This window comes from Apis cerana, linkage group LG8 (assembly GCF_029169275.1).
Source record: "Apis cerana isolate GH-2021 linkage group LG8, AcerK_1.0, whole genome shotgun sequence".
NCBI classification, from domain to species: Eukaryota; Metazoa; Arthropoda; class Insecta; order Hymenoptera; family Apidae; genus Apis; species Apis cerana.
The window spans coordinates 1-447,863 of NC_083859.1; the positions used below are offsets into that span (position 1 = coordinate 1).

At 28.9% G+C, this 447,863-nt stretch overlaps 6 protein-coding genes and 5 long non-coding RNA genes across 27 annotated transcripts; 5 read left to right on the plus strand and 6 right to left on the minus strand.

Annotated features, from left to right (window-relative positions):
- Positions 1-814: 814 nt before the first annotated feature.
- Positions 815-224,834, plus strand: LOC133666514 (uncharacterized). The gene is made up of 3 exons (XR_009830730.1): positions 815-1,191; positions 3,810-3,871; positions 223,982-224,834. It is a non-coding gene; the product is annotated as an uncharacterized LOC133666514 (long non-coding RNA).
- LOC133666642 (uncharacterized) lies at positions 77,385-78,316 on the plus strand. The gene is made up of 2 exons (XR_009831046.1): positions 77,385-77,942; positions 78,274-78,316. It is a non-coding gene; the product is annotated as an uncharacterized LOC133666642 (long non-coding RNA).
- On the plus strand, positions 88,158-89,089 carry LOC133666643 (uncharacterized). Its single transcript, XR_009831047.1, has 2 exons — positions 88,158-88,715; positions 89,047-89,089. It is a non-coding gene; the product is annotated as an uncharacterized LOC133666643 (long non-coding RNA).
- LOC108000938 (tyrosine-protein kinase transmembrane receptor Ror) lies at positions 141,155-418,814 on the minus strand. 4 transcript variants are annotated; one of them, XM_017061646.3, is made up of 14 exons: positions 417,920-418,814; positions 194,075-194,168; positions 183,517-183,727; positions 183,132-183,291; positions 148,434-148,521; positions 147,077-147,296; positions 146,870-146,994; positions 146,253-146,800; positions 145,868-146,107; positions 145,647-145,780; positions 145,335-145,551; positions 144,909-145,250; positions 144,558-144,826; positions 141,155-144,448 (listed from the first exon to the last, which is right to left on the minus strand). In XM_017061646.3, exons 1-14 carry the CDS (start codon positions 417,990-417,992, stop codon positions 143,753-143,755), a joined length of 3,417 nt encoding a protein of 1,138 aa, XP_016917135.1. In that variant the 5' UTR covers positions 417,993-418,814; the 3' UTR covers positions 141,155-143,752. The 4 variants fall into 4 exon arrangements, with proteins under 4 accessions (XP_016917135.1, XP_061933753.1, XP_061933752.1 ...); XM_062077769.1 differs by lacking the exon at positions 417,920-418,814 and adding an exon at positions 307,944-308,015; XM_062077768.1 differs by lacking the exon at positions 417,920-418,814 and adding an exon at positions 194,480-194,658.
- On the minus strand, positions 228,419-267,065 carry LOC133666513 (uncharacterized). Its single transcript, XR_009830729.1, has 2 exons — positions 265,411-267,065; positions 228,419-234,280 (listed from the first exon to the last, which is right to left on the minus strand). It is a non-coding gene; the product is annotated as an uncharacterized LOC133666513 (long non-coding RNA).
- Positions 298,635-299,488, minus strand: LOC133666515 (uncharacterized). Its single transcript, XR_009830731.1, has 2 exons — positions 299,091-299,488; positions 298,635-298,984 (listed from the first exon to the last, which is right to left on the minus strand). It is a non-coding gene; the product is annotated as an uncharacterized LOC133666515 (long non-coding RNA).
- LOC108000940 (uncharacterized) lies at positions 299,753-355,535 on the plus strand. Of its 11 annotated transcripts, none has more exons than XM_062077770.1 (5): positions 299,753-300,051; positions 312,370-312,564; positions 317,735-319,625; positions 351,265-351,401; positions 351,867-355,535. In XM_062077770.1, exons 3-5 carry the CDS (start codon positions 319,448-319,450, stop codon positions 354,372-354,374), a joined length of 2,823 nt encoding a protein of 940 aa, XP_061933754.1. In that variant the 5' UTR covers positions 299,753-300,051; positions 312,370-312,564; positions 317,735-319,447; the 3' UTR covers positions 354,375-355,535. The 11 variants fall into 11 exon arrangements, with proteins under 11 accessions (XP_061933754.1, XP_028524043.2, XP_016917138.2 ...); XM_028668242.2 differs by lacking the exon at positions 299,753-300,051 and adding an exon at positions 302,100-303,413; XM_017061649.3 differs by lacking the exon at positions 299,753-300,051 and adding an exon at positions 303,861-304,212.
- Positions 418,815-419,303: 489 nt separating the features above from the next.
- LOC108000930 (uncharacterized) lies at positions 419,304-423,774 on the minus strand. Its single transcript, XM_062077776.1, has 11 exons — positions 423,303-423,774; positions 422,171-422,552; positions 421,642-421,734; positions 421,486-421,564; positions 421,245-421,416; positions 420,726-420,807; positions 420,556-420,660; positions 420,313-420,469; positions 419,788-419,997; positions 419,540-419,609; positions 419,304-419,466 (listed from the first exon to the last, which is right to left on the minus strand). Exons 1-11 carry the CDS (start codon positions 423,438-423,440, stop codon positions 419,407-419,409), a joined length of 1,548 nt encoding a protein of 515 aa, XP_061933760.1. The 5' UTR covers positions 423,441-423,774; the 3' UTR covers positions 419,304-419,406.
- A 153-nt stretch (positions 423,775-423,927) lies between these two features.
- On the minus strand, positions 423,928-430,274 carry LOC108000949 (transcription elongation factor SPT5). The gene is made up of 11 exons (XM_017061668.3): positions 429,875-430,274; positions 429,289-429,371; positions 428,955-429,210; positions 428,369-428,601; positions 427,791-428,289; positions 427,350-427,701; positions 426,676-427,262; positions 426,207-426,556; positions 425,696-426,097; positions 425,439-425,614; positions 423,928-425,341 (listed from the first exon to the last, which is right to left on the minus strand). The coding sequence occupies exons 1-11, from the start codon at positions 430,096-430,098 to the stop codon at positions 425,099-425,101; spliced, it is 3,405 nt and encodes a 1,134-aa protein (XP_016917157.1). The 5' UTR covers positions 430,099-430,274; the 3' UTR covers positions 423,928-425,098.
- Positions 430,275-432,466: 2,192 nt separating this feature from the next.
- Positions 432,467-439,207, plus strand: LOC108000934 (E3 ubiquitin-protein ligase LRSAM1-like). Its single transcript, XM_028668246.2, has 12 exons — positions 432,467-432,875; positions 433,361-433,637; positions 433,707-433,990; positions 434,096-434,285; positions 434,608-434,763; positions 435,050-435,191; positions 435,934-436,038; positions 436,122-436,204; positions 436,267-436,331; positions 436,418-436,467; positions 436,574-436,691; positions 436,799-439,207. The coding sequence occupies exons 1-12, from the start codon at positions 432,693-432,695 to the stop codon at positions 436,874-436,876; spliced, it is 1,731 nt and encodes a 576-aa protein (XP_028524047.2). The 5' UTR covers positions 432,467-432,692; the 3' UTR covers positions 436,877-439,207.
- On the minus strand, positions 438,745-446,545 carry LOC108000941 (protein O-GlcNAcase). 4 transcript variants are annotated; one of them, XM_017061653.3, is made up of 13 exons: positions 446,182-446,545; positions 445,980-446,031; positions 445,560-445,893; positions 445,028-445,472; positions 444,351-444,937; positions 443,965-444,285; positions 443,723-443,897; positions 441,631-441,684; positions 440,104-440,189; positions 439,818-439,987; positions 439,532-439,727; positions 439,283-439,442; positions 438,745-439,206 (listed from the first exon to the last, which is right to left on the minus strand). In XM_017061653.3, exons 1-13 carry the CDS (start codon positions 446,249-446,251, stop codon positions 439,070-439,072), a joined length of 2,787 nt encoding a protein of 928 aa, XP_016917142.1. In that variant the 5' UTR covers positions 446,252-446,545; the 3' UTR covers positions 438,745-439,069. The 4 variants fall into 4 exon arrangements, with proteins under 4 accessions (XP_016917142.1, XP_016917143.1, XP_061935062.1 ...); XM_017061654.3 differs by having other exon boundaries at positions 444,366-444,937; positions 446,182-446,526; XM_062079078.1 differs by lacking the exon at positions 441,631-441,684 and having other exon boundaries at positions 444,366-444,937.
- Positions 446,546-447,863: the final 1,318 nt, after the last annotated feature.

The window sequence follows — 447,863 nt, forward strand, 5'->3', positions numbered from 1 at the left end:
CATTCACAATCACATTTGCATATATAATACAATATTTATATAATCTATTATAAAATATAACTTATGATCATTCTTTCTTAATTTAATTTAATTATGATTTTAATTTTTATATAGTTTTTATATTTACACGAAGTACATAATAGACGTGATATATGAAAATCCTTTTTCATATTTTAGAAATTCAAAACCTTAATTATTTTCGTATTTTTAGATTTTTTTTTTCTTTATTTTAGATTTTAATTTCGTATTTTTTTAGATTTTAGATTTTTGTATTAAGATCTAGACTAAAATATTTAAAAATTTTATGATTGAGTAATGTTGAATGATGTGAAACTTAACTTTATTTTTTAATGTAAATGATATGGGTGATTTTTTTAAAATGATCTATGTATGGTATAAGAATAAAAAATTGAAATTAATATAAAAATTTATATACTTTATTGTATATTTTATTTATTTTATATAATTTTTATATTAATATTAAATTATATTAATATTTATATAAAATTTTTTAATTTATTTTTCGGCATCTTTTTTAATTTAACATTTATCTTCTATTATGTACAAGAATTCTCTTTATTCTTTTTCTGTTATACTTTGTAATTTAGATATACTTTACATTAACTTCTGTTTCATAATATATTTTTTTCAAATTTTCAATTTTTACTTTAAATGTTTAATTTTACAAATGGATAATTTTTATAATAAATTAAATTAAATAATTTATTTTTATTATATTTTCAATTGACATATGTTTGTAAGATTATGATGTATTTATAATTAAATAATGAATATTTATAATTCGATATATATATTCGATTTTCGCGCGTAAAATTAAAATGAATAAAAATAAATTGAAGTAAACCACATCGCTTCAACTAATCAAAAAGGCCCAGTAACGAAACGAGTCAGTGCGCATCATAATGCGCATGGCAGTAGTTCATAGTTGAAAATCGTGGTGCCGGCTGGTCACGTTTTGTTCTGAAGTGCGAAATACTTAAAATTCTTACCGATAGGATATGATATTATAATTATTATTTATATTTAACAATAAGTTTTAATAAGTTTTGTATAATATGCATTTGTTTGATCATTATTATAGCAGAATTGAAGATTTTTGATGAAGATGACGAAGGATAAAGATCAATTATCATTTCATTGGAACTTCGAAGACAAGATGGCTTGAAAAATGTAAGTGAAGATGTAATCCATTTTTCACAAATATGATGAGATTTATTTTAAAGAAATATAATTATAAATTTCTTTTTATTGACATAAAATTGTTAGATTACAATCAATATAATATTTCACGTATCTTCGTATATATATATTTTACGTATATGTATATTTTGTGTATACATATATAAATTTTACGTATATATATATTTTATATATATATATATTTTACGTGTACATATATATTTTAAATATATATATATGTTTTCATGTATGTATTTTTTCCGATACTATTGCTATAATATTATTTATAATATTATTATATTAATTAATATAATATTATTTGTTTCTTTTGATTTTATGATCAGTTTCAAAACTGAAAACATTTTTTATAATTCAATCTTTCAGAAAATTGGTGGTTCGTTATTGTATTATATTCTGTATGTTCAATTTGTCGAATTGTTGTTGAGCATATTCTCTTTCTGTTTTGAAATTCGATACATCGAATTAGTTACGCTAAATTTCATTCTACTGTTGACATTCGTGACGATTAGAATTTCTTCAAGTGTGCTTTATCTATTTGGTAATATTTATTTAATATTTATTTTCTTTTACTTTTTATACTATTGTTTTATAAATACATGTTTATTCAATTATTTATGGAATATTATTGATAATTCTCTCATGATTTTATTTTTTTTTTATTTGTTTATTCGATTAGTTTATTTGATCAGTATATTAATTTGTATTATGAATTTTTATGAAAATAGAACTAGATTATTTCAATACAATTAGCTTAATTTTTTGCATACATATTATTCTTTCATTGCACATATATATATATATCTATGTATATATATATATATATATATCTATATATATATATGTATATATTTGTATATTTGTATATTTGTATATATTTATATATTTATTTTAAAGATTCAATTTTTATGCATAATAATTGATTGTTGAGATTTTATTTTATTTTATTTTATTTTATTTTATTTTAGGTTGGAAAAAATTTTCAATATGGATGTCATGATATATTTTACATAAAGGAAAAAAATATAAATAAATATTTAAAATATAAATAATATAAATAAATAAATATTTTTATTGTAAAAAATGGTAAGCACTTCTGCATTTTTTTTATTAAATTATTAATTATTAAGTTACATAATATATAGATATCATTTTTTATATAATTCATAATTTGATTACTTACATTAATAATTGAAAATTTGAAGATAATAGGAAAGATTTTGAAATGATCTATAATTTGTTATTTTTCTTGTAAATTTTCTTGTAAACTTGTAAACATTTTCAAATATTTCTATAATATGACATAAATATTATATTATATGACATATTATATGGCATAAATAAAATATTATTACAGAATATAACATTATATTTTATACATACATATATTATATAGAATATAACATTTTATTATATTCGGTGTGTGAAAAATAGAATCAGTCTTTCTCTTAAGATAATAGATAATTAGAATAAATAATTATTGATCATGCAAAGAAAATTTCAATAAAAAAAATCAATCTAAATTTCAATCTTTTGTATTCAATGTTTTTGAATAGAATTTCAATGTTTATTATTATTAGAATTATTAGAAAAATTCAATTCTTTATTTTCTTATTGAAGTTTAAGTTTCTTATTGAATATAATTTCATTTTTTATTATTCCAAAACTTCAATAAATACTATTTTTAAGAAAAAAATTATTTTACATTTTATAACAGCTTTCAAGAGACAGCTTCTCCTGCATTTTATTCTTAAAAGATGTTTGTATTCAATGAGCAATGTGGTCAGTAGAGTCAATGTTTGTCTCATAATAGTATTTTTTGTTTTTTAGTGCATAATAAGTTAGTTCTAAATAAATTTAATTATGATAATTATATGCAAAATTAGAGTCAATGCTTATTTATCAATTACTTAACATAAATGCACATGTTAATAGTTTCTTATTTTTATTTTTTTATTTTAAATATCTTTTTTTTCTTTTTTCTTGATATAAGAGAAAATCAATGTTTTTTTCAAGAAATCATCTACTATGCAAGAAGCTAGTTATCTTTTTATCTATAAAAGTTTTCACTCTATTGTTATCCTATTGAAAAATACATTATATATATTATAAAATTCCAACTTTTAAATATTTTCAAATTTAATTTTTTTTTATTTAAAGATTTTATTATTATTTTTATTATCACTTTATCTTATTATTAAGATAATAAGATAATTGTCATATTATTATCTTATTAAACTGCTGATATTTATATAAGTGCATATTTTTTATATAAAAAATAGATAAACCATTTAGACAGAAATTTGTCATGATTAAATAATTCCAAAAATATTTTTATGTTGCATATTTTGCATATTTTACATATTTTTGCATATTTTCTTTATATTGTACGTATTTATATATACATATTTTTTGTATATATTTATTTGTGTGTATATATATATATATATTGCATATTTTGATAAAATTTGTGTAAATATCTGGAATTTAGAATTTATTATTAGAATTTATTTAATATTATTTTTTATTTTCATATATATATATATATATATATATTCTAACGTTCTATTTTGTGTTAAAAATTTTTTCAGTTCTCATCGAGTAAATCCCATGAACCATAATGTCATTGATGGCAGATTCTACGCATCTAATGGTGAGTCGCATGTATTTTTGTTATTCCGATCATTCAATCATGTCGTAGGATGAGAGATCCAAATCGATATGAATGTTATATATGTAGAATTTTGCACAAATACAGTGATCATGGGTATTTATTATACCCATGAGTAGTAACAGTTTCTTTTTATTATTAGCTCAGGTTAGGTCTTTTTATGTATTTTCGAATATTAATAATTTTTCAAATTGTTTGATATTAAATTATTGTTATCTTTAATTAAACATTAAGATTATTAAGAATAATCTTAATTAAATGTCAAATATTTAAATAATATGCATTTATATTATAAATTAGACGATTTAGATATATATTATAAATGCAACGATATTTTGAATATTTTTAAAATATTTTATCTTTTTTCATTAAACATTATAGTTGTTAATTTTCAAAATGGTATATGTAATAATTGTTTCTTTTGATTTGTTGAAAATACATAAGATATTATATATAAAGAAATACTTCGCGACGAACAAATTTTGATATCGAAGCTATAAGTTTTGAATATTTATTTCTTTTTTAAAAATTTATTTTTGATGAAAAATCATCTGAAAATATTTTTTCGTTATTATTTATTTTTTGAGTTAATTCATTGTTTTAATATTGGCTTTAATCATTTTTAGAAAAATTCCTTTTTACTTAGTTTATTTTGTTAAACATAAAGTAAAATTTCAATTATTAATAGTTTAAAGTAGAATTTCATTAATATTTGATGCAATGAAATTAATACAAAAGTTCATTAGCTCGTTAAATATAAAATATTTATACTAATTTATTTTTTAGCTTAGGATTTTCAGATAAGCCTTTCCGTATTCATTGCTAGTATCTCACTCACGTGGCTAGGTGCCATTTGAGTGAGAGAAAGTCGATGAGCATAATGATCCTAATCGATAAGTTTATTAAAATTTTTTAATGATTGATGATGCGTTATCATCAAGTGTATCGTGCACAACATATTTTTCACATTCTGTATGCGTTAGGCTGTGGAATTCGTTTTCACTATTAATAATAATTACTTCAAATTATAATAATTATATTTTATTTTATATTATCTGTCTGAATAACATGTTTTTTTAGAAAAGTATTTTTTTTCGATTAAAATATTTTACGCAATGATCGCTAGGTATCATCAGTTGATTTCAGAAAAATGGTACGTAAAATTAGTATTCGAGTAATATGCCAAATCCAGATGTCGGAGATGTTTCGAAACATTTTCTTAGTATAGGCTTTTTGTACCCGGATATTTATTTTTTAAATATAGGATTAGGATAGGTAATATATATCTGCACTAAAGTACGGATCGTTAAGGAAAAGACGGTCCAAAATATGGAGATAGAAAAATTAAAAAATTTGTTAAATATGTAAAATAAGAGGAAATGATCATCGTTCAATTAACTAATCCAGCATGATGTTTTCTTTTTTGATAATATATTTTACTAAGAGCGAATTTGTGAGCATTTTTATATTGTCTAATATGCATATGAAAGAATAAAAACGCTTAATATTCATTGAAAACATATACGATAAAAATCTGTAAAAAGTGATCGTTCAAACGAAAAAATAGTTAAAATTAAAATTTGTATGTTGAATTATTCACCGTCAAACGATTGACGTGGAAATAACTTTTACGGCATTTTAATGTAAAATGCTGTAGAACTATTTTTATTTTAGACTAATTTTGTCGAAATTTATAAATATTCGACTAAATAATTACGGTTATATGATCATAATATGAAACAAAAAAAAAAAAATGTAAAAAAAATTCTTGATTATCTAGTATTGTTACTGCTTGCATTCGTAATATACATAAGTTTTATCTATACATATCGATAGAAATAAAATCCTATATTTTTGAGAATAAAATATTGTTTATACGAATCTCGTGGAATAGAAATTCTCATAAGATTTTTTATAATTTATAATTTTTTTATAATATAATTTTTATAATTTTCTAATTATAAAATAATTTTGATTTTATTTCTAAATTGCTTATGTTCTAAATTGTTCTAAAAATGATTAAAATCGATTTATTCGATGATATTTACCGAATTTTAAATTTTATCATTAATTTCCTTACAGAATTTTATTTCTGTATTATAAGAAAGAAGACGCAATATAAGGAAATTGAAAAACATATAGGCCAAACCATTTCATTGCAAAAGTGAATAAAAAAAAGTTTTTTCGTTTAAATATGCAAAAACATGTATTTAAATTTCATTCTCAATTTACAAACCATTTAATGATCCACTAAAAATACTTGCAACATCCAAGCAAGGATTTTCAGGAGCGCGAAAAATTGTCTTCGCTTAATTTAGCAGTCAAATCCGATATATCTGGGTGCATCGTGTATCATCGTTAACATCATTTTAACTTTCCTCTATCTTTTATCTCCTCTCCCTAGCAGACCATGTATGCACCTACTGATAAGGTATTCTGATGGATGATTCGATGCGATTCAGGTCAACTTTTATAAGACAGAAGAAGCTAGACATTGGACCGGTAATGGTCCCTCTTTATATACCTTGTATACGCAAGTTGGAAGAGCGAGTCTTGCTTAACGACGCGATTCAGCGATGCGAAAGGAGGCAGAAGCGTGCAACAACCGCCTTATTGTTCGGTGTGCATCTACAAATACCCGATAGCCACGCGCGCGCCGCTCTCATTAAAGTCACGTGACCGCTTGTCACATCTTATTAAGTGGCAGGAAATTTCATTTTGAGATTCGATACTAGCGCGGCTCTAGTTAAATGCGATGTATCGCTTCATCAGTCGCGTTATAGACCGCAACAAGAGTCGGGTAGTGGTGCATGCCTCTGCAACTGGCATCATCGACAAATCATTGAGGGTGAAGTGACGTCCAGAATAAAATTGTCGTAGCCAACTAGGTAGAGTTGTCAGTGATCGAATGGACACTTCTGATAGGCCTTTTCTCGATAAAACGACCTGTTCGTTCGGTGATGTTTCAGTGCCACATGAAAAAGCAATGTAAATCAGCCAATTTGAATATTGCTCTATTGGATGTGAAAATTTATAATGATTAGGAACGATTCGATTTGTTTATAGTCATAAGAATAGTAGTACTTTAATACTATTCTTGAAATTTGAGAAACAAGAATTCTTAAAAGTCAAAGGGAAATTTTTAGATTCAATGTTTAATTATTGTATTACGTATAAATATACTCGATTCTTCAATGACTCTCTTGCATAAACGATGCAATATATTTGATATAAAGCTAAAGAATATTCAACTTGATTAAATCTGCATGATAATTATATAGTTATTTATCCATATATCTTATCAATTTATATGTCATTTATACATAAAAGTTGGATATTCTATAATTGATACGTTATAAAATAATAAATGATATTGCGAATTTTAGTAATTACACGAAATATGAAATTTCAATAAAATCATGAATTGTTCGTATCTCAATTTGTATATTTTAATGAAATAAATTGACAAATGAAAGATTTCGCGAATAATGTGTCAATTAACATATAGATTCTATTACAAGATATTTTTTCATTGTTATGCTGATAGTAATTATTCATCATTTATAAATAAATATTGTCATCAATTCTTTCACAAGTAATTGCTCTTCTATTCTCTATCTCAAATTAATCAAAGCAGTAATAATTTTGAATCACTGTATCTTCAAAGATAGTAGCGATACCTATAATTTTTGGAAAGTCATTGGAAGCGCAGAATCTTACTCTTTAAATTGCATTTTCATTTGGCACGATCCATCTTCGGGTTTCAGTCATCATCATTCAAACGAAAAGGCAATTTTCAAATTTTTATTTTAAAAATTCGGAAAACTTTGAACCATATCTTCAAAGATAATAGCGCTAAAAGTAATCTCTAATTTTTGAGATTAGATCGTTGGAAACGCAGAACCTTGTTTTTTAAGATTCCAATATCTTACATTACTAAAATCAAGAAATTTTATATATATATATATATATATATATGTAAGAAATTAATCTTCACATTATATTTATATTATGAAATCAATCAGGCACTATTTATTATTTGTGTTCTGTTGCATAGAAATTATTGTCGAAATGTACTTGCTTTCTATCTGTTTATCGAGTTTCTTTCTCTTCTATAAAATGAAAAATGAATCTAGATGTCATGGAGTAACTTATTCCCGAGATAAAGCTACGTTACAGATCTATCTCTCTCGTGATAAAATTACGATACTTTCCTTATCTGGTAATTATTCAACAACTGCGAAGTGAAATAACTTACAGATAAAAAAGGAAAAAACAGAAGATAGATAAAATGATGGTTCAGGCATAAAAACCCAAGACAAACCTGCTAGATACGAGCAGATTTCCTTAAGATGGAAACAATAGCAACAATAGGAAAGTACAATGAAGTTAAACGTGCCGTTCTGAAATCTCTTAAGGCTGTAATTTTTATTTAACGGCATTCCTTTTCTCTATCTCTTTTTCTCTTTTCTCTGTTAAAAACTTATTCGTTATCGCGTGAAATCGTAACGGGAACATTAAGGGAATTGTTTCATCCCCAACCTCATTTCATTGATTCCTGCAAAACACTGACAAAGGTTTCTTGGCGTATTTCGGAATATTTGAAAAATTTTAAAACTCGATTAGTTCGTTCATGAGATTGAAACACTGAAATTAACAAAATTATTTTGCATAGCATATTTTGAATAATAATTATTGATTTATAGGTATATAGATTAATAGTTTTTATTTTAAAGTAATAAAAATTGCTTTAAAAATTTTACAATTTTAAATAATTTTAAATACGAATAACTCTCCAATGACAAAAGGAATTTTTATTTTCTTATTTCAAGATTATATTTTTTTCTTGTATATAAATTGTAAATAAATTGCATAATCTGATTGTTGATTCTTAAAATTTTTTAATTTATTTTTCTACGAAGTAAAATTTATTTCGTTTCTTTATATCTATTTAATTTTAAACATTTGAGATTAATTTTTCATGTTAAAATTATGATAAATTATGCATATTTAAATTACTGTTTCACTTTTATTTTGTTACTGCGTTAAAATATACATTTTAAAGATGATCATCATCTCGGTTACCAAGATTCTCTTCCTCGAGTAGTCCCTCGAACATTATATACACAATTCCCTATCGTACAATATTCAGGACTACGATCATGTCTGTAATCATAAGAGACCATGTTGTGGCTTGAATAACATGTATGGTGTTGTTCCAAGAATTCCGTAACAGTATAGAGAAGAAGTATAGAGAATATATTATATAAATAATATAAAATTGTAATTTTACATTTATGAAACGCGTTGAATAAAGTTCTTCCAATTATATTCTTATTATCTATTGGAGAAATTAAGAAAATATTAAATAGTGATAATCAAATATGAATCTATATCGACATTTTTCTGGATTTTGATGTATAAATATGTTTTAGAAGAAAAGATTTCAAACAACTTTTTCCTATACGTAACTATCAATCGATATTAGTTTTCGATAATCAAATAGTTGAATTATATAATTTTAAGTTATATATAAATAAAATTTTGATTTTATTCAACGATATATAAAAGATATATTTACTTAATCTCTGATTATTTTGATTACAAATTGAAACACAAATTGAGAATTAAATCCAAGATGATCTAATCTTTCATTTTCACGTTTTTAGATATTATCGAACCAAAGTTAATATTTAGTGTTCCTCTTATTATTAAATAATAATTGATTTAAATAAGTCTAGTTATTTTCGTTTGTTTCTCCAAAATTAATAAAACGAGAAAGGAGATGCCTCGAAAAAGGAATCTCTTCAGTTACCTCGACCTTCGTTTCACCGCAGATGGCCACTGGTTGTCCTACTTTCAAGCAGGACTTTCCTTTTATCGAATAAAGTTGGCCATTTTGTTTCCGCCAGTAGTCTCGAGTCGGTCCAGTTGTTCACAATACATTTCCGTTCGAACGATTGTCCGATAGAATTCCGGTGAATCAAAGCGAATTGCTCTTCACGTGCTCTCAAACCTTCGATCGGAATATTTTCTTTCTTTCTTTCTTTCTTTTTTTTTTTATTTCTTTTCTCTTTTTTTTTCGCCGCGAAACTGATTATTCGATGGAAAGTGAAGTATCAGCTTTTAACACGGAACCATGAAGAAGAAAGCTTGCCTCAAAGAGATTGCGTCTTGGGAGTTTCGTGTCTTTCGTTTTGTCATGTCTTTTCCTCGAAACGAGCGGAAATTATATCTTTATCGTAACGTGAAGTCGATACAATCGCATCGGGAACGAGAATGTTTGTCTTCCGTGCCTCGATCCCCTCTCTCCCTCAATCGAATCAGAAATGCTTTATCGTATTTATTAAACGATTTAAATCTTTTTTCGTATCGTTCAATCGATTCGAATTCTATTTACTCGTCATTCAAGATATTTTTGCTATTTCGTTTAATTGAAAACTTATTTGTTAAATTATAATTTTTTTAAAATATACGAATAAATCTTTCATGGATATTTTTTCATTTTAACAAATATACTTTACTATGATTCTCATATAATTCATTGTGATAAACAAAGAACAAAACTGTAGGAATATATAAATATTATATATATATATATGTACATATATGTTTCTATATTAGAATTGTAATAATTACCAAGTATTAAATATTAGTTCTCAGGATCTCCTTCCTGCAATATTAATGTTGATTTTTGAAAAACTCATTACGTTAAAATAATCTTCAAATATTAATTACCCCTATTCATGGCACGAATTTTTTTCCTATCTTTGCTTTCTTTTACGTGGTTACAATTCCGCGTGCTATAGAATTACAAGGATATTATTACATCTCGTTAAAAAATTTAATTCCCGCGTGCCGATAAATAAATTTCCTCGTTTTATTAAAATCCCGGTTAGTTTGATCAAGCGCATTTACGAAGAATGAAAATAAAAAGAAAAAGGAAAAAAGAAATGAACAATATGTCTTCTGTATTTTATTAAAGCTTCTCCATTGCACGCGTTTTATGAAATTATAAAACGACTATAAAAAGATGGTACATAATGGCGGTTGGTCGTTAATGAGATCGCCAATTAATTAGGTTTCATAGGTTTTATTAACACTATTTTATTAATGCGGCTTCGCTAATAGAAAAATTAATTGTGCAAAGTAAAAAACTTGAAATATTGAACAATGGAACACGTTAATTCATAAAAAAAATATTTAATTTATTAAGTCCTCTCCATTATCCTCTTCGTTCTTTTTATTTTAATTATATAAAATCTTTTCTAAAATGAGATATTTATCAAGATATCCATCAAATCGAACGCGAAAAATTTCCTTTCGACGAACTTAATTTGCGCTTTATAACTCTCTTTACTCGATGCATTCGAATACACTAGACTAAAAAAGAATTCAGCGAATACGAATCGTTGGAAATGTTTCCGATACTTCGTTAACATCTGTGCAACTAACTCTGAGCTAACATGACTTTCTCTATTTATTTAGTTTCCTCGTTTTACTTCCATCCTTTTTTCTTTCTCCTATTTTACATTTTCTGTCTTTTTTTTATCTAATTAACATTCAATGCAATTTTTAGATACTCTGTTTTCAATACGATACTAGAGAAATTTGATTACATATTTATATTTGAGATGTTCGAATGTCGAATGTTCCTAAGAATTGCTAAAGTATTAAGGAAATTCGTTTTTTTCCCAAGGCATTGTATGAGAAATCTGAAATTTTTTTCTTCTTTTCATATAATTTTTGACTCGATTTTTCTTGTTCATAATTTTAAAGATATCGTATGTTTCAATATAATAAAATTGAACGTTAAGAAACTAAAAAATTAATTAAAATTTCGAATAACATTATTTTAAATAATAACTTATCTAAAATATTCGAATAACATTTATTTGTAACTACTAATTTTCATATAATCTTTTTTCTTTCTTAATATTATAATTACATTATTTCAGTGAATAAGTTATTTTAAGTAATTTGCTAAAATAATTTTATTTTTAATTTAACCATTAAAATTTTTTCATCTTTGTTAAAAAAAACTTTCTTTATTAAAGAAAAGAAAATATAATTATTTTCTTAAGTGAAAATGAAGAAATATTTATTCATTACGAGCTTAACAAACAAGCGGTAAAAATCTAGACACATGGTATCGAATTTAATGAATCAATTATTCCATCTATATGCTTGCAAATGTTTCGGGAAAACGCGATAAATTTCCAAGCTATTTTCTTCTCGATAATGCCGATTTCGACAAATCGCTTTGGACAGATGCAAATTTATTTACCGCAAAGTAGCAAACATCGTCGACATTGCGTACAAGCGTTCTTTCGAAATAGAAGACGGTCTGACAGTATACTAAGCAATAGCACACACGGAACCATCGTTCCAGTGTTTCCTGCGTGACGTCCGATCCAATACCGAAACCAAAGAAAATAGAAATTTCCATTGATTTACGATTGTCGGAAACTTTCGACGGGAACAATTTACATTTAACGGCCGTTCTCGACGCGTACATCGAATAGTTTGTATTCGTCGAGGAGAATTATGATATTTGAGATTTTTGGTAGGTTCAATGCAACCGGCCGATTTCATTGAAATCTCATTGAAATCTCCTATTATGTTTATTGTATTTATCAAGGAGAAACAATTATAGAATTAGAATTATAAAAGTATAATTTTTTATTTTTGATTAAATTTTATGTATCTATTATAGCATGTTAGGTAACATCTGAAAAAACAATCTGATTTTTTTTAATTTAAGATTGAATATGAGAAGCAAAGTTCTATAAAATATCGTGTCTATTTTTTTTTTCATTTGTAGTTCGAAATAATTTTTTCTTCATTTGTAGTTAGAAATAATTTTTTCTTCGTTTCTCCAAGTTTATTTTTTGGAAGTTTATAATATTTAAATAGGATTAAGTTGGAAATTAAAAGCTGTAGCATACTTATGAGATTACGAAAAATTGTACATTGATTATGGATTGATATTATTGATAATGGATATAGGAATTATTTGATCGATTAATTTTGAGGTTTGAAAAATAAGAAAATATTATTGTATCATTCCGGTTAAATGTTTACTATACTTTTGTTTTTCTTTTTTTTGTAAAAAATTTATTTAATATTATTTAAATTTATTTAGTATTTATAACATAGTATAACATAGTATAACAGTATAACATAATGAAAAATACAGCATTAGATATAAAATAAAAATAAAAATAGATAGACAGGAGATAGATAGGAGAATCGATTCTAGAGAAACAAATGCAAAAGTTGGCATATAAAAATATTGATTGTGCATGAAACCATTCAAATTTTAATAGTTTATAAATTAATAAAACTTCAACTGATATTTTTACATAATAATTTTTGAAAGATTTTTTTCAAAGATTTTTCATAATTTATGAATATATTAACATCCTATTATAAATAATATACAATCTATAATCTATTATTTGAAAATAAAAAATAACTTTTAATCTCGTTATTAGTTTCAATTTATTATAGTCATAAATTTCTTCTCTTTAGTTTGTACGTTACATTCTTATCTACTGTTCGTTTTTCCATTTTTTCCTTATTAAATTATAATAATTAAAATAATTAAAAAATCGATACAACGAAGATATCTAAATAATAAACTTTAATTTCTTTAATGAAAAATAATTAAAATGCTTGAAAATACACGAATATTAATAATAATAAATTTAATAATATTAAAACAAATTTTTAGATGTAATATATATACGAATAATCGAAAAGCTTAATCTTCGATTAACGATGATTCAAGATTATTATTCTCAGATTAAATATCGTAAATGGTACTCGAAATGAGAAAACAAGCGATTAATACCGAAGTTAAATAGAAATATCGAAATTTCGCGAATTATCGAATAATCTGCACCATCTAATTGGAAACACATACAAATAGTGGCGTAAATCTTCTTTAATTGGCGGGAAACGAGGTTCGTAAGAAAAGGAAATCCTCGCACAGATATTATTGCACAGGGTGAAGTTGAAGAGGCGGCATGAATTGGCAAAATTGCAGCTAATAGTCGTTCTATCGTGCGTTCGATCGGAATGATTTTAACTCCGGTATTACGTGGCATCTCGAACAAAATATCGGTCGATTGCTGGAACGGTAAATCCCCCTAGGGGTATATGAAGAGCTGGCTTCCAGAAACGGGATATAGCCGGCTTACGAAACTTGGAGCAGCCTAAACTTTTCCGGAGTTTATTTTTAATTCACTGCAACTTGTATCGTAGCCACGCGAAGAGTATATTCGAGAATATTTTACTACGTTCGCAACCCATGTATTTACCCGAAGTCATCGCTGACGGGAAACAAGGCGATCCCGATCGCTTTGAATTTACAATGGAAAATTTTCGAATAAATCGAACATTGCCATGCCCGTCTTCGTTTCGACGAAAATTTTCACTCCGTTTTCCTACGATGCTGGTTCCTTTTTATATTTTCCTAAAAATCTCTTTTTTTTTTAATATTGTGTCATTGATTCAATTTCTTTTTCATTTTTTTTTCCTTATCATTCTTCGATAAATCAAAGTAACTTTATACTTTTTAAAAATTTTTATACTTTAATTCAAGTAAAAAACGGGGAATGAACGATATTAATTTTTATTTCAGATAATTGCAACGAGTTTTTAAATATTTTTATATTTAACATATAAACTTTCATTTTTTAAAAATCAAATTTCAAATAAGGGATTGTTAACCACTGGGCAAAATTATGCCTTAACACGAGGTTAGATCAGTGGATGCATTTGTGCAAAAAGATAATTAGAATGCTAAATTCCTGTAGAAGATGAAAAATAATCTCAAAATCAATCGTACTTCAATTAATCGTTCATTTTTCGGAAATTTTGTTGAATTATATAACATCCTATATATATATTTTCGTATATTTTCAATACACATGTTTAATAAATTCTTAAAATTACACTATCAATATCGGTATTTTCACCAGACATTTATAAAATAGATGCGATGATGAAAGGGAGGAACTCGGGAATGTCATTCCGAAATGCTATGAGGAAAAACGAAAGATGCACAGAATGACCATCAATTTGGGGATTGAATTGATTTTATCGAAAGGCCAGCGGCGTCAGTATTACGAGCTTGTCCGTTGTTTAGTGTTTTCTTTTACGGTTGTCTATACGGCGAGAGTATTGTCAGTATTTCGTCCAGAATTCGGTCGAAGTAGTCGAACGCTACATAAAAATTTCATATAGAACGGATTGTATCGACTCTTGTTGGAACATTGCGTTGTGACTGAGTTAAGATTGTAAAAAATGATAAGAATAAAAATCTTGGAATCCATCGATCATATTCTCTTTTTAGAATTCTCTTATTTATTATAACTATTTTTCTTCGTAAATTTTCCATCTTGTAATCTTGATACATAATAAATGTACAAAAGTGTTTATACTCATTATCCTACAAGAAAATTTATCCATTTTCTGAAAAATTTGATTTTAATGGAAATTTGTATACATGTATGGATCATAATGAGTTATATATAAAACAATTTATTTCTTTCGACTTTCGACTGTTTTATTCAATTGCAATTATTTAGATAATTATTTTTGAATCTGCTCGAAATTCACTCGTCGATCACATCGATCAGGATCATCTTCAAACTTTAAACATCGCTTTAAATATTTTATCAAGGAAATAAAAGAATATGACCATATAAATAAGATGGAACAAACATCGATAAAATGCAATATAGTAAATAATGGCTCCATCGTTCGCTTCATCGATGTTCAGCTTTATCCGTAAATTCATAAATTACGACACACATAGTTTCCTTGTACAAAAGTTGTATCGTATCGATCCATATATACTTCAACAATACTCTCGTTATGTATCATAATTCACATTCCAATGACGTTTTCTCGAAATATTTAAGTATTCTTGTCATTTTTCCACGGATCTATTCGTTTCCCCACGCAACTGCGGAATTACTTATTCTGCGTCTTTACGACGAATTCTCTGATGGCATTTCCTATGAATATGGAATATTCTCTCGTCTGTTGCGATTTATCTCGATACCATCGAGATACCGTGAAATTTGAATCGATTTAGAGTTTTATCGTCTAAGCTTCTTATTATTTGCAATCGACGAATTTCGTAAAATAAGAGACTATATCATATTGAAAAAATAATAAATTTAATTATTTAATTTTTTTTATAATGAGATATTTATTATCGTAGATGTTTATGCAAAATAACATTTTTATAAACTTAACTAAAGAAATTGAATTTAAATAGATGATAAGATTTGTTCTTATTTTTTTCTTTAAATATCATAATGCGTATTATATTTGGAATATTTTGTGTTGTTTTGCATATTATGTGCATTCTGCGGATTTTTGTAGATTCAAATTTTGCATAAATGCATAAACACAGAATCTGTTTATCGTATAATATTTAGAAGTTAGTTTCTTTAAAAGTGTTATTCGAGGAGTTTCTTCTTAAAGAAAGGGACAAAAATTAAATCAATTATATTATATATAAAAAATTTTAGTTGTAGTTTTTATATTTATTTTAAATACAATAAAAAAATGATATTCGATACAATAATAATTGTAGAAAATATTATTTTATTAGTTGATAATTAAAAATTATTTATCAAAAAAAAAATTTCATACTTCATTGTCCCAAACATTTACGTATGTCATAAATCATATATGATTTATCAGTTTAAAAATAAAATTTAATTCGAAATATGACATTTATCACATCATTCGTTTTATAATTCAATTATTTTTATCTAAGAAAAGTGTGATCAATAATGACTCGATGAACAAAATTTGTATCAAAGAATAAAGAGATAAAATTTCAAATTGGAAAGACAGTGAAGGAAAATACGCGTAACAAAAATTTGCAAAGTTGGAGAAAACGCGAGAATCGCGATATGAGATGTTAGCGAACAAAATATTCAGCTGGCATTAAAAATAAAAATACAAAAGCGGTAAACGTTTAAACTATCCTCGAAACGACAAACAATTTAGCGAACGAAAGAATAAAAATTTAAATTCTCCACGCGTGTTATTCGCTCGGGTATGTAAGAAAAAAAATATATCTTCGTTATTCGAAAGAAAGAAAAAAAGGAAGACAACGAGTTGAAGAAATGTTAAAACGTATGTACATACATTTTCGAAGGTTTTTCGAAGCGAAAAATTTCAGATTTCTGTTTTTATTCGAATCTGTACTGTTTTCACGAGGAATTAAAAAAAAAAGAGGAGGGGAAGGGGATGGTATATGTAAAACGAAAGAAAAATTCCCTCCGCTCTGGTAGACACGGGAGCGAAACGGGAGTATGGCTGATTTGAATGTCCAATATTTAAATGCGCGGTTGACCTGTTCGAATTGGAATTATTCACATGCACCTCTATCCGCCTAACGTAAGTTGGATACGATACGGGAACGAATGTGTTAGTCTATTTGTCCATGTTCGGTTTAATCGCAACTCGTTGCCCGTCAATCGAACTATTTCTGTACGTTACGAAAATTTTTCATGGCTGTTAATGATTATTCTCGAACAAATATATTTGCATTTTTCCTGTTGGACATATAATATCATCGCGGTATAATATATATAGGGGAAATAAAAGGGTGTACGAAGAGTTACGCATTCGAATTTTTCGAATACGACGGTTGATTAGCTTCAATTGTGAATCTTTGAATTTTAATGAGAATCTGTTTTACCATCGTAACGATAACTCGCCATTTCTTCAACCTTATATAATTCGTGATAATTTCCATAAAAATTTTTGACATGAGTTAATTATAATAGCATTTGGCGAAGCTGAAATTTAAAAAAATTTTAAGTCTTGATATATATAGTATAAGTTTCGTGACTTAATTTTCGATTAATCGAATGGTAAAAATTTCTAATTTATATAATATTCTTAATAATCAAAGTTTCAATAGGATTCAATGATAATAAAAATAGAAAAAAAAAGTTTCTATTTGACGTATTCATTTTGATAGTTTTTTTAAACTCTTTACTTGTTTCAAATACTTCGAAATCGATAACGTTGAAAGAACAAAAGTATTAATTTTATATTATTAAAACTTGTTCAATTTAAAATGTGTCCCCATTTTTATATTGTTATTTTCAATAATTCAAAATTGAATGAAAATAACGAAATGAAAAAACAAGAGAAGCGTTTTATCGCTTTAAATGCACATTCGATTTCAATACATATTTTATGGTACCTATATTCTTCTTCGACGTTTTATAAAATCTTATTTTAATGGAACCATTTTTAATAATCGATGAAATTAATAAAACGATAAAATTATTTTCGAGTTTCAAAATATATTATAAATATATGAATAAAAAACAAAATTTATAAAAATATACGTAAATACGAAATGTTATCGTCCCAAATTAAGATCAATTTATATTATAAAAATATTCGTCCATTTTTTCTTCGATATGATTATTAAGAAAATTATTAAGAAGAAATATTTCAATAAATTTATTGGAATAATAATTTTTAATTACATTTATCGAAAAAGATATGGAAACAGATCGATTTAAATGTGCCGCCGTATTCAATCGACAAAACGAAAAAAAACATGTGTAATTAACAATACAAATCCATTTTCCTAATTTGCCTGATGTATTCGGTGGAAGATCAACAGCGATTGGAAAACAAGTGCAATGATGATGATGATAAAACAGCAAAGATAACGTGAGGAGAGATTTCGACAAAGAAGTTGGAAAAAACGTGGGAGAGGTCGATCGGGCGAGTGATTAAATCGAACGAGAAAATAATCAACAGAACGTTTGGCAAATTGATTAGCTCGAATCGAGACAATCCCAGTGGCTCGATGTTTCGCTATCCACTTCGAAGTTTTCTCGAGTGAAACGGGTGAGCTTCGGCGAAATGAAAGAATATCAACCGCGAGCCGATCGACTGTTTTAATTAGTTCGACAGCGCGACGTTCGATTCGCGCGATTCCTTTTATCGACTTTATCTGACTTCGATTCTCCAAACTCGAAGATGATAGCGAACCTCTATATCGTGAAAATTAACTTTCGACCAATCTATTCGAAGGATAGATTTTACTTTTTCGAAAACTTTTACGAAAGAATCAAGTAAATAGAGTACATGTATATTTGTATTTTATTTATCGATTCGTGCAAATTAGTCTATTATTGAAAAGTCTATAAATTAATCTATTTGCTTTGATGATGAAATTGATTTTTAATCAGATTTTCGAGCATAAGATCGTTTTGCAAAGAAAATTTCACCATAAATTCAAAAAATATAAAATAATTAGATTATAAAACAAGATATATATCGATCTTTTTAATATCTTTTTAATACACGAATGATTTTAAAAACTTTTATCGTTTTGCGATTTAAATTATTCGCACGCACGCACGCATTTTACGCACGTACGCTTGCACATACGCTTGCACATACGCTTGCACATACGCACGCACGCTTGCACATACGCACGCTTGCACATACGCACGCTTGCACATACGCACGCTTGCACATACGCACGCTTGCACATACGCACGCTTGCACATACGCACGCACGCTTGCACATACGCACGCACGCTTGCACGCACGCTTGCACATACGCACGCACGCACGCTTGCACATACGCACGCACGCTTGCACGCACGCTTGCACGCACGCTTGCACATACGCACGCACGCTTGCACATACGCACGCACGCTTGCACATACGCACGCACGCTTGCACATACGCTTGCACATACGCACACACATACGCACGCACATACCCACGCACGCTTGCACGCACGCTTGCACATACGCACGCACGCTTGCACATACGCACGCACGCTTGCACATACGCACGCACGCTTGCACATACGCACGCACGCTTGCACATACGCACGCACGCTTGCACATACGCACGCACGCTTGCACATACGCACATACGCTTGCACATACGCACGCACATACGCACGCACATACGCACGCACGCTTGCACATACGCACGCTTGCACATACGCACGCACGCTTGCACATACGCACGCACGCTTGCACATACGCACGCACGCTTGCACATACGCACGCACGCTTGCACATACGCACGCACGCTTGCACATACGCACGCATGCTCGCACATACGCTCGCACATACGCTCGCACATACGCTCGCACGCACGCACATATGCACGCACATGCACGCACGCACGCGCACACAAATTTACATGCGAAGCTATTTATTTGTTTTTCTTCTACAATCGAAATAATTGATGAAAATCAATTATTCTCTGTTTAAAGTAAAATTTTAAAATTAAACGATTTTTAAATCGAATTTTAATTTATCTTAAAACACTAATGTTTAACAAATAGATTTTTTATATCGATTCATCTAGAGAATTGGAATAGATCACGATTTCTTATAAATGTCATTGCATCATGGGAACATGCCAGTTCGAATCAATTCGCAACGATCCAACGGTAGATGCATTATCAGATTTTCAAGTGACAGACCTTCTTTTCCCAATGGGGAAAGCTTCACCAAGAAAGAAGCATTATCGATTTTCTTTATATTCGATAGGACATGATTCAAATATCCGAACAATCTCCTTTGTTAGATTTCTATGATATTTTTCGTTACACGTCATTTAAATATCTTTATTCATTTTGATATGGTAAAACTTCTCGAGACGAAATTAAATTATATTTTCTTAAAATTATTAAGAATACTCTTAAGAATACATAAATTCTGCGATCTTTAATAACCATGCGTGATTACGTAAGAATCAAAGGAATTCGCATTTCGAAATGAAAATAAAATTTTTTGAAAATTTAGACTACGTTGTTACATTCACTCATAGACGTTCGCTCATAGATATATACATACGATTTAAAATTTCCAATAGAAATTTCTATTAATAAGTAAATCCGTAGCGATAAACTGTTATTTGTCAAATATAAATCGTAATTCAGATTCGATATAGCGGATTTTCAGGATATGAACATACGAGATACTCTTGAATCGGGCAACATCCGCGATACAGAATTCATCGTCAAAACTTGATAACAAGACATGATGGTACTCGATATCGAAGTTACGTTAATGGGCTTATGATCTTTCCATTCGAAGTGAAATTCAATGGGTTACAGCGCTAAATACAGTAAATTGGCCTACTAGATTAACTTGCACGTCAAATGCAATCTCGCTTACGTATCAAACAGATCTGATTAATAAGCTCATTACTAGATATTCAAAGATGGATTTCCTTTGGATGCTACGCAGCTGCACGTATAATGCACTCTATTTATTGATCTATTAATCTATCAAAGTGTCTTGCTTAATAGCTGTGATAATTCATTGATAATCAAGTGTGAAAAATCTGTAGAAGTATTATCTTAAATTACAACTTTAAAGGGGAAAATTACATTTGACTGATTTTCAAATTTAAAAATTTTGTACGATATGGGAATTTATTATTGGGGATATGTTGATTCGAAGAAGTACATTTATAATTTTTAATTGTAAAATATTTCCAATTGTTAATAAAATATTGAATATATCGAAAATATCGAGACGAAATAAAAATTTTTAAAGTTTTTATAAAAAAGAAAATGGGAAAGAAATTTTTCAGAGAAATTTCAAGTATCTAAATATCGAATTTACAATTTTAGAAACGATATAAATATATTCCAATAAATGAAGTTTTGTTTATTTTTAAAATACAAAATGTATCGTCGCGAGATTGAATCTTTCAGCAACTAACGTTGAAACAAGTAGTGCATAATTAGCATTTATGTAAAATGTTTGGATAATTAAGCTTAACGAAGAGATATGAAATTCCTCGAATATAATGGATAAAATTCAAGTAATTGCACGAACGAAAGGTATCTGGAACATCTTCGTGTATTTCTCTAGTTTAGACAGAAGTTGTAATATCCAGAAATTACTCAACATGTATTATTCAACATGTAGTATTCAACATGACTCGTATAGACATATACATTGTATAATCTTCTAATGTAATTTCATTCATTAAAGTAAGAAGTAATAAATTAACTGAAATTATATTGTGCATATCTTGATAAGTGATTGTGTAAATTTACAATCGTGTCTCAAATATATTTTTTCGTTGTATTTAAAAATTATTTCACGAAAGAAAAACGACATTTTGGAATTCATTTAAATAAATAAAAATGAAAAAATAATACAAATACTTTCTTCGAAAATAGAATATAACAGATGATAATATTTTTATTTATCCAAATCCTGCAAATCTTCTTATTAGATTTCAACGTTACACAGTTTCTTCGAGACGAATATTTTTTCGTTTTAACTCTTTGTTTTTCTTTGGCAAATACTTTTTTTTTCAAGAATTTTTTGATAATATATATTTTCTAGTTTTTCTTCAAAAAAGCAATCTCTGTTGTCGTATTATTTACAACGTTGATGATACTTACGCAACAAACATTTGATTAGTAAGCTGATTATCATGTTTCCCGGAAAGGATTTACATCAAATGCATTACCAGCCTTGCAGTACGTTCGTTCATTAAAATGATATTTGCTACTAATGCTTGTATCGTTCGAAGATGTGACGAACCGGTTATCACAAGTCATTGCCATAACATCATTTACATAACGTGAAATTTTGTTCCATTTACAACATGAATTATTAATCATTATTATATTTTATTCAATATTTCAATTGCTTCGATTCCCTTGCATTAACTTGACACGTTGAGAGGGTAGCATTTTATATCATTTTATTATTTCGCAAATATGATGAAATAAAATTTTAAATATTTCTGTTTCAGATTAAAATTGTTTTAGATTAAAATTATAAAATTTAATTTTTTCTCGATAATATACAATAGTGTATAACAAGTATTGCTTGTATTTTTCCTAATGAAATTTCAAATTCAGGAGCTTAAAATTTATCTAGGGAATAAATACATAGAGATGGTATAAATTTCAGTAACTTTACAGAAGGCAAAAACGCGATTATTTAGAATAGAATTTCTGTTGTACGAGAACGATACATGCCTCTGTCGTGATGTTATTGCGTAGCATGAGGAACTTGCGTGATTTGTTCGTATCAAAGCCAGTTCTTGTTTTTTGTCACCGAATAATTTGAAATCTGAATCGATTTAAATCTACGCCTGTCAAACTTATATTATATCAAGAACAAAACTTACCCTTTTCATTTTGTGTAAAAATACACAACTTGAAAATACACAAAATAAGAAAATAGTTTAAAAATGTACATAGCGATCAATGAATTATTACGATACAACGAATTAATTTAAATAATTTTTAATTTTATAAAAAAAACGAGTTTCATATTATGTAACTTATTTCACGGTTTTTATAGATTTTTTTTATTTCATTCAAATAAAAATTATTCCTTTTCGACAATCGTAAGATTTGGAAAGTTAAGAATGTAAAATTGAAGAAATCTGGGGGAGGATCTTTATCGAGTTCTGAACGATTTCTTCATTCGTAATTCTTTAAGTATAGTTTCGAGGAAGAAATCAAAACTCGAAGAAAAAGCTTTAGACCGGATTTTATAGCCAATGAAGTCCAGTGAACAGGTCTTCTAAACTATTGCATCTTTAAACTTTGGAACTTGATTGACGAACTTTAGAATCTTAAAATCTCGAAGCTCCTAATTCGACAAATTTCGCAATTCGATGGATACCAATCCCCCTTGATTTTTATTTTTTTACGCGATATACTTAATAAGCACAACAAATGAATTTTTTTTAAACAGTATAAAGAGAAAGAGAGAGAGAGAAGCAAGAAAAAGTAGATTTATTATAAAAATATTATAAAAATTTCAAAAAATTCTTATTCAATTTAACAATCTTCTAATTCTATGTATCAAAGATACATAAAGTTTATTTTCTTTCCTAATCTTTGAGCGAAAAAAATATTAAAGAATATTTATATTATATAATAGATACTTTGTATACTTTGGTGTATCTAATTCGAATAAATTTATAATAAATTCTGATATAGTTGATAGTTGGATATAAAAATAGGTTACAAAGAAAAATCATATAATAATTCATTGTACGTATGTAATTTTGAACGATTCCGGAAAGAAACGAATCCAGAATCATCCAATCTCATAAATTCAAAGCTTTCAACAAGAAACTTCGTTGCAAGATCGAAACGTCCAAAGAAATGTCAAGCTGAAAATTCAATTTCACCGCGTTGCTTCGCTGTTAAATTATTTACGGGGCGCGTTTATGATGCACGAATAAATTAAGGTTGTCTCGCGTTTGGGGAGCGAGATCTTCCTGTAAACTTGTCGAGGAAACGGTGAAACGGAAGCGAGGGATGGTCGTGACGAGATGGTTCCCCGTGAGACACGAGCATACGGCTCAAACTCTGGTTCGATTCTCTTTGAGAATTACTTTCTACTACTCGGAAACTCGAACTGTGTGTTCGTTAGTGGGTTATGGAATTAACAGATTCCAGGCGTTCCATTGAAAAATTAATTCGATTCGTACGCTTCGATGATGCTTTTACATCGATTCTGAGTTTCGAGCGAAAGATGAAAAGGTTACGCTTCTCTAGCTCGATTTATCCACTTTTTATCCCCATTAATTCATATATATTGTAACGTGTTCGGATTGTACTGGTCGTAATTTTATTAATTAAGAAAGAAAAGATCTTCAATTCGTAAAGAAATATGAATCCTTTTTAATCGATTTTTCTATAGAAAATATAAAACATCATCAGTAAATATGTTCTTCATTATATGTCAAATATTAAAATATAATTAGAGTTGAAAGAAAATCCGAATGTGAAATTATTTTTATAAATACTTCCATAATTTTAATCGGCAAAGTATAAAACGCGGGAGCAATGTAATATCGCTAATTTTACAACGATTAATTTGCTAAATATATTACGTAGCAAAGTGCGTTTCTCAATAAAAAATTTTACGAATAAAAGTAGTATCTTTAATAAAAAATCTTGTTTGAGAAAGTTGATGAGTAATTCGTTCAAATGTTTTATAAAAACAATTTTGAAAAATTCAATATAAGCAATTAGATCGTTGATTTTAATTATTTTACGAATATTATCGATTTAAAGAAACTTAAACTTTTGTAAGTAAAAGATCGATCAAAATTGTACGTTAATACTTATTAGTTATTTTTACAAAAATAAGAAAAAAGTTTAGGATCGTGATCTCCCTGTTTGCAGAGTATTGAGAGAACTAACTCTTTAAAAGAAAGAAACGACGAGATCTTGAAATTGGAAAGGTCTCGATCCATTTAATAGCTTGGAAAATAAAACGAATTAATTCAGTCGGTTTCGCGCATTGTGACATCTAGCGTCTCTGTTAATTATTCGAAATAAAGTATCGCACTATTAACCCACACCATTTCTCTCTTTCTCTCTATTGTAAATAAATGATCGATCTTAGCGAGATAGAGACCTCGGTTGGTGGAATAACGCGCGGCCTAAAATGCAACGCGGTTTGCTCGCTGAAATGATCATTGGCGCGTTTAGTTTAGTCGGTGGTGCCTTTGACCGGCGTAATCGAAATAGGCAAATAATTGAGCGAATTATCGCATATGCAAAGCGTTCCGATGGGAAGGCCTCGACGCGACGGGACTAATATTAATGCAACTCACGCGGCCATTGCTGTTCCGCATTTTGGTCACTACCAAATCATCATCGCTATTGTTCCTATTGTTTCATGCGCTTCCCTCCACGCGTTCAACCGATCGACGATGAAAAATAGTCTCTAAGGCGACGACAGAATTAACGGGCTTCGATAAATTGGCTTGTTGTCCGATCTTGTTTTGAATGTGAATTGAAGATGAATCGAAGATGAATGTATTTTGAATGGAGTATAAATTATTATTCGAAGAACGTTCTTATCTTTTATACAGGATGTCGCGTAAACTGCTGGGTCCAATTGGTTGGGAAGTGAATTCTGTACGTAAGAATAATAATTTTTTTCTTCGAACGAATCAAGCTTGAACATTTTTCGCGTTCAAATGAAATTGGCTAATTGGTTACGTGTGAAAATAAATGGAAAATAATTGTAGAATGGGGAATTTTATCGTTTGATCTATTTTATATTTATCTTTTATTTCTGCGTCGATTTGATCTTAGATTAAAAAAGATAATTTAGATAAAAATTTTCTGGAATAAATAATCGTTAGCAGTGTGTCATAATTCCTGGCTATTTTTTCACGATAAGGGCAAAGGTGTATGTATCGATCGGATATATGTTCTGAAATATTTACATACTTGAAACATATATGTAGGATATAGATCGTACGATAGAGATAAAGGTTCGAGATAGAAAAAGGGTCAATGTTTTATCGATACTGGCGAAAGATGGTATAAAGTATATTCTTCGTCGATGTTGAACGAAGGAGAACAAGGTACAACAAAATTTTCTTCGATTTATGTATGTATTTATTTTTTTTCTCAATCTATTCTTCGAAATTTTTATTGATTTATCAACGTTCTCAAAAAAAGCTTTTATCAAAAAAAAGTTAAAATCATTTATTTTATTCTTCTAATGTGAATATTTAGAGTTATGTATACATTTCAATTTAAAAATTAAAATATATTTAAATTGTTCTATTTTTTAATACAATTTGAATTGTTGGATTCTTGATAAAATCTTTTCTTTAATATTTTGTAGATCTTACCAATAAAAACAGTGTTATAATACGAAAAATTACTTATATATATAAAACGAAGAGATAAAATATGGCTCTTAGGCATGTTTTTTCATGAATAAAGAAAATAAATAAACATCTCTGAATCTTTATAATAGATAATAAAGGTAGATAATAAAGCTTAATAACATTTGAAAGATTTTTCGAATTATTGTTTTATAAAACTCGATGAAATTATCGATATAAAAATTTGAACAACTAGAAATTGAAATGAAAAAAATAAACAAACCGAATAAATTTAAACAAAAAATAAATAAAACATAACCATCTCCAAAAATAAAAATTAAACTCGACGATGTAATAAATAAATTGTAGAAATTTATAAATTTAAAAAAACTCAAATGTACAATCATCTGCGAAATGCGCATAATATATAAAAAGACATAAGATATTCAATATTTTCAATATTTTACGATATTTAAAAACTAAAACAGATCTGTCAATTCAGATTTATGTCAATTCCATTTTAGTAGTTTTATAAAAATTTAAATTTATATTAATATGGAAAATCTAATAATAAAAATGTCTCGAAATAATTTTCAGATGGCAAACTTTTCTAACTAGTTATATTACTATTAGCAAATATAAAACCTTTAAATAAATTATATCGTATAGCTTTTCAATTATATCTTAATAGCACATCAAAGCATATGTGAAATAAAAATAGTCGAAAGTTTTTATTTATGATCTGAAGCAACCTTATATCGGTACATACTCTACACATTCCAATTCGAGCGTCTCTATCTTACGAAGTCTCGAGTCGAGAAGGGAAATAAGTCGCCTGCCACATAGGAAGGAATTTACGATCAACTCTTCCAAGAATTATTTTTGCCCCTTGTATTCTAGACTTATGTCGCGCTACATATTCCATGGAACGCGGTGAACCATGGATTCTCAAACCAACCTCGATGAATCGCCTAACTCGAATCCAGATTCGCATTTTCAATTTTTTTTTCTTTCTTTTTCTGTCGGAAAAACGATCGAATTTGTTACGCGAAAAAATAATTTCACTTTTTATATATAAAAGTCTCTTCACCGTTGGAGAAAATCGAATTATTATATTATGCTCGAGATATTAGCAAATCGCAATTTATTAATGATTGAATAATAATATTATTTAGAAAAGAATAGAATGACATATCATATTGGGCGTTATTAAAAAATTCTGAACGGATGCAAAGATTTATGATCTTGTTTTCACGAATTTGATAAAGAGATAGCGATTTGTTTATTTTGGAACAATATTGTATATATCGTAGAATTTTCGACAAAGATGATGATGTGAATTTTAGATTTTTATAATGATATTTTTTAAGTTTATACGTTTATTTCGAAAAAATAATCGTCTCTTTTGAGTTATTGCATTAGATTGTTAATAAAGTTTCAATAATTCGTATAATGTTTTAATAATAATTTCGAATTTTGTAGTAACTTGTTAAACTTAAACTTTGACAAAATAACTTTCTCTTATTAACTTTATAATTCAAAATATAATTGCAGAAAATTATATGCAATTAATGAATTAAGAAACATTTTTTCCCTTATATACATTTCGCTTCGTTATATAATCCGTAATTTTTTATATATTTTATATACTTCATTACTGCTAATATTATTATTTTTTTCTAAATATTTTTCTCTAAATATATTATTCTCCAAATATATTGTTTCAAATATATTATTGTAATTATTTTTTAGATTTCTCAAAAAAGTAAAAAAAACATTCCATTCATAAATGTGAATTAAACTTTTCTCGTTTAATTTTTCACCATGTTGCCGTAAGAAAATATGCAACTCTCGCTTGAAGTTTTTTTCCCCCTTCTCTCCATCAAACTGAATCCCCATGCTTTTCATATTTCACGCGTTTTAGGATTAATAGTTTTAATCAGAGCGGCATTGGAATTTTCGCGTTATTACATCGAGCCACGAAATTAGAAAGCTTGAGAAGCACTGCGAAAAATGCATGTCTTGTACTTCCAACTTGTGTGCAAGAGACGTCGTAAAAGATTTCGAATACGTAGACGTCCGTATGGTGTTACAAAAAAATACCATTGATTTGGACGAATATAATAAATCTGGTTTAGAAACATATCTGTGAAAAAAATACTCGTATCGTGTCCAGTCAAGAATAAACGTTACGATATAGAACTTAGTATTGATAACCTAAACTTTTATAAACTGTTACCAGTTTCATGTAGAATAAGTTTTTTTGATTTTATGCAAAATAAAATTTGAGCGAATAATAAATAAAAATTGAAAATAATTTCTAAAAAAGTATAATATAACAAATATAATATATTAGGAATATTAATTTTATTTTAGAAAATTTCTATTAAATTTTATTTTTCTAGTAGAATATTTCGTTGATTAATTATTTAGTTTCATTTTTTTAGAATTTAGAAGTATTTAAAAGAAATTTACTAGAAAAAAACAAAGGAAATTGAATCTCATAAAGAAATTCCGAACAAGTTGTTTAAAATTAAATTGATATAATATAATAAAATTATAATTATCAAATATATTAATAAATATTTTAATCCTTTTATCGAAGCTTTTGGATATAAGTTATCAGTATTCTAGCCAACTTTTTCAGGGATTAGAAAAAACTCATTCATATAATGAGTTAATTGCAATTAATAAAAGATGCAACTAATTTATTCTGGATACGAATTTTGAATTTAGATTATAGAAACAGAAAGAAATTGATACAATATTGTATAATTTGTACTTTTAATAAATATTCTTTATTCCGCACGATACAAATATTTGAATGAAGTTTTATTATAGGTTAATGATAAATTAGGTTGTATTATATTTAAATTAAAGTCAAAGCATTTCCTTTGATCCAATAATTAAATAGATTTCTGTTTAATTTGGATTCGATTGATCTTTTCTTGAAATCTAATCTAATATGATCCAATCTAATATGTTAATCTCAATGATAATTGTGAAAGTGAAATCATTTTCTTCAAAAACTCGGATATTTTGCTCAAGAACTTTATTCTTACGTCTATCTAAAATATTAAGAAATTTTCCCCAAGCTGATACACAGTTTCGTGCGATACATCCTCGTATTATTCTTTCATTATCCAACTCTGTCTTTCTTCTTCGAACGATTTTGTAACTGCCATGCAGGCACACTCTCAAAGCTCAGAGATTCACTTCCAAAACTTGTCCTCCATTTCCGCCGACTTTCGACGTATGCTGCACACGTTTTCATTTGTAATTTGGCGCTACTCCACTGCTAGACTTGGTTCGTCTCTCGTGCCCGAACGACCGGCTTATTAAACCCGATTTTTCCTCGGAATTTCGACAACACGTACTTTTGAATTGACGACGATAGAGCGAGGAACGATTGTACGAACAAGATCCGCTGGAAGAACATCGTTACATGCTTCATTGATAACTTTTCCATTCTATCATTTTCTTGCGAAAGGAAAAGACCGATTTTGGTTACATTTCGGGGACGTGACATTCGGATATTGATGATTTTTCGTATCGTTCCGTGATTACAAATTTCTTCAAAGAAAACAAATTTTTTAAAATTCGAAAATGAAAATTCATGAGTTTTTTTTTTAAAGATAAAAACTTTAAGTAATGAAATAAATTTGTGATTTTTTGTTATTTTATAAATCTGTTTTTTCAGTTGATCGGATAGTTTTATAAAATATTATATTACAATATTATAGAATATTATATTATTAGTATGAAATAATAGAATTTTAAAATGTAATTGATGAAAAATTTTCTTTGTTAATTGATCTTTTTTTTATTAGAAATCATTTCTACAAAAAGTATTTTAAACGAATCTTTATCCAAAATCGATTATTTTAATTGAAATGTAATTAAAACAGAGCAAGATATAAAACTTTTTATAATAACTTTTTAATTTATTTATAAACGAGGATCGAAGCTATAGTTGGTCATGAAATTATCCTGATCATGATATTATCAAGATATAGTAAAATAAATTTTTTTTTAAATTTAATTGTATTCTTCTTCTATATATAGATTTTAAATATAATTTCTCGAAGAAATTTAGATCTAAATAAATTGAAATAATTATAGATATTATATTTTAAATTTCGATATTTAATAGAGATAATATAATAAATTATTTTTAAATAATTCAGCTTGTAAGTTGAATGTTGCGCTATCAACTATATCGTGAATTTTTTAACGAAGAAACATAGCAATTAGGATCAAGCTGGCTTTATGCATCACTTTGTTTGACACGTTGCGTGTGATGAAAGTGAGTAATAAATTCGAGTAAATTTTCACCTTAGACTGTCGTTTTATTATTACTTGTAACAACCATGTCGTTTCTCTATCATGATGAACGCTTAATCAAGAAACTTAACGATTGGACTATCTTTTATGGTAAATTATCTTTTGACATACAATTTTTTTAAATGTAACGATAAATATTTCAATAACAAACTCTGAGCGAATAATATTTTCCACAAATATTCTTTAATAATTATCTAGAAAAAATTACCATGATCTTAAAATATTAAGTTAAATAATTAGATTAAGTTTGGTTTGGTTAACATAAGTTATTATAAAGTCTTTTTCAATTAAAATTGGTCCCAATTAATTTCATTAATAATAACATATTATAATATTCCAAGCAAATTATCGATATTATTTATTAACTTATTTAATCTAATTTGATGTAATTAAAATCTTATATATATATATATATATATATATATATATATATATATATATCGAGAAAGAAGACGTTATTCGGAATGTTAATCTTGAATAGAAAAACGAAAACATATTTTTAGATTATCGAATGAGAAAAATCCTCTTTTGCAGATAATCATGGATTTTTTCTTTAGAAAAATAATTTTACGTAACTTTTATATAATTTAGAAAGTACAATTTATTTCATTTCATAATATCATAAAGGAATATTTGTTCTTATTTTATTGATTCTTATCGATCGCATAAAATGTTTAAGAAAAATTCTGTCCATCAGGTTCGTTGAATTCTTTATTACATTTCCTTTAATTTTTTTTTTTACTGAAATAATACGCGATAGATAGATTTTCCATAAAAATATCTCAATGTTCTTTTTATCATATTTTACGAAACTAATATATACACGAAACTAATAGCCACTACGTATCTCAGTTTCAAATTTTCAATTTCAGTTGACCGTTGCAAAATATGTAGACTTTTCTCTTATATTACTTTCCTCCCTTCTCCTCCTTTTTTCTTCCTTTTCTATAATGTTTCTTTAGTTTCGTAAAATGTATTTTCGCTCGTACAATCTGCGTTTATCCGACTACGAGCCTTTTCCACCGCACAAATGAAAAAGCAACATTTTGCGTGTGACAAACAGGAATTGGGTAAAATTGGAAAAGCAATCTTAGTAACGACGTTCTAAACCCACTTATGTATTTCTTTTTCCCGGATTCTTCAATTACATTACGCGAATTGCATCCACCGCCTATTAGTAGATTGCCTGTAAATTGACCGACTCTTGTTTCTCACGGAATTCTTAAAAATCTTTCGATCTTTACCTCGTGGACAGTTACGAACCGTTACTACGATTCTATCGTGTACGTGATTTTATTATCTATGAAATTACGTAATATCGAACAAAATCAATCTTATTGTCGTTTCATTTTCATTAAATTGAGTTGAATTTATTGGACCTGAATATCACATATAAAATTATATATATAGTCGTTGACCTAATTATTAAATAATGTAATTGTAACGGTAGATGATGCAATTTATTACAATAATGAAATTAGAATCTGTAAGTAATAAACAAAATGCTATTATAATTAATAAAATCAAATTAATAATTAGATTGATCGAATATCAGAAAATGTAGATCAAGTATAATAAAACAAGCATAAAATTTCACGTGAAAAATCAAATGATTAATGAAATTCTCGATTATTTTTAGAATTCATTGTAGAAATATTGCTCTCGTTTCGTTTGAAAATTTTAAGAGAAAAAGGTGATATTTGTGAGAAAATTTTCAGGAAAAAATAAAATTGGAAGTTTTTTTGACACTTTAGAATTATGAAAGCATTTTTTCCAAATGAATTGATCTTTATTATAACACATTATAAGAAGATTTATAGTTTAGCAGATGAAAAAATCAAATTCATTTTTTTATGCTTAATAAAATAAAATTTTACGAATCTTATCATATAAATCTATCATATAAATTCATGAGATGCTTTGTAAATTTTAAATCGGATAGACTATTTCCAGAAAATCAAATCGGTCAAAAAAATTTTAAAGAAACAAAGAAAGTAGATTGAAGATTATAAATTGCATATTTGTTTGTGTAGACTTTTATGGATATACTTTTGAGAATTCTTTTTCTATGAAAACATTCGATCTTATTCTTGAATCTAAAGTTAAAAATTTAACAGTTTTGATGAAATGAAAATTGATCGAATAATATATATGTACAAATTGTTATCAAATTATAAACAAATTTGCGTTATATAACGCAAACATTATATAACGATGCAGAAAGAACGTGAGACTACTTTATCTCTATTATATCGCACTCTGTTTCCACGTCATTTCACGAGAACTTGAAATGTTTATATCTCATTGTTGAGTAAAATCTTGATCGATATACGAACTTTCTTCGTTTCTTTCTTTCCTCTTACGATCGAATTTTGTTCCTCACCTAAAGCTTTACATTTTCAAGAATTCTAAAAATAAACGTTTCTCCTTCTTTCTCTTCTCTTTCTTTTTCTCCTCTCGACATATTGTACCGGTATAAAACGAAACTTTGTATTTTGGCTCATGATCCATAAATAATGATCCAGCTGCTGACACCTGGCGGCGGATGCACGAAATCTATGGAACTGGATTCCTTTACTAAGCCAGTTCGGCTTAGTTATGGCAGAACCCGATTTCTGGCTTCAGGTATCTTGCAACATGCACGCCGCCGATACACGGCCAAGGGGTGTGCATAATTTGAAGCAGGGCGAGCCTAACCCCCTCGACTCGAATCCGATTCTGTGGTCAGCTTATTCAAGCTTTGGTCGCGCAATTGGAGACGGACGGACGTGCCGGCTGCTGACAAGGAACTCTGATAATAGAGGCGAACTTCAGAGGAACTGGAATGTACGGTACACTGTCTGTTCAGAGGAAAATTCGGTATTGACGTAATTAGACTACATGCTGGCAGACGTTCCACATGCCGTGACGTTCCACCATCCGTACCTCCTCCTCGCTCCGTATAGCTGAAAATACCGCCGCTTGGGATTTAATACCGGCTAACTCACTCATATCTCGGGGGCAGCCGGGTTGCCCGTAATTTCATCCTTTGAAAATTAAATTAATCATCGATCCGTAGACTCTCCATTATTCGCGGCTAACCCCGTGTTTCTCGCGTTCATTATCCCGCGATGTATTTAAGAGACATTAACCAAATAACATCGTTCGTCGGTGACTGTCTGTCAGATTAGATGACGTTGAAAACGTCGAAGATTTTGAACATAGCGGGCCCAACTACCTATTATCGTCGTAGCGAAATTATATTTCATTTCAGTAATAGTGAAAATTTAGATTTCCCTTAAATTTAGAATCGTTAATTAAATACGAGACTCGATTCGCTAATTTAATTATCTTATATCTCTGAAATCGTCCTTTTTCGACTTCGTGAACTTGAGAATTTTTATTCTTGTGAAACTCTATACATTTCAAATTAGAGAACTTTTTCAAACTAGCAGCGGTTAAAATTTAATTTTCATTTATGATTGCAAGTTTTTTTTTACCATGCACAGAAGCAAATGATTCTTTCACGAGACATCAATCGATATTTCTCTCTCACTTCTATAATCAAGGCAAAAGAGAACGATTAAATTTTCACATAGATCGACAAGCTTACTTGGTTTCGATACTTCTTTTTGGAGTTTCGAAAAAATTGAAAGGGTGAACTTAAGCGGAATGGAAAGTAGATCAGTTGTCGACCTAGAGAGACGAAAGCGAAGCAATTGTTAAGAGAATTTTACGAATTAATAATTTGTTGTTTGGAGAAATATTTTAAATAATTTCAAGTTTTCAAAGGAAAACTCGATCGATACTGACATAATGAGATAGATAATAATACAATGATTTTATAAATAAGCCTCAACGATAATTTTATACGCAAATTCTTATTGGTTTTGAAATCGATTCTCCAAATGCGTCTTAGAAATATATTTACATGGTTATGGTTATAACGTTTCACGACATTGAGGATACATTTGCACATGTCGTGCGATATGACGTGCTGATAGAGAAAAAAAATCGATCGTTCTATAAGCCAGTTTTTTGCAATAATTCATTGTTCAGTTGTATCAAAGAATTAAAAAAATGCATCGATTACACTATATATTCATTTATTAATTCCAAATAATATCAACTCCATTTTGGATATTCTAATTTTAAAATTTGAATAAAATTTTATTTAAAATTTAAATAATTTTAAAATTTTCTATTTCAGCTTTATTCTTTATTCTTATTTATTATAAAAGTTCTACGAGATAAAGTAATAATTTTGAAAAATGTAAAACGATCGATCCCAATTTATGAAGCTGTAGAATATTTTAAATTATATTAAACAAAACAAAGATATTAACAAAAATAAACAAAATTAAAATTAATTTAATGTTATTAATAATTTTCCAAAGGGAAATATATATTCTCGATATACGATATATATCGAGAAAAATTGAAAATTTTGAAATTGAACGATTAATTACAATTAGATTTATAAATAAATTATTTTAATCGAATCGAATGTGTTTCAATCGTAATAAATCTTACTTTCAAAATAATGAAAAATTCGAATAACGAAGTCTCGTCTTTCTTATTTAGAAATACGAAAGAATTATCGAAGGGAATGATTAAACGAATGATCGTAACGTAATGGAAGATATTGACAAATAACAGAGGGAAAACAGTCGGCGGGTAAATTCTTCGAAGAGCCTCCACGAAATCGAACACTTTAATTTCGAATTGAAAATGAATGCCAGATTCAAGCCCCGCATACTTGATCGCGAATACTTAGCTTCTTCCTCAAATTGCACGGTATCTTGTTACTTTAAAACCGGGAACCGCTTGTGCAGCGCCGTTCCAATTTAGGAAACTGTTTCCCTCCCGTAAGCGAGTCGTACTTCTTGTCACGTGAACCGCTTCACGTGGGTCACGTTGTTACATCTTGAACGATATTCTTCTTTTTACACATCTATTATATAGCTTGCGTAATAATAAGCGCGTTCTCGATTAAATAATTTTTATTGTCTTAAAAGAAAAAGTCTTAAATTTTAAGAAAAAGTCTGCCAAAATTAAGAAAACAAGATATAAGTTTTACTTTAATTACGTTAACTTTATTCCCAGAAAAATTCCAAGAAAATTGTTCAAGTTGGTCTAAAAGAACGTAGAACGAGTAAAATAATTAATTTTTTTTTAATTTCTATTCATCATTTAAAAAAATAATCAATTAAAGTTAAAGCCATTTTGAAAGAGAAGTAAGAGCAGATTTATATACTATATATTTACAAGTATAAATAAAAATACTTGGACCAAAAATATATAAACGATACTTTCTGTTCATCTTTAAAAGTTTCAAGTTTCGAAATGATTTCTTTCCACCGATTAATCTAGAAGAATAGGATAACGCGACGGCACGATTTCCATTATCCTCTTTTTTATCCATTTTCTAAAATGATTTTCCATTATATGTAAATCCAACGACATTATTTCGGTTTTCTTATTTCGAATCCATATTCCCCTCGTGCCGTTCTTTACTTTCTCGATATCTTTACGCGAACCAAAGTATTAGAAACCAAATGCATTACGTAATGCAACGTACGATGACTTCGAAACATTCTTTCGTTTCTCTCTCTCTCTTTCCCTCTTTTTTTACTTTTTTAGTTTACCGTTGGCTTAAAGAAAAATCATTCTTCCACGATCGTCCGCAATTACCTGGAAAATTGCGCGATTTTTAAAACGGACCATCGCGTGTATTTATTTCACCACTCTTTCCTTTTTTTCACCGTTGCACTCGTGTATTTTACTAGTTTCCATTGAGCTCCCGGACACGGTGCGAATTGAGTTAAAAAAACCGTGTTATTTTGTTTTCCATTATTTTGTCTTTTTATCTATTTGGAATGACGTTAATGCAATTTGAGATTGTTATTCGGCAAGAATTTATGGTGATTACGAATTGTGTTTTATTCTTTTGCATCGAAGCTTTGTTCTATATAAAATATGGTATATTGATACATGAAGAACTGATATACATATTTTATTTTAATTAATTAATTAATTAATTAATTTAATTAAAATTAATTCTTTTTCCTTTTCGTTGCTTTTTAATAAAAATTTATCAATGAATATCATAGCTTTATGTATAATGTTAAATAAAGTACATAAAGAAACGAATCTCAACTAATTGAAAGAACTCGTATATTTCGTTAATCGTTAGTTGTCATTGCTCGAACGTGTTAATTGTAATGTTTAATTATTAATGTTAATTATTCACATTTTAATAAATGTACAAAGTGTATACATCGTATATTATTATACATCATTCTACGCTAAAACATTTCCAAATTAACAGAATAGAAACGAAACAATCGGATGCATCGTAATGTATCAACAATGCACATAATGCTTAATGTGTACAACGTGCCAACAATGTATCGAACGGATAATTAAATTGTTGATCACGTGATTATAATAAAGGCATCAGATATGAATCGAGGTATTCAAAACATAGTAGAGATAACTTTCAACCGAGGGGAGATATCGATGGAAAGTAATGAACAGAGGGAAGCTTAATTGCTTCTTCACGAAGAAGAATCTAATCTAATAAGCAATAAGTAAAATCCTGTAGGATGTCGGGAGACTAATTGAAGGGCCGGTTTTTGAACTCGTCGTGATCGAATTTTAGAAGTCGTTAAAACCGATAATTGCTGAACCACTTCAAACAGCGAATATTCGCATCTCTCCTTGGTTTCTTTTATAATTTACACTGTTTGTGATATAGTGTGTCTCGTCATTCGACGAGATAAGTAAATTTAGTACCATGATATTTATCAAACGTTTTAATGTGCATCGTTAAAATCCACCGTGCAAAATCAACATTATATCAACCATGTTGATGTTATATCGTCTATTTTCCGATAATAAAACATTATTCCAAAGCAAACGTAAAAATAATTGATCGTGATCAAAATTTAAACATTTAGAAAGTAAATGTATCGCGTAAACATGACACGATTAACATTTGATTGAAATATACTCTATTTTATTTATTTCAAAAATAAGTTCAAATTTATACGAAAATAAGAATTTCTAGAAATTCATATTACTATACGTTTGAAAAATAGTTTTTTTAAATTGTTAATAAAAGTAACTAAAGGAAAATATATATATAAAAATTAATTATTCCTCGAGCGATCAATAGAAATTAGAAGGAATTAGAAAAATTTCAGAATACATTTGAGAGAATAATTTAAACGAAAATATCACGAATGAATTATTCCCATTTATCGTTGCTATAAACTGCCACTGGAATATTTTATAACGCAGAGTTAATTTCTATCCCGAGAGAAAGGATTTACTCGGGAGGTCTTACTTTTAATGGCGTGACACGATAAATTTCGTGAATACAGCTCCTCGGAGAAGCTGGTTTAAGTATACCCTTGATCGTGTCATTGAAACGCGAACGAATTTCTCGGCTACGATGGATAAAAGGAACCTTAACGATTTCTCACGGAATAACGAACGTCTCGGATCAATTTTCTCGAGTGTTCCTTGCCGACCATTCCGTCCCTATAACGGCTAGTTTAAACGATGCGGTTATTTCTTTGAATCAGTAATAATAATCCAGGCGCACAATTTTGCGTTTTCGTCATTCGAACGTGTATTAATTTTATTCGCACTTCAGGGCAAGATCCTTCGAATCGATTGTTTTATCGCATATAAGATCATTGTTTTAAGAAACAGCGTCGTTGTGTCTTTGTGATCGATGATGCCATGCAGATGTATATTTTCAACCGATATACACGAGCGTATGATTTTGTAAAGATAACTTGCTAAAAGCTTTCGCGTGCGATTTAATTGTAATCATGCACTGCATTCATGTTTGCAATATTTATATCGAACATGTGATGTCGAATCGCAAAAATGTCGCCATAAATACTTAATTTCATTAAATTGCAGCAATTATTCGTGTTTAATATGGTAAAATTATCGATTAATAATACGGTAGTAATCGATCCACTTATTTTTGATATTCGATGATCGATATCGGTATTATATAAAGAATGATAATATAAATGTAGAAATATTTCCATTTGAGATTAGGTATGAATCAAAATTATCGATATGTGGTTATTCTACATGAAAATAAATAAATAAAAAAAAAAAAAGAAATGAAGTTTAATATTTGCTTTCAATAAATAAACTCAAATTAGTTTATAAAAGTTGAATGATTCTTCGAAAAATCGAATAATGAGAATAGAAAGCAAGCAATTGATAAAAATGAAATTGATTCGTTTAAATTTTATTTTAGATTCATCTTCGAAGAACTCGTATTGAATTATTTTCAAAAATAATATTGTTATTAGAAGGAATTTTATTTATTATCTTCTATTGTTATTTGATGTAATTAAATATTTGAAAAATGATTCGTTTGAAAATTCGCAAATATTTTTATTTCTATATAAACTTATTTATTTATTTATTTATTTTTCATTTCAAATGAAAAATGTACGATACAACATTACAGTAAGACATCAACTCAGACATCAAATAAATCATCAAAAACATCCTTCTCCTCGTGTTACGAAATCTACGTAGGTTTCAACAAGAATCCTTTCAACGAAACAGATCGATTCCTCGTAACGCAACTTTGAAAGTTCAACGACAGTAATCTTCAACGTACTGGAAAACCGCGTCGTGTTTTTGATGATGAAGGGATGAAAACGATTAATAATTATCATAGAGCTTCGGATAAATTTGTGGGGATTACGAGCGGATCGAGTCAATGAAACGAAGGGATAAATACGAGATATCAAGAATCGGATGGAACGATGGAGTTTTTCAGTTTATTTGAGAGAGAGAGAGAGAGAGAGAGAGAGAGAGAGGGAGAGAGAGAGAGAGAGAGAGAGAGAGAGAGAGAGAGAGAGAGAGAGAGAGAGAGAGAGAGAGAGAGAGAGAGAGAGAGAGAGAGAGAGAGAATTGGACGGGATGGACGAAGCGTATACGCTCGTGAAATTGATGAAAGTTTTTAATTAAGATGGTAATAATGTTCCTGTTAAATTGCTCCGGATAGGAAATAGCTGCGATTGAATTTCATTTCGCTGGAGAAGAAACGTGGCTTGTTTTTGAAATCGTGATTTTTCCACGGAAGGTTATTGAATTAATGAAATGTTAGAATTGTTTTAAGATACGATATAATTGTGTGAAACGTTACGCGATTTATTTTATTAGAATTTTATTATAATTAAATTTAAATAGTAATAAGTGCGCGAAATATTCCTTTGAATAGTTACGCAATTATACAAAAAAGCGGACGAAGTAGACAGAAAAGTAGATGTGAAATTATAAAACTGAAAAAAAAAAGAAAATCTTTTAAATTAAAAAGAAACTTAATTAAGCATTCTTTAAGCATTCTTTCTATGCAGAATGTTAATATATTCATTGCAAAATCTAGAAATCAAAACAAAGGTAAAAATTTTAACTTATTTATCGAGCTATAAGCAATTTGCGAGATGGAGACGGTGCGAGACAATAACGATTTGACGGAGATAGAGCTATTTCATTTTATCTCCGTTTCGTTTAACGTAAATTTAAATTGTTCATAAATAAATAAATCTCAATTAGCATTTTATATCAGCTTTCGCATTTTTTCAAAATTTTCAAAATCTTTCAAAAATGTTCCATAAACGTATTAACACGTTGATAATTTTTATAGATGATCAAATTTATCGACTCTTGCAATAATTCTTTCGAAGAAATCTCACATTTGTTCTAATAATCTTCGAATCCTTCGAATCATCCACTCATCCTAATTATCAAAAATTTCCTTCCAATAATCTAATCTATTATCAAAGCGCGGTACACGCAATAGTTCAATTTTCCAGTGACGTTTCAGTTTCTCAATGATATATAATAGCAAGAGTTTCTTCTCAGACGGCACTTACAAGCGTTCACGATCGTTTGGGAGAAGAGTAGAAGAGTTTACATGCAGTCTACGAGAGAACTCGAGTCTCGCGAAGACGTAGATCCGCGTGGAATGAGCTATAATGGCGGCGTAATTGGATTTAGCGATATAAACTCGGGTTTGGTCGGCTCGAAGCCACTTGCTGCTCGACAACCGGTATATCATTTATTGATACGGTGGTAGTATGTTCGTTGAATGTGATTACGTATCGCGACAGAAACTCGTTCGAGCAACGTCACAGACAAAATTCTCTCCGCTTTTAATTTGACGTGGATTGATCGAACGTTTGATGAACTATTCGAGTCATTTGTACATATGAGCACATACGCGATAACTATCAAGTAGCTACGTGCATCGATCATTTCGAATGCCATCGTATTGTATAAAACAATTAGTTTAGATTGCTCTCTATGTTATTGTTAATCTATGTATATGAAGATATATGTACGTAATTTTCTTCAGATCTCATTTTAATTAAAATAACTAGTAATTCTGATGTTTCGTTGTTCGATGCTTGGAAAACGTACACGAAGCGTAGTACACGAAGGTTTAAACGAACATTTTTATTAAATATTTACAATTTTAAATATTCGACGAGAAAAAGAAAACAAGAAAAAGAAAGCGTATGATGATATAATAATGAAAAATGATTTAAAAAAGCAAATAAATAAAATCATATATATATATTACCATTGATATTTACAATTTTATATAGATATTGATGAATGAGAAAAAATAATTTAATGATAAGAAGTGGTTAAAATAATTAAAATATAAAAAGTTCAATTTCTTATTTCAGAAAGGAATACTTTATCATCGTTCATACTTCTATTTAATAGTAAAAACATTTCTACTTTAACTCGTTTATGAAGAAGATGGAATTAATTTTGTCAATTAATCGACATGAGATGTGCTCATTATCCGTTAGTCTCTCGCCAAAGTGCAAATTCAGGTTCACTTAATTATAAAAGGATTTTTCTTTTTTAACTACTAATGAGTTGATTATTCTCGTTATCCAAAGTGAACGACGATGTAATGGGATGTAAGTTTGATAAAATCTTCAAAAAAAAAAAAAAAAAGAAAAAAGACAAAACGATTATTTATTGAGAATAATTTTCACAGATTATAAAATTATATAATTATTGATACGGTAGATTATATCAATGAATGTACATATTTGTGTACATATATATTTAATAATTTAGAAATTCAGAATTATTATTCGAAAATTTTCAAGTATTTTTGTAAAATTATACATATGGTATTCTTGTAAAATTATTTTTTCAAACTTAATCGTTAATCGTTATGTGAAATAAATATAACGAATAATTATTTGTTTATTTTGAAAAGTAACCTGCTTCTAATTTATCGATATTATTACTATTATTAAACAGGTTTCCAATTTAAATTTTAAAAAAACATTTCAGTGTATTTAATACTGCACAACATAAATTGATTAAAACAATATAATTATTAAAATATGTAAAAATATTTCATCTTATCTTATTCTTTCTTACATATTTAAATTCGTTTCCAAAGAATTGGAAACTAAAAAAATTCTCATCTCATTTTCTATCTTTCGTTACAAATATGAAAAGATTAAAAGTATTTTCTATCGCAAAAAAAAAGATATGTATATATACAATCCATATTAATACGCAATTAAAATTTATTTTTATTTCTCAAAAAGAGAGGTCACCAGTCGATACAAAATCGTGATTCGAATCAGGCTAAAAATAAAAAAATAAAAATTTCAATTACGGATTAAGAATGGGATAGGAGGAGGAGGAAGAGAAATATCGGGTATCCGAGACTGAATCAACAGAAACGAGCAATTACGCGAAAACAAATTAAAGGACATGCTATGAAACCGCTGTATCTCGTTATTGAGGATGTGAGGGGTTCGAAACTTAGATTTTACGATGGTGTTATTGCGTGGTAACGGGGAACGGAATAATGACGAAGCATAAAATATCCTTCTGGCACAGCGAATTCTAGCGCTGTCGAAGTCGGTCTTCCTTCAATTTGGAAACGATAAAATTATCCTGAATGAGAATTTTCAAGCGTTACGGTTTTTCGCGCGTAAACACAGTACAATACCGATTTTAGACCATCCGCCGATTGTAATAGGATTCGTGAAAACGGATTTTGTTTACTCGATAAAACTAGCGTTTAAAAGTATTTCAACTTGTTGTGAAGTACATTCGACGAATTTTTCTGTACGCGTTTCTCAATGTATAAAGCATGCGAAGATGTCGATCACTTAAGGAAATATTTCATATGTAGAAACGGGAATTAAAGAAATTATTTCTGTTAAAACCGTATCACTAGTGTGTCACAACTAGACAAGAGACAATTACGAAAATAAAATACAATGCTAATTTGCCACTTTTCAGTTTGTCGATATTTATTACGAAAATTTGCTCTCTTGTTCTTTTACGAATGAAGGTCAGGTTTGCGAATCGTTGAAATTCGATGGTCGGGCGAAATTGAATCGAAAGAGCAGCAAGGGGCGCGAAGGCGTTGCATTCCTGTTTTCGACTTTGCTCGAGAGTCGAATCCACCGATTCGAGACGATTTAGTTAGACGAAATGTCGACGGCCATTAAGACGGCTCCATTATCGCGACTGTTTCGCGCTGAATGGACTCAATGACGTCTCCTTCGATCTCCGGAGGATTCCGCTGATCGAGGAGAAACGCGAACGCGCCCCTTTAATCACGCTCATCGATCCGCTCGTCGTGGATTCTCTACAGATATCAAGATTGATCATTTCGAGAGGATTTTTAACTTCGATCGATCGAGATCCGATTCGATCCAGATTGCGTTCGCCAACGGACCGTGCGCTTTCATGCTAGGCGAGGGAGATACAGGCTTGCTTGATAACGCTTGATCGGCAAACTTTAGATTTCGTTTCGAAATTAAATCGTTTTCAAAAGTGAATTTTATTCGTTCGATTCTTTTCAATCGATTCGATTCGCTTATTCGATATTTGAAAAGTAAAATTCTCTTTATTTCTACTTTTAACGAGTCGTTTCGTTCCATTCTCCTCGTCTAAACTGTTTTAAATCTGCGATGGTACATCATCGCGAAAAATATTCATCGATTTATATTTTCAAATATCTACATTTAAGTTATATAATTAGACGTGTTCAATATTTTACGATTCAAAAAGAAAAATTTTATTCTAATGAATCGTATTATTTTTCTTATTTATTTTTAATTCTATGATAAAAGCAATTTTAGAGCAAGTAATTTCAAATATTGCAATAATTACAAAAATATTATTAAATTATTAGCTATGATAATAAAATTGTGAATATTATTTTACAAAAATTACAAAAATGAAAATATTTTCTTTAAAAATAATTTAATAATTTATTTGTTTTTAACTTATCGTTAATTTAATTGGGATTATGCATATGTATATTTTAAATTTACAAATTTTAAAGCGCGATTTTTATTTAGTTTGTGTATCGGTTTTATTAGTCGTAAAACGAATATGAAATGGAAATTAGTTTACAAACTTTTATCTAACGGGAAAGCGATTTTATAAAATCGCTTAATAAAAGTTTGAAATTTTTAGAATCCATGGAACGTTATTTCTTTCTTTTGATGCTTTTGTATCTCGCATTCGATTACTCCGATTTCGATAGTTTCAAACTCATGAAATACTTTGTTTAATACGTGTTCGTGTCAACGCGTACGTGTGTTTTATATAATTTTTCAGAAAGAAATTTTAGTTTTTCCATAAAAATTCACTTGAATATAAAATGTTGTTACCTGTTCGTAGTATTTCGAAACTTGTATCGATCCAAGTCAGCCTCTAATTACGAATAAAAGTATCGAATAATTACCTGTAACAAAAAAATTTTCTCGGCTCTTTATGTATTCTTTAAAAATCGTTCTTATTTTTCAATATATTTTAAATATTTATTTAATAGTAAAAATATATCATTATTTAAGTCGAGTGAAAAAATAAAAATTTGTAATCATTAAATATATTATTTTACGTTTTTATTATTTAATTTTTATATTGATGAAATTAAAATATTGTAATTTGATAAAAGACGGGAATAACTGTTTTCTTATTTCATCGAATATAAAAAAAGTTAAAGCGATCAAATATTTTAGATTCATATTTAACGCAGAATTAAATCTTTATAAATTTGTTAGTTGTTATAAAATTAATTCGAACTAAAAGGAGGATATCTTTATTTAAAATTTTTCTTAAATCAATTAAAATGTCGTTGTCAACCGCATCATCGATTTTTTTTAATTCAAAGTTCGAAAAGAGAAAAAGAACAAAATTTAAAGATTAGTAAAGAATAGCACATATGTTTTTAAAATTATTCCGATTTTGTATTTTATTTAAATTCGATGTCACGTTCGGTTCGTCCCAGATACGAATCTTCAAAGCCCATTATTTAAAATGTACACCGTATCTTGATTGACGATCGAAATTTCTGGAAATAATGCAATCCACATTTCCCAGGAAACGCGTACATATTAATAGTAGAAGAAAAAAGAAAAAAGAAAAAAATAAAACGGTGACTTAGCATCTGTCGCCAACCAATGTATGTAGGGCAGGAATGGAATAGGTCAGTGAATGTGCAGAAGAGTAAGAGATCCGAATGTACGAGCGAGACAGTTGGAGTCCTTGGAAGCGCAGAATCCAGATTTTTAAAATGTATTTTCATTCGGCACGATGCATCTTTGAGTTTCAAAGTTATCATTTTGAAAAGCAAATTTTGTAATTTTTACATAAAAAATTTGGGTAAATTTGAACTTATATTCGAAGATAATCGATTTGTAATGATTTAAACAGCGATAGAGGAATAACATTAAAAATTGCGAGTTTCTTTAAATATTGTATTTGAACAATGTGACATGATCGATATAAAACAAAAAATATTTTGAAAAGAAAAAGGATTCGTTACTTTCGAAAATGACTTAATATTTAAACGATATTAATATGAATAAGAAGCTAAATAAAATAGTAATTCGCGATATACTCGTTTTTTGATGTGTTATTACTAATTTTATGTGATTAAATATTTTATTATTTAGGTGAAAAATTTTGTGAGAAATTTGATATTTTTCGATATTTAAAAAACTTTCATAATACATATAAATTTTCTTTTAATTGTTGTTTTACAAAAATTATTTATTTACAAAAATATAATAGATCTTTTTTATTATTTCAATTTTCTGTTAATAATATTAATATTTTAAATATTTGATAAATTTAAAATATTATTTATAAAATAAATACAAAACGTGCTATGTGATAGATTTTAAATTGATTTAAATGTTGTCTGAAATTCCTTTTTTTACTTGAAGTAAATAGTTAAGTCTTATATAATATTGGAATTTAATTATTTTAAAAATCGAAAGATTTTTGTGGATTCTATTTTGAATATCTTTATTAGAATTGAATATTTATACATAAATTTTTTTTCTTATGATTTATATCAAATAAGTTATTATTGAATTTCAGAATCATTCTATTTCTTGAACATTTAAATTTTATAATACGTAGATAAATATATCACTTTTATGTTATTTATGTTGAATGATGCCCCTCTTTTGTCATCCTTATTCTTATCCTTCCTTTATTATGCTATTTCTTACTTCAAAAAAAAAAAGAAAAAAAAATTGGTGAGAAAATTGGTGAGAAATTGGAGAGAAAGGAAGGAATTGATAAAGAAGAGGAGGAAGAGGAATTGATAAATGAGAAATAGAATGATAAAATAATATGAGGATAATAAAGAGGATTGGAGATTGGAGTGCGGCGAGTGATAGAAGAGAAAAGAAAAGAAGAGCAAAAGAGGAGGATAACAAAGTTGCAAGAGTCACAATGAAATAAATAAATATCATAATGAAATAAATAATAAAAGAAAAATGAGAATAAGGATGGGAAAGGTATGAGAAGATGTAGAATGATAAGAATGTGATAAGAAAAAGAAGAAAAGGATGAGGATGATAAAGAAAAGGGATAGAAGACGATGAATGACGGAGAATAATAGAATGATAGTAAAAGAATAATAGAAAATGAAAGAATTTCATTATCATCAAGTTGATAATGAAGAATGAGAATGAGAATGAGAATGAGATAGAATGAGAATGAAAAAAAGAAAGGAATGTGAAAGAGGAGAAGGATAATAAAAAAAATATATAAAATTCCATACGAATAGCAAATAATTAGTTTATTCGTTGTTCTTAAATAAGAAATAATTCGATATAATCTTTTGTCAATAAAAAAATATTTATTATATTCAATACATTTTTTCGGCACGTGTTACTTAGGTTTGTTGGTATTCAATCAATGATATCTAACACTATTGTCGTGACGTAATGTATTCCGTGATTGATAAGTGTTTTTTTTATTAATAATTTGTTAAAAATTCTTTTTATACTTTTCAACTATTTTTATTATATTATAAAACGATTTATCGACAGTCTATTCGGAATTCAATCGGAAATAAATCAATTTCCCTTTTATTTGAAAAACTTTTATTCGAAACTTTAAAAAAGTCTTAAAAATTTATTCATTTCTTCTTCTTTTTGTTTTTTTAATTTATTTTTATATATAAAATCATCTCATAATTGTAACATCAGTTATATGACAATTTTTAATTGCGAAATTACATAAATGGAATTAATTCAACTAATGTAAATAAAAAATTTGCCATACTCTTCGAAATTTTCACACGAACAAAGTGACAATTACAAAACATTCAAAGAATCTAAATACTTGGTCGCGATTGACGATTCCGTATAATAACTTCGTTAACAGCATGGTTTATAGGTCTAATTACATAAGAAGAAAGTTTTGCGTGTTGCACACAAAAGGAATTCCCAGTTATTTCTCTGTTACATAATATTCTCATATTTGTCTGCTTTCCTCCCTTTTTGTTTGTTCAATTAATTAAATCTTAAAGGACTGTTTTGTCCTCTAAGAACTCTAAGAAGAAGAAAGATGGTTAAAAAAAATCGAATAATTGAATATATATTATATTATTAATTAATTAGATTATTAATATTAATTATTAGTATTAATTAGAATTGTTTTTAAAATTGAAAAAAAAAGAAATCTTTTTATATTATAAATATTAAAAGTAAAACAAATGTTTAATTTGATTTATTACTATCGAAAAAAATTATACCTTTTAAAAAAATAAAAAGAAATTCTTTGAATATTTATTCAAGCGTTGTAATACATCATATTTTTTTTTTTATTTCTAAAATTTGCATAGAAAAATCGTAGATAAATCCTAGTGTGTATATATCATTTTTTATTTTCTAAAATATTTCGTGAAATACGGCGAAAATATTTTTAGATATATTAAACACGTGTTAGAAATTAAAATTAAAATATGACTTAAAAATTAGCAATCATTAATTTATTGTCTTCTTAATTTTAACAGTAAACGATATATTATGAAGCATGTTTTCATTTCCTTTTAGCATCCAATTACACTCAATTATGCTTTGACATATAAAAATTGTTATACAAAAAAAATATTTTTACGTATATTTTTTATGAAAGATAATTTTTATAAAAATAAAAAATCTAATCCTCTTTCAATTCCCAGAACTTCTTTCATTTGAAAAACACTAACAATAGAACAAAAAGCATCGTTACATTCCCGAAATAATATCGAAAACATTTTTAATAATCTTCTACAAAATCGAATATATATATTACTGTCGGTAAATATGACGAACTAATCCTCTCGGGAATCCGTAAATTTGTAGAAATATATATTTCGCATTACTTTTTGAATATAGAAAATATTTATATTACGATACCAAACATAGCAATAATATTTTATTAATAGAATACGAATAAATATATCGTATCTCTTCATTGTGCAAAACAAATTGAAGTCCAGGCATGATATAATTAAATTCAATATTGAGAAGTGGAATCAGGACATTCAGATAGAGTCAGTATTCCATGACTTGTTACGGTCGAAGCGGAAAACTCGTCAAACTCGTTAAACTTCATCGAATGATCGGAGAGAAAGCAATTTATTCGCTTTATGATAGCGACTTAATTATAATTTTTAATATCAGCTGCGATCGCTTCTCATTGCCCTCACTCAATTTCGCGTTTCTTTCTGAATCTTTCGAACTTATTCTCGTTTTTTTTTTTTTTTTTTTAACTTTATTTGCCCATTGAGCGATCTTGGCAAAAAGTTTACGAATTCAAATGTGCGTGAAGAAGCGTTGAAACTTATCTCTTATAAATACATATTCGCGATGTGCTTTCTTTCTTTCTTTCTTTCTTTCTTTCTTTCTTTCTTTCTTTCTTTCTTTCTTTCTTTCTCTTTTAAAACGGCTTGAAACTTTGACCAAAAAAAGCGACAAGAGAGAAAGAAATAAATGAAATAGAGGAAAGAAAGAAACGATGGTGCAAAAGTCGATCGCTTTTGAAAGTATTAGGTAAGAATATGCTAAAATTTTTCGTATAATATTAAATTAAACGTCTTATTTATAATATAAATTCCGTAAAATCGTGGAATAAAATTTTGCGACTGAAATTTGTTATTTATTTGTCTAAACTTTTATATTTATACACGAAAAAATTAAATCTAACTTGTGTTCGAATTAAATACATATCCGAATTTCACTGTTTTCTGTAAATATAATTTTGCAGAGAAAATTTCTAATTTAATTTATGATTCTCGAGTTCAATTAATGAATATTTAAATATCTACTTATTTTTCAATTTTACTTTGAAATTATGAAAATTCTACTTGCACTTTCTGATTTAAAATAAAATTTTTATTTTTGACGTTCAGATAAAATTATTATTTGTTAATTATTGTATTTTTTGTATTATTGTTTGGAATAATCAAATATTTGATAAATAAATCGACATAATATATATTTCTAATAAGAATTTAAAATTTACTTACCAATAATTCATTTTATTTATCATTTCGTTTTCTCCTTCGATTCTAAGTAAATAATTAAAGCGATAATATAACAAATGAATAATAAAATAATAAAAATTTGTCAAAGATAATCAAAAGATAGAAATCAGTAGATTATTATTGGTTTTGGATTTTTGATTTTAGTATGATATAAAAAAAAACTTATAGAATTTTGATAAATCTAGTAATATAAACAAATGGCGAGTCGTGAAATGCAAACATGAAAATAATATTTTTCTAAAATTTTGTAATAATTTATGAATAAAAATTATAACTATTATACTCTGAATGAAAAATAAAAAAAGAAAAAGATGGTAGAAAAAAAGTATTTTCACACAAAATAAATATTTAGAAATTACATGGATTATTAAAGATTTCCCCATTAATTTTAAGAATATATGCTCGATGTGGCACACATAATTTCCATAAATATATTGCAATCCGTATCATTGTTGAAAGAAATTTGTCGACTTTTTTAATCTCTTTTTCCTAATTCTGAGAAGAATATTATACATTCTTCTCCATAATATTATCCAATATTCGTATATCTAATTAAAAAACAAATAAATCTTCGAATTATATTATATCTAAGATAGAATATTTTTAAATAATTATATTAATAATATAATTCTCAAATGTAATCACAAATTAAAATTAATTCAATTTCTTTCTTAAATATGCATTTCATTCATTGTATATATTTTAATTTCTATAATAAAATTAAAATTAAACATATTGTTCTAAAGTTAGCATGATTTTACTACCGGTTTACGAACGCTCAAAATTTTCTCGAAGTTCGTTACGAAGTTAAGACACGAAATTTCGGTCGGTTCGAGTCAGTTTCCGCTCCATGAATAAATAAATTGAAGAAGGCAAAAGAGCATACAAATTTTAAATCTCAAGAAAAGATGATAAGCTCATATTATAAAACAACTCTTTATCATGATCCTTAATAGATAAAAAAAAGATTGAAGATTTGTAAATAAAATTAAGACTGATTAAAATACTAATTAAAATACGAGCTTAAATACGATAATTTATAGAATTTTTAATGTGTTTAATGTTAAAACAGTAAAGCAATAATGATCGGAAAGAATTATTTTCAAAATAATTGTGAATAAAAATTACTTCATTTTGCTCTATTTTTTTTTTCTTTTTTTTTTTTTGGATGCCTTTTTTCCATTTAGCGATACGAATGATATCAGTTTAAAAATTTTGAAATTTAATTTATATTCATAGAACATAAAACTTGCATCAACATACTCTTTCTTCGAATAATTCTATTTCGAATAATTTCAAAATAATGGAAAATATATTCCTCCTGTTCCATTTTCACCTTCGTTTCATGGATAACGGCAAATAACAACAAAGGATTAAAATTAAAATCGTATTTCTTTTTTCCTCGATCAATTGATTTGCAATTTTATTCGAATCTGTCGATCAATTTTTATATATAAAACCGATTTCTTTGGAAAGATAAATTTTATTTTCAATAGAAAATTCAAGTGAATCGAATAAAATAGTTTCTATTTTGAAATTTTTCGTTAACTATTTATTGTAAAATTTGTGAGCAAATAAAATTACTATTCGATTCGTTTATTACTTATCGATATAAAATGTTCATTAACGGCAAGTTTTTAACCGAATCTTTAAATGAGATAAAAATAAAAGAAGATCAAACTAAAAATATAGAACCATCATCTCTTGCTATTATTTTTCTGATTTCACTGATTCAATAAAAATATGTAATTTTAATAAAATTTAGTTTAAGTTGATTTAACTTCAATTTCAATTTTAATAGAATTTAATCTTGATTTTTCGATAGTATTATATAAATATACATTATATACAATATTTTATTTAAAAAAAAACTTATAGCAAATTAGTTCAATTATTTTTAAGCTATCTTTTATTTTCAAATTCAAAGTTAAATAAAAAATGGAATGAGAATTCTGAAAGACTGAAAAAAAAATAATTCGTATGATTTTTATTTCTTCACTTTATTATTATTTATTCTTCATCTTCAATTCGTAAATCAACAAAATTATTCAATAAAGAAAAACATTTCGTTAATTCTCGATCCTAATATCCAGACACGTTCACTTTACAAGAAACAGCGATTCAAAAGCATGTAAGTTCAATGGACTTCCTGGGTGCTGTAGCAAAAAGTAAAAGTAAATATGGAAAATAGTAATGCTCGTTAATCGTTAATCCTTTTCCTCTTTATATCCGTTTTCTCGTTATTTCCTATTTTCCACCGAGAATTCTTGTGTTTTGCCCTCCAGTCCAGGATCTTCTGCTCGTAATCACTCTTTCTTCCTCTCTTTTTCACTCTCACCCTTGACTGAGACGCCAGTTAAGCGTCCATTGCTCGCCGCTCTCTACGATTTAAGGGATAACGTGACTTCCAGCGATTTCTAACTACATTTAAGCCCAGACTAATGTCCGTCGGTGCAAACGGGTGGGGAGGGTTTGAACGTGGGTTACGTGAGTAATGCGTTTAAGTCGCGAGCGATTTTTCTGGCAAAAGCTTTTCTACTTGCAGGATAGCAGGTTGCTTGAATACGCGGTGAAACGATTCGATCAGGATCGATGCACAAAATTGAGGACAATCGGTGTCCACCTATCTCGAGGATCTTGTAATTAGCATGACTGGATGGAAAATTTGTTTCGAACAGATTATGTGCGTATTATACGTGCAAAAACATATTGTAAATTTGTTATTATGATAATCATTTTATTTAATTTAACAGACTTTGTGCGAACAAATTTTCTTTTCCAACGATATAACTTCTATTACAATTTTTAAATTCTATAAGCGATTCCAAACTTTTGATCGGTGATATGTCGGTGTAACTTTTTTCATATTAATTCTTAAAGAGAATTAATCGAAACTAAATTTGCATCTTCGAGAATTTCATCGTTGCGAAACGAATTAGAAAAAAATCATTGCTTAATTTCAACGGATTCATGTGGGCGTATTATTAAAATGTTGTTTCGACAACAGAGTAACCACGCTTATACGCGAAGACATACCGTATACTCACGGTATACTATCTGATCACATTCTGGCTTCATGTTCTGGGCCACCGGTTTAATCAAAAAGTTTTCCCACAATTGGAGCTACTGTTCGACCGACTAAAACTGACGATTGTCTTCTAAAAACTATCTTGATTGTGCCATGCGATTGTGCGAGCATTCTATAAAAAATGCAATTGTAAATTATTTTTAACTTGTGCTTTTTCAATGTCTATAATATTGAATATTTAATTATTTCATTTTTAAATACTTAAATATTTATATGTTATATTTAAATATTTATTTCGTTTATATTTATTGGCTATTTTTAAACATCATCATTTCTATTTTCAAATTAATTCAAATTCTATTTTTGGTTTTTAATCATTGTATTTTTATTTTCGATCGAATATTAATTCCATTTATGATGAAGAATTAGAGTGTTTAAATTTTAAATTTTACATATCTTTGTGTTTTTACAATTAAAATAATAATTTTAATTTATTAATACGTGATGATTGATCATAACTATGTGATCAATAGATAATTAAAAACTGAAATAAATCAATGATTACTAATTGCTTATTTGTTAAATGATTTTGTTAAATTTCCTTAATTTTTAATCAATTTAAATTACTCAAAATATGAAATGAAATTAAAGAAAAAATGTTTTTGAAATATAAATAATACTAATATTATAGAAATTGTTTAAACTATTATTGAATGACAATAGATCAATATCAATTTTTGCCTCAGAAATGGCATGTGATTTTTAATTAATGAAACGATAATTTTTCTCTCTTGAACGTTTCATTTCAAATTTTGTCGACAGTTTTGTTCCAACGATAATAAGGAAGAAAGAAAGTATACGAATGACGAGAGATCAGAAGAAATAAGAGTGAAGATACATGTACATATATACATACATTCAGAACATCATTAATTTAAAATCATATTAATTATAGCGTGTATGATTTCGTTTTCAACGATCAAAATTCTAGAAAATCAATTCTTCTTGAATTAATCGATTGATCAATTCCAAAGCAATTCTTTTCCATTTATATTTATATTTATTATTTATAACAAACTGTTGTCGTATTACTTAAGATTAATTATTTATGATATACATATCGATATTGATCTATTATTATAATACAATAAGAAAAAAAATAAACGTGAATTTTGATTTAATCCTTCAAGCCTCTCTGAATCTCCAATTTTGAAAGGGTCAGAATTCAACGAAATTTCGACGAAATTCGAGCGTTTGTAAATGAAGCATCTGAAATTCTACAAATAGTCCAACACTTTTGGCACGTGTAATAACAGAGATGAATGGTCAATGGGTGTCCTTCCAAAGTTACAATCAAACCGGACGACACTCGAGTAAAGTTTTGTTGAAACAGACGACCAATTAACAAGGACAACACGGGATCAAATGAAGGCGTGAACTATATAGGCTTTCGGGAGGTCTTGTGGCATAGGAATAAAATTTTAATTAATTTTCACGTCAATCAATCACGGTCTGCTAATATTGTAACAAGAGAAAATAAAGCGAGATTTATAATCAAGTTGACGAACCGAGACACCGAAAACACACACCGGACACGGCAGAACGAAGATTATACAAAGAGCTTTTTATTTCTGAAAAAATTGAAACATTTGACTTGATAATAAATTTAATCAACAAATAAATTCTTAAAAATAATTTAAACAAGCGATATCATAAATTAACTAATAGAGTTAAATTGTAAGTTTAGATATTATTCGAATGAAATGTGTCAACAGTGATTATTAAGTAAATAATTATTTTTTAAATTATTTCATTATTTGGTTACTAATTGAAATAATTTCAGAAATAATTTCTAAAATTCGTAAAAGTATTGAAATTATTCTTAAAAATTAAAGTTATTATCAAATCAAATTAAATTAAGATTATTAATTTAAAAATCAAATTAATTTGAGATACTTTAGAATTACTTTAGAATTACTTTATAATTTATTTATAATTTAGCTAATTTACAATTTATAAAATTTTTACCTTATAATCTTTAAAATTTGCTCGTAGAATTATTACTAATATCTATAACTTTTGCGTGAAAATTTCTTCAATCGTGCAAGAAACACAATACGGGAACATTTATAATTAAGTAAATAAAAAAACAAATACAATAGATATATTAATTTGTTTTACGTTTTACACGATATTTCTACAGGATTTTTGTTCGATAAAGTTTGCAAAGTTTCGAGATTATCGATGTCCATGATCTGTTACGAACGTTTCCGAAGTTTGCGAACACTGATTAATCAGAGACTCGAAAGTACAGAGTACTCATCAATAACCATCCAATTTAATTACGATCTTCAATGAGTTTAATCGTTGAAGTGCTCGCGTAAAGTTTAAACGGATTCAAGATAAACCATAATAATATGTAATTAAAAGTATGATTAATTCTCGTTCTGGATATACGAATGCTAATGATAAAGCGAATATCGAAATTAATCGATCGAAATCGATACTGTTTGTTTATGCAAAATACAAATGTAGCGATTATAACATTTCTTCTTTATTGAATCATGTTTTTTTGGAAATTATACAAGTATAAATTTAATCTCTTATTCGTGAAATTACTTGATTATTTTTGAAGTTCATTTTTTTTATTCCTGTTAGAAATTTTCTATGCACCATATACATGAAAAAAGAAAAATTCAAGCATTATTTTGTAATTTATTTTTAAACAAATTGTTTAAAAATGAATTAATACGTGAAACTAATACTTAGTTTTTTCTATTTTGAAAGTATTCTTTTAAGTTCCATTTTTTAAATATTTATCATTTTTAGAATACAAATTTTTTAACTACATTCTCGTTTTTCGTTATTAAATTCTAAACTGTTTTATTTCTTTTTGTAAAATTATTATTTCTTGAGAATTTATGAAATATTATTTCTATTGTTTAAGATATAAACTTTTTACTTTTCTTTTTTTTTTTTGAGAATACAGTTTTTTAAACGTAACATCATAATGATAATTCATAATAATTTCATATCATTCTTTACTCTTTTTAATTTATACTTTTTATATTTTTAGAAATAAAAGAAAATTTTTAAGAAAAATTATATTATTTCAATTTAAAATTTCATACTATTCTTTTTATATTTGTCTTTGCTATGCCAAATTTAAAATTTTCGACTATTTAAAGACACGAAATATTTGAAATTACAAAATATTGTACAATTTTCTTTAATAAATATGTAATAAACATTCGTGATCTCGATAGCCATTAGAGATTATAGCTTTGATTATGGTTTTTGGACCACGGCGTCTGCACAATAATGGATTGACGTATCATAACGACGTGTCCAATACCGGTGAACAGACATGCACAAGGCAAAGCGTAACGGATCCATGGATTAGCAGGTTTATTAATTAGAATCCCCTGCTATGATTCTGTTCTGCATACCTAGTGGATCATCTATAGAGAGTACACAGAACATTGATCGTGAAAAGATCCGAAATCCAAAATTTAAAGATAGGTCTTGGTAATTTCTATTGCGAGAATTAAATGAAATCAAACGAAAATCAAATTGAAACCTTAAGTTTCTTAAACAGAGAGATTGGAAAAAAAGAAACATTCGATGTTATTTATGTTTGTTTATAGTTTATGAACAGTAGTTTTATGCTAAAACTATAAATTGGTTTTAATACATTATCGAGTTTTTGTTAAAAGTGGATCATTTTAGTAGAAAAATGACTGACATTTTGACTATCATAATATTTAATAGCTAAGCTAATTTCTTGTAAATAAAAATTACATTTTTTTCTAATTTCTTATTTTGTTCTAACAATTAAACATTGTAATTATATAGAGTATAATATGAATTACAATAAATTACAATAAACAAATAAATAATATGTATACTAATTTAAATTTTTATTTAAAAAATTATAGCTAAACGCAAGTATTATTAAAAATTAAATGAATTTCAATTTTTCAAACTTATTTCTTAATTATTCTAAAATTTCATTAAAAACTTCAATTATTTATTTAAAAAATCTCATAATTATTAAAAAATTTCAAATTATTTGTTTTTTTCATATTTATCAATTTCGTCAAGTTGCAATTTTCGAATTAAGGATTTTTCATAATTTTAATTCCTTCGTTAACTATCAAATTTAGAAAATATTTTCGAAATATCAGACTATATATTTTTTCGAAATAGATATTAAAAATTATAACTTATTTGAAATCACATCCTTTGAAAATCAAAGGAAATTCTCTATATCTTTGATAAATACAAATAACGATAAAAAATCTAACGAAATCTAAAATAATTGTGCATTCATGTCGATACTTATTCCGAATGCGTAAACGCAAAACGGGCCTTGGAAAATATGCGGAAAAATCTTTTCGATCGACAACTGCGCATTAATTCATAAGCATGGAGAGACATACAAATATACATAGTACGATGTTATTCGATTCCTGAAATCGCTTCCAAAATGTTACGTATAATTGTTACGTAAACAAGTAGGTGCAATTAAGTTTTGCCCGATGCGGTGGTCGTCGTGTTCCTTGAAATAGTCACGTTCGGTAAATTTGAGTTTCGACTGTTTTCGTGTTTTATGGGAAACGAGAACCGGAGATCCGCGAGCAAATTGTTGACGAAATGAAAACTAATTTCGACACGAACTAGATTTTGGTGCGTACATAACGATTGAAAGATTCATTTCGCAATGTTCCCTCGAGTCTCATCTTCTTTTCGATTTATCGTTTTCAAATATTTTTGAAAGAATTATATAAAAAATGAGAAAAATAATAAAATAAACTTTAATCGATCAGGATTTAATCGCAATAAATGTTTCGAATTTCAATTTTGTTTATATATATATAATTTTTTTTATAAAAATATAGAGTGATAATCTATGAATAAAAATCGATAATATCATTGATCTCGAATCAATTATAATACAAATGAAAGAATTATGAAAGAATCATTAAGAGTTTTGATATTATATTTAATAATATAACTCGATGAATTGTGAGATACAAATGAAAAAATCAAACTAATCGTTTATATTTTAATTATTAAACATGCTGAAATCAAAAAAAAAAGATAATTCAAAATTAAAAAAATTATATTATCCAAATTGTCATATTTCACAAAATTCAATACGCGTACGCGTCAAAATTCTCATAAAGCAATCTGTAAACGATAAGCATAATTTACTTGTTTCCTTTCGATCCAGCTACAATTATTTCATTTTTTTCATATTATATCGAGATTCATCGGAAGAGGATCTAATTCGAAAGAGTAGAATCGGTGTGTATCGAATTTGAAATTCGTTCAACTTCTGTTCAAACTCGTGGATCAAACGATATCTGGTTAAAGACGAGGAATCGTGCACGCAAGCAAATTCAATGATTGACGAACACCGTATTTTAGGTTGCTGAGAAAAGTATCGCGGTGATTTTAACTTCTGATTGATTAATCAGCAATGGTGTGATTCGATCGCTAATTAAAGGGTTGGGCAGACAAACGAGAGAAAATCTATTTTTGTTCAATTTCCAATTACACCGCGTGTACCCAAGGAAAATGCAAATTTCCACTGTCAAAGGCTTTTTGCCAATCAATGGGTTTCATGAAAATGCTGAACTCTTGATTATTCCTTCTTTTTTTCTCCCCTCTTTCTCTTTTTTTCTCCGAAGACATGTTCTGGTAGGGCAATGATTAATTTGGAGGATTCGTACGGGGCACGTAATTGGAAATATTCTATTGAAATTTCGAGAACACTTTTCGTTCAATTCAAATCTCGATCGATGTTACACGAAATTAGTAATTTTCAGGGTTTTATATGTGTTATATGTCGGAAATTATTTCTTTTAATTAGTGAATTTCGTGCAAATATTGAATATCTGATTATTTTTCCTTTTAAAACAAATTTCGTAGTGATTTTCAAGATTTTATATCTATCTAACTCGATATTCTATTGTTCAAATAAGATTGGAAGTGGACTAGCACTATTCGATATGTCTGACTATATATAGTTTACTTCCCCTTAAATTCTGTTCTTTACTTCTTTCATTTGCGATATTCCTTCCTTACATTTCACTTTATATTTCGATATTTCGATATTTCGATTGTTTTCTTTTAAAGAAAAGTTTTTTAAAAGACATACTCCTTGTAAATATTTCTACGTTCATGAATTTTTAAAATTGGATAATTTTAATATAAACAAGTATATGAAGATGAAACGAAAATACTTTTTCATTTAATACTTGATATAAAAATTTTGTTAATCTTCTGTCGTTGTATAAAATATTATTCATACGAACTTTATCTAATCTATAAAATTTACGTCCAAAAAACTTATTTCCTAAATATCCCATAAATAAAGCAAAACTCCCAAAGGGATGAAGGAGCAAAAATTGCTTGCAAATTTCTTTATTACGTCATCTCGTTTCGTCGTTTCAATCCTCCGAATCGATTCCTTTTTCAAATTCCACGGGCGTTTCCTCGCAATCGATTCTCCGGAATCGGCGGGAAAATTGAATGACGAAAATTTCATCGATAGGGAAGCAATCACTTCCTTAAAGGGAATCGCGCGCATGCAAGACTTCCGATTCCAACAATGGAATCTGTCACGGATATTAAACAAGATGGATCAGTATCGGAAGGTTGTCAAGCGTCGTTAATGAATTTTCGATATCAGACAACCTTACTTTTGGAGCTATTAGCGAACAATGGCCTCGCACCCCTTAAACTACACGTGTTGGCCGAATGACTGATCGTATCTGACAGACATTCAATGGTGTCTCTTGTAACTTTCCAATCTAGCCTGTCACCGAATCTTTATCGTCGGGATTATTGATCGAATTTTTGCTGTCCTTCTTCCTTGAATTCAAGTATTGAATTCAAGAAGCGTATTTCATAAAACTCTTCTAATAAAGGATATCTTTCGCTCTTGAAGTTTCGATATTTCGAGATTTTTATTTAATTTTCAAGAAAGTTTGTCAAGTAAAATTTGAATATTCTTTGGGATATTCGAGAAGGATATTTCATGATATTGGATTGGTCTTCAAGACGGTTTTGAATTTTTATGGCTTTTATATTATATCTCTTGGTCTTATTATATATGATATTTTATATTAAAATGTTTGTTAAAATGGGCAAATTCCTTATTTCTTCTTTTGAAAATTTTCTTAGAACTGAACTAATCTTTTCTCATTCCCATTATTTTCATTTCGTATAAAAACGCTATAAAGAATTTCTAGTTGAAAAAATTTCGATTACCTTTTCCTTTAAAATTTTATTAAAATTCTATGCATCGCCTTACTTTTTATTCTTCCATTAATGAATGATTTAAGTTTTACTTGCAGAAATTATAACGTCATAAATTTAAATTTTTTAATGAAAGGAGTTCTCTTTTAAAAATTTAACGAATTTTAATGTAAATTAAATTCACTTATAAAGTATAATGAATTATTAATATTTCACTTGTACTTTGGATTATTTTAACGATGGCAACATATTTCCATTAAAAAGTTCTTATAAATGGGAGAATATATAAAATTCATGATAATTCGAATTTCTAGAAATATTTTTGTAATTCAATTGAACAAACAACAAAATTGAATTCTAATCATTTATGAATGATAAAATAAATATCTTTTATCTGGAGTAAACATATTGCATAAGCTTTTTATAAATAGAAATAACATTCAAATACTTTGCTCTGTAAATATTCAATAATAATTTAAACGATCACTCGATATGATTATATAATATCGTATTTGCCTAATATTTTGCATATAATCCTAATTCAATGACTAAAAGTTACGTTAAGGTATCGAGAGCATAACTCGAATCGTCATTGATCGATTTCGTCTATTCGAGGCATGTTCAGTAAGCGAGTCACGTAGATAACTTTCCATAAAGAATAAGATGAGTGAAGACGCAAAGTTAAGTTCCTCGTAGTAAAAACGTCAGTGAACTCGTAGAAAGAGAATTTACGGAGGAATATGATCGTTCTCTTAAAGAATGGTCATCTTAAAAAGCGAATAAACACTTTTGTAACTGTTTCACGTGTTGGAAGAAAGAGAAAGTGAACGGAGTTGAATGGATTCTCGAATATTTCAGCAAACGATTTTTCGATTCCATTTCTTTCGCAAAAGAACGATGAGCTATCGAAATTTCAATTGTTCGAGGAAAAATTTTTATTTGTTACCATTGCGTTCCATTTTATCAATTTCATCGTTGCTCCGTTTTAAATAGATTTTTACACAATATTTCCACGATATTTAATATACAATTTCAAGAGTTTAAAGAATTTTAAATAGAATTTTTATGAACGAAATTTTACGAATATTTTAATTCCATATCACTTTTTTTCATATTTTAAATTTTGATATCTCGAAACGAAATGCACGAAATAATAATGTGAAAATAATTCATATTTTCCAGTGAATTATTCGATCAACACGATGAAAAATATTTTAAGAACTTTTTGATAGAATAATTCTTTATCCATATTTAAATAAATTGAATTTGTTCCTCTTCTTCTTCGTTTTTAACTAAATTTTCATCTTTCATTTTCATTATTCGATTATTTCTCGTTAAGTAATTGATACTAAGATGTAAGATTAGCTATTGAATAGCAAAGTAAAATTAAATTAATTTTGTTTTTAATGTTCTCGTATCTGGAAGAATTTTTACAAATATGAATAAACATACATTATTTCTATTAAAACATCTTAGAGATCCCTCACAATCAAATTATCAAATTTTACAGATTATCAATATTTTATGAAAATTATTTTCTTCGAAAAACGATCATACTCGATAAATTCTTAATCTAAAATTATAGATTATTAGTCGTTGTACAATTAATCCACTAAATGAGAAGAAAAATGGCAATTCACTTGTTCGAAGAATTGGAAGATAAATATGATGTCGCATAATAATCATCACGGAAATCCATGATTAGCCCATAGAATATTCGACGACAAGACGTGGTTAAAACCGGATTGCATAAAAGATAGCCAGAACAGTTTTGGATCTAATTTCCTAAGTGGCAGTCCCGTTTCGTGTGACGATTCAACGAACATTTCGCGATGAGCGTTCGATCGGTCGAGCGAATCTCGTCGACACAATCGCGTTTCCGGAGTCTTCGATACCAAACACGTAACTAGAGCGACACGTTTTTCAATATTCTGATCGCGCGCGCACCAACTCCACCGGAAGTCGCTTGATCTGCACACCGTATTCCGGCTTCGTGTCGGCCATCGAGCGGGAAAGACACCACACCCGAGATCGTATCCATGTTTTGCGCCTATTTCGAGGTAACGACCAATTTCCACACACATATGCACACGGTTTTTCGAAGTTGTGTTTGCGATTCTCGAAGAATGGAAAAATTTTTGGGCTACATTCTCTGCGATGCGGAGAATGCAAACTGCGAGTGCATCGAGAAAGAAAATTTATGATTTTTCTTTGTAGTAGATAGGCATAAAATTTTATGGAAAATACTCTGAACCTATTCTTTCGGAATAAAATTATTTTACTCATATCTCATATTGTTCGTCATTCAGATATATTATTTTTTCTTGTATGGAAATTTGTATTTATTATAGCATTTAATATTAAAACATTAAGTTCAAATATAATAAATGTCATATTATTTATTAGTACTTTTATACGGTTTATTAAATTTGATATTTAAAAATTATCAAACGTAACAGAAAAATATATGCAAATATCTTTCTTTCAGTATTTATTTTAAATCTGAGAAAATTAGCATTAAATATCGAAGATTCAAAAATATCAAATTTTAAAATAACTATTTTTAATGATATATGAATTAGTACTCATGGATAATTATGGAAAATTTATGGAAAATTTAAAAATGTAAACATGCATAATTTAAACAAAAGTATACATAAAATAATAAGAAAAACGAAGAAGAATAAAACAGATCATTACTTCATTTTGAAATTGATTCATAGTCACGAAATAAACGAATAATTCTTATTAACTGCGAGTGTTAACAAAATAAAAGAAAAATATAGAAAATTGTAATATCGTGGAACGTTTATGGGCAAAGTGAAAAGGAAAACACAACATTGATTGTCATTGATATCCAAAATATCGACTTCATGTTTTGAACATGGAGCAGAACGAACGCGTTGCTTTCCATTCATCGCAAGAATATTTATCGTTAAATTAATTAAATTTTCTTTAAATAATTGTAACAATAATCATAAAAATAATTGCAATAATATCATTAAAGAAATATTACGAATAGTAATACTACTCTTCAAATGCTTAAAATTAAGCAGGCAGGAAAAATAAAAGCTGAATTGATATTTATTCGAATTCAGGTTAAGATTTACCACGTAATACACGTCGAACAGAATTTTCATCGGTATAAAAAAATTGCGTTAAATTTTCCAACCAGGTCTGAGAATACTAGCATCGCGTAATTACATTGTTTCAGCGGTGTCTGTAAGAGAGAGAAGAGGGTAGAGGAAGCCGTGCGGTGGCAATTGCCGCGAAAATATTTCTTTCACTTAAATCACACACCGAGCGGACAAACACAAAGGACGAATTCAATTAGAATCTTTCCTTTTATGACCCTGATCGCTGGTGGAGGTATACGCGCGTCAACCTACCCGTCACATACGATCCTCGCATACGTAATTAAGTCGGGATGACCGCACGTCTTGCTTTTAACCCGTCACGCGTCCTCTAACCTTTCCTTTTTTCTCCGTCCTTTCTTCCTTCTTTTTTTCAATCTTCCTACTACCAGTTTTCAACAAACGTTTGCTCCTCGTCATTTTACGAGCATGAAGTATCTCGTATAGTGAGAAATTCGAGAAATCATAAATCACTGTATTCGGTCGCAATCGTTTAGTGGGATAACGCGTCATTCTATCCCTTTGTGAAAAATAATATTAACAACTTTATGATTTTGTCCTTATCTCGAGTTTCTTTCCTTTCCTTTGAAAACAAAGAAAATGGAATGGTATACCTGATTCGTGAAAGGTAACAGGCCGATTCTGAACAATTTGTCTTTTTCGCAATACTGTACGTTTTGACATTACTTTTGACGTTACTTTGATGTACATAAAACAAAAATCCTTATGCAAAATTATTTGCTTATCTGACATTATTAAAAACGAATTCAAAGAAAAAAGAAAAGAAGAGAAAATTTTTCCAGAATTATTATAGTTAGAAAGATTTTTAGTATGAATGTGAAAATAGAACACATGAATAATAAACTTCTTTCATTCAATTTTGTTAAAAATAACATTTTAATCTTATTTAATCATATCAATTTCTTAATGTAATGTAATTGAAAAAAAAACTCGTATTACTAATAGCAATGCATTATTCTTTATCTTTTTCGAGATAGTTCATTTTTCAAAGATAGTCGAGAAGGTTGTCGACTATTGATGTTTTTGCAGAAATGGCATCGTCGAACAATAATGTAAAAAGTTTTTAGATATCGTTATGACCATCCGTATTTTGTCCTACTTCCTCGACAAAGTAGCGTATACCAAAGTGTATCATTCTTTCAAAAGATTGTTCTTTCAATGTTATTCTTTTGTCACAACTTAATACTTCTATCCTCGATTCAAGAATCTTAGCGTTAGTTTCGTTAGTTATTTATAGTTTCTTATTATTAATTATGATGATTTTTAACGTTTAAAAATTTCATCTTGTTTCGTCTTACTTCATCGTTAATTTCTCCTTCTCCTCATCTAAATACAGAAAAAAAAGAGGGAAAGGAAAAGATAGAAAGAATAACCTTCACGCGTTGCAATTACTCGTTTATCTTTGTAGTTCGAAATTTGTTTGCTATCTTCCAATTTCCAACGTCAATCTGATGTCTCAAGTTTGAAAAATTACTTGGTCGTTAATGGTTACTGACGAACTCCGAAAAACCATTAGAGAATTTTCTCGCTTGGAGAGTTAAAATAACATTTAGTCGTTAGTGTAACATTTAGTTACCGTTAAACATATATCTATCTTCTATGCTTCAAATTTTCCAAGCTTTTTAATAAGCGATAAAAGAATAAATTAAAGTTTTATTCGATTATCATTTTTTGTTTTTCATTTCAGTAATAAACCATTTATAACGTAGTACTTTATTTATTCAAAGATGTGAGAGATATTTTCAATGTCGACTTACTTAAAATCAAAATTTGATAAGGGAAAAATATCATTTCAAATTTATTTTGTTATCTACAATCATCTGTCCGAAATAATAAAATATGTGAAATTTTTAAATTAAATTTCATTTGATAAAAATTTATTTCTCGTCTAAAATTCTTTTTTTTTTTTTAATAAATAGTCAATTTCAAAAGAACATAAAATTTAGAGAAAAAATTTTAGAACGTGTACGATAGTAATTAAATTTATCAAAATGGCTATTGTCTCGGCGTTAAGAGTCTAATGTCGCCGTCTTAAGAGAAGCATAATTTGGCAACGAAATTTCAAAGTTTTCAAACTATCTCGGCATCGTGCCCAGAATGAATTTGAGACTTCGGCAATAAGTTGAATCTTTTAATCTTGGCATAAGAAAACAACTATTATTTTTGCGATAGACAAAAGTTTTTGTAAATATGCGAAAAATTTCGCGAAAGCTTCATTGATTTCAATATATTTTTCTTATTCTTGATTTCGAAAAAAATTTCTTTTGAAAGTGATATTTTTTGACAGAATTATGAATTGCTTTGGCCTAATAAAGATATTTAAGTAAGCCAAAAATCGGAAAAGTTATTGAAATTATAGATTATTGGAACAATTTATTGATTGTTCTAAATATTTATATTGTTCTTGTAAGAATTATGATAAAATAAAATTAATCAAACCAGAAATAATGATTTATTCAACTTGTTCTCTTAATTAATTTATTTATTAAAATTTATTGTATTATAAGAATCATTTGTTAGAATTATTTCATATCAAATGACTCTGTTTTCAGTAATGAAATAATTTCAAATATTACTTTTTTTCTTTCCATTTATTGTGTTATTCCAAAATTTTTATTTTTCTTGATTTTGGAGTAATGAATAAATATTTATAAATATCTTATTATTATTAATTTATTATCATTAGCAAAAAATTTTTTTGGCAAAATGTTGAAATTTTTTGAGCATACCGTTTTTTTAATAACTTAATAATTTAAGTTCAAAATTTATCATATTTATAAAATTAATATTTAAAAAAAAATATAATAAAAGTTGCGAAATAAAAATTTATTTATATTATTTTCTTAAAAAATTAAATCTTCAAAATAGAAAATTAATATTTTTTATTTGAATATGTTGTAGTTTCTAAAAAAAAAAGCAAAATTGGAGAAATTGTTTTTAAGATAATTCATGTACAAAATGATGATTTCCCTTAATTTCATGTAGTCTTATTTCAATTCGAAGAAATTACTATTTATTTATTATTCATTTACTTTTTATTCACTTATTACATTAAATAATAAATCTGTATATTAAGAATTCTATTAAATTTTCGTGAAAAATATTTTCAAAACGTAATCGAAATTTTAATCAATTACAAATTTTTATTTTTCTGAGTCAATTGAAATCGAAAGATTCGAAACAAATAGATCTGATGTAATTTTAATAAAACGTGTGTGGATACAACGCAAAACTCTTCTTTATAATACACCAAATTTCGCCAAAGTTTTTCCTTGAACGAAAGTTCGAACAGTTAACGAGATATGGCAGCCAAATTCGAGCATCCCTTCCCTCGAGAAGAAGGTGATAAAGATTGATCCAACTGCGACAAAAAGAGGAGGGGGGGGGATGGAAAGAAAGGTTAGGAGAAATTACATTGGATTCGATCAAAGAGCATGTGGTTCTACGTGGACGAATTTCAGGTCGAGTTCTTAGAACGATTCGAAACCTTATAACGAAACTTGCGGCCAAACCGCAAATCTTTTTCTATGATTCTACGTATATACGTATCCGTGTATTTGTTTGTTACCACCGGTGTACAATATCGAACAAAACAAATGCGCGGAAGCGTAGCGAAATCGGGAAGATGGTTGAAGTAGAGTACAAAAAAGGCCGACGAGAAAGTGGGAGGGAGTGATACGAGTTTTTAGTATTACGTGGACGAGAGAATAAGATAGGAAGACGTGAAACGGTGGATGCGCAGACGAACAAATGGAAACAGAAATACCGTATCCGATTTTAATAAAAACACCGTGAAATATCTTGGCGAGAAATTACTAGGCAAACCGACTGACCAACCTTCTACAACGTTTCGCTAATAACGTTTTGCTTTTTATTTCATCGTAATGCGACCGTTTCTTTCTTTTTCATTTTTTTTTCATTCTCCCCTTCTTCTCCTTACTCCCTGGTGGGCACTTAATACAACCGATGTAAAAGTTACGTTCGCTTCTTGATAATTTAATCCCAGTTTCTTTTTTTTCTTGTTTTATATGGTTTTGTAGTAGTGTTTACTTGGGATGTTGGGCGATTTTTTTCCCTTTCTTTTTCTTCTTTTTATTTTTTTTAATACTCTCATTATAATGGAATTATTAGTGAGTCAAAGGACGAAAGTAATTTTAATTTCATTTATTTAATTGAATTCCGTAATAATTTCATTTTATTTTTTGATTTTTTTTGTTAGTTGTGATATTCGGTTAAACTTGGATATTGTAAGCCTCAAGGGATAGTCAACTTTATAACGGTTTAAATTTATAGCGTGGTATGCGAAGTAGACAAAGTTTTCAAAGAAAACAAAATAGAATTTTATTAAAAATTTGTTCCAAAAAAGAACCAAGTGCATTTTACAATAATGAAATTGTTATTTTTACGTATCTTTTTAATATTTTCACGCTCGCTGAAATTTCAATTTCTCAAAACGTAAAATAGACTTTTTATTAATTAGAAAATGTATTAGTAATAGAATAAGAAAATGCAAACATAATTGCAATAATATAATGAGATTACTCGAAATTATTATCCATTTCAAATATGATACTCTTGAAACGCAAATTTGCAATAGACGCAGGATGAATATGTAATTAAATTAACATTTGATTAATTCATAGTACAATCTTGTTAAGTCAGTATCACATCACAGGTTATACCTATTACCTAAATCTATCACATACATCACTGTTTACACTATGTATTACTCATATTTATGCTTCATAGGACTTAGTACGATTCATACAAAATTTAACTCGTTATTAAAAAATTAAAAATTTTCGAAAGATCTAGAAAATCTTATTGAGAATGACAAAATTGATGGATCGAATCGTCTTTGATTATCACTATAATTAATTGAATTGTAATATGAATAAAACTAAGAAAAAAAAATAGAAAAATAGAAAAAATTTTCGTTATTGAAATTGTTTCGAAATAATCCGTGTGAAATAATTGTGTGAAGTATTAAAAATAAAGAGGAGATAGAAATCTTTCTAAAAAAAAATATAATTTACTAATAAAAAAAATTATATAGAAAATATATTTTTATATATTTTATAAATATAACGAATTATAAAATATTATTTTATTTTAGAATTTTGGAAATTAATTCATATTGAAATTTTTTATTGAAAATTCCCACATCTTTTACATCTTTTCTCTGTAAGTTTGTTATATTGTTATTAAATTATCGCCGCGCAACTTAAGGGTACCAGCACTTAATGGCCAGTATATGAAGTTTATGAAGGTTGCGTAGCAATCCAACCCTCTTGATCCTTTATGGAAATTGTTGTATATACACCATATTACAACAATTATCTTAGAGTAATCTCCTGTGACGAAGTAACCAGAAACTTTAAATAAATTAAAAGAGAGTCTAAAATAGATTATCATAGAAATCATTAATCATATTTCATGCGATTAATCATTAATTATTATATATAGAATTTAAATATTTTTGATTTCACAATCGATGATCGATATATAATTGAGTTTAAAGGTCAGAATAAATTCTAAAATTAATATTTGAGCATTGTATTTACGTATCTATGTTATATCGATTCTCTTCAGATATTAATAGTTTTCATTTAATATAATACACGGAACCTATGTCAAATAGGATTTTGATTAAATAAAATTAAATTTAATTAAATTTCGAAATCAAATTTCATAATTTTTAATTAGCGAGGAGTTAAAGACCAATTAATTATCGACCGACAACCAATTTGACTAAATGAATCGTATTTGACGATTAATTTTTTTCAAATGTAAGCATTAATTGATCGATTAAATAATTGGACAAAATTTGTTCAATATTGGAGATAGGATGAAATAATTGCAAGTGAATTCAAATTTAATGGTAAAATTCTTCGATATATGAAGGAAAAAATATCTTTCAAAATATATTTCGAAATTTATAAAGAGAAATTTACCATAAAATCTTCGATATTTTCAAGAAAATTCGAAATTTTAACAATTGGAAATTAAAAAGAAGAATTTAACGATAATATTTATACTAATAATAAACAAAATTACTTTTTCGAAAATGTACTTAGAAATAAGTTTGAAATTTATAGAAACTGATATTTTTTCCTTTTTTCTTTTCTTTTTTTTTTTTTCGTCATCGTGCTTTTTCGTTATTTTTCGTTATGATCGTTTTAATACATAACAGTCATGTATATTATATCGCACATTTATAATTTCTAGATCGAACGATCAATTAGTAATAAAAATATTCTTTTAAATAGATGCATTTTACATTATTGCGATTGTGAATAAATCGATTTAAAAAGATTATAATATTCATACGCAACTCACCAATTCAGATTATCACGTTACAGAAATTCAATAAAGTTTACGTAATCAATTTAAATGATTTCATCCTCTAACAAGTTAAATCGAATATTAATTTTTGTTTCCCCTCTTTGTCGTTAATTATTCGTAACACGTAACATATAAATTAAAAATTTCACAACGATAACTAAAAATATCATTTTAATCGTCGACGCGCGAAAGAATAATAATGATACAATATTTGATTTCGAACTTACGAGATAAATAATCGATAAATTTGCCTTGTTTTATTTTCATTCGTTTATAATAATTAAATATTTAAGCAAAGAGGACTATCACGCAAATAGATCTCGCGAATAATTCTTCTTTCATTCGATGGCCAATGGAAACGGTTTACATTTCTCCGCGTCGTCACGCGGATATTTGGGATTAGCTGCGACCGTTTTGATTCCTGCAGGGTTGTTATTCGGTTGGACTGTAACGACAAATCGAACTCGTTTTGGTCCTGGACGTTAATTCATTTTAGTATTACGAACTGTGCACCATCTAATTGGGACGAGCAGTTTTTATCTTGCTAGGATTATTCTGCAAACGAGTATTTATGATCGTAGCTGGATTAACCTATCAAAATTTATTATTGAAAGTGTCAACTACTGTATAAATTTGTCTTTTCGTAGTTTGATTTAAGTTAATGTAAAAAATGTAAGGAAAAAAGAGTGTGTCAATTTAACGAGATACATCAAAAGTAAAATTTAGAATCTCTCATTGAACGTATAATTTACTTATTTAATTCTGTTTTCTCAAATATATAAATAAATTCATAATTTTCTTGATATTATATTACATTATATGCACAAGAATTTGTATAAAACGCATCAACTTTATTATGAATTTATTTATACATGCAAATAATAAATTTTGTAATTCATCGATAATTTTCTATATTTCATTGAAATAAGTATATGCAATATATAATAAATATGAAATTTTGATGAAATTTTTAGAATTGTAATTGAAATCTTGAAAATGAAAAAAATAAGATAGAAATCAAACATTAAATAATTGTAACTTGAATTTTTTAGAATACAATTTTATTGTTAATGATAATATTATTTTACTAGAGCCTTAAGTAATTGTCGGATAATTTTGCACCATATTGATCACTCACAAATATTTAAAATTTATTTCGCATTCAGTTTATAAATAAAATTAAATATATATCATCACGAATCTCATATTGTGAGTTTACTCTTCAAGAAAAGATTTATTTTCACGTTCGTATCGATATATCCTCATTCGTTTCCAATTATTTTACCACGCTTAGTAGGCACCACTCGATTCTTTCTCGAACAAAGGACGAGTATTTTTATTTCCATCAACGATCGATCGAAAAGAAAGGAAAAAAAATAGGACAAAGAAGAATAAAATAGAAAAAAAAATCTAAATAAATTGCTTTGCAGGGAATCTCGTTCGAATATGAAAGAAATAAGAACCCCTTGTATAGAAACATCAATCGTTAGATAGCAATGTGAAAGTTTGTCTCTCCTCTGTATTTACTCCTTCCTTCTCTCTTTCCTGTCTACGCTTTCTCTCTTTGTCTCCATTTGTCTCGTTTGCTGCTCGTTCAGTTACCTCGCTATTTTCTGTTTTCATCCCCGTTACTTGTCCGCGCGACAATTTCTACCTGTCGTTCCCTTGCTTTCTTAATGATCCACTCGAGCCGAACTCATTCTTCGCGCGCTCGCAATCAGCCGCCGATAGTGGCGTGAACATTCTATAGATCGGGTTAGTATGCTCCTGGATCGGACTTGAAGAACTTTGAGAAGTTTCTCTAGACAATTCGAGACTTTTTAACAAGTGCGAAGAGAGAGAGAGAGAGAGAAGATAAAAGTCAAAAGTGGAAGACTATTGGATTTTTCGAGTGCAATATTCAGGTCAAATATCCTTGTTATTGTATATTTTTTTCCTATTTCAAGGAAAGGTGAAGAATTGTTAAATGAATGTAACGAGTAAGGCATTCTGTTCTTCGAGAAAAATCGGTTTTATTTATATGGATAATGTTATTATATATCGTGAATATCATAATGTAAAAAATGATAGTTTACACGATACGTAAAAATACGTAATATAATCATTAATATGTGAAAATTTTACGCAAAAAAGAAAAGAATGGTGTTGTTTTTCTTGGATACTATAAAAATTTAACTTATCTTTATATCTTACAATTATATTGTATTCATTTTTCTTCTACTTTTGAAAATTTATATCGTAATTTTATATTTTTTATCAGTGACTTTAAAAAAAAATGATTTTTCGTTAAATATCATTAATATTTACCATAAAATATAATATATAATAGTGAACACTTCGTTCTTGTGAAATGCATTAATATTTTTTCATTAATTAATATAATTTTACTATTTCTTCACATCACAATAAAGAATCAATTCCTTTCTCTATAAAATTTATACCATATTCCTTCGAGTACCCAAAACGGAGAGAGGCTGATTTCGTGGTCGGTGTCCCGGCGAAGAAATATCCACGAGTGATAATATATGACGTTTCCAGAGCTAATAATGACGAGGAGATAATGAAAACTCTTATAGAGCAGAACAAACACGAAAGAAGTGTTCCGCCGACAAATAAAGTTAACATTTAAAACCGATGACAGGAAAAAAGAAAGATGTAATTGAATGTTCAAAATCTCGAAAGAAGCACGCGAAATTCTTATTAAAAAAGAGAGGATCTACATTGGCTGGAACTGCTGCAGAGTACAGGATTATCTAGTGGCGACGAAATGCTACAAGTGCCACAACTTTGGACATACAGCTAAGTATTGCCGGAACGATAAGGAGGCCATTGCGCGGAGGAAGGCCATGCCTTCAAAAACTGCCCTAACAAAAACAAAAATCTAATTTGCCATAAGTGCAAGAGAAGCGGAAAGACATCATCACACGTCGTGATGGATAAGGCCTCTCCTTCTTATAAGGCGGTTTTGAATCAGATCCTACTACGAACGAACTATGATCAGTAAGATCTATAAAGATGTATGCGAACTACATTTGGCTCTCAACATGCGGAGAGCGCAATATCTCACCCTCGAGATTGCACGGATCATGGACGATGAATGCATCGACATCCTGCTCATGCAGGAACCATATAACCCGAAAGGGAAATTCATCGGATTCGGGTGGCGTGTACTCGTGGTCTCCGGAGGCAAATCCGGCATTGCGGTCATGGCCGGAATAACAATGATCACGACGACCAAGTTGAGTCATCTGTGACGTTTATTGCGTGTGTGTGGAAGTGATCGAGCCCTTCGGACGAATATATCTCACAAGTATTTATTTTCAATGCTTCGATAGCATTGAATCATACATCCGAAAAATAGAAGAGATCACGTCCACCTTTCCCGGAGAGAAATTAATCATTTCGGCCGATGTAAACGCAAGATCACCTCTATGGCACTGTCGTCATGCGGATACCCGTGGCGAGGAGATCGAGCTTGCCCTGGCGAGTCTTGATCTCACGGTGCTGAACGAGTCGTAATCACCCCCCACTTCTGCACTCTGACACCTCGACTATTGATATAACTTTTGTGTCCCGAGGTGTTCGAAGGAAACTCGTCAGGAAGTGTTTTGGAAGGATGGACAATCGACGACCATAATGTGATATTGACAAGTGTGGCACCGCAGCGAGGCCAGCAATACCAATTGATATTCCCCAGATATAACATAAAAACGGCAGACTGGGAAAAATTCCGGATGTGTATCGCGGAGTTGCGGAGTGGGGAACGCCTAAACGCCGAGATCCTTTCGGCTGAGAGAGTTTCCTCTGCGTTGATTGCCCTGCGGGATATCGCCATCGAGGCGTACAATCATGCGATGAAACCGAAAAAGGCGCATGTGAAATCAGTTTCATGGTGGACGGAATTCTTGACCAAGCGCAAGAGGAGGATGTACGCGGCGAGAAAGGCGTTCCAGATGGAGCGTGTTCCCGAACTTAGATAGAATCGAGGTCGAAATTCTTAAGGCCTCCCACGTCATCATTTGCAAAGAGCTGCAAGATTTCTTTAACGTCTGTCTACGTTATAGGGTACCTTCTGCCTATCTGTGCTACGGTACCTTCCCCGAGACTTGGAAAGAAGGCTCGATCCGTGGCCTACTAAAGGATCCCGACAAGGACGCATCGGATTCGGCCTCGTATCACCCGATCTGTCTCCTTTCAGTAATTGGGAAGTGTCTGGAGAAATTGCTGGCAGAAAGACCGTTGTTTTCAGACAGTCGGTACGCGGCCACGAACCAATACGGATTTCGAAGGGGAAAATCGACGACAGACGCAATCCTAAAAATGAGGAAAATAATAATGAGGAAAATGGTAAAAGAATTAACGGACAAGTATGTCCTCGCCATCTTATTTGACATCAAGGGAGCGCTTAACCATGTATGTGGCCGAGCATGTTGTACCGCTTGCGAGAGAGAGGTTGTCCGAGGAACCTATTCCTTCTTGTTGCCGACTACTTGCGAGACGTATGGTAGGCAAACGCGGGCCCGTTACGAAGAACGCCACAAGGGGATACTCGCAAGAATCCATATTCCTGGGCCCAAGTCTCTGGAACCTAGTTTTCGACGACACTCTCGGACGGAGGGGCGTGCGGTCGCATACATGGACGACCTCTTGATAATAATTTCCGGAAATAGTCGCGCCCAAATCGAAACGGCGGGACAGATCGTCATTGGAATAATTGAGGAATGGTGCGAAAAGAAGAAACTCATCCTCTCGGCGCAGAAGACCGAAATGATTTTGCTAAAAGGCACGCTGAATTCCAGAAGACCACCAACTCTAAAGTTGTAAGGTCGCCAGGTGAGAATGAAGACGAGCATCAGATACTTGGGCGTATATCTGGATACGGGCCTGCGAATAATGACACACGTGCGAAGAATCAAAGCAAGAAGAAAAATTCAACGCTCTTGCAGTAAGCTTAACGATAGCGAAAAGAGACTGGGGCTTGGACCACGCATGTATGTCAATGCTGTACAATGGTATATTTATTCCAACGTATGCAGCGGCGTCATAGTGCGATAGACTTAATAAATCAGGATTGCGCATCTTAGGCCAAGCCCAGCGCCTAGTCCTCGCTAAAGTAACGAAATCATACCGCACAGCATCGGCGGATGCTCTGCCGGGTGAAAATCCTGCCTATAAATCTAAAAAATCAAGGAAATGGAAATTAAATACTAGCTAAACAAGAGGAAATAACCGATTCAAAATAGACCTTTTTTTTTCTCTAAACTAAAACTCTCGAAAGTTAACATAATTTAACATAATAAATATTGTTGAAAAATTGAATATTTTGAATATTTAGTAGAATATTTAGAACGTTTTTTTTATAACGTTAGAATATAACGTTAATTTTGTCGATAATTACTCGTAATTCCTATTTTTATAATTTTAATTGTAAATTAAAAAATTATAAAATATAAATTATTTATAAGTTATTTTTACATTTCTGCAAGGCTTAATGTAGGAGCATAAATGATTTCATGAAGTTGACCGTGTGTGTATTCTATATCTCGAATATAATTTGACAAAAAACTTTTTGTCTTACAATCTGTCGTTCGTTACTTCGATTTATCGATAATAAATTGTTAAATCGAACAGATCATACAGATTGAACGAGGTAAATAAGATAGGATTTATTTTATATCAAGAAAGTTGCAAATGGAATTATTCGAATTGGAATAAGTGATGCGATTAAAAATTCGTAAAGAAAGTAACAATTTATAACATAACATAACATGGAATGCATAAGATATTATTTTCAAATTTTTATTTTGTTATTGTTTATCATTTTTTAATTCTTTTCCTTCTTGAAATTCTTGGACAGTAATAGTAAATTAGGAATACTTATTAGAGAAAACCATTATCTACTCAATAATAATAGAATGAAATGGTAATTTGTACTAAAGTATAAAATATATAAAATTATATAAAATATTTGTCATTATATATCGTGCAAAGACAGAAAAATTTTTATTTCGTCATTATAACTGATTAGTGCAGATTAAATTTGTAATTTGTATCAATAATTTTATACATGTGTGTGTGTGTGTGTGTGTTTATTAATTTCAATTTACATAATGCCTATACACAGTTCAACATAAAATAAAACAAATAAATATATTTATCTTTAGAGAGTCCAAATGGATTTTAAAATAAATGCAAAAATTAATTAGTATAAAATGTCGATTGATATTTATTTAAAATACGTTTAAATAATATTTATTTAAATTATAAGCAATTTGAATTATCTTCATCTCGCTTCAACATCAATTTAAACTATTATAACTTAATTAATAAGTCACAGAGAAATTTTTATATAACAATTTTTATTCTGAATTTTAAATCTCTAAAATCTTCAGATATGGTTATAAATATATCAATATATTGCATACTAATACTCTAAGATTATAAATAAACACTTGAAAGTATATTCAAAATTAAAAGATTGATATCATATATTTTATATATACATAATATAATATATATAATACTTTAAATCAAATGCTGTTGCAGAAGAGCTAAAATAGGTTATTTAATCTAAATGTCGTTATTTGTCGTCACGTTTAATTATTTTGTATTAGATATTCTGTGAATTTGTATTTTGTAAATCATATGCGTATGTATGAATATACACACATGTATTTATAGTATTTATTTAAAAATACGGTATAAAATATAAATTATAAATATATAAACAAATTTAATGCATAATTTCAAAAGATTGTTACGAATAATGCGAAATAACACGTAACCTTAACGATTATAACCTATACGAAAGTGGAAAATTTGACAGTAAAAAGAAATAAAAAAAGAAAATGAATGGTTTGAAATAATAAATATTTTAATAAATGCTTTAAGTTGAAGTATTTTAGTTTTCTTTAGTTTTCTTTATTTATTTAATTTGAAAGTGTGGAAATGTAAATAATTCAACTATTTTTCTGGAAATTTTTATCAATTCTGGAATATTTTTACCAATTTGTATTATAAAATTAACAATTGTTTATATAGTAGAATTTTAGAACATACGTAAATATAAATCTCACATATAGTTTCTCTCCATATTAATTTTCATAGTTTTGTTATTTTGAAGATTATACTTTTTAAAATTATACGATATAATTAGAATACGAAGAATTATAATAATGCAGAAATATTTAAATTCATAATAATTTTGGTGTTTAAATATATTGATAAACATTCGTAATAATAATAATAATAATAATAATCCATTTTAAATATATCTTGTTCTAAAATAAGATTTAATTGTCTATATTAATGTTATTTAACTATATTACGTGGAAATCGACAATGTGGAATTTATAATGGTCTAATCTCGTGATTTGTCTTGTAAAAACAAATTCTATGACGCAGTGTTTAAAGAATCATGTGGATAAAGAAAATTCATCAATTCCGAAGCACACGTAACCTTATTACGGACACGATTGCCTTAATTTTTTTCTGTAGAAGATAAAATCGAGATAAAGGTCGAAAGATCCGTGGATTTGTTCAATTGTCATTAATAAATGCAAAAATTTGTAATGTAATGTCATCTCGTGTTTCATTAGAATCCATTGCATGCATTGAATCCATAGAATCCATAGAATGCATTGTATTTTCTTGTAAAAGTGGTGAAGAAAGTTTTGACTCTAGTGTTCTTAAATGTCGTGTAAGTTTTCATAAAATCATAAAATTAAAAATTAACCTCTATATATATTATTGGAATAAGTCAAATGTTAACATCTGACTTTTATGTAATAAATATATAAATATTTTTGTTTTTTTATAAGGAAAAATTCATCCAATATGCCTGTCTGACACTGCACACTGTCAGAATACACAGGCAGCCTTAAAATGTTATGCAGAAGCATGACTTTACAGCTATTCTATTCTATCATTTTTAAATGTAAGTAATGAAACGGAACAAGAAATTTGATTGGATTAGATATAGGAATACTTTTGGTCCTTCGGTAAAACATATATCTGAAAATATAATGGCAATAAAATACTAAGCTTGGATTAAATGTCCATCAGGTTAAAATATTCATTTTTCTTTTTTCATTAGAAAATTAAAACAAACAGAATCAAACATTGTTATTTTTGTTATTCTTCTATGATTATAATCTTTATAATTTAATATTTAATTACAAACATATTAATTATTTCCAATAGATATTCTGTGAATTTATATTTATGTACATTTTTATGCTTTTTATGTTTCATTTGTGCATTTTCCAAATAAGATACAAGAAGAAGAATTTAGTTGTGAATATTAATTTAGATGAAAATGATTTAAGTATATCAAAAGAACATTAATATCAATGTATCATGTAACAAGATGAACGAGATAAAATAGTAAGTATTGGTAAGAAGATTGATATGAAATATATGATAAAAAAAATGCTTTCCAATAAAGACTCTCCAATATTTTTAATTAATTTTATAGTTATTATTGAATTAGTTAAATTAATTATTTGACTTTATCAATGAACTTTATCAATTTGATTATCAGCAAATTTAATTTCAGGACATTTAATTTTAACATTATTAGGTATTTTTATTAGAAATTTTATTGCAATAATTCCAATTAATTTATTAATTCAAAATACATTATTAACTTTAGAAATTTTTATATCAATTATTCAATGATATGTATTTTCAATTTTCTTAATTTTATATTTTTCAGAATCAAATGAATTTTAATTAATAAATAATGAAGAAAAACTTTTCATTTAATGTAATCATAAATTGCCCATGACCAATTATTTTATCTTTTAGATTATTTGAATTAACAAGAACAATTTTTTTACTTATAATTTTAAATATAATTAATACCACTTTAATTATAATATTTTGATTTTGTGATATTATTCGAGATAGAATATTTTATTATAAAGGATTACATACATTTTTATTATTAATTTTTAAAAATTTAGAATAATTTTACTTATTTTAGAATTAATATATTTTGTATTTTTTTTTTTTTTTTTTTTTTTTTTTTCATACATCAATCTTCCCAAATATGAAATTGGAATTGATATATTATGACCACCAAAAATATTAAATTTTTTAATTCAATAGAAATTCCATTATTAAATTCATTTACTTTAATTTCTCCAGGTAAGATTTACAGTAACATTAAGTCATTATTATTTAATTATTAATAAATTAAAATATAGAAAATTTTATATAACACAAACAATTTTATTAGGGATTTATTTTACTATTTTATAAACAATTGAATATTTAAATTCTTTTTTTTTTTTTTTTGCTTTAATGATAAAATTTATGATTCTATTTCTTTTTTTTATTCAATTTTTTTTATAGCTATTAGATTTCATGGTTTACATGTACTAATTGAATCATTTTTCTTTTAGTATCTCCATATCGACTGTTAAAAATTCATTTTTGAAATAAACATAATATAAATTTTGAATTAGCCATTTGATATTGACATTTTATTGATGTAATTTGATTATTTTTATTTATTTATATTTTGTTTATTTATTGATTTAAATTTAAAAATTAAATTTCAATTATTTATATATATATATATATATATATTGTATAAATAAATACGTTTAATTTTCAATTAAGAAAATTAATTAAATTTAATATAATTATATATATATATCTTTTTATGTTTTTATTAATCACTTTAATTTCATTAATCCTTTTAATAAATTTATTTCAATAAAAAAAAGATTTTGAAAAAGATCTCCTTTTGAATGTGGATTTAGCCCTATTACAAAATCTAATTTATCCTTTTCACTTCCTTTTTTTTTTTTAATAACAATAATATTCTTAATTTTTGATGTTGAAATTATTTTATTTTTACCTGTTATTTATTCTTTAAAATCTTATAGAACATTAATTTCATATTTTTTAATTTTATTAATTTTATCATTTGAGGGAATAAACAATTATTTAAATTGAATATTTTAATTAGATTATAATAATTACAATAACTAAAATAATATAAGGATTTAATTAATTGAATCAATCTTTAAGTCGAAATTAAATGTAAATTATTACTTCTTATATATTGTTATAATAAATAAATTTTAATAAATTTTAAATTAATTAAAGCTAATTATTTAGCAATTTATTGTTAATAAATTATTTAGATATTATATTATTCTAACTAAATTATATATTATTATCTATTTAAAAAATTTAAAAATTTTCATTAATATTTTCATTAATATTACACTCTATATATAAGCTATTTAAATAAATAATTTAATTAATTAATTAATAAAATTAATTATGTTAATTAAAAAATAAATTACATAAATTATACTAGTTAAAAATACATTAATTTTAATATAATATTAGTAATTTTAAAACTATGTAAATTTAATGTTAAAAATAAAAATTTACTTGATAATATTTTAATAATTGATTTTTCAATGAATACTTTATAATTAAATATTGATAAAATTAATTTTTTTTATAAATTCTTTTATAAATTATATTTATAAATATAAATAATATTTGCAATAAACCAATTATTACTTAATAAAACAAATTTATAAAAATTATGTCCTATAGTTATTCTTATAATTATTATTTTAAATATTATTAATTCATAAATTCATAATAAATTAATCTTAAAATTATTATTATTATAGAAATTTCCATAATTTCATCTTCTTTTTAAATACAACATTAATTATTAAATATTTATTTGTTATTACTAAAATTATTCAAAAAGAACACGAAACAGTTAAAATTGTTCCAATAATTAAATTTACTGTTGAAAAATAATATATTTTTCTAGAAAAAACATTCAATAATTAAATCTTTAGAATAATAACCAACTAAAAATATAATCTTAAAATTGAACAAATAATAATTATCCTTTTTAATGGATAAGCATAATATATTTGAAGCATAATATAATTGAATATCTTGATTTCAATTTATAAAATGTATATATCTTCCAACACATTAATAAATAAATATTAATGACTTAAATTTTGCATGAATAAATAAATAAAATAAATAAAAATACTAATTCAGTAAATCCTAGATAATATTCTTATTATAAAACCTAATTGTCTTAATGTTGAATAAGCAACAATTTTTTTTTAAATCTAATTCAAAATTTGCTGAAATTCAGCAAATAATATTGTTAATTTTGAAATTAATAAAATAATATTTTTATATTTACGCTCTAATAAATCTACATAACGAATTGATAAATAAATTCCAGCTGTTATCAATATTGAAGAATGAATTAAAAATGAAACAGATGTTGGATCTTTCATTGCCATTGATAATCAAATTGAAAAAGGAATTTGAGCTCTTTTAGTGAAAGCTATTAACAATAAAAAAATCATTATAAATTTATTTATTTTATAAAAAGATAAATTTCATCTTCCATAATAAATTATTAAACATATAATTAATAAGTAATAATAATCCAATATCACGTTTTAAAATAAACTATATGTAATAGTTAAAGTTACCTGAAGTAAATGATTTTATTTTTATGTGATAAATTACTAAAAATAAAAATTAATTCTAACTTATCTCAACCTAAAATAATTGATAATATATTTGGTCTTGAAATTAATATATATATAGAAATTAAAAATAAAATTATTAAATATAAAAACCGATTTATTTTTAATTCTCTTAAATTTATATATCTAATTCAATAAATAAATAATTATAGAAAAATCCTTACTAAAAAAATGAGTATTAATGATTTATAATCAATTATTATTAAAAATAAATTTTATAGAATTAAATGTATAAATATTTTATTTAAAATAACAATTTTACTTAAATATAAAAATCTTAATAATATAATAAATAATCTAAATTTAAATAACAAAATTCCAATTAATTATATTTTTATGATAATTTAAAATAAATTTATATTTATATAATTTCACAAATCAATATTTTTATTAAACTATTTAAATAAATATTAAATAAAATATAATTTTGAAAACATTAAATTTAATGGAATTCAATTATTAAAATAGTGTATTATTAAAATAAAATATTCAACCAATAAATAAAATTATTAATTTTAAATCTTATATAAGTTTTTCCATGATTAGTTAATATAAATAAATAAATCTAAATAAACGATATATTTTTAAAATAATAATTATAAATTTTAATCATGATACTAAACCATAAGTATTAATATAATTTCACTTACTAAATTTAATGAAACAGGTGATCCTATATTATATAGATTATATAGATAAATATAGATGAACATATTACAAATCAAAATAAAAATATTGTAGATATAAAGTTAATTATATCTTTATTAACAAATATTAAACGTCTAGTTTGTTTATAAATTATATTTACTAAGAAAAAATAATCCTGAAAATTTAAGACCACGAGAAATTATTATTAAATAACCACCATTTATTCTTATTTTAAAAAAAGTTAATATTCTTATAATTATTAATCCTATATATACAATTGATGAAATTGCAATAATAGATTTTATATCATACTGAGATAAACATATTAATCTTAAAATTAAAATTCCAAATGAATTAATTACAATTAAAATTTTTGTATAAAAATAAATTGATTCTTAAAAATTTTTATTAATCATAATATTCCATATCCTCCTAATTTCAATATAATTGAAGCTAAAATTATTGATTCATAATAACCATCATGCTTCAACATGAGTCTTTAATAATCAACCATGAAGTAAATAAATTGGAATTTTAACTGAAAATGATATTAATAAATACATAAATAATATTAAATTTAAATTTAAATTTAATTTTTCAATTAATATTAAATTTAATCTACAATTAATTTAATCTACAATTCAATAAATATAATAAATAATATATAATATAATTAATGAAAAAATTATTGTATAAAATATTAATTAAATTTGATAATTAAGGATTTTCTTAATCATCGTCATTTGGCAATTAAATAAAAAATCAATAAAATAAATCTAATTCATAAAATAAATAAAATACCAATAAGTTTATTGATATAAAAACTAATAATAATGAAATTATTAATAATAAATTTATAAACAAACAATTTATTCTATTATTATTTAATTATAAAAAAATTAATCAAAAACCTCATAAAGTTAATATTATTAAATAGTAAGAAATATTATTGAAACTAAAATTACAAAAATAAAAATTCATTCAATTCAATTAAAAGTAAGTAAATTTATTAAGTAAATTTATTAATAATATTATAATTAAATTTAAATTATTTTTTTAATAAATAATATAAATAAATATACAAATATTAATAAAATTATAATAATCCTAAGTTAATAAATTAAATCTAATATTCTTAATTTTCGATGACATAATTCATAATTTATTCTTGCTAATAATGATATACCCAAAACTAATTCACAAACAGAAAATATTAAAAAAATTAAAAATAATCATGTATTATATTCATTATCAATAATATAAAATAAAACTATAATAACCAAAAATTCTGTTAAAATTAAAAATCTTAGAAAATTTAGATTATAGTATAATGTAAATATAAAAGATAATAAAATTATTAAAAATATTAATTTAATAAATTTTAATTATTATTTAGCTAAATAGTTTAATTCCAACTTTATTCGATAATAGATTTGAAGCGATTGTCATAGAATAACTAGGGAAAATTTAGTGTAAATGACAATGTTTTCTGGTTGCAATTATAACAAAATATATATATGTCTATTATCTTCAGTAATTCACCTATTTTAAGATTACCGAATTCTAAGGATTCCAAAATTTCTTCATACGAGCATGAAACCCATTGTCGAGAGAACTCATTACATTCAATTTTGGCTGGTTATTCTACATTATGATCGTATAACGAATAGGAAATTTTGAAATTTTTAGAATTAGGTAATGTTAAAACCACTTTATCTCTGGATATAATAATAATATAATACATAAATCATATATATGTACTATAGCTATTTTATTATATTAGAGCTACATTATAGCTATATAGCTATCCATACATAAATCGTATAAGTACATATATAAATTCATACACACAAGAAATAATATATATACAGATTATATACAGAAACTACATATATAAGATAAAAAGAAAACGTATTTTCATTCGTTACTTTACATCTCTGGATTTACGTATTATATTTAGATAAAAAGAAAAAATTTCATAATTAAAACCGTTGTATCTCCGAAAATATATCGCATATACAACGTAATATAAATATAGTAAGTAAACGATACAGCGCTATACAAACGCACAAAAATAATATATACACACATACGTTCGTTTAAGATATACATACACATACATTATTCGAATAATATATATATAATAGACATATAAAAACGATATCTTGAAAAAGTTTTAAAAGTTCTTATGTACAAGAGTGGTGGTGTTAAGAAACACACATATATGGACAGATAAAATGGTATATATATAAACACACGCAATTAAAACGATATATATGTACAAATATAATAGGAACATAACATAGTATAACACGATATAAATATAGTAGGTATATAATAATAACGATTTACACACACATGTAAAAATCATATATATATGTACAAACACACACAGAAACGATATATACCTAAACTAAAAAGAAATGTATCTTCCTTCATACTCCGAAAATATAAAATATATATAATAAATATATTGTAACATAAATATAGCGGATATTTAATAATAGCGATATACATTCGAACAATAATCACATACGTATATATACATATTTATACACAAAGCATACAGAAAAGATGTATATACATACAAATAAGAAGAAGAACACTTTCATTAAATCATCGTTAAGTATTCAAGTTTAAATACATATATTCCGATATATTTCAAAGATATATATATATATATCTAATAACATAATAAATATAACATAACGCAATATAAACATAGTACATACGCATAATAATAGCAATGCACAAATATACGAAAGAACCATACATATATTGAATAAATATGTAGTAAATATAAAAACGATACAATACATATATAACGAAAGAGATTACCGAATTCTAAAGAAATTCAAAAATTTCTTCATCTTTATACGATCATAACGTTCGACATTCCTTATCGTGAGAATCCTTTACCCAATTTTGACTGTCTACTCCTCTACAAACAGTTCATACATTACGATCATATAAAGAAGAAAAATTTTAAAATTTTATGAATAGTGTATTATTAAAACGATTATATCTCTGAAGATAAAGGAGACAAATATAGTTCTCTTCGTTCTTTACAAGCGGGAAACGTTGATCTTTATGCTCAATTTTAGCTGGTTACTCTACAACAAGCGATTCGTACGCTATGGTACATTATCATGCTTTTAACATTTCATTTGTGCATTTTCAAAATAAGATACAAGATTGTCAGAAGAATTTAGTTGTGAATATTAATTTAGATGAAAATTATTTAAACGTATCAAAAGAACATTAATGTATCACGTAACAAGATGAACAAGATAAAATAGTATAAGCATTGGAATAAGAAGATTGGAGAAGATGAAATATTTTTATGAAATATTCATTTTACTTAAATAAAATTTTAGATTTCGATAATCTAACTACGGATGATGCAGATACACAAGTTTTCGAAATGATACTTTAACAGTTGCAAGTTTAGATAGAAATAGATTATATTTGGATTCAACGACTCAACACAATTTGGAATCTACAATTTTACTACACAGTAAAATGAAAATTTTGAAGTTAGATGTTATCGTTTCTTATTAGAGGATAATATGATATCTATCTAATATATTTTTATATATTTAACATATATTCTATGGTAGGCAATGATAAAGATTGGCATGACGAAATTAGAAGTTTGAAAATGATATAATAAGCGATACGTAATTGAACGAATGAGTCATAAAAAAATTGAAGATAAATTTATGAGTAAAAATAAGTATAAATTTAATATCTTCGTTAACGGTATTCTTACGTATTCAGAAGCATTGAAAAAGAAAGAAAAAGAAGGAAATGCGATAATAGTAATTTGGAAAATAATTCGATAGATAAGAAGGAAAAAAGATGAAAAAGCTGGAAAAACTGATATATATATATATACAAGCATGCATATATATATGTATACGTATATATATAAACAGGTAATATACAGTAAAACTATCATATTTCATGAATAATATAAATTATTGAATTATCTAAAAAATTATATTACGCTCTTAGACTACTGATATTACTACCGTTAGTTTGATTATTCGAGGTTTTATTTGTAATTTAATATATAGGCATGCAAATTTTTTTATAGTATCTTGTAAAGAAATTGAATTATTATGAAAGATTTGATTTCGATGAAAACTTATATATAGCAATATATTAAAGTGTTATGTATAGAATAATTTATTTTTGGACAAAAATTTTTTTGAGTATGTGAAATCAACTTTCATTTTTTCATATTTTGGATACAATTTTTGCTGAAAATATACTTCTTTTTATCTCCGATGATAGATTTAGAATTAAATATCTTGTAATTTAAAATTTTATTTTATCTTGAAACATTACGTAATGAAATTATATATAAAGAAAAATAATGTTGAAATTTGAAAAATTAATTTCACTGCTTTGAAATGATGTTCCATAATAAAAAAATGGTTTCATATTATTATACTCGCAATATTTCATATAAAACAAAATTATCGTTGATTTCGATAACACGAATTTAATTGAATATGTGTAAAGTGTATGAAAACTTCTGCGACTAACTGTACATATAAAATTCTTATTAACAAGTTAATAATTAAAAATTAATAAATTTTACACAAATTGGATTTACATATTTACATTAAAAAAAGTACTTCGTTCAAACATATTATGTAAATTAATTTAAAAAAAATTAAAGATTGATCGTATTTTATGTGTTTATATATGTATAAATGTGTGTGTATGTATACAATACAAATGTACATATATATACGCATATATTGTATCCTTTTATAAAGGTGAAAATTAAAGAAAGATAAAGATTTTTGATAATATAAATAGTTTATATTTTTATGAAAAACGTCATATATATCGTCTGATAATATTAGTGTTATTTATTCGATAAATAAATTTGTGATATCATATATTTGTTAATTAATTTTTTATAACTAAATATATATCAAAATTATGATAATTAAAATAATTAAAATAATATTGTGAACAGGTGTGGTACATTATTAATTTATAACAATGTAATTGTTATATTGTAAATATATATATATATTTATATATAACAATTTAAATCGAATGCTGTTATAAAAGAGCTAAGATACGTTTAGGATATTTAAATATCGTTTTTTGTCGTCACGTTTAATTATTTTCCAATAGATATTCTGTGAATTTATATTTTGTAAATCATATACATATACATAAACATATATTAATAATATATTTAAAAATACGATGTAAAATGTAAATTATAAATATATAAACAAATTTAATGCATAATTTTAAAAGATTGCTACGAATAATGCGAAATAACACGTAACCTTAACGATTATAAAATGAAAGTTATGAAAGTTGAAAATTTGACAGTAAAAAGAAATAAAAAAAGAAAATCAATGGTATGAAATAATAATATTTTAATAAATGCTTAATACATAAATATTAAATAAGTGCTTAGTGAAGTGTTTTAGTTTTCTTTAGTTTTCTTTATTTATTTAATTTGAAAGTGTGGAAATGTAAATAATTCAACTATTTTTCTGGAAATTTTTATCAATTCTGGAATATTTTTACCAATTTGTATTATAAAATTAACAATTGTTTATATAGTAGAATTTTAGAACATACGTAAATATAAATCTCACATATAGTTTCTCTCCATATTAATTTTCATAGTTTTGTTATTTTGAAGATTATACTTTTTAAAATTATACGATATAATTAGAATACGAAGAATTATAATAATGCAGAAATATTTAAATTCATAATAATTTTGGTGTTTAAATATATTGATAAACATTCGTAATAATAATAATAATAATAATAATCCATTTTAAATATATCTTGTTCTAAAATAAGATTTAATTGTCTATATTAATGTTATTTAACTATATTACGTGGAAATCGACAATGTGGAATTTATAATGGTCTAATCTCGTGATTTGTCTTGTAAAAACAAATTCTATGACGCAGTGTTTAAAGAATCATGTGGATAAAGAAAATTCATCAATTCCGAAGCACACGTAACCTTATTACGGACACGATTGCCTTAATTTTTTTCTGTAGAAGATAAAATCGAGATAAAGGTCGAAAGATCCGTGGATTTGTTCAATTGTCATTAATAAATGCAAAAATTTGTAATGTAATGTCATCTCGTGTTTCATTAGAATCCATTGCATGCATTGAATCCATAGAATCCATAGAATGCATTGTATTTTCTTGTAAAAGTGGTGAAGAAAGTTTTGACTCTAGTGTTCTTAAATGTCGTGTAAGTTTTCATAAAATCATAAAATTAAAAATTAACCTCTATATATATTATTGGAATAAGTCAAATGTTAACATCTGACTTTTATGTAATAAATATATAAATATTTTTTGTTTTTTTATAAGGAAAAATTCATCCAATATGCCTGTCTGACACTGCACACTGTCAGAATACACAGGCAGCCTTAAAATGTTATGCAGAAGCATGACTTTACAGCTATTCTATTCTATCATTTTTAAATGTAAGTAATGAAACGGAACAAGAAATTTGATTGGATTAGATATAGGAATACTTTTGGTCCTTCGGTAAAACATATATCTGAAAATATAATGGCAATAAAATACTAAGCTTGGATTAAATGTCCATCAGGTTAAAATATTCATTTTTCTTTTTTCATTAGAAAATTAAAACAAACAGAATCAAACATTGTTATTTTTGTTATTCTTCTATGATTATAATCTTTATAATTTAATATTTAATTACAAACATATTAATTATTTCCAATAGATATTCTGTGAATTTATATTTATGTACATTTTTATGCTTTTTATGTTTCATTTGTGCATTTTCCAAATAAGATACAAGAAGAAGAATTTAGTTGTGAATATTAATTTAGATGAAAATGATTTAAGTATATCAAAAGAACATTAATATCAATGTATCATGTAACAAGATGAACGAGATAAAATAGTAAGTATTGGTAAGAAGATTGATATGAAATATATGATAAAAAAAATGCTTTCCAATAAAGACTCTCCAATATTTTTAATTAATTTTATAGTTATTATTGAATTAGTTAAATTAATTATTTGACTTTATCAATGAACTTTATCAATTTGATTATCAGCAAATTTAATTTCAGGACATTTAATTTTAACATTATTAGGTATTTTTATTAGAAATTTTATTGCAATAATTCCAATTAATTTATTAATTCAAAATACATTATTAACTTTAGAAATTTTTATATCAATTATTCAATGATATGTATTTTCAATTTTCTTAATTTTATATTTTTCAGAATCAAATGAATTTTAATTAATAAATAATGAAGAAAAACTTTTCATTTAATGTAATCATAAATTGCCCATGACCAATTATTTTATCTTTTAGATTATTTGAATTAACAAGAACAATTTTTTTACTTATAATTTTAAATATAATTAATACCACTTTAATTATAATATTTTGATTTTGTGATATTATTCGAGATAGAATATTTTATTATAAAGGATTACATACATTTTTTATTATTAATTTTTAAAAATTTAGAATAATTTTACTTATTTTAGAATTAATATATTTTGTTTTTTTTTTTTTTTTTTTTTTTTTGACTTTTTTTCATACATCAATCTTCCCAAATATGAAATTGGAATTGATATATTATGACCACCAAAAATATTAAATTTTTAATTCAATAGAAATTCCATTATTAAATTCATTTACTTTAATTTCTCCAGGTAAGATTTACAGTAACATTAAGTCATTATTATTTAATTATTAATAAATTAAAATATAGAAAATTTTATATAACACAAACAATTTTATTAGGGATTTATTTTACTATTTTATAAACAATTGAATATTTAAATTCTTTTTTTTTTTTTTTTTGCTTTAATGATAAAATTTATGATTCTATTTCTTTTTTTTATTCAATTTTTTTTATAGCTATTAGATTTCATGGTTTACATGTACTAATTGGATCATTTTTCTTTTAGTATCTCCATATCGACTGTTAAAAATTCATTTTTGAAATAAACATAATATAAATTTTGAATTAGCCATTTGATATTGACATTTTATTGATGTAATTTGATTATTTTTATTTATTTATATTTTGTTTATTTATTGATTTAAATTTAAAAATTAAATTTCAATTATTTATATATATATATATATATTGTATAAATAAATACGTTTAATTTTCAATTAAGAAAATTAATTAAATTTAATATAATTATATATATATATATCTTTTATGTTTTTATTAATCACTTTAATTTCATTAATCCTTTTAATAAATTTATTTCAATAAAAAAAAAAGATTTTGAAAAAGATCTCCTTTTGAATGTGGATTTAGCCCTATTACAAAATCTAATTTATCCTTTTCACTTCCTTTTTTTTTTTTTAATAACAATAATATTCTTAATTTTTGATGTTGAAATTATTTTATTTTTACCTGTTATTTATTCTTTAAAATCTTATAGAACATTAATTTCATATTTTTTAATTTTATTAATTTTATCATTTGAGGGAATAAACAATTATTTAAATTGAATATTTTAATTAGATTATAATAATTACAATAACTAAAATAATATAAGGATTTAATTAATTGAATCAATCTTTAAGTCGAAATTAAATGTAAATTATTACTTCTTATATATTGTTATAATAAATAAATTTTAATAAATTTTAAATTAATTAAAGCTAATTATTTAGCAATTTATTGTTAATAAATTATTTAGATATTATATTATTCTAACTAAATTATATATTATTATCTATTTAAAAATTTAAAAATTTTCATTAATATTTTCATTAATATTACACTCTATATATAAGCTATTTAAATAAATAATTTAATTAATTAATTAATAAAATTAATTATGTTAATTAACAATAAATTACATAAATTATACTAGTTAAAAATACATTAATTTTAATATAATATTAGTAATTTTAAAACTATGTAAATTTAATGTTAAAAATAAAAATTTACTTGATAATATTTTAATAATTGATTTTTCAATGAATACTTTATAATTAAATATTGATAAAATTAATTTTTTTTATAAATTCTTTTATAAATTATATTTATAAATATAAATAATATTTGCAATAAACCAATTATTACTTAATAAAACAAATTTATAAAAATTATGTCCTATAGTTATTCTTATAATTATTATTTTAAATATTATTAATTCATAAATTCATAATAAATTAATCTTAAAATTATTATTATTATAGAAATTTCCATAATTTCATCTTCTTTTTAAATACAACATTAATTATTAAATATTTATTTGTTATTACTAAAATTATTCAAAAAGAACACGAAACAGTTAAAATTGTTCCAATAATTAAATTTACTGTTGAAAAATAATATATTTTTCTAGAGAAAAACATTCAATAATTAAATCTTTAGAATAATAACCAACTAAAAATATAATCTTAAAATTGAACAAATAATAATTATCCTTTTTAATGGATAAGCATAATATATTTGAAGCATAATATAATTGAATATCTTGATTTCAATTTATAAAATGTATATATCTTCCAACACATTAATAAATAAATATTAATGACTTAAATTTTGCATGAATAAATAAATAAAATAAATAAAAATACTAATTCAGTAAATCCTAGATAATATTCTTATTATAAAACCTAATTGTCTTAATGTTGAATAAGCAACAATTTTTTTTTAAATCTAATTCAAAATTTGCTGAAATTCAGCAAATAATATTGTTAATTTTGAAATTAATAAAATAATATTTTTATATTTACGCTCTAATAAATCTACATAACGAATTGATAAATAAATTCCAGCTGTTATCAATATTGAAGAATGAATTAAAAATGAAACAGATGTTGGATCTTTCATTGCCATTGATAATCAAATTGAAAAAGGAATTTGAGCTCTTTTAGTGAAAGCTATTAACAATAAAAAAATCATTATAAATTTATTTATTTTATAAAAAGATAAATTTCATCTTCCATAATAAATTATTAAACATATAATTAATAAGTAATAATAATCCAATATCACGTTTTAAAATAAACTATATGTAATAGTTAAAGTTACCTGAAGTAAATGATTTTATTTTTATGTGATAAATTACTAAAAATAAAAATTAATTCTAACTTATCTCAACCTAAAATAATTGATAATATATTTGGTCTTGAAATTAATATATATATAGAAATTAAAAATAAAATTATTAAATATAAAAACCGATTTATTTTTAATTCTCTTAAATTTATATATCTAATTCAATAAATAAATAATTATAGAAAAATCCTTACTAAAAAAATGAGTATTAATGATTTATAATCAATTATTATTAAAAATTAAATTTTATAGAATTAAATGTATAAATATTTTATTTAAAATAACAATTTTACTTAAATATAAAAATCTTAATAATATAATAAATAATCTAAATTTAAATAACAAAATTCCAATTAATTATATTTTTATGATAATTTAAAATAAATTTATATTTATATAATTTCACAAATCAATATTTTTATTAAACTATTTAAATAAATATTAAATAAAATATAATTTTGAAAACATTAAATTTAATGGAATTCAATTATTAAAATAGTGTATTATTAAAATAAAATATTCAACCAATAAATAAAATTATTAATTTTAAATCTTATATAAGTTTTTCCATGATTAGTTAATATAAATAAATAAATCTAAATAAACGATATATTTTTAAAATAATAATTATAAATTTTAATCATGATACTAAACCATAAGTATTAATATAATTTCACTTACTAAATTTAATGAAACAGGTGATCCTATATTATATAGATTATATAGATAAATATAGATGAACATATTACAAATCAAAATAAAAATATTGTAGATATAAAGTTAATTATATCTTTATTAACAAATATTAAACGTCTAGTTTGTTTATAAATTATATTTACTAAGAAAAAATAATCCTGAAAATTTAAGACCACGAGAAATTATTATTAAATAACCACCATTTATTCTTATTTTAAAAAAAGTTAATATTCTTATAATTATTAATCCTATATATACAATTGATGAAATTGCAATAATAGATTTTATATCATACTGAGATAAACATATTAATCTTAAAATTAAAATTCCAAATGAATTAATTACAATTAAAATTTTTTGTATAAAAATAAATTGATTCTTAAAAATTTTTATTAATCATAATATTCCATATCCTCCTAATTTCAATATAATTGAAGCTAAAATTATTGATTCATAATAACCATCATGCTTCAACATGAGTCTTTAATAATCAACCATGAAGTAAATAAATTGGAATTTTAACTGAAAATGATATTAATAAATACATAAATAATATTAAATTTAAATTTAAATTTAATTTTTCAATTAATATTAAATTTAATCTACAATTAATTTAATCTACAATTCAATAAATATAATAAATAATATATAATATAATTAATGAAAAAATTATTGTATAAAATATTAATTAAATTTGATAATTAAGGATTTTCTTAATCATCGTCATTTGGCAATTAAATAAAAAATCAATAAAATAAATCTAATTCATAAAATAAATAAAATACCAATAAGTTTATTGATATAAAAACTAATAATAATGAAATTATTAATAATAAATTTATAAACAAACAATTTATTCTATTATTATTTAATTATAAAAAAATTAATCAAAAACTCATAAAGTTAATATTATTAAATAGTAAGAAATATTATTGAAACTAAAATTACAAAAATAAAAATTCATTCAATTCAATTAAAAGTAAGTAAATTTATTAAGTAAATTTATTAATAATATTATAATTAAATTTAAATTATTTTTTTAATAAATAATATAAATAAATATACAAATATTAATAAAATTATAATAATCCTAAGTTAATAAATTAAATCTAATATTCTTAATTTTCGATGACATAATTCATAATTTATTCTTGCTAATAATGATATACCCAAAACTAATTCACAAACAGAAAATATTAAAAAATTAAAAATAATCATGTATTATATTCATTATCAATAATATAAAATAAAACTATAATAACCAAAAATTCTGTTAAAATTAAAAATCTTAGAAAATTTAGATTATAGTATAATGTAAATATAAAAATAATAAAATTATTAAAAATATTAATTTAATAAATTTTAATTATTATTTAGCTAAATAGTTTAATTCCAACTTTATTCGATAATAGATTTGAAGCGATTGTCATAGAATAACTAGGGAAAATTTAGTGTAAATGACAATGTTTTCTGGTTGCAATTATAACAAAATATATATATGTCTATTATCTTCAGTAATTCACCTATTTTAAGATTACCGAATTCTAAGGATTCCAAAATTTCTTCATACGAGCATGAAACCCATTGTCGAGAGAACTCATTACATTCAATTTTGGCTGGTTATTCTACATTATGATCGTATAACGAATAGGAAATTTTGAAATTTTTAGAATTAGGTAATGTTAAAACCACTTTATCTCTGGATATAATAATAATATAATACATAAATCATATATATGTACTATAGCTATTTTATTATATTAGAGCTACATTATAGCTATATAGCTATCCATACATAAATCGTATAAGTACATATATAAATTCATACACACAAGAAATAATATATATACAGATTATATACAGAAACTACATATATAAGATAAAAAGAAAACGTATTTTCATTCGTTACTTTACATCTCTGGATTTACGTATTATATTTAGATAAAAAGAAAAAATTTCATAATTAAAACCGTTGTATCTCCGAAAATATATCGCATATACAACGTAATATAAATATAGTAAGTAAACGATACAGCGCTATACAAACGCACAAAAATAATATATACACACATACGTTCGTTTAAGATATACATACACATACATTATTCGAATAATATATATATAATAGACATATAAAAACGATATCTTGAAAAAGTTTTAAAAGTTCTTATGTACAAGAGTGGTGGTGTTAAGAAACACACATATATGGACAGATAAAATGGTATATATATAAACACACGCAATTAAAACGATATATATGTACAAAGGAATATATATGTACATAATAGGAACATAACATAGTATAACACGATATAAATATAGTAGGTATATAATAATAACGATTTACACACACATGTAAAAATCATATATATATGTACAAACACACACAGAAACGATATATACCTAAACTAAAAAGAAATGTATCTTCCTTCATACTCCGAAAATATAAAATATATATAATAAATATATTGTAACATAAATATAGCGGATATTTAATAATAGCGATATACATTCGAACAATAATCACATACGTATATATACATATTTATACACAAAGCATACAGAAAAGATGTATATACATACAAATAAGAAGAAGAACACTTTCATTAAATCATCGTTAAATATTCAAGTTTAAATACATATATTCCGATATATTTCAAAGATATATATATATATCTAATAACATAATAAATATAACATAACGCAATATAAACATAGTACATACGCATAATAATAGCAATGCACAAATATACGAAAGAACCATACATATATTGAATAAATATGTAGTAAATATAAAAACGATACAATACATGTATAACGAAAGAGATTACCGAATTCTAAAGATTCAAAAATTTCTTCATCTTTATACGATCATAACGTTCGACATTCCTTATCGTGAGAATCCTTTACCCAATTTTGACTGTCTACTCCTCTACAAACAGTTCATACATTACGATCATATAAAGAAGGAAAAATTTTAGAATTTTATGAATAGTGTATTATTAAAACGATTATATCTCTGAAGATAAAGGAGACAAATATAGTTCTCCTCGTTCTTTACAAGCGGGAAACGTTGATCTTTATGCTCAATTTTAGCTGGTTACTCTACAACAAGCGATTCGTACGCTATGGTACATTATCATGCTTTTAACATTTCATTTGTGCATTTTCAAAATAAGATACAAGATTGTCAGAAGAATTTAGTTGTGAATATTAATTTAGATGAAAATTATTTAAGCGTATCAAAAGAACATTAATGTATCACGTAACAAGATGAACAAGATAAAATAGTATAAGCATTGGAATAAGAAGATTGGAGAAGATGAAATACTTTTATAAAATATTCATTTTACTTAAATAAAATTTTAGATTTCGATAATCTAACTACGGATGATGCAGATACACAAGTTTTCGAAATGATACTTTAACAGTTGCAAGTTTAGATAGAAATAGATTATATTTGGATTCAACGACTCAACACAATTTAGAATCTACAATTTTACTACACAGTATTGAAAATTTTGAAGTTAGATGTTATCGTTTCTTATTGGAGGATAATATGATATCTATCTAATATATTTTTATATATTTAACATATATTCTATGGTAGGCAATGATAAAGATTGGCATGATGAAATTAGAAGTTTGAAAATGATATAATAAGCGATATGTAATTGAACGAATGAGTCACAAAAAAATTGAAGATAAATTTATGAGTAAAAATAAGTATAAATTTAATATCTTCGTTAACGGTATTCTTACGTATTCAAAAGCATTGAAAAAGAAAGAAAAAGAAGGAAATGCGATAATAGTAATTTGGAAAATAATTTGATGGATAAGAAGGAAAAAAGATGAAAAAACTGCAAAAACTGATTGAAATGAACATATATATATATACATATACATACAAGCATGCATATATATATATATGTATACGTATATATATAAACAGGTAATATACAGTAAAACTATCATATTTCATGAATAATATAAATTATTGGATTATCTAAGAAATTATATTACGCACTTAGACTACTGATATTACTACCGTTAGTTTGATTATTCGAGGTTTTATTTGTAATTTAATATATAGGCATGCAAATTTTTTTATAGTATCTTTTAAAGAAATTGAATAATTATGAAAGATTTGATTTCAATGAAAACTTATATATAGCAATATATTAAAGTGTTATGTATAGAATAATTTATTTTTGGACAAAAAATATTTTTGAGTAAAAAATGAAATCAACTTTCATTTTTTCATATTTTGGATACAATTTTTGCTGAAAATATATTTCTTTTTATGATAGATTCCGATGATAGCTTTAGAATTAAATATTTTGTAATTTAAAATTTTATTTTATCTTGAAACATTACGTAATGAAATTATATATAAAGAAAAATAATGTTGAAATTTGAAAAATTAATTTCACTGCTTTGAAATGATGTTCCATAATAAAAAAAATGGTTTCATATTATTATACTCGCAATATTTCATATAAAACAAAATTATCGTTGATTTCGATAACACGAATTTAATTGAATATGTGTAAAGTGTATGAAAACTTCTGCGACTAACTGTACATATAAAAAAACAAGTTAATAATTAAAAAATAAATAAATTTTACACAAAGTGGATTTACATATTTACATTAAAAAAAGTACTTCGTTCAAACATATTATCTAAATTAATTTAAAAAAAATTAAAGATTGATCGTATTTTATGTGTTTATATATGTATAAATGCGTGTGTATGTATACAATACAAATGTACGTATATATACGCATATATCGTATCCTTTTATAAAGGTGAAAATTAAAGAAAGATAAAGATTTTTGATAATATAAATAGTTTATATTTTTATGAAAAACGTCATATATATCGTCTGATAATATTAGTGTTATTTATTCGATAAATAAATTTGTGATATCATATATTCGTTAATTAATTTTTTATAACTAAATATATATCAAAATTATGATAATTAAAATAATTAAAATAATATTGTGAACAGGTGTGGTACATTATTAATTTATAACAATGTAATTGTTATATTGTAAATATATATATATATATATTTATATATAACAATTTAAATCGAATGCTGTTATAGAAGAGCTAAGATACGTTTAGGATATTTAAATATCGTTTTTTGTCGTCACGTTTGATTATTTTCCAATAGATATTCTGTGAATTTATATTTTGTAAATCATATACATATACATGAACATATATTAATAATATATTTAAAAATACGATGTAAAATATAAATTATAAATATATAAACAAATTTAATGCATAATTTTAAAAGATTGCTACGAATAATGCGAAATAACACGTAACCTTAACGATTATAAAATGAAAGTTATGAAAGTTGAAAATTTGACAGTGAAAAGAAATAAAAAAAGAAAATCAATGGTATGAAATAATAATATTTTAATAAATGCTTAATACATAAATATTAAATAAGTGCTTAGTGAAGTGTTTTAGTTTTCTTTAGTTTTCTTTATTTATTTAATTTGAAAGTGTGGAAATGTAAATAATTCAACTATTTTTCTGGAAATTTTTATCAATTCTGGAATATTTTTACCAATTTGTATTATAAAATTAACAATTGTTTATATAGTAGAATTTTAGAACATACGTAAATATAAATCTCACATATAGTTTCTCTCCATATTAATTTTCATAGTTTTGTTATTTTGAAGATTATACTTTTTAAAATTATACGATATAATTAGAATACGAAGAATTATAATAATGCAGAAATATTTAAATTCATAATAATTTTGGTGTTTAAATATATTGATAAACATTCGTAATAATAATAATTCATTTTAAATATATTTTGTAGCAAGATTTAATTGTCTATATTACTAATTAAAAATAATATTATTTAACTCTATTACGTGGAAATCGAGAATGTGTAAATATTCGACAATGTGGAACTTATAGTAGTCTAATCTCGTGGTTTGTGTTCTTAAATATCGTATAAGTTTTTATAAAATCATAAAACTAAAAATTAACCTTTATATATATTATTGGAATAAGTCAAACATTAACATCTGACTTTTATGTAATAAATATATCAATACTTTTTTTCTCTTTTATAAGGAAAAAATTCATTCAATGTGCCTGTCATTGCATACTGTCAAAGTACACAAGGCAGCCCTAAGATATTATGCAGAAGCATGACTGTTAACTTTAAAGCTATTCTATTCTATCATTTTCAAACGTAAATAATGAAACGAAGCAAGAAATTTGGTTAGATTAGATATAGGAACCTTTGGTCCTTTGGTAAAACATATACCGAAATAACACGTAACCTTAACGATTATAACCTATACGAAAGTGGAAAATTTGACAGTAAAAAGAAATAAAAAAAGAAAATGAATGGTTTGAAATAATAAATATTTTAATAAATGCTTTAAGTTGAAGTATTTTAGTTTTCTTTAGTTTTCTTTATTTGTTTAAATTGAAAGTGTAAATAATTTAACTATTTTTCTGTGGAATACTTTTATCAATTATAAAATTAACAATTGTTTATATAATAGAATTTTAGAACATAAGTAAATATAAATCTCACATATAGTTTCTCTCCATATTAATTTTCATAGTTTTGTTATTTTGAAGATTATACTTTTTAAAATTATACGATATAATTAGAATACGAAGAATTATAATAATGCAGAAATATTTAAATTCATAATAATTTTGGTGTTTAAATATATTGATAAACATTCGTAATAATAATAATAATAATAATAATCCATTTTAAATATATCTTGTTCTAAAATAAGATTTAATTGTCTATATTATTAATGTCTATATTAATGTTATTTAACTATATTACGTGGAAATCGACAATGTGGAATTTATAATGGTCTAATCTCATGATTTGTCTTGTAAAAACAAATTCTATGACGCAATGTTTAAAGAATCTTGTAGAAAAAGAAAATTCATCAATTCCGAAGCACACGTAATCTTATTACGGGCACGATTGCCTTAATTTTTTTCTGTAGAAGATAAAATCGAGATAAAGGTCGAAAGGTCCGTGGATTTGTTCAATTGTCATTAATAAATGCAAAAATTTGTAATGTAATGTCATCTCGTGTTTCATTAGAATCCATTGCTTGCATTGAATCCATAGAATCCATAGAATGCATTGTATTTTCTTGTAAAAGTGGTGAAGAAAGTTTTGACTCTAGTGTTCTTAAATGTCGTGTAAGTTTTCATAAAATCATAAAATTAAAAATTAACCTCTATATATATTATTGAAATAAGTCAAATATTAACATCTGACTTTTATGTAATAAATATATAAATATTTTTTTGTTTTTTAATTTATAAGGAAAAAATTCATCCAATATGCCTGTCACTGCACACTGTCAGAATACACAGGCAGCCTTAAAATGTTATGCAGAAGCATGACTTTACAGCTATTCTATTCTATCATTTTTAAATGTAAGTAATGAAACGGAACAAGAAATTTGGTTGGATTAGATATAGGAATACTTTTGGTCCTTCGGTAAAACATATATCTGAAAATATAATGGCAATAAAATACTAAGCTTGGATTAAATATTCATCATTAAGATTAAAATATTCACTTTTCATTAGAAAATTAAAACAAACAGAATCAAACATTTTTAAACTTTTAAAAATTATAATTTTAAACTTCAAAAGAAAATTTAATAAATTAATTTATAAAATTTAAAAATTTTTTTAATTTTTTCAATGTAAAAGAAATATTTTTTTTAAACTAAAATTTTAAATCTAAAAATACTTTCTAGTATTTTTATTACGTTACAACTTATTTCAACTTTAATAATAAACGGGCGGTTTGTACACATTTTAAAACTAAAACTATCTTTAATTAAAGTAATTTTAGTTGGTATTTCTTATAAAATAGAAGTAATACGTCGTTAGGACATTGAAAGGGCATTCGCGATGCAAAGCAGTACGGCACTAATAGAAATCGAATTTACTAAATAGAATTAAGCGGCGCGAACCGACATGACCGGGAACTTTAATCCAAACGATTAGATGGTGCTGAAACGACGCGACCGGAGAAATAATCGCGAACGATAGGATGGCATCGAGAGGACGCGATCGGGGAAATAGTCCCGAACGATAGAATGACGCCGAAGCGACATGACCGAGGAACATCACGGGTGGCGAAAATCCAGATACTACTCTAACGGAGTCTAATTTACAATAGCGATTTAGAGATAATGGTATTGCAACAGGGAAACAGGATCAGCAACAAACGCTGGAAAGCGCAGTGGAAAAAGTCATACAACAACAATCGGGCAAACTTAATATGACATACACGGAGCGCGGATTGCGGCGCTCACAAACACGAAACAAGACCCACCGAACTCTATAACAATGATTCCATCTGATGCAGGAATCGGGAATAGCTCCGAGAAAACAAAAGAAGCGGTTTTAAAGATCATCTCGCCCGTAGCGGAAAAACTTAAAGTTAAGCATATAAAAAAAATTAGCAGCAACGGAATCCTCGTAGAAATGGCAGGTCAAAAGGACTTTACGACCCTCCTCGAGTACCCAAAACTGAGAGAGGCTGATTTCGTGGTCGGTGTCCCGGCGAAGAAATATCCACGAGTGATAATATATGACGTTTCCAGAGCTAATAATGACGAGGAGATAATGAAAACTCTTATAGAGCAGAACAAACACGAAAGAAATGTTCCGCCGACAAATAAAGTTAACATTTAAAACCGATGACAGGAAAAAAGAAAGATGTAATTGAATGTTCAAAATCTCGAAAGAAGCACGCGAAATTCTTATTAAAAAAGAGAGGATCTTCTTATTAAAAAAGAGGATACATTGGCTGGAACTGCTGCAGAGTACAGGATTATCTAGTGGCGACGAAATGCTACAAGTGCCACAACTTTGGACATACAGCTAAGTATTGCCGGAACGATAAGGAGGCCATTGCGCGGAGGAAGGCCATGCCTTCAAAAACTGCCCTAACAAAAACAAAAATCTAATTTGCCATAAGTGCAAGAGAAGCGGAAAGACATCATCACACGCCGTGATGGATAAGGCCTCTCCTTATAAGGCGGTTTTGAATCAGATCCTACTACGAACGAACTATGATCAGTAAGATCTATAAAGATGTATGCGAACTACGTTTGTTTCTCAACATGCGGAGAGCGCAATGTGTCACCCTCGAGATTGCACGGATCATGGACGATGAATGCATCGACATCCTGCTCATGCAGGAACTATATAACCCGAAAGGGAAATTCATCGGATTCGGGCGGCGTGTACTCGTGGTCTCCGGAGGCAAATCCGGCACTGCGGTCATGGCCGGAATAACAATGATCACGACGACCAAGTTGACTCATCTGTGACGTTTATTGCGCGTCTGTGGAAGTGATCGAGCCCTTCGGACGAATATATCTCGCAAGCATTTATTTTCAATGCTTCGATAGCATTGAATCATACATCCGAAAAATAGAAGAGATCACGTCCACCTTTCCCGGAGAGAAATTAATCATTTCGGCCGATGTAAACGCAAGATCACCTCTATGGCACTGTCGTCATGCGGATACCCATGGCGAGGAGATCGAGCCCTGGCGAGTCTTGATCTCACGGTGCTGAACGAGTCGTAATCACCCCCCACTTCTGCATTCTGACGCCTCGACTATTGATATAACTTTTGTGTCCCGAGGTGTTCGAAGGAAACTCGTCAGGAAGTGTTTTGTCATGGAAGGATGGACAATCGACGACCATAATGTGATATTGACAAGTGTGGCACCCCAGCGAGGCCAGCAATACCAATTGATACTCCCCAGATATAACATAAAAACGGCAGACTGGGAAAAATTCCGGATGTGATCGCGGAGTTGCGGAGTGGGGAACGCCTAAACGCCGAGATCCTTTCGGCTGAGAGAGTTTTCTCTGCGGTGATTGCCCTGCGGGATATCGCCATCGAGGCGTGCAATCATGTGATGAAATCGAAAAAGGCGCATGTGAAATCAGTTTCATGGTGGACGGAATTCTTGACCAAGCGCAAGAGGAGGATATACGCGGCGAGAAAGGCGTTCCAGATGGAGCGTGTTCCCGAACTTAGATAGAATCGAGGTCGAAATTCTTAAGGCCTCCCACATCATCATTTGCAAAGAGCTGCAAGATTTCTTTAATGTCTGTCTACGGTACCTTCCCCGAGACTTGGAAAGAAGGCTCGATCCGTGCCCTACTAAAGGATCCCGACAGGGACGCATCGGATTCGGCCTCGTATCACCCGATCTGTCTCCTTTCAGTAATTGGGAAGTGTCTGGAGAAATTGCTGGCAGAAAGACCGTTGTTTTCAGACAGTCGGTACGCGGCCACGAACCAATACGGATTTCGAAGGGGAAAATCGACGACAGACGCAAGCCTAAAAATGAGGAAAATGGTAAAAGAATGAACGGACAAGTATGTCCTCGTCATCTTATTTGACATCAAGGGAGCGCTTAACCGTGTATGTGGCCGAGCATGTTGTACCGCTTGCGAGAGAAAGGTTGTCCGAGGAACCTATTCCTTCTTGTTGCCGACTACTTGCGAGACGTATGGTAGGCAAACGCGGGCCCGTTACGAAGAACGCCACAAGGGGATACTCGCAAGAATCTATATTCCTGGGCCCAACTCTCTGGAACCTAGTTTTCGACGACACTCTCGGACGGAGGGACGTGCGGTCGCATACATGGACGACCTCTTGATAATAATTTCGGGAAATAGTCGCGCCCAAATCGAAACGGCGGGACAGATCGTCATTGGAATAATTGGAGGAATGGTGTGAAAAGAAGAAACTCATCCTCTCGGCGCAGAAGACCGAAATGATTTTGCTAAAAGGCACGCTGAATTCCAGAAGACCACCAACTCTAAAGTTGTAAGGTCGCCAGGTGAGAATGAAGACGAGCATCAGATACTTGGGCGTATATCTGGATACGGGCCTGCGAATAATGACACACGTGCGATGAATCGAAGCAAGAAGCACTGAAAAATTCAACGCTCTTGCAGTAACCTTAACGATAGCGAAAAGAGACTGGGGCTTGGACTACGCATGTATGTCAATGCTGTACAATGGTATATTTATTCCAACGTATGCAGCGGCGTCGTAGTGCGATAGACTTAATAAATCAGGATTGCGCATCCTAGGCCAAGCCCAGCGCCTAGTCCTCGCTAAAGTAACGAAATCATACCGCACAGCATCGGCGGATGCTCTGCCGGGTGAAAATCCCGCCTATAAATTTAAAAAATCAAGGAAATGGAAATTAAATACTAGCTAAACAAGAGGAAACAACCGATTCAAGATAGACCTTTTTTTTTCTCTAAACTAAAACTCTCGAAAGTTAACATAATTTAACATAAGTAATTTTTGATAGATATGTAGATCATAGAAAAATCAATTTCTTTTTTTTCTTTAACGATCATACGATTTGTCAAAGCATTTTAAGATGTATTTATATAATAGTTTAAAATCATTCAAATCACAAGTTAATTAAGAAGTTAATTAATTACAAAAGAAAATAATTTACTTTATGGCAGCAATCGAATATATAATTTATTTATGTAATCGTGATTTATTTATGTATTAGAATATTCTTTTTTTTATGGATATTTCTTTGTCTTCGTAAAAGTGTCTTCATAAAAAAACGATAAAATAAATGGTTGTATGGTTTACTAATGTATATACAATTCATCGTTTAAGACACGATAAAAACAAAAACTTGCGTTATGACCACAAAATGAAAACTCGATCTATGTAAAACGTTTAAATGAACTTATAGAATTAATTTATATAGTTTGATCGATTTTATTTGGTGAGATGAATCATTGCGTGACGCGTCATTATATTCTCTAATTGTAAATGTAATGTATATCCATTACAGTTTCTACAAAAGATTCGTATAAATATGAGTTTCTTGACTTAGAGACATAGAAAATCGTTGATATGTAAATTGAATATGGTGGATATCGTATCTTGAATCCGAGGCCTGCTTAAAGCCTTCTGTAAAACAAGAAGCAGAAATTGGCATATTTTAGAATACTTCCATAAGAATTATAGTAGATTTTTTGCGTAATAAATTATACTTGTATGATATCAAACTACATTCGAAACTTACGAATAAAAACGGAAAATTTTACATTTCTTCGGAATTCTGGAATACATATATATGGAATATATATTAATATGTAATATTATTATTTAATATGTTATAATTTACTGAATTTTTTTTTAGTATACTTGTGAAGAACTGTATCAATATTTTCATTATATATATCATATATTTGTAAAATAAATTTAAAAAAAAATCACTTAAATTGTCATATGAAGTAATGATGAATTATCCCAATAACATAATTAATAAACTGATTGATCACACAATTCACTATGAACTAATAACAGAAACTAATGGAATATTTAATTAGTCGAACAATATTATTAAGCAAATAAGAAAAATATGTCTTATATACTTAAAAAGTATTATACTTATAAAATATTTGTTTCTTTTTAGTTATAATTATCTTCCATTAGCTAAATCATTAGCTGAAAAGTTTTCATTTAATTGTTTCGCAACATATTAAGAAAGATTTTAAGTAAAAATTTATTTCGTTCCAAATTGAACATTAATTTATATAATTTTTAATTTAAGGAGTATTAATGAATAACGAAAAATTATAAATCCCTTATATAAGTTTGATTTCTATACTTAAATATATATGAATCAACAGAAATACTTTATAACATATTAATGTATATTAATGTATATTATATACATTATGTAATATTAATGTATAATATATATATATATATATCAAAAAATAAAAAAATATTTTATTACAAAACTAACTAATAGAAATTATAAAAGTTATTATCTCACGGATGGTGGTACAATCGTGAAAAAAATGATTTTACTTGAAGAATTAAATCAAAAATATAAAATTTTTATATTCTGTCGAAAACAGATATATAAAAGATATATATAGATTGTATGTACATTGTTGTGACGCTCCGAATGATTCAATTTCAACTTAGTGATGTTGAATCTTATTGAAATGATTCCTTAATAAGAAATAAGTGCTATTGATATTGAAATGAGTTCTTTTGCGAATGATAATCGATCTTGTTTTCGCGATAATTGAATTTATTTTATTTTTGCGTTGCTCATTTCGTTCGTTTATGTCGTAGCATTCCTGATTAATTTTGATTTTTTTGGAAAACCAGTCAAGATTATTTTCGAGATCCTTTTTGAGATGATGAATATTTCTAATGGAAGGGATGGGATAATGTCCAAAATGAAATCTGCGAAATTTCTAAATCGTGACAATTTTTATACAAATTACTATATAAATTAATATAGAATAATTACCTACAAATTAATATAGAATATAAAAACGGAAATCTTGAGGTATCTAGTTTATTGTTAAAAAATCTTCTAAAAATTTTCATTAAAAAATAATCTTATCGCAATCATGTTATAAGGTAACTTTCTGTACTTTGTTTGCGTTCCAAAGCTGAATGAATTGAAACGCTGTGGTAATACAACATATTCTTTTATAATTCTTCTTTTTTCTTTTCATATATGTTTTTTTCTATAATTTTAATAATGTAGAATATAATTTATATAATTTGAGGTTTTATTTTCTAGCAAATTAAGTTCGAAAATTTTTCAAATACAAATAAAATTTCGATATAATATACGAATGAATAAGTTAAATCTTCTTTTTTTGAAAATTGAGATGGAACATTTGTAATCGTATTAACAAATTTTCAAATTCAATTTTCTTGAAAACGAATATTTGAAAATGAAGAAAATTTATTTTATATTTTCTATTTATTTTCACATTGAATTTTTTTCTATCAATAATTAATTCGCATATAGTCAGAAGCAATTAATTTCGCTTATACTTGATAATTTTTTGAATTTCATTTATTTCAATAAAAATTTCAAATGAAAAAATTTTTTTCGATTTCTTCTTTTCTATTTACATCTCGCTTCGTCTAATAAACTTAAACTGTTTAAAACTTAACAAGTAATATTTTTTTTTATATTAATCTATGCTTATTTTCGATCGACTTCTCCACAAATATCTATAGTAACACATTCTTTAGATGCCAGAAAATAAAAATTTGTGTCAATATTATTGCTTAATATTAAAAGAAATTTTTACTTTATTTTTATATTATTTTAAAAATAACAAAAGACTTAAGAAATGTAAATTAAAAAAATTAAAATAGTAATCAAGAAAAATATTTGTTAATGTTATTTTATAAAAAATATTAAAAATTGAGTATTTAATTTCATTTGTTTATCATCATGTTTTAAATATTTTTAATATATTAAAAATTTTTTTTAATCAATGACTCTGTTATATTCTTTTGTTAATAACCTAACCTTTTGTTAAATGAATTTTTAAAAAATTATTAATTTATTTAATATTTTAAAAACTGATGAAATGAAAAAAATCAATCATTTAATTTAAAATCATTTTAAAAGGATAAAATCAATCTTCAAAAATTCAACTATTTTCCGATTTTATGTTATAATTTCCAAAAGAAAAATAATAAAAAATTGAGACAAGGAATCAGTTTCTTTTTATAATTATCATTTGATAAAACATTTTTTAATTGTTCATTTAATTAAAAAAGTTATAAACGAAAAATTAATAATTTTTTAAAATTTTTCAATATGTAGTTTTAATCAATAGTTTAAATAACCATGTAATAATATATGGAAATATTGTTTATTTTTAATAAATAGCTTTACTGTATTTCGTATTTCGTAAATTTTCGAAAATAATATTCGAAAAAATATAATATAATTTTCGAAATTTATATTACACGTTATATATATATTATATATTATATATATTATATGTTTATATATAATATGTACTTTTGTCTTTTATTAAATATTAGATCAACATATCACTTCAAAATAGAAAAAAAAGAAAAAACAACTTCTGTAAATTTTTTATAAAAAATTTTATATTTAATTATTAATTATATATTACTAATTATATTATAATTAATACTAATATATACTAATTATAATTATATATTTACTAATTATATATTATTAAAAATATTAATTATACTTTTTATTTTTAATATATTAGAGTGTTTCATAAGTTTTTTTCGCACGCTAGGAATGACTTTAACTAGTTATTTTTATATGAACATGTAAGTTTATCTATTAGCCATTTATAGCATCGATTTCAATCATTCCAGAACTCTTTTAAAGTTTTTTCGTTGGTGAATGTTTCTTGTAAGATTTTTTTCTACATCATTCGATATGAATAGTCAAAGAAAGTATTTGCTGCATGTTATGCTTTATTGCTTTAAAAGAGCAAAAAAAGTGATAGTGTAAATGATAATACAAACGAGATTTATACTGTTTACGGAAGTGGTGCTACAAAGATTTAGAGCTGACAATTTTAACTTGAAAGATGAAAATTGCAGCGATCGCTCAACAACGACGAATATGGACTTTATCAAGGCCATACTCGCTGAAAATTCGCAATATAATGTGCAAGAGATAGTGGATACCACTAACATTTTCAGGAAAACAGTAAATAAGCACCTAATCAAGATGGGATATGTCAATCGTTATGAGGTTTGGATTCCATAGCTATTGACACAGACCGATGAACCGTGTCTCTACGTACAATTTCCTTCTCCAGCGACATGAAAAAGATTCTCTTATAAAGAGGCTTGTCACTGGAAACGAGATTTGGATTTTGTATCAAGATGCATCGAAAACGTACTTGATTTAAAGACAATCGATCTTCAACTATCACGAAGCCTGAATTTCACCCGAAAAAAGTTTTTTTTATCCATTTGGTGGGATTGGAAAGATATAGTCTACTATAAACTCTTTTCTCAAGATGAAATCAATTTTGGAAAATATTGCAATCAACTTGATAAATTAAAACAGAATAGCAGAAAAACAGCCAAAATTGGTGAACTGAAATGAACTGAAATTGCTGAAATGTAATGAACTGACGAAGTCATTATAACAAAATCGCATGTTGCATCGACTGTAAGAGAAAAATTATAGAAATTATATATGATGTGCTTAATGTATATGGTTTTGTATATGGTTTTATACAGAAGAATTTTATATAGAAATTTTCTTATTTTGTTGTTATATTATATAACTACAACATAAATATATACATCTATGATATAATATCATATAATATCATAATATCATAATGATATAATAATAATATAATATTAATATACATCTATGAAATAATATCATTAAATTACAGTTTCTATTTCATAATCAATTTTCATCTCAAAAATATTATAAAGTATTCACTCACGCATGATTAAACGGTACATGACGATGAGAAATCAAATAATTTTAAAAATTCGTTAAATAATTTTAAGAATTCGCTTTTTTGTAACAAGATTTCGGATGATCGTCTCATTTGATATACGGTAATCATAATATTATACAATGGGAACGGTAATAAATTTCTATTACAACACTTTTCTGAAAAATTTCATTATCGCGTAGAATAACTCATAATATTATTTATATTATTTATTCACTGTTATTCACTTCACTATTATTCATTTTTTATCCCTTTATTATCATAATAAAAATAAAGAAGTCTGATGATTACGTTAAAAATAAAAAGATCTCATAAAATAATTATACATTTATCTAGTATGTCCAATGTCTAGTGTATCCATTGTTTTGTAAAAGATAAAAGTATATAATATAAATTTTTCTATTTTTAAAAATTTAGCAATGAAAATCAACACGACAAAATTGTATATGTTGTATATTAAAAACGAAAAATATTTGTTTATACTATCATGATTATTTATGCTGTTAATTAAAATTTTATGTTGAGAAACAAGTTTAAAAAAATTAATTTTTTTGTTTATAATTTTTTTAATTAATTGTATAAAAAAATATAACAATTGTATAAAAATTAATTGTTTTATCATATGAAAAAAAACTTTATCCGAAAACATATTTTTTATAGTTTGGTTATAAGATACAATCGAAAAATAATTTAAAAATAGAATTTTTAAGAGTTGATTTCCTTCTTGATTTCAAGCAGAAAAAAATTATATAATTATGCATATCTACATAAGGATATCTCCAAAGTTTCATAATTCTTTGAATCTCTGAATTTGGGATCGTTTTTTGCTAAAAAAAATTGAAAAAAATGATAAAACAAGAAAATTTTACAAGTTTAAAAAAACAATTATGATTTCAATAACGTTTACAGGAAATGTTTATAATTTTTATAATTTAATAAATTATATATAAATAGGATTACAGGAAATCTAAAAAGAAATTAAAAGATTTTGATTTACAAAACATATTTAATACAGTTTTATGCTGATTATCGCATTGATTCTTGTAATTATTATAATAATTAGAAGAAAAATAGATTAATAATACGAAACGCTTCGAACAACAATGCTTTGGGTGCGTCATTAACGAACGGCGCGCATTCATCCAACAGCCAGCAGCATATTGCTTACAATTACTAGCGGCATATTGCTTTGCGCAACTGTTGACGCATTGTTTCCAAGATCAGCGGTATATTGTTTTACAACCATCAGCGGTTTATTGATTTGCAATCACCACCGGCATATTGCTTTCGTTGTCGCGGCATTGACCTCACAGCAAATTGCTTTTAATTTATTGGAAGGCCTGGCAGCGTATTGCTTTTGAGCCATGGTATAAGTGACATAAGATTTATGATTTATGAATTTTGATATGGTCAAGCTCGAAGTTAAGTAATATTCGAATATTTTTGAATATCATACTTCATAATTTATATATATATATATATATATACTTTTAAAATTGCGATAAGTATAGAACGCATATATATACTAATACTAATAATATATCTAATACTCATAATAGTTTTATAAGAATAGCGATTAAAAAGTTGATTGTAAGATACAGTCATGGAATTCTATAATACTATAAAGTCTCAAAAATTAAGAAATATATTTTTTCTAACAAACACAATTTATGATTAAATAAACAACTTAAATCGTGATGGAGTAACTTTCGAAATTTCAGAAAATTTTAAAAGTTCTATAGTTTTCAAAAAAGATAAAAAATGAATGTCATAAACATTGCCAAAAATCTTACTTTTACTTTTACTTTTACAATACTTTTTTCCCAATAATCTCTTTATTATAGTAAAATATAATAATCACAAATCATGATTTTAGAAGTAATGATCTTGAAAAATTTTGTCTAAAGCTTCAATAAAGTTGTCCACGGACTTATTTATATTAATATAATAATGTAAATCATTAATCAAAAACTGAAAAAGAAATTAAAATTTTAAATGAATCAAATTAAACATTCATTTAACTTATCATAGTTGATAATTTGTTTATAGTCGCCGGCACAAAATTTTAAAGGATGAAGAAGAACTTCTAATGAAAATTGTTGCACCTGAAATTATTGTTATTATTAAATTCTTGTTCTTAAATATTTTTATTTCCTAAATTCTAAATGAGGATTATTTGTATTCAATATATTTCTCTATTATAAAAACATCTTTGAAAAAAATTTAAAACTATTCACAGCATTTAATAATGAAAAAAAAAACATTTAAATATTCAAATAAGATCAAAAAATAAAGCAAACATTTTAGAGATTAAAAAAAAAAATTATTTGAATATACAATTATTGTAACAATATATATATATACTTATTCAATTACAATTATATACTCAGAAGTTAAATATAAAAGTTTAGATTCGAAATAAAATCGTAAAAAAAAAAAATTTGACACAATCCCAAAATAATTATAGAGGATTTTGGAATTGCAACAATTTAAAAAACAAATGGTATATTTGAGACGTATTAAATATATACAAGCTCTATTTTTTATTCTAGTAATATTCTATATTACTAGAATCATATTATTTTGCTTATTTTATATCATAATATAACAGTTATAACAATTTACTGTTAATAATTATTATTAATAATTTAACAATCATCCGTAAACAGAGCAACAATTGTCAATTTTTAAATACGATCATATTCAACAGAATCATTAATCATGAGATAAACAACTGAATTTTGAAATTAAAGAAGAATAATTTGGATCTTTCATGCAAGAAAATTGAAATATGTTAATAATCAGTATTAATAATCAGTTACTATTAAGATTAAAACTATCCGATGGTATATTATGGTATGTAAAATAAACACAATCACACTATAAATAAGTGATAACTTTTAAAATGTAAAAAATAAATATCAAAATAACGAAATAAATAAACAATTACATACACGATTACATACACAGTGAAAGATATAATATAATCAAATCGTATATGATCATATAAATCAAAGATACCAATAATAAAATCTGTTGATATTATTATAAAATAGTAATAATATATCATATAATAGCTAATATGAAATCCTTAAAAATAAATTTTGATCAAATATATGATCTAAAACATATGAGAAAACAAAAAAAGAAAAAAAATAAACTAAATGCAAAATATAAAAAAAATATATTGATTATCAATAATCACAATTTTTTTGTAAAATAAAATTCTAAAGCTTTTATTAAATTGTTTTAAGGAAAACAATTTATATAAGAAATAACAAAAATTTTTATCAAGAAAAAATTTATAAAATCGATAATTAAAAAGTGTAATACTATAAAGATACTAAAGAAAAACATTATGTATTGCTAATTTAATATAAGTTTAATATAAGTTATAAAAGTGACTATAAAATTCAATAAAAATATAAATATAATCCAATAACTTTTATAATAAAGTTAGAAACGAAATGTGTTACAAACATTTAAAATACTATTCAAAGGTGAAATACCATATAAAAACATACAAAAAATTTTTATATATATATATATATTTATATTATATATATATATTTATATTATATATATATATTTATATTATATACATATATATATTTTATATATATTGGATTTTTATATATTGGAAAGAAACAAAAAAATTAGAAGAAAAAAGAAGATTTAAAACTTTCTAACTAATAATATACAAATACATAATTGCTGATTAATCTTGAAAAAAAATTAAATTGAAGTTAATATTTAAAAAAAAATTGTATTGTCTATTTTAATTTTACTTTCGTAGATAAATAAATAAAGTGACATCTGCAATTTTCGATCAATCTCAAGAAGTTTATATTGACAATGTACAATTTTAAATAGAATTTCTAGATGATATGATGATTATCTTTAATTGCATTAGCCATAAATGAGATGTGAAGAAAGTTATGACAATATATAAATAGGTAAACTTATTCATTTTATAATTTGCAATATATGTATGTGGCAATTTAGAAGAAACATAAAAAAAAAGAGTGCTTATCAATAGAAAAAGTAAAAATTTTAGAATAAAAGTAAATATAATTTTTTTAATAAATAAATATATATAATTATTTACATAAAAAGAATTAAGAAAAATACGAAAAGTAAGTAAATGTTAATATGTACATGTGATATTTTTTTTCATATAAGAAAACAATTTTTTTAAAAGTAATGATAAAAAAATATTATTTTTGTTAAAGATGTCACTTCACTGAATTTTCAGACATTGATCTATTTTTTTTGATTTCCATTTTAATTTATAAAGATATTGTGTTATAATTTATATAATTATATAATTTTGTACAAATATTATTATTATAGATTTGATTATCAAAATTCTAATACGTACACTTTGCAATTGAGATATTTAAAACAAAAATTTTAGCATGGATACCAGAAATCCAATATGTTTCGCTATTACTTATTATTAATGAAATATTTGGTTTACGTGTATTTGAATTGAAAGGACGATTACGATATGGCTGGAGTATAATATACATTGGCATCATTCTATATATTATACAATAATAAATACACATTAAAAAAATTGGCTTGCATACCAAGAAATCATTTATAAACTAACATCATTTATTAATATTATGTGCGTTTTGACTTTTATAGTTCTTAGAATGCCAAATACAAAAATAAGTATTTCAAAAATTATAATAATATATATAATAATATACATAATCAATTACATAAAAAAATATAAATATTAGTAAAAAAATTTTGCTTTGATATATATTTATATTACAGTTCTAATGTGATTATTATTGATCTTGATTATTATTGATTCTAATATATTATATATTGTTATTCTTAATAATTCTTAAAAATAAAACTTCAGAATAAGTTTCAAATATATCGAATAAGATGAAATGCAAATTAAATTTAATATTTCTTTATTTTTTATCTGATTTATATGCATTTCTTTTTCGTTTAATTTGCAAAAGCTATTTGTCAAAATGAATATTCAAACATTTTAATTAATATAAGTTTTCATATTTCAGAAATATAATATATGATATTACTGAGAAATTTTTAAAATATTTATTTTTTTATAGTTATTATAGTATATTGTATATTATAGTATATTGTTTAATAATATATAACTTATATTATTAAAACATGATATAATTGAATATATTACTCATAGCTAAGAGAGTGAGCGTTCGGCCAACTGCCAGTGTTAAAAATCTTTTTGATTATGATTGGAAGGGTGTTTACAACGGGTACCTCGTGCTCGTAACCGATCGTAAATAATACTTACATGTCGGAATAAGTCTGGTGGTTAGTGGATTGTTGATTCTCTTTGACAGTTTTGCGCCGGAATACATAGGAGCGATTGATTACTAAAGTATCGAAAGCACTTAAACTTCACAAGGTTAAGTAATAAATTTAATTATGTCTAGTAACAGAGAAGGAGCCTCGGACACGGGAGTCCCCGGCCATAGCAGACTTGCCTGCTGAATGGGAAGGCCACTAGCAACGACCATGGCTTATCCCCGGAACATGATTTAACGTTATGATTAAAACATTATATTTGCCTCTGAGCGGGCAGATACAATGCAGATGGTGCTTCCAAGAGGGAAAAGACACTAGTTTCTTCCAGAGAAGAGAAAGTCAATATGTAAAATACAGAGATACGCAACATCCTGAGAAAGAAATAATATGGAGGTGCGCTGCATGCCATAAGAGATTCGAGAAACTCCATGGTAAGTGTCACTTACCCAAGTGTAAGGAATTTAAAGTATCGGAGGGTGTTGCCAAATTTAAATGTGGTTCCTGCGAGGAATCGTTCGCAAATAGGATTGTCCATGCACGATATGCATAGACATCCGGTGACAAGGAACTCGAAGAGAGCACAAAACACAAATCGGGAAAATACTAGATACAGTCAGTAGAGCCTCGGTCTGATCTAAAGAAGAAACAGAATTATTAATAAAACTAAACGAGCGTTACAAACATCTTAAGCAGCTGAATGTAGCGCTCAAAAAATATTTCCCCGACAAAATCCTTAAACGAATTAGCGATAAAAGAAGGCTTCTACTCGTTCAAGAGTCTGAAGACATGGCGAAACAAATGACGAAAGCGAAACAAGACCTCCATCTTCCGACTCATTGGAAGAGAGCATCTACAAATCGGCCACGGAGAACGAAAGAGGAGGAGATATTCAGCAAACGATTCCAAACAACAGCTGGAAGGAACCGTTTCTCCAATATATATTATCCAATCATCTCGTGTAAGAAGACTTCGAAATGTGGAAGAAAAAATAGAAGATATGGCAAAAGGAGGAACGCTAACGAACGAAAACATGGGCATGCTTCTATAAACATTCGTCGATTCCCTAATAGAAGACACACAAAATAAGAAAGGGAATCGACCCAAAAGAGGAAAGGCGAACACAAACAGAGGAAAGGCCATTCACAATAAAAGAAAGAAAGAAATTCCTATATGCCAAGCACCAGGAACTATTCAAAAAATGCCCACAAAAGTTACTGGACTTGGTATTATCGGATGAGCCAAGTAATAGCAAACAAGCGATCAGTCTCCCTGGGACTGACTCAGTGGGTCCACTCTATAAGAATCTTTGGGGTCAAATAGGCCCAGAAAAATATATGAGAACGCAACCCTTGAATAATAAAATAGAAATGAACAAGATTTGGATTCCTATTACTGTGAGGAACCTTATAGAAAAATTTAAAAAGATTAAGCCACAGCCGGACCGAATCAAGAAACTCCACCTAAGAGAGAAAGGGACACTACACATATTTGCGAAATTGTGTAACCTCTTCATGCTGCATCGAATATACCCAGTACAGTGGAAAACCAATCGAACCACACTTATCTCCAAATTGGGGAAGAGCGCGGAAAAGATTGAGAACTGGAAACCATAATTACCATCGGATCTCTGTTGAGAAAAATATATTCGACTATGATCGACCGAAAACTACGATCAAAAATTAAGCAGCAAACCAAGATAGAAGGGGATGGCTGCAAAAACAACATAGTCATCTTCAACAGTGCCCTTACAAAAATGAAAGAAGGCTAGATGGAATTGTAACAATAATTGACATCTCAAAAGTTTTTGACACAGGGCAATTAGCAAAAGATTGGAAATCAAAGGAGTTCCAAATCTCATAAGCGAATACATGTACAAAAATTGCAAAACCATAATATATTGCAGGGATAAGATCCTGACAGTGGACATAAGAAAAGAGTTAAAGGATATAGCAGAATCGACTGTTACACGAATATCTGGAAAAATTAAAAATGCAATCCGCCGAAAAATGTGCAACATTCCTTATTAAACAAAAACACAAAACATGGTTCCTAGAAGACCCACAATTGACGTTGGGTCAAGCAACATATTCGTATGCTGACTCAGAAAAAGAAATCAAATATTTAGGAATCATGCTCAACCCATGGAAAGGAATGTGCAAAGCTTTGATTCAAGAGATAGTTAATGCAGCCAAGTGCGTCAAAAATCTAAAGCTAAAATAAACCGCGCCTGAAAATAAACTTGATATGAAACTGTCTCTTGCCGAGATACATTCATAAACTACTGGCAAATCTTTCCCCGTTGAGTAGCTTAGATCAAATAGACCACGAGATCAAAATAAAATAATAATAAGATCAAAATAAAAGAATAATAAAAGAATAATTTACATGGAATAAAAATCTTGGGACTCTAGGTATCCAACAGATAGCTAATATCGTAAAGCTGGCCAAATTAAGAAATAGTATTCAAATGATTAGGTCAGAGGATATTGCCACAAAAAGATAATTTAACAAGAGGAGGTAACAAAGAAATATGCTGCATACATAGGCCTATAATGGCTATGCGAAACAGAAGAAATCGAAGCTACGCGAAAAAAAATTAAAAAAAAAAGATTAAGGAAGACGAATATGAGCAAATGAAAATCATTAGCCTCGCAAGGACAAGGCATACAAGAATTTTTCGAAAATAAAATTAGAAATACGTGAGTATATAAACTCGAATTGCTGAAGCCGTCCCGATACTTGAACGTATTAAAATTAAGAACAAACGCATACTGTACAAAAACAGCATTCTGCAGAGTCAAAAAGGACACAAATATAAATTGCGGCATCCAGGCCGAAACCCTAAGACACATTTTGGGACTATGCATTAATACAAAAAGCAAAAGAATGAAAAGACACGACGAAATCTGCGATCTCATCGCAAATAACGTCTCCAAAGAATACGCAATATTCAGAGAGCCGGAAATAAAAATTAACGGTGAAATATGTAAACCTGATATGGTCATAAAAGATCATGAAAAGGTTTCCGTCGTAGACATCACCGTAAGGAAAACAACGACTCCCTGATGAAAGCATATAAGGAAAAGTGCAAGAAATACGAAGAGACGGCGTAGACGTTAAAACAAAAATTTAAGACGATGGAGAGCAGTGTTATATCAATGGTCATCGGGTGCAGAGAGGCACTGTAGATAGTCTCTGCCCTTGCTTCGCTCATAGTTCTTCGATCGTCGATTGAAATAGCGAATGAATTCTTGGACTACGATCACATAAAGTGATCATTAAAAACCTATTTATTTATTTATTCAATTATTTATTTTTTTTTTAAATACTGACGAAGCCGCAAGGCAAATCCAAAATTTAAAAGCGAACTAAACCACAGGTCGACACTTAAAAAGACGAAGCAGCTGTTAGCTGACAAATAATCTAGTCCATATCGGCTTTTTACATCGAGCGGTGCGAGTCCTGACGTACTATTGTACGCTACGGCGTGCGGTTAAGTACGCCTCCCGAAAGAGTTCCCATTCCTGATTTTTCCAATCTTCCAAATTTTTTTTTTTTTTGAAGTTCAGAAAGCAATATGCCGCTGAAACTTATAAAAAAAAATTTAACTGGTACTTGTAAAATATAAGCAATACGCTGCTGGGAAATTGAAAAAGCATTCGTGATGCAAAGCAATATGCCGCTAATAAAGATCAAATTTATTAAATATAATAAAGCGGGGCGAAGCGACATGTCCGGGAGCTTTAATCCAAACGATCAGATGGCGCCGAAGCGATGGCGACCGGGGAAATTATCGCGAACAGTAGGATGGCATCAATGCAACGTGACCGAGCAGATTGCCGCAAACAAAACGGATGCACTGAAACGGATATGACCGAGGTCATTAAAACGAAAAATCGATGTTATTAGAAAATTGAACAAATACGTAAATTAAACAGAACGTAATCGTAACGTATAGTATAGTAATATTAATATACGGAAAAACAAAAAAATGTAATTATAATATTGTATTAGTATAATTAATAAAAATAATGAAAATATTTAATGATAAAAAATCCCGAGGAGAATAGAGTTGGAAGAGAGAAAAAAGAAGAAAAGGACGGAAATGTAAATATTTATGGATATTCATAACAGATATAAAATGTAAAATAAATTAATATAAAAATATAAAATAATAAAAATAATTAATATAAAATAATTGTATTCATAAAAATATTATACGCGAGTTCACGTTTCTATTTAAAAAAAAAGAAAAAAAAGGAGGGATAAGAAAGGAAGAAAGAAAGACAAAGAAGAAGAAAAAAATGATGATGACGATGATGATGATAATGATAATAATAATAATAACAACGCTAATAATAATAACAATAATAATAATAATAGTAGTACTAGTATAGTAATAGCAGTAATAACAACAACAACAACAACAACAGCAACATTAATAATAATAATATCAATAATAATAGCAATAAATGATTTTTCAGGACCAAAATATGGAATGTAAGCGAACAATGATAATAATAGATAAATACGAGCTTTTTGGAGGTAAAATTAGAAAATGGAAGAATTATCACTCGAAACATTAAACCTAATATCTAATCGGGAATATTGGAGGGATACGTATAGAACGGGCAAACCGATTTAACCGGGGAACTTTGAACGATACGAATAGAACGAGCGAACCGATCTAACTGGGTAAGTCCGAGCGATACGTATAGAATGGGAGAACCGACATTACCGGGAAACTCTGAGCGATATGAATAGAACGAGCGAATCGACTTGACCGGAGGAATTCTGAGCGATATGCATAGGACGGCCGAACCAATCTGACAAGAATTGCGTACGGTAGGATTATTAAATCGATGTGATTCGGGTATTCTTTTTCTTAATTTCTTAAAAAATAACTTGTATGTTATAACTTGTATGTTTTTTTTTAAATTAAATATTTAATTTAAATTATTAAATTAAATTAAATATTTATTGTTAAATTATGTTAACTTTTGAGAGTTTTAGTTTTGAGAAAAAAAATTATTTCACGTTAATTAATTTATTCAATTCCAAAATACTATCCTAACATTACATATACAATGTTCAAAATTTGAATGGCACCGCATTCAACTGTACGTTGTGTATAATCCGGGAAATTCGATTTTTATGCTTTCCCTCGCATAATCCGTAAGTGATGATGTTCTATTCCGAACTTGTGAACATCTGCTTGAAACATCTTGGATCGAAAGGATTGATCGCATTCCATCTAAATATCTGCCTCATCCTCATTGGAAGAAGAAGACATTTTCGTTGTAAATGGCCAAGATAACCATTTTTTTCGGTTTCATGAAATCATGAATCTTCTTTCTTGTAAATTCATTTCAAGGTTTTTATCGAGAACATAATCTTAAGCTGCTGCTTAAATGAAGTGAAAATTAGGCAAATACTGCCATCTGAATGTTCGAGAAGATAAAGGACGTTTCTCTTGATGTAATTCACACAGACGATTAGAGATAGAACGACACGCTGACTTTGATCGGAAGTCATGCCGTAGATTGATAATCAATATTTTTTTTTTATATTTTGCATTTAGTTGTCTATTTTTTTTTCTTTTTTTGTTTTCTCATATGTTTTAGATCAAAGTTAGAAATCAAAATTTATTTTTAAGGATTTCATATTAGCTATTATATGATATATTGTTACTATTTTATAATGTGATCAATAGATTCTTTTTTATTGATACTCTCAATTTATATGATCATATATGATTTGATAAGTTATATTCTATCATGTACACTATGCTTTATCATATACGTAATTGTTTCTTTATTTCGTTATTTTGATATTTATTTCTTGCATTTTAAAAATTATCATTTATTTATAGTGATTGTGTTTATCTTACATACCATAATATATCATCGGAGTATTAAAGTAAGTCATACAATAATTTTAATCTCAATAGTAACTGATTATTAACACTGATTATTAATATATTTCAATTTTCCTGCATGAAAAATCCAAATTACTCTTCTTTAATTTCAATTGCAAAATAACTTCGCTTAAATTCAGTTGTTTGTCTCATGATTAATGATTCCGTTGAATGAATATAATCGTATTTAAAAATTAATAATTGTTGCTCTGTTTGCGGATGATTGTTAAATTATTAATAATAATTATTAACAGTAAATTGTTATAACTGTTATATTACGATATAAAATAAGCAAAATAATTCTAGTAATATAGAATATTATATATATTATATATATATATATTATATATAGAATGTTACATATATATAATACATCTCAAATATAACATTTGTTTTTTAAAGAAATTGCAAAATCCTTTATAATTATCTTAGGATTATGTTAAATTATTTATTTTGCGATTCTATTTCGAATCCAAACTTTTATATATAACTTCTCAGTATATAATTATAACTGAGTAAGTATATATATATATATATATAGAATTGTGATAAGTATAAAAAGCATATTTGACACATATTTCGAGATCGCCTGGGTATGCTATGATAAAAGAGAAAAAATAATATTTTTGAATTCATATTATATAAAATTTTATTTGTTATAATTAGTTTCTCAATATAAATAACAATTTTTGAAGATAAACATGTTTCGCGATGTTATCTTTATAAATTAATTTATAAATTTTTATAAATCATATAAATCTGTTTTCGCAATTTTCTCTTTTAAATAAATTCTTATACTTTATATCTAATACTATATATACTAATGATATATCTATTACTCATAATAGTATTCATAATAGTAGTCATAAGAGTAGAAATTAAAAAGTTGATTGTAACGTATAGTCATGGAATTCTATAATACTATAAAGTAAAAAAATTAAGAAATATATTTTTTCTAACAAACACGATTTATGATTAAATAAACAACTTAAAACTTAAATCGTGATGGAATAACTTTCGAAATTTCAAAAAATTTTAAAAGTTCTTTTAATAGTTTTCAAAAAAGCTAGAAAATGAATGTCATAAACAGTCAAAATCCCAATACTTTTTTTCCAATAATCTCTTTATTATAGTAAAATATAATAATCACAAATCATGATTTTAAAAGTAATAATCTTGAAAAGTTTTGTCTAAAGCTGCAATAAAGTTGTCCATGAACTTTTTTGTATTAATTGTATTATTTCTATTAATATAATAATATTACCAAAAAACTGAAAAACAAATTAAAATTTTAAATGAATCAAATTAAACATTCATTTAACTTACCATAGTTGATAACTATTGTAACAATATATATATAAATTATGAAGTATGATATTCAAAAATATTCGAATATATTCTCTTTAATATATTTAAAAATTAAAATTAAAAATCTTTTTAAAAATTAAAAATCAAAATATGTATTGTTGTATAATATAGTTAAAATATAATTTTTCGAATAGTAATATTTTAACGTACAATCAATAATAATAAAAAAAGAAAAAAAGACATATTGTGATTAATCGGATCAAATTTCCAAAACATGATTGTTATATTCGAATATATAAATAAATTATTACTAGTCGATCAGAACTCAATAACATTTCCTTTGTTTACGAAATGTACTTATTGTCTAAAAAAATTTTATTATTTTTCATTATGTAAATTTACATAATTTAACAAAGATTTATTTTAAACAAGGTACATATATTACCGTTAGACATTGAATAGTACAGGATGATGCTGAGAGCGTTTTCTTTGTATATTCATTAGAAACAATTTGATGTGATTGGAATGTTAAATTTATGATTATCAAAGTTAACATTTTTTTATTGCATCATACAGTATTTATCACGAGCAATAAAAATTTCGAAAAAATTATGCATCGCAAATTTTTTTATCGCAAAAATAATCTTATCTTTAATTAAATTAACTTTATTTAAAATGTTTGTTTAGAGATTATCACTTTTTTTAAAAAAAATATTTATTTACTAAATAATTCTTTTTTTACAAGTTGCATATTATAAAATGATTCATTTATTGAATGTTTATTTACAAAATGATATTTTTTTAAGATATTGAAGCTTTCTCAAATTCAAGCTACTATTGATATAGAAAGCTTTCGCTCATGAGATATATTACAAAAAGATTGTAATGCAAAATTCATAACAGATTTATCTTCAGTTGTTAAACAGTTTCGAGATTATATTATATCAGAAAATAGATCAATTAAAATATTAAAATAAACAAAATAAGAAAAAAACAAGATATCATTTATGAATCATGCTTATTTTTTAAAAAATTTAAGCAATATTAATCATTGGATTAGAATCCATGAGGAAAATCTATGACTATACAAAATTCAATATGTTGAAGTATTTCAGTCTAATGTTTATATCGTTTGTCGATTTTGACATTAAATGTTAAGTAAATTGCAAAGAATCCCTAATCATTAATTTATTTTTATTTTTAAAACAAGATATCATTTATGAATCATGCTTATTTTTTAAAAAATTTAAGCAATATTAATCATTGGATTAGAATCCATGAGGAAAATCTATGACTATACAAAATTCAATATGTTGAAGTATTTCAGTCTAATGTTTATATCGTTTGTCGATTTTGACATTAAATGTTAAGTAAATTGCAAAGAATCCCTAATCATTAATTTATTTTTATTTTTAAAAATCTAAAGTTGTATATTATTTTATCAATCTTAACATAATAATGTTATTAGAGAATTTTTATAACTATGCAGACAATAATTTAATTTCGTTTGATTGACAAAGATAAAAGTATCTCGTACATATCAGACGAAAGTATAAAAAAAACAATTCTTCATAGAACGGTAGTTATTATTTTACGATCACGCTCAACTTTTGATATGTATACAATATTTATGTATACAATATTTATTTTCAATTCCAATATTTACTAATAATATTAAAAATTAAAACCAATAAACTAATGATATCTCACTGTTATTATATTCTTAGTATTTATTTTATAAAAATATATCTTAAGAAATGATGTGTAATTCTGCAAAATTGAAATTTAAAATAATCGAATTTCAATCATATCATTATACTAAACATAACAAATGACGATAAATAATGCTATAATTAAAATCTATAAAAAAATATCTATAAATCATGTCAAAGTTCACTCTACCACAATTTTTCTTATTACTTAAAAAGATAGTGTTTAATTCCATAAGGTTTAAACAGAAAATATTAAAAGAAAAAATGAATAATAAATATTAAAATCATGTTACAAACTGCTAAAACACACCAGTAATTAAACATGCTTCCAAGATACATTATATCAATACTATATCACGAAACAGTAAACAAAAGAAGATAATCATAATTTCAATCATATCAAACATAAATAATAGTAAATTATTCTATTCTTAATAATTGAATTTGTTTCTGGAGTGTATTATCAATACTTTTTATTTTTATTACTACGGATTTAAAGGACTCTTAGATTAGTTGTTAAATTAGTTTCTCATTGAAACAGAAAATGAAAGACAAATTTCATCAATATATTAAATAATGATAAATTGCCATAAAACAGGTTATAATCAATAACTTTCTGTAAGATTCACCACTAATACAAAAAGGGACTCTTTCTTTTCACTCTAGTTTCACTTTCTCCATCTAAAAATCTGTTTTGTGCATTATTTAAAAGTGATTGCAATTTTTTTATTTTTGGTGATCTTGATTTCACAAAAGATAGTGATATCGTTTATCTTTCTTGTACTGATATCAAGGAATTTTGCAGGACACTTGTGTACAGGTTCGTCCAACTATTTCAATATATCGAGTATTTTGAACGTTCTGGGGATTCAGATAAAGACCACGTTTTGCAGAATCATGTAGGTTTCTTCTTCCTGAAGAGATCAGGAAAAAATGATAAGTGATCAGACTAGCTTCGTAGTTTTGCGCTTCGTAAAAAAGCTTTGTTGGAATATCTATTTTGAATCTACGTTAAAAATTGAATTTGCTCGAAATTAATCAGAGCTAATGAACATATTGAGCCAGTGAATATTAATTGATACAAAAATTAATAATGTATAATTTATCTTTATGTATATATATATATTTTTTTAAATTTTTAATTATAATAATAATTTTTTCCATTAAAATTTAATTTTTTGCTTTTCTTTGTTATTAATGTAAAAGCTATAAATGCTATAAATATCAATAGTAATTTCATTTACTATTTACATCAGTAGATATTTTATGTAAGAATTTCGTGGTTATAAAATTCTAACTTAATTTTTTAATTTAATTTCTTGAATTGAAATGTTATTGTTGTAAAAATTAATAAAAACGAAAGATGCCGATATTAATTTCACTTTTAATTTATAAATTTTTCATTAAAAGAAAAAAATGAAAAGTTCTTTTAAGTTTATAAAATTTTAATCTAACTTTTCTAAAGTTAAAACCTTTCTTAAATTTTTAAATTTATAAAAAATATTACTGATTTCAAATTTTTTGTTTTAACAGAATATGTTAGCTCCGATCCATTCCTGAAGTTATGGTATGTAGTAATAAAATTCATTTATTACAAAACTCACTAATAAGTTAATAAGTTATTGTAAAACGATCAAAAGCAAAATTCGTATGCTAATGAAGGTTCACATTTATCATTAAATTAACAATGTTACAAGTTCAAAGGAATTCTAAAAATTAAAAGGTTCCTAAAATTTTGCCAGTTCAGACGTTCTTTCTGAAGAGTAAAAAAGTTCGAAAAATTCTGAAGTTCAAAAAATTCTCTCAAAACACTCATGCCTACTCTAAAACTCTTTCCATGCTTATCTCGCGAGATCGCGAATCTTTAGTGATATACAAATGATCAATAACATTGTGGATCAGTTTTCCGATTGAGCGATATCTCTAATCTAAAAAAAATTCCTAAAATAAAACTAAGAAATTACGCCACCAACAGAATCCGTTGTTTCCCAGAAAACTAAAGAGTACTTGGAATAATTCATCTCAAGGATGATGCTGATTATCATTGAATTGGCAGGAAAATATCGTCTCAAGTCTCAAGAACACGTTGGTATTCCAACCACTAAATTATTTCTAACAAATATACCAAAGCTAATTTTGGTTTCTCTAAATTCTTTTCTCAAAAATTGCATTATATTCGCAGTGTCACCTTCGATCATCTATTCAATGTCTGAAAAAATATACTTATAGACAATATTTATAGCATTTATATATAGAATAAATATTTTGTTAAAATTTATATTTATTAAAGAAAAAAATAAAGATTTTAATATTTTTTAATCTTTTTTTTTTAAAGGAGAACAAATTTTCATGAATCTAAAGAAAATGAAATTTTCTGAGATCTTTCGATTCTCATTTATTCAATTTTTATATAAATTCATTATTTAATCTTTAAATAAATAATAATCATATATCAAATATCATCGAAATTAAAGATACGATTGATAGAGTTTGTATTGGAGAGATCGGTTTAACCGCGTTCTGTTCCGAACGTTTTCTTTCGATGCAGAATTCGCCGTAGGAGCGTGACGAAAAGCAACATTTTTCGTCCAAATTGATTTTTCATGGAAGAATTTAATCATTAACAATGCGAATTTGTTGCGTTGGATTAACTAACGTCTCTCTGATCATTTTCGATCCCCAATTCGCCGTAACAGCGATTTTCTTGCCGAAAAGTTACAGTTTTAATCAAAATCAATTTTTCATGCCAGAATTTCACATGATATGGCGAGTTTTTGTTCGATGTCGTATTTCTGTTTCCTTTCGAATCGGAATTCGCGGTTTTTAGCGTTTTTAGCGTCGAAAAGCTAGAATTTTGATCAAAATCGAATTTTCGTGGCAGAATTCAACGTAACTGGCGAGTATCGGTTTGAAAACGTCACTCTCGACGATATCAAAGCAGAATTCGCCGAAACTGCGATTTTCGTGCCGAAATGCTTACATAACTTATCGAAATCAATTTTTCGTTCCAGAATTTGACGGTAACGGGGCGAGTTTGTGTTGGAGATCGTTATCCGTCGTCTCTTTCTGAATGTTTTCGCCGTTGCGGAATTCGCCGTAGGAGCGTTTCCGTGACGAAAAGCAACATTTTTCGTCCAAATTGATTTTTCATGGAAGAATTTAATCATTAACAATGCGAATTTGTTGCGTTGGATTAACTTACGTCTCTCTGATCATTTTCGATCCCCAATTCGCCGTAACAGCGATTTTCTTGTCGAAAAGTATAATTTGGTGAGAACACTATTTGCTTTCCTCTAGTAACATAAGCGAAATAGGCAACGCGCGAGAATGAAAGTGCGTTTCAAAAAGCAAATTTTCCCGCTTGCAACCAATTCCAAATATCATATGCATCGCTACAATGTTCAAAGATAGCAGCTCAAAGATTTGACAATTCTAAAAATTGCAGAATTATATCTTTTTTATCTGAAAATACTAAATCCAGAGATGTAAAACAATGTTCAGAGATAGCAGTTCAAAGATTTTCCAATTCTAAAAATTGCAAAATTATATCTTTTTTATCTGAAAATACTAAATCCAAAGACGTAAAATAATGATTGAAATACGATTCAAAGATTAATTTTTCTCGTTTTCAACAGGATTACAAATTTTTCTATCTTTTTATAATTTATAAAATATTTTATTAATTTTTGCAATGAAATATCAGGTTTTCAATACAAGAATTATAAAGAACATTAAGAATCTACTACTGAATATCAATAATATTAATTATATTTATTCTAATATAACTGGTTTCAATATTTTTGATGACTTCTTTTCTTTGTTTTTTTGATTTTATTCAATGATATTTCAAAAAGTCTATAATACTGACTTCATATAATCCTAGCAATTTTTATAATAAAAATAACAAAATTATTTTATTTTTTAGAAAATCAAATAAATTTACATCATTAAAAAATTATATCAATTTTAATATTTAATAATAAATATCTATAAATATTCAATATCAATAAATCTTTTATATTTAAAATTCAATAAAAGTCTTGAAATTATACATGAACAAAACAAGAGAAATCCAACTGGATTTAATCGACAAAAATATAATCTTCTAGCTATTTTTATATTCGTTTTCGTATAGTGTATATAACTTTTCAAATAAATATATTGTTTTACACATTTCCTCAATTGAATTCATAACAATATATCATTTCTATCGAGATGCTTTTTTGTATGTAGAAAATATTTTTAAAAAAATAAAAATTAAATAAAAAAAATAATTTTTATTTTTGTAATCTTATTTTTTCTATTTTCTAATTTGTAATATAATTTTTTTAATTATATGCTATGAAATTACATAAAAAGATAATACAGTAGAGAATTATTTAGAGTTAAAATATTGTAAATAGTCTCATGTAGAAAAGAATCCAGATCTTAAAAAGGAAGAATAAAGTTTGCTTCATAAAAGAGCCTATTAAAAAAGCACTAAAAAACAGTAATAATTAAACAGAAAAAGAGACCCAATCAAAATTTTACCATTCTTGAAGATTTTCGAATTTTTTGAAAAATAGCCTGTAAAAATAAAAATTTTTATTTATAATAATTTTTAAATATTTAAAATTAAATTAAATCCTATATATAATAATAAATTAAATAAATATAAAATAATTTATAATATAATAATAAAATATAAAATAATATAATATAATATAATATAATATAATATAATATAATATAATATAATATAATATAATATAATAAAAAATAATTTATAATATAATAATAAAATATAAAATAATAATAAAAATAAAAATAATTTTTATTAAAGAAAATATGTTGAAGCTTAATTTTTCATCAATCGTTTTTCATTAAATAGGAATTTTTACATGCATATAATTATTATACACAAATTACTATATAAAAAATTTTCATTTTTAATATTTTAAAAATAAAAATTAAAAAAATTAAAATAATTTTTAATTTTTAAAAATAATGAAATTTTAAAAATAAAATTATATATAAAATTTCAATTTTCTTTTAATATTTTATTTTATTATTTTAATTATTATTCTTTGTACTAATACTTATTTTCTTACTTTATCTGTAAATGCCAAAATTATAAAATAAATGATCCCTTAAGTCTGTCTTTAAGTTTTTATGCATGATTATTGAGTTTACATTTAAAATCTATATTTTTCTATTTTTTTTTTTTTTTAATATCCAATATTTTAATAAGAAATTTTGCATTATGTGAAATTTAAATATTTAGATAAAATATTTCAGACTCGCTTATTATTCCAGTAATTAGTGTTCTATTAGTTTTGGTGATGATCACGTGCAATTTTTAAAGAAATATCATATAATAGTAATTTAATTAAAGTATAAGTTTTCAATATAAGAAAATATTTTTGCAATATTCTATAAAAAATAAGATTAAATTTATAAAATGTGATTAAATTTATTAAATTCGTAATTAGAAATTATAGAAAGAAAAGTTGTAGTGAGAAAAATAATAAAGAAAAATTTTAATTTTTTTTAAATTAGGAATTATAAAGTTAAATTAAATTAGGAATTATTATAATGTTTTTTCTTATTTCTGTATGGAATATTTCTATTTGCAACTGTGATATAATAAATATGAAAAAAATAAAAGTTTGCAATAGAAATTTATTAAAGAAAACAAAAGGAAAAAAATAATAATAAAAAAGAGAATAATATTATTAAAAATTCATTAAAAAAAAGATAAAGATTTGTAATGGAAATTCATACTATAAAAAAATTTAAAAGAAAAACCTTCAATGTAAATATTACAAAAATTACATTACAAAAATAAATAAATTTTTTATAAAATCATATAGATCATATAGAAATCAAAGAAAAATAAAAAAAAGTTTATATAAATATTATAATAAAATTAATTACAAATTATATATAAAACTTTGTATAAATATTATTTTATTAAAAAGTTTGTATATAATATTATAATTAAAAAAAAAAGAAACATTGTTTTTAGCTTATAGCAAGCGCGAATCTAAAGTTTCTTCCTTGGAAAGTAGTTATTTCTTTTTTTTGATTTTGGTTTTTTATTTCATAATTCATTTGCAAAAATTGGAACACTGGAAATATGCATAAAATTCTTGAGTTTTTTATTTCATATTATACCAATCACGGAATGAATAAGTTTTGTAAATATATGAATTATTACGACTAATAATATTAACTTTTTCATAAAGTAAAATTTTCTTGGATCGTTTTCTTCAAAAAACAAGAGTAATATTTCAGAATTCTCTTATTTAAATTATAACAGTTGAGATGTTATTATAGTGATACTATTCAATATTAAATCAATATCTTGTTTTAATATCGTTTGATCAATTGAATCATTTATTTCAATAATTATTCTTTTATATTGTTGTTTGTTATAATACCAGTTTTAATTGATGAAATTATTATCTCATATAATGTCTAAACATGTATTTATTCTATTTTTAGAATAAAGTTTAATTTTTAATAATTTAAACAATTTAAAGTATTTAAAGAGAATACATGAGAAAAGATTTTTGATTAAAATTTTGAAAAATATTTTTATTTTATTTTCATATCAAGTTATGATTAATAATTTATAATAACTGTTGCATTCTGTAATATATTAAAAATTTAAAAATTTTGTTTAAATAATAATAATAATGATAAATATTTATAGTAATATTTAAAATCGCATAATTATATAGAATAATTTATTTTTAAAACAATAGAAAAATTATAAAGAGAAAGAAAATTTTTTGATAAATATTTTATATTTTATCTAGATCTATTAGATTATTTAGATAAATTTCATAAAGAAAAGTTAATTTGAGACTTAATAATAACAATTAATAAACACAGAAAAGTTAGTTTGAAAATTTAAAGAAAAAAAAATTTTTTTTTCTTTCTCATAATTTCTTATTTCTTTTAATAATCTTAATAATCTACATAATTATACGTTAATACGTTATATATATTAAAAAAAATGAAACCTAATTATAAAAAATAAAACTAATAGTATGTCATTTATTAAGTTACAATTTTGAGTAATCAAAATAAAAATAACTATATATAATAAAAAATATTACTAACAAAACATTACATTAATTGTGCTAGAATTTGCTTTACTAAATGATTTGTACCTCACGTTTTTGTAACGCATCATAAATGATGATAAATGTTATGATATTTTGCTGATAAACAATCATATCATGAAAATTCAACTACGATTTAGAATACATTTTTAGATAATATAATTTTATAATTCATTATCATATCGATGGAAAATCAATCCGATCAAATGTTATTTTAAATTGATGTAGCTTGAAATAAAGCTTAAATATTTATATATTTTAATTTGAATATGATTTAATGAAAATTTCAAAAACATAAAAATATATGAAATATATATACATATTGTACATTATCTGTTACGCGCTAAGTATAAGCAAAACAAATAATAAAAAAAAGGTAGAGATTTATTATTGACTACTAACACTATCTTTCGGGCGCGATATCTATTATTGCGATATCTATAAAACCAAAATAGACTTGAGTATCTTTAAAATGCTTGAAAACATCTTTCTAGAAAATATTTAAAAAGTAGCACAGACTTCCAATTTTTAATTTACTTTATTTTATTTTTGAAAATATTTTTAATAGAAGGAAGATGGCACTGATGTCTAATTTGTTCTATTTCTACTTTTTTTATTACATAAAGTATAAGATAAATCTAAAGATAAATATGTAGAAATAGACAAATATAATGTATTTTCATTTCAAATTATAAATATCAGAATAAATCCAATAGACGATACATATCTTAAAATAAAAATTTCTAAAATAAATATATAAATGAATAAAATAATAAAATTTACAAATAAGTAACTAAATAAATATATATATATATAAACATATAAATAATTAAATGAAAGAAAAAGCAAATAAATAAATTAATTTGTTTATAAATGAACAAAATAAAAAATCTAAAAATAAGTCAACAAAATTAGTAAACAAATAAATAAATAAATATATGAATAATTAAATAAATAAAAATAAATAAAGAAGTAAATAAATAAATAATTTCATACATAAGTGAGCAAAACAAATAAATTAATAGATAAATAAATAAAAATATGAGTAGATATATAAATAAATAAAATAAAAAATTCAAAAGTAAATTATTAGTTAAATAGATGAATAAATAAATAAATAAATAAGTAAAGTAGTTAATATATTTGTATATATATAATCTTAATTCCTACATTTCCAAAAATGTAATTATTATATATTTGTTATAAAAATTGTTAGATTTATAAATTAATAATAATAATATCTAAATTATTAATTATCATAAATTTATTTCTAGTTATTCTATACTTATTTTTTATATAAAATATTTAAAATATTTAGAATATTTAAATATAATAATAAATCGAAAGTTAATGATAAGACAGCAAATTTTGTAAAAATACATATTAATTATTACATTTAGTATGAATTATTAGTAATGAATTATTAGATGCATAAATTAACAATAAAAATCTAAAATTTGAAAAATTATTAATCATTGTATTGAAAAATCGATTTCAAAGTAATTGGCAAAATGCGTATGTTTCCGTAAATTTTTGTGTCATAAATATGTGCAGAGATAATCTCTTATCGAACTTAGTTCATGAGTACGTCGATTCTATAATATTTCTAATTCTAGAATTTAATTAAATTTTTTTTTAATAAAATGAATAATTTTCAATCATTCTAAATTAATATTTTTAATATATTTATATTATAGTATTTATATATATTATATATATTATATAAAAAAATATATGTTATATTATATTATTAATATATATTACAATAAATATATTATTATATGAATATATATTATATATATTATTATTTATTTTTATTTTTTAAATTAATTTTTATTAATTGCTTCAGTTTAATTATTTACATATTCTTTTGTTTAAATATTTATTTTTTAATTTAATTTTATTTATTTTTTATTCATATTTTAATTTATATTTTTTTTTATTTGCTTATTTCTACATTTATTTCTTGATTTATTTTTTTCATTTAAATTTTTTTTTTGTTTATTTACTTATTTATTTTTTTTTTATTTACTTATTTCCACAATTATTTTTTAATTTATTTTTTTAATTTCTTTTTTTAAATTTTTTCTTTTATTCATTTATTTACTTTCATTATTCACTTTATTTATTTATACTTTATTTTGTATTTTGTACATTTATTCAAATATTCTTCTTTTGATTTATTTATTCTTTTAATTATTTATACATTCACTTATTTTATATTTCTGTATTTGCATTTCTATAACTATTATATATTCTATATATTTCTATAACTATTTGTAAATCTATGTAATCATTTTTTTATGACAAAACTAATCTTTAATATATAGAAGAGACAATTAAATAAATTAATAGATTGATATAGATATAAATGGATAAAATCCACAATAAAGTCAAGAAAAAAATCATTATACAAATAAAATAACAAATATCATACACATAAATTACTAATAAATCCTTAATTTGGTTCATTTATGTATGTATAAATTATATATTAATTTATATTAATTTATATATTAATTTATATATTAATTACTTTTAATTATTTAATTGTTTATATATGCCTATTGATATATTTGTGATCTTTTTGTTTTATTTATCTTTTAAGAATAAATTAATATATATATTTATTTATTTATTTTCTTATTTATTATTTCACTCACATATTTATTTACATATTGTAGATTTTTTTATTGTATTTACTTATTTATTTTTGACATTTTGTTCATTTTTTATATATATTTATATTTTATTTATTTTATTTATATTTTATTATTAATATAATACAATAAATTATTAATTTATTTATTTCTTCATTTATTGAATTATTTATATATTCATTTGTCTATAGATTTATTTATAGATTTTTTTTGTTTTATTCATTTATACATTATTTATATATATATATATATATATATATATATATATATATATATATATATATATATTATTTTAATTTAATAATTTATATATTTCATTATTCATTTGATAAATGACTTATTTCTAGACTTTTTTATTTTGTTCACTTATGTCTACATCAAATAATTTATATATTTACACCTTTAGTTATTTAATTATTTGTTCATTCCTTTATTTATTCATTTGTTCATGATTCATATTTATATTTTTATGTAGATTTATAATATACTTATAATAATCATATAATTACAATATATTAATATATAAGTAAATAATTAAATGAACAATTATACAATAATAACAATAATAAATAAATTAATGCATTTATGCATTTTCAAATGATCAAAACTAAAAAGTCTATAAATAAATCATTAAGTAAATGAATGAATAAATATGTAAGTAATTAAATAAATAAGGAAATAAAGAAATAAATAATTTGATGCATATATAAATGAATAAAATAAAAAAATTTAAAAATAAGTCATTAGATAAAAGAATGAATAAAAATATTTACAGAAAAATCTATAAATAATTTATTGGACAAATGAGTGAATAAATATATAAATAACTAAATAAATAAAAGATTAAATAAATAAATAAATTTATATATACATGATGATAAAGTTATGTATACATGAATGAATGCAATAAAAAAGTTTAAAAATAAATCATTAGATGTATGAATAAATAGTCAAGTGTGAATAAATAATTAAATAAATGAAAGATTAAATAAATAACTAAATAAATCTATATATAAATAAATACAATAAAGAAATCTACAAACAAAAATCTATAAAATAAATCTATAAAAAATCTATAAATAAATTATTAGACAAATGAATGAATAAATAAATAAATAAATATATATATATAAATATAAAAGTAAAATAAATAAATAATAAATTAAAATTTAGTAATACATAAATAAATTTGTTCCTTCGTTGAATCGAGATTCGAATTCACTTGTTGTTTCATCTAATATAATTTTTTTATATGTTTATTTTTACTTATTTTTACGATTTTGATTGTCGTTTAGAGAAATTCATTCATTCAATTGCTGGAATAGCTTAAAAAGAAAAATGACTTGGAACTATGAAGATATTACAATGATTTATGATTGTAATGACTGATGATTTTCATGTTAATATATCTTTTAACGAATAAATTTATTAGAATAAATTTATTTAGAATTGATTTTTATAATCTTTTTATGTATATTGAAACAAACATCAATTTTATTGTGCATAAAATCAATTTTATTTTATCATATTCAAAATATATATGTATAATATATAAATATATATTATAAATGTATTTTGTTTCTAAATACATCTCTTTGTAATGTTTATATATATTTTTTTCTTTTTTGTTCAATTGTTCGAGGCTCATTATTTATTTTCATATCGTTTTTTTCAAGAATTTGAGAATCGCGTTTTTTGTTGTAATGTTGACATTTCAACATGTTTCAACTTGCTGAATTATTTTGCATCTCCTCCGCTCTTAATTTAATAATCGAAATAGTAACGTGACGTCATTTTTTTATCGATATCCATAATCATAAGAAACTCCATTGTTCCTTAAGGTATGTGATTTATTCATTGCATACTACGTGCATAATTTTTTTCATAAGTGTATATTATTTTTAAGATGGAATTTGCTTGATTATTGTTTTATTTTAATATATGATTAATTAATTTTCTTTTATTTCATATATATATTTAAAAATTTTTTTTCGTACAAATTATTACCTAATTATTGATTTAATTTGAAAGGCAGGAAAAATTCCAATATAGATGCCATGTCTTACTTAGTGACTTTCTTTCGTGGTAATATATTTTCGTGGTATTATATTTCGTATGTAATTTTTATTCTTTTTTATTGGATTATTATTAAGCAAATGATTGTTGTTAAGCAATTCATAATAAAATTATATTTTAGTTTAAAAAAAGTGAAGAAATTAAAAAAAATTATGAGTAACTTTAATGATTTATAATTAGAAATTAAATTTTAAAATCTGTTAATGAACATTTTATTAATTTTCAGATATTAATAAATAATTGGCAACATTTTTATATATAAAATTCATATCCAATTAAAATAAAAAATAAATAAACATTTTCAAAACAAATTCTCGCTAAGAAAAAGAAAAATATCAAAAAGATATTACTTCTTCTTCTATCTCTCCGCATCACTTTACTAATTTATTAATTAATAACTCTTTATTAATTTCAGAAAATATTGTATAATGCGGTTAAAGAAAAATCAGTGTTTGCTTCGTTTTAATATTTTTAATATTTTTAATATTTTTTAGAACACAATAAATTTCTGATTAAATTTAATTAGAATAATCAAATGCGAAGATAGAATTAATATTTATTCGTCAATTATAATTTATACGGACATGTTATTAGTTTCTTATTTCTATTTTATTTATTTATTTATTTCTATTTTAAATATTCGTTTTCGGTACTGAATAGAATCAGAGCTCTCAAGAAAATAATGTGATTATCTCGCGAAATAATTATCCTTCTATCTATTTAAATTTTTATTTATTAATTTTTATTGTTTTATATATAACTTCTAAAAAGAACTGGCATTTCAATATTATTATTATATATAATGTATATTATTATTACATATTTAATATTTTGTATTTTTTGCAAATATAATAGTTTCGTATTTCAATTTTTTCAAGTAATCAAAATCGCGTTTTCAATTGTACTGTTTTGTCACAGATTTTTTTTCCTCCTCCTATCTTTTTCTCGATGACTTCTGGGCTACAATATAGGTGTTTCGTATATGTTGAATCATATGGTGAGTCGTATACTTTTTGATTCTATCTATTATTCAACATATCCTAGGATGAAAGATCCTAATGAGACGAATAACTGTTATATATGTAGAATTTTGCACGAGTACAATGACCGCAGGTATTTATTTATAATAAATATTCGCGAGTAGTAATAATTATTTCTTTTGTGTTTTATTTATTAATTCAGTATAATTCTTTTTACGTTTCGCATTTTTGATATAATATAAATATAAAATAATTAGTAAATAATTAATAAATAATTAATTAAATAATAAATAATTATCTAATAATTAATTAATATAAAATGTTTAGTAATTTTCTAATGCTAAAACATAATAATTATTGATACAATAATTATTGTACAATAATACAATAATTAGTTTGAATTTCTATAATTGAAAATTCTTCAGAATAACATTTTAAATTATTTAATCAATTTGATTATTATATAATTGATTAAATAACTTAAAATGTTATATATTATAATTGTTATATAATAATTTCATATAACTTCAATGTGATTTATAGTAGTGATAAATAGTAAAATTTAATTTTTATTCATACAAATGTGAATTAAATTTTATGCAAGAAAACATTTGTGACAGACAGAGTTTAGAATCAGAGTAACAAATTTTAAATATTATTCTTTAAAAATATGCTTTGATAAAGGAATCGCCTAAGAGTAGTTTCCATTAACATTTAAATTAAATTACATAAATTTTAATTTTTTTTTAAATTCAATATTAAAAATTTAATATGCCAAAATTTCAATAACTTGTTCAATTAATGAAATAAAATACAGTTAAAATAAAGTTATAAATAATTTGAAATATGATAAGAATTTAAAATATATAATAATAATAATAATTTATATAATTATATAATTTGAAATATATATAATACAAAGTTAAAAAATATTAGTCGTTAGATATAAAATGGATATATTAATATTTTTTTAGCGCAGCATTTTCATTTTAATCCTTTCTATGTTTATTATCAGAAACTCGCGTGTCGCAGATATTATTTGAATGACAGAGAAAAATATGATGATTTTAGTTCATAAGCTAATACAAATGATTGACGATGTGTTAGTGTATCGTATACGACGTATTGTGACTTTCCATATTGTGTGTGATTAGATTAAGGAATTGCGTCATTTCAATTATTATTTTTTTCACTATTCACATATTATATCATAATTTATAATTACATTCGCAATTAAATATTGCGAATAAATAATAAATAGCAAGATTACTAATCTTTAGTCTCCAATTACAATAATTGTACAATTTTAGTTCATAATAATGGTTAATAATGATACCTGCATTTCATACTTAGTGACTATTTTAGAAAATATTACATATTTATAAATATTTATAATTAAAAGATACACGCGTTTTTGTATTTCACGTAATAGTCAATTGATTTCAGGAAAATAGTACATAAAGTTAGAATATGTGAGTTGTGTATTAAGCTCAGATGTTGGAGGCAGAACGGAATTCTTATATAGGCTTATAGGAATATTTCTTATAGGCATTTGCGCCCAAGTATTATATATGAGAATCGTAGAATGAATGATATGTGTTGGTATGCCTATTTTGTCATATTTTTCAAAAATAGGGCTAGATAGGATAATATATTTCTGATATGTCTGTTAATTATAAGTAGGTAGAGCTGGGTAGATCACAGTCTCTAGTCGGATAGGCGCGTTTCCGCGTGATAATCTGTTTCAGGGAATAAAAGAAGAATCGAGAACAAAGCTGAGATAAATGGTACTCGTTGATAGTGCTACTCATCTCTGGCTTTGCTTATCGATTTTTCAAATTTCGTGTTCGTGGTCGCGACTTGCTTTCAAAACGAACGTTACGCTCGAGATTCTGTATATGTTCGGAAAACGATCATTACATCGTTAATCGTCCATGCACTTAGTTTCCGCGATTTAATCCTTTTTTTTTTGTTAAGTTTGCAATTAGTAAATCTCGAATCTATTTAAGTTCAACGGACATTGCATCCGAAGAAAGAAGACTGAAGAGGTCCGACAAAGGAGAGGACTGCAATAAATGATTTCTTATCTTTTGGATTTCTTCTGGAAAAAATGGAAAGTCATTATAGTTACTACTTTGTCATTGTACTCATTTTCGTCTGGCTAATTTGCATACTAAACTATCGATCATTCAGTCATCATGGGCAAATCGCAGTTTTTTGATTAATGTTGCTATTGATTAATAACGGATTGAATTAATGTTTTAATTTTCGAATTAGTATTGCGAATTATATGTCACAATTTTTTTTTGTTATAAATTGTTACAGTTTATAAAATAGTATTATATTTTATATCACTTGTCATTAATTTCTTTATTTTTAATTTAATTATTAATAGCTTTATAATTATGTAGAAATAATGATTTTTATTGAATTTGTTTTATTGCGTTGAAAATCATTTTTTTAAGTAGTGTTGTGAATGTTGAATGCCCAAATTTCTTTTACTAAAATTGTGGAAATGTTTATGTTTCTATTCCTGAATTACTTTAAATGGCTAAAAAAGCTACAAGAGTGATTATACACATTAAAGAGACTGCACTGAATTTTTCGCTATTAATGTTGCGTTATTTAAATTCGAGTGCATAGAGTATGTGTCGTAAATAATTGATTTTCCCGAATATTTCATTTTTTTTAGCTATAAATTAAATAATATTACAAATATATTAAAGCATTCTTTTTTGATTTCTAAAAAAAATATTAGTTTATTAATGTTGTGATACAAAATGAACATTCTACTCGCGATTTTTTGCTCGAGTTATTTATGTCGAATAAAAGATATTTTTATTTTAGTAGCATATTTCTGATTATTAGATTTTTTTCTTTTTCAGCACTCCTTATCACTTTCTACGTTTGTTACAGAAAATTATAAAATATTACCATGATATATATTTATTTCTATCCCTGGTGAGGAATTTTTTTAAAATTAAAATTTTTTTTTTATTAAATTATAATTTCGTAATCAATGATATATTCATTATAAAATTTATATTATTCCAGATCATAATATATCAATTGTTTTTCTTTTTTTATTTCAATTGTTTTTCTTTAATTATTCTACTGATGTTCTAAATAAGTTTCCTTCAGGTATGTCAACTTTATAAAAACACAAATATTTCAAAAAATGTATTTTACTACTACTTTAGCCTATTTTTTAGCCTATTGCTAGTTAATAATTGTATCTTATGAAATTTTATTAATTATTTATTTAGTTTGATTTTTTTAGAGACTATGGATATTATTAATTAAAGTACTTTATATAATACCTTTTTCTCTTTTCTTAATAATATCGATATCTTTTTATAAGAGGGATCGCTAAACAAATTTTATATAGATAACTCATAGATACCTTGAGCACTAAGAAAGGCATTAAAAAAAGTATTTAAATTCTATAGGAATCATATGATTAAAAAATAAATTTATTTATACATATATTGTTTTTATAAGATTAAAAAGATAAGAATATAAATCATAAGAGACAAAGTATAAATAAAATTACAAAAAATTAATAAAAATTTTAATAAACATAAGTTTTTACAATAATTTTTTATATATTTTATTTTATATATTATATAATTTTATATTATGTAATATAAGTTTATTTTATATATTATAAAATAAAATATATAAAAACTTAATGTAGTAACTTATATTCTATAAAATTTTTATTATCTTTATATCAGAAAATAATGGAATAAGTATAAAATGAGTGTGGAATGAATAATATAATCAATGAAAGATATATTTTGTATAATTCCTTTGATTTTATTGAAATTTTTTTGTTGATAGCTTTAGCTTTTTTAGCTTATCTGCAATTAAATCTTTGTATTATTATATATTAAAATATTTGCAAGATTTATTAGCATATTGTAATTATATTGTACTTATATTAAAAGATATTTTTAAGGACTATGCTTAATTACATTAAAATTAATATATTTCTATGAATATTTAATTAATCAAGAGTTTGTGAAATTTTTTTATAACAAATTTTTAAAATATAAGTAATTGTAGAACTGCTGCTTTGAAAATTGTTTAAACTGCTTAAAATAAAATTTATAACTGCATACATAATTAAACTAAATCCATAAGTAATGGTAATGAAAATAGTGATGATATTAACAATGGTGGTGGTCAATAAAATAAGTGTAACTTTATGTGAAATATATTTAATTTCCTTTTCGGAAATTATCAATATCGTAATTATTAATATTTTGTATTTTCATGCTAATGAATGTATAAAATATTGATGTATATATGAAACAACATATCTATATCTCATGTAGAATTATATTTGACATTAGATTAAGATATCATTTTAATTTCAGATTTAGTTTATCGCATCGGTTTTCCTTAAAATTTCTTTTATTGTTTTGCACAACGATTCAAAGATTGAACGTTTTGCAAATCTATATCGAGAGGAATATTTATCATTGATATGACATAAATTTTTGCTTTAAAGGAGGGTGAAGGATGTTATAATTAGGGATGTTATAATTTATCCTACTTTTTCTCTTGTTTCTAGAATGGTATTTCGGATACTTAATAGATGGCGATCCATTTGTTTCATTTTTCTACCTTTCTTTTATTTTCACTCTACTCTAGATGGAATTGCTTCTCAAATTGTAACCGTATTATTTTCTTTTTACTGTTTATTCTTGATGTATATTTAGTTTAGAATATGCTATATGGAACAAGCATGATCATTCTGATTTTTCTTGTGATTATTATTTTAAAATGTTATGTGTTTTGTTTTATTATATGTCGTAATATCTGTTTATTATCTGTATTTCGTATTCTTTATATTTCTTTAATTTTAATCATCTCATAGAATAAAGATATTCATTTGATATGAAAAATATATTCATTTATATTGTTATCGAGCGATACTAGTTTTAATTTTAAATAATTAAAATTAAAATAATTAAAATTAAATAACTAAACAAAATATAAGAATGAGTTACGATGTTTGAATATTTATTTAGTGCTGTAGTGCATTAAGAAAAAATTTCAATAACTAAAAATTAGAAAAATTTTAAGTTTATTTAATTGCATATTATTAATTAGGAAAATTCATGAGAAATTTAATTCATATTATCAGTTAAAATTAATTTATTATCAAAGAGATCATTATTAATACAATCTTGGCGTTAAATACTCAATTTTTATTCTCCCAGTGTTTCTGTCCTCTTAGTATTTTTTGTTTTCTTTATTTTTAGCGCATACTACAAACATATTCCGTTTTTTATATTTTTAAATTTTCCATTAAATTATAATATGAAAATTTCTTAATATTGATACTTGTCATTCAAGTCAAAAAATATGAATATTTATATTCTTATAAATATAAATATTACTAATTTAAAATCATATTTTGTCGAGTTTATTTTTAATGTAATTGACGAATCAAATATTTTTTTATAATATATTTTTATAAAATCCAAAACATAAATTATAGTATTTTATTTATAGAAATTAATAAATCTTAATAGGAGATAATAAATGAAAATACCAATTTAAAGTAAAAATGTAAAATATTGCAGTTCGTTTTCATATGTTTCTTATTTTTTTTTTTCAATATTGAATATTCAAAGAAGTTTAAAAAAAAATTATTACAGGAAGAAAAATTACCAAATTACTAAACATATTTACATGTTTTAACATTTATTTAGGGAACATATTACTGCAGATCGAAAATAGATTCGTATCGACGTGTGACATAAGGAAAAAAAAATGAAATAATATTTGCTTTTATACAAAAAACATGGATCATATATATATGTCACATTTGATTGCGTGTGTAAATATATATATATATATATTTTAATCTTATATTTATGATCCTTCGTCAAAATAGTTGACATAAATTAACTTAAGTCTAATAGATAATGAGCCTTCGATGCGGTTACTAAGATTATATAATTAATAATAATACAAATACCGATTCATAAGCTCATTATCTTCAAATAAAAGTTCCGTTTTAACATAATATATTAAATCGTTACTCTAATCTCGTTTAAATTGATTCTAAATACTTGACAGTTTCCTCTCGGCTGACGAAATGTCTCTCTATGACTCTCTTTCTTAATACAAAAATTATAAAAAGTATAATACAATCTCGTTTAAATATTCTCACTCTAGGTTTCTGTTAATTACTTATAATTCGCTTGTTTAATTCGATTCTATAAATTCACGCTATCGCAACGAAGCAGACGTTAATTTTTATTTACGTTTTATTATTATTTATAATTTTAATCCTTTTTATTTTCATTCAAATTTTGCTAGAGACTAGTTTCGAACTATTTATGAATACAGTTATAACGCCTGCTTTTTATATCATAAATTCTACGCTCTATACATGAATAATATAATTCTGTATAATTTACACACAATGTCGACAACTTCTTCGAATAATCGAAAATCGTTGAGCCTTCCTACATTATCTTTGCTATCAATAGATCTTAGATCTATTTTTCTTTGATTTTATAAACTTAAAAAAAGTATGAAAATTAATTCTATAAATTTCAACAATAGTTGAAAAGTATGCAATCTGTAATAGTTCGTATTCCCTCCTCCCTCACATGCAAAAGTATAGAATTTTATAAAATTATATAAATAATATAAAAAATTTTTTCATCAGTATTAAACAAATTGTTTTTTAATCAATTAATAAAAATTTTATTTAAAGACGCGCAGAAATGTTCGGTTGAGCAGTATAATTTTTATTCACGTTTAGATATGATTAGAATTGCTTTCTGTTTTTAAAATGAATCATCATTGATAGTTGACGAATTTTCACAGATAAAACGTTCCTTTTAAAACTTTATTAAATGCACAATAAGATTGTGTTTTCAAATAATCTACTGCTACAACGTACAGCCGACAATTGATTATTGTACCATTTTTAAAAATTGGTTTTCGAAATCTTATTAGACGGTATATTTCATGGCAGACACATGATATTATATTTATATTACAATCTAGTAACAATAGATCAGTCAAAAATTCATGATTTCGCGTATGCAAAAATATAAATAAAACTAGTAGTATAAAAATCTTATAGAAGCTACTTAATATATAAAATTCATATTGTATCAATAGTATCACTTAATATTGTAATATAACTGTAATATGACTGTAATATAACGAAACATTAAAATTTTCATATACTTATATATAAAATCAATATATAAGTGTATCGATTTTAATATGGTTAATATATTTAAATACATATTAATGCAAATTTTTTTTAATACTTTCAAAATACCATAAAACACAAGGAGAAATAATTATAAAATAATACAAGGGAAAACGACATTAAACGAGTTGAGCCTACATTCTATACTATATATATATACTATATATATATATTTCGTATTTATACTTATGTATATTCCGTTATATTATATGTATAAAAAAACTCGTTAAGATTATACAGTGAATTTTAACGTGTTTATCGACAGTATAAAATATTTATATTTCGATCGAAAGAAATAAATAAATACGAAAACATGGCAGTGATTAGGTATTGGTGAGAAGTCTGTTTACCTATCCTGCTTAACAAACGTTATCCAAAAGCTTCGAGATCGAATTCTTTTCTTATGAAACGAATGTAAAGGTATATAATATATATATATATATATAATGAAATTCATACAAAAATCGTCCAAGTGAAACAATCTTTAATTATATTCACTTCGATACCCTGGTCTCTGTAGTGACCTTACTAGGGTCTGGTAACCTGACGACTAATTGTGCTCCGTTTTGTATTGGTCTAGTTCCATTAGGCGTATTTATTTTGCTCATCGGTTGAGGTGCCGGAGGCAATACTTTCTTCGCTCCGCTTAATTTTGGCGAGCAACACTGTTTCTCATCGAAATCATTTAAATTGATGTTTGTTGTTTGATTCGAATAAACAGAGGTTTTCATCGGCGTACCGTGTTCATTGAAGCCACAGTTTGGCCTTTGCTCAATGGGATTCGTGTTCTGGAAGCTTGATGGCAACATCTTGATACCATTGCTGTGATCGTTCAGGTTACAGAACGAAGGTTGTTGATCCGTGTTCGCTTTGAAATTCATATCCTTCGGATCGCACTTATATATTGGCGCTGATAACTGTGTAGAATTCGTTTTATTTGTGCTTTTGTGACTGCTTCCGGAATAACTGGTGATAGATTCATTACAGAAATCGCTCAGGTAAGTTTGGTTTATGTACCAGTTGTGTAGACGATGATGAATCTCTGGGAACTGCGGTCTACGATTAGCCACCTCGTGCCAGCACTCTATCATTAGACTATAAATCATGGTTGGACAATCTTCGGGGCAGGGTAATAATTGCCGTGATCGAATCATGTCTATTACTTCTTGATTATTGTATCCATAATATGGCTGTAAATTAGAATACATAACGTTTAAGTATTTTATAATGCTTAATATTTGGATAATTTTTTTTATTTTTCCTATAACAGTATTTAGTTTTTATGATTTATTTCCTTACTTGTAAACCGTAACTATAAATTTCCCACAATACGACTCCGAAACTCCATACATCGGATTCTGTTGTAAATTTGCCGTAAAGAATTGACTCTGGCGGCATCCATCGAACGGGTAATAGACTCTTAGATTGAACTCTATAGTAATCACTGCTGTATATATCACGAGATAAACCAAAATCGGAGATTTTTACTGTTAAATTATCCCCAACTAGGCAATTCCTCGCGGCTAAGTCTCGGTGAACGTAATGATGACTGGCTAAATATTCCATACCTGATACGAAATTGATTTAATAAATTGATTTTGATTTAATAAATTATTATATCGAAACTATTAATCGAAATTAAAATCTAACCAGATGCTATTTGTAATGCGATGTGCAGAAATTCCGGTTGTTCCAGAATTTTTCCGTTTCCATTGTTCAATGGAACATCTGATCTTGGTGAATGGCAAATGAGAAATTCGTGTAAATCCCCTTGGGTCATATACTCAAACAACATGCACATTGGTTCCCCTTTCAATATTACGCCCAATAGACAAATAATATTTGGATGCCTTAAGTCTGTCATCAAATCGACTTCCCGTTTGAAATCGCTCTGTGTTTTTGGACTTGCATTCTCTTTTAATGTTTTCACTGCCACGTAAATTGGAGGTTCGCATTTATTGCCTGTTTGTAATTCTCCCTTATATACTTTTCCTATAAAAAATTTAAAAAAAAAAAAATTATAATTCACTGTATCAGATTTGAGAATATATACTATTTTGTATATATGTAATATACCAAAAGCTCCTTCTCCAAGTTCTTGTAATAATACAACATTATTAGTAGTAAATTGTGGTACTCTATTGTTGGATGTTCGACTACTGCCACTACTTAATGTTCCTGTTCCAGGTGTTGTATTACCGGGACCAGCTAAAAGAGAGCTCATTTCCATAGGTTGGGTTGTGCTTCGCCTTCCATCATATATATTTTTGTCACATTGAATACTGGTTAACATCTAATGTATAAAATATAAAGTATTTTAAATATACTATTAAACATTTAAACTTTACATTTATCAAATGCATGTCTAAAAGTTAGATGGAATCTTACTTTATTTGTTGGCAAATGATTCATTTGCCTTCTAGATTTCTTGCTTCTATAACAGCAGCAATAACAGACCAATATGGTAACAAATCCTCCTGTTAGTACAAAACCAACAACTGCATAGATCCATAAGTTTTCAACTGTAAATAAATTTCCATTCATTCTGAACTCTTATGTTAGTGTATTTTTAGATGTGTAGAATGAACAATAGAATGAACACAACTTACCACATTTAGGTATATTACAAAATTCCTTTTGTGGTTTACTATCGACATAAACATAACACCATGGTTGTAATTCCTTATCACCTGGATTGCGACAATACGAATGCTTTCCAGCTAGTTCGGGATAATCGGAAATCTGAAGATTAAATTCACCATGTGACCATTGCATACATGATCTTCCGCTAATACTTGTTTTTACGATTCCACGATAAGATTTTCCGCTTCCCCAGTAACAATAGTCATCTATAATTAAAAAAAAGAAAAATGATTTCCATTAATTTTTATAAAAAAGCATTTAAAACTTGCATTATTAATAACTATTTTATCTTTTCAAATAATAATATATTCTTATTATTTAAAAAAATATTAAGAAATTAAAAGTACATACTTTCCTGTACATTATTTCCTGAAGAGATTCCAAGAGTTAAACAATCACGAGCCTCGGGAGTATCTTCCATCGGTAAATCTGAACAATCAATTAAAGGCACTTGATGTCCAATCAGTGGATGTCTTTTAGCAATTGCATACTCTTTTTTGCACAAGTCATTCTCTAACATTTCACATTCTTGTCGACAGATTCTTCGTAATTTACGATTGATCTCCATTCTATTAGATGATTGTGTTTCACCATAGCTTTGATTTATTATTTTTTTATTGGAAGCTTTTCCATCTTTATATGGATTGAATTCTGAACTAGGACCCAATGTGGGACTACGTTTTTTAGGAATACCATGAGCTCCTGTAATATCATCTGCATCATCTCCATCACCCATATCTCTTGACAAATCACCTTGATTCGAATTTAAAAAATGAAATAAACTTGCACTAGCTTCAGAATTTTTAAGTTTAAGAATACTATCAGGATCACGACATATTGGAAATGCAGAAAAACATAATGATGGTTTTGCATAACCTTCACAATTTGATGAAACCTCACTGAAATATAAAAATAGAACAATTATTTTAATATGATGCACAAATTTTTATATCATATAAGTTACTTACTTTGAGTATTTAATAACACCAAAAGCTTTCATCAATTTATCATCAAGTAATTCTTGGGTCATTGGATATGGAATATAAACAGATTGATTTCCTAAAAATTGTGCACATGTTTTCCCTATGTACACCTAATAGAAAAGAATAATTTAAAATTTTAATGGATAATTCATAATTTAATGATGAATTGGATATATAATAATTTTTATGTACTTCGCATTTTCCTTCATGATTGTCTTTTTTGCCAGGAGATAATTGCATATTGACATTTCTAAGGCCACCGATTGTATGAATGTCGATAGTATTAGTTTGAGAACTAGTTGGTTGTGGACTTGGTGATAATATACTAAATGGATTTGTTGATGACAAGTGCGAGATATGTGGCGTTGACATTCCAGTCCCTGAGAGGTCTAATCCATCTCCAGGCCCAATGCTATTGACAATATAAAGATTATTAATGTATTTATTCAATAATATAAAAAAATTATAACAAATTTAATAGGTTAGGAATATAGATTTTAGTATTATTATTTTCTAAAATAATATATTTATATCATAATGCAAGCATATATATATTCATTTTTTATATAAAATAAAAATATTAATTTTTTAGTTCATTGCGTGAACATTTTATGTCATGACTTTAATCAAAATAAAGGATATTCAAAACATAACCTTAACCTACTAATAGATAAAAATAAATACTAAATTACGAAAAGAATGTTTTAAAATGAACATAAAATCATATAAATTTAGATTTTTGATTTTTTATTTAATAGACGTAAATTACATTTTATTTATTATCGTACAAAATTCGTGGATATTTTTTATAACCTCACTGAAATCAACAAAGAATGATCACCTTGTTTCTGTAATATTTGTAACATTTTTTTTGACACTATTTATACCATGTACAAAAATACATGTATTATGTAACAATACTAGGTACAAGAGTAGCTTCATATTTATAAATTATCTATCAAAATTTTAACAGAAATTTTATGTCATTTGACATCACATTCAGTATCCATTTGTAAACTGACGCTAATTGAAATTTTTGGCGGTAAAATAAGAAATTATGAAATAAAGTAATGTCTTTTTCATAAATATTTATATATTTTTAATATATATATATTTTTTGAGTTGAATAAAAATATATAATTATAAAATTTTGTAAATTTGTAAATTTTGTAAATAGTCTAATATTACTTATCTAACTAGTATTGTTACAAAATATGTATATTTTTTTTACATATTATAAATATTATAAAAAAAAAATATTACAAATGTTAAATGTTTAATATTTTTCAAATTTTAATTATCTAAAAATTTTTTTAAAGTATTTTAGTTTTTCTTAATAAAAAATATTTGAAATTCAAATTCAATTTCATTTTTAATATAGAATAATTATTTTAGAAAATTCATTTACTTTACTTGATTATTAAATACAAATTTTAAAAAATGTCAAAAATTATTTATCATCGAGAGATCTGATATAAAAAATAAATTTTAGGATGGATATTTAAATATATCATATTTTTTTTTATTAATAAATAAACTTGATATTTACCCTTCAATGAAATCACCACCACCAATCATATCCGGGGAAAATTTATCATCCGATGTTTGACTAATGGGATGATCGGAATGAATAGGAACTGTAAAATAAATTATTATTTAAATTAAAAAACATTCTCTCTAGCAAATAATACAATAATAAATTCAATTTATATTTCAATTTATATTTTTATTCATAAATATCTTGTATTTATGAATTAAATATTCTATCATTCATAAATATCTTGTATTCGAAATAGTCGACAAATAGTCTCATAATGAGTCTAATAATATGATACTGTAGTCTATAATAGTGGATTAATTGAAATTGAATCTTTCTTTCTTTCTAATATATTCAAGGTGTTTTCGAAGGAAGGATAGAGCTCTCTTTGAAGGAAGGATTATTGCTCTCTTTGTACGCTTGACACATCGTATGGTCCTTTTGAAAATCTCCAGGTTCGTGCAAGTGTAAGTCTGCATTTGTAGTTACAGTTTATTCACTTTCCTCCGTCAGTGCTTGTGCTTTTGTGTTGTTATAATTTTAAAAGAGTTGAGATACGATGAAAAAGTGCGTACTGTATTCGCTAAAAATCCTTCTGCTGTCGAATTTTAAGATCTTTCTGTTACATTTCTTCGCGTTTATTTTCCTTTTCGTTATATTTTCATTTCTTTTTTATTCTATCCATGGTTTTGTCCATTTATTTTTTTTTCTGGTGTTCTCTCTCTCTCTCTCTCTCTCTCTCTCTCTCTCTCTCTCTCTCTCTCTCTTGGAGATAAAGAGAAAATAATAATTAAAATAAAAAAAAGTTAAATTCTTTATTATTCTTTATTATTTAAAGTTTATATTCAAACAGATAACTAATTTCCGTAATTAATTTTCAAGATTAAATTTAAAATTCATTAAAGAAGTCTACTCATTAATAGACAATAAAAATTGAAATAGAATAATAATTAATATATATTAATAGATAATATAAATTTCTCTTTTATCTTTTCTTCTCTTAAAAATACGATTAGATCGAATTTTTATGCAATTTGTTTATCATTAAATCAATGATTTTCAAATGATATCTAAGAAATAGCATCAAAGAATTTTTCAAAATAGTCAGACTGATAGAGAAAAAGTTTTTTCATTTTCATATTTGAGGAGATAGATTCAAATTTTCGATTTTATTTATCTTGCTTTAGACTAAAGAAGCATTTTCAGAATAACCATAGAGTGTGTTCCATCCTGAGAACCGATTCGAGTATAATAAATTTCGATAATAATTACTTGCCAGAACAAAATTACTTCTATTGTAAAAGATTTCCATTCATCACATTTGATGTCGTGATTGAAATTTTCCGAAGAAGTGATATTATCATGAGAAATGTTTATCTTGTTTCAATTGAAGCTCGAAAGCAAGTTTAGGAAAGAAGTTCACTGGGTTCGATTCACTAATATTTTTTAAATTATTTCAATATTTGAAAAAAATTACGAGAACTTTAATGTGCAAAGAAATTAATTATGGAAATTAGTGATATAGAAAATGAACAAGCATATATTTACTTTATTTTTGTTAATGAGTTTTATTTAAGAGTTACGTTTCTAATTAAGATTATCGAAAATGTTAGATAAATGGATGCACTTTGAACATAGATCGTACTAATAAATAATAATAAATTAATGATTAAAATAGGTTTTTTGTTTTTTATTTTATTTATTTAGAATATCTTATTTGTTTATTTATTTATTTAAAGTCTCAGATTTTTATTTGATCAATTAACAAAGAAAGAAATTTTATTGGAAGAGAAAATAAAAAATTAAAATTAATTAATTATTAAATATTATTTTCGTAAATATTATTTTTATTTATAAATATTTTAATATATTTCATTTGTTTGATTTTGCATGATTTTCATAACATTTTCCTTAGATATAATGAGAAGCTTATAATTTATAGGGAAAATTTAAATTTTTAAAATATATATTAATTATAAAATATAAATTACGTGCTGCATTAATGATATGTTAAAATTAAAAATGCAGCGATTAACATATATACATTATATCATGTTATTCGATCAATGTTGAATTGCATATTCAATTTTTATTTAACATTTAAATGTTGATTATTGTTTAAAAATAAAAAAAACAGGATATTACAAAATCTTATAGTAAAATCATTTCAATGTGATATATAATAATAAAATGCGAAATATATGGAAAAATAAATATATTCAAATTTCATTTATTATTTAAAAAATGAACACTTTAAAAAGATATAAATATTTCATAATAAATAAAAAATATCTAAATGAAAAATAAATTTGTTTATATATATCAATCATTCATTATTTGTAAAATACAATGTTCGACATAATTCAATTTTAATATAAAACGATAAAATAAAAATCGAAGATAACATAAAAATATCCTTAGTCCTCGTTAAATCCAAAATGGACATAACAAAATGTTCCGTTGTATATCAATTATCAAAAAAAAAAAAGGAAGAAAAGAAAACATACATGGAAATTACACTTTAAATATGATGACATAATGAAAATATAAATAAAATACATGAAATTAGATATAAATAGATTTATGAAATTTCAAAATTTATTATATTTCAAAATTTCTTTTTTAAAAAGAAAAATACGTTGCATCGGTATAATTTCATTTTTAATCATAGCTTCTTTTTTTGTAAATATTTATGCGATTATTTTTTATGTAAACGTAAAAAAAGCCGAACTAGGATATAAAAATAAAGAAAACAAAAAATGGGGGAAAAATAGGAAAAATCATAAAAATTTATGATTTCGTGATGCTTTATATTCACATAACAGGATTTTTTATTTCATGACAACAAAATGTAATATCCTATATCGATTCTGTTTTGATTTCAATTATCTTTCATTACGTGAACATTTCCGGTCGCAAATTTGATATGCAATGTGACTCAAGTTTCCGTGGATCCATTCAATTTATCGAATAGCGTTGACAATGCGCGGCCATCATCGATACTTCGATCACCGTTATTCTTTTTTATCACTCTCCCTCTTTTCAATTTCGATTGAAAAGGTTACCGCGCGGAAGGAGAGGAAATGAATCTCGGTAAAATGTAAATCGCGTGTAATTCGATTTAAAGAAGATTTGTTGACGTTTCGAAATATAGTTGTATTGAATATTTCGTGAGGTTAGAATAAGCATTCTGTTTGAATAAATGTTTTAATAAATAATTTTTCTAAAACCATTAATGCGAATTATTTTTCCAAAAAAAATTTTGATTAGACGGATCGTGATTTAATTAATTGTTGTTCTTTATCATTTTATTAATTGTTACATAATTGAATTAGCTTATAATTTTTAAAAATATTGAATATTGAAATCACGCGAAATAAAATTTTTTCTATTCTTCAATTCTTTGCTACAGATTAACTTCTATGTCATAATTCAATAAAATATATAAATTATTTTTTTTTTTTTGAAAAAAAATAGATATTTAGAAAATAGATATTTAGATTTTGAGAAAAAAAAATAGATATTTTAATAGATTGAACTTTAATAAATGCAATAATATTTGGATATCGTGAATACAAAGATAAATATAAAGATAAATTAAAATGAATTTCCATTATCACGATTGCTAGATGTATATCAGAAATAAATATCAGAATAAATGTGACAAAAGATAAAAAATAAAATTGATAAAGAATTATATTCCACGAAATGAACTTGAAAACCAATTGCCAAATTATTTACGAATAAATGACGAAGTGAATGGAGGAGCGCAAGTAGACAGAGTAAGCTCCAGATGCGAACGGAACGCGGGGGTGAGGTTATTAATGACCTCGAGTTGTCTTATCTTTTCCATTTCCTGTTCGAGATACATAATACGTGGGTCGGACACGTAACCGCTGCTGCATCTCTCTAACATAGTGCATTCGACTTTGCCACGTACGATCGCGTGCTGGAACTCGTTTCCACCGATAAGAATTCCTTTCTTTTCTTCTTTCTGTAACCAACGCATTTATCTATATCGCATCGCGATACACATCAAGGATGTCTTGGGATATTTATTATATCATTTGTTCTTATATACGAATAGATTTCAATAAGTATAATTATAAAGCAAGAAAATAGCTAATAATTATAATTAACATTTTAATATTAATTAACATTAATACATTATAATTAATATAATTATAATTATTATTTGTGCGATAGTTTTGAAAAATCAAAAAAAGTTTTGAATAGTTTCAAGATACGTTTGCTCTTGAATTAATATTATTTGATAAAACAAATTTCGCAAGCAGTAACAAGTTTGATATTAAAGCGAAAATCAATTGCAAATTGTAGTTTTAGTAATTATCTATATTATTTAATTGGAAGATGTAATTTATGTAAATTACCAATTCATTAATATTATTAATTACTAAATTATTATGCAAACGAATTCTGGTTTCAAGAATATTATATTTCAAAAATATCGTAATACATGTATGTAATTATAAAACATATATACCAAGTGTTCATTAATGATAAACATAATAATAATAATAATAATAAACGTATATCAAAAAATGAATATAAAAATAATAATAACATAGCGAATTAAAAATATTTTGGTGCATCGTAAATACTACTAAAATTTATAATTCACTATAATTATATCCTTGAATCAGTAAAGAATATCACATGTTAAATTCCTCTGTACAAATCTAACGCAGGGATAGCAATTGAAAAATAGAAAAATTCTCTTTAAATCTTTTTCTTAGAAAACATATAGTTAAAAAAAAATATTCCGATAAGAATAATAAATTATCCAAGTCTCGATAGAATCTTGAGAGGTAACCTTGCAAATTTTCACCGAGATCTTTCGCGAGAGTAGAAATTATGATTTGAAGTTAGAGATGAAAATAATTCGAAGATCGGTAGGAAAACTGTCAAGGAGGAGAGGACAGAAAAATTTTCGGCTGGCCACGATGATGAAATAAGCCATTAAGTCAGCCGGGGTCTCGGATATAATATCAAGGGAAGGAACGTAATCTCGTCTAATGTCGGGCAATGAAACGTAATAGCATAATGTATCACCGCGTATCGCCTGGCATTCTCGCTGTGTATACCGGCTTCTCTGCTAAATTATATGCAAAGTGTTGGGTTTTTGGTATAGTTCGTTTCTTTCTGAATTCTAATTACTTTTTCTCGCACGCACTTTTAGCGGTTACTAGAGAAACGATCAAGCCGGAATAGTTCGCGTTTGGAATTAATTATCTCGCGGAACGATGACGTTTCCGGAATCCGTTCACGGAATAATACAGATACACGTGTTTGCCGTTTTCAAGAAGAATTTTAATTAACTTTAAAGGAAGGGAAACGGCGAATTTTTATTCATTATTATTTATGGATGATTGTTGATCATTATTAAAATTGTTTTTTTTTTAAATTATCGAATTAATAATTGGAACTAGAGCTCGATATCTAAATATACATAATATAATTATAATTATAATTAAAATTATATGAAAAATAAATAAACATTCCCATCTCAAATTCCTAAACATTATTTTTCCAAAAAATAACTTCATAGTAATAAAAATAAAAAAATATAAAAAAATATTTGGTATCAAATATATTTTTTAAAAAAATAGAAAGAAAAATCTCTCGCAAAATTAAGAATAATATAAATTTATATCAATTTTAATATCCTAATTCGAAATAATAAATTTTAAATTTCTTAATATCGCCAGATATTTTATTATGAAATAAAATATTTGATATTTTCGATCTTCATGATCAATTTCGAAACTTTAATAATCTCCTCTGTCATCTCTCGTCGAGCATCGATTATTTCCGAGGTGTTGTTTCAACGAGATTCAGAATAATTCGATTCTGCTAGACGTGAATCAGATATACATAGAAAGAGATAAACGTAAGAAGCGCGATTGGAAATCACGTTTGTCTTTGATGAATCAACGACCGTCTCATCTATCTTGGTCAAAGGGTCAACACTTTTCCGTGCGCGACACCCGCGACTACTCACTCCAACGAATACATTATTCATGAGGCTGGCGTAGTAAGTGTTGTCCAAAATTCAATTCAGTAGCCCACGAAGGCAGTCGTGTACGTGATTTGCCTTCTGCCGGACATAAAATCCTCGTTCTTGTTTCTTTTCTTTTTCTTTTTATTTTTCCTTTATTCTTGCCTTTCGCTTTGCCTTTTTTTCCTTTTTTCTTGTTTTTCTCCTTTCTTGTTGCACATTCTTCTCTCTTTCTCTCTCTCTTTTTCTCTCTTTTCTTGTCTCTCCATTTCTTTCAATGTTACTCGACTAATCGACATCGGCGATATCGGGAATAAAATAGTTATCAAGAAGAATGAATTAAACCCAGACCCGTTTTGTTTCGACTCTTTCCTGTCTTTCTCATCACCCTTGTTCTATCCTTCTCTTTTCATTTGGTTTTTTCTTTGTCCGTTTTAATTGGAAGTTTCGCGGCTGACCAAAATGGTTAGGGACGGAAGTTGTTGGATATTGGAAGGAACGATTGCGATATTAAAATCTTTGTCATGAAACGATTTTCGATGTCTGAACCGTATCGGATGTCTGATGATTCTTGGCTCGTGTGGAAAATTCTTGTGACTATCTATACTTTTGTGAATCCTGATATTCCATTTGAAATATATCTATTTAATGATCAAGATAATTATTCTTATCTATATACAGATGCTCCAACTTTCTGTATATTAATTATTTCTATCATATTCTCGTATCGATTCTCGATTATCCCAAGTATACTGTCAATAAATCAGCGCAATCATTTAAAAAAAAAATATAAAAAAATAAAAAAAATGGAATAAAATTTATCCATTTTTTTGATAATGTACGTGATGGAGATTCTAGAATCATTGAAATTTCATCGGAGATTCCGCGAAAATTGGATAAAGATGGCATATATAGAATAGATTAAAAATGCAGCTGAGAAAGGACGATTGGTATGGTCAGCCCCTGGCGCATCTAATTTCCCCGTAATTTCGCTAATGGGCTCCGGTAGTCCCATGATATAATGCCATTAACTACGCTATTAAATCGCTTTTATCGCATCCTATCGGCATTCCATTAATATTAATGGTATTAATGGTCGCGCAACTTCCTGATCGGCGACATTTCGACGTGTATCGTTTCCGCTTTAAATCGGGATACGCATCATTGAGATTTAATTCTTTGAGAAGAAGTTTGATTTTATTTATTAATATTTGTGATATTTTTTGTGATTTTCTGGTAATTAATTTATTAAACGTAATAATTAACTTATTATAATAGAATTTAATAATATTAATGATTTAAAAAAAAATTAGAAAATAGAAGAAACTTTGTATATGTCTTTCTTTCTTTTTTTTTTTTTTTTTTGATTTTTTGACTCGAAAGAAAATAAGATTTTTGTTTTATTTTTTGTCAATTTTGTGTACATATTTCTGAAATCTGAAATAATTTTATAGAATTTAAATTGATTTTGATTAGATGCAAAAAAAATCGAGTAAAATTTACACAAAATTTGTACAAATTTTTTACAGATAATTTTATTTATAACTTTTTGAATTTTTAAAGTTTCTTTATAATTAATTTCTATTCAATTTTCTTCTCTTGAAATTCTTTTATCAAAATCTTACCATTGAAAAATACGATGTTAAATGAAAAGGAAAGAAAAAGGAGAGAAAACTTGAAGACGGCGATTCTAAAGTTATGGTAATTCAAGATAGAGCGTGCAGGAAATTAGCCGCGAAAATATAACTCGGCAGGCGTGTACTATCCCTTCCTTACTGCTTACCAGGCCGACAAGAATCCGTAGCCCCGAAAAATAATCCTCCCTCGGTCGGTCGTATTAAACTAGATTATGGCTCAAAGCTGCACGAGGAAGTTTCACCTTAATATTATTCTATGTCCGGCCAACGGCTAATCCCCATTAGCGAAATTACATGAAATTATAATAAAGCTTGCCAGCGCTGTTTCGTCGTTAAACCTTCTCTATTTTGGTAGTGTCTACGCGAAAATATCTAAGGCTTGTGTATGCAAATCATAGTTAATACGAGCAGCAAGGGTTAATACAATATTTTCATGAGAGATCTTATAGTATCTCTGATGATCTGAACGAATTAGGCAATTTGTCAATGTGCTTAATGAGAAGAAAATAGAATATGCGAAAAATATGTATTATATATAAATTATACATTTTTATTCTATCGTAATATTCAATTTAATATTGTATTACATTTTCAATTTCTCATTATTCAATTACAGTCAATTTTTAATTTTATATGTTAATATACATAATATATTATGTTTTTATATTATATTATTATATTTATATTTTATATTATATATTATATAGGAATAGAATGATAGAGTTTTAAATAACATAATAAAGAAAAGTTATCAGTTAATTCTAAATCATCTACACATTTATTCAGAATATGTTAAGAAATAAATAATAATAAATGTAAATTTTTCGTACCTTGAATCACAGTCTTGCCAATTGTTTAATTTAGATTTATTTTCATATTTTCTCATTTTATCATGTGCAAATCGTTTTCATCGATCCATTTCAAAATTCGTTATTTTTTAATCTTGTCTTAGCGAGTGACTTTTTTGGATTTTCAATTTTCCTAAACATCGATGGCACATCGCAATTGCGGTTTGATCAGGAGAATTGATCGGACAATGTTTGAACGGTTTGACCACGAATATTTGCTTTTACCCTTGAATTCATCGATGAACTTTCATCGTTTGACGATTTTATTTCTGACAAGTAATTCCGGCGTTTTTGTTTCAATCGGAGGGACAGCCTGGTAACGAACGATAAGGGTTGATGGCTGCCTATTTCATTAAATCGTTTCGTTTTTATTGGAAAAAATAATTGACATTTATCTTTGAAGTTTGTTCTATTTCTTTTCTTTATTTTATTCTTTTCTATAAGATTGAGATTTGTTAAGAATTTTTTTAAATATTTATTTTTTAAATATTTTTTATATATTATAAAATAGAATAAATCAGTAACATTGAATTTTTCAGTTTTAAATGACAAATAATCTTTTAATGGTTTTTTATCTGGTTCAACTTATATAATTTATTTGTAATTCATTTACAACTTCTTTTATAATCATTTGAAATTTCTTTATTTTAAACACACATAGTCATAAATTTCAGCCATAATTATGTTGTATTCGGGATACTGTGCTATTATATACCATATAACGTGTTAATACAATCTCTCCTCGGAGTAAAGAGGTTTGGACACCAATAACAAGTTTAAAAAGCTAATTTGCAAGTCAATTTCCACTGTGGCCTTCATTTCTCTCTTGATTTTTTCCTCAAAGAGAAATTAGTTTTCGATGAATTTATTAAATTTTTATAAATTTTATTTATCTATTTCAGATATGTTCTATCATTTGTGATTACTTTTTTGTAAATGGCATTGGCAACAGCTTTAATAACTTTTGTAAGATAATAATGTGCATCAATTAATGCACTATTAATTATACTATACTCAATTAATACTCAATTAATTATACTCTTTTAATTATATGTTAAAAAAAACATATATGATCTTCACATAATCTATATGAAATTATGAAAAATCTATTTGTCAGAGATGAAAACCTAATTTGCAAGTCAATTTCAAAGGAATTCTTTTCTGATGCAATTTATTTCTGAATTATTTATTCGTTCTGTTTATTAAAACAATTATATTTATAAAAATTTTATTTTCATAATAAGCGTTCATGATTTAAATATAAATGATAAAGTATTGAATTAATTTTGTCTTACATTAATCTCGATGTAAATATAACAAAATTATCAACTAAAAATTTTAATTATAACACATATCTTATAAGATATATAAAATATTTTAATTAATCATATTTTAATTAATATTGTTTTCAACCAGACGTTGAAAGTTTTATTATTTAAGAATTTGGTCATTCAATACCGATTTAATAAATTATTGCGATGGATGATGGAAAATATATACGCACGTATACGGATTGTCGATCGAAATTTTTAATCTATCGATAGTTGAACGAGTCGTCAGGGAGGATCATAATTCTCTTCTCGTTAATTGGAAACACTTCTGCAGAGGCCTCAGGCTAATAATCCTCAAGCTGATCTTTTTCCTGGATTATCCTGGCTTCAGGCGAATAGTTCCCTGTTGGAAATTGCCTCCTTTAGTGACGCCATAATTCCCATGGAATTTATAGCTGCTTCGACACTCTTGGACGTAGAGCGGACTCGATTTACCATAATTCGTGTAAAATCGAAGATTTACCGTATATCCGTGAAAGAGTTTTCTCTTTGATCGTTATTTTTTTATGTTATTTTTGATGAGCAACTGTCGAGGAAAAGAATTTCAACAATCTTCTTTTTTGATCCATGATCCAATTTCATGATTTAATTCGATCGAAGGAATTTAAAAACTAAATTTTCAAAAGATCATACATTGAAGTATATGAGGAAAGAAAAATTATGAAAATAATTAAAGAAAAATAATCTGACATAACGAATGGAGATAAAGAGAGCCGATTATGAAACAAATTTGATATACAAAAAAATCATTATATATTTTTAATTCTGAAGTTACTTCTGAATTATTTGATTTTTTAAAAATATGTAAATAATTTTCACGTACTTTTTTAATGAATTTTTAACGAATTTTTATAATATTTTTATATGTAAAAAGCATATGAAATCCTATTCTAAGATATAAAAAAGTATATCTCATCTTATATTATAAGTATGCAATACGGAGTAAATAAGCCTCAAGCAGCTGGCTATCGAATTAAATAAGAACAGATGCTGGCAAATGGAATTTCGACATAATTTGCGAGAGGAAAGTTTGTATGCAATGCATACGTAATTAAATTTTAATTCACACTTTTTCTTTTCTATCCTATTTTCTCCACATTTTTCGACATTTCCGATCGCAACTAGATATCCAACGTCGAAAACGAAAAACTGTAGTTTCCGGCTGCGCATTGCAAATTCCGTTTATATTGTCCCTGCGATAAATCACGGTAATTTCGTTCCATGTTATTAAATGAAATTAAATCACCGTTTAAACAGCCGCTGCGTGCGGCGATAAATTAACGAAATTGAGCAACTGCGTCGTGACAGGAATTAGCATGGAATTATGGGGTAAAACAGCCGCGTTATGGAGGGCAGACAAAGCAAGGGAAAAAAATATTTCTCGATTAGAAATGCAGCTGAGAACGCTGTGATAATTAACGCGAAGAAACGAAGCTCATCTTAATTATTTAATGACATTTACACTTGAGTTTACATTTACATTTGAGAGGTATTAAATAAAAATGTGTATATTGTGAATGAATTAAAATACAATAAAAAGTTGTAATAATTTTTCGAATTTTTATTTTTTTCTCTATATTAGATAGAATCTTATTGGAAAATTATAATTAATGAAATATCGCGGTGTTTGATTAATTATGATTAACAGATGAAACACGATTGTTCATGATATTTCTTGTTATTTATTATGCTGGTGGAAAAAAAGATCTCTTATTATTGGAAAATAAATAAATCATCAGATATTTAAACACCTGTTTGTTCGAATAAATAGCAATTACAAACTGCAATGAATATTAATTTTACATTTGTTAACAATAACCGCGGAATTTAAAATTATTAATGTTTTTACTTTTTTATTGTAATTATGAAAATGATCGAAATTCAATGTTAATATTCTCGAACGATCAGGAGGTGTCATTATGCAGCATATAATAATTAAAATCGAATAAATAAACAGTGACCTAACTTTAAATACGATTTACGATTTCACGTAAACAATAAAACATAATCCAAGTTATTCTTCAATTTGCCCATCTTACTATACGCTGAAGTTGAAAACTTGGATCGCAAAATAAAATAATCATTAAAGTGTCGAAAATTGATAAGAATCATTGGCACAAGTATATAGATATGATCGCTTTCGTGAACTTCGAGGAAAGTAGAAATGTATATGTATATATATATATATATATATATATATAAAAATAGAGGAACATAGATGTAAAGGAAATATGTATCATGAAGAAAAGTGAGATAAATGATAGTTGGCCCTTCATGTAAGCTGATTGCGATTCTAAATATCATCGGAACCGCTTATAAGCGATGCAAAAAGAGAATCAACATCCAATTGTCGGCAATCTGGATTTGTTTCTTTCGTTTTGTTCCTTTTCAGCTCTATTCGTCGCTGGTTTTATTGTGGAAAATGGCGGGAAATTTTACATCGGTAGTATTTAATGAAGCGATTTTATGAGAGCTGCTTTTATAAGCTATTATACTATCAATTTTTCTTTCTTTCTTTTTTCTTTGTTCTTTTTTTTATCACATCAGCTTAGAATTCCTCGAATCATATTAGCAATTTCAGTTCCCTGAAAATTCTTCACTTTTATTTATTCTGAAGAATATCTTTTTCAATAGTTTTCATTCTACATAACAATAAATAAGAATTAATATTTGTTAAAGTATACAACTTACTATCAATTTTTTTTTTTAATTCTTATATTAAGAATTCTGCATTTTTGAGAGTGCAGATAAGTGATAAGACTATAAATTTTTATATAACTAAAAACATATTCGATTATTCAAAATATAATTAAGAATATACAGAAAATATACAAATTCGCAATCTAGTAACTTACATTTTTTTCTGGAAATGCGTATTATTATTTTATTTGAATCCAGGAATTGTTTAAAGTTTTGTTACTACACAGAGACAGAAATAATAAACGATTTAAAAATTTTTTTTTTCATCCAACGATATCTTCGAAAATCGATAAATGAAAATTTTAAAAACAAAGACAAAATCAAACATAATTGTGATACAATTATTTCTAAAAATTCTATAATTGCTTATTTCTTATTTCCGAATTACTTATTTCTGTAATCCGAAAATACATTATTAAATTATCATTAATATTTCCCTAGAAAAATTAACACGGATAAAAACGAAATAGTAACAGGTTCGTTTCCACTATTCCATTGCTCGTAGAAAAATTAACACGGATCTCGGATACCGAACAAACGACCCATGCCCAGAGGGTTGGCGTTCGTAGCCGGTCATGTTTAATAAATACACGGCCGGTGCACGGTGGTGCATAGTTTACACAGCAGGGCATTTCTACGCGCCGCTGCGCGGCCCCAGGATTATCCAAAATGTCGATACAAAGCTGACCGCCATTCCAATTTATCCGTTTTGCTGGGTTCCGGCACCGGTGCCCCTGGTTCGCTCCATCAGATCTGTCGATCGTGCTGGCAACGATCTCTAAAGAGGTGGGTTTCTAATGGATCGCGGGTTCTGGCATTAACCGCCCCTTCAATTTCGAAATTCGGGGCGATCGTGAATTTTATTGCATATAACGTGACGTGTGTTATACGATCCTCGGGCGAGCGATTGTGGGTGGATTGTTTCTTCCGGTGAAAACAGGACTGCTCGATCTTCCATGAATAATAGTTGCGTTTCACATAGATCTGTCTGGTTCAACATTGTTTCATTTACTTAGATTGATGAGCAATTCGATGAACAATTTCAAATGGTGATTTTGCATGGTTTCATTATTTGAATTAATATGTTTAAACGGTTTGGTTTTGATTAATGATAATATCAAATTTAATGCGTATTTATGAATTAAAATGCAAATGATTATTTAATAAAGTTTGATTGTAAGATATAATAAAGTGTAATTGGTTGTTCATTTTGATAATACATTTGTATTTGATTCTGATTTGAAACTGGAAACTATTCTTTCTGAGGTATTTGATTCTTAAGGATAACGTTTGGTTTATAATGAGAGTGGAAAAACATGAAATATTTTTCACGGAGAAAGCGAAAATCTGTTATTTCTAGAATTACTTATAAAAGATTCGAATCTATCATGTTAAGAGGTTTGCCACTATTTGAATTTACTATGTTGAATTTACTAATTCTATGTAAATGATTTAATTCTTTGTAAATAGATTCGATCTTCGAAAATTCGAAAATGGATATTTTAAAGATGAGATTATCTTACTTCTGATATACTTATCTATTTTATTTTACGAAAAGTTTTCTATTAAGACAGTTTATAATAGATTGGGAAATCTTAAGATCTGATTCTTAAATCCTAAATGATATAGTTTCCAGTTCTAATGTTTGTTTGTATGTTTAAGTAGTAAAAATAAGAAGAACTTGATCATCTCCTTAAATTAAAAATTTCAAATTCGATCAAGGTTATCTAAGAAAAATTTTCTAATCTATATGATAACAGTTTTGATAACAAACAAAATTAATTGATCGTGAAGGCGAGAGTTCAAAATAGATAATCTTGACGATTTAAAATTAACACGAATAATAAAAGACGAATAATAAAAGAAATACTGCATTTTTTATAAAATTAATTATTGATTATTCTAATCATTCGTATTGCACGAAATAATGATGGAAACAGATTCAAGTTTACAATAATTTTTTATTATATAAAATTCTGTATATTAAATATTGTCCTCATTTGAGAATGGAATTTTTTTAGGATTTGTAATTAAAATTAAGAAAGATTTGTTTTATCGTATACATATAACCTAATCTTCTTATATAATTGGCATATTTCATCAGTATAATTATATAATTTTGCACAATGACAATTCGTTTTCACCATCTAGCTTGCATTTATTATCATATTTTGTGACAAGTACGGCCAATATTTCTGGTTATTTATGCGTATTCGTTATCAAAGTACGAAATGAACTATAATGCTATTACGGCATAAAACGTGTCGCAGGGTGCGTATTTACAATGGACGGAGTTGCACTTTAACTCTCGTTTTATTAACACTCGTGTCACCGCCGCGTGCACGTGCGAATTATTGAAACGAAATGGAATTTTGCCTGGGAAGCCCTCGTCAATAACGATTCGTGCCTTTACCGAATGTTGCCCTTTAATTGCGCTATTAATCGACTATGGTACGTCTTTCTCTCGGATGATATGAAACTCGTTCCACCCTCTCAAACAACGTTTCCACTTTTTCGAACAATTAAAACGTGTTCTTCATTCCCCGAACTGATTCATCAGAATCATCTAAATAAAACTCTGTGTTGAAATCTGAGGCGATTTGTTTATTAAATTTTTAATTCGAGTTAGATTTCGTCTATTGTAGTTAGATAATCTAAAAATTTTATTACATTTCATTATATCATATTACATATCATTACATATCATTAATGACATATATTTCCGTATAATTATGCCTTTTTATTTTCGCATTCATCGACATCCAAATCTTATTAAGAAATCTTAATTTTTATCTCAATAATTCGAATAAGAGCAATAAGAGCAAATTCGCAAGAATTAATTCGTGAAATTAGTCAGTTAAAAAGAAAAAAAAATAATTCTTTTATAAAAAGGGAAAGAGGAGAAAATAATAAACACAAACTGGATGGTCAGCTAACTTTAATTAATTATATTCAGCTTCTCAAAATAGCGACATCAAAGTTTACGTTTTATAATTTGTTCAAATGCGTCTAGGGAATTCTATTGCACGAGATATGTGTAGAGTTGAACACGATACATGAAGTCACGATGTACATTTATATCTGTTTGGCCAAGTAAGACTAATATACCTTCTTATTGTTTAGATCTGCTTACGATTTCCCGCTCGCTCGCTCTCTTCGTATCTATTTCACGCACCACGAAGCGGTAAAATCTTGGTCCACCATTGGAATTATCTCGGCCCTTTTAACGAACCGTTACGTGAAAATACGACGACGCTTGGCCACGGTCTCTTCAACCCACGATCCTCTTCCTCCTCTATTCACTTCTTTTCGTTTTGCTCGTATCCGATCACGAACGTTGTTTCTTCGTTTCGTTCGTTAGCTTATCCAACTCCATGGATCTCTACATCGCGATTGTAATTAGAAACTAGTTTGCTGATCGAGTTTTGTTTCAATTACATGTTTTCATTCTTTTCTAATAGCGTGTTTTTCTCCTTTTTCTTTTTTTCTTTTTTTTTTTAATTGGAAGATATTTCATTCGAAATTTATATCCATTTTGGAATTTTTCGTTTGTTTTTGCTCTTTTTTTTTTTTTTTAATCGATGAATAATTGGTTTCGAGTTATTATTGGTATATGAATAGCAATTTAAATTCGAACACATAGAGTTCTGCTAAATTTCAATTCCAAACGAAACTTCAATCTTGTTATATTGTGTAGATTCATTTTGAATTCTTTTAATTTTTAAGGATTATTTTTATTATTAGAAATCATAGTTAACGCTAATTTTGTATCTTTAGTTATTGTCCATACATACATATTACTGTTATATATATATATATAGATGCAAAATATAGATTTAAAATATTTCACCGAAAGCGCGTCGTACATGATATGCATCAACGAGAGAATATAAGAAATCAAAATGTCCAAGTGGCACGCGAACGAAAACTGGAGCATCAATTTCGCGACGAATGTTGGTTTCATGGGTTTGAGGCTTTACAGAAAACTTGGTCAGATAGTAGACGATGAAGATTCATGTGAGATTACGCGAATTGTTAAGTCCTTTAAGCCAGGCTTTCCGACAAGTAGTGACGGAGAAGTGAATAATAGCTTCGAGCTATGTGAAATACGCTGTTTATGGACGATTATGTAGCTCGCGTTTCTGCTTTGCGCACGCAAAAAATTACGTACATTTGGTACGCTTGTACAGAATGGAGTATGTAAATTTGTTGAAAATAAAATCGGAATCGATCGCTTGCGATTTTCGCGGATGAAAAATGACACGAGAGGAGGGATAGTATATTGTGCAATTTGACAAAAAACTGTAGTCAAATTTAATATTTATTTTTTAAATTTCCAACATTTAATTTCTTTCGTTTCGATATTTCTCCAGTTTGTGCAAATGAAGTTCGATTTGTCGGTTTTTTCACCAGTGATGGGAATGTATTTATCTTTTTTTTTTTTTTACAATATTGGGTTGTTTTATTTTTTTTTTCTCGTTGTTGTTTTTAGCTTCATATTTTTTTATAAAGTGAAGTATTATTCGTTCGTTACAAAATAATTTAATATTTTGTTCGTTATTCCTTTTATGGAATTCCTTTTTTTTATAGTTTGTAGAAATCTTATTTTTTTTTTTTTATTTCAATAAATTTTAAATATTTGCTCGACTTTTGTCCGAATTTATTCAATCGCGAATTATAAAGCTACGAAATATCATGTTCATTAAAAGCTTTGTGTTATTTAGAATTTAGAATATGAAATAATGAACGAAATGAAATCCGTACTTGTTGAATTCATATTAAATTTTATAGAGCCGTTGTTGAATATCTCATAAAATTTTCTCTTGCTTCGCCAAATCGGAAGAATTTTATTTCATCAAAAATTTTATATTATTCCGTCTGTTTTATATTACAATGGAGATCGGATTTTTAATTAATTCACGTTGGAATTTATTCTGTACTCTTGTTTTCGATTCCCTAGTATAATATACGTCCTCTTTTTCGCAACTTTCCATGCGTTTAATTTTCACTAGAGATTATTATTATATTTCCAGGTAATAATGAATTTGAAATTTATATTTTCAAACATCCGACGTGAAATTTTATTCCGTATTTTAATCCGTAATATAGACCATTCAATTTTTTCAAGCGTATGTCCATTAAATTATCAAAACTTGATAAAAATAAATAAAACAAAAATTTGAATTCAAATATTGAACTATTAATCCATATACATATATTTTATATAATCTCAAAGTATTGTTTTTCTAAAAAAAAAAAAAAAAAAAATTGTTCGATATATAACCAATTTAATCTACTCGTAAAATAAAATAGAAATTAAAATTAAAAACAGAATTTTCATGTTTTTGACAATGCGTTTGTAAATACGTACAATATTAATAGATATCCTAATATATTTATTAATGAGGATACATTGAAAGGAAAGATGAATGTGTATTCATAAGGAACAAATTGATGATTAACACTAGATTTACAGACGTTGACTATATATCTTTTTTTACTGAAATCTGTCTTTTCGACGGGTATATTAAAATGTAATTTTTTGTAAATTATTTATTTAAAATTTATAGATTTTTATTTACTATTGTTTTCAATACATTTTTTATATCTAAACTCTATCTTGGATGTATACTTTCCGCATATACTTGTTAAATTTAATGCAAATATAGTTTCTCCAAACATTAAATTGAAGCTAGTATTTTGTTCGTCATGATGGTCACTGCCCAATTCTTCAGTTAATTGAAAGAGAAAATTCTTTCGAATTTTGTTTATTTCAATTTATTCCAATTTTGTTCCCCTTGTATAATAATCCAGGCATTGATGGCTGCTTAATCTAAAAACAATTATAAAATACATGAAGGAGCCATCTATGGGATCCTGTTTTCACAATATTTTCATTAATCAACATCTTTTGTTTCATTTTTGCTTTCAATATTTGAAATAATTTTTCTTCTTTTCTTCTTCTAAGCTTTCTTTATGTATATATAAGCTTTTCTTTTATGATATGTATTGTGATAATTTTCATTCGCCACTGTCGTCAGAATCTTCAATTTCGTTTATATTATCAAATTTTTCCTATCAATTCCATGTTTTTTGAAGATTTGCCTATAATAATATAAATGTAAAAAAATATATTTTTTTTTGGATAGGTTTTGAAAATATTTTGAAAAATTCAAATCTTATGAAAATAAATTTTTTTTTGTACAAAACACATTGTTGAAATTATCTCTCACGTAAATCTATTTGTTATTATAAAATAATAAGACAAATTCACCTACAAAAATTACTTTTTTTTTCTACAAAATTCACCGTTGAAAGGATTATTTGTTATTATATTACAATTATAAACAATTTGTTTGATTATATATTAATTGCTAAACAATCGTCATTTATTTGGTATTATTTTTCTTATTTATTGTTATTTCATTTTTGTTATTTTGCAATAACTGATTTATTATTATATAAATTAACCTGTTAAATTGACAAATTTTCGTAAAAATAGATATACAACATCTAGAAATAATAAAATATAAATGTTCTAGAAAAAACGAATAGAAATATATATTTGCTATATTTGCTATATTTACTATATTATATCATTAAAAATCAATATATAATATTAGAATAATATTTGCATATTCAAAATTTTTAAGCATAAAATCGAAAATCCGTCAAATTGACGGGTTCCATAAATCTAGTGTAAGTAGATGAGAATTGTACGAGATGACATGAAAAATAAAGAATCTGTTATATGTTTATCTTTGTGTTGATATTGCGCGCGCACTTGTGTGTACATGATTTTTTAATCAATAGACCGATAGAGACACTCATAATTATATTAGTAATTATATTAGTTGTTCACAGAATCGTGGAAAAAATCGAATCAAAATCGTGGAAATGAATCTGAACCAATGGACTTATTTTATTTTTATAAGTATCTCGCTTAATATGGAAGCATACGTAGACAGCAAATGTAGTGTTAATGTAAAACATGGAGAGATTTTTGTTCGAGTTGCTTTGAACGAGATATTCAGATGGCAAAGGCTTTATTTTATTATCGAGATTCGTATCTTTCTTCTTTTTTCGAATAAATGGTATAAAAAATTTCTTCCCTCTTTTTTTACAAATAAATAGATTTTTGTGGAAAGTTAGATATATTTATACCTATTATTTTGGTGATAAATTTTATTTATAAAAATTTTTCAAATTATAATATTTATGTTTATAACAAAAATAAGAAATTAAAATAACTTTTGAAATCTCAAAAAAAAAAAAATTCTCATACTCTACCTCCTCCTTATCTCTAAATAAAACATGCAGTTTTCCATTTCATGCTCATTATTTTCGATTACATCTACCCTATACAAAAATAACATCTTTGAAATATGTACTGCATGTTATAGGATAAATGATCAATCGTTAGTGATGATTCCCGATATAAGATTACGGTGGATCGAAGATAGGGCATTAACGTGTTATCAACACAATTTATAAAAAGAAACTCGAAATTATAGATCATATGTGATACCATCAAACGATATCAAAAAGCGACTGATCGCCTTAGTTTGCCACATTTGATTATTGTTCATTTGCATTAATTAAATTTGAAATGTTATATTCTATGTAAGTTTATCTAAATAATATCATAATTAATTTAGAGCTCATGTAGAAATAAAATCATTTTAATGTTCCGTGTAAAACAAAGAAAAATACGGAAAGAATAAAATTATAAAGTTTCATTTAAAAGATTGATGGTAATTTTAAATTCATTATAAAGAAAAAGAATTTTTGAAATATTTTTTTATTATTATTATCGTTGGTTATTCAATTTAATAAATTTAATAAATAAATTTCAATTGACAATTTTTTTTTAATTAAATTATTATGATAAATTGTAAAATAAACATCTTGTAGTATTAATCAGAAAGGCCACGAATTTTCTAAATAATAAATATAATAATATTTAATCGAAAACAATTTCGATTTTCATTCATAATAGTTAAAATTAATCAAGAAATATTTCTAATTTATAACAATTTTTTCATCGATTCTTCCATAATCAAAATCAAGTAAACTATTTATTTTATAGTAAAATTTTTCTTATATTAAATCACTCTTTATCTTGATAACAATTAATTATCATAAAAAATAGAGATCGTATACAACTAATTTAACATTAACTTAATTTTTCTAATAAATAGCTATAATTTTTTTCGTGTATTACTCATGAGGCAATATCGTGAGTTTTTATCGATCGTCCAATATAAATTTGTTGATTATCAAGGCGCTAATTACGACATGTTTCAAGATCGTTGCGGTATCTCAAGCATTTGAACGTGTAGATAGATATCTGAAATGTAATTTCATGCTCATTGTGAATGACAGAGAGATATAGAACGTGCGGTTAAAATCGAGTGCTTTCACGAGTCGAACCGATCCGATGGAGAAAGAGTTCTTGCGGTCGTCTTTAAATCGAAGCCGCGCGTCGGTGGCAAGTTTCTAAAGTGAAGTTACGTGGAAGTTAGGAACAAGTCCCTGACAGTTTCCAACGGTTTGTTAACCGATATTGTGCGGCTAGTCACGCTGGCCGCCCGTTCGAAAAAGCCTTTTCGAATTGAATTGTAAACAGTTCTCGTTTTAAGAACTTTGCACCAGCATCCACCTCCTCTGCCTCATGGAATGGTAGTAAATTTCGATATGATATTTACATTTCACTTCCGTCGAACGGAATATATATACCCGATGTGATGGCGTGTCAAGAAATCAAAGCTGTTGAATCTCGCCTAAAATTCAGTTAATTCATTCGTTCGAAAAAATTTCGAAATTTTTTCTCTTTCATTAGGATAGACAGAAGTGGACGTTAGTCAAATATTGCAATAGAAGTTGAAAATTGTACGATAATTTTTTCCTATGATGGAGTTCGTGATAGTGTTTTATACCATGTTTTTATACGTAGGTGGATTTGCAGAAAAATGGTATTTGGGTAACGCGAAACACCGACGAGAAAGTTTTTGCTTTGAGCTTTTTCAGAGAAAAGCGAGTTTTTTTGTGTTTTTGAGAGAAAATATATTCTAAATTCAATCAACTTTAATTTCGCAATTATTTATAACGATATTAGCTATATCTATGTGATAATCTACATGTCTACGTTTTAGAGAAGAGCGTTTAAAAATTTTCAAACTTTAACATTTAAACAACTTTTATTTCATTTGCAAACTTTTATTTCATTTTAAATATTAAACACTGAATGTATTAAATATCTTGTTGAACGAAAATATACGTTCCAGTTGCTCCGTGAGTTTATGATTTAAGCACACGATATCTCCATTAATACTTATAATCTCAAGTACAGTTCAGCACTTCGTGATAGTTTGTTTCCAAGCGTTAATTAACGATCAATACGATCGTTAAAAGGGAGAAAAGTTAGGCGATTTATCGCGTTCATGCAAGTCCTTGGAAAAGGAGGGTATCGGGAAGGGTATTAAACGCGCCAAGTAGCGTAATACCGGTTATAAATTTTGATCGGTAGATAAGCAGTGGTGGGTGCCCGCTATTAAAACACGCATCGCATCGCGTGGAGGCTAATTAAGATAAGGCGGAATATTATTAAGATTTAAGTTACATTCGGAATATTCGTTCGAAACCCGCTCGTCCCGTGTCCATGGATACACCCTTCACTGCTCAGGTTTTACCAGTGCGGTTATCCGAAATTATCCTTGCAACCCCTCCAGCCTGGGGGCGTGTTGTGTATTTCGTGTGCATTAAACGTACATGGAACAGATGCCTACAGACACCTGCGGGTCAACACTGTGGTTCTATATTGCTGTACAGTTACGGTTTGATTCAAGAGTTAGTCATTGATCATTATGCGCGAATGTGTTGTGTGAAGATGGTAAATGGATTAACAAGAGTAAGAGAGTGTAGTAGTATGGAAATTCGATTCATTTTACGTTACCGATATCTTTTTCAACTCTCGAAAAGAAATTATTTTTTTTACGAGATATTCGATTAAAAGTTATCCAAAAATTGAAGAAATTAAATCAAATTAAAATAAGAGGAGAATCAAGAATTAAAAATTTGCATATTATTGACTTTGTTTTTTAATTATTGATGAATAAAAATTGATAAAAATATTCATATGAGCGAGAATGAACTTTCTTTATGAAAGAATGTAAGAATGCAACAAAAAATGGAGACCACTATGAAAATAAATATTGAATTTAAAAGATACATAGATAATAAATTTCATAAATTATAGAAAATAAGAAAATGATTTGAACGTATCTTTTCATAGAATTCATAAAATTTTAATTAATTATCATAATTAAATTCAAACCGGATCAATTAAATAAAGATCCAATTTATTTCGAATAGGATGAAAAATAGGATTAAATTAGAATGTTTCATATATCATTAATAGATCGTTATAAACAATATTTTTTTCAAAAAAGAACACATAATTTAAATTTTAAATCGTTATAAGTTCGAAGATAGTAACTTCCGATCATGAACGAAAGATCATAAGAAACGCATCTTGTCTTTTAAAACTTTTTCATTTATCCCGATATGATTTCTGAGATATCGTCGAGTAAAGAAAATAATTTTTAATAGTTTACCATTTCGTTTTTATTCATTACTCGGATTTCTCGCTCACATCTCGTCTCACTAACCTATTCCAAACTTCGAATAAATGATAGATGAGATTCCTGGAAATCGTATGCATTTTCAAGAAGAAATATAGGTTATCGAATCACGCGCTCATTGATAATTTTTGTGTTAGCGCTATGAACATTTTGAATTCTCGATTGAAATATTGGAATAAAATAAAAATAAAATAAAATGACTTCAATGGTATATGATTTCCATTATATTCTGAGCAAATTTTAATAATAAAATTTGTAGTTACTCTTCACATTTTTTATATAAAATTTCATTTTTGATTTAACGATATGATGATTCAAATTTATTTAATTACATTTAATATTTATATAGGAATAATAAAAAATATAAAGTGATTTATTTGGTTCATTAATAATTCATTTATGTCACGAAAAGGAAGATTACAATATTGATAATTAACCGCTATCAATGAAAATAATTTCTTTTCGAAACATAAAAAGAAATATAATTCCAAGTAAAACAAATAAATGTAACAAATATTGAAATGAGCTAAGGATAAGATGATTCTCTGAAAGTTTGCCGATAAATTACTTAACAAAATTTCGAGGCGTATAATTACAGACGGCTCGTCTGGCGTATCATTAAATCGAGATACCTCTCGTTAAGCACGTCCACGATGAAATTGAAGCTTCTGGAGTTAGAGGCTCATGAGCCGGCCAACTTTCGTCTAAAGTTAAAGTTATGCCGAAGGCGCAAAAGCATCTTTGAGGCAGACGTGACTGAATCCGCGATTCAAGATAAGCTCGATTCTTGCCTCATGTCTCGCATTTAAAACTTGCGTTTCTTCTCGATCAACTAACATGCCATTCTTATTTTGATTTTTTTTTTCTCTTTTCATTAAGTCGCCGCTAATGTATATTTCGGAGGTCACGATTGAAAAATAATAAGTAATAGGAAATAAATCAATAGATTATTTTTTGAATTTTTATATTTTTTTTACAAATTTTCTTTATAAATTATATCATTGATATATATTTTCTTTATAAATTATATCATTGATAATAATATCATTGATTTTTTATAATTTTACGACTGTGTTTTTTAATTTTCACTAAATAATAGACTTAATTTTTTTTATTTTATTTTAATTTAATGAATAAAAAAAAGAACGAACGGCAATAAGATATTTTGAAATAGTCACCATTCAATTATTTGTTCAAGGATAAAATATCTAGGATATAACCATAATTTGGATATTATAAATTTCATTCCAAAATTTCTACAATCTATGACAAATTCGAGTTTCCTAAAAAACTCGTTAACAAAGATCGATTTGTCTCATGAACATCTAAATTCCTCTTAATTCTTTTGTCTTCTGGTCCGTCAATAATCCTCCTATTGGTAGAATATCTTTTGATAAACGTACCCGACCAGTTCGAGCAGCAAGTTGCAACCGCACCAACTTGGCAGATCGAAGTTTCCGTTTCGAAGCGTAACAGAGAGTTTCGAGGCACTTAATCGTGGCTGACTGTAAATCGTACCTGGTTGCAACGTAGCCGATATTTCGTAGATAGGCGTTAAGCCTAGCATCGGGGAAATGTATTTCGCAACGAGCATTGTTGCATTCCACGAATAGGATGCCTTGTAAATTACACAATTTCCCTGAGTCGCCGCTGATAACTGCATCCTCGCTTCGACGCTTCGAAACGAAACTGCTTTGCGATCGCCGCGGGCCACCCACGAATCGGTTTATTACGATCTAGTGCTTGATTAATTGGAGGAACGATGGTTTAAGGCGCTCTTGTTCTCCTTTGGAAATCTCCGAGCCGCATCCGTGATTGTGCTTGTATCGTGGAGATTGTGTTGTTTTGATTTATTTAATCGTTTGGAGATAATGTTCTTTTAAAATAAAATCATTTTTTGAATAAGATTTTTAATATTTCTAATATTTTAAGATAAATTAATGAAATTACCTTTTTAGATTTATTTGTATTTTTATATATATATATTTTTGAATCGAAAAAGATTTGTTCGATATAAAGTTATATGGGAGAAATATTAATAAGTATTTTAGAAGTTTTTTTAACATGAAATTTTGAATATATATATTAATTAATATTATTACAATTGACAATTGAAATATTAGATATATAAATTTTCTTTGTTAAACATTTCAATATTTTATAAATTTTTATCTAATAATCTAATTTTAAATAAGTTCTAGCCTCTACTTTCACAACTACATAGAGAGATTCATAGATCCTTCATTCTAATTTCCAAACTTTCAATATTTCATAATTTCTAAAAATCTTCCATTTCACAATAAAATTAGAATTCCAGAAAATTATCTATAATTGCAAAGATAGTGTAAATAAGCAATCATTGATTTCTCGAAATGACGTTTCATAATTTTTTTTGAAAAATCTGTATAATAAAATCTGTACATAAATCAACTCAATTATTGATCTTTTCCGTGAAAAATTACAATATCTTGCATTTTTTATCCAAAAATCTTTTATTACACGTTATGCCTCAAAATTCCCTAGAATTACATTATCGAGATGCAGCTATCTCGAGGTATATTACCCGGCTCATTGTATCGTCGTGCACGATTCGATATCACGAACCGAAACTTACCAGAAACCCTCTTCTCTTCCTCTGTCTAGCATACTAAATAACCCTACGAAATCACGTCGGAATCGGGTGTGGAGGCTTTTCACCAAGGTCCGTGGAACATCCTCTTACACGTTGCAGCTGCTGCAACGATAGAATCTTGCCCTCTACCCGTGAATACGTACATTCCTTATCTGTATATGATTACACGGCTGTGTAGTTTGAAACTCCTTCCCCCTTCTCCTTGTCTGCCTTTAACAGAGAGTTTCTCCCGATGTTTCTAGTCTCTCTTGTTTCTCGATCCGTGAATCTTTGTTTCTTCCTTCATTGTATCTGTACACACGTTCGCATAGCATACGTGTTATAGGTGCGAAATTATTTTTTTTTCTTTTTATTTCATTTAACCAGGGAATCGCGTGGATTTTAATGAAACCCACGCGTTGGATGGATAAGAGGGAATGGAAAAATACGTAGGGCTGCGCTTGATCGTGTGATTAGATAGTCGATGAAGTAATTTGCGAAGCAACGCGTTGCCGAGTTGTTTTTGTTTCGTGTAAGGGGTGGAGCACGTGTTTTATCGCTTTCGAGAGGAGGTATGGCGGAAACGATGTTTATCAAATGATGAAGATGTATGTAGAAGGTTTTTTTTTTGTTTTTTAATGGTCTATGTTTAACAATGGCGTTTCGTCCACTTTTTTTTTTTATAAAAAATGTGCTACGAAAACTAAATTCGTTTAATGATGATATTTGTGCTTGTAATGTATATAATGTAAAAATAATATAAATATATAAAATAATATATATAATAATGTATGTAGCGGTTTTAAATTTTTTTTAAATTCTGTATTAGTCCTGTGTTTGCATATGAAAATTTTATCAAATGAAATCGCAATATTTTTTTTTCTCAAAGGGAAAATGGAAATTGAGTTTATTAGATGATAAGGTTTTATACACTGGTTTCTAAATTTTTAAAATTTTTAAATTTGCGGTAGATTTATAGTTATGAAAAATTCGAGAATAGAAAAAAAATAATTTGAAAAGAATATTTGTTGAAAAAGAAATAAAAATATGTTCATAAATGTTATTTTGGAATAAAGTGCGAATATTTATATATTTATGCAGAACTTAAAATTTAAGAATTCATATGATATATAAAAAGATATAAAATATCCAAAGTTTAATATACATTATAATATTTCAGGAATAAAACAAATCCTTTTTTTTTTTGTTTCTTTTATTCTTCTACTCTTCTTTTGTGAAAATTTTGCATCCTCTTAAATTCTACTCTTTTATTGATAAGAATGGCCCTTTCTTTACGAAATTCTTTTTGTCAGTGGTATTCTTCTCAAAATATCTCTTCATTCTCTGAATTTTTTATAATATCTCATTTAAAAAATTTTCCTTTAATTCCTTTTTCTCTTCTCTTTCCCTTTTCTTTCCCTTAATTCTTTTTTCTCTTCTCTTTAGTTTTTTCATCATTTCAGTTTTAAATTAAATTTATAAAACTGGCAAAAATCTTATTTTATATATCTTTTGAATAATCAAGATTTATAGATAATAGATAATATTGTCTTTTAAATTTTTTCTTCTAAAATATTTTTATCATTTAAATAATTATTTTGTTCTGTGTATTTTTTTTTTCTTTTTTTTCATTTTTATAAGTTTCATTGTTTGAACTTCTTTTTCATAAATTTTTTTTTTTTATTTTCATAATTAATCTTCTTGAATCTCTTTATTCTATTTTTATCGATAGACAAGAAATCTTAAGCTTCTGTAAATTTTTTTGTTGATGAATTTTTATCAAATTTTTATGTTTATTGTATGTTTCAAAATCTTATTACATATTGTAAAATTTTAATTTATTACGTATTTCTTTAAAAGATCTTTTGAAAACTTTTCAGAATATCAACAACGTTTCTAAAATTATTCTCGAATCACAAAATCTGTTCTCTATACTTAGATTCTAAATATTTTTCAACTCATTCAAATTAATAAAATTATCTTTAAACTTTCAAATGTTTTTATTAACATATAAAAAACTCTATATATCATAAAATTTTCTATCGTTTTCAAAATTTTTCTTAAATCTGTTATTGCCCAAACAATTCTCTACGATTCAGCTAAGATTGCTCTAGAGTCGCGAGATCTTCGATACGAATTCCTATTCGAATTTCCGTCTTCTTTCTATCGATCCTCTTGCGCTATTTAAAATTCCGCGCAGCAAGCCCCTCTCTGTTTGAATTTCTCTCCATTAAAATTTCTCTCCGTCCCTCTCTGTCCCACCCGCTTTCGGCTTTGTGTTCATCGGCTTGTCCGTAAATCGAACAGCCTTTGAGCAAGGAGTACAACGCGAGCAGAAACGTGCATTCAAACATGCACACACGCGTATGCTACATGTGTTGTTAATGCACATTTATCGGACGCGACTGTCTTCGGGTGACAAGTAAACTTTTTCCATTATTCCACGTATATATCGGTTTTCCAACCTTGTATTCAGAAATCTTATTGCTGCGGGGATGAAGGCGGAAAATTTCATTGCACAACGTGTTACAATTAATATAATGCATTAATGAATAGCTCGTGGACGAATTAAATATTTTTAAAGTAGAAATCAGATGTTTTGGTTGTAGTACATTTTATATCTTTATTATCTTTTAACGAAATTACGGGAGAAAATAATTTTTCGAGGAAAATTGATTACTATTTATATTCGTATGTGTGTGTTTTTAATATTATCTTTTTGCATATTTGAAATTATTTTTTCTTAGATATTAATTATTAGTTTGTTGCAGAAGTTGAATTATATCTTAATATGAGAGTTTGATACTTAAGTTTAATAAAAATAATTAATAGCTCGACAAATTCAATATATTTTGAGAAGCAAGGTTAATATTATTTCTATCAATTGATCATTATTAATAATTCCTTTCATTTATGTAATTATATTTCATTTTCAATTGATATCTTGAATTTTATGAAATATAATTCGTTATAACAAATAATTTATTTCTTTATAATAAAAAAAATTAGCGAAACAATACTTGAGTTATATTCATTTAAAATCAAATTCAAATGCTTTAAAAAAGATATTTATAATAAATATATATTAATTATTATATATAATTATTATATAATATATATATTAATAATATTATTATATATATAAATATTATTATATAATAATTATTATTGTATGATGTTTTTATATTTATTATATCTTAAGAATAGAGATGATTGAATAATAATTATAATACAAATATCCTATATTCCTAACATATTTATATATCATAATTCTATATTCCACAACTTAAAAATAAAACAGAATTCAAAATATTAATACAATTTATTCGCATTTCATTTCATATATCTCATCTTCATCCTTTTCTTCTTTACACTAAAGACACGATTTGTTTAAAAAAAAATACTGAAACATTGAAATTCTTGAAGAAATCAAAGATACTGAAACAATCTATGTAACTTATCGATTAATCAATCATCTTCCTTACGTCTCAAAGGAGGAAAAGATCGACGACTGTCTCCATGTGAAAAAAAACGATCCTTCCAACTTTTTCAATTATTCTCGCAAAAATAGATGGATCAAAATTGCCAGGTAGCCCTGGTCGGATTAATAATTCCTGGATTAATTAAAATTCGGCTAGAACATGGGCGAAATAAGGGCGCAGCGAAGCGAGAATATCCGGACGATGGAATCGATATTAACCGGGACGAGTATAATTGTGAATTAATCGAATCAGCCGTAAAATTCGTTCAAACTCGTTGAATATCATTTTCAAATCGTCGTGAAGGTATCCACCCCTTTATATAAAATCATCCTCTCATCACTCTTTTGCATTCCATCTCCCTTCTCGTTTGTATTCGTGCTTATTTCACGGCCATTTTACCACTCTTTGTGCAAATAAAAGCATCGATTGTAAATAATCGTGACATGACTCGGTATTATATGAAAAATTATGGACGCTGTCTTGAATATTTATCAACGATACGAACGGTCAATGAGAGCGGGAAAATTCTCTCTGTCTCTCTCTCTCTGTCTCTCTCTCTCTCTCTCTCTCTCTCTCTCTCTCTTATTATGTAGGAAACATGGATAATAAAATTGAATACAATTATTATGGAGGAGAATATTTTTTCCATTCGATTCGATAAACGATGCTTATTTGTTTTATTTACTGTTTTTATTTCTTTTTTTTTTCTTCTTTTTTTTTTTATTATTCACTTTTTCAGACGAATTTGGAATGAAATAATGGAATCGGAAATTTTGTGAAATTGAGAATGTTTCGCAAGCTTTTTCGCGATATAAAGCAATTCTTTTTTTATTGGTTTTATCGGTTGAATTGTTTAATCGTTTATAATCGGAATTTTGTTCGATATGAGATAAAGGGATTATTATTTTGTACAATGTTTTTCACTTTGGTCTAAAATATCAGAATCAATTGTTTTTTCTTTTTTCTTTTTTTTCCTTTATACAATCGTTATTATTTTATTTTTATACTAGGAGAAATTATTATTTAAATCATTGATAGAGAATATCAAAAACAGATTATAAAAACTTTCAGATAAAGAATTTAATATTTATTTAATATTATTATATTATTAATATTATTATATATTATATAATATTATTATATAATATTATTATATTATTATATTTTAATATTATTAATTAATATTAATTTAATATTTAAAATTTGTCTGTATAAGTATCTTGAAAAATTCAATGATTAATAAATTTGACAATAGATAAATAATAGAATTAATGTTCTCATGATATCTTAATAAAATAATTTTATTATTTTATATTTTATATTAAATTATTATTAAAATAATTTTGTTCAAAGTCGCAAATAATATTCTTCACTCGTAAAAATTCTCTATTTTAAATGTTTTATATAACGATGACACGACAAACATGTGAGGATTCTTTGGAATGATCTCAACCTCGACAGATTAAGTAAACATGAATACCTAGCTGATAAGGTTCCAGGATAACTAAGTGTTCAACCTCTTCGTTAAAAACTCGATGGCAACGTGGATAAGTGAATTAGAAAGGCGTGGGACCAGACATCCTTTTAGTGCAGCCATTTACCTTTCCCAATTTTCTGTCCTTCCCATTTATATTCTACCATTATTTCCCGTGTAAAAAAGTTGATGAAGAAAACGTTTAAAAAAAACTTAATCTTGCAATTATAACGATTTTTAAAAAGAGAAAACACATTTTCAAATTTTTTAATATCTTCCCTTTTTTTCTCTACATGTTTATTTTATCAAAATATATTATATTCAAATCATTCATAATATAAATCTTCAAAAATTTTTAAAAATCATTCGTTAAACTTATCTTCTTTTTTTCCTTCAAATTTCATATTTCAGTAAAATTTTTTGTTTGTTCCAAGAATCATTTATCACAAATCAATACATCAAGCAACACTTCGCTAAATTAAATCCAACCCATGCTCATTTCAAACTCATTTCATGATAGAAACTCGCCGAATTTCGAATATATCCTAGTTTCTTCAACAAGTCCAACTTTTTCCCATTTAAATTTGAATCGCAACAGTATTCACTTTACGAATCATTACTTTCTACGCCACTTAAACAGGTCAACACCATCCCTCGAAAACAACACCTTGCCATAAAAGGCCCATGACGCCAGCGCGCAACGCAAACTCGTTCCGATCGTGTACCACCAGTAAACAGTTTCGACACGGCTTATTAGGCCTGCCCTGAATAATTGAGCACCATGTTAATTAACTCGACTTCTCGCCCCTTTCGAATTAAACATCAGGGGGTGATGAGCGACGCTCATCTCCAATCCAGACTATCGAACGATTAAGTTTGAAACGACAAGAATTACTCCCTTTCGCTTGCTAATCATGAAATTGCTTTTTTCTTTCTCTCTTGTCGATGAATATTTTAATTAGATTAAATCATTATACAGGATGTTTAGTAGAAATTTTATAAAAAAAATTTCTTTATTGTATTGCATATATTAATAGTTTTTCTTTAAATGGATGCGTAAAGTTGCGAAATAGAATTAATTTGTAATTGATGCGATGAAAATTAGCGATTTGTATTATTTTTTTTTTATTCGAATTTACTCAAAAATATTATTTAAATTGTTCATTCTTCAAAATATACTCTATACATTAATAAATATATTTGGAATCTGATTGTGAATATAATTGTTATTACATCTCATAATTATTATGTCACATATAATTTATATTATTATTATTACAACACATTGTAGATTATTTCGTTAATCGGTTTATAATGCTATATATATTATATGCTATATATATATTTTATTGATATAAACACAATGCAAAATGTAGGAACAATATTAAATCTTTCCATTCTCTACCAATTGTATCTGTATTCTTCATTCTTTTTCTAAATTTCTCGTTCTATCCTTTCCCTTCCTCCAAAAAAGAGAACAAAAATTACCAGCAACCCATCTTTCAGAATCTCTTCAAACAAATCGATACCAGGGATTTCGTATCTCTCAAAGGATCGAAAACGAGGGTGTGTCGAAACGAATAGAAAGAGAATTCTTCCTCTCGATGGTGGTCGAAGTTTGACTTGCAGAGTGCTAATATTAAAGTTTCGTGTCGCGAGGGAGGGAGTTCTATCGAGTCCATTGAGGGAAAAAAGAGGAGAGAGTTCCTTGCCGCGCATCGGCTTCCTCTCGATTAGATTAGAATTTGTTAGGGGTGTCGAGCGGTAATTTCGTCAGAGGAACGCTGTCAGTTTTGTTTCATCGCTGCTGGGCACGACAGCTTTACGAGGGGGTGGAAAGTTGCTCGCGAGAAATTCCGTTTCGAGAAGTTTCCGGCTGAATATCGACTTATGAGAAACGACAAGCTCTACAGGATGAGGTTGAATTAGTCCTGACATTGGCCTTAATACGCCTTTTCAATTTTTTTCCTTCGTTACATTTTTTTTTTGGTTTCTTCTCTTTTGGATCTTGTTTTTCTTTTGTCTGCAAAAAGGGATATGACATTTTTAGGTTCGGTTTTTACTTGATTTGCTATAAATTTGGGTGAGATGAGAGGTGTAATTTCTTCACTTTGAGTTTTTCAAAATTAAAAACAAAATTTATAGGAATATTTTTTTTTCTGTTTAGAAGAATATACCATTTAGAATATTTTATTTATAGTAATTGTTAAAATAAAATAATCATTGAAACGTGGATCAAAATATTTTATAATATATAAATTTAATCTAAATGCGATTCAATTTTAATTTAAATCTTGTCTAATCTATCGAGATATCGTATAGAATAAATTAACAATATTTTTATAGTTTTAAAGTCAAATTATCTTAAAAATCATTATCAAAATTTTCATGTATTGAGCAACATCGTACATTCCGTTTGATTCAATTCTCTCTTCGAGAGATTAAATTCGGCGAACATTTCGCCATCTGCTTAGGCTTGAAAACAAGGGTGAGAAGAAACTCTAACAACATCGAATTGGAAAGGGGCTCTTAACACTAGCTCTTGGTTCTTCCAATGTTTCAAGCGTTGGCGACACATCCGTAGAAACAGATTAGAACTTGTTGGCGGTGTCGCGTCTGAACTTCTATTGGAGAACGTGGTAAGCTTGTTCTAATTGCTACTGTACACGGAAACCGTACACAGAGGCTATTAACACGAAGGAACGCCATGGTAGAGATAATGGAAACGGAAAGGGGTTTGATTGCGACTTGTGAAAACTTTTTTATTTTTATTTTTACTCCATTAGATATGTTCAAGTTATTTTCATTTGAATTAATTTGATATTTTATCTGGTTTCATTCTTCTTTTTTCTAAGGTTTGGATACGTTTTATAATGAGGATTAAGAATATATAATGTAGCATATTATATAATTTCAAAGTATAACTTATAATAAAATAACTTTTATTGTAATAATATAGGAAACGATGATAAAGGAATCAACGATGTACTACAATTTTGCAAATATGCACGTATGCTGAATACAGTTAATACATTTTGCATAGTATTCTTTTTATTTAAAAATCATTAAATTTGATAAATTCAAAATTCAAAATTTCTTAATAATAACATAAGATATATATTAAAGTACATAAAGATTATAAAATCGTTCAATTTATTTATTACCAATGAACTTTTCTTCAACTATATTTTCCAGGAACAATTTAGGTTCACAAAAATTTATAAACGTGAAATTATATAATATTTATGGAATCGTGAAACCTTTTTGTCCTGAGATATAATACGTGCGAAGTTAGTGAATTGTCTTTATGAAAATTCTATTCCCACGAATTTAACGTTAAAATAAAAACTTCAGGAATATTTTTTTTTCTCAAAAAAATTTCCAAAATTTCGTAGAAAAGAACGTTATCATCAAAAAAAATGGTCGAAGTTGACATTTTGGCATTTTCTAAGAAGAATCACTCTGCCTGGGGGAATCAATTTCCCCTCACGTTCTCGGCAAGTAGACGTCAAAGGGGAATTTCGATGAGTCGAATTGACAGTTTTACGATCCCCTGTTAAAGCTTCCTATATTTCGCTTGTCTCCATTCGAGATCACGAAAAGCTTTTCTTCGTCATCGTAGATACTTGAAATCGTGACACGTTTACTTGTGAACTCAATTCGTACATTTTGATGCGTACAAATTATTTCATAGAGTTATAAATAATTCCACTTACAAAGTAGTGTTTTTAGAAAAAAACAAATCAATTTATATTGATTTTATATTCATTAACTTTTTAATTTATAGATTTTTTTATTATTGAATAAACTATCTTTTAAAATTTATTTTCTTTTTGAGTTAATTTTTATTCTATCTTTTGTTATTAATTCTTATTAATTTTAATTTTTTAATTACAATTTCTTTTTACTTTTTTGAAGTATATCAAACTTTTATAATTTATAAATAATTTTTAAATGCAACTTACCATGTCTGTTTTTGGAGGAATCGACTCGAAGAGTTCCTTCGCTCTGAATCTGATCTTTTCCATTTGTAACGCGACAAGTGTAGAAACCTACGTCAGAGACATCTAAGTTGATGATCTTTAAACGACTTCCAGCAATATTCTTCGCAGCATGTTCATGCGCCTGAGAAATAAAAACATTTTCTCCTTTTCCTTTTTGATTTTTCAAATATTCTTTCAAATGTTGCAAATATAACATAAAATTTAAAATTTTTAAAAAGAAAAATATTCTTATTTCATCATAAAAATATATTCAATATAATTCTTCCTCTTTGATAAAATTTAATAAAATTTGTAAAAAAAATTCGATAAAAAAGAAAAATCTCGATAGATATATCATTGATGTTACCTGTGCATGTATCTTCTTAATTGTAATTTTTGGCCGTTTCTCTTCGAGAGGTGCTTCGTTCTTGAACCATTTGATTTTAGTTGGCGGAGGATCTCCAACAACCTCACATCGCATATGCGCTACACCGCCAGCATCTTTCGAAATATTAGTCAAAGTCCGTATAAATTTCAAGGTGCCACTTTTGGCCCCAGACACTGCCTCCATTTCAGTCCTAAAAAATTAAAAGGAAATAATTTTAACTATATTTATCAACTCCTATTAATTAGATATTTAAATACATTAATTTATTTGTATTTTCTTCAGTGTAAAATTATAATGCTTCATTTTATTATTTTTTGAATCATTAATTCAAAATTGAATAATAGAATCAAAAAGTATTATATTAGTAAAAAGGATAATAATCAAAGAATTACAAATTCATTAATAATCTTTATTTGTTATTTTCAAAAGTAAATATATATTACGTAGATATTACGATTATTTTTAATTAAAATAATTTTCCAACATTTATACATTTCAATATTTCATTATTAATTCTATTATAAATTTAAATTTTATATAAATGCAAAGAGAAGAATAAATTATTAAAAAAGATGATTTTGGTAAATGTTTTTTGAGTATCTGAATGTTCTCATTGAAATGTATGAACGATATATTGTCATGAGAAATTGACCAAAGAACGCGAGTTAAATTTTTTATCGGCTTCCGGTTTACATGTTCCGTTTAGCATTATTACATGCATGGAGTGGATGGACGTATGAAAATTCAACGATTATTATGCCTTGTATTTGGATTTTTACTTCGTGTACCCGCTCTCGTGGAAAAATATTTCCCGCAATGGCTGGGAATTTATTGCGAAACCTGTTATACGTTTCATATTATACCGTTGTTCGAAACCATTTATTAAAATGCAACGAATCGCGATGCTTTACGACATTTTCGAGTTTGAAAAGGGATATAATGACATAAACGATAAATAAAAATAAAAAATTAAAAATAGGAGTAAGGGTGAAAAAATATTTGTATTATAAAAAAGTATTTATTTAATAAAGAAAAAAATTATATATATATACATATCTATTTTTTATTATTTTTCTTTTTTCTTATATCTTCTAGGAAAATTACAATTTTTAAATTCTAAAGCAAAAAAAATCTCTGGTCCTCTCTCATCGTGATTCTCCATTATATCCCCTCTATGAAATTGAATTTTGAGCTCCATTGATATAACGCGAATTACAAATTTTTTGTTCGTGATAGGATAAATTTAATCCGGTTCCAATAACCGAAACACAAAATACACTCTAACCATCACCCACTCTCCCATACTCTTCGTTGCTACATTAAATCATAAATGTTTATCCGTACCAATGAAACTGAATTGATTCATTGTTTGATACCGGGCGCGGAAGATGCAGAAAAGAGGAGTGGAGAGAAGAGAAAGAGAAAGAAGAAAAATAAAAAGAAAAGGAACGAGCTCGAATCATAGGTACAATGAACACGAGTCAGTCGTGTCCCTGATGGATTTTTATGCAACGACGATTCCAAGTCAGATGCCCTCAGGGCGAGCAATGGTATCCACCCACGTACAGATCGATTTCTCGAGCCACTTCGTGCTGCCTGGACGCTTACAATGTAACTTTAAAACGAGAAAGGGATCATTAAAGGGGGCCGAGTTTTTATGCTGAAAGTTTCGCCCAATTGATAGGATGGAATTTTGATTATGTCAATAACACGAGGGATGAAACAGAAGAGTGATGGATTTCTTTCTTTGATGAAAGAACGTTTGCATTGATGGATGTTTTCTTGAATTAGAATTTTTTTATGAAAATATCGCAATTTAAAGAATTAGCGTGTCTCTTTTAAAATATTTTTTTCGAAATAATATCGATATTAACAAATTTTTGATAATATTAAATTTCGGCATTATCGTTAAACATTAAACAATTTTTTCAATGAATTTAAAGGAAAAAATTAAAATTTGTTCAGGTTAGAATTATAGAATTTTTTTGTGTTGTTAAGAGACATTTTTTTTAAAGATTGAAGGAATCACGGGAGATTTAAGAGGGGGATAGTTCACCATGAGTTGATTTATATAAGAAATTATATTAGAGACTTGTCTTCCGAGGAAGAAAAATGTTTTCTTAGAGTTAAGGTGAAAGAGATAGGAAGTTTAGAATGAGTTATTGATTATGATAATTATATATTAGAAGTGTTTGAGCTTTCGTCATAAGATTTACGAAATTTAAGATACAATAGAATGAATATATATATATATAAAATTGGTTCTTTTTAAAATAAAAAGAAAATCTATGTCAAATATCGAAAATTTTATCAAATTTTTTATTTAAATTTAATGAATATTCAATTAATTTTAATTATTAATTATTGTAAAATTTTCATGTTTAGTATAAATTTTGAAATTATTCATCTTATATATCATCTCATAATCATTATTCAGATTATCTAATGAAGTTTAATTATCTAATTTTTATTTGTTCTGATTTATTGTAAGAAAAAATAAACATACGCGTATTTAAATAGAATTTTAATACAAAAAATTATGATGAGAATCAACAGATATAACATTGTATCTTTTCCCAACCATTTCTTTTCTCGAAGACAGAGCATCCACATGACGTATATTTACACGACTTTGTACATTTGCAAATGAAGGAGGATGCCAGATCCTCTCGTGGAAGTTGCAATCAATCGTGACTTCCGGTCGATCTTGACACGAGGGAGAAAGTAATCGCGTATATTAGGCCAATATAAATCCGGGTACGGCGGACGTTGTCGCGCTGCGAGCGGAATATTAAGTATGAATATGTTAATGGACCGGCACCCTATTCTTCTCGCCCTTCTGCATCGCGAAATAATGCATAGTCAAGCCTGAACTTCCCCTTATCGCGGTGAGTGATGTAGGATCGCCTGAATCGAGCTATTTATCCAAGTGTTTCTGGAAATGGAGTGAGATTTCATTTTTTTTCTCACCTTACTCAATCTCTCATATGAAAATATTGACTCTATCTTTCTCGATCGATTTTCGAACAAATCATATTCTATTTTCGTCGAAAGATTTCGATTAATTTTTAAGTAATATCGTATGTATAAAATTCTTGTTTATAAAATATAATTTTTTAATAAAATTGGTAAATTAAACTTATCGTACAATCACTAATAATTAAATAAAAATTAAATATTGCCGTCATATGTATAATTCGGCTCTTAATCTTAAAAATTATACATCTACGCGAACCGTAGAAAATTTATATTTCCAATATTATTATTGATTATTGAAATTAATCATTCCGCGATAGAAATATGAAATAATTGTAACATTACATTAAGTTATTATTACATTTATATAACGAACAATATTATCGCGAGCAAAATGTAAATTTTGCATTCCTCTCTCCTATTTATTCCATGCACGACACTCTATTTCCTTTATATGAGTCACTGTCAAAATTTATCTTCAAGTTTTGTCCCTTGAAGCTGAAGATGGTGCGCAAGAACTTCTCTAATACAATGACGAAACACGATCATAGGCAAAGGGCTTTTCAATTTGCATGCACGTCAGACGCACAGAGTCTGTTCTTGAAAATGCGAAACTATGCACAGTCGATTATTGTTGCCTCCCGATTAATTAAACAGCAGCTTCTGCTCGCAAATATTATATATCGTTGCTCTTTGTTTTCAATCAATGCTATGGGAATCTTCACGAACTTCGAACATATAAAAATATTGGTGGAGGAAAGAAAAAACAGATTAAATCGCACAATTTTTAAAACGTACAAATGAAAATTGTTAATCGAATTTTCCGCCAAGTCTCGTTTGCCTTTTCTGATCTCACGATCAATTTCAAATTCAATCTCGATTTCCATTGGATTAATAAAATTTCTTTTTTTATTGGTTTTCGCATCGTTTCGAGTTCCTTTTTGTATTCAGATGATATAATTGAAAATTGAAAATTCGTTTCATTGTTCAATGGATTATAGATATTCAGTTTTGAGTGAATTGCATTTGTCTTTTGAATAATTAAAAAAATTTTAATCGATATGTTGAAATTAAATCCATTAACGATTTTAATAATATTATTAATTTAAAAAACAGATATTTGTGCATTAAAATATCATTTGTAGCAATCAAAATGAAATAAAATATGGGATATTATAAAATATTCATTAGAACTAACTACCAATCAAAATTATATTTAATAAATTGATTAGCCATAAAAATTCTTAAACATTTAAAGAACATAATATAATATTTATATTTATAAGTAGATATAATTATTCATTAATAAAAATTTTTAATAAAATTATTACAATCGAAAATTAAAATTTATATATAAATCAAAATAAATTAAAATCAACTTTTCAAAAATTATTTTATGAATATAATTCTCGTTAGTAAAATTTGTAACAGCATTATTTATTACTTTCTATTAATGTAATCAATCTCGAACATCTCACATAATAAATAGCGCAAACTTACTTTATCCTAATTCACTGTTAAACAATCAAATGCTCGAAAACTCCACAATAATGCCAAACTTAATTATCAAGAGCTTGCCTTACTCCTTTCCGTCACAGTCAGACTATTCTACGGCACATAATTACGAGTGATGCTATACATATGTATATCCTATGGAGTACAGCGCCAAGGCAAGCAATAACGTCCATCAAACATCACGGAACTGTCACAGTAGCCTACACCGTTCTTAGGTATCGAGCAAGTGAAGCGCGCTGTTACGTAAACCGGAAGCTACCCCTTGGCGCGTGGAGGCAATCACCACGTTTGCCGACTCGTCTGTGTGTCCATGTTCCTCGATGCACGAATACGCTTCCCTGTATGGGCCCGTGTTTACATTGGAAACTGATTGCACACAGCCGCGGCGAGTAATTCAACCCTCCCACCCTTGGTTATTGAATATAAATCAAGCTATGATCAGTAAGTCATCGGCAAGATCCGGTAGCCTCCAGGGTTGACCGTTCTTGACGCACGAATCGGTTAAATTGTTGATGATATCACCGATATCGAAATTCCGTTTCTGATCGAAGTCGTATCGTCCAAAGTGATCGATTCTATTGAAGAAAATAGGGAGAAAGGGGAGTGACGATCGATTCGAATTTTTTAATTTATATTATTTTCTTACGTGACCGCAGAGTGAGAGTTATGAAATTTTGTCTTTTTATTTCGAAAGATTTTTGTATTGGAGAATATAATAAAATTTTCATTTAATTTAAATGTTAAAGATATTTATTTTAATCTCTATGTCTCTTTTAAAATCTTCAAGATAAAGAAAAAAATTCTGCCGATTTTTCGAATAATTATGTTTTAATCGTATCATATCAGCTTGATTGGAGATTCTATATTTTCTTTCCTCTTTTTCTTCTCAACTACTTTTTCTTCCTACTCCACATCTCGATCGATTTTACATGCTGCTATTAAAGGATCATCAAATTACTAGGCGAAGGGAAAGGGACCAGGACAAAAAGTTACATCCACGAAAGTTTCGTAAAATTGAAATCACCGGTGCATGCATTAACGACATCCCGCTTGGTTTTCGCGAATCGACACGATTTAAAATTAACAGCGCTCACGAAATTCGCCGTAAGGGTTGCGGAGGGACGGTTGAAAAAGACCTGGCCACTTTCTCCGCGTGTTTATCATGCAAAGTAATTCTATGCATTTTGAGGAGCTGTTTTCGTCACTCGTTTGTTCGACGCGCGATTCTTGCTCTCTCTCTTTCTCTCCCTTTACTAAATGACGAAATCGTGATAAACGCGTGAAAATTGTGGAAAGAGTGGATATGGATAATTTGGCGTTTTATATTCAGAGTTTGGAAATTTTGGAGGAGTTCATCCGTAGCTGGATACATGGAAAAAAAAATTTATGTATGTTAAAATTGAAATAATGAATATTATTCATTATATTTCATTAATATTTTATCGAATCGAAATAAAATGTCATAATATATTGTCATGATTGTACGATGATTTTAATTAATTAATTTATTTACCACATTATTTTTATATAATAAATACTTCGTTTTAATATTCAAATTATTATATAGTATATTATATGATATACTGTGAATCGTATTATTTATGTTATTGTAAATGTACATTTACAATAATCATAAATATATAAAAATAATAAAATATAAAAAAATAATATAATAAAATATAAATATAATATTATTATCATGCATTACTAAAAGTTTTTGAATGGTAACGTAATTTGTATGTTAAAAATACATTTATTCTATATGAGATATGATAATATATATAAATATATTATATAATTGTTGTATCTAGAAGGATTAAAACGAGACTTAATATACAAAGAAAAAATAAATTATTAAATGACGATAATTATAATTTAACATTATAAAATGACGAAAAGATAAAATTGTATCGAAAATTTATATTTTTAAATATGAGTTTCAAAATTTAACGAGACTTTCGTTCAATAATAATAAATATCTAATTTTTTTCTAGGAAATAAATAATGTAAAGGAAAGGGATAATAAATAACGGAGTGGGAACGTATTAATTCCGAGGACGTTCGTGATGAAACGTGGTTTCGACTCCTGAAATTTTCGTACACACAGAGCTCGTGATCGTAAATATCGTTTATTAAACGACGGCTACAAGTTAAAATTTCACGGTGCTTTACAACGACCGCATAACGCGTGAAAATTATGTAACAGGAGATCAATTTTCCGGCTTTTGCATGTCATGTCGCACGATCGTCAGACGGTTTATCGTATCCATTTTTTCCATGAAAATTTCATGTCTTTGCGATGCGTGAAAGGGATGTGACTAGAAGAATCTTAATTGGATCTTTAATTAGAAATTCGTATGGTGATATAAAAGTGTCTTTAATTGAAATTAATATTAAATTTAGTTTAGATTTAAATCAGTTCTAATTAGGATTAAATTGTAGAAAGATTGAAGATGAGGATATATTTGTAATTGTATAATATTCTTTTTTGTCGCGATAATATAATATTTATAAAGAACTGATTTTTATTCATTGAAAAATATTCATCAATTCAAAATTAATCAAACAATTTTTATAAAATGCACATAACTTTAATTCATCAATTAATTATTAGTCAGGAACATTTTATTCTTTTCAATTAAAATATTCTGTTTAGCATTTTATAATTTCAGGATATGATATTTGAAGTAAATTTTTCAACTTTTGAAAAATCTATATGCTTTTTAAAGATTTAGAATCAGAATTAATTTTTATCTAATGAGGATATTACTAATGAAAACTTCAATTTTCACGAATATATCTATCTCGAAATGATAAACATTTTAACTAAATAAGACAAAGAAATCTTATCATTTCTATAATATTTAACTTCAAACAATAATTTTCTAAACCCTTAAATATTACATCAGTTATTTTAATATTGAATCATTATTTATTAATGTAAATTTAAATCAATAATCCATAATAGATTCTTCAAAGTTTTTTCTTGATAATTCATCGATAAATTGAAATTATGTACGTCTTGCAAAAACAGTTTGATTAATTATTACCACCAAAAGTTATTCGCTTCATCCACCCTTTCAGCACCAAAACCACAGAAAAAAAAACAGATCAATAATTCTCGTAATTCCGTTCAACTTCGATCAGAACAATGATCAAATGAATCATCGTGAGACGAACAAAAACGATCGTTACCCACGCAAAGATCAAGGTTGATGCACGCTTACAAGTTCACCCTGGTAGAAAAGGTGTTAAAACATCGCGAAGGAAAAAGAGGAATCGTTAACAGTTGGGCGCGCCCATCGCGTTACGTCACTTCCTTCGACTTTGCCAGCTTTAAGCAGTCAGAAGACCGTCTCAGACAGGGATTAGGCGTTCACAGGGTTTCTATAAATAATGCAACGTTTAACCTCGCTTGAGGGATCGGTTTTGTATCCCCGCCACTCGGGAACGATGTTTTAAAGTCGCCATGCAAATGATCGAACACGACCGTATTCGTGGATTATCGCGGAGTCAGGTCTTCACCCGGTTGAATTTAGATTTACTTACTTTCAGTTGAGATTAGCCTTAGTTACAGTGAAAGTTCTGTTTTAAGTACAAAATGTATTTATATGTATTTATTCTATTTTTTCTAACGAAGATATTTTTTATCGTGATCTACATTCCTCGTTCTCAAGCATCAAAAAATAAAATAAAATAAAAAGTATCGAAAAAATAAAAAGTTTTATATCAAAGTTTTAGTTGCGTCATTTATTAAGTTTTATCAAACGATATGAAATGTAACATATTTGAATCTAATTAATATTTTTTGAACATATAGGTAAATACATATAATTAGACATATAATTATACATATAATAGGAAATTATTTAATTTTCGATTACGTTGAAATTTAATAAACAAAAAATAAAAATATAATTTAAATATGACGATATACAAATATTTGAATATATTTTTATCGAATATCTGAAAAACTAAAATCAAGCATCGATTATATATTTCTATGGGATAGCGATTTTAATATATCGAAAAACGTAATAAGTGTATGAAAAAACAAATCTGTCCCTCGCAAAATTTTGATACAAATTTTGAAAGATAATCCGATAGTTTGAATATGCATCTCGATATGATTATCATTCACCGATTCGATTCTAGAAGAACTTGATCCCGCAGGATCTTTCGGATATGTCGCAACAACGTCTGTCAGTTCACCCCTCGACAAACCGTTTGCAGGAAGGGGTTGTGCATCAATATTAATGGAGGTACGTGGCGTTAGGGAATAATGTAGTTGGCTGAAAGTCGCCGACCCGTGTATGCACGATATCGTAACCATAATGTTCTCGCTTAGATCGGTTACGACATGTAATTTCAATCACGTTCATCGCATTACCGCGGTCATTACATCGTTGTGTAAAATCGAACCGCCTTGGAGCGTGGCCTGATGGAATAGTGGATGGGATGTGATTGTTGTTGGAAGTTAAGATGTTTTATTTGTTTTTGTAAAAGAAATTGGAATTCTTGAAACGATTCGTTATGATTCCCCTTAACCAAGATCGTGATAGATCTATTAGTATTGATTTTCTGATTTTTATATCTTAAAAAGTGGTTGAAAATTAATATTTTCAAATTTGTCAATCGTTATTGAGAATGAGAAAATGAATTTCTCTAAAAATTATATTATTAGAAATATAGATTTAAATATATATTTTGATTATTACACAGATAATTAGAATTAAATTTTTCAAATATATTTCAAAAATTTGAAATCAATTAATTTGATAATTTTTAAAATTAAATTAAAAAAAAAATTTCTATTGAATTGGCATATCGAATTTTCACATAATAGTCCACAAAAAATATGATCTATAGTCTTATATAAAATATTTTGAAATCGTAAGCAATTTTTATATCGTATAGTCGTTATGAAAATTTAGTATATTTTTATTTAAAATTTTTTTTTTATTTAGAAAAAAATTTTTCCAAATCGCGATTAATAAAAAAATATAATAAATAATATAATAATATAATAATAATAATAATATTTTTTCCAAATATTCATAAAAATTTTAGCTTCAAATATCGTGAAATTCTATTTCTTAAATAATCATTGCACGCTCAATTCTCAAAGAATAAATCGAAAACATCGAGGCCACCTCATTTTCCGCGTGAATATTTCATTTATGAAATCTGGTTAAAAGAAAACACGATAAGATTCGACGATAAGTCACTTTTCGTAGTCGTAGAAATTTCGATTGGCCCTATCGACGCTTCCTGATCGAATTACAAGGAAGGAGAAAATTCAAATTTAATCACGCCCACAACCTTCACTGTTTCACCACGCACGGGAAGTGGCATTATTAGCTTTCGAATCGAACCAATCGAGCCGTTTCCTTATTAAACCCCGCGGCATCCCCTGCGCATAGCTTTTCCATCATACGAATCCATAAAATCATCCCTTCTTCGATCCTCGTCTCTCCCTCTTTTTTTTTGCATTTACATTTCCGAGGGAAAATTTTACTCGTTCCCTTCTCCTTTACGTAATTCCTCACGAACTGGTAATTCTCGATCAGGATATTCGACCATTTCACGTCGAACGATATCGATAGTATCATGGGAACTGATTTTATACAGCAATGGCTCTCAACTTGGGAATAAGCGATAAGAATTATTACAGAAAACATGAAGTGAGATCAAGATTCATAAAATCTCAACAATTATTTTCCTACGAATAGATGATTGTAAAACAATGTACATACATTTGTAAAACAATAATATAATCTGATATACTTGTAAAACATTTCTTTTTTGTTGTACAGTTGATATTTATTAGATTTTTTTGATATTTATTAGATTTATTTATTAATATATGATGTATATTGATTAAACTTATATTTAAAGGAAGAAAATAGAAAAAGTTGAGGATTATTGTCATGAAAAGAAATAGTATTATTTTTAAATAATTGTTTTTCGATTATTTCCTTTTCAAAATTGTTATAAATATGATGCATTTGATGTTGGAAAATGGAACAATATTTTGATGACATACCCGTTAGTTGTTGCATCAAAGACATCGTTATAATCTTCATCAGTAGTATAGTCTTGTACATCTGGATCCAGATTTTCAACATCGCCATTTCCATCTGTGAAAAGAGCATTTTTTTATATTTTTTTTATAACCACATGCATTAATTTGTTAAATTAAATTCCACATTAAATGCAAATTTATTTTTAAATTACTTTTAAATACATTTATTTTAAATTATTTTTAAATACATTTATTGTAAAGTTTTGATAAACAATAAATGATTTATCGCTTAAAAATGAATTAGTTTTCAAAGTTATAATCTTTAAAATAAAGAATTAATAAAATCAAAAATTGAACGACATTAAAGTACACACATAATTTTTTATTTAATTAATCTTAATAGTAACTCTTTAACAATAATCTTACATCAAAACTTAGATGTTTCGAAATCATCGATCGCCAATGGATGTTCACGTAATTAATCCTATTTCTTACTGAAACAACTCCCTTGGTAGGCCTCAAGATCGATCCAACGCATAAGTACCTCGCCACAAGTATGCCAGCCACTCTCTCGAGTTGTCCAACTACGTAACAATGAAACAGGCCGAGAATAATGTTGTAATAACATTCGATGTTTCATACACCTGCGCAAATTCTATCAACAATCGTTCCTAGAAGACTCTCAATTCTTTTGCACAATATGAAATCTTGATGATTTTATCGATTAGATTCTTTCTTCACGTTAATTTTAAGTAACTAATTTTAACAACTTTTCAATATATATATATATATATATATATATATATATATATATATATATATATATATAAGCTTAATATATTATATTAAAATGAAGAAACTTGTATATCGTTGATTATATTGATTATGTTCAACATAATAAATAAAAAGATTTCGATGGAATTGGAATATTTTGTAATTAAGGATGAAGAGATCTCGTTTAAAAGTCTTTAGAAAATGTATATTTTGCGTCGTATACTGTTTTGTGTGAAAGTTTTAAAAGGATATTCATAAGTAAAGTTTATTGGAAAAGTTTAGAGCAATCCCTCATCTTAGTATCGAATCACACTCGTGGAAGGGATTATGGGTTCCGATTGAAGGATAGAGGAAAGTTTTAATTGTAAAAAGTTTAGTGTCAATTCTGTATTTTTAGATTGAAAATTATTAAGGGCTATGAAAAGATTTTATTTCAGATGAAATTTCGTAAATATGTTGTTTTTGTATGATTCAATATTCATAAAGTTTGTAAAAGGTGTATTTATAGTAAATTATTAAATTTTAAATTGAATATAAATAATAAAAATGTGTATAGCGATATTTAGAATTAAAGAAATTAAAAATAAATTTTTCAATATTTAATTCTTAATAATAATTATTATACATACGATATTCAAATTTCATGAGTATATTTGTAGGATCATTTAAGGAATCATCAATCTTGACCGAAGCATCATATAATTCGTGCACACAATTTCTTGTTTAAATCCTCCATGATCTCCAAATCAAACTCGATACAGTGGCTTAGAGAATGAGACATCACAGAATAATCTGGATTATAATGTAATTTATCGCGAAACGATCTGTATCTCCCCATAATCTCTGATCTCGTAATCTAAATCACGTGATCCCTAACCCTGTGCATTGCGTGTAATAATCTACAAATACCTAACCAATATGTAAATTCGAACTTCCATAAATCAATATTCCTCCCAACTCAAATATTTCGAACAAAATTTAAATCTCTCTTCTATTTCAATCACGAATTTCATGCGATTTTAATATGGCATAATATCCTCGATTCTATAGCGAATTTCAATTTCAACATTGTTGCATGACAGTGCATGCTAATTTACTAATGTGATTTGGCGTGAGACGTTTTAATATATGAAATCATGGAGAATTCATGATTCAAGTTGGACGATCCATAGCCAGGCATGAGGCCAAGTTATTAAATAATCGAGCGAATTATAACCATATCTAAGGGTTGCATCCCTTGCCACGTCAGCCGATCAGGTGCCAAGTGCAAATTTAAACTTGCAAAGCGATGCCTCTTCCTGAAAGGATGGAAATACTTTTTCTTCCTTTCCAAGATTATAAGGGATCTTTATTGAATTTAAATAAGGGATTCGATTTTTAATAAGAATCATAATAAGAGAAAAAGTGGCATAATTAAACATTTAAATAATTTTAGAAAAAAATTTTTTTTAAAAGACTATGAATGGTTCAAGAATATCATATAAAATGTTAAATTGAAGATTCACAGTTTGAAAATTTTATTTGAATATTGATTTTAACTGAAAAGATTTATAAAAATGATAGATTTTAAAAAATTTTTTTCATTTTTTTCTAGACATAATTATAAATGAATATAATGAAATTAAAATTTTCATTAATAAGAAGAAACAAATCTCAATTAAATTAATTTAAAAAAAAATTAGCAATGATATTCAAAACTTTTCATATTTTTTATTTACGTATATGTATTTCCATCATTATAGTTCATTTATTGCAATAATAACGAAAATTTTAGTTTTTAATTATTAATACAGAAACATCTTTTTTTATTGATAAAGAGTTTAAATAAACTTCAAATTTGAAATTTTGACACGATATTCTTATAGAATGTTCATACAACAATTGAAAACATTATATGTATATTATTTCTTCCCTAAAAGATTACACTCCATCGGAGATAAAATCTCTCTTCAATCCCATCATTTATCTTTATAAATTTATAAATTTCATTGCAGAAGAATCCCTACAAATCTTTACAATGGTAAGCTTGAACCATGATTTTAACCAGCGACACTGGTTCCGAAATTTCGCGTATTCACCGCTAATCCTCGAATCTGGTTTCTGTTTTTGAACACGGTCGACCACGAGCGACAGAGGTAGCTCATAAAAAGCAGAATGGCGTGGGTATGATAGACGGGGGGATGGAAAAATGCGTACGATTCCCCGGAGTGTAACTCGCATCCAGAGAAGAGCCAATAAAATCGAACGCCATTGTATTCCCAGCGTTTTCTTTTTGTTTGCATTTATTTGCCTTCATTCCACCACTCCCTCCAGTTGTTCCGCTATTGTTCCTCCATGAAAGCGGAGTATTTTCAGAGAGTTAAATGGACAATATATACAGATAGGGTGGGGATAGCAGGGGATAGCAAGCCGTCGAATTGCAACGAAATGAGGATTTAATTTTGCGAAAATGGTGTTTTGCTTTTTTGTTTCGATAGTGATACCCTTTGTACCCGGTGAATGTAAATTGTAATCGGATGATCGGACGAGGGAATTGAATTTTTGTGAGGTTCTGCGCGTTACAGTATCCTTCAAAAGTTTGAGTTTGGGATTCGTGCGGTTTGAAAGGGAGTGAAATTAAATTTTTTTCGATATGGATCGTTGAGGTATTTTAAAGAAATGTGAATCAAATAAATTGGTTTCAGTTTTCTGAATATATTTTTTAAATGTAACAAAATATGAGGAATATATTGATTAAAAAACGATTTATTGAAAAAAAGATAGTTATATTGAGTATAATAGATATTTCGTAAAGAGTATTAGGATATAAGAAAATTACATCCTTAAAAATATTTGTTGCTAATTTTATAAAATAAAAAAGTATTTTTTTCTCCATCATTATTTTAGAATTAACGATGGAAGGAAAGTAATGAGGTATTAAAGAGAATTTTTCGTATACACGTACGTAAATCCATCTCTTTAATTCTATATTTACAACAGAAACAAACTTAACAAACATTTATAGAGCCCAATCATATGTACCCAGCACTTCAAAGAGTTGACGAAAACTCAGTTACATCAGGACGTTTTTATTTATTCATCGGTGGAAGCTGGTTACATTTTTCCCATTCTCTCTTTCTCTTTCTCTTTTCATCCGTCGAATTTTGTTCATTTCAGGCATACGTGGCCAGCATTTAAATCGCCGGAAAATGCCACGGATTCGATGGCCAGAAGTCTGGTGACATCGATAACGAGCCTTTATATATACAGGGTGGCTATAATTGAAATCAAATAGAATAAAAATAAACTGTGATGATGAAAAATAAAATAATTAAACGAAAAGATAAAATTATATTAGAAATTAGTTTGGTTCATATGTTAATATTTTAATATTGTTTTAATCATTTGTATTTATAATTATATATCAACACCTATTATTCTTAATAATTGGCATATAATATGATTTATTCAAAGTAATTATAAAGGCAGAAAAATATATTGGTATATGAAAATTTAATTATTTAACCATTCGCTATTTCACAGTCGAATTCAAGAAATAAATAAAATTATTGTCAATAATTTTTAAAATATCATCGATCAAAATTTTTATTCGCAGAGATAATTAAGAATATCTATAAGACTCTACAAAAACTGAGAATTGGTAAAGTAAAGTAATGGTTGGTTGAATTATCGGACACCCCGTATAACATTTGGAGCGCGCGTTTTTCAAGTTGGCGGACTGATACGTGAGCAATTCGTTTTGGGAGCGTAAAAACGCATTTCCGCCCGGATTTTACACGTTGGCCGATTTGAGATTATTTAAAACGCTCCGACTCGGTTTTTCGCCGTTGCGCCCTGTTATTGTCGCGTTAATACTTTCCGCTTTGCTGCGATGCCTGATCACCTTTTCCCCTCTTCTCCCAGGGGTGAATTTATTTTCAACTCGTCTGCTTTCGATCCTCATCGATCATGTTGCACAGTTTAATTCAGAATCAACGAAATTTCTGTATGTATTTTCCATATTTTATTCGCGATTCGTATTCCATGTTGATGGAAAAAATTTTATTTATATTTTAGCCGTTAGACATTAATAAAGGAAAATTTTAAAAATTTTATTGCAATGTTCAAATGGAGATAAATTGAAAAATATATTTAAAAAATTATATATATAAATAATTAATTGATATTTTGATAATATATAAATTGAATATTAAATTGATCCAATTTAAAATTAATATATTTAATATATATTTTCATTGCATCCAAAAGTTTATCTCCTAAATAAATAAATAAATGATTTTGCTAAAAAATTGACAATTAATCAATGACATATACAGAATCTTTTTTCATTTAACGCAAATTTCGATTACTTATAAATAAGACTCATATTTTCAAACCCTATCGATATATTAATATCTCATTATAATAAGCATCCAATCGTCAAACTAAAAACTAATCTCAAATTTAATATCATTCCATTTTCCATTCAATAAGAACATTAATTCGAATTAAACAAAATTGCATCGATCGATAAAAATTTTAAGCGGCGATTCAAATCCCATGATTCATCACCATTGATACAATTTCTCTAACTCTTCGACGGCTAACAAAACTCAAACATCGCTAAACGGCGCGCATCGCAACGTCGAATAAACCCGTAACTGTTCCTGACAGAGAGTGGACCGAGGAAAACACCCCCTGGAGAGGTTCTGAGAACGGTTGTTGCAGACAAGGCTAAACTTTCAGTCCGGAGTCCACTGTTGCGGCTTCCTTCGTCGCGCGAATCCGGGCCACCCCTGTGGAGAACGTAGTCCTCTTCAGGGTGTAATTGGCAAGTAGCGAGCGTTTGAAGTTGACGACGCCAACTGCAAACCGGTCCAGGCTGCGAAAAATCTATCAACTTTCGGGACGAACATTGGATTTGCTCTCTCTCTCTCTCTCTCTCTCTCTCTCTCTCTCTCTCTCTCTCTCTCTCTCTCTCTCTCTCTCTCTCTCTCTCTCTCTCTCTCTCTCTCTCTCTCTCTCTCTCTCTCTCTCTCTCTCTCTCTCTCTCTCTCTCTCTCTCTCTCTCTCTCTCTCTCTCTCTCGTTGATCCTTCGATTTGGATGATGGCCAAGGAATAAGTGTTTCGTTGAATTCGCAAATAGGGGCATGTGATTTTTGTGTTTGGTGAACGACTTTGATGGCTTTTCGAATTATCCTTCTGTTTCTCGTTTGTTATTGAAAGAGCTCGATTATCTTTCTTTGTGTATCTTGGGATTTTGGATTTTGTTTTGGTCTTCTTCTTTTGTGTTACTTCTTGTTTTTAAAAGTTGATAATAGATTAGAATATTGTGGAAGTTTGTGGATTGATATTAGCATTAGAAAAAAATTGATTGAATTGATTGAATACTTTAAGAAAAGTTATTCGATATATTGATTTACGTATATTATGAATATGAAGTATAGAAATGAATCGTCGAATCAAACTTTTAACTTTTACTATTAAATATATTCTCGTTTTAAAATACTATACAATATGAAAAATGAAACCAGCATATCCAAAATTTCTGTTTCTTTTGTAAAATCTCAAATTGCTTCTCGAATATTTTTATCCGATATTACTTGATGCTCTCCTGAAAAATTTCATTTCTACTCTAATATTTAAAAATCTGAAACCGACGAATATATCGACGAATAAGAATTCCGCTTCAAAAATATTATGTTTTTAAAATTCATCAGCGAATGAAATTTGTAGAAACGAGGGCAGCTATAGGGATTTGGGATGAGGGAAAGTCGTAGAGATCCAGCGAGGTGCATAATCTTCGTTTAGCCGGATGATAGCCATCGGACTGGTTGTCGAATGATCGAGGCGAGATCCGAAAATCCGCGGAAAAAAGAGACACGGCAGGGTGGAAAAAAGCGTAGAAAAATAACGCTAGGGACGGAATAATAAATGCCGCGCGGATTTAAAGCGCTTGTAACGCCACTTTTAAAGCTTCTCCATCCTCCCTCCGGTGTTTCCATTAGGAAAAGTCAGAGTTCGCCTGCCAACTCTGCAAAATGTAACGCTTTTTCTTCTGTGTCTGTTATCTACTATATACACTGTGTGTGTACGCGTTGGCCAAATAATTTCACGTTGACATTGCTAAAAGTGGTTCACGCGGCCATGCTGCTGGGACGAATGAAATTTCTTCGCGGTTTCCAGCCACCACCATGCCCGGATGTCGCAATTTCTGCTTGCGTTTTCCGCTGACGGCTCGAGTTATTGCAGTTATTACAGCTTCTTTGAAGGGTTTGTTCCACGTGAGATGAGAGTGCTCGGTGGACGGTGTAATTGGTGGAAATTGTTGCCTTTTCGTTGCATACATTGGATGCACGTTGTGTTTGGGATGAATTTTTTAAATTGAATTTCGTTGTCGTTAATGTTTCATTAACGGGATGAAATTTTTTTTATAAGGGAGCGGAATATTGAATTTTTCCGAGTGATTACTCTTGCGGGTATAATAGATGGCGATCGAGTGACGTTCGACGAAATGAGAACGTATATTGTATCAATTTTTCTTATTGGACACGCACTCGATGCTAATATTAATATTAAGAGTAATTTATCTCTTTAAAGTTTGAACATTTATATTCATATTTTGTGTATATAGAATTTGTATAAATTATAATATAAGCTCGTATATTTCAAGTGTTTATAAAAAATATACAAGATGTCCCAAAAGACAAAAAGACAAAAAGTTAACATGGGTTAAAAAGGTGATTTCAAGCAACTTTTTTTTCTTTTCATCACGTACAAACGAGAGATTGCATTGTGAAGGAATAATACAGGGAATTATTTAAATTCTTGTTCATGCAAACGATTAAAGGATGGCTTAAATGGGCCCTATTGAGTCATTCGGATTGCCGTCTGTAATGCTTGAATATTCAACGGGAGCGATCCATTATAGTGATGTATAGTTCTATCGTAATATTCATGATGCTCGTTATTTTTCTCAGTGTTTTCGCGGTTGAGATATATAGCGTATCGGACCGATGTGCTCGATGAATAATTAATAAGTACGGTTTTACAAGCGGCACCACGCTTGTGCGTGAAATTACGAGTAAACCATTGTTTATGAAGTTTGAACAAACAAAGCGAGAAATTTCCTTTTGCTTCCGGGACTCTCTTTGCATTTAATCTATTTCACGTTTCATCGAGGGATAATACAATTTTCTCGCGCGCGATATTGTCTTTGATATTTCTTTCCTTTTTTTTAAACAAATAATAAGTTTAAATAAAAATAGTTTTGATTAATTTAAAAAAATTATTACAAAAAAGAATCTCAAGAATTAACAATTTTATAAACAAAAATTTTATGAACAAAAATTTTATAACAATTTTATAAATTAATGAGTAATTTATGGAAAATTTTTCGGTTTATCGTTCTAGAATTTTCAAATTTGTAATAAAATATCACAGCGAACTATAAAAAAATAAACTGTGAATGTAGTTCTTCCTTTTTATTTTTTATATTTATTCTATTGCATTATAATCACAGATTTATATAAATTTATATAGAAGATAAAAATATTTGTTAATAATTGAGAACTTTTATTAAAATATTTAATTAATATTTAAAAACTATATCATAAAATACACATCATTAAACTACACTCATAAAACAAAGAAAATAGGCATATTCTAAATAATTATTTACTCAATGAATTTTCAAATAAGTAATCCTTAAAATTAATAATATCAAATATAAACATTCCTCTAATAATAAAACTGATAATTCTTATAAATCTGATATCATTTCTAAATATTACAATTTTTAAATTATTTTTCTATCATAATTTTTCGCAACTCAACGATGTACAAAAAAACAAACATAAATCTTTTTGTTCAATTTCAGTCTCCAATCTATCATAATTGTTTGCGGACATGAACGAACATTCAACTTTGGGATCTAAAATATACAATAAGAAATATATATTGAGAAATGGTACCTTTCATAGAATAGCCGTCAAAATAAAGGTAAAATGCTTTGTGCCACGTGTGAAATATCGTTCCGTTTAGGGTTTATCCTATTGTGACTCGATGGTTCGACGGTTCGTTAGAGTCGTTTAACGGTTAAGTAGCCTAGCCAGGGGTGAAATATATTTGTCCTAGCGGTGACGTGAATTATCTGCAGCCGGGGAGCATCATCGTGGGAATCGATTATGGTGTGTGTAAAAGGTGTGCCGTCTCTTGAGATCGTGTACGTTGTCGAGGATTAATTTATGGCACTTTAGAGGTACGTGATGGAGTTTTATTCGGGATTAACGGTTTGTTGGTGTTTCGGTTTTGTTTGTGGTGAGAAAAGTTGATGCGATTTGAGGAGGGTATACACGTGTGTAGCTTAATAAGTTTTCGATTATTAGATTAATATCCTTCTTCCGCGTGTATGCTTTGTGATAATTCGCGATTAAAATAGTACAGATTTCAAATTAAAGCAAAAGTAATTTTTGGAAAATTTCAGAAATTCTATTAAAGAATCTTATCAGAAAAAATTTCATTTTTTCAAATTAACAAAATTCATCGCATAATTTCTTCTAAAATATAAATATCACCAAATAGAGTTTATAATGTGCAAATGTTTAGACAATTATTAAAAATTACGTGTATATTGGAAATATATCTCTTTCTTGAAAATAGATATTTGGAAAAATTAATCGGCCAATGCATCCCAAAAAATTCCTTATTTTCCCGAGAAAAAGACTTCCCCCTTGATGTTTCGTGTGCAAGATCCCACGCAAGTAAAAACGTCTCGTAAAGGCGCATTATCGCGTCACAATGGGAACAGGCCAAGCATAGATTTACGAAAAGATTTTTCAAAAGCTGCCGCGTTCCCTGTTCTCGAACGAGGACAATAAAGAGAGGGATGGTAAGAATGGCGGAGATCTGAGAGAGTGCCGTATTACCATAAGAATAAGAACGCCTGTCACCGGTGTCAAAATACGAGCGATTTCGAGACAGGCGGGAATGTTACTTTAAAAAACATTTTTTTCCCCTCGATTCATATTCTTAATTTTTTAGGGAGCCAATAGTTCGATCGTGTGATGAATTATTTTAATTTTTAATATTTAATTGATGAATGGGATCGAAAATGATGGAGAATGTTTATGAAGGAAACTTTTTGAATTAAAAAAATAGAAGAGATATTTTCATTTATTTTATATTATTATTTATTTACCCATTTTTAAAGAATTGAAATATTTATTGCAATCCGATATTTGTCATTCCAATTCCTTTTATCTAAATTTTTATTTTCAAAAGTTAAAATCCATAAATAATTGGCATTCGAATGGAATGAAAAAAAAATTCCCCTGCAAATTCTTTCCTTAATTCATAAAATTAAGTCAGTAAGCAAAGTCATTAAAGCTTTCTGTTCCACAACAAAGATTCCCTTTGTAACCTCGTTTCCCTATAAACAGCCCCCCCCCCCTCTTCTTCAGAGGGAGATGCAGAAAGAAGGACGCGTGACGGAGAGAAATGGGATTTCTAAAGAAGGCACGGGAGGAAGCATCTCTGACAAGGCCTACAATGCCATGCGAGACGCCCTGCTGGATTTATGCGCGTGTCAAAGCCTCGGTATGCACACACGAGACTGCACGCTGCACACGTGCAACGCGCGAGAAATGGAAAATTCTGATGGCGTTCCATAGACAAATGCACGCTCTGATGGGAGGCATTATTGCCGGACCCCAGTTCTTTGCTTAAACTTTCCGCCATTTAAACTTTCGAATATTCGCCGGCCGTATTATCATCCTTTAGTGTAACATGCTTTTAGATATGCCGCGTTCTTTGGAATGATATACTTTTTAGATTTTATAGTAAATATATTTGGCAAGATATACCGAGTCTTGCTCACTTTCTTCTTTCATTCCAAAATTAATTTCAGTTCGCGTGATCTTTGATTTATATCGTATGTGCATCGTTATTTTCTAAATTGTCGATAATTATGGAAAAATGTTTCAAATTTATAATCGAAGATCGAATATTGTAGAACAATGATTGCTTTAAGATTTTTGGATAAGCATGATTATGTATTTAATAAATTTAATTCTTTTAATTGGATTTATTGATTGAAAGTTTAAGTTTGATATTTTTGAACTGATTTATATCTAGAAATTTTTTATAATTTAAATACTTTAAATTCTATATGTATTATTATATATTACGATATAAAAGTTTCTAAATTTGATTCGTAGATTTTTTAGTTTTTTTTTGGTATTATTGGTTGGAACACTAAAGTTTGAATTCGATATAATGATGTTTAAGTTAAATTAAATGCAGTGGACATCGTTTGGTCACATGCTTTTGATATTTGTGTATAGGTATATTTGTAGATTTGAATTGTAAATATTGTATACGTGAGATAGGTCCAATATGTCGTCGTATCGGCAATTGTAAATTTGAATTGTAGATATTTGAATTCAATTTTTACCTCTGGCCGTTAGATTCAATATATCGCGGTATCTACATTGAATTGTAGATATTCAGAATTCTGTCAATTCAACCTTTTGGTGTTAATTGGTAAATATTATTCTTGCGCGAATTATTGATTGAAGTTATTTCTGAAATTGCGATTCTATTCATATTTTATATTTTATTTTCTATATTTGATATTAACAAATATTAAATAAAAAAAGATAAACTTTTCAAAATATTCTATATTTTATTAAAATTAAATTCTAACTTAAAAATTCCATATATAGAATTCTTTGTGTTCACATTCTATGAAATATCTAAATTTTTTACGAATAATTAAATTAGAAATTAATTTTATAAGTGAGGAACAAGTTCATCAAAATTTAATACTCAAACAAGGAGATCTTCTTCGATATTTGTTCGGTATTCTTTTTATTTATCGTTCAAAAAATGACAATACGCTATATCATTCGGCTTTTCTTCCTACTGAACGTGATATATATATATATATATAGGGTATTAAAATATTCATGAGACAAGATCAATTCTAGTAATAGTAAAACAAATGTGAAAATTATACAAAAAAATAAGTTAAGATTCATTTAAGATTATTTAGTATTATTTGTCTATTAAGTTAAAAGAAATCGAAGAACTCACTTTATCTTTGTCATCTTGCTCTATTTTCATTTATTTCCTTCGTCTAATATAAATTTCAATTGGTAATAACACATATAACAAATAATTTCAAATCGATATATTTCTCTAAATCAACTTTTTTATTTGTTTTAGGATCTTTTAAAAATATATCTCAGGATTATGCCAACACCCTGTATGCAGAGTTTACGTTTGAAGAGAATAAACGAAACGTTTGTAACCGGGACAAAGAGACGAGTCGTGAAAGAGAGAAAACAATGACACGAAGATTTCATTCGTGATCCACGAGCTGGCTTTCATTTCAATGAAATGACTCGTTTCTCCGCGAGGCACTGCCTTTTCTCTATCTTCTCTCATTATACAGGGTGTCCTCTAAAATTCAAATCTCCCGTTTCGTATTAGAAGAAATCTTTTTTTATTTATTTTACAGAATATAAAATTATATTTAATTATATAAAATAATATAAATTAAATAATATAAAATTAAATTTTGCAAATGAGTATCTCGTCGATTTTTAGTTTTACATTAAGTTTGATTAAATTTTTCCAGAAAAAGATTCAGAAAAAAGAGGAGAAGAATATTTAAAGTATACAATTGATGACTCACAAAGATTTCCTCTATGAAAAGCTAATAAAATTATTATTGATTTTCATTAGCAATATTATTGGTACTAAATAGAGTTAGATTTTATTCATTTCCTTTGCAAATCGAAATATGATATAAGTTATTCTAACGAATTAGATTGGTATATATTAATTTATTCGTTAAGGATGATTTTTAGCAAATATGTTCGATATCTCTACAAATGATCATCTTTTAAGTGATCTGTAAAGAATTGTGATGGAAATAAATCTTTTATCTTATTACATATCGAAATCTTATATAACTTTTTCATTTTTTTCAATTTTAACTCCAAAGAAAGAGTAAAATAAAACGAATTTATATTTTAAAGATACAGCATCTATATTCGAAATAAGCAAAAAATAATTCAAACATAGTTGCTGTTCATTTAATTTATTTACATATAGATATATAACATATAGATAGATAGATTAACAGTGAAATGTGTTTATGGATAGTGAAGAGACAATTTCTAACCGACTTCCTCTAAGGCAACTTCTTTCACGTGCAGGCCACGTTTCGCCGATTTTATGTTTAATTTCATTCGTTACGTGATTCACATTTTTCTGTCTTTTCACGAACATGATCCTCCATTTTCTCAGGAGAAAATAGCCATTATTCAGAGACATGTCGCGTATTAATGTGATAATTCAAAGCATATGAAATTTCATACGTTTAATTAAGAAACGATTAGTTTTATGAGCTTGATAAATCAAGATTTTTTGAAAATTGATTTTCGATATAGAAGTTTCAGATGAAAATTGAAATATCTCTTTATTAAAAGAGAAATATTATCTTAAAATTTATATTATATTATATCATATTTATATTTATATTATATATATATTATATAATATTTCAATATTATAAGTGATAATCTAATTGATCTTTTAATGTTTTCTATAAGATTTTTGGGAATTTTTTTTTACGAATTTACGCAGCTATAAGACAGTTTCTTGGGGGGCGAATTTTTGATGGGTTTAGGATAAGTTTGATACTTCTTTGACATCTTGAACAAGGAATTGCTTTTTATCTTCTGGTTTCGGGACTTCGAAACTTTTGAAACTTGAATAGTTGTCGACAGATCGATATTTGGTGAGCATTCAAATTTTTATCTATTTAGAATCTTTTATTATTCAAATGTTTAATATGAATATTTAATTTAAATTATAGAAAAAAATTAAAAATTATATTTTTTAATTTTTTTGTTAAGTATAAAATATAAAAAATAAATTAACTAAATATTGATATAATATAAAAATAATACTTTTATACATTTATATAAGTTCAATACATCCTTATCATTTATCATTTTACAAATTACTAAATTTCAAATTTAAGAAAAAGGACTCACAAAAAAATCTCATACTCCACCAAGTAAACTCGTAGTAAACAAGTAAAATTAGAATTAAATTAAAAGTCTTACTTTACGAATTCAACCCCAAAAGACAAATAACTATAAACTCTCTCCAAATCTGCCCCTTTCGCAAAGCACATTAAAAGAACAAACAGTTTCCAGTCAACTTACTCCTTCGTCCCTTATCACCTTATCACACTCCCTTCGTCTAATTAATCCCCCCATCCAAAATTCAACCCCCATCTTTTTACCCTCTTCTATCTCCATCGCGTACGCCCAACGGTCCGCCCAACAGAGTCCAGAGGCTGGAAATGTGCGTGCAAAACTTAACCACCACGACAAATTCGCTATCTTGATCGGGATTAAAGGGTCCGTGACAGGCGGAAGAATTCGCGTGCCGAGCCGCGACAAAATCCAGCCGAGGCCGAAGGTGGCTGTCGCGGAAACGTGTCGCGAGAGCCACCGTCGACATATTTCCAACCGGTGAAACACGGCAGCGTTCGTTATCGCGGCGCATATTGGACGCATTATTCAGACGATGTGGCCGGGGGTTGTGGTACGAGTGTGTTGCGTGCAGCGACCTGCGTGAGGAGATCGTCGCGGACCGCCTGCGGTGAACACGGAAATCCGCTTGCCCCAGCGGCTTTCACTCCTATTCCTTCTCCTCCAGGAAAAAAGAGAAAGGATCGAGGGAAAAAAAGGATGCCGCGATGAAGGAATGGCTTTGAAGATTCTCAGGATAGTTTTGGAGAATTTTCAAATCGTTTAAAATCATTGAATTTTGTTTATGAGTAAAGAAACGTGGCGGAAAAGTAATCGAATTGACTTTGAGAATTTTTATTTATTGAAATTACAAAAGTATTGAGGAAAGGTGCAATAATGGAATTGAGGATTTGATGAGAAATGAATTCAGAAGAGAATTTTGAATGAAATGTGAAAAGATTAAATATTATATGAATGAAAATGAAAATAAAAAATGGTAATGAGTTAATCAATCACGTTATTCATCGATCGATTGTAATTATATTTACAAGCATGTTGGAGTAAAACTAAAGGCGTACCAAACGCGCGCAAAGTTGGTTATTAATCACTATTTAGTCGGGTCTCTATCAGTGGAAGTGATCAGTTTCAGGCAAGAGCAATCAATCATTGGTCAGTGTTTAGTCGAGACAATATCTCTCGAAGCAATCAGACTTCAGACTGAAATGGTCATTTATTAACCGACGTTTAGTCCAGTCAAGATCTCTTAAAGCAATCAGCTTTTTGACACTTCGCAGTCAATCAATATGAAAACAGAAATTCAGTTCGTGTCGATCAATACAATTTAATTTTAATAAATACTCTAATTAATTGTTTTAAAACTATTCATAATACATATATTCGTTAAATTATTCGTTTTTATTTCATAATAATTTGAACAAAATTTTCTTGATAAAACAATTATAAATATATACTTCATAAAGAATCAATATATTTTTACATACATAAAACATATTTTTATATATAAAAATTAAACTTTTTATATATTCAATTTATAAAATTTACAGAAACTTTTCTAGTATCCGAGATGAAAATTGAAAAAATAATCGCGCAATGGGAACTTTAGCAAAAAGAATAAAAAATATTAACGCGACATGAAGATATATATACAACACATATAAACGCATACAAAGGCTAATAGATACAAACGAACCTCGTAGGAATTGTGTTTTCGACGAAAAGCAGAGGGTGTACCGTTTTCTTTCCACCGGTGCGACATTAATCTTAAATTCTTAAGTGAAAAACAATGATTAATGGGCGAATGTTCGCGCGCGTCCGTGCTAATAAAGCGATCACGATGAAGAGAAATATCTAGCGTTGCCGGTGGCGTGCACCCCTGCCGTGGTGAAAATAAATGCCGGCTGATATAGAGTAACTCCTTCACCCCTCGCTGCACCCCTTAACTTAAATTGTTTCTCGCGTTTATTCCTTTCCAAGGGAGCGCAAATTGTTCCCCCTTTCTTTTCGCGAGCCTGCGTGTGAAATATATTGTGCACGCTGTGTTCTCGGTGTACGTGTACAACAATTGTATTTTGTTTCTATTATATTCAGTTGGTAAAGTGTGCGCTTTGAAGAAAGCGTTGTGTTTGAAAGTTAAATTAAAATGATGAATTGTTCGTGGCAGGTGGGTAACAGGGTTGGACATTGTTGGTTGAACGTTTCGTTTCTCAAAATACGAAGAAATAAGAATACTTAGAAAATATATTTGAAAACAAAAGTATGTACTATAATGTTTATATTAACGTATTTAAAATCATGTATTAATAGTTCAAAATATAATGAAAAGTATAAAACTATTGTTTAACTTTTGTTTAATTGTTTAATTTATATATATATCCTTTTTCTAAGAGAGATCAATTCTTTACAACTCGTTTGTAATATAAAATTTTTATTTATTACAAATACTCTATTTCTAAGGAAACCCGAAGAAAATTCAAATTCGATTTATCAATTTACATACACAATCGTATATACTACGATCGTATATTATCTGATTTAATAATAAAATTATACAATACATATAATTCACAACACGATTATTATTCTCATGCGGAGGAAGGACGTCTAATCAAGCAACAAAGTTGTTGGAATACACGATTGAAATTTGATAAAGTCCTCGATTGTTGTATAAAATCATCGTATTTTTGTGCAATGAAAAAAAAAAAAGAAAAAAATAATCTCAGATAAAACATATGGTACATACGTGCTCGTATCTCGATTTCTATGGCGCAAACAGAAAACGGTGCTTGGCCGGATATCGATTAAACCGCGATCCTCGCCCGTTAATTCCTAACTCCGACCCAATATCGAGTTCGTTCGTAATTACTTCAATTAAATCAAACGAAAGACAACTTGCCTACTGTACAAGCTGGCAAACGAGCTCGTAACCGAAAACTCGATTCGCCCCCTCCTCGTTAATTAGTAGGCACTGCTGAATAGGCATCGAAAAGTGTTTTCCGCCGGATAAACCCTATTTCATCCCTATTCTCGTCGCACCTGTGACGCGCCTTTGACGGGATGGGACGTCACTTTGCGAACGATCAATCGAATTCTCGCTACTTCACAATTGTGGTGTGCACGCATCGTTTCTTGCCCTTTCTTCTCTTCTGCCTTGTTTCGAATTCTCTTCTCGGATTTGGGACCAAGTTTGGGACGTTCTCTTTATCTCTGATCGCTCTTCCGGTATTAACTTTGTATGTTAACTTTAACTAAGAATCGAGTAAAAGTTCGTTTTAATTTGTTTTCATCGTACATTACATGTGAATTGGTCATTATTTTTGGATAAAATGTTTCTAATTTTTGATTTGTGATTAAGATAGAGTTTGAAAGAAAATAGATTGTTTTTGTATAATATGAAAATTATTATGATGGAAATGATAAGTGAAATAAAAAGCTATAGATATTTTATTTGATTTATTTTCTATTCTATTCTTTCCCTTGTTCAATTCTATTCATTGTTATTTTTATATATTATTTTATCGTTATTATTTATTTTATTTTATTATATATATATATATATATATATATATATATATATATATATTATATATATATATTATTATTTTATTTTTAATTTATGTTTTTTAATAATTTTGTTGATATGTTTAATGATCTTATTTTTAATCTTTTTGTTTTATAATTTGTTATTTTTTATTTTTCATTTGTTCATCTTGTTTCATGTTATTCTTCTCTGTGTATTTTCTCTGTATTTTTACTTTTTATTTCTCTACAAAGAATCTCTTTTTATTCACCTCAGAAATCAGAGTTAACCTTCAGATCCTCCACCCTATTTAATCTGTAACCTTGTCTTGCTTTTTCTCCCTATTTCCTACCTTAGATGTGTCTTTCCTCCGGTACTCGACCCGCTTTCTCTATATAGTTTCAACTTCCTGATACCACGAATCATTTTTTTTCCGCTTTATCAATCTCTTTTTTATTTCCTTAGTACAATCTCTACTGGTGTTTTAATGTTCTTTCTTACGCAATTTTTCAACGTTTCCTCTTTATTTTTCTTATCCTTTTAACAATATTTTCCTATTTAATCCTACTTCAGTTTATATAAATCTTCAATTTATCTTTTATTCACTTATATTCGTTTCATCATTATGCTTTTTTTTAGAATTATGATTTTTTAAAAATTCTTCAAAATATTATCTTATTTTGTTCGTTCTTTATAATTTCTCGTTGCTATTCGTTATTTCTTCCTTTTTAAAAAGTTTCCTCTCATTTTCATAATTTTACACCGTTTTTTTTTTGTCTTTCATTTATGTTTCCTTTGTACTCTCCTTAGTTACTCTCTTTTTTACAATTTTTTTCATAATTTTCTTACCTCTAAATGCATATTTCATTTATTTCTTTAACAAACAAGAAATATAATACGAGTGCACTTTTCTCTTCTCCTTTCTTCAATATTATAAACTCTTTTGTTTCTTCTAATTAAATTATAATATTGCAACAATTATTATTTATAATAATAATATTTATTACACAATTCTTTTTTTCAAATCACTAATGCTTTAAATGATATGAGATTTGCAAACGGTTAATTTATTATTCAATTTATTTTGTCAAAAAATTACTGTACTGTATTAATATTATATAAATGCTGTATAAATTATTATAATCTAAGTAAAGTTCATAAATTGTATCGAAAATTCTGATAATATTTAAATTCATTAAATTCCCCTTGATTGTTATAGGCCATTTCGTCGAATCGATATTCTTATTTATTTGTTTCAATTAATAGAATTATCTCTTATTTAATCTTTTCCAGTTTTTAAACAGATATAATATAAAAATTGAAAAATGAAACATATCAAAAAATATTTTTAACAACAAATTTTTATTTTACCAAAATATAAGATACATTTTTATTAAACGTATTTCAATTTATTACCATCATATTTCATGAAACCCTCTCCTTCTTATACTGTTGTACTCAAATCAACACGAGGAAAAACCAAAATATTCGAATTTCTTCGAATTCCAAAGTAGGTGGAATAACGAACTCGAATTCCAAAACGGAAATGTATCCGCGCGATTTAAAAATATACAATTTAAAAATATATAAATCATGCGTGTAGAAAATAGTGAACGTCGCTAAATTAAAAACCTTCCCTCGGAATAGAATTAACCACTTTCTACGAATCCACGAATTCACTAATACTATAACAAATATAATTCAATTTGACATTCGACGATCTAATTATTCCGACAATGTCACCATCGTTCTCGTTTTATCTTCCTCTCATATTTCTTTCACTTCGTAGCCATCTTTCTCTTTCTCATTTCGATCTCATTCTAACCTACCTTGACAATGATATAATTGTTTCGCGGCAGGAAAGACTCGCGAGACCGTGAGTAATTCCAGCCAAATTGGCAAAGCCAGGGAGAAGAACGAGAGAGAGGGAAGGAGGGAGAGAGAGAGGAAGAAGAGTGAGGTTCTTGGTGTCGATCGCAAATTAACTCGGTCTAATTAATGGCTCACTTATCCAACCCTTAGGCACAGGCTTCGACCATCCGTTCAACGATCAAGGCGAAAGAACATGCCGACATTCTGGTTTCGTGTAACCACCCTCTCTCTTTCTCTGTCTTTTGGGTAAACGTGAAATTGACAAAGGGAAGTGTCTTGAGGAGGAATGGATTCTTGCGTGAACGTGCGTTTAATTTTACTTTGATCGGGTGCTTGGAATTGGGGAAAAGGGAAGGGAAAAAAATAAGAATTATACGATTATTTTCGCATGGTTGAAATAATTTGACTTTGATATATTTATAAATTAAAAAATTTGAAGAATTTTTTAAATAAAAAAATATTTCAAATAATTAAGTTTCTAACTTAACTTTTTATAATTCAATATGTATTTCACGATGTTGTATATAATAAGAACTAAAACAAACATAAATGTTGAAAAACAAATACTTGTATTATTTATACATATATCTCTAAATATCTCTATCTTTATATAAATCTTATATAAATCAATCTTTCATAAAAATAATGAATATATAAAATTAGTATATTATGAATATTTCTGTATTTCTCTTCGATCTTGGTTACGAGAAAACCTTTGACTATCCCCGAAAAAAAAAAAAGAAAAAACAGTCGTATCCCGGTCCTCAACGAAATTTCAATAAACGTCGCGCAAAGCCGAGCGCGACATCCGGTCATTAACCCGACATTGCTCAGCCAATTTCTCGCCACTTCTCTCCCTTCCTTCCCTTTCCACCTGTACGAGCGGCTAGGCAAGGATGGAGAGAGAGAAATCGATCGAAACTTCTTTTTTTCCCGCAAGAGAGAAGACGAAAACCTGGAGAAGGAACCGCGATAATCGGCGGAAACCGTTTCCGACTCGTTCTCTGTTCCAAGCAGAAAGGGATGGCGAGGGGATGGATGGGTGAATTCGTGGATAGCGCAAGAGTGATGAGGGTGCAGCGTTCGGTTGTTTCACATCAAAGGGACGTTTTGTCCCGCGCTTGGATTTGCATGGTGATCGGAAGGGGTAGCTCGCCACAGTGCGTGAGGGCATATAGGGTTGCCGATAGGAGGGAGGAAGTGAAGGAGAGAAGATCTGTGTGAGGGATTTTTTTTGAAGAGATCCGAGGAAAGGCAGAGAATTTGAGTATTTATACTCGAAGAGGATGATTTTTAGATTTTATTATGAAAAAGTGTATTATTGTAGCAATATGGATTAGATTTTATTAATTATTTTTATCAAATTGTTATTGTATTTCGTGGGAAGATGATCGAACAAAGTAATTTATTAGGTAAAATAAAATAAAGATAGATAATATATGCCAATTAAAAAATTCTTATAAAGTTCTTATGATTCAATATATTGCTAGTAATTCAACAATATTTCCTCTGTTTCACGAGATTTAAAATAAAATTATCACGTGTATGTAATACAATATAATAATGATATGTATATAAGAAAAAAAAAAAATTTATAAATTAACTGTAAACTATCTCAATACTTCTGAACAATATCAATCTCAACAAATCACCTACTCTAAGAAAAAGAAATCTTTTTTTCCATAAATTCAAACAGTCATCTTATTACTTCCAAACTATACCATTTAGATTGTACTACAGGGATTAAAGCTAAAATTCCAAGCATCGCGGAAGAATCTTCTTCCCAAGGACGATACACTCGAACACCATTAACTAGTCACGATTCACAATTAAAATTTTGGCCGACGTAGTAGACAGCCTTATCGGCGAGGTGCAGCCGCGAAACGTTTTATTTCAGAAAGCGGTGTGACGTTGCTACAGGCGGAATTGCGGAGGATAGTCGTCTCGACGTTTCAAGAGAATAAAAAGGAGAGAGAGGAGGAAAAGAGTTGTATGTGCGCGAAAGAGAAAGAGAGAGAGAGAGAGAGAATAACTGGTGAGAAAAGGTGAACGATAAAAAAAATTAACAAAGGAAGAAGAGAAACAGAAAGAAAAAGAAGAAGAAAGAAAAGGAAGAACGTTCACACGTGTTTGAAAGCTTAGTCTTAAGAACAAAAAAAAGAAATGTCTAAAAAGGGGAGTTTTAAAGCGCGTGTCAGACAGTGATGACTTTTACCACCCTTCTCATATCACTCGTACGATTTAGTAAGGTTTCACGTCGAGCATAGACATCGAGAGACATCGTATTGTGCGCGGACGGATCCGTGACTCGATCATCCACTTAACGTGAATTTGTATTACGAATTTTAAGACAGAAACTATTCTTTCTTTCTTATTTTATAAGAATAGTATAATTTATGAAGGGATAATAATTGAAATTGATTAATTATTAAAGATTATAAAGTGCTATTGTTGTAAATATTTTTTTTATTATCACTTATTTAACTGATGAAAATCTGATGTTAATTATCAATTATTCATTTAAAATAGATTCTTACGTGTTTGTTATTTTATTATTAGATACGTATAGGGTCGTGTAATTGTTTGTAGAAAGTTTATAAAGGTAGAAATCGATCGATTTATTTAACTCTTTTAACCCTCTCACTCACCAGTTACTAAGATATTTCTGTGTATATTAGCTCTATGTTAAAAATTTCTCATCATCAAAGCTTTATCTATTAATATTGTATTATATTATCTATTGACAAGTTAAAAAATATAATAATGTAATAGTGTATATAATAGTGTATTTTGATATCTTTTATTCTATAATTTTAAAATCTATCTAATAGAAATTTAGTTCAAATAATATGAAATAACATAAAACATGTATACATAAATATATTGTTATAATTTCACTTTTCTTTTCTATTTGAATATATTGATGCTATAATTAGTCTATATTCTCATTCATCTTATATAATAACATATTGATAATTCCATTATCCGACAGATAAAACAAATAATAGTAACTCCTAGAGAGTTTGAACTAAACATTGGAAACTTGTAGCACATGAAAATAATCCAAGAATTCTTAAAATAAACAAGCGGATCTAAATATTGCTTTCAATTTAAGATAACCGAGCAGTGCAATCATTATAATCTAGACATAATAATAACAATTCCTTTGAAATTTAAGTGACTATTACACATACTTCAAACACCAATTTACGAAATCATTCATTCATTCTCATTACACAATATCACATATTTAATGCGAATACTCGTCAACGGATAATATCTGCAATTTCGTATCCACTTTTATAAGATAGTCTCCGCCTTCTCAACCACTTGCAGGTATGATGATTGATCGAGGTACAATTACGAGGGATGAAAAGCCCGATTCTCGTTCGCGAAAGACACCAAGGAGAAGCAAAAAAAAGCTTGTAATTCTTCGACGTGGAGGGAGGAAAGAGGGTTGAAAGAGAGGAACAGAAGAAGAGACAGAAGAGCCATAGAGGGAAACTCGTCGATATTCCGCGACTTTATCGGCCTGCGGAATAATTCATGAAAGAGGGCGGATAGTGCCAATTATAAAATAACGAAGCCGTGGTAGGGACGTGGAAGAGACTGTAGGAACAAGGGAAGAATAGACGGGTATGGACGATGATACGCGGTGAAGGAAGAACAGAGAGAAAGGAAGGAAGGAAGAAAATGAAAGAAGAGCGAAGAACAAGGGATTGAAGAGGATCGGGAAAGAAAGTGAAAGGGTGTATGAGAATGTAAAAGGAAAGAAAAAAATTGTTTAAAAATTGTTATATGAAATTGTTTTCTCGTTTTAATTATGAATATCGTTTCGAAAAGGATTGTTTTTTGTTGGATTTTGATCTGAGGTTGTTGAAAAGGAAAATGTATTATATTTTTTTTTTCATTATTTTTATTTTTATTATAGTTATTTGGAATATTTGTTTTATTATTTATCTCTTTTTTAATTAAAAAGAATACAAAGATTCGAGAATTTTAGCAAGTTTAATTTTTACCATTTCTCCAATTTTCCAAAAATAACAAAAATTTTCATCTATCATAAATTCATAAACATTATTAAAAATATTTTTATATTTATTTATTGAAAATATCGTCAAAATTAATTGCTTCAAACTTTCATCTATTTTCTTCGATTCCATTCGATGGGATTCGAAAAAAAAGAAGAATAAAAAACAGAGGAAAACCAATGAAAGACACAGTTCAGAATCATAAAATAGGAGAAACCGCCATAGGACAGAAAAAGAAAACAAGGAGTTTGAAGTATAGAAAAAAAAAGTGATACAAAGCATCTCCTTTGTCGATGCTTGGAAAAAGGGTTGAAGAACTGGTTGCCTCCTACGAAACACTTCCTTCTTCTCTCTTTCTCCTCTTTTTTCCCCTTTCTCTATCTCTCGATCATCCTCTCGTTCGTGATGGTGTATTTTAATTCGTAATACCTTTCTTTTTCTTTCTCTTCATGAGGATAGGGGTAGCAAAAAAATTTCACTCATCAGAATGAAAAGGGAGAAAAAAGAGAAAGAGAGAAAAAATTGCAAAAAAAAGAAAAAATAAATTAAAAAAAAGTGTCCACCACCAGTTTCAGGGTTACTATGACCCTCTGACGTGGCCAGCAATTTCGTACGTCACTCGCAGAAGCTTCACCCCCATCGAGACTGAAGGAGGGGATGGATAGTACCTCCCTCTTTCTCTCTCTTTTTCACCGCTTGTCTTCGTCCTCCAGGAATTTTACCAGCTTTAATTAAACTTTAATTTACTTCGTTTCAGCCTTCGTAGTATGAAAATAGTAGTAATAATAGAAGGGGGATGAAAATTTCAAATTTACATAAGATTTCTTTTTATAAGTTTTATATTAGGCGTTCTTTCTTATGATCGAATGATCTTTGATCTGAAATCTTAGTTAGTTTCCTCTTTAGAAATTTGAATTACATTTTCGAGTCTCGAAAGTTTCAAATATTTTTTTCCAAGAGTTTAATTATGTATATTCGTGGTGGTCTGCACGCGAAATGTGTTGCTTTCATATCATGAGAGAAATTATTTTGCAAGTTTCGTATAAGTAATTTTTAACAAGGAGAATATTTGAAATATATATTTCGAATTGAAGTATTCATGCTTGCAGGAATTTTAATTACAAATTAAGAATTTAGATATAATAATATTATATAATTTGATTTATTCGATATATCTACATATTCGTATTCAATATTCGTATAAAATGATTTTAAAATTAGAAAATAAAAGGAGAATAATAATAACAGAAATACAAATAAAATTAATAAAATAATATTTAATATTTACTAAAAAAAAATTGTAATGAATTATCATTATAAATTATGAAAAAACTTTCGATTCATCAATAAAAATAATATAATTAAATAATACTAAATTAATACTTAAAAGTTAGTTATTTAAATTTAAAATATCGTAATAAAATATAGAACACAGATTGAACAGAAACAGTGGTAACAATGTAACGAAAGCTGTGAATACGAATCATCATTTATCTACATAATCTCTTCTGGATTCACCTTTCAAGGCGGTATGAAAAATTGCCTGTGCTACATTTTGATCCATACCGGCCACTTCCCCGACTTCGGATGTCACTTGCAGAGAATCATTTTATCCCTTCTAAGCTTGTCACGGCGGGGTCTCTCCTTCATCCATACGGAATTTTTAGGCTTTAATTAAAATTTGAGCGGCGACACAGTGAAATGAAAGTTTCTATCCTGTCTCACTTCCGCGAAAGGACAAATGGAAAGTTTCGTCAAGAACGTCGATTCATTTTCTCCCGTTTCTCCTCTGTTTTACAACCACTTGAATGTTTGAGTCGTAACGGAAGAGTGATTGTGATTAAAATAACTGTGTTCCTCCAATGAAATTTTTTTTATAGACGAATTTTCATTCTGTTTTATCCGTTATTTATATTTTTATCCTTATTATTTACTATAAAAATAAATATTGGTTGAAGTAGCTTATAAATGTACAAAAAAATATTTGTATATTTAAAAGTTAATTAATTTTTTAATTTTAATTTATTAGAATTTTTTTATCTAGTACAATTTATTTTAAAATTTATAATTCTATTTTTATATTATTCTAAATTAAATATAACGTATGTACAAATATTTTATAATTATGTATAAAAAAATATATAATTATTCTTATTAATTTTTATTAATGTGAATTTTATTAAGAATTCAATATTTATTTGAATAAATACGAATGCCATTAAAAAAATTTCTCACAATAGATTGTCCACTCTTTACGAGAAATGATATTCTTGAATAGTTGATTTTCCTTCGAGTAATTAACGATAATTTCTTGGTCTTAACCAAGCGAAAGATCGCGCGAACGGATAATTAAATCGCTTTCTAACTATGTACTTTGCTCCTTTTACGTCAGATTAACGAGCACGCCCTCCTGGGGCCGGAAGATCATGCGTAAGTATGCTGTTTTAAACAAATTTCCCTTCACACTTCGACGCCAAGATAGATATTGGTGGCCAATAAGAAATTTCATGGAAAAACATTTCCTGTTAATCTTCTGTCGTATGGAAAAATGAAATTATAATTTATTTTTTTTTATATGGATTCTAATTCCATTGGAATTCTGTATATTAGAATCAATACGTTTAAATTTAAGATTTTTGAAGATTTTGAAATGGAAAAAGATTAGTATTGTATTCAAATTGAAATGTAAAATTCTACTTTATTGTTTTATTTATACTTTATTTATATATTATTTTGAATTGTTTGGATATACAAGAAGGTTTCGAAATAAAAAAAATCTTAATGAATTCTAATTCCATTGGGATACTATATACTAGAATTCGATATATGAGATTTTGAAAGATTTTGAAATAGAAAAAGATGTAATGAATTCTAATTCCATTAGGATTCTGTGTATTAGAATTCTTTAGGATTCAAGAATATGAGGAAAAAATTGAAATAGGATTAACTTGGATTGTTTAATTTAGAATTGTTAAATAGATTTAATATATGAAGATTTTGAAAAATAAAAAATAAAGACATTATAAATTATCTTTTAATGGTTTTATTATAAATTTCTTTTAAAAATTAGATTTAAAAGTATTATAATTAAAAAAATTTTCTACGAATTATAAAAATTATTTTATATAATTTTCATAATTTGTGATAATTTTACTGGAAATTTTCATGTTCTTTAATTAGTAATTTTATGCACGTGGATCGAACGAGTAATTTTACATATATTTTAGTTTCTCATTAGCGAAGGATTAATTAAATGTATCATTAGCTAAAGTTAATTGATTTATCTTCATGGAAAAGTTAAAGTTATTTATTATATATTTAAAAAAATTAATTAATTCGTGCCAAAATTACTAACAATATTAATAAACAGTACAACAATAATAATAAAACATAGCATTTAATAAAGTTATAATATAAATATTAATAACAAAATTAATTTCTAAATAATAATAAGAGTAATAATATCAATAATGTTACATATGAAATAAAAATAGAAATAAAAATAAAATTGTATATACATATTTAAATCAAATTAATTATGATAAGAAATATCCAAATAAATCATCCTTTTATAAATAATTAAATAAGTCAATCAAATAAATAATTCTCTTTCAATCAATCCCAACTTTTAATTTTTTAAAATAAAATTACTTATTCGAAAACTGAAATAGTTTAAATTTTTATTTCAGTTTTGATTGTTTTCTTTTCCAAAGAAAATCAGAATAACATCGGATGAAAAGGAGTTCTCTTAAGTATCGAGAAGAGACATCGAAAATCTTCCCTTTATTTTCGTCTGCATCACATATCTCGATCGATAATTTTATTTGCTACGTATTTTCCCTTAGTTGTGGAATTAAAGATTCTACACGGGAGACCTTTTCGTAGAAACGAACGAGGCTGGGGTCGTCTCTCAAAAGACGAAGATCAAAAGGGAAGGAAACGAAATTGGGGAAAAATATAGTAGAAATACTGGCTTTCTATTCAATCAATGGAGTTTTCGTGCGTTTAGGGGACCGAAATAAAATTTTTTAGTTCAATTTCTGCTTTTCAGGGAGCAAACAAATGACGTTTATTTTGCAATTTCAATTCTCTTAAAAATAGATATAGAGTTACTTAAACTTTTTGAATTTGAAATGTAAATTATTTATAGTTCTTTTATTAATTTCTAATTTCTTAGAATTCTAATTAAAGGAAGAGATATTATTTGAATAAAAATTTTGTGAATAGTTGATAAATGATAATTTTTATTATAAATTTTAATTAAAATATTGACAATATTCATTTATTCTTGCTTTCAAATAAAAATAAAAAATTATCAACAATTTTTACTAAATCAAATCATTTAAATATAATAATAATAATAATAATAATAAAACTTCCTCTAAATTTTCAATTTTTAAATTTTGATAAAATTTTCAAATTATCCACAAAAGTAATTCGAAAAGTAATTTGAAACAAAATAAAAATCTTTTTTCTTTAAATAAAAAAATTAACCATTTTTTAAATTCTAAATTTGTTACAATAATCCAAATCCATTCCTTCTTTTCTAAAAGAAAATCGAAAAATTTTCGCAATAAAAAAAACCAGAAAAATAGAAGCTTTCAAATAAGAAAACCTTTATACTCTTCATCGCTTGTAAATTTCAAATTTCCAATTTCATCTTGATCTGGAAATCGTGATAAACGCGCCGAAACCATCCACCCCCTTCTCTCCTCTTGTTTCCAAAAAAAAAACCTAAAAAAATGAATCGAATCGAATAAATAGAACGAAGGGGAAACAAGAATCGTGTCACGTTTCCAACCCCTTGCCACTGGTTCACCCTGGATGTTTACCTCTCCAAACGTTCATCCCTTTGCACTCGGTGTTTTCCTTTCCTTTCGAATCGGCAACGAAATCCACCGGGGAACAATACTTACTTTCCTGTCCAGGCCGATCCTGGTAGACGTGCTCGCTCGTCCGTGAGAAGGAAACCCCTTGGAGGGGGTTGGACACGATGAACTTCCGTTTTAAATCGAAATCGAGGCAAATGGAGGTAGATGCCTTCCACTCGATGGAGAATGGAACGCTTTCACCATTCTTCCCGATGAGGGGGGAGAAGGTTTTAAATAAAGCGCTTCTCCAAGACGAAGAGAAGGTGGGGATGGAAGATGGAGATGCGAGAGACAATTAGTCGTTCGGTGTTTTTTTTTTTGGCTCGAGAAATTTGTTTAGGGGGAGACGAAAGCACCCTTTAATGGGGGTTTCTTTTAAATAGATTTGCAATGATTTGATTTGGGGTTTGTTGAGACTGAAGTATTTTATCATGGAGATGGATCTTTTTTATTCGAAGATGTGTTCGGAAATTAAAATGTAGGTTCGTATTGGAAATTATATTTCTTAAATAAACATTTCAGCATGTGGGTAATTATTTTTTTATATTTGAAATTTTTTAGAGTATTGATTTTATTTAGAAAGTAAGTTTTGAAAAAATATTTTGAGAGTAAAAAATGTATTCTATTATTTTTTATATATATTTATATTTTTTATATAGATTTTAGATATAAATTTCGGGGGAATTATTTTTATAATTGAATTAAAAGTATTGAATAGAGTGTATTATCTTTTAAAAAAGTCTTTCTGAATGTTTTCTTTTAGATTGGTATAAATGATAAAACTTTGGAAGGCTAAGAATATTTATCTTAACTTTCCATTACAGTGGAATATTTTTTAAGGAAACAGATCAAACTTTGAAATTGTAGGATTTCTGTAGGATACCGGTGAGAATTTCTAGGTTACTGGGAACTTTCTCAATAAAAAGTTTCTGAATAGAATTTTTTAAAGTGATGCGTCTTTTGAAATTGCACGCACTCTGGAAATTGTTTTCAAAAGTTATCTAACAATATATGAATAGATGATTTCGATTCAACAGATTTACCTTTACACAAAAGATAAAAATATTATTTATTTAAAAAGATTAAAATGAACTAAAAATGTCATAAAATTATATTGAATATTGTTATCATTAATATTTTTTATATTTACAAATTTTTTATGAGATTGATATTCGAGTTTCGAGAGATTGATACATCTAGTCTCCTCATTCAAGGTTAATAGAAATGCAATAAATAGCAACGACAAAGGAATTCGTTGGAATGGAATTTAGATGAGGCCCAGGTGAGGTTCCTTTAATTAGAAAATTAGTGGTTGTTCTCGGGGGGCGTGTAACCGGCTACCGGACTTGTACACTCCCTCAATTAACCTGCTTCGGCGCCTTAATTGCACCCACCAGGTCTTTCCACCTGTTAGATAACGAAACCACTTATACACAGTGCACGCATGTGGATAGTGTACGTAAATCTCTTTTTCCTCTTTCAAAGCGGAATCACCCTTTTCTCCACGCTTTCTTCTATCCATTGATCCGTACAATATTTTACAACATTCGCCTCCCTTTTTATTGAAAATACATTCTCCCAAGATTCAAATTTTGATTGAAAGAAAGAAAGAATAAAGTATATAAGATTCATAATTGATTTATATAAGATATAATATTTATAATTTCATATCAAAGTAAATATATATAATTTTTGTAAAAAATAAATATGTTTTTACATTCTTGAAAACTTGATATATATATATAATATTGCCATTTCACTTAAATTGCTCACACTTTAATAAATAATTCATTTCTTGTGTTTGTTTTAGAATCGAAGCTCTAAAAATATCCCAGGAATATACAATTTATATGTGAAATTTATTATACCAAGGAAATAATTAAGAAGGAAACTTTCTTCTCTTCAAAACACTATCTTCATTCAACGAATAAATAAATAAATAATCTAACTTTGAAAATCAATTTATATTATCAGAGATGACAATCGACTGTGAAATGTAGAAATAACGATCGTTGCGGTCGCATTGATACTTGGACGAATAGCGAAGCTGCATAACAGAGCCTCAAAAGACGGTTAATTGGGGAAGCGCGTAGAGGGGTTGCAACAGGGTGCACGAGTCCTCCTTCGTTGGCTCGAGAACCGAGCAGATCCTGACCTGGACATCAAAGCCGGGGCTTAAAGCGACGTAACCGTTCGCCTGCAGCGGGCTTAAGGGGTGAATTTCACCCCTCATTGCGACGCCACGGATATCCCAGCCTTACTGACCGTCGGCTGAACGCGTCCAGGAAATCCGGCAGAGGGTGGAGAAACAGATACCTCGATTGTGGCCAATCCAGAGAGAAATTCAGTCGATGTTGTCGATAGAAATATGTTTAAAAGAAGTTTCTCGATTGAGACTGTGTTGAGTGTCTCTGGTGGAAGAAATAATGTGTAAGGTGAAAATCGAAAAAGATTATTCGGATTATTGATAAGGTCTTTTTTTAAAAAAAAAACGAATTTAATTATATTATTCGAATTTTTAATATAGAAGAATAATTTTAACATAGTGTGAATATATTTGGAAGAAATTTCTATAATGGATTGTGGTTTCGATGGTTCGATGGTTCGATATGTAAAGATATGTAAAATTAATAAAAATTATTGATGAAGATTTTAAAAATATATTATTTGGAATATATAACTTTTTGGATAATAATAATAATTGTAGTAGTTAAGATATATAAAAAATAAATCATTTAACAATTATCTAGAAGGATAGGACGTGGACACATCTGCATTCAATATTTATAATAAACGATAGGAAATTAACCCCAACGATATACCAAACAACAGTTAACGATCAAACCCATCGCTATTTCACGATTCTAATCGTCTACCCAGTATATTGTATTTCCTTTTCCCTTCTAATCACCGCCTAATGCATTAATAATCTCGTGTATTATTCAAAAATCGAGTCAACTTTCTCCGTTCGAATCGTGTCGTTGGATGGGTTATCGGCATTGATAAGTACTCGCCAGGTGTACACGCGATCCCTACAGTGAAAATTGCAATCGAGACATTAAAACGAGCCGGTCTCGTTGACCTCTTTATCGCGGTCGTGATCGCGAACTGCGTGCACACACACATACATACGCGCGCGCGCGCACCTTGCAACAAATATTTTTTTTCCCTCGTTTCTCTCCCATTTTGAAACCCGTTTATTTGCAACATGACGACAAGGTGTTTTTTCCCCTCCGTCGATCGATCGTATTTCTTTCCATTCGATTCTCGAAGGAACGGCCGTTTGATAGGCGACCGGTCGAAATCAGTAAGCGTATGTATATAATATACGAAAAGAAATACTGTGATACACAGTGGTGTTCGCTTGAGCGTGAAATTAGGTCGATAAGCATTTGAATAATAGTTCAGAACAGGGTACAGTTAATAGAAAAGATATAGCATGAGGTAAATATTAAAAATCAAAGTTTACTAAAATATCATGACTATAGGTAAATTAAATTGTAATAAATGGATTGAATCGAGATTGATAAAAAAGAAAAATAAAGCGATTTATCTTGTCAGTGAATTGATCGATAAAATTTTGTGCCTGTAACGAATGCCTGGTTGCGAAAAATTCGATAGAGTTCGTGTCTCTCTGATGATAGAAATAAAAATTATCACACTATATTTCGTAAATTGAAATATTTTGAGATAAATTAAATAATAGCGATTCGATTCAGAATTAATTTATAATATAATAACTATATTATAATAACTTAATAAATTATAATAACTTAATAACTTAATAAATAATTTATATTATAATATACTTAAAAAAATAGAATATTCGTTTTAATTTTCGATTTTACATATATATTTGTTCATATGATATATTATAAAAGTTTTATATATAAGGGATCAATGAAATTGACTTTATAATTAAAAGTATGTTTAAGTTTTCTTTTTTAATAAATAGAAACTTGAATTGATTAGAAAAGGAAAATATTCGATTAAGAAGTTTAAAAAGAAATTATAGAAATAAAATAACAAATTGTTAATTGGATAATTTATTTCTTATGATTATTGTTTCTTTAATTAATTAGATTTTTTTACCAATATAGTATGTAGTATTTTCTTAATTTAGTTAATTTAATTAAATGAATATTTTTATTAATAGATATATATATATACTTATGTGTGTAAGATTTATTCAATTTCCTGATTATTTTAAATCAATTTTACAGCTAGTATTGGAGAAACGACTATTACTCAAAAAATCTTTCTTAATTACATTTATTATCTCACATAATAAAATCTCATGTAAGAATACAAGAAAGCTATCAAACACGTTCTTTTGCCATATTCTCACCCTTATTATTCACCCCTAGAGAAATAATCCGAACCTTATCTAAAAGAATTCTTTATACACTTTATACACTTTTTTTTTTATCTTACATGATAATGATATCATTCTATTTATACAAAATATGAAGATATAATTACATAAAAAAATTTGTCAGTGATATTTTAGTTTTTAAAATCTGTTATTGAAATTAATGTTCCATTATTTTTCTGTTTTTTCTTACCACATTTATTATTTATCTCGCATACTTTTCGTATAATCAACGCAATTTATTTATTTTTATGCTTGTTTTATACCATTCTTACTCAGTATCAAAACACTTTCAGATAAAATATTTTAATGCAATTAAAAATTCTACTATTCCAATCCTTTATTTAAATTTCAAATTTAAAAAAGTAATTTTTTTTATCCTTCCATCATTTTTTTTTATCCTTTTACTCTTATTTCATTATTTTCATCCCCATTATCAATCAGAGAAGAAAATACTTCCAATATCCCAGAAAAATCACTTTTGCGATAAAACCTCCACATCGTTACCATCACCTTATTAGCTCATAAAACAAGAAACCTTTTACCCCTTCATCGTCCACCCTTCGAACCCTTTAACTTCAGTTTAAAATCGAAGCAAACACCTCGATCGCCAACAGTCCACGGTTCCACGGTTACGCAATTATAATATACCATAATCCAAACAATAAAACACTCCTTCTTCCAGCATCAACCCTCATAAAAAGAAGCGATGGATTTTCGATGAAACAACGATACACCAACCAACAGTCCACCATATTTATTTCTCCCTATTCCATTTTCGGTATACTCGAAATCCTTTTGGGATACCCGACCAAATCCTTGCTCCGTGTTCCGCGGCTCGTTCCTCGGATATACGTGGAGTGTCTGTCGTTGGAATGGGTTCAGATAGATCAGCGAGTTAGATACAGAAGACACGTACCGGTTCTATGGTGGCTATGAGAGATAGGGAGGAATGACATTTTCGAGATCTCGTCGTTTAAAAAAATCTTATTGTTTTTATCGGTGATAGGATCTTCTATCCGCTATTCTAAACAAAAATTCGAGAATCAGTTTGATGACAAATGTGCCATGATTGGAGTGATTTTTAAATCTCATTAAATTTCATTATAATCTCATTATAAATTATCATATCTCGTCTTTAATCGAACGTATTGATACGATCAAATTATCAATTATATAATTATTATTATGTTAAATTGTTATACAGATATAATCGTATTTGTTCGATTATATGACTGAAGGTTCATTTTTTCAATCATATATTTATAAAAATTTGAATTTGTATAAAAATCTGTTGTAAATTTCTATTGAAATCACGCATATTCTACAAGAATTTCAATACATCATCTATAGGATATCGAGCATAGTCTAAAATAATTGTCACGCTGCGAATGACATGAATAAGGATGCTTTCTTTATCCAGTCCTCATTGGGCTCGACGCGTTTTTGGGGGATACGGATTGAATTCTTTAGAACTACCCCTCTATGAACAGGTCTGAAAACTTGATCGTCTTTTTCTAAGGTTGGGGTGACGAGTAATTCTTTGTAGCTACGGGGTCGCCCCTGCGGTTATGTTGCAAAATGCGGACCTTTCCCCATTAAACCTTCCCATCACACCCTATTTTTTTTCACCCTCTTCTTTCTTCGTTTTGTCACGCGTTGTCCGTGAAACGAGGATCCACGTCCATCGACTGCATCGCTTTCGATTCACGATGGAATCTCGAGGGTGGCTAAACATCGTGTCATTTTAATATTTGTAAAACGTCACATGAATATGCATATATATCATTTTGGAAAGTATTTTTTGTGATGTACTTGTGATTTCTTTTTTTCTTTTATTGTGGAAAGTATCGATGGAAAGAGATTAGAATAACATTTTATTATTAATTCACTTTTTTTTATAATATATTTGTTTAAAGTCTAAAATTTTATGAATAGATATAAAAAAAATATTGAAGAATATTTTCATTATTAATAAGTAAGTACAATTTATTTGTTGAATTTTAATAATATATAAATTTAAAAAAAACTTAAATTCACAATTTATATAATTTAATATAATTATTTAATATAAAATTCTATTAAATAAAATTTACTAAACTTTATTTAATATTACAATAATAAATAAATATTTCTTTTCTCTTTCTCTTTTCTTCACACCACACAAATTAAGGATTACACGCCATTATCATTTCAAAATATCTCCAACAAACGCTTTATTTCGTAACTAAACGAAACTTAATCACAGTCCATTCACGAAACCAATACTTTGGACCAAAGAGTCCAAAGACGAGAAAACGACGATTTTCTTTTTCTTCTTCTTCTTCTTCTTTTTCTTCTTCAAGATCCTAGCGTGTGTCTGGAATAGGTGGGTCCGAGATAGAGAAAAGTTCGCAACATATTCCCGACCTGTTGTCCCGAGAATTAGAAAGACAGACAAAGGTGTATCCCAGTGTTTGCGCCGCGGCTCTGCAACTCGATGGATCCACCCGTGTCGCCCCCATGGACTAAGAAGGAATCACGAACCCACGAGGAGCAGAGCCGAGGGTGAGCCGAGAGATGGAAATAGAAGGAAAGAGGGAGGGAAAAGCGGAGCAGCGTAAAACGTGGAAAAGCCGTTAGATTGAGTTTCAAGTTGTATGCCAACAAAACTCGGATCCCTGCCTCCCCCCTCCTTCCGTCCTCTTTCGCTGGGACGAGACCTCTTATTTGCCTTCAGAAACGTAATTACAAGTCGTGTTTCGCTGTTGGAGAGCTATGAGCCAGCCAGACCCAGGCGTTATTCCCTCGGTCAAGATTTATACGCGGTTTCGTGACGGGAATGGAAAGTGGCTCGTTGCTTACTTCTCTCGATGACATCGCTGGCTTTTAGTGGCAAAAGGTGGTTCAAATTATTATTTATTCATCGCGTTGAAACGGAAGAATTAAATTAGTAGATACTTGATTCGTTCGGCTGTTGTTCGAGAGAAGTTACTTTTTAATAGAAGAGAAGTTTTGTTTTGAAAAATTGTACGATATAAAATTTATATCCATTCTATTTTACTTAAGAATTTATTTAACCACGAGTTTATTTACATTAATTTTTTTTCTTAAATTTGCTTTATTCGAGATTATTCAAATAGGTAGGTGCAAATTAGGAATTAGTTTGAAATCATTGAGAAATTATTTCGCGTAGAAGTTGGAGATTCCTTAATTACTTCACGATTAATCAACATCGAGTACCCGATTCAGCGGATGTTAATCGACTCACTTTCACGAGTAACTTTCTCTGTTTAAGACTAATTGCTTCTTTGCCTAAATCGAATTGCTTCTTAATCAAGGAGCGAAGCCGACTGTGGCTTCTCTCTTTACGCTTCATCCTTCAAATTTAGATCAGCTCCCTTTATCCACTTGTTAATAAACAAGTTTCACGACGCACGCTTTCACCACCGTTATATCAAAATTCCAATCTACCCTCTGGCGAGTCTTGTACTCGCAACATCCATTACAGCATCGTATAAAAGAGTAACAAACGGTTTAAGGTTACGTGTATCAAAGAATCTCTTACGTTACATTATTCATATAATAAAGATAAAGATTCCAAATACTACGAAGATATTGGAATTTTACAATTTATTCAGATTTATTTGAAATTTCACATTAATATAATCTTTCCAGATAAAACTTATTAGAATGAATAATGCAAATTATTTTTAAACGTTATTGAATAACACAACACCATGAATAAAATCTGTTGAAAATATGATAATTTTTATATCTTAAATACAACTATTTTTTTAATATTAATAATATTATTATTACAATTATTACTACATATATATATTATAAATTACAATTATTATTACAGTAATCATAAAATGATCAAATTTTCGATGATAATATAATCTGAATGAACAGATTTTTTTTATAATTTTAATATCTATATTAACTCTTCATAAACTGCAAACATTCCTTCGAACAATTTCCTTATCTATCGCTCGTATCATAATTTCTCTAAGAAAAATATATCCTTATAACGAACCTTGCCATTAACTTTTAAATGACGAAATAGGTGAGGAAAGTTTGCAACTTTCTTGATAACGAGTTGCGTTATTTCCTCAAACAGGACCCCATTCACTATCTCTGTCTCTCTTTCTCTCTCTTTTTCTTCCTTTTTTCGATGGACGTGTCATGTTTATATTTTCTTTTCAGAAAGAAGTAGAAAATTTTCTCCGTAAAACGAGACATTCCCAGCCCATAGCCAACCTGAAACTCAATCTAACAAGCCTTCTTTGCCCTTCCACGCTCGTCTCTTCCTCTTCGGGCTTTCTTATCCTCTTGCATTCTTCTCTCTTTCGGCCCTTTTATTACCCTGGAGCGATAGAATCTCGGTTTCGCGAACGGGAGATGGTGTGCAACGTCTTGTAAAGGTCGCCCTCTGTCCTCGAGATTTTTCGAAAGCTGGCTGAGGCGTGAACCTTCCTCCCTCCTCTTCTCCTTCATCGTGCCATCTGTTCCTGCGAGAATAATCTTTTGCCCGAGGTAGAAAAGCGTTTTATGCGAGAAAACATCGATACTCCAGATATTCCATCGGTTTCTTATGGAATCGGTCAATCGGTTGTATTCTTTCGATGCTAGAAAATTCAATTTTCAAAAAAGAATGATGAAAAATTATTATCACAGGACTCCTGATCGTGATATTAATATATTTCGTTTAATTTTCGTGATTTATGTAAATGGACTTTATCGAAAGTATTTTCTTTCTTGTGAAGGATTGTAATGGAGGAGATTAAATTTTAACAAGAGATGCTTCTTATTAAAAAAAATAATTCAAAATTTATTAAAATATATAAAATAACAAACCATTTTTCTGATTTTTACACAAAATACATTGTACATTCTTAAAAAAAAAAAAAACCATTCTCCAAACAAAATCGCTTACTTTTGAAAAAAATCAATTCTCAATTCTATCCATGTTTCAACATATTCAAATTCAAACATATTCATAAGCAAATAAATTTGCTAATAACAATCTCCATATTTGTGAAAACAGCGACAACTAGCGGCAACTTCTTAGATGGCACGAAGAAGCGTCGTTTAGATTGAGTTTCAAGTTGTGCGCCAACAGAACTCATTTCATCGTTTCGCGATGGAGTCTCTACTCGCCAGGGGCAACGGGTCAGGGGCGTATCCACGATACGAGCAGAACGAGCAAAGGGGGTGGCAGTTGCTCGAGGGCTGGCTGATCGCAATACTGTCCGAAGCTCGTTCACGCGTGTTCCGGGAGTTCCGTTTTTCATTTCTCCTCGTCTCTCTGCTTTTCTCCTCTTCATTCCATCTTCGACTTTTTTCCTCTCTTTTGTTTCTCTTACAAGCGTCTTCCACCAGTTCTGCTTTTTCTTCTGCATTTCCCGCTTCCATTCGAATCTCGCAGCGATGCTCCAATGATTACGCTTGATCAATCGACCGAAGTTCCCAACGATGAAAACCAGCCTCTTCTCCTAACGAGCCCTTGAAAGCTTTCTTCGAGGGTGCAGAGAGATGGCTTGCGGTGGAGTTTGATCGATTCTCAGGGATCTTGGGTTTAAATGAATCTCTGATGAGCTTGGGAGATGAATTTATGTGTTTATCATCGATGAATAACAGCGATTATTTATTAATTTTATTATCGAGAGAAGTATGGAAAGACTGTACGTGCATGTAAGATTTTAATTCTATTCAATGAAAAAAAATTCATTACAAAAAATCTAAAATATGAATAAATTATATAATTCGATATAAATCTTAGTAGCAATAAAGAAGTGAAATTAAGAATAAAAATTCCGTTTCCGTTACAAAAATCTTTCCCATTAGTAATTAGTCCAAGATTATTCCACGATAGTATACAAACATCCACCAGTAACCCTCATCTCCAACCATCGGAACAGGCGACTATCAAAAGAACCCAATCTTGCAAAGGATCTTCCCATCTATACATCCATCCAATGTTTCGACTTGCAAAACGTATTAACCCCTCTCCTAACTCATGCCCATATCGGAACCCCAATTAATCCACGCTCGGATGCATCGATCTTTAATGCACCCTTCGAATTCGCGACTCGTATCCGACTATAGCTCTATAATCGCGGTGGCGCGGCCTGGAATAAATTGCCAGATAAACAGAACTGTCCTTTTTTCATGCGGGGAGAGGAGCGAGAGGGGGGTGAGATTTTTCGGGCGGACGGCCGCCAGGGATTAGTTGGGAAGAATAAACAAAGTCGCATGGCACATAGAGTACATCGCTTTCCCTTTTCTCGGTTGATAGTCGGCCGATGACGCATATTGAAATCGAGTCGATATTTCTTTTGCATGCAAATATTTCGCAGATTGAAAGATTGGTCGAAACAAATCTGATAACATGTAACTAGTAACATGGTTTATACAAGTCGGCCATATTGTTGTGCACACAAGTTAGGTTAAAGAGAGAAATTTCTACGAAGATTCTCGTGGGGATTCTCTATCGTGCGTAGTTTGAACCCTTGAATGGTATCTTTGGGTCATAGGTTGGTTGGAATAGTTTCAGACAGTTTTAACTAGATTCCGTGGATTCTCTAGTTAAGCGGCTCTTGTGAAAGAGGCTTGCGGTTGGATAAACGAATAGCGGTTAATTTGAAAATATGTAAGAAATATATTATTTGTTATTATTATAAAAATAAAATAAGAAATATATTATACACTTGATTAGAAACTATACATAATTCATATTGTCATCAATTAAGAAAACGGAATGTTTCGTTTTTTTAAATTATTTAATTTTCTCTTTCGTTTCATTTCGAAATTGAATTCTTCCTATTTGAACACTGTTGAGAAACGTTAATAGAAAATTTAAAGATCTTCCAAAGAGTATCTCCAGATAGAAAACCAAATATTCAATCGATCAACTCTTGGAATAAATTACATCCATTTTTGAGAAATTAACTCACGAATAAACGCTTCCAACCTTTCGAAACGCGACGATTTATCATTCGAACACTCGTCCCCGCGAGTAATTTCGTCATCAGAATTGTCGAAGGGATTCTTGAAGGAGAGGAAAATTCCCTCTTGAAAATCGGCCGGACGAGTGAAAAGGGAGGGGGTGTGTGTCTCCTCATCACAAAAGGGGCGAAAGTGTGTGTCCCGCGCGTGTTCGACGACGCCAAAGTGAATGCCAAGGAAATGGACGACGACGACCGAGCGGAAAACGCGAAATAAAAGATGCCGGGGCAAGAGAGAAGGGAGTCGCGAATAAAGGAGAGGAAAGCCGAGCACCCTAATATTGAGCCGACCAAGAGGCAGCCGGCCAAAGAGAGAGCTGCAAAGGAAAGAAGAAAGCAGAGAGGGGTGAAAGGAGAAGAAGGAGAAAAAAGAAGGGAGAAAAATGCTAATACCTGCCCTCTACCGTGGCATGGAAAGGTATTCAAAGGAACTTTTATGGATTTCCCGTCGTTGATTTTCATACCTCGGCTCATTTTCCAGTTAAACGTACCGTCAATCTTGCTCCAATATTAGTATTTCGCGTAATTATGGATCCTTCGAGTTATAAATCTATGAGGATTGGAGGTTTTTCTTTTTTTTTCTTTTTTGTATTTTTATTAAATTTCTTGTCGAAAATGGGACAAATTTTTTCTTTTACATGTATTTCTAACAATTTTGTTTCTGATCTTTTTTTTTAGTTACCTAATTTCTTGAAGTTGAAATTGTTTTAAAACGATTGCAGTCATATATTGCAGCACTGCTCACCTGCAACAGAAGATGCAATTATTATTAATTATTTTTAAATTTAAAGAAAATCTTTTAGAAATATGTATTTATTCGATTATAATGAGATTATTCGGTTGTGGTTATTTTAAAGTTGAACGTTTGCAAAAGCGTTTCTGAATAGACATTGTGAATTATTTAAAAGTTTGAACATTGAATGGGTTAGTTTATATTTATAAACTTTATCCAATTTATATTTATGAGGACGCTTAAAATACGTGTAACATCTTGTTGTTTCAACATAAATAGGGAACATGTGTTAATTTTTCGTTTTTGATGACTTTCAATACATCGATCGAAATAGAATAACATACTTAAGAAAACTGTTGGATTATTTAAAATTTTCACTTGTTCCAATTTACAAGGCTGGAAATTTTTTTTTCTATCCATGCGAAATTCAAAATAAATGAAAGATAAAATACTTTTTTGCATATACATATCTTTAACAGAAACACATCCTCCGCGCATCCTTGCAGAATATCGTGCAATCTTCCTGACAATCACTTTTCCATGCTATTCAATGTAACGGGGACATTTCGCTTGAATAGAGTTATTGTCTCAGCTGGCACAATGTTCTCATTCGAGAGAAAGAGAGAGAGAGAGAGAGAGAGATATGATATATAGAAAGATATATAGAAAGTATAATGTTTGACAGTGAATGCTAGAGCAATTGTTATATAAATGGAGCAAATGATAAGCTGCTAGCTAAAACGTCATTTGTTTGCGTCGCGAAGAATAAGGGAGGGGAAGGAAAAGATAGAAGACAAAGAGGATTATGAGTCTGAAATGGAAGCATAAAGATATTAAGTTTTCAAAGATTCGTTGTTAATCTTTTTTATTGATAATGTTGGAAATAAACATATGGCATTGCATAAAGAGTTATTGTTATAAGATTGAGTTATTAGTACAGAATGAAACGAAAGGATTTATCAGTTTATTACACTTTCTAAAGGGGAAAATGTATGAGAATTTTTTTATTCTTTTCAGTTAGAGATTAAGAGTACCTGCATTTTATTCTTGTTATTGTTACTTTTCGAGAAGAAAAATACAGAATTATAATACGTAGAAAATTAAGAATAAAAAAAGATATGGTAAAAATAAAAAACACAAATGTATAAAAAAAATAAATATTTAAAGAATCGTCACGAATCCTAACGAATAGAAAATAAAACATTATTCCCTTCTCTGTTTAAACTTTCAATAATAAATCTAAAAAATTTTATGAAAACATCAAAATGCATTAAGAAAGCTAATTTGTAATTTATAATATAAAAAAAAACTTTGAATCATCCAAAAAAATTACAAAACTATCATCCTTTAGAAACAATTGGAATCCCCTTGTTGGCTCAAGGATGGAGAGCATTCGAAATGGGGCGACGTGCGTGACACTCGAGCGGGGCCCCTCGAGTGCACCCTAGACGAGAAATTCGGGCACCGAATCACCCCCTGTGGCGAATGCAGCCCGCATCGGGGGCACAAGTGCCATGAAGCATACGTGCCATGTGAATTGACTTCGCTTTTTCGTTATGGCCGAATCGAGCGTTCTGCTAACTCGATTTCGAGAGTTAACGAGCCCTCTGTGCTTTCTTAATGAATCACACGCTTCTCGACTTAGACGCCATTGTGAATTATTTATAGCTGTTCGAAGATCTATTGATTCGAATAGGTTTAGCAATTGGAACTTTATTCATGGATTCTTATTAAATTATTCTCTCTCTCTCTTTTTTTTTATTTTGTTTTTTAATTGATAGAACGAATGGATTTTTTTTGTTGGTAAAAATAGAAAATTTTATTGGATTCGATTTAAATATTGTTTTCACGGATGGATGAAGAGAAAGAGAAAGAGATTTTTGTTTTGTTTAGCGGTAAAACATTTATCGTTTGCGGATTTTTCGATTTGATTCTTTCGATAGAAAAAAGTTATATATTTTGTTGATCGAATTTCCTCCTATATATATAAATCTTTTTAATTTAATCTTCTGCTATTGAATTTTTTTTCATTGCTTATTAGAAAACAGTGATTGAGATTGATAAGAGATTAAATCCAAGTACACTTAGATTTAAAATATAATTGGAAAAATTTGAAATATTTATCAAATGAATAGATATGTATATAAATATATATATAGATATATATATATAATTAGAAGTAAATATAATATAATATATTCGTGAAATATGATATTGAATATTGAATAAACAATAAACAAGCAATATTTTAAAATATTTGTAATATCTAGCAATGTATAAATATTATATTTTCTATTATATATTTTATTATATATTTCTATTATATTTTTATTATATATTTTCTCTTATGTTTCAAATATTTTAGTATAGGGGCAGTAAATTCATCATATCGAATCTCCATTGTTTAACGATCGTCTTGTGCTTACACGGTGACAATCTAAAAGCCATAATTCACAGAAGTCCTATCACTGAGAATCGTGTGGGCAAGCTGTAAAACGATATTATATTCGAGCATGCGTCAATGAGAAGACCGTCGCCTGATTGCCCGCCAGATGTTCTCCCCACTTTGATGCAATTCAAATTTGTATCAATTAACGCATGAAACACGTTGGCTATGGCCATTATGAGACTTCTAGTCGTTGCTCGGAGGAATCTTTGAAAATCTTTTATTACATTTCAACGATCTATGGAAGATAGATTAAGATCTTGGGTTTGCTCGAAACAACAAATCATAATTTATTAATGTCATATGAGAGTTAAGATTTTATTATTCGTTTAGTTGGGAATGTGTTACTCGTGATAAATTATATTCTATTCCAGAAAGTTTTAATTTATGATAGGTTTGGATAGATGTGATGAGATTTATTTCTCTTAGTTTTATTCTATCCAGAGTTATTTTCTTTATTTTTTAATTAGAATTTTATTCTGAACTTGAATAAAGTAAATTCAAGAAAGGATTAAAATGAATACTTTCCCTCTGTCAAAGTATTTGTATTTAGTGTTAATGAATTCATTGAAATGATTTAACATATTTTATTGAAATATTATTAAAATTTATATTCGATTTTTATTACTTATTACTATAATCTATATTTTATATTACTATAACCTATATTACTATAACCTATATTTTATAGGAACTTATAACCTATATTTTGAGAATCAAACAAGTTAAAGGTCAAAGATTTACGATAGATTGTAACTCTCTGAATATATTCTCTTCAAAGTTAATCAGAGTGCAATATCCAAGATGGTTGAACCAGATCATTTTATCGAATTCATGAAATATGACATCCAAAAAAAACGTTTAAAATTGTAATCGTAAAATTTAGATTTTGAAGATGAAAATTAAAAAGTTCTTCTTCGATCAATTCTATAATAATCTTTCAATCTATAATAATCAATAATAATAATCAAAAAAATTTATTGCCTCTATCTTTAAGTGATCATTATAATCATATAGAAATATGATTTTAGAAAAACATAAAATTTTTGGTATTTCAGTTTTATGATCGTAATAATATATTATAATATATATATGATTAATATAAATATATGATAACTATTCAAAAGAATATTGATTGCAGATTACAAATATTGTACAATTAACTTATAAATTTTTATGGTGATTATCTTTGACAATCGATTAATGCTATGATATTATAATGTAATGATTAAAATGTAGTTGATTACTGGTTAACTCTGCTTTAATATTACTATGCGCATATTTAGACTACGATTAATGATTTGTCCCATCAATTATTCAAATAGTAATTATTCAAATTATATAGCTATTAAATAATTAATAGTTTATTCAAACCGATTAACCAAATGCAGAATAAACAAATGTGTTTAAATTAGGATATATTGTCTAGAACAAGTATCTAAAAAGATTAATTAATTTTTTTATAACATACTTCTCTCTTACTAACTACATATTCCTTTATATTATAAATATCTTTGATCTCGTTTCATAACAAATTTTATTCTTCCTGTTCGATTTCGAACAGATATCCCCCAATTAGTAATAAATGTCGACGTTCCATTCTAATCATTTAACAAGCAATAGATATAAACAAACTTCAATGTAATGTTTTTCTTTTTTATTTTAGATCATGTCCATCTTCAATTTGCAATTTGCAAAAAATAGGCGAAAATAGGAAACACCCTGTATTTTTTTTCTCATAGAGAAATGAAAACCAGTTTTATCGGACGTGGCTCATTAAAGATCCATACTCACGACAACGACGCCTCAAGTTGCATGATGTCCCGCCATTTTCTTTCCACCGAGAGATCTTTTGTCGACGTGGCTGAGAAGTGTCTTTATTAAGATTGGAGTATGTTTTGCGTTTAATGCGTTAGAGGCTCGTTAGAGGCTTGTTTTCGTGCTGACATCAGATACCAAGCCACGACGTATTTCGCCTTTTCGTTGGCTTGCGCCATCACTTTTCCCTTTGACGCTTACCACGGTTTAAAACCAGCCGGATTAAGTTTTATTGTTCCGGTCGTTTGTACCCAGAGATAGTATCTGATGTGTTTCTTTCCTATTTCGCGCCTTTTTTTCTTCTTTTTTTTCTTCCTCTTTTACTTTGAGTTTCGAAATACTTTTTAGTTAAAAATGACGGAATTAAGATGGAATTTTTCTGATGATTCATTATGGTAGATTGGAATAGTGATATTTTTTTTTTTTAATGAAGATAGGAAATTTTTTATTTATATTTTTAATTTATATTTTTATTATTACTTATGAAGATAAGAATAATTTATTTAAATATTGATTTTCATTATAATATTATGCAATAATAAATTCGATTAAAATAGCCTGTTATTATGAACTCAAATCTATTTTATAATATTCGAAATAATAATAAACGAAAGATAAAATTCATAATAAAAGGAAGATCTTCAAATTTGTTTCATTTCAAAAAGATCACGTGCAGTTCGTAGAGCTCTTTTCAACGATACCCGAGAAAAGATCTCGAATGCGGTATCAAACTGAGCCACGGAATACAATGGTTGACACTATGAACCTTCGATGGTTTGATTTTATTGCGGTTTCGATCTCGTTCTCCGATGTTTCTTCTCTCTTATTGCCTATCTACAGGTAGCAATATTGTCTTCGGTAGTTCGCGTTTCGATCCTCCAACTCTGTCACGAAATAACGCGCCAACGAAACTAATTTCCAGACGATTGTTTCCCACGCCATTTTATAACTTTTCTCTTTTTCTCTCAAATATAATATCCTACTGATTTCTGTTTTTATATTGGGCGATGTTAGCTTAACATTTGAAATATTATATTGAGAGAATATGATTACGTGATAGTTATGATAACGATTTAAGACCAATGAAAATTTCATTTTTATATCCAGAAAATGGTTAAATTGAAGTTAAAAATTCATGAATTGAATCGAATCTTTTTAAAAGATACACGAGTATAATATTGAAAGAAATATGATCACATAACTTTATGTTAAAAAAAAAGTACTTTTTGCTTTTCTTTAAATTACTTATAATTATTTATAAAGATGATCCTTTCAATTACAAACTTAAAATGTAAAATAAATCGTATATATTTAGTACTTTAAAGAATAATATTTAAAAAATTCAGGAAATTCATTTTCCTTTCAATAATATAAATCATTTTCTAGTCATTCCTTGCAATAATTTTTAATATCAATTTTTAATATCATTTCTTAATATTTCCTCTTTAAAAATTGGTCACACACAAAATTAAAATTACAATATCTCTTTCGTTCAATCTCGTTTCACCCATCATTGCACCCTTTACAAATTTAATCTTTCAAATTAGTTCAATTTCCCATTACCGCAAAACAACGATCGCAACCGCTAATAACCACTAACTTTCGTGCCAGCCACCAACAATACCTAACTATTGGAAAACAATTAAAACCGATTTTCTAAGGACGGAAAAAGGCGAACGATCGCCAAAAATAAGACATTGGACTTAACGAGACGATAAAAGAGAACGTGGAAGCGTTAATAAAATCCGAACAAGTCGCCTCTGGCGAGACGATTCGAGGAGATTTGCTCAGAGGCCATTTTGTAGGGGGCGCCCTCCACATCGCAGGGGGCGCTGCACGCAACAAAGACGGCGGTAACACCGCAAAAAGCCCATTAAGGGGTCGTTTCTATTCCATTCGGCTGGAACGCGACCACGACACTGGATAAAAGGAAGAGGAGCACAATAAAAACTAATATTCTCCATTTACGTTTACGGCTATCGCTCTGTTTGGCTCGCGTGGAAAAAAAAGAAGATATAAAAAGGAAGAAGAAGAGGGGTTAATTGCGTCAAAAACAAATTGAGGAGAGGTAGAGAGAGGTTTAGAGACGTTTCGTGATAAAACGAATCAAAGATTTTTCAAAGTTGAATAGTATTATCACGGGAAAGATCAGAGAAGAGAGAATTCGTTGTGATGATTTATTCTAATGAAGATGGCTGCAAATTTGGTTCTGGTCAAGAAAACATCGTTGGATTATTTTTTATAATTATGCTACGGTTGATCTTGCCGGGCTTTCTCTGTTTTTTCAAGGATTTGTAAACGTTGTTTGAGATTATCTTTTGTTGGAAATTTTTAAATTAAGTCGAAAATGGGTTTCATCATTGTGATCTTTGTAAAACAGTTAATATATTCTGCATGGAAATAATAAAAAGGATTATTGTTTGTATTCATTGTATCGAAGAAAAAGCGTGAATTTGAAAATTGTATTTGAAATTCAAAAGATAAGCTCTTGATTTTCGAGTCAATCACATTTTAATCGTGTTTAGTTTTTCTCTTTTATGTTTTAATAAAATGCATGTTCGTGATCTCTTGTTTTAATCCCATGTCAGAGTTCGTCGTAAAGAGCGTGACAAAGAATTTTACAGTAAAACGTTAAATAAAAAAAACCTGATTACCGAAAAGAAAGCAAACACCATAAACACATTCCAAAATCTCGGAATTTTCACCGTCGACCATTTTTCTCTTCCTTTTATTTTTCAATTAACCCGTTGACAGATCAAGGTATTAAGCAAATCCCCGAATAATCTCGCCGTTTCATCTTAATTCACCGGCAGAAACTTCACTTTTATCCCCTTCCCTCCTAGTCAGACCTGTACCTATCGATAAGCCAGCCAGCCAACAATGATCCAAGGATTACAGAGTTGCTCATTCGCTTTCCCATCCGCTTATGCATGCCGTACCAACGTGGAAGGGCCACCGGGGCAAAAACTAATATTGCCTTTAACGTGGCCATTGTTTTCTCCCTTCGTACACGGTCGGAAGAGAGCGGCCACACGCTCGGCTACATGCTGATCCTAGATAGAAAGCCGGCGGAACAAATGCACCGGCCCCCATTTCTTCCCTTTCCTTTTCTTTCTTTCTTTCTTTCTTTTTTCTTTTTTTTTTTTTCCATCCAGAGACCAGCAACAATCTTTCGCGTGTATAATACGCAGGAGAGAGAGGGGAAAAGGAAAGAGAGTACTCTCGTCGTGAAAGTTTTTTTGATAAGGCCGCAAAGGAGGACATAAATGGGGGATCGGGCCACGGAGGCCGAGTGCATGCCCGCGGGGGGGCTTTTGTTACCCGTCAGAGGACACAAATCGTGCAACTTTCTACACCGTTATTAATTTCCGGGGATACAGGACCATTCTTCCACGCTTACTTCCGGGTGAATTGCGAATTTCGAGAAATACAATTGATACGAGTTAGATTTTATTTTATTCTAGATTCGATCGAATTGTTTCTATGGTGGATTTTTTGAGGCATAGGTTGTATATGCTTTGTGTTAAATCGAGGTTTGGAAATTTTTTAGATATAGTTTATGTAGTTTTTAGTGAAATGAATTTTAAATATTTTTTATTAATTTAACTTTAGTCAGATTAACTTTTTTTTCTATGCTTTGATTTTTAATTAAAATTTTGGTTAAAATTTTGATTAAAATTTTGGTTTGGATATTTAATTATTTGGATATTTAATTTTTTGAAGTGAATTTTAAAATAATAGTTGATATAGGTTGAATTTTTTTTATGTCGCAGAGAAATTTTGATGGAATTGTTCCTGTGATAGATTCTTGAGACAAATTGAGATAGATCTTGAGGCGGATATTTTCTTTTTAGAATTAAAATTTGCTTATTTTGGACATTTGTTTTTTTTTTGATAATGTTATTTTTGAAGATTTTTGAATTAATTTTACATTTATATATTTATATTTATGCAATTTTTTAAAATATTTTTGATGGAAATTGTTAATGATTGATCTATGATAGAAAATTTTGAAATAGGTTGAATTATGTATGAATTAAATAGTTGATATGTTATTAAATATTTGAATTTTATAATTACTAAATGAAGGAAGAAAGGATATGAAAGATAAAATATTTTTAAAATATACTCCAATAATGAATGTCTATTTCTTTTTTAGCTCTCTTTTAATTATAACTTTCATTTTTCTTTTTAGACCATTTGCTTGATTATTAACGTGTACCACGATATCTCGTAATCTGAATCAACAAGGAATTTATGATTAATTTCATCGAACCAATTATTATACCAAACTTGTTTTAAAACTCTTTCAAGTAATCACCTTCTGCTATAAATTATTTTCTCCTGTTTGTAATAGTTAATAATATATTACGACCATGAAGGAACTATATCTATACATAAAGATATCAAAAAATAAACATTGCATGCTGAATTAATCACTCGTATCTTGATGAAAAAATATATAAATATTTGTAAATTATTAGCGGTTCAAGTAGAAAGTTATTTTGCATATTTTGTTATTATTATTCCCTTTTTTAAAATTCCAGAATAAAAACAAACAAGAATTATTATATATTTTTTATATTACTATAACGTCAGTTCAAAATTCCGATAAAATTTCAAAATAAAATTATCCTATAATTAATCACAATAAAAATCCACTCTTTCATCTCTTCGTAAAATATATTAATAACAACACGATCCATCTTTTCATCGAAATCATCGGCACAATGAATACTAAACTCGAAACGATCACGAAAAGAAAGAATCAGAAAAGAACGCCAGAATATTTAATTTAACCCCCTCGTTCGATATATCGTATCGAAGTTTTCGTTTCGTTTGAAAATACGGAGAAAGAACGAGTTTTCCCCCTTCCCTTCTTTATTAAACCGGCACAGAAATATTAATCCTGGAATAACATCGGCGGCTATCCGTTTAATACTTCGCCCGCAATCCTCCCAGAAGATATTCAAGTCTGGGCCGAGAATCCGTGTTTCCTTTCCGCTCGCCGAGTAATCCTCGCGGAGGCCACCACCACCACTACTATCAAGCACGCATCAAAGATGTGCCAGCTTTCAAAGGAAGTGCTCTCTCCTTCCCGATGTCTCCGCTTTTAACGCGTATAACCCATCGTGGAACATCTTGAAACGCGTCTGCTTCTTCATCTTGGTAATATCTGGCAACGATCCGTCATTGATTCGTTTTCTTCCTGCTCGTTCACGCATTTCTACGTAGTGAGAAGGCGAGAAGGATAGGAGGGATGGGTTGAGATTACGTGAAACGAGAAGTGGTTTTTTGCATTTCTTTTGTCGCATGCGATGAGAGATGTTTGAGGAGGATGGAAAGTGGTTGGTTTGTTCTTTCTTCTTCTTTTTCTTTCAATATATATATATATATATATATATTATTTTTCGGAGGAATTATACATAGTATTGTTTATTGGAAAAGAATTATTGGAAAAGGATGAATTTAAAATTCTTGGAAAATTGGAGAATTGATAAGTTTGAGTGGCAGTGAATTTTAGATCATAAATTGTGTATCATATTTATTAGAGACAATTATTTCAGTTGATAATGATTAAAATATTTATTCGCAGTGGTGTGATGAAAATTTTAGGAACGGAATAATTTGAGATAAATGATTTTATTTGAAACTTAGTGCGGAATTCTATTTAGGACAGTTAAAGGGAACATGCTGTACCATGATTTGGGATTTCCAAGTATTGGAGAATAAATCGAACGAATTTTCTTCTTTTCTTTTCTTACAATTTTCGTTATAACCAATCTCTTTCTACAAATACAATAGAAAAATATTTTATAATAAAGATAAAAAAAATCTTGAATATTGCATTTTCTAATATCTAAAGGAAATAAAAAATTTCTATAAAAAATGTTTATTTCATTTGAAGAAGAGAAAAAAGAGAAATCAAAGAATTCTCTTTCTATCATTATTGTAATTTAACTACAACCATATCCGTGAAGATAAGAATATATCAACCACAAACATGTATTCCCATCACATCAATAAAAGAAATTAAAAAAACATCGTATACTTGACATGAAACAATTCCTTTTCCGTCCTTTTCCGCTTTTTCCCAGGAAAAAGCCTTCTCCCCGTTATAAGCAACGTTTCCTTTTGCTCAAATGGAACCAACCGCCTTTAATCTCGCGACAATTCTCCACGTTCTCGGGAAAAAACGATCATCCTGCGAGAAGGAGAAAGAGAGGGAGGATGATCAACATGTCGATGATAATCGAACGATACTGGGATGCTCGATCGGTTGAGTAAACCATGAAGAGACATTTCATATCCCGTGAAAAATGTGTCTTCTTCGATTCATGACAAACAGTTTTGAATTTCTCTTCAAGAACTTTATGATAAATTGTTGGTGAAGAGAAATGTAATATTCCTTTTTTCTGTGAACTCGAAAATTTAAATTTCATTGAAAGAAAGAAATAAATTGATGAGAATACAAAAAAAGAATAATTATTTCGGATATTTATATAAGAAATAATATGAATATCATTTCTTTTTGAAAATATCAAGTTTTCTCCAAAGATATATGAATTGGATAATTTTTAGATCTCATAACGTGCTAATGAGTATGTGGAATTTCAATCGCTACGATGATATCTTGGAAAATAAAAATCTAGCAAATAAATAATTATTCTATTTCCATAACCGCGACTTAATAAATTATTCACAAATGAATAAAAATTCGCAATTCATCGCACGATAAATTCCAATAAATATATCTCTCCATACAATTAAATCACGCAAAATTATTCATGCATCACCATGTTAGAATTTTAAATATATAAAAATCGTGCATAACATAACCCATAATATAAAAGTAAATAAACCTCTCATTACCGATATACCAATTTGTTTATTTATCATTTTTAAGAATATGACGACGGGAAATATGAAATTTACGAATCAAATCCTCCAGTCAAAACTACTTTCGAGCCGTTATTCCAATCCGAGACCGCAACATAAAATCGTCCATATCCCCGGCTTCAATCTCTCTTCACCTGTGTTTTCCAAACACACCGATAGATCAGTCACACGAAGACACGAGAACAAATCACATCCGAGTGAAGAGAGGAATTCACGCGATGTCGCCGTTCACTGATCTTTCCGCGCTTCCGGCTGGCCGAAATCGTCGAAACTTATCGGTTTCCAATCGTGCCCGTTCACCAGCAATTGGAAAACTTTCCTCGTAATCCGTCAGATAAATCACACGTCCCTTATGCATCCCTTATCCATCCACCTCCCTCATCTTTTTCTCTTCCATTTCTGACCTCTTACCCTTCTCTTCTATCTCCTCTTTCACTGTTTTCTTCCGACTGTCTGCCACAGATCAGGGAGGGAAGGAAAGGGAAGGGAAGGGGGAGGGAAGGAAATATTCAAGGAGAAATCTTCAAGACCGTTCTAACCGATTGTCTCACGCATCGGCGGATCAAGGATGGCCTTCCCTCCTCCTTCCTCTTCCTCTGGCGACTTTCCTTTAGAATTTACATCTGTTTTCACCGACAGACAGACGCGAGCCATGAAACCTGGGACGAAGGAGGATGGAGCCAAGATCCACTTGACGCGCCAAGACGAAAGTCACCCCTTCGTGGCGTGAAACGATCAAATTGGCGAAACCCTAACGCGCCCCTTTGCTCGGTGGCCCGTGACAAGAGCGAGAAGAAGGAGAAATGTAGGGATGAGGGATAGGGAGATTCGATGATAGGGAGAGGGAGAGAATATTTCCGGTGTTGGATTTTTCGAGTTAATAATCGATATTACCGTTGTGAATCGTGAATCGAAAATTATTTGATTTGAAAAAGAGGAATCTTGAATAGTGATAAAATTTTTATTTGGATAAAGAAGAATGGAAAGAAATAATGATGTTCGTTTTGTGTAATAAAATAGAAGAGATTTAATTTTTGAAAAATTTAAAATTATGTTTATCAGGAATATGATAAAAAATAAATCATGTGAAAATTGTTATTGGATAAAGGATATAAAATTAACAATATTGGTATACAGAAAAGAAGCGTTTGCGTTATAGGATCAAAATGCTGACAACAAAATATATCAAGCATCGAAATGCTGATACATCGATAAAATAACAGAGATACCAGTAACCTTCCTAAACTTTCACTATTAAGTTCGAAACTATCACACTTCCAATATAACGAACAAGTCCCCTTACAAGTGAACAACTATAATACCCATCTCTTCAAACAACCAAAACTGGGTCTCTTAGACTTCTCTCAGGTAATTTCCTTTATCCACCAAACTTGTTTCGACTATCGTCTGTGCTATATTTATCTAAATTATTCGATCATAAACCGAAATGTTCAGGAATCTTAAAATTCTCAATTAATAATTTATTTATTTTTATGTAACGACAAGATAAAGAAAATAATAAAATTTTGATTTAATTTTATAATATATGTTTATATTCAGACAAGTTATTTTTAATTATGACGGATAGAATTAACTTCAGATCTTATTAGATTAAATGAAAAGAATCAGAACCTAAGGAAAATCAAAAGAAAAAATGAACAATTGTTGATATTTTTTTTTGGAAATTTTTAAATTTTTCTTCAATTAATGAAGATAAGTCAACAAAAATAAAATTAACAATAAATTAATCATTTCTTTGGGATGATAGAACAATTTTAACTAAAAGGAAGAATAAAAAAATCAAGTTAGAAAGCTCAAATATAGCGAGAATATAAAAAATAAATGAAAAATAAATCAATCCGATCGATTAACACACGTGAGTAACATACGAGTAATTCAATAAAATCGCGTTACAATGTCCCTTCAATTTCTTCCCTCAACGTCGAGGATTTAATGCCGCTAATAGAAACTTTCATTCCCAAATCAATTAATTGAAAACCAACCTCCACCCTCTGTTACGCGATCGCGGAATTTCGACCATGAATCTACACTACATCGCGCAAACGACGTCTAAGCACGCGAACGACGTGCTTCCAGAGACGCGCCAGCCACGTGACTGCAAACCGTAACTTTAAACGAGTCACTTTGTCCTCCCTCCGCCTACTGTCGTCCAAGTTTCCACGGAGACTAACGGATTATTGCATATACCAGCTGGATATTTTACTCATAATTGCATGTGCGTTCCCAAATTCATTTGTAAACTCTTAAAGAATAGGATGGAAATGTGATGCTTGAGGATGGAAAATAGAAATGATTTCTTCAGAGATTAATTATTTGCATGGTCGTCGTAGATAATTCTTCGAGAATGAAATTAAGTCACTGTATGGTCTATTTTTGGACGAAAAGGATTGAAATTTGAAGGAAGAGATTAATTGTAGCTGTCAAGAATTATTCGTTTATCATTTAAATTTTTAATAATCTAAATTTTGAAAGCGACTTTAAGTAAAATAGTTTAAATCCTTCGATGTTTAATCGTGGCAAGGATCATTCAGCCTCGATCATTTATATGGTCATTAAAAATTTTAAATTATTGGAGGAATTAATCTTCTGAATTTCGAGAAAGTAGTGACTTTAAATAGAATAATAAAATAGATTTTAAGGATTTCATTTCTCAAATTTGAGAAGAGATTGATCATGGCTATTATTTTCATTTGCTACAGAATCCATACTTGGATCTGAATGGTTTATCCATGGTCGTTATCCAAACTTTTAGATGGTTAGTAGAGGAATGTTTCGGTTTCATGGATGAAGGGATTAATCCTCTGAATTTCGAGGATGGATGATTGGTTTAAGTGGAACGTTCTGGCCGAACCTTTCGATGACCTAGTTTTGGATGGACGAAGGATTGGAATGTTAAGAGAAGATTGATCGAGAATTTGATGAACATTTCTGTTTAATCTCAATCGAGATTTGGCATAATAAAGGAAGTTTGTCAATTGGTTTAATTCATATTGATTACAATAATTCAAATAAATAATCTCGTTAATAATATTTTCGTTGATTTTTTAATATCATTACATTAAATAAAGATATGAAAAATGAAAATTATTCTACTAATTTTCATTTTTATTTTCAGAAGTATCTCAAAATTTTAACAATATAATTATAAATAATACTCCAAAAATATAAATATAAAATTCGTTACGCTTAATAAGTTGTATCACAGAATTATATTTATACAATTTATTAAAAAACAAAAAATAACTGACTGAAAAAAATAACTAAATTGAACAAACGCAAGAAGATAAAATCGACCAAGTAAAAGTTTACCAAGTGAAACTTTATGGCAACTCAGGCTATTCAGAGAAAACGTTCGAAAACTGTGGGAGAAGAGGGGAGCAAAATAATCAGCTGCCTGTTTACGTTGAACCAGAACCGCGGAGGGATTACAATTACGCGTGTGAAAGGGCGGTTTCGCGAAAAAGTTCTCGCGACTGTAAGAGGGTGGGTTTTAAAATTCATGTCGGGATTCTTGGAACTCGGGAGGGAAGGGAAAAAAGTTTTTCTTAACCTCGAAACGTTTGACAAAGAGGTTAGAGTCGTTCCAGTCAAGAAGAACGAGAACCTGAGGAAACTAATGAAAATAAAGGAAAATTAATATTGCACGACGAGTTTTCTTCCAACTCGAATAAATATGGAAGATAAAAGATTGTCGTCTGAAAACGATTATATAAATGAAAGTTTGTGAAATTACAATGTTGAATGTGCTCTGGTTTAGATTAATGATAAAATAAATTTGACAAGATTATTCAGATTTTTTTATGCGATGGATATTAACGATTAATTTTAATGAAGGATACAGTTATAAAATTGTGAAATTACAGTTTAATTCTTATTCTCAAGGAAAGTTTAATTTTATCACAAATATAAGGAAACAGTTTTAAGACTTCCAACAACGATAAGAAAGAAAATTGTAATAATATTTCTTAACAAATTTATGGGATTAATGTGACTGCATTTATTAGCAATAATTACGTAGAAAGCTAAAATTACCTTCATTTTTCCCAACACGTTTTCGCACTCACGCGCTCTCTTAACCCTTTTCAACCCTCACAAACTTCCTCCTAACAATTTATAATCTCGCATTTTTTCTCTCGCTCTTTTTATTATTAACACAAAACCTAATTTTAAAAAAATATTAAATTAAATTTCTTAAATCGATTATACAAAAATTTTCATTATTTAAAATTGTCTCGCTTTAACGCAGAAGGATTTGATTAAATTTTTAATCTCTAACAATTTTAACTAATTAATTTTAATATAAACATCTAAATTTCATATTTCAAAGTTACTTAATCCTCAAAATTCACTTGAAGATTCTTATTATTATAAAATATTATATTATTATTATAAAATATTATATATATAATTATATTTATAATAGTTTATTTATAATATATTATATTATATTATATTTATAATATATAAAATATATTATATTTATTATATATATAATAATATTATAATAAATATGATATATTTTATAATTATAATATTATATTATATATTATATACCAATATATCTCTATTCTTTCCTTTTAGTACAAGTATTTTAATAATACAAAAGAAATAACGGAACAGATTGTAAAATTTCAAATTTCAGACATGAGAAGAAGAAATGCGAAAGAAGAGGAAGAAACCGAGCCAGACACTTTTCCTCGTTACTTTTTACCAAAGTTCTCCAACAGTTCCGCGAAACCCCCTCCCTGGCGGGTAATAATATTTCATTCGAGATATTGAGCTCTTTCTCGCGATGTTCTATTCGCGCTCAGCCGGCGAGCAAGTGAAAAATCACAGATGATAATAAATTTCACGAGCAGGCCGAGGATCGTTTCCGACAAGAAGGGAATGGTGCAAACGTGAGCTAGAATCATTGTGAAAGTGAATCTCTCTTCATTGTCGAATAAAAAACTTATATCGTTAGTTTTGAATTATTGATATATTACTTTTTAAAATAGGACTATATTATAAATTATTATTCAAGATATGATGTTTGTGAATTGTATATTTGAATAATTCAGACTCTATAATTAATCGTAATTGTATATTATATGTGCGTGTTTACATGTAATGAGTAGTTTAAAAAAAAGTTCATTGTTTGCTTCGTTAAGTCAATGAACTTTTATATGAAAAACTCGTTCGTGTTTTATACCAGTTTCACAATGTGCGTAATAGTATTATGCAATTTATAATATTTGATCCTTGAAATTTTTATAAGAAATTTTGAAATTTTTATAAGAAAGTTTATATCACTCGTCTGTAAGTCCAAAAAGAAATATTGTGTATAAAAATATAATTATAAAGTGAAATTAATTAATATAAAATAATTATACATATACGAAATATTTTCAAAATTCAAAAGATTTTAAAAAAAGATTTTACAGTGTATCAATCTTACGGTGTTTTTATTTAAAAAAAGTTTCATAAAATTTCATTAAACGAGAGTAACAAATATAAATATAAATATTAATATTTACGCGAATATATTGATAAATAATAATTGATATTTATCTTGGAAATAAATAACATATTCTTCACGTTTTCTTCACGATTCTGAAAAAAATCTGAAAAATAAAACTGAACATCATACAAGGTAAACGAATCTCTCCCTCGAGTTACGAAATCTCGAGTAAAAATAACAGAAAAAAAAAGAAAAGAAAGAGAGAGAGAAGAAAAAGAAAAACAGAAGAAAAGTGAAGGAAAAATAAACGATAGCTAGGAGTATCATCGAAAGCAAACGGAATCCTTGTAGGAGTAATTAAAGGACGAGAAAGAAAGATTTAATTCCCAAAAGACTGCGATCTTCCCTTCCGTCTAACTGAGTTTTAACGAAGGGAATCAACCCTAGCTGGAACTCCTGGGGAGTAGTAATACGTCACATAAGGCTCATCCCTTAACAGTCGTCTAATGGCTCACAAAGGAGCAAGGGGCTGATTACACGAAAAAGAGGGTGTTTTATGTACATGGCGTGTATCTGGCCACCAAACGAGGAAATAATAAAAAGAGCGTTCGTGTTGATTGAGTTATGGTCGTACCAACTCTCAAATTCTCAGGAAAAGGAATTCTCGTAGCAAAAAAAATTTTAAAAGTGGAAATATTTGGATTAATTCTTACTCGAACTTAATATCTATTTTATTTACTTGAAAGAAGTTAATTATTTATGATATTTATAGTGATCTATAAATTTGTCAATAAAGAATTTTTTCATTACATATGATATTAAAGATATGATTGATATTTAAATATTTTAATCTATATGTACAAATATTTTTTATTGTATCCACTGTAAGGATTTTAATCATTGTCTGTTTCATAATGAAAAAAAGTAAGAGACAATATATTGATAATAATTTAATTTTTATGAAATATTTAAATATTTAATATATTTAATATATAATTTATAAAAATATATTAATATATAAAAAAATATTTAATATATAAAATATAATTCAATATTTAATAATTTTATAAATTACCAAAAAAAAGAGACCATACGATGTAAGAAAAGAAGAAGAAGATATAATTTTATTTTAAATATTTCATAAAAAGGAATTCAAAATTGGACAATTCCTCTTTTGTCATGCAAATTCAATAACTTTACGTTAACAATACTTCCATGTATATTACAAAAGCGAAGATATTCGCGTTTCCTCTTTTATTCACTCCACATATACACAATTCCTATACATGCTCAATAGGCTCACAGATTCTATCTATTACATGGAACAGGCTTAGATCCGCTTAGAAGGTTCTTTGTCGTTGGGAACGTAAGGCCTTGCTGAAAGAAGGAACCTTTTCCAAGAGTTCGAGGAGCGTCGAGGACTTGGACCAAGGACTCTCGGTCCACCCTCTTTAATCTCTCTTCTCTTTCACGGTGTATCGAGTGATCTGTGTCCTCGGGTGATCTTCCACGCCGCTTAAATTCTCTGATACCACCATTCTGATACTAGGTGGTTGATGTTAGCTATATGAAAATGTTAATAAAATCCAATAGCAAATTAAATTTTAATTTTTATTATTATTACTTTAATTCATTCGAAAAAAGTATTGATTTCAAAATTTTAAAAGAATATTTTCAACTCTTCTGTGAATATACATATAAATATAATTCTTTTTTTAATTCAATATTCGTTATCTGAGTTAGTGATATTAAATTGTAATATTTAATTTTCTAAAACTTTCTTATTTTTCAAAACCATGTTAGAATAATTTCAAATTATAGGTGCATTATTTTTTAAGAGATACAACGAGATTTCTATATGGATAGATCTTTATAAATGGATACATTAAAAATGAAATCGCTTGTTGAAATATTTCTTTTTTGAAATTTTAAAAAATTCAACGATTCATCGCTGCCATTTAACGAGAACGAGATTCGTTCCACTTCCTTCACATTAACGTTTTTCACTACGCCATATCCAGAGACTGTACACTGGGACTGTGCCATTTTTATTCTCACAGCCGCGAGTTTCATTGGCTTTCCGCGACGCCGTAAATATTACATGTAACACTCGACTTGCTTTACGCTTCTATGAATTCTGCACGAGACGGCAATTTCGAGTTCTTGAAATTCCTCGGTCCATAACTTGGCGATCTTATTCATGCATGTCGGGCGATGGTACCGAAAGGGTGATAAAGATGGGGACAATTTTCATTCCTGTTGCACTTTAGTGGTATTTCAATTTGAAATTTATTAATGAATAATTTTTTAAACGTGCAACGAAAAATTAGAATGTATTTTATACATATTGATAATTTATTCATTATAATATTCTTATGGTCAGACAATTCTTCTTATATGAATTCAATTGACAATATTTGGAATTGTCTGTACATATATCATTAATTTACATCAATATTATGATGTGAATGATTTGAAAAAATTTTTGAATATTTGATAAGGTAAAAGATATGATAAAACACGAATCAAACTAGTGTGTATGATAATTAATAAAATTTAATATTTAATAAAAATTATCATCAAATAAAAAAATAACAATATCGAATGGTTCTGGTAATTCCTTATATTGAAAAAATGCATTAAAAAAAAATATAAATTTCCTTGAAATGTAAACATTTTCATTTATCCAAATTTAAATTAAATCATACTTGTCTCGTAATCTCGGATAATCGATTGTTGAATAATCAGATCATATCTCGATAATAATAATATTGTATCGAAAAGAATAAACTTGCATTATAATCTCGTTCAATAATAATAATTATAATAATAATTTCCAATCTCTGAATGCAATATATATCATTATTCAATTTGAAGGGATATTAAACGAAGCGGCATTATTGCATCCCTTGAATGGACGACATCGTTCTAAAATAGACGGTGCTTTAACAGGCTCACAGTCAAAAGAACTAATGTTTATTTCATCGGGTTCGGAAGCGTTGAGAACTTTCGCAAGTTTCGCGAACTCAAACAGCCTCTTGTTCGACTCTAGTGTTAAATCGATCTCCGTCGACGTGGACGACTATGTTCGGATTTGGTAACGCGTACGTTCCATCAGACAACTTGCACAACGTCGAAAATGTAAATTTCGCGAGGGATAGCGTGCCCATTGTTACGTGAATAACGATTTCTTGTTTTTCTGACTGGATTTCCCCATATACAGCATGCGAGAAAGTTTATGAAAATTGTGAATTAAGTCGAAAAATTTTTTTTTTTTTGTTATTCATGCATAAGATTGATGTTTAGGAGAATGAAAAGAAAATTATCACTTTATACAAGAGAGGAGGAGGGGGTAAAGAAATGATAACTCGCGCTTTGAGATTTAGACGATGAAATTTTGAAATTTAATGTTGTTTTTTGTTGGAAAATTTAGGCGGTAATAAAAATAAATAATGATAATTATTCGAAACATAAATTTACTATAATTTAATTAAAAAAAATTAATAAAAAAAAATTTTATAAAAAAAAGATATCTTCAGACGATAAAAAGAATTTTTCTGTTCACAATACACATGCTCATTTTAAAAACATTATAATCCTTTATTACTTTAGATTATAAAAAATACAATCTTGTAATGCCAATGAAAATTATTTCAGGGATAAAATTATTAACAAAGACAATTATTCTTCAAAATCTACTCTTTTCAAAAAACACCAATTTCAAGCAACATTTTGCACAATTTCTCTCAAATCAATAAAAAACCAATTCGAACTTCAAAAACGCTCGAATTCGCGTTAAAATTTTTCTCTTTTTCTAAACCAACCTGGAAAACCACTTCGTCGACCCTCAGAAAAAAAAGACCTTAAACCAAGTTCCCCAAGCAAGTCTTCCAAGAAAGTGAGAAACGTCAGCAAAAATTCAACGTTAATCCCTGTGGATGTCCCCCGTGGTAATCAAACCGATTCCCGATTGGAAGGAACGATCGATAAAAAAGGGGATCGAAAAAAAAAGAAAAGGTACGATCGAAGAACACCTGAGTTTGTGCAATTTGATCGATCCTCTTGATCGATTCCGCCGGGATAGATCGACACGCCCGCCAATACCTAAATCGATCTACCTCTGGAACGATGTAATGTCAGGTAATCACAGTGCCCGTAATGATCGTGATAACGAGCCACTTCCCGTCCGAAAAGGTGATCGTCCCTCTGGTAATTGAACGTTGCAAGAGGGAAGGGCAAAAGCAGGAACCGATGCGTGTTCTGGAAACCGGCTGGAAATTGATTAGGAGACAGTATTTTGGGCGTGATGTGAAGAATCTACGGAAAAACCTGTTTGTATTTTCCGCAAAAAATTTTTTTTCTTTTGTTTTTCTTTTTTTATTTTTCGATTTTTGATTATCGAAAATACTTGATGAAATGAATGAATTCTTAAAAAAAGTTATTTTATTGGTGTTAGATTAAACATTTAATCGTTGTAGATAAAATAGTCAAGTTTTAAAGAAAATTATTAAATTTAAATGATGATATATATTTTTTAAGATAAATATAGAAAGCTTAGTTTTACAGAAGTAGTAAATAATAATGGCAATTAAATTTTATTTAATAACATAGATAGTGCTTGTGAGAAATTCGTGAGATCTAATATTTTAATACTACAGTAGAATATTTTAGAATATTATAGAATATTTTAATAGTACGTAGAATTTATTTTATTTTTATCTATGGAATTGAATTGCCTATCGGCTCATTTTTTTAAATCTATTTTAATATTTCAACAATGTTTCATTTGAAATTGTTTCAAGACCGAGAGGGACACGATTGTTCACGGTTATAGCAAAATAAATTACAACGAGCTTGATAAATTGCAGCGTGTAACAAGGTAAAAATTACTACGATGAGGCATTTTTATTTTCTCTAATAATAGGTCACTAGATCATCTACAATCTTACGGAGCTTTCCTATTCTACTTATTTGACCATAAAGTATACGATCGATATACGCAATTCTTATAGTTTTATACATTCTTATATACATTCAGTAATAAGTTACAAAACATTTGCTATTTCAATTTCATTTATTTTTTATCTTTAATATCTTATCATATACAATTATCATTTACATACAATTTACTTGCGGATAAAAAGGATAGTTTTTTCTTCCAGAAAATCTTCAAAAATTTTCAAATTATCATTCTTTGTCATTTTTATTCGATATTAATTTCACCAAGATTTTTCAATAACTGGAAAATTTTTTTAAAAAAGCGGATAATTCTATTGGATTGTGAAAAATTCTTTTGTATCCCTTTAAAAAAATGTTCGTCTTCATTCGCGGCAAAAGGGGAGAGGTCGAAAGGCACGAACGAACGGACAAGTAAAAATTTACAGCGGCGCGCGGACGTGTCCCGGTCGATCGTGAAAGAACAATCGAATCACGCGTTGAGGAAAGATCCGAGGTAGAAAGAAAAAAGGAGGGAAAGAGAGAGAGAAAGAGAGAGAGGACGATTGCCTTTTCAAGGCGTTCGAACGATCGACCGTGGAAAGGGGTTGCTTTTCAAAAGGACGTTTGTACGTGACGCCATAGGATTCGCAATATTTCCTCTCTCTCTCTCTCTCTCTCTTCCCTTCGTGCCTCACCCTTTGATCTCTATCACTCTTCCTTATTTATTTCTCCCTGGACTGTCTCTGTCTCTAATTAACTGGCCTCCTATCTATCCGTTCGAATCTCTCTCTTTGCAATCTTCTTCTACTTTTCTTTTATTTATTCAATTTTTTTCCCTGTTTTTTTCAGTCTTTCGACATGGAATTTTCCACTTAATTATTGTTATATTTATTGCGTAGGAATTTTTTAATTGTTAATTAGATTAAATATTGTCACCGGTTGCTAATATCGGACGAAAAATTTATTTTTGAAAAAATCATAAACTTTGGTTGTATCGATGATACTTTATACTAATGGAGATAATTATTATTCTTATTTGTGCTTGCTTTTTATAAAAGTTTTATAAATAAATGTTTTATAAATTTTTTTAATATTATGTAATAATTACATAAAAAAAAGAAAGAAAGAAATAATTTAATCTACTCCACGTTTCATATCATCCCATCATCAAACCATTTTACACAAATTTCAATTCATAAATCATATATTTCGAGATTTCTAAAATAAAATATAATAATAATAATAAAATAAAATAAAAATCCAAAATTCACATTCATATATATAATATATTATATATATTAATAATTAAACAAAATATAAACAATTTTGAAAATATAACATAATATAATATAATATAAACAATTTTTGAACACCGCTATTCCTTTCCTTTTTTTAAAACCATTTCATTAACATTTCCATTTGTCCTCTCGTTCAACCCTTTAACACCTCCATCTATACCCGTCCATTTTTACATCCCTTGTTGCCCTCATATTTCCGTTTCCAACGAGGCACGCACCTGCCCTCACCGCCGATTCGCCTCTATTTCTCCATCTGTCCAGCCATTTATCTCCTCCCTGTCCGTCCCCGCCGCCCTCTTTCTTCGCTACGTGTACCGAATAGACACGTATTCCCGATTCCGAGGCCGACGATTGATTGATCGGCGGAAGAGGGACGTACGAAACGACGCTCAGGAAGGATTTAATCCAGGGTTTACACGGAAGAAAGAAAAGGGAACCGGAATTGAATCCTTGCAAGAATGACCCGTCTTCCCCGACCCTTGTTTCGTCAGCTCTAATTATTTCCCATTTCTACAGGCCTGCCAAGGATACGAAAGTAGGGGGTTAATTGAAGGTTCGCGAAAGCGTTTCGCTGTTTTTCAACGTCTTCCCGATAACCTCTGGCCTTATCTCGAGGCTAGGTTTCCTTTTACGTTTATGGACGATCGGAAGAGAAATGTTGAATATATTATATTTTTATTTTTTATGTAAATTTTACCTTCCTTGATTTTTGGTTTATTAATATCTTTTTTTGTCATTTTGTTTGTATGTAAAATTGTTTTTTTTTTTTTATTATTGAATTATAGCATCATTTTTGAAATTTTACATTTTTCATTCTTTTCTTATTTTTTTACATATATGTTATTCGTTATATTCGTGAATATTATTTTTAAAAATTTAAACAAATTTTTTTTTTCTTAGAAACAATCTTCTATCCTTCGTTCCACGATTCTCCCATTTATCATTCTATATTTCTTCGGAAATCTCCCCGATTTGATCTCCAAATCACCGATTTTTCATCCTTCATCCCACGAACTTTCAATTTCATCTAATCCTTTACTCTTTATCTCTCAATTCTCTTCATTTTCCTTTATCATCACAATTTCTCCTCCCCCGTTTCTTCCCATTTAAACCTGTCACCTATCTGTCTACCTTGTCCCCTCTTCCCGCGTCAGACTAAATGAGATTAATCGTTATGTCATAGTGATTCGATTAACCTCGCTCGAACATATGTTGCCCGCAAATCACGATTTTCCTGCCAGACAGACTAGAAATGCGCCATACGGTCATTCGTTATGATCTCGGCCCATTCATGTAAACATTTTCACGTCATCAATCGCGATAGTTAAACGGAAGTTACTCGTGGGTATTGGTCATTTCATGTAATTAAAATTATATATAACTATAAATTATAAACTCTAAAACATTTTCAGATTTGTCACTTTTTTTTCGTAATGTTTAAATTCATAAATAAAATCAACAATCTCAATCGTCGAACTTCAGTTTCATTTCAACCGTCATCGTGATAGGATGTGTTTACAAATGCTCGCGAATGACTGTATTCGAGGACACGACAAAGTTTTTAAAATGAAATTGCGCTGCATTTTCATTTATTCCTGATTTATTTTCTGTTTTTTTTCTTCATTCCGTTTCATGGATTTCAAGGCTTGTGAATCTGTTAACAAACACTCGCTTATTTTTGAACACAAAGTTATCGTTTCCAATACGATTATTTTATTAAAAGTAGAAATGTAGAATCCCTTCAAAGGGATTCAAGGATAAAATTTAGACAAAAATCTAGCGATAAAACAAAGAAACTCTATCAATTGTTTCAAACGAATAAAAAATAATAATTCTTTAATCCTCTTTAAAAAAATATTCGATGAATCAACTTTTCTTGAATGTCAACATGCAGCAGGATCGATATCGGATCGACTAATTGGAAAGCTTGGCCGATGCGTGTTCAACAAAACGAACTCGAAACGGACAATTTCACCCGGATGGGATCCGTATTCGTGGTAAAGGGGATAAAAGAGGAAATATTCTAACGCGATTGAAATATCGCATTGACGAGTTAAAACACTTTTACCAGCTGGCCATCGATAAGTTAATCGAATCGAACAAATATCGAGAAAGGCATTTAATGGTTTTTATCTCCATACCGGATCTGCGTATTGAATGCGCCGGTTTTTCAACCGGAGAAAGGTCGATTTGTCTTCTCTCATCCCCCACACGGGCCATCCATATGCGATATTAGAAGTGAACTGGCCGGTTTTTATTATGCATCGCCATGCAGAAATGCGGGGGAATTTTAGGAATACAATGAATGCATTCCACGTGCGTTAATAGAGAGAAATTTCTTCTTATGGGGTATAGCTTTTTTTTTATTGAAGAATTGATTAAAGTAAATTACGTAGAACGTGCATTATGTGTGTATGGAATTAATTTAGGTGTTTATTAAGTAACGTGAAAATGAAGTTCTTTTTTTGTTTGTGAGATTTTTTTATTCAATGATTAAATAAATGGTATTGTATATCACCTTAATTGCGATTAAAGATGTATGAAACGATATAAATTATTTATTTAGAAGATTTAAAAATATTTATAGATTATGTATAGTATTATATTACTAGAATTAGTAGAATTATTAATATAAATATAGTATTGTTAATATGTAATTCTAATATATAATTTTAAAAGAATATTTATCGAATGTATGTAATATAAATTAAACATCGTAGTTTCTCTAGATTTGAATTTATTTCACTCGTTAAGTTATGCGAATTGAAATTAGAATTGGAATTGGTAATGATCTATTGAATTATTCAATTAAAAAGTTTAATGACAAACAATTAATAAAAACATAAATCTTCATTCTTAATTTTTTTTTCGTATGAGAAATTAATATATAACAGATTTAAATAAACTAAATCTAAATTTAGATACTAAATTTTGTAAATCTAATTTATCGAAAACTATATTTAAAAAAGTCTAAATTTTCTAGATATTTCATCTTGACCTAGTTTCAATTATCAAATTTAACTCTAAACCTCGTCATAATTTCGTCTCGTATGGATGGAAGCATAGTATAAATTTAATATTATTCCTCATTTCAAAATTCTAACTTTGACCCAGTGAAATTCAACTTGAACTAAACTTCGCGAATTACGTAACATTGTCCAAGATCAAACACGAGCATAACCTAAATTACATAAAATCTTAATCTAACCTAGATAAACTTAAATTTCGATCTCGAGCGAATTTCAAACTTTATATAAATTCACATACGTTTAAGTTTGAAACTTAAACATTATTAATGTTAACATCATGTATTATTTTAACGTAAAATTAATTTAAATATTTAATATTTATTGGCAATGTTTTCTAGTGAATTGAAAATAAATTAAATAATGCAATTTCTCTTTTATTCTATTTTATAATTGTAAGGGGAGGATAAAAAATTTCTCGAAAGAATCTAATCTAATGGAATACGTATTTTTAGTGAATAATGGACGAAAGATAGTGATCGTGGCTAAAACACGTGCCATTGGGAAAGCCATAAATACGAAATGAAAGTACTTAGGGCGCGTTTCTATGTTTTTGATGGATTCTTCCAATCGAAATGCTGTCAATATAAATTTCCTTGATCATTTCTTAATGTAATGAATGCTAAATCAGATGACAAATGTCTGTTATGATACGATAAAACCGGTTACATTTATCCTTTGTCGTACTCCATTACTGTAAAATGTGTCTTTTTAACATCTCGAGGTATTGATAGAACGTTGAGAAGGATGATGACGAATCATTGAATAAAGTGATTCTCATTTAAATCTCGACTTGTATCTATAGAAAAGATGATATAAAAGTTCTTCAACAATATCACTCGAATTCGTAATATATTTTACTTCTTACAAATAATACAAATGCATAAATACAATAAAATTAAAATATTTTTCACTATCATATAACAGTCTAATATAAAATTTTTATTATTCAATATCAAACAAAATTCTCAAATAAAATATCTTTGATCATCAAAAGCACGAATCCGAAGATCTTCCAATAATGTTCTCATATAAAATAAAATTAGCCATAAAACTAGCTACGATATTTTTCTTCAACCGAGCCAGATACAATGCAAAACGTTTTATAGCGCGCCACCAATCACAGAGCTATTCCATTACACCGAAACCGCAGCGTTCATGTAATATCGTGTCGTGCTCTAAAAGCGAAACCATCGAGATCCAAGCAGATGCACCTGATCGCTTCTTGCGGTAGCGATTTTCATTGAATTTCATGACATGCACGGGGTATAATTTCGAGAACGAATCGTTCCAGCAGGGGACATCTTAGGCTAAGGACTTTATTGCATATCTACATGGATCCCCATAATTTCAGGGATTCATATAATGCCGGTCCACGTCATGCTCCATGGTCTCTACTCGTCCTTGCCCCCTCTCCTTTAGTTGAGACATCGTGCGCAGGATGCAGTGTACCCCATAAAGGGAATCTTCCCTTCGAATATATGCAGACACGAATACGTGTCTACCTTTTTCGCTCCTTCGAAAAGATTTTCCGTTTCCTCTCTCTTCTTCCTTCCTTTTACTCTCGACATTTTAATATTTCTTTCTATCTTGCCCCTTATTCTTAGATTTCCATTTTCTTCACAAACTTCGTTATTTTCGTTTAGATTTTTATTTTTAAAGTCTTGATCGTTTTCGAATATTGTTCAATTTTATTTTTCAATATATTCGTTATATTTCCCTCTTTGAAGAGTTTGTTTTTAATATTTTTCTTCTATAATTGGTTTATTTTTAACCGATCTTCCTTTGTTTTTTTTCTTCGTTTCGATTTTTTAATTTTCATTTTAAGGTTCACTTTGATATTCTTTTAATAAGCTTGATTTATTTTATTCAAGAGAAGTTCCTGTTTCTATTAAATATTGCAACACGTACAAAATCATCCAAACTGAATATATAAATTAATCTACAACATTTGTAATATTTACAGGACAGAAAAAACATCAAAATATCCAAAAGTTTGTACCAAAACATGGCCAAATTAATAGATTCATCGAAATTTCAATTTTACCTGTGAAACAGAACAAACTGAGGCAGTCGATCTATTCCATTCCTCTAACCTTTCTCCTACAACATTTACCCCAGAAAAATCAATCAATCGGTCCTACCCTCGCCCAGATACAGACCTACCTCAATTTCACCCTCGTCGCCCCTGCTACACGGCTGGAACTGGGGAATTTACGATCTCGACGTGCGCCGCCATGTCGATGATGGCTCTCAGGAGAAACAACGCGTACACAGGGAGTAATATTCGACACTGTATGCAGGCGAAATTTAATCATCGACCAGAAGGCGGATTTGAATCTAGTCGTCGATAGATTGGCGGAGATAGTAGCCTTTCCAAGCCTTTATTGCCCACCGTTAATTTGCCGTAGTGCTCGATCCGCTTTCAATCGCTGATGCCGCCCACTGGAGGCGGTTTAAGTCTCTATCCTTGTTTCTTTCCTTCTCTCTCTCTCTCTCTCTCTCTCTCTCGCGAACGCGCGCGCGCATGTTTGTTCCATTCTGTATTTTTCTGATTTTTTTTTTTGTTTTATTTTTTTTTTTTTTTATTTTCTATGGCTGTTTGAAGGTTTTCATTTCAACGAAGCTGTATTAATTAAAATGAGTGTAATAGGATTTTAATAGGATTTTCTTTCTAGGTATTAAAAATTGATGAAATAATATTTAAAAGAGAGAGTTTGTCTTGACAGAATTTGCATGACAGTTTAAATTTAAATCAAAGAAGGAGGTGAAGGATAAAAAAATATGAAGTAAGAGGATGATATAGGATAATGTTAAAGATATTTTTTATTATCTATTTTTCATGTTTCTAATTAGTAATTTCATTTTTAATTAGTTCGAATTGAATATATCATAGATCAGAAAATAAAATAGATCCATGTATGTAATAAATAAATAATAATAATTTCTAAATTAATCTCGATGTAAAATTATTTTATGAAATTTTGATAATCTATCATCTCTTATCCTTTGAGAAGCTATTTGGAAGATTTTGAATCGTGATGGAGAGTTAGTTCGAGGAGTTTAGTTAGTTTTAGTATAGTAACCTTCATAGTACAGAGAAGTTCTAAATTGATGTTTGATATCGAAACCCTAAGATTAAATTTACAAATCCTTCAATTCCCTCACGGAAATGATAACTACCTGCAAATCAGTAGGATATCATAATAAGATACATAGCAATAAATCCATAATAATGTCAGGATATAATGTAATATTCAATTTGCTTTCCAAAATGCTTTCCAATCCTTGAGATAGTATGGTATTTTTAGGATCCAATAGCTTTATAACTTTATTGCGTCGAGTTATTTGCCAACTCACTCTTTTTATCATTAATCTTCATCTTCTATTAGAAATTTATCCATTTCTTTCAAAGAAATATAATTTCGATAACTTGTTTAAGATAAATGAATACTTTGAACCAAAAAAAAAAAATTTATTCCATTAAACAAAACGTAACAGAGCCCAATTAATTATTGAGCTGCATCTAAAGCAATAGTAATATAATAAATTTTTTATTTATTTTAAATACACTATTTTACATTTCTTTATTAAAAATATTGTTGCTGATTGTTTCATTTCAAAATGGCAAACATGAAAAGAATATAATAATACATCTTTTTAATAATTTACAATAGATAATAGAAAACAAGTCCAGTGTTTATGTCATCACTAAAAATTCATGCAAAATCAGGAATTCCACTTTCAAACGAATATTAATTTCAATAATTTCTCCATATCATATTTTATATAATGCGAATCATTCGACTAATTTATTCGTCTATTCGTCTATTATTATAAAACTGATCCTCGTTCAATTTTAAAATCATTATAAAAATCAAAAAAAAAAAAAAAATAAAGAATTCCGTGAATCGTCAATAATTGATCAATAAATCACAATGAATCGAGGATCAAAGATTACCACGTGTCGTTAAAGATATGCAAATAAATTCACGGAAAAAGAGATAGCCCATAATACAAGAAGATCCAAATCGAGTGAAGTTCAACGAATCAACGAAGCCAAGTTACTTTCCAACAACTGCCTCTCCCCTTTTCCCAGGATACTATCGGCAGTTTCGAGGCGAGTACATCATCCCCTTCAGGGGTTGGAACTCCCTCGAGAGTCTTATCCCAACTTACCTTCATAAAGGGCCGATCCAACCGATGCATACCCTCTGCACGACCTATATATCGCGTATCACGAAGTCCCCTGTTTAGATAAGAATTGGCGGAACGTATTGATGGGTGGGCTTGATTGCTGGAATCGTCGCGAGACTCGTAAATTTTCGCCAATTTGCAACCAAGGAACTTTCGTGGGAACATGAGGGGTTCAAAAGAAGCATCGTGAACGAAATTTGACTTGTTTTTAATGCGATTCAATAGAATAGTTTTGTTATGAATTTGAATGGTGTCATTTGTTGCTTACAGTCGCAGAAAATTTTTTTTTGATTTCTTTGACTTCCTTGAAAAAAAAGAAAGAAATTCGGGATATTAGAGGTTTGAAATTTGTGAGATTTTTTCTTTTTTTATATAATAATTAATCCAATTTGTTTATTTATGAATTTTATGTTTTTATTTTTGTGACGATTCGATATTTTGAACGAATTGATTCTTGATGTTAAATGAAAAATTAAGAGTGGAGGTTTGTTTAGATTTCGAGATATTTTAATAAAATAAATTCTGTAAATAGCTTTTCAATTTTTATTTTAATTAATTTTATTTTAATTTATTTAATCTTTGTGAATTTTCTGCTTTGTTTCTTTTTGTAATATTTCAAGATTATTTGGAGATAGAGTTGCGAGACTGTAATGAAGTTTATTGTTATATTTGTTTACGAAGAATCTCTGTTTCATAGTGAATTGCAATGAAATAAATCGTGACTATCTTGGAAAAAAAAAGATTCTAGAGCCAAATTTATGGTGATCCTTCTTCATCTTGGGGATAAACAGAATACGACAAAAAAATTTGATTATTTATTTTTATTCTGAGTTTGGAAATTTAGTAAGTACTTTAAATAATCATGTATTCTATCAGAAAATAAATGGGACAAAGAAGTAAGATATATCTATAATTTATATTTACACGTAATAATTGCTTTTAATGCTAATAGAAATTTATTTTTTTAGATTGACCAACTTGTGATTGAAAGCTAAATAAATCGCGAGGACTTCATTATTTTAGAATATAAATTTCATCAGCTTTAATTAAAATCTTACCAACTTTTGGCTTCTTTGAAACAAGGTTATTAATGTTGATTTCTCCGAACAGTAACTTCTTCAAAGGTTGTTGATTAATCTCATTAACTAACTGAATTTTCAACTGAAGCACGGTTCCCTCGGTGAGTATTGGTCCAACAAGTTCTAATTAAATTCTGAAAATTGATCTTACTAAGATTTATTTATCTTCCCTTCCAATATTTATCATTTCAACGATATTGGTTTCAATGTAGATTTTCTTTAAAATTCATAATTATTTATTATAACATATTTAATATTCATTCAGAATATTAGAATATATCTTTTATTCATTTATCGAATATTAAATTTTCATTGAATTTTCTCAATTCTTCGAAAATCAAAAAGAATTTGATTACAATTATTTAATTCTTATTTATATATTTTACAAATTCTTTTTTCACATATTCTAAATCTTGTAATAAATTTTTATTACAATTTCTGTTTTTCTTAAAATTTCACACAAATCAACCCTTTTTTTTCCTGTATCCATAATCACTTCGTTCTTCAAATCTTTAAACATTTATCCATCTAATTAATCCTTAAACTTAAGAACAAATTTATTTCAATAATTTAGCACTCAAAACATTGAATAAGCCAAGCCTTATAAAATAGGATCAATTACAATAGCTATTAGAATAAATATTAATTTAAGTTCCAATAACAACAAATATATCGTTATACAATTTACATTTATAATAAATTCACCAATCAACCCCTTCTCTTCTTCCTTCCATTCACAATCGCTTCGTTCTTCAAAGACATCCAACCCTCGTTCACGAGTCAACGAACTCGCCAATTCGTTCATTTCCTTACCACGAAACTCGCGTGGTCCGAGACGCGGTGTCGCGTGCGAGAGTTGGTTGTCGCGTGCACACGACAACGTAGCCACAACGGATCGATAAGCTTGACAACGGGCCGTGTATCGCGAAAGAGAAGATAAAAACGCGATGGTAGTGGGAGGCTGTGCAGAGGAAACACGAGCGAGGAAAAACGAGCAAACGTAGCGAACAAACGAGGGCCTCGTTCAAATGACAACAAATTGTATTCGAAAACAAAGTACGCGTAATTGCGAGCGAGCCTTCTCCGTGGACTGGCACGCACCAGCCACAGACCTCCTCCTCTTCCTCCTCTACCCGGAGTTTTTCCTCCCAACGAGCCGAACCCCTTCTCCTCCCCCTCCCCCTCCTACGTGGCCTATGTTGCGAATGCCCGTCACGTAAGGGGATTGGCTCGCTCATTAGAAGGTAACTACGAGCATCCTCCGGCCGAGGAGTCTCTCTACACCTTGCCCGCTTTGAAATTCATCCCGCGGCTTTCGTGGACACGTAATGCGTCGTAGGATCCAGGGCCGGAAGTTGGATGCTGTTGATGGCGGTTGAAAACGTGCGAGATGTACGCGCCTATGACGCGATTATCGGCTAGGAATTGATATGTTGATAGGTATTGAATTGTATATTTTTTGAGGAGCGAACTCATGATTTCGTATATAAATTATTCCAAAAGTGTTGTTTAAAACTCGATTGTTAGAAAGTTTACAACAATAGAATATTGTGAGATTTTAAAAATTGTATGAATATTTTTAGATATTTTCAATTATCGTGTTAAACATAAAACAACAGTTTTATATTAAATTAGAATTAGATTATATAGAATATATTATATAAATTAAATATATTAAATATATTATTGGAATTTTTGAAAGAATAAATAAATGAGTTGTATATTCGTGGAAAAAAATTGCTTTTAGTATAATGAGAGATATTTTTATATATCGATCTTGTTGATTTGAAAAATAATTTGAGATGCTTTTATTCAAGAAAATATACGCAGAAAATGGTGAACAATAATAGTAGATAATAATAATATTAAGAGTCGAGTTGAACAAGTAGCAGAAATAGGAGGCAGTTGCTTATATGCATCTGCGTGTTTCGTCGTTATACTGATCCGTGGCGTAACAATGGTGAAAGGGTGTAACCGGCATCCATATTTTTATTTCGATTGATTTATTAAGAGGTTTACGAGCTCGACAATTTTCAGCAGTTGTTCAATCCAATGCAGAAATTTATTTAAGTGTCGAGGCAATCATTTTAATACGAATTTCACTGTCATTAATTGAATGATAACGAATAGAAATGATTTAGATAGGAGCATCGATTTATGGTAGATTGTTCAATGGCAAAGCAAATTATTAACTCAAGAATTGTGCTTTGATTGAAATTTATTGAAGAAGTTTAAATGGAGATATAATGTTTTTTTTTAATTTATACTGAGAATTGAATTTTTTAAATGAAAAAGTTTGTACTCAACGAGAGCAAAAATATTTGTTGAATATTCCATAATAAAAGATCCATATTTTTATAAAGGATGTATAATATTATTTAAATAAATGTATTTCATTTCAAAATACACTGAACATCCATCACAAATATAACTTCATCAAGATACGTATTTCAAATTATGCGAATAACTTTTAATTGGAGCTTCCGAGTTTTCCACATGTTCAAAATAATCCAAAATAAAAAAAATCTAAATATGAAAAATTTCTTGAAATTTGATGTTTTCTTCGCAATTTCTTCCTTCTTATTTACTTCCTATTAAATTTCACGAAGAGTAAAAGATAATCTAAGTTTGTTAGAAAAAAACGAAGATACGATATATCTAATTTTTATGATTTTCAGAATATCAATGTATCAATATTATTGTTTACTTTCTATATGTTTAATATCTATATAATATTGTTAATATTGTTATACATAATATATAATATTGTTAATATATAATATTATTATATAACACTCTGAATAATTTGTACAATATCTTAACCATTAGTAATATTTAATTCAAGGCGTGGATTAAAGAGATCACCATTGAATGGAAAAACGAGTAGAAGGGTGGAAAAGAAGCTTAAACTGCCGGTGAACATTTATTTCACTTAAGAGAGGCGTTTGCAGGCACTCTTCACCCTTGAGACGCAATTATTTCTAATTATTTTCACATCTTCGCCTCGCGGGAAGAGTTAGAAGGAGATTGTTATAGTTTCGTATATTAAACAATCACTTTGGTAGAGAGGGTTGAAGAGTAATAATTTTCTTATACTCTATATTTTTACAAAAATATCAGTAAGAATGTAAATCCTTTTTCGCGAAAATAACTAAAAACTATCCTTATTCTTTATATCCATCTAAAAAAAATAAATTCCATCCATTTTAACCTCATCTTGGAATCGAGTCGAATACTTGTCGCGCCCTTCAATCGTTGAAATTATACAATTTCATGGAACAATCGATACGAGGCGCGAAACATACCGAGAACGTGTAAATTCCCGGCGAATTCCCTCGTGAATTCCTCGCTGGAATTCCAGTATCATCGGAGAAGGGACCCAGAACTCGAGTTCCGTGGGAATTCAAGCTACGTGAATGCAATTTGATTCATAAGTTGCGCTCTCGCGATGAAGCGCTCTCCACGAGCCCAACGGCTGTCGTATTTACGCCCTTCTCAGGCTTTTAAACGAATTTCTCGAGGCGACGACGTCGACGGCAAGATCTTATGCTGTACACGTCCCATAAGCGGAGAACTCGAAGGTTACCCCTCTCTTTCACGAGAGAAACTGGAAGATGTATACTGCATCGACGAAGAAAAGAACAATTTCCACACGAATTTTATCTAGAATTTTTCTTTTCTTCGTATCTCGTTTTATTATCTTCCTTCCTCTGTCTTTCTTCTTTTCGTTTTCGTTTTTATTTCTATTTGGTTTTTGTTTTTTTTATGTGTTTTTTATTTCGTTTTTCATATTATGTATTGTTTTGTAATAATGAAAACGTTTTTTAATAAATACTATACTAAATACTAAAAAAACTATAAATAATATAGTTTTATAATTTGTATTTTTTATAAAATCTTTTTCTTGAAATACGTAATAAATTTTATCTTCCTTTCTCCTTATTTTTATTCTTCTTTTTTTCTTTCTCTTTCTCGAATTTATATCTTTCATCTTTTCTTTTTCTTTTTTTATCACATCAAATTTTTCTTTCGAATCAATTTATACATTTTTTTTCATTCTTTTTCCTATAACTCTCTATCTTAAGAACTTTTTTATTTCCCCTTGTGACCTATATTATTTTTATATCAAATTCTTCTTCCATAATTCACCCTTCCTTTTCCTATATATTCGTATAATATAACTTTTTCTACATCCTTTTCCTATTTTTTTTTATCCATTTATATATAAATTATTCTTTTACTTTTACTTATAAACCTTATTTTTTTCAAATTTTTTTTTCAATTAATCAACTTCTTGTTCAACCATATTTGTTTCACTCTTTAATCTATCTCTATTCTTTCTCACTTGTCTATGTATATTCTTCATGTATATTGTATATTCTTCAAACTTTCTTTTCAATCTTTTTAATTTATATTCTTTTCTTCATCCTTTTTTTTCAATCCTTTTTTTCTTTTCATCTAATTAACCTGTTCTCCTACATGTTCTTCATTCAACTTACATATTCCCTTCATATACCCTTCATTTCTATTCCATCTTTTTCTATTCCTACTTTTTTCTCATCTATGAAGTTTCCTTTTGACCTCTTCAATTCTCATGCTTTCCCCTTCAAATATCCTCTCTCTTCCAATCTTCTTTTCTTTTCAGCTAATTAATCTTCTGTTCACTTATATGTTCTTCATCTATTCTCTCCCCCCTTCCCCTCCCCCTTCGTTCTTAAACATCAAACTCAATTCTCTCTTCTTAATCTTCTCCTCGTTCACCCACATAATTTTCCCTCTTCTACCCACTTCTCTCTTCCATTTTCACGAGATTCCTTCTCGACTCACCTGAACAATCCCTCCCCTCCCTTCTACGCCATCTTTCATCCCTTTTCGTCTATTCCCCTTACCTTACGTCATCGCTTTCCTCCCCCTTCTCGTTTCCACGCCTCGCTTCATTTCTCTTCCTTTTCGCCTTCCTACCTCTTCTCCGCCTACTTCGTCCATCAACGCGTCAGCCCTTTCTCTCGCACCTCTTCACCCAACCTCACGCTCCACCCTCTCCACAATATAAGCACGAGTCTCTCTCGCTAATGTAACGTGATCACGTAGCTGGCGGGGCTTGAAGGCTCGCCGCGTTACAAAGCGAAGGATTTCAATATCTTCCCGTGTGGCTCAATATTCTATGGAACTCGTGCGTACAACACTCGATCGCGACGATGGAACCGGCTTCATTCAGACTCACAGTGTGACAATCAAGTTTCTTGATTCTTGTGTATTGTTTCAAGTATCCTCCTTGGAGGAAGTTCATTGATTTATTTGATCGCTGATTGATTTAAAAGTTTTTGTTCTCGAGTCGTGGAAATGTGAAAGGAACACGGGAAAAGAGAAAGAGAGAGAAAGAGAGAAAGAGAGAAAGAGAGAGAAGAGAAGATTTGGATTTTAAATAATATAAAGACGTGTTAATTTGAGATAGAATTTTTTTTGGATTATAATTTGTTTTTTCAAAATGATTTATCCATGATGTTGAAATGATTGTTGAAATAAAAGAAACGTGGATTAATAATTCCATAAAATTTTTTATTCTTTGATGTATCGTACAACAAAATATCAATACTATATCTTCCTTTCTTTAATTGACAACTTTATATATTATGTATATTCTTTTCATATTTATATGTAATTAAAATATATATATTTTTTTATATCAGCCTTATATATTTTAATAATTTTAATATAGAAAATAATTTATCTAGGAGTACAACAAATTTTCTTATCTTCGACAAGTCTCACAACATAGATTTATATTTCACGCTATCTCTAAATTAACAACCCTATAAATTTCACTTAGCCAACTCCAATAAATAATAAAAAAACAAAAGCAAAAATAGTGCATAAATTCACGGTTACGTGCCACAACAGTTTCAAACAAACCCCGTATCACGTAGACAAATTCCTATCTACAAATCTTCCTATCTTGAAAACTCGCACAAAAATATCCATCAATTATTTCCCACTAACCTAATAGATTGTGTCTAGATAGCTACGTCTCACACAACCTCCTAAATTAACAACCCAATAAATCCAATCTACCGATCGAATAAATAAAAATGGAAAAAAAAAGATATCATTCCTCCGTAACTCACGTTCAATTCAAACAACTATCGACACTTATCACGGGGGAGGAATATTCCTCTTTCCTCATATTTCCCCATCGCTCTCTCCCCTGAGAGAGAGAGATCGATCCACGACAGACCGAGGATTAAAGCGGGTAGATTACGAAGGAGGGGCGAGGGCTAATAAACTTTCCGCGGTATTAACAGACGATGGCGATTCCCTCGATATTACGTCTGGTTCTGGTGGCGGGCCGCCCACGAAATCTTTCGATCCGCATTATCATCGAGCGAAATTACGTAGCCGCGGGTGAAGCGTGTCGAGGGCAATCCACTACCACGTTTCCACGGAGTAACGTTACACCCTCTGATCAACGGTTTTTATTTTTTTCAGATCCGAGGGAATCGGTTATTTTGTTGCCAGGAATTGGTTCGAAATAAAGTTTCTTCCGAAGATGCCTCTGTTTTTTTTTACGATGAATCGTAAAAATATACACGTATCTATGAGTGTTTCGAAAGAAGAAATGTAAGAAATGTAATATTTTAGGAATAACTTCATCTCTCGATAATCACGATTATAGAATAAAAATATTGCATGGCACTATAATATTTACTATTTATTTATTTTAGTAGCAATACTAAAATCTACGTATTTGTAGTAGCAAAACAAATTATAATTTCATGAATATGTTTTAATTTTGCAGGTGAAATTTTCTCTTTATTTAGATTTCCATTATGTATATCAACATGTATTATATTATATTATATACATTATAAATATATCCTATAAAGTAAGATTTGAATATTAAAAATGATATGCATATCGAATTTCACTGTATCTATACTAACGATGATAGACACGATATATCCCTCTGTACATGGAATTTTTTCGTGGAACGATGAAGGATTAGTTCGAAAAATGGATGTTCTATGTTCTCTATCAATTTTGCTTCATCCTCTCGAAAAACAGAGAATAACAATTTCAATCGACATTATCAATCGTCTTCCATTTCCATTCCACCCTCATCCACGTGAGAAATTCGAAAATTCGTTTCATCAGGTTGGCTTCCATCCCTTCGTGAATTCGCTCTTCCAATGACACCTTTAAGAGTCTTTTAATACTTGAATCGGCGTAAATCGAAACAACGTGGCCAAGCAATACCCTGGCGTAATAACATAATGGCATGTTACGAGTATTACACAGATTACACAGCTTCCGTTCAGTCACGCATGACGAATCCCAATTGGGGATGAGAGAGAGAGAAAGAGAGAGAGAGAGAGAGAAAGGGGAAAACCCCTGTCCTCTTGTTCACGGTGTTTATGCGGTCCAAAGGGGGTGGTTAAGAGACGACCCATTAACAGATTACTGATTTCATAAAGGCCGGCTAATAAACGGTATTAAAACGCAGATCTAGGATGCATTTCGCGATCATCAAGAAGGGGAGGATTCATGATTTTCGTTAATGATTGTTAAATACTCAGGGTTGGATATTTTCTTCTGTTCGATAGGTATTTTAATGATGATAATTATTTAAATTTATAAGATATTTCATTGTTTTTTTTAATGTTTTAAATGTTATAAATTTATTTTAAAGGAAAGAGAAAGTTTCGAGAAATGGTGGCTGCGTTATAGATTAAATATATAATCGTATTAGAAGAATATTTATTTCTTCTGAATAATTTTATTAATTATTCAATCGAATTAACAAAATTTTATAGAATTCCAGTATTAAAAAAAAAGAAAATGTACATGTAAATTTCATCAGGGAGATGAAATCGCGCAGAAATCGATCAATTTCTTTTTAAAGATAACAATTTTTTACCCAACGAAACAAGGGATGTTTCACGAGAAATGGTCTTCTTTTCCTCGAAGAGGGAGCGAAAAATGAGGGTGAAAACACTTGACGACAGATCGAGAGATTCATTTTTTCCATAGAACAACACATGCTGATTTATGTTAAGCGAAAAAAATTCTTCGAGAGAAAGAAAAGAAAGATTCGAATCGTTATGAAATTAATTTCATAGGAATGAAAAATGGAATTGCCTTAAATAAATGTTCCTTTTTGTCACGGATCATTGGAACCATTTTGTATTAATATTATATCTTTTAAAGTCCTTGAGGGCATCTAATGGACGAGGAAATTGAGATTTAATCGAGAAAAAATTGAATAGAATGATATTATTTAATTAAAAGAAATTAAAAGTATTAAGTAAAATCTTTCTCTCTCGAATATTCATTAATTAAGAAAATAAAACTATTAGAAGAAACACGAAGTTATGAAAATAAATTTTAAATTCAAATTAAAAAATTAAAATGTGTTTTTAACATAATTATAATTAATTAAATAATGAAAAAAATAAAAAATAAATAATTAATACAAATTAATAAAAACAATATCTGAAAAAAAAATCTGAAAGAAAATTAATATTCATATATATGTATCTACTTTCAATATTTAAATATTTTATTCGCAATATATATCATATGCTATACAACATTATACTATTATTTAAATAATTCAAACAAAACTCAGATCTTAATCATCATTATTACCAACCTTTTGCAAAACATACCACTTGCAATATAATCACAGTTTCCAAAACCGAAAGTTCACATGATCTCGAAGAAAAAAACGCGAAGAGAACAAATTTCTCCATCATTTAAAATGCGCGCGTTGGTCTCCAAATTGTGACGTAACTCACCCCTCCGCCAACGTGTTGTAGGGTGGAGAAGGACATTGGCGATGGTAGATGGGTGTGAAAATGAAATTCCGCGGAGAGGCGAATTCCATTCACTTACGTGTTACGCGCACGGAAAATCTACTAGAAAGCCAGCTCGCGTTTACGTATGCATTACCGACGCGGCGAATTTGCGAGGGGAATAAACTGCGGCTCCGTAGTTAATTAACCAACGTATTAATTAAGGCTGGCCTTAAGGATTTCTCGCTACTTCATCTCGCATTTAGCAATGCCGTTCAGGTATCATTTTGTTACACATGGCCAGACCTCGATTGTACCTCGTGTGCCCCAGTAAGTGTAAATTAATGCTCGAAGTTGAGAGATTTGCGCGAAGTTATTTGCCCCGGGGAATTTCACTTTTAAGGAAGGGATTTGATGGATGGGAAATATGAAAAGTTTTGTATTAATAACGTTTCATAGGATTTTTTATTTTTGAAAAATTGGTTGGATAAATTTAAATGTCGATAAGATGTTTCTAAATCTAAAATTTGAATATTTAAATGAAATGTTTTTAACGATAAAAATAAAAGTCGAAAATTTGGCCAATAGCAGAATTCTAATAGAAATAATATTTTATGTAAGATAAAAGTAACATAGTAATTGAATAAATTATTAGATAACTGAATAATAAATATTGTTTTTCGAAATAAAAGATTTAAATTTTATAAATATCGCGTGTGTTTTTTATAAAAACATCGTATTTATATCTTGTAATTTGCAAACTAATAAAATATTAATGAATTGACAAGTAACAAATTGGAACGTAAGAAGATGATAATTGATGAACTGGGAATAGTTTAAGAAGCAGCTCACGTCGCAACGCATTTGCACACAGCCCACGTTACAACAATCGACGGAAGGATACGCGTAATACTCGTTCAGCACGTGGAACAACGACTACCACGACGACGATAACAGACAGACAGTATGGCCTCGATCGAGAGCTGCACATGCAATTCGTACACTGACATTTAAGTCGAGGCATGACTTTTAGCACCAGTCGTGCCTGGTGAATATGCAATTAGATTGGTTTCTGTGATCCAGAATATCGAGAACTTGTTTTAAAAAATAGAAAAATTTCCTTTTTCATCCTATATTAACAATAAAAGGTATTAATATCTATTCGTTAATTATTAGATTTACTTATTATAATTTTTAATACTTATATTACTATTTTTATTTCTATAAAAAGAAAAGATTCGATTTATTTCAAAATTTGTTTTCTTTCAGCAGCAAAAAACAAATTGTTTGTAATTAATCTTAAATATTAATATTAAACGTTATATTAACCATCTACAACGATAATAATCTTCGAAATTGAAATTCGAATACAAATTTGTAACGTGAAATTGTTTTGCAATGGTTTTGCAAATCGAAGATGTGAAACGAAGAAATGCAGAAATCTGCAAACGACATTGGTCAATTCCTTGAAGGAAAGATTCGAGTAGTTGGAGAAGAAATATCCTGACACTTGTATTATTTTCCTCCGGCAATAAGTTCACGAATACGACTTCGAAGAACTAGGAAACTCAGGCAAAAAGTTTGAAATCGTAGGAACAAATGATAAGAATCAGCTCGAGTGAGACAGTTTTCCGATAATGTGCATTTCTTCGATCAAATATCATGCACGTATGTAAGTTTTGCATATTATATAATTTCTAAATTGTAAAAATTTTACAGATTTTTATGTTTCTCTAAATCGATTTCTTGTACATAGATTTGAATTATATTTTAAAACTTTAAACACTTTTTGGATTTTGGATATTTTCCCAAGTACATATACAATAGATAGATAGATATACAAATGAAATACTATTAGAGAAAATGAAAATATATTCGATTTCAACTCTTGAAATATGTGGACATGAATATTTTCTCTGTCATTTCAATTTGGAAAATGTCCAGGAATCTATTTTGTAATTGTTCGAAACTAATTTTCTAACAATCAAGAAAAAAAAGAAAAAAACAGTATCAAAAATTCTTCTAATAGAAGATATCTCCAATCATACATATTAAAATCATCGATTCATCTCAATCGATTAGCTTCGCCGATAAATATTCGTATTATTCCCACTCATGCATTGTTTTCGAACAGATCTTCTCAATCTTAGACGCAACCCCCATGATATTCGAGTTTCAAGATTCAAAAGACGATTCCCGAGGTTTTTCGTTCTTCAATTCGATCGTTTCTTTTTCCCTTCTTGAACGAGAGACGGGTGACGCGATGGCAAATTGGACGTGGAATTTCATTTCACCTCGGATGAGAGGCTGCCTCGTGGCGGGAAGGAAGGAAAGCTTTCCGGAAGAATGCAATATTCTGGCCGGCCAAGAAGACAAAGAATGTCATCCGCACGCGAAACTGGATACCCAAATGAAATTCAATATGGCAACGCGGAAATCATCTCTCGTGGCGCCCTCTGCCTAACCTATAGCGCCTATCCCGCGCACGAAACGTGAGTTGCACGTACCATCGGTGGTATGCGATTGGCGACACATGGATTGCATCCAACGGTTTTATGAAACCGATTCAACGGAGAGGATTCTTTATGGAAACCGTGATATCCCATGGATAGCGATATCACCCTTCCCGCTTGATGGGGAGGAAATAGTGCCGGTATTTGGGGATATAGTTGTTTGGGATTGCGCTCAGGGAATTGGTATTTTATCTCGATTTGTATATCCTTGCGAATTTGATCCCTGGATCGATATTGTATTATGAAGTAGATCGGTAATTTTGGCAATATCAAATTTATACGATATTAGAGGTTTGAATTTTATTCATGGGATGTTAATAATTTTATTCGTGGGACAGTTTTGAACTATGAAAAAAGAAAAGTTGAAGCTCATTTAACGGAAAAAAAGTGGCATAAGAAACGATTTACATTTTAGAAAGATTAATTTCACGGATAGAGTATGATGTCTTTCCATTTATTTGCTCCAAAAAAGAAATAATCTCAATGGAACTCATGGAAATATCTTTTAATAATTCCTCCATCACCATTGTGCAATGTTGGTGGTAGTAAAAGCGGCTCAGGGGAACCACTTAAATCACGCCATTTTGTACCTGGCCAAGTACTTTTAATTATACTCGTAATCTTCTTTATAATGTTGGTCCCGCAAAAATTGATCGCTTTTCCGATTGGAGGAAACGTTAATGAGGCTTCCAACATCGTCTCAATTATTCTTCGACCTTTTCTTCGATCACGAATCATCCGTGATATAATGGCTCTGTTTTATTTAAGATTTAATCGATTCTACTTGCAAAATCTAATTAATTAGCATTGGCAATTATATTTCGGATTATACTTGTGTTAAGAGATCCTCGATATTTTTTCTATTTTTAAATTTTCATTCTTTGTAGTCTTTCTGATTGACTTAATTAATGAATAACGAGATATTGGTTTTCTGCAATTTTTCAGAATATTCTCTCGAAGAGGATATAAACTGGAATGAAAGAATTACGGGGAAGAGGATGTTTTATAGTGAAATTTGTTTTATCAATGCTGATCTTGAAATCCTTGAAATCCTTGAATCTCTTGGATGGGATTCAAAGCTTGGGATGTAAAAGGGTTTGAAAAGGGATTGTATTAGCTAATAACATATGTTATGAATTGGTTGTTAATTGCTTATTGAAAAATTGTAATATTTAATAGTATGATAAATTTTGCAATGATTATTAAAAATATTTATTAATTTTAAAGATTTTAATTCCATGTTGTTCTTATTGTCTACAAGTTCGTCAGATTTGTTCAATTTAATAATTGTAATTCGTTTAACATTTTATTTTATCGATAATAATTATTTATAATATAAACTAAAAATTTTTCCAATATTCAAATATGGAATAAAATTGTAAGTTAAAGTAATAAAAATAATTCAAATATTTAAATTTATGGATTAAAATTTCAAATCTCCTTGAATCTATAGTTATTAATAGCTCTGATTAAATTATTCAATTTCAAACTATCTTTATTATTTTAATTTATATCTGGTAACATATGGAACTCTATCTCCATAATAATCACGAATAATCTTTCAATAGTTTCAACAGCAATCAATGCTTCAGTGATTTTTTTCAATAAGCTCCAAATCCTTTGTAATAATTCAAACAAACTCCCAATCTTCAAAATCATTCTTAAAATAATTTTCACAAAATAATTTTTAATCGAAACAAACGACGCTCGCAATTCTAAAAATCATACGCAGAAAACGTGCAAAGCATCCCTGTTCCCGCACGATCCCCCAATCCATCAAAACGCAGCATCCGACAAAGGTGGGCCTGAATTTTCCATGAGGGAAAATACGATACATTTCGTCGCTCCTCCATTCGGTAGATCAACGACGGACAAATTTCAACACGCGAGGATGACTCGATGTTGGCGGATAGAAGGGATAATCTTTCCTGGCTGTGTGCACCATTATCCCGGCTAAATTGGTATCCATTGTTTGTTGATGGGCCTGCTAATTACCCGGCGCCGTGCACTGACGTCCTAAAGGGTTCGAGGATTAAGTAGATCGGTAGGTATTAGTCTGCGGTTCCCTGTAAATGCGCACTGTCTGCTACACCCAGCTCCTTGCAATAAGTTTCCTTAATGCTCGCGCCACCCGCGTATCGAAACGGTCGGATTAATGAGTCCTTGTGTACGTGAACTCTGCTGATTTGCGGGTTAAGGCGGATCGTGTGTCGAGTACCGGCGTGATTCGAATGTGTATTCCTATTTATAGCGTGCCTTTGATACAGTATTATTACAACACGGTAAATAATAGGTATGTTGTATTTTTTGGAATAAATAAAATTGGGAAGAATGGAAAAATATTGTGTGAGGATTAATATTAATATTCTGTTTAAAAGTCTGTGATTAAATTTTGAGAACAATAGGAAAATATTGCGTGAGGATCATAAAATTTAATATTGGTATAGAATATTTGTAATTAAATTTTGAGTAAAAAAAATTAAAAAGAATAGAAAAATATTTTATATTGATAGAATTATGTATGAAGTTTGAGTAAAAAATTGGGAAAAGTAGAAAAATATTGTGTGAGGATAGCATCATAGAATTCAACGTTAATATAAAATTGTTAGATAAAAATTTGATTGTTTTTAGTTATTTCATTTATGGCTCTCAATTGCAATATTACCACGACTATATCGACACATCAATTTGTATTTGTTCGATCACCACGTTTATGCAGGAATCATAAACCAAACATAATTATTTCTAGTTATCAATAATTAAACATGCAAATAAATTAATAGCTAATAATATAACGGTAATATTGTAATTAATATTAACTATTGTTATTTCTACACCGTTAATTAGATTGATATGGCAAATAAGATTTAGTTCATTATTAATTTATAAAATATTGTCAGTATTTATGAATAATTTCTGCAAATAAATTGTATATTAAGAATATTGTTATATTTAAGAAAAAAACATAAATTCAGAAATAATTGCATATTTTTTTAAATTCAAATTATAGAATTAATTATTTATTATTTATTATTATTTAATTATTTAATTATTTATCACGAATAATCTTTTACTAAGATATTAATATTTTCGATTAGATTAAAAATGAAACAATAAAAAAATATCCAATATAATTTTACAATTTGTTCTATTATTTTTCAAATATTTAACTTATTCTGGCAAAAAATCCTACCTTAATAAAAATGAAATTCAATCTTATCTCATAATAACTTTTCAAGATAATTTCAAAAAAAGATATTGCAATCAACTGCAACTCAAAGAGAAATAAGACAATCAAAAAATGAAATAGAATTTGTGTGAGTAAGCAAAAATTCGATCGATGAAGAATCATAATTACGATCACTTTCGTAAACAATAGCAAGAAACAATCTTAATACATTCAATGAGCTAATAAACATTCCAAAGCCAAGTGAATGCTCGATTCGATTCGAAAACAACAAAGTTCTTGTTGCTGTTATCGTACTAGCACAGGCCTTCCTAATAGCTACAACGTTCTATAATTAATTTCAACCCTTCCGGGAATCCATTACCACGTGCATTTGGTCCCACAGATATCATCTGTTATGTAACGAAACCACGGTCCATCGAGAGCCACGCTGTTAGATTTCATTCGATCCCATATGCAATCCTGCGAACAGTTGCATCGGTCGGAACACATTGTCAGTCGATTCGACCGATATCGGTTGTTGTTTTAATTAGCTGCGATAGAATTTCGGCTAATTGATTGAAAAAATAGAATAGAAAAGAAAACGTTTCGTGGTTTTGATCAGTGAGTGAAAAAAATTAAACTTAAACTTTGATTTAATTTGATTTATCAATGTATATAGAACAGAATATCATGCAAAGAAAAATTGAATAATAGAAATATTTGTTGAAGTCACAAGGTGTTGAAGTCAAATAGATAAAATTGATTTTTAAAAAATTAAAATTCTTTCTTTACAGTGAAACAAGTCAAGAATAAAAATAATTGCGTAAAATATGTTTAGATATGTGTGTTGAAGTTAATTTTAAACGTGATACGTAACTGCTATCAGTAATATTAATTTTCATTTTTTTAAACAAAATGTTAATATATTCCTGAAACATTTTTGGAAGATTGATCTCTAAACGCCAAAATACAAAAATGTTTATTCATTTATTAAGAACCATTTATTAAATTACAATTCGAGTTTGCATCTCAATTATATCTCCCTAAAATATATTATTATTATATAGCAATAACGATTTACAAAATTCCACAATTCCCCTACACAAATTCACGATTAACCAAACCAAATTTTCCATTCCATTTATCACCAACATCTCGATCACCCGACATTTTCTCATTTTCCCCTCGAACGGGACAAAAGTATCGATACCGTGAAATCGAAAAAATCGAAAGAGAGAGAGGGAAAGAGAGAAAGAGGGAAAGGGAGAGAGAGAGAAAGGAAAAAATCCTCCATCCTTATCAGTTAGATATCTGTTACCGAACTCGATTATTTTATCAGTGGACGTTATTTAACACCGGTTTTCTGCGTCCAGCTGGAAACGAATGCCAACGTTTGTTCGTTTATCGCCCTATGCCCAGGTCCCCGTGTCGACTACGCTTATCATTATCGTCGCCTGGCACGCACGACATTCCGCTCGTTTTCCGGCCTCGATCCACTGAATCATCGCGTGTGACCCATCGGGGGTCCCCGCGGGGGCGGAAACGCCGCGGCGTTCGAAACCAGGGAGAAGGGGGAAGGAGGGGAAAGAGGATGGGGAGCAGTCGCGATTTTTGAAACGGCGCAGAAACACGTAGGCGTCGTTCCCATCCATGCATTTACCCGGTTGATTGAAAATATTCGAGGGGCGAGCAGGACGATCCGACGATTTTCGATACCAGAGCTATCTATAATCATGCTTGGTTGAGACAGAGATCGAGATGAATTTTAACGATTGAAGAATAAAATTATTTCGATAAGTTAATTGAGTAATTATTGAGTTATTCAAGCATTTGAAACGAAGTTGATTTTAATTCGATTTTTCAATATTCCAGCCAATTAGTATAGCCCGATTTTGTTGTTATTGGAATGGGGTTAATTCTCTTTCTCTTTCTTTCTTTTTTTTTTTTTTCTATTTCATTGGGAATTGAAGCGACGCGTGAAAAAATTATTCTCTGTGGTTTCTTATAGTAGTTTTATTGCGATAAATCTATGAAATATTTTTTAGATAATATAGAAAAGTACTTCATCGATTTATTTTTTAATCCTATTCACTGTGGAAGATAATATTTTGATTAAAATTTTTCGTTGAAATTAATGAATTCTCTCCGAATTCTTCTCTTTCCAAATAATTACATCATCCAATTTTTCCTAGTTTCGCCAATAAGACGATATTCGCCGCGATACCATTAAGCCTCAGATATTTAAAAAGCATCCCTTGAGTAATTAGAATCGAGGAATCTGATACCTCTGTCCATCTGTAGCGTGTAACAAGAGATTTTAAGGGAGACGAACCTTAAACCGCTATCTCTCTCGGTTGTCCAGTAAATTCGACCAGTTTAATTCCAGCGCTATACCAGAAACATTACGTCCTTTGTTCCGTACACGGTGGATCCGCTTCCTACGCCCTCGTATCGACGAGTTACGACCACTAGGGCCGGCTAAACAACCGAGAGGAATCGCCGCGGGCTTCCACTTCGCGTGCACACCGGCCGGAAAACTGAAGAAGCCATTGTAGAATGAGGAGAAAACGAGGCGGTGGGATACTTGACGACGTTTCCATCCTCGTTTCCAGAACAATGATGGCGCCTAGATCGTTGAACGGGTGAGGATAATGGTTTTTACTCGATGTCGAGGAATTCGTTTTAAAACCGTGTGCTGTACACTGCTGTTTAGTTGTCGTGTTATTTTTTTTTTGAGAAGTTCTTTTTCTTTTTCTTTTTTTTTCGTCAAGTTTTCAAATCAGATTCATCTAATAAAAATTTATATATATTTTTTCGTCAAGTCAGATTCATTTAATAAAAATTTATATATATTTTTTGCAATGTAGTTTAAGAAATTGTTAGATAAAATATAACTTAAAATTTTTTAAATTTAATAGAGCTATATATATATATATATAATGGCGATATATATATAAGAGCTATATAATAGTACATAATATATATAATATATAATAGATATATATAATACATACATAATAGATAAATATAATACATATAATCAGAAGATATAAGAAATATAATTTATGCAGCATCTTTTAAAATGAAAGAAAAATAATCTTGAAGAGTAAATGTATGTATGTATTTTCTTCTTTGGTCCAAAATCATCTTAATGATTTATAATACTGTCTATAAAATAAAAATGAAATAATGTCTTTTTTACTATTATTTTTGCTCAAATGCGTGCATTAGAAACTTCACTTGTACAAAAATGTATTGTACAAAACTGAGATGCACATTGAGAGAAATTATGAAAGACATGAATTTAGTTCATAAATTGCATAAGATAGTTATGTGAAAATGTAGAAGCTAAATTAAATTGAGATTTGATTAAATTAGATGCAAGTTTAAATTTCGTTCGAAGGTTTATTGAATTATGCTAGTTTAATTAAATTATGTCTCGTCAGTGGCGCGAGACTTGGAGTTTCCCTTTAACAGCTTTAAAATTGCAAAGTTGGATTTTCCAAGTATCTAATATGATATAATATAATAAAATAAATCAATTAATTTGATACAACATGAAATTGTTCCTTCGCCAAAAATTACGGCAAATATCGAACAAAAATGAATAAATAAAATAAATACGTATAAATAAAGAGAGCAAATGCGAAATTTATCAATTCACAGTGTAAAGGATGAATATATAAATTCTTTGAAATATATTACGCGCGTTTATCCGAATAAATTTCAATCTTTCGAGAATCGAAGATAACGAGTTACAAACAGCGCGATTTCAACATTGTCCAATCGTTTAATTAATAATCGTCAAATATACGTTAAAAACACGTTTGCCGGGAAAGAGGAACGATTCTAAATGATTGCAAACCGCGAAATGTTTACCGACAGAAGCATGTAACGTGGAATCAAAAGCGAGTGTGAAATCGGTAATTAAATCGAAAGAAATTAAACGAACGTTTATACCATATCGATGATATTAGTTGTAATTAATATTTAATACAAAGCTATCGTTATTCTGTCTAATTACTCTACGATTTATTTTAATTTTTAATTATTAATTATTATCATTAATTATTATAATCCTCGAGAATAAATTAAATAAACGAAAAGATTTTTGTCATAATGGCGGTTCTGAATAATCGTTTTTAAAGCTTGTTTAAGAATTGATATGATTTGTTAAAAGATGATAATTGATGAAGTTATTAAAGGAGATGGATATTTTTAAAAAATAATGGCATGGAGAATGATTATCTTGATTAACTGTAAATTGGCGGATTTTTTAAACATTTTAAGGTAAATTGAAATAGTTTTGATAGTTTCAATAGTTCAAAAAAGAAGAAATATTTAAAATAGAAATATTTAAAATATTTACAAAGGAAATAAAATAAATTGTATATTTATATTTATCATGATATTATATTATTCTTCAACTTACAAAAGTTTTAAAGATTACATAAGCAAATAATGAATTGAAATAAAATAAAATTTGAGATTGCTAAATTACAAACGAAAATAGATAAAAGAAAAGGGCCCAGTAAAATAAAAATAATAAATAATAATATAGAGTTAATATAAAGTTATTAAGTCATAGTAAATTGATAAGAACTTATTAATAAATAATAAATTTGAATAAACTAATTGAGTAAACTAGAAAAGAAAGAACTATTAAAATGGAAAAAAGAAACAAAAATTTACAAATAAAGCATCTTTATAGTTCACAAATAAAAATATTAGACAAAAAAAAATGCTTCGAAGAGATCAACAATTTGCGAACTTATTTCGCTCGATTAACGCTTGATAACGGGAGGCAACGGTGCTACTTATCACTGGTGCGATAAAAGACGATTCTCAGTGCTGCACGACAACTTCCTTTTCCCCTTCCCCCCTTTTTTTTTTCTTTAAAAAGAAACGATGCGATCACCAGAATGATGGTTTAATTGTTCCAACTAGTACGAACGATATTCTTCATTCTTCATTGTGGAAGAAGCGGAAGAAAACGGTCTAGAAACAAGTGGCCGTCCACTTGCAATTAAAGATCGCTAATGAGACGTATGCAAATACCGGAGGTTCGTTAAAACTTGCCTCTCCTTGTCTCTGTTCGCGCCAGCGTACTGCTTCCTCCTGTAGTCATTCCTGAAGTATCAACCGAATATTTCCACAATCGGACATTCTCCTTCGTTTCTTGAGATTAACGAAATAGATTAGCGAGAAAAGATTTTCTGATAATAAGTTTTTTTTTTCGAATTCTTTGGAATCAAGAATTTGGAATTCGATAGAAGGGGGAGCGAAGAATGAAGCGATTCGATTCAGAAGTGGCTTTGAGAAGAAGGATAGAAAAGAAAGAATGAGAAGAATTTATGGAAAATAATATATAGAAAATCATGATATATATTATATAAATAGATCAAGAAAAAAAGAAATTGCAATTTGTGAAACGAAAACTTGATAATTTTGTTACAATCTTATTATTTTTTTTTAAAATAAATCTTCTTTTGATGCAATTTTTTTCTGATTTTGCCGATATATTCGTGAAATGTTTAAAGGATCGATTCCAAAGGCTGAAATAAATACAAGAATCGGTGTACTTAAACCCGGTTGAAAGTATCTCTAACTTTTATCAAAGCTTAAACTTTCGAGACTTCTACAAAGTAGCTTTTCCAATTTTTCCAACTATGCAACCGTACCAAGTTTAATAAAGTGCCCGATAAAACAGTCCTCTAACCTTGCGCCAAGTTTCCTTCCTGTAGTCCAAACGCACAAACTGTCTTCCTCATCCCATCGACGAAACCCGTTGCAATCTTCTCAAAACTCTTCTTCTTCTTTTTCTTCTTTTTCTCCTTTTTTTAAACAAAAACTTATCAACGCTCGATTTATTCCATCTTCCTCGTTAATCAATTTCCATGAGAGTCACGAGAGAGGATTTCCCTCCCTTCCCTTCTATGTCCTCTCTCCCTTCCCTCCAAGAATTTTTCCGTCGAAGGAAATGGAACGAAACAGAGAAAGGAAAACAGAGCGAATGAAGTCGATCTCATCGAAATGTAAATTCACTTCGCGTTCTAGGGCCATTACTTAAACAACATACGGCCGGGAATTTCCGTTTCGAGAGGAATGGACGAGGAAGAAATTAGATAGTCCCCCGAAGAATCCTATTACAACGAGAGAAAGAGAAAGGGGGGATATTACGCCGCGAAATAACATTCCAGCAGGTATGCAGCAGCTTGCGAAATGCAAAATGTTCACCCATCGATTCCCTTCGATTTCTCCTATTCGACCTTCTTCCTTCTTGCATCTCTTCGTGCGTACCTCTTTGTTTATGAGCTTCCAGAAAATTTGACTTGAAGAGAGAAGTGTGCTGTTTCTGTTATCGGGTGGAAATCATTGGATTACCGAGAGAAATTGAAAATTTTCGGCGAGGTTGATATCATTCGATTTAACTTTCTCTTCCGTTTCTTGAATTTTCTTGAATTTCGAAGAGATATTTGGAAAGATTGTGCGAGCAGAAGAAAATTGTATTCTTGACGCGATTCAATTTTTTATTTTGACAATTTTTTTTAGTAAATGTAGTAAAATGGATTTATTCGATACTGAATTAAAAATTAAAAAAGTTTTGAATTAAAAAATTTAAAAAAGTGGATAATTATTACAGTATACTAGATGATACAGAGACTAATAAATTATTCAAATGTTCGCAGAATAAATTGTAAATTGTACCAAGAAGAAATACATAGAAAAAATACAGAAGCAAAATAAAATTCTAAACTTGGAATATAAACTAAAGATAAATATAAACTAAAGATAAAATTATAGATAATAATCTAAATTTCTCTGCGTTTAATTTTGCAACAATATTGAAATTTTCAATCGCGAAATTGCAACATGCAATTGCAAATTATCAAACAAAATTTAATCTGTCTAATGTTCAAAGAGGGAACTTGGAAACTATCGCACTTGACGATGTCCTCGCGTTTCAAGCTGCTAGAGAGTCTAGACAGATATTCCCTCGCGTATACTATCTTCCTCCTCCCGCCCGCCTAATTTTCTTCAACATTACAACGCTACATAACAAGGACCCATTTCTCCCTCTCCTTAATTAATTAATCAAACTACACAGCATCGAAGGTTGAAAATTCAGTTGAAGAATAGGTGAAGCCTTCCACAAAACTTGGTGAACGATGTAATAACTTCACTTCGCCTAATAACATGGAAGACGGTTAACGTAAAAATTCGCTTGCTCAGGAGGAAAAAGGGTAGTGGGTAGAGAGAGGCAGGATCCAGACGGTCGTTGGAAGGTAGTCCAAAGGACGACGGATCCTGGCAACGCGTTATCTCGACTCTCGACGAAGATGGTCGAGCGCACCAGAAAATCGTTTAGATAACGATCGAGAAGTCCGGCAGGAAACGAAGGGAAAGAAGAGGGTCGACAGACAAAAGGATGAGCAACTCGATGTAACTAGGTGGACAGATACTCGATCTTTCTGATGGATATACTTTGTTACTCGAGCCTCTCAAGTTTCGAGAATTGAATAATTTATTAATCTTTCGATAATTTAAATTTTGATTTAGATTTGGGATAACTTTCATAATTCTGATTCTCATTGAGAGTAAGAGTACGAAAATTTGTATCAACGTTTGAACAGCATTCGAATAATTAATTGTTTGAATGATATTTTTCGTTAAGATTTGTAAATTTTCAAATTCAAAAAAATGATAATTTTTTTTGATATGATAAAATAAATTTTTCAATAATTGAATAGAATTGAGATCGATGTTAAAAAGAAAGAAGTTTAAAAGAAGTTAAAAAGAATCAGATTTTAAAAAATCAGAATAATATTTCTCACTTGAATCAGAAAGCTTGTTAGAATTTAGCGAATCTAAAAACTACTCCAAACAATTACAAACAAATCAAGTATAATTATTCAATAGCTCTTTCTCAAACTCTCAATTCATTAATAATTCTTAACTCCAAACATTCCACCCTTAAAATTCATAAAATTTTAATCATACTTCAAACAAATTATTCATACCGTTCCAAAATAACCAAAGAAGCAGTATACGAAATACTGTATAATATTGTAAATAAAAATAACAAAGTATACACGATTTTACTGACATAAAATAAAATCCAACAAAACGAATAATTTTTAACCAAATCACAAAACTCTTTCGAGATTACCACTCTCGCGCGAGATCAATGCGCTCCAACTCCCTGTTGGATCCTGTTCCTTCTTCCGGTCCAAAATAGCGGAAGGATTATATTTGCGTAAACATCGACGGAATTGTTGTCTGAAACTGTTTTCACGGGAAACTAATCCCTCCATTCGGTTGGAGGGGGTGGCGCATTGGCTGTCTGCATTTGCGGCCAGGGTTGGGACAGTTTTATCGTTATTGCAGATTTTCGTGAAACGTTTTCCATGAAACGATGGTGGTAGGTGAATGTGGATGATAACGGGACTATTCTTTTGAACGATTTAAGGGAGGTTCGGAACGTTTGGTTTGGGAATCTCGAAAATATGGGACGAAGGAGGAAGAAATTGAGAAATATTCAATCGAGATAGTTAATTGACAATTTATGGATCGGATTGATAATTTATTTGATAGATTTTTTTTTATTTTTGAGTGTTGAATGTTGATTTGGTGAGGAATGTTGGAAATTATTGGGAATGGATTGTTGGTTAGGCAAGGAATTTTACGGAAATTTTAAAGTTCCAAAGTTTTAAAATTACTGGTAGAATGTTGGAGAAATTTTAAAGTTTTGAGGTTTTATTATTAGGAATGGATATTTATAAGTCTTATTATGAATTTTATGATACTTGTTTCCTTGATATTTATAATTCAGTTTATTTTTACTATTGAACTATTATTACTTATAAATTGAACTAACAATGACTGGTAATTTAGAAAAATAGAGTAAAGACATTAAATTATAATAAAATATTTATTCTGTAAAAAAATAAATAATATCGAAACATTATAATTACTATTTTTATTTTTATATTTTTAAACTTGCTATGAACAAATATAGATATTCACCAAATACAAGATTACATTAATATAATCTTATTTGTATAAATAATTGACAAGTGAAAGACATTATCAAGAAGATAGAAAATAGTATTTAATTAGTTTTTAAATAAATTGTAACACATAAAAAGTATTCAAAATCTTGATTTCTACAACATATTTGATTAAATTATCATTTTTAAGTTATCAAAGTCATCAAAATTTTAAGTTAGTAGGTTATGGAAAACAGATATTCATTTCCGGGTAATGGAATGAAACAGAAAACAGAAAAATTCGCAGAATTTCAATAATTTTTGGCTCGAATAAACTTCATCTATCAGAGTTTTATTACTTTTTCTAGCGTGAAAATAACAGTTTATTATCACCTCGTTGGAAGACTTGACGATTCCTGTGAAATATTCATCGACACTGGTCGATAAATCCGTCGTCGACGCAACAGGTTAAACGTAGAAGCTCCACTATCATGCTTACCCTCTTGCCGAATAAACGTGGCGATAAATAATTAAACTGCATCCCAAACACTATTGATATCATAAAATAATAATTGGAAACTGCTTAAATAAAATTCGGATGCTTTTTGTAAATATAAAATGTAAATTATAAAATATTTTCGAAACGATCAAAGCATCGAAATTCTCATCTTGAAGTTACATTTCATTATTTTTCATACTTTTAACTTTATTATTGCAAACTTTGCAATTTTGCGCTCTTTTCAAGTTTCCTTACTCGAGTTCCCAAAGCTACAAATTTTCCATTTTTTCACACATCTTCAAATATCTAAATTCATATTCCTACATATATGAATTTCCAAATTTTATTTAATTACTAAATTTAAAAGTTCCATCCATTGAAAAAGAGGAAATCCAAGAAGAGATGAAAAATTTAGAAATTTCTTCTTATTCTTTCCAAATCAAAGATGCAAGATTTGTCTTGAATAAACTATAAATGGAAGAAGGCTCATAAAATAAAAACGATCCTTCGTAAATCTCCTTGCAGAGTTCTGCTCGATCGGATTCCTGTTCTTTGAAAGATAAAGTCAATACGACGAGAGGAATAAAGTTGGAAAATATATCAGAAAGAATGCCGATAAACCGTCATCGCACGGGTGTCCTCTATTGTTCTTGATCGGATCCAAGTTGCCCAGGCTCAATTTCCGGCGTCGTTGATCCACATACTTTCTCTCTTCCCCGGAGGAGGACGAGTAATAGACGAAAAGGAAAGAAGTTTCCAAACGTCGATTCGTGTGCGTAGATACTTCCTCCCTCGATACAAATTTCCGGAACACTTATTGGATTCAACTGTTTCGATTTATACCAAAGAATCGCGAAATTTTCGAACAGTTTCGAAGAACGATTTGAGGATTTTAGAATCGAAATTTTATCTACTTAGAGAGAAATCAGGATTTTTGAGAGAATACAAGGTTATTAAATAAAAAAGCAATTGTTTGAGATTTTTTGAAATATTTTATGTTTGAAAAAATATTGTTTCGATTTCATATAATGATAATTATAAGAAAATAATATGATATGATAGTATTCATGAATCTTGTTTTCAATAAGATTGTCTATAAATTTAAATAATATAATTTATTCATTTTTTTATCATTTAAATATCGATTTAATAATTTGTATGAATATTTTTTACACTTCTTACAAATCTAAAGGAATTATATTATATTATAATATATTTAAATTCATAAAATAATAAATGATAAATTTTGTATTATGAGTACATTTACCATACACAATTAACAAGTTAATTGATTATATCGATGATTTAGTTAAGTAACACTTTAAAATCAATCACAGCTAACAGCTTAATCCATATTAAACTTCGCCTAATCACACGGAATTGAAGACAATATCTCCATTTCCCTTCGAAGGAAATGGAAGGGGAAGTGTCATTCCCAGAAGCGATCGGGCCGTTGTTTACATCAGGAAAAACAAACGCCGATAATCGTCGATGTCGTCATTCCGCGAACGCTCAACGCGCCGTGGGGCCACCCGCGGCGATCTACGACGCGATCCAGAGTTAATTTGTCGCTTGATCGCCGATTCGTCGCACCCGCGGGATTTCACGGGACGCCCGACATACCATAAGGCCCAACGTGGTTAATGGACCACCATCCGTATCCCTTAACCCCTATCAACCCCCAACTACTTGCATGAAATAAACTGCTTAGGATGATCTATTTCCATCGAGGTTTTATTCTTGATGATTTTAGAACGTGATGATTGAAACGAGTTTGGGTATAATAATCGGATCGAATAATTGATAAGTAATAGCGCTTAGAATTCTCGTCAACGCGAATGATCGAAAATTTGAGAATCTTGGGATTGGAATATGTTAATACATTAGATCTTTGAAAGTTTTTAATAATTTTCAACAGAAATATTGCTATCCTAATTTATCCATTAATAAAATCTCCATTAAAAACCAACAAATCACAAACTCATAACGATAAACGAAAAAAATCATATAACCAAGCATTCAAGCTACCCTATCGAGATATTCGACTCCATAATGATCCGAGGAGGAGCCACCCCATTCCAATTAAAAGATCTCAATTTATCTAATCCAATCAGTGGGCCCTTCCCCGAGCGAAGGCAATTGGAAAAGAGTTTCCCCGCAGCGGGGAGAATAGTTCCATTCAGCGGGAACACGCGTCACTCCCGTAAACCACCCCCAAGGGAGACTGAAGAGACATAGCCACGGTTGTACGCCGTTTCGATCGCCGCAATTGCGCGGACTGTTCGTTCCTTCGTTCCTTCGTATTTCCAAGTAATTCGATATTTCCTTTAGTTTCGTAATCCTAGATTTTCCGAGCCATCTGCCACCACGGGCGGGGGTCGGTTCATTTTCGCTGACCCCACAGCCACTTACGCCTTCCTATTTTAGTAGGACGATCGCGATGGCGGGCGTGGCGTGGTTAATAGGGACGAGGCAACGATTGTCTGTCCTTGCTGCTGGGGAAAAAAGCAAGGAGACGAGAGGAGAAGGAGTGTAGGAGTTAATAGTTGACACACGGGGTTATCGCGCGACCCTCGTGTTTCCTTCAGTGATGTGAACTGTAAAATTGGGGTAGAATTGCTCTGGACTGGTTTGAGTTTTGGCCGGGAATCCAAATGTGCGCCTCGAATTCGAGGGTCGAGGGTCTAATTTCGAGAACCCGAGTGGTGTTGTTTGTCGTTATATGGAGGTTGGTTGAATCTCATATTGATTAAATTTGATTAAAAAATAATAATAATAATAATAATAATGAAATCGTTATTGTAGGAATTATTAGATCGTACGTGAGAGATAGAAGAGATAAATTAATAACAATTTTCTCGTTTCTCTTTCATTCCATCTTTTTGTGTCTCTCACACGTTCTAAACAGATTCTTTCGCCGCACACAAAGCGCATTCAGTCACGTCTATCCGAATCCTTGGGTGGCCACGTATTCTCGTTCGCGCGATAAGCTGAAACAGCTCGGTCCCAAACACACTTCTTCTTTCACACCTCGTCTCATTCTAAACTCGGTAACTGTGTCTTCGATGTACTCATAAACATTCATTCAAAGCGTTAGAATTACAAAGTGAACTAATTTAATTTATCTTCTGAATAATTGAAAATATATTTAAAAAAAAGAGCACAGAAAAAGATCAAATATCGTTATCCGAAAATTCTTCAAATTCTCCGATAAGAGGAAAAAATTTAATGGAATCGCTATTAAATAAAAAATATACGTATTTAAAACTTTAAATAAGAAACGTCAATAGCTACATATGTAATAAAATTAATATTCTTCGATTCGAATGTAAATAATTCGAATAAATCACGACTTGAGCCTGCTGAAATTATACATATATTCAAGAAATTGCCTCTTGCCAAAGAAAAATTAAAACCCAAGCCACCGATTGAAACGTAATTCGTACGATAAATAGCAATTAGAGCGCATCGTTATCATGAGTTGTATCGGATTTAGCACAAACATCCTCCCTGCGTTATGAGCTCCGTTGAACGGAAGACGTCTACGTAGAGGATTTCACGTGAAGAGGAAACGCGAGCAGGAAGGCGGGTTGCTGACGCTGAGATCGAGAAGCATAAATCAGGATCTAGGCGGGCTATCAAGGGCGGCGGAGACTCGGGCGAAATCTTCTTAGAGCAATTTGTAGTACAAACGAGGCGAGCGGCCGAATAAAAGGGTCGTTTATGAAACGCGACGAAGCAAAATGCTTCCACGGCTTCCAGCTACGACAAAAACAATCAACATCTAGAGGGAGAGGATGTAAATTATCCGAGAAATAGACCGTGGAAAAAAGATTAATCCTTCCCCATACAGCGGATTTATGGATGGAAAAACTGATTCAACACATAAGTCTTTCGAGAGAAATATTTTGTTTTGTTTTATTTTATTTTGTAAATTTTCTGTAGAAATATAGAAAGAAATAAATAGAAGAAAAGTATGTATAATTATTTTGAATGTGGAAAGAGAATATTATTTTAAAAGTATTGTACTAAAGAATTGTGCGACAATAGCAACAACATCGTTTGAAATAATAAAATTATTTCATTTTTATTTGTAAAACTTATTTGTCGAACTTTTGGAAAAAATTGAGAGATTATTAAAGTAAAATAGAATTGTTGAAGAATTTAAAATTGTGCACATACAGAAAAGTGCGAAGTGTTATAGGAAATGGAAGAAAATTGTAAAAAATTGCGGAATAGCGTGGAAAAACAGCAGAAAATATCTATAAAAAATCTGTATGATAACAAAAAATGATAACAAAATTATTGAGAATTATACACGAGAATTGTAAAAGCGTTAAAATATTGTAAAAAAATCATGTGAAATTGTAGAACAGAATATATATAAAATTGCAAAATCTCTTAAAAAATTATCAAATATTTATAGTAAAAAAAAAAAGCAACAAAGAAAAATAAAAAAGCATTAAAAAAATTGCATAGAAATATATATAAATCAAATATTTTTTCAAAACCAATCTCTTTCAAAATAAGATATTCCTTGTTAACGAAAACTTATAATTAACCATCAACGTCACAGAACAAATATTTGAAAGAATGACCTATCAAAATGGAGGAGACTAAAATGCGCGAAATACAAATTCAGTCGATGATCGAAGTTCGAAAACAAAGAGATTTATTTTTAATTTCTTAATGCAAAAAAAGATTTAAAAGCTTGAAGGCCATATATGTTTGCTTATCCACGTCGTTTCGAATATTCCCAGAGCTGACTAACAAGATTTAGGATCGCCAGGATCACGAGGCACGAATCGGTGCATCACGCGATGTAATCGCAGTATTCTTCGAGCACGCGAATTGAATAAGACTTTCCACAATAAGACTGTCTAGTCGTCGAGACTTGGAATCCGAGCCTGCCATGACTGGATATTAAACTGATGATTTATGGTCTCTGTTGTGGTAACGTTTAGCTTTCTTTGCTTTTTTCTTTTTTCAACCATTTTGATTCATTTTTTTTTCTTTCGTATTTTTTTTTGTAATAAATTAAACTCGGATTAGGAGAAAAATATAGAGGAAATCAATTTAAAAGAAGAAATATAAAATGAATTTTTTTAGACAATTGCGAATATTTTAGGTTTTTGTTTTGCTTTGATATTAAAGTATTATATTTTAGATTAAAAAAATAACGAAAGATACTGTCTTTGGTTAAAATGTAGAAATATAGAAGAATAGGAAAAGCAGAAATTTTATATGTATTGTAAAATCTTGTTTTTTAAAATCTTCAATAAATATTGTTTTTCTTCTTTCATTAAATAAGATTTAAATATTTCTGATATTTTAATATTCTATCTAATAATTTTAGATATTTTATTTCAGTAGTAAAAGTTTGATGAATCCTTTAAATAATATTTAAAGGATTTTGGCATACATGATAATAAATGTCATTTGAAAACTTAAATTATTTTAAAATTGTATTAATATTTCATTATATTTTGTATCAGGATTTTATAATTTCATAATTTAGATTTTATATATATATATATAATTATTCGAGAACTTTAATTGTTTCGAAATTGTATTAGTATTTGAAATTCTGAGCATTTAATAATTTTTATCAAATAGGAAGAAAGATTTTATGAAAATCCAGGAGCATTGGCTTAAATAATAAATGTATAACTGTATATGTATGAATTTATCGAACATTAAATATCTTTAATGAATAAACAATGCAAGTAAATTAAGAGGGGTACTAGCGAAAATGAGTTACTAAATTTATGGATGGCGTTAACTGGCCACTTTATTGACCAATAAATTCCGTGTTAATGCCCGTTCTTCGAGAATTCCCCAATTCCTTTATTCCATTTAGGAAAACTGGGATCAGCTTAACAAAATTTACTCACTTTTTTATCATCATATATTCCTATAATTTATTCGAATTATGAATCAGATAATACCTTAAAATATTTTCCAATTTCTTTTCTTATCCATTCCAGTAAAACATTATGACATTAAACCTTCATTATATTGCATCTATATTATCAAATTATATTTTTAAATTAATGTAACTACTATATTAATATTTTTTTCATTCTTCAATTGTATACGAGATATTTAAGTTAATTAAATATTACAATAACAATTATCTTTTTTTTCTTCTTAAAAATTGTGTTCATAAAGTGATGCAAAAAGAGAAAATCGAAGCATATTAATTGTTAATCAAAGATCACCGTTCCATTTTGAAAAATTGACACAGTAGATTGATGGAGAGCATTTCTAAAAAAAAATGCAATTTTTCCAATCGTTTTAAATTTTTCTGCCTGTCGAGCCATGGATTCCAGATCAAAGGCATTGTTTGCCTCGATCCTGTAATCGTGATGCGCGATCCGACGGGTCACGAAACCAAGTTTTTGCTCCAATGATAGGGTGAATGCGAAAATCGAACATAATCTCCATTTCCATGAACCCTGGCAATTATATGGATGAAAAATTTTATATTTAATCGAGCTCTTTGAACGCGACGCGAAATCACATTATGATTACTTTAACTATGAAAAAGTATATTTATTTAAATATCTCGTTGTAAAAGTTTAATTTCTTAATTTTTGAATTTTAATCTAATTCATCAGGCAAAAATATTTAACAATTTGTCAAACAATTTGTTAAAGTATAAGAATGCTATGTATATACACATTTTATTATATGAAATTTAATATCTGTGTATTTCTTTATTTCAAAGGAATTTTTTTGAGCATAATTTAAAATTCTAAAACGGCATTCTTCCCTTCTACTTTTATGAGAGAAATAAGAATCTCAAAGGCAGTATGAAATTATAAAACACAATTAACATTGATACTATCTTCGTTTCACTAAATCCTGAAAAAAATGTACAAGATTGTGAGAACCAAATATAGTTTTATTCTATTCTATTTTTTTTAAATAAAATAAGATTCTGTGAAAAGATCAATACCATTATAAATGATTAATATTAATACTTTCCATTCATTCAGAATTTATTAATCTTTAAATCCAATTTATTAAAAAATTGAATTTATATTTTAATAATTTTAAATTTTGCTTGATATTAAATTTTTAATATATATTTGGACAAAATTCTAAACAGATTATTTAACTGTATTTAAAAGTTAAGTCAACGGAAATATAAAATATTTTCAATTTTATGTTAAATAAAAGAATCTATAATTTATCGAATAGAAATTTACTCATATTTTCACATTTAATTTGTTTAAATGGTTCCATAGCTGTGAAAATATAACGAATCCAGCAACAGAAGCGAGAAGAAAAATCTCGTTGCCTTCTCAAATCGCGTTACGCTCGCCGCATTCCTTTTGCCTCGACTAATTTATTGTTCGTTACGTGCATTAGCTGAAAGTTTCATTAACCTCTATGAATCCAGGCTGCATGTGCCAGGTAATTTCGCGTTCCAGGCCACGCAATTTATTTTCCATACAATTTTCATGGGTCCTTAACGAGTTTCGTGTTCGCGACGTGTATCGCAATTTAATTTGTTCGCGATTATTACAATCAGCTTGTATTGCCAGGAATATGTCAGATAACTTTTGCTATAATTTCTACAGACCAAAAATTAATTTATCATCGTGACTTTACGATGTATTATACGACTGTTCTAAGATTAGAAATTTTTATTCAAATATCAGAGAGAAATTTTTCGTAGAAAAAAATTGATATGATAGTTGAAATTTTATATAAATTACAAGAAGCAAACTGATTAAAAATTTTTTGAAATCTTTTAAATTTAATTTTGTAAAAATACTTAAATCTTTAATTTTATACAAATCTCAAAATTGATCTTCAAATATTAATCAAACATAAAATAATCTATAAAAAAAAAAACATCTCAATCTTTTTACACAAATTTCAATTTTTAAACAACTTAAAAATCTATCTCAAAGAAAAAACAAAACGATATTTTAACAATAAAAAATCATTAAATAAAACTCTAAACGACTTTTAAAAAATTTTAAATTAAATTAAAAATCTCTAAATTAGAAGTTTCGTTGTTCACTCCCGACTATTATATATTCAACGATAAAAATTCTTCTTAAGAAAATTCCACAATTTAAAAAAAATTCCAAACAAATTAAAAAACCTTCCCCATACGAAATTTTATTCTATACTCGAATACCAATACGGAACAATCAACATCAAACTCAATTATGAACATAACCTCACTTCGAATTCCGTAATACGCGAGCATCCGTCCACGAATCCACGGGGAGCGTAACGTGTTTGGGCCGTGAAATTCCCCAGGAGCCGGTGATCGTGGCCGTTTGTCCGAAATTGCTCTGCTTGTGATCGACGGAATATGCATTCCACGATAGGGAGGGGGAGGAGAAAAATTGCATCTTCCGTGCGGATGCGTATGCATATGCATACGGGTGGCACGCAGGAAACGCGGCATTGTGTGTCCACGGGGCTCGTTTCTCCACCTCTCCTCTCCGGGTCTGGCCTTTTAATTAACTCGTTTTTGTTTGCCCGCCCGCGCAACGCTGGAATTTTCGAATCGGCGTGCACGCGAAATTGCATTTTTCTTCACCGCCATTCTTTGAACGCCAGACTGTCGCGCCTCTATCGGGGAAATTGGGTGCGAGAACGATAACAATTAGGCACGGTGTACACGAGCGATGTTTGTTTGTCTCACAATTGTGTATATTGTTTTCGTTGTTTCTAATAACGTGAAAAAAATGAAGATAAATTATGATGGAAAAATGTATTATCGAAAAAAATTAAATTTGTTATTAAAGAAATTATTTAAAATTAAATAAAAAAAAATTACTTATGAGATTACGTGTATATAATTTGAAACTTTAGTTGTTTTATATTTATTATGATTTTTTATATTAATATTTTTATATTAATATTTCATTTATTATTAAAGATCGGAAGATTTAAATAATTTGCTAGGAATAACTAGGATGTGTATTTGATAATTTAATTTTTAAAGAGTGTATGATATAAAGGAGATTTGTTTAATAAAATGATGGAAATAAAGAAATTTAATCTCAAAGGAAGAAAGATTATTTACATATTGAAATTTATTATTTAAAGCTATTTCTTAGAGTAATATGGATTTAAATTATTGTTGAATTAAATCACTTAGATTTTAAATAATTTTCTATAAATGTAAGTTATTTAGGTTTTCAAATTTCATATGCGTAATAATTTCATTATAAAATGGTTGTATCTAATAATAGATGTTATACATGATTCTTGCCAAAGATATTTTGTTATTTTGTATTTTGTTTATTCATCATTGAGATATTTTGATATTTACAATTAATAATAAATTATTAATACAATTAATAATAATAATAATAATAATACGATATATATTATCATGATTCTCTCTTTTTCTTTTTTACAGATAAATATAATCAAATATTCTCAAGTCATACATAATTTATTTAATTTGCAAATATTTTATTCTCTATATTATAAACATAATCAATTATATAAAAATAATTTTTAAAAATCTCATATTCAAACCAATAAAATACTTTTCACATATATCACATATATACTTTCATCCTTTCCAAAGTTAAAATTATTGCAAAAACCTGCCAACGACAATTTAATTCTTAAACGCAATGAAACGAAACGAAATAATCCAACTCATTCCTATAAATCATTCCTACAATTCAAAACAATTAAAAAAATAATTACCATCAACTTCGAAAAAAAATAAGATTCGATTCAATCGAAATCATAATCACAATCATCGATATCACAAATAAAACAATTTCTCCTTGACAAAAATCTCATTTCACTCTTAAAAAACACACACGCGTAAACACACTTGCGTCCTCCTAACAATCTTTATACTCATAATCTTAATCTCTTCCTCAAATCCGTCCCTGAAGAATCTAACCGTGAAATAATGAAGCTCTTCTCGGCTTATACCATGCGGCACTTACGCCTCGACAGTCCAATTTATAATAGACTGGAACACCGGTGTGTGAATTTAACTTGGGATGTAGGCCACACAGTGGCATGTGAACGCGCGTCCGGACGCGACTGCCTCCTGAACGTCGTCCAAGCTTTTCCTCCGGGACGATCGAACCCGAAGAGGCGAGGGAAAACGATCAACGAGACAGGTGTATTCGGATTCGACGGGTTTATTCTTGAAACTTGTACACATAGCACGCGATTCACGCCGCTGAAATTAGGCGTCGTTATAACTGGATCGGTTTATTCAAACTTCGGCCGAATTGAGGAGGATTCTTTCATCTTTTCGCTGTTTTGACAAGCAATAGTGAATGATTTGAGAAAAATTGGATAGATTGCGTAGGAAATTGAAAGAAGCAGGTGATTGTCGATGAATTTTTTTTTTTTAAGTTGATTATAATTTGTTGTGAAAGATTTAGTGATTTGTGAAAGAAATTGTCAAAATTTAGTGGAGGAAGAGATATTGTTTGGATTTTTTTTTTTTTTAATAATTTGTGAATTTTTTAGTGTTTGTGCTTAAAATCTTGAGAGATGAAAATGAACGTTAAATATAAAGTAAGTAGGTTGTGATTGTGAAGAAGATATTTAGATTTTGGTTTTATGAGATTTACGAGAAATTATGACGTGTGATTAAATCAAGATTAAATCGTAATTCATTGAAAAGAGATGAGAATCCCATGTGAGTTGAAAAGTTATAATTATATAATATTTTATAGATAATTAGTTTTTATAAAAAAAAGAAAAGAATGAATTAAAGATAAATGAGGTGAATGTATTTGATTTAATATTTTTATATTAAAATTACTTAGTTTTTATTTTAATTTTATTTTAGCGATTTAGATTTATCGCAACATATTTGAGTTTTAATTTAGCTTAAAAGTTATTTAAAATTACGGAAGCGAGTGCCAAAATGATCTTCAAACAAAATACGTATAACATCATTCTTAAATCCTATATCTCCAATATATTTTAATTTCATCAAAATATTTAAATATAAAGATATCAATTTCATTTTTTTTAATAATTTTCAAGAAAATAAAAAACAATAAACTACAATATACAGATTCGTTGAAAAAGAAATTATTATAAATTGCAGACAAGATATTTAATAAAATACCCAAATACTTTACTTAATCTAAATTGTTATCAAATACAATAACAAGATAACAATAATTCAGATACTTTAAAAATTCTTTAACTGAAAGAAATGAATTCATATATCTTTCAATTAACATTTTTTTCCACACATTCATTTCTCGATCAACGATGTCCCTTCATTTTTTTCTTCTTTTCAGAAAGATTTCAACAACACTATATTTTCGACCACGCGTTCATCGTCATTCATAGCCTCGATTAACGACATTCCCTACGATTGTAATCATTACGAATTCCCCGCGTCGCATGTTTATGGATCGACCTAGGTAAAGCATGCGAGCAGCGCGTATCATGAACGCGTATATAAACAAGATCCGCGCCCGCTCATTCATAAGTTTATGGCGCGTGAAATCGTGGCGCAGGAATTTACATACCGCGCCCACTGTTCCGCGTATCTTCTATCCGGAACTTAAACCGCGACACCCTCCGCTGGGACTGACCACTCGTTGCAAACAATACCGTGTAATTATCACGGTGCTCGTTTGTCGAATTACATGGATTATTAACCGATCTTGGTTCTACTATGATCGTGATATTTGATCAAACATCTTTATCTTCTCTAATGAAATGTGTATTATATTATTGAAAATTTTGTCAGATAAATTTTATAATTATATTCCTTTCTTTTTTTTTCTGATATTTAAATGAAGTGAATATGAACGGTTAGATTAATGGTAATTATTGGTAATTAACGGTAATTATTGATGATTATTTTAATTCTTAATTGGTAGAGTAAAATACTCTATATAACTTATATTATTATTTATATAATTTTTTTGAATGTTATAACAATATGTTAATTAGGTTTTGGATTATAAGTAATTGAGCATAAGTTTAATTTAGAGGACATCGTTTTTGTCCATTGATATCTTAAAATTATATGATTTATATGATTTAACTTAAATTTAATTCATGTATATTTATAAATATTTATTTCGAAATTTGAACCTATTTCGTATAATCTCAGAATTTTATTAATATGAACTCTTAAACATATATTTAAATTAGTATCCGCGCATAAAATATCGTCAACAATAACTTTCAGTAATAAATATTTTAAATTAAAAATCCTTTAACCATCACTAATCTTTTCATCCCAAAAAAGAAACCATAAAAAACCATAAAAATATAATACTAATATAATTTATCTTCTATGCATATATTTCATCTAAAAAAAAAAAAGAACTCAACATCCCTCAAGAAATATATTACTTAGTAACTTGACTCACGAAAAAGAATCAATGCAAACAGCATTAACAAACAGAATTAACAAGCACATTCCTCGAACGCCCGTTCATCTTGCCCAACACCGAGAAAGAAACCATCTTTTTCTCTCACCACTATCCTCTTCACAAACTTAATTCTGTTATACCCGAAGGCCACTTAGGAAAACCGATCTCCATCGAAACCGAAACCGAAACCGATCGGCTCTATGACCCCACGATCCTCTCCACCTGGTAGGGTGGTAACTCGTGCTCGCACGCGTGAGGCGTGAGGAGCGAGTTGACTCTTTCCTCGCGGCCGTTCCTCGTTTTCCGGGGTAATTTTAGATCAGCGAGATAGCACAGTTCACGTGTGATCGCGTGTGTTACACGCGCGCGCTTAGGCGTGTGTTAGATGGAGAGAGAAAGGAGAGAGAGGGAAGGAAGAGAGGGGGAAGAAATAACAGAGTATGGAGCGGTGAAAAAAAGAAGGAAAGAAAGAAAAATGAAAAAAGGGATTCGGTGAAGAGAAACGAGAACGGTGTTTATGAAAGAGAAAACGAAATGGATAGACAGGAAAAGAGAGGAAGGAAGAGAGGGGGGAAGGAAGGAGTTCCTTTGGGAGGAAAAAGGTTAGATACGAAGGAGAGGATCAGGGTGATGGGATAGCGATGGGATTAATTCGATTTTCATAATAAGGAGAGAGAATAATTTGGAACGCGGTTGAATTTGACTTGGTTTTTATTCATTGGATGAGTTATTTTTTAAATAGTTGAGCATTACTTGAATGTTTGTTGAATAGAAAGATATTAAAAAGGTGAATATTTAATTTAATTAAATCTAAAAAATAATTAATAATTATTTCTAGAATCACATGCAATTTTTTTCTAATTATCAATCATATAAAATGTAAATATTATAATATATTATTATAATATATTATTCTTAATTTATCTCAATTTCTCTTTTATTATACTATGAGAAAATTAATTTATCGAGTATCACTGTTTATCAATTATTTCTCTCAAAATATAATCCATTATTTAATTAAAATTTAATTAAAATATAATTATAAGATGATTGAATTGATAAGTTTGAAATAATGAAGAGATTTTTCAATACACTTGAAATCTCGAAACCAAGAAAGCACTAATTTACAATTTTCTCCTTATTCGAATCGGCTCGAATCACCTCGAACCCATTACTACGACAAAGACGGCAATAGATCAACCCAAGACGAAAAAAGATCAGGAAACGGGAGCGAAAGAGAGGGAGAGGAATAGCGAGGAACGTTGGAGAGGTGGTGGAGCCAAGCTCGAACGAGAGGCGTGGAGAGAAGAAGACAGAGAGAAAGAGAGGGAGAGAGAAAAGGCGAGAGACCATGAGTGAGTGGTCTACTCTACCGCAGTTATGCCGACCGGCTCAACTCGGGTGCCGCCAAATCGAACCCCGGTTCGAATTCCACACTACCGTGGCCGCGAGAAAGAAGCCAAAGAGGAACAAGAAGAAGGTGAGGACGAGGACGAGGAAAAAGAAGAAGAAACAAAAACGACGAAGAAAAGATCTGTAAAAAAAGGTGACCGAAAAAGGAGAAGAGGAAAAAAAAGAAAAGAAAGAAAAAGGCACGTGTGTCGTGTGAGAAAGAAACAAGTAGAATAGCAGAAAGAAGGGACAAAGGGAAAAGGTACGTCGCGTGAAGAAACTTCCTGCCTTCCTGTGTACCTGTGTAGAAAAAACAAGGGGTCCAAAAGAGGTGGGATGGTCGCGGGATAGAGAGTGGGAGCAGAGGCGCATTCGACGATGGAGCAGCGGGTCGAGTGATAAAAAAGCGAGCAAAAAGGCGAGCAAGAAGGTTGGACAGCATGCTCCCGGTCGTTAGTGAGGTGCAAGTAAAAGAAGGATGAAAAAGGCATTGTTGCTCGAGCCGAGTCCACTTTCGTCGTATTTTTTTATCTCTTTCCTCTCTCCATCCTTCTTCTTTCCCTTCCATTTTTCTTTTCTCTTTTTCTTTCTTTTTGCTTTTTTTGCTTCTTTAATGCCTACTTCTTTTCGACTCAAGTGAATGTGTGTCGCGTGTGAGAAAGTTGGAATTTTTTTTCACGTGCTTTGGAAGACTAACACGGTTAAAACCGTGTGAAGGATAAAAGATTTGTGATAATTTTTTTTTCTTTGTTGTGTCGTTTTGAAAAGGAGGGACAGAAAAAAATTTTGGAGAAAGGAATCACGTAAGAAAAAGAATTGACAATATTTTTTACGAAGATGAAAAGCGTGAAGTTGTACCTTCGGGGTCGTGGATATTTTCTGCGACGATGATTCAGAGACGGGCAGCGATCATATGGCGCGTATTTACGATGCGGAACGATCGTGATTCGACAGCGAGAGATTGACAAGCAGGACAAGAGGCATAGTGAGTGTATGATTTTCAATACCTCTATGAAATTTTTTTCTCAAGTTCTTTCTTCGACTTTTAGAAATATTTTTGGGTGAGTATACGCCACTGCGAATATAAACACATTATTCAAAACAAATGGATATTTGTTTGGATACTGGATACTATATACTTTGTATTTTTAATTTTCTATAACCAAATTTTCGCTTATTTATGAGAAAAAATTATAATTTTGTACTATTTTCTCACATTCTAATTTGATATCCGTAACACAAGTAATACAATTGTAAATAAAAGATTTCGTGTTGATACGATAATAAATATAATAAATTTTGTATTATAGTAGATTTTGTTCAACATAATATAGTAGAAGAACATAAAAAAAAATAAAATAAAATAAAGTAATTCTCTAGTAATGCTTTATTCATTATTTGCGACAATTTTTTCATTTTTTGAAGATAAAAAAAATAATTCTATTAAAATGAGAGAAATTTACGAGCAAAGAATTGGAGAAAACTGACAAAAATTTGCAACAAGAAAAATGTATTTCTAGATTGTCCGTGTGTCAGCTGTTCGACGATTGTCAGACACTGGTCGCTGAAAATTTTCACTGTTTTCTTTTCCGCCTATTAATACCCGACTGTTTGGATTACGAATGGTGGTTTTAGGAATCCACATACGTCTTCCCTTTCGTTCCATTCACGAAGAATGTATCTTCATTTGGAAATTTATTTTTTATCCACGAGTGGTCTTTTGCACTTTTTGATCTTCGATTCTCTTATTTTTTTGAAAAAGAATGTACAAGAAATGCTGTTTTCATTTTCTTTTATTTGTTAAAGATACTATTTTGTTGATTTTTCAGTTAAATATTGAATTTGAAATATATAAGTTACATTTAGTTTATTTCTTTTATTTGTTTTATTGTTTCTCCGAATAATCTACGCTAAAACAAATAAAGTAGAAAAGATTATATTTTTAGTTTTCAGATCAATAAGATGTTCAAATATATAATTTTATTTATCTTTTAATCTGAAAAAAATATAACTATTTTCTTCGAGTCTATAATTCTATCAAAGTATAAAAATAAATATTAATGAATATGGAAAATAAGATAGAAAAATCGATATTTATAAAAAAAATTTTATATTTTCTAATAAATAATATTAAAAAAAAAAGTTCATTAAAAATAATTTCGATTCTTCTCTTCGAAACGATTCCTTTCTCGTCGAAAAAGCTTTAACTACAATCCAAATTAAACACAATTAGTAATCACGTGGACCATAAATGCACGCTAAATTCCATTTAACGACTTTCGACCAATCTCTTCCCATTTCACGCTATTAACCTTCATGAAGGAAAAGCAAGAGAGAAGCAATTCCAAGACCAAACGTTTCCTCCACCCCATAAACTTATTTCTCGTCCACTCCGCTTCCCAACGTGGAAGATCTTAATTCTTAGAAAGAGAAGAAAGAAAGAAAACATCAGGATTACCCGAATATTTGTCAACCAAGCCAGAGATGTGGATTGTGATGATAACTGTGGTTCGAAGTGAAGATTTTTTCCTTTTTTTTTTTTTCACTTAACCGCGTCACTTTATTGCCATCCCCGCCCTCCACCGTTTTATTGCATTGCAACAGCCTTGAAATGACTTTGCAGAGTTTCATAATGGTGGTCGAAACATGGTTGCACCCTTGAAATATAGAACGACAGGGGATGACCGTTTTATCGGGGCCCTCATTTTTCTGATGCAATTCCATGGATCTCGGTTTTTTTCTGTTTGTTCTATCCGAGGAAAATGAAATTTTTCTTGTCAGCCATGTGAGCCGAGGGACAAGAGAAGGGGAGAGAATGAAATCGTTGGGGTAGTTCGATGTGTGTTTTTGACAAGGCTAATTGGAGAGGTTGGAGGATGAAGAAAGGATGAAAATTCCGGTACCGCTGAATGGAGCGAACTTTGAGAATGTTTAACTGTTGTTCCCTTTTCCTCTGCACTTTTATTTTTTTTGTTTTCGTTTTTTTTTTTTTTAAGTATAGAGTCTGCGTTCTATATATATACGTCTACGTTTAGGAGTTTGGTTGAAATTGGGTTTTGAGGTGGAAAAGGAGATGTTTTGGAAAAATATTTCTTTTATAGAGTATTCTTGTTTTCTGTTTATTTTGAGAAGTTTTGCCTGAGAAGTTGAGGAAATTTTAATTGAGAAATTTTAGAAGGAGATTTTCGAATATGGATTTATTTTTTTGATTCCATTTAGTTAATTTGTATTTAGAAGATTAAAATTGAATAATTTGAGAATATGAGATATAAAATGAAACGTTTGAAAATTTAAAAAGTATCTTTTATTTTTATAATAGATATTTTATATTTAGTAAATTTTGTGCTTTCTATATTGCTTTGTTTAAATTACTAATTAAGTCAGTATTGTGTATATAGTACATATAATTCATTTGTAAGAAAGTTTTTGAAGTAATTATTCATGGCTAATCAAATTATATTTTTTTAATAATTAATAAAAGCGCTGAATAAAAGCGCTGAATAAAAGCGCTTCATACTAGTAGTAAAACACTATATGTATTCATTGATTTCATAAACAATTTCAAATCTACTATCTAAAAAAAGAAAAAATTTTAAATTAAATAAAAATTTCAAAGAAAAACCTTAACTTTCATATCCTCAAACTTTTTTTTCCAATGAGATAATCAATATAAAAATATAAATAAAAACATGAACAAAATATGAAAGAAAACATCGTATTAAATCTTAAAATAAGAAAAAATGAAGAATTTTTTTGATTTTTTCCTCGTTTTATCAGAAAACAGAATATAATTTATTACTTAAAATCTAACAGGATGGACGAGGTAAAATTTTTAAACTTTCGAACATCGACATCATGCTATTTTAGCATCGACCGACATTTTATAAAAAAAAAAAAAAAAAAAGGAGAAGAAGAATAAGACGGTTTGTCGAGAATCAATTAAGTTTTCGTCACGATGCATTTGGTAGAAACGAGAACGAACGTTGATCTCACATCGTTGATGAGAGCTTTAATACACAGTTCTTTCTTTACACGCTGAAATCTCGTTTTTTATTCTTGTTAAAAAAGTTCTGACTAGCAAAATGAAACAAAATATCCAGTAAGATAAACATTTCTTCAGATTGGAAAGATTATTTTCTTGGAAAATAAAATTACAGGATGAAAATATTCGTTGAATAGAATTAAAAACAAAATTTGATATATATATATCAAATGAAATCGTTGTAGCGCAATGCAAACGTTAATGCAAACGTGATGTGTTATTGTTTAAAAGTTTGAATTAATATTTATTGCATTTTGTGAAAGAAAACAAAATACAAATAGTAGTCTATCTATCGAATCGAAGCAAATGTCTACATTTATTCTTTCTAGTATATTTTCTATGTTATTTTTACAATCTTTCGTTTAATTTATGCAGCTTAATGATTTTATATTAATTATGGAATTTATCAATTTTAATGTATTATAATACTCATGTAATATAAAATATCTCTTTCATGAAATATATATAATTTTAAATATTTAATAATAAAAAATATAATATTTTTAACTTACGTCTGACAAAAATCATCCACACGCTCTTGAAGTCAAAAAATCATTTTAATAAATCCATTAAGAATACGCTTACCTGAAAAACAAAAAACAGAAATACAAAATAAATATTAATACAAATAAAGAAATATAAAAATTCAATTTTATTTCATCAACCATCCCCATTATTATCAAATCAATTTCCAATACACCTTCCTACCTCTATCTATCAAAAACTTTCGATTTCTTTCCTTTCACCTACCTTTCTAGTCCGCCGAATTCCCTTTTCTTCTCAATAATCACGCAGCTTACCATTCTCATCCCGATATTCTCCTAACCCATGAATCACTTGCATCCCCTGAAATTTCATATTATCATCCCTCCATTTCGATTTAAAAAAATATCACAGATCAATTTATTTTCCCAACATAGATATTTGAATACTTGTCTTTTTTAATAAACAATCGATAAACAATATCAACAAAAATAAAAATTTTTACAAAATATATTATTAATTCTATTATGAATATATATAATGACATCTAATATTATATTTAATATTTAATAACATCTAATAATATCTAATAATATTAAAAAAAAAAATTATTAAGAATTTATACAATATAAAACCGTATATACTCTATGCATTGAATGCATATACTCTCGCGGAACAAAAAAAATATTTAAAATTTAATAGAATTCATAATAAACACGTTCAGTTGATATATATATCGATCACTAATATAAGCATAAAATAATAAACTTGGAATTATTTTAAAGCAGAGAAAATGTTCTATTGCTGAAAAATCACAAAAAAAAAATTCAAAATGCAAAGAAGCATTAAAGATCGAAAAACACGAGAACAAAATATATAGAAAAATTTTTTAATACATAAATCTCCACTATGCAACATCCAATGTCAATATTTTTAAGACAACTTTTAAAATAAATCTGTCAAATCTACTTATGAATGATAACATAATCCTCGAATTCTTGAATCGAGTAAGTTGGACCCCGCCATACTTGGAAGGGGTTTGATTCACGGATGGTGCGACACGGGGGTGTAAGTGCACGGTAACCCGCTTTCGAGGACAGGACGATAACCCAAGTTTAAATTGGAGGGTCGGCCACTTAAGATTCAGTTCCATAAACTGGAAAGTTCGGCCCCACTTTCCATCTTGGGGTGGTAACCCCCGACGCTGCAATTAGACGAGTATTTTTCGATCGAATTCAATTAGCCCCCGAAACTCGAAATCGCGGCGACGAAGTTAGTTCGCCGCGTCTGACTGCCTCGTGGATCGAATTGTGGGCGAAACTCGCGTCTTTCAAGGCCAGTCGCCGTGATTTATTTTATCGTGGAAACCGGAAGCTTTGGATTTTCTGAATGGAGTTATCGGCCACGTTGTTATCCACGCGCTTTCCGCTCCCGAGAAACGGTTTTTGGAGTTCGTGACGTGGCTCGATTTACGCGAATACAGATGGAAGTTGAAAGTATTCGCGTGTTTGTGAATGGAAAAGTTGAAGGAAAATTGTTTTTATCGATTGACGAATAAAAAATTCTTTTCACGAAAGTTTTCAACTTGTTAACTTTTTGATATAATGATTTTTAGTGGAAGATTAATACATTTTTATCAAATCTCTCTCTTTTTTTGTATTTATACGCATCATTGTATTTATACGCATGTTTACAAGATTGAAATTGTTACGAAGTTTTCATACAATTGTTCACAGATTATTATCTATGAATCATCGAACGTTTTTTGCAGAAATATATACTGTTGATCAAACATTTAAAACATTTATTTTCTAGAAATTTATTTTTACAAAAAAACGAAGAATTTGAAGAAAACTAGATTAAGATACTGCTAGAGCGAAAATTTCAATAATAATAAAAAAAAAGAAACCAACGAAATTCCTATCCCTTTTAAAACAATCAACGTTAAACTGAATTGCCCCTTGATAACAAATTTCATCTTTGAAAATTCATTCTATTTTATGATTCACCCCGCGGCACACGTTCAATCTCTTCTCTCCGTCTTCGAACCACTTCAAACCACTTCGAACCACTTCGAACCACTTCAAACCATCTTGTCACCGATTCTTCTTCCACGCGTTGGAAATCCAATCCACCGAGACAACAAACTCCCTCCTAAAAATCGCACGAACGAGCAGGAGCACAGTTTCGGAGCATCAAACGGTGCGCAAAGTCGGGGGCAGTGAACCACGGCGAGGATCGAGAGCGTTTGCGGAGGGAAAGTAGTTGTCCTGTGCGAGGCCAGCTGGCGTTGCGCGACCGCATGTAAATCATCCGCAACAGGATCGGCCGGCTGAAACCACGTGTACGCGTACTTCTGCGCGCACTTACGCGGAACGACGCCGATGCACATGTTAACGTGACGCGGGTAAACGTCGGCAACACGTGTCGCGCGAGTAATCCATGGCTTGTCGTTACCTCGACCATGTCGCGAATGCACACGACGCGCGCCTCACTGTCGATTCACTGCCCACTCTCTCTCTCTCTCTCTCTCTCTCTCTCTCTCTCTCTCTCTCTCTCTCTCTCTTTCTCTCTTTTTGCGTTGATTTTTCATCGCAATTCGCTATTTTTGCTGGAGTGATGGAAAAGATATTTTGGAAAACTTTGAATTGTTTCTTTGGATTCTATGAATTTTTAAAGGATTCGCTGAATTTGGTGGAAGATTTTTAGGGAATGCTTAGGTTCCTTAGATTCTTTAAATTGCACGAATTCTTTGCTTCTCTTGAATTATCTTATACGAGTGTGTGTGTTTATCTTGGATTCATTATTTGAAGTATTACAGTAGTATGAATATATATTATAGAACCATAATAACTCGGATATTTAAATCACGTTATAGGAAGATTTATGAACAAGTTACGAAGGGAATCTTAAGAAAATTAAATTTTCCCTAGTCGTGTAATTTCATCTTAACATCTCGTCTGCTTTACATCGTCGGGTTTATCGAACGTAACCAACGACCATCGAAATACGTATTGAAACTCGCAACCGGAAATCGTTAAATTGCGCCACCACCAGATGGCCTATAGTATATTTTGCGTCTCAAAAATGTTTCTGAACCAAATTCGCGTCGAAATATAATCTTGATTCAATTTCTATTTTCGCGATAATAATAATTTGTATACATATATAACGTTCGGAATATTGAATTGATGTTTCTGAATCTTAGCACTGAGCGAAATTTGTATTATAATTTTTTTCCGTTAATGAATAAGAAAAGAAAGTAGAATATATTTATATAATAGAATTTGATATTTTACGTTTTTTTAAAATAATTCTTTTGATTAAATACAATAAAGTTAAATATTATTGTAAAAATTTTTAATTTAATGATAAAAATTGAAATTCTAGGAGAATCTTGAGAATTTAACATCTCCTTTCACGTAATTTATTTTTCTTTAGCATTCTGTGATTTTTCATTTGTGACTTTATTTATGAAAGATAGATGAAATTTATTATCCATTGGAAATTTTACATCTTTATGTAATTATGAATTATTTAAAAGATTAGAATTTTATATAGAATACATAGAATTTTATATATATAATAATTGTTGTTTCTTATAATTTAATTATAGAAGTTTTTTTTACAAATTACAGTTATTCTTCTTGATAATTAAGGAAAAACATTAGGGATTATAATTTTCGTTTCCAACAAAAAAAATAGAACCATAAATCATTAATTATTTTAAAAAATATTATCCTATATTATATATTTTAATTTTAATTTTTTTACCAAAAATTGATACATATATTTGAAGTTAAGCAAAGTGCTTGTAAAAGAATGGAGAATTAATCACGGGACTGGCATGTGACATGTGAAAGGACACTCGTTAATTCCTCTCCACTCCCTCGTCGTTTGATAAGTGTCTCGCACATCCTTAACGAACCCTAAGTTTTTGTCCTGAAGCGCGACAATTTTTGGAATCCCCGCGATTTACACGCGGCATTAAAATGCATCCAGCTTCAAATGAACGTGATTACGCTCACGAATATTTCATCGAAAGTGACGGGAAATCTTGGAACTTTGTTTCCACTTTCGTAAACTTCTCTCGAGGGAATAGAAAAAAAATAGAGGAATGGTGAAAAGAAAGAAAGTTTTAAATTCTTCTTGATTGTCGTTTCTTTGTTTATTCTTCTTTTCTTCGAGGAATGGGTATTTGAATGATTTGGTGTGATGTATACTATTAATATATAAATTTTATTAACATTTATTTTGAGGGAAATATGGTATTATGTTAAAAATTATGTTAAATTAAAAATATATATTCTACTCTTATTAATTAATTAATTTAATTATTTAATTATTTATATATATAATTATTTAATTATTATTTATTTAATTATTATCTAATATTAATCTAATATTATTATCTAATATTAATATCTAATATATTAATTTTTAGTATTTCAACAGTAATTATTTATAATATCTATAAATTTTAATATGTTTGTATATAGGTTTTTATCTCATATTATCGTTTATTATGATGTATTTTCATCATTTTTACATTTTAGATATTAATTTTTAAAGTTATTAATTTGAATAGATAATAATTTTTTAATAAATTTATTTATAAATAAATTCGTTTTAAGAATTTAATTAGATTAAAATTTAAGACCAAGAATCTAATATTTGTATTAATTATTTTCAGATATTGAAATATTTTGATGGGAGTTTCTGTTTACAGCACTGAGAATATAACAAACATTGAAGTTTGAAACAACTGGATCTATACTCTGAAAAAAATTCCACAAAAAAAAGTGCAAAAGAGAAATTCTTGCTTGCGTAAAAATTATAAAGATGATACAATATAATTTGACTAAATATAAACTATATGAAATAAAAAGTGAGTATATAATTTACATATGCACACTAATATTTTACTAATATTTCTATAATTATTATTTAAATAATATTAATATTCTCAATACTTTATTAGAAATGAAAATATGTTTAGAAATATTAAATAAAAATCTGAAAACAAAAATGTGGAAATCACAGAATACTGAAATTTAAAAATTATTAAAAATTTACTAAATAAATACACATTAGATACTCTATCAACGCGGAAAATTCTAAAAAATCAGATTTTAATAATCAACGACAGTGAAGTAATATCGTACCAGATCAGCCACGAGCAAACAAACATATTCGAACATGTGAAGCATGCTTCTTCGAACAAATTAACCTTGTTTCCGCTGATGCAACTATAATCGCCAGATCGTAACACACCAGAAAACCTTGCATTTTCTATTCTAATTACGGTATCCAAGAGAGTTCAAAATAATTGTAGAGGAAATCGTTGTGAACAAGTTGTTTATAAGTCAATTGTAAAGTATCTCTTGATATTGAATTTTTCTTCAATATTTTTCTCTTTTTGCTTTTATCTCTTTTCATTCTTCTTCTTCTCGATCTATCTTTTAGATTTTTTTCTCGTTTTAATGTTTACATTATAATATTCAGACTTTTCTATGTGTAATAGATTTTTTTTATATATTAATAATTCTTTTAATTTTTATTATTTACTTTTTTTGTCTAATTTAATTAAATTTTATTTTTATTTTATTCATTTATTTTAAAATTATAGAAAATTGTAAAATGAAATATATATTAAAAATAAACTTATTTTTCAAGAAGGAATAGACATTTATATAAAAATTTGCCTTTCTTAATATTTTTTTTGTAAAATAATAATTTTTTAAATGAAAATAAATTTCTTCCACGAATCCTTCCATCTTCGCTTGAATAATATTCATATTTTTATTCTAATCTCTGATTTATTTTCAATCTTTCTTTTTTTTTTTATTCTCATACTTACATGTCCGTTTCCATTCTCTGAACCACGCTTCTTTTTTCCGAATCTCTGACTCTTAATCCCTCTTCATTTGATCCCCTTCTCTCTTAATCCGCGTGTACGTCTCTTTGAGCTCCCCCTTTTCTAGGATTCCATGCCTTAATCTCTTTAGTCTCTGACCCTTCTTTCTCTAGATTTTCTCCTACTCTTCTTCTACGAGTTACCCTCTATAGATGAAGAACACTTCTTCTGCATCCCTCTCTTTTAATTCTTCTATTTAGATCTTTCTTCAACCTCTCTTCAGGCTTGAATTTTCATATCTTTTGATCTGTCTATACGATTTCTTCTAATGTTTCTCTATTTCTCATTAATTTTTTTTTGTTTCCTCCTCTTTCAAACTTGTTTTTGCTCCAAGGCTCTTATTTCCTTCCATTTCAAATGTTTGAAACATTTCACATAATTCTGATTTTTTCCTCGCTATCTATCCATGTTTTTAAACTTTATTTAAGTGTATTTTCATCTTATGAAATTTTTTTATTAATAGGTTGCTTTAGATCCTTCAGATTTTTTCTTGGGATTTTTTTAAGCTTTAAATTTATTTTTGTTGACTTCTTTCTTTTTTTACTCTTTAATATTTCATTTTTATCATAATGTTTTTGTTTTCACAATATTTCACATTTTTAAATTTTATTTCAAGTTTCTTTATGTTATCCAGATTTTAATTAATAAATTATTTCAGATTTTTTTTATTTTTTTCTTTAAGTAATTTCTCAAGCTTTTAGATCTCTTTTAGACTTCCCCTCTTTAAAATCCTCTTCTTTTCTATGTCACAATTTCACTTTCTATTAATGTCTCTTTCTGCATTTTTCTCTTTCACGTTCATTTTTCTTAATTCTCTCCTTTCTAGATTCTTCCTCGCTAAATTTTTTATTTCTTTATTCAATGTCATTTTCTCTACCTTTCTTTGTTCCAAACTGACCTTTCTTATTCTTCCCTTCTTTTTCTTATTTTCATCGTCATGTCTCTTAAACTATCGCCCTTTAAGATTCCTTCTTCATTTCCTAATATTTTTTCCAGCTTATCCTTTCCAATTAAACCGAGATATCTGCTTCATTTTTTTTTTTTTTTACTATTTCACTATCTTACATTTCTTTCTCGTTTTACACCTTTCTTAATCACTTTCCTTATTACTTATTACTTTTATTTATTTCTCCTTTTTCTTCTCTCTTCTTTAACTTTCATTTCATTTTCATTTTTATTTTTTCTCTTTCTATTTTATTCCATTATTGTAAGATATTGCTTCTTTTATAATTATTTATAATTTTATAATTTCCTTTTATAATTTTTCTATATTTTTTAATTCTTCTCTTTCCTAATCACACACAAAAATCTGACTAGTGACTCAAAAATCTTAAAATATTTGTTACGTTTGCTTGAAAATTTCGTACGTTTAAAACAAAGACAACAATTTCACTAAAAAATGCAATTCAATTAAAATTATAATCTTCCTTCAAATTTCTCATTCAACATTTCTCAATCCTTTACGACGACGGTCACTTTTTTTATCTCTGAATCACCTTTCTCCCTATTTTTTTTTTTTTTTGCGCCTTTTTTTTACCCCAATATCCCTTCTCCATCCATCGCCTTTAAACCTTCTCTTCTTTCTCCCTCTCTCATCCTCTACTTCCTTCAATCCCCCCATTTTCCAAACCAAAAACGCGGCAAACCCACAAACGAATGACACAACGATACGCACCTTTGCTTTCATACTCTCTGCTTCTCTCGCAACCTTCACCATTCCCTCTTTGATCTCATGTCGCAGATACATACAAAGAGAGAGAGAAAGAGAGAGAGAGAGAGAGAGAAGGGAGAGAGAAGAATCAGAGCCAAAAACAGTCTTCAAAGCATAGATTTACATTATATCAACGCTTTCCGTCGAAAATATTTTTCTATTCCACTCATATCTCCGAGATACAAGTGAATGCATCCAATACATACTCTTTCAGATAAGTTTGCAAGAATTTGTTTTTCAGAATTATTTGTAAATGAGGAAAATACGATACTCGCGAATTTTTAACTAATGTAAACACGGCATTATAATTTTTGGTTGAGGCCGTTATGCCACGCTCGTTTTCAGGAAGCATGGGAACGTGGACACTTCACAATGAAAAATAAACAAGTTACAGTGAACTCGTCTGCGAACAGTGGATAGTATTTATTCGAGAAACAGTGCGTCAAAGAATCTGTTTGCGAATTTAGACACTATTGTAATGCCGCACTGTTCTAGAGTGGACACGATACTTTTGTTATTTGCAAACAAATGTGAATTAGAATTGTGACTATTGATCATCGATATTGTATCATCGATTTTCAATGATTGATGGTATTATTGAAATATCGTTAACGATCATTCTTATTTTTTTCTTATTCAAAGTTATTATTAAGACGTAAAAATATTAACTCTAATAAATAGTAATAAAAATAAATTTATTACGATTTTAAAACTGTATTGAAAAACTGTTCACTTGAACTAATTCTATTTATGTTACTTTAATGATATTATCTTAAAAATCGTAAACCATTAATTATGTTTTTAATTAATATCTTTTAATAAGGAAAGATAGAAGTTTCACTTATTTTCATTCATCAATATCTTAACACTCCATGGCGGTTGAACGATTTTTCCAAAAAATGAAAAATTATTTGTTGATTTTTTTTTTGCATACATGTTCAACAAGTATTGTCATCAGTATGCACGGCCATTTTGGATTTCGTTGCATTTTTTCTCATCCTTTTTTCTTTTTTTTTTTTTTTTTTGATACCGCATTGAATGTGTTAATAGACCATCATTCAGAATAGTTCGCGCGGAAACTAGAATGAATCTCGAACTTTTGTCGAACTTTTTTTCCAAATATCAAATTTGTAAACCTGCTAACACTGCTTCCTCATCTTTTTTCTTTTTTTTTTTTTTCCTTTTCCCTTCCTATATGCCGTTGAATAATTCATTCTCATGCTATTCGGTTGGTTTTTTGCCTGGAAGGGTTTCAATTTCATGGCGTCTGCGTGGAGTCCTTTGAACGCATGTTCATTCGATTTTGTCTGTAGTTATTTTCCACAACTCGGTACAACGAGTGTTTAACTCTTTGTATAGTAGATACAATTCTTTTTTTCTTTCTTTTTTCCGGGGAAAAAAGCGGGTGGATATGCTGCCTAGCGAAGTGCTTTTTGTAATAATGTTTCTTTATATGATGTGAGATACGTACAGAGATATGAAGTGGGATGTAAGAACACGGTTTAATTATTTTGTTTTTTAATTGCTGTTTTTCGTAAGATAAGATTCTACTGGTCGCTTCAAAGTGATAATTAATCGTTTATTTGGATTTTTGTTAAAATTAAAAAATAGAATTGTAGATGAAATTGAAAATAATTGGATTGTGAGAATAGAAAGAGAATTAAATTAGGTTTAATCTGATTTAAAGTCTACAAGTTAATAATGGATATGTGAGATTAATGTAATGTAATATCAATCGAATTAAAGAAATTCTAAAATAAATATTAATCTTTAAACTTCAATTATAAATATACTTATTTAAATATACTTCAATTATAAATATTTCTTTAGATTAATACAATTTTATAATTTTTCATAATGATTCGTGAAAAAGTCCTTTCTTACTGTTCTATTTTTCGTTTTTTTTATTTTAAAAGAAAATTTAATTAATTTTTGTAAAATACAATAATGAATTTTAAAATCGAATTGATCGTGTATTTTTAATCAATTGCACATAACGATCTATCTTCGTAATAATGATAATTAATTTTCGAATTCAATTTTAATAACATTTTACTAATTTCGAAACGCATTCGAATTTAATTGCATTTGCAGGCTTACGTGTTATATACAAGAATTACAATTTGGATCATCAAAGCAATTTGTTGCATTTCTGGTATTAAACTGATTAGCTGGTTCCAAATTATTCAGTTGCATTCTCGGATTCGATCGTTTCGCGTAGTAAACGCTCCATGAAATAAGCTGTTTAAATGGAAACAAACGTTTCACTCGTGAAATAATCTTGTAACTTTTTATTTAAAACCAACTATACTTAAAAATTCCAAAATAAGATATTTAGATCATTATTCATTTTAATTTAATTTTAAATTTATTTAAAATTAAATACAATTTTTAGATTTCAAGAAATTAATATTTTGTTTCATTTTTCAGAGAAACGATACAATTTGGAAACAAATCTATCCTCTACAAAATCTATACAGAAAATGAAGAACGAAATTTTTAATATTTGAAGAATCTAAAATTAAAACAAAGGAAGATTCTACTATTTCACATAAGAATTAAAAAAGAACAACGATCTAATACCCAAAATTCATCTCCATTTTTCTAAAAAATTCTTTCATAAAAAGAAAAAAAAAAAGAAAAACTCAATCAAACTCAAAAATTAAAACGAAGAATCCAATAAGATTCGCAATCCACTTATGCGAAAATAAGAAAAAATTCCAAAGAAAATGTTCATTAGAAATTTTCATCGTGAATCTCCAACGTCGAATTGAAATTTCCTCGACAAAAATAACGACGAGGAAGCCAACAACCCTGTCTCCAATCTTCCGAAAGATCCTCTTCTCTCGTAGGAAAGAGAGAGAGAGAAAGAGAGAGAGAGAGAGAAAGAGAGAGAGAGAGAGCGAGCGATACCACCGAGAGGATCTCGAGGTTTCGAGTATTCTCTGTGAAAACAGATCTTTCGTAGAGGCAAACAGAGTCGAAATTTCACTGCAACCTATATGGAAAAACACGTTGGACCCTTGGGAGAGACTGGGAGAAAAAATTCGGCCGCGATAAATTCGGATCAGCGACGCGGATAAATCGAAGGCAGGGAGAAATCGAAGCGAAGGGAGGGAGGAGCCGGAAGAGGAAGATCGCGCGACCGGGTAAAACCTCGCGCGAATAAATTGAAAGAAATACACAAGAAAAGAAATACAAAAGGAAGGTGGAGGGAGGAGTGGTGGACGGTCGAAAACGCTGATAAACGGTTGAATAATGGGCGGGCAAATTGCAGGAGTGGAGGAGGAGCGCGTGATAAACGTACGGACGATACAAATCCTTTTGGGCGAGGCGCGGACATTCCGGAACTGGATGGGAAGCGCGGTGTTTCCGCGCCTCGTGTTTCCAATTTTATTGTGGAAATGACGATAACTCGTTGAATTTTCGATACAAGTTCCTTTCTTAGATCTTTTTTAATCGATCGAGATGAAAGATAGAAGGATTGAGGATCGGATGAAAGAGAGAGTTTGAAGACAGTAAGAGAGAAGAAAAAGAATTTTGAATTTATTTAATTGTAAGAAAGAGGACCCGAGACAAATTTAGAAGAAAAATATAAAATTCGCGAAATATCAAGGAAAAGAGAGAATGATTTCGGAGAAGAAGTTCAAAACAAGAAGAATCGGAAGGGAAGCCCATAAAGAGGAAAATCTGAAGGTAGTTCAACGTCGCAAATCCAATTTTAAAAGCTTCACGTGAGATTAAACGCCACTTGAACGCTTCTCCCATGACTTTAAACTCGCTTCTTAATGGCGCAATACGTTCCAACGTGTCCACGGCTATCAAGCGAAAGTTACAAACTATTCTGTTGGAAAAAAGTTAATAGTTGATCGTAAAGAGAGTAAATCACGCATAATAAAAATCAGCCTAAACGCGCAATTTTCTCCATTAGTGCTCCTTTGTGTTTCTTTAAAGGAAAACTGCATTTAGGACAGTGATTTTAATCTCGATTTCGATTTTAAATTTCGAGAAACGATGATGATAAGATAAACATAACACGTAGACGAATTAAAAGATAATTTATCTGAAGTGATATTTTTCGTTTCTTTTTCTTTTCTTTTTTTTTTTGTTGTTGTGATCGTGAGATTTTTGTTGTTGAAATTAATGAAAATGATGACGACTACTGCCGGTGTTAGTGGGGCTGGGATGCTGAGGACCAGGCGCAGGGATTGCAGCGTGAAACCGAACAGGAAACTCGACCGGAAATCCTCGAGGGGGATGATTTATGAGAACGAGGAGCTTAGACTGAGGACTATTCACATTAACGCCGAAGTGGAGCAAGGTAAAGGATTTATGATATTATCGGATTACTGTGTTGGTAAATGTTAATGTTGTTCAGAGATGTTCCTGACCGATTTCGTAATAAGCGATAAATTTTTATTGAAAACAGTTATGCTCGTATATAGATATGATTTCAATTATGAATTTACATTATTTATTACAAGGTTCATTTTAAATTATCATAATCATGAATAAAATTCTTAATAACTTTATAATTCGATTAGTTATAAATAATGAATAATAAACATTTAATTTATATTTAAAGAAAAATTAAATATAATAGAGTGTTAGAGTATTCTTATGGGAAAAAATTAAAATATAATAAACTCGATAGAAATCTACAAAATGAAAAGAAGAAATTTCAAAAAGAACATAATTCGAATAAATCGTCTCGAAAGAAATATAGGCTAGAGTTAGATGTTTTTGAAAAGGGAAACGGTTTTCACTAGGCTGTTAGAGAGTTTCGCTCACAAACGTTGGCAGCACTGTTTGATCAGTTCTTTTCCGCCACAAATAGACGCACCATCGTCGAATCCGGTGCGAACTATTTTCGAAACATAGCCAAACGCGCCAACTTCGTGTCTGGCCGGCAGCTGTCCATGGCAGTTCCAGCCCATTCAATCTCTCTCAATCGAAAATTTTATTTAATAATTATTATCTCAACAATTATTGATAAATATTACTGATAAATACTTCTTCTGTAAAAAATCTTAGATATCAAGTTTAAATTTGTGCAATAAGTAAAAAGAGAAAAAAAGTATAAAATATAATGGAATATTTATTGCATTAAAAAAATTTGCATCAAAGAAAAATCAAATTTTTCGAATTTCTCTTTAATTCGCAAAAATATTTATCGAAATTTGATGTATCGAGAGTGGAATTTTCGAAATTGTGGATAGTGACGAATATAAAATACGAGTGATTCAAATGGATCTCTTCACTATTTTAAACAATTGACTGAAAGATTCTAATGACGGTGAGTATGTTGATTTCTTTTTTTTTCTTTCTTTCTTTCTATTTTTATCTATTACATTTACACAAAGTTAGAAATAATACGTTTGTGGGTTTACATGCAGATTTATAGTATCAATATGGGTAATGTTGAAATTTTGAGGAGAATAAACGTGCGTTATATATTGTATAAACATTTTAGATTGAAATATGTCGTAAATGGACTGATTATGTAAGCAGTGTTCAATGGTGTTCGTGCGACGTGAGGAAGATATTCGAATCATAAGGATGATTTAGATGACATACGTTATATTTTCTAGAATCATGTCGGATATTCTTCCGTGAAAATTTGTCAGTGGTTAATAGGGACGCTCTATTCTCTTGAAATTTATTAACTTTTAGAAAATTCATAAATTCTCTGAAATTTTGAAATTGATTATAAACGCTTATAAATTTCTTAAACTAAATATAAATTATATTGAAATAAATATTGAAATAATAGGAAAATCAAATTCAAAATTTCTAATTGAAAATAATATAAATAATTTAATATCATTTAAAATAGAATAGGATATTTAAAAAAAAATGATAAAAAAAAATGAGTAAGATAATAAATGAAAGTATATTTATTAAAACACTTAAACCAAACATAAATATAATAAAAATTAAAAAAAAATTTACAAATTACTAACTAGATATCCTAAAAAATTTGATATTAATCGATTAAAACAAAAAAAAAAAATAGAAAAGTGATTTTAAAACTATTATCTGAATATCCAAAAGAATTATCGCACAACGAAAAATAGAAAATAGAAATGTCAGTAATTCTAAAATTTGTTATCAGGAAGCGCATAAATGAAATTGTGCCCAATAAGAAGAAAGTTTAATAAAGAATGAAAGAAACTTTGATGGAGAAATACAGGTGAACGATGAAATGTTTAAAATGTGTCGAATATTTTCATATAGGCGAAGAATCGCGAAAACTCAGCTATTTTCTCGAAAATTTGTTTATCCGTTGAGCCAAGAAAAGCTTTGTTTTGGCAGCAATGCCCGCCCACGAAGAACGTTCGTTCTACCAAAGCTCTAGAAACCCAGATGTCGTCTCTATACCGATTCTCGACGAACGACATTCAACTCGGGCGGGAGAAAATATATTTTGAAAATTAAAACAGTTTCATATCATGTTAACATTGCTCACCGTTTATTATATCGTTGTTGGAAATCGTAATAAGAGAAATATACTGTTAAAGTATTCATGAATCTGTAAAAACTTTATATTTCATTTAATATTTTAAAGAAACGAGAGAAAAGATTTCTTTATTTTTTTTTAATTTTCTTAATTCTTTAATTCTATATACAGTCTATTTTTTGAAGTTGAATACTGGCTTGAAATAATAATTTAATGTTTATGATAAGGACTATGAACTCGCAAACTGGATTCAGGTTTTGGCCAACTTTGTTTGGCTTTACGTTTCCTGAGAAACTTGTTTATTGAAATTTGTTTGTCCGTTCCATCTAACTGTATAAGTTTAAGTTTAATCTTAAGCTCTCTTGTAACTAGTGTAAACAATTTTGAGCAAGAAGTTGAATGTTATACCAAATTAAAAACCATGCTATTCGTTACGAAATTCTTAAATATACAAGAATTATACTATACTTTTTTGTGGATAAAAATAAATTATCAAAATATATCCAATTGTTTCAAAATAAAATTTTAAGTTAAAAATATTTATACGTACCTTCAAAGGATCTATACTTTTTATTAAATCTCAATCATTCCAAACTTACATATTTTCAATATTTATAACTTTCGATATTTTTTCAAAAATAAGAATCTAAAAATCTTTTTTTTTTTTGCTTACAATTTAAAAACTTCAACTTTCATTCAAGTTTCAGACTCAAAGAAATAATCCTAAATTCGTTCATTTTTTCCAATTCTATTCGTCAACAATTTTTACGTTTCTTCCCCGGGACACTTCGAGGAATCTTGAAAATCCAGACATCCCTCGTGCCACGCTTGGATTATTTCCAGGCGTTTCTAAAACAGATTACATTGGTGCGTGAAAGAAATAAACCGCGTCCTAATCAATGATTCGTCATCCCACGTATTTTCTTTCATCTGTATTTCACGCCTAGGAGAAAAATCAAGAATGTTTTTGTCACGATATTTATCGTGGATGGATGAAATTTGAAACTCGGAAAAATTTATTTTATTATTCTTCTCCGTGCTTAATTTTTCACCGAGATAGATGAATTGTGAAATTGAGATTGGAATTGAATGAAAATACTTGAAACTAAAATAACATGTATTTGTGATTGTGTATTTTAATGAAGATTCTATGATGGAAGACTATTAGAAATTGTGACAATAAATTTTCTTTAATTAAAGTGAGAATAAATTTTTGGAAAATTTATTATTGCTACTTTTTTAGGATTGTATTAAATAAAGAATATTAAAATTAAAAATTTTTAAAAAATTATTGACTGAAAAGTTTATTTTTATTGTATTTTTATTTTAATCGTTTAAAATTTATTATTAAACAAAAAAGAAAATTTTATATTTATTTGATTTTATGCTATAGATATGAAAAAATGTACAATATTAATATTTGACTATTTTTAATTAAATAATAAAAAAAGTAAATATACAAGAAATTTTCGAAGTAATTTATGATAGTTTTTGATAGCTGAAAATATCTGAATTAACAGAAAGATACGTTGAAAAGGATTATATTATATTTAATCATTTATTGGAAATCCTTTTCCAAGGAATTTTCATATTTCTTGGTAGATTATTTTGAAATTTAAACTTGTTAACAATAATATTATATTATGATGTAGCAAAGATTGTTATTTCTACGTAGTATTTTAGAGGAAAATTTCACGTTACTTTTTCATAAAAATTTATTTTTAAGAAAAATTGAAACAATGAAACTGGAATTAGTAAAATTTTCACACAATGTCATCGTGAAAATTGTTATAATTAAGTTTATAACAATCAATAAAACTTTTTAAATTCTTTGTCCATGCTTTTATGTTTTAATTTTATGTTTATTTTTTAACAAATAATAAAGAATTGCTCAATATATTTATTAATTATGTGAAATTTCCATCTATCATCTTCGTAAGAAAAACTCTCAATCAACTAAAAAATATACAACGAATAATTATTAACAAAACAAAATATTACGAAATGGTGAGATTTAAAATAATAAAAAATGAAATTCCACCGACACCAGACAAAGATTCCTCGACGAACAACACCACCAAACATTCACCAAACTACCAGAGAGAGCGAAATTCCAACAAAGAGTTTCACAATGAGTCAAACCCTCTTCCAAAGTATAAATTTTGGCCAACAGGCTTTCGAGCGGTGAAACCGACCAAGAAACCGCGAAAACCACCCCAAAGAAGATCCCTACGAAACGATCCCTCCAAGATCCCTGTCAAACCTGAACAAACCAATATCTCTTTGCCACGTGACGAACAGAGTCTTGGTCGAAACTGGTCTCGTTGCCAGCAGCTAGTACAAAAGATTTAAATAGTCGCGCGCGCGACCGAGAAATAAGGAGAGGGCTGACGGGCTTCATCCAGTCATCGGCTGACTAGTTTTCTTCAGAGATCCAAAACGACAACCGTGTCGGTCACGAAACATTCGTGTTTTTCTCTTTTTTTTTTCTTCCCCGATATGTTGAGATTGTTGAGTCGATAAATTGATTTTTTTAAAAATTAAAATAATTTGATATTTGATTTTTAAATCGAAAATCATGAGTTTGATCGAAGAAGATTATTTGAAGAAAATTTGGAGAAATTTGAGCTGAATTTATGGTGATCATAGAAGTTAACGTGTGATTTGACGTGAATTAGAGAAATTTTGAAGAGAATTAAAGATGATCTTTAATTTTTGTTAAAAGGAGAAGATTTTTAATGAAAAGAGGATGATTGGTTTTAATGTATCAAAAAATATGTTGACTTTGAGAATTGAAGCAAAAAGATTATATAGGTTTCGATTTGACGATTCAAGGTTTAAAGATTTCAATTTTGAGAAAATTATTTGGAGAAAAAATTAGCAGAATTTATGGTGATTTATTGGCGGTGTTAGAATGACATTTTAGTATGGATTCAAGGAATTTTTAAAGGTTTTTTAATATTTAATAAAGAATAATTTGATTTCTTCTAGTTGAATTTTAATAAAGATGTACAATGAAAGAAGAATGTACAAAAAAGAAATTAAAGAGTGATTTGTGAAAAGTGAATGTAAATTGAGTGATAAGTTCTCTATTCGATAAATTTTTGAAAAAATACTTTTGTGAAAAGGTGAATAGTTTGCCCATTTTTTAACGTATTAATTTATGAATTCATTGATTAATTCGAGTGATTTTGGTGAATTTGAGGAAGAATATTTAGTGATCTTTTTTATTTCTACGTTTACTTATTTAAAAAAATTTATTTTATATATGAGAAAATTGTTGAAAAAAGAAAATATTGTTTTTTTGGAAATTCTATGCATACAATCTCTGTGCTCTGTTTGAAAGTAAAATTGTTCCAAACGATACTTATAATCATCCAAATCGTAATCAAAGCAAATTATGAATTCTATATAACGTTTATTGCAGAGTGCAAAATTTTATTTCTGTTGTAAAAAATAATCCAATGTGTCTAATGTGGCTAAATGTGATCGAAAGAAAATAATGTGAAAATACAATGATCTTTTTTTTTTTAAATATTTCTCACGATTGTATTATTTTTAAAATTCTTAGAATGAAAAATAAAAATTTCAAAGTGCATGGATCGTGAAATATTTTTTAAAAAATTAATTTTTAATCTGTCAAACTTTCATATAGATTTGAAATTTTTCAAATCAAATCCTACATGCAATTTATTTAAACAACTTTAAAAAATCATCATCATCGAATGCTGAATAAATTTTAAACTATCAGAGGAAAAGAAAAGAATAATTGAAGAATAAAGACAACAAAGAAAAGAGAAAAAATGAATTAAATTACATCTCCGAGGAAAATTCGACTTTCAATCAACTTTTCATTGAAGAAAAAAGACAAAAATCTCAAGCTTTTATAAAATTCAATTTTTTCAATCAGTTATCATTATTAAAAGAAAAAAAGATTTTTTATATTTTCTTTTCAACGAGAATTCCATCAACGAGAAACAAAGAAAGGAAATCATTCGAAGAAAAATTTAAGAAAGAAAAATGAGATAAAAAATAAACACACACATCCACAAAAAGAAGAATACAAATGAAACAAGACGTTGGCACAACATTGGTCTGAAAGAGCACGATCGAGAGATTTGGAACAAGGACTACAAGCCAGCTCTGTTTCAATGTCGTGCCAGATGAATGGGTTGCACGTTGCACGAGATCACCGATCCATCACGCCGAGTTAGAGCCAAACTCTTGTCTTCGCGACAAGAAAACCGGACATTTTCCTCCTCTACCCCTCTCGATTCGTAGCAAGCTGATTCATACTCAGCCTCAGCCGAAGAGGGTGTTTATTTGTTGACGAAACGTCGATTATTCGATTATTTAATGACTCTTCGAGGGAATAACTGGAAGGCTATGTTGAGAATTTAACGCGTACGTAAATCAACGAATGATCGTTGATCATCGGTGATTGGACACATTTGTGGGGAAGGGACACGTTTGTGACACGAATGAGACAGGTTTGGAATGGAGAGAGAATGGACAGAGGAACACGATGCAGAGGCGAGAAAGGGGAAGAAGCAGAGGCGAAGGAAAAGGGAGTACGTTTTCGAGATGTGACTTTTCTTTTACGGCTCGAGATAATCCTGACCTGGTGTAATGGGTTTTCGCGGAGGAATTAGCAGTATTATCGTAATGGAAACCGGGATAGTGGTATTACAAAGGATGTAATGGGGATGGGTATTATACGATGGAATTAATATAGTTAAATTGTATGAAAATTTTTCTTCGTGGATGAAGAGAATGTAAATAGATAGTTCTTCTTTTTTTTCTTTTTTTTTAATTCGTTTTTCACTGATGTATTAATTAAAATGATAGGTAGATTGTTTTATTGCCTCGATAAGAGAAAAGAGAGTATATTTTAATTTATTGTGTTTTTATTTATACCGTGATGAGAAACTCAAATATACAAAAATTCGCAAGACATACGTGATAAAATATTTAAAATATTTAAAATATTCATTATTTTTATTTAGGGGATTAATCAGAATTTACATGCATCTGCAATTTAGTGATTATTAATATTTTTGCTAATTTTTTATTGCTACTTTTTTCCATAAAAAATATGGAATAGAGAAATACGATTTAAATCATCTTCGTATGTTTGTTATTTAAAAGATATTTAATTATATTCTCGATATACAAAGTAATATAATTGTAAATAATTTTGTATATTTTAATTTAACTACAAGCTATTTTATAGTTAAAAATGTTCTTTAATTAATTATTCAAATATTCCATTCTGTGAGATGACGGTTTATCATTAGCTTTGACGAACTTTTCCGTAATAATATCTTCTCCAATTAATTTGTTGTGCATTCGATCGTATTCCTAATCATCTTTGCGTATCCAATTTCCTTAATTAGCTCCATTCGCAAATATGCATTTCCAATTAACCTTTCGATTATGTCACCGTGTACCATCGTGCTTATCGATCTGTATGCTTTGTTTCTCCAAATATTTTATACTTTTTCATTATTAACATTCAAAATAAAAATTTTCATGAAATTAAACCCGACTTTTTTTCATAACGCAAATTTCATCGAACTGTCAATCAATGACGATGATAAATAAAATTATAAAATATCTTTAGAAAATTCTCAAATTTTAAATTTTGTAAGTTTCAAAACAAATTTAAATTTATTTTTTCACAATTTTACATTTTGTAAAAAATTTCTTTAAAAATTATTAAAAAAAATTCCTCTTAAAGATTCCTTTTAACACAAACAAATTCCTTAATCGTCATTTAAGAAAAAAATCGATATATATGATAATACATACAATTTTTCAATCATTCGAAATGAAAACAAAAATAATTTGTTTCAATCCTAGATAATTTGTTTATTTCTAATATACATACACTTCTATGAAAATTATCTCTGAAATGAAAATACAATCAATTTTCTTGAATAATTCTCGTATACGATGAATATTTCCATTATTTTTAACGTTCCTCTATCAATACTAGATTTCACAAATTAACAAGAGATTTATATCATAAAAAAGAAACTTGAATCACATATGTATGTTAACGAAAAATACAAAATCTCTATTAATTATCAATTAACCATAATAAAAATATTACATTCGTTTAAAAATCCAAAAAAACCACTTTACTCGCTTGTTTCTTCATTGAAATTATATTTCACTATCTTCCTTGTTTCCTCTCCATCACTCCTGTCTCCGCGTTTATTCTCGAAAGAGGCCACAGCGCGCTCATTTTGCCCGAGAGGCGAGAAAAAGAAGAAAGGAAAAAAAAGGGAAATCGCGGAAAACCGTCTGAACTAATTCGAAAAAACCGGCGAGGATACGCTTGAAACTGCAAGGAGCAGGCTTTCATGCTCAGTCTAACGGCGTCTCGACTTGCGAAGACGCTTTATGGAAAAAGTTTTTAATATTCTCTTTCCTTCCAGCCCTCCCGACCCTCTCTCTGCCCACCTCTTCTCGTTGAACGAAAAAAAAAAAAGAAAATGGAAGAAACAAAGACACTAATGACTAGAGAGGTACACTGGTAGATGTAATTTTCGTTGATGGAATCTACGGTAGCTCGTGAAAAATTCGAATATCGGCTTACCAGGGAAATTCGTTTAATTCATTCTTGAAAATCCTGATTTAATAAAAACTTAAAGTTTGTGGATATTATATATGTAAATCTTCTTTTCGGTGGAAAAATTTTTTTTAGGAGATCATATTTACCATGTTTCCATATTTCAAATAGAATTTCATATGGGGAATTTTTTTTTTTTGAGAGTGAGATAAGATTGTTAAGTGATAAACGTTTTGCTTCACAATTGTATATAGATTATATTTCAACAATTTTCAAATTTGATTTATTTTTGTACGTGATACAACTATTCAATCACTTGTCTGATGATTTAGAGACATTCTGTATAATTAATATCAAAATTAGAAATAATGAAATTCAATAAAGAAATACAGAGGATTGAAATCTGAATATTTTATGTATTCAAAATTTTAATTAGTATCTAAAAAAAATGAAACTTTAATAATTCATTTCACATATTCAATGAAAAGAAAAATTAATACAATACTATTGTAATATAATTATGACAATATTTTTAGAATTTATATCAAATTGTTAAACATATTTCTATTTACATATGTATTTCTATTACCACATATTTCTGCGGAAAAAATATCAATTACTCGTAAAAGAGAAAAAAATTTCCCTTTGAAAGAATGGAGAGTATAATGAAAAGAGAAAGAGGATAAAGGGAATGAAAAAACTCACGAGCACAGGAGAATCATCATTTGTTCCTCGATATTAAATTCTACCATGGGATTTTTGCCACTCTTTTAACATGGATAGGGGTTGATAGATGTTTCGTTTGTTTCTTTCTTGCTTCTTCCTTGTTTTTAGTCCGTTTTTTTTTTTGGATGGATTGGAGAAAGGATGTTGTGATTTTGGTATAAATGATATAAATACGATTTGAATAGTAGACCTGAGTTAAGGTTTAATTATAACAGTATTTTGAGAATTATTGTACAATTGAAAATTATTTTGACAAAATGAATCTTTATTTATAATAAGTAATGAAAAAAAATTATTTTATGATTGATATTTTTGATTCTAGGGAATTATAAATTTTTCCATAAATTTAAAATAATAACAAATCAATCTCAAATAATAATAACAAATCAATAAAATTCAATTTTTTCTTCAAAAAATTCTATGATGAAATTGTTCTATATATTTTTGATTATTAATTTGATAATTTTATTAGTCATATTCATAATATTAGTCATATTCAATTTTTAAATTAGAAGCACTCTGATTATCCTTTTCAAACTATTTCCATCCATATTTGCGAAATCTTTCCGTGGAAATAACAGAGAACAGAATTCCACGAGCAAGTCACGTTGTAATTATATTAGAGTTTTAACGTAATTATCTGCTGTAATTAATGTTATTGGAGCTTATTAAGCGAAAGTACTAATAGCAGCTTCTAGTTTCTGCATTAAAATAAAATTTATTTCAGTTTAAGAAAGGAATTGCGCGATCCCTTCTAGCTTCCGTCAAGACTCTCATTTAAAAAAAAAAAAAAAAAAACAAAATGATATATTCTGCGTAGCTAAATATTATTTGCTTAATTTGATGATGCAATTACAAAAATTAAATTAAAAATTCTTTTCGTTAAAACACAAGTCTTATCTTTAAAATGTATCCAATTTCAAGAATATTAAAATTTATTGATTATTATTATATCACATAACTTATTAATTAAACAATAATTTCTAAATTTCCCCATTATATTTAAGAAAAAACTTACTTCAACAAAAGTTTCAATTCTCCTCCTTTGTCAAACCAAAAACAAAAAAATGTTCATTTTCTCAAAAATCCACGCTCTTTTCCAATCCTGAAATTCCACAAACGTCCCAACTACATCGAGAGACAACAATGCTAACAAAAGGGAGGGCGATAAAAAAATCATGGAAAAGATACAACGATACAAAAGCACAGGAGGAAAATCCCGGGAAGATTCATATTCGGCGTCGAGCGACGCCAAGCCGGTGCACTCGCGTTGCGAAAGCACGTGACTGCACCAGCAAAATTAGCATACGCGGAGAACACGATCCGGCGGCCGAGATCGTCAGAAAACGCGAGTTGACAACGCGACAATGAACCTCTCCCGGCAAGAAAACCATATCGCGGCGTGGTACGTGATCGATCGATGAGGATCTCGATCTCTTTTCGATCACAAGATCGGTGAAAAATTCGTGACCTCGAACACGACGGATGCAAGACAGTGAGTAGTTTGTGAATCATATGGTTGTTCGAAACGTGATGGATATATCGTGCGTTCTTTTCTCGTTGAATGGAATTTCACGTTGATTTAGGAATGTTTCGTGGAAATTTGTGAAAGTTGAATTTGCAATGTGAAGAAGTTTTTGAAATTAGTTTATATATATTGATCAAATATGTGACGAAGAGTTTGATGGAGTTTGACAAATAGCGTTGGATGGAATATATTATTGCAAATTGGATTATTAGGATTTGTTATTTGCGGTTTTTTTCTGTTTGTTGAAATTTTCAAAAGTTCATTTAATAATATATTCGAAGAAAGTTTTTGAGAATTTTAATCAACCAAGGAAGAGATGAATTATTTTCTTGTTTCGAAGTCGATGAATTATTTATATAGCGAGAAGATTTTTTTATTTGAAATTTGAAATACGAGATTTTTAAATCTTGGAAAAATATTTTGAAGTTTATCTTAGAGAATTATTAGATAATGTACAGAAAATTTCTTTGTTACAAAAATTGATAATAGTGTTTTTGATAAACCGCGAATTAAAAAAAAAAGAAGAATAATTTGTAAAATTATATTTATTCTAATTTTGATAGTCAAAGTAAAGATGGCGAAGAGCGTGTACACGCTTTAAATAAACCATACTTCAAATAAACAAGAATCTTAACTTGGAAAGTCGGATTAAAGTGGCTTAAATACCGCGAAAAATTTCACATTCGTAAAGACAAATGTGAAAGTTGTTCGGTTCACAAATATCTTTAATCTTAAAAATAACGAAGACGTGGTCTGGTTTGCACTTGAGGTAGAAATTACGTCAAAGAACATCTCTCACTTCCTTACGTTTAATTTTGGAGCCTGGGAATCTTATGAAGTTGAGTACGATAAAATACAGCGAGCTTCCAGTGAATCATTTTACCAAGAATTCTTCATTTGAACAAATTATATTTACATTTACAAATCAAAATTTTTTACAACTTTAAAATTTTTTTCGAACTTTTCCAACAAATTCAAAGCCTATCCATCTGTATGAAATTCATAATAATTATAAAGAAAAATGAATATCCCAATCTCGAATTAGATTCATGTATTTTCTTTTTCTTGAAAAATTGATTCGAAAATTTAGTGAAAATTGGTTATACCCTTGTTTCAGAGTACTTGATTAGGTTTCATTAATTGTCCTAGAGGAGGAACGTCATAGAGGAGTTACTAAATTAAAGGTCTTTGTAGTCCTCGGAGCAAAAGCACGACTGTAATCTTGCCAAGTGCGAGGAAGCATAATGGTATTGTAACACCGACTAATTTTACCGGCAATGGAAATAGCCTTTTCTTTCTTGACGTGATTACTCGTTAAGTTTGCAGACGAGCCACGTGCTCCACGTTGAATTGCAATTATTACTGTCATGTTACTTAGTAATTTGTCACTCCTCTGATAAATTTTCAAGGGCATCTTCAACTATTATTAGATATTATTTCATACTTTTGTCTTTACTTGCTCGCTAAGAATATTTTTATTTATAACTGAAGAACTCGAAGAGTTAATACAAATCGATAAACATTCGAAAGGAGATAGAAATTCTTAAATTATTATGGAGATATTTTAATTTGAAAAAACGAACAAACTTAATATTAACATAGATACAAGAAATAGAATTATTAAATCTCTAAAGAATACGAATTAAAAAGATCATTATAAATTATTAACGCTTGTAAAAAAGCTAACGAGAATCATAAAATTTTTAAAAAAATCAATTGAAAGTGAAAAATGAATGCAAAAATAAATAAATTCGATATGTGATATGTAATTAAATATAATGCAAAAGAAAAATATTCTTTAATTTCTACATTTTATATTGCGATTTTTTATTTATTACGACTATCACAAATATAAAATTAATTTGATTAAATTCTATCTCTATTTCTAAAAGATAATTGATAACAAATGTATACGCATCGTGTAAATTCATCGATCAAAATTTTACACGTAATACACGTAATACGTGATCTACAACCAGCCAGATACATCTATTACATTCTCGCAAGAAAGTGAGGCATTTGAGCCCAACCAAGAGTAACAAACGAGTTTCATCTTCTCGTCTTTAAGAACGCATCAGTTACTCATTTGTCGACAAAAGCGAGCAGAAATACCCGGCGACCCCGAAACCGCGCGTAATTTGCCGCTCGTCGACAGAAAAATGACCGAGGGCCGTGGAAAACGTGTCGTGTATTTTCACCTGCGTTCCCCCATTCTGCGTTGGAAAATCTGTTGTCAGCCTTTGGAAACTCAACTTCCTGCTCGTTTTTAAAATTGCACGACCCCTTTTCGCGCTTTCTTTTCAATCATCCGCGCATGATCGCGCCTCTGGAAACGTTCTATCTCTCTCTCTTTCTCGTTTGAGGTTTCGAGACTTAGAGAGAGAAAGAGACTTGAAAACGATTTGAAAACAGTTCGTCGTTTAGAAATGTTGATGTTTTATCTTTTTCGTTTTAGCACGTGATGTGAGATTTTCTTCCTTTGATGTCGTTTTTAGGAACAAGGGGAGTGAAATTGTAAGGGATGTTTGGTTCAGAGGGTGCAGAGTTTTGAAATATTACGCGAGAATATAAGATCATTGTGAGAAATATTGTTTTACTTTGTTTTGAAATATTTACTTAATAAATATATTAATATTTATTAATTTACATTAATTTATATTTATTTACATTAATTTTCTCTTATAATTGTTTAATTATATAATTTAATAATTTTGATTTTATGATTGATTATCGAATATTCTTACATGATATTCTGTCATATAATTTCAAATTTGATGAACAGTTAAATAGTTGAACACATGAAATATACAGGAAATCATTAAATGAAAAAAACAAATTTCCATCTTGGTCCTATTCTTTTCTTATATTTTCTAAAAATAATTGTATTTGCATAAGCATCCACACAAATTAATTACCACTAATTGCTTATTAAACCCATATGTGTTGCTCCTAACGTCATGATTTTCATGGCAATTGACATATCGTAAATCTGATAACACGTTGTAGCAATTAACAAGACCGATAGCCTCTCAAACATTAAGGCTCTGTCCCTTTGCAAGCTAGTCTTCCGTGATGGAAGGAGTCTGACATCCTAGCGTACGCCACCCTTGCATATGGTAGAGGATTGCAACCCTAAAATGACTATTCATGAAGCTATACGATGAATGACTCGCCAAACATATATTCTCGATCTATTTTGATATTTAAAATGAGCTTTCATTGAGAATTCATAATAATAAAGAGAAAATTTAATTACAATTACCATTTAGGTATCATTGTAAAAATAAACTGGAAGCATTTAATATAAATTGACATTATTAGAGTTTAATTTCATTAATTATTTATTAAAAATTTTCTAATTAAGGATAACTTGTACGAATTACGATAAAATATTATTAATTAAAAACAGAAAGAAATATAATACATAATTCGTGTTTTGCAAGTATCCTCGTTTACATGGAGTTGTTGCATGCCGTTTGGGTTAACGAGTTTGTAAATTTGTCTGACACTCGTACCCATAACACGACTTCTACACGCCATCTCCGTGATAAATTAATGTTACGGTGTCGAGTTTGAATTTTAGATGAGATAGTTGTTGGTTTATCGAATCGCGAGTTGCATCTAAGCTAGGATATCTCTTGTAGGTTGACTTTATACTTGTGGTTTACATACTATGGTTCGGTTATGCATTCTCGTTGCCTTTAATCTCCACGTCTTGTTTATTTTTAAATCAATTTTAAGAAAAAGATATCATTTTCACTTTGAAGACGATATTTCATTTTGTATATTTCATTTTGTTATTCACTTTGCATAAATATTAAACAAATTTCTGTACGTTTAACATCACAAAAATGAAGTATTGAACTAATGAAGTATTAAACTAAAAAATCGTAAGAAGAAAACCAATAATTTTATTATTAAAATCCATTCAAAAAATAGAAACCATGTCATTGAAGTAACTTTTTATTCATTTATTTTATAGCTCGATTGGTTACCGAGATATAAGGATTCAAAGTCTCTATAGTACTTAAGAACTTATGAATGAATCTGCAATTTTGTACAATTTTTCCTGGAAATGTACTTTCTTCGAAAATCTTACTTTCTTCGAAATTGCGTCTGTCGCTTGTCTAAAGTTTGAAATAAATTAGTGAAATGAAGAGCGAGCGAGATTCGAATAAACGATAAACGATAAGGAGGGAAATAGTAAACGATTTAAAAAATTGTTCTTTTCTTTATAGGAAGATATCTCGGGAACCGGGTAAATAAAAAGCGTTTTAAAGGGGAACATTCAATGCTTCTAATGATCGCTCATTCATTGATAAAAAATTATTATCTTCTTATTTGGAGTTATAGCGATTCAAACTTTTCGAATTTTAATTTATTTTAATTTAAGATAAATGAATCTTTTCTTTATATAAAAATATCTCGAGAACCGAAAATCGAATATTGAAATAAAGGAAAGAGCATTTCAAAGGGTAAAGTTTCGCGCTTCTAATCGTTTATTAATTGAGAAAGAATTATTTCTTTCATCTTTAGAATTATAACGATTTAAAAATTTTTTTAATTTTAGGAATTAAAGTTTAATCAAATTTCAAGATAAATTTATTTATTTTTGAAAATATGTTGCTTACGATTTTACTAACACTATTATTAGTATTAGTATTAAAGATTCTAAATTTTAAGAGTTCTTATATCTTTCCCTCGAAACCCATTTCTCTATTCTTATGCAACTAATTGCTTGAATTTCAATTTCATTTGCGAATACATCAATCACGCGCGTCCCAATTTAATTTATATCAAGTCGATTCTCTATCTAATTGAAATTTCTTGTAAACATAACCTACAATATATCACAGAATCTCTCGGAAATACGTCAATGGGAAACGCGCACACATCTCCACCTGCTAAACAACCTTTAAACTCGTACCCAATACAAAGAATCCATTTCCATCGAATTAAACATTCTTCCCCCCCCTCTCTTTCCTACGTTTCCCTAAAATTCTAAAAATAATCGAAACACACCTCGAACGCAGAACCAACATACCATACCATACCTCCCCGTGTTACGTTAGACAAACAATAAACACGGTGGATTAAACGTGGCGAGTCAACGATAATCTCTTACTTTTGACAAGTTTTCGCAGCAACGTTTTGTTATCGTTCGTAGGTTTACCACCGCCATAAATTGCGAGTCCCCTATTATATCCCATCCTCGCGTTCAAAGTTTCCCGCCAAAGTTCACGATGAACTCGACCCGCCTCTCTCCTCCATTATCGTTATCATTATCGTCCTCATTGTTCACGTATCGTGATAATAATTATTATTATTATTATTTTCCAACCGAAATTTCGAATTGTGTTTCGCAAGAGGGAAGCAGAAAGTTGGAGTGGAAGGGATGGGGAAATCTATCGAAGAGGCGAGAAACCATCGAATTCCGGCTGGACTAAATTATTTTGCCTGTCGCACACCAGGATCTCGAACATAGAATGGCGATTCGTCGGTCATGGGACTGCGTATTGTGTGGCTTCTGCGAGATATATTCTGTATCTCTTCGTTCCGTAGATGTGTATGTGTGGATGTGTCACGGTCTGAGGAAATTGGGTAATTCTGTTTCGAAAGTGGAGTTCCGTGAAAGAGGGAAGCCGGCTAGCTGGGGTAGTTTGGTTTGGAGCAACTTGGACGTTACATTGTTTTCTTTGGAATTGCGTTAGCTCGCTTTGAACAGGCGTAATTGAATGGTTTCAACACATGGTTCCGACGGTTTTTGAGGTAATTGTTTTAGAGTTTTAACGTATCGAGTATTTCGTTGTGTTGTATTCTTTAATTATTTCTTCAGTTTTTCAGTTGTATTTCTTATTGGATTTTTTTTTTAGATTTTTTTTCATTATTTTTGAAGTTTGTCTCTGCGTCTCTTATTATTATTTTATTATTTTAATTAATTTAAAATTTTTCTTCCATTTATTGAATTTTCTTGAATTCTTCGTTCGCTCGATCAATTTAAATAAATATAATATTATCAACTCTTTCCTTGAAATCAAATTGATTTTCCTTACATTCAATTTTCCATGATCCTATTTAAATATTCTTCACGTTAAATTCTTTTCTACAATTGAATACAGAATTACATTATCTTCCCCATTGTTGTATATCCGTGCAACAAATATTAAAAAGTTGCAATTCGCCTCAAGCGAACTGACAAATCCCACGCTTATACATAAAGTCGATAATAAAGTTAGCTCTCTGCTCTACACGCTACGTTTCCTTTTTTTTTCTTTTTTTTTTTCCCCCCCTTTTCCGTGTACGTATCTCTGAACAAAAAAGGAACGAGCACACAGATTGCACACGATTCCACAGTAAAGATTAAAGATTCAATGAAAGCTTGTCGTCTCGACATTTTACAAACGTTTTCCGGGAACTACTCCTCCAACTTCTCCAGGTTAAAAATACCAGGGATGGTAATTATTCAAAAGCGGGCAAATGGGTATTTTGACATGGTCATGCTTGGGAACAACGTCATCGACCGTTCTATGGAACTCCATGCGTGGGAATATGGTGTGAGTCATTTGAATAGGGCCAATTTAGCGACTATCATGTATTTTTATCACTTGCGAAATGTAGAGAATTCAAGATGCAAACACTGCATCTTGGAAATTGCATTTTGGAAAAAAGAACAAAAGACAACAAAAGTGTATAATAAACCATGACGACCACGAAGAATTTTAAATTGTATTTCGTTGAATCTTATTGTTGAATATATAATAATGTTGAAAAAACATTGACAAATTAGATTTTACAATTTTATAACGTTGTATTAACGAAATTAACTTGACGATAATAAAAAATTTTTTTGAAAAATATTCTTGCAGAACAGTGTTTGTCAAACAATGATATTACTAAATTAGCAAGTTACAAATTTACTATTTTATGTTGGATAACTATGAAATTTTTATTATTAAATTTATTAATAATAACTAAATATTTTACTAATCATAATAAAAAGAATCCTGGAATATTTTTTTGAATATTAAATTGAAAAGGAACGTTTATAAATAGATACAAATTTTAAATAGAATCTTGGCTCGGAAACGAAAAATATTTAAATTTGCGGTATTTTGAGTAGAGAGTTATAAAGAAACACGACTGTAATAAAACGATCTCTCTATTTCTTCAATGTCACGAACAAAGCGATCATAATTGTTTTATAAATACACAATGCAAAAAGAATATTGTTTCATTTTTACATATTCTCTTTTTTTTAAATCTTTTACGACCAATCTTGTATAATAAAACAAGAAAAAATTTATGAAGGGATATAGCAAAAAAATATTACAAATTTATGATATCTTAAGATCAATTTAAGAATAAAAGTATAACGAGATTATTACTTTAAATAATCGAAAATTTTAGACACACAATGACTCACGATTCCAGATCGCGTGAACCAAGATTTATCGATGCATGATAGCACGTTTTCCTACAAGGACACCCTGTATACTTGCTCCAACGATAATTTAGTGTCAGAGAACTATAGTGGTTGTAAAACTCGCGCGCAGGAATACCTCGAAGCCTGTCTGTTGCTTGGAACCATAAACAACGATCTCTTATTTCAACGACATTCCCTACGTCTCTGTTCTTTCTTGTCGCAGGTGCAGTCGAACGTATGATAAATTATATTTGACAAAAGAATATGTTACTCGATCGAGGAACTAAGATTTCCACCCTAGGATGCTGTAAGTCGTAATTTATCTGGAAATATTTGATTTACGCGATACGCGGATTTCTCATAGGTCATAGGTTAAATGAAAAGTGGATATATTTATTTCGTTAATTTAAAATTTATAGAAAGGATCGTAGAAATTGATACAGCAATTTTTTTTTAAATTTTCTGATTTTCACGTTAATTAATGAAAATATATTTAATATGATAAAATTGGAAATACTGGACATATGGATATATAAAAATAATTCTATATTTTCCAAATAATTTAATAATAAATTCCATGAAATTTAAATTCCAAATATTTTTGATTATCATTACATTTGTTTTTCGAATACAAAATAAATTCAATTCAAAATATTCAACGAATGAATTAAAACAAAATTGAATATAATTTTCTTTTTTTTTAAATAAAACTGGTCGGTGATAAGATTACTCAAAAGTTTCAACTACTCTAAGAGATCGAACTAGCTTCTCACTTTGAGAAATACGAATTTCGGAAGTTCGTAGACTGGACGCGAGAAAATTTGAAGATAAGATCGATTTCTAAGTAATTCTACTTTGAACGAGTACTTAGCCGTCCCTGCTTTCAAGTTAGGAACAGGCAATACCTCATTGGAGATCCATCCTCTTATATGAAACTTAGAGGATTAGGAAACTTGCGAAGATTCTGAAATATGGCATCATAAGCTAGTGATATTTAGTCTTAGAATTCGGAAAATCCTTTAACAATCTATGCTAAAACGAAATACTTACATTAATTTTTGATGTCATTGAAAACTCGAATTTCTTAATTGTCATTTTGATTTCTTAAAATAAAAGTGATAAGGTATAATTTTTAATTCATTAAAAAAATTAATTCTATTTTTCCATTTCTGTTATTTTATTTAAAAATTTTGGAAAATCATAATACAATAATTTCTCTCTTCATTGTAATTTATAAATATTCCCATTTTCGTAAATTTTCCAAATTCATCAATAATAATAATAAAATAATAATAATAAAAGCAATAGAATTATTCGATATTTCTAACTTTTAAATAATCATTTTCCAAAATTTGTCAAATTTATTCTCCTATCTAGAAAATTACATAGAATAGATTCGATATTTTTCTTCTTTTATTCGTTTTAGCAAATTTTTTAATTTTGTTAATTCGAGAAGAGAATATTTTTTTTCAGAATCGAATAAATGGTTCGGTGATTTTTAATGATATTGCGTATGCAATATCTAACTAACGCCTCGGAGAAACCGTCCCATTGACAGAATGACGAACGTTCCAGGTAGTTGTTGGTTACTCCCAGGGCTTATAAATCAGGCGATATTTCCTGTTTCGACGTTCACGGAGACGTCCTGTTTCCCGTGTGCCACCTTAAAGTCAATCCTCGCGAAACCTCTCTGATCGAAGTAACCTCTCTTTCCATTTTTAGATTGCTTGCAAACATTCGAATATATACTTTTGCCCAATCCTTCGCCTGCAGTTCCAACTTTTTCAAATTTCCTCGTTCAAATGGACAGATATATTGTTTTAACTTAAGTTTCTTTGAATTATTATTTATCTTTTTAAGTATTATATTAATATCCCAAATATGAATACGTGATAAGAGAAAATTCTTGGAAAATTCAAGAAAATTAATATTTATAAATTTAAATGCAAGTTATGGCATTGGTTACGATAATTTTAATTTTAAACGAGGTAATAAAAAAAGATTAATATACGCATGTTCAGAAGTGTAATTTCTGATTTTTATATTTTGGAATGTGAAGCACTTTCGAAAGAAATATTTTGGGAAACGAATGTTTCTTTTGTATTCTATTCTTGCAGGAAAAATTCATTCAATTTAAATGAGAATAAAAGTTATTCAAAAGAGAATACTTTTTTTTTCGTTTATTCACTTTAAAGAAATATAAAAAGTTAAATCAATAAGGAAACTTTGGCAATCCTAAAGAACTTTCGTAATATTTAGAGGATATTAAATTTACAGCGCGAGTAAAGTTCTCAGTTCGAGAAATTAAAAGATAACAAAGGAGAAGATTATCCGATTCCAATATTTTTCAAGTTTAAACTTATGCAAGAATATAGAGTTATTTATTTAATTCAAAACAAAATATCTCTAATTATAAATTATTTCATTATTCGCGTTAGAAATTTACAAAATAATCAAAAACAAAAGAAACCAGGATAATGCCTACTTTTTCGATTAAATCATTACACATAATGATCGATATATTATGAACATTTTTTACAAACAAAATTTTGACAATCTACACCAAATTCGCTCACTCGTATATACATCATATTGTAAATCTATCAGAAAAGGGGGAAAAAAGAAACATGTTTCATCGAAAGGGAAAGATTTTTTTTCAAGGACGATGGAGGAACTAGAATAGAGAGAGAGAGAGAGAGAGAGAGAGAGAGAGATGGTTAACCGAACGCTCGTTCATAAGTCATAAGCTCGGGAGCTTGTAATCGAACGTGACACGACCGTCCGCCAGCGGCCAAAATTAGATCACGCCAATATCCCGTGTAAATTATCGCGATCAGGCATCCGGAGGGAGGCGAGCCGTTCGAGGAAACTCTGAGCGACCGATTACCATAATGCAGATTGCCTTTCGTATTTATAACCGGCGTTAATTAACTCGTCGCCTCCCGCGCGAAGATTAATCCACCTCGGCGAGCATTCCTTCGCCTCTGTTGATATTCCAACGAGATCGACGAATGATGAATCGGGAGAGAGGGGGGAGGGAGTTGGTTTCTCGAGCATGCTAATTGGCATTTTATTGTGTGTCTCCGTGTTCTCGGCCGGGTTGCTTCGTAGATTCAAAAGGTTGTAGTTTGTGATAATTTTAACTCGGATTACATGTTTTTGTTTTGGATAATTGTGTACGATTAAGGAAATATATGATTTAATGATGAGTTTTATATATTTTAACATTAGATTTACGGATATTGACTATATACTTTTTTTATTGAAATCCGTCTTTTTGACGAATATATTAAAATGCAATTTTTTGTAAATTATTTAAAATCTAAAAATAGGTTTTTATTTATTGTTGTTTTCAATACATTTTTTATGAATCTTGAATGTATACTTTCCAGGATATATTTGTTAGATTTAATGCAAATATAGTTAGACTCCAGACATTGAATTGAAGCTAGTATTTTGTTCATCGTGATGGTCACAGGCCAATTCTTCAGTTAATTGAAAGAAAAAATTCTTTCGAATTTTATTTACTCTAGTGGTTTCTTTGTATAATAATCCAAGCATTGATAGCTGCCAAATCTAAAAACTCATGAAAGGGCCATCTACGGAATCTTGCTTTCACAGTATTTTGTTCATTATTAGCATTTTTTTTTATTGTTGTGATTTTATTCCCATTGTCGTCAAAATCTTCAATTTTGTTTATATTGTCAAATTCTTTCTCGCTTTCGTATAATTCGTTTATATCAGAATCCGATCCAGATTGGTCTTCATTTATGCTGGTTATTCTTTTTATTCTTCTTATTATTTTTTTTTTATTATTCTTTTTTATCAATTTTATATTTCTCAAAGATTTGCCTATATATATAAAAAAATATATTTTTTTGGATAGGTTTTGAAAATATCTTGAAAAATTCAAATTTTCACTTACGAAAATAAATTTTTGCTAAGCTTCCAAATAGCACTTATTTTTTTTTTACAAAACGAACTGTTGAAATTATCTTTCACATAAGTCTATTTGTTTTATAAAATAATAAGACAAATTCACTTATAAAAATCATTTCTTTTCTCTGCAAAATTTATAATTGAAAGGATTACTTGTTATCATATCACAATTATAAACAACTTGTTTGATTATGTATTTATTGCTAAATAGTCGTCATTTTCTTGGTATTATTTTTACATTGTGTGACATTTTTGTTATTTTACAATAATAAATATATAAATTAATTCGTCAAATTGATGGATTTTAAAATATAAAATAAAATAGGTAAAAATAAGTATACAATATCTAGAAATAATAAAATATAAATGTAAGAAAAAACGAATAGAAATATATATTTCTTGCATATCATTTGCATTATATCATTAAAAATCAATATATAATGTTTAAAAAATAATATGTGCATATTCAGAATTTTTAAGCATAATATTGAAAACCTATCAAATTAAAGATTGATGGGTTCTGTAAATCTAATGTTAAAACATCAAACTTGAAATAGCTATCTATAGAAATTTGTAAGTCAAAATGTTAGGATTTCCTCAAATTTCAAAATCCAAATTTTTCTAAATTCGAAACGAATAATTAGAAATTAAAAGGAAATTAATTTTAAAAAATTCATAGGAAAATTTCGAAAAGATTAAAAAGTGTAAAGATAGAACTTTGAATATTTAAGAAAAATTTGAAATTCAAAGATGATATTTGCAAAATGCAAAAGAAAAAAAGCCAAACAATTCTCTCGATAAAATCTCCCTAGTGAAGCTTTCCTTTCTATAATTCTCCAAGCGCGCCACAACAACAATCCAAATAATTTCATCCATCTGAAAATATTCTTCGTCCGCAAACCCATCTACCTAAAATCCTCCCCATCCTTCTCGTTAACGTTCATCGTAAATATGGCGGAGCAAACAGGCGCGAAGTTTTCTCCATGATCAATCAGGCTGTGTTACGCGATTTCTTGTTTCGAAGGGGGAAAGAGAGAAAGAGAGAGAGAGGCAGCCCAAGGCCGTGTTTCCATGGCGTTCGTTTGCATCCGGGCACACGCAATTTCCATTTTTCAAAGGGGCCAACGCAGGCGTAGGCCGATGGAAACTTGACGAAACCAAATATGCGGCTGATGCTGCTTTGATCAGCTTCTTCTCTTCGACAGAGAGAAAACTACCCTCCTCCATCGTGTTTCCTCTCCTTTTTCCATCGAGCATACCCAATCTCCGAGTTAATGTACGTCGTCTCTGTTTATATATCTCTTCCGGTCTAACGCAGTTGCAAAAATTTTTCCTTCAAGATAAAATAATTAACATAAATGATTTTAATATAGACCGATAAGCGAGATGACTGTATGAATATGTTGATTACATGTATATAAATAATATAAATATACTTTCGATTCGATTTTTTTTCTGATTCGATCACAATTTTGTATCGATATTGAATCCCTTCAAATTTAAAAATTTCAATTTTATTCTGAAGATTTTATAAAAGAAAAGAGATCTTATTTAACATGGTATATGAAATATTTATATCATCAATTTATGATGAGTAAATTTTCAATCTCCAACAATTTTTTCCATCGAATTCTTGGATTTTTTGAAGTAATGTGAAATAATATTCGTAGAAAAATCTCGTTAAAACAGATCAAAGAAAATGTAGATAAGTTTCGTTTTCACATTTTAAAAATGGGTCGATATTTTAGAAAGGTACAGAGCATGACAAACTGGCGACACGAACACGCTCTTCTTTGCTTCATCTTTGCAAATATCGTTCCCATGGAGCCGTGACATTTCGTCAACGTGGAAATCAATTTTTGCTAAAAGGACAATATTCATATTCAAACCAACTAAAGACTGATACATGAACTTATGTCGAGACATAAGTTATTATAATTTACAATTTTCTTTGCTAAAAAAGAATTTTTTTTGAAACAGATTTATTAAAAAAATTGTTGCCCACTTCTTTTTAAAAAAATTTTAAAATCACAAAATTATACGATTTCTATTCTCAGAGGATAATGTGCAATAAATACACCGTGATCATATGGGAGCAATACAAATAAAATACCATGAACGATCAAATTCAAGAGTAGTAATTTATCATTGAACACAAAGAAGCTTAACTTATCTTGAAACAGTTGAAACTTAAAGCACTAAAAGCATCCGTGCATAAAACTAGAATATACACGTATTATAGAACAGATTTATATGCGGTAATAAAATCCAAGTAGTGACTTACCATTACAAAATACGATGCCTATAAAAGTCGCTAAATCTATAAATACGAACATATGTTAGATATCGATCCGAGCAATCATCCTTTTGGACATGTTTTCACTGTTTCGTTCTAGAAATTCCTGTTCCAATAATATTTAATTTATTTCCCATTTTTCAGAAGATTTATCTGTTCAACTTTGATCAAACCATCGTTCTTCACCTACAATAAAAAACAAATTCATTTCGCGATCAAAAAATTAATTTCATCCTCTCGAAACTCCTGTTGATCATCTAGGAATCAAATAAAAAGATTTCTTCGAAAAGAAAGAAAAGATGGAAAAATGGCAAACGAAAAAAAAAAGAAAAGAACAAAATTTAAAAAGAGACAAGGAAGTTTTAATAGGATCGAAATAGCGGACGATGTCCAGCCGGAAAATCCAAATTTATGAACCTCCGGAAGGATTTAATTTATTTAAATTTCCGGGCAAAGAGCTCTCAGCTTTAATCCTGATTTACCACGTGGCTTTTCTTGTTGCGCCACGCACGCCGACCACGAAGCTTAAGCGGTCTGTTATCACGCGACTGCTTATAAAGCGTGTTTGCACGGCCGATAAGCGCCAGTTTTCGAACAGGATAATGGTGAACGCCTCGTGACTTCCGGTACCGAGCGAAAGTTTCGTCGTCTTTATTTTGAAGTCTTCAAAATATCCTCCAATTCATAATAATGTGATTAAAATTGTATGTAATAAAAAATATGTGTGACGGAACTGAAGATAATTTTACGACGTTGTGAAATGAATCAATTAAAATCTACATCTGTATAAATTGAAATTGAATTTTAATTTTTATTTTAATTTTTTTTTTTTTTTTGATTCGAGTGTCAATAACGTCGAATAATTAATAAGGTTTATACAACATAATAAACATTTATGTATCGGACAGAATAATTAATCTTATATAGCGGATATATTCGCTCTCGATAATTATTTATTCAATCATTGATTCTAGAAGATATATCTGCTGTATATCTGCATGTATTTAAAAAGTAATAAAATCTAAAAAAGTATGCATATTCGTCTCAATTTGGGAAAAATAAAAACTAGAAGTTCATAAATATAATAGAATAATGATCAGCAAAAATTTTCTCTCGTTTAGAAATCTTTGGACGAATAAAAATTTCATAATAATTCAACAAATTTAAATAGAATCAATTGACAAGAAAAATAATCTCTCTATCTGATTGAATACAAAAATTTTACACTTCCTTTCATTCGCGATATCCAAGAGTCGCAATCAAATTTACCAAAACCGAAGATCAAATTCAAACTTCCAGCAAACATACATCAACTTCCATATACTTATCGTCTCGATTTCTCGTATCACAAGTGCCAAGAGTACTTCCTGTACACCTGTATTCGTGACAATATAACGTATATTCCTTTCTACACCGTACTTCCTCTCGATGAGAAGGGAAAGGATCGCATTAATCACTCGAAAACGGACACAATGGTAACACGGCGTGCGAAGTTCATCTAATTGACTTCCTAATCTTTGGACGATCAATCAAAAACGTGTAACGGAAAAGGGAAAAGAAGATGGCCCTATACATTTTTATAGAAAATGCCAAGATGCATAGATTGGGGTATCAAAAAATATATAATACTATTTAAAAAAATAAAGTTGAACTCCATAAGTTTTTATGAGTGCATGAAAAAATTGAGGGCATCAGAATATAGCTCTTTCGAAATATATTCGAATATAGGCCATTCAATTTTTAATCGGAGCATTTTTTAATATTAATTTTTAATATTATGAAAAATAAACGAAATATTTAATAAAAAAGATTAATATCGAAATTCCTTGAGTGATAGTAAAATTTTTATCTAAAAATTCGATTTTGTATTAGGAAAACATGATATGATAGGAAGTCGATCGAAAAATTTTTTCAAGAAATGATGTTAAATTCTTGGAAATTTCTAAATTTCAAACAAACGAAAAATTCGATTTTGTATTAGGAAAATATAATGACAGAAAATTGCTCGAAATATTTTTTCCAAGAATTTTAACAGTTCTTAGAAATAACGTCAAATTTTGTGAATTTCTAAAATTTTTAGAACAGATATCAAGTTTTTCTGAAATTTTTTTCGAATTATAGATTGAAAATTTTTTACAATTTTTTAACTTTGTACCAGGAGAATATAATTTATAAGATAATTAATATAATTAATAAGAGATTTTAAATACTCATCTTATATTTGCCATTTGCATATTTATTTTCTATCAACTAACATTTTTTTTCAGAGCTTTAAAACATTTTTTGCGCAGTTTATTTAAATATAAATATTCCTTTCTATATACTTATCTTTCATAATGAAAGCTGTTATGTTTTATAATAGTAAAACCGAAATAACATTTTTTTTATTTCTAATAGAGTTAAAGAATGTATTGATTATTTTATATTTATTATTTAGAATATCTTTGTTTTTCATAATGTTAAAAAACGTTTTAAATATAAATGAATTCGAAAAAGAAACATTCTTATGTTCTTAATTTTTCCATATATTAATCCATAGAGGATTTATGAAAATTAACATTGATTTCTTAAATACAATTTTACATTAATGTTCTACTTCAATAAATGCATTTATCATTCTTTACAAAAAAAAAAAATATTAAATCTCATATAGCAAATGACTCAGTTTAAAAAATAATTTAATTTAATTAAATATCTTTTAAATTTTTAGTTTTTGCTATGAATGCCTTAGTATATTTTTATAAAGAATACTATCTATTAGTTGTATTGCATCTATTAGTTCATTGAAAGATATATAATTTTATTTAAAGAAACATCATAAAGCTTCAATGCGTCTATTTCTGAAATAATTAAAAAAAGAATATTCCTCTCTTCGAACCATATAACTTTTATCTCATTTTTTTAATATTTCATTATGGAACATTAATGAAATATTAAAATGATAGCTAGTATATTATAGAGAGTATATTAAAATGATAACTCATCCTATATTTTCCTTTAATCTTTAGAATTAAGTAAACTGTTAAAAAATGATTAATTTTTGAAAACGTGATTAATTAAAAAATAAGTACAAAAAGATAAATATAAAAAGTAAGTATAAATTCTACTCTATTTATAATCATATTTCTCTGATAAAAAGTCGAAAATATCAATCTTGGAATTCTAAGAAAAATTTGAGCCAATTTATATTCTTCTAATATCATGTTAAAAATTCGACTAAAAATTTTTATTGTTCGAAAATTGAACTTTGTATTAGGTGAACATAATAGGAGGTCGCTCCAAATATTTTTCCAAGAATTTTAGTAGTTTTTGCAAATAACGTCAAATTCCTGGAATTTCTAAAATTCTTAGAAATGATGTCACATTTTTGGAATTATCGAAATTCATGAAAAAAAGTAAAAATTTTGACCGAAAATTCGATTTTGTATTAGGAAAATATAACTTGATAGGTCAATCGAGAAATTTTTCCAAGAATTTTAGCAGTTCTTGGAAATGACATCAAATTCTTCGAAATTTTTCAATGAAAGAAATTTTTAATTATTAAATTTTTTGATTTCACATATATTTAAAATTTTTTAATAGAATTTTCGAAAATTTAATGCCTTGGCGCTAAAATTTTGATTTGTTTGCAAAGATTGATTTATTTATATCTTTAATGTTTATTTATATTCTCGTTTTATTTATTTATGTTTTCAATGTTTATTTACGTTGTTGTTTTGTTTATTTACATTTTCAATGTTTATTTACTAAAATTTTCGGAAATTTTAAAAATTTTAGGCCAGAAATTTAAAATTTCGATTTGTTTACAAACATTGATTCGTTTATTTATATTTTCAATATTTATTTAGATTGTTGGTTTATTTAGATTTTCAATGTTTATTTACAAAAATTTTCGAAAATTTTAAAAATCATTTGTAAAATAATTATCTTTCATAATTTACTTTTTTACAGCTATTGTTCTTTGAAATATTAAATGTTTTTCAATAGTTTTCATAATTCTAGAAATATCTTTCTTTTTCTTGTTTTTATTTATCTTTTTCACTGTTTTTGATTAATTGTTTTTTAAAAAGTTTACTTAATTGGAATAATAATTTAATGAAATTTAATAATTTAATTGGAATAATTGGAATATAGAATATACACGAGTAAGGAATATGGATAGTAGGAGTATAGGAATACAGAAATGAATAGAATTAAGAAATATGGATAATAGGAATATAGGAGTATAGAAACACAGAAATATTCAAGAATAAAGATAGATTAAAGAATAGGAATATAGTAACTCAGGAAAATATATACTGATCTTTTTACAGTTAGTGGTTTTTGCGGTATTAAGTATTTCTCAACAGTTTTCTCAATTTTAGAAATATTTATCTTAACTTATAATTCATTTATTTACCTTTTTTTATAGCTAATTTCCTTTGTGGCATTAAAAATTTATTAAATTTTTTAAATATTAAAAACATTTACCATTTAGTTATTTTCTATATTATTATTTCAATACTTTTTCATTTTGGCACATATTAATTAATTCTTCTTTCATTTAAATTGATAGTAGTTATTAAATTTTAAATTTTAATAGTCTTTGAAAATGAACTCCTTGGAATCTCTCAAATTATGACGTCAAAATCTTGAAAATTTCCATTTTTTTCCACAGTTTACAAATTTAGATATTTATTTCTCTTACACTTATTTTCTATCATAAATACAAAAATTTTTTGCATATTTAATTATTTTAAAATTTTTAAATAATTTAAGAATACATTTAGAATTCTATTTCTATTATTATATGTAAAATATTTTCTTTACTTTAAATAATATTAATATATAATTATTAAAATAATATAATATTATTAAAACAATATTAAAAAATTTTTTATATAAAAATTAAATGGTTTTGAGAGGAGCATATCCTGTTATTATTTAATTTTTTATACGTAGAAACATAAAAGATTTATAAATGCGAATATTGTTTTTTTAAATGGAATTATATTTTGATACACTAGTTGATATATCTTAACATTCTCTATAAAAAAGTATTGAACCGTATATACAAAAAAAATCTATAATTTAGAAAATAAATAAATTTAATTAAATATCTTTTAAACTAATGGTTTTTCACTATGAATGGTCCTATTTTTATATATTTTTATATATTTTATAGAAAATGAGATGTTAAGATGTATAGATTGATATATTAAAAAATATATGATGATATTTATAAAAATAAAATTGTGGTTGATAAATTTTTTATCAGTTCGAAAAAATTGAGGACACTAGAATATAGTCCTTTCAAAATCATTCAACTCTTATTTGAAACATTTTTTAATATTATTTTAATATTAAAAATAAACGAGATATTTAATAAAAGAGATTAAAATCGAAATTCCCTGAGTTATAGTAAAATTTTTGTCCAAAAATTAGATTTTGTGTTAAAAGAATATGATATATTAAGAGGTCGATCGAAAAATTTTTCCAAGAAATAACGTCAAATTCTCGGAATCTCTAAAATTTTTGGAAATGATGTCAACTTTTAGGAATTTCTAAAATTCTTGAAATTAATGTCAAATTCTGAGAATTTTTAAAATTTTTGGAACTGACATTAAATTCTTGGAAATTTCCAAATATTCGAACAATCAAATGAAATTTTTAACCAAAAATTCTATTAGAAGGATTTTCTATTAGGAGAATATAATTTAATTTATGTAATTTATATAATTTAAATTATATAATTTATATAATTTAAAAGGAATTTTTACACATTTATCGTTCTTCTACTCATTTTTTTACCATTTTTCTTAATATAGCCATTTTTTTAGAATTTCAAAATTTTTTTTCACAATTTATATAAATTTCGATATTTTCTCCTTACACATTTATCTTATATCATGAATACTGTCATTTTTAATGCATTTTTTATCATTTTTTTAATTTTTGAAAAATTCAAGCACTGAATTTTTTTTATTTAGAATATCGCAATTGTTTTTAATAACCAATTACATAATATATTATATCGGGTGTTCGAATATTACATTATCTGATATATCACACTTATTTTTGCAAATATTAAAAAATGTTTCGAATAAAAGTTAAATGATTTTGGATTAGAGACATTTGTTTTATCTCGATATTTTCGTTTGTTTTCTAAATGTTGGCCGAATATCCACCAATTCGTCGATAAGATTAAGCTCGCTGAAAGTTTATTCGTATCTCTCGGTTAAGTAATTGGAAGATCTCACCCCCGGGTGATTTATAATCCGGTTCCTTGAACCGAGTGAAGACGAAGTGAAAGACGAAGGTTTAGAGATCATTGCCAGAGCTCTGACCAATGATCGATCGTTTCGATAGGTGGAATAGACCGGTCGATTCGTGACCCAACTGTTTGAGTCGTGATTAATCCTTCAATGATGGAAATCGAGTTGAAAGTTTTTTTTTACGAAGATGGAGAAATTTTATTCTATTATTTACTGTATTATTCATTTTATTATTTCACTATATAAAACTCTTGATTTTTTTTTGTAATTTCGATTTAATTAGCACATGGGAATAATAGTAATTTCTGAAACATATACATCGTTCAACTTTTAATTTTTATAAAAAGCCTTCGAATAAAAAGTCTTCGTTTGTTATCAACTAGTGTTCGTATTCTTTTTATCTATCATATGATAAATTTTATGAAATTTGAAATATCTTTTAATTCTAAATATGATTCTTGAAATTAAATAGACTAATACTTTTTTATAGAAAATATCAACAAAAAATCAAGTAACAAAAAAAGAAAACAATAAATGAAAAAACTAATAACATCAGAAATGTGAACTTTCTCTATTCAATCATTCAATTTTATCTAAAAAAAAATCAGGCTGAATCATCTTGAATTATAAAAAAAATATGATAATTTATGAGATGCATAAATATTGAGATATTAAACGATCTTCAAGGAGGAAAAACGAATCACATAATGAAATTTATCGTGGTTCTTTAAAGTGACATTTAATTTTTCGATTCCAGGTCAGAACGACATCAAGAAGCTGCGAAGGGAGAACGAGCAGCTACGTAGAGAGATATGGAGCCTCAGAGACGAATACGACAAGCTCGAGGAGATACTGAAGAGACAGAAGAGCCGCGGAGAAAGCGAAGAATACGAAGTAAGGGAGGATATCTAAAGTTGGGTGGATTAGCGAAGATGAGTGATCGATGCGTCGATTTTCGGGATTTCGGTCGTTTGATTGATAGCGAAGTTTGTTTTCGAAGTTGGATTATGGTTTATAAGGTTGGGATACTGATGGGATATTAATGTACGAATCTTCGAATTACGTCATGAAAATGAATATCGACGCTGATGCGTCAAACATCCCCTTAATTCAATTACCATAATTTTAGTTTTCGTGCCTTTCAACTTCAAAAAATATTTATGTTATGAAAAAAATGAATATTAATTTTTAATCGAAAGAAACTAAATAAATATATTAATATAGATTACAATATTTGTATATTAATATTATACGATTAATATAAAAAGAAATGGAAGTAAATAAACGTAATAGAATTAGAATAATATGTAAAATTAGAAAAAAATTTTTACCAAAAACTAAAATAACTGTCTATTTCAGGATCGCTCCGACGAGGATGACGATGTGCGATCAGAATACTCTTTCGAGGAAGGGGAGGAATTCAGTGAGAATGGGCAAGAGGATGCGACCAAGGAACCCGAACAACTAGAAAACGCGGAAAATCAAAAAATATCCACTGAAAAAATGGCGAGTAACGCGCTGCACAGGTTGCATGTGGATTTCGACGATCTTTCGGTGGTCGACGAGGAGGAGGAGCCTAAAAGAGACAAGAAAGAGATTTCTTCCGAAGATAATTCGCAATTCAAAGAGGAGAAAAGTTCCCTTTCCATTCTGAAATCGAGGCAACTTCACGAAAACGTTCCCTTCTACCCTGGCGCATATCAATCACCGACTTGCCTAAACAGCCCAGCTTACTATACTGAGTGTCCCTTCAAATTTCCAAGCACGTTGAATCTAATGATGTCTACAGAACCAGCGTCGATGCTAACCACCACTCCCTGCCTGCCAATAAACGCAGATCCTATAATCCCGATAGATCCACTGTTGCCTTCTGTGAGCCTAGGTGGCCCAATGGATCAGATCAACGACCAGATACTGCACGCGCCACCTGCAGGCTGGCAGAGCAACATTATGATACCTGAAACACAGGTGGCCACGTTTGGAACAACCGATGCTAATTTAACGAGCGTGCAGACGTTTGCTGGGATTCGTCAAGATCAGACGAAACCTGGTGGGCAAATGATCGGTGGTTTTGCTTTGCCAACCTCCTTCCACAGAAGAAAGATCGATGATTTAATGATAACGAATAATACGATTAACTCTAATGTAGCTGGGAGTACGCACGAAAACACGGAGAATATTGTCGAGAATGGATGGAGCACGAATGGAAATTTGAAGGATTCATTGGATCGGAGAGAGAGGACGAAGGAGGAAAGTCCTGTGTCGGGAAGCGAGAAGCCGAAACATTTTTTTGCTCCGTTGCCTTCAAAAATAAAGAAACAGAGTGAGGAATCTTCACCCACGATCAGTTATCTTGGGACTGGGAATAGTTCAAGCAGCGATAAGACTGGATCCACTATAATCCTCAAGAATCAATTAATAAAAGGATCACCTGACGTATATGTGAATGGGGCAGTTCCGTACGAGGACAATTTTCCGAATAACAAAGGTGAACAGAGAACGTTCCTAAGCACGGACAATTTGCTGATCGAGAACGCGAAATCTAGCACCGGTAATCAATTGACAAAATCGATGTCGTGGCAAGATTTGTCCACCAAGTCGCAGCCTGTCTCTGCCAATCAGGCTGAAGGTAAGCAACAGATGTTGACCCGAAGCGACAACACTTTGGACAATATATCAGACTCGAAACCGTACAAGTCGTATCTGAACGTAACTTTGAAGCCGCCACGCGCAGAGAGGGTGCCTGCTGCTCTTGAGCAGGCGGCCAGTCCCGACACGCCGGAGATCCCAAAGTTACCCACTATAGACTATCGACTTTTCAAGAATCCCTTTCTACGAAGTTTCGAGGCGACCGCCGGTTATATGAACCAAAACAACATCACCAGACCCCTGTCGGTCCAAGTGAACGACGACAACCTGTGCTACTACCCTCACTCTGAAACCTCCACTTTCAAGAGGGGGATGATACCTTTCGGGGACAAGTACAGGCAGACTGATCAAAATCGTCTCCTTATCCCTACCAATCAATTAGTCAACGGAAAACTGATGTCCCCGGCGAACAAACATCAGATCCAAGTGACTTCCTTCGAAAGGCCCAGTCCTCACACCCTCATAGGCCCGTCGACGCCTTACGAGTTTAACGCTGGTCGCAGATTGAACCCGAACCCGTATATGCATGGGCAAAACATTTACCAAAACGTGTCCTATTTTTCGAGGGGATGCTCCGTGTATCCACAGAGGGGAATGATGTATTACGATAACCTGGCGTTGAAGGTGGCGGCCCAGACTCAGACCTCTATAGACGGCGACTCTCATCATGAGGACGAACACGCGTTGTCCCACGAAGAGAGCGCGCCCAGCACGCCAAACGGGCAACGTAGAAAAAGGACGATCAGAAAGGAGAAAGGAAACGTTGGCAAGGAACAGAAGCCTTTGTCGCCGGCCGCTCAGAGGAGATTAAAGAAGCAGGGCAGCGTCACCTCATCGGAAATGCCCGAGTCTCCGGGTAAAGTGACTCGAAAGAGGGCAAGAAGGCTTAGCATCACGACGACGACTACGTCAGAGGGGCAGGAGGACAAGAATGAGAGCAGGTCGTCCTCGTCGGGTCAAGATTCGCCGAAAAAGGAGCAATTGAGGAGGGTGTCTCTATACTTTAATGCGAAGAAAAGGCCCTCCTTGACCTCGATGAGGACCGTGAGGAGCAGCAGTTTGGACATGGGCAAGGAAAAGGAGGCGCTCAACTCTGAGAGGGAGAGGACTAATTCTGTTAGCAGCAGAGAGATTGGCAACGAAGCCAAGACGAGAAAGGCAAGCACCAGCAGTGGGAACGTGCCTTGGTGCGCCTGTTGGGGCAACGGGTGTGTTTAGGGACTTGATAATTGGTTTTATTGGTGGATCTCCTCAGATCTAATTAAACGTTTTATTTGCGTTGCGGAGGTGATTTATCAAGGGTCTGGCCCTTGCCTTTCATTTTAATCAGTATGATGCGTGATTTGCTGAATGAACGAGTGAAATTTAAATTGTAATAATCATCGATGTTACGGATTCTTTTTAAAAGAAGAAATTTCTCTTCAGAAAACTGAAAAGATTCTCTTCTTAAAAGTCTGAAATGTCCTCTTAAATGTTGGATGGCAAATATTGGAAGTTTCTGATTTTCGAGGAAATATGTAAAAAATTCTTGGCGAATTATTCAGCAAGAAATCGTTCACGTTTTCAAGGTGAGCCAGATTTGGAAGGATCCACCTTTAAGACGAGTGGTTTCTCGAGTGGCCAAGGGAAATATCGAACAGAAAGGAAGGGAGGACGTGGAGGAAGCGTATCGACCTTTGGCGTAACTATAAGGCAACCGCTGCAGCCAATGGGAGAAGTCGTAAAACTAGGGCCAGGCGGAACCAGGACACCATAAAACCAGTTACCATTCAAGTGACAGTCGCAAGTCGTGGCAGTTCTTGCCAAGAATACGAAAATATGGTCTCTCGACACTTAAGGTGCAAGTGAATCGAATCAGGGGATTAATATTTAATCGGGCCTCATCGATGATAGGTCTCGATAAAAATTTCATGAAGAAACTGAGTCGGTGGAAAGTGGTGTTGTGGTATTATATAATTTTATATCTTATCATTTCTTGATAATGTGAACAATTTGGATGGAATGAAAGTTCGATCGTTTTATATTTTATATTGAATTAACAATTTGAATTTAAGTTTAAGAATATTAAATTAAGGAATACTACGTCTGTGCATTTAATTATGTTAAGGAGATTCTTATAAGAGAGATAAGAAATATATGTAAATGTTAAATGTTAAGTAAAAAATATATATATATTAAATAAGTTAAAATTGAAATGATAAAAAATTATAGTTCTATTTATAATTTACTTTTTGAGATATATGTATGTATTTATTATAATTTATTAAACAAAATAATCAAATTAAATCAAATTAAAAATTTTAACTAACGTTTTTATAAAATATATTTTTCGAATAAATGAATAAAATTAAATATATTTAAAATTTTATTAATGACAAATTTAAAGTTATGATCAATTGTTTTAACCCACGTGTATTTAGAAATTTAATCAAATTGTTTCTGTTTATATTCTAATTCGACTCGTAATTTGTTTATCTTTAAAAAAAATGAAAGAATAATTATTTAGAAGAACAATATATCGATATATCAATATATCAATAATCGATATTTCGTAAGCATAATTCGTTTCGTAAAATAAATGCGATTGACTGAAAAAAATTGAAAAAATACTGAAAATAAAAAAAAAAAAAAAATCAACCTTCTCTTTCAATCTCCTTTTTTATATTAATTTCTAGAACATCGATACTTTAAAATACCCATCGATTTGCATCCAATTATTTTTCAATCCGCGATTGGAAAATACCTTTTTCTTTCCCTTTTAACAAATCAGCACTGGCTGAGAAATTATCATGAGAAACCAGAATCCCTCGTACTTTTGCCGAGTCATTCATCCCTCTCCGTAATTCATCGAATTATTGATTATTCTACGCAACTTATTCGAACAGCCCCATTTATTAATGGCCTCAATGCAAAGGATTTCGAGGGGTGGAAGTTAAAGTTCGCGAGCATCTTCCGTAAACTTCTCCCGTTATTCCACGCCTTTTCTGCCACCTCTACTGGTCATCCTTTTCATTCGAGCGGAGAAGAAATTTAAAGAAATCGAGAGAAAAAAATCAGCCGGGTAAATTGAATGTACTTACAATTAAACGCTTCCTCCTTCTTTCCCGCCCCTTTTTCTTTGCTATTCCGCGAATGAGAAGTTTAACAGAAAAAGAGATGAAGTGAGGGGAGTCGCGGTTGGAGATAATTTCTTTTCGCGAAATGCTCTTTGATTTTTTCCAACAAATGGGATATTGAATATTCGTGCAAGTATTTTTGCTTGTTAAAACATTCTAAATTCTTATTATATTATTATTCTTATTATTATATACAATTCGAGTTGAAAATATTCGAAATATAATTTATTTCAAAATTTTTGCTCGTAAATTTTTAATTAATAATTGATTAATTATAATAATAATTAATAATTAATTAATAATTGAAGAGAAATTAAAAACATGTAAAATAAATATCTATTACTTTTTTCCAAAATTTTTTCTCATTCCGTTTCAAATTTTATTAAAATTCTATAGATCGTGACAATCATGTTTGAAATTTTAAATTTAAAATTATCGTAATTATGATATCAACAAAATAAAAATTACAAAATAAATGAAAAAGAAAAATTCGATCACAATACAATGAAAATATCGAAATTAAGTCGATCTACTAATACAAAATCGGTACGATAAAAATATCTTGATATAGGTAACCACCTTTAATCCACCGTTCTTCGTAAAGGTATACGGTACAATATTCGTGAAACAAAAGTTTTTTGCATGGCAACGTGAGAAAAGACGCGGAGTGCAAGTTGCAAGGGTGCAGTTGTGTCAACGTAGTGGACGAGGGTGCAGAGAGGGGTGGAATGGCGCAGACTGGCGCAATTAAAATGCAAATTATCTCTTTTCGCGCGGCCATCTTTCCAGAAGAGGCTGGTGCTCGCAACCCTACGCCGTCACCGATTAACTTGGAACTAATTTACGACGACGGAGGCGACGACGACTCCGTAGTTGGAAAACGGCGTGAGACGTTTTGTCTCACCGCGGACAGAGTTAATACGGGACTAACGTCATTTGCAAGTGTCAGTCGCGGGTTGTTTCTTCGTTTCGAGCATGATTCTCGCCACCGTGGCATAAAGGATAAAACGTGAAAAGCTTTGTTTTCAGAAGTGGATGGAATCATTTGTCGATGGAAAATTGCTGTTGTTCCTTTATTCGAGGATCGAGCAGCATCGAAATTATCATTGTTAATAAAATTAAAATAAATTAAATCAGGTAGTGTAAATATAATAGTGTAAGGAATCGTTTAATTATTCATTCATACTGTCCTCGACAAAGGATTTGATGTTACAAGGTAATACGCTTTGATCATGATAGATAAGGGATTTTCGAATGGAGATATGATGGAAATTGATGTTGATGAGGTTTTGCATGCTATATCACATTTAAGGATTTGTTTTTTAGAATTATATTACTTTTCCTGGTTTATAAAGATTTGGTTGCATTAATTACATCATAACTAATATTATACTCACATCATCATTCCATATTATTTCTTTAAAATATAATTTTAATAAATATAAATAGAAGAATAAAATAATTGAAGAAACATTTGAAAAATTTCCAAGAAAAAATTCCTCAAAAATGTTTCAAATTCCTTAAATTCACTCTTATCTACAACGCAGTCCAGAATCTACTAAAATCCAAATATACTCTCACGCATCTTCAAAACCTGTTTCCAATGAATTCTCAAAAACTCTTGACAAAAAATAAAAAGAAATAAAAAATAAAAAATTAAATCGATTTCACGAACCACCTATTTACAAGGGCTCAAACGAAGGAAACAAGGCCTGTTTTCAACTATTAATTACCGTCTCTCCTAAGGATTTATCGTAATTGTGCAACAACCTTCTCGAGAGATACGTTTATCACGTTTGCCTGGAAACGGAGGTGGGTATACTCGTCTCTAGTCCCCGATATCGCTTTGATACAAGATTATCGTATGGGAATAGTATGCACTCGAGCCCATGAATTCCAATTAAAAGCCTATCGTAAGTATTTAGGGAGAAGACGGGACCGATATCTGGCTGTTACAATGGCCGTTAAGATAATCAGCTTTAATTACGCACCTCGTAAAGCCTTTATGATTCCGGTCAGGATGGCGTCCAACTTTAAGGGGGAATTTTTGCACAAAGCCGTATAGTTACCTGAAAAAAAGAAATTGTTAGTTTTTTAAAAATTGTAAAAAAGCGAAATTATTGAATAAAAGTTTCAAACAGTATTATTGTTTTATTATATGTATTTTCTTTATCATTTAAAATTGATTATTATGAATTCACTATTAAAACAAAATAGAGAATTTTAAAAATTGCGAATAAAGAAAAATATTTTATTAAATTATTTTACAAAACATAAAAGTATATCGAATGAAATAATAATATGTAACATTAAATTTATTTCTATATTATATTTCTATATATCTTAAAATCTTTCATCCTTCTAGCAAACATCTTTCGAAAAAATCAAAGAAATGCAAAGCGTTAATACATTTTGAAGCATGAAAAGATTTGAAAAGATAAATCTTTAAAAAAATGTCTTTAAAATAGTTAAAAAATGTTAGAAAATACTACCATAAATTTTTATGATCCAATCAAATTTCAAATTCAACCTCCTTCCCAATAAAAATAAACGAAGACCCAAAGGAAAAGAGAAAAATTTCGTTCAAACCTTAAAATCTCAAGCTAAGCACGATTTCTACCAGCAGTGAACAGCAGTGTCCAGCGATATAACGGAGAGAGAACGTAATAAAGCTTGCAGACCGCGCGTCGAAATTGGGCGGTACGACGAAAGAGTAATGAAACTGCCGCGAGTGTGTAACACCGGTTATATAGTAGAACGCGAAAACAACGGAGGCACGGATGCATTCTTTGCACAAGGCGGAGAACGCGAAGTGTTTGAAATTTCTTTACCGAGAAAACTTGTACACCCACTTTCATCCGCCTTTTTTATTGGACGCGGAGAACCCTTGCAGGAATATTTTCCTGGAAACTTCCATCCGGTAATTTCGACATTTTTTTTTTTCCCTCTATTTCCTCCTCCGCGGAAATTCGCTTCGTGCCGAAGTTTTTCTTTATAATTCCCGACCAAGAGGTTATTGGATATACCGGTCAGAAAAAAAAAGGAAAATTCTGTCTTGCAAGGAAATTCATCTGAACTAAAAATTCTGATTTTAATAAAAATTTGTGAGTAATGCATATTTTTTTCATTTCTATGTGTGGAAAGAATACTAAAAATGAATAATAATACTTTTCATTTAACAAGTTTTAAAAAAATTAAAAAAGTCGTTAAAACTTTGAGTATTGATTTCATCTATTTTTCGAATGATATTCTGTTAAAACAAAATTTGTTCCATATAACTTTATAAAGTTTATATTTTATGGTTTAAAGTTTATACTTTAAAGTTTTATATATTTCAAACTCGAACAAGTAAAAAACTTAACAAATTTTATAATACGAGCATTTTAATTATAAGTTTCAATTATAGGTAACTTTGAAATTGCTCTTCTAAAAAATTAAAGGACATGACTTTACTTTCCTTTATGATCTATTATATCAAGAGATTTTATATGGAAAGTGATAATTTCCTCTAAAAATATATATAGGTGTTTAACTGTTAATTTCGATTAATATATAATAGTTTACGTTCTAAATTGCGTCGAAATATTGGTTAACCACTGGTAATTTAATAATTCAATGTGTCATAATAATTAATGAACTTTCGTACGGATCGTTCTATACGAATTCTGTTAATTTCGAATGTTAGAATTACTAGAAATTTTGATAATATTGAATATAAAGCCAATATAATATATAGTATAATTAGAAGAAAATTTACATAAATTATAAATATAAATTATAAATATATATAATATATAAGTATAACAAATCTTAAAATTAACAATGTTGACAAAATTCTTATGATAATAATCTATCTTACGTCAATGAATACAAATGAATATTTTTCCATACTTTTATTCCAATTATTCGTCCAAAAATTATACAATCCTTTGATTCATTAAACTCGTAATTGCTTTTTTTAATCGTAATTAAAAATTCAACTTTCCGTTCGATTTTCACAATTCTTTTATCATAATAAATCCACATAAAATTAATCGTATAAAAATTAATTAATCCCGTACATCATATGTACAATTCCTGCCACGAATTACCACTCTTTTGTCGTAATTAAAAATTCCTCTGAATAAGTAGCCGTGTAACGTAACTCAAATAACATCCGCATATTTTCATTTCTCTGAAATGAAATGATGAACGAGAGGAAAAATTCAAGCTTACTTTGATCGATAATTCAAAGAAGCTTTAAGCGATTAAAAACTCGAACGGATCGAAGAGAGAGAGAAAGAAAGAAAGAGAACGAAACATTGCGCGGTACAAATGGTTCATTTACACGAAACATCCAATATCCTGTTATGAGCGCACGTATTGTACACTCAGAGCCGGTTCTGCCGGAACTCCACGTTTTTGCAATCCTTCCTCTGTCGCGCAAATATTTGCGAATTGCACCGGCATGCGAAACGAGCTGCATGCGCCGATGGATGAACTCTGAACAAACGATGCATTGTCGAATGCACTAAATTGATATCTTTTGATCTTTTTTCACGAGCTCATAATTTCACGAGTAGGAGAAATTATGAAAATTATACGAATTGTCGTAGGGGAATCAAATGATTTCGTAAATTTTTTATTTTACGATTATCGAGGATATTGTAAATGTTTGCGAGAATCATAGAGTACTATTTCTAATAAATTTTTTAATTTATGCAAGAGGATTTCGCTTATTGATTATTCCCAAATAATTGCCATGAATTTGTTTTATTTTATAATTATAATTTTATTATGTTCAATAAAAGAATCTGTGTTTTAAATAGTATGGTAACAATCTTATCTCTTACGTTATTTTTTATAGAATATATTATGTCAAAGTAAAAATTCATTTTTAAAATTCTGAATAAATCTTAAATTTTCAAAATTTTGAAAATTTAAAATATGGTGTTCTTCAATTATTAAGAATATTATTCCTTAATTTGTATTATTCACACATGACTTATATCATTATCGTTACAAGAATTATTGCATCTCGGATTTTGAAATTAAAAACATTGAATAATTTTTTCCTCTCGCGAAAATTGCAGTTGTATTATACAATTAATCATTGGTAATCATATGACAGTTTTTAAATATTAAAAATCTCGCAGTTTATCAATCGAAATGCAATTTCCTCGGAGGCCTCCGTCCGACACGTTGCAATTCGATCGTCGAAGAGAACGTTTCACCGAGCTTTCGACTTTTATCGCGGATGCTTCTCCCTCAGTTTCAAATTTCCTGGCGATCCGGCCCGCCATCCAGCCTCGATGGTGAAAAAAAAGAAAGGGAGAAAAGAGAAGGGTGTTGGGGCTGTTCGAGTAGAATGTAAGCTGATCCGACGAGAAATAAAAAGTTCTGAAATTCCAAGTGTGTTGAAGTGTCGAATTCACTTTTGATCCGAGTGAAACACCGTTCGAAAAGTTAATCGTTTCGAATCTTCTACAGAGAAGTAACGCGAATTATTTTTTTTTAAGAAAAATTAGTTTTCCATGAATGTTGATTCCTGTTTTTATCCCATCGAATTCTATTGTTGTTTAAATTGTTGTTTTTGAAATTTATTTTTAATTGAATCAGATTAAACGTATAATCAACTATGTCATTTCACAATATTTAATATTTTTAAATATTTATATCAATACCTTTAATCTCTATTATATATTTATAAATAAACAAAAATAAAAAAAAAAATTAAGGTTATTTTTTAAAACTACATTATCTTCAAATATTTTTATAAATATGTCAATTATTTAATACCTTAGAAAGGAAATAAAATAAAAAAGAATTCCTAAATTGAATAAATTTCAATTATAAATTTTTCTCTAAATAAATTAAATAATTATTACTAACTGTTAAAATAATCATTTATAAGTTAAGGATGAAAATATTTCGAATATTTATTATATCACATATTATCTAACTCCATTCGAAGTAATGTACGAATTAAAATTGTGGAAACAAATAACGTTGTTCGAAATCTACCATTTAATCGTAAATCTTATATTTCTAAATTCACAAGTAAAACGGTCCCCATTATGTAGACACGAACTCCATAATGAATTCATCCGACACTCTAATGTATTCACTGTAAACGCACGAATATATATACTTAGCAGAGCTCACGAGACACGAATGCAGTCGCAGAAGACGTTTCTCCCGTGTCTAATTTTGTTCCGTGGATGCAGCGTTTCTAAAAAGAGTATCGAACCGCTTAAAAGTACGCCGGAAATGGGAATTCCTTTCCTGTGCTAATGGACACGGGCCACGTGCAATTCTCCCGTGAACCCTTTGTCAATCTTGATATTTCTCTTGAAACTATTTAATCCATACAGAAATATCTCTTCAATCTTAACTATCTAGAGATTATTTCCTTTAATTGTATGATAATTACAGAGAAATGGAATGATGGAATGTTTGATTGATTCGATTGATGGAAAAATATACTTATCCATTTGAAGATTATTTTATTCAATAAAATTACTATCTAATCTATAGTATATAGATACTTTCTTATAATTATAGATATTCAGATTATTTTACTTAATTGTACATAATATGATAATGATTTTCAACTTGCATGCAAAAATACGTTTATAAATGTTATATAGATATACATTTTGAATTTATAAATAATATCAAATTTTTTTAAACAACAAGAGATACCAAAAAAACATTTATCCAAATCATAATAACTGTCTTAAATTAAAATAACTCCTCTCCGAATACATTCGTTCCTCACACTTGCTTCTTCAAGCAGAAGGAATCAACAGCTGCTGGACAGATCGAGATCTCGCGCGGTTATCGTATCAAACGCATAAATCTCCTCCTTATTGCTGTTATATGCAAAGCAGCGAGAATCGGTACGGGAACGAGGCAATCTCGAATACCTAAGAATAATGCATTCCTTCGTAGATCGATGCCTCGTCCCTCGTGTTTAGATATACATATATATACACGCGTGTACCAAGGTGGGAATAAACGAAGGAAAGAGGGACAGAAGGAGGGGAAAAAAGAAAGACGATTCGATAGAGATCGGTGCAGACTTATTTAATTTGGGGACCGGTCGGCCTCCCGAGTTGTTTGCAGAACGATCGTTAACGCTGATTTATACGCTCATTCATTTCCACGATGAACCTTTCTCCCTCTATTCTTCCTTTTCTCGCACACGCACACGCACGCAATCTCTCTCTCTCTCTCTCTCTCTCTCTCTCTCTCTCTGTGGCTACAACTCGATGCGGTTCTTCCTCGGTGTGTATCCGCAAAAATATACGAGTTCCGGGGACACGTGTTCAACGTGAGCGTGAAACAGAGCTGGTTTGCTAATAAGGGTTTTAAAAGATTGGAGACCGAGGCCTTCGGGCACGGAGGACACGCGGGCGTGGTTGTGCGAGAATTATGATTCGTTCGGGCGTGTCGATTAACGGAGGTTTTCGAATGGTGGACGGTGGGATGAATGAGGGTAAACGAGATGGAGGATTTATACGGTTTTATTTCTGTGTCTTTAGGATAGAAGTTATTAATAGCGTGTATTTGTATGGTCATTGAATATATATAGATTTGGGGGATAGAATAATTAGTTTCAATTTGACGAACGAGTCGATCCAATAGCCAATGAGAAATCTTATTTCAAATTTTTATATTTTTAATCCTATTAAATCTTCTTTAATTTAAATTCAAATTTTATTAAGTGAGAGGAGACAAGAAGAATGTTATTTAATATAATAATATATGTACGTTCTTTTTCTATTTTTCACTACTAAATTTTGCAAAATTGAAGCTATCAAGGATTTCGATGTAGTTTTATCCCCGTGTCGTTTTCCAGGCCAGAAATACCGGAAATTCTAATTCTAGGACTTAGAAAGGACTTGGATGCTTCTTCCTGATTCTCCGGGCAACTAACGGAAACGTCAGGATTCAGACAGACCTGGATTATAGAGTTAGGAACATCAAACTTCTGGGAACATGGTTACGCCAACTATTCGACCAGGGAAATTAGACACTATTTCTTGCATAAGATTAGAATCAGAATTAGTCGAGCGTGTCGCTTAATATCGAAGGATTTCTTCGAATTTCTACCAGTATTAATTTAAAATTAAAAAAAATATATATACTAATTAAACGAGAAAATTTCTAAATAAGACACAAAATCAATATATTCCAAATGTTAATTTGATTTGAAATTTTCCATATAATTCCATAAATTACCATAAATTAATATTAACATTAAAATGATAAATCATTATTTTCATCCTAACTCTCAAAATTAAAATATATAATCTCGAAGAGTCTTATACACACGCTTACCTGTCAAAATCCAAAAAAATCTACCTAAAATTCTTTTATCAAGATTCATGTGGATTTCACGCTAATTCCTCCAGTATATCAGGAATCTTTTTTCACAGCATCCAAGGATAGGATATATTCAGGGAACGCAGCGTCGGGATACAAGCGAAAATTAGGTGTCACGAAGCAGCGTGTAGCCCGACGGGCAAGGACGAAACACGAAGGCCGAGGCGAGGTAAGAAGAAAAAGAAGAAATGTCGATGGAACTCCACGGGGAGCACAGACGGATACACAGGAATAAGATACACGATATACTGTGCCGTCCTGGCTGGATAAAGGGGGTAGGTGGATGTAACGAGTCGTCTATCGGTCCGCTTCCAATTTCCCAGGAGTTCGCGACGAAAACTTCCGACTTTACGGATTCGATAAATTTGCCCAACTTTTCCCAGTAAACGGAAGTGGACTTTTCATAATCTTCCTTTGCTCTTCAATTCTCTTTCTCTCTCTCTCCCTCCCTCCTTCTCTCTCCTCCTTCTCTCTTTCTACCCTTCCTCTTTCCCTCTCTCTTTTCTAAAATGGCTCGTACAATTGCAGTAGTTGCTGCGAGAGTTTGGCACCGTTACTGAAAAGTTGATCGAGGATATGACTTTTATGATAAATGTAGACAAACGATTGTAGGATTTTACGATATGATGTGGATGTATGAGTGCTTCCAATTGGAAATGGATTTTGATTATTCTATAAGTGATGAGTTTTAGACGGAATGATTTGAAAAGAGACATAGTTTAATGCGAATAAAGATGTTTCTAGCTGCTAAAAAACTATATAGTTTTACGATAAAATGAGCATTGATGTTTTGAACATAATTATACGTATTTATTTTCACCATAAAATTTAATAACATGTTTCCTTCTTCCCTATCTTCTTTATCCCTCTATTCAAATCATTCTTTAGAATCATCCCAAAATCCCATCGATCAATCATTCCGGTTCTTTCGAATTAACACGAAAACGCGTCATGACAAGCACGTACAACATCGTGTCACCGTTATATCCATGGACAATGGGCGACAATTAATAATGCAAACGAGACGTATCTGTGTGTAACTGGTTGCGCAACTTCGTGGCTCATTTCGTTTCAAGTCTGCATGCACGCGACAGAATTAATTCGATTGGCCGGCGTACACGAATTTATCGAAGAACGCGGCATCGGTGCGATTAATTTAATTCGACGTTTCGCGGAACAAGCCAGCCTCGACTCGCGATTTAATTACCGTCTGCCGATAACTTCGCCGTGCCACATTTACCTTCCCTTTCGTTCTATTTCATACTCTCTACGAGTTTTTTCATTTTATTTTTTTTTCTTTTCGACGACAACCACCGTTAAATTGGAATTTTGCTTTGGGGAATGACTCGTTCAAGTAGTGGCTATTCGACGAAAGAGGAAGGAAAGAAAAAAGCGTTCCGGAAGTGGAAGACTTGCGCCTTACAATATTTTGGAAATCATATGAATCGTAATTGAATACAAAGTATGGATGAAACTATTTGAACGAAATAGTAATTCTTTATCTTTAATACGGAATAATTTTTTTTTCTTTTTGTAGAAATATCATTTTTAAAATCGAAAACGATCGAAGTTTCAGTATGCTCTCATTGTAGCAGTGCGAGATAAAACGTATACTTTATTATGTTGTAAATGAACGAACTTTCATTAAAATCGGAAATTGTAGGTTAGTCGAATTTCTTGTGTAAAATATTCACACGAACCACTATATTTATTGCAACATTTGCATGTTAATTAACTGGATTCTATATATATCGTTTCTTCATATGATCATAAAAAAATTTATATTATGGAAATGATATGTATGTAGAACATGGTAAGATAATACTTGATTGAAAAGTAGAAATGCATGCAAATCTAATTCTTTCTAAATAAACAGATTTATAACACATATTTCTTTCATTTAAAGATTCAGAACGTTTATAGATATTTTAAAACATCATTCATTATTATTCGAATCTCACGAATTTTACTTTATAAAATATTTTAAAAAACAGTTATTAACCATTAAAGATATAAAAAATGCGAATCCCCGTATCACGAATGTTAAAAAGGCTAAAAGATCTCTCCCTTATCTTCACCAATCCTCGAAAGATCCTACGAAAGCTTAACACAAAATCGAAATCCTGTTCGATCTAACTACTTTTCCTCCAATCCTTCCTCCGTTCCCTCGAAATCCATTAATCCACTCGCCCAGGGACGGATCCACGTTCGATCATAATCCCGTTGTCGGCGTAACATAGCCGATTGAAAATCGGTCTCGGCTCATCGACCAATCGTTTCTTCTTCTCTCCTCTACAACCAACCACCTCCGTCCAGGAATCGTGCGAGCCCTAATTTGCATTTATATCGATCCGCGCCGCGAATGGAAATATTAAATCCATTTTCGTGAGAGGAGGGAGAAAAAGAGAGAGAAAGAGAGAGAGAGAGAGAGAGTTCACCCACGCGAGGCTAGCGTGGATGGAAAGAGAGGGGGAAAAAGAATCAATCGTGCAAGACGATGTCACGTAACACACGTGCAACGCACAAGCTTATCTGGCTTCCAACGAGAGCTCGTCTCTCGATTTATCTCGAACGAGACTCTCCACGTCGTGGACGCGTTCACGAGGATTCCTCGACGTGTACCACGGGATTGAAAAACGCGTCGATGAATAATGCGCGATCGAGGGTTCCGGGGTGAGGGTGGTGGAGGGAAGAGAATAGAGCGTTGCACTGCAATAGCGTTGGGAAGAGACTTGGCTCGTGGAGAGCGTGGCGGAATGTGGATCGAAGGTAAATATCCAAGGAAAAGATAGAGATGGATGTTTTGATTTCGATTTTCTTTTCTGTTTTTTTTATTTGTGATTTTTTTTGTGACGATAGAAATGTCGAAGCGATGATCTCGCTCTTGTTTTTCTTATTTTTTTTCTCGTATAACAGTTTGCCCTCTGTTTTGTTCACTTTATTATAGAAAATAAGAGACGGATAAAGTCGAAATACGAAATGGAATATAAGTGTTTGTAAGAGAAATGAACTCGTGGAGTTTACGAAATAACCAACATTTTCTCCAAAGATAAAAGATAAAAAAAATAACAGGATAGTTTTTGTTGCGCGAAGAATTGAAATTATTTTTTTGGTGAAGATTAAAATTGAATCGTTTTGTTAGAAAAATTTGATAAACGGGAAATATTATGGTAAATATTACGACAGGTAGAAATTACGAGCTGGAATGAGAGTAGCACTTTAACAACTCCAAACATGTTTTAGCAACAGTTTCTTGCGACAACGGGGAGAATGGGTACTACAAAGCAAGATTAAAGGCACTTGACGAATCTCTGACACGAACTACCAACTACTGCAATTCGCTTTAAGTGCTGAGAGTGCAATTTTCGTGGATATATTAGACTATTTAACGGGGAAAAGATGACGAAGCGGTTGCCGGTCATTAGACGAGCAACTTCCAACGGATCTTATACGAATACAGCCTCCGAAAGTAGAACGATGACAAATGATACTCTTGAAAATAATTACAGGGGAGAAGTTACTGGTACAGGCTGGATTCCAACGATCCTTCAACGCGGATTAACCAGACGTGAAATATAAAGCTGTGCACGAAGCTCGAAGTATAAATTATTCGAATTTCTCCGGTGATCGGTCATTAATCGCAGGGAAATTTTCGAAAGAAGTCCGAATGTACCACGATAGAAAGTGATGGATATACGTTATTTTTAAAGCACGACTGATATTTTAACTTATAAATTATTTATGATTGATTACTTGTCTAAATGGCACGAGCTTAATAATCTTGCAACGATTTTCAAAGGATTCTTCGATTTAAGATTTGCAAGACTTGACTTTTTTTCAACCACTTGCATGAATTCTAAGGATTCCATCATAACATTCAAATCTGAATCTTTATTACAAACTTAAAAAGTCCTTGAATAATGTATAATATATTTGAAAATTAAATTCTGGATACTATTCCGTTTCCAAATAATTCATCGTTATTACTCAAATTTTCGATCGTTGTATCATGATTTTATTTTCTTTCCAAAACAAATCACGACGAAATTAGAAGAAAATTTATTTCCACAACGAGACTAGATAAATTTCATATCAAATATGGAAGGAAAGATTCGTATTATCTCAAATTCACGAAACGTGAACCAAGTCTGAATTAAAGCGGAAACAATAATAACGAAATTCTTCGTTGCAGCGAAATAGATTGGCGAGAGCTTGGTGTTTCGTCTTCTCCCGAGGATAGGAGCCGTTACAATGGGAAACATTACAAAGCGTCGTTATTGTCGTCTGTTCGCTACTGATAGGGCTAAACCGTGGCTCAGTATCAAATTAACGTTTACGATAGGTCGCCATTCAAATCTGGCTTAAAGCCACGCATACGCCCGCCATATTGGACAATTCTATCATTGCTGTGCACGCGGTAACTACGATACCACTGGTTAATTAATTGCGATAAAAATGGTAAAACTGGTCTCCGTTTAACGTTCCGCGCGGTGAATTTTGCGAAATAGCAATGGAGCGAAATTTCGAATAAAATCGCGAAAATTAAACCTCAATGTTGATTTAATCAACGATCAATTTTATGGCTTAATATTCATCCCGGTTTTCGATACTTTTTTCGTTTTTTCTTTTTTTTTTTTCTCATGGAAACGTGTCTGCCGAAAATTGATGAAAAATTCGTGAAAATTTTCCGTTAAAACGGTTTCGCAGAACCGAGCTCTTGTTGTTTGCGGTTTGAACGGATTAATTGATGATTTTTATGTGTTTATTTCGATGATTTGATTGGGGACTCGAGTAGAGGTTATCTCGTGACAATTGCTATCGATTCATTTTTATTCTAACGGGAATGGAAAGGTTTATTTTCGTTTGAATAATCGAATCTTGAAATTGAAACGTTTTTTTTGTCATTTTTTATTTTAACGTGATCCTGACAATCGATGAATACTTTTGTTAAATTATTTAAATTAATAAAATCTAACAATTTGTACATTTGTATATTTTGATACCGTACATTTGTCATATTCTATATTTAAATTTTATATTATAAATTCCATTAAATTTCATTTCATAAACATAACTTAATTTAACTACAATTTAAATAGATAGATTCGAGCTTTGTATATATATATATGTATAACTGTAATATAGTTTCGAATAAATTTGACCATATAAACTCTCGACCGTATAATACGCTACAAATCATTTAGTTCAACGAATCTCCCCAAAACATTCATAACGTAATAAATAAATTTAGCATATAAATTAATCTACCGGTATTTCGTCGAGCGTTAAAGCTCTTATAAACTCCGAAACAACTGTTTCATCTGGCTACGTTATTCCGTTAAACTCGATTTACATTTCGCTGAATAGTGATTATATCGAAATCACTATTGATTGGAAAATAAAATTTCAAAGCTTAAAAAAACAGAATTTTAATAATTGAGTAACTTTTAAAAAAATGTTCTTTCTTAAACAAGTAATATCCTAATTAAACCAATTTTAGCTAATATATTTCACATTAAAATATTTTACAAAATATTTTTACAGATTTAAAATTTTTAATTTTACATATTAATGAAATAATAAATTATTTTGTGTCATCGAAATCCTATAGATTTATTTAACTATGACAAATATGATGATTATTATGAGAAAGAACAAATTTCCATATTACGATACGATGATAAGTCTCTTTACAGAATAAATCTATATAATAATAAATGGAGATTCTTGGCTGAAAATCTACTTAGAGAAGAGCTAGTAATACAGAGCTCGATTGCCGGAAGCAACGTGCGTGGCGTATTTGCGTCATTTACATACGTGTCGCGAGGATGATGTGCGACAGATAGGCTGACAGCCCAGCTAGAAGTCACGAATACATGGAAAAAGATTATTCCTGGGTCTGAGGTGCATTATACAGGACAACCCAGCTAAATGTCTTGGTTGCTTTCCGAGACGGTGAGCTAAGTCTGCTGGGAAAGAATTTCTTGTCACTCTGGAAATTCTTCTTCTTCCTAGAGTAATTTCCTCCAAAGATCCCTGTATTCGTTCTTGTAATTCGCGAGAGATAGATGTAAAGGTTCAGAAATGAATTAAAAATTTCTGACGAGGGATGATGGAGCTCGAGAAAATTTCAAAAAATCATGGTTTATACAGTTGAAAGAGCGAAAGATTTTCTCAAGTCTTACACATACGAAACAATTATTCTTTCAAAAAATAGATCTTCCAATATACTTAATGCAAAATTATCCAAACCTTTTTATAAAAATATGTATTCTTCAATAATTTTAACGTTTACTTTTCAAAACCTTACAATACCATACAAATCAAAACAGACAGATAACACTCATTTTCTCAAATCTTATCAAGCAACAATCTCTCTTCAAGAATCTTAACATATCATCATTTATTTTCCTAAATTTTGCAAAATTAAACAATGATATATATAAATGAATATTACTCATTTAACCTTTTGCGCTTCAAGCTTTTTTCTCTTGAATCAGCAACTCCAGACGATTCGCATATTCGATGCGTTCAGTATTTTCTTACAGTTAACTTAAAATAATTTCATATATAAATTAACGCTTTTATATTTTAATATTTTATGTTTCTTTATATATAAAGAAACAAAATTTGTTGAATATTAAAGTCAATATTGTTTTATGTGATATTTTACGAATTATCAAGATGCATTCTTAGTTTGTCAAGGCAAATAGGGCAATAATACTTTTCTTTCTAACTTTTTTTATCACATAATTATTTGTTTCGAGTATTTCATAATAAATCTGCGGTCCTGCAGATTTTTCGCAGAGTACAATTTGTAATCTTCGCAGTATATATTCCGATTTTGTGCATTTTATTATCCATTGGAATTTTCTGTGTCTTCTGCGATATCTTCAATTGAATTATTGCTTTTACATTTATTATCTATTTTTATTTTTCGCCTTCCTATATCTCTTATTTTATCTCTATCTTAATCATTGCTTTCTTTATCGTTAATTTCTTTATGAATAAAAGTAATTTCGTCATTCAATAACGAAAAATCAAACTTATCTTCATTTGAACTAATTTCATTACCATATTCCATGCTTATAAAACTCAAAAACTTTGAAAATAATATTTCTATTTCCACGATTGTCAAATTCGAACTAACGTCGAAGATGAAGTCCGATCCGTGATCATGATCTAATTTGAGATAAAAAATCATTTGACATATTATTCTACACCTCATAAGATTATATGTAAAGAGCTTAGGAATTTATGAACCGATATTCTAAAAAATCAAACAAATAAATGTTATCGTCTTGAAGTTGCCGCATCAATCCAAATAATGCTAGAAAGTCACCGCTTGAGTTACGGCATTAACTTACTCATGGTGCCTGAGAATCACCATTGGAATTACCAAAAGGATCAAACGCGTCCAAACGATTGCATTCTCGAACAAACGTGATGACAAACGATTCTAACACAAATTTTCTCCGATTCTAGCCGTGCCAAATCCAGAGAATCGCCCATTTCAAGAGGCTAAAACCGTAACACCGATCTTCACAGGGCCGCGTCTCGAGACACCGCAAACGTTTATACTCTCATATTTGCCCCTTGTAACCGCTGGCAACTGTGCCCTTGACAAGCGGACCGTGTCTACGAAGGCGGCACAGTAACGTTTTAGGTGGCTCAATCCGAGGAGGTCGTCGCAGCCACTCGTGCACGTTCGCGCTGGATTACACGATTATCCGCATCTGCGGATGAGGTTCAAGAACCACTCGACCGGAATTTTAGCCCTTCCACAGTTGAATACATCGTAATTGGTTCGCGGCTAGGGCCCGTGCCCCTCTCTTCACGCTGCAACGAGATCATACGAGCCGTATATTCCTGTTGTCAACTCGGTGGACGAGATACATACCGTGATACATGAGCATCCACATTTGACCAAGATTGTTTCGTAATTGAAAATTTTTGTCATACGCACGAGTCATTAGAATTTCGTTGTTATACAGTGAAAAGTTCGGATTGGTTTGTTTGGAAAAGTTGGAATTTATTCGCTTGTTTTTGAATGGAATTTGTGGCCTTCTTCTTGTTTAAGCATGAAAGTTTTAAGGATATCTTGGCGGAGATGTTAAGGGTAGAAGGAAGGAAGAAAGAAAGGAAGGAAGGGAAGAACACAAGTGTGTGCAACGGAACAATTGTTTGGAGAGTAAAGAATGGTTTTGATTTATTTTAATGAAAGGAACAGTGGAACTTTTGTGCGGAATATCTGGCTGGAAGTTGATATCAATTGTAAGTAGGTTGTTGGTAGATAAAGGTTACTGTTGCGGAATGGGATGGATAAAATATATTGCATAGAATAAATATGAATGCGAAACTGAAGTTGAACCTAGTAGATGATATCTACATTTTCTTATTCTTAATCTTAAGATAAATTATATTTTCTGATAGTTATTTAAATAAATTTTTGCTTTTCACCGTTGAAACGTAATAATTAACATAAAATTAACATTAAATCTTTTCTTATAGATATTTAATATAAATTATTTTTAGCATATATCGCGAGAAAAAGAAATTCGATTATTCATAGCTAACGAATGAAACAAACTAATGAATCATACCGACAATCTCATACAAAAAAGACAATAAAATACACATTCCGGCTATCAATTCTTATCCGACAAGTTCCTGTTTTTAGGAAACAACGAGTCACCATTCGATATCGTTGTAAACCCATTCAAAATGGTTCTCAATCAAACTTGCATTAATATAATGCCATCTTCAACGAAGCCAAATCATGACTGAATTCACCTACTTACGAATCAAATATATCGTCAGATCCATAGATCTCTTGTAAGAGAGTTTTTCCTCGATAATTTTAAAATAGCGGTCCAAATCCTTGGAGAGCAATGAAACTCTCGTCAGCTATGAATCAGAACACGGATATTCCCGCGGAAGAATTGCACGAGGATTCTGGCCAATGTTATCAAGATTTATCCAGGTCCCTTTGTCGCGCGGTTAATAATAACGCGACGAACAGTGGTGCAACAATTTGTGGCGAAAATGGCCAGCAATGTAGACGATCGTGAAGAGGAGTAGGGCCGAATGATGCTCTGGGGAACTACTAAAGTGTTTTCGTGACAAGAGATTTTCAGGGCGTGGAGAAAAGTGGAGATTTTGTTGCATATAGGTTGTTTCATAATACTTGAATGTTTATTTTTAAGCTCGTAGAATTTTGTTTTACGAATTGTTTTTTAATTAATATATTCCTGATTTATAATGTATTATTATTTTATCATAAAAATTTGATATTCTTTTCAGATAATCTTTTCTTCTCTATTTATTCAATTTATGAATCAAGAAAAATTATAAATAAGAAAAATTATATTTATAAATTTTTATCCAAATGCATCTTCTCTATTTATTCAATTTATGAATCAAGAAAAATTATAAATAAGAAAAATTATATTTACAACTTCCATTATTAACGAAATTCTTACATCATTCTATACTATCAAAAAATGATATTTAATTATCGATAGATCGTAAATCTTTATTTCCTCCACAAATAATCCATTCAACAGGCATGGTGGAAAAACGGCATGGAAGTGTTAATCAACATTAAAAGAAGAATTCTTCAAAAATTCTCGTCCTACAAAACAATGTTTTCGCGACAAACATTCCAAGAAATGGTTAAACCGGCTGCACTTCGTATCCATATAAACCGGAACGCATTTCCTCGTTGTCCACCGGTGCTACAACCCACCCACATATTGTGGAACAGGCTGTATATGTGTAGACACGCACGCTCACGAGGGCGTTGATACACGTTGACAACGGAGAAGCCAACGTCCCAACGAGGCACGTACGATTCATGGGGTTGCTTACGAGCTCCCTGACCAAAATTCGCCCGCCTACGCAACCCTCTCCCCAGACGACTATTCGCTGTCGAACCAGAAAGCTAAAAAGATATTTCTCTACGATGAAATCCGTACAACGATGTATATTTTGGTTGTAGGAATAATGTCCAATTATTCTAGTCACTTTTTGATTTATATGTTTCTTTTTTTTTTTAATTTTAAATAATTAGTGCGATTAAATAACATATATATATGTTGACTGATTGTGTAAAAAGCAATTATTCATAAGATTATGATTTATTCTTATTTCTTGATGTATTTTTTATTTTTATTTTGAGTATTTTAAGATCTTTTTTAATGTTGTTTTTACGGTGTAGAGATCTTTCGAGATGAAATGGGATATGGATTATATCGTTCGTTCCCATAAGAATTAATCTATTCTTCAGGTTCTTAGAACAAGATAGAAAGAGAGAGTTTTATTGTTACGGAAATATCCGTCTCATTTAATGATAAGATGAATGTTTGGATATTTGAGAATGCTTGTGAAGATGAATAGGGTTTTGAAATAGGATTTAAGAGGAAGTTTGAACGAAGTCGATGGTTATAGTAATTGTATTTTTGGAATAAAAAAAAATAGAAGCTTTCATAGTGTAGATATTATGAATTATTAATAATTAATTATTAATAATAACTAATAATTAATAGTTTTTATTTATAAGTAAATAATTATTAATAATTAATTATTAATAATAACTAATAATTAATAGTTTTTATTTATAAGTAAATAATATTTTATGCTACATATAAGAAAAATATTACAAAAAAAATAATAAAAAAAAATTTTAAAAATACATGGAAAATCTCTTATATTTCTGGAAGTAAAAGTTATAATTGTCTCTTTTATCAAAAACATATTTATCTTTTAACCTCATATCGTATACTTCCTATATTATCATTTCTTATATATATATATATATATATTTATCTCTTATAAAAGAGAAATTAAATGTTTGAAATAAGTTAATTTTTAAATAAAATTTAATTGTAACGCATAAATTATTAAATATAATATATTTAACATTAAGTATAATAATATTTTATGATTACTTAATATAATATTATATGTTGAATTAAAGTGCGCTATAAAAAACTTAAAACTTCTTTATTTGATGTCATAAATCATCAAAATACTCGAGTAACTTTCTTATGAGTTTAAACTTGGAAAATCGTGCCATAAACTCTATGGAAAGTTAATAACTTTGGCATTTGGAAGAATCAAAAGTTGCAGAATTAACACTTTTTCATTAAACGCCAGAAAAACGTCGTTCATAATCATTTTAAAGTTATCGAGGATAATCTGAAAAAATAATAAGAGAGATATTCGAATTGAAACTAATTTTATTCTCGCGTTCTCGCTTGGCATAAATATGGAAAGTAACGAAAATGGACAAATGGCATTTAAAATAATTGACAGAAAGAAGCAAAAACTGAATGGAAATATCCACTCAGCTAATTCATGGAAATAAAATTAATGGAAGTTTTAATTACTATTTTTTTATAAAATAAATAAAAACAGTCAATAAGTAAAAGAAAATTAAGAAATTTGAATATAAATTACATATAATTCTGTTACATACATTAATTTGATTTTTCACTCTTTATATTCTATTATTGGGATTATAAAGTTATATATTATTTATCAAATTACTTATCTCTGCGACGATAAAAGCAATATTTCTAATGAAAAAATTTTAATGAACGGCAAGATTTTTATTTCGCATGGAAAAAGACCAGACAGAAGTTATTCCACATAGCAATCCAAAGGTAATTCGCGATCTGTATTTCCCGGAATTAAAATTGTTGGGTATAATTAATCCTGTCTCTGGTAGATCGTTTTGCACCCCTCTTCCCACAGTAGTGAAAATACTTTCATTCCCCCAATGTCGACGACGACTCATATTTGACCCATATCATGACAGGTTTTTGACGGAGAAAAAGCTAATTTGACATAGTTATAGGCTTCTCTCTTCGAGTTGAGATCACATTTTATTAAAACGATAAAAAGGGAAACGATGTTTAAAAAAAGAAACGATTAAAATTTCGAACATCGATGATACTAAAAGATATAATTCTATTTATAATTTAATTTCATCATTTAAAATATTTTAAAATAAATAGAAACAGAAATGCACTTAATTTATACATATTATTTTAACTTCATATTTTTAAAATGAAGATATACTATACGTGTTATATAGAATCTGTAAAATTTTTCTTCAATTATAACACTGTATTCATAATTTTTTTTAAGAATTTTAAATTGTTAAAATGTATAAAATGCTGTAAAATATTCATTAAAGAAAGATAATTACGAAAAGATAAAGAAGAATTCAATTTACTTTTGGCAATATATCAGAGAAATATTTGAAACTTTTCTGTTTGAAAATTTCAATTAACAGAGTTTTCCGGTATGGATATAACGGATACCAGATATCGAATTCGGAATTATATAATTGTAGCGGGCAAAAGGGCGCCCATTTCAAAGTTACAGTTAGCGACCAGGTGTTACACGCCCAGTATTATTTTCCTGGTTGGGAATGGTAACAAATGGCACTTGACTAAGCTTGTGATTAATCAGCAAGAGATTCATTTAACGTTCGACTTACCACGCCTCGAATACTCGCTTCTCCAATGTTATATTGAGAATTTCTTCGAGGATTTTCAAGTTTCCGTTTTAATAAAAATTCGAAAAAATTTTCTAAATTTCTAATACCATTTCCAGCATTACTCAGTGACTATTGTCAAGAAATAAATAATATTATTCCCACAAATATTCATGTAATAAACAGGAAATATCTCAAGGATCAAATCTCATTCGAATAATGAACGAATAATGAATGGGATTTGATTAAAATTTCTATTATCTAATTTACGCATTAAATATGCATTAAAAATCAGTTTGAAAAAATCATCAATAAACAATTTTATTACTTATAGAAATGCATATATTGATCAAATCAACAAGCATTCGTAATAAAAAAAAACAGACTTTGCACCATAAAAATTATCTGTTACCGTATAATATCTAAAATACGTGTATTTTAAATTCGATAAATCGGAAATGTTTTGACAATTTTGAAAAATAAATATTCAATCCGTTTCAAATCGTCCAATTTTGCTGCAACAAACTGGAGGCCATCGGAATTAATACGATCGGGTTCAATACAAGGGTTCGAGGTCCAGTTTCCAGGGGTGTACGCGCGGATATACGCTTCCGTAAGCTTGTAAACGGATTTACGCTGATAACGCGGCCCAAGTAGACGGATAAGGCGCACTGTTGGCATTCGCCGGGCGTTCGGGATCGAAATTGCCAATAGAACGTGTCCAGGGTACGGGAACTGAATTCGGGAAAAACCGAGGGAGGAAGTTAGACATTAGCGGCCAAAGGCACGAGAAAGAAAAGGGCGAAATCGACAAGGATGTATGAAATATATCGTGGAAATTCGCCGTTATTTAATCGACTGCGGATTTAATCAAACGGAAGGTCCACTTGATTATAACGCCGATCATGTCGGAATCGGGTAGATAAATGTGGGCGAGAGAGGAAATGGCGTAATTGTTTGACCTTGTGGATAAGGTTTTAGATCACGTATCAAGATGGAGCCTTTCGATTTTAGTGAAATCAAGAGAGTGCCGTGGGATATTGGGAAATAATTTAATTTGTGAATTAAATTAATTTTGAAGAAATATTCGTTAATCTTTTATAGGATTATGCGTCATTGAGGATACATCGATTCCTCGTGAAAAAAGTAAATGGAAAGAAAATACAATTCTTTCATTTAAAATTTTATTTTTCATGTACAAGTGAAATTCCTAATAATATTTTAGGAATTGTTGTGACAAAAATATAATGAAATTATAATTGTCAATAAAACTCTAATTCAAATAACCTTTATCCATAATGAAAATTTATTTTAGTTTATAAGTATTTTCATTAATTATTTTTTTTTATACTTATACAAATATTTTACACTTAATCAAACACTTTTTTCAACAACTAACCCTTCTTTACTCCCTACGCCAATAATTAATACATTAGTTTGAGTCGGTTCGCATTAAAATCCTGCAATAAAGATACCTGGTGAAGCGAAACAGGAGCGTCACTGGAGATTGTTCTCGAGTAAGCTTTGACTCGAAAAAAAAAAACACGAGTGAAAAGCCATATGAAAATTGAAACGGGCCGCAAAGGAAATCTCGATGAAAGGTCCTCCACGGTTAACCAGCGTTTAGCAAGCACGGGGTAAACACAGTAAGCGGTAAAAACGTAGCGGGCCGCGAAGGGGGAGAGAATTTCAAAAGGAAAGGTAAACCAAAGAGGTTCACAGAGCTTGGGCTCGATAGCGGTTCCACGTTGGTAATTACCGGTTCTCCAGTAACAAGTTACTACTTCTGAACGCCGCTGTAATTTCCCAGAAAAAGGACTTTTCACGGGTCAAACATCTGTCTTCCACTTTGCGACCGTCGCTTACCCTTGTGACGATCGTTCGTGGTCGAGTGTCGGGCAACGTACCACGAAAGGGGGAGAAGGGGGGTTAAATTTATCTTGGCCGTAGTTTGAATTTCCAATGTACCGTTTTCATAAAGAGACCAGTACCGTCGTCACTTGTTGGAGAACTTTTGTTTTACAATGTGTGCTCAGGTGTATCAAAGTTCAAACGTGGACGAAACATTTGGGGAGGGGAAGCGTGCGGTCTCGATATTGAAGCTAAGTTTTGACGTCGAGTTCTTTTCGAATGAAATTTTAATTACACTTATTTCATTTTTCTAGTAGCATCAATTTTTCTTTAAGTTATACGATAATATAATATTGTTAGGATGATACGTTATAACATTTAGAATTAATCAATTATTTAATGAATGATATTTTATGCAGTTGTTACATTTAACTCTTGTATTTAAATTTCTTTTTATCTATATTGTCAAAAATTATTTACATTTTTCAAAATTAAGTGTACGTGATACAACAAATTGTTTCTTCGATGAATCGCAAACAATTAACAACACAACAGAATTATGTATCTAAGAATCCATTAAATTCAATTTTCAAGAAGATTTCATTTCATATCTAACTTACTAAAAAATTCTACGAGAAAATGGATAAATAGATCACAGATTACTAAAACACGAATCGCATTAATTTCAAAAGCTTTCAACGGTTTTCAAACCGTGTCATTCCTTTTATCGAGGAAAGAAAGTAACGCCCTATTCCGAAGCTAAAAGCCCAGTAGTCGAAACCAGTCCATCACGGGTTGGAATGGTGGTAGCTTAGAGGAATTCAGGTCCAATTCTATGGTGATCCCGATGGACCAGGTCCCCCAGACAAAAGAGAATAACGATAGTGCCGATAAATAGAACGAGTACAGGCGGAAAGCTGGCCAGTCCCGGGAAGAAGCAGCGTAAAACAAGAAGCGCGTGCGGTTTGCGGCTGTCCAACCTGAACCGGAGGTAAAGTGAACAGCTCTTGGACCCACGTGAGAAACAGCACACGCTGGTATCGGTTAAGACCGGTTTCCATCCCAGATCTCGCGTTCACGGGACCTATTTTCCAGATATACATGATTGCATTTTAAAGTGTATCCAGAGTGATCGATCTTGGATAATCGAGAATCCCTTTTCGATTTGTTGTATAAGAAAATAATGATGTTCGTAGTTCAAAAGAATAAGAAAATATCGGTTTGATTGCTATATCAACTGATGCAATTTTGTAAAAAAATATTCAAAAAATATATATTTTAGGAAGATTTACTTTATTTGAATTAATTGTAAAAGATATGGAATAGTTTGAAAGATACAATTTTTATATTGGATATATGTAAAAATTTTAGAAAATCTTTAAGATTTTATGAAAAATATAATTTTCATTAAAACTGCATTTTATTTCCTTCTTTTCGAAATTTTATTCAAAGTTAAATTATCATAAACTAATTAATTTCATAAATAATCAAATATATGCTACATGCAAAATCTAATATAAAAATTTCCACAAAATTATCTCTGCTTCCATTAAAATCTTGCTAAGCATCTCCTCAAAATATTAAATATAAAAATATTAAATACCTCTTTCTTCTCATCATCACTACTATCTACATTAAAAAGATACGAGAAAATTCGTCGTTTAAAAAAAAAAAAGATAAGTCTGCACAAGTTTGTTCGCCAGTAAGCTACTAAGAGAAAGAGATTTCCGTACATGGTTATTATGTAAGTGTACACGTGCGCAATTGGCCGCGTGAAACACCGGCTACACGTATGTAAATGCGGTTTACGCGCATATATATGGCCAGGTTTGCGGAGTTACTGCAAATTGCGCGTGTGAATACGCGACCGTGTACATCCATTCTAAACGTAGGTACACGCGAGAACGCGTGTGAACCGCGCGTACACGCAAGAGACACGCGGGCACGCGATGTACCACCGTCTAAGGAAACCTCTTTTTAAGGAAACTGTTGTTATTAATGAGAGTAGGGAGAGATCGTGTCGTTTAAAAAATATGGGAACATGAATATCGAAGGTGAGGATACCAAAGGAAAGGAACGCTTTGGATATGCGAGCACTCGTTGCAGCAGTGGAATGAAAAACATGGTAGAGGGAAATGAGTGTACTCTGGATGGTCTCTTCAGGGATTTTAATTTGTGCATGGTGAAAATAGAGGTGGAAATGCAGAATTTTTAGATGTAAGATGTTAATTTCTTTTTTTTCTTTTTTCGTTTTAGTTCTGAGATTTTCAACTCTTGGAGAATTTTAAGGATGATCTTTGTATATTGAATATTTTATTAAAAGTGTAATTTTTTAAATTTGTATTTGATAAGATTATTTAATATTGCATGTTTTTAATGCAATTTTGTTAATGTATTTTTAGTATTGAATATTAGTATAGAATATGGAATTTAAGCTATCAAAGGAATTAACTTTGATTTTGATATTTTGTCAAGGATTTTTTTGATATTTTAAATCTATCTTATATATATCTAAAGTACACATAGAATAGCAAATTTTAGAAAAGGAGATGTTAAAATTCCAATATTTGAGTCTTTATCTAAATTTTAAAGATTAAAAATAAGATTGTTAATCATTCATTTCTCTTTAGAAATATTTTAAAGTAAGTAACTAGTTTTGAAATGTATAGCTAACAATGAACTCTGTCTTAAACTTGCCATCTTCCTTTTTGACTTCGATAATGAGATTTCTCTAACCATTCAAATATAAACCGAACCGGTTCAGTGATCAATCATATAAGCTGATTCTTAACTCCGAATCAAAGACTCAACAAATAGCTATCGTCATTTTTCAAACACTATCCTATCTACTTCTGCAACCAGTTTGTTGAATACACAACGTGAAATGCATGAAACAATGACAACAAGTACAAGTTTCTCGAGTTACTGTATTAGATTTCTTCTATAGAATACATTGCAAAAATCTAATCACGTTGCTATTATTTTAATAAATAATTATTCAATTACTAGTAATCTTATATAATTTTCCAAATAATGAATTTGATATTTTGATGTGATATTCTTATGCATTCTTGTTGTAATTCAAACCAAACTCGTTTTCTGCATTGTAATGCTATACTACATATTATTTTATATTATTCACAAGTATTAAAAAACAAAATCGAAATATAAATAATCTTAACATTAGCATTAATATTCTTTTTCTTTTATTTTGCAGTCACAAAAATCATTTCTTTCATATCGACAAAAATTCGTAATTCTATTAATACAAAAATCATAATTATAACAATATTGTGCAAGATTAATCAAATAACATGTTCATATGATTCTTTCTTATTACTCTTCGTCGAAAAGTCACACTTTAGTTACACTTTTAAAATGTATCTCGTTTATGATTTCCATCATTTCTATCTTAATTCATAAAATCATATACACATATACATTTCCTTCCACTTTTGCGCAACGTTGTACGAACGTTTAAGGGAGATTTGCATATCCGACTTTTGAAAAGCAGCTCCTCCTTACGAGCGGCAGTTAGAGAAAATTTCACGAGCCGAGCCGAGTAACATTTACGCGGAGTAGTTGCTCGCTTAGCTGGAAACGAAACGTTGAGAGCGTGTGAATCGTGGAAAAAAAGGCGGTCTCGCGTGAACCCTGAAAGGGCCGAAGGGGGGGAGGGGGGGGGGGGGGGACGCGTATCGGGAAAAGTTGGCGGCGACTCTCCCCGGCTTGTAGTCATTTGTAACGTTCGACATTGTATGCAAATGCGGTTTCTACCCGGTGAAACGCGCGGTCGTATTGATTTGTCTTGCGCTGGATTAGGTGATGCTGGTGGCTTTGGTATTGCGGGAACGATGCTGATTGTACAATGACGGGTATCCACGGGTGATAATTTTGGTCCAATGATCATCTAACAGTTATGTTGGAATCGTAACATAGGTGCTTTGTTAGTTGAACTACTGAAATAGAGAAATGATCGATTCCATTTTCTCTCCTTCCGTGTTAAATTAGATCATTTAGATTTTAAATGATTATAGGTTGATTAATTAAGTTTCTGTGCAGATTAAATGTGTAGGAATGTTTTCAACGAAATAAAATTCGAAGATTTGTTGCATTTGTCAATTTGGTTTGTCTATTATTTTTATTATCATATCATAGCATATCATAGTTATATCATATCCCTATATAATGTCAAAACTTTTAATATTGAAATATACGTTAGAGTAGAATAATTTATTTTAAGAATTACGTTTGAATAAATATCGAAGCTGATACATTCATCGAAAGATTACGATTATACTACAGGTTTGCGGTTCGACAAAGCTGTGATAGTGATGATCGTGTTACAGTATTGATGTTGTAATACTTGTAACCTTATAGCTTTAGTGATCCAATAACGGTATCGATTCTATTGTCTCTTGTAATTACTGATTCTGTGTAACAGGAATCTTATTGTTAGAAGAATATAATATCATATTTTCACAAATATCAGTAATCATGTATCAGTTAAATAAAATGATCCATGATTCTTTTAATAAATATATTTGTAATATAAAGTAATAAAATTTCTTACTTTATTCAATAATCTGCAATATTAACTCTTATACGATTAATCCTCCATCCATTTCTACAAACACGAATCCATGTAAAAATATCAAAAAAAAAGAACAAAAAAATTAAAAAGGAGTGTTTTTATCAAGAACATAAGAAATGCTGTCATTTTCCTATTAAACAAATTTCGTAAAAATTTTAACAAAAACCTATCGATTCATTTTTACACATTCAATCTGATTCCATTACTCAGAATATTCGAAACTCGTTCCGAAAGTGTCTTTGCAATTCAGACACGCAGAAGTCGGTCTCCTTTCCTCGAGCTTCTATCGAGTTTCTCTTTCGCCGAACTACAGTTCTGCCGCCTCAAATCTGATACAAACGAATGAATATTCACTGTCGATGCCAGGTTCCCTAGCTACGTGCCCTATCTCAATCGCGTAATCGTGGCAAGCGCAAACAACGGTGTCAAAAGGGTGTCCTTTGAGCACGCTCGACGACATGAAGAATGCGCGAATAGATGCTCGTCACGATGCCGTAATTAACCAAAAGCTAGATCGAATGTTCAATTGAAACACGTTCGTTGATCTATCAATCCCGTTCCTCCGATTTGAATCGATTATTTAATTGCGAATCCGGCTAATTAGATTTAAAATGATTATCTAAGTTTCAAGTATGGAATTAAATATATGAAATAAGAATTCGCATAAAAGTTGAAATTTCTAATCTCACAACTCAGAAATTCGAAAATGGTGAATAATTTATTTCGATTTTAAGAAAAAAAAACGATTTATATATCGATAATCATTGTATAACAAAAATGAAGGAAATTTGTCAATGCTGATGAAAAAATTCTAGCAAAATACGTTAAAAATAAATCAATACACTACGCAACGTCATATTCATCACAAACAATTTCTTTCAACGATTCTCTATTATTAATCCAAATCTAACAACATCTTCAATTCGAACCGTAAAAAAATCCATCGACAACCCCCCACAGACAATCCATACACCAATAACCAACAATTACCAGAACGTTTGCCAGTTGGAAGACGTTTAATTTCCTGCTATCAATTGCAAATTAAAACGCGTCCTTGCGAGCTGTTGTTTTCACGAAACAAGAAGAACTTCCAACCTTCCAACCTCCCTTTCCACCCCCACTCCCAATCCTTCTCCCCTTTTTCGCCGCTTCTTTTACTGTCTTCTCCCGCAATTACAGCGAAGGCGGCGGTGCTTAAAAGTCGATTACTTTTCGTCGAGGGAGGGAACGATTCGTGTAAACGTGGGCGAAAGATGGAAAGCGGCGGGCAACAGCGCAGGGACGGCGAGGAGGCCTCGAGACTTCCTACGGAGTAGTGGATTCTGTTCCCGACGTACAAGATGTAATCTCAAAAGAGACGAGGAAGCGAAGCAGACGGGTGAAGGGAGGAGATTATGCCCGATCCCTTCGAGCAATCTTGTTAGCGCTAACCCGATGCTCGGCCAAAGGAAAAGACAACGGAACAGGGATTACTATGTTGTCCTAGCGGGCATCGGTGTAAGACGCTGTTGCATCCCCTTGCCTATTGCGATACCGTAACGAGACTACGTGTTTACGCGCCCTGAGACACTGATCAATCCTTAACCGCGTCATTATTTCGCCCCATTCTTTCCTTCCCTTCGTTATTCTACTGGCTGGTTCGAAGATAGGGGTTGCATGTGATCGAATTGGTTCAATGCGGGTTCCTTATGGGATAGTGAAGGATGGTGGAGGATACGCTTCGCAGGAATTATTCCGGAAGTTGAAGATTTTTTTTTATCCTTATCTTTGAATTTGCACGAGGCTTTGAATCTTGCACAATATTAGATCCATTCTTATTAGTTTAATTATAATATGAAAAAAAGGAAGTTTGAATTTCAGTTCAATTTTTAACATTTTATGTATTGCATAATATAAACATAAAATCTGTTTATATAAATCAGTAGCACATTAGTGAAAAAATAATAATTGCTCGAAGTGTTAAAAAACCAGATTACAATATTTTCCAAACCAATAAAATCAAACGAAATTATTTAAAATACGACTTTATAAATTACGAAAAGTATCACCATCGATACATAGAACAATTTTTCGATGCTCACGATAATTCAACCTCTCACCATTATATGCTTCAAAAATAAGCGAAAAAGAAAAGAAGAAAGGAAAAAAGAAGGAAAGAATCCAAAATCCAACCACAACACGAAAAGAAACGCATCTCGTATCGTATCGAATAAAAATACAACGCGTGGAATCTAATTAAAGGAAGCACGCGACGGAATGAAAGGCTAAGGAACACGAAGCAGGGGCGATTTACAACGTCAGGCCTTTGGGTCCGGCGGTTGTAGCCATTTTATCTTGGCCAACGGAGGACACGATCCACGGCCATGATTTACAACGCTCGATTTTCTGGTTATCTTGTTGCGACGCGTAATACGGGTAACGAGACATCGTGTTACTCGACCTGGGACATCGGTCAATTCGCGTGTATCCGCTAATAATCTGTCGCTCGTCTCGGCGATACCATCAATATCGTTACTGTGCAGACAGAGAAGGGGAAGGGAGGGAGGAAAAGTTTAATTGATGTGTCGAGGGAAAATATTAAATTTGTTTCGCGAAGGGAGATCGATCAATTTTTATGGATGAATGGCGAATTTTGTCCGAAAATCGTGTAAAATTTAATATTTTATGTTACAATAGATCACGATTTGTTTTCTTTTTTCCTTTCTTTTAATGAATGGAACATTAATGAATTTTTTTGCAATGATTTTCTGTTTTCCTAAATTTAATTTGGCGAGTGTATGAGTTATAATACGACGGAAAAAATTTTTTTCTTTCTTTCTTCATTTTCAATATTCAAATATTGTTAAATATAATTTTGAAGTGGTATGAGATAGAATAAAATTTTTAATTACATGTTCAGAATGAATGAAATGTTCAGAATTTAATAATTTATCAGTAAAAGAAATTCCACATGAAAAAATGTTGAAATTTTGAGGGTTGATTTTTCAGAAAGAGATTTTTTGTCGACAAAGAATTGCTCCGTACATAACTGTTATATTATATTCTTTTATATTATAACTAAACTAAATATTCAAATTGTAAATTCACGTTTTCATTACTATAATTATGAAATAATATCATGACAAGTATTTTCATTTAGATATTTTTATATTATGTATATTCTTTTTGAACATTTAATTTTATATAATATTGTTATAAATAAATTTTATATATATTTAATGAAATATACAAACCATAATTTTTAGAAATTAAATACAAATTAATCTGAATAAAAAATTGTAAAAAACAAACATTGTAAAAAACAAGATTGAAATTTTTCTTAAAAAAAAAGAGAGAGATTTAAAAAAAATCATTCGTGGATTGTTATTAAAAGTTTCCAATTCTTCCAGAATATAGACAGTAATTTATTTTCACGAAAGAACTCAGTGACGTTTAATTTCCGCGGAATACTCGATCATTGCTCAAGTATGAAACGAAAGGAGGAAGTGCACACAATTTGACGTCTTTATCGAGTCGTGACTGGAACAATCTAACACGGCTTGAAATTGAGAGAGGCGAGGCCTTCTTCTTCGTGAAACTGGAGACGGGGACGTAGGTTGAATTTACGAAGAGCCAGATCGATGACAGTGTCAACACTTAATCGCATAGCTCCTAAGTAAGTTGAGGGACGGTTGAGTGCTTTGACAGCGCAAGGAAAACGTAAGGTGATAGCCGGTCGTAATAACACTTTCGAATATCAGTTTTTTTTAGGGCACACCCTCTAACCGTGAAACTATATCTCCTTAATCTAAGCCGCTACAAAAAAAACTTGCTTAAATTTCTTCTTTAAACTTTATTTAATTTTATAAAAAAAACAGAGATAAAAAGAAATAATTGTAAGAAGATGAAGAATTAGAATAGAATTTTTTCAATCGAAATATTTAATTTCAAATTTAAATAATAATTTGAAAACTTGAGAAAAAGAAAATAAAAAAAAAGAATTACTTTTAAAAAATTTAAATATATTTTTTTCTAATTATTCTAATTAATGAAAGTCTAGTAAAAAGAAAAATGTAAAATTCCCTCTTCAAAATTTAATTCAATGATCTATTATCGATAATTATTATAGACGAAACCTAATTAATAAATTGATATCATATAATAAAATCAACCTGATTTTAATATAGTAACTTGGAAAGTCACTTTGTAAAGAAAGTTTATCACGAGATTCATCAATTTCTTGGTCGATGTTATTATGTCAATTGGGAGTGATCACGCGGTATGCAAATGGAAGGTTGGCCCGAATTAGTTGGGCAAAAGTTTGCACAAATTTCACGTCGTTACTACGGCAACCGCGAAACCGAATTAACGCCATTGTGAACCTCTAGCTTCAACATTACATCACCAAGAGTTTGCACAAATTTCACATCGTTACCAGGACGACCGTGAAACTGAATTAACATGCTCTTACGCACGCTTGCTCTCAACATTGCTTGATGTCATTACAAATTTCATTTGCATCTCTTTACAATAATTAAGAAGTAAACTTCGCAACCAACTTGGAATTTTCACACTAAAGATATCACATTTAATTTGAAACAAATTTCCAATGTGCTTTTTTCTCGATTAAGTGTCATTGTGCGCATTTATAATTACACATTTCTATGTTTCATCTATATTTTTAATAAAAAAATACAAAATATTGGAAAATATTTTAGAAAAAATATTGTTTCTGTTCTTAAACATCACAGAAAATATTATCAACCTCCCTAACTTCGAAGACAACAAATTTATAAAAAATAATGATTAAAATTTGTATAAAACACGTTTCTAATAAATCATTTTTCCAATAGAAACGAAACAACAAAAATTTTCAGGGCGTTCAATTGAGGCGTCTGAAAGGAAATTTCCCGTCTCTTAATGGAGTTTCGATATTCGGGTGCAGCCGGTATCACGGCTGACCGAGTGGCCGATAAATCTTTTAATAATGCGAAAATTAGAAGAGCATGAATGTATAACTGCGGAATTTTCGTCGACGAGCCTATCTCTCTCTCACTTTCCTTCTTTCTCTCTCTCTCTCTCTCTTCCCTCTCCATTCTCCAGCTTTTTCTCCTATCCCTTTTCCTCTTTGTCGAGGTTGCACTGCCTGCAGGCTATGCTCGAGCGACGCCGTAACACATCGATTTTCCATTCTGGCAAAATGTCCGCGAACGGTAATTTTCTTAAGATGACTCGCCGTAGCCCCGCATCCCCCCCTTTTCGTTTCGAAGAGGGTGATATTGTGCTGAATCTCGACCTACCATCGATTCCAGCCTCCAAACATTATAGATTCCATTCTCCTCGTTTCGAATCGACAGATAACCGACGACGACCTCCGCGAATCTAACGACGGCTGATGCCACCTCTTTATGGGCCGAGATAGGGGAAATTATACGATACACATATATGTCTGTTTCGAATCTGATTTAACCCCTCGTTTCGTTCACGACTGTGTACATTAGTATAAATTTCGAGGAAATGGCTTGAGTCTGCGTTCGTTTCTTTTTCTTTTGTTTTTTTGAAATGATTAGCTCGAGTTAAATATTTTGAGAAAGATTTGGATTTGATTTTGAATATCTCTGATGAAATTGATATTTGAATAAGAAGGATAATCAGTTTGAGAATCAGCAGTAGTTTTTTTGTTGAGATTAAAGTGATAGCATTCGATATTTATTAAAATATTATTTACAAATAATTTTTTAATTCTATAATTTCACGTGTAATTAAAAAATATAATACGTTTTTGTAGAACATCAGAAATCGCATCAAGTTGATTAAAAAAAAAAACGAATCTCTATCTGAAAAGAATGATAAAAAATTGAAATTTTATTCTCTTGCTACTTGAAACAAAAATTACGTTACGAGGATGAATATATAATCATTTAATAACTAAAGTATATCCATATTACGTGTATCGAGGATAAAAGGATTAATCCTAATTATGTCAGAATCAAGAAGAAAACGATTTTGCAGGGGGCTTTTTCCTTGCGAACGAAGAAAGTCAACGAACATATTACACGAGAGCGGATTCGACGAGATCTGACATCCAATTTTCGTCAGAATTGATATTCAAGGCACTGCCGACGCACAGGTAATTACCTAGGCTTCCTTTGTGCATAAATTCTGTCGGTCAAGCCGCTTTGCTCGGCCAGAATCAAATGTATCCCATAGAGAATTCAATTTGCCACATCAATCTGGAGTTAAGCTTAAAGTGCTCATTATCGTCTTTCAAAATGGGGTACCATCGAGCACATATAATTATAATAACAATGTGGCCGGTTAATAGCTATTGGACATGTAAATTCGCTTTGTCCCTTCCACGAGAGAAATTCTCGTTACCACGATAAAACGACCGTCATTATTAATTTTGCCATTTCCGCTTTAGAAGCTATTTAATTTATTTCTTTATACACTTTTCTTTCGATCTAAAGAAATTATTGGTCAGTTTTTATTAGAAAATACGAATATGTAACTTTGATCATTTTATAAGCAATGATTTCGATGAAAATTGTTTCCAATATTTATTTCAAATAGTTGAATAGATTCGTGAATTATGATAAAATATTTGATATTTTTCTCAATTTAAAATAAAATTTGTATAGGTTCCAGAGAAATTTTCGTAATGAATTTTTCTAAATTTTGAAATTCTCCTTGTGAAATAATATATTTCAAATGTTTGATCATCATAGAAAAGAAAGTGTAACTATTATTTTTAAAAAATTTTTTATTCATAATAATTGATTACTCAGAATGGATTATCCAACTAAAGTAAAGTTTATGAGGCGTAAATACAGATTGAATATTTTAATATGAAAACGAATCTCCAAGATTGTTTGAACTTTCTAGAATGAAAAGAGAATTTCTTGTCGCTTTTCGTATTCCTTTCTCTTCGTGTTTATAATTAATTTTTGTAATGGAATTATAAATTCAAAATGAAGTCATTACAGGAGTAGGAAAAATATGGATAAAAAGATTTTTCAGGATTATTAAAGCAATGTTTATTTACACTCACACACCTGATCATTTTCCTAAAGAAAGACTATAAATAAAAAAAAACTTTAAAACAGCATGTAAATACAAACACAAATTGCCTTAAAATAAAATTATATTAATTTATTCGAAAATCCACAGTAGTTAAACGCGATCGAAACGATCGAACGATTTTCATCATTCGTGGAAACAAGAGAGAGTGGATACCACGAACAAGAGTCCTTTGCCATTCACAACGAAGCGAAATTAGAACCTGTGATCGAGCGGAATACTCCCCCAATAAACCAGCCATCGGTATCGAGCGTTCCACTTTACTTAAACATACGATCGTACAACGTGCTCTGCTCCCCTGCGGTCCTCATACTGTCGTAAACAAATTACACGAATGACCAAGAGAGAGAGAGAGAGAGAGAGAGAGAAAGAGCCGTTCGATCGATGGATCCTCGTTAAAATATTATTCGTTGTGCCCGGTTCTCTTGTTACGAAACGCGGGGAATCGAGCTTGTTACTCGTAGCAGGGGAAATAATTTCGTTTCGCGTAATTGCTGAATATTAAACGAGTCGACGCGCGACTATTAAAGGGACGAAAAATGAGAAATTTCCGGGAAAACGGTGTTTCTACGCGAAAAAATGCAATTATCGCGTCGCCTCTTTCTATTTTTCATCATCGTCGAAAGGAAAGAAAGAAACTTTTCTTTTCTTTCCTCTTCTCTCTCTCTCTCTCTCTCTCTCTCTCTCCCTCTCCCTCTCCCTCTCCCTCTCTCTCTCTCTCTCTCTTTCTTTCGATTGAAGCAATAGACGCGCTCATGGAAACACGATAACGCCGTGAAAATTCGACGATTAAATACACGAATTGCCGCGAATAATGCGATTCCTCGAACAAAAGAAGTCTCGATAATTAAAACCGGATCTGATGAAAAAGTAGTAAACGTCTTCGCCCGATCAAGTTTCGACGACAGAGAAATTTTGCTGCTTCGCGATTAAGAATACTCGTTCGTTTCCTTTCGTATCCATTTAATTAGAAAATCGCGAAAAATTGACGATAATCGAACGAGTAAGTATTATGAAAGAGAAATTTTCTTCGGGGAAAAATATAGCATGAGTAATTTCTTTAAAAGTTTCTGGAAAAAATCAATCTTGAGATTCACTCTTCCAATAAAAAGAATAGCATATATATATTCGGAATTATATGATCTCAAAAGGTGTCCAATAATAATATTTATCATGATTAAATGTATAAAAAATATCAACATATAAAATTCGATCTTTATATATCGATAATCTAAAAAAAAATTCAAAAAAAAAACAAAATCTTAACATCATCTATCAATTAAATATAAAATCAATCAAAGAAATTTATGAACATCTCGAGCCAAACAGATAAATAAATTAGGGTATGAAGATTGGCAAGGAAGACCGATAGACATCATCATCACACAGGGAGTATGAGTATTATTGATCGAGGAATGAACGAAGTTAGTCTGGTTGGCGGAATATCGTTCGAGAGTCACGTCTTCGAGATATCAGAAATATCGGCGAGCAGCGTAAACGACAGTTTAATCATCCGTATCCCGTCCACTGAAATATCTGTGATCGGCGCGGAATGGTAGGGTTTTTGCTAGGTTGAGCGGGCAACACGCCACGCGGAAACTCATGCATCAACCGGCTCGACTCATGATTTCCCCATTAGAATGCCGTTCGTCGTGTCAACGCGCGTCGAGATAGATATTTCATGGTGAACGGGCAGATGCCTCACGGACATCGAGGAGGTAAAGTGGAGGGGCGAGGCGTTTGGAGAAAACGTCTCTCTCCAATGGAAACTATCTTTTCTCACTCCACGTATTATTATCGTCCATAAATATTATATTTGATCATTTGATAGAATCGGATAGAGAAAGAGAGAGAGATTATATCAAGATTTATATCTTGATATAAGAATAAATAATAGACGCGTATATATAAAATAGATATAAACGTGTAGATATAAAAGTAAATAGAATAGTGTCTCGTTTCATTGTTTATCCTGCATCCTTCAAATTATCAGGGGATCGTGTTACAAGATTTGTATGGTATAAGATAGATAGAGTTTATCTGTCTTATTTTTGATTCGAGTATCCGGTCGCGAAGTTTTTGAAATCTGATCAAAATTATGCTATAAGATGAAATAGAGTAGATGGCTTGTCGTATTGTTTATATTGTGTCGCCAAGTTATCTGGAATCGTATTATATCCGTCATCTTTAAATCGTCGAATATCGTTACAAAGTTTCGAAAAGATTTACATATATAATAACAATATCAATTAATTGTTTTTATTTTGTACTGAAAAGTTATTTGGGATGAGATCAAAAGATTTGTATCGTGCTATGAAATAGTGAAATAGAATATGATCGTTGATCTTTGAAATTTTATTCAAATTTGCTCTCAACTTTTTGACTTTTATCCACGATTGAAATAAAATATTTTTCTTTAAAATACTTTTAAAATAAGTATTAAAAAAATATATAAAGTTTGAATTTTAAATTGTAATAAAAATTTATCGAATGTATAAGTTCAATTTTGAAAAGAAAAATTGCATCTATTCGGAGAAAATTGTTCTCTGAAGCAATAATAAAAGAGTCCTATCGATGAGACAATATATGGATAAAGGTTTGGTCAGCCGTTTTAGAAATATCATATATTTCACGCGATGCTCTATATATCGTGTTATATTACAACCATACGAGGTCCTGGTGTACGGCTGCACATGGCGTTATTACCGTGTAAACTTCTAGAAAAGATTACTCTTCGCAAAACATTTTTGTTACGAAATATAAAACAGAACGAGCGACCGTGTGGAAATTTACTTCCTTGCGTGGTTTAGTGTGCGCGAGTGCATTGCTGCAATAAAGAAAAGCTAGAAGAATGAGCTATCTCTGTATCTTTCTGTATCTCCAACTGAATACTATGCACGAGCATTAATTCAATTCTAAATAAGACGAATCTATCTATCATATTTAATTGTTTAATCATTCAATATTTTGTTATTAATACATTATAAAAGAATTCTTGGAAAAAAATTCTTCTATGTCGATAAACTTTATAATAATAAAGATTCGAAGAATCATTTAATAAAAAAAGTTAATGATAAAATCGTAATAATAATAATTGACAAATTAAAAAAAGTGGACTAATATTTCAATAAAAAAAATCACATAAAGAAGATACATTCTACTATTCATAACAATGTAGTTTTAATATAACTTCAAATGCAAAAAGTTTATATGTATATGTATGTTATATTCTGGTATTTTTCTACAATTTTCTCTACAATTTTCAAGATAAACAATATATATTATTTAAAAAAAATCCGTGAGATACAAAATAACTCACCAATCTTACAAATCTTACTCATACATTCAATATACAAATAAATTAAGGAAAAAGAAGAAATACAAAATTTACAACAAGCTATATCCATCCCTTCGCAAATCATTTTACACTACGAACTAACGAATCGTTACTTCCCGATCCACTCTGCTATATTTTCTCGAATATAAAAAGAGAACCTTCCACGTTCACGCTCTAACGATCCACCCTATAACCCACTCTGTAAAAGTACAGACTTCAACTACATATCCTATATATATATATATGTACATATGTTCTTTTCTCTCCTCGTATATACATATACCATATACACATATACACATACACATTTTACGGAAAAGAAAGAAGTTTTCACAAGTTTCCGGTGAACAGTACGAAACAAGCGTTTTTCCCATCGCATCGATCACTAGTCGGAATTTAATCGACGACCACGAAGCGGTCGACATTCATTAAACAGCCGTGCGCGCACTTGCTGCGCTAATAATGATCCCAAAGCCACGAAAAGCTGTGCACGAGGGCGCAAAGGGGTCTCCACGGTAACCACGGGCAGGCCGACCGGCACAAATTTAATATCTGCTAGTTCATAATGACACTCCTGGAAAATGAGCCCGTACGCGCCATTCCCTCTCTTCGGGCTTTATTTGTGTTATATACAGGGTGCGGTGGAAATCGCGCGGCGCCGTCCTCGAGGGGGAAGAGGTCGAGTCTCGAAAAGAGGAAGAGAGAGTGGAAACCAGGTTTCAAGGGTGTGGAATGGTAGTCCTTATTTTCTTGTACCATTACCTTCTCTCTCTCTCTCTCTCTCTCTCTCTCTCTCTCTCTCTCTCTCTCTCTCTCTCTTATTTTTTGTTTTTTCTTTTTGTCCGGGGTGGAGAGAACTTGAAATTGAAACTCGATCGAGTGGGTTCAATTGCGCGTGCAAGAGGCGAGTTTCTCGAGGGAGCACGGTGGAAATTGTATTATTGAGTAATAAGTTGGAGTAATTGATTATTGGTGTGACAGGAAAGTGGAATGGATGACGTTTAACGCGTTCAGAGAGATCGTTGTATCGAATTGTGGGTGTTAATAGGGTGTAAAGATAATCGTATTTTCGTTTTGGTGTTTGCGGTTTGGTGAATATTCTCTATGGTAAATAATTTTAAAATATCAAATTAGTGACACGAATTTTATTTATTATTATTATCATACTTCTTACGCTCTTGTACTTTTTCCATCTAAAAAATTTGCTCTTATCGAATAAAGTTCTAACATCTGTCTAATTTCATCAGATATTGACGAAAAAAAAACTTTCCCCTATTACTTTCCCCTATAACAAAGAAAAAAAACGTCGTAATCATTATTATAACCAACACTACAACCATCACACGAGCCTATACTTAAAATCACTCCATCCTAAAATCATTCTGCAGAACTCATTAAATTTTCACCTACCGCTCCCGAGAACACCTTATATATACATATACATATACTAACACCCCAATTACACGCCACCCAGCGCAAAAACGACTTCTCCTCCCCTACCCTCGATCAATTTACTAATTATTTCTCTCGTAATCGAGGGTTGACACGAAAACTCATTAATTCGGACTTACACACCATCCCGAAAATCCAGTATCACGACACGTTCACCACACACCTGTGGTGCGTATACACGAGCAGAATAGCTCGCGAAACGCGCGCGAATTCCTCGGCCAGGGGCGGCTTTATTAGGGGCTCGAGAGGCGGGGATGGGTTGTGATCACGCTCGAACGACGCTTAAAGGAAGGGCCACGGGGACTTGTCGAAAAGAAATCGCTTGGATTTCGAGCAATTAAAAGCGGAGAGAAAACGCTTTAAAAACGCGGGGTGAGCATCGACTCGCGCCTTTTCGCGCCGACGCCCTTCTTCTTAGGTAAATCAAACGACCGTTTTGATTTGTCCGCGAAATAACAAGCGAGAAGCGAACTCTGGAGCGCGATTTTCAAGCTCACGAGAGAGGGAATGCGGCGTAATCGCGAGAGGAGGGTGAGGTAAGGGTAAGTCGTTCGTTAGAATGGTGTAATCCAAGACATCAAAGGGCATCACGCCGATTCGAGCAAGGATTTTTTCGCATTTTTTTTTCGCTTGCGATCTGTGTTCTCTTTGTACAAAGTCGGTTTTAATTTCTACCCTCATTTTCGACGACCGTTCTGCTCGTGAATAGACATCGAAAGGGAGACATGACGCGAGGGTGATTTTAAAAACGATGGAATCTTGACAACATTTTTTTGTTTTTTTTTAAAAAAGATTTTTCTGATTTTATGTTATGATTTTTTTCCTAATTTCGTGAAACAATATTTGATATTGAATTCGGTATTTATTTTGATTTAATGACACATTTAAAATTAGTTTTTATGATAGATCGTAATATATTTTTAGGAAAAAATTGTCCGAATTGTTCACGAATTACACTTTTTTTTTAAACTTGTTTCAGTAAAATTTAAAAATTTTTCAAATCTAAAAATTCTTATCCGAACGATCGTGCATCCCCATTAATTCAGATACTATTGTGCTTCTACCAAGAATTTATGTTTTCCTGTCATCACAAACTACCCTCCTATAAGACCTTAAAACCAGCCATAAAATGCACTTCTCCCAACCACTACAGTATGCTTGCAATTTTAAACTAAAAACTTATTACAGCCTTACAATTATCCTTAAAATATTACCAACAAATGTTACTCTAAAATCCTTCGTTCAAATTCAAATTAAAACATCTTCCAACTAATAATTTTTAGATATTAATAAATCGAATAAACTTTTTTATAAAACATCATTCACTAATACACTCAAAAACTCATAATACATCTAAGAATACAAATCAAATATAAAAATTAACTCCTTTCTCTCTTAAAATCAATCCTTCAAAGAAATGTCCCACAAAAATATATCAATATCCCGTGGATTCGTATTAAAAACTTTTTTCAATTTACAAAAGCTTGTAATCAATTTACGATTCTCCACGAACAAAGTTTCGAGGAAACAGGAAAGTAACGGGCAAGAATATCACGATCGATCGCCTCGAGAGGGTGAAACTTGGGTCGATCCTGGCGAGTAGCGCGCGATTTCAGTGCAACCCGATCCGTCTGGATTGGGGATGATGGTGTGCAGACGGGATAACCCGACGTCCTCACGGGCAATCAGACGACGCGATTGTTGCGCGACTCGCAAAAGCCCCGGGAATCCGAAACGAGAGTGAAGTTCCACAGGCCGGCTTCAATTATTAAAACGCGTCGCGACACCGGATACGCGCTGGCTGAACTTCGAAATGAGGGGTTCCATGGGTGGCAAAGGATTTATCCGTGACTATTAAATCGAGCCTCGAGTTCCACTCCGTTTCGAATCTATGGGCTAACTATTGTTTATTCGAGATAGGAATAAAATTGAAACAATGTTTTGGTGGAGAGAGGATGTGATTCTTGGAATATCGAATTATTTTTAATGATAAGTGGTAATGAGATGTAAAGGATTTACCCGTGATTATTAAATCGAGTCTCGAGTTCCACTTTATTTCGAATTTATAGGCTAACGATTATTTATTCGAGATGGAGAGGGGATGTGATTCTTGGAATCATCGAATTATTTTTGACGTTTTTTAATTATTATTGATGCTTTATTAAACGAGTCATTAAGACGCGTTAATAATATCTGAAGATTCGATAAGCGAGCTCCTTTCACACGTTCACTCCAAAGACATTATTCTAACCCTTATTTAAATTTATGATCGGTAATATAGTTCCAAATTGGGAAACTTACTCTATGATCCTCGACCTCAGGGGTGTTTCAGTTTAAACACGTTTCAAGAGAAGTGGCGACTCACCAATAGAATTATACAACTATTATGTAACAAATTAGCGATTAATCGAATTTCCCTTTTTTTAATAATAATAATAATGATAATAATAATAATAGCAACAACAACAATAACAATAATAATAATAATAACAACGGAATATTTTTTCGAGAGTCTCCAACAACCCATTACCAAAAATCCTTTTTGAATTTGTCACTTTACCTTACAAATATCTGATTCAAAAAAAAAAGAGAGATCATTCCGCAAATTTTCAATAGATATGAAATATTTCACGTAAAGAATCTACCCTCAAAAATTCTCCTCTAATAAACCGAGGCTCGTCGATCGAAATATCCCTGGCCGCTACGCAGAGACGTGCAGGTATACCACCAGTATACATCCAATCAAGCAAACCGGAAGGCAGATGATTCGTAGGCAAACCGGCGCAAGAATTCGCATAGCTGTATTCCGCGGGCAGAGTAGGTGGTAGTAGTGTATCGAGGCGAGCGTGTCGTTCGATTCGATTAGCTTTGTCCGGGAACGGTATTCGCGGCGCGCATATTAGCAAAGGCACGCAGCCGAGGGTGGGCGGCAAGGGTGGGTTCGGCCAGGTATTCCTTTCGGCCGGCAACCCTAAGCGAGTTAATCAACGAGATGCATTCAGAGGGAGAGAGAGTGGCATCGCGCACGAAACGCGGCATACCGGCAAAAAGGAGCAAGCGGACCGTGCACCCAAGCACAATGGACGGAGGCCAGGATATTCAAGCAACGGGGTTAAACCTCATCCCCTTGGTCCAACGCGTTCGACCAGCGACCGATCGAATACCGTTTACCTAACGCGGCTCATGGTATTTTGACCAACGAAATTTCTAACGAACTTGCGAAAATTCGAAACGAAACGACGAGCGATCACGTGTTGAAGAGGGATGAGCAAAGTGTATGAAGATGAGTATCGGGTATTCATGATGAATCTATTCTCGTAGGAAAGTATGTTTTGTGATAAAATTGTATATCACTTTGATCGTGTACAAATGATTAATTTAAGTTGTTGACTGGTAAGAGATGAGAAGTTGATGTATGAACATTCAATGTGTTCAAGTGAAAGTGATTAATTTAAAATATTTTGTATATTATATTTTGATTTTTTTTTAAGAATATTTGAAATTAAACTCGTTCTTTGATCGTAAAATTAACTTTAAGTTGATTTAAAATATATGAACAAGTTGAAACGAGAATGATGACTGTACTAATTCGATGCGAGTTAGTTTGGACTGATATAAATTAGAGTAAATTGATGTTAATTGAACCGAATCGAACTGATCCAAGCTACTCTTAACTGCATTAATTGTTCAATCGATAGTTCTTTGAACAATATTATCAATTTAAGAACAATTCAAGTTATAAATATAGGTATATATCCACTTAAATCTAATTCATTCTAATTCTTCGTTTTATTTCTATCTTTTCCCCGTAACGATTTATCTTTTAATCTATGATATATCTCTAAAATATCCCGATTAACAAAATTATTCGAATCAATATTTATAAAAATAATTAATAAAATATATCTTAATATTTTCTCAAAATATATTTTTATTTTATTCTACGATCATATACAAATAATTCATTCGGGAAAAAAAAATCATTTCATACTTTGGAATTCGTCAAAATCCCTTTTCATCGCTCGTGCCAATATTCCGCGCAATGTAACACACCCTCGTAAAACCTCATGAAAAAAAAAAGGAAAGAAGAACAAGAGAGAAAAAGAGAAAGAGAGAAAGAATGAAATTTAATGCATCAATCGGATAGAACGAAACCGTATTGGACATAACGATTTTCCAAAACGCTTGACAAAAGTGCTTTAATCCGAAGATACGGGGAAAATCGAGCTTCACCGATCCGAACCGGAAACTGTACCGGCCAGATGCGATCGCAATTGAACCATCGCCGATTCGTAGCGCGGGAAATCGGCTAAATCAAAGGGATCGTTCCCGCGGGCTCGTCATTCAGAATGGAACGTATCGCATACCGAACATTATCCCTGTGCTGAAAAAGCTTTGCCAGTAGCGCACGTATCCACCGATCTTTTCAGGCCGTTTCGAGGCCGGATTCGGGAACGAGAAGCAACAAAAGTAGCGACGAGCCCATCCCTCCCTCCCTCCCCTCCTCCTCCCATCCGACCTTTCGCTTTCCAATTTCCCCATTAATTCCCCTTCGATCATTCCTGTCGCTCAAGCTTAAGCAGAAAACCTATTCTCTGTCGCGATATATTATTCATACGCATACCCCGTGCTACGTTAATAATCCCGCCCTCTGAGTACACGCTCGACTATGTATATGCGCGAATAACTCTCCCGGCTATAAATATCATCCGGCGGATTAAAACGACCGATTCGAAATGTCTCTCTCTCTCTCTCTCTCTCTCTCGTTTTTCGACCCTTTGAAGAAAGGAAGGGAGAAAGAGGGAGAAGGAAAAAATGCGGATGGAATTCGATGGATGAGAGTGCGGTTAAAATAAACTGGACGGACCAAGTGTCTTTTTCTTTTTGTGCGATAAATAATTAAATGTGGAATATTATAGTGTCGATATGTGCTAGAAAGATTAAATTTAAATTAATAAAAAACCACGGGGATTTGACGTAATTTATTGACATCTTAATTTGCTACAATTCATAATTTTATTATTTCGTTATAATTATTCGATATACGATCGTATTCGTTAGAATGTAAAAATATTTTTACACAAAGATGGTGAATTCTCAATTTGATTCGAAATTATTATTGATATAATCAAAAAAATTCTATTTCACTCATTTAGAATCATTCTCTGACCATTATAGCTCTACTATATCCATTTCTAAGATATTACGCGGATATCACACGAGGCGTTATGTGCGAGTAAAAGGACTCATGCGTCAATAATGCAGTTTCGGCTAAGTACTGTCGGCTTTGTATTATGTTTCGTAGTGAATTTACGCGGCGCGCAAATTTAATAGCAGCCATGCGTGCGCATCAATTACGATTACTCGATGCGACGTAATATAGGATTATCGATCGACTGCCACGCACTTACGCCATTATATATATATATATATATATATATATATATATATATTGGTGGGACGATAATAACGCCGGAACCCGTCGAATTGGGAGGATATTACTAACGATTTTAATTAATTCCACGATACACCGCCAAATCCCTTGCAAAACGATAGCCCTCGCCTTGCCCGGAGGCCGGCATAGTCACCCCTTCAACCGTTTCATCCCAGTCTTTCAGTCTCTGCGCTCCTCTCGCCTGTCTTCGAAACGCGTGAAACGACGGAGAAATGGAAATTGGACATCAATTTTTAACCAATTTTATATCTTATTAGGGATGTATAAATTAACTCTGATTTATTGCAATTATTTTGTATATTTTTTGCTTGGAATATTTGTAATTTGAATTGTAATCTAGAAATAGATATTTGTATTAAATGAATGAGAAATTTTTCAAAATCTTTTGCACGTAAAATTGAAAGATTTTAATTTATCATTTGATAAAATAAAAAGATAAATTTTTTTCGAATTTCAAGTTTCTTCTTTAATGATTTGTTTTCAATAGAAATTGTAGTTTCTATCGATATTAATTTTCTTCAGATGAAAATAATATCATAAAATCCCTATTTTAATATTCTTAAAAATTTTCATTCAGAATCAAATATAAAAATAAGAAGATTATTTTTTCATTCTTTTTAGAAAGAATCAAAATAACGTATTATGCAAATATTTATATGAAAAGAAAATTTTTTTTAAATGTAGTTTAATTAAAATCTGATAAAAAAATCCCGATTCATCTATCACATCGCGGATCCATTAATAATCTACGTTTGTTCTATGTCAAACGATCGATTAAAAACGACTCGTCGCGTCTCTGATATTATTTTTCGTCTTGAAAATTCATTCACACGAAAGATATCGTATCATTTTTCCATCATATATCTATCATATTCAGTTTTCGAGCGGAACGCATGGGATCGACATTCGTCAAACTTTTAATAGATTGTAACACTATATTCATTAGATCATCCGAAAAATCGATTGCTTTTCGTTCATTTCTCAATTTCAACAAAAAAAAAGAACTTTTTTTCGTAGAGATGAATACACTAAATATATAATTTAATAAATACGCAATAATTTTATGAATTTAGTTCACAATATATTTATATAAATATACATATGAATTATTTTTCACTTTGAGAAAAATTAAAACATTTGAAGCATAAAAATACAGAAAATTAATAGAACATGTTAATTGAAAAAAAAAAGAAAAACGATAATATAATTTAATTAAAAAATCTTTTTCTTCCAAGAAAAAATTTCAACTCAATAAAAAAACTTAACGAAAAACATTCCTATGTTGCGTATTTCATCGTTAATTGAAAGCTCCGCAATATTACCGAGAACGATGTCGATTTCCCTATTTCTCAAATTTAAATCAAACGGCAATAATAATCGCGACAGGCAGCAATGCCGGTGTTTCGAGCGAAGGGATGATATTTGAATTGACCGGTCGGGTATTAATTATAGCTCCATGAAAGCGAGTATCGCGGTGAAAGCGTTTGCTTTCCCAACAATGGATTCCGCACGCGTTTTAGTTTATTTCGCCGTGTGGTCGCCGTCCCAAATCCACGCGCCGCGATTTCTCTGGGAAATCGGAATACGCAAAATTCCAAACCACCGCGAAACGACTTCGTGTTCCGATATCAAAGTTCCACTCGCATACCTGCTACTCGATTTCGGCAATACAACAATAACCGCCCGGATCACTTCCAGTCTATCATTTCTACTTATTCAAAGCAACGAAAGTACATTTACAAATTTACATTTACGAGTGGAAATTGAAAGAAAAATTTTGTCCCGGTAAAAATTATTAAAGATGATCTTTGCGAAAGTTTTTAGAATTTTACGTATAATTTTTTTATATTTTTCGTATTTCGAATTTTTCTTTGTTATTCTTTCTTTTCTTTTTATAATAATATTTAATAAAATGATATTATTAAAATATAACTTTTTCGAATATATCATATTAATCCATAATTACGAAATTATGATAGCATTATCACGCGTCACGATCATTAGGGAGTTTTCATCAAACATTACTGTCTTCGTTAATTAACGCTTGAACCATGGCTGGAAACAATAACAAGCGGAACAAAAACGAAATCTACGGTAGGCGGGTGAATATCTACGAGCAGACATATGCATCGACGATGACTCTTGAAACCACGAAACTCGGATGGTGAATGTGAACCGGTCATAAAACAGAGAACTCCAAAGGTAATTTTCATTCATAGAATATTTAATTTTATAGTCGAAACTGCGTCGCGAATTACCATGAACTCATCTTGTTTAATCAGTCTGAGATTACACAGCCTCATTTTCCAAGTACTGAAATACAATTCAAACGGTTCCCTGTATCCGGATTAAAAGGGATCATGGATTAAAAGGGAATTACATTGATATAACAAAATTCCGAACCTTAAGGATTATAATGTTACGCTACTTATTCTTCTATTAGGGTGTTCCAATTGAAATTTTAGTAATTTCTGTTTTATCATTTTAATGGTCAGATTCCCACGATTAATGATAATGTAAATAATTTATGTTAGTTGAAAACTTGCGAATGAAATTTTGTAAAAATTGATACAAAAAAAAAATAACATTCATTTAAGATTTCATTTTTGAATAAATCAACTTTTTTAAATAAAATTAGCCAATTGCATACGATTAATTATCAATAGTTATTCTACATATATGTGAAAATGAACGAATTTTCTCGTTTCAATCCTTATCCTTGAGAAAATTGAAAATATATTTTACATAGTATCGAGAAGTAATCAATTATTTTTACAAAAAATTGATTTTTTTAATGAAAATAAATCTCACGTATATTATATGCGTTTAAAAATTGCGCGAAGAACAACCGAATAAAATAAATTGTTAAAATAAATTTAAAGAAAAATCTATCAAAGAAGAGCATATCCTTCATATAACGTCGTTTCCAAGCATATTCCTTTCTTGCTACTTCTCTTTGAAAGAAAATAGAATCTCGAGGGACCAGGAATAAATTCACCAAGACCAAAGATACATTGTGTCGCGTAGGCGGCTGTGCGAAATTGGTTTTCACCAATTCTTTCTCAACATTTCTTTACGAGCGCTACACGTATGCGCAACCTTATCTCCAAAATTTACCTCCTTAAACGCAAACTCTGAATCTCGTAACAAATATTCTCACGACTAAAAAAAAAAAAAAAAAAAAAAGACATAAATTTCTCAATTCACGAAATAAGTGTTGGAAAAAAAATCAAACAAAAGCTGAACAAAAGTCATTTTCAGAAGCATCTTTCTTCTCTTCCAGAAAAAGACTGGAATCATTGGAATAAATTCAAAGAGAAATCTATCTATAAACTCTGTTCACGTAATAATAATCGGTGTGAGAGCAGCCGCATACCGTTCGTGCATAACGAAGAGTAGAGCCACTCAACCAGTCGTCAGACAAGATTCGCTAATTGGGATTAATTCGCGCTAATTAATTAAATCACGGAATGCTCGGGTGGAAGATGGCGGTGGGTGGTGCGCGTGTACACTGGTGATCGAGTGCACGCGTGTTTGTGCGCGCGTGTGGATGTGTGCACGCAACGAACCGAAGCCAGAACTTTGTGACACGCGTCGCTGATAAAATCGCCAATTTAATACGGCGAGAAACTGCCCGCGCGGAATTCAAAGTCTGATCGGATCGAGAATCGATCGGACGTTAAAAATTTACTGGCTGATAAAAGGCGTACGTTACCCATTGATAAGGACACCCATGAAAACGTGGAATTTAATACTTAGAATGCCGGGAATTTTATCGTACGTGATCGAGGTTATTCTGAATTTTGAATCTATAATTGATTTATTTAATAATTTTGATTTAATGATATTCGAATTAATAATTAAGTTTGATCGGATGGAAAGTGATTGAAAATTAAAAGGGTGTATTATGTTAATTAAAGATATCTATGAAAGAATCTAACAATAGTTTTGGATCTGGACAGTTATTCAATTAACCTTTCTTCGATTAATTTCATTAATCAATTAATAATTAAAGTGATATTGAATTACTAAAAAAATGAACGAAATAAGGAACGAAGGAGATATTTTTAAAATATCAAGATTTATTCGGTGATTTGATTAATATAGATTGAATCAATTTTATCAAACGCCTCTCGGCAGAGCTTTGATCAATGCTGTGTAAGAATTGGAAGATCGAAACTAATTTCCGCAGTACCTGTGAAACGCGAAATCAATCAAATTTCTCGTATCAATTTCTAATTTTGATATAAACTATGCAATCCTTGTGTAAAAAAAATATTGTGTAAGAAAATATGAACATTAATTAAAATAAAGAATCGAAATTATAAAATTTCAGATAATTCGTTAGTTTGAAATTGAAAGGAGTAACGAATTTCTTAACGAAAGAAATAATAGAGAAGAAAAAAGAGCGAGAGACGAATATTCATTAAACGAAAAGAATCTCTGATGTTCGTGTTTTCAAAAAATTCATTTATAGCAAACAAACTACAAGCTGATCGAGCTGTCAGTCAAAGTATAAACCAAGAGTAATCCGATCAGTTTCGAATCAACATCAAACGCAGAAACTCTCTGCAGAACTTGATTTTTCAGCATAGAAAAACCGAATATCGCCTCTTTGCCTTCATATTAATTACTTTCACAAACGGTTCTGTGTGTTATCTACGGTAAATACAGTATCTATAAATACAGGAATAATTAAATTTCTCGATGGTAAATATTTAACTCGAAACATCAATAATTCCTGTGTATATACATTATTCAATTCACTATTTAATCCGTACAACAAAAACTTTTTCTTAAATGATGTGTATATGAAATATGATATATTTATTTTTCAAATTAAATTTTAATACGTTTCCGATTACAATTATTAAAATTCTCCCACTTGTCCAAAGTTTAAACTTACATAAAATTTAATATAAAATCTCAAATTAATTCTTGTATCTAATATTATATTACACGTATCCAACAAATGAATAGAAAATATTTATTATTTTCAATTTTTTTTGCACAAATTCATTTAAGTAATTGTAATTTTTCGCTGAAACGACATTATAAGAATAAATAGTGAATCTGGAGAATTTTATTCTGAAAAATCTATTCACAATTCTTAATTATGAAAATATTCTCGAGTATTCTTTTTTTAAGGGACGATTATAACGAAAATAAAAATTCATTCACTCCTAATGTCAATATGTACTCGTGAAAAATTCTCGAGACCAATTCTCGAAAGTTTTTCTTTGAAATTTACTCGTATTCTAATTATAAAAAATATTCTCATCATCAACTTTCGCTAACAAACACTGTCGTATTGAAAAATAAAAGAATTATTCTCAGTCACTTTTATTGCCAGTGTAATGTTCTCTTGAAAAATAAAGAACAACTCTACAACTCTTTCTCTCTCTTTCTCTCTTTATTCTCAAACTGTATCCATATTCTACAGCTCGTAAAATTTATACACACTCCAGAAAGTCGCGTTTAGAAGACGAGATAATTAAAAGCGAGCCCTATACCTAGCCAGTTGGTATAGCCGAATAAAATGGAATAAAAAAAAGAAGAAGGGGAGGGGGAAGAAAAAGCGAATTCGACGAAGCTCGGTGAAAATAACGACGGAAAACGACTCGCAGATGTTAACCGGTGCTCGAGGAGCGGGGAACACGCTTTATTCGCAGATTGCACCAGTTAAAAACTGTCGCCAGAAATAACAGCAACACGCGGGGTGGGTTGTATTCGTTTCGTTCGGGCGGCGGGCCCGGGAGTTAAATTTGTAAGATGCCTCCACTTACTGCTCTTTTACTAACCTGTTGACTGGGGAATTTAAAAAAAGAAGAGGGGGCAAAGCTCGTTACTAATTCTAATTTCTTCTTCCCGCTCCTTTTTTGCGACACTTGGTTACAATGTATCCAAGTGATTCTCGTTTCTTAACCCCGGAGGGCGAGGTCTGATGATTTTCGTCCGGATAAATTTGGATTCTTAGTAATAATGCAATTCTTCTTAAGAGATTTTTTTTATTTTGCCGTTTTTCGTTGTTATTACATATTTATAGTTTCTTACGTGTTTAATAAAGAATGTTACTCATTATTTAGGTTCAATTACAAAAAGCTCATGCTCGAAAGTATTCCCCTCACTGAATTTCTTTATCTCAAAGTATAAAATAAATTACCATCAATCAATCAATTACGGAATAATTTTAAAATAATCCTTAGTGTAATTTCTTTATTCTCAAAAAGATTTCGATTTGTTTCATTAAAATCAAATTTTCATAGAAATCAAAAGATCACAAAATTTAATTAACGGCTTTTCGTTCGTACAAAGTAATTTCTCGTCAGAATCGAACTACCTACCTAAGAATTTCCGATCGGCCATTCTGAATACTAAAAAGCTCGCGTGTGTACTTATCGAACACGGATACACAGTTCAGGGAACAGGGTTTCGCCCGAATTAATAATCTAGAAACGTTATTAAAGATGTCGATAAGGAAATGCTGACGCCAGAGGCGCGCGCACTTTTCCAAACAGTTTTCCTGACGAGATAAACTTTCTAATTATGAAACTTGGACCAGGGGCTAAAGTGTATCAGCCGCAACGGATCAAAAGTGATACTCAAGATCAGGCTCGACAAAAACTTCTCTTAATATCGGCTGGAAACAAAACACGAAGTTGACTAAAAAAAAAGAGGGGAACTCTTAATTTTATCTTAACTTTTTGCTTTTTAAACCTATATCGATATTGCCTTGTCAATACTTTTTTGATGTTTTCGCACGAAAAAGTTTTTTGTCAAAGACAATTTTTTTTATGAATGAAAATCACAAATATATCACAAAAATCTGTTGCAATCATCAATATATTATTGATCAATTTAAGAAAAAAATAAATATAAAGAGTATTTCTATTTTATATATATACTATATATATATATATATATATATATATATACTATATATACATTATAAAGTATTATTTTAATCCCATTATTCATATGTACAGGAAACATTTTACAAAAATTTTATTATTCAATTTTATTATACTTCAATTTAAAATAAAGAATCGATTGAACGTGTAAAATATAGTTCAAAAATTATAGAATATAATGATTTACTAATTCTAACAAATTTTCCTCGATATCCAAATTTTACGGTTTTACACATCATGTTACTAGCACATATAAACTTCATTTTTCTCCTTTTTTTCTAATATAATCTCAAAATATAACTTTAACAACTGAATTATATTTTAAATTAAACCAATACAATATTTTCCCTCTCTTCTCGGTTTTTATTTAAAAAAAACACGTATGTTCATCTATACTTTATTCTCCCTTGCGACAAAGAAAAATCGTAGCAAAGAACAAGACTTAAGTTCCTCTTGTAGGCGGTCGTAAAACATAACCCTGAACCAGTGTACGAAAAACCATGACCACAGCCAAGGAAACGGCCGGGAGCGCGATGACCGTCATAAAGAACCGCGAAAACGCGTTTTCCGGTTCGAGCATCCCCGACAGGGTGGCAGCACTGGCCGATGGAACTTACGTGGAAGAGAAAACCGTCTCAAAGACGATCTAAATTTAAGTTTCAGATTTATAACGCCCTCGCTCGCCGGCCATTGACTTTGCTCGGACTCACCCCGCGCTCCTACTTCCCTTCACCCCCAGCCACCCCTGCGCGGCCTGGATACGACTCTAACTCACCATTTTTCCCTCCTTATTCCGTCTGCCCGGGACTGGGAATAAATCATGCGAAACGGAAAGTGAAAAATGACGTTTCGAGCGGTAAATCTTTCGGATCATTCGATTATTTTTATCGCGAGGGTAATTGGATGGAAGAGTGTTGGATTTTTGTTATGAGAAGAAAAAGAAAAAAAGATTGGAGGATATTATCGAAAGTTTAGAGATAAATTAATTTGGATATCTTCTTTTAGATGGAAATTTTTTAATTTGATTTTGTTATTAACAATTGTTATTGTGTTTGTATTTTAAGTTCGGGGTGCTGAACATTAGATAGTGAAATGTATAAAATGTGTTGAATGGTGTGAAAGATTTGATGCTATTATAATATACATATATATTTGAAATATATGGAAAAGATAGTTGAAAAAAAGATAGTTGAAAAAAAAATTTTTATGATTTTGATACAAGTTGATGATTAATATAAATTATGTATATCATAAAAATGAGAATATGAGATCTGAAGAAAATTATTTTTTTTTAGTAAAGACTACAAAAGAATAATTGAGATTTTGGATTTAATATAAATTGAATGTTGTAAGCAGAATAACTAGAAAAAAATATATCTGATAAAATTATTGCTATTAATTTGGAAAAATGATGATTTGATAAATTGAGAAATTGATACATAAAAGAATTAGAAGGTATATGAAAATTAGAATTTTTAAAATAAAATTTTTTCCAAACGTGTATGAGAATATATGATAATAAGAAAATTTAATAGTTGAGAAGCACTGATCTATTTATGGCAAGTGAATTAATAGTTATATGGAAGATACGAATTTGCATCTTAACAAAGCATTTCTGTTGTGTATATCTGTTATTTCTGATCGTAAAATGTAACAGATGAGAAAATAAACGAAGGTTATGGAGATGTAGTTGACGTCAAAGTGGAAACATGATCGTAAAAGTTATGTACAGAATTCCTAAAATCAAATTTTTATGGATCATTCGATGAACATACGTAATTTTTTTTAAATAGAGAATAATCGTACTGTCCGTCTCAAAGATTAATACTATAACTGCAATTTATTTTTGAGAAGATGAAAAAAAATTTCATTTAATTAATAATTTTATATTATATATACTTTAAATTGATAATTCTAATTCAAAATATATTATAAACAACTATGAAATATTAAAGAAACTAAAAAATATGAAAATCAAACTTTAATCATTAGTCATTACATTCATTATTAGCACTTTTCTAACATTAAAATATGAATAAAAAGAATCACAAAATATATGGAAAAAATTCTATATAACAGAAGATTTCTGAAAAAGAATATTTCAACAAAATCTTTTCGATTCTACGTTAAACATCTTATCGTTTTGTAACTTTAACATTCCAACTGTAACAAAAGAAAGAAAAAAGAAAAAAAATCTTTAAAAATAGAGGGAGGATCCCTAAGTAAATTTTGCGTTTTACAGAAGAAAACACCGGAAAACTGAACGATCATCATCGAATCAACAGCCTCAACTCCGGTGTCCAGGAGTACGCACGAGCAAACAGCTGTGTCGTCTCGTTGAAAGGGGAACAGCGGAAAGATTCGAAATATGTTGGCAAATGCCACATTCACGTATCCCTCATCGATTTGTACGGCGAAACGTTACACATCACTGTGTTTCACAGCGAAACGTGGAAGGGAAAACAGAGAAAAACAGGAAACGCAGAAACACGCGGCGTCGACATGTATAATTCAGTCAAGTTCTCCTCAAACTTTGTCATCATTCGCGTTTCCACATCGATCGTATCTAACGTAGACTCAGTATAAATATTTCCGTATAGCGCTTCCGCTATGTTCGATGATCGACGAGGTGGTAAATCGTGCATCGGAAAGTAAAAGGATTACTCGAGAATTTGCAACGTTTATCGCGCGTTCTATGGACTAAAGCTGCCTACATGTTAGAACATGTTGCGATGCAGCAAAGACTCGAGATGGGTTTAAATCAATAGTTTGTTATTACGCTGGAAGTGGTATAGCGTTGTTCAATGTTGAGCGAGATGATAACTTAAATCCATTGCTCGAATCTAAACATGTATCGCAATGTTTCAATATGTTTATTATGTTGTATGTAATGTCGAAAATAAATCGAAGGAATTTAAAAAGTACGATTAAGTTAGAAATGAGATTGAGATTTTAGCAATCACGATGAATGTTTGATTGATTGTATTGGAATGTGTTTAAGAATGTTTGAAAATGAAAGAATTATTAATTGCGATATGGATAAAGAATCAGAAATTTTATGAATATTAAACGACGGAAGCGTAATTTAAAAAAATCTCAAAAAAAGTTTGAAATCTATAAGTAAATTCTTACGAATCTCATTGTGAACGAATATCAATGGATACATTTTTATCAAACGAAACAGTACATAAATAAAATCTCGCCAACTTTCTATCAGAGTTTTAATATAGATTGTGCAAGCTTAAAAAAAGGTTATAAGAAACTTCCTTAAAGAGGAAAGCGTACAAATATGTACAGAATTACATGGAATCCTTTGAAAAAGAAAATTCAGTTCTGGTCATTATATGTAGTCATAAATTTCGTGAAATCTCGAACAGTTCCTTTAAGTTTCATTCTTTTCCCGTCCGTTTCTACCGAGCTTCTTTCGATTCTCCTTCCTTATACCTTTCAATAGGAAGAAGATCGTAAAAAAAAACTGAGGATGAAATAAATTCGAGATATAAAACATTGTTAACGAATAGTTTATTCTATTAATCTAGAAAGAAGATAATATTAATGCTGTTACTAACTTGAAGAATTATAGTTATTAACTGAAAATATCGATTTCTAATGTAATAAAAAAGAATTATAGATTCGAATTAGATAAATTATCGTCTATAGATTATTGCAGTTCAGATGGAATATTTCAAATTCAAAAAAAAAAGAGAAATTTTTTAATTTTCTAATAAAATATTTTAATTTTTTGTATATTTCATATTTTCCAATGTCTAAATTTTCAAATTATCTGATTGTTGAATTTTTAGATTTAAAAGAAGTCAAAATCTTAAATCTGGTCATCAATTTTTTTCGATTTTATTAATTCATCTGACAACATTTCTACAATTCTCATCACAAGTCTCTCTAAAATACTTTATTACAAACTTAATTCTCCGATTTATTGTTTCCTTTTTTCATAATAGCAATTTTCATCAATCTTTATTTTTCTTATCTTTATAGACACGTAGATAAAGCCTAAAAGATTTCCTCAAATGACATATTTTGCATTTATGGATATAGCTAAAAATAAATGAGACACTTACACCCTATATTCTTACCTCGTATCATTTTCTACGATCTCACAAATGTGAAGATATTAAAATTTATAACTGAGATTAAAATATAAAGCATGCAATCTCTCTAATTCGAATCTCAAAAGAAAATCTAAAATCTTTGATTCATTGAGATTTAACAAAGAAAGATTCGACATACAAAGTTATAATAATTTTTATATCAATTTAATTAAAATTCCAATTCAATTAATAATCAATTGAAGTTCAAAATTAGTCGATAGATAGAATGATACGATCTAGCTCTCAGTTTCATCTAATAATATAAATTGCTCGTGACATAATAAATAAGCCTTATGATCCTTAAATAATCCTCCAAAGATATCGTACGAATTTATTATACACCTTGTATACAAGTCTCATCTACTTACACCTCATCCCTTGCACCAAGTAAAATTGAACGCGAGCTAGCAAAATACGGCGAAGGAAGACGTAACGACGAGCGGAACCGCGCTTTTTGCGCTCGTAAATACCATGGAACGCGTCTGTAAAAGTCGTAGCTTCTCTGGGTGTAAGGTAGTTACACGCTTACCGCCATATTTATTTCATCGGTGCGCGAAGATGAGTAATTTAAACGCGAGTCGATAAACGTTTTGCATTCAGCCAAATAAATGTTTAACGATCGATAACTCTCACTTGATCGATTTGCCATTTATTTACGAACACATTATCACCGGACGATAACCAGAGGTCTATTGCCAATAAAGTCACGATGATTATCCTGAATGGTTTCGACTTCGGTCTTTACTACAAGTTTGCTCGAGGCATTGATAAATCGTTTCACGGCCTAGAACGATCTAGACATTGATTCAAAGTTTTCTGAGAGTGTGACTTCCTCTTAAAATTGTATATTAAACTTCGGGAATAGGATATTGTGATTTATATGTTATACAGCCAACTATGGAGTAAGACAATATCTATTGAAAAATCTATTCGCGACAAATCGATGTAAACTTTGATGGCTTTGGCTATTAATATTTTAAAGAATAGTAATGAAGTTATTGCTTCTTTCTCGCTTCTATTTGATGTATTTTCTCTTAAGTAAATGTTAATTTTTTCTTTTTTTTTAACAAAATTATTAATAAAATTATATCTTATTGTCGTTTATCACCGAAGTAAGACGCGCAACATTAACAAGTATCTAAAAATACAAAACAAGTTCTACATTTTTTTTATAGTTACTAGCTTCATCCATAGTTGACCAATATAGAAAGTGTTCTGCACCGAGTTTATAAGATTGATATTTTATTCATGACAAATGTGTACATAATAGCCTAAAGGGTTGCCATATCGAGAGGGCAGTAAACTTTAATCAGGTTCACATAAAGTATATTTTAACTTTGATTCTAAGCTTGTCGGGGGAAACAGAGAAGAATGTTGTAACTTGACTCTAGATAAAGATTCTAGTAGTAAGATTATTCGATGTTTTAATATCTCGTCATATTATACAATATTGAATGAAATAATATTTGATGAACATTTGAATATTTCGTATAATTAAAATACACTCTGTTCTATCCTCCCTTCCTATTCTTGGCATTATTCCATCTCATTATTATTTTATGGAACTTTCTATTCTCTATTTTCTTTGTATTACTTTTATTCAACGTAAAATTTCTCTCATACCTATATATTATTTCTACATTTCATTGCAAATTGCGGAAATTCCCTAAATTAAAACTCCCGAGACTCCCTCTAATTTCCAACTTTTGCACAAAAAAAATATCAAAAATACGTTAATATCCTTTCCCCCCCATAAATTCCAAATATTCTCCTCTCTTCCATGAAACTTTAAATTCCCTTCTCAGTTTCCCTACTTCCCAAATAAAAAAAAAAAACCCCAAAATGATGTAACACACTAATCTCTTTCAATCCTTAAATAACAAACTCTCCCCAAAATCCTATTACGTGCAACGTGTATATATTTCTTCTTCCTCTATGTTAAAAAAAAAATCTCATCCAATTTTCACGACTTGCACAAGGGGATAGGAAAGAAAGACAGAAAGAAGTACGAACTTGCGAGTTCAGGTCGGAATAAAAAATACGGGGAGGATTAATCGTTACGAACAATTAAACTAAACGAGAGGAGAGGGAAGAGGTGGGACAATGGCCGCGCGTGGACTGGTAATTAAAAGTGAGCCCATTAATTCGGCTTACGGGCCCTAGTCGCGTTTGAAATTGTTTGCAAACTAAAGTACACGTCGCCAAAGCTTTTAAATGTCCGTAATTACAGGTCGGGTGTCCAGTTGAAATTAGAATAGTGAAACGACAAACGGGTAATAAATATAAACGGTGGAATCGATTTCTATCTATTCATCTTTCCCTGCTGTTCGCGCGCGAGGGAGAGAAGAGAAATTTTCATGAAAAAAAAGCTGGTAAAATTGCGCATCTCGCAACACACGGCTCGTGAGTGAATTGCATTCAAATTTTTATGAAGCCCCCACCGTTTAAAGCCCCCGTGTTTCGAGTGTTTCGAACGTTTCGGCAAGCAGAAAATTCATATTTTATTGCTGCTTTGCCGGGCTATTTTCGCGTGCCTCGTTAAATATGTCTCCTCATTCGTGTTAAACTCGCTCGAAGAAGGAACAAAATTTCTTATCAGTCGGCACGAGATCACGCATTTGGAAAACTTTTGAAATATACCGTGTATGAGAAATTTATCAACGCAAATATCAATCCATAGATTAACGAACCGATGATTAATAAGAATTATTAAAATCATTACTATAATACAAACGTAGTATTTAACACTATAACTAAATATTTATTTTATCGTAGTGTGAATCGAAACGAACCTAACGAAGCTCATATTTTAACTTCTCTTCGAATAAATGATTATTACATCACTGATATCTAATCCCTCTCAAATCCAATCAAAAATTTTCCATAGAAAAAATTTTACGTCATCTACTATTTTGCTTTGAAAGTTTCCTTCCCAAACTCGTACTTCCTTCAAACTCGAGGAAAGTAGAAATAAGAAACTACATCGAAAAGCTTCCACTAAATTAAATTTCGCTCCACGAAATCTCTCTCCTTTCGCTATCCATCCCAGAAGACGAAGATCGTGGATTAACGTGAAAAGTTGGTTGATGATAAAGGGTAGAAAAAATTCTAGCACGCTGAATTCGCAATCGATTTCGCCAACTGCGAGGCCAATACTTGGAAAGAATCTCGTTTAATCCGGCAAACTAAACATCGAAAGTTGGTCCTTTCGTTCCGCGGGGGAATACTTATGCAGTTCGATCGATTTTTAAAGGAATAGTCGGGAACTGAGAAGTTTCCACGAGTCGATGGATCCCGTTGCCACTTGTTGAATGTTTATAAAGCGGAATGTAAGTCTAAGTGGCCACCCAGATATTTTCCGGTACACGTGTCGCTTTGGAGAAAAGGGTACAATTGATATGTGCAAATCTTTATAACTTCTTTTTAGCGCTTTTCTTGTGTAAGATATCAACTGCACGTTGATATACAGATACTTTATATTATTATAAATGGATGAAGAAGATTTCGAAATGATAGTTAAAGAAGGGTTAGGATTAAGAAGTAAACGTATAATAAAGTGAGGAATTATTTATTATTGAAAAAAGACAACGTTTATGTAAATATTATACCCATGAATATAAATAATAAGTAATAGATTTGTTTTAATAAGTTTGTTTTAGTAGTAACAAATACTTTGCTACGAATCAACACTTTAAACATTTTAAAATACCTATGGATATATAAACATGTATAACCTAAAAACAAAATTTATTTCAATTGAAGGAATAATTATAAAAATATTAATCTTTTCTAATATCAAAAAAATTTTAATGAAAAATAAAAAAAGAAGAAAAATGTATAAGTCTTTATAAAAAATTATTCGCTAAGATAAAGAAGAATATTAATAGAGTAATAAGTGATATATAATATAAAGCAGTAACAAAAATCTTGCGATTTTTCGGATTTAAATCATTAATTAGAAAAATAAAACTAATAATTAAATTATGCGGATTATTCATTATTTGCATTTTTCACTAAATAAAATTATGAAAGTTTCTCATTAATGCGCAATATGGAATATTATAACGTATAAAAAAAATTGATTGTTAAATTATTATATACAAATAATTCTAAATTTTAAATTCTACATTCATTTTTCAATAATTTAGAATTTAGAATTTCCTTCAATAATTTAGAAGAAATTGAAGAATCGAAACGAAAAAAAAAAACGAAGAAAAAGAATAACACGTACGTAAAAAAAAATAAGAAATAAGAAATTTGCATGGTATTTCACAGTCTCATCTTCGATTTCGTATTTTTACATGAAACAAAACAAGGCGGATTATCTAAAACAGGGGAAACGGACGTTTCTAATCCGGATCACGCGTGTCCAGAATGAGATCGAACTTTGGAATGGGATTCGAAACGACGGCCAGAGCGAAATGAACCCCGCGTCGACGTTTTTCCATTCGAATTTCGGCACAAGCTTTGCCTTTTCCATTCCTCTTCTCTCTCCCTCTGTTCCTATTCCCATTCCTTTTTTTTTACAGTGAAAAACGGTCATGCGGCTGGGAAATGCGAGAACTCGCATTTCGAGACACGTATTGGTATTTATTTTCGAGGAGACGTAAATATTCTGCTTTTTTTCCCTCCCCTCCCCCTTTAATTCTCTTTGGATTCGTTAGATATGCATGGTTTGCAATTCGATTTAGTCAAAAGTTTTGCATGGAACGGTGTTGTAAAATAAAATCCTACATTTCTGTTTGCTCGTGTAAAAAAGATTCGAATTGATTCGATTTAAAATTTAGAATCCTAACGTCTCTAATTCTTGCTTTCTTTTTTATGAGAAAACGAAAAAATATATTAATGTTTTATTACAAGACAATATTTATTGTTCATTATAATACGATTCTTATCACTGTTATCTGTAGCTAATTATTTGTAGATACAGAAAAATTTTACATGTAGATATCGAATTAAGTTAGAAGATATGAATTCATAATAGAAATTTAATGCAAGCTATTCTTTCTTATTAAAATCTCAAGAGGAAGAAAAAAAAGAAATAACGAAATCCTTAGAATAAAAAGACATTGATTATTTTCCTTATTTAATAAAAGAAAAATTGAATATAGTACAATATAAAAAATAATTCATTCATTACTAGAGAATACAAATATAATAAATGGTATCTAGAACGGATCTAAAAAACAATATAATTCAGATTCGTGATTCCTTCGATACAAATAGAACCTATATATATATATGTATGTTTAGACTTTCTTTTCTTATTGCGTTCCTCATCATTTTTCAATATAAATGTTGAAATGAAATATGGAATGCTCATAATCATCATAATACCATACGTTTTGCAATATTTTGTATTTATATTAATGATATAAAAAAATATATCATTTCTATTTCTATTTCTAAAGTTTATCATATTTTTCCTCAATAAAATTTAACTGTCAAAGATAAATTAAATGAATCTTTTATATTTCATAATAATCGAATATTACAAAAATTAATTGAAAATTAATTTTCGTTTGCTAATATTATTTTTATTTGTATTTATGAATAAAAAATTTATATCGAAATTTACGAAAAAATTATAATTGCTAATTTAACTAACAATATGGCGCCTAATAATAATCAAAGCTCTATTATTTCAATCATTTATTGATCTCAAAGATATGATATTATATCTCTAATGAATTGAACAATATAAAATAATTTAAAGAAAATTATTTCACATTTCTTATTTTTTATTGTATATAATTAATATATATGCCAAAATAATATAAAAATTATTCGATCTATTATTTTAAATATTATATATATATATATATATATATATATATATATATATATATATATATATATATAATATATATATAATATGTGTATATATATATATATATATATATATATATATATATATATATACATATCATTTTATTCTTGAAATGTTGAAAGTGATAATACTTCGAAAGTTTTTCAGAAAAATGAAAAAAAGAATATCACTCACCTTTTAATGCAGCTGTGAAAAGTAGCACGACGAACAGAAAGCACAGTTTACCGCAGCTTTGGCGTCCCATCATGTCCTTAAAGAGGAGAACACACTTCAACACCACAGTTAATTACAAACACGCGAAATGCAAGTCGAATATTTATTCGCAGTGCGCATTGTTCACTAATGGAAACTAGTTCTAATTGTATCGATATATTTCAATTCAAGAATGTCAATTATGATACATTCCCGCACTTTTTCCTTCTCTCAAATTCACAAAATTAATGATTACCTGTTCCACGAAATCGATCAGTATTAATTTTGATTTTTGTTTAAGTACACAATAACGCGGAATCTAAAATCTCATGCTCAATCGAAATATAAATTCGAAAATTTCTCCCGAATCTTCATGAATTTCAAATAACCGTTTCACTTAAACTTCACGAGCGACATCTATCGGTGAATTAGATTGATCATTTTAAAATCGACCAATAAATTTCCTGAACGCGCGAAACGTTTCGGTTCGTGTTTCAATGAAATTCTGGACGAGAAATTTTGTGCTGTAATTTCATTAATGTCGTAGACTTTCCCTTGTTTTCTTATACTCGTTTTCTTATATTTCTACAAGTTTCAAAACACGATTACTCGAATTTAACCGAATAAAAACAAAGGAACAGACTTTTGTCACACGTATAACGAAAAATTCCAAATGATTCGATTGTTATTTAAATCATTAGACTACGAATATTTTCAAGCTTGAGTAACAAAATATATAATAATATTCACGCATATCACATCTGATATGAAATATTTACTATTTTTAAACACTTATGACAGTACAGATTCACGAATATATCAATGGAACGACACAAAACACCCTTACTCTTCAACGTATCGCACGACACTGACTTTCCTGCTTGTCGGAATCACCATGCTTACTAGAGACCAGATGGCGCTGCTGTTGCAACGCGTTTGATAAACCAGAAGATGCCGGCATTTGGTTCCACGACCTGGTTGCAACAAGTTGCAGCGCGTGGCTTCTGAACTGCACGCTTCGGGAACGTGCATTCATTGAATGCACTCCGCACGTACGCGAACGGCATAACGAAATGCAATCGAGTGCGAGCCATCTCTGTCGAACGCGATTGTAATAAAATTAAAACGGCCTTTTCGCGATCTCTGCAATAAATGGGCTGATGTTAATAGTAGATTTACTAATAGATTTACTTTTAACACTGATTTTGTTATGAATTTGTTATGAAAAAATTTTTCATTAATAATGTATATTAAATAACTTTTTATAAATAAACGATTTTATAAAAATAAAAATTGTTTTTTTGAATATTTTATATTGTTTAGAGCATTGCAGCAATATTGTGTTGTTTAACCAAAATTTGACTACTTTTAAAAAAAAGATTTTATTTGTAATTGACGGTATTTATTACATCATACATACTAAAAAATGTATAGATATTAAAAGATAAATGAAAACTTGTAGTTTCTTATTATCTCTGTTTGCAAACACTCTCCGTGGTTAGCGAGCCATCCGAGCTATAATATACTTTCTGCACAAATTCAAATAAATTTACAATTATTTTCCATCCATATTGTTAAAGAAATTTTTATTAAATTACGTACCCTGACGGGTACACGTTCCTTTCGGTAACTTGATAATGCCGCTGAAACCGATTTAGTTATTTTTCTTTTCCTGAAAAGGAACGAAAAATACAATTATTTAATATTTAAATTTTAAAAATATATATCTTAAATTTTAAATAAAAAAAATTAATAATTATTTTATTTATATTATAATAGAAAATATTTTTATTTTGTTTCAATTATCTTATAATGATATATTAATCATTTAAAAATAATAGATTACTTACTGATAACTTCTGCTACTACTAACGTCGATCGTATCTTTACTAGTATAACTAATTGCAGCTAAACAACGTTCCTCGTCTAATTGATCCCGAGTTTTGCAATGAAACCTGTTTTTTAAACAATCCACTATCTTCACTATATATCCTTTACGAGATGCTTTTGGACACGTATCGGGTTCACAGTAATCTTTATTTTCGTACAAAACAGCAACTCTATATTAAATGAAAAAAAAAATTTATGAGTCAAGAGAAAATAATTTTGTTATAAAATATAATAAGAAAAATCTGATCTTATTAAATCAAAAATATAATTTTTTATCTTACAATAATCGATGTTTTTTTAAGTTATTGAAATATTGATAAAGATACAAAATTCAAAAAACATATAATAAACAATTTAATTGACATGTAATCAACATATTAATAATATATTGAATATTAGAAAATGTTTTCAAAATATTCAATATATTATAAATACATTTTATGTTGCTTTTCTTTATAATCTTTAAAAAATTTACTAAAACATACGCAGGATCAGGTTCACACGGGATACATTCATCCGAGTTTCTTATGAGAAATCTGTAGCAGACCAAGCTCAGTCCCACTAGTAACCATACCAATAATGCGCTCACTACGGCAATCGATATTAATTCTGTCGTACCAAGCGTGACTTCCGTTTCCTCCTCTAAAAAAAAAGAAATTGACAACATTAGAAAGCAGAGATCATAGAAAATTCAACAATTGGAGTGGAGCAGTACTTTCTCTTCTCACCTTTATACAAAGGTGGCATATCTTCCGGCATTGCAGTCGATGACGAGCCTAATTTGGGCATCACTTGATAGGTACCGCTTTTTCTTCCTTTCGCGAGACCCGCACCTGACATGGAAAAACGATGAATTACAAGAACGTTGGAAAATTGCAAATAAGGAAAAGTATCATACCAGCATCCTCCAATGAGGTTATCACCCTCAGTACGCCGCCAAACGCTGGATACCATTTTTCATCATCGAGATGTCGTACAACCTGGAAAGATGATGAAAATTGTTTTATAAATTTGAATAATGTGATATGAAATAAAATATGAATTTTAGAAAAAAATAATATTCATTCAATTAAAAAAAAAGAATGTACTAATAAATGAACTATGAATTTTTTGAGTGACCTAAGTCTTTTTGCACATAATAATAAGATTAATAAATTAATAAGTTAAAAGTTATAACTTATAAACTTTCTTTTTTTAAATTTTATGCAAAATAGAATAATTAGATGACTTAAAATTTTATTATTAAACTTAATATCATGCAAATAAAATTTCATTAGCATCATTTGTAACTCATAAAATATTATTATTATTATAATATTTTGTGCAAAAGAGATTTCTTGTATGCATTTAAACAGTTCTCTCAAATGGGATATTTAAGAAAAATTGCCACTCTCGATCACAGCGACTCACAACGTACGGATTGCTGCAGCCAATCGTAAAAATCCTGATTAAAATTTTCCAGATCAGTTTTTTCTTTCGACTTCGCACTGATGCACTTCACGCTAGCTATGTAGTATTTAACCAATGCAAAAGTCGATCGTTCACTGTACATGGACTGCAAGGTATCTTTCTTAAATGGTAAAGCGATACTGAAAAAAAAATTCCATTTTAACGTCGTCTGTGTTGTTCATTGAACAAATATGGTTCGAGACCGATACCTATTTGGCTGTACATCATCGTCCAGAAAGGGAAGAGGGATGATAATCGATTCCTCTTCTGCAGACTCATGTTTGTGTCCTTCAAATGATATAAGGATATATTTAATATTAAAAATATTTTTGAAATTGAAATTATATTTATTCTCACAAACTTACTAGAATTTTTACTTCTGTTTTTGTGTTTCAAATGTTTCTTTTTCTGTTTGAATGTGAAACGTTTTACATCTCGTTTATTAAATCCAATTGCAGCTAATAAACGAATGATAAGATAAAATAAATTACAAATTAGAATTAAATTTACATAATATAAAAATTATAAAATAAAAATTAAATCTAGTTATATCAAAAATATAATAATCAAAAATATTATTGTTCTTATTATAAATATATAAATTTATTATTTATCTAAATATAAATAATGAATAAAAATAATAAAATTGTATAAATATATTTATGTAAAGAAAAAAAATTAATTTTAATTCTTTATACATGAACAATCTTTCAAATTATTTCAATTCTCGTATTCATAAAACTTTACTCCAACGTTCAATAGTCTGGCAATTTATCCTTCCTTAATATCAAACAAAATCATTTTCCCTGATTTTCCATCGAGGCAATTATCATCAGCCCAAAATATTTGTGAATATATGTTACTCTTTTAGAAAAGATATAGCCATTTTCTTACATGTAGAATAGGTAATAAGGCCTTCGCACGCGATTAACGATTTCGGCGCCGTGATCATTATCGGTTGGATTTTCGCCTGTTTTATATCTTTGCAAGAGTACAGCCAGCCATTTCCATCAGTCCGTAAGAAAATCTTTAATTGCTCGTGCAGTTCGAACAGCTTTCTCGCGTTTCGATATTTTATATTCCCCGCATAATAGGAATGTTTGGTGAGGGGCAGGATGTAAACTTGCAAGTAGCCACCTATTGTGTCCGCCAGAGCTTTTAACATTAGATGCTTCGTTTTTCCTATCGATAGCTTACGCACGCTCTCGAAACAAACGTGAAAGTAATCCATCAGCAGAGCGATGTACTCATCGTTCTCACAATTTAAAACTTTCACCTGAGGAATCAGAATAAATAGGGATGAGAGATGATGGCTACTTGGAGTGTGAATCAATGATGGAACGATTTCGAACTTTTTTAAAAGGGATGGAATGAAAAGTTGAAGTATTAATAGATAATTCAATAAATTTAAGTAGTTTGTTTTTAATTTGGCAATTTTTATTATGTTTAAAATGTTGTAGTAAAAATTTATCAAGGTTAGAAAAGAATATTTATTCTTTATTTTTTAATCATTTATTTAAATGGAATTGAAATACATTTTGGAATGTTTAAAGAAAATAATATACGCATAAAATCATCATGTATATTTTAAAAAATACAATATACCGTTTGTATACTTTAAAATCGTGCTGGAATTAAGGAAAAATAAAAAACACTTCAAATATCTTCAAGAAATTAAGATAAAATAAGAATGATAAATAAAATAATTTTGTAAAAACAAACTATTTTATCTATGATGAAACTTTAAATTTCTTAAATTTATTATTAAAAGATTAATTTAAAATAAAATAAAATATTATTTGTAAACTAATTATTTGCAAATTAATTAATTAAATAGGTAAAAAAATAAATAAAAAGTATAAAAAATTTAAGAATGTAATTGAATAAATAAAGAGTAAAGATTAGAAAAATCTTAATAATGAACTAAAATGCACATAGAAAAATTAATTAAATTTATAATTTAATTCTATTCATAAGCTTAATAAAATTAAATAAGCTTAATAAAATAAGGTTAACGCATATTTACCTTTGGTAACAAATCTTGAAACATTCGTCGACTATTCAAGATAATAAATTCCTCTGTGGTCCAACAATGTTTAGTAGCATCACTTTTATCAAATAAAACCGTGCCAATATTTTGTTCATGTTTGAAAATAAAACCCATCACCCTACATTCATAATAATAGTAACTAAAGAGATTATATATTATTTAAAACATATTATTGTTAGCTTTATATTATTAATTAATTATTCTTTCTTTATTTTTTTTATATTATATTAATTATAAAATAAAATAAAATAAATAAAATAAATATAATGTTAACATTTATAATTGTATACCTTTCTATATTAACGAGAGTAGTTGCTACAAATACCCGAAAGAACCATAGGAAGCATAATCTCATACTCCAATCGGTAAATCCCGATTAGTACGACTTTGCCTTGAAAAAATTTCCCTTGGAAAATTTATACCGAGCTCTTGAGTGTTCCCTAATCATCTCGCCACGACTTTCTCTCGTTTCTTATGCAACTGATTTCAGATCAATGAATCGTCATAAATGATTAGTGCACAATTTTAAGTATATAAATTCTTGATACGTAATTACTTCGATTTTGTTTTCAATGAAAGAAAAATTAAATCAATAATTTCATTTCTTTTTAACTTCCTTGTTGTATTTACATCAAAATACAACTTTACATCATAAAACAATTGATAAAGTATTTTATACAAATCGTTGAGCTTTTTTTATCTTGCAAAATGTTAAAATTATCTTATTTAAGGAAAGTCATTTCACTAGTTCACAATAATAATATGTATTTATTTTAAATAATTTGATTGTTATTTTAAACATAACAAGTACAACGTAAAATCATTGTTACGTTGTTTGAACAATTCTTATTAAAATTTTTTCGAATTCCTCAAGCGCATTCCTTAAATCTTTGCAACACTCGCACGGTTCTTAGTGGATTTCTTTGGATCGAGGAAAATTTTATCAACTAGATTTTATTTGCGATAAAATAATTCTTCAATTAGCATTCAGCTTCAGTAGCATATAATTCGATAACTACTCTGAATCATCATTTTTCATAAAATATACGAAGCTCAGTATAGTTCAACTAAAAAAATTATCGAAATCGAAATAGAGAGAAAGTGATTTTAGTATTATAATATGAGGAAAATGAGAGAAAAAAAAATTTTCAGAAAATTTGGCGATAGAACTAATAAATCAAAAAATAGATAAATTAAATAAAATTAAAAAAATATTCTAAGAAAAGATTTTACAAATTAATTTTAATACAAGCAACAATAATTGAAATAAAAACATGTAATTGAATTGAAAAATTATATAATTGAAGTTTACAAACAAAATTAAAATTTACGAAATAAAGCATATATGCGAAAAAAGCAAGAAAAAAAAGAAAAATATGCTATAGAAAAAACATTAAATATTGTCAAAAATATAATAAGTACAGACAATATGCAAAGTTTAAGAAAAATAAATATATAGAATATACAAAACTTTTTAAGGGAGATGATTCCTAAAGATAAAAGACTTTTTTAAATAACTATTTAAAAAACTATTTAAATAATTATTTGATAGAAAATTTAAAGAAATAATATATTTTAGTATATTATGTCAGAAAATATATTTCAGTTAATTATTTAGAAATTAGAAAGTAAGAATTTTTAAGATAATTCTTTTTAAAATAGAAATGTCCGGATCTAAAAGATCTATCAATGATCGTTCCTTAAGTTTTTTTACCCGTATCCATGCGAGTGTTAGCTTTTTCAAGTTTAGAAGATTGCTTTGGAATGAAGAATTATGTATTCGGTGCCTTCATCTTACATAAAAATCGCAAATGCAACATCTTCACTTCGTCTTTATTCAATTTCACCACACCTTCTTGATTATCTATAGAGAGTAATGTCCCCACTGCTTCTCTATCTTCTCCAATAATTACTTTGACTCGATCCCCCCGCGATGGAACTACTGGTTCTAGTTCTTCACAAACCAAGTTCACTACTCTGTCTTCTACGGGCAAGAAGACTGCACACATCCCACCCTGTTTTAAAGCATTAAAAATTTTTGATAGCTATATTTTCTGATTCCAATATTCAACTAATATCTTGAATTTTTTACCACAAAATAGTATCACTTACGGATATTCCTCTAATAACACCTTGCTGACCCGCCAATGCAGGATCCTGATGAGAATCACGGATTCGAACTTCAATATCTGTGGTATGCCATTCAGTTCCTCCAATGACTCCAGCACCAACGCCAGTATCTAAGCCAGCGCCTGGTGTTTGTGGATTGTACGGACTACCTGCTACTCCTAAAAAATAGAATGATAGATATTCAAAAACAGTATGATAGATATTTTAACTATAATATAAAAAATAATTGAAAGAAATACCAGGAGTCATAGGACTATAACCCATCGGTGAAGGCGTAGCAAAAGCTCCATGAGGACTAGTGGTATAACCAGTACCACTTGGTGAAGGAGTAGCAACATATCCTGCAGGACTAGGACTTGCAGTAGCACTTCCTGCTGGACTCGGACTTGGTTGATACGAACTGAAGCTCTGCTCTGAACCATACATTGTTCCAGGCGTTTGTGGCGTGAACGGTCCACCTGTGGGAGGATATCCTGGTGCATAACCTGGAGATCCGCCTTCTTCCATACTATATCCATCAAAATCATTTGTTCTTGCAGGAGTATTGGTAACAGCTGGATCCCAAGCTCCAGATTGTCCAGGTGTACGTGAACCATCGTGAGATGGTGTCATCGAACCATAATGAGGTGTACGAGAACCATCTATTAAAAATTAAATTTAAAATATTAAAAGTTAATTTAGCCATATAGTTATTAATTTTAATTAGTCGTGATTTAATCATATATTTATATAATTGCGTCAAAAACTTACTTTCGTACATAGGTGTTTGAGAACCATGCATAGGAGTCTTAGATCCATCTCTGGCGTACATTGGTGTCTGTCCGCCACCGTATGCTGGTGTCCTATTATAACTGCTGAAACCACCATCTTTTGTAAGTACTGCAACGTTTGCAATATGAGACCTATCTACAGAAATGGTTTGACAGGTAGAGTGTAACTCTACACGAGCAGTCGTATCTATAGCATCTTTCACTATTCCAACATTTCCTTTGTATGGTCCGCCTGTTATTTTGATAGTAGTTCCTATCAATTCTCTATCACGTCTAGCTCCACCGCCGCGACCTCTGCCTCTTCCACCTCCACCTCTTCCGAAACCACCACTAAAAAATAAAAAATATGAATGAAAATAAATTTATAAATAAAACATTACTTGTTAATTTGTAATAAAACATGACTTTAAAGAATTATTAAAAAATAAGAGATAATAAATGTTACTAACCCACTAGGATGCATTGGTGAAGCAATTCTTGGCGACATAAAGCCTGTCATTGGTGACATGGATGATATATTGGATTTACTTCCACCAGAAAGTTGTAAATGTCTCGTTTTACAAACAAAAATTCCACCATTATCAACAAACATACGCGAATGTAAAAATGCAAAACTTCTATATAAATGTTTAATTTCACCACCTCTTCCAGCATGTGGACCATCCACCACTTTAACAATATCTTTTTTTTGTATAGTATTTTGTTGAGAATCTAATGCTACCGCATTTCTATTTTCACGTCTTTTTGTAAGTCCTTGAGGTCTAGCTTCTATAACTTTTCCATGCATGGAAAGCACATGGAAATTTTCACGCTCGAGTCGAACTATCACACCTACTGTTTGTGCATCTAACTGCACTAAATCACCCCATTGGAATTGACCTAAACTATCTACACCAGTTGCCATATCGGAGCAAAGTTGCAAGTCTCTCGGAAGAACTTCTAATTCATGCATTGAAAGATCAGAAAATAAAACTACTCTATTTTGTTCTACTCGAACTATCAGACCAGTATCACCCTCATATCTTCCTGCCACAACCTATACAGAATCAAAAATATAATTTTAAAATATAATATTTATATTAAAAATAATTTTGTATTATATTTATTACTTTTTCAATCTTACTTTAACATGATCACCCATAGTGAAATATTTTCGTAATTCAGAAGCTTGGAATTCTAAAGCTTCTTTAAGCTCCTCATGTTTTGGCATAACCATAATCATGTTTCCATCTATTGATACGATTTTTCCTTGTAAATTAATCAATTCACCCTCACATACTTCGACATTGTCTCCTGTACTAAAAGAATGTGTCACAGCTGAATCTTCTTTATTACCAGATGCTCCAGTTCCTGGAGCTCCACTTAAATCTAATTCAACTCCTTCAGGAGCTTCTTCAAATCTTTCTAATTCAGATAAAGTTGGTTTTACACCTTCAGCAATAATAGCACTTGTCGTAAAATTTTTATACAAAAATCTAAAAAAATGTAATAAAAACATTTAAATTTATATAAATTTAAAAGAAATCTTTATTATAAATGTGATAATTCATATTAAAATTCATACCCTTTTCTACTGTATCTATTTCCTTCAAAAATTAAAAAATCACCATCACTCGTAACTTCTCCTCCGATAGCGCGGATTGCTTCGGGATCAAACGGTTTGGCTGCTGGTCTTCTTTTCTTTTTACGTTTTAAGGCTTCAGATTCACTTTGTGCTGTTCTTAAAGCACCACGTGGTCTAGTATAATCAATTCTGGGTAACAATTTCAAATGAACCTGATTTTGCGCTAAATCAACGTAATCAACTTGAGCTATATCATCCTTATAAATGCCTCTCTTTAATCTAACCCATTGTTTCGCTTTTAAGCCTGTCTGTTCTTTAACTACACGTAATACATCAGTCATTTCTTTAATTGGTACCATTTGTTGTTTCCAAATACCCATTCTTAAGTTTCCTACGTTTTCAATAGCTGCTTTTACATGTGGCTGTTTATATGCTTCTATATAAATATAACCCTTTACTCCTTCAGGTGCAACTACAGATTTTATTTGAAGAGGCTCATCTAAAAGAAATTTTAAAATTAGAATTCTTTTCAAGCAAAAATTTTAAAATAAAGATTTAAAATAATTTTTATTATGTACTTGAAAATTGATATGTTATAAATTTTCGCATTAACAGGAGTACTGTGGCTTTTTCTTCTCCAATGCGACATTTTACCATCCATAGATTTGGATCTTTTACACCTGGCAGCAAAGTTTGTTGAGTGATCTCATCGCTCATTTCTTCACCCCCATCTCCAAAATGCCGAGTAGCAATAGATTCATCTGCATACTTTTTTCGAAGATATTCTTCTATTTCATCCTCTTTTTGGGAACTGAAAAATTTTTTTAAAATTATTTTAAAAATATAAAATTCAAGATACATATATATACATATATATATATATATATATATATATATATATATAATTTTCTCATGAATGAAACATTTAAATATTACATAAATATCATTTTATATATAATAATACATCATGAAGAAGATGGAATTTCGATATGATCTATAATTGTATTCATAATAATGGCATAATAACAACAATTGTATTCATAATAATTATAAACTTATAAACTATAAATAAATATAAATATCACTTTGATATTTAATCTGCCGCTTTATTTTAAGTCTAGGAGAATCATCCTATAAATTTGAAGATATTTAAAATATATTTACTCCCAAAGATTTGTTCCTCTACGTCTGCCTTCAATTTCTCTAGCAGTAGGACCCAATTCATCTACTTCATTTCCAACAATACCAATTTCTTGAGCACCTTCTTCCCACTCATCATCATCTTCTACTTCATCATCTACTTCAGCTTCGTCTATAATGAAATCACGATATTTATCTTTTTTCTTTTTCTTGCGAGGCCTATCATCATCTTCTTCTTCTTCTTCTTCATCATATTCACTACTTCCTTCCAAATCTTCTCCTAAATAAAAAATAAAATATTTCTTAGATAAAATAAAAAAAATATTATATTGCATTCCTTTTTATTTTATTATTTTACCTTCAGGTTCTTCCTCAGGCTCCACCATTTCTTCATCACCAGATCTTGCTTCCTCTGCTTCATCTCCTCTACCATCATCAGAACTGAAAATATAAATTTTTATAATTTTTGATTAATTTATTTTTTTTATTTTTAAATATTATTTTACAAATAATATTTAAAAATCTTTAATTAATATAATGGTATTTAATATTGAATATATATTTGTATAATTATATATATTTATAATATATATTTATAATATAATCTGAATACATAAAAAAATAATTTCAAAAATATATAAAATACCGTTGTAATAATCGATTTCGCCAAACACTATTATTCATGATTACATAAAATACTACATACATATATCATAATTTGATATTAATCCAAACGAATAACAAATGAATATTTCATCTAAAATCAATTATTTCAGAGAGAGAAAGAAAGAAAAAATTAGGAAATTCATTGCCATCATGAAAACTTATATACATGTATATTGTGAATTTCAATGCAAACGATATGGTAGTACTAATACTAACCTAACCTTAACAAATTATAAAATAGATATTAAATTTTAAAATAAATATTAAATTTTAATTACCCAGATGCTGATTGAGATCGTGATCGCCACCTTGATGGACTTCTAGATCGTGATCTGGATGGACTTCTACTGCGAGAAGCACTATGAGATCTTTCACCAACACTACCTGCATCGCTGCCAGCTGCGGATTTTACCGAGTGATTTTCTTCTTGATCACTTTCGCTACCGCCACCACCGCGATCACTTTCATTGTCCGAAAGATTACTCGCTTCCGAATCCGACATTATATATATATATTAAATATTTATTACTTTATATTTTATATTAATATTATCTGTAGCTGCTGACTGAAACTTGGTTAGCTCACCAACGCGTACGTCGTATAGAATAACCAATATAAATACGTAACAAAAATTTCCGAAGCGTTCTCTACGCCGAACTGCGCGACACTGACAATATCAAGGTATACAACGTGTACTATATAATAGTAGGTAAGAAAGAAGGAATCATCAGGTCCAATGGGGGAATGCGTTGCTTGGCAACAGGACGCGATGATACAATGCCATCTATCGATAATGCAGCATACTGATACTTACTATAAAATGGCGAATAAATATAATTATATAAGTAAATTTGTTTTAATCTATACAAAAAATATTTAAAAAAAAAAGATTGAAGATTTTAAGATTTTGTAGTAAATCAATGTAAAATCGATTTTAAATCTCTAAAATTTTGAACTTTTTTTTAACTACAATAAATCCTATATATATTACATATATATATGTATATGTATATAAATATATATATGTATATATATATATATATATATTTATTTATTTATTTATTTATTTATTAAAATATATTTATATTAATATTTAAAATATATTTATATTAATATTATAAAATATATTTATTAAAATATATTTATTATTAATATAATGATATATATGAATATTTTAATTTAATCTATAAAATCTTTTATTTTATCTTTTAATAAATTAGTATATAGAACATAGAAAAAATTATTTATGTAATTGTATATAAAATATCATAGATACTTTTATATATATATATATATATATATCTCCAGGTAGTTTTCCATACAATAACGAATATATGTACAGTTATCCTGCAGGGATAATAAAAGAAGAGGATTAAGTTTAGAAGATTAAGTAATAAATTAAGAATAAAAGAAATATAATGGTCATACTTTTATTGTTTACAGCATTTATATTTATAATAAAGAAAGCATACTCATAAAACCTATTTGACTAAATATATATAAATCCTTATATTTAACTATAATACATAACTGTATTAATGCTATAATACAGAGCTGAAAAATAAATTAGTTTCAAATAAAGTTACTTTAAATAATAAGTTTATTTAAAATGCTCTAATAACATTTATTAGTTAACCTACTCTGCATATTTACTTCGTAGTTATTTTTATATTATTTACAGCTTTTAAAATAAAATTAGATTTTAATACTAATTATTATTAATATACAATTAAAATTAAAAAATAAAATTTATTTTATTTTATTACAGAATATCCGTATATGAAGTATTGCATTTTATACGTAATTATATTTAAATGTGCATATTATAAAATCATAAATATTGTATCTATATTTTTCACATTATTATAAAATTAAGACACTTCACTTAATTTTGAAAGAGAAATGATAAAAATATATTTAATTGATGTATTTTTGGTTACATATTATAAACAAGTATAGACAAAGGAAATAATAATAGAAAAAGAAAAATAGAAGCAGAATAAAAATTAATTATTAGCACCATCTCTTGGATATTAAAGACATTTCTTTAAAGATAGGATAGATAAAGTGAGAATTGAAGATTAGCGTCATTTTTTAAGTACTAATAAATTTTTAAAATAATGACATATAATTCTTGCTCTATTTTACCCTTTTAAAGAATTATGTTTATTAAGAGATGGTGATAATGATTAATTCCTAATTATAATTAATCTGTCTTTCTCTCATTATTTGCTCTCTTTGATTTGTAAAATTTATTTTCTTTTTTTAATTTATCAATTAGTTCTTTTTTCATTGATTTTATTGTTAAAAATTAAACTTTATTTAAATATATTTAAAGATAGCTTTATCGAGTTATTTGCAAAAAACATTTTATTTTTATTTTTTTCTTTTTATATATAGCTAAATACTGTGACGAGTAGCTTATGAAGGTAAAAGTACTCAAATAAGATATTTCAAATTTAATATATGTCTTTAACAATATATTTCAAGCTTTTGTTAAATATTTTTCTATTAAATATGATATTATCAATTTAAAATGAAATAAGATCAAAAATTATATAATTAAATGTAACAATAATCGATTATTTTTGATACAATTATCGTAATCGATTTGTATATTTAAATCAAATGTATTATGAGATAGTATTGCAAAAAATCAAATATTTTAATTAAATACAACAAAAATCAATATATAATATATATTGATATATAAATAATTATGATAGAATTTTCTTTTTCTTCTTTTTAATTGAATATTCCAGCACTTGAAATATTTATTTAATTCAAAATCCTTCTGGAGAATTTATATAATATTTATATAATATTTATATAATATTTATTATATTTATATAATATTTTTAATATTCAAATTAATATGTTTATTACAATTAATAAAATCATTTATAAAAATAATAGTATAATTGACAAAATCGATAGTAATTCCTGTTTTAAATCATATGTATACGTGTACCTTCTTCATCACCTAGGCAATAAATAAACATGAAATGGAATCGATCTAATCATCCATAGTTGAATTATCATTCTCAACTTCTAGAATTGTTTGCAAAAATTGTAAGAAACAACTTGTTCAGCGATATGTCTGATTTAGCTAAAGATTTATTAACACAATATTATGGATTTGGTGCAGCATCGAGTGGCAAAAAATTTCTCTCGATACATCGTAATATCGAAAGAGTAAAGAATGAAGACGAAAAACAGATTACTGAGCAACATTCTTTAACTAACAATGATGAGAATGTGGCCAATGAAGAGCTTCAGGTAATCAAAATTTTATATTTTATCTTTATTTATTTATAATATATTTATAATATTATTTATAATATTGATAATGCTGTTCCTTTCATTTTGATGAAATATTTTTCTATATAATTTTTTATAAAATTGATAATTATTCATCCATGAAAAATGGATTTATTTCATTTTTATTTAATATGTATTATATTTATTATATATTCTAATATTTTTTTCTTTTTATTCTGGAGACATTTATAATATTTTAATTATAATTAATAATATATTTCTAAATATTATCTATTATAATACTATAATAAATTTTCGTTTTTACAACTTTAATTAAATTATTTTTTTTTCTTTTAAAACCAATAATCATTTATATTATTTACATATATTCAAGAGATATGAAATCATTGTCTTTTATTTATTTTTTTAAATATATTATATATTTTAATATGGATATACTGTAAAGATATTTCATAATCTTTAATACAATTTTCATAATAAAGAAAGATATTGAGGAGGATCGAAAACTTAGTATTGGAAACAATTTATATCCACAATCCTCACAAGTTTTAGATAACTTGGAAGATACATATGATAATAATGAAAATTTTGACATAAGAGATATCGATTTTGGTCCGAATATTCTTTGTAGCACTTTCGAAAATGTATCACCTAAACAATCATATGAACAATTGTCTGATATATCAGATGTACATTTACCCAAGCAATCAACAAATGATGTTTCTTCAAATTATGTTAAAATAAATATCGAAGATCCAGGTATTAATATTTATATGAAATTACTCCCTATTTAACTTAAAAAAATTATATCTTTTATTATTATCGTAGAAATAGAAATAAATGATGGCGTAAGAGATGCAAAGAAAGATGAATTAAATTTGGAACTTATCGAAGACACATTTTCTGACGATGTTTCAGAATATTCTTCCTTATCATATAAAGAATCAAAAACATTTTTGAAGAGTAATACAAGTTTACTGTCAAACGAATCTATTTCATCGCCATTAGTAGCAAAAAAGGAACCTATTTACAATGACATGTTTGCAGATTTTTCAAATACAGATTTAAAACAATTTCCTATTGCGATATTAAACAATTTTTCACAATTAAGGGTAGCTTATTTTTTCAAGTAATTGCACTAAAATATTAGCAAAATGATTAGCATAAGCTTTTCTGATATAATTTTAAATTTTGAATAATATTTCTATTGTTTTTAGATGTTATATTTGTCGAATAATAATTTGATCGAAGTTCCTGACGAAATTTTCACTTATTTAAACTATCTACAGTGGTTAGATATCAGAAATAATCAAATTACTTTTTTGCCAGTTAGCATTAAATGGCATAGCTGCTTAGAAACAATTTTACTTCAAGGAAATAAAATAAAGGAATTACCATTGGAACTTTGTTAAGTTTAAATTATAAATCTTATGAATTATATTATTTATTTACAATTTTTTTGTCTTTTAAATAATATATATTAATGATATAATTTTATAATATTAATAATTAACATAATAATTAATGTAGTAATAGTAAATTATTAATATGGAATACACAAAATTAAATTATATTGTAAATATAGATGAGAATATAATATGTGATAAAGATAGCTATAAAATTAACTGTAATATATTATTTTAAATTATATTAACGATATATTCATTTTTTTGAAAATAATTTATTGTATAAAAAATTTAAAACACGAAATTACTTAATCTTATTTTAGGCACCCTATCAAATTTAAAAAATCTTCAAGTAGCAGATAATCCACTTATCATGCCTCCACAAGATATTGTAACTTCCGGTTGCGCTACCATTTTGGAATTCTTACGAATTGAATGGAATAAACAACATCCTGATGAATGGATAGAACCCAAAAAAAGTAAGTAACTTTAGGTTTGTAAAAGAATTTATATAAATAAATTTATAATTATTTAATATTTAAAAAAAGTGAATTTTTTTGAGAAAAACATAGAAATTTATTGTAACTTTAAATTTTATTAAGTAATATAATTTATTCATTTTTTTAAATATGTAACGCATAATATATTTAAATGAATAATTAATAGTAAGTTGACTTAAGAAAAAGTATAGGAAAAGATTCATTTTTAATCTTTTTTAATTTACAATAGAAAATAAAATAAATATTTTTATTTGTTTTATTTCAGATAAAATTGAACCAAAATTATCGACAATTTTATGTTATCAATCTCCACGAAAAAATAAAAAAAAAATAACATCATTGAAGGACATGTGTAATAAAAATATAGCTATAAGCGAAAAACGTAAATTATATAAACCAAGTAGCAGGTACAATAAAAAATTAATATCAATGAATGATAATTATTCTTTAAAAAAAGAAATCAAAGAATCTTTTTTTGAATCTTATTTACAAAAAATAACCAACTTCAAAATCAATAAAAAATTAAAATATAATTATGAAAGAACAAAATACAATGATTTTAAAATTATAAATAGTTTTAACAATAAAATAGATAATTATATCGATGTAATGGTAAATAATAATAAAATTTTACATTTGATGGGCTCATCTCCAAGATCTCTATACGTTAGAAAAAATATAAAAATTTTGAAAACTTTTAATAAATCAACAGAAAGAGAATGTAGACAGATTAATAGAATGAAAACACCTGTTCTTGCGCAAACAAAAAATATTTCATTAAAAAAAAATAATAAAAGATATATAAATAATATAGAAAATATTGAATATATTTTCGATATTGTTACTAATGATGGAAAGAAATTTAAATTAAATCCTATGAAATTAAACGATTCGAATTGGATACTTTCATATTTGGAAAATTATTTAGGGTTAAATAAATAATTAGATTATGTATTAAAAAAATAAAAATAAAAACAAAATATGTTATGAAAAATATAGAAATATAGAAATATAGAAATTAAATAATAATTTTAATATTGTTATTTTACTCTAATTAATTCCCATTTTTTAATAATTTAAAAAATTAAATTTAAGTTTTTATAATTTATATATTAGCATTTTTATGATTAACTTTGATTTTTAATTTAGATGTGAAAATAAAGGTGCAAACATTATAATGGAACATCGATTATTATGGTTTTCCAAGTTAAGAGATTTAATTGCTAAACAAACAGCAACAATCCAAAAAATAAAGTAAGATATGATATTTTTTTCTTAACTTTAACAAATTTTAATAACTATTATTTCTTAAATTTGCTATTATTTTATCACTTTAGAGATGAAAATTTTTTAAAAGAATGGAGGCAGGATAAAAGAAGTTATACCAAAGCTATGCAGAAGGCAATGAAGAGAAATGAAGGTATATATTATAAAATGAATGTTATTATTTTATTTTGTTATTAAATAATATTTTTTTAATAGATGACATTCCATTTGATATTGATGTTGAAGATTATGCTTCTATATTCAAACAAAATTCTAAATTGGTGAGATAAGTTTTTTACCTTTTTATTTTCTTTTTTTACAAAATTTTACAAAAATTTTATTTAAAATCTATTAATTTAAATTATAGAAAAAGTTGAAGTCAAAAAAAAAAGACAAACAAAGATTTTCATCACCTATGTAAGTAAAATTTATATTTATATTCAAAATATACTTATATTCAAAAATATTTTATAATTTATGAGATAATAAAAATATTATATAAAATTAAATAAAAATTTTGCAGAGATATTAACAAGAAAATTAACGAACTGTTAGAATCTTTAAATAAACTCGAAATAAATACTACGTATGAAATAAGTCCTAGAAGTAAACAGAACTTGTATAAAAATGAAATAGAAAAGGTACTTAGATTATTTTTTTATATTAAAATTTTAGTAATCATTATAGGAGAAAAATATGTTCTTATTAAATGGTGATTGAATCTCATGCATTTTCTTTGAAATTTCAGATATTACAATTTCAAAATGAAATTCAAAATTTGCGAAAATACAATGAAGTCAATATACCATATAAAGTATCATCGTAAAATTAAGCAAAATTTGCTTACAATACCGATATCTTTCTGATTACACCAAGAGTATCAGTCTTGACATATTTATTTAAATAAATCAATAGTAATCACATATCGTTTCAATAATATTAATTACACATTCAGTACTTAATACACGACGAGATAACTGGAAATATTATTGTACGCACATCGTTTCTTTTTATTATTAAAACTATCAAAAAGAGAAAACACGTATTAAAAAAGTTGTCTATTATAAAAAAGTTATGCATTCGAAAAATAATTTGTATTAAATATAGAATCTTTATGTAAGAATGTGCATTAACATTTATATTTTGTGTGGCAAAAAAGTACATATAATTAATAAATCATAATATAACTATATATAAAAATAAAAAAAAGAAAGTAACAAAATATATAAAACATTTTTACTTTCCAGCTTTCCCGTCTACACAACCCTTTTTTCTTTGTTGTTTTTTGATGTAAGATCATCGCAAAAATATATAGCGAATATAAAAATTCTACAAATTAGATAATCCGAATTAAAATAGATTTGATAATTACGAGAATAATTTTCATGTTCGAAAATTTTTTTTCTTTCTTGTACATGGCACTGAATATATGATTCATTCCATATTTAAAGTCGAAAAAATGACATTCTTAGTCCATAATACAATTGTTTTGTAGTAGTACTGTGATCAATAGTAATTATAAGGCAAATATCTAAGATCTTTATATTTATTTAAATTTTTTTCGCGTTATGTATCTATTTGTAAATTTACCTTATTCGGTAATTATTTTCTATCTTGATTCTGTACATTTGATACATTGACGCATACAATGCGATACGAACAACTAGCTTGTTAATTTATAACTAATAATGTAAAGACTTAATCATTATTACTAATTGTTAGTGTTGAATACACATTATCTGTTTTCTTTTGAATATAAATAATTTTTGTGTATGTATAAATGAATCGATTATTTGCAATAGAATAGAAACTTATTATCATTAATAAAGTAAGCAACAATATAAAACATAACATGTACGTTTCGAATGTTTCTGTAATAAAATTAGATTAGTAAACAATTAGTTGTTTTCGGACGTGTGAGCACTAATGAAATAATCAACATTTTCTAAACAATTCTATATATATCACACGTTTCGTGGCACACATACACGCGTATTATATAATACGATTGTAGAGCCAATTAGGAATCATTAATTATACCGAATTATATCCATATAAACAAGAATAACATTAATTAGGATGGATATATTAAACATAAAAAGGCCTCGCAATAGGCATATTAACGTATAAATATTAATTATATACATACTTCGAAGAAAACATTTTGTAATTGGGCAGTACAATACCTATAGATTAAGTGATTTCCTTAGAAACGCGAATCCAATGTTAAAACTAGTTTTATTTTTTTTTTTATAACGTTTCAGTAAAAGCGAACCGATCGAAGTTTTTCTATCTTTGACTCACAGTTTTTTCTTCATTTGCGTATGTAGTTTTTATAAGAAAATATTTTTCAATGGATTAAAAAGCTTCGATTAATTCATTAATTGAACACACATACTGGTATTTTCTTTTTTTTTTCATCGTATATCATTCATCACGTATATACATTCTTCAAACTTTAAAAAAAATTTCCTATGAATATACAAGCATACTGGATATACTGAAATCTCATAGCGATGTACAACATAAATATAAAATTAACATATTCTCCTTTACTATTTGTTTCTTGTTTATCTTATTTAAAGTTTACTATTGCACGTTTTACACTTTCTTTTTCATATTCTCCTCACTCAATACAACATAATATTTTGTTGTATATACATTGCATGCGTATATTAAACACATTTGGATGAGTTTTATTTTCTTTTGTTTACGGTTTAAAAAGACAGATATCTCGTAAGACAATTTTTAAAAAAGAATTACGAGTTACTAAAACGAGTTGCATAATATAAAATCTGTCTATATTATTCTTTTTCATTCCTAAGAATGTTTTTATCGAATTCTGTCCATTGCACAAAAATTCACAATAAAGACAGAAAGCTTTTCCAGATTGTTAGATAATAATAAATAGATTTTTACGTTATTCGAAACTTTGTTTCAAAATTGTAGAATCTTTCTTCAAAGATGGTCCAAGCAGATACACTTTATTCACAAATATCACTGGTGTACTCATTCTTTGTTAGAAACTTCTACACATAGTTTTGATTCCAGGATGTTCTTCGTGTGCTGGATTTAAATCAACGAAACCGAGTTTACTATAAAATTCATGAGATTCTTTATCAGTGCATGACATTGTTGTATGCACACCAAATGAACCTAAATAAATTTTTTTTTTATAAAATATATTATTCTATAAATAGTAATATATAAAACTATATAAAAAGTTATATACCATTTGCTCTTAGAGCTGCAAGAATACATGTAATTAATCTTTTAGGGACAGATTGGTCTGTTACACTTGGTAACACAGCACACAATAATTTCGATGGATGTTGTCTACATAGTTGATCAGACACATCCGGAACAAATGAATGAAAATAACGTATGGCATCCTAGATTTTAATATTAAATTAAATAGATTAAATAGATTATTGATTAATAAATAAAGGTTATTTAAATAATTAAAATTATAAAAAAATACCTGAATATTTTGTGATAAATCATTGATATTATCATCTAAAGGGTATTTCATTCGTAACTCAGGAATCCAAGAAACTGCTAATTTTTGATAATAGGACTTTACATTTAAGGCAGCCAATGCATAACCTACTATTCCACTCTCATCTTCAACTACCATACACAGCTCTGGACTTAAAGTTAGAAAACCTCCAACTAATCTGTTATCAATTCAATATTCAATATTTAAATTTCAATATAATTTCGTATTTAAAAAAATATTATTCATATAATAAAAATATCGTTCTTACCGATCTGCAATGGCAGAAGATGTTACACAATTGCAAATTTTATTGCACACAGCATAAACTGCATCTTCGTCACTTGCTAAATAAGGCCTAATTGTATAGATTTTACTACTGGGCACTTCTGGTGCTTTATAAACAAATAAGTCATTTCCACTGTCTACTGGAATTAATCTCTGTAAAATAAAATTAACATTAGTTTTCTTATCTTTTCTTCTTTTTTTTATTAATGTAATTATAATCTCTTTTAATATTTTTATATTTTTATATTAATTTTTTTTATTAAATATACCTGTAGATCAGCTGTAAGTCCTCCACGGAATACCCATGGTTCTTGATCTCCACTCATAAAAGTTTCTTTCCAGCCATTCGAGAACCCTATCCCAAGACACAAGTCTTAATAAAATAAAATACGAAACATTGTGTACGCGCGATTATGCAATTTTTTTTTAAATTTATGAAATGGCCTCCACTGCTCTGAATACTAATTTTGCTTAAAATTTGTAACATGCATATAATAAATTTCGATCATTGGTATTCTAAATTTCCTTAAAGTAAAATTAATATTGTTTGTATTATTATATCATCATATTATTTAAAAATTCAGAGAAATTGTATTTGCGAAATAAAGAAATCCATTAATCGAATACAAAAACTACGGTGCACCATTTCATTAATGAATGAAATCATACATAACTTAATCATGTTTAAATTGATTATTTATACATTCACTGAACAATTTTTAAATAAAAAAAGAAAAAACTCATGAGGTATGGGAAACAAATGTCATTAGAGGAAGATTAATTTTTCAACTACAGAAGATCATATATATATATATATACATGTTAAAGTTTAAACCAATTATGACTAGAGTAAAATATAATAATAAAGGAATTAAAAATTGAAGAATGTTGCACCAAAGTTCGCGCAATGACAAATTCCTGAGATAAAGGAAAAGGAAATGGGATTAGGAAAATGGTAATCCAGTTTGCCAAAATGCGCCTGAAATAAAACTCCTATTACTCCTGAAAAGAAGCAGTTTCTGGAACTAAAAGAAATTAGTACAGGCAAGTTGGCAAAAGGAGGATATATTCCTGGTCATTCACAATTTACAAAAGATGCCTTTCATAAACATAATAAAAACTTTTTTAATTAATTGTAGCGAATTTTACAAAAAATAAACACCTTTAAAAATTCTAAAAAATAAAATAGAAGCACAGAAGACACAACTTTGGTTGATTGTGTTTAACCAGTATAATTCTCAGGAAAAGCTCTCAACATTTTATGAAATTCTTCTAACTTCGCCAATTTTGTAGAAATTTTAGATGGACTTACTTCACATGCAAAAATTATTATCACATAAAATTTTCCGAAAAAGTTATTTTTGCAAACAAAATGAAATTTGCATTAATATAATTTTAAAATATATTTAATATGAATATATCAATGAATTAAAGTGCAATTACAGACAAAAATGCCGAAAATAAAATAAAAATCGAACAATATTAGCAAAAAAATATTTTACAAGAAAAGAAAAAAACTTTAATAAATGCTTTGTGTGAATTTTTGCAAAATAAAAAAGTATGTCCATCACGTATCAAACTACGTTAAATACTAGAAATATTTATGTTGAATACATATAGATTCTTCAAGGCATCAGAAGGCTGCTTCTACGCGCAAATCTCTTGCTTATATTAATTATAATGTTCTTTTACAAAGCTTCAAACGCGAATTGAAATTCTGCTATAATTTTCACCGGTTTGAAGCTTTGCTAGTCGCGCGCTTTTTGTTGGATTACTCAGACTGGTGAATCGCATACATGTGTAGCTTCCCTGGGTAAACGTTGTCATCGTCGACGGGAATCTGCCAAACGCTATCAACAAGACAAAAAACACAGAAACGCACGTTAGTCAGTGAATTAAAGCTGAATTGTTCCTCATACACTTATATTGCTGACAGAAATTATTGGCTGCAAGTATTATATTTATTTCTTGAATAATATATCTTATTATGTTGAAATATATATAAATATTATAAACTTATATTAAGAATGAAGGCAACAAATAAATTTCTGCCAAACATTATCTGTGAAAGAAAGTCAGCCAATATGTTAATAGCTGGCACAAGGTTATTTAAAACATGGTATTTGTTCGGGTCCACATAGATGCTGTTAAATAGTTTCCCAGAAAGTGTTTGCTATGAAAAATCTTTTCGCCGAATATTACGCTAGAAAGTCACATCAATTCTTTGTTTTCATTATTTATTTTATTATGATAAAAAAAATAAGACTTATGTAATATTTAAATCACGAATATGAAAATTATATAAAATTAAAGAAGAAATGAGAAATGTGACATTCTTTATTTGCTAATAGATGTATAAATAGGAAGCCGTTAGTCGATAAATAAGAAAATTATTTTATAAAAAGTTAGATGTAATTAAAAATAAAGAAATTTACTTTAATTACTAAATATAGGATAGCTAAAGTTCCAGTTTCTATACAAATATGTTTGATGCAACTTTGATGTATAAATACAATTATGATTTTATATTTTTAGAAAATGAATGAATCAAGTATATAACAAGAATAAGTTTAATTTATATTTTGATTTTACTTTAATTTTGACTTACGGCAACCCTTTTTGTTTGTTTACGCGCGCAATATAATACATTTGATTCTAAAGCGCAGAAACAAATGTATAAATGCAATTTCATAGATATGCGATCTATGAAATATTTCGATTCCAATTATTACTGATGTATTTTGATTATTTAAAAAGTAATAAAATTATTGAGATAATTTTTAAAAGAAATTATTGAATTTGTAAATCTTTCTCAATTTTTTCAATTTGTATATATATATATATATATATTTATATATTATAATTATTATTTTATTTATATATGTATTTAATATTTTATAAAATCATTGTATTCGTAAAATAATATTTTTAGAATATTTCTTTTTAAATAAAAATGATAAAATTCATTTTATTAACCAGTATTATTTAATAAGTTTAATATATTTTTAAATATATTAAAAATATAAATAAATTTATTTTCTTTTTTAAATTAATAAAACATCAGTAATTTATGAAATCAACTAATATTTTTTGCATGTTTTGTATAAATTATGTCATTTTACAAGAAAGTGCAGTGTAATATAATATATAAATTTAAAAATTTATGAAAATATTTTTAAGTAATAAGTTTGGAAAAATATATGAAAAATAACATATATAAAAGATATTTTTATATTTAGTATATTAAAAGATATTTTGAAATTTATATATTTCAAACTTCTATAAAATTATAAACATTAATTAATTAGCTGTAAAAATTATAATTTAATTTATGAAGAAAAAAAATACATCTTTCTTGTAAAAAAACAAAAGGAGTGAGTTAAAAAAACGGATAGAGCATTACACTTACCAATACTCGAGACACTTTTGTTCTGAAATATAAGTATAGGTAATAAATTATAGTACTTTTGAGAAAAATTAATAACAGCACTCATCTGTAGCATAACAAATACAACTATTCATTGTAATATAATATGAAAATTAAAAAAAAAAAGCATAATAATATTTTATATGATTTATAATTACATATTGCAGTATAAATAATTTCTCTTTATTTTAATCATTGTACCAGCATACTAGCATTTTGAATTAACTTTCTTCATATATTATAATATTACTACTTCTAAAAATACAATTACATTTAAAAAATGAATAATATTCGGATTTAAAAATATATAAATAGATTTAAAAATTGTGTTTTAATTGAAATATTTTTAATATTATTTTTACTTAATTTAAAAATTTTTTTTAATTTCTTTTTTTTTAACAAAATCTAACAATGTAATGATGATTATATTTATTTTATTATAAAAATAAAATGTAACTTACCCAACCATTTCACATAACTGTTTAAGAGAGACACGACTCCTCGCATGTCCCACACATACGAATATAGATCATATAACAACTCACGATTATTACAGTGCGTAAGTCTCTGAAATAATCTATTTACAGCATTGCACATATCATTTAATTTAGCTGCCCGTGTATGCCATTCTTCGATCTAAAATTTTATAATTTGTTATGTATATATATTTAAATTATAGTATATTGATAAAAGAATTACATACATCAGATTCAGATGCAGTTTGATCTTCTTTTGATTTTCTCATAACGACGTGAGCATTACTTTTTAACCAATTAAACTCTTGCAATAATTGAATACCCTGACCACCATGTTCAAATGGCAAATAAAAAAGATCACATAAAAGTGATAGATCTTCTTGCGTCAGTCGCTTATCGATATCAATCGAATCCTGTGATTCTTGATCTATATTATCACCATTGTCATGATTTTCGTTATCATTTTCAACAATCATTTGAGTACCATTTACAACAGGAGAAGTGCTATCTACTTCCACTTGCATACTACCAGATGCTTCGCTACACGTCTGTATAACAAAAAAATTTCATAAATTTCAAAAATTTCTATGCTATGACATTTAAAAAGACTTACAGAAGTATTTTCTACCATAACATCATCCTCTGTTTGAATTTTGACTGCATGTGCTGGAGAATTATTAGGTGTTGTGTTACAATCCATTGGTTCCATGGATGATAAAGTATTTGAATTTGGTACATTTTCCACAATAGTAGAAATTGATGGAATAATAGGTTCACTAACAACAGTTGTTTCAGATACTAAAGAATTCATGACAGGACCAGCGGGAGGTGGCACATAATTATCAGTGGTTGTTACATTTGAGCAAACTTCAGCCAATGCTTGAAGATGATTGGAATTATTTACTGGCGTAGGTGTTGCGGGGACGGTAGTAGTAGTCGTCGTTGATGTAAGACTCATACATGTATTCACAGAGGGAATTATTGGGATTGGTATTGTTGGAGCAACGCATGGTTGTGGTTTTGCTATAACACCCCATGCGTTTCGTTTTTTGTTAAATTCCACTAACCAATCGTTAATGGCGTTTTTCAAAGCATGTCGAGGATGATATATATTCGGAGACATTGTTGAAGGAACATCTTCACCAAGCATTCCATCTTCCGTTTCAGTCTCTAATTTTATATCAGCTGATACAGTATCATCTAGAAAACATATAATAAGATATAATAAAATAATACAAATTTAATACATTTCTTAATCAAAATAATTAATCAAAAATAATTGATATTTACTTAAGCTTAAATCTCTTTTGCCATCAACATTACATCTACTCCATTGAGCTAATGTGTGAATTGCTATAAAATTTGCTCCATATTCACAATTAGGATTAGTTAAAACACCTCTCAGTTTAGGTATTAAATCAGGAGATCTACCAGAATATGGTCCTAAGAATACACGTTTCTGATCATAATCATTAGCATGTAAATTATCCCATATAACTGGTGGCCTTCTCAAAACTTCTGTAATTTCTTCAATAGATTCAACAGTTAGAAGTCTAGATATTACTTTAGGACCAGTCCACATTATATCAATTTCTTGGGCCAATTTACTACCAAGTGTATTTAAATATTCTGATGATGCTACATTTGGCATTGCTCTAGTTGCACAATATTGTGTTGGACACAATAGAAATCTGGGTTGACCAAGATGATGGAAAATATCATTTGTAACAGAAACCTATAAAAAGATTATTTAAATTAATTAGAAATATTTATAATATCTTATAATATGTTAATTTTTAGTTTTAATTTTCTCAGTATATACTTGTGCATGAGCAAAAGATTGAAATACTTCCTTATCTGCTTCACTCATTTCTGGTTCTATATCATCAAATAATAATGCAAATGCAGTACATCCAAATTGGCTAACTTGTTCTAATTTCCTTTTTAATACAGTAACTTCTTTTACACTTGAATATGTGATATCCAAGCCTGGTGATAATGCATAATAAAATGTAATGCCACATTCTCTTGCAGCTGTTATTAATCCTGTTAAATGTTCAGCTTCTTCTACTGTATATAAATCTCTCCAATATGCGCGATGCTTATAATCATCTTTTGGAGCATACAAATATGAATCCATTCCCCATTTTTTTAATCTGAAAATTAATAAATTAAAAGACTTAAAATAATATTATAAATATTATTTTAAAAATTGAGAAAAAAATTGATTTAATATATTCACTTTTGAAATAAATCCTTTCTTTGTTCTGTGGTCCAAGGTCGCCCATAAAATCCTAAAATATCAAAAAATATATTTTATTCAAACAATAAGAACTACTGTAATGAATAACACATTCCAATCATTCCCCCTCCTATGCAAAGCCATCACAAACGATGACTACAAATAATACGTATTACATAGAACAGAACAGCCGTTCATGTACCTTCGACGACACCGCAAATAAAATTATCGTTTTTCGTATTTATATTTGCGGCCCCATTTGTCTCCGCCATTGCGGATCACAAGAGGCACAATTGTTAGTATAGAACTACAAAAATGGCTATAGTAGTAGTCCGATACAAAATGCTCTCGTTTCTTGAAAGAACGGAAAAAGTAATTGTTGCAAATACTATCTTCTTTGTAAAACAATTTTGTTCTACGAACGTCACGACAGCATTACTCGTTTTCTTCAGGAGAAAAAAAGTCTATTCGGAACGATACAATTCCGATATAATAAAAACTCCGTCTCTAATATTTCTGACAGACTGCACCCGCTGTCTGATCGATACTAAACGATTTCTCGATCCATCGACTATAAGCAGAACGATTAACGGAAAGCTCTGTTGGACAGTGGCGACATCTAAAACTTAAATCAAGAATACATGTTCGAATGTACAAAACCTCAGTCTATACTTTGCGAAATTTTTGAAGAATATTATCAGTTTTAATTGTGTATTTTTGTTTGTCAAATCAAAGTTAATCAAAGTTATTGCAATCTTTGATTGTAAGTTAATGTGATAATATGATAATCGATAATAATAAAATATAATTTTGTGCATTTTTTTACGTGATAAAAGTATTCTTTATTCTTGCTTGTAAGTAATTCTAAACTAAAATTAAAAAATGATTTATTATTATTCATGATAAAGAAAACATTTCTAAAATAATAAAGATTATAAATAGCAATCAGATTATATGTATTTATTAATTAAATTAATATGTTCCTTATAAATGGAAAATTTAGAAGAAAAAGAACATAAAAAAGTTCCAGCGAGCACGAAAAGATGTCGTAGCAGATACTTCATGTTACGACAATCGAAAATTCCAAAAATCTGTACGATTTCAAAATTAAGAAAGAAGAATTTCAAAATAAGGTAAGCAATATGAAAATTGTATCTTTTTTTAGATTCCATATTTTTATTTTTCGACAATCTCTTTTTTATTAAGCTACTAAATTATATTATAACAAAATACGATAAATAAAATAATATATTATCTACATTTCGTGATAAATTTATTAATTTTAATTGTTAAAAATGATAAATTTATTAATTTTAATTGTTAAAAAAAAAGTTATAATTATAAAAATCTTATATATTTTATAATTTTATGTAAAAAAATTAGTTTATATTTAAAATAATTAATACATATTATTATAAATAATATAAATTATAATAATTAATTATAATACATATTATTATAAATAATATACTATGTATTTCAGTTTTTGTATAGATAAAATTTATATTTGTTCACACTTTTTATCTATATAAAATATAAATTCCCTAATGAAAACATAAAAATATTTTTGCATTAATCATAAATCAAACTTACAAGAGAACGTATGAAATTTCTCCTATATATTCATACTGGTTTTATCAGTGGCATCGATTAAACGTAGTCAAGGTATATGTGATTTCGGTATCGTATAACTTTAGTGTTAGTGCTGCAGGAAACGCCATATAAAGCATAGTCCTGCAATATACGCAACGAATGTTCAACAAATAATAATATCATAAATAAAAGTATTCTTAAAAAAGATTAATTGTAAAATATAATTATGAAAAGATATATTTTTTCATTGTTGCTATTTAATTGGTATTTAATAGTAATGATTTCTAATGT

Bases quoted from the DNA above. Each gene is read 5' to 3' on its own strand.
- LOC108000930 (XM_062077776.1), bottom strand. From the start codon at position 423,440: ATGGGTTTTATTTTCAAACATGAACAAAATATTGGCACGGTTTTATTT. The intron at 419,998-420,312 runs GTATGTTTTAGT...CATTTAATATAG, and splicing joins CCGTGTGAACCTGATCCTGC to AGTTGCTGTTTTGTACGAAA. The intron at 419,467-419,539 runs GTACGTAATTTA...GAATTTGTGCAG, and splicing joins AGGAACGTGTACCCGTCAGG to AAAGTATATTATAGCTCGGA.
- LOC108000940 (XM_062077770.1), top strand. From the start codon at position 319,448: ATGAAAATGATGACGACTACTGCCGGTGTTAGTGGGGCTGGGATGCTG. The intron at 319,626-351,264 runs GTAAAGGATTTA...TTTCGATTCCAG, and splicing joins TAACGCCGAAGTGGAGCAAG to GTCAGAACGACATCAAGAAG. The intron at 351,402-351,866 runs GTAAGGGAGGAT...TGTCTATTTCAG, and splicing joins GAGAAAGCGAAGAATACGAA to GATCGCTCCGACGAGGATGA.
- LOC108000938 (XM_017061646.3), bottom strand. From the start codon at position 417,992: ATGATGGGACGCCAAAGCTGCGGTAAACTGTGCTTTCTGTTCGTCGTG. The intron at 194,169-417,919 runs GTGAGTGATATT...CTCTTTTCACAG, and splicing joins TTTCACAGCTGCATTAAAAG to ATGGAAATGGCGATGTTGAA. The intron at 146,801-146,869 runs GTAAGTAACTTA...TTTATATTTCAG, and splicing joins GGTGTTATTAAATACTCAAA to TGAGGTTTCATCAAATTGTG.
- LOC108000941 (XM_017061653.3), bottom strand. From the start codon at position 446,251: ATGGCGGAGACAAATGGGGCCGCAAATATAAATACGAAAAACGATAAT. The intron at 445,894-445,979 runs GTGAATATATTA...ATTAATTTTCAG, and splicing joins AGAAAGGATTTATTTCAAAA to ATTAAAAAAATGGGGAATGG. The intron at 443,898-443,964 runs GTATGTAATTCT...ATAAAATTTTAG, and splicing joins AAACTGCATCTGAATCTGAT to ATCGAAGAATGGCATACACG.
- LOC108000949 (XM_017061668.3), bottom strand. From the start codon at position 430,098: ATGTCGGATTCGGAAGCGAGTAATCTTTCGGACAATGAAAGTGATCGC. The intron at 427,263-427,349 runs GTAAGATTGAAA...GATTCTGTATAG, and splicing joins CTATGGGTGATCATGTTAAA to GTTGTGGCAGGAAGATATGA. The intron at 425,615-425,695 runs GTATTTCTTTCA...TCTATTTTTTAG, and splicing joins TTATAGTCCTATGACTCCTG to GAGTAGCAGGTAGTCCGTAC.
- LOC108000934 (XM_028668246.2), top strand. From the start codon at position 432,693: ATGTCTGATTTAGCTAAAGATTTATTAACACAATATTATGGATTTGGT. The intron at 433,638-433,706 runs GTATTAATATTT...TTATTATCGTAG, and splicing joins AATAAATATCGAAGATCCAG to AAATAGAAATAAATGATGGC. The intron at 436,039-436,121 runs GTAAGATATGAT...TTATCACTTTAG, and splicing joins GCAACAATCCAAAAAATAAA to AGATGAAAATTTTTTAAAAG.